The sequence below is a fragment of the Homo sapiens genome, chromosome 12, assembly GCF_000001405.40.
Source record: "Homo sapiens chromosome 12, GRCh38.p14 Primary Assembly".
Classification (NCBI taxonomy): domain Eukaryota; kingdom Metazoa; phylum Chordata; class Mammalia; order Primates; family Hominidae; genus Homo; species Homo sapiens.
The window spans coordinates 51,523,652-52,065,069 of NC_000012.12; the positions used below are offsets into that span (position 1 = coordinate 51,523,652).

Consider the following 541,418-nt stretch of genomic DNA (forward strand, 5'->3'; position numbering starts at 1 on the left):
TCACCCAGGCTGGAGTGCAGTGGCACGATCTCGGCTCACTGCAACCTCCGCCTCCCGGGTTCAAGCGATTCTCCTGCCTCAGCCTCCCGAGTAGCTGGGATTACAGGTCCTTGCCACCACGCCTGGCTAATTTTTATATTTTTAGGGTTTCACTGTGTTGGCCAGGCTGCTCTCAAACTCCTGACCTCAAGTGATCTGCCTGCCTTGGCCTCCCAAAGTGCTGGGATTACAGGCGTGAGCCACCGCACCTGGCCTCTACCACATTTATTTATCCCCCAGAGCCTCCTGCCCCACCAGCCAAGGAGATTTTGTCTAGCTTCAATTTCTGTATCTTGTATTAGGAAAATAAGTAAACTTTTTATCATTCAAGTGTACAATTATTATTATTACTATTTTATTTTATTTTTTGAGACAGAGCTTCACTCTGTCACCCAGGCTGGAGTGCAGTGCTGCGATCTCGACTCACTGCAACCTCTGCCTCTTGGGTTCAAGCGATCCTCCTGCCTCAGCCTCCTGAGTAGCTGGGATTACAGGTGTGTGCTCCTGCGCCCAGCTAATTTTTGTATTTTTAGTAGAGATGTGGTTTCGCCATGCGTTGGCCAGGCTAATCTTGAACTCCTGACCTCAGGTGATCCACCCTCTTTGGCTTCCCAAAGTGCTGGGATTACAGACGTGAGCCACTGTGCCCGGCCACAATTATTTTATCATATAACTATGCTTTTCCCACTCGATTCTGTTCTTTCACCGCCACCCCCTCCCAGAGAGGCTGCTGTGAGCATTCACAGGAAGAGATTCTCGCCACCCCCACCCCAGCTCCTGAGGGCCATGAGCTGCCTTGAAGTGGTGTGATTCCACTTGGGTAGGAGCCAAGATTCCCCTGTACTCAGCCAGAAGAGCACATCCAGAAAGAAAGGTGTCTGCCAGTGCCTTCCATAGGGAGCACACACGCAGCTTTCAACTGTAACCACAGTCACAGCACAAGAGAGCAGAGCTTCCAGGGGCCCTCGCATGGAACGCAGGAGCTCATCCTTCCTGTCTCCTTAGCCTGAGCTATCTGGGTCAGAAAGCACCCAAGTTCGCCAGAAAGCAGGTTCTCTTCCATTCAATTTGGCCAGAACCAGAGGGGAGATAAGGCCTGGCTTCTGTCTTCATGGCAGCCTTTCTGTGTGCAGCCTCTTATCTGACCCTTGAAACTGAGGGCAATTATTGTTATTTCCTTTCTAGAGATAAGAACATTCAGGGCCAAAAGACCAGTGAATGCTGTCCCTGCTGTACCTCGATGCCTCCTGTTTAGATGTGATCATTTTCTCACCATTTCCTTTCCAAGTGGACATTTACCTGCAATTTGTTAAATGGGCCAATTTTTTAAAAAATCATAAGAACGAAGTACAGAACTATTGTCCAATATGCTATCCACTAGCTACATGTGGCTGTTTAAAATAAAATTTTAAAGAATTTCATTTCTGAGTCCCACCAGCCACATTTCAGGTGCTCCATAGCCACATGTGGCTAATGGCTGGTGGATTGGATGGCACAGGTGACAACATTTCCGCCATTGCAGGCAGTTCTAATTGACAGCACTGTAAATACTTAGAAGGTACAGAAAATTATAAAGTTAAATACAACTATAAAGATATTCATTTTCGTATTGCTGCAGTAAGAAAATTACCACAACCTTAGTGACTGCAAAAAATGCACATTTATTTATTTATTTATTTTATTTTTTTTGAGATGGAGTCTTGCTCTGTCACCAGATTGGAGTGCAGTGGTGCGATCTCGGCTCGCTGCAACCTCTGCCTGCCGGGTTCACGCCATTCTCCTGCCTCAGCCTCCCCAGTAGCTGGGATTACAGGTACCCGGCACCACGCCCAGCTAATTTTTGTATTTTTAGTAGAGAAGGAGTTTCACCATGTTGGCCAGGCTGGTCTCGATCTCTTGACCTTATGATCCGCCCGCCTTGGCCTCCTAAAGTATTGGGATTACAGGCGTGAGCCACTGTGCCCGGCCTACATTTATTATCTCATTGTTTCCTTGGATCGGGAGCCTGGGCGTGGCTCAACAGGGTCCTCTACTCAGGGTCTCTCAGGGGCTGCAGTCAAGGTGTCGGCTGCGGCTTCTGTCTCGTCTGAAGCTGGAGGTCCTTTTCTAAGATCCTGGAAGTTGTTGGGAGAATTCAGATCCTTGTGGCTGTGGGCTGAGGCCCTCCACTCTCAGAGACCACTGGTTTCTATGGCCGTGTCATGTCATGGCTGATAGCTTCTGGAGGCCCAGAATCCAGTCACAGGTTTTCTAAATTTCGAAATATTTCTCGAAGTTCTTACTTCTCTTAAAGCGCACCTGTACTATGCTCAAACAGCAGGTAAGGCCGGGCACGGTGGCTCACGCCTGTAATCCTAGCACTTTGGGAGGCCAAGACGGGCGGATCACTTGAGGCCAGGAGTTCAGAACCAACCCGGCCAACATGGGGAAACCCTGTCTCCACTGAAAATCCAAAAATTAGCCGGGCATGGTGGTGGGCACCTGTAATCACAAGTACTCCAGAGGCTGAGGCAGGAGAATTGCTTGAACCTGGGAGGCAGCGGTTGCAGTGAGTCGAGATCGCACCACTGCACTCCAGCCTGGGCAACAGAGCGGGACCCTGTCTCAAAACAAACAAACAACAAAACAGCAGGTAAACCCCTTCTAGAGAGTACCTCTTATTCCTGGACCCTTTCTTCAAGAACTCACATGATTGGGTCAGGCCTACTAAGATGATCTCCCTTGTGATTAACTTAGAGTCAACAGACTGAGGGCAGTAATTACACCAGAGAAATCTCCTCACCTTTGCTGTATAACGTTCATAATCACAGAGTGGCGTCCCATCGCCCTTGCTGCAGCCTGTTGGCTGCATCTTACAGGTTCCACCCACACGCGAAGGGAGGGAGTGTACAAAGGTGTGGGCACCAAAGGATGGAACCACAGAGGCCTTCTGAGCTGTCCGCCTAACAATCAGGTTTAACAGTAGGAAAAGAAGACAATAGAAATCCGTGATTCTACCATTGAAGGAAACCACATTTTGATACATTTCTTTCTAGTCATTTTCTGAGCATATTTCTGTTTACATTATTACAACCATGCTGTATGTAACACTTGAATTGATTTTTTCAGCTTTATTAAGCTATAATCATCAAAAATCATATAAAGTGAACAACTCGATGTTTTGATGTATGTATACAGTGTGAAATGATCACCACACCAAGCTAATTAATATATCCACCACCTCATATAATTATCTTAATTTTTTTGTGGTAGGAATCTGGATTTTTTTGGCCACTATCATGTCATCAAAAAGTCATTATAAACATCATTATTAATAACTGGATAACATCAAGGGATACACAATGACTGATTGAACCAATTCCCTATTGTTGGACATCTGTGCTATTTCTAATTGATTGCCTGTTACCAAGATTGTGACAAACATCTTTGTAAGTAAAGGTTTTGCTGTCACATCATTTCTTTAGAATAGAATCTGTAATGGTAACTGTTTGTTTAAAGGATATGCCGATTTGTAAAGCTCTTGATACTACTCTTCAGCTAACCGCTTTCCCCAACAGAACCAACGGATTCTCCTCCTGCAGGGAATGGGCGTGCCGTTTTGCTGCAGCAGGAGATGGTCTGGACTGCATGGGTTTTGGTTGAGTAGAGATGATCAAGCATCCCTGAGCAGGCTCTCCAGCTCCCCACCAGACTGAGGCCCCTCATTGTCCCCCCAAACCCCCAAAACCAGGTAGGTGTAGCCCAGATTCTTTATCAGCCACCAGGACTTGAACAAAACCTTTACAGAGAAGTACAGCCTTTCCCCAGGCCAGAAAAAACAACAGATGCCGAGCTGGGCTAGGGCCTCCTCCAGGCACCTCAACATTGAGAAAAGAAAGAGTGGGTTCCTACTATCAGGGGTTTACCTGCTGTTTGAGAATAGTACAAGTGCACTTCAAGACAAATAGGAACTTCAATAAATATTATGAAATTTAGAAAACCTGGCCAGGCATGGCAGCTCATGCCTGTAGAATCCCAGCACTTTGAGAGATTGAAGTGGGAGGATCGCTTGAGCCCAGGAGTTCAAGACCAGCCTGGGCAACATAGCAAAACCCCATCTCTACCAAAAAAATTTAAAAATTAGCTGAGCATGGTGGCACACACCTGTAGTCCCAGCTACTCAGGAGGCTGAGGCAGGAGGATTGCTTGAGCCCAGGAATTTGAGGCTGCAGTGAGCTATGATTGTGCCACGGCACTCCAGCCTAGGTGACAGAACATGACCCTGTCTCCAAAACAAAACAAAACAAAACAAAAAACAAAGAAAACCTGCCCCTGGATTCTGGGGAATTGCTACATTTTTCAGGGAAAACTCGCCCACACATATCACTAGTTTATTTGAGGGCAACTTCCCTCTTCCCTCTTGAGGTTGGCATCATGGAGAAGAGAGATTTTCTGTCTCAGTACTGAGCATGCTGAGGACTTCCTTTCAGCTTCAGCTACACAGATGAGGGGCAAATTCAATGCCTGCCCAGCAACCACTGGTGAGCCTTCTAGGGGGCCCAAACTCCACTTCCATCTGACCATGATCTCAGCTCCTCATCCCAGTTCTGCCACTCACTAGCTGCATGACCCACCCTGGGTAAGACACTTCCGCACTTTTCGTATCAGTTTCCTTCTCTATAAGAAGCAGGAAATGAAGGTCACTTCATTTTATCCCTGTCATTTTATGATATATTTGAAATCACTTTGCTACAATGCAATGTATGTATTGAGTGTTTAACGTTTATTTTATGGTGCATAAATATCATCCCAGTGGCATTCACAGAGACTGGGCCTCTGTGTTTCATCCACAAGCATTTCTTGGGTATGAGCAGAGCTGTTGCTGAGCTGAGATACAGAAATGATGCAGAGGAACATAATCTGAGGTGCTGGCTCTGCTGAGGGAGTCTCAGGGACTCTGGGACCTCTTGATCTGCCCTTGGGTGTTTTCCTCTTGAATTCCTGTTTCTGTCCTTACTACTGCCCTTGCCTGCTTTTCAGACTTCAGACTGATCTGTCACTGGCTCATCGAGTACCTGAGCTGAGCATCAGTATATCCTGGGGAAAGTCAGGCTTCAGTGAAAGCAAAGCTCCAGAAGTGTTAGCAGGAAAGCTCAAGAACATAGGGGAGTGTGCTCACAAAAGACAGGGCATTCCTGAGGACACAAGGCAAAGGAGGGCATGAGCCTGGGATGGGATGGGCATATGAGAGTAAGAAAGCACGAGAACCAGGAGAGGTTCTGAGGGCATGGTGACATCTGCTGCTCTCCCCAGGACACACAGCCCGCAGAGCATCAGGAATGTGCCAGGAGCTACAGGCAGGGGTTTGGCATGGTGGTGAGCTAATATCTGCAGAATGCTGGGAATGGCATCCGGCACATAGTAGGTGCCATGTAAGTATTTGATACATAAATATGGATAGAGCATTAAGGTTTTTCCTGGCTGCCCTTTATCTTGGAAGGCAGCCTTGCTCCAAGCAAATCTCCAGTGCCTCAGACAAGCCACAGGAATCTCCCAGGATCTGCTTGCTGAAGGTTCAAAGGGCAGAGCTAATGACAGGGAAGAGGCTTTCTCTCCCGCACCTTCATCATCTTCACTCCACAGTCATCTCTTCTTCCTGCTTGCCCTCAGAGTGGGTTGTTATCTCCAAGGAATCCTTCATATGCCAAAGTCCAAGAACTGACCTGTAACTAGACTAGACTAAACTTCCTGAGACACGGACCATGTCTGCCATGTCCATTTTTGCATTCCCCATAAAGCACCATATCTAGCACACAGTACGTGCTCATTAACCCTGTGAAATGAATATATGACCCAACCCTGAGGTAAGTTAGCCTGCAAGTATAACTTAATTAGGCACAATAATATCTGGGGAGAAGTCAGACCAATACCAACCACATAGATTAATTACAGAACAGTCTCAGTTGGGGCCATGTTGAGAATCTGCTTACTGGTGTCTGCGCAGGAAAGGGTTAACGCAGCAGGTATGGGTTGCTCAAACCTTGCACATTCCAAAGAAAGGACTGGGCCCTTGACTGGCTCCTGGGAGGTGACCTTTGAGCCCTTGGAAGATCCTGCCTGGTTGACTTTTTTTCTATGCCCCAGGCCTTAGGCCACACTATCAGTCTGACCAGTTTGTGCTAATAAAGTGATTTATGGTGAATGTCTGGTTTTGTATGCCTAAGGCCCTGCCTGGGCTGTGCACCAACAGTTTGACCTCTCAGTAGCGTGGGGAACTAGAGACTGAGTGGCTAAAATAAGTCATGTGGGTACTGCCACCACATAAAACCCCTGGACAACAAGGCTCATCCCTGGTTGGTAATATTTTGCACGTGTTGTCATGCATAGTTTTTGGGGGAATTAACTGCATTCCCGTCAGGCCCACTGGGAGAGGACACCTAGAAGGTTGAGCCTGATTGCCTGATTTCTCCTGGACATCGCCACCTACTTTGTCCCTTTGCTGATGTTCATCTGTATCCTTTCCCTGTAATGAACCATAACTGTGAGTATATCAGCTTTTCGGAGTCCTGTGAGTCCTGCCAGTAAGTCATTGAATCTGAGGGGGGTCTCAGGGCACAGATAATGCAATGTCTGTTATCAAAGAAGTTTAGAAGTGGATAATTTGTAATGATCTTTGTCTTCAGTTACTCTGATGCCTCTCCACACAATTACTTCATTCATTCATGCAACACGTGTTTTTGAACACCAACCATGTGTGGATACTGCATTCCAGGCACTGGGACATAGCAGTCAGCCAGACAAAGATCCCTGCCCTCATGGAGCTCATGTTCTAATGGGGGAAGGTGAGAGACTAAGCGATACACATAATGAAAAAGGTGATAATGCTATGGTAGGAAGAAGTAGAATAGGTACAGGGGATCAGGAGCACTGGGACGGGGGTGGGGCTCCTTGAGAAGGTGAGATGTGGCTTGACAAAGGTGAAAGTGTGCCATGGGGGTTCCTGAAAGTTCTCTGGAGGACTCATTTGCCCCTTGAGTGCTTGGGCCATGGCTCTCATTCTTTAATGAGCACCAGAATTACTTAGGAAGTTTGTGAAAGAGGCTGATTTCCAGACCCCTTTTGTGTGTGTGCGGTGGGATGGGGGCTGGCGGGGAAGTTAAGATTATAAAACGCACTTGCCGTGAGCCTGATGCTGGAGGTCCAGGAACTGCACTTAGAGACCCACTCCATCAGGCAGGCCTGGGCAAGGAATGAGAAACAGCCCTTGCTCTCGGAGAGCTCCCACTTGAGTGGTAACAGAAGGGAGAGCTGGGTAAAACACAGTGCCTGTCAGAGCATCTCTCTGCCATTAATGCATCCATGGGGAACGTCAATGCCCGAACTGACAATTAGCTGAGGGTGGAGAACTCTGAAGGGATGCATTTTGAGGAGCTGGGGTAGAAGGGATTAGGGGACAGAGGTGAGGACTCCTGCAATAAAAATACAGGTTCCCCAGAGCAAGACCAGAGGTGCTGAGAGACCAGAAATGATCTCTTCTGAAAAGACAAGAGGGCTTGGAATCTTCCTGGGTTTCCCCAGTGGTAGTTCTGTCTGCAAGACAAAGTCTTTGGTCATGGGGAGACTGGATAAATAGAAGGGGCCTTGGAGAGAGTAGCAAAGGCGGTCGGAGCCGCACCCAGCTGTCCTCAGATCCCCTTTCCAGCTGTGTATGTTCACTGTCGATGGCTCCTATCAACACCTGTCTTCAGACGATAAAGCACGGGCTCCTGGGGCTAAGTCACCCAGATGCACCAAGAACTGGAAGGGGCTGCCAGTTGACGTCCCCCTGGGGCAGCCGTGGTCAGCCATTGATGGGTGCAGCAGTACAAAGCCCTGTTCCTTTGCCCTGAGGGAGGGCAAACTCTGTGCTGCAAGGCACGCCCCTGGAGCTCCCTCAGGCATCAGGCTGAGGCTGGGACTTCACCCCAAATCAGACACTTGCCTGGCATTTACTCTTTCCCTATTCTACTGTCCCCACTTCCTTATAATATTTTCTTGGGAATATTTCCTTAGTAAACCACTTGAGCATGAATTATTGTCTCATCTGACCATAGACAGAGAAATACTTTAAGCACCAAAGCAACCCATACCTCGGCTCCCAGTTCCTTAGGGAGAGTGGGGAATAAACTCCCATGGCAACCCAGAAAGGCAGTCCTCTCCCCTTCCCCAGGCTGGACTGCCCAAACCTGCCCGGCCTGACTGCTCTAGAAAGGGCACCTTAGTGTCCATGGAGAGGTGGCACCAGGGCAGGTGGCACCAGGTTTCAGTTACCGCCCCTTCTTAGTAAACCCAGAAAGCCGTCTAGACAGTTCTGGGCATGCAAAGCCCCACTCAAGACTGGGCTGAAGAATCGGACTCTCCTTCCCGTCTTTGCTATGCCTGCCCTCTGCTGGAGGAACTCATGAACGGCAGCTGGTTAGAAGGGAAGGAGTGAGCCAGAAGCACCAGGGCTCCAAACCCCACCCATCCTTTAGGGTCCAACTCAAATGTCGCTTCCTCCAGGTAACCTCCTCTGATTCCCGCAGCTGAAAGCAAGCTCTCTGCTGTAAGCCCCCACGCCCTTCCTCTACGCGTCCCTAATGGTGCCGTCTACCTTATGTCCTGGTTATGCATTACATGTTACCTCCTCAGCTCATCTGTGAGCTCCCAGGGGAAGAGGATTTTTTTTGTTGCTGGAATTTACTCCCAAAGGATTTTGCACCTCCCTAGAAATATCTCCCACAACTAAGCCCTAAATTCACATCATTAAAGAGAGCCTTTTGAATTCAAGTGTTGTATCTCTAAAAAGGCCCAATTAAAATGTAACTATGAAAAGACATAACCAAGTTGCCTGGACTGTGAGTCATTAAACATTTAGGACATTAGCAAATTAATAGAGCTCAGAGTGCGGAGAGCCGAGGTGTTATCAGAAATGTTTTGGGTGCCAAAGAAAGATGAGAAAAGGAAGAAGGGTAAAGAAAAAAAGAGGAAAAAGTTGAGCATGAGGAACTTCTGAAGAGAGTTGACTGGATAAAGCTGGGGAGGGGCTGGGGGGTTGGAGGGAGGCAGGAGGGTAATAAAGTCCCATTTACCCTGGGGTAGAGATTCCAGAAGAACAGGTGGGGGACACATATCAATAGTGCCATTTTATCTTGTGGACCCAAAAAGAAGTTACTGGGTCCAAATGCCAAAAAAAAAAAAAAAAAGCCCAGTAAAACAAAATTTATAAATGCTTAATTAGACATCAGTAAAACATAACATTGTCAATTTCATTAATTGTTAAATTTAGTATTTATAAATATTTATTCCATTTGAAAAGAATTTTGTGGGTTAGATTTTTTTCACTTCTTAAGAATTCCTGGGTAGAGATGGTGACTCCTGAGTAATCGTAGCCAATAATAAATTAAATATTACTCATCGCCAAATAATTTCCAAAGCAAAATTATAAAATTCCTTTCAAACTTACAGGGCAGGGTCAGGCACGGTGGATAATCCCAGCACACTTTTGGGAGGCCAGGGCGTAGTGGGTCACTTGAGCTCAGGAATTCAAGACCAGCCTGGGCAACATGGTGGGACCTTCTCTACTCAGCCTCCTGAGTAGCTGTAGTCCCATCTACTCAGGAGGCTGAGGTGGGAGGATCGCTTGAGCCCAGGAGGTAGAGGCTGCAGTGAGCCGTGTTGGTGCCACTGCACTCCAGCCTGGGTGACAGAGCAAGACCCTATCTCAAAAAAAAAAAAAAAAATTATAGGGCAAATTATATTTAACATAGGATATGAGTGTGTTTTAATATATTTGCTATAATAAAACTAGGAGTCTCTGGGGCTTACAAAGTTCTTAAAATGGCCTTTAATATCAAAGATCAATTTCCTCCATCTGCTTCACAACAGTTTCACCCTAGATGATATCAGAGTCCTCACCTTTCATAAGCAGACAAAGCACCCAGAGACAAACTGCTTTCTTTTCTTCAACACAATTTGAATTTACCTTCTTGTCCACCTGCATGGGCAAATTAGTTGGTGATTAAATGCTTAGAATAGCTAACTATAAAGTTTTTCTGCTCTCAAGGAACTTTCCAGAGGGAAACAATGTTATCATTTCTTCTGTATATTTTCTGTGCATTTTATGTATTTCCAATCAAAAACTAAATACATATTCTCCAACTTCTCCTTTTAAACAAACATTAATATTCTGTGTATGTTGCTCACATTGCTATATTCCTCTTTTTTTCTACTTAACAATTGAATCCCCCTTGTAGAGCCCATAATTATTAGGAAATTAACAGTAACTCTCCCTCCACAATGGTCGAAAGGGGGAGTAAAGTACAGCCTTTAAGAGGTAGGAGCAATTTGCATCCAGAAAACACTGAGCTACTGAATGTAGTCAAAGAGAGCCCCTAAGTCATTTTATGCAGAAATAATTTAGACACTGGCAGAGCATGTCAAAGTCAGGGATATGGACTGGGTGAGCTTGTAGAAACCTGATGGCCAAGAGTGACAATTCTTCAGTGCAAGAGAAATGGTGCTGGGGAAAACCAGAGCCTTGTCTTTCTCCTCCCCTTCCTCCTCTTCCTCTTCCTCCTCTCCCACTTTTCTTTCCTCGCTTATTCTTGCTGGAAAAAAAAAAAAAGGTTGCCAAGAAGGCTGCAGGAATAGCCAAACGCAAGCAAAGAGAGGCTGATTATTCCATAAAAGCTGCACACACACTGGTGGCGGGGCGGGGGCGGGGGGGGATGGTGCAGGCAGCAGAGAACAGAGCTGTCATGCAAGCAGCCAGGGAAGCCGGGGCTGTCCATCCTTAGGAGGGAAAAGGAAGGAAGTCCCAGGTTTAGTCAAGTCATGTTTTCTTGACTTGTATTTAGAAACTTGGAGAATTCTACAGTGAAGTGATATTTATTTCGTGGCTGCTGTGCACCAGGCAGTAGGACACAGCAGGGAGCCAAACAGATAACAGTCCTGGTTTCATGCCGCTGACTTTCTAGACAGGGAAAAGCCAGTAAGCGAACACATGGCACATGTATGTGACATAAGAGCAGGCTGTGATCAGTGCCACAAAGACACAGAAAGAGGGTAAGGGGACGGAGAATGATGGGGTTATATGTGAGGTGTGTGCCTTTAGCCAGGGTAGGCAGGGGAGGCCTTTCGGAAGGGGTGGTGTCTGGGCGGAGACACAAATAAAGATTCCATCTCTGGGTAAAGTGGGTCCCAGCACGGAAGCCCTGGGTCTTGGCAGTGTGCGGGGGCTTGGTGGAGATGAGGCCACGTGGGGCAGAGTCCCAGGGAGAGGCTCATCCACAGGTGAGACCAGCACTAAAACAAATGAAACGGAATAGAGTAGAAAAGAAACATCATAGTGCACCGGGAGTAATACAGTGGGGATTGTCTGGGGACATTTCTGTTGCAGATATATACATGTGTATGTAGTAGGTTATAACTGAAAGAGTCTTTTCCAGTCAGAAAAGTGTCAAAGCCCCTGAAACGAAGGTACAGAATCTGGACGCGGATTATCTTCATGCATATATATTAGTATATATACATATATACATATATATAGTAGTAAACTTTTTATTTTGGAATAATTTTAAATTTACAGAACAGTTGTAAAGATAATATAAGGGTTCCTCTATTTCCCCTCACCCTGTTTTCTCTAAAGCTAACATCTTTCAGTGCCCTGCTACATTTGTTAAAACTGAGAAAACAGCATTGGTACATGACTCAATTGAACTCTAGACTTAACTTTTTTTTTTTGAGGAGTCTCGCTCTGTCGCCCAGGCTGGAGTGCAGTGGCACGATCTCGGCTCACTGCAATCTCTGCCTCCCAGGTTCAAGTGATTCTCTTGTCCCAGCCTCCCACGTAGCTGGGACTACAGGCACGTGCCACCATGACCGGCTAAGTTTTGTATTTTTAGCAGAGATGGGGTTTCACCATGTTGGCCATGCCGATCTCGAATTCCTGATCTCAGGTGATCCACCCGCCTCAGCCTCCCAAGGTGCTGGCATTACAGGTGTGAGCCACCACGCCCGGCCTTAATTTGGATTTTGGTAGTTTTTATGGTTTTTAGTACCAGGATCCAATCCAGGGTCCGGCTTTGCATTTAGTCATCCTGTCTCCTTAGCCGCCACATCTGGTCTGCGATAATTTCTGTCTTTCCACGTTTTTCATGACCTTGGCAATTTTCAGAAGTATTGGTGAGATATTTTGAAGACTCTCTCAATTTCGGTTTTTCTGGTGTTTTGCTCACTATTAGAATGGGTCTATGGGTTTTTGGGAGGAATACAACAGAGGCGAAGGGCCCTTCTCATCACACCTTATTGGAGGGTATGATATTAACATCACTTATCACTGATGAAGTTAACCCGAACTCACTGGTTTAGGCAGCGTTTGTCAAGTGTCTCCACCATAAAGTTACTGTTTTTTTCCTTTCATTACTATATTCTTGGCATGTGAGTAAGTCCAGCCCACACTCAAGGGTGGGGGGCAAGAATTAACCTCCACTTCCTAAGATGAATTTATCTACTTATATTATTTGGAATTCTTCCATAAGGATGATCTGTTTCTTGTGCCCATCTATGCATTGAATCATTAATTTACACCTGTATGGACTTATGTATATTCCATACTTTGTGTTGTAATCCAGTACTACACTACTTATTTTGTTCCTCAACATTATCCCAGCGGTGACCACTGGGAGCTCTTTCAAGTTGCTTCCTGTGTCTCTGGAGATCCTTTCATTTTCTGAGCACTTCCTTGCTCTCCGACACTACAAGTCGCTATATATTTATTATATATATTTATTATATTTTAATATATATAATATAATAAATATTTAAATATATATATATTAAATATATATATTTAAAATATATAAATATTTATATAATATAATATATATTTAAATATATAATATATTTAAATATATATTATATTATATAAATATTTAAAATATATTTAATAAAATATAATAATTTAATATAATTTATTATAAAATATTTTAATTAAATAATATATATTTTAATATAACGACTGCCCTGCAGTCATCACTTTGTTGGGATTTTTCCTAGCAAAATTTTACATATTTATGCTATTACCTTGGGCATGAGCTGAAGGGGTGAAGTGAGGAGGTAGAGACTACTTGTCCCTCAACCTTCTAAAATTGCAGAGTTTTAGCTAGGTATGAGGTCACCCAGGTAAACTTACATTTGCTAGCCTATTTGCAGCTAGGTGTGTCTATTAACTTAACTCTCACCAGCAGTGCGTAGATGGATGTGGTGAGCCACTCCCAAGTTTTTGCTCTTAAAAAGACTGAGCATGAAGCTGGGCGCTGTGGCTCATGCCTGTAATCCCAGCACTTTGGGAGACTGAGGCAGGCGGATCACGACGTCAGGAGACCGAGACCAGCCTGGCCAATATGGTGAAACCCCGTCTCTACTAAAAATACAAAAATTAGCCAGGTGTGGTGGCATGTGCCTGTAGTCCCAGCTACTCGGGAGGCTGAGGCAGGAGAATCACTTGAACCCGGGAGGCGGAGGTTGCAGTGACCCGAGATGGCACCACTGCAACTCCAGCCTGGGCGACAGAGTGAGACTCCGTCTCAAAACAAACAAACAAAAGAAAAACGACTGAGCATGAGCGAGCTCCCCAGGTGCCGCTCCTCCTCCCTGCTGGCCGACAGATGGTGAAATCCACAGCAGTCCTTTTCTAACCAGCTGCAGCAGCACAGACCTGCACCCCTTGTTGGGCAGTGCTTCCCGGCAGCTGAACTGAGGGAGTCCCACAATCTGTTCTCTGTCCCTAGGAGTCTTGACAACGCCGCACAGGCAGGACAAACAGGCAGACAAGGCAATCAGAGAGTGGACATCACCATCAAGACAGCCCACACGTGGGTGGCCAGCTAAAAGCAGGTCTAGGGAAACTGTGCTTAGGGAGAGATAAGCGGCCTGGGCACCAGTAGGCTCTGAGCCCTCCAGCCACAGCCCACCTTGCCACTCTCTCCAGAGGTGGCTGGGCAGAGGTGGTGAGGCTCAGAGGCTTGGCTCAGGCAGCCAGATCGAGGTCTGAGACCCAGCTCCTCACTGTCAGTGGACGGTAAGTTGCCTTGGTTAGTTGCCAAAGGGGGACAGGATTCCGATTTCACTTTTCTTCCACCTCTTCGCTACTCCCTTTTAAATATGACCAACGCTAAATGATCAGAAACTGTGAAATGTTTGAGGAATAAAAAGAACTCAATGATATTCGGAATCCCTGGGTAAGGATCAAGGGAAACTAACGTTCATTGAGTTTCTACTATATGCCAACAGTGTGTCACACAGACTATATGATTTTATCTCTATATTTTATCTCTCACTGTTAAGTGGGAGAAGGTGGTCAGAGAGATTAGGTAACTTCCCCAAGTTGCACAGCAGACAATTGGCAGAACTGGGATTAGACTCAAGGCCGCCTGTCCCCAGCTCCTGCTCTTACCTTGTCATCGCTGGACCTCCCTGGGTGCGCGGGGGCCTGCTGTACGTTTAGTATTTGTTACTTGGCTCTGTTCTTTCTGGAAGAGTTATTTGTTGGAACTCAGCTTAGGAGGCCCATCATTCAGTCGCCTTGGCTCCCTTTTCTTCTGGGCAGTTGTGGTGGACACTGCTCTTCTCTGACACTGAACCTTCGTGGGTGTCATGCGTTCCATCCTGCAGCCCTGGGTTCGTCTGGGTCATCCCCTATCATCCCTGATGGAAGAGCTGTCAGCAGGGTCCCTGAACAGAAGCCACAGAGTCACTGCCTGGTGGTGTGGAACAAATTCAGGGGCTTCTATGAAAACAGGTGGAATGCTTGTGTTTTTTCTCTTGCCCAGTGATGGCTGCTAACATCATCTGAATGGCCTGGTGCTTGATGCATGAGCTTCTGAGTTAGACAGCCTGGGTTTGTCTCCAAGGCTTGCTACTATTAAGGCTATCTGTTGCTCTGTAACAAACTACCTGGAGACATGGCGGCAAGTGTTTTATTATAGCACATGAATTTGTGGGTTGGGAATTCAGACAGGGCCGGCATGTCCATCTGGCATCACCTGAGGTCACTTGATATTCAGCAGTGACACCAAGCAATTGAGCTGGTCTGAAGGGCCCAAGACGGTTTCACTCACATATCTGGTGTGTTGCTGGGTGAGCTGGAGGGCTGCACTCAGTGGGGCCGGTGTCTCCTTCCATGTGGCCTCAGGACCTCCCCACATGGTCTGTCAGCACGGGAGTCAGACTTCTTACACGGCCGTTGGTGCTCCAAGAGACCAGGCTGCCAGGCCTTCTAAAGGCTAAGTGGGGAACTCACGGAGCACCCTCTCTGCTGTTCTGTATTATAGGCCAGAGCAGTGAGAGGTCTGCCCAGATTCAAGAGGAGGGAAGACAGACCTCCCCTTCTGTGGCAGGAGTACCATATCAAATAGCTTCTGGCCATGTTTCTTCCATCAGTGCAGCTCACAAGTCTGTGTCCTTGGGTACATTTCTTTCTTTCTTTTTTTTTTGAGACAGAGTTTTTGCTCTTATTGCCCAGGCTGGAGGGCAGTGGCACCATCTCGGTTCACTGCAACCTCCACCTTCTCCTGCCTGGTTCAAGCAATTCTCCTGCCTCAGCCTCCTGAGTAGCTGGGATTACAGATGCCTGCCACCACGCCTAGCTAATTTTTTGTATTTTTAGTAGAGACGGGGTTTCACCGTGTTGACCAGGCTGGTCTCGAACCCCTGACCTCAGGTGATCCTCCCACCTCGGCCTCCCAAAGTGCTGGGATTACAGGCGTGAGCCACTGCGCCGGGCCGGATACATTTCTTAACTTCTCTAAGCCTCAGTTTCTTCATCTGTAACAATGGTGATAATAACACAAATGGCATAGAATTGTTGCTATGAGAATTACATTAGAGAGCTTGTGTAAAGCACTCAGGACGTTGCCATGCATATATTATGTGCTCCATCAATAGTAGCTGTTACAGTGCAAGGCTCCAGTCCATAGGCTGTGGAGTCAGACTGCCTGGGATTCAGTTCTGCCACTTGGCAACCGTGTGACCCTGAGAAAGTTACCGAATTTCTCTTTGCTTCCATTTTCTCTCTGTACCTGCCTCATAGGACTGTGTTGTTAGGATTAAGTGAGATAATATGTGTAAAGCAATGGCACATAGTAAACACCCGCATGGGCCGGGCGAGGTGGCTCATGCCTGTAATCCTAGCACTTTGCGGGGCTGAGGTGGGCGGATTGCTTCAGGTCGGGAGTTCGAGACCAGCCTGACCATCATGGAGAAACCCTGTCTCTACTAAAAATACAAAAAATTACCTGGGCGTGGTGGCACATGCCTGTAATTCCAGCTACTTGGGAGGCTGAGGCAGGAGAATTGCTTGAACCCGGGAGGCGGAGTTTGCGGTAAGCTGAGATTGCGCCATTGCACTCCAGCCTGGGTGACAGAGTGAAACTCCATCTCAAAAAAAGAAAAGAAAAGAAAGAAGAAAACAACCACATGCTGTTTGGGTGGTGGAGTGTGTTCCCAAATCAGGGGAAACAGATCTTTCTCACCTTGGACTTCAGCAAGATGTGTTTCTAGGCTAATACTCTAGAAACTTTTTTTTTGAGACTGGGTCTCACTCTGTCACCCAGGCTGGAGTGCAGTGGTGCGATCTCACCTCACTGCAACCTCTATCTCCTGGGTTCAAGCGATTCTCCTGTCTCAGCCTCCCGAGTAGCTGAGATTACAGGAGGCTGCCACTGCGCCCGGCCAGTTTTTGTATTTTTAGTAGAGACAGGGTTTCACCATGTTGGCCAGGCTGGTCTCGAACTCCTGACCTCAGATGATCTGCCTGCCTCGGCCTCCCAAAGTGCTGGGGTTACAGGTGTGAGCCACTGTACCCTGCCTACCCTGGGCACTGTTAAGGAAAGCTAGAGAAAAGTGGAGGTGCCACACGACACCGAATCTACCAGTGACCTTTCTGGTCATAACTTTCAGTCAGGTACCAGTGGAATAGGATGGATGCTGCCTTGCAGAGAAGCTGATGATTCCACCATAAACCAGTGCAAAGAAACATGCTCCACCTTACAACAGGGTAAGGCAAGTTCCTCCTGGAAAAGCTAAGAAGAAAATCTCAGAACAAAACCAGAATGAAGGAGCAAAACTGTCAGAGGCTGTCAGGAAGGATGGGTACAGGTAGTGCCACCCAGCCTGCACTTGGGGGTTTTGCAGAGTTCAGGGAGCAGCTGCTGACATGGAGGCTCTGGAAGATGCCCAGTGGATGGGCATTTGGGTAATCCCAACATCACAGACTCCCAAGGTTACCACAGAAGGAGATGGCATCATTGAGTCTCAGGGTTGGGAGGAATCTCAGAGGCCCTACCAGATGCAGAATAACTTCTCCATTCTAGAAAAGTGGTCAATGTCTGCTTGTCACTGCACACCCAAGTGGAAGGTGACTCATCTGGCATTCATTTATTTTGTGTACATCTCTGATAGTTATTCTCTCTTAATTAAGGAAAATCTTTCCTGGAATGTCCACCCGGTGGTCCTAGTTCTGGCAGCACACAAACAAATCCAATAACACACGCTAGTCTTCTAGACATCTTAAATCAGTTCCCCATCCCCGCCGAGCCTTCTCTTCACCAGGACAAACAACTCTAGCTCCTTCTGCTGTGTCTCAGTGACTCCCCTGAACTCCATTTACCAACCTCATGATTTTTCTTTTGACCTTCACTTTCTAGAAAAACAAAGCAAAATAAAATAACGCAGATACCCTAGAGCCAAAAACCAAAATACCATTTAATTCATGTGTGTTCCCTTTCTACTCTTTATCACTCTGCTGACACCTTCCTGTGTGGTTGCTATCACAGTGCTTTAGGATACTACCTTTTTCACGTAATGGGATGGATTTAAAAATGCCACAAATTCTTTGCTGATCTTCCCATCCAGAGATGGCACCTATTTCTCCCCCCTTTGAATCTGGGCTGGCCTTTTGGTGTGTTTTAGCCAATAGAACATGGCAGAATAGTAAGACTTCCAAGCCAGAATCGAGAGGACTAGTGGTTCCCACCTTGGTCCTCTTGGGATTCTGCCCCAAGACCATCATGCAAAGAATTCCAGGATGTGAGACCTGGTGGAGTGAGACGCCTGGCCATCCTGAACATTCCAGCCATTGTAGCCAAGGCCCCAGACACACAAGTGAGGCTGTTCTGTACCATCCAGCCCTGAATGCAGCTTTGAGTGGGGCCAGGAGAGACCAGAACTGCCCTTCCAACCCACGTCATGGTATGAAATAATATATTGTTGATGTTTTAAGCTACTGAATTTTGGGCAGTTTATTATGCAGCAATAGATAACTGATATGTTTATAGTAGAAGTCATTTTATCAAGTGCTTTTTGCTCTACACTTACCCAGAGGGTTTTGTTCTCTTGCGATAATAAAATATTTATCTACGGACCTTCTCTTAGCAAGGTGTCTCCAGCCTAGGGCCCCCTGCCATGGGGGGAGGGATTCCAGCTATCTCATTGTGCCAATCAGCTGGCATTGCTAGGAATGTGTGCCCAGCTTGGGAACAAGCTGCCTAAGCTGGGAAACTAGACCCTTGTTTTATTTTTTTAATTTTTATTTTTTGGAGACAGAGTCTCACTCTGTCACCCAGGCTGGAGTGCAGTGGCATGATCTTGGCTCATTGCAACCTCCACCTCCCGGGTTCAAGCAATTCTCCTGCCTCAGCCTCCCGAGTAGCTGGGAGTACAGGCGCACGCCACCACACCTGGCTAATTTTTTGTATTTTAGTGAAGACGGTTTCCCAGGCTGGTCTCGAACTCCTGAGCTCAGGCAATCCACCCACCTCGGCCTCCCAAAGTGCTAGGATTACAGGCATGAGCCTCGGTGCCTGGCCTAGACCCCTGTTTTAAATGACAGTTGTCACAGAAAAACACGATGTCTGAAACTGACAGTAAAGAAGAGTGTTCTTCAGTGGCAGGTATCTCACTAATATTGGGAGGGGAGGAGTCAGCAAGCTAAAGGAAACATGGCAGATGGGAGAGGCCAATGGCAGCATCTCTTGTGGAATCAAGAAAGGAATGGAATAGCTTCCATTTCCAACAAGTTGTGTTTTTTTGTTTTTTGTTTGTTTGTTTTTTATCTTTTTTGGGTCTTTGGATTCCCAGTTAGTGAGGTATTAGCAGAGTTACAGAAATCAATTCATTCCAGCAAACAATTTTGACCACCTATTAAGAACCATACCCCACACACAGGGGGACAGAGTTAAACAACACAGTGTCTGCCCTCAGGTAGGTTCATTTAGAGTTGTTCAAATCCAGATGCGTTGGCTGCAAGTAGCAATGAATGTAAAGATTTCAAGACATCTGCAGTAGCTGTGCTGTAACATGACAATATCTGTGGGTTTTATTGATGACAAATTCATAGGTACTGCTAATCCTATTGGAGTTTGTTGCCTACATTCATAATTGAAGAAAATGCTAATTTTCAGTTAGTAATCAGAAAAATAAAGATTTTTTTCCCATTAGAGTTCACAGGCCCCCTAAATCTTTCCACAGATGCTAGCTTCAGAACCCCTGTGTCCAGAGCAATAGCAGAGGTGAGAAAATAAAACAGTCGTTTCCATGTTATCACAGCGCAGGTGCTCACCTCTCACCACACAAGATGCTGAAACTGTTCAAAGTAGCTGGGGGAGCCCAAGCGCCTTCTGGGGTGACTCCAGGAACTGGACAGTCAGGCATTCTTGGAGCCATCTGGCTTTCGCACCCTTTGATGAATCCACACCAATCTCCTCTCCACTGACAGCCCCTCCTCTGGCTCCTTATTTCTGCTCCTGTAAAACTTTGACTTGCAGGGCTTTGTTTTGCCATGGTGCTTTATTTTCTGAATTTTTAGAAAACATTTGAAATAATTTTAAACTTACAATTGCAAAAATGGTATAGATAACAGAGTATACACTCATGTTCACCAAATTTTTAACATTTTTGTCATACATATTTGTTTTATCATTCCCTCTATCTGTTGTGGGAAGTCAGGGACCCCAAACGGAGGGACCGGCTGAAGCCATGGCAGAAGAACGTGGATTGTGAAGATTTTATGGACATTTATTAGTTCCCCAAATTAATACTTTTATAATTTCTTATGCCTGTCTTTACTGCAATCTCTAAACATAAATTGTAAAGATTTCATGGACACTTATCACTTCCCCAATCAATACCCTTGTGATTTCCTATGCCTGTCTTTACTTTAATCTCTTAATCCTGTCAGCTGAGGAGGATGTATAACGCCTCAGGACCCTGTAATAATTGCATTAACTGCACAAATTGTACAGCATGTGTGTTTAAACAATATGAAATCTGGGCACCTTGAAAAAAGAACAAGATAACAGCAACGTTTAGGAAACAAGAGAGATAACCTTAAACTCTGACCACCGGTGAGCTGGGCGGAACAGAGCCATATTTCTCTTCTTTCAAAAGCAAATGGGAGAAATATTGCTGAATTCTTTTTCTCAGCATGGAACATCCCTGAGAAAGAGAATACGCACCTGGGGGTGGGTCTCTGAACTGACCCCTCTGGGCGTGGTCGTCTCTTACGGTCGAGACTGCAGAGATGAAATAGACTCCAGTCTCCCATAGCACTCCCAGGCTTATTAGGAAGAGGAAATTCCAGCCTAATAAATTTTGGTCAGACCTGTTGATCTCAAAACCCTGTCTCCTGATAAGATGTTATCAATGACAATGGTGCCCGAAACTTCATTAGCAATTTTAATTTCGCCTCTGTCCTGTGGTCCTGTGATCTTGCCCTGCCTCCACTTGCCTTGTGATATTCTATTACCTTGTAAAGTAGTTGATGTCTGTGACCCACACCTATTCACACACTCCCTCCCCTTTTGAAACACCATAAAAACTTGCTGGTTTTTGCAGCTTGTGGGGCATCACAGAACCTACCGACATGTGATGTCTCCCCTGGATGCCCAGCTTTAAAATTTCTCTCTTTTGTACTCTGTCCCTTTATCTCTCAAGCCGGCCAATGCTTAGGGAAAATAGAAAAGAATCTATGTGAATATCGGGGCAGATTCCCCGATATCTATCCATGTATATGTATGTGTTATATACATACATACATATATCTATAATGTATGCTGTACCTATATTTTATATGTATACACACAGTTTCCTAAAACAGTTTGAGAGTAGGTTGCATACATCATGTCCCTTTACTCCTAAATACTTCAGTGTGCGCACTAAATAGGGATATTCTCTTACATTTTCACATTACAGTGATCAAGTTCAGGAAATTTAACATTGGCATATAACTTTCATCTAATCTATGCTGCATATTCCAATGTTTTCACTTGCCCTAGTGATGTCCCTCATGGCCATCCTTTCCCTCTACAGCAGGGGTCCCCAGCCTTTTTGGCACCAGGGACTGATTTTGTAGAAGACAATTTTTCCACCGACTGGGGGGGATGGTTTGGGGATGATTCAAGTTCATTACATTTATTGTGCCCTTTATTTCTATTATTATTACATTGTAATATATAATGAAATAATTATACAACTCACTCACCATAATGTAGAATTAGTGGGAGCCATGGGCTTGTTTTCCTGCAGCTAGATGGTCCCGTCTGGGGGTGATGGGATACAGTGACAGATCATCAGGCATTAGATCGTCATAAGAAGCATGCAACCTAAATCTCTCGCATGCAGAGTTCACAACAGGGTTTGTGCTCCTGTGAGAATCTAATGCCCCTGCTGATCTGACAGAAGGCAGAACTCAGGCAGTAATGCAAGCTCTGGGGAGCGGCTGTGAATACGGATGAACCTTCACTAGCCCACTGCTCACCTCCTGCTGCATGGCCTGATTCCTAACAGGCCACGGGATTGGGGACCCTGCTCTAACAGGACCCAGCCCAGGAAGGGGTGCTGCATTTGGCTCTCCCACATTTTCAGCCCCCTTCCTTCTGGAAGAGCACCTCAGTCTGTCTTTGTCTTTCAAGTCAATATTTCTGAAGTATACACACCAGTTATTTTACAGAGTGTCCTTCAGTTTGAGTTTCTCTGATGTGTCCTTGTGATTAGACATAGGCTATACATATTTGGCTAGAACAATATATAAGTTATATATGTTTCCTTGGGAAATCACATCTGAGAGTGTGTGATATTTATTTGTCCCTTATTGGTGATAATGCATTGCTTAGTTTCTGCACTATATATTTACTATTTTTCCTTTGTAACTAATAACTCACTTGTGAATGGATATTTTGAGACTATGTAAATGTTGTGTTGTTCCTCAAACCTCCCCCTGTATCTGCCTTGATTTCGATGCATTGATGGCTCTTTCCTAAATCCATTTTTACTATGGCAGTTGTAAAATCATTACTTTTTAAACGTCACTTCTTCCGTATTTATCTGTCAGTGTCTATCATTTATCTGTTTCTTATTACTATGAACTCATGGATTTTTATTTTATTCAATGGGTTATGACTCTCCTTAACTATTTTGATGTTTAAATTTTTTATGGCCCAGATTTTGCCAGTGGAAATCTCATAAAGCTGATTGCTGTGTCTTTTATTACATATGCTCATCATATTTTTGAAGCACTTCCTCACTCTCAGGCATACTAAGGCATTCCAGGCTCATCTTGTGCCTTCCCTGCTTCAGCTCTGGAATCAGCAATTTCTCCAAGGAGCCCTGATTCACAAACAAAGATATGCTCTCAGTCAATAAACACATAAAAACATGTCAATATCATTAATCATCAGGAAATTCATATTAAAATCACAATGATATACCACTACACACTCACCAGAATGGCTAAAATTCAAAGAATGACAATTAAAAAACATCGACAAAGATGCAGATGACTAAAATGCACACCAACTGCTGTTGAAGCCACTTTGAAAAAAATTAAGTTTTTTATAGCTACACTTAGAAAGCTTTTATACTTACCATGTGACCTAGAAATCGTAATCCTACATATCAACCTAAGAGCAATGAAAATGTGTGTCCACACAAAGACTTGTACATGAACATTCATAGCCACTTTATTCATAATTGTAAAAAATTAGGAACAACTCAAATGTTCATTAACAGGTGATTGGATCAATACATTGTGGCGTATCCAGGCACTGGACTACTGCTCTGTAACAGATAGAAGTGAACTCTGATGCACACCGCAACACGGATGTTAATCTCAGAAACATCCTGCTGAGCCAAAGAAGCCAGACACAGAAGAGTATATACTGTATGATTCCATTTACATAAAACGCCAAAGAACACACACCTAATCCATGGTGGTAGAAGCAGCTAAGGGGTTACCTGAAGCTGGTGGGAAGTGTGGGGCTTGCCTGGGGAGAAGTATTATAAGGGAACTTTATGAGGTGATGGAAATGTTCTATATTTTGATTTGGTGAGGAGTGGTGGTTACAAGGTTGCATGCATTCATCGAAACACATCAAATTGTATCCTTAGAATGGATTCACTTTACTATATGTAAATTATACTTCAAGAAATTTGACCAGGTGCAGTGGCCCATGCCTGTAATCCCCAGCACTTTGGGGGACCGAGGCAAGCAGATCATCTGAGGTCAGGAGTTTGAGACCAGCCTGGCCAACATGGTAAAACCCCATCTCTACTAAGAATACCAAAAAAATTAGCCGCGCATGGTGGTGCACGGGTGTAGTCCCAGCTACTCAGGAGGCTGAGGCAGGGAGACTCGCTTGAACCCAGGAGGCAGGGGTTGCAGTGAGCAGAGACTGCACCACTGCACTCCAACCCGGACGACAGAGTGAGACTCTGTCTCAAAGAAAAAAAAAATTACACTTCGAGAAATTTAATGAAAAAGCTATATAAAAAGGCATGCATAGAGAGTTATCACTTTCTTCCTTGTCCCTTCCACTGAGTATTGTGCTGGAGCCAGCTTGTCCTGGCTTACAAGAGCCCATTCTGTACACCTCTGTAGGTAGCTTGAATACAGTGGGAGTATTTACACCAAGGAAACGCCAGTGTTACAAAGCAGGACTTTTGCAGGTTGTTTTGCGTGGATCTGGTTTCCCGCCCACTACGGCCTCTGCTTTGTCTACTCCCCACTCCAGCAGGTAACCCATGTCACTGGTTTCTGGTTTAATTTGCCTGTGTCTTTTTGTAAAAAATAAGCAAATATGTGTTTGTTTTCTCATTTCCTCTTTTTTTAACACAAAATTGATGTACTATACATGCTCTTTTGCATTTAGCAATTCAATCTGTAGCGATCATCTCCATTCTTTCTACAGCTGCATAGTGCTCTGTGTGTGACTGTACTGTAGTTTATTCAACCAATCTCCTACTTTGGGGCATTTACACGGTTTCCAGTAATTTGCAGTTACACATAATGCTGCAATAAATAACCCTGTGCCTATGTAGTTTTGTATTGTTGGAGGGGTCTCTTGAATTTAAATTCCTAAAAGTGGGATTGCTGGGCCAACTAGCAGTTCTATTAGATATTGCCAACTTCCTCTGCATAGTGCTGTACTATTTTGTGTTTTTACCAGCAATGTAGGAGAGTGCCTGTATCCCCATGACCTTGCCAATCACGTATGTTGCTGAGCTTTCAAATTTGTGCTAATCTTATGGATGAGGAATGGTATCTCAGTGTAGTTTCAAATGCATTTCCCTTATTATGAGTGAACTGAACACATTTTCCTGCAAAAGATATGGTACAGACTCTTGCTCCTGCCGGACAAATCCTTGCATTTGTAGAGCCCATTCTTGTCTGACCAAGCCTTGTTCTCTCCCTGAGAGAATCTGACGGGCCCCACCTGTCTGTGAATTAGTTGTCAACACAGCTGTACTCAGCTCTGATCAGCTGCCTAGGCCTGTTCAGTGATAGGGGATTGGGGGTTGAGGGAATTCTCAAAAGTGGGTGTGGAAAGAGCAGAAACTGTAAGTATGAAAGATGCTGAGTGAAAATCAGCTCTAAAATGTGTGTTGGAGCCAAGATGGCCCTTTTGCTAAGGCTGCTGTCAGACAATTCCATCATTCAATACATATTTTTTGAGTAACTACTATTCGTAAAGTACTGATATAGGCACCATAGAAGAGACTTTTTTTGTATTAAAAATGTATTACAGAACATCTCAAACATATACAAAAGTAGAGAAAATATATAATGAAGTTTGATGGACTCATGACCCTGCTATCTATCCATGCACAACTATCAACTCACTTCCATTTTTTTCCATCTATATACCATATGCCTCCCTCCCCATGGCTTTAAATCATCTCACCTGTAAATATGTTACCCTGATTCTCCAACAGATAAGAACTCACAACTATAAGAACATAACCACAACATCATCATACCTTAAAACTTAACAGTCCGCCGGGTGCAGTGGCTCAGTCTGTAATCCTAGCACTTTGGGAGGCTGAGGCAGGCGGATCACCTGATGTTGGGAGTTCAAGACCAGCCTGACCAACATGGAGAAACCCCGTCTCTGCTAAAAATACAAAATTAGCCAGGCATGGTGGCGCATGCCTATAATCTCAGCTACTCGGAGGCTGAGGCAGGAGAATCGCTTGAACCCGGGAGGTGGAGGTTGCAGTGAGCTGAGATTGTACCACTGCACTCCAGCCTGGGCAACAAGAGTGAAACTCTGTCTCAAAAAACAGAAAAAAAAATTAACAATAATCGCTTAATAGCAAGTATTCACTCAGATTAGGTTTGCATGTTTGTTTATTTTTAGTTTGTTTGAATCATCACCCAAAGGTCAATATATTGCAATTGATTTCTATGTCCCTCAAGTTTCTTTTAACTTGTAGCTTCTTGCCTTCCTTTCTCTCTCTCCTTTCCCTTGTAATTTGTGTGTTGAGGAAACCATGTCATTTGTCCCATCAGGATTTTGCTGATGGCGTGCCCCTGTGTTGTTATTTAAAATAGTCCTCCATATCCTCTATTTCTTTTAAGTTCATATTTGATGGAGGAGGGCATGACTTTTCAGACAGGCACAAAATGTACGGTTGTCTCTCCTTTTGAGATGTCAGCCAGCATGTTTGATCTATTATTCGTTCTTGAGGGCAGGGGTCCCCAGGCCCTGGGCCATGGACTGGTACCTGTCTGTGGCCTGTTAGGAACTGGGCTGCACAGCAGGACGTGAGCAGCTGGTGAGTGAGTGAAGCGTCATCTGTATTTACAGCTGCTCCCCATTATGTGAGTTACTGCCTGAGCTCCGCCTGCTGTTAGATCAGCTGCGGCATTAGATTCTCATAGAAGTGCAAACCCTATTGTGAACTCCGCATGCGAGAGATCTAGGTTGCACACTCCTTATGAGAATCTAATGCCTGATGATCTTTCACTGTCTTTCATCACCCCCAGATGGGACCATCTAGTTGCAGGGGAACCAGCTCATGGCCCCCACTAATTCTACATTATGGTGAGTTATATAATTATTTCATTATATATTATAATGTAATAATAATAGAAATAAAATGCACAATAAATGTAATGCACTTGAATCATTCTGAAACCATACCCTGCCCTGTCTGTGGCAAAATTGCTTTCCATGAAATCAGTCCCTGGAACCAAAAAGGTTGGGACTGTTGCTTAGGGGATACAAAATGGTGATATTTTAATTCTATTATTCCTTCTTTATTTATTAGCTGAAATATTTCCACAAAGGGAAACTTCTCAATAGCTATTTGGTTATCCATATTTCTAGTTCCCATTGGAAAGGCTGGATAAATGCTTGAATCTTTCCCTGTTTTTACCAGTTTTCAACACAAGAATTGGTTCCCTACCATGGAAAATACAAATTGAATCCAACATGGATCCTGCCCTCAAGGAGCTTCCCATCTAGTAGGGGGATAAGACATGTAGACAGAAGTGATGAGAGAAGCCAAGAGGGGCAGAGGACTATGGGCACACGCAGAGGATTCAAGATTATTTGTAGTACCACTATTCAAAATAAGCCTGAAGTGGAAACAACCCAAATATCAGCAGCAGAAGAGATAAAGGAATTGTGGTATATTCATGGAATAAAATAACATACAGCAGTGAAAACAAGTAAGCTAAAGCTATACACGATAACTTCAAAAAATTTCACAAACATATTGAGTGAAAGAAGGCAAAAGTAAAATAATATATACTATATTATTCTATTGACATACAAAGCTTTAAAATGGGCAAAACTAATCTATGGTAGTTTTGGTCAGAACTACCTAGAGGTTCTAACCTCTAGGTCAGAAAAGTGGTTATCTTTGAGGATCAGAGTGGAGTTAGCGACATTGAGGGACCCACAGAGGATTTCTGAAATGCTACTAATGTTCTACTTCATAACCTGGGTGGTGCTCACCTTGTGATAATTCATTGAACTGTATATTTATAGTGTTTGCATGTTTTTGTATGTAGACTTCACTCTAAAAGTTAATTTTAAAAGAGTTGCATCCTGGGGCGGTGGCTCACGCCTGTAATCCCAGCACTTTAGGAGGCCGAGGTAGGTGGTTCGCCTGAGGTCAGGAGTTCAAGACCAGCTTGGGCAACATGGTGAAACCCTGTCTCTACTAAAAATACAAAAATTAACCAGGCATGGTGGTGGACGCCTGTAGTCCCAGCTACTCAGGAGGCTGAGGCACGAGAATCGCTTGAACCTGGGAGGCAGAGGTTTCAGTGAGCAGAGATTGTGCCACTGCACTCCAGCCTGGGTGACAGAGCAAGACTCCAACTCAAAAAAAAAAAGAGTTGGATCTTACATTCTTAGGGAAGTAAAGCTGCAGAGAGGTGTGATGGAATTAGGGTAGATTATATATGGAGGGATTCTTTTAGTTTCAAAGTAGCTGTCACATTTCTCAAGCAAAACATTGCAACATACAAGATATTTTATATACCATGCAAAGAAATGCATGGTATATAAAATGGTACCTGAAAGATGAAAATAAAACTAGTTCTTAGATTTAAGCAAATCTCAGATACCACTTACCATTAAATGCATCGTTATTCTATAAACCATTAAGAGGGGAAAAAAATGCTGTCAGTTAAGTATGAAGCAATGTCTTAACGATGGTCCTGGGCGATGCAGGAATTGATTATGTATCAGCTTCTTGCTGCCTTGAGATTTCTTTGATTTATTTCAAGGGATTTGGCAGATTTCCCTACCTTCAGTTGCCTTGGCTTATGATAGACCTTGCTTTTGCGTGTATTTCAGCAGCAAATGGAACACCAGTTCATCTAAGTATGGGTCTCTTCCTTTCTTAGGTCCTATATAACTTTTTGTTGGTCTTTACAAGACAATTTGGAATTTTGGCCATTCCTCCAAAGTGAAATGTCTGCTTTATCACTATCAATCCCCCCCTGCTGCTGTATTTCCCTGCCTTTCTGTGACTACAGTAACCCTTGGTTGCAATGAGCAATCATTTAAAAGACATTTTAAGCAGCAATCAAACTCATCGATGGTGATGCCAATATAATAGCTATGGCCAAGTTCACACAAGGGAAGGCAGTGACACAGCTGCTGCCTGGCCAACAGCGGCTGGAAGAGGCTTCTCGATTTCAGAGATGTTAAGATGTGAAAAAATATGCATCCTAGAATTGATGAATCAGTGTGTTGAAGGAAAAGGCAAAGTCAGAAAATTACTATTTACAGAGTTAGAGGAAGTCTTACATACTTGCATAATTTGGGCTGAAAATAAGCAGTGATGTATTTCAAGGACTTAGAAGAAAATCAGGGAATAGGCCAAATGAAAATAACATAGTTTGCCTAAAATAAATATACTATGCTTGATGGAGGTTGGTATTAATTAACTTGATAGAGAGAAGATGACTGCTCTCCCTTTCTGCTGGGGAGGCAAGGTGATATAACTTAGAGCAGTGGAATGCTGGTGAATATTAGCAAATGTGCATGGAGATGTAGTTTTTCCAGAGAGCTAGTTTATTATGTTTATTAAAAATTTTTTCCTGAGAACTGATTTAATAGATGTTAATTATAAATTTTACTGACGTAAAAGATGTGCAGCACACAATTCACAAATAATGTTAAATACAGACATGCCTCAAAGATAGTTCAGGTTCAGTTCCAGACCAACGCAATAAGGTGACTGTTGCAACAAAGTGAGTCCGTGAACTTTTTGGTTTCTCAGTGCATATAAAAATTATATTTACACTATATTGTAGTCTGTTAAATGTGCAGCATCATATGTCTAAAAAACAATGTACATACTTTAATTTAAAAATACTTTATTGCCAAAAATGTCATCTGAGCTTTCAGTGAGTCATCATCTTTTTGGTGATGGAGGGACTCACCTTGTTGAGGGCTGCTGACTGATGAGGGTGATGGTTGTTGAAGGTGTGTGTGGCTGTGGCAATTTCTTAAAATATGATGACAATGAAGTTTGCCATATCAACTAACTCTTCCTTTCATGAAATATTTCCCTGTAACATGCAATGCTGTTTGATAGCATTTTACCTACAGTAAAATTTTTAAAATTGGAGTCAATCCTCTCAAACACTGCCAATACTTTATCAACTTAAGTTTATGGGATATTCTAAACCCTTTATTGTCATTTCAACAATGTTCACAGCATCTTCACCAGGAGTAGATTCCATCTCAACAAACCACTTTCTTTGCTCATCCATCCTAAGTAGCAACTCCTCATTTGTTCAGTTTTTATCATGAAATTGCAGCAATTCAGTCACGTTTTCAGGCTTTACTTCTAATTCTAGTTTCCTTGCCATATTCACCACATCTGCAATTTCTTCCTCCATTAACATCTTGAACCTCTCAAAGTCATCCATGAGGGTTAGAATTTACTTCTTTCAAACTCCTGTTGATGTTGGTATTTTGACCTCCTTCCACGGATGACAGATGTTCTTAATGGCTTCTAGAATAGTGAATGCTTTCCAGAAGGTTTTCAATTTATGTTGCTCAAATCAATCAGAGGAATCAGTATCTATGGCAGCCATAGTCTTACAAAATGCATTTCCTAAATAATAAGACTTGAAGGTTGAAATTGCTCCTTGATTCATGGGCTCCAAAATGGATGTTGTGTTAGCTGGCATGAAAACAACATGAATCTCCTTGTACATCTCCATCAGAGCTCTTGGGTGACCACATGTATTGTGAATAAGCAGTAATATTTTGAAAATAATCTTTTTTTTTCTGAGCAGTAGGTCTCAACAGTGGGCTTAAAATATTTAGTAAACCATGCTGTCAACAGATGTGCTGTCATCCAGGCTTTGTTATCCCATGTATAGAGCATAGCCAGAGTAGATTTAGCATCATTCTTAAGGAGCCTGGGATTTTCAGAATGGCCAATGAGCACTGGCTTAAACTCAGAGTCACCAGCTACATTAGCCCCTGGCAAGAGAGTCAGCCTGTCTTTTGAAGCTTTGAAGCCAGGCATTGTCTTCTCCTCTCTAGCTGTGACAATCCTAGATGGCATCTTCTTCCAATAGAAAGCTGGTTCTTTACACTGAAGACCTGTTGTTTAGTGTGGCCATCTTCATCAATGATCTTGGCTGGATCTTCTGGATAACTTGCTACAGCCTCTTTATCAGGACTTGCTGCTTCTCCTTGTACTTCTATGTTCTGGAGATGGTTTCTTTCCTTAAACCTCATGAGTTTAAGGAAACTGTGCTAGCTTCCAACTTTTCTCCTGCAGGTTCCTCACCTCTCTCAGCTTTCATAGAATTGAAGAGAGTTATTGCCTTGCTCTGGATTGGGCTTTGGCTTAAGAAAATGTTGTGGCTGGTTTGATCTTCTATCCAAACCACTGATACTTTCTCCATATCAGCAATAAGTCTGTTTAGCTTTCTTAACATTCATTTGTTCACTGGAGTAGCACTTTTAATTTCCTTCAATGACTTTTTTGTTGCATTCACAACTTGGCTAACTGGTGAAAAAGGCTTAGATTTCAGCCTGACTCAGCTTTTGACATGCCTTCCTCACTTAGCTCAATTATCTCTAGCTTTTGATTTAAAGTGAGAGACGTTCAAGTGAAAGGAATGTTTTTTCTTTCACTTGAACACTTAGAGGACATTGTAGGACTATCAGCTGGACTAATTTCAGTATTGTTGTGTCTCAGGAAATAGGGAGGCCTGAGGAAAGGGAGAGAGATGGGGGAACAGCCGGTCACTGGAGCAGCCAGGGCATACAATATTTATGGATTAAGTTCGCCATCTTATCTACGTGCAGGTCCTGGTGCCCAAAACAATGACAATAGTGACATCAAAGATCACTGATCACAGATCACCATAACAGATATAATAATAATGAAAAAGTATGAGAATTGGGAGCATTGCTAAAATGTGACACCAAGACACACAGTGAGCACATGCTTTTGGGAAAATGGCATCAGTAGACTTGCTTGATGCAGGGCTGCCGCAAACCTTTGATTTGTGAAAAACATGATATCTGCAAAGCACAAGAATAGGAAGGATGTCTGTATGTAATGCTCTATTGTAAATGACCATATAGCCATTTGATTCTCACAGAATGCTTTTGTTGATATTTTTCCTGAAATCTGTATCCATAACTAACCTATAGTTGCAACTGACAAATGAGTACAGTTCTGATGTGAATGTTGGTTGATTTTTTTTTACATTAATAAATAAAATCAAAGTGGAAGAGAAAAGACATATTGGAACTTCACTCACTTGTCAACGACATGAGTGACTTTGCTGAATTGATTAACAGTTTTCTAATTCTAGAAGACTATTTCTTCAGCGTTTTTGTGTTATGCAAAATGGAACAGCTATAGACATGACAGACTTTTAAGTTTAATCTATAGACATTACACACTTTCAAGTTTAATCTGTAATGTTAATAATAAAGATTATCTTTAAAAATCTGTATTATTAACATTTTCCTACCACTTTCTTAACTCTAGCTAATCCACACTATGCCAAACCAAGCTGTAATTTGTAACATGTGCCAATTGCTACATTGTAAATACTCTTATCTTGGCCAATTTCAAGCTAGGATTGTGACCTTATTGGATGTGGAGTTGGGAAGAGATGTTCAGCAGCACAGTGATATATCATGTTTCTACCATGTAGATGGAAGAGGTGTAAGTCAACTTAGGAGCACAGACAATAGTCAAAGGTAGTAATAATAACTAAGAAATGATACACTTTGAATATTTATTACCTTGTTTTAAATACAACTTACTTAATTGTAAGTTTACATCATTTAATTTTTAGTAGTGGCTGTGTTTAACAAATGCTCACAGGCCGGGTGTGGTGGCTCACACCTGTAATCCCAGCATTTTGGGAGGCTGAGACAGGAGAATCACTTGAACCCGCGAGGTGGAGGTTGCAGTGAGCTGAGATCATACCACTGCACTCCAGCCTGAGTGATAGAGCAAGACTCTGTCTTGGGAAAAAAAAAAAAAAACCCTCACAAAATTCCTGAAATTTTAACTATCAGGTCTTGCAAGCCTTTATAAGTCAGCTCCAGCATACCTCTGCTTTGGAGTCAGACAACTTTAGGTTTAAATTTAACTTTACCAGTTCCTTGCTCTCCAACCATGGACAATATAAGTAGCCTCTTCAAGCCTCATTATTTCTGTAATAAGGCTAATAACACCTGCATCATAGAGTTGAGTGAAGATGAAACAAGATAAACTTTGTGACATGCCAAAATCAATGCAAAGTAGGAACCCAATATTAAATTCCTTCCCCACTCTCTGGTCTTTTTCTTGTCTCATCCATCCTGAATACTGCTTATTAAACAGAGATAATGACATGTCATTCCTCTGACTTACAGTGGTCTTAAGCACACACTGCAGTTTGCTATCAAAGTCCACATCTCACCAATCTCATTTTTTCATTTCTCCCCAGGAGGTTGTCTATGCCCCAATCACAGATCTGATGGTGTCTCCCACATAGTCCCCATAGTCCCTGGGGATCCCATCTCTACACCTTTGCTCATGGTGTTCCTTCCCATTGACTTCTTTGTAACATCTGTGCCACTTTCTTCCTTCCTCATCCAAACATACCTCCATGAGATTCCTCTTGTTAGTCCCATCTCATAATAGTATCTGACCTGTATTGAGCGCTGGGGATGTGCCAGGGGCTGTGCTAAGTGCTTTATCTGCATTATCCCAATTGGTTATTCCCATTTAAGGGTGACACAGAGGCACAGTGAGAGTACATAACTTGCCCAAGGTCATACACCTAAGTGGACAGTACAACTGGGATTCCAACACAGGTAAGTCTGACTCTAGAAGCTGGGCTCTTAGACATCATATCCGACTTGTTGCCTGAATAACTACCTTTTAAATAAATTACCTCTGTTTGGGCCGAGTGCGGTGGCTCATGCCTATAATCACAGCACTTTGGGAGGCTGAGGTGGGTGGATCACCTGAGGTCAGGAGTTTGAAACAAGCCTGACCAACATGGTGAAACCCCGTCTCTACTAAAAAATACAAAAGTGGCTGGGCGTGGTGGCACGTGCCTGTAATCCCAGCTGCTTGTGGGGCTGACGCAGAATTGCTTGAATCCAGGAGGCGGAGGTTGCAGTGAGCCGAGATCACGCCATTACACTCCAGCCTGGGCAACAAGAGCAAAACAGTGTCTCAGAAAAAAAGAAATTACCTCTGTTTAATGTTAATATATTTTGCTCCTGGCTTTTTTTCATGTCTATGTTTATATGTTTTATTGCATACCACCTTCTTGAGGGTGGAGGTATTCATTTATCAAATATTTGTAAAGTGCCTTCCCTATGTAACAGGTACTATACTAGGCATTGGGGAGAGGGCCAGTCCTTGGTTAAATAAGTTACAAAACACCCATAGAGTGGAATACTATGCAGCTATAACAAAGAATAAGGAGGCTGTTTATATATGAACATGGAAAGATTTCTAAGCTGTATTGTTAAATGAATATGAGTAAGGCCCAGAAGACATTGTATACTATGCCACCTTTTGTATAAAATATGAGAGACGGTTGAGTTGTGTGTGTGTGGCCAGCCATGGTGGTTCACGCCTTTAATCCCAGCACTTTGGGAGGCCAAGGCAGGCAGATCACGAAGTCGGGAGATGGAGACCATCCTGCCCAACATGGTGAAACCCCGTCTCTACTAAAAATACAAAAATTAGCTGGGCATGGTGGCGCATGCCTATAATCCCAGCTACTTGGGAGGTTGAGGCAGGAGAATCACTTGAACCTGGGAGGTGGAGGTTGCCATGAGCCAAGATCATGCCACTGCACTCTAGCCTGGTGACAGAGCAAGACTCTGTCTCAAAACAACAACAACAACAAAAAAAACAGAATTTTGTGTGTATGTATGTGTGTGTACTTGTTTAAAACAAAAAGACCCAGTCCTTATTATTATGTCCACATCCACGATGTTAGTGAATGACCGCGTGGAGCAAAGCCACTTCACACCCGTTCCTCCTGCTGCCCTGCGTGTTTATATGGGAAATAAAATTCTATTATGTTTAGCTACTGAGATTACAGTGTTTACCTGGTATTGCAGTTTGTATTATCCTCACTAATACCCCACTCTAGTATACAATTTTCATTTTTTCACAAACTAAAATTGTAAGTGACTCCTTCAGACGCTTAACAATTTATCTCACCTGATAATCATATTTTTGTATACTGACTGGAACACTTGCTGAAACAGATTCACAAATTGCTTTTTCTTTTCCTTTTTTTTCTTTTTTGAGACAGAGTCTTGCTGTCACCCAGGCTGGAGTGCAGTGGCGAAATCTTGGCTCTCTGCAACCTCCACCTCCCGGGTTCGAGCAATTCTCCTGCCTCAGCCTCCTGAGTGCACCACCATGCCCGGCTAATTTTTGTATTTTTGGTAGAGACAGGGTTTCACCATGTTGGCCAGGCTGGTCTTGAACTCCTGACCTCGTGATACCCCTGCCTCGGCCTCCAAAGTGCTGGGATTACAGGCATGAGCCACCATGCCCAGCCTTTATTTTTACCTAATGCTTGTGGTAGGCTCATCCACATCACAAAGCTGCATAGGCGTATGCAGGCATATGTGACATCTCACTCTCTAAGTGATCCAATATTTCCATTTTCTCACAAGAACTACATTTTCTTAGACTTTTAATGTCTGTCTGTAGTGTTAACAGCTGCCAGCTTTCCTCTTACTTTTCTTCTTTTTAAAATTTCACTTTGTTATGAGAGATATTATCATATACGCAGAAGAGTGCACAAAACAGAGAATACAGTTTTCAATAAAAAAGTGCAAAGTGAAGATTTGATAACCACCATCCAAGTCAAGAAACAGCACATTTCCAGCTCCAGGAAGCCCTCCCATCATCCCTTTCAAATTACCACAGAGGTAGACACTATCCTGACCTTGGGGATAAGCATTTCCTTGCTTTTCTTTATAGCTTTACCACCTATATGTGATCCCTAAATTATCTAGTGTATCTGTTTTTGAACTTTATAGGAAGGGAGTAATCAGATGTATTTTGTGCCTTATTTCTGTGTTCAACATTATGTTTGTGAGAGTCATCCACGATTCTTTGTGTAGATCTATTAATAGTGAATCCATTTTCATGGCTGTAGAGTAGTCCTTTCTGTGACCAGACTGCATTTCACTTATTTATTCTACTGTTGAAGTGCCTTTGACTATTGCAAACATTGCTTCTGTGATTCTTCTTTTGCATATATCCTAGTGCAGGTGAGCATGTGTTTCCTAAGGTATATGCCTAGGAGTGAACTTGTCAGCATGTGGCCTATGCCTATCTTCAGCTTTACTGGAGAATGCCATACTATTTTGCAAGTGGTTGTACCACTTCATGTGCCCACCAGTGGTATATGAAAGTTCTCCTTGCTCTGCATCTATGCCAACACTGGTGCTTTCAGATTAAAAAAAATTTTCAGTCAATCTGATAGGCATTTCATTTTGGTTTTAATTTGAATGTTTTTAAAGGTTTAAAAAGATTAAAGCCTCTTTTTAGGCTTATTGGCCATTTGGATTTTCTTTTTTATTTTATTTTATTTTATTATACTTTAAGTTTTAAGGTACAGGTGCACAATGTGCAGGTTAGCTACATATGTATACATGTGCCATGCTGGTGCGCTGCACCCATTAACTCGTCATTTAGCATTAGGTATATCTCCTAAAGCTATCCCTCCCCCCTCCCCCACCCCACAACAGTCCCCAGAGTGTGATGTTCCCCTTCCTGTGTCCATGTGTTCTCATTGTTCAATTCCCACCTATGAGTGAGAATATGCGGTGTTTGGTTTTTTGTTCTTGTGATAGTTTACTGAGAATGATGATTTCCAATTTCATCCATGTCCCTACAAAGGACATGAACTCATCATTTTTTATGGCTGCATAGTATTCCATGGTGTATATGTGCCACATTTTCTTAAACCAGTCTATCATTGTTGGACATTTGGGTTGGTTCCAAGTCTTTGCTATTGTGAATAGTGCCGCGATAAACATACGTGTGCATGTGTCTTTATAGCAGCATGATTTATAGTCCTTTGGGTATATACCCAGTAATGGGATGGCTGGGTCAAATGGTATTTCTAGCTCTAGATCCCTGAGGAATGGCCACACTGACTTCCACAAGGGTTGAACTAGTTTACAGTCCCACCAACAGTGTAAAAGTGTTCCTATTTCTCCACATCCTCTCTAGCACCTGTTGTTTCCTGACTTTTTAATGATCGCCATTCTAACTGGTGTGAGATGGTATCTCATTGTGGTTTTGATTTGCATTTCTCTGATGGCCAGTGATGGTGAGCATTTTTTCATGTGTTTTTTCGCTGCATAAATGTCTTCTTTTGAGAAGTGTCTGTTCATGTCCTTCGCCCACCTTTTGATGGGGTTGTTTGTTTTTTTCTTGTAAATTTGTTTGAGTTCATTGTAGATTCTGGATATTAGCCCTTTGTCAGATGAGTAGTTTGCGAAAATTTTCTCCTATTTTGTAGGTTGCCTGTTCACTCTGATGGTAGTTTCTTTTGCTGTGCAGAAGCTCTTTAGTTTAATTAGATCCCATTTGTCAATTTTGGCTTTTGTTGCCATTGCTTTTGGTGTTTTAGATATGAAGTCCTTGCCCATGCCTATGTCCCGAATGGTAATGCCTAGGTTTTGTTCCAGGGTTTTTATGGTTTTAGGTCTAACGTTTAAGTCTTTAATCTATCTTGAATTAATTTTTGTATAAGGTGTAAGGAAGGGATCCAGTTTCAGCTTTCTACATATGGCTAGCCAGTTTTCCCAGCACCACTTATTAAATAGGGAATCCTTTCCCCATTGCTTGTTTTTCTCAGGTTTGTCAAAGATCAGATAGTTGTAGATATGCGGCGTTATTTGTGAGGGCTCTGTTCTGTTCCATCGATCTATATCTCTGTTTTGGTACCAGTACCATGCTGTTTTGGTTACTGTAGCCTTGTTGTATAGTTTGAAGTCAGGTAGTGTGATGCCTCCAGCTTTGTTCTTTTGGCTTAGGATTGACTTGGCGATACGGGCTCTTTTTTGGTTCCATATGAACTTTAAAGTAGTTTTTTCCAATTCTGTGAAGAAAGTCATTGGTAGCTTGATGGGGATGGCATTGAATCTATAAATTACCTTGGGCAGTATGACCATTTTCATGATATTGATTCTTCCTACCCATGAACATGGAATGTTCTTCCATTTGTTTGTATCCTCTTTTATTTCATTGAGCAGTGGTTTGTAGTTCTGCTTGAAGAGGTCCTTCATGTCCCTTGTAAGTTGGATTCCTAGGTATTTTATTCTCTTTGAAGCAATTGTGAATGGGAATTCACTCATGATTTGGCTCTCTGTTTGTCTGTTATTGGTGTATAAGAATGCTTGTGATTTTTGTACATTGATTTTGTATCCTGAGACTTTGCTGAAGTTGCTTATCAGTTTAAGGAGATTTTGGGCTGAGACAATGGGGTTTTCTAGATATACAATCATGTCATCTGCAAACAGGGACAATTTGACTTCCTCTTTTCCTAATTGAATACCCTTTATTTCCTTCTCCTGCCTAATTGCCCTGGCCAGAACTTCCAACACTATGTTGAATAGGAGTGGTGAGAGAGGGCATCCCTGTCTTGTGCCAGTTTTCAAAGGGAATGCTTCCAGTTTTTGCCCATTCAGTATGATACTGGCTGTGGGTTTGTCATAGATAGCTCTTATTATTTTGAGATACATCCCATCAATACCTAATTTATTGAGAGTTTTTAGCATGAAGGGCTGTTGAATTTTGTCAAAGGCCTTTTCTGCATCTATTGAGATAATCATGTGGTTTTTGTCTTTGGTTCTGTTTATATGCTGGATTACATTTATTGATTTGCATATATTGAACCAGCCTTGCATCCCAGGGATGAAGCCCACTTGATCATGGTGGATAAGCTTTTTGATGTGCTGCTGGATTCATTTTGCCAGTATTTTATTGAGGATTTTTGCATCAATGTTCATCAAGGATATTGGTCTAAAATTCTCTTTTTTGGTTGTGTCTCTGCCCGGCTTTGGTATCAGGATGATGCTGGCCTCATAAAATGAGTTAGGGAAGATTCCCTCTTTTTCTATTGATTGGGATAGTTTCAGAAGGAATGGTACCAATTCCTCCTTATACCTCTGGTAGAATTCGGCTGCGAATCCATCTGGTCCTGGACTCTTTTTGGTTGGTAAGCTATTGATTATTGCCCCACCCAGAGCCTGTTATTGGTCTATTCAGAGTCAACTTCTTCCTGGTTTAGTCTTGGGAGAGTGTATGTGTCGAGGAATGTATCCATTTCTTCTAGATTTTCTAGTTTATTTGCGTAGAGGTGTTTGTAGTATTCTTTGATGGTAGTTTGCATTTCTGTGGGATCGGTGGTGATATCCCCTTTATCATTTTTTATTGCATCTATTTGATTCTTCTTTCTTTTCTTCTTTATTAGTCTTGCTAGCAGTCTATCAATTTTGTTGATCCTTTCAAAAAACCAGCTCCTGGATTCATTAATTTTTTGAAGGGTTTTTTGTGTCTCTATTTCCTTCAGTTCTGCTCTGATTTTAGTTATTTCTTTTTTTTTTTTTTTTAATTTTTTTTTTTATTATACTCTAAGTTTTAGGGTACATGTGCACATTGTGCAGGTTAGTTACATATGTATACATGTGCCATGCTGGTGCGCTGCACCCACTAACGTGTCATCTAGCATTAGGTATATCTCCCAATGCTATCCCTCCCCCCTCCCCCGACCCCACCACAGTCCCCAGAGTGTGATATTCCCCTTCCTGTGTCCATGTGATCTCATTGTTCAATTCCCACCTATGAGTGAGAATATGCGGTGTTTGGTTTTTTGTTCTTGCGATAGTTTACTGAGAATGATGGTTTCCAATTTCATCCACGTCCCTACAAAGGACATGAACTCATCATTTTTTATGGCTGCATAGTATTCCATGGTGTATAAGTGCCACATTTTCTTAATCCAGTCTATCATTGTTGGACATTTGGGTTGGTTCCAAGTCTTTGCTATTGTGAATAGTGCCGCAATAAACATACGTGTGCATGTGTCTTTATAGCAGCATGATTTATAGTCCTTTGGGTATATACCCAGTAATGGGATGGCTGGGTCAAATGGTATTTCTAGTTCTAGATCCCTGAGGAATCGCCACACTGACTTCCACAATGGTTGAACTAGTTTACAGTCCCACCAACAGTGTAAAAGTGTTCCTATTTCTCCACATCCTCTCCAGCACCTGTTGTTTCCTGACTTTTTAATGATTGCCATTCTAACTGGTGTGAGATGATATCTCATAGTGGTTTTGATTTGCATTTCTCTGATGGCCAGTGATGATGAGCATTTCTTCATGTGTTTTTTGGCTGCATAAATGTCTTCTTTTGAGAAGTGTCTGTTCATGTCCTTCGCCCACTTTTTGATGGGGTTGTTTGTTTTTTTCTTGTAAATTTGTTTGAGTTCATTGTAGATTCTGGATATTAGCCCTTTGTCAGATGAGTAGGTTGCGAAAATTTTCTCCCATGTTGTAGGTTGCCTGTTCACTCTGATGGTAGTTTCTTTTGCTGTGCAGAAGCTCTTGAGTTTAATTAGATCCCATTTGTCAATTTTGGCTTTTGTTGCCATTGCTTTTGGTGTTTTGGACATGAAGTCCTTGCCCATGCCTATGTCCTGAATGGTAATGCCTAGGTTTTCTTTTAGGGTTTTTATGGTTTTAGGTCTAACGTTTAAATCTTTAATCCATCTTGAATTGATTTTTGTATAAGGTGTAAGGAAGGGATCCAGTTTCAGCTTTCTACATATGGCTAGCCAGTTTTCCCAGCACCATTTATTAAATAGGGAATCCTTTCCCCATTGCTTGTTTTTCTCAGGTTTGTCAAAGATCAGATAGTTGTAGATATGCGGCATTATTTCTGAGGGCTCTGTTCTGTTCCATTGATCTATATCTCTGTTTTGGTACCAGTACCATGCTGTTTTGGTTACTGTAGCCTTGTAGTATAGTTTGAAGTCAGGTAGTGTGATGCCTCCAGCTTTGTTCTTTTGGCTTAGGATTGACTTGGCGATGCGGGCTCTTTTTTGGTTCCATATGAACTTTAAAGTAGTTTTTTCCAATTCTGTGAAGAAAGTCATTGGTAGCTTGATGGGGATGGCATTGAATCTGTAAATTACCTTGGGCAGTATGGCCATTTTCACGATATTGATTCTTCCTACCCATGAGCATGGAATGTTCTTCCATTTGTTTGTGTCCTCTTTTATTTCCTTGAGCAGTGGTTTGTAGTTCTCCTTGAAGAGGTCCTTCACATCCCTTGTAAGTTGGATTCCTAGGTATTTTATTCTCTTTGAAGCAATTGTGAATGGGAGTTCACTCATGATTTGGCTCTTTGTTTGTCTGTTGTTGGTGTATAAGAATGCTTGTGATTTTTGTACATTGATTTTGTATCCTGAGACTTTGCTGAAGTTGCTTATCAGCTTAAGGAGATTTTGGGCTGAGACGATGGGGTTTTCTAGATAAACAATCATGTCATCTGCAAACAGGGACAATTTGACTTCCTCTTTTCCTAATTGAATACCCTTTATTTCCTTCTCCTGCCTGATTGCCCTGGCCAGAACTTCCAACACTATGTTGAATAGGAGCGGTGAGAGAGGGCATCCCTGTCTTGTGCCAGTTTTCAAAGGGAATGCTTCCAGTTTTTGCCCATTCAGTATGATATTGGCTGTGGGTTTGTCATAGATAGCTCTTATTATTTTGAAATACGTCCCATCAATACCTAATTTATTGAGAGTTTTTAGCATGAAGGGTTGTTGAATTTTGTCAAAGGCTTTTTCTGCATCTATTGAGATAATCATGTGGTTTTTGTCTTTGGTTCTGTTTATATGCTGGATTACATTTATTGATTTGCGTATATTGAATCAGCCTTGCATCCCAGGGATGAAGCCCACTTGATCATGGTGGATAAGCTTTTTGATGTGCTGCTGGATTCGGTTTGCCAGTATTTTATTGAGGATTTTTGCATCAATGTTCATCAAGGATATTGGTCTAAAATTCTCTTTTTTGGTTGTGTCTCTGCCCGGCTTTGGTATCAGAATGATGCTGGCCTCATAAAATGAGTTAGGGAGGATTCCCTCTTTTTCTATTGATTGGAATAGTTTCAGAAGGAATGGTACCAGTTCCTCCTCGTACCTCTGGTAGAATTCGGCTGTGAATCCATCTGGTCCTGGACTCTTTTTGGTTGGTAAACTATTGATTATTGCCACAATTTCAGAGCCTGTTATTGGTCTATTCAGAGATTCAACTTCTTCCTGGTTTAGTCTTGGGAGAGTGTATGTGTCGAGGAATGTATCCATTTCTTCTAGATTTTCTAGTTTATTTGCGTAGAGGTGTTTGTAGTATTCTCTGATGGTAGTTTGTATTTCTGTGGGATCGGTGGTGATATCCCCTTTATCATTTTTTATTGTGTCTATTTGATTCTTCTCTCTTTTTTTCTTTATTAGTCTTGCTAGCGGTCTATCAATTTTGTTGATCCTTTCAAAAAACCAGCTCCTGGATTCGTTGATTTTTTGAAGGGTTTTTTGTGTCTCTATTTCCTTCAGTTCTGCTCTGATTTTAGTTATTTCTTGCCTTCTGCTAGCTTTTGAATGTGTTTGCTCTTGCTTTTCTAGTTCTTTTAATTGTGATGTTAGGGTGTCAATTTTGGATCTTTCCTGCTTTCTCTTGTAGGCATTTAGTGCTATAAATTTCCCTCTACACACTGCTTTGAATGCGTCCCAGAGATTCTGGTATGTGGTGTCTTTGTTCTCGTTGGTTTCAAAGAACATCTTTATTTCTGCCTTCATTTCGTTATGTACCCAGTAGTCATTCAGGAGCAGGTTGTTCAGTTTCCATGTAGTTGAGCGGCTTTGAGTGAGATTCTTAATCCTGAGTTCTAGTTTGATTGCACTGTGGTCTGAGAGATAGTTTGTTATAATTTCTATTCTTTTACATTTGCTGAGGAGAGCTTTACTTCCAACTATGTGGTCAATTTTGGAATAGGTGTGGTGTGGTGCTGAAAAAAATGTATATTCTGTTGATTTGGGGTGGAGAGTTCTGTAGATGTCTATTAGGTCTGCTTGGTGCAGAGGTGAGTTCAATTCCTGGGTATCCTTGTTGACTTTCTGTCTCGTTGATCTGTCTAATGTTGACAGTGGGGTGTTAAAGTCTCCCATTATTAATGTGTGGGAGTCTAAGTCTCTTTGTAGGTCACTCAGGACTTGCTTTATGAATCTGGGTGCTCCTGTATTGGGTGCATAAATATTTAGGATAGTTAGCTCCTCTTGTTGAATTGATCCCTTTATCATTATGTAATGGTCTTCTTTGTCTCTTTTGATCTTTGTTGGTTTAAAGTCTGTTTTATCAGAGACTAGGATTGCAACCCCTGCCTTTTTTTGTTTTCCATTGGCTTGGTAGATCTTCCTCCATCCTTTGATTTTGAGCCTATGTGTGTCTCTGCACGTGAGATGGGTTTCCTGAATACAGCACACTGATGGGTCTTGACTCTTTATCCAACTTGCCAGTCTGTGTCTTTTAATTGGAGCATTTAGTCCATTTACATTTAAAGTTAATATTGTTATGTGTGAATTTGATCCTGTCATTATGATGTTAGCTGGTGATTTTGCTCATTAGTTGATGCAGTTTCTTCCTAGTCTCGATGGTCTTTACATTTTGGCATGATTTTGCAGCGGCTGGTACCGGTTGTTCCTTTCCATGTTTAGCGCTTCCTTCAGGAGCTCTTTTAGGGCAGGCCTGGTGGTGACAAAATGTCTCAGCATTTGCTTGTCTGTAAAGTATTTTATTTCTCCTTCACTTATGAAGCTTAGTTTGGCTGGATATGAAATTCTGGGTTGAAAATTCTTTTCTTTAAGAATGTTGAATATTGGCCCCCACTCTCTTCTGGCTTGTAGGGTTTCTGCCGAGAGATCCGCTGTTAGTCTGATGGGCTTTCCTTTGAGGGTAACCCGACCTTTCTCTCTGGCTGCCCTTAACATTTTTTCCTTCATTTCAACTTTGGTGAATCTGACAATTATGTGTCTTGGAGTTGCTCTTCTCCAGGAGTATCTTTGTGGCGTTCTCTGTATTTCCTGAATCTGAATGTTGGCCTGCCTTGCTAGATTGGGGAAGTTCTCCTGGATAATATCCTGCAGAGTGTTTTCCAACTTGGTTCCATTCTCCACATCACTTTCAGGTACACCAATCAGACGTAGATTTGGTCTTTTCACATAGTCCCATATTTCTTGGAGGCTTTGCTCATTTCTTTTTATTCTTTTTTCTCTAAACTTCCCTTCTCGCTTCATTTCATTCATTTCATCTTCCATTGCTGATACCCTTTCTTCCAGTTGATCGCATCGGCTCCTGAGGCTTCTGCATTCTTCATGTAGTTCTCGAGCCTTGGTTTTCAGCTCCATCAGCTCCTTTAAGCACTTCTCTGTATTGGTTATTCTAGTTATACATTCTTCTAAATTTTTTTCAAAGTTTTCAACTTCTTTGCCTTTGGTTTGAATGTCCTCCCGTAGCTCAGAGTAATTTGATCGTCTGAAGCCTTCTTCTCTCAGCTCGTCAAAATCATTCTCCATCCAGCTTTGTTCTGTTGCTGGTGAGGAACTGCGTTCCTTTGGAGGAGGAGAGGCGCTCTGCGTTTTAGAGTTTCCAGTTTTTCTGTTCTGTTTTTTCCCCATCTTTGTGGTTTTATCTACTTTTGGTCTTTGATGATGGTGATGTACAGATGGGTTTTCGGTGTAGATGTCCTTTCTGGTTGTTAGTTTTCCTTCTAACAGACAGGACCCTCAGCTGCAGGTCTGTTGGAATACCCTGCCGTGTGAGGTGTCAGTGTGCCCCTGCTGGGGGGTGCCTCCCAGTTAGGCTGCTCGGGGGTCAGGGGTCAGGGACCCACTTGAGGAGGCAGTCTGCCCGTTCTCAGATCTCCAGCTGCGTGCTGGGAGAACCACTGCTCTCTTCAAAGCTGTCAGACAGGGACACTTAAGTCTGCAGAGGTTACTGCTGTCTTTTTGTTTGTCTGTGCCCTGCCCCCAGAGGTGGAGCCTACAGAGGCAGGCAGGCCTCCTTGAGCTGTGGTGGGCTCCACCCAGTTCGAGCTTCCCGGCTGCTTTGTTTACCTAAGCAAGCCTGGGCAATGGCGGGCGCCCCTCCCCCAGCCTCGTTGCCGCCTTGCAGTTTGATCTCAGACTGCTGTGCTAGCAATCAGCGAGACTCCGTGGGCGTAGGACTCTCTGAGCCAGGTGTGGGATATAGTCTCGTGGTGCGCCGTTTCTTAAGCCGGTCTGAAAAGCGCAATATTCTGGTGGGAGTGACCCGATTTTCCAGGTGCGTCCGTCACCCCTTTCTTTGACTCGGAAAGGGAACTCCCTGACCCCTTGCGCTTCCCAGGTGAGGCAAGCGCCCTGCTTCGGCTCGCGCACGGTGCGCACACACACTGGCCTGCGCCCACTGTCTGGCACTCCCTAGTGAGATGAACCCGGTACCTCAGATGGAAATGCAGAAATCACCCGTCTTCTGCGTCGCTCACGCTGGGAGCTGTAGACCGGAGCTGTTCCTATTCGGCCATCTTGGCTCCTCCTCCGATTTTAGTTATTTCTTGCCTTCTGCTAGCTTTTGAATGTGTTTGCTCTTGCTTTTCTAGTTCTTTTAATTGTGATGTTAGGGTGTCAATTTTGGATCTTTCCTGCTTTCTCTTGTGGGCATTTAGTACTATAAATTTCCCTCTACACACTGCTTTGAATGTGTCCCAGAGATTCTGGTATGTTGTGTCTTTGTTCTCATTGGTTTCAAAGACATCTTTATTTCTGCCTTCTTTTCATTATGTACCCAGTAGTCATTCAGGAGCAGGTTGTTCAGTTTCCATGTAGTTGAGTGGTTTTGAGTGAGTTTCTTAATCCTGAGTTCTAGTTTGATTGCACTGTGGTCTGAGAGACAGTTTGTTATAATTTCTGATCTTTTACATTTGCTGAGGAGAGCTTTACTTCCAACTATGTGGTCAATTTTGGAATAGGTGTGGTGTGGTGCTGAAAAAAATGTATATTCTGTTGATTTGGGGTGGAGAGTTCTGTAGATGTCTATTAGGTCCGCTTGGTGCAGAGCTGAGTTCAATTCCTGGGTATCCTTGTTAACTTTCTGTCTCATTGATCTGTCTAATGTTGACAGTGGGGTGTTAAAGTCTCCCGTTATTATTGTGTGGAAGTCTAAGTCTCTTTGTAGGTCACTGAGGACTTGCTTTATGAATCTGGGTGCTCCTGTATTGGGTGCATATATATTTAGGATAGTTAGCTCTTCTTGTTGAATTGATCCCTTTACCATTATGTAATGGCCTTCTTTGTCTCTTTTGATCTTTGTTGGTTTAAAGTCTGTTTTATCAGAGACTAGGATTGCAACCCCTGCCTTTTTTTGTTTTCCATTTGCTTGGTAGGTCTTCCTCCATCCTTTGATTTTGAGCCTATGTGTGTCTCTACACGTGAGATGGGTTTCCTGAATACAGCACACTGATGGGTCTTGACTCTTTGTCCAATTTGCCAGTCTGTGTCTTTTAATTGGAGCATTTAGTCCATTTACATTTAAAGTTAATATTGTTATGTGTGAATTTGATCCTGTCATTATGATGTTAGCTGGTTATTTTGCTCATTAGCTGATGCAGTTTCTTCCTAGCCTCAGCGGTCTTTACAATTTGGCATGATTTTGCAGTGGCTGGTACTGGTTGTTCCTTTCCATGTTTAGGGCTTCCTTCAGGAGCTCTTTTAGGGCAGGCCTGGTGGTGACAAAATGTCTCAGCATTTGCTTGTCTGTAAAGTATTTTATTTCTCCTTCACTTATGAAGCTTAGTTTGGCTGGATATGAAATTCTGGGTTAAAAATTCTTTTCTTTATGAATGTTGAATATTGGCCCCCACTCTCTTCTGGCTTGTAGAGTTTCTGCCGAGAGATCCGCTGTTAGTCTGATGGGCTTCCCTTTGTGGGTAACCCGACCTTTCTCTTTGGCTGCCCTTAACATTTTTTCCTTCATTTCAACTTTGGTGAATCTGACAATTATGTGTCTTGGAGTTGCTCTTCTCCAGGAGTATCTTTGTGGCGTTCTCTGTATTTCCTGAATCTGAATGTTGGCCTGCCTTGCTAGATTGGGGATGTTCTCCTGGATAATATCCTGCAGAGTGTTTTCCAACTTGGTTCCATTCTCCCCATCACTTTCAGGTACACCAATCAGACGTAGATTTGGTCTTTTCACATAGTCCCATATTTCTTGGAGGCTTTGTTCGTTTCTTTTTATTCTTTTTTCTCTAAACTTCCCTTCTCGCTTCATTTCATTCATTTCATCTTCCATCACTGATATCCTTTCTTCCAGTTGATTGCATCGGCTCCTGAGGCTTCTGCATTCTTCACGTAGTTCTCGAGCCTTGGCTTTCAGCTCCATCAGCTCCTTTAAGCACTTCTCTGTATTGGTTATTCTAGTTATACATTCATCTAAATTTTTTTCAAAGTTTTCAACTTCTTTGCTTTTGGTTTGAATTTCCTCCTGTAGCTCGGAGTAGTTTGATCGTCTGAAGCCTTCTTCTCTCAACTCGTCAAAGTCATTCTCCATCCAGCTTTGTTCCGTTGCTGGTGAGGAGCTGTGTTCCTTTGGAGGAGGAGAGGCACTCTGCTTTTTAGAGTTTCCAGTTTTTCTGCTCTGTTTTTTCCCCATCTTTGTGGTTTTATCTACTTTTGGTCTTTGATGATGGTGATGTACAGATGGGTTTTTGGTGTGGATGTCCTTTCTGTTTGTTAGTTTTCCTTCTAACAGACAGGACCCTCAGCTGCAGGTCTGTTGGAGTTTGCTAGAGGTCCACTCCGGACCCTGTTTGCCTGGGTACCAGCAGCAGCGGCTGCAGAACAGCGGATTTTCATGAACCGCGAATGCTGCTGTCTGATCGTTCCTCTCGAAGTTTTGTCTCAGAGGAGTACCCGGCCGTGTGAGGTGTCAGTGTGCCCCTACTGGGGGGTGCCTCCCAGTTAGGCTGCTCAGGGGTCAGGCGTCAGGGACCCACTTGAGGAGGCAGTCTGCCCGTTCTCAGATCTCAGCTGCGTGCTGGGAGAACCACTGCTCTCTTCAAAGCTGTCAGACAGGGACATTTAAGTCTGCAGAGGTTACTGCTGTCTTTTTGTTTGTCTGTCCCCTGCCCCCAGAGGTGGAGCCTACAGAGGCAGGCAGGCCTCCTTGAGCTGTGGTAGGCTCCACCCAGTTCGAGCTTCCCGGCTGCTTTCTTTACCTAAGCAAGCCTGGGCAATGGTGGGCGCCCCTCCCTCAGCCTTGCTGCCGCCTTGCAGTTTGATATCAGACTGCTGTGCTAGCAATCAGCGAGACTCCGTGGGCATGGGACCCTCTGAGCCAGGTGCAGGATATAATCTCCTGGTGCGCCGTTTTTTAAGCCTGTCGGAAAAGCGCAGTATTGGGGTGGGAGTGACCCGATTTTCCAGGTGCCGTCTGTCACCCCTTTCTTTGACTAGGAAAGGGAACTCCCTGACCCCTTGCGCTTCCGGAGTGAGGCAATGACTCGCCCTGCTTCAGCTCGCGCACAGTGCGCTGCACCCACTGACCTGCGCCCACTGTCTGGCACTCCCTAGTGAGATGAACCCGGTACCTCAGATGGAAATGCAGAGATCACCCCTCTTCTGTGTCGCTCACGCTGGGAGCTGTAGACCGGAGCTGTTCCTATTCGGCCATCTTGGCTCCACCCGCTGGATTTTCTTTATTGTGAAGTACCTATTTAAGTCTTCTGTCTATTTTCTTTCTTTCTTTTCTTTACTTTTCTTTCTTTCTTTCTTTCTTTTTTTTTTTTTTTTTTTTTGAGACAGAGTTTTGCTCTTATTGCCCAGGCTGGAGTGCAGTAGCACGATCTCGGCTCACCGCAACCTTCGCCTCCCAGGTTCAAGCAATTCTCCTGCCTCAGCATCCCATGTAACGGATTACAGGCCCTGCCACCATGCCCGGCTAATTTTTGTATTTTTAGTAGAGACGGGGTTTCACCATGTTGGCCAGGCTGGTCTCGAACTCCTGACCTCAAGTGATCCACCCGCCTTGGCCTCCCAAAGTGCTGAGATTACAGGTGTGAACCACCACACCCAGCCTTTCTGCCCATTTTCTAATGGTTGTTTTACTCTCGATTATAGAAGTTCTTAATCTTAGATCCATGCCAATTATGTATGTTTCAAATATTTTTCCTACCTTGTAACTTGTCTTTTCACTTTCTTTATTGTATCTTTTGAAAAATAGACACTCTTAATTTTAGCAGGTCTGAATTTGTCTTTTCCTTTATAGAGAGCGCTTTTCGTATCTTGTTTAAGAAATCCTTTTCCCTGAGGTCATGAAGTTATTTTCCAGTATTACATTCAAAGGCTTTATAGTTCTGGCTTTCACATTTAGATCTTTATTTCACCTGGAACTATGGCTCTAATTTCATTATTTTCCAAGTAATTACCCAATCATTCTAGCACCATTTATTGAAAAATCTGTTGTTTCCCAGTTGATCTGCAATGCCCCGTGTGGTCATACACCAGGAGTTCAAATATTGGGGGTCTGTTTCTGGGATTTCTATTCTGCTCCATTGATTTATTTGTTTAACCCTGTGCCAAAACCATACATTTTTCCCCATTTCAGTTTTCGTTATTCATTCAACACATTTATTTGAAATGCTTAATAGACAGCATGCTAGGTAGTGAAGATAGAGCCCTGCCCTCCTAGAATTTATGGTCTAGTGGGAGAGTCACACAATAAACAAGATAAATAAATAAAATACATAGTATGTTAGATAACAATACATGCCGAGGAGAAAAATAAAGCAGGGAAGGGGATTAGGAAGAGTTGGGGATGGAGTTGGAATTTTGAGTTTTGGTCAGGGAAGGTTTCACTGTAAAGGAGATAGTAATGTTAATATCTAAGGGAAATAAGAGGGCCCCCTGTGGCTGTCTGGAGGAAAAGAGCTCCAGGCAGAAGGATCCGCAGGTGCAAAGGCCCTGAGAAGGGACCATGCCTGGTGTGTTTGAGTAACAGGTTTGGCCAGTGAGCACGCATGGTGCAAGCAGATACAGGGAGATGAAGTTGGAGCGTTAATGGGGCCTATCACAGAAGCCCTGTCATTCACCATACGGATTTTGGCTTTTATTGCCATTAGAGGGTTTGAGTAGAGTAACTTGATCTACTCTATATTTAAAAGGATCCCTCTTGATATTGAGTTGAGAAAAGACCAAAGAGGGGCCAGGGTGGAAACAGGAATACCAGCCAAGAATCTGTTGAAACAATTCAGGTGAAAGATAATGGTGACTTGGAGCAGGGGTGTAGCCCTGGTGAAAGAGGTGAGATTCTGGATGTGCCAACAGATTCCATGTGAGGCTTGAGAGAAAGACAACAGTCAAGGAGGGCTCCAGGATTTCTTCTTGGGGACATTTTCCACAAAGGAACGAAGTCTTTATCATCTGATGAGCATTACTGCACACAGAATGCTGACAAACAGGGAACAGGAGCTTCACTCTGAGGCAGGTGCTGGGCTGAACTGGTCCACCGCTGCCTCCATCTGTGAAAGTCGAGACAGACTTCCTAGAGGAGGCTGAACCCAATCTCATTTTTTTGAAGGACAAATGAGAGTTTGCCAGATGAACGCTGGGCATTTCAAGCATGGGAACAGCGTGAGTAAAAGTCTGGGCAAGTGAAATAGTACAGAGCAGACGTTTCCAAACCTTCTCAGTTTACTGAGCCCTTAGTGTCTTGGTGAATTTTTCATAGCATTTCTAGTCCAAAAATAATGCCTAACTGTTCCATGATTGACTGATTAGGTCCAAACAACTTAATAACTATTTATGTCCTAATAACTAAATAGCTGCTTAAAAAAATCATACACATAAATTGAAAGAAAAGAATATTTTAATTTTATTCTTAAATAACCACAATGACGTACTAATAGAATGTGTGCACATGTTGGGTACTACTCAGTTTCCCAGATGTTGGGATCAGATTGGACACCACCACCGTGCTTTCCTGTTTCACATTGATTTTTCACGTGGTATTTGTGTTTTATTATAGCAACTCTTGAAAACCCAGTTTTGAAAGAGATAATGTCACTGAAAGGAATGCTTATGTTGAAATTGTGAACTACTTCAAGTTAAAGGTTACGCAGTATCTGACAGATGCTGAGTATTGGTGTATTTCCCTCAAAAAGTTAAAATATTTTTCAAGGCCTCTGTGAATTAAGTGTCCTGGGGTGACTTGGTGCACATTCTGGGAGCCACAGGCCTTGGGTATTTGGGGGAACTAAAAGCATTTTCTTTTCTTTTTGAGACGGAGTCTTGCTCTGTCACCCAGGCTGGAGTGCTGTGGCACGATCTCGGCTCACTGCAACCTCCACCTCCCAAGTTCAAGAGATTCTCATGCCTCAGCCTCAGCCTCTCAAGTAGCTGGGGTTACAGGCACGTGCCACCATGTCCGGCTAATCTTTTGTATTTTTAGTAGAGATGGGGTTTCACCATGCTGGCCAGGCTGGTCTCAAACTCCTGACCTCGTGATCCACCCGCCTTGGCCTCCCAATGTGCTGGAATTACAGGCGTGAGCCACTGCACCCACCCAATTTTTTGTATTTTTTAGTAGAGACGGGGTTTCCCCGTGTTGGCCAGGCTGGTCTTGAACTCCTGAGCTCAGACAATCCGCCTGCCTCGGCCTCCCAAAGTGCTAGGATTACAGGTGTGAGCCACTATGCCCAATCAAAGCATTTTTCATGCTAGGAGAGAACATGTTTGTACAGGGGAGAGTGAGAGGAAATGAAGCTAAACTATTAGGCAGGGGCACTTATGCAAGACATTGTCTGCCATGTTAAGTTTTATCCAGCCAATGGAACACCAGGAATGCATGGTCTTAGTCTCAGGAAAAGTACACTATAATTTAAAAGACAGATATGTGTGCATATATACACACATACACATATAGACCTGCAATACATTGTGATTATTCCCCTGAGAAAAAGATATGTACTAAACGCTTGATTTTTGACTCAGGAGGAGGTTAGAGAAAGCGTTATGAAGTATAGAATATATAGGTTGGTCCCTGAAGAATGAAGAACAAATGACCAGAAAAAAAGAGTCAACTGCAAAAGCAAATCAACAGATGTGATAGTGCATGGCATATTTGTGAACTGCACAGGACTGGTATGGCCAATGAATTAAAATTGTAGGAGGTAACAATGAAAAGATTGCCTAGGGCCAACTGTGAGTAGTTTTGAATGCAATACTGTGGAGTTTAGACTTTCTTCCAATAACTATATGAAGCTGTCAAGGATTTCTGAGAGGTGATTGATTTGATTAGTTTTGTGTTCTAGAAAGACAAATCTGGCAGCATGAAGATTGACTGGAATATAAAGAGATGAGTCATAGGGCGACTGGCTAGAAAGATGGTTGTATTGGTTAGCTAGTGCTACACTACTGCTGCATAACAAACCACTCCAAAAGTAAGTGTTTCTCCCAGCATTTCTCACTTATGGGTCTGTGGGTTGGCTGCAACTCAGCTGGGGTAGGCTGGAGTCCAGGCACAAGGCTGCAAGGTAGGTCCAAGTCTGTCCCATACTTTTCTACATTAGCTTTGGACCAGAAACTACTTGGGAGCATGCTCTTCTCATGGTAGATGTTAGTGCAAGAGATTAAGCCAAATGGTGCAAAGCCACATGTAAAGCCTCTGCTTGTATTGTGTCTACTTTCTGTTGAACTAAGCAAGTCACATAGCTAATCCAAAGTCACTGACATGATCACTTGAGGCCAGGAGTTTGAGACAAGCCTGGCCAACATAGCAAAACCCTATCACTACTAAAAATACAAAGAATCAGCTGGGTGTGGCAGTGCATGCCTGTAATCCCAGCTACTCAGAAGGCTGAGGTGGGAGGATTGCTTGAACCTGGGAGACAGAGGTTGTGGTGAGCTGAGATGGTGCCACTGCACTCCAGCCTGGGCGACAGAGCAAGACCCTGTCTCAAAAAACAAAACAAAGTCACTGACATGACACCAAAGAGAGGGAAGAATGAACAACACTCCATTAACAATACTCCTGTACTGGCCAAGTGCAGTGGCTCACGCCTGTAATCCTAGCACTTTGGGAAGCTGAGGCAGGTGGATCACCTGAGGTAATAAGTTCGAGACCAGCCTGGCCAACATGGTGAAACCCTGTCTCTACTAAAAATACAAAAATTAGTTGGGCGTGGTGTCATGTGTGTGTAATCCCAGCTACTTGGGACGCTGAGACAGGAGAATTGCTTGAAACCAGCAGGCGGAGGTTGCAGTGAGCCGAGATCATGCCACTGCACTCCAGCCTGGGTGACAGAGCAAGACACTGTCTCGAAAAACAAAAACAAAACTCCTGTATTATAGTAGAAACAAGAGATAATTGGGGCAATAGCAGTGGAAAGGTAGGCATAGAATCAAAGGTATTAAGCAGCACCAGCTCCTAGGACTTAGGGTTCATTAGAAGTGAGGTTTCTATCTTGGGAATATGGATTATAAACTAATACTTACAGGGTGCGCAGTAGGCCCTAGGCACCATTCTAAGTGCTTACCTGCACTGATTAATGCAACCTGTCATAACAACCCTATGAGACAGGAGCTACCATTATCTCTATTTTACAGATAAGGAATCCAGACCGGGCACAGTGGCTCACACCTGTAATCCCAGTACTTTGGGAGGCAGAGGTGGGAGGTTCGCTTGAGCCCAGGAGTTCAAGACTGGCCTGGGCAAACAGGGTGAAACCCCATCTCTGCAAAAAATAGAAAAATTAGCTGGGCATGGTGGTGCATGTCTGTAGCCCCAGCTACTCAGGAGGCTGAGTTGGGAAGATCACCTGAGCCCAGGGAGGTCGAGGCTGCGGTGAGCCATGATTGTGCCACTGCACTCCAGAGTTCCAGCTTGGGTGACAGGGCAAGACACTGTCTCAAAAAGAAAAAGAAAAGAAAAGAAGGAAAGAAGAAACCCAAAGCTCAATAGTTATATAACTGCCCAAGATTAAAAGGCTGCTACATGGTGAAGTGTGGATTTGAATCCAAGACAACTGGCTGCACAGTCCACATGGCTGGCCACAATGAACACTATCTCTCAACTGTGCCTATCGAAGAGTGTACTTACTACATAAGATGCACAGCAGTGCCATCTATGCCATTACAGATGCTGACTTTGAGACATGAAGTATGCTCTTGTAGATGCAGCTTGACCAAAAGTTAATTAGCAAATTATTTGCAAAGCTACAATAATCCAAAAGTAGGATAAACCAAGAAAAGTCCACAGGCTAACACATGAGGCCTATTGTCATAAGTTGCAGTGGAAAGGATGGCTAGAGGGAGCGACATCTTCCACATCACCAATATTTCTGCAGGGCTTGCTGGTGTGGGAGGAGATTAGGAGTAATCTCAGAGATAAAATCTTCAGACTGGAGTCAGCTGGCATCATAGAAAACTAAGGGATTAAAATCCGTCTCCATCAAAGGGAACAGTACATTTAGAGGAAGCAATAATGTCCGGAATGAGGGATGGAAGATTAAGTAAACTATGATTGGGTTAAAAGGTAGAAAGAAGTGAGGCAGAACATCCAAAGAAGGAAGGTAACTTCCACTGCTGGATTTCCATCAGGAAACCTTAAATAACCTCTAAAGGTAGTGATGAGAATGGGGATATAACCAGAGGGTCACAGACTCTCAGAGGTGGAAGGTGCACAGTCCTACTTTATACTTTAAACATTTGTATACCCCAGACATTGTTAACCTGGGCCTCAAGGATGAGTTTCACAGTCAAATGCAAAATTATGCATTACTTTGTGTGTGTGTGTGTGTGTGTGTGTGCCTGCGTGTGCACGTGCATACATGCATGAGTATATGTGCATGGATCTGAGCATTTTTCTGGGAAGAAAAAATATCCATGGTGTCCATTCAATTTTCAAAGAGGCCCTTGAACATAAAAATGTCCAGGACAAGTGATTGTATAATTTTTCCTTGAATAAACGTGGCTGGCTCCTTCTTTTGGTGGCCTGTCTTGTTGCTGATCAGTTCTGTTGTAACATCCTTCCTCATATTGGGCTGGTGTTTATCCTCCAGGAACTCCCACCCGCAGTCCTGGTTTGCCCTCTGGAGTAACACCGGGTAAGTCTAATCCCTCTTTCATCTTTCTAAATGGAAACTCCTTTCTCAGAGTATTGAATTTTTTTTTCCTGATATGAGCTTAGTTGTTAAAAGAAATCCTTGACATTTTTGATCCTTCTAAAGATTCTCATGGAGTCAGCAATATCCTCATATTTGAAAAGTTTGTAAGCTTGGCTACCTGGAGCTGAAAGGTAACCGATTCCATTACTACTTAACCCGATATAGTCCCAGAGGGTGTAATTTTCATGTTTGTTAAAATATTGGAGAAAGGATATAGAATTCCGTCCTCTCTCCCTGTTTGGCAAATAATGCTTAATGATAGCTCCAAAAGGTCTGATTTTCAGGAAATGCAGCTTTAACAAGGAGGACATAACATTCTGATTATAACCACAGAACTTCAGAAAATGCAAAATAAAAAGTAAGCTTATTACGTGGAAAGACTTTATGTCATAGGATTGAATTTTTTTAAATCTATGACCTCAAACTTTTCTTTTTAACTTATTTACACATTGGCTTTCTTATAAATTATACTACATAAAGCCTTTAGTAATTATATTTTAACCATATTTGTGGATTTATCTTTCTTTCCTTCTGTTTATAATCACGTTGATTTAGTTACCATACTGGAAATCAATGCTCCATCTCTTTTTTTTTTTTTTTTTTTTGAGATGGTGTTTTGCTCTTGTTACCCAGGCTGGAGTGCAGTGGCACGATCTCGGCTCACCGCAACCTCTGCCTCCCGGGTTCAAGCGATTCTCCTGCCTCAGACTCCTGAGTAGCTGGGATTACAGGCATGCACTACCACGCCCGGCTAATTTTGTATTTTTAGTAGAGACGGGGTTTCACCATGTTGGTCAGGCTGGTCTCGAACTCCCAACCTCAGGTGATCTGCTTGCCTCGGCCTCCCAAAGTGCTGGGATTACAGGTGTGAGCCACCACCCTGGCCTCCATCTCCTTATCTAGTATGAGGTCTGCTTCATTTGAAGCCAACTGCTAATTCAGCTACCTGGAGCAGCCTTAGCAGGTAATCACTAAATGTTTGTTGATGTAAGATGAGAAGAAACAAATGTTCACTCATTCAGTGAGTATGTATTGAAAACCTACTGTGTACAAAACATACAAACTGCAAGGAGTCGAAGTGTTACTGGTGGACAGTGTCCAGGTAAAATAATTGGACAAAATGCACAAACAAATCAAGATAAGAATGAAGCAAGGAAAGCACAGATTTACTGAAATGAAAGTACACTCCACAGACTGGGAGCAGGCTTAAGCAAGCGGCTCAAGAGTGCTGGTTACAGAATTTTCCAGGATTTAAATACCCTCCAGAGGTTTCCCATTGGTTACTTGGTTTACAACCTATGTAACTGAAGTAGTGGCCTGCAATCAGTCTGATTGGTTGCAGAAGGTGAACAATCAGAGGCTGAAGTGAAGTTACAAAGTTACACACGAAGTCTTGGCGTTAAGACCAGTCTGATTGCTGATTGGTTGCAGGAGGGGACCAATCGCAGGTACTTTCATTTTTCATCTGCAATGCAGAAAATCGGGGTGTGCAAATGGAGTAGCCTCTGATCCTTTTGTTACTTGGTGTGGAGAGGTGGTTTTTTCCCTTTTGATTCAGTTCTAGGAAGTCAGTGCAAATGCACCATGGGTTCCCTGCCTCCAGACCCTATTCTTGAACCTGCCTCAAAAGAACTTACAGTTTAGTACTCAAGTTAAGACAGATATTTAAATTGATGTAGAGGTAAAACAATGCAACAATGAATATGGCTGATACACCAACAATGTAGATAAAAGAATTATAAAATATATACCAATTAATTAAAGCAGAAAGAGAGAAGAGAGGAAACAAAGAACAGATGGGAATAAATAGGAAACAAAGTAGCTCAATGTTAGATTTAACCCCGATATTGATAATCACATCAACTATAACTTGTCTAACCCAATTGAAAAAAAAAAAGATTGTCAGATTGGAAAATAAAGTAATACCCAACCATATGTTGCCTAAAATAAACCACCTTTTTGTGGTGGGGTGGGGAGGGTTTTTTAATTGACAAATAAAAATCATATATATTTATGGTGTACAATATGATATTTGGAAATACGTATACATTGTGAAATGACTAAATCAAACTAATTAACAGATGCATTTTTTTTGTGGTGAGAACACTTAAAATCTATTCTCTTAGCAATTTTCAAGTACTGGTGTACCTTGTTTTATTGTGCTTTTTATTTTTTATTTTATTTTATTTTTGTTTTTGAGATGGAGTCTTGCTCTGTCACCCAGGCTGCAGTGCAGTGGCACAATCTCAGCTCACCGCAACCTCCACCTCCTGGGTTCAAGCGATTCTCCTGCCTCAGCCTCCTGAGTAGCTGGGATTATAGGCACCCACTACCACGCCTGGCTAATTTCTGTAGTTTTAATAGAAAGGGGGTTTTGCCATGTTGGCCAGGATGTCTCAAACTCCTGACCTCAAGTGATCCGCCCGCTTTGGCCTCCCAAAGTGCTGGGATTACAGGCATGAGCCACTATGCCTGGCCTATTGTACTTTCTAAAATTGCACTTCACAGATATTGTTTTCTTTTTTTCAAATTGAAGTTTTGTGGCAACCCTACATTGAGCAAGCCTATGGGTGCCTTTTTTCCAACAGCACGTGCTCACTTTATGTTTCTGTGTCACATTTTGGTAATTCTTGCTATATTTCAAACTTTTAAACTGTTATAACATCTGTTATATCTGTGGTTAGTGATCTTTGATGTGACAGTTGTAATTCTTTTGGGGTACCACGAACCATACCCATACAAGGTGGCAAGCTAAAATGTTGTGTGTGCTCTGACTGCTCCACCAACTAGTTGTTCTCTGTCTTTCTTCTTCTCCTTGGGCCTCTCTATTCCCTAAGATACAATATTAAAATTAGGCCAATTAACAATTCTATAGTGTGGCTGGGCACAGTGGTTCATGCCTGTAATCCCAGCACTTTGGGAGGCCAAAGTGGGTGGATCACCTGAGGTCAGGAGTTTAAGACCAGCCTGGCCAACATGGTAAAACCCCATCTCTACCAAAAAATACAAAAAATTAGCCAGGCAGGGTGGCGCATGCCTGTAGTCCTAGCTACTCGGGAGGCTGAGGGAAGAGAATCAGTTGAACCTGGGAGGCGGAGGTTGAGGTGATCCAAGATCGCGCCACTGCACTCCAGCTCAGGTGACAGAGTGAGACTCCATCTCAAAAAAAGAAAGAAAGAAAGAAAGAAAAAAATCCTATAGTGGCCTCTAAGTGTTCAAATAAAAGGAAGAGTTGCATGTCTCTCACTTTAAATCAAAAGCTAGAGATGATTGAGCTTAGTGAGGAAGACATGTTGAAAACTGAGACAGGCTGAAAGGTATGTCTCCCAGGCTAAAGGGCAGGGCACAATCATAGTTCATTGTAACCTCAAACTTCTGGGCTCAAGTGATCCTCCTGTCTCAGTCTCCCAGGTAGCTGAGATTACATGGCCCATGTCACGGTGCCCAGCTATGTTTTAAAGTTTTTTGTAGAGAGAGGGTCTTGCTATGTTGCCCAGGCTGGTCTTGAAATCCTGGCCTCAACTAATCTTCTTGCCTTGGCCTCCCAAGTCCTGGGATTACAGGCATGAGCCACTGCACCTGGTCAAGGAAAAATTCTTGAGGGAAATTTAAAGTGCTACTCCAGTGAACACATGAATAATAAGAAAGCAAAACAGCCTTATTGCTGATATGGAGAAAGTATCAGTTGTCTGGGTGGAAGACCAAACCAGCCACAACATTCCCTTAAACCAAAACCCAATGTAGAACAAGGCAATAACTCTTCAATTCAGTGAAGGCTGAAGGAGGTGAGGAAGCTTCAGGAGAAAAGTTTGAAGCCAGCAGAGGTTGGTTCATGAGGTTTATAGGAAGAAGCCAAGAAGCCATCTCCAGAACATGACAGTACAAGGTGAAGGAGCAAGCGCTGATGGAGAATCTGTAGTAAGTTATCCAGAAGAACTAGCTAAGATCATTAATTGATGAAAGTGGTCACACTAAACACAGATTTTCTGTGTAGAAAAAAAGCCTTCTATTGGAAGAAGATGCCATCTAGGACTTTCACAGCTAGAGAGGAGAAGTCAATGCCTGGCTTCAAAGTTTCAAAGGACAGGCTGACTCTTGTGTTAGGAGGTAATGCAGCTGGTGACTTTAAGTGGAAGCCAATGCTCATTGACCATTTTGAAAATCCTAGGCCCCTTAAGAATGATGCTAAATCTACTCTACCTGTGTTCTATACATGGAACAACAAAGCCTGGATAACAGCACATTTGTTGACAGCACCGTTTATTAAATATTTTAAGCCCACTGTTCAGACCTACTGCTCAAAAAAAAAAAAAAAGATTCCTTTCAATACATTACTGCTCGTTGAGAATATACCTGGTCACCCAAGAGCTCTGATGGAGATGTATAAGGAAATTAATGTTGTTTACATGCCTGCTAACACACCATCCATTCTGTAGCCCGTGGATCAAAGAGTAATTTCAATTTTCAAGTCATATTATTTAAGAAGTACATTTTGTAGGACTATGGCAGCCATAGGTAATGATTCCTCTGATGGATCTGGGAAAGGAAATGGAGAGCCTTCTGGAAATGATTCACCATTGAAAAAGTCATTAACAACATCTGTAATTCATGGGAGAAGGTCAAAATATCAACATCAACTGGAGTGGGAAAAAGTTTATTCCAGCCCTTTGGGAGTGTAAACTAGTTCAAACATTGTGGAAGACAATGTGGCAATTCCTCAAGGCTCTAGAACTAGAAATACCATTTGACCCAGCGATCCCATTACTGGGTGTATACCCAAAGGATTATAAATCATGCTACTATAAAGACACATGCACCCGTATGTTTATTGCGGCACTATTCACAATAGCAAAGACTTGGAACCAACCCAAATGTCTATCAGTGATAGACTGGATAAAGAAAATGTGGCACATATGCACCATGGAAAACTATGCAGCCATAAAAAAGGATGAGTTCATGTCCTTTGCAGGGATATGGATGAAGCTGGAAACCATCATTCTCAGCAAACTATCACAAGGACAGAAAACCAAACGTCGCATGTTCTCACTCATAGGTGGGAATTGAACAACGAGAACACATGGACACAGTGCAGGGAACATCATACACTGGGGCCTGTTGTGGGGTGGGAGGCTGGGGGAGGTATAGCATTAGGAGAAATACCTAATGTAAATGATGAGTTGATGGGTGCAGCAAACCAATATGGCACACGTATACCTATGTAACAAATCTGCACGTTGTGTGCATGTACCCTAGAACTTAAAGTATAATAATAAAAAAAGCATAAAAAAAGATCATGACTTGCTGCAGGCTCAGATGATGGTTAGCACTTTTTAGGAATGAAGTATTTTCAAACTAAGGTATGTACATTTTTAAGATATAATGCTATCGCACACTTAGTAACTACATTATAGTATAAACATAACTTTTTATGTACACTGGGAAACCAAAAATTTATGTAACTTACTTGCCTGTGATATTTGCAATATCTTGGAGGTATGCCTGTATACAAAACATTGTTATTAACTATTGTCACTATGATGTATAATAGATTTCTGGAACTATTCTTCCTGTCTAACTGACATCTTGTATCCTTTGACCAACATCTCCCCAATCCCCTTATCCCACAGCCTCTGATAACCACCATTTTACTCTTTACTTTTATGAGGTTGACTTTATTAGATTTCAGATATTAGTGAGATCATATGGTATTTGTCTTTTTGTGTCTGGCTTATTTCACTTAACATAATGTCCTTCAGGTTTATCTATGTTGTTGCAAATGATGGGATTTCCTTCATTTTTAAGGCTGAATAAAAAGACCAAATTTTCTTTATCCATTCACCCACTGATAGACACTTAGTGGACTTTATATCTTAGCTATTGTGAATAATGCTGCAGTGAACAAGCGAGTTCAGTATCACTTCAATGTACTAATTTTATTTCCGTTGGATATATACTCAGTAGTGGGATTGCTGGATCATATGGTAGTTTTATTTTTTATTTTTTTGAGGAGCCTTCATATTGTTTTCCATAATGGCTGTACTAATTTACATTCCTACTAACAGTGTACAAGAGTTCTCTTTTCTCTACATCCTTGCAAAAACTTATTTTTTGTCTTTTTTTTTTTTTTTTACAATTTACATTTTAACAGGTGTGAGGAGATATTTCACTGTGGTTTTGATTTGCATTTTCCTGATGATTAGTGATACTGAGTTTTTTTCATATACTTCTTGGCCATTTGCATGTCTTCTTTTGAGACATGTCTATTCAGGTTCTTTGCCTATGTTTTAACAGGGTTCTTTGTTTCTTTATTATTGAGTTGTTTGAGTTCCTTATATATTTTGGATATTAGCCGCTTGTTAGATGTATGGCTAACAAATATTTTCTCCCATTCTGTTGGTTGTCTCATTATTCTGTTTATTGTTAAGGAACCCATTTTAAATATAAAGACACAAAGAGGTTAAAATTAAAAGAATGGGGGAAAAAGAAATACCATGCTGATGCTATATTAGACAAAGTAGATTTCAGAGCAAAAAATATTAGAAGGATAAAGAAGGTCATGCCATAATGATAAAGAAGTGATTTGATCAAGAGGACACAACAATCCTAAACATCAATTTACCTAATAACAGAGCTTCCAAATAAAGGAAGCAAAAACTGATAGAACTGCAAGAAGTAGAATAATCTGCAATTATATTCAGAAATGTCCTTTCTCAATAAATGACAGAACAAGTATAAAGAAAATCAGTAGGGATATGGGATACTTGAACATCACTATTAATCACCTTGACCTAATTGACATTTATAGAGCATTCCATCCAATGACAACAGGGAACACATTCTTCATAAATGCATACAAAACAGCTGGGCACAGTGGCTCATGCCCATAATCCCAGCACTTTGGGAGGCTGAGGCGGTCGAATCACTTGAGGTCAGGAGTTTGAGACCAGTCTGGCCAACATGGTGAAACCCTGTCTCTACTGAAAACACAGCATTTAGATGGGCATGGTGGAGCACACCTGTAATTCCAACTACTCTGGAAGCTGAGGTGGGAGAATCGCTTGAACCTAGGAGGCAGAGGTTGCAGTGAGCCAAGATCGCACCATTGCACTTCAGCCTAGCTGACAGAGTGAGACCCTGTCTTGGAAAATAAAACAAAAGTCAAAAAACTAACCAACCAACCAAACAAACAAACAAAATACAGAACATTTACCAAGATAGATCATATTCTGGGTCATAAAACAAGTCTCAAAAACCTGAAGACGATCAATTCCTATAAATCTTTTTCTCTGACTACATGCACTAAAATTAGAAATTGACAACAGAAAGTAATTGGGAAAATCCCCGAATATTTGAAAATTAGGTCGTATGCTTCTAAATAACCCATGAGTCAAAGAGAAAGCAAAAGGGGAATTAAAAGGCATTTTTAACTGAATTAAAATGAAAATCCAACATATCGAAATTTGTGGGATGCAGCTAAAGTAGTACTTACAGAGAAATTTATAGCATTAGGTGTCTATTTTAGAAAAGAGGAAAGGTCTTAAATAAATGACCTCAGCTTTTACCTTAAAAAATTAGGGGAAATTTGGGAGGCTGAGTTGGGTGGATCACCTGAGGTCAAGAGTTTGAGACCAGCCTGGCCAACATGGCAAAACCCCGTCTCTACTAAAAATATAAAAATTAGCCGGGTGTGGTGGTGGGTACCTGTAATCACAGCTACTTGGGAGGCTGAGGCAGGAGAATTGCTTGAACCCAGGGGGCCGGAGGTTGCAGTGAGCCAAGATCATGCCACTTCACTCCAGCCTGGGCAAAAGAGTGAAACGCCGTCTAAAAAAAAAATTAGGGGGAAAAAAAGCAAGTGAAACTCAAAGTAAACAGAAGGAAGGAAATAATAAAGATTAGAGTAGAAATCAATGAAACAGAACACAGAAAATCAGTGGAGAAAAATCAATGAAACCAAAAAGTATTTTTTGAGATCAATAAAGTTGATTAAACTTTAGCCAGACTAACTGAGAGAGGGGGAAGAGAGAGAGAGAGAGAGAGAGAGAAAGAGAGAGAGAGAGAGAATACAAATGACCAATATCAGGAATGAGAGAGGCGACATTACTACAAATTGTATAGATAGTAAAAGAATAATACAGGAATTTTATGAACACCTTTATGCCCATATAAATAAAATAGACAAATTCCTTGATAGATAAAACTACCAATAAGAAATTTAAAACCTGAAAATCCCTATATTAAAGACAATAAATTTGTAGTCAAAAACTTTCCCTCAAGCCAGGCACAGTGGTTCATGCCTGTAATCACAACATTTTGGGAGGCTGAGGCAGGAGGACTGCTTGAGCCCAGGCATTTGAGAACAGCCTGAGCAACATAGCGACAACTTGTCTCTGTAAATAATAAAAAATTTAGCCAGGCACGGTGGCACATGCCTGTGGTCCCAGCTACTCGGGAAGCTGAGGTGGGAGGATCGCTTGACCCCGGGAGGTTGAGGCTGCTGTGAGCTGTGATGGCACCACTGCACTCCAGCCTGGGCAACACAGTGAGAACCCTGTTTCAAAAAAACAAAAACAGGCCAGGCGCGGTGGCTCACGCCTATAATCCCAGCACTTTGGGAAGCCAAGGGGAGGGGTGGACTACCTGAGGTCAGGAGTTCGAGACCAGCCTGGCTGGAACCCCTTCTCTACTAAAAATACAAAAAATTAGCCAGGCGTGGTGGCGGGCACCTGTAGTCCCAGCTACTTGGGAGGCTGAGACAGGAGAATCGCTTGAACTGGGAGGCGGAGATTGTAGTGAGCCAAGATTGCACCATTGCACTCCAGCCTGCCAACAAGAGCGAAAACTTCATCTCAAAAAACAACAACAATAAAAAAAACCAAAAGAAACAAACAAAAAAACAAAAACAAAAACAAATCGAAACCCAAAACCCAAAAACTTTCCCACAAAGAAAACTCCAGGCCCAGATGATTTCACTAGGCAATTCTACTAAACAGTTAAGGAACATGTAATATGAATTTTACACAAATTCTTCCAGAAAATTGAAGAGAAGGGAATACTTTCTTTTCTATGAGGCCAGCATTACTGTGATACCAGGACTAGACAAAGGCATTAGAGGAGAACTACAGACCAATGCACTTCATAACATAGATGTGCTAATTCTTAACAAAATGTTAGCAAACCAAAGCCAGCAATATATAAAAAAGATAGTATGTCATGATCAATACATTACCCTAGGAACGTGAGTTTAGTTTAACACTTGAAAATTAACCACTATATGTAAGACTAAAAAAAAAAAAATATGCAGAAAAAGCATTGACAAAATTAAACATCCATTATTGATAAAACCCCTCAGCCAAATAGGAATAGAAGATTCCTTCCTCAACATGACAAAGGGTATTTAGAAAAAAAAGTCTACAGCCATCATCATGTTTAAAGGCCAAAGATTCAAAGTTTTCCCCCAAGATGAGGAACTAAACAAAGATGTCTGCTCTTACCACTTCTATTCAACATTGTATTAGAGGTTCTAGCCAGTGCATAAAGGCAAGGAAAACAACGACGACGACATCTAGATTGGAAAGGAAGAAGTAAAACTGTGTATTTGCAGATTGTATGTTTATCAGTAGAAAATCTAAATGACTCTACAAAAAGCTCTACTAAAGGTATTAAATGAATTTAGCAAAGTTTCAAGACATATGATTAATATACAAAAATAATTATATTTCTATACCATACCAATGAATAATCAAATTGCCATATAAAAATAGCATTCAATAACATCAAAAATATGAAATATTTAGGAATAAATCCCAGAAAGGTGAGCAAGACCCATATCTTGAAAACTATAAAACATTGAAATTAAAAAGGACTAAAATAAAGTGTCCATGGAATGAAAAATTTGATTTTGTTATGATATAAGTTCTTCCCAAGTTGATCTACAGATTCAATGCAATCTTGATCAAAATCTCAGTGGATTTTTGTTGAAATTTGACAAGGTGATTCTAAAATTCATATGGAAATGCAAAGAACCTAGACTAGCAAGATCAATATTGAAAACGAAGGGCAAAGTCAAGGGCTGAAAGTACCTGATTTCAAGATTTATTATAAAGGCAGAGTAATCCAGACAGTGTGGTATTAGTGCCAAGACAGAAAAATATATCAATGAAACAGAAGGAGAGTTTAGAACTAGATTCTTACATACTTGAGTAAACGATTTTTTGCAAAGGTGCAAGGGTAGTCAGTGGAGACAGGATAGTGTTTTCAACAAATAGTATGGGGACAACTATATATCTATGCAACAAAACAACAAAAGAACTTCAAACTACATTTCATACCACATACAAAAATCAATTCAAAATGGATTATAAACCTAAATGTAAACTCTAGAACTATAAAATTTCCAGAAGGAAACATAGGATAAAATATTTGGGGCCTTGTGTTGGGCAAAAACTTATTAGACATGACATTAAAAGCATGATTCATAGAAGAAAAAATAATAAACTGAACTTCATAAAAATTAAGAAGGTCTAATTTTTTTTTTTTTAAGAGACAGGTTCTGGCTATGTTGGCCAGGCTTGAGTGCAGCAGCTATTCACAGGCCCAATTATAACACATTATAGCCTCCAACTTCTGGCCTCAGGAGATCCTCTTGCCCGAGCCTCCCGAGTAGCTGGGACTACAAGTGTGCACCAGGACAACTGGCTGAAGAACCTCTGCTTTTGGAAAAACACTGTTAAGAGAGTAAAAAGAATAAAAAGATAAGCCTAAACTGGGAAACAATATTTGCCAATCACATGTCTGACAGAAGATTTGTATCCACAATATATAAACAACTCTTTAATTTTTTTAAAAAAATTTTAGAATCAGAGTCTCCTGTGTTGTCCATGCTGGACTTGAAATCCTAGGTTTAAGCAATTATTCCTGCTCAGTGTCCAGAGTAGCTGGGACACCAGGCATGCGTCACTGAGCCCAGCCAGGATATATAAACAACTCGTAAAACTCAATTAACAAGAAAAAACCCCACCAATTTTTAAATAGGCTAAAGACTTGAAGAGACACTTCGCCAGGAGGATTTACAGATGACAAGTCCATGAAAAGATGTTCAACATCTTTAGTCACTAGTGAAATGGACGACAGACCCACAGCGAGATAAAACTACACATCTATTCAAATGGCTAAAATTAAAAAGACTGATCACTCCAAATGTTGGTGAGGATGTAGAACAACTGAAATTCATGTGCTGCTAGTAGGAATGGAAAGGCACAACCACTTTGGAAGGCAGTTTGGCCCTTTCTTAATATGTTAAATATACACCTAAGACAGGACTCAGTTATTCCATTCCTAGATATTTATACCCACGAGAAACGAAAGCATATATATCCATACAAAGACCTGCACACGAAAGCTCATAACAGCTTTGTTCGTAACGGACAAACATTGGAAATAACCTAAATGTCATCAACAGGTGACTGGATAAACACATTGTGGTGTATCCCCATAAAGAATACTACTAAGCAGTAAAAAAGAACTCTTGATAGGCAACGACTGAATAATCTCAAAACGATTATGCCGAGTGGAAGAAGCCATACAAAAAAGAGAGTTTGTACTGTATGATTCCATTTATTTAAAATTCCGGAAAATGCAAACCAATGTACAGTAATAGAAAGAAGATCAGTGGTTGCCTGGAGAGGGTGTGTGGGGGCGAGCGATGCAGGGAGTGATTACAAAGAAGCACACGGAGAAATTTTTGGAGGTGATGGGTGTGTTCATTACCTTGGTGGTGATGGTTTCATGAGTGCACACATAACTCAAAATTGTACAATCTAAACACACGCAAATATACCCCAGTAAAGCTAATTTTAAATGTATTGTAGAGGGCACATTATGTGATAAGCATACCATGTGCCTGGCTGTGTTAGCAATGTGTGAAGTGCATGCTCCCCGTTAGTACAAACAAGAAGTTTATAAGGTTGCTACTGTGACTGTTTCCTTTTACAGACGAGAACACTGAGGTTTGGAGAGGTTGTTACACCCTTTTTCCCTCTTGTGATTGGTGGTAGGAAAATATTAAGTAGAGGAGAGACACAGTAAAGTGCCAAGAGCTCTGGCACTCATTACCTAGATCCTCGCGAGGGTGGAGTGAGCGGTCGAAATGCTCATGCCTACTTTACAGATGGACAGACTGAGGATCGGAAAGACTGAGGTGGCCTGGGGGCTGTCAGGGAGGCAGCGCCTCCCCGCTCCTGGCAGCAGGTCCCTGTGGGCTGAAACACGAGCCTCCACCTGCCGCTGATTGACTTCTCGTTTTTTCAGTGGGCCCAAGATCCTGTAAATTGAGTTCCCTGCGCTTTTGGATGTCAGAAACTTCACTGAGCGCGGCACTGTTGGGGGGCAGGAGAAAGGTAAGACTTGGCACTGACGCGGGCCACAGAGCACGCGGGTCACCACGACAGCTTTCGGGTCTCGCCGCCCGGCGCTGGCGAGCAGCCAGCCAGCGTCTCGCGGCGGGTCCCGGTCCTCAGCCCGCGGCCCCTCCCGGCGGCTCGGCGGGGGCGTAGTGGAGGCGGGCCCGGGGACGCTCGCTGGCGCTCCCGCGCGGCGCCCCCTGCCGGCGCCCTGTTCCCTCTTGCCCCTGATCCGCTCCCGGCGGCGCGGAGACGCGAGTCTGAGAGCCTGCGGGCGGGCGGCGCGCTGCAGGCGAGCGGGCGAGCGGGCGCGCCCTGCAGGGGTAGGTGGGCCGCGGGGGCGCGGGCGGGCGGGCGCGAAGCGCAGGGAGGGGGCGGGGGCGGTGGCAGCGGCGCTTGCGGGCCGGGGCCGGCCCGGGCAGGGGGCGCGCGCGGAGGGGTAGGCGCGGGGGCGGGGCGGGCGGGGGGCCCGGCAGTAGGGGCGCGCGCGCGGTGGCGCGCGGCGGGCGCGAGTCATCAATTATGCAAGGACTCGGGCGGTGCGGGGGGCGGGCGCGGGGAGCGCTCCAAGATGGCGCCCACCGCAGTCCCGCCCGCCGCATCCTCGGCGCCTTTGCAGTCCGGCCGCGCCTCCCGGGCCCCGCGTTAGGGCCGCCGCTGCCTCCCTCGCCGCCGCCGCTGCCGTAAGTCGCCCCAGAGCCCCCGCCCTAGCGCTGCTTCCTGCCCTCCGGGTTTCCCTTCTCGCCTCGGGACCCTTGAGCGGGGCTCGCCCATCTCCAGTCAGGGGCTTTGCCGCAGAGTGCGCGGCGGGGCTCCAGGGGCCGTGGAGCTGGGGCTCTGCTCTCCTTGTTTTGGACAGGTGTTTGGAACTCTTGCTTCCTTCTACTGTGTGTACCGGGGGTCTCTTAAGAGAACTGAGGACCACCAGTCCCCACCCCGGACACCCTGCTTTCTCCGTCTCGGCTACAGTGAGGGACACGGCCCGTCCTTGGTGCCCCTTCCGCGGTGCAGCCCTCCATCCCTCCCTCAGTGCCGGGCAGAGTTGGGGCCCCTAGCCGGCTTGCACTGGGAAGGGCAGCGCTGTCGGGATCTTCCTACAGCAGCCCCTCAGCCCTCCCCCTCCCCCATGTCTTACTGCATCCTTCTCCCTCAGCCGGCTTCACACTGCTAAAAACTGCAGAAGCCAAGGGCTCCTGGGTTCTTCCCGCAGCCAGCACTCCCGACTCCCTCTGTCCTTTACTCGGATGCGTTCGTCCCCCTCCCAACAGGGTGCTCTGGAGTTGTGATGGGGGCTCCCGGGACCTTCCTCGGCAGGCGAGGATTCCTGCATTTGGAAGCACATCACTTTGAGAATATCCCCTTCCCCCATCCCACCCCCACCCCCACCCCCCACCCCCACGCCACCCGATGCAGAGCTTGTTCCTCTCCTCTCCCTCCCCCACCTTACCATCAGCAGCAGCACCCTTGGCTTCTTGTTAGCGTTGGGGTACAGGACTGTTTGCCCAGCTCCGTGGGCTTGGACCCTCCTCTCTAGTTCTCACTTGGTACCTTGGGGCACCGCAAAGCCTCTGCAGTTTCTCCTGAGAGCTCAGCTCCATCCCCTCCATTGCCAGCAACAACCACCGGTGGAGACTTGGCTAACTTTCCAGGGGTTAGCCAGGACTGTCAGACCCTTTCAGGGGCCCCAGCTTCGAGTTGGGATGGAATGGGAACCATTTTTCAGCCCGATAAATAGGATTCTTCAAACCATGCATTCCATCCGACTACTCCACCCTATGCCCTCTTCCTCACTTACACTGCAGTTTTTGAAGCATGAGGGAATACATTTTATGTCCGGAGATTCCAAGGTTCTGCATCAGCGTTCATAATAAATGGATGTCATCTGTTTGGGGGGAGGGTAGAAGAAACTTTGGATTGCATCTGGCTAAAGTCAGGGGGAGGGAGAAATAATTAGCATGGAGCAAGCTCTGCCACACAAGGAAAACTGCTTTTTATGCACAGTGGGCACCAGAGAGTCAGGGATGGAAGCAGGAAGTGTGGGTGGGGGCCATGGGGGTAAAGGGGGAGAGTGCTTTTTATAACTGTTTTCCCAAGTTTGAACCTGGAGAGCCTTTAGAGAGAGGTAGCAGTGTGTTAGGGCTGGGGGATGTTTTAGCTTTCCAATGGAGATTTCGGGTGTGGTAGGTTTTTCACTGTCTCAAAATCCCTCTGCACTTCTCTTTTCTCCACGTGCATTAGAAGATGTGGAGGGGGGGATGTTGTGCTTTTATTCTTTTCTCAAAAAAAATTTTTTTTTTGATTTGTGATGCAAATGGCTGGATAACATTACCACACGGTACCATCCTGGTAGGAATCTTGGGGGAATCAGACTTAAAATGCTGAAAGCTTTATAGCACATTACATGTAACCTGGTTCTTGAAATACTGCAGCATTTTTCTTTGGAGCTCATGACCCATAAGGCCTTCATTTCTCCCTGAAAGAGGATTTGGTTGCTGGTTGGTGAGGTGGTGGTTGTGGGTAGTGATCCTTTGGTGTTCAGCACGCATTCCCTGTCCTAGAAATTGAGGTCCTCCCTGGAGAGGGCTGCAAGCATGTTCCGTGTTCTCTGAACATCTGATTCAGGGTATATGTAAATGTGTTGTGTTTCTGAGTAGAGCTGGTGGTGGGTATTGCAAAGCAGTTCATAATGGTGCAGATCAGTTATTGGTTTCTTGGCTTCAGTTTGAGCAGCTTTGGTTTTCATTTGGGGTTTTGTCAACTTTTATCAAAATCTTTGGAGGATTTTGTTTTAAATTAATAAAGGATAATCAAGTGGAATACTGCATCCTTAAAAACAACCATACGGTTGCTGTTGCTTTCCTTGTAGGACCCTTAAGAATTTTTTCTCCTGGTCCAGCTTTGGGTTGCCTGTGTTTAGGCTTGTATTCAGGTTTCTTGCTGTGGTGCTGAAAGGACAGTTCCCCGACCAGTTCTGCGGCGAAGTGCACACACACTGGACATGATTGAGTTTTTTTTTGCTTTTTATTATCAGCAGGCTTTCTCGTGGATGTGTATGTACATGCGCAGCTGGGTTTGTACTTGAGGTTGAGGCCTAGTTATCATATTTTATTACTCCCACATAACTCTTCATTTTGGCTGTCCCTCATGGAGACAATGTTTTACAGGCTGCAACAGATCCATATGTAAGCCATAAGTGACATTTTGCTGACTGCATTATTTCAGCACACTTCAGTCATTTCAAATAGCAAGCAACTGTTAATATTCTTGGTCTCCACAGGAAGTAATCCGATAGCTGGCTAAATTAAACTGGATCAGGAGAGCGTCTTCTGTGGGTTGATTTGAATAGTGAACTGGGAAAGGCACTTGACACAGCAGAGGTCAGTATTACTAAAGTCGATTTATCCAAAAAACTATTTTAAAATCATAAAATAGGAAGGAGGCCATAAAATTCACATGGTACCACCTCCCACCCAATACAGGAATCTCCTTTATGGGAGATCTTTGCTTTGAATACATCCGTTGGTAGGGAACTTACTGCCACATAACGTAGCTCATTCCATTTGGATTCCACTGTGATCAAAGTATTTTAATCTCATTGAAAAGGTAATATACATAAAGTTGAAAGACATATAAATTGGAGCTATATCGGGGTAAATGCCATTCTTGTGCTTGTTTCCAAGAAAAGATTGAGAACCATTTTTCTGTAGAGAACATACAAGAAACTTGCACTTACTTGAAAAGAATGCAAAAATAGAGACATGTCCACCTAAAGCAAGAAAAACATTCTGTGAATGGAAAGAAAAATAATTATCTTTAATGTGCTGGTATTATGTAACAAATTGTTCTAGAAGGCACATGCTTGAATTAATGAATATTTAATTCCTATGGATTATGTCTAAGGACACTAAAGCTATACTATATAGAAAGCGTTAAAAATCCAAAGTATATCCAGAGTGAGATCAGTTACCATAATTATAAAAATACATACTTATTGCAGAAAAATTTTAATATATGTAAAAACAGGGAAAAAGTCATCCTTAGTTTTACCATCCTTACCATCTTTGCTTCTACCATAAGCAAAACAATTATCTGTGTTTTATTATGTTTTTCCAGTCTTTTTTTTTCCCATAGAGAGGGAAAGAAGCGCTTGTAAAGTTATCCAGAATGATAGTATTTTAAAACTGAGCCCTTTAAGCTCTTAATTTTATAGTTCACTTGCTAGTCATTTAGGGACTTAAACAGATTGTTGTATCTCAATTTACCTTTTTCTTAATCCTTTAGAAATGTTCCAAAAAAAACTGTAATGTGAAAGAATTCACTCATAGAATTGGACTTCACTCGTAAAGTCTGTTTGTTTATATTTAGCACATTAACTGAGGAATCAATAAACCTTTTCTTAATCAATGAATCAACAAATAGTCTCACTCTGCACCTACTATATATAAGGCACTGAACTGAACACTAGTACAATGCCTCTCTAAGCTGGCGAGCACCCGCTTAAAAAATAATACTGTGCTCAAAAACTGTGGCTATTAAGGTGTCGAAGGAAACAGAACTCTTACCCTGTAAGTTTATTAATTGCGGAAATGTATGGCAGTCTGTTAGGGCCAGCCCAGTGATTTAACCTAAAAAAGAATAGTTTGTGCAAGAATGGGAAGTAAATGCAGTCAAAAGACAAAGGAGAAGGTTTCTGGAAAAATTATCCCTTTGTGAAGTTATGGAGACACAGCCAGGACACATATTTAAGTACTATGTTAGAGATTAAGGTGAAATGAAAACCCAAGAAGGTTGCTATAGTTACACTATTGAGAAGAAAATGTCAGAAGCAGTATGGGCTTTGGAATCAGACAAAACTAGATTCAAATCCCGACTCTGCTATGTATTGGCTTTGTGACCTTGGGCAAGTTATTTAATCTATTGGAGCTTCAGTGTTCCTATCTATAAAAGTGGGAATAATAATACCTACGTTGCAGGGTATTTGTGGGGATTAAATGAAATCTCTGTTTCCTTATGGTTTCTGACACATAGTGCTTAATATATATTAGCCCCCTTGCCTCTAGGGATTTAGCAGCTTAATGTGTATTTATGTATGTATTTGACGTAGTATATATGTACTGTATTGAATTTCAGTAGTCTGAAAAGCAGACGGATGCTTTATCTTCAGTCTGGCATAGAGGATGGAACCCGTAGGTACCCTAACTTGGATGGACATTGCTAAGAAAAGTTTTACTGTACAATTGCTCTGCTGGCTTCCACCAACACAGTGCAAATGTGGTTACCAAAGTACCTCTTGCCTTGTCCATTCCCAAACTACACTAGAATAGGACTCTTTACCCAAAAGGAATGCTTTGGCACTCTCCAGCTGGGCTGTTTTTAGCTGTAGCCTGGGATCTGAAGGTGAAATGGACTCAAAGGCTGAGGCCTGCCTTTATGCTGACTTGAGCTGGATTTTTACATTGTGGTAAGTGATTATACATGTTTGGAGTTGGTTTTGTCTTCAGCACCATTTTAGGTTTCCCCACTGTATAGTCTTTGAACTGCTTTATTTGAATGGGTCTCATAGGTGACCTGCCACCTTTGGTAAATGTTACTCTGTGTTTGTCTATTTATAAAAACTTTCAAAATCCTTCTATCAGTCGATTGAGAAGGAGGTAAAGCAAATATCCTACCCACTTTATAGCTGAAGAAACTGAGTATCGAAGAGCTTAATGAAGGAAGTTGTCCAAGCTAAGGACTATCTAACTGGTGTAGTGGAGACTGGTACCTAGGTTGGTCGACTCATGTTTAGTGACTTCTTTCTGTTAAATGGTGTTATATTCTGATGTTCATATAACCAAGTAATGTGAACAATTTTGGTTTTATTTTAAGATATTATTAGCTTAGGTAGCTAAACATATCTTAGTGAGTGGGTATAATGAAAGATTCTGGGATAGACAGAGGGAGGGCAAAAGTGCCTTTGAAGGAAAGCATTTTGGAAGCAGGAAGGATGAGGGGAAATTAACAGAGGATGTATCAATAAGTAGAATATGGATGAAAACAGGAGGCACCAAAGTAACACACTTGTGTTCCTTCTGTGGCTATCCTAGCTACTTTTAAAAAGGTCATATCTTGGTGTCTGCTTATCTTTCATCCGTGTCTCTTGCATGTAAACACATATACTTGGCTATTCATGAAATCTCTCCCATTGCCAACCTAGGTTGTAACCAGGACTGTAGGGAATTATGACCATTGTTACCTGGACTTCTTTGCTTATGCAAGGCTGAAACTGGTGTGAGACTCAGAGAACAGAATATGCTGGGGATTGGTGATGGGTACGGGCAGCAAGTTGGGGCCAAAGAAGTTCTGGGAGGACTTTGGGCTAGAAGTAGTACAAAGGTTGGAGAGGCTAATAGTTAAGATTTTCCTTGGGTGTATGGAGATGTGTCATACTGAGGAGAATAGAATGAAATAAAAGCCAGAAGCCTGAGGGTCTAAGAGGTACTTTTAGTTTGGTGCTGAAGCTCTCTTGATCCTGGAAGGAGTTGATTGGGGTGGGTTGACTAAAATAGGCGATGGAGAGATTTGGATCACTTTATATTCACTATTGATGGTAGGCATCCTGTATTCACTGGGCATGTCCCAGGATCTGGAAGTGGAAAGCACTGAACTCCCTCAAAAGGCACATTCACAGGCTCCTTTCATATTCAGCTGATTAGTGTAGTTTTTTGTGCTATAAATTTTTGGGGGTTCCTGGGGAGTAAGAATGCTAGAGAAATAGTGGATGCTTACTTATCCAGGGATGGATCATCAAGCTTGTGAATTATACAGTTATTTATTTTTCTCCTTTTTCCTCCATTATGAGCACTTAACTGATCATTAGCATTTCTACCAGCGTGAACTTGGGAAGGGAGAAAAAGTCAAAATTAAAATGTTACTTTTACTTTTTAGATAATGATTGATAAAGGAAGAGATGGCAACTACTTTGTCAATGAAAAAACACCTCATATTTAATCTGTTCTTCTCTCCTTATTTTAATAGTATAGACAGTTGAAGGCTGAGCCTCTACAAGTTTAATGTCCACTGCAAGCTGGTGTAAATAGCATTTTTCTTTCATTTTAGTGAGCAACAACCCTGTAAACAAGTAGGGCTTAATTTATTATATATTTAGCTCCTTGTTTCAGGATTAATTCCTCAATTAAGGATAATGCAACAGGCTTTTGTGTTACATTCACTACTGTTTTTTTGTCTTAGCAGGAAGCTGAATGCTTTTAAGTGAAAAAAATTAATGCATTATTAAATTGCAGGAAAAAAATCAAGCAGGTTGCAAATGAGACTGATAGGGCATTCTCAGAGGTCAGAATACCCAGAAATCACATTTGCTACAGATTTCTCAATTGGATTTCCTGTGATTTGGTGAATACTCTAAAGAGGCATAATGCCTTGTTTGTAGGAAAGATGTCTTGAAGATAATTAGTCATTTTTTAAGATGAGTATTGTGATAGGGAGGGAAGAAAGTGTTTGGAGTGTGACGAATCATCATAGGGAGAAAGCAAAAGAAGGTGAATGACAGAGTGAAAATGGGCAAGGGGATTTGGATGTGAACGTGGGGAACTGCTCATATTTTAAGAGTAGGTATTCACTCCCCTCCAACAATTCCTTTGGGTACACCTCCGTATTACTGAACCAGATCCTCATCTGCTGGACAGGGCACAGAACCTTGGGAAGGTGGTTTTTGTTGTTGTTGTTTAGTTTTATTTTATTCTTAGCTCTGCTAGAACTTTGCTGCAAATTGCTTTCTTTATCTGATCTCTGCATTGAGAAAACTGGAGAATATTTTCTTGCTTTATGGAAAAAAATGTAATATTCTTAAACGTTTCTTTCATTTCCTCTTGATTTTTAGTCATTTAATACAAAAACATTTTCTCAGAAGGCTCTGTTGACAGTTTCTCTTCCATTGTCTTGAAATGTTTGTTTGAATATTTAACAGAGGCACAAAATTCAAAAATCAAAAAGTTCGAAGTTAAGTCTTCTTTTACTGTCTCCCAGTCATGCAGTATGCACTCCATAATAGCAATTACTGTTACTAATTTCTCTTGTAATGCTTCCTGCATACATACATGCACATATACATATTGTCTCCCCCTGCTCCTCACAGTTAGTTCCATTGTCTTTTAAGGAAGACTTAAAATAATTTGAGGATTTGGATTCTCATTCTAGATCATCTTAGATCAGTTAGTTACCCCTTTTCCTTAAGAAATACATAATGCCTCTGTTTTATTTTTCTTAGTAAAATTTATATTCTAATTTCTTGGCTTATTTAATGTGCAAGTTAGTTTGGGCTGAAGCAGCCTTTCCTACTAACCTACATTGCTTTTAGGGTTTTCCTTATAGAATTACCTGTTAAAAATAAAAGTGCAGGGGGAGACATAACCTTGAGAACTATTGGTTCATTGCTGTCTATGAGTGAATTCTAAATCGCCTGCTTGACCACATCAGTCAACAAATATTTAGCGAGTAGCAACTATGGGATATATAAAAGATAGACCTTATGTTCTAGGAGCTTATTTATTTTGTGAAATAAGTCATAAACACAAAATGTTAAATAAGAAAAGATTTTCATAATGGTTGATGATTAAAAAGTTGGAAAGGATTTATTGCTAAATAAATGGTATAGTTAATAAATTGATTTTTTAGGAAAGAGAGAGCATTTCAAGTTGGTATGATTAGAGACAGGTTGATGGAAGAAGCATGATTTGAGCTGGGCTTTACAGAATGGTTGGGTAGAACAGTGTGAGCCAAAGTGAGAAGGCAAGAATGTACAAAGTGTTTTGGGGGAGCAGTGAGAATCTCCTTGTGGCAGATAAGCCTGCAAAGATAGGATAGAGTTAGCCAAATATTAAGGACTTTTTGAAGTTTCATTCATAACATGGAGAATGTAGAATTTAGAGAGTATAGAATGACAGATGATCAAAGCTATACTGTAGTGTTTTAGGAATATTGGGCAGCAGTGTCTAATTGGATGGAATAGAGCAAGGAATGGACATCCACTTAGTTGGCTCTTTGATTTGTCCCAGCTGTGTAGTGATGAAGGGTTGGAGTAGTGTAGTGGTTATAAGGATGGGAAGGAAGGAAAGTAAATATAACTTTGTATATGTGTGTTACATGAATGTGTGTGTTTAACGTTTTTCTAATGTTAGAAATAGTTTATAGGAAGACTCAGTAGAACTCAGTGAATGACTTTACATGGGAGAAAAGGGAGAGGGAATAAAGATTATTTTACTGTTTTAAAGATTAGAGATAGAGAGTCTCCTATTTTGAAAATCTGGGGAAGTATGTTCTGTAATCCATGGTAGTCTGGTCCATAGCATTTTGGTTAACAAGCTGTCTTTATTTCTAATTTTCTAATTGTTTCTCTGCAGAGGGTTTTCTTGAGCTTTTAATGTTATTTCTTGTAGGAAAACTTGAATCTTCTGAACTTTATTATCTAAGCTCTCACTGATAAAGATTATTTAATCTTCGTTTGTGGGTCTCTACCCTTGTTTTGGAGTTTTACATTCTGTCCATTCATAGACACTTAACTTGTCATTTTCGTTGGCATTCTCAACTCACCTTCAGTTTGGAGGATAAAGGAACAAGAATTCTATACCTTTTTATAGACTTGGTAAATGACTCTTTTGTCCTTACCGAAACTCAGTATATTTGATTTTTTGATTGTTTGTTTATATCCCATGTGCTTCATGACAGCCATACTATTTGAAATTGCAGGCTGAGTTAAAGGTAGTAACTGAAAGGATTTTAGTAGGTGAAAGCAGAGGGAAAGAAAAGGCCTTATCAGCCAGTGATGTTGCTTTCTGTTTCAGGTACTGAATCTTAGGCCGTGTATGAAAAATGTCAGACTTGACTTGCATGATCTTCTTGGTATAGCTGGGGTACAAGACGGTGGCCAGAGGGCCCTAACGTACAACTTGAGTATACAGTGGTAACTTAGAGCAAAGGCAGAACTCAGGGAGCTTGGGTTCTGCTACTGCCCTTTCTCGTCAGAAATGATCATTGAATGAGAAAAAATAAAGGGTTACTAGATTATCAGAACATGGACATCAAAATAATAGAATACACCAAGAGAAAAAAAATTAGAAATTTAATGCAATTTTTAAATCTCATTTAATTTGTTAAAATTATATTTCTTCTCACCACGAAAGTTACTGAGTTCTTGCAAATTCCATTACATTTACCACAGTTTGCACTCAGACATTTGGCAGAAGTCCCCATGGTTTGCTGTGGAACCAGTAGAGCAGGCACAGTTCATGTACAAGATGTTAATAAATTTAGCACTCTATTTAGGGTATTACCCAAATTACCCTTACAGTAATTCTATTAGGAGATTCTCTGTGCAATCCCATTATAAGTGCATACCTTTCTCCTAGTTTGAATGCTCAAAGTAACAGTAATTAAGAACTGTTATACAATAGTCTCTTGGAAAGGCATTCTTAAGGTAGCCTGGGATGAGGAAAGTCCATAAACACCACTTAACTGAATGATGGCAATCTGTTTTATTCATCTGGATGTTCTCATGCAAGTAATATTTTAGTAGATCTATAGATTTTTCTTATTTCTTAACCATCTTTTTGTTTGTAGTATTTCTTCTTCCTTGTCTCTAGAAATGCAGGAGAGGGTTGTGTAAAACCCAAGAAGGGTTTTACTAAGTGCACAGACTGAATGATTAAGAAGTGTAGTAGGGAAACAAAGTACAGTGATCATATGAATGTTTCACTTACCTAACAAGGCCTTTTTTTTTTTTTTCCTGACTCATGCAGGAAACTTCACCCATAAGTGCCCAAGGGGTAAGACTTATTTTGGGATCTTAAGGTAGACTTCTGGCATTAGAAATTGCTCAAAAGCTTTATAGGTCAAAGAAAATAAATTCATCTTTGTGTTATGAGTGGATATCAAAGATTTGCTATTAATTAGATATGTTTTCCATTTTAATTTTAATTAGATTAAAATTAAAGTCTGACCCTTGGGGGCTGATGTGCTTTGTTCCTAGCCAGTTGCCTTGTCTTTCACCTCGCACTTCTCCACAGGCTGCCTTGCTGGTTCCAGTGGTGAGGCTCAGCAGTCAAATGGGGATGTCACTTACATGCCCCACTTGGGCTCTACCCTGGAGCCCTACCTTTGCCAAGGGTGGTGCTCAGAGAAAGGGTTTTTTTTTTTTTTTTTTTTTTTTTAAGAGCAATGCATTTAATACTCAATGCAATCTGTTGCAAAATCTCAAGAAAAAAACTCATTCCCAGAGAGGAAGGAGTGTGTATGTTTTTTTTCTAGCCAGGATTCTAGAACCATTAGCTCCTTATAGGCATTGCTTCTGTTTATATGGATGTTGAGTGGTCAGGCCTTTCCAGTTTTTTTGTTTTTTCCTTCCACAGTTTAATCCTAGAACCTAGAAAGAACTGTTATTTGTGGGAATTGAATGCTGACTTTGGTAGTATTAAGAAAAATCCAGTGTGGATCTGTAGAGTTCAGAGTATTGGTGCTCAACACAGGAATGATAAATGTTTGAGATTATGGATATGCGAATTACCCTGATCTGATCACTATATATGAATTGAAACATCACTATGTACCCCATAAATATGTATAGTTATTATGTGTCAATTAAAAATAAAGCAAAGGTAAAAATTTGAGTAAGTTTGTAACACAGAAGGCCAAACATTGTATAATTCCACTTATGTGAGTTACCTAGAATAGTCAAATTCACAGACAGAAAGTAGAATAGTGGCTATCAAGGGTTGTGAGAAACGGGTAGTGGAGAGCTACTGGTTAAGGAGTACAGAGTTTCAGCTTGAGAAAATGAGATTGTTCTGGAGATTTGTAGTGATAATGGTTGTACCACAATGCATGTACTTAATGTTACATACTTGTATACTTAAAAAACGGTTAAGATGGTAAATTTTATGTATATTTTACCACAATCAATCAATCAATCAATCAATATAAAACAAAAAATAGAGTATGGATGCTAGTCCAGATTTTGGACAAGAGGGTATGTGGTGTTTTTATGGCCAAAATATAGGGACCAGAAACCCTGCTTTCTAGTGTGGCTTTGGGCCAATACACAGTTCCCCTGGGATGAGCAGGGTACTCTTTCCTAGTGGGAGACCTATTCCTATTAGAGTATTACAGCCAAATAAACCACTACTTTCTTCACAAGAATAAGCTCAATAAAACTAATATTTGAAAAGATTTTGAAGTTCTAGCTCATGAATGGCAAATATTATTTTCCTTTTTTTCTTCTTAATCTACCCAAGATAGTATTTCATTTTTCCCTTTTAACATTTTAAACAGCTTTTGTTTTATTTTTTCTTATTTTTAAAATTTTACAAACAGTAAAATTGAAACAAATCTTGGTGTACAGCTCTGAATTTTTACACATGTATAGGTTCATGTAACCGTGCCACAATCAGGATACAGAACAGTTCCATTACCCCAAAATACTCCCTCCTGCTGTTCCTTTGCAGTCAAACTTTCCCTAATCCCCAGCCCCTGGAAACCTGATTGGTTCTCCATTCCTGTGGTGTTACCTTTTCCAGAATGTCATAAAAGTAGAATCATACTACACTATATAACCCTTTGAGACTGACTTCTTTTGCTGAGCATAATACTTTGGAGATTTAACCATGTTGTTGTATTTTTCAATTGTTCTTTTTTATTGCTGAGTAGTATTGTATGTAACTGTTCCAATGCATATACATTGTATATAACAGTTTGTCAACCTGTTCGTCTGTTGAAGAACATTTGGAATATGTCCAGTTTCTGGTGATTATGAATAGTACTTCTGCAAACATTCATGTACAGGTTTTTGTGTGACCCTACCTTCATATTTCTCAAAGCTGATCCCTAAGAGTAGGATTGCTGGGTAATATAGTAAGTGTATGTTTACCTTTATAAGCAACTAACAACTGTTTTTCAGAATGGTTGTACCATTTCGCATTCCCAACAGCAGTGTATGAGAGTTCAGCAGCATATGCGAGTTCAGGTGCTCTGTATCCTCATTGGCACTTGGAATTGTCAGGTTTAAATTTTTTTTTTTTTATCTTAGCCATTCTAATAGGTGTGTAGTGGTATCTCATTGTGATTTCAGTTTGCATTTCTGTAATGGCTAATGATGTCTAATATCTTTTCATGTGCTCTCTGTGTATCTTTGTGAAGTGTCTGTTGAAATGTTTTGCCCATTAAAAAAAATTGGATTGTTTGTATTCTTACTATGAGTTTTGAGATTTTTGTTTTTAAAAATGTTGTTTTTGAGATATCAAAACAGATATCTTTATCAGATAACTTACATGGGCATATTTTCTCCCACTCTTTAGCTTAGCTTTTCTTAATAGTGTTTTTATAGAGCTAAAGTTTTAAATTTTGATTTAGTCCAATTTGTCAATTTTTTTCATTTATGGGTCACGTTTTTGATGTCATATATAAGAACTCTTTGTCAAATTCAAGATGTTCTTGGTTTTCTGTTAAAAATTTTGTGTAGTTTTACATTTTACCTTTAGATCTGTGATCCATTCAAGTTAATCTGTGTATTAGATATGAGATTTAGGCCTAGGTTTATTTTTATTTTTTTGCTAATAGATGTGCAGTTAACTGTTTGAGCACCATTGTTGTTCAAAAGACTGTCTTTCTCCTGAATTGATTTTGGACTTTTGTCAAAAGTCAATTGCCTGTATTTATGTGGGTTTATTTCTGGGCTCTCTCTTCTGTTCCATCAGTCTGTATGTGTGTCTGCGCCTTCCTCAATACCACACGGTCTCTTTTTTCCCCAGGTTTTTTTGTTTGTTTGTTTGTTTGTTTTTTGTTTTTTTAACGGGTTTTTGTTTCGTTTTGTTTGGTTTTCTTTAGAGATGGAGTTTCGCTCTTGTTGCCCAGGCTGGAGTGCATGTCACGATCTCAGCTCACCGCAACCTCCGCCTCCCCTTCAAGCAATTCTCCTGCCTCAGCCTCAGAAGTAGCTGGGATTACAGGCATGCGCCACCACACCTGGCTAATTTTGTATTTTTCTTTTTTAGTAGAGATGGGGTTTCTCCATGTTGGTCAGGCTGGTCTCAAACTCCTGATCTCAGGTGATCCGCTGCCTTGGCCTCCCAAAGTGCTGGGATTACAGGCATGAGCCACTGTACCAGGCTCCAGTGTTTTTTTTTTTAGCTTTTATTTTAGGTTTGGGGGTACATGTGCAGGTTTGTTGTATAGATAGATTACATATCACTGGGGTTTAGCATACAGATTATTTTGTCACCCAGGTTATAAGCATAGTACCTGATGGGTGTTTTTTTGTTTCTCACCCTCCTCCTAACGTCCACCCTAAAGTAGGCCCAGGTGTCTGTTGTTCCCCTCTTCCTTTCCATATGTACTCAGAGTTTTAAATACGAGTTTTTCATGTTCCTAATTTAGCTATTCTATTGTCATAGCTTTCTTTTCTTTCCCCATAAGTTATTGGGGTACAGGTGGTATTTGGTTACATCAGTAAGTTCTTTAGTGGTGATATGTGAGATTTTGGTGTACCCATCACCTGAGCAGTACACACTGCACCATATTTGTAGTCTTTTATCCCCTGCCTTCTTCCCCAAAGTCCACTGTATCATTCTTAGGCCTTTTCATCCTCATAGCTTAGCTCCCACCTATCAGTGAGAACACATGATGTTTGGTTTTCCATTCCTGAGTTACTTCACTTAGAATAATAGTCTCCAATCTCATCTAGGTCATTGCAAATGCCGTTAATTCATTCCTTTTTATGGCTGAGTAGTATTCCATCATATATACACCACAGTTTCTTTATCCACTTGTTGATTAATGGGCATTTGGGTTAGTTCCACAATGTTGCAGTTGTGAATTGTGCTGCTATAAACATGTGTGTGCAAGTATCTTTTTCATATAATGACTTCTTTTCCTCTGGGTGGATACCCAGTAGTGGGATTGCTGGACCAAATGGTAGTTCTACTTTTAGTTTTTTAAGGAATCTCCACACTGTTTTCCATAGCAGCTGTACTAGTTTACGTTCCCACCAGCAATGTAGAAGTGTTCCCTGTTCACTGCATCCACACCAACATCTACTGTTTTTTGATTATTTGATTATGGCCATTCTTTCAGGAGTAAGGTGGTATTGCATTGTGGTTTTGGTTCCCATTTCCCTGATCATTAGTGATGTTGAGCATTTTTTCATATATTTGTTGGCCATTTGTATATCTTCTTTTGAGAATTGTCTGTTCATGTCCTTAGCCCACTTTTTGATGGGATTGTTTGTTTTTTTTCTTACTGATTTGTTTGAGTTCATTGTAGATTCTGGTTATTAGTCCTTTTTCAGATATATAGATTGTCAAGATTTTCTCCTCTGTGGGTTGTCTGTTTACTCTGCTGACTTCCTTGTGCCGTGCAAAAGCTTTTAGTTTAATTAAGCCCCAACTATTATCTTTGTTTTTATTGCATTTGCTTTTGGGTTCTTGGCCATGAAATCCTTGCCTAAGCCAATGTCTAGAAGGGTTTTTCATTGTTATCTTCTAGAATTTTTATAGTTTCAGGTTTTAGATTTAAGTCCTTAATCCATCTTGAGTTGATTTTTGTATAAGGTGAGAGATGAGGATCCAATTTCATTCTCCTACATGTGGCTAGCCAATTATCCCAGCACCATTTGTTGAAAAGGGTGTCTATTCCCCGCTTACGTTTTTGTTTCCTTTGTTGAAGATCAGTTGGCTGTAAGTATTTGAGTTTACTTCTGGGTTCTCTATTCTGTTCCGTTGGTCTATGTGCCTATTTTTATACCAGTACCACACTGTTTTGGTGACTATGGCCTTATAGTATAGTTTGAAATCAGGTAGTATGATGCCTCCAGATTTGTTCTTTTTGCTTAGTCTTGCTTTGGCTATGTGGGCTCTTTTTTGGTTCCATATGAATTTTAGAATTGTTTTTCTAATTCCGAGAAGAGTGATGGTGGCATTTTTGTGGGGATTGCATTGCATTTGTAGATTGGTTTTGGCTGTGTGGTCATTTTCACAATATTGATTGTACCCATCCATGAGCATGGGATGTGTTTCCATTTATTTGTGTCGTCTATGATTTCTTTCAGCAGTTTTGTAGTTTTCTTTGTAGAGGTCTTTTGACTCCTTGGTTAGGTATATTCCTAAGTATTTTATTTTATTTTATTTTATTTTATTTTGTGGCTATTGTAAGAGGGGTTGAGTTTTTATATATATTTATTTATTTATTTTTTTTTTTGAGACAGAGTCTTGCTCTGTCGGCCAGGCTGGAGTTCAGTGGCACGATCTCAGCTCACTGCAACCTCTGCCTCCCGGGCTCAAGCAATTCTCCTGCCTCAGCCTCCCAAGTAGCTGGGATTACAGGGGTATGCCACCACACCTGGCTATTTTTGTATTTGCAGTAGAGATGGGGTTTCACCATGTTGGCCAGGCTGGTCTTGAACTCCTGACCTCAGATAATCCACCCACCTTGGCCTCCCAAAGTTCTGGGATTACAGGCGTGAGCCACCTTGCCTGGCCGGGGTTTAGTTCTTGATTTGATTCTCTGCTTGGTTGCTGTTGGTGTATAGAAGAGTTACTGATTTGCATACATTAATCTTGTATCTGGAAACTTTGTTGAATTCTTTTATCAGTTCTTGGAGCTTTCTGGAGGAGTCTTTAGGGTTTTCAAGGTAAATGATCATATCGTCAGCAAATAGTGACAGTTTCACTTCCTCTTTACTGATTTGGATGTCCTTTATTTCTTTCTCTTCTCTGATTGCTCTGGCTAGGACTTCCAGTACTATGTTGAAGACAAGTGGTGAGAGTAGGCATCCTTGTCTTCTTGTTCCAGTTCTCAGAGGGAATGCGTTCAACTTTTCCCCATTCAGTATTGTGTTGGCTGTCAGTTTGTCATAGATGGCTTTTATTACATTGAGGTCTGTCCCTTGTATGCCGATTTTGCTGAGAGGGATCATAAAGCGATGCTGCATTTTGTCGAATGCTTTTTCTGCATCTGTTGAGATGATCATGTGATTTTTGTTTTTAATTCTGTTTATGTGCTGTATCACATTTATTGACTTCCATATGTTAAGCCATCCCTGCATCCTTGATATGAAACCCACTTGATCATGGTGGATTATCTTTTTGGTATGTTGTTGGATTTGGTTAGCTAATATTTTGTGAAGGATTTTAGCATCTGTATTCATCAAGGATATCTGTCTATAGTTTTCTTTTTTGGTTATGTCCTTTTCTGGTTTTGGTATTAGGGTGATGCTGGCTTCATAGAATGAATTAGGGAGGGTTCCTTCTTTCTCTGTCTTGAGGAATAGTGTCAAAAGGATTGGTACCAATTTTTCTTTTTCCTTTTTTTTTTTTTTTTTGAGATGGAGTCTTGCTCTGTCGCCCAGGCTGGAGTGCAGTGGCGTGATCTCGGCTCACTGCAAGCTCCGCCTCCCGGGTTCACACCATTCTCCTGCCTCAGCCTCCTGAGTAGCTGGGGCTACAGGCGCCCACCACCGTGCCCGGCTAATTTTTTTTGTATTTTTAGTAGAGACGGGGTTTCACCATGGTCTCCATCTCCTGACCTTGTGATCCACCCGCCTCGGCCTCCGAAAGTGCTGGGATTACAGGCGTGAGCCACCGCGCCTGGCCTGGTACCAATTTTTCTTTCAATGTCTGGTAGAATTCTGCTGTGAATCCTTCTGGTCCTGGACTTTTTTTTTATTGGTAATTTTTAAATTACTGTTTCAGTCTTGCTGCTTGTTATTGGTCTGTTCAGGGTATCCTAATTCTTCCTGATTTAAGCTAGGAGGGTTGTATTTTTCCAGCAATTGATCCATCTCTTTTAGGTTTTCTAGTTTATGTGCGTAAAAGTGTTCATAGTAGCCTTGAATGATCTTTTGTATTTCAGTGATATCAGTTGTAATACCTCCAGTTTTGTTTCTTATTGAGGTTATTTGGATTTTCTCTCCTCTCTTCTAGGCTAATCTTGCTAAAAGGTCTATCAATTTTATTTATCCTTTGAAAGAACCAGCTTTTTGTTTCATTTTTGTATTTTTTTTGTTTCAATTTCATTTAGTTCTGCTCTGATTTTGGTTATTTCCTTTCATCTGCTGTATTTGGGTTTGATTTGTTCTTGTTTCTCTAGTTCCTTGAGGTGTGACCTTAGATGTCAGTTTATGCTCTTACAGTCTTTTTGATGTAGGCGTTTAGGGCCGTGAACTTTCCTCTTAGCACCACCTTTGCTGTATCCCAGAGGTTTTGATAGTTTGTGTCATTACTGTCGTTCAGTTTGAAGAATTTTTAAATTTCCATCTTGATTTTGTTTTTGACTCAATGCTGATTCAGAAGCAGGTTACTTAACTTCTATGTATTTGCATGGTTTTGAAGGTTTCTTTTGGAGTTGATTTCTAGTTTTATTCCACTGTGGTCTGAGAGAGTGCTTGATACAATTTCAGTTTTCTTAAATTTATTGAGACTTGTTTTATGGCCCATCATATGGTCTCTCTTGGAGGAAGTTCTATACATTGTTGAATAGAATGTGTATTCTGTGGTTGTTGGATGAAATGTTCTGAATGTATCTGTTAAGTCCATTTATTCCAAGGTATTGTTTAAATCCGTTGTTAAATGGATTCATAGTTTAAATCCCTTGTTAAATGGATTTGTAGTTAAATCTGTTGTTTCTTTGTTGACTTTCTGTCTTGATGACCTGTGTAGTGCCGTTAGTATTGAAGTCCCCCACTATTATTGTGTTGCTGTCTCATTTATTAGGTCTATTAGTAATTGTTTTATAAATTTGGGAGCTCCAGTGTTAGATGCATATATGTTTAGGATTGTGATAGTTTCCTGTTGGACAAGGCCTTTTACCATTTTATAATGTCCCTCTTTGTCTCTTTTAACTGCTGTTGCTTTAAAGTTTGTTTTGTCTGATATAAGAATAGCTACCCCTAGGCTGGGGGCAGTGGCTCACGCCTGTAATCCCAGCACTTTGGGAGGCAGAGGCAGACAGATCACCTGAGGTCAGGAGTTCGAGATGAGCCTGGCCAACATGGCAAAACCCCGCCTCTACTAAAAATACAAAAATACTCATAGGTGGGAATTGAACAATGAGAACACATGGACACAGGAAGGGGAACATCATACACCGGGGCCTGTTGTGGGGTGTGGGGAGGGGGGAGGGGGGAGGGATAGCATTAGGAGATATACCTAATGTTAAATGAAGAGTTAGTGGGTGCAGCACACCAACATGGCACATGTATACATATGTAACAAACCTGCACGTTGTGCACATGTACCCTAAAACTTAAAGTATAATAAAAAAAATACAATAAAATAAAATAAATAAAAAATAAAAATACAAAAATAAGCCGGGCATGGTGGCGCATGCCTGTAATCCCAGCTACTCCGGAGGCTGAGGCAGGAGAACTGCTTGAACCCAGGAGGCGGAGGTTGCAGTGAGCCGAGATCACACCATGGCACTCCAGCCTGGGTGACAGAGCAAAACTCTGTCTCAAAAAAAAAAAAAAAAAAAAAAAGGAATAGCTCTCCCTGCTCACTCTTGGTGTCCGGTTGTATGAAATGCCTTTTTCCACCTGTTTACCTGAAGTTTATGTGAGTCCTTATGTGTTAGGTGAGTCTCCTGAAGGCAGCAGATGGTTGGTGAGTTCTGCAGTTTTGTATCCTTTAAGTGGAGCATTTAGGCCATTTATATTCAATGTTAGTATTGAGATGTGAGGTACCGTTGCATTCATCGTGCATTTGTTGCCTGTGTACTTTGGTTTTTTTGTTTTTTGTTTTTGCTTTTTAACTTGTATTTTTGTTTTATAGGTCCTGTGTGATTTATGCTTTAAAGTGGTTCTCTTTTAATGTGTTTCCAGGATTTGTTTCAAGATTTAGAGCTCGTTTTAGCAGTTCTTGTACTGGTGGCTTGGTAGTGGCAAATTCTCTCAGCATTTGTTTGTCTGAAAAAGACTGTATCTTTCCTTCATATATGATGCTTAGTTTCACTAGATACAAAATTCCTGGCTGATAATTGTTTTGTTTGAGGAGGCCTGAAGATAGGGTCCCAATCCCTTCTAGCTAGTAGGGTTTCTGATGAGAAATCTGCTGTTAATCTGATAGGTTTTCCTTTATAGGTTACCTGATGCTTCTGTCTCACAGCTGTTAAGATTCTTTCCTTTGTCTTCCACACTGTTGATTACTGTAGCTTCATAGCAAGACTTAAAATTGGATATTGTGACTTTTCCATCTTTGTTCTTTTTTCAAAGTTGTTTTGGCCATTTCAGTCCTTTTGCCTTTGCATATAAATTTCACAGTCAGCTTTTATATCTGCAAAAACTGCTGGCATTTTGATTGGAACTGCATTAAATCTATAAATCAGTTTGAGAATTTATATCTTAACTATATCAAATATTCCAGTTAATCAACATGATACATCTCTTCATTTATTTGGGTAATATTTTATTCCTTTCATCAGCATCTTATAGTTTTCAGCCTATAGATTCTACATGTTTTGTTAGGTTTATACCTAAGTATTTTTTTTTTTTTTTTGAGACAGAGTCTCTCTGTCGCCCAGGCTGGAGCAAGCTCCGCCTCCCAGGTTCACGCCATTCTCCTGCCTCAGCCTCTAGAGTAGCTGGGACTACAGGTGCCCGCCACCACGCCTGGCTAATTTCTTTGTATTTTTAGTAGAGATGGGGTTTCACCGGGTTAGCCAAGGATGGTCTCGATCTCCTGACCTTGTGATCGCCTTCCTCAGCCTCCCAAAGTGCTGGGATTACAGGCGTGAGCCACCGCGCCCAGCTATACCTAAGTATTTCTTAAGCTAATATAATTTGTTTGTTTGTTTGTTTGTTTTTAGATGGAGTTTCACTCTTGTTGCCCAGTCTGGAGTGCAGTGGTGTGATCTCGGCTCACTGCAACCTCTGCCTCCTGGGTTCAGGTGATTCTCCTGCCTCAGCCTCCCAAGTAGCTGGGATTACATGCATCCCTATGCCTGGCTAATTTTTGTATTTTTAGTAGAGACAGGGTTTCACCACATTGGTCAGGCTGGTCTCGAACTCCCTGACCTCAGGTGATCCACCCACCCTGGCCTCCCAAAGTGTTGGGATTACTGACGTGAGCCACTGCACCCGGCCTAATGTAAATTTTTCTATTTTAGATTTCAGTTTCTAATTTATTTCTTGTATATAGAGATATGATGATTTTTTTGTATGTGAACTTGTATCTTACAACCTTGTTAAAGTCACTTGTTCTAGAAGCTTTATTATAGGTTTCTTGGGATTTGCTATATAGATAATCATAGTCCATGAAAAGTGATAGTTTTATTTCTTCCTGTCTAATCTATATGCCTTTTCTTTGTTTCTTTTTTCCCCCATTTTTACAGACTTCCAGTAAGATATCAAATGTGGGTAGCGAGACTGGACATCCATGCATTCTTCCTGATTTTAGGGAAAAAACATTCAGTTTTTCACTATTAAGTATGATATTCCCTGCTTGTTTTTTTTGTTTTGTTTTGTTTTTGAGACAAGGTGTTACTCTGACAGCCAAGCTGGAGTGTAGTGGCGCGAACGCAGCTCACTGCAACCTCTACCTCCCAGGCTTGAGCAATCCTCCCACCTCAGCCTTCGAAGTAGCTGGGATCACAGGCACATGCCACCACACTTGGCTAATTTTTAAAATTTTTTTGTAGAGACAGGGTTTTGCCATGTTGCCCAGGCTGGTCTTGAATTCCTGAGCTCAAGTGATCCACTCACCTTGGCCTACCAAAGTACTGGATTACAGGCATGAGCCACCATGCCCTAGCTGCTAGTTTTAGTACATTCATTTTATCAGGTCGGGTAAGTTCCCTTCTATTCCTAGTTTACTGAGAATTTTATCAGGAATGAATGTTGAATTTTGTCAAATGCTTTTTCTATATGAATTGATATGATCATATGATTTTTTTCTTGTTTAGTCTGTTAATATAATGAATTACATTGGTTTTCAGATAATGAACCTACTTTGCATTTCTGGGGTAAATGCCACTTGGTGGTGATGTATTCTCCTATATTGTTGGATATGATTTGCTAATATTTTTTTTGAGATGGAGTTTCACTCTTGTTGACCAGGCTGGAGTGCAATGGTACGATCTCAGCTCACTGCAACCTCCGCCTTCTGGGTTCAAGTGATTCTCCTGCCTCAGCCTCCCGAGTAGCTGGGATTACAGGCACCCACCACCATGCTCAGCTAATTTTTTGTATTTTTAGTAGAGATGGGGTTTCACCATATTGGCCAGACTGGTCTTGAACTCCTGACATCCCGTGATCCAACCGCCCTGCCTCCCAAAGTGCTGAAATTATAGGTGTGAGCCACCATACCCAGCCAATTTGCTAATCTTTTTGTTGAGAAGTTTTGCATTATCTGTGTTCACTAGGATATTGGTCTGTAGTTTTGTTTTTTTCTTGTCCTGTCTTTGTTTAGTTTTGGTATCAGGATAATACTGACCTTATAAGATAAGTTGGGATATGTTCCCTTTAACATTAAAAAAATATTTTCGGAAAAAGATTTTGTAGAATTCTCCAGGGAAACCATCTGAGCCTAGGGTTTTCTTTGTGTGAAGGTTTTAAACTATAGGTTAGATTTCTCTAATAGATATAGAACAATTCAGGTTGTCATTTCTTTTGGGGTGAGTTTTAATACTTTGTGGCTTTCAAGGAATTGGTCCATTTAATTTTTGTTGTCAAATTTATGTGTATAGATTTGTCTGTAGTATTTCCTTATTCTTTTAACATCTATGGAGGTCTATGGTGATATACTTTCTTTTATTCCTGATATTGATAGTTTGTATATTCATTCTTTTTTTTCCCTTTGGCTAGAGGCTTATTAATGTTATTCATCTTTTCAAAGAACCAGCTTTTCCTATATTAATTTTCCTCTATTTTTCTGTTTTCAATGTAGTTGATTTCTGTTCTTTATTTTCTTTCTTCTGCTTTCTTTAATTTACTCTTCCTTTTCTGTTTTTCTAAGGTGGAAACTTGGATTGTTGATTTGAGACCTTTCTTCTTTTCTAATATAATCTCTTAATGCTACAAATTTCCCTCTAGGTACTGTTGTCCCTGCATTTTACAAATTTTGATATGTTGATTTTTGTTTCCCCTGAGACTTTCTCTTTGACCTGTGGATTATTTAGAAGTATGTTGTTTGGAGTGTTGGGAGATTTGTCAGTGTCTTTGTTTTATTGATTTCTAGTTTATTCCATTATGATTAGAGAGCATACTTTGTATTATTTCAATATTTTACAATTTGTTAGGGTTTGTTTTATGACCAAGATATGATCTAGCTTGGCGACTGTACATGTGTACTTGAAGATAATGTATATTCTGTTGTTAGGTGGAATGTTCTATGAATATTGATATCTATTCAAGTTGGTTGATGGTGGTGTTTAGTTTCTCTGTATCCCTGATTATTTTCTGTCTACTTGTTTTATTGATTACTAAGAAAGGAAAATTGACTATACTTGTGGATTTGTCCATTTTATCCTTAGTTTTGTCCATCGACTATACTTGTGGATTTGTCCATTTTATCCTTAGTTTTGTTAGTTTTTATTTTGTATATTTGAAGGTTCTTTTGTTAGTTACATACACATTTTGGATTGTTATGTCTTTTAGTGAATTGACTTTTTAAAATCATTATTTAGTGTCTCTATCCCTGGTAATTTTCCTTGCTTTGAAGTCTACTTTATCTGATATTAATATAATCATCCTACCTTTCTGTCGGTTCATATTTTCATGGCATTTATTTTCCACTTTTTACTTAAAAGACATTTTTCCCTTGAAATAATTTCAGATTTATAGAAGTGTTGCAAAAATAGTAAAGAGAGTTCTTGTATTTTCTTCACCCAGCTTCCCCTAATGTTAGCATCTTATATAACAGTGATACATTTGTTAAAACTAAGACATTTACATTGGTATAATACTTTATTAGGTAAGCTACAGACTTCATTTGGATTTCACCAAATTTTCTACTAATGTCCTTTTTTCTGATCCAGGATCCGGTCCAGGATACCATATTGCATTTAACATTCTATTTTTAACTTACATTTATCGTATTTAATGTGGGTTTCTGGTAGATAGCATACTGTATGTTCTTTTTTTTTTTTTTTAAATCCATTCTGACAACCTCTCTTCTTCTTATTCCTTTTTGAAAAAATTGTATTGTGGTAAGAACATTTTACATGAGATGTACCCTCTTAACAAATTTTAAGTGTACAATACAGTATTGTTAATTATATGTTCAATGTTGTACAGGAGATCTCCAGAATTTATTCATCTTACTTAACTGAAAGTTTATGCCCATTGATTAGTAACTGCCCATGACAATCTCTTTTAGTTGGTATGTTTAGACCACCTTCATTTAATGTAGTTATTAATATGTTTGGGTGGTCTGTCATTTTATTTGTTTTCTATTTCCTTTTCCTTCTTTTGGATTATTTTTAATATTCTATTTTTTTTTTACTGTTTTCATTATATAGTTATTTTAGTGTAGCACTAGGAATTACAATGTACATACTTAAGTGTTCAGTCTACTTAGAATTAATATATTACCACTTTAAGTGGAATATAGAAATGTTAGTACCACCAGGTGCAGTGGTGCACACCTATAATCCAAACACTTTGGGAGGCCAAGGTGGGCAGATCGCTTGAGCCCAGGAATTTGAGACTAGCCTGAGCAACATGGTAAAACCCTATCCCTACAAAAAATACAAAAATTAGTGGGCGTGGTGGCTCATGCCTGTGGTCCCAGCTTCTCTGGAGGCTGGGGTGAAGGATTACTTGAGCCTGGGAGTTTGAGGCTGCAGTGAGCTGTGATCACACCATTGTCTTCCAGCTACGGCAGCAGGGTAAAACCCTGTCTGAAACAAAAACAAAAGAAAAAAAAATGTTAGTACCGTGTAGATCTCTTTACTGTCTCCCTTTTATGTTGTAATTTTCATACATATTGCATCTACATGCATGAAAACCCAATCAATAATGTTATAATTTGTGCTTTTCAACCATCATTTATATTTTATTATTATTTTTAAAAATTATTTTTTGTGGAGACAAGGTCTTACTCTGTCACCCAGGCTGGAGTGCAGTGGTACAATCGTAGCTCACTGCAGCCTCAAACTTCTGGGCTTAAGTGATCCTCTCACCTCAGCCTCCTGGGTAGATAGGACTATAGGTGCATGTCATCCTTCATGCCTGGCTAATTTAAAGAAAAAATTTTTTTTTTGCAGAGATGAGGGTCTGACTGTGTTGCCCAGGCTGGTCTTAAACTCTTGGCCTCCAGCAGTCCTGTCATCTTGGCCTCCCAAAATGGTGAGACTACAGGCGTGAGCCACCACAGTTGGCCTCATCATTTATATTTTAAAGACCCTAAAAGGAGTAAAATGGGTATTACATTTACCTTGGTATTTACCACTTCTATTGCTCTTCCTTGTTTCCTGAAGTTCTAAATTTCCCTGTAATATTATTTTCCCTCCATCTAAAGAATTTCCTTTAGCATTTCTTTTAGAGCAGTCTGCTAGTGATGAATTATTTTGGTTTTCTTTATATGAGAATTTCTGTATTTCATCATCATCTTTTAAAAATATTTTCACTAGATATACAATTCTGGGTTGACATTTGTTTCTTTTCATTTTCCCCCAGCACTTAAAAGTGTTTCACTGGGCTAGGCCAGGTGCAGTGGCTCACACCTGGCTCACGGATCACTTGAGGTCAGGAGTTCGAGACCAGCCTGGCTAACATGGTGAAACCTGTCTCTACTAAAAATACAAAAAAAAATTAGCCAGACATGGTGGTGGGCACCTGTAGTCCCAGCTACTCAGGAGGTTGAGGCAGGAGAATCATTTGAACCCGGGAGGCGGAGGTACAGTGAGCAAAGAATGCACCACTGCACCCCAGCCTGGGCAACAGAGTGAAACTGTCTCCAAACAAACAAACAAAAAGTGTTTCACTGGGTTGGGCATGGTGGTTCCTGCTTGTCATCTCCGCACTTTGGGAGGCTGACATGGGAGGACTGCCTGAGCCCAGGAGTTTGAGACAGGCTGGGCAACATAGGGAGACCCCCATCTCTACAAATAATAAAAAATTAGCCAGGCATGGTGGTGCATACCTGTAGTCCCAGCTACTCAGGAGGCTGAGGTGGGAGGATCACTTGAGCCTGGGAAGTTGAGGCTGCAGTGAGCCATGATCATGCCACTGCACTCCAGCCTGAGTGACAGAGTGAGACCCTGTCTCAAAAAAAAAAAAAAAGTTTTACTGTCTTTTGTTATGATTTCTGTTGGGAAATTTCAGTCATTCAAATTATTGTTTCCCTATGTGTAATGTATCCTTTTTCTCTTACTGCTTTCAAGATTTTTTATTTTAGTTTTCATTGGTTTGATCATGATGTTTTTGCACAAGGATTTCTTTGAGTTTATCCTGTTTGGTGATCACTGAGTTTCTTAAATCTGTAAGTTTATGTCTTCTTAAATTTGGGAAGTTTTAGCCATTGTTTCTTCAAATACTTTTTGTGCACTATACTTTCTCCTTACCTGTTGGGCCTTTGATACAAATGTTAAGTCTTTTGGTGTTGTCCCATGGGTCATTGAGATTCTGTGCTTTTTTTCCTTCGTTTCTAATTTTTTTCTCTCTCTCTTGTTCAGCTTGGATAATTTGTGTATTTTCAAGTTCATCAACTATTCTGTCATCTCTATTATACTATTGAGCCCATCCAATGAATTTTAAAATTTCTGTTATTGTGTTTTCTAATTTAAAATTTTCCATTTGGTTCTTTTTTAAAAAAGTGTTCTATTTCTTCATTAAGACTTTTTATTTTTCCATTTATTTCAAGACTGTTTGCCTTTCCTTCTTTGAGCATACTTAGAATAGCTGCATTAAAGCCTTTGCCAATTCTAACATCTTGCATTGATATCTGTTGATTGTCTTTTTCCTTGTGAGATGTTGAGATTTTCAAGTTTTTTTGTATGTTAGTTTGAATTTGTATCCTGAACACTTTCAAATTGTTAGAAGACTTTGGGTCTTGTTTAAATCATATAGAGAATGTTTCTTGCTTATTTGTTTTAGCAGGCAATCCAGTTAGATTCAGGTTGCAAATTCCTTCCTGCCTTCTGTGGGCTGGGGTCCAAAATCAGTTCAGTTTTCAAAGTATTTGCCATTCTATTTCTGTTTATTCCAGGTATGTCCCAGCTAGTGGCCAGTTTCAGATCTGGGCAGCAGTATACTCCAGAGATTAGTTGTCAAAACCTTTGGTGTGCTGTTTAGGGCCAGATACATGCATGCACAGCTTGGAGATGAGCCCCGGAATTCATATACAGCCTTATTGAGCTCCTTTCTCTTGTTGTTTCCCAGACTTTCCAGATCTGAAGGGTTTCCCATCCTGCTACCCTGCCTAGAAGTCTTGGACTTTTAGTTTCTCTATTCTGCCTTTTACTTCCTATGACCACATCTCCCTTGAGAACCAAATGGCAAGATACGGAGAGTCAACGAAGCAAGGGAGGCTTTCCTGTGCTCTTGGGATCCCAGCTTCCCTGGTCAGGGAAGAACTTTTGCTATTGACTGCCACTGCTGCTTAACTACTGTGAGGTAGGGCAGGAGAGAGCAGGAAACACACACACAATTCAGATTTTCTCCCTTCCCTTTCGTGTCTAGGGGCTCCCTTTTCTGTTTCTTGGACCAGAAATGGAGGTCTTCTCCTGTAGCTTTTTCTGTCTGTGCTTGGGGCACAGTTCTGGATTTGGCTGCCTTTTTTGAGTCCAGGCCAAGAGATACCAGAGCAACACACACACACACACACACACACACACACACACACACACACACACACACAGAAAGAAAAAAAGGCAAAACTCTGCTGGTTTTGTGATACTTTGAATTGTGGGTTTCTTTTCCTAAACTATCTGCTATCAATTATTTTTCAGAGTCATTAAGTAATGGATGGAGCAGCTCTGTCCAAGGATTTTAGTTGAATACAGTGGGAGATACAGGGTAGAGTGGGCTTACTTCATCTTATCTGGAGTGAGAAACTTTGGTTATTTGAGAGAGGAACAAGGCTGGCAGGTGTGAGAAAGGTGGTGGCTTTGAGGCAGGTTCTCAACCTTGAGAGATCAAGTGACTAGATTGACAGGCCTCGAGGTCCTGGGAGGAGACACCCTGAGGAATGACTTCAGTATTTTTGATGCAGGATGCCCTCTCCTCCTCCTTTTTAATTTTTAAATTTAAGTAAAATGTTTTTTAAAATATATAATATCTGCACTTAGCACCAGATTGGAAAGCTGTAAAGGGAACAAAGTAAGAGAGGTAAGTCTTCCTCAGTTACCTACCTCCTAGCCACACAGTTCCTTTCCCTGGAGGCAACCACTTCCCAGTTTCTCATGTGTCTTTACAGAGACTTTGTACTTATTACCAAACTGGAATATGGATAAGTGTGCATATATTAACAAAAATGGCAGTGTACTGTACACACTATTATATACCTTACTTTTTCTCTTAATATGTCCTGGAGGCCTTTCCATATCAGTGTCCAGAGAAGGCCTCGTTCTTTTTAGCAGCTGTGCAGAATGCCATTAAATGGATATACTATCATTTATTTAATAAGTCCTTTATTGATGGGCATTTATTTCATTAATGAATATTCAGTAAATAAATATTTATTCCATTAATTTCAAACTCTCCTTATTATGGGAAAGTTGCATTCAATATCCTTGTATACATATTTTGCATATGTGAGGCTATATAGAATAAATACCTGGGATTAGAATTGCTGGGCTAATGATGTGTGTCCATTTAAAACTGTTAATAGCATATTGTTAACTTATTTCATATCACTACAAATAATCCATCAACTTTTAAGCCTTGATATGGTAAGGAATATTAGAATAGGTAATAGAAGCCTTCATATAATCTTAAATCTTTATTCAAACTCAGGTTAACATTTAACTCAGGTTTTACCAAGTCTTTTACCAAAATTATGTGGAAAAAAATAAAAAGGATTAACTGACATTTTCCTTCTTTCCTTACCCTTCTAATTCTAGTAAGAGATGTGTCAACAAGCTGTGAAAAGAATATCATAAAATGACTAAATAGTAAACAACCAAAAGGGAAGGATATAACAGTCAAGAGGATTTAGATGACCAATTGATTGGACAGTCAGTTCCCAATCCTCAAATGTTGGTTGGATTAAAGCTTTTCTTCTAAGAACATTTTGTCTATCATGTGTTCTCACCTACACAAGCATGTCTGTATTAGTAGAGAGGGCAGGTGGAAGTTGTTATTTACTGTACTGATGTACTGATGGTGGAATAGAAGCCCTGCAAAAGTGATAATCATTTTTTTCCTGGTCCCTAGATCAAGACATTCAGTGTGAAAAAATTTTGTGCAAGAAACAGTCTTAGAGAAGTATTTAATATTATGGAGACCAAAGAGTTGTCATTTAGGGTTGTTTTGATGGATTGTGGTGATAATTTTAAGTCAAAGCTTTCTTGGAAAATCTGAGATGCAGATTTTTCAATACAATGGAGCATTTTCTTAATAACAATCATTTTAATGTTATACTAGTGACCAAAAATCAGATCAGTGGATGCTTGCTTAAAGTTTTTCATGTTTACTTGGGTATGATTGTATTGGTTTTTACTTCAATTAATTTCAATAAATCATGAATAAAATTAGCTTTAAAATTAATCTGAAAAAGACTATTTTTAAGTGAATAATGTGTTCTTTATATGGGAGGACTCTACTTGGATAAATTGTTAAGTAATAAAACAGGTTTTGGTAGCTCTTCAAATAGTCATCTTTAATTTTTTCTTTATATAACTCTATATTTGAGAAATTGGGATGAGCACGTATTAGTTTGTAAAGAAATGCAATGCAGTAGAAACTGTAAAAGAAAGAAAAACAGCTAACTTGGAAGGCTGTGCACTTAATAGAATGAAGCAATCATTGCATAAAACATTCTTGGAATTTCTATTTTGAATTTTGCCTTCTGAACCTGTTCCACATCAGCTAGACTTAAAAAAAAAAAGAAAAAAACTATGTGTGGTGATTCACGCCTGTAATCCCAGCACTTTGGAGGGCCGAAGCAAGAGGATCGCTTGAGCTCAGGAGTTTGAGACCAGTCTGGGCAACATAGTGAGACACCATCTCTATTTAAAAAAAAAAAAAAATTAGGTGTGGTAGCACACGCCTGTGGTCCCAGCTACTCGGGAGGCTGAGGCGGGAGGATGGATTGAGCCCAGGAGGTTGAGGCTGTAGTGAGCCATGGTTACACCACTGCATTCCAGCCTGGGTGACAGAGTGAGACCCTGTCTCAAAAAAACGTGGGGCCTCATAGGATCAGAAACCACGGTGGAGCAGACTATGAAGGAGAAATATGATGGTTCTTATAATGGCTTCAGTGGGGCTGGCTTTCTGGAAGATGTTCAGGTATTTATCCTTGGTCTCTCCTCAGCTGCTTTATAGAGTAATGCAGTAGAGGAAAGACTGTCAAGAAATTTTTTATTACTTAGGTGCTATATCGTTTGCTTTTTAACTTCATAAAATTTTTTGGCCATCTCTGCTTAGTATATAAAGCAAGTTGAGCAAGTGTGGCTCTTGCCAACTATAAACTTAGGTCACTTGGGTCTGGAAATTCCCTCTTGAATGCTATTTCCTGAATTTGATTTAGAGATCAGAGTTTACGTGGTCAATGTACGTCTTTCCCACAGGATAGCCAATGAATTCTTAGAGTTTTAAACCATCACTCTAAAGCATGCTAATTTGCATTTAGAAATACAAAGTGCATCATATTGGTGACCCCTTTTAGATAGTGGGATGGGTATCAGATGTTACCCATTAGTTCTGATGTCTTAGGCAGAGCCTATGCAGTTATTTGGCCACAGACTAGGACATTGCTAGTATATTATCTATTCATGTATATGATGATGATTCTTGGAATAATTTCCTCTGGATGTGGAGAGACTAGGGCAGTACAGATTTCTTTAATTCTGTGTCAGAGCAGTAGTGAGTAAGAAGGAAGGGGCAGAGTGTCAGCCACAGCTACAGGCCTCTTACAGGCAGTCTAGGGTCCAGACCAGACACGATGAGCATCCCAACAGAGGCCTGAGTTCTGCGATGTAGGCAGAATGACCAGAGAGACCCAGTTTATCTCATCCGGAGATTTGGAAGGGAAGAAAGGAGTCCACATCAAAGAAAGAATGTGTACGCCTGTGTTTTCAGGATTCTGTCTGCCTCTGGTAAGGAAGCATCTGACCGTGAATGTGCCATGGAAGCTTTCTCTTCATTAATAGAAGTATCATTACAGGAGACTCAGTTCACAAGACAGTATCTCAAGTGCACTTTGTTCTCTGTAGAAAGAGGTACCCAATAACATGATCATATACTTCTGTCACATAGAAATGTTGCAAATAAATTTTTAATAAGTTAAACAGTTAATTTTTCTCGCTAACTTGACCTTAAACCAGCATTAGATTTTTTAAAATCAACTTTTTATTTTGGAATAATTTTAGGTTTACAGCAAAGTTGCAAGGGGAATACGGAGAATTCCTGTATATGCCTCACCTGGTTTCCCATAATGTTAATATATCACCATGGTGTATTTGTCAGAACTAAGAAACCAATGTTGGTACATTACTATTAACTAAATTCCACACTTTATTTGGATTTTACCACTTTTCACACTGATGTCCTTTTTCTGTTCCAGGATTCAGTCAAGAGTATTACATTGCATTGTCATTATGTCTCCTTAGTCTCTTCTGGTGTGTGACAGTTTCTCAGACTTCCCTTGTTTTTTAATAACCTTGGTAGGTTTGAGGATACTGATGAGGTATTTTGTAGAACACCCCTCAATTTAGGTTTGTATGATGTTTTTCTCATGATTAGACTGGGGTTATGGATTTTTGGGAAGACTACTACAGAGGTGAAGTGCCTTCCTCATATCATATTGGAAGAATATACTAACATGACTTATTACAGATAATGTTAATTTTGATCATTTGGTTGTGTTAGTGTTTGCTAGGTTTCTCACTATAAAGTTACTATTTTTTTTCTCTTTCTATACTGCATTCTTTGGCAATGGGTCACCAAGTCCAGCCCACGCTTGGGGGAGGAGGAGTGAGGATTAAGCTTTACCTCCTACAGAGGGTATTATCTACTTATATTATCTGGAATTCTTCTGCAAAGGAAGATTTTCCCCTTCTACCTATTTGTTTATTTATTGAGTTGTTAATTTGTATCTCTATGGACTTGTATTTATTTTATACCTTGGGTTATAATACAATACCATGCTATTTATTTTCTTCCTGAAATTGTTCTAGCTTTGGCTTCTGGGGCCTCTTCCAGGTTAACTTCTGTGTCACTTTGACATGTCCTCATCCTTTTGCTACTTGAGCACCTCCCTACTTTTTTAGAATTAGAAGATGTTCCAGGTTCATCTTGTATTTTCCTTGCCCCGGCTCTAGAATCAGCTTTTTCTAAAGAGCCCTAGTTCTTTTTATTGGAGAAACCAAGTTCTGAGCATTGGGTTGCATGCTGCTAGTAGGCCCTCTCAGTGAATAGAGTTAGGAAATAAAAGTATGTATGCTAACCCATGTATATATACATATTTCTAATTATTTCTGTATCTATCAGTCTGTATATATGCTAAGCTAAACGTGGATTTGCACTGGTATCTTTGACTCCAACTCAGTACTGCAGAGTTCATTCTAGCCTTTCCCCCTTGCAGATCTGCATTTCACTCTCTGGCAATGAGAAACCTGCCTCTCATCATCCACCGTGGTAGATGGGGAGTTTACTTATTTGTTCAAACCCTTACACATGTAAAGCAGGTTCAGATTTGTTAACTTATACTCCTATGAGCTACGATTTACCAATTAGAGTTCCATGTTTATGTACAGATTATTTTGTCATTAGCCTATAGTTGTCAGTCAAAACACTATTTTCTTTTTTTTTATTATTATACTTTAAGTTTTAGGGTACATGTGCACAACGTGCAGGTTAGTTACATATGTAAACATGTGCCATGTTGGTGTGCTGCACCCATTAACTCGTCATTTAACATTAGGTATATCTTCTAATGCTATCCCTTCCTCCTCCCCCCACCCCACAACAGGCCCCGGTGTGTGATGTTCCCCTTCCTGTGTCCATGTGTTCTCATTGTTCAATTCCCACCTATGAGTGAGAACATGCGGTGTTTGGTTTTTTGTCCTTGTGATAGTTTGCTGAGAATGATGGTTTCCAGCTTCATCCATGTCCCTACAAAGGACATGAACTCATCGTTTATGGCTGCATAGTATTCCATGGTGTATATGTGCCACATTTTCTTAATCCAGTCTATCATTGTTGGACATTTGGGTTGGTTCCAAGTCTTTGCTATTGTGAATAGTGCCACAATAAACATATGTGTGCATGTGTCTTTATAGCAGCATGATTTATAGTCCTTTGGGTATATACCCAGTAATGGGATTGCTGGGTCTAATGGTATTTCTAGTTCAAGATCCCTGAGGAATCGCCACACTGACTTCCACAAGGGTTGAACTAGTTTACAGTCCCACCAACAGTGTAAAAGTGTTCCTATTTCTCCACATCCTCTCTAGCACCTGTTGTTTCCTGACTTTTTAATGATCGCCATTCTAACTGGTGTGAGATGGTATCTCACTGTGGTTTTGATTTGCATTTTTCTGATGGCCAGTGATGATGAGCATTTTTTCATGTGTTTTTTGGCTGCATAAATGTCTTCTTTTGAGAAGTGTCTGTTCATATCCTTCGCCCACTTTTTGATGGGGTTGTTTGTTTTTTTCTTGTAAATTTGTTTGAGTTCATTGTAGATTCTGGATATTAGCCCTTTGTCAGATGAGTAGATTGCAAAAATTTTCTCCCATTCTGTAGGTTGCCTGTTCACTCTGATGGTAGTTTCTTTTGCTGTGCAGAAGCTCTTTAGTTTAATTAGATCCCATTTGTCAATTTTGGCTTTTGTTGCCGTTGCTTTTGGTGTTTTAGACATGAAGTCCTTGCCCATGCCTATGTCCTGAATGGTATTGCCTAGGTTTTGTTTTAGGGTTTTTATGGTTTTAGGTCTAACGTTTAAGTCTTTAATCCATCTTGAATTAATTTTTGTATAAGGTGTAAGGAAGGGATCCAGTTTCAGCTTTCTACATATGGCTAGCCAGTTTTTCCAGCACCGTTTATTAAATAGGGAATCCTTTCCCCATTTCTTGTTCAAAACACTATTTTCTAAGGTTATATAGGCCAGCTTTTTTTTTTCCTCTACCCCCTTCAGTGAGTTTATGTCATACATTTATAATATGTTAGGTTCATTTGTCACAGTCTACATCCTATCCTGGGATTCCCTGACATACTGGTTCTCTTGAAAAAACGTACATACCTTAAAGTTCACTCTTTGTAAGGTACAGTTCTACGGATTTTAACAAATGCATAGAGTAACGTATGTTCCACCCTAGTAACACATAGAATAATTCCGTTATCCTAAAAGTTTCCCTGTGCATCTCCCTGTAGTCAAACACCTTCCACTGCAAACCCTGATAACTAGTAATCTGTTTTTCATCCCTGTAGTTTTGCCTTTTCCAAAATGTCACGTGAGTGGAATCATATAATTTGTAGTCTTTCACCTAGCAAAATGTATTTAAGATTCACTCATATTGTTGCAAGAATCAATGGCTTGTTGCTTTTTGTTGTTGACTAATCGTCCATTCTATGGTATACCACAGTTTCTTTATTCAGTCACCTGTCAAAAGACGTTGTTGCTTCCAGTTTTGGATGCTTATACACAAAGCTGCTATAAATATTTGTGTACAGGTTTTTATGTGAACCTGGTTTTCAGTTAACTTGGATCAATAACTAGGTTGTGATTGCTGGGTCATATTTTAAGTTTATATTTAACTTTATAGGAAGTTGTCAAACTGTGCGGTATTAGAGTTTAATCACCCCTCCCCCTCTTTTGTTTTTTTGGACAGAGGGAATAATTAAACAATCGCTAAGATTCAGGCCAAAAATGTCAACTAATTATCTACTTGTCTGTGTAAAATTCAGCTTATCAAGTAACTGCTGTATACATAGCATTGAATTTGTTGAGTGGTAGAAGTTTTTAAAGGAGTTTGCTATCTAATACGGAAGGTGAGAGTTTGTAAGCAGTGATGTAAGCCACCATTTAGGATTAAGTTGGGTTGGGTTCTAGTTCTTTGTGTCTGGTGGCAATAGTAGTGGTAGTATCCAGTTGATTTGTGGCCATTGATGTAATTTATAAAGGTGACTCAGTGACTACACAGAGTGGTCAATGTCATTGAAAGGAAAGTTTATTACTTACATTTCCCAAGACAAGAGGGCATTCTGCACCACACAGGGCCGCAGAGGGAAGCACCAGTTTCAGTCAGGAGGCAGAAGGAGCGAGGGGAAAGCATGGTCCAGAGCTCTTACTATGTTTTCCTTGGGAAAGGCAAGGCAGGGCAGGAGAAACAGGTTAGAATTGGCCAATTTGAATAATTCCAGTGGGCTTTAGGGCTGTCCTTAGTTGTCTGGTACCTGGTCCTGGGTTGATTTAGGGCAGGTGAAATGTTGGCTTGATGTGTGAGAGTTAGATAAAGGAGGTGGTTCAGAGAATGGACTTTGGCTCTCGGGAGGTTTAAACAACTTTGGCCATTAGTTTGGCCTTGTGATCTATGGATGCCAGATAGACAAATACAGAATCAGCAAAAACACAGAATACCCAACACGACCTTCCTGCATAGAGCTCTCCGTACCTACCAGTTGAATTATTTAATTCAATGCATTATTGACTGCCAACTTTGAAATGGGTACAGAAATTTATAGATGAAGACTTTGTCCTCAAGGAGCTCGTGATATATCATGAAAAACCATTCATTCATTAATTAAGCAAACATTTATTGAATATCTACCATGCACCAGGAACTTGCTAGTCTTTGAAGATTACAGGGCTTTAATCAAACAGATGGAAAATTTATAACAAAATAGAGTATGTTTCTCTTCCTTATAAACATTAGTATTTAGGACAAAAATACATTCTCTCATTTTGCTGTGTTTTCTTTCTCTTACCTCTCCCACCTCCACTCTCCAATTGTTTTCTGGATTTTTAAAAAGATTTATTTATTTATATTAAATTATTAATTGATATTTAATTATATATTCTATTATATGTAAATTAGTATTTATTTATTTATTTAGATTTTTTTAGCTTGGATTATGGATTTGAGTTTTCACATTCATGAACATGTAAGCAAAAGCATGTGATTGACAGATTTTCTTTTAAGGATCTGGGGCAGATATTTAAAAAAACTCAAAAGTTTTCATTTAGTTGTCTTTTTACTATTGCCTCTAACAGGCAGTAATGGGGGAAGTAGCATAGTTATATGTATGTGTGGCTGAAGGAGTGGGAAGATGAGGTGCTGTGGGGGAATATTAGCTTGTGAGGAGAGTTAGAGACTAGGGACTAGGAGTAGGAGACTTATTCTAGTGTTGGTTTTGTTGTTAACATATACACTTTGGGTAGATGTCTTCCTCTTTCTAAAGCCTCAGTTTCCTTGTTTAGAGAACAGGGTTCATGATTACAACTTGTTCTATCTTATATTATTGTTAAACATGAAATGAGATAATAAATATCAGCCTTAAAGTGCAATACAATTGTAAAGTATGTTATAAGGCCTTAACCATAAAAGCCTCAGAAAATATTGAGGGAATGAATGAGTGTATCTCTTTGAGACGCAGTCTTGCTCTGTTGCCAGGGAGGAGTACAGTGGCACGATCTCGGCTCACTGCAATCTCTGCCTCCCAGGTTCAAGGGATTCTCCTGCCTCAGCCTCCCAAGTAGCTGGGATTACAGGCATGCACCACCACACCTAGCTAGTTTTTGTATTTTTCGTAGAGACAGGATTTCACCGTGTTGGCCAGGGTGGTCTCGATCTCCTGACCTCGTGATTCCCCCAGCCTCGGCTTCCCAAATTGCTGGGATTACAGGCATGAGCCATTGTGCCCAGCCCTCTTTTTTCTTCTGTTTCTGACATTTACTACAAGAAATAAGCACTGAGAGCCCTTGATCTTCTTTTCTGAATTGTCTAGTATTAATAATTTATAGCTATAATTTAGTAATCATGTGCTTTCTTGTATTTAGTTATATTTTTGAATGAGTTAGTCTCAGCACTTCAAGGACAGTAACTAGGGAGCATTCATATTTTCTGTCTCCTAGAGTGCAAAGTACATTATAGTTGCTTATCAACTATTTGTTGATTCATTGATACTTGTTGAATGTGTAGAACATCCAAATAAAACCTTTGGAGACTAATGCTAAAGCAGGATATATGCAAGTGAATGAGAAATTGGTATACAGACTGGGAGAGATCATCATGGAATGGAGTTGATAAAAAGGACTTGATAGAAGGTTCAAGGGAGATCCTGACACAGACCTTTAAGACATTGTAGGTTTAGTTTAGGGAACAGAAGGGCATGCCAGGTGGAGGATTAGAGGCAGGAATGAGAATGGCATTAGAAGATGAATGACTGGTGGAATGACAGTAAAGGTCAAATTGGTAAAGGTCAAATTGGTGAATTTTTAAGACTAGTTTACATTTAGCATAGACAAGTGACCTCCAAATTTTGTTTAGAAGTGACTCATTGTGATTATGTGGACTGGCCCTTCAAGGTTGAGACTTAATGCTTACAAAGTCCCTTGCTTCTGCAGAAGAAATCTCTGAGGCTACTGATGTCACTAATAATATAATCCATGTAGAGTGTCAGAGGTTTTTTAGCTGTTTTGTAGCCTGGTTAAGCAGATAGGGCAAGAATTAGCAATCTTTATGGAGATGTGCCAAAGTTTGGGTTACTCTCCTTCTGGAGGGTGAAGAGGATTCTTATTCTGTAGGGATTCGCACAATCTGGGAGTGGTGGGGGGAAAGGGGTGGTGGTGACTGCATGCTGGCCCCAGCTGTAGGTGACTTATAGAGACTGTTTCAAGTGGAAAGAAGAGTTGAGTATTGGTGTCAACAGGCTGGTGTTTGTGTGGGCCAGCAATTTGGTACTTCCACCCTGAAATAAAGATATCTTTCTTATTCAAGAATTATAGCAAGTTGGCAGATACCCACCTGTTTCATGTTCGCTTTCAATCTAGTTGTATATTAGTAAGTACTGGTTATATATTATTAAGTGCTAGTCTGGATAATATTTTTACGGATGAGCTGGGCAACATGATGTAGACATGATTACCTGGTCTTGAGAATTTCAGTCCAGGGCTCTTAAACCTAGATAAACATAGAAGTGTGTATAGACAAGTTTCTGAAAGTCTGTCTGGTGTGTTTATAATGGAAGATGCAGTAGCTATCTTCTGACTTTGAAGAACTGCCATGCAGAACAGGGATTTGACTACTGTTTGGCCTCAAAAACTAGCAGTAGAGTAATTGATGGGTGAAAGCTCGTAGAGGCAAATTCTAACAGTACTTGAGAAATAGATTTCTTTATTAGCAGATGAAATGGGCTGCTTAGGAGGTCACTGTTCTCTGTCTGTCATAGCTATTGATATGGCAGAGGCTATTTTTTCCTGGTAATTTGTGAAGGAAGTACCAGCATCAGTCAGTGGTAGAGCTATCAGAGTGTCTCAATCTTGGCCTTTGGCATTATTGACATTTTGAACTAGTAATTCTTCCTTGTGGGGCTGTTCTGTGCATTGTAAGATGTTTAGTAGCATCCCTGGCCTCTACCACTACTTGCCTGTGGTTCCCTCAGCCCCCAAGTTGTGACACTCAAAAATGTCTCCAGACATTGCCAGATGTTCCCTGAAGGACAAAGTCACACAGGTATAGAACCTCTGGGCTAGGTGAAATTCAGGTACCTTGCAACTCTGGTAATTTATACTTTTTTGTTTTGCAAGTGAATTCTGCATCAGTTTTGCAAAAAAAAAAAAAAAAAAAAAAAGTGAAAATGGTTTAGAGGACGTACATAATTGATGTGGTGGTGTTCTGTTTCCTTCCAATTCAGGGAGACTTTATGGGGATGGAAGTTTTTCAGAATCTTTGAGTGATATTGTGATAAGCTTGGAATTAGCAGGATATTCTCTGTGGCATACTCTTGGGAGAGGGCTAAGAGGTGGGAAGGAGAAGCTGAGATGAGGTTTGAGTGGTGACACCTGGGATGACTACTGTGAGGGAGAAGAGGAGAGAGGAGAGGTGTGAATTAGTTGTGGCAGCCAGATCAGGTTATGGCCATGCAGAGCACTGAGGTTCTCTTCCTGATGGCTGTCTTCATCCTTCTTCTCTCCCAAAGCCTGTGCAATTCTATGGTGGAGGAGGGAGTGCCGGGGAAATTATAAGGTTTAATCTTGTCTTGAATTTTATCTCCTCCATTTCCTAGTTTTGACCTGGCCAAGTTTCTTAACTTCACTGTGCCATGATTTTTTCATTTTGAAAAATTGTGGTAAAATATACATAATATAAAATTTACCATTTTTACCATTTTTTAAGTGTATGGCTTAGTGGCATTAAATACATTCACATTGTTATGTAACCATCAGCACCATCCATTTCCAGAAGGTTTTTATCTTCCCTAACTTAAACTCTAGCTATTAAACATGAACTCCCCATTCCCTGCTCCCAAGCCTCTGACAACCGCCATTCTACTTGCTATCTCTATGGATCGACCACTCTAGGGATCTCATATAAGAAGAATTACACAGTATTTGTCTTTCTTCAACTGGCGTATTTTACTTAGCATAATGTCTTCAAGGGTGATCGATGTTGTAGCATGTGTCATGATTTCCTTCCTTTTTGAGGCTGAATAATATTCCGTTGTGTGCATATACCACATTTTGTTTCCATTCATCTGTCAGTGGACACTTTAGGTTACTTCCATCTTTGGCTATTGTGAATGATGTTGCTGTGGCATTTTGTTTCATTTTCATTGTAAAATGATTTTAAAAATGATGCTTCTTCCACAGCATTCTGGCGTCTGTCCGGAAAGGCTCCTTGTAGAGTGCTGGGCACTGGCTCATGACAAGTGACACTTCCTCTCCTCACCTTTTTGATGCCAGTTCATTGCACTTTTGCTTCTTTTATATCTCCCTCCTAGTATAAGTAATCAAACCCAAGCAGAGACTAATGAATTTTTTTTCCTGCCAATTCAAGTCCATTCTAGGACTGACAATTTCCAATCAATGTTCTCTGAACTGTTTGTTTCAAGACTTGTCAATCTTTGGAAATTTGAGTTTGTTCTAATACTGCCTTATATGTTCAGATTCTCTTTAATGGCTCTGAGAGTCCTTCACTACATCTCATTGTCACACTTTTCTCTAAAATAATTTGTTACAAAGCCTTGCTAATGGCAGCTTGCTGTGCCCAGGGTCCTGAGGTCCCATCATCAAGCGTTTTGATTCATCTGCCATTCAAAAGACTATTGATATCCCGAGGGCAAGTTTTAGATACACTTGGTGAATTTCATTGCTTTGTTCCTTTGACTTCTTCCTTTAAACACCCAGGCTCCCTCCCTCTGTGGGAAGGCGTATTTTTGGCTGGCCCTTTTCTATCTGTGCCATCTGTCACAGGGGTCATTGCTCAGAGGCTGGCTTCCTCCCTGCTGGGAGCAGGTGGTCAAAACCAATGGCTATTGACAGGGTCAGGTTGGGGCAGCTTACCAATATGCCCCCCAAGCAGTATGCATAGTTGTTCTCCTTCAGAGGAACAAGAGAAAACCTTACTTGGGGGTCTTTTTCTGCATTAAAGAGGAAAAGATGCAGATGTGATTCTAAGTTGTTTATTTATTCTTGTGGTCCAGCCACTTGTCAACTGTCCTGTCTGTGCTCTTGTCTCTGCGTACTTCAACTGGCACTGTACTTTAAGACCACTACCTGAAGCAGCCTCCAGTGTAGCAAGAAAGCAACATCTGTGAAAATTATGGATGATAGAATTACTCAAGCTGGTTCATGTCTAAGATGCTAGAGGTGATGATCCTGACCCTTGATCAAACAAAATAAAATATCCCTGAAGTCTTTTGATGATCTCTGGTGGTAAAGACCCTTGTTTCAAAGTCTTATTTAAAGAGATCATACTTCCAAGCACTTAGGATTCTGGGCCTGACTCACAGGAGAGCCAGCCCAGTGCTGAGTCACTTAGCCAACTTCATTCATTGATCATGTGCTTGTGCACAGCTTGGTGGCAAGGTGGGAGAGAATTACTATTTTCAAATGTTCCTTCCTGAGGTAGCATAGTCCAGAAGTAAGCCGAGAGACAGGATGCTAGAGTTCTATTCTTGGCCCAGCTATGCACCTTCAGCAAGATACATCCCCCCACTCCCCTGTCTAATATAGGAGGATCCAGGGAAATAAGTAAAACAAGTAAAACAGATAAGAACAGAAGAGTTTTTAAAAATGCTTTTCCCAGAGAGATTGTGGCTCCCAAACCCATGTCTACCTGGCTGGCCAGGTTTTGTTGCCACCACTTGTTCAAGGAACTTACCATAGCCTCCACTGATAAGGAAGAATTTCTTCTCAAAAAAGAAATTCTGGAATTCCTAGTCTTTGTTCTTTTTCAAACCTTTAATGCTTCTTTCCTGCAGTACTCATTACATTATGCTTGGGTATATTAATCTTTTTAAAAGCACAAATGATTTTTCTGCTAAGTGGGGGAAATAATTCAGAACAGTTTATAGAATAAGTAGTCTTAGATATGTAGTCTCAGGTTACTGAAATCAGCTTGACTCAGTGTAAGGCATTGCTGGTTTCTTTGGGGCCTCCCTAGTTCTCCTTTGAGTTCTAGTGTTGGTGACACTCCCCTCCCTTGTGGCTGTACTCTTATGTCTAACCTCAGTCTTAGACATAATTATGCTTTCACCTCTTCTCATCCCTGGAGAGGTAAAATCTTTTCTACCTAGTCCTCAAGCATTGTCCACAACCTAGGGTCGTATCATAACAGTTCTTTTGGCTGACACCTGAACCACACTGTAGTGGTATCTCTAAATTTGCTCATAGAATTTATTTTTAATATGAAATATAAGAAGCATACAGCAAACTACAGAGAATAATATAATATTTACTTTGGATCTTTCTTTTATGAACAAGAGAATTCATGATGAGTACACTTGAAGCCTGAGGCATCATGTCAACCCCTCTTCCCAGCGCTTTTGAACAAGCCTTTTTTGTTCAAGGCACTTTGCAGCATGCTTAGCTTCCCTGTAGGAAGTCTGCCTTCCATGACCTATATTCATTATTCTGTTTCCTCCGTGCTTTTACAGCCCCCTTCCCACCCCTCACTGTGACCTTGGGCAAATTGCTTTACCTCTCTGAGCTTTATATTTCTGATCTATACAATAAGAATAATAACAACATCTGCCTGCTCTGGGTTATTTTGAGATTCAAATGTGGTAATATATGTGAAGTACTTTGTTAAGCTCTGTGTTACACATGGCATCGATCATCTGTATAGAGAAACTACAACACTGTTTTCCAAGCTGTGGAAGAGGGTGCTGAGGGGAGGAGGGTAGCCAAGAGATGTGGTGGATCAGAATCCCCACAGGCTTTTTCAAACTGCTATGTATCTACCAGCACTGGTATGTGTGTGCATACTCATATATACACATATACATTTACACATAACAATTAGAAATATTTTGAAGGTAGGGACCAAGAGAAATAATCTCTTATCTAGATTCCCTTCTAGCATCTTCATGGTTCTGTGTTTTCTCTCCCACATGGTTTTAAACTGGGATGGCCAATAAAAAATGTCAGTTTCTTAGTTTCTGTATGCTCAAAGTTCACATTTTAAGTAAGAATCTTCATCAACTGTTTGGCCGAGGAGGTTTGCTTTCACCAGTTATGCTTTGTGAAATTCCTCCCACCAATTCTTAATCTAGAATATGTCTTTCTCTCCTTGGTGCTCTGTCTTTCCTGCTGCATGTGGTCTGAAAAAGGTTCTCCTGCTGTGTAAGCATTATGGATGCCTCAGCACTTCCTCTGTTGCACATTAAACTTGAAGGCAGTTGGGGTGTACTCACTGTTGGATCGTTTCTGTACCACTGTGTGTCTGTTCTCTATAGACGTCCTGGTTGCTGGTCATTGTCTCTTAGTGTTCCATGTTGACGTAATCATATGCATTTTATTTGATTATGATACTCTGGCGCAGACTAGGGAAGAGATACTTTGGTGAAAATATCTCTGTATAATTGTATTTAAGAACTATTCAGTCTTATTTTTAAAAATATTTGAGATTCAAGAAGAAATCTTTTAAGGTCAAGTGTTGAAATCAAACACATCCTAGAACCCATTCATTATACTCCTAGGTATCTACCCAAGAGAAACTTATGTGGGCACATGGCAATCTGGACAAGAATGATGATGGTAACATTGTTGATGATAGCACATAGTTGTTGGAAACAAAGTTCACAACAGGAGAGTGGATAAATTATCTTAGAGTCAAACAATGAACTACTGCTATGGGAAAATGCATGAATTAGAGGAAAATGTATCAAAAGAAATAAATGTCAAACATAATGTGGAATAGAAAAATGCAAATTTCAGGATATGATCAATATGTTGCATTTATATAAAGTTTCGGAACATGTAAAACAATCTTTATTATATATGGATACACTGTTTATATGGCAATAATACATAACCCTGCAAGAGAGTGAGAGACACCTAATTCAGGATAGTAGTTGCTTTTGAGGAGGTTAGAGAGGAATTGTATGGAAAAGAATTATACAGGGGCGTCCATTGTGTCTGCAAAGTTCCATTGCTATCTGTGTTTTTGTAATGCCTGAAATATTTCATGAAACAAATCAACTGTAATAAAAAGGATTCAAAATGCATATGGAATATGATCTACAACTTTTGAATGTTATTGGCAAAGGAAAGAACATGGATGGATTTCATAGTGGTTCTCTTAAGTATTAGGCTCATAGACGGTTTTTAATTTTTATAGTTTTCTATATTTTTCAAGTTTTCTACAATGAAATACGTATTATTATTATTATTATTATTATTTTTTTTTTTTGAGACTGAGTCTTGCTGTCACCCAGGCTGGAGTGCAGTGGCGCAATCGTAGCTCACTGCAACCTCCTCCTCCTGGGTTCAAGCGATTCTCTGGCCTCAGTCTCCCAAGTAGCTGGGATTACAGGTGCCTGCCACCACACCCGGCTAATTTTTGTATTTTTTAGTAGAGACAGGGTTTCACCATGTTGGCCAGGCTGATCTTGAACTCCTGACCTCAGATAATCTGCCTGCTTTGGCCTCCCAAAGTTCTGGGATTACAGGCGTGAGCCACCACACCTAGCAACTGTTAGAATTTTTAAAGCCAAAGAATGTTATTTAATATTATGTAAAATCATGTGATGACAAATAGTGATTTTTCAAAGACTGACAGAATAGTCTACAAGTTAACCACTTCCTAGTCAGAAGAAATTCTCATGGGGCTAGAGACAGACTGGATCAAACTGCAGAGAAATAAACAATTTTGATTTGTTGTTATTTTCCGTTTATCTTATTCCTAGGACTTCATACATCTTACTGTTCGTAGAACAGATTTCTGTTTCTTCTCAGCTTAGGTATCACTTTTATAGAAAACTACCCCTTCCCTCTCTACAACACACTTGCCCCTAATGCTGGGTTATGTGAACCTCTAGTACCTTATCCTTAATGCTGTTGTGTCACTGTATTGTAATTGGCTGGTAATCCATCTATCTCTGCTGGAGTTTAAGCTCCACAAGGATGAGATGTAGGTATTTTGTTCATCATTGAATCAGTGCCAGGACCTAGCACAATGTCTGACACATAGAAGGCACTGGTAAATAATTCTTGAATGAATGAATGAATGAATGAACGAAAGGTCACAACTGAAGGGGACATTCTGGAAATGGAGCCATTTGATGGGAAACTTTAAACTAGGTTTTTTTCACTCATAGATACAAGAATGGTAATTAGGCTGAGTAATAAGATGTGAGTAATTCTCTCTGGAACTCTTAAGTGGAAAAGTGAAAAGCCAGAGCTTTAGATGCTGGTGCCTTACTAGAAATAATGAATGAGAAAATGGGGAAATAAAGAAAGTACACCCAAGATAGAGATAAATAATATTTAAAAAGTTTAAGGTGGTTCCTCCTTCATTTTATATGATTTTAAGTGTTGTTTTTAAATCTGGCCTTAAATGATATGATTTCTTAATATTAGGTATGTTTTATCAGTATTCATTTTTTAACATACGTATAGAAAAATGCAATGACTGTATAGCTTCATAAATTTTCAGTGCACAGCAACCCAGAAGCCCACCCAACTTCTCCTAATCACTGCCTTTCCCCAAAGATAACTACTACACCCAGAGTTTTTGTTTTTGTTTGTTTGTTTTGAGACGCAATCTCGCTCTGTCGCCCAGGCTGGAGTGCAATGGCGCCATCTGGGCTCATTGCAAGCTCTGCCTCCTAGGTTCACGCCATTCTCCTGCCTCAGCCTCCCAAGTAGGTAGGACTACAGGAACCCGCCACCACGCCTGGCTAATTTTTTTTCTATTTTTAGTAGAGACGGGGTTTCACCATGTTAGTTGGGGTGGTCTTGATCTCCTGACCTCGTGATCCGCCTGCCTCGGCCTCCCAAAGTGCTGGGATTACATGCGTGAACCACAGCGCCTGGCCGAGTATTTGTTTTTTAATAATACAATCTTTATAGAATGCCTCAACTCATTATGTCGCTGTTTGTATCTGGAGTAAGTCAGCCTGTTGGCCCATCACCATCTTCCACCTAGTAATCTGAATGAAGGCATGGTAACTTTAGCCCAAGAAGGTGCTCCATTTTATTGACAACAAATGTCATACTCCCAAATCATCATTTAACTTTTATTGCAGAGATCCTAAACTATGGGTGTGTAGAAAGGTGGAGAACAGAAATTTACTTATATAGTTTATTTGGCATGAGCTCTGGTTTCCTTGGATATTGAAGACCTCAAAACCGCTGGGTCTGTTATTTAAGAGATATTAAAATCAATTTGCTTCCCAGTTTCAACATTGTCTTTCTTAAGACAATAGCTGGATACCATTCTTTCATTTATGCCACAAACAACTATCCAGTGGCCTACTGTGTTCCTCTTTCAGGGCAAAGCATGATGCAATGCAAGGCATTGTGGAGTATGTGATGATTAATAAGCATACTTTTTGCCTTAAGGCACTTATAACCAAGTAAGCAAAATGAAATACATAAATATAAAACGATACAGGCATACCTCATTTTATTGGGCTTTGCTTTATTGTAATTTGCAGATACTGCATTTTTTTACAAATTGTAAGTTTGTGCCAAACCTGCATTGATTGAGCAAGTCTGTCGGGACCATTTTTTCCAGAAGCATATGCTCACTTTGTGTCTCTGTGTCACATTTTGGTAATTTTTGCAATATTTCAATTTTTTTCATTATTACATCTGTTATGGCGATCAGTGATCTTTGTTGTTACTATTGTAATTGTTCTGGGGTGCCATGAACCACACTCATATGACAGGGAACTTAATAAATGTTATGTGTGTTCTGACTGCTCCACTGACCAGCTGTTCCCCCATCTCTCTCCCTCTCCTCAGGCCTCTCTTTTCCCTGAGACACAACAATATTGAAATTAGGCCAACTAATAGCCTTACATGGCCTCTTAGTGTTCAAGTAAAAGGAAGAGTTGCACATCTGTCACCTTAAAGGCTAGAAATGATTAAACTTAGTGAGGAAGGCATATCAAAAGCCAACTTAGGCCAAAAGCTAGGCCACTTGTGCCAGTTAACCAAGTTGTTAATGCAAAGGAGCAGTTCTTGAAGGAAATTAAAAGTGCTACTCTAGTGAACACACAAATAATAAGAAAATGGAACAGCCTTAATGCTGATATGGAGAAAGTTCGAATGGTCTGGATAGAAGATCGTACTAGCCACAACATTTCCTTAAGCCAACGCCCAATCCAGAGCAAGGCCCTAATTCTCTCCAATTCTATGAAAGCTGAGGGAGGTGAGGAAGCTGCAGGAGAAAAATTGGAAGCTAGCACAGGTTGGTTCAAGAGATTTAAGCAAAGAAGTCATCTCCAGAACATGACAGTATAAGATGAAGGAGCAAGCGCTGATGGAGAAGCTACAGTAAGTTATCCAGAAGATCTAGCTAAGATCATTAATTGATGACGGTGACCATACTAAACAATGGATTTTGAATGTAGAGAAACAACCTTCTATTGGAAGAAGATGCCATCTAGGACTTTCATAGCTAGAGAGGAGAAGTCAATTCCTGGCTTCAGAGTTTCAAAGGACAGGCTGACTCTCCTGTTAGGAGCTAATGCAGCTGGTGACTTTAAGTGGAAGCCAGCGCTTATTTACCATTCTGAAAATGGTAATTAATGGCCTCTTAAGAATTATACTAGATCTACTCTACCTGTGCCCTATAAATGGAACAACAAGGCCTAGATAACAGGATGGTTTACTAGATATTTTAAGCCCACTGTTGAGACCTACTGCTCAGAAAAAAAAGATCCCTTTCAACATATTAATACTCATTGACAGTATACTTGGTCACCCAAGAGCTCTGATGGAGATATACAAGGAGATTAATGTTGTATTCATGCCAGCTAACACAACATCCATTTTGTAGTCCATGGAGCAAGGACTAATTTCAACTTTCAAGTCATTAGTTTAAAAATACATTTTGTAAAGCTATAGCTGCCATAAATAGTGATTTATCTGATGGATCTGGGAAAAGTAAACTGAACACCTTCTGGAAAAGATTCATCATTCTACAAGCCGTAAGAATATCTGTCATCTGTGAGAGGAGGTCAAAATGTCAACGTCAACAGGAGTTTGAAAGGAGTTATTCCTTTTTTTTTTTTTTTTTGAGACGGAGTCTCGCTCTGTCACCAGGCTGGAGTATAGTGGCGTGATCTTGGCTCACTGCAACCTCCGCCTCCCGGGTTCTAGCAATTCTGCTGCCTCAGCCTCCTGAGTAGCTGGGACTACAGGCGCGTGCCACCACACCCAACTAATTTTTGTATTTTTAGTAGAGACGGGGTTTCACCATGTCGGCCAGGATGGTCTCGATCTCTTGACTTCATGATCCACCCTCCTCAGCCTCCCAAAGTGCTGGGATTATAGGCATGAGCCACCACACCCGGCCGGAAGGAGTTATTCTAACCCTCATGAATGACTTTGAGGAGTTCAGGATGTTCATGGGGGAGGGGACTGCAGATGTGGTGAAAATAGCAAGAGAACTAGAATTAGAAGTGGAGCCTAGAGATGTGACTGAATGGCTGCAATCTCATGATAAAACTTGGACAGATGAGAGGTTGCTTTTTATGGATGAGCAAAGAAAAAATTTTTTTTTCTTTTTTGAGACAGGGTCTCGCTTTATCGCTCAGGCTTGAGTGCAGTGGTGCAATTATGGCTCACTGCAGCCTTGACCTCCGGGCTCAAGTGATCCTCCCACCCAGCCTACAGCATAGCTGGGACTACAGGCTTCAGCCACCACACCTGGCTAATTTTTGTATTTTTTTGTAGAGACAAGGTTCACCTTGTTGCCCAGGCTGGTCTTGAACTCCTGGGCTCAAGCAATCTTCCTGCCTTGGTCTCCCAAAGTGCTGGGATTACAGCGTGCTGGGCTGAAAGTCGTTTCCTGAGATGGAATCTCCTCCTGGTGAAGATGCTGTGAGGATTGTTGAAATGACAACAATATATTTAGAATATTCCCTAAACTTAGTTGATAAAGTAGCAGCAAGGTTTGAGAGGACTGACTCCAATTTTGTTTTTTCATTTTTGATTTTTTTAAGAGACAGGGTCTTGCTCTGTCACCCAGGCTGGAGTGCAGTGGTGTGATCATAGCTCACTGTAGCCTCGAACTCCCTGACTCAAGTGATCCTCTCACCTCAGCCTGCCAAGTAGGTGGGACTATGGCTGCGCGCCACAGCGTGACTCAAATTGTGAAAGATGCTCTGCTGTGGATAAAATGCTGTCAAATACCATTGTATGCTACAGAGAAATCTTTTATGAAAGGAAGAATTGATCAATACAGGAAACTTCATTGTTGTCTTATTTTAAGAAATTGCCACAGCCATCCCATTCTTCGGCAACCACCACCCTGATCAGTCAGTCAGTAGCGATCAACATTAAGGCTAGACCCTCCACTAGCAAAAAGATGACAACTAGCTAAAGGCTCAGGTGATCATTAGTTTTTTTTTTTTTAGCAATAAAGTATTTTTTGAATTAAGGTATATGCTTTTTTTTTTTTTTTTTTTTTTTTTTTTTTTTTTTTTTGAGATGGGGTCTCAGCTTGTTGCCCAGGCTAGCAGGCTAGAATGCAGTGGCCCAATCATGGCCCACTGCAGCCTGGACCTCCTGGGCTCAAGTGATTCTCCCACCTCAGCTGGGTAGCTGGGACTATGGGTGTGCACCACCACACTCTGCTAATTTTTTTTAAGTTTTTTTTTTTTTAAAACACAGGATCTCACTGTTGCCCAGGCTTGTCTTAAACTATTGGCCTCAGGTGAGCCTCCTGCCTTGACCTCACAAAGTGCTGGGATTACGGATATGAGCACATGTGCCTGGCCTGTTTTTTTTTTTTTTTTTTTTTTTTTTTTTTTTTTTTTTTTTAAGACAGTGCTTTCCTACACTTAATAGACTACAGCATAGCATAAACATAACTTTTTTATGCACTGAGAAACCAAAAAAATTTTGTTACTGACTTTATTGTGATACTTGCTTTATTGTGATGGTCTGCAACTGAACCCACAATAAGCCTGAGGTATGCCTGTACTTTAAAGTAGTCTTTTAGAAGTGATCTAAAATACCAGGAGGGAGGGAGAGATTTTTTTGATCGGGGGAATAAGAACAACTGTCCCAAGCAGCAATAGGTAAGATAGCATTCTAATCAATAGGAATGGCACAGCCAAAGTATAGGAGTGGAAAAGTACAGTAGGAGTGAGGAATGTTTTTGTGAAGCATTAGACACAGCAGAGAACGTCTATTAATAGGTTGAAAAGAGCCCTGAGTGCTCATTTAAGGATTTGGGACTTTATTCAACAAGCAGTGGAGAGTCTGATGTTTCTGAGGAGAAAGGAGCCATGGCTATCAAACCCAAATTTCCTATCAGTTCCTGATTCATCCACCAGCCAAGGTTACTGTACCATCCTTGAGGTTGAATGGGTTGGGCCAACTTTGAGGATTAGTGAAATCATTTGTTATTAATGAAGTGGTTAACAATAGTTAAGGTACCATAGCAATTATGAACAATCTTCTGCTTTAATTTTTCCTATAGGATCTTTTGCTAGTCAGGTCTTCTCTGAGTAGATGAGAGAGATAACTTTGAATGTCTCAGGGAAAAGTGTAAGAGTAAGTTTTGTTAATACAATACAAGTGAGATTGGAAATGCAGTTGGCTCTCCATATATGTAGTTTCTCCATCCATAGATTCAACCAGCTGCAGATCAAAAATATTTGAGAGAAAAAACAGTAAACATAACAGTAACAATTTAAAAATACAGTGTAACAACTACTTACATAGCATTTACATCATATTAGGTATTATAAGGAATCTAGAGATTATTTAAAGTATATAGGAGGCTGTGCATAGGTTATATGCAAATACTACACCATTTTACATAAGAGACTTGAGCATCTGGGGATTTTGCTATCTAAAGGGGTAGTGGGAGTGTGTGTATCTTGGAACCAATCCCCAATGGATACCAAGGAAGGACTGTATATTCTTATCTTACTACCACTGTGCTTGTCCCATTTTAACATTTTTTTCCTGAATGAGAAATACCATACTGTACAGAAAAAGCACACAGAATGGAGAGTCAACTCCTGAGTCTAAGTCCTAGCTCTGCTACTTATTATCTTTGTGACCCTGAGCAAGTTACTTAACCTTTGTGATCTTGTCATATGGTGGTCAGGAGATTCCAGTTGGAAAGTAGTTGTGAAAGCGTTATTAACAAAATTGGGATGTATGTTGCCTTGCTTGTATTTGGAGATAGTGTCTCCTGTAGGCATTGTTGACATTGTTTATAGATGCTTCTGAAAAGACCAATGCGTGTCCCACATCTTATCCACTGTGCGGAAAGGCAGTGTGTTATAGAAAATCACTGGGGCGGAGAGCAGAAACACTGAATTCCAGCCCACACCCTCGCCCTGGCAGTGTAACTCAAATGTAACTACGACCTCATAAGCTACCCTGCTTTTGTCTTAAGGTACTGTAAAAACAAACCACAACAGTCACAAAAACAACAGAAACCACACACACACACTCAAATCCAATTCCAAGAGACTTAAAGAACAATGCAGATCTTTACTGCAGAACTGTTGAAAAGAAGATGCATTGGACATTCTACTACTAGACTTCTTAAAAAGTACTTTTTGCCCGCATTGTATACTAGTTGTCCTATCTCCTTTTTTTCTTTCTCCTGCACCATGCTCTGCAGCGTCAGCCACATTCCTAGATTGCTCCTTCCTGGTCTTTTTATCATCGCCATCATTATCATTATTTGGAGAGTTTTCCACTTTCTCTTCCTACCTATTGTTCTTTTCAGCATGAGGAAAATAGCTAATTGAAACAAGAAAGGAATGATCTCTTCTTAGAAAATGGACAGGGGGCCACTTAATATTTTGTGCCTGTGTCACTGGCTGTTTGATACAAGGCAACCTCTTTAACCCCAAACACCTTTTCTATGAAGCTGGATCTAGCAATATTTGCTCCTTTAAACTCCAAGTAAGGATGAGTTGAGGTAAAGGATAAGGAAATGCTCTGTAAATGTGAAAGTGCTACACAAATATGAGGTTGCATTAATTTGTAGCCTCAGCAACTGTTTGCAATTTGTCACTCTGTCAGCTCAATCTCCTAAGATCCTAACAAGTCTGAAATCTTGTTCAGGAAAGTTCCACTCTGTTTTTAAACATGGCTGGCCACAATGGATTGTTGCTGCCATTCATAGCTAGGCTACTGTGTATTTTTATATTTATAGTTGTATACCACTTTGTAAGCTTTTGACAAACATTCTCTCATCTGATCCTCACAGTACCCTGTGAGATGATTTTATCACCCCCATGGTTGAAGCTGTACCTCAGGCCTTCCCATCGTTTTTGCCTCTTCTGCTTGCAGTCACCTTATTTGAGCACCACTACAGCTACTTGGGTAACCCATCTTCTCTTCCCCTGTAAAACTTCATGGAAGTGTGAGTGATGCTTCTGAATTTGGTCAGTAGGATATCCTCCAGTAACCATTTAGTGGGTCTGCTCTTCGGCCTGTTAGCGATTGATTCAGCAAATGAAGAGCAAAAAGCACACAAGCCTGACATGGCCTTTGTGATGCCTGTATCCAGACCTCTTAGCCACACTGAAGGCTGGGTGGCCTCACAGCTTTTGATTTGGAGTTTGATACTGCTTTAATGCCCTATTGTTTAACCCAGTTTCACAGTAATCTTTTTTGGTCATTGAAGCAACCTGAGTGTTCCCTGAGTAGCAAAACTTCATGCGAGCTGTCAGTTCTCTTGTTGTCATTAGAAGTCTTCATCTTGTTTTCAGAGCTTCTTTGGAGTAGGAAAGAACTTGATCTTAGTCATTGTCAAAGATGTCATGGTACGGGGAAACCATGTGGACTTTGGAGAGAGGCTGCTCCCAATGTGATCCTAGGAATTCCTGTATTTTCTTCGAGTTCGAGTCTCGCTTTCTTTCCTCACTTGTAAAATGAAGCTGTCAATGCCTGCCTAATTAGGTTGTTATGAAGATTAAATGTAATGTTTATAGAGTGCCTGTATATATTATTATAACGTTCATAGGTATTACACCTGCTTTGCAGACAGGCCCATAACCACTTTGATGTATCTTCTTTACTTCTGTGTATTTGGGCATGTCTATTTCAAGAGAACTTTATTAATAATTAACTCCAGATCTATATTGTTGAAAGAATTGCCATTGAATTCTGGAGTTGAAAGAGAGCCAATTGTTATTTTGTATAATAGTTTAGAGCCATCCTTATACTCTGCAGGAGAGGAATGAGGTGGACTTGAGGCTCATTCCTGCTTCAACCAGAGCAGAAATACTTTTGTCTATATTATATATTGACATTTCGTGTAAGATATGATTTGAAAAAGACTTCCACTGATTGAAAACAAAAAAACTTTAAAATTTTAATGCAACTTTCTTCCTGTCCAACACAGAAATCTATTTTCCAACATGACAGACAGATAATGACTTAGGAGAGTGTATCCTGATACCAGGTTTAAATTCTAAGCTTTCCAATGCCTGGAATGTAGTAGACACTCAAGACGTTCTCATTGAATGGATAAATTCTTGGTCATTGTTGTGTTAAGGGTCAACTGAATAGTGCTGGACCTTTGTTCTAGCCTGTGTGTGTGCATTTTCATTACTTTATTCAACACATAATTATTTGATGATAGATTTTGAGTCAGGATATTATTCCTTCTGATTTAAGCCTCTATGTTTTTTGAATCTTGGTAATCCTGTCAGAGAAACCAACTTTGCTTAGTCTGTCAGATTCCAGGAGAGCTCATTAGTTAAGTGTTATGATCTCATAGGGCTGGAAGGGATCTTAGAAGGGATGCAGGGAAGGGAAAGAGTGCTGATCACAAGAAGTAGTGTGGTGAAGTTGTTAAGAACACAGACCTTGGGGCCAAACAGCTTGGGTTTGAATCCCACTGTGGGACGTAGAGCAAAGTTACTTAACCTCTTTATGCCTCAGTTTTCTCATCAGTGGTATGGGATAAGAACAATAACTACCTCAGAGGGTTGTTGGAAGCATCAAAAGAATTATATATAAAGCTATTAGAACTGTGTCTAGCAGGTAGTTAGTGGTCCATATTAAAAACAATTATTGGAAGTATTATTAAGACCTACTTCAGACGGAGTCTCGTTCACTCAGTGCTCAATGGTGCCCAGGCTGGAGTGCAGTGGCGTGATCTCGGCTCGCTACAACCTCCACCTCCCAGCAGCCTGCCTTGGCCTCCCAAAGTGCCGAGATTGCAGCCTCTGCCCGGCCGCCACCCCGTCTGGGAAGTGAGGAGCGTCTCCGCCTGGCCGCCCATCGTCTGGGATGTGAGGGGCCCCTCTGCCTGGCTGCCCAGTCTGGAAAGTGAGGAGCGTCTCTGCCCGGCCGCCATCCCATCTAGGAAGTGAGGAGCACCTCTTCCCGGCCGCCATCACATCTGGGAAGTGAGGAGCATCTCTGCCCGGCCACCCCGTCTGAGAAGTGAGGAGACCCTCTGCCTGGCAACCGCCCCGTCTGAGAAGTGAGGAGACCCTCCGCCCGGCAGCCGCCCTGTCTGAGAAGTGAGGAGCCCCTCCGCCCAGCAGCCACCCCGTCTGGGAAGTGAGGAGCATCTCCGCCCGGCAGCCACCTCGTCTGGGAGGGAGGTGGGGGGGTCAGCCCCCCACCCGGCCAGCCGCCCCGTCCGGGAGGGAGGTGGGGGGATCAGCCCCCCGCCCGGCCAGCCGCCCCGTCTGGCAGGTGAGGGGCGCCTCTGCCCGGCCGCCCCTACTGGGAAGTGAGGAGCCCCTCTGCCCGGCCAGCCGCCCTGTCCGGGAGGGAGGTGGGGGGGTCAGCCCCCCGCCCGGCCAGCCGCCCCATCCGGGAAGTGAGGGGCGCCTCTGCCCAGCCGCCCCTACTGGGAAGTGAGGAGCCCCTCTGCCCGGCCAGCCGCCCCGTCCAGGAGGGAGGTGGGGGGGTTCAGCCCCCCGTCTGGCCAGCTGCCCCGTCCGGGAGGTGAGGGGCGCCTCTGCCCGGCCGCGCCTACTGGGAAGTGAGGAGCCCCTCTGCCCGGCCACCACCCTGTCTGGGAGGTGTACCCAACAGCTCATTGAGAACGGGCCATGATGACAATGGCGGTTTTGTAGAATAGAAAGGGGGGAAAGGTGGGGAAAAGATTGAGAAATCGGATGGTTGCCGTGTCTGTGTAGAAAGAGGTAGACATGGGAGACTTTTCATTTTGTTCTGTACTAAGAAAAATTCTGCCTTGGGATCCTGTTGATCGGTGACCTTACCCCCAACCCTGTGCTCTCTGAAACATGTGCTGTATCCACTCAGGGTTGAATGGATTAAGGGCGGTGCAAGATGTGCTTTGTTAAACAGATGCTTGAAGGCAGCATGCTCCTTAAGAGTCATCACCACTCCCTAATCTCAAGTACCCAGGGACACAAACACTGCGGAAGGCCTCAGGGTCCTCTGCCTAGGAAAACCAGAGACCTTTGTTCACTTGTTTATCTGCTGACCTTCCCTCCACTATTGTCCTGTGACCCTGCCAAATCCCCCTCTGCGAGAAACACCCAAGAATGATCAATTAAAAAAAAAAAAAAATAATAATAAAATAAAATTAAATAAAAATAAAATAAGATAAAAGTAAAAAAAAAAAAAAAAGACCTACTTCATATGTATCAGCTCATTTAACCCTCAAATGAGGAAATGGTGGCCCCCAGGAACACATTCAGGAACACATTAGTCTACAGGATGCCACTAATGGATTTTAACCAAGGAAGTTAATTTATCAGAATTATATCTTAAAAGTCACTCTTGGGACAGGTAGACTGAAAAGGAATGAAACTGGAGGCAGTGAGACCAGTTAGACGGTTGCTATGGTAACTATACAAGAAGTAGAGAGGCTTTTTCTGGAAAGAGTTAGATGGTAAATATTTCAGGCGTTGTGGGCCACACAGCCTTTTGCAACTACTCAGCTCTGCTGTTGTAACACAGAAGCAGCCACAGACAATACTTACATAAATATGGCTGCATTCTAGTAAAACTTGACTTACAGTGTTTCAGTATTGGATGACAAGATTTGAAGATGGATGGTGCCAATGACAGTACAACAATGTGAATGTATTCCATGCCATGGAACTGTATACTTAAAAATGGCTAAAATGGTAAATTGTATATTATGTATATTTTACCACAAAAAAACTTTGCGAGAAGAAATGAAACACTTTTCAGTTTTAGAACAATGGGCAGGAAAAATTGTTTGCATCATAACTTGAATCAAGGAAACTGGTGAAGAAAATGAGAATAGGTGTGGAGGCAACAGTTAGAGACTACAAAGGGTTTTCTGTTTGCGATATAAAGGGAAAGGCTCTTGTGCCTTGTGGAAGAAATAAAAGAAACATGGAAAGCAAGTTAAATTTGAAGAAAAAATAGGTGATGGGGGAATGGGGAGGTAAAGTAGAGGACAGCTTTGAGTTGTAGTGTCTGCAGGGCCAGGGAGATGGAAGCGGATACTAGTAGCTTGGTAGCTATATGGATGTATGTACAAGGTGGAAACCTGTCTTCATTTTGGACTGATGGAACTTGCTCAGAGAAGCTTTGGGATACATTTATAATAATTGTAATCATTGGATTGACTTCATTAAATAGGATCCATTCTTAAGAATCTTTCTTAGTGTTTTTAGATTAAAATATCTAAGTACTAACTTGGTGGCATGCACCAGTAGTCCCGGCCACTTGGGAGGCTGAGGCAGGAGGATTGCTTGAGCCCAGGAGTTTAAGTCCAGCCTGGGCAACACAGTGGGACCCCATCTCTGAATTAAAGGAAAAAAAAATATCCAAGTACTCAAAGTGTAAGTGCTTCACAAGTATCTCCTGATAGTTACTTATGGATAATCATACATTTATATCCACACTAGGCCTCTGTCAAAGTATTCTATGAACAGATCCTTCAAAGGGTTTCTGGGGGGAAGACATACATGTAAGTCAACCAAGAGTGACTATCTCAAAAGGATTAGGAAGAGACCAGTTCTTGAGAATCAGAGGCAAATAGCTCAGCTTTGGGTAAATTGGGTGGAGTGAGACGTAGGAAGGAAAGACTTCAGAAGTGGCCTCACTAGGTGGAAATCCAGGGAGACAGATGAATGCACGGGCAGTTCCCCATTAACATGGTTGCAGACATTCACCAGGCTGACGAGGTCCCTGAGACCTGGTAGGAGGGAGAGCAGATCTTGATGTTATCAAGAGAGGCTGAAGACTGCAGTTTTTAATGTTTAAAATGATTAAAACTAAGCTTTGACAAAATTGTTTTTATTTCAATTTCTAGAACTGTTATAGATTTTCCAAAGTGAAATCTGTAAGTAACAAAGTAGAAAATTGGCAGCGTAGCATCTCGTTGTCATTGGAGAAGGGAGGAGCCCAGGGAGTGGGGACAGTGTAAACCATCCATCTGGCTGCATTTTTCTCTTCTCCTATGATAAGAGCCACCCACCTTCCTCCCAGTGCAGAGCTGCTCCTCTGGCTAATTCCAAATGAGCTATATATCAACATGCAAAGAGCTGTCTCGCAGTCCTCAGAGTCTAGCTATAGTTCTGTACCAAGCTTCTTATCTTCTTTTGCTTCTTGCTATTAAATCTTTCCCTTGAGGAGCAAAGATGGTGGCGTGAGGTGTGCTGCTGCAAACTGGCCTCTGGGGAGGAGAAGGGTGGGGGCCACTGACTCATGGGAGGCCAAATACATCTACAGGATTGGGGGAGGTTCTTTATCACAGGAAGAATTTTTTTCATAACCTTTAGATGCTTTTACATTCATCTCAAAAACAAAATTCTGAACTCAGAACTTGGAAAAGATAGAGTCTCACTATGTTGCCCAAAGGCTGAAGAGCAGTGGTTATTCACAGGTGTGACCATGGCACACTGAGGTCTCAAACTCCTGGCCTCAAGAAACCCTCCTGCCTCAGCCTCCTCAGTAGCTGGGACTATAGGCATGCCACCACCCTTGGTGTGTAAATGTGTCTCTATGTAGTCTCCTAGAGTGGGTAGTCCTGTTTCTTTTATTAAGCCACTTTCTCTATTCTTGAAATGTGGATGTATTAGTCCGTTTTTACACTGCTGATAAAGACATACCTGAGACTGGGAAGAAAAAGAGGTTTAATTGGACTCACAGTTCCATATGGCTGGGGAGGCCTCAGAATCATGGCAGGAGGCGAAAGGCAATTCTTACATGGCAGCAGCAAGAGAAAATGAAAAGATGCAAAAGCGGAAACCCTTGATAAAACCACTAGATCTCGTGAGACTTATTCTCTACCACAAGAACAGTATGGGGGAAACCACCTCCATGATTCAAATTATCTCCCACCAGGTCCCTCCCACAACACGTGGGAATCATGGGAGTACAATTCAAGATGAGATTTGGGTGGAGACACAGCTAAACCTTATCATTCCACCCCTGGCCCCTCCAAATCTCATGTCCTCACATTTCAAAACCAATCATGCCTTCCCAACAGTCCCCCAAAGTCTTAACTCATTTCAGCATTAACCCAGAAGTCCACAGTCCAAAGTCTCATCTGAGATGAGGCCAGTCCCTTTTGCCTATGAGCCTGTAAAATCAAAAGCAAGCTAGTTACTTCCTAGATACAATTGGGGGTACAGGTATTGGGTAAATACAGCTGTTCCAAATGGGAGAAATTGGCCAAAACAAAGGGGTTATATAGGGCCCATGCAAGTCCGAAATCCAGCGGGGCAGTCAAATTTTAAAGCTCCCAAGTGATCTCCTTTGACTCAAGGCCTCATGTCCATGTCACACTGATGCAATAGGTGGGTTCCCATGGTTTTGGGCTGCTCCACCCTTGTGGTTTTGCAGGGTACAGCCTTCTTCCCAGCTGCTTTCACAGGCTGGCATCGTGTGTCTGTCTTTTCCAAGCGAACAATGCAATTGGTCGGTAGATCTACCATTCTGGGGTCTGGAGGACGGTGGCCCTCTTCTCACAGCTCCACTAGGCATTGCCCCAGTAGGGATTCTGTCTGAGGGCTCCAACCCCACATTTCCCCTCTACACTGCCCTAGCAGAGGTTCTCCATAAGCGTCCTGCCCCACAGCAAACTTCTGCCTGGGCATCCCGGCATTTCCTTACATCTTCTTAAATCTAGGCAGAGGTTCCCAAACCCCAGTTCTTGACTTCTGTGCCCTCGCAGGCTCAACACCACATGGAAGCTGCCAAGTCTTGGAGCTTGCACCCTCTGAAGCCTTGGCCCGAGCTCTACATTGGCCCCTCTCAGCCACAGATGGAGCAGCTGGGACGCAGGGCACCAAGTCCCTAGACTGCACACAGCATGGGGACCCTGGGCCCAGCTCACAAAATTATTTTCTCCTAGGCCTCTGGGCCTGTGATGGGAGGGGCTGCTATGAAGAACTCTGACATGCCCTGGAGACATTTTCCCCATTGTCTTGGAGATTAACATTCGCTCCTGATTCCTTATGCAAATTTCTGCAGCCAGCTTGTATTTCTCCTCAGAAAATGGGTTTTTCTTTTCTATCACATGGACAGGCTGCAAATTTTCCAAATTTTTACTCTCAGCTTCCCTTATAAAACTGAATGCCTTTAACAGCATCCAAGTCACCTCTTGAATGCTTTGCTGCTTAGAAATTTCTTCTGCCAGATACCCTAAATCATCTCTCTCAAGTTCAAAGTTCCACAGATCTCTAGGGCAAGGGTAAAATGCCACCAGTCTCTTTGCTAAAACGTAGCAAGAGTCACCTTTGCTGCAGTTCCCAACAAGTTCCTCATCTCTGTCTGAGACCACCTCAGCCTGGACCTTATTGTCCATATCACCATCAGGCCTCTGGTCAAAGCCATTCAACAAGTCTCTAGGAAGCTCCAAACTTTCCCACATTTTCCTGTCTTCTTCTGAGCCCTCCAAACTGCTCCCATCTCTGCCTGTTATCAAATTCCAAAGTTGCTTCCATGTTTTCAGGTATCTTTTCAGCAATGCCCCACTCTACTGGTGCCAATTTACTGTATTAGTCCGTTTTCATGCTGCTGATAAAGACATACCCAAGACTGGGAAGAAAAAGAGGTTTAATTTGACTTACAGTTCCACATGGCTGAGGAGGCCTCACGATCATGGCGGGAGGCAAAAGGCACTCTTTTTTTTTTTTTTTTTTTTTGAGACAGAATCTTGCACTGTCGCCCAAGCTGCAGTGCAGTGGTGTGATCTTGTTGGGAGCAGGCCCCCCAAAATCTGGCCATAAACTGGCCCCAAAACTGGCCATAAACAAAATCTCTGCAGCACTGTGACATGTTCATGATGGCAATAAAGCCCATGCTGGATGGTTGTGGGTTTACCGGAATGAGGGCAAGGAACACCTGGCCCACCCCACATTGGGCACCACTTGCCGAGACCAGCTCGGTCGGGGAGACCCTAACCCAGCGGTGCTAGAGGAATTAAAGACATACACACAGAAATATAGAAGTGTGAAGTGGGAAATCAGGGGTCTCATAGCCTTCAGAGCTGAGAGCCCCAAACAGAGATTTACCCATGTATTTATTAACAGCAAGCCAGTCATTAGCGTTGTTTCTATAGATATTAAATTAACTAAAAGTATCCCTTATGGGAAATGAAGGGATAGGCCGAATTAAAGGAATAGGTTGGGCTAGTTAACTGCAGCAGCAGCATGTCCTTAAGGCACAGATTGCTCATGCTATTGTTTGTGGTTTAAGAATGCCTTTAAGCGGTTTTCCACCCTGGGCGGGCCAGGTGTTCCTTGCTCTCATTCCCGTAAACCCACAACCTTCCAGCTTGGGCTTTATGGCCATCATAAACATCTCACAGTGCTGCAGAGATTTTGTTTATGGCCAGTTTTGGGGCCAGTTTATGGCCAGATTTTGGGGGGCCTGCTCCCAACAGATCTCGGCCTGCTGCAACCTCCACCTGCTGGGATCAAGTGATTCTCCTGCCTCAGCTTCCTGAGTAGCTGGGGTTACAGGCACCCGCTACCACGCCTGGCTAATTTTTCATATTTTTAGTAGAGATGGGGTTTCTCTATGTTGGCCAGGCTGGTCTTGAACTCCTAACCTCGTGATCCATCCACCTCGGCCTCCCAAAGTGCTGGGATTACAGGCATGAGCCACTGGGCCTGGCTGGCACTTCTTACATGGCAGCAGCAAGAGAAAATGAAAAGATGCAAAAGCAGAAACCCCTGATAAAACCATCAGATCTCAGGAGACTTATTCACTACTATGAGAACAGTATGGGGGAAACCGCCCCCATGATTCAAATTATCTTCCACCTGGTCATTCCCACAACGTGGGAATTATGAGAGTACAATTCAAGATGAGATTTGGGTGGGGACACAGCCAAACCATATCAGTGGATATCTCTTCTCTACATATTACCTCTATGATTTGGAAGAGGCCACTTTTCTTTTTGTTCCACCTCCCAGATTCAACACTGAGAGCTCCTAGGATTGCAGTTATCCTGCCAATTTCTCCAGGGAAGAAAGAAGCAGCTGACATGGGTCTTCTGCTACTACTTAATTAATTATAAAGAAACTATTTTTTAAGCTGAAGCTGATGTTTCACTTGAAACAGGTGCTTAGCTGGTGGTATTTGTGAATTCTTGACTTTTTGTTCCAAACAAGAAGACTAAATAAATAGCAAGTATGGATGAGAAAAAAAATCATTCCCTTGAGCTTCAGAAGCACATATCCTTGCCTATATGATGCCTCCATTTGGAGGTACCAAAGCACCTCAGACTCAGCATGTTCAAAAGTAGTCGTCATCTTAATCTGAACACTCTGCATCACATCTTATTCCTTGTCTCGGTGAATTTCACTACCTTTCATCCCTTTGCTCATGATTTGGGTGTCTTCCTTGATTTTTCTTATATCTTACCTTCCTCTTTTAGTCAGTCAACAAAACTGTCCAGTACATCATCCCTGCTGCTGCTGCCTGGCTTAGGCTGTCATCTCTCAGTGGAATTGCTACAATAGTCTTCTTCCTGGTCTTCCTCACTCTGATCTTATTCCTCCCTCGTCTCATTCTATACACTATAGCTAGAATAACCTTCCTAAAATGTAACTTTGATCAAATCATTTTCTACTTTGAAGCTTTCATTATCTCCTTATTGCCTTCAGAATAAAAGCAAAACTCCTTCCCATGAGAGCAGGGCTTTGCGTTCCTGATGTGGTACTTGATTACCTGTTAGCTGATTTTCTGAAATCCACTTACACTGAACTGCTTGCAGTACCCAAGTGGCTTGATCTCTCTTGTCTGTAGTCTCTTAAATATGCTATTTCTTCTTCCTGCAAAGCTCTACCCATTTTCTTCCCATAACCCACCCTACCAGCCCATCTGTGGGCTTTAGCTAAGATGTTACTTTCTCCAGGAAGCTTTCCTTGATCTCTCCAAACTTGGTTAGATGTCTTGCTTGTATATTCTGTAAAAGCCTGTTTTACTTTATTGGAAGATTTACCATACTGTACTTTGCCTGTTTACCTGTCTACTACCTCAGAAGACTATAAGGTCCTTTGAAGGCAGGAGTGAGCTATTATTCATCAGAGTATCATTTATGGCATATGTTGGGGGGCATAGTAAATTTTTTTCTCTCTTTTAAAAAAGATTGTAGTAAAATATCCATAACATTTACCATCATAACCATTTTTAAATATATAAACTGGGCCAAGCGAGGTGGCTCACGCCTGTAATCCCAGCACTTTGGGAGGCCGAGGTGAGTGGATCATCTGAGGTCAGGAGTTTGAGACCAGCCTGACCAACAAGGTGAAACCCAGTCTCTACTAAAAATACAAAAATTAGCTGGGTGTGGTGGCAGGCACCTGTAGTCCCAGCTACTTGGGAGGCTGAGACAGGAGAATTGCTTGAACCTGGGAGGCGGAGGTTGCAGTGAGCCGAGATCATTTATAAACTTTTTCATCATCCCAAACTGAAACTCTGTACCAACTAAATAGTAACTTCTCATTCCCACACAGCCCCTGATTACCCCTATTCTGCTTTCTGTCTTTATGCATTTGACTATTTTTGGTACCTCATATAAGTGGAATCATACAATATTTGTCCTTTTGTATCTTGTTTATTTCACCTAGCATTTTTTCAAGATTCCTCCATGTTGTAGCATGTGTCAGGATTTCTTGCCTTTTTAAGCTACATAAATATTTCATTATGTGTATATTTCACATTTTGTTTATTCATTCATCCATTTGTTTATCTCATAGACATTTGGGTTGTTTCCACCTTTTGGCAGTTGTGACTAATGCTGCTAAGAACATGTGTGTACAAATATCTTTTTGAGTTCCTGCTTTCAGTTCTTTTGGAATTGCTGGATCTTATGGTAATCCTATGCTTAATTTTTTTGAGGAACTGCAGTAATGTTTTCTATAGCAGCTGCACCATTTTCCTTTACCACCAGCAGAGCACTAGAGTCTGAATTTCTCAACATCCTCACCCATACTTGTTATTTTCTGTGTGTATGTGTTTTTAGGTAAGAAATTTTGTTTGTGTTTTAATATTAGACATCCTAATGGGTATGAAGTGGTATCTAATTGTGATTTTGATTCATATTACCTAATGATTAATGATGCTGAACATCTTTTCATGTGCTTATTGGTCATTTTTATATCTGTTTTTGGAGAAAAGTCTATTCAAGTCTTTTGTCTATTTTTAACTGGGTTTTGTTGTTGTTGAGTTTTAGGAGTTCTTTATATATTCTGGGTATTAATTCTATCACAGATACAATTTGCAAATATTTTCTCTCATTCTCTGAGTTGCCCTTTCACTCTCTTGATAGTATCCTTTGAGCAACAAAAGCTTTTCATTTTAATAAAGTTCCATTTATCTATTTTTTCTTTTATTGCCTATGCTTTTGGTGTCATGTCTAAGAAATCATTGACAGATCCAATGTTATGAAGCTTTTCCTCTATATTTTCTTCTAAGAGTTTTATAGTTTTAGCTCTGACATTTAGGTCTTTGATCCATTTTGAGTTAATTTTTGTGTATGGTATAAGGTAAGGATCCAACTTCGTTCTTTTGCAAGTGAATATCCAGTTTTGCCAGCAACATTTGTTAAAAAGATTGTTTTCCCCATTGAATGGTCTTGGTTCCCTTGTCAAAAATCATTTGACCATATATGTGAGGGTTTATTTCTGGGCTCTTTAATCTATTCCATTAGTCTATATGTCTGTCTTTATGCCAGTACCACATTGTTTTGATTACTATAGATTTGCAGTAAGTTTTGATATCAGGAAATGTGAGTCCTCCAACTTTGTTTTTTTTCAAGTATGAGACAAGATCTTTTTAATTTTCCCCTTAAATCTTTTGTAGATATGGGGTCTCACTATAGTTGACCAGGCTGGCCTTGAACACCTGGCCTCAAGCAGTCTTCCTGCTTTGGCCTCCCAAAATGCTGAGATTGCAAGTGTGAGCCACTGCACCCAGCCTGAGACAAGACCTTAGTGCTACTTGCTACCTTTTATTTGATCTTCCTTCCAACATATTTTTTTGTGTGTTCTAGCATAAAGTGTTTGCTTTATTTATGTATTTATTGAGACAGAGACTCACTCTGTCACCCAGGCTGGAGTGCAGTAGCATGATCTCAGCTCACTGCAACCTCCACCTCCCAGGTTCAAGCGATTCTGGTGCTTTAGCTACCCAAGTAGTTTGGATTACAGGCATGTACACCACGCCCAGCTAATTTTTGTATTTTTAGTACAGATGGGTTTTTGCTGTGTCGGCCAGGCTGGTTTCGAACTCCTGGCCTCAAATGATCTGCCTGGCTCAGCCCCCCATAGTGCTGGGATTACAGCACTTTGTAAGGCATGAGCTACTGCACCTGGCCCTGGAGTGTTTGCTTTAACAGCCCCTCCTAGATGACTTCTCTTCCTTTCATTCCTGTTATAACCGCATTTCAATACTGGTTTTCTTTTCCTCTTTCATGCCGTATCCCTTAATTTGGATTCTACTTTGTTTGTTTTCAGGCCACAGTTGGCATTTTAAGGTCTTTTTTTTTTTTCTTTTTTAGAGACAGGTTTAGACACAAGAGTTGTGTCACCCAGGCTGTAGTGCAGTGGCACCATCATGGTTCACTGTAGCTTCTAACTCCTGGGCTCAAGTGATCCTCCCATCTCAGCCTCCCCAGCAGCTGGGACCACCAGGGGGACCCAGATAAATTTTTTTACTTTTTGTAGAGATGGTATCTTCCTATGTTGCCCAGGCTGGTATCAAACTTCTGGCCTCAAGCGATCTTCCCATCTAAGCCTCCCAAAGCACTAGGATTACAGGCATGAGTCACTGTGGCTGGTTGCATTTTAAGGTCTTAATCCTCCTGGACAACCAAAAGAAGAGAGCTCTACCCATTTGTTTGTCCGTATCTTTGAGTCTAGTTCAATCTCTTTTAGAACTGCCAGAGCCAAAAGTTGCTTTTGTTGTTGCTTTATCATCTGGGCTGCCTGTGTCATCTTTAGCACTGCAGGAAGATGCACAATGATATAGTAGTGGTATGATGGACAAGGTCATTGACTTAGAGATTGGGTGTTTTAGTGAAAAGAACATTATATTGGAAGCCAAGAAATGTGGGTCATAGCTTTGCATCTGTCACTAATTGGCAGTTAGACAATTCAGCCTCTCTTATATAACTTATGGATGAAGCAAATTGAACTAGGTGGTCTCTAAGTTCCTTCTAAATCTAACAAGTTTGTTACTGTGCAAGATGACTTCCTCAGAAACAGAAGACATTTAAGCTTGTTTTAATGGATGAATAGAACTTAGGTAAGAAAGAAAGATGTCAGGAGGTTTAAAATAAGGAAATGAAAATATTTTTAGGAGTCAGTGAAAGTAACAGTGACCAGACATTTTATTAAGTGATGCTGGGTCAATTATATAACCACAGGAAAAAAATGAACCTTGTCCTCCACTTCACACCATATGTAAAAATCAGTTCATATGGTTTTCAAAACTAAATGAGAAAGGTAAAATAATAAAGATTGTAAAACAAAGGAGAATACCTACATGGCCTTGGAATAGGCACAGATTTCCTAGAATAAAAAAGTACTAACATGAAGGAAAAGACTGATAGATTGGATTTCAATTAAATTAAGAACTACAGTTTATCAAATGACACCATTAAGACAGGTGAAAGAGAGGAAATATTTGAAATATTATATCTGACAAATGACTTCAATGGAGAATACACAAAGAACTCCTACAAACTAGTAAGAAAAATGCAGTTTAACCCAATAGGAAAAAGTGAGCAAAGACTTAAATCAGCACTTCACAAAGGAGGATGTCTAAATGGCCAATCAACCTTTGAGAAAGTGCTCAGTATCATCAGACAAATACAAATTTAGACAAGAGTGAGCCAACAAACATGAGAAAATGCATCAGTATCATTAGGGAAGTGCAAATCAAAACCACAGTGAGGTACCACTTTACACCCATTAGGATGGCAGCAATTAAAAAAAAAAGGTAAGAAAAAGGAAAGTAACAAGTGTTGGCAAGGATATGGAGAAATTGTAACCTTCTTATATTGCTGTTGGGAATACAAAATGGTTCAGCCACAAAATGCAAAATAGTTCAGGAAAACAGTTTGGCAGTTCCTCAAAAAAGTTAAATGTAGAATTACCAATTCCACTCCTAGGTATAGACTCAAAGGAATTGAAAATAGGTACTAAAATAAGTACATGTGTGTGCACTGTTCATAGTAGTCGAAAGGTAGAAAGAATTCAATGTCCATCAACAGATGAATGTGTAAACAAATTGTGGTATATACATTTCTGGGATATATATTTTGGGGTTTTTTTGGTTTTATTGTTATTTTTAATTGGCACATAATATGTGGTACAGTGTGATATTTTGATACATGTATACAATGTGTGTAATGATCAAATTAGGGTAATTGGCATATCCATCTCAAATATTTATCATTTCTTTGTATTAGGAACATTCAAAATCCACTTTTCTAGCAATTTAATCCACTTTTCAAAATCCACTTTTCTAGCGTTTCCCTGATGATAAGTGATGAGCATTTTTACATATACGTTTTGGCCATTTATATGTCTTGTTTTGAGAGATGCCTATTCAGTTCATTTGCCTATGTTTTAATTGAATTATTTAGTCTTTTGCTGTTGTTTGAGTTCCTTATATATTCTGGATATTAATCCCTTGTCAGAGGAATAGTTCACAAATATTTTCTCCCATTCTACTGGTTGTCTCTTCACTCTGCTGATTGTTTCCTTTGCTGTGCAGAAGCTTTTTAGTTTGATATAATCCCATTTGTCTATTTTTGCCTGTGTTTCCTGTGCTTTTGAGGTCTTCTCCATAAAATCTTTGCCCAGACCAATGTCCTGAAGTGTTTCTCCTATGTTTTCTTCTAGTAGTTTCATACTTACATGTAAGTCCTTAATTCATTTTGAGTTGATTTTTGTATGTGGTGAGAGATAGGGTTCCAGTTTCATTCTTCTGCATATGGTTATCCAGTTTTCCCGGCACCATTTATTGAAGAAATTATCCCTCCCCAATGAATGTTCTTGGTGCCTTTGTCAAAATTCAGTTGGCTATTAATATGTGGATTTAATTCTGTGTTTTCTATTCTTTTCCATTGGTCTGTGTGTCTTTTTATGCTAATACCATGTTGTTCTGGATACTGTATCTTTGTAGTATATTTTGAAATCCAATAGTGTGATAACTCCAGCTTTGTTCCTTTTGCTCAGGATTACTTTGGCTTTTCAAGGTCTTTTGTGGTTCCATAGAAATTTTAGGATTGTTTTTTCTATTTCTGTGAATAATTTCATTGGTATTTTGATAAGGATTGTATTGAACCTGTAGATGGCTTTTGGTAGTATGGTTATTTTCACAATATTAATTCTTGCAGTTCATGAACATGGGATGTCTTTCCACTTTTTTTCGTGATCTTTGATTTTTCATCAGTGTTTTAGTTTTCCTGGGGAGATCTTTCACCTTCCTGGTTAAATTTATTCCTAGGTCTTACTATTTTTTTGGTGGCTATTATAATTGGGATTGCTTTCTTGATATCTTTTTCTGCTAGTTTGTTGTGGATGTATAGAAATGCTACTGATTTTTGTACGTTGATTCTGTACCCTGCATGAAATACCATAGAAAGGAATGAAGTACTGATACATGCTACATTATGGATGAGCCTTGAGAACACTATGCTAAGTGAAAGAAGTCAGACACAAAGGCTCACATATTGTGTGAGTCCATTTATATGAAACATCTAGAATAGATAAATCAGTAGAGAGAGAATGAAGACTGATAGTTACTAGGAGCTGATGGCAAAGGGTGGAGGCTGAAGGTTGGGAATGGAGAGAAACTGCTTATGTTTTAGAACTAGATAACTGGTAGTGTGAATGTACTAATTGCCACTGAATTGTTCACCTTAAAGTGGTTAATTTTATGTTATGTAAATTTCATCCCAATAAATTACTTTTTTAAAAAATACGAGATGCTGCTATACCCACCAGAGTGGGTAAAATTCAGAAGACTGTCATTCCAAGTGTTGATGAGGATTTGGAACAACTGGAACCCTCTTATATTGCTGGTAGGAATATTACTAAAGCTAAATATCTGCCATTCTCTGACCCAGCATTCCACTCCTAGCTATATGCCAAAAAGAAATAAAGGTATGGCTACCAAAAGACACCTACAAGAAGGCTCTTAGCAGCTTTTATTCATAATAGCTTAAAACTATAAACAACTTAGATGCCCATCAAGGTAGAATGGATAAATTGTACTACATTCATACATGGAATACTATGCAGAATGAACTACTGCTACACATATAAGAAGATGAATTTCACAGAAATAGTGTTGGGTGAAAGAAGCCAGAACCCAAAGAGTATGTTTATAGTCTACTTATATGAGGTTCAGGTAGAAGCAAAACTAATATATGGTGATAACTGTCAGAATAGCTTTTGCTAGGGGTGGTTATTGATGGCTCATGAGAGCTGTCTGGGATGCTGAAAGTAAATTTTCTACATCTTGATTTCAGTGGTGGTTACACAGGCACATACATATGTACAAAATAAGCTGTGCACTTAAGGTTTGCATACTTTATTGCTTTATTGTATTATACCTTCAAAAAATTTAAAACTCAGAATACAGTTACCAGCGCAGGTGTTCTTGCAGAGAAGCCATAGAAGAGAATGTTTATGATGCATACGGTTGTAGAATGCCTTGAGTGGCAGTGAAATGGCAGAAATTTGGAATCTGTCCTATAACTGGTAAGTTTGAGGGAGGGAAATGACTTAATGAAAGCAGATTTTTAGGGAAATGGATCCTTGGAAATATGCCTGGTGGACTGAGGGCTGGTCCACTAGTGGGGAGACTACTGCAGTAGGACCTGAATTAGGGCAATACTATTGAAAATGGAAGCTCTTAAGGAAGAGCAATTGGAAAGGCTGATGACTGGTTGGGTATGGATAGCAAAAGGGGACTTGGCAGAGATAACTGAGATTCCATGCTGGATGGCTGGTCCAGAAATAAGAAAGCCAGGAAGAAGAATCAGTTTTGGAGTAAGATGAATAGTTTTTAAATGCTTTAGTTTGAAAGTCATAGCAGGCCACTAGAGACAGCTGTGGGACTCAGGAGAACAATCAGGGCCAGTGAGAGAAATCTGAAAATTACCAATGTACAAATTATTTTGAATAAATGAGATCCCTAAAAGACTGTAACAGAGAAATTTCAGAAGGCCAGCCCTTAGAGAAGGAAGAGTTGATGAGGAAGAGGAGACTGCAGCTGTAGTTCAACCAGGATAACATAGTGTCACTTAAGCCAAACAAAGAGAGTGGGGGTGGAGATGTAAAGGGAGAAGATACAGGAAAAGGTACAATTGAAGATGGGATGAAGAGCAGGGGTAATCGAGAGGACACAGTCTTGGAGAAGACAGGAAGAAACAGGATCTGAAAGCAAAGACAGAGAACTTAGCCCTGGGCTGCTGTGAAGAACCCAGGTGCCTGCAATTAGATCACAAGAATTTGTCAGCATCTTCAGTGACTTACTCTTGCAGTGTTCTTTGTCCTCTGCGTAGGAACAGAGAGTGACCTAGGATTGAGAATGAGTGTGAATGTAGGAGCCAAGGAGTCTTCATGCATTTGGTCTCATTATGGGTTTCAGGCATAATCTTATTCACTGTGAAAGGGATACAAAAGAAGTTTAAGACCTCTGGGAATTTATTCTCTAAAAGGTACAATTCAGCAATGATTAAGTGCCAAAACAAGTTTATTTAGTGTGTTTCAAATCTTCTTCTGGCTCTATAACTTTGGGCAAGCTACATTAGTTTTCTCTGACTCTGTTTCTTTATCTGTTAAGTGGTGATAATAATATCTGCCTCATATGCTGCTCTGGAGATTGAACGAGTTAATACCAGCAAGGTGCTTGGAATAATGCTTGAAACATAGTATGTGATAAATGTTAGCTAAGGTCATGGTGGAGTGCTGTAGGAGTGTAGAAAGGGAAATAATTAGTCAAGGCTGAGTTGGTGGGAAGACTGTGGAGGAGTAGGGATTTATTGGGGGGCAATGCAAGGATGGGTAGGAGAAGAATGAAGGAAAAGGAATTTTAGGTTGGGGAAAGCATTGTAACTAGTCTTAGATCAGTAAAGCCATAACATCTATGTGATTTACTTACTAAACAAAACTATTCCTGTTAGGGAGTAGTGGGACATAGCAAAGGAGGATAAATAACTGATATTTATTATAATGAAAGAAGTTCTGAGATGGGGCACCAGAGCATTTTGGTTGTGATTTTTATCCTGGCCCTGTGACTCAGGGCAAGTTGTCTGATGTCTTAGGACCCCACCTTTCCTCATCTAAAATCAAATGGACTAAATTTGTAAAATCCTTACAGCTCTGAATTCCTTAGATAATTCCTACATGGAAATGATTTCTCTGACCCCACTGTCTGTAGGATGGTGGTGGTTTTTGCGCAGCGTGAAGCCAACTGGTCTATGTGGGGCAAACTTGTGGTTATGGCCTCTTTAGCCCCCTGCTGTGAGTGAGCAAGCTGACCGGCCCTCATACAGACACTACACACTGTCTTGCAACACTTAGCAATCACCACTGCTCCAGAGATCTGGAATCTCAGCAGGTGGATTTGTGGAAGGAGCTCTTGGGTATCTCATTCCCAACTTATTTAGAGTTAACTCTACTACTGTTCTCTTGAGGAGCCTCAAGGTTTAGTTGCCTTGAAGTGGACCTTGAGGGCTAAGCAAAAGGGGAAAGAACAATCTTTAGTCTTAAAAAAAAAATTCCTGGATTGTTCTTATGGTGTTCACAAAACTAAAGAGAAAAAAGCAGTACCATGAGCACCCAATGAACTGCCAGCAAAGCCCTAAGCCTTTCACAGTAAACTTACCTGCTCAGGTCATTTTGTGCTTGAAACTGAATACTGCTGCTTTTGAAACCAGGGATTGATTCCTCCATTTTACTGCATGTGTTTAAATAATCCAGGACTCTTATAAACATAAATGGAAAATGAGCTTTTCAAATACCATGCTTAGAAATCATTGGCTCTCATAAGACATTACTTCAGTTTTCTTTTTAGAAGGGAATTTTTGTTTGCAACTGTTCTCACGTCTCCGTCCTTCCTGGTTTGAGCCCCTCTCAGGAGTCGCACGCAGGCCCTTCTGCTGCTGCTCTGCCTGCAGTGCTGCAGTGCTGTTGCATCAGAGGAAGTTCTCTAGGATTCCACTCCCATTTGCTTTTTCTAGTTGCTAAGCAGGTGGCACTTAGAACAGTATCTGCCCTCTGAGCTTGATGGTTGAAGAAGATACTTTTGGACTTTTATGCTGGATGGATTTTACACAACTTGATGATTGAAAAATAACTTGAAATGGAAGAACTAAAGCAGATGGAAGCGATTTTATCTATATTTTGTGTCTCCAAAGTTTGAAGGGTTTATTTTGTTTTCAGAAACTGAAATTTGAGAAGAATGACAATTTATCCTCATCTTGCCCTTGAAAGGAAGAGTTTTTCTTTGGGGAGTGGAGCTTTAGGAAAGGAAGGTGACTTGAACTGTAAGGACTTCACAGCTAATATATGCCCCTGGGTAATGTTACATAGTCCTTATTTGTTTAGAATAGAAGTTCCTTGAGGGAGTAGAATATATCCTTTTTGTCATATGTGGTTCCTAATAGTGAGTTGCATCTGAGTGAATATAATAAATAACTAGCAATTCAGGAGACTCCTGATCTTTGATCTCCCTTGGCAGATCAGTCCATGCCACAGATTTCCTGAAAAGAAAAATAAGCATGTCATGGAAGAAACTATGTGTTTTTTTTGCAAAGGTTGTGAATTAAGGTTGAGAGTGAGATGGTTTAGTCTGGCCTCTTTTTAGAGCAGTGATTGATTAATGCTGTCTGTGTTGCTGTTTCTTCCAGAGCTGACCTGTCCTGGACGCAGCATAACTAACGAAGCTGCTGCAGGATGAGAAGATGGCAGCGCGGCTGCTTGCACCACCAGGCCCTGATAGTTTCAAGCCTTTCACCCCTGAGTCACTGGCAAACATTGAGAGGCGCATTGCTGAGAGCAAGCTCAAGAAACCACCAAAGGCCGATGGCAGTCATCGGGAGGACGATGAGGACAGCAAGCCCAAGCCAAACAGCGACCTGGAAGCAGGGAAGAGTTTGCCTTTCATCTACGGGGACATCCCCCAAGGCCTGGTTGCAGTTCCCCTGGAGGACTTTGACCCATACTATTTGACGCAGAAAGTGAGTTGGAGGAGGAGGAGCAGCTGCAGATACCTGTTTCCTAACAGGCTTAGGGAGATGGGGGAGAAAGAACTGTGTCTCTTTGCCAAAGTTTGGATAAGTAGTTAACCTTTTGTTTCAGTTCTGGCTTGTGGGGATTATTTTTCATTTTAATTGCTACTAAGGGTCATTTGTGGTCTTGGCACTCATCAACTCTATTAATAAGACTTCTGATTTTGGCTCCAGGCCAGATCAGAAAAAGGGGATGTAAATGAAATGGGACTATTTAAAAGAGTCTTTAAAAGATGGGATAGTAAAAGATAGTACAGCCTCCCTCTCTCAAACACACATTCAAAATTCTATCTTTAATATAAAGATGTTGTTACTATTGTGACATCAGTAGAGTAGTGTGGTGGAGATGGTGTATTTGCTCTCTTGTCTAGCTCCCTTTGTGACATTAGAGCATAGCTGCTGGGGACAGGAATAAAACTGAGTAAAGCAAACAGCCAATGAGGACAGACCCAGGTCATTGGCCCTGTTACACAGTTGTCTGGATTGATTCTTCCAGCACTGATTCTTGCAGTAGAGTCAATTCTGTTATTCATGCAAGTAGGGAGCTCAAGTGAAAGAACTACTAATCTTCATTTGGCCAAGAGTTTCAAACTTCCTGAACAAATATTTGACTAAATCTTCAGCTACTTTCTCATGATTATCTTCTGAAACAAGGCACCAAGTAGAGAAACAAAGCCTCCTGGGTGATCCACCAGCTAAATAATTGAATCTTGAGGACTGGCATCAGACACCGTTTTAGGGAACCCCTCATTTGACAGATTTTTTTTTTTTTTTTTTTTTTTTGAGATGGAGTCTTGCTCTGTCGCCCAGGCTGGAGTGCAGTGGCGTGATCTCAGCTCACTGCAACCTCCGCCTCCTGGTTTCAAGCAATTCTCCTGCCTCACTCTCCTGCGTAGCTGGGACTACAGGCTCAGAGCAGCTACGTAATAGAAAAAAGTGGAACCATTAGTCTGTTCTTTCACTGGGAAATCTAGAAAGTTTAATGAACAAAATGATATGATGTAAAGAACGGTAGATTGGAAGTAAGAAATCCTGATTCTACCATAATTTACCATGTTTATTATTTACTTTTTTTTTTTTTGAGACAGAGTCTCGCACTGTTGCCCAGACAGGAGTGCAGTGGTGCGGTCTCAGCTCACTGCGACCTCTGCTTCCTGGGTTCAAGCGATTCTGCTGCCTCAGCCTCCTGAGTAGCTGGGACTACAGGCGCCCACCACCACACTCAGCTAATTTTTGTATTTTTAGTAGAGATGGGATTTCACCATGTTGGCCAAGCTGGTCTCAAACTCCTGACCTCAAGTGATTCACCCGCCTCAGCCTTCCAAAATGCTGGGATTACAGGTGTGAGCCATCGCACCTGGCCTTATTATTTACATTTTTATTTTTTAGTAAATGTATTGTCCAAGCTACCACAGATAATTTATGGGGAAATAAATGAAGAAAAAAACCTTCTCAAAACTAGTTTGTAATTTTCGGCAAGACACTTCATCTCTCTGGACCTAAACTATTTTTTCCAACTCAAATGCAAATTAATTTCTCATTTTCTTTTTGTTTTATAGTTTTTATTTTTTATTTTTCCTTTAACTTGTATTTTAAGTTCAGGGGTACATGTGCAGGATGTGCAGGTTTGTTACATAGGTAAATGTGGGCCATGGTGATTTGCTGCACAGATCATCCCATCACCTAGGTATTAAGCCCGGCATCTATTAACTATTCTTCCTGATGCTCTCCCTCCCCCCATTCCCTACCTCTGACAGGCCCCGATGTGTGTTGATCCCTCCCATGTGTCCATGTGTTCTCATGATTCAGCTCCCACTTATAAGTAAGAATGTGTGGTGTTTGGTTTTCTGTTCCTGTGTTAGTTTGCTGAGGATAATGGCTTCCAGCACCATCCATGTCCCTGCAAAGGACATGATCTCATTTCTAATTTCTCATTTTCTTAAACCTGACAGGAGATATGAAAAAATATATAGAGCTAATAGTTGTTAGAGCCCAATTTTCCTTTGCATACTCTTTTTCCCTGGTTCCTGCTCTATAGACAGCCTCTTTCCATTCCCAATGCCTCAGATTTCAGTGGCCTGGCTTGAGAGTGGGGACTTACCAAAGAGAGTGGGTCTCTGGACCTGATGGGTGTCATTCATTGGATAGGCCAAATTGTTCTTGATGGTGCTCCATTAGAAGACTGATTCTTCATGGTAGAAATTCTGACTTCAGCCTTCGGCTTCATCACAAGGGTAAATTGTTCCTGGAAAGGATAACTTTAATAATTTTTTTTGGTAATCTTGAAAAAATATATACCACCATACAGAAAAGCTCATAAAGTATAAATACATAGCATAATGATTACAAACTAACAGCATGTCAAGAAAGAACATTGCTAGCACTTTAGATATGTTCATTGTACTTTTAAATGAAGGATATTTTACTTGATTAAAAATAATATTCTTGCTCAAGTTAACTTGCAAATCTTTACCAGCAGTGCTGATACTTCTATAGGGGTGGAAAAAGTCCACCTCCATTCTCCTAGGGTGCCAGCTGGGTCTTAGAATTAAATTGACATAACATAGATTAACAGGAGAAAAGCATAATACATGCTTTATGTAGCACAGGAACCCTCATGAAGAAATGAAGACCGTAGGCTGGGCGCAATGGTTCACGCCTGTAATCCCAGCACTTTGGGAGGCTGAGGTGGGTGGATCACAAGGTCAGGAGTTTGAGACCAGCCTGACCAACATGGTGAAACCCCATCTCTATTAAAAATACAAAAATTAGCTGGGTATGGTGGCACGGGCCTGTAATCCCAGCTACTCAGGAGGCTGAGTCAGGAGAATCACTTGAACCCGGGAGGTGGAGGTTGCAGTCAGCCAAGATTGTGCTACTGCACTCCAGCCTGGGTGACAGAGTGAGAGTCTGTCTCAAAAAAGAAAAAAAGAAAGAAATGAAGACCTAAAGAAGCAGAGTCAGTTATTTATATACTGGATTGGACAAAAAAGTAGTAAATTGTGAAGAAGCAACTAAATTATGTGGGCAGGCTTAAAAGATAAGACTTATTTAACAAGGTCAGTACAGTATTCTCTTGGTCTCACCTTCTCGCCCTTGAAGATAAGCATGTTGCCTTTCCTTCAGGTTCAGGGAGTGTCTTCCACACAGGAATTTCATCTTCCACTCTTAAGAAACAACAAGAAGATCAGAGTGATTTTTTTGCACCCGCTGTTATACAAATGTCTTTAACTTAGTCAATATGCCAGAATAGCGTATCTTAACCCCTTCACTTCTTGCTAACTAGGCCTTGTACTAAATTAGCAAGATCTCTTCTACAAGGAAGCACACTGGGAATTAACCCACAAATCAAAAAGTCATAAGGGTAGAAATGACTTTAAGAGGACATTCCTTTCTGTTTGTTCTTCAAGGGCTGCCTTAAATAATTCTTCGCAAAATAGAATCTCTTTTCTTTGCTAAATGATACCAGTGGAATCCTTTATCTTTTCCTCATAGGTCTCATTTTCTAACTGATGAATTGTCTTTGTGACTCTCACAAAAACTTGTTTCTTATTTCCTTCCCTCTTTCTCCTAGTGGGTAAGAGAGAACTCGTTTTCTATTAGTGAAGTTCTGGTTTTAGCTCGGATTTCACACTCCCAAGGGACACAGGGCCCTAAAAGTTGTGCACCACGTTTTCGAGATACTGTTATTTATTCCAGCTGGTACTGGTTTGGCTATCATAAGTATCTGAGGTCCTTGTTGGGTTTCACACTGACTTTTTCAGCTGGTCCCTGCAAACAATCTGAATCATCCTCTCTTTGAATTGCCTCAGACTTCTCAGGGCTACTTTACATTTTCTTTGTCTCTTGGTACTTCGTTCTAATACCTCCTTTCTTTGGCTTTCTTGTTTTTCAGCTGTTTGCTACAAATAATTGTTTAAGGAACATTTAAATTTTTAAATTCAGTTTTTAAAATAGGTAATATATTTAAGTGGTTAAAAATTCAAAGGTACTTGGTAAATAAGTTTCCTTTTTACACCTGTCTCTCATCTGTCTATTTCCTATCTCCCTGCACAGGCAACCACTGATAGTAGTATCTTCCAGAGTTTCTTTATGTGTATGCAAGCAAAAACAAATATGTGTTTTATGGAACTTGAACTCCATTAAAAGCCTTTGTTCTTGTTTTTTTCCTGTTGTTTTCTTAAACCTATTGAAGTCTTAATTTTGTTTTTTGTTTTTACTTACTATTATTTTTTTTTTTGGAGACAGAGTCTAACTCCAAGTTGGAGTGCAGTGATGCAATCATAGGTCACTGCAGCCTCAACCTCCTGGGCAACCTCCATCTCTGTCTCCCAAGTAGCTAGGATCATACGCATGCGCCACCACATCTGGCTAATTTTTGTATTTCTCCCACTTTTAAAAGTTTTTCTTGTTTAGTGAAAAATTAAGGACTTTTTCTCTGTTGCACAAAGTGCCTGTCTTCACTAAAAAAATGCTCTCCAATGCTTAATAATTTGTTGAATACAAAATGGCCATATATACTCCTAATGACTATCTTAAGTAGGCAGCCAGGAAATCTGTAGGTTAAGCTGAAACAAGGCCTTCAGAATTGACTCCTATCCCTTTTTAATTTCTTAGAACTGACAGTTGATATATGTGTCTTTTTTGTTTAATGGGTATACCGTGTTACAATCATATAAACAAAAATTTAAATTACAAGATTGATCAATGTGTTTTTAAATAGGGCACACTCCTATTGCATTAAAAAAATTATATATGGCCGGGCGTGGTGGTTCACGCCTGTAATCCCAGCACTTTGGGAGGCTGAGTCAGGCAGATCACTTGAGGTCGGGAGTTTGAGACCAGCCTGACCAACATGGAGAAACCCTGTCTCTACTAAAAATACAAAATTAGCCAGGTGTGGTGGTGCATGCCTATAGTCCCAGCTACTCAGGAGGCTGAGGCAGGAGAATCGCTTGAACCCGGGAGGTGGAGGTTGTGGTGAGCCGAGATCACGCCATCGCACTCCAGCCTGGGCAACAAGAGTGAAACTCCATCTCAAAAAAAAAAAAAAAAATTATATATAGCTTCCTAAAGTTCAGTTTACCTTCAACTTTTCAGGTGTACCTTTTTCTGCAAAGAGATATCTGCTTATTAGAATAATAGAAAATTATAATTTGATAGCCTTAGACATCATCTAGTTCATCCTCCTCATTTTATAAATTTTATGAGGTGAAGTACTTTGTCAAAAGCCCACACCACTGTTGGTGGTATAACCAGGACTAGAGCTCATGCCTCCTGACCCTCCATTTATTACAACATATTTCTAGTTCCCCACTTTTCTAATTTTTTATTAATTGATTCTCAGCCTCAATTGGCTCAGTTCTGCTGAAGCTGGGCAGGGAAATAGAAGAAAAATAAGCTCCATTTTCATTTATTCCTTAAAAATCCCTGTGGTTTTTAGGACAGGTCCTAAAAAGTGCAGTGGTAAGAGCAGTGCTTCTGGGGGAAAGGATTCATGTTAGCCCCCTGTATTGTATCTTCTCAAGTCAAGGAGCTCTGAGGTGTGCTATTCCAGGGACTTGGGCTTATTATCAATACCGCCAGTTATTCAACTGGACATGTGATCTTGAGGCAATTTGTTTAACCTTTCTACCACTTGTTACTTTTTAAAGGAAGAGTATTTCCTATCTGCCATAGTCCATCCCTAACCTATGGTAGGATAGTATACAATCATGTGTCACTTAACGATGGGGGTACGTTCTGAGAAATGAGTTATTAGGCCATTTCATCCTTGTTTGAATGTCACAGAGTGTACTTACACAAATCTAGACGATGTAGCCTACTGCACCCCTAGGCTATATGGTATAGCCTATTGCTCCCAGGCTACACACCTGTACAGCATGTTACCATATTGAATGCTGTAGACATTTGTAACACCATGGTATTTCTGTATCTAAACATAGCTAAACATAGAAAAGGTAATGCATTGTGCTATAGCTACAACTTTATGACAGATACAAGGTCACTGGGCAATAAGAATTTTTCAGCCTCATAATCATCTTATGGAACTACCATCCCAAATATTGTTGACCAAAACATTGTTATGTGGTGTCTGACTATAGTGGAAAGAGTGCCTAACTGGGAATATAAAACCTTGTTTTAGTTCCGGCTTTGCTTCATGTTTGTACTTGGCCAAATCACTTTAATTTCCTTACCTACAATATTTGCAAAATAGAGTTAGACCCATATCTGTATCTTTCTAATTGTATTTCACACTTTTGCCTGTCACATATTGTATTTTAGCTGTGGCGAACTACTTCCTGTTTCCTTAGTGTGGAAGATCCCTCCACCCACCCACCTTCTTCTGGTCTCCCTCTCTTCCTGTTGGAATGTACTCTGTCTTTTAGTTTTACCTTTTGATATTCTACCCACACAGGCCCAGCCCAGAGGCCTCTTTTTCCTTGTAGCCTAACTTAATTATCTTACACTTGGAGAACTGATTACTCCTTTTAAATTTTTAAAACACATTAGGATCTTCAGTCCTACATTGGATAAGAAGTTGGTTTCAGGTTTAACTCAGGTTAGATGTGGAGGGTACCTGTGTTCCCAATAATGTTTGCAATTTTCTCCTTATTTCACTAATATTAGTGCCATCAGCTTAAGTGATACATACACACGCAGCCCTATATGAGCTCCTGGCAGAAAATCCTTGCCAAAACTGTGCTGACACACTTTCAACAGGTGTGCAGCACAGAGACCATTACGGAAGGATTTATGTTCATTAGGTGTGATTTGAAGTATTGCTAATAAGTTGTATTTCCTGCTTTTGCACAATAAGCCTAAATGCTGCTTTCTGTTTTAAATAAAAACTACATATTTTAAAACTTTGGTTTATTTTGTTGTTAAAAATTTTTTCCCAACAATATAAGGAAACAAAATGATGTTTCAGTTATTTTATTTACCAAATCAAATTGAGATAAATGCTTTGAGACACTGGGAGGTGGGCCCTTCTCAAGGGGATGGGTCATTGATGGGCACGTATGGTCTTGTCCCCTCTCTAAGTATGGCTACCTAGAGGAGAAGGAATTTAATTAAGCATTCCTAAATCAGATTTCTCTTTTGTAGCCTTGGCAATAGACCAAAAGTTGGGAAATCTTATTTCTGATCCCATCCCTGTGTAATTCCAGGTGATCTTGGGCATGCTATTTAACCATTTAAGGTCTCAATTCCTCCAATCTAGAAAATTAAGATTATGCTAACAGCTAACATGTCACTTATTACAGGTTGCAGTATAGACCATTTCTGTAAGAAAAATCCAGGTCATCTAATTTGATTGGAATGTGGGGAAGTGACTGAGGAACAGTGGAAGATGAGGCTGGGGAGGGTGAGCTGGAGCAAATCCTGGAGGGCTTAGAATGTTAGACTCAGAGGTGTGGTGTTTGTTTGAGAAGCAGTAGAGAACTACTGAAGGTTCTGGAATGGGAGTAAGGATACGTGATGATAGCTGTGCTTAGAGAGGTGAATGGGACGACAATATGTAAGCTGGGCCAGAAGGAAAGAGAACTGAAACAGGCAGATCAGCTATGAAATAATGAAGGTCTGAGTTACAGTGGTGGGAGTGGAAATTAAGGGGATTGGATGAATTCAATATGATTTATGATAGATTATGGAGGGTTAAGGAAGGAATCGAGCATGCAATTATTCATTTGACAATTTGATAAATTGTTACTGAGTGTTTTCTATATGCCGGGGCTCTGTTCCGTGCCCTTGGGAACAAAACAGACAAGCCATATACATTGTTGGAACTTAGTTTTTTTGTTAGGGAAACACATAACAAACAAATACGGAAATAAAATTATTACTGATAATGATACGTGCATTAATGAAGATAACATGTTCCAGCTACTTTAGAGGCTTATGGTGCTCTAATTTGGTACAGAGACTAAACTTGGAGAATCCAGAAGAATCAAAGATTATATGGTCTCTCAAATATTCAGTATCTTAAATAGGACTTCAGCAAGTACTAAATTATAATCTTTAAAAGAGCCAATTTTGAGAGCATTTGCCCCTCTTGGATTTTTACACAGACAGAAATAAAATATACTTGAGCATCAGTGTGAGCTATTGGGGTGCTTACAAAGAAACCCAGCATTTTCTCCAGGTTTAACTCGGGTTAGATATGGAGGGTACCTGTGTTCCCAATAATGTTTGCAATTTTCTCCAGTCCTAAGTTCTCATGCAGGTACTAAGCTGTGATTCCATAGTTCTGAGCCACATAGGGTATAGACATAGACAGCTTTTACCTGAATTCTAGGATGTGTGTTATTAGCCAGTCACCTCAGCCATAAAATTCCACTGATTGGTAATTTTAGGAATTAGTTTCTGTTGGTTTCTCCAGGGTGTGATTTGTGCAATCTTATCATAACAAAAATTTACCTGTGGAATGGGACTATTTAATAATGGCCATTTAAATGTTAAAGAATGTTTCAAGATTATGATAATATCGATCATCTCTGACAATAATTAAACATATTTTAAGTGCTTTCTTAGTTAAGGAGAGAAAACTGTGTTATTATTTTACAGAGGGATGCTTCTCTTTTGAATTGTTTCCAAATTGACAAATGAGTTGTAAATGTTTCTTTACATATAACACTATTTGACACAACTTAAGATCAGGATTGTCCCATCATATGACAATTTCTGCTAACTCTGATTTTACCAGAAGAATTTTTGATACAAGCTCTGAAGATGCATTTCTATTCCAGACACTGTTGAGCCTGCAAAGTTTGGCCTATGGAACCAAGTTGGAATAAAAGATTCTGCTGATTTCAGAGAATAGGGTGCCCCATCTACTGTTCAAGACCAATCCCTCACCCCTGTCTTTGACCCTGTGCCTTTCTACCTCCTCTGGAATTTCACTCCTTTGGTTACCCTTTCTCTTTTCTGTATTTTCCGTCTTTCCTCTCATATAGGTTCCTTTCCCATAGTCTGTAAACACACTCAAAGCCTCTCCCATCCTAATGAATCCTCACTTGACCTCCTGTCCCCAGGTAGTCTAATTGCTTCCCATGCCACTGAAAATTGTAAAGAGGAGGGTTTACTCACCACATACACATATCTACCCACTCCTCCATCCTTGAAGCCTGACTGCATCCTCACCCCTTTCATGATATTATAAGATCTTCCCAATAACATCTCAAATGGCCAAGTCTAAGATTTTTTTTAAGTTCTTAACTCACTAAACCTCTCTGCAGTGTTTGACACCATTTATTATTCCCTGACTCTTATATCTCTTTACTTCCTTGGCCTAATTTTCTTTTTATCTCAAATGTTTCCTTCTCTTTCATGTTCTCAACCTTTCCCTAAAATGTTTATATTCCCCCAGATTCAGTTCTTGGCCCATGTTCCTCTCAGTTGGCACATTCTCCCTGGATGATCTCATCCAGCCTCAGTTCGAGGACTCCTGACTCTAGCCTAGCCTAGAATGTTCCTTAAATATTCAACACCTTGCCAGTCATCTGTTTCTGGATTTTCCCACAGGTTACTCAGTATATTCAGAATTGAACTCATTTTCTTCCCCTCAAACCTGCTTATCTTCTTTTATCTACTTTCCTAGTTGATGGCACCAGCAAAATTCTAGATATCATTTTTGACTCCCCAATTTTCTTCAGTCCCTGAGGATTGCCAGTACTAGGGATATCTCAGTATAATGATGCACGCTTTCACAAGTATGAAACAGTTGTGGCTCCAGAAACATTAACTTGCTTCCTCAAGTTCCCTCAACTAATATGTGGTAGAGTCAGGTTTCTGTTCCAGGGATCTGTGAATTTCACCTTCATGGTCTTTCTTCCATGCCCTGCTGTCTATATAGAGCATATTGCAGGATGATTTTTTTGGTTTTGTTTCCTATCATTTTTAGAGAATTTTCTATCATTTTGCATTGCCTCAATATGAAGTTAGTATAGTCAGCCCTCCATACCCATGGGTTCCACATTTAAGAATTTGGGGAAATTATTTGGGGAAAAAAGCACATCTGTACTGAACATGTACAGACATTTTTTTCTTGTAATTATTCCCAAACAATATAGTATAACTATTTATAAAGCATTTACATTGTATTAAGTATTATAAGTAATCTAGAGATGATTTAAAATTTACTGATGTGCATAGGTTATGTGCAAATACAATATCATCTTATGTCAGGGATTGAGCATCTGTGGATTTTGGTATCCCTGGGAGTCCTGGAGCCAATTCCCCGTGGATACTGAGGAACAACTGTATGTTGTTGTGTTTAGTTCATTTGTTTTATACCATACCTTCAGCATGGTATCTGAGACATAGAAAAGGAGAGAAGACTTTTCAAACTAAAATTAGTGAATTTTTATGGGTAGATGAGCTAAGGGGTAGAAAAGTGACCGTATAGCTTCAACTGGGCACCCAGAAGAAAGTTGGATATAGTTAAAGGTTAGGTGATTTTAGCTATAGTATTTCTTTATGAAAGAAGAGATTCATACATTCAACAAACATGTATGAACTGTCTACCTTGTGCCAGATAGGCATCACATTATGTACTGTGCTTGCTAAGCTGAGAAAATCATAGTAGATGGAAGATAAACCCCTCCCCTTCACGGATCTCAGGGTCCAGTGAGAGATACTGGTATGTAAACCTCAATAACAATATTCTGTGTTAACTGCTCTAATAGAAGTAAGTACAAGTGTTATAGGGACACACAGGAGGGAAGGACAATTCTATTGAAGAGAGTTGAATGGGGCTGTCTTCATAGAGGATGTGATCTTTGACCTGGACCTTTAAATATTAAAGTATGGTTAAAAAAAAATTCACCTGTCAGAGAAGAGATGAGAGAGTAGTTCAGGTGTGAGGAACAGTGCATATAAAGGCCGAGAGACATGACACAGGTTTAATTGTTTAAAATAGTGAGTGTAGCTGTAACTGAAGCATAGAGTGTGGTTTGGTAAGACAGGAGATAAAGCCTAGAGGCAGGTTGGAGCCAATGAGTGCATCCTAAGGGGTTTTGTTTTCTCTCACTTCCAGAGTTCCCAGGTTGGAAATAACCTTTGGGACCCATTTTGAGCTAGTGCAGCCTTGCTCTGGATTCTTGCTCTAACTTGTGCACAAGTGTCCTTCCTGCAGGCTTGTGCCAAGTATGTGGATCCAAATTAACAGAAATATTAGCCCCTTCTTGTCATCTTCTTTTTTTTTTGAGAGAGAGAGTCTTGTTCTGTCACCCAGGCTGGAGTGCAGTGGCACAGTCTCGGCTCACTGCAACCTCCGCCTCCCGGGTTCAAATGATTCTCCTGCCTCAGCCTCCCTAGTAGCTGGGATTACAGGTGCACGCCACCACGCCTGGCTAATTTTTTTGTATTTTTAGTAGAGACGGGGTTTTGCCATGTTGACCAGGCTGGTCTTGAGCTCCTGACCTCAGGTAATCCACCCGCCTCGGCCTCCCAAAATGATGGGAATACAGGCGTGAGCCACTGCACCTGGCCAGCCCCTTCTTGTCTTCTAATGGCCACTCCGTGTTTGGAGCCAAAGAGCTGAAGGAATGGCAGTACTGTGTGATAGCAGTGGCAGCATCATAACCACATTTAACGAGTGCCTGTTCTGTACCAGCCACTGTGTTAAGGACTCCTTGTGACCCTTCATTTAATCTTTATAACAACCTGATAAAATTGGAATAGTGATTGATGGCACCCACTTTATCAATAAGAAAACTGAGCCTTAGCAACCTTAACATAAGTTGCCTAAGATCATGACAGCTAATGAGTGACAGAGCTGGGTATTGAATCCAGGTCTTTCTGGCCTCAAAGCCTGTAAACCACTCTGCTTTGCTGCTTTCTAAGAGAGAGGAGAGTGAGAATAGATTCTAGAATATGAATTCAGTAAATAGAGGGGTTAATATGCTTTACATAATAAGCCTGCATTTTGCTCTTGCTTAGAGCAACTGTAGTCTGTGCACTTTAAGAGGTTAAAGTAGAAGGTGATCAAAGTCAAATTTATATCGAAGGACAACAAGGAAGAATGGCCATGGAGGAGGGTCAGACCTGCCCTGCCCTGGGAAGCAGCATTGTGCTGGCTCAGCATTGAAGCAGGTGCACAGTGCTGCTGCTCTGCCCGGTATGGCTTCCTGTGACCAGAACGTGAGCAGGAAGGGTGGCAGCTACTCCAAATGTAGGTTGGAGAGCATGGGGTTACAAGGTCAAAGCAAATGAAGAAGTGTATGCAGAAGCACCTGGAAAACTGTAAAGCCACAGGCAGATGTGGTGCTAGCATTATCTTCATCAAACTGAACTTGGAGAAAAGACCATAAACAGCACATGTAGGGGGTTCCGTTTTGCAACAGTTAAAGTTATTAAGTAGAGGAGATTCGTTCATTGATCTGAGGGTTGGACCAGATGACCTGGTGCAGTAAAAAGAGTTTAGAACTAGAAGCCGGGAGATCTAGTCCCTGGCAACTCCCCCGCCCCGCTCCTGCTCACTAGTGCTGTGACCTTAGTTTGGGCAGAGCATTCTGTGCTTGGTTTCTTGTTTGTGAAACGAATAGTTAGATTTGAGTAATAGTTTTGAAGCTTTTTAAAATTGTAGTATGCCTTGATAATTAAGAGTATAGGCTTTGTAGTTAGATTGCCTCAGTTCAATGCTAAATTTCACCACATAATAGCTGTGTTGTCTTGGGCAAGTTACTTAACCTCCTGCCTCAATTTTATCATCTGTAAAATAGTACCTACCTCATAGAGTAGTTGTGAGACAATTATTATATTAAGTATCTTAGTAGGGTGCCTGCCTGCCACATAGTAAATGCTTAATAAATATTGAATTTTATTATTTCTTCAAATAGACTCATAGGTAAAATTATCGGTTACTAAGAAGGAATTTTTAAAATACGGGATTTAGTGGTCTCTTTTGCTCCATTCTCAGTATCGTGTAATAGAGGCGTGGAAAATGATGGTTCTAAATAATCACACAGCTCAAATAGAAGTACACGCCTAGGGAAGAATTTTGCTGGTGTCTTTATGTCCTGCTTTGGTTTAGTATTTCTAAGGGGAGCTGGATAGTACCAGGACACGGGTACTCTGGAAATGCATTCCAGTTATGCCTTTGCTGGAGACTTTCCTGGGACACACTGGGGCTATATAATATAACCTATATTGTAATTTTACTTGAGGAATTCACTAGGCAGATTAGCATAAATCAGGATTCTTTTCAACATGGCATAGTCATTTTTACATAACAGGTCATTTGTTTCTGAACAGCTTCCTAGCCTGATATAGAATCTGTTTAGATTCTGCATTATATTTTCCGTTATTAAACCAGGGAAATTTTGAAAAGACACTTATTTGTTGCTTGCTATATTGGCTGTATGCATACTCAGAAATGAATGCCAAATTGCTGTTGATTAATGAACAACTGGCCAGTTGCCTAGTTCAGAAAGAGGTGCATAGGCCTGGGGGAATAAAGTACATATATTTTGTTTAGGCAGGCAAGAATTTAAGGCCAGAGAAGTTGGCTAAAAATGAGAGGACCAGTTAGTTCTAGAAATCAAAACAGTTAAGATCTAGGGACAGTCATAAGTCATTGCCAGTAATAGTTATAGTCAGATAGACTCAAAGGTTCCCAGCTGCCCTCTTGTTGATTAGCTAAACCTCTGAGCCCCTAGGTGTTCATTATAGCCAGAAGCTCATCAGATGCCTGCAGATTACCTTTGCCCTAGTTGAGATGTTGACCTCTCAGGATGGGGAGAATTGGTTGAGTGAAGAGCTGCTCTCCTGGGCCATGTGTTTCACAGCAAACCAGGGAATGGATAATAAATATTTCTCGAAGAAGCTTTCTCTTCTATGATATTCTCCACCCCTGCATTGAGTACTCTTCTATATAAAGTCTTTTCATATATATGCATCCTTTATTGTTTTGTTTTATTTTATTTTATTTTATTTTATTTTATTTTATTTTATTTTATTTTATTTTACCAAGACAGGGTCCTGCTCTGTTTCCCAGGCTGGAGAGCAGAGCTCACTGCAGTTTCAACCTCCTAGGCTCAAACGATCTTCCCACCTCAGCTTCCTAAGTAAGCTGGGTCTACAGGCACATGCCACCATTCCCAGCAAATTTTTTTTATTTTTTTTGTAGAGATGGAGTTTTGCCATGTTGCCCAGGCTGATCTCGAACTCCTGGGCTCAAGCGATCTTCCCTTCTTGGCCTCCAAGAGTGCTGGGATTACAGGATTACAGATGTGAGCCCATCCTGTTTTTTTTTAATTTACACTTTTTGTGTGGCTAAAAAAATTATTTCAGTCTTGGGATGGGGTGGAGACATGCTAATAAACTAGCTGTACTGCAGTCCTGTGATGACTGTGTGTGTTCATTGTTTTGCATTTGCAGTATGCTAGGATTTGTTTGGTATGCATATGGACGTGCTCTACCTGGCCTTGCACGGTGTTCCTTCCCCTAATAGTGGGCCCCAAAGAGAAGATATCTTACCCTGAGTTAACAATGGCAATGCTTCTACATTGTGTGCTCCAAGCCCCACATTGCTAATTAGAAATGAAAAGCCTGTGCTTTTCAGAAGGCTCATTTTATGCCACATGACACATTTATTAATACTCCATGCCATAACTCGTTAAGAACTGTTCTGCCGCTCTTAATGGACCTTGTGCTGAAACACATTCAGTGGCTGTTGTTGTAAACTGATATTTCCCCTTGGGCAGTAACCGCAATCCAATTTCAATTTCCCTTTTAACTCATTTACTTCACAAAGATCTAATTTGAGACAGATTAGGTAAAATATTATTGGACTTCATGGGCACCAAGTGATTGTTGTTTAAGAAGTATTGTAAAAACCCAAAGCTTGCTGTCCTTTCCACTATATCTAGGCTTTGAAGGATCTGGCGTTAGAGCGTAGTGTTGAACGAGAGAGGACAAATGTCCTTTTCTGGATTCCCACCAGAAGTTTAACGATGATTACAAACGTTTAATCAGCCATATGAAACATATATACATATATCTCTCTCAAAGTCAACCCATCACCAGTCATTCCTTTCCATTCTCCCATATTCACTGTTCTCCTGAGAACAGGGGATAAAAGTAGGGGAGATAGTGCAGGGAAAAGCATTGTGTGACGCAGTTCTGCCTTGGGGCTGCTCTATGCTCCCCCCTGCTGACATAAGTATGGTACTATCAAGCACTGTTGACCCTGGACTTGACAGACTTCAACATAAGGAAGCAGAATAACTAACTCAAGAGAGTTCTACAAGGATAAAATGTGAGAGAATAAATAATAATAGGCTTTCTCCTCAAATTTATGGTTTGCTGCTTTGTTGCACTTAATCCTGGATGCTCTGTGAATTTTCTAAATCGTAGAATTACAGATATCAGTGCTGGAAAGGACCTGAGTATGCCCATCAGGCAGCCCTCTCTCTTATTTTATAGACGAAGAAAATGAGATCTAGAGACATGCAGTGGCCCAGCCAGGCCATACAGTTAGGCAGAGGCAGGGAAGAAGGAGAACACAAATGTTTTAGCACATGACCTGAGAGATGATCTAGTGGTTCCCCAAATCTGGTGAGCACAGATTCCTGGATTCTGCACACTTATTTAATAGAACACCTGGAGAAGGGATTTATGACTGTGTTTTTTAAAAAGCTACTCAGCCTAGGCTGGGCATGGTGGCTCACGCCTGTAATCCCAGCACTTTGGGAGGCTGAGGCAGGTGGATCACGAGGTCAGGAGATCGAGACCATCCTGGCTAACACGGTGAAACCCCGTCTCTACTAAAAATACAAAAATTAGCTGGGCATGGTGGCGGGCGCCTGTAGTCCCAGCTACTCGGGAGGCTGAGGCAGGAGAATGGCATGAACCCAGGAGGTGGAGGTTGCAGTGAGCCGAGATCACACCGCTGCACTCCAGCCTAGGCAGCAGAGCGAGGCTCCGTCTCCAAAAAAAATAAAAAAATAAAAAAAAATAAAGCTACTCACCCCAGGTGCAGTGGCTCACAGCTATAATCATAATCCCAGCACTTTGGGAGGTCAAGGCAGGAGGATTGCATGAGGCCAGGAGTTCGAGACCAGCCTGGACAACATAGCAAGACCCTGTCTCTACAAAAAATAAAAATAAAAGATAAGACAAAATAGAAAGCTAGTCAGATGATTCTTATGCAGTCAGTCTGGACTTAGTCAGGAACTAATATTAGTGTATCCCCTGGGGCAGATCAGTTTTGCCATCTGTTTTTGTATGGCCCACAAGCTAAGAGTAGTTTACATTCTTAAATGGTTGGATGTGTGAAAATGATACGAAATTTAAATTTCTGTGTCCATAAAGTTTTACTGAAACACAGCCACTCTTCTTGGGTTGCATGTTGTCTATGGCTACTTTTACACCACAGTTACAGGGGTAAGTTGTTTTAACAGACACTGTATGGCCTACAAAGCCTGCAGTATTGACTGCCTGCGCCCTTTCAGAAAAAGCTTGCTGGTGCCGGGTATATTACTTATCTCTTTCTCGTGTAACTACTGCAAGCCCCAGTATTAAAAGGGAAATTCCTAAGCTTTGAGTACTTGTGTTTGTCCAAAGACTATCTTGCCTTTTTTTTTTTTTTTTTTTTTTGAGACGGAGTCTCGCTCTGTTGCCCAGGCTGGAGTGCAGTGGTGCAATCTTGGCTCACTGCAAGCTTTGCCTCCTGGGTTCAAGCGATTCTCCTGCCTCAGCCTCCAGAGTAGCTGGGACTACAGGCACATGCCACCATGTCGGGCTAATTTTTGTATTTTTAGTAGAGATGGGGTTTTACCATATTGGTCAGGCTGGTCTTGAACCGCTGACCTCGTGATCCACTCACCTCGACCTCCCAAAGTGCTGGACTTATAGGTGGACTATCTTGCTTTTCAAAAAAGATCCATTGTGAAAAACTGCATGCAAATTATCTGTAAATCTAATTATTTCAATAATAAAACATGTTTTATTGTAATACAATTTCCTACTAAAGTATGGGAGATTTACCTTCATTTCAGGAGTTTAGTGTGCTAGATGTTTATTTTTGTTAACAGAAAAACTGTTTTTATACTTGATGAAGATATAAGATGTAAATATTTAGAAAGGGGTGATGGTAAATGAGTTTTATTTTAAGTGCAACACTCAGTACCCAAATTAATTAGGAAATTTCTATTTCACACATCAAATGTCCTTAGTAAAGCCTTCTGCTTACAAAATCATAGTTTTTGAATTCACTAAAGATGCTTAGTTTCCCCCAGAATCATCAGTCTCCCACTTGACAGCTCATGACTGATCCTAATTCAGAATCCTACCTCCTAGTTTTTCTTCAACCAAGGTGTAACAGTTTCCATTTCCTAATGGCTTCCTTTTGTTTTTCTTCTTCTCCTTTTCCCTCACCTAAAACAACATAAGCATTTGTTCATGAACCAATCAACAGACATTTATGAAGCACCTGCTGTATGCCAAGCACTGCAGGCACTGATTCAGTGATAGGAAATACCCTCCATGCTACCTCTAGACCTATATTTCCATCACGACCAAACCAAGAGACAAGAAAAATGGAAAGTATAGAGTACATTACTTTAAAAAATCCTGCCAGGCGCGGTGACTCACGCCTTTAATCCCAGCCCTTTGGGAGGCTGAGGCAGGCGGATCATCCGAAGTCAGGAGTTCAAGACCAGCCTGGCCAACATGGTGAAACCCTGTCTCTACTAAAAATACAAAAAAATTAGCCGGGCGTGGTGGCAGGTGCCTGTAATCTCAAGTACTGGGGAGGCTGAAGCAGGAAAATTGCTTGAACCCGGGAGGCGGAGGTTGCAGTGAGCCGAGATTGCGCCATTGCACTCCAACCTGGGCAACAAAAGCAAAACTCTGTCTCAAAATAATAATAATAATAATAAATAAAAAATAAAAATCCTGTTGTCTGTCTCCTAAGGAGAGGTTTTGTAGGTGATATTGTAAAGGCCTGGCCCGGTGGTTTTTAGGTCTTGGGGCATGGGCCAGTGCTTCTTTCATTGTTGCTTAGCTGCCCTATCTACCCCGGGGACTCAAATTTCTCATTCACCAGAGAATTTGTCTCCCACACCAACTTCATTCTTTGCCACGTTGCCACTGAACTGCCTCCCAATCTGGCACAGTGGAAGCTGTTGAGAGGCTCGAAGCTCGGCATAACATGCTGCTCTTTGCTGCGTGACCTTTGATAGGTGGTGTTCCTCTCCTGAGCTTTTGTTAAGTGTATAGAGGATAATAATTCCTCCTTCACCCATACTTCATGGGAACCTCATGAGGTTGAATGAGGAGGTTATTTAAAAGGCTATTTTCATAGAGGGAGTTGCTGTAGAAACACAGAGAGGTACAAGTACTTCAGAGAAGGGGTTTGGGGGAAGCCCTGGGCTGTTTGTTTCTTTGAGAAGCCAAGATATGGAAGAGCTATAGCTCAGCCCTCGATATGTTTCAGATGAACCCTAGGTCTCCTACTTCTCTTTGCTTTTAGGATTAGGCTTTTTCTGCAGCATATCCCACCAGAACCAGTATGCTCCATTACAGGAAGAATTTCACTGCAGTACAATGTCAAACACTAGGGATGGTGTAGTGGGCGTTTGTAGAATGAATCTAGCTCAATACTTTTCCATTGGGAAGAGAATGACGTGACTCTGGTAGATTAGGAAAGGAAAGAATAGAAGATAAGAAAAGAACTTTAAAAAACATCACTAATACTGTGCATTGGGAGTACATAGGCTGATCATTATTTTGGAACTGTGGAGGGAAGCATAAGATTGGTTCCTGCCCTCAAAGAACCAAAAGCCTAATTGTAGGGGATGGAGGTTAAAAAAAAAAAGGTGGGGGCTTTTCATAAATGACCTGTATCAGGTTAAGAAGGACCTCTATTACTAGTTTGTTGAGTACTTTTATTATGAAAGGTGTTGAATTTTGTCAAATGCTTTTTTCTGCATCTATTAAGATGATCATGTGGTTTTTCTCCTTTATTAATATGTTGCATTACATTGGTTGATTTTCAAATGCTAAACTATCTTTGCATTCCTGGGATAAATCCCACTTGGTCATGGTGTGCAACCCTTTTTATATGCTACTGGATTTGGTTTGCTGGCATTTTTGTTGAGGCTGTCTGTGTCTATATTCATAAGGGATGTTAGTATAGAGTTTTCTTATGATGTCTTTGGTTTTGTATCAAGGTAATACTGGCCTTTAGAATGAGTTTAGAAATGTTCTCTTCTATTTTGTGGGAGAGTTTGTTTAATTCTTTAAACATTTGGTAGAATTCATCAGCAAAACCGTCTGGTCCTGGGCTCTTCTTTGTGGAGGTTCATTTTTTAATGCAAGGTACAGAAGAGTATTTATGGAACAATCCCATGTGAGAGAGAGACTTTTTAAGGACATAGATGTATGCTTTTATTTACATAGAAAATTTCTAGAAGGATATACAAAAAAACTGGCATCGAAGGTTATCATTAGGTAATGAGATGGAACTTGGTCTTATGTTCCTTTTTTCTTTTAAAAAAATTATGATCATGCATTGCTCCAAAATTTAAAAATAAAAAACTACTTAAAATGACTAGCATTTATTTGGCCATTTGCTCTTTCACTCACACAGTGAGATGTTAGGACTGTGTATCTGCCACTGGCCTGTCTCCTTAGGAACTTGCAGTCTAGTAGGCCCTTGCATCTCTCAGCTTCACAGTCTGCTCTCCCTCTTCCCTATTTTATTCTCCATCAACACTGAATTACTGGTCAATTCCCTAAAAAAAACCTGCAGCTACATGCTACTATGCTTTCATACATGTGATTTTTGTTCCCTTACCTTTCCATCCCTTCTCACTAAATCTGCCCAATTAATTTTTCTTAATTCTTGTTTGTCCTTTAAAGCCCCTTCCAAATATTAGTTACCTTCCTTTGTGAACTTCCCAGCTCACTCTCTTTTTTATTTCCCAGCCAAGGGGAAAAAAATCTCTCCCTCCTGCTGCCTCTCATACATTATGCATATTTTTGTTATTGAACTTTGTACTTACCCTGCATCATAATTACTAGCTCACATATGTGTCTTCCCTAAAAGTACAGTTTTATTCAGTGTTGTGTCCTGGTAATTAGCACAATGCTTGGCACAGAATAGATGCTCAAAAATATTTTAATTCAATTGAATTCAGAACACAGGGCATTCTGGGTAGAATGAGCCACATAAACAAAGGCCAACGTTATGAATTATGAGAACCTGTTCCGAGGACATGAGCTAGTTTGGCTAGATGGGAACATTCATACTGGGAAATATGATTTAATTATTTTGGCAAGGCTGATATTGGGGGCTCTTGAAAGCCATATAAAGCAGATTGAATATTGGTAAGTAAATATTGATTGAATGAAGAACATTTCTCACTTCCTTCCAGTCTTTGCTGAAATCTCTCTTCTCAATAGGCTTATCCTGACCACCTCTTTAAAACTGTTGCCTCTTTATTCACCCATCCCCTGACTCCAGCATTCTTGATCTTCCTCTCCCTGTTCTTCCTCCTTTTCCCATAGCACTTGTCATCTTCTGTGTAGCACAGCCTATATGATTTACTCATTCATTACAGTTTTTATTTATTGTCTGTCTTTCCCACTAGAATTTAAACTCTTCGGGCCAAGACTATCTTGTTCACTGACCATTCCCAAGCACCTAGAACACTGTCTGACACATAGTAGGTGTCCAGTCAATATTTGTTGAGTGAATGAATCCTAAATTAATGAACTTCAGTATCGTGTACAGAGCTGGCATAGAAGCTTAGGTATGATTCAAATGGCCTGTTTCTGAAAGAAACAAGTTTATTCTGTAAAACTGCCAAGATTGCATCAGCTATTTGTATTATAATCTGGGCAGGGCAGAGGGAGGGAGGTGGGGCAAACATTGTGTTAAGTTTGCTTGTTTAAAAACCAAGTTGGGAAGTAAAAAGTATTAAAGACTTTTGAGTTTATGTATTCCTTACCTAGAAATCATTGTTTCATGTGGTGACTCATACCCATGCTTTAATAATTTCTCTCTCTTTCTTTCTCCACAGACCTTTGTAGTATTAAACAGAGGGAAAACTCTCTTCAGATTTAGTGCCACGCCTGCCTTGTACATTTTAAGTCCTTTTAACCTGATAAGAAGAATAGCTATTAAAATTTTGATACATTCATATCCTTTTCGGCAAATGTGGAGTGAGTGCGGCAATTGCATGGTTGCTTGTTTACCTTTCCAATATTTGACAACTGGATTATATGTTAAGTTTTTTACTGATAGTGTAGTTAACTAGCCCATCAGTCAGAGGTTTAAGAGTGAACTCCTGCCACATCCCAAGCTAAGCTTCAGCAAATTATTATTTTTTTTCTTAGGATGATATTGTGGGAATCTGAAATTTTGTTTGGTATCATTGTATGGACAAATTAAAATAACCTTTGTTGAAGTCTTAACTTTATTTAGTACTCAGACTTCAGTGATTTCTTTCTGTGGCCAACTATTCAGCTTAATATATTAAAAGCCATTATTAGAGGTTTTTGAAAGTCCTTCTTGAGTTACAAATAGTTGGATGAATGCTTTAGAAATCAGCTTTGAATTTTTAAAAAATTTTTTGAGCAGTGAGCTTAGAAAGTGAGATAGTTCTCAGATGAAATAACCTCCTTGTTACAGAGGTTTAGATGCAGATTGTAGGATAAATAGGAATTTTTTCTGGTATTTTTACTCACCTTAAATAGAAAAATGCCAATTTATTCAAGTGGCCTGAGTTACACCTTATTAACATATGAGAGTGCATGTGGCAAATGAAAAATTATTTGATGGATTTAGTGATGTTGCATGGTGGCTTGAAACTTCCATGGCTGGTCGATATTTAACAGCATGTAGTCCCATGCTTCGAAGATTACTGTATCCTCCAAGTAGGATGAGGAAGCCAGCAGTGGCAACTTGGTGAATTGGTTTAGAAGCTTTTGCCACATTTTATTAACTCTTGAGAATTTAGCAACATGGTTGTGAAATCTGTAGTTTAGAAGCAACACACTTCTGAAACCTGAAAGTTTATAAGGAAATAAATAATTCACAGTGGACTTCTTCCTTTCTGTTGGATCAGAAGATGGAGTGTTTTTTCTCTTCTGGTTCCAAAAAGCATGAAGACAAATCCAGCTGTAATGAAGAAAAAAAAATCCAGCTGTAAGAAATATTTTCTCTTTTTAAAACTCCACTGGTAGAATAAAGATAGTGAATGCCATTAACAAGAGAGAGTGAATTAGTGGCAAGTGGGATATGGCTCCCAGGCTCTAATTGGCTCTAATTGTCTAATATGACAATTAGAGTTTGAGTAACTTGTGCTGACCTAAAATAGTTTAATTTTTCTCAGAGATAAGAACAGAAAGGCCTGAGAAAAATTCTGGATGGAAATGAAATGGCAGTATGGTTTGCTATCCATAAACATTCCTGGACACTTTCAGAATGGATTTTGCTCTATTACCTAGTCTTCAGAAGTGTGGTGGTGCAGATGTCCTTGAAATCTTTACCTAACACGCCGCAGCTGGTTTCCCACATTGGACATATTCAACACATATGGGCTGTATTGGCTGATGCCTTGCCCCCAAAGACAATTCAGCCCTTTAGAAGGACTAGGGAAGGCTGGGTATGATGGCTCAGGCCTGTAATCCTAGCACTTTAGAAGGCTGAGGATGTAGGATCACTTGAGCCCAGGGCTTCAAGACCAGCCTGGATGACATAGAGAGACCTTGTCTCTTAAAAAAGAACAACAACTATGGAAAAAAAGTGAACCATTGCATGTAGATTTTCAAATAACTAGCTATATAAGATAATTAACTTACCAATAAATGAATACCTAGTCATATAGATTTAATTGATTTTCTTATCTGACAACTTTGGTTGAGAAAGTGCAAAGGTATTATACTAAGTGCAAAAAACATTTAGAGGCTTAGTCTGTAGTTGAGCTGAAAAGTGGTTAGGGGAACATGTTTCATCCAAAGGGAGTAGAACAGTGACGGCCCTTTTGAAAGAAGGAGAATAGCTGTCCTTCCCCATCCATCCACAGTTCACAGTGGCATGCTGTGTTTATGGTGGTGACCACAGTTTTCATTGTCACCTTGCATTTTTCTCTTCTGTGCTTCATCTCCTTTCAGGTTATTGATTTAGATCTGATACCCAATGGAAATGTGTTTGTTTTTTGAGAAAACAAAAGGCAGGCCAGATTTTAATATTGCCCCTTGACTCTTCTCTACAGTATTTAGCATGATCATTATGTGCACTATTTTGACCAACTGTGTATTCATGACTTTTAGTAACCCTCCTGACTGGTCGAAGAATGTGGAGTAAGTAACTCATTTATGTGTGTGCTTGTTTGTTTTAAATATTTTTAGTCACTAAATCTTGCTTTGCCACAGTTTACCCATCAAGGAGAAAAAAAATTAGTTATTGCCTCTCTTTATTTCACAGAGAAGGCTGAAAGTACATGTGGAATTTAGGAAATAGCCCTCCCTAAAAGTCAACTCTAGAAATTACTGCCCTTCACTCCACCCTTTCCTGTGCCAGGCAGTGCCGTTGCCCTGCAGCCCCATCACCATCTTGTATCCTCAGTTCCTGGTGATACTGTTTTCTCCAATTTTAGGTTTCCCTGTTTTTTGACTTCTCTAAGGTTAAAAACAGCTCTGGGGGGCCTCCTTACCTTCTTCAAAATGATCATGTACTAGATAGCTGCAAAGTTAACTTCCTTGGAATACAGTTCAGGACCCAGTACAACATTCCAAAGGTCTTAGTTTGTGCATTTCAGTAAGTTTCATTCAAAGCATTTCTTTCTCCTCCTCACTTCCTTCCTGCTGCATTGGCTGTGCCCTTTCTGTTTTGTCTCTCTTAGTTGAAGCAACACTTCAGGCAAGTGCTAACTTAAAAGGTTCATTTAAAGTTTCTGTCCAGAAATTACCTCAAGCTATTCATTTCTTTGACAGGTACACGTTCACAGGGATTTATACATTTGAATCACTAGTGAAAATCATTGCAAGAGGTTTCTGCATAGATGGCTTTACCTTTTTACGGGACCCATGGAACTGGTTAGATTTCAGTGTCATCATGATGGCGTAAGTTCTCCCCTTACTTTATTGGTGTTCTGGGTGTGATTCTGTGTGTGGAGTTGTACTCCTGGGTCTGTTTGTAGGTGTGCATTTGTGGACACAGCTGTATGAGGAATTAATGGATAACCATGTAAGGCCCTGTGGGCTTATGTCTATGATTCTTGCTTGTGAGGGCCTCTTGTGGTTCAGGCGATGATAATGTGATTATGTGGGAGAAGGCAAGCAGAGGCTTTACAGCTGGGAGAGAAAGGAGGAGGTGATTTCCCATTGGCACTCTCTCGTATTTTATTCCTCCTTGTAACGATCACGGTTTGCACACCTATCATTACAAGGCCTCTGTGAAGACTTGAAATTTTTTAGTTGTAAACTTTCAGCTGAAAATTAGTTTCCTGGGTATGTCTTACCGTATGTAATTTAATAAGGCTGGCCAGGAGTTGCAGACTTCAGAGCACATTTTAGAGTCAAAACATGAGCCAAGGTACCCACACTGGCACTTCCTGAAGAGTTACTAACCAGAATTTCGAACTATTGCTCAAGATCAGTGTAACTCCACATTGGTATGTTACTGCTCTTGCTCATTTGTGTTGTTTTAGCAATAAAAATGTATCTTTGGGAAACTTAGCTGATGATAGAAGAGTTATAGCAGGCTTTAATATTTTTATTTCCAGGTTGGGAAAGCGTTTTGTGGTTTGAGAGTGTAGTGGGGGTGGTGTATAGGTTTTGCATGTATGCATGATGTGTAAGAAAGAGTGCATTTAAATATGTATTGATCTGAGCATCTGGTGGAAAGATGTATTTCAACTGTAAAATGTGAATAAATGATATGCATCGAATACTTGAAACTGAAACTGACTTTCTGTTATATAAAGGCAATGTCTTACTTTCTAGCATTATGAATACACATTAGTGTTCATTTAAAATTTTTAAGTGTCCTTGCTAGGCACAGAGCTTGTAATTAAAATGAGCACTTAACACAATATTTGCTCTGATCCCATGATTTGGATTTTCCTGAGCCCTGCTTTTGTATGTCACAGGCCAAAACTTCGTTTATAGACATGACTACAATCATATGATTACAACTCCTGATTAAGTCATATATACAGACATTTAGTCAATTTTGCCATTGTCAACTAGGGAGTTACTTTAATGTAGATTTGTTTTTGTGGGGCTCCTGCTGCAGAAATTTGTCTCCCTCTCTTAAGAAATTGTTCGCAAAACCTGGGAACATAAGTCTTTGATACCTCCTGGCCTTCCTTTTTACTAAAAAATGTGAATGGGCTGACAGTAAAGCCATTCTGATTGGGATCAGCACATTACTATGCTGATTAAAGGAGTAAATCCCAAAAACCTCCTTTCTAATATACTTTTGAATTCTTCTTGTCCAATTAAAAACAAATGTTCCTTAAATGTTTGTATTTTGAAGCTTTTCTTTTTCAAGGAAAAAAAATGAAACCATAGCTTGTATATAAGACCCTTTCTTCCCCCCATTCTCAAACCCTCGCCCAGTGGTACCATTACAAGTTAACTTTGGTTTGATTCTGCAGGTATATAACAGAGTTTGTAAACCTAGGCAATGTTTCAGCTCTACGCACTTTCAGGGTACTGAGGGCTTTGAAAACTATTTCGGTAATCCCAGGTAAGATGGTCCGGGGTTGGTGTTAGGTGTTGGGATAGGGCCCTGACGTGACGTATTGTACTTTTTGTTTTGTTGTGGTTTTGTTTTTTCCTTTGGTGTTTGTGTTTGTGTCTGTGTTTGTCACTTGTGTCTGTGTGTGACCTCCCTTACTACAGATATGTGACAGAGTTTGTGGACCTGGGCAATGTCTCAGCGCTGAGAACATTCAGGGTTCTCCGAGCTTTGAAAACTATCTCTGTAATTCCAGGTGAGAAAATTTGTACATAAGACTGACTTTGCCACATCTCCTCTTTCTCCTCCATTCGTTTTGTCCACCATTCTAAAGCAGCATCAGTACAGTTGATAATGGCCTTGCATTCTGCATGTTTTTCCTGGGAGACATTCTCTGGAATGGCCGTTGGGTCCTCAGGCAGTTTTCTCTGAGTGCTTGCCAGGCATGCAGCCCCCATTCCATCCATGCTATTGAAAAAGCACGTGCTTAAGAATCACTTGGATCTCACCATATTTGAAAAAATTGTCACAGAGCTAGCTGTCTCTTTGTATATAAATCATTTGCTTCCTGGCTCCATGGAATTACAGTAATTTTGACATTTGCCATCATTTCATTGCTTGTGATTTCTAGGCTTCCTATCGCATGGTTTGCTGATGGGACGTTATTCAAAGAATTATACATTTACTATTACTATATTAATGAAATTTTTTAATCACAGAAGAGATCTACCCAGTTAACTAATCCAGTATCAGAGACAAATTTAAGAGACTTGGAGTTAGTGAACTGCACTTAAATAATCACTGTCTATCATGTTCTACTGCTGTCTGTCTCACTAGAATAAGAACCAGTAGACATCTACTGTACATATTCAGGGTTCATTCTCAGACATAAATCCCAATGAAAGCTTATGCAGGCACTGTTAAAAAAAAATCAAAGGTAAGATAAGATACAACTAAAGGTATGGGCAACAAAAAGTATAGAAGTTTGAGGGGGAAAAACAGAATCAGTAGGTGAGTTGAGAGTTAGTTGATTGACAACCTCTTTAAAATTTGTGCCTTTTTCTTTTTGGTTCTGGTTGAGCTAGCCCAGTGGTTCTTAACCTTTTGAAGGTTTTGGATCCCTTTGAGAATCAGATGAAAGTTCACAGACCCCCCCCGAAGCCCATCCATGGACCCCAGGTTAAGATTCCTTAATTTAATTTAAATCATTGCTACTGGGTAATACTTATCTTTCTAAAGACCAGTCTTGAAATCTTAAAGGAAAGATATTTTAGTTAGTATTGTGAGCCTAAGATATACTGGCAGTAACTTGGCAGAGGTGAAGACTGTGTTGTTGCTCTTTGGACTTTAGTTGTGGTCATGGGTTTTCAAGGAAGACTCCGTAGAGACCAGGCTTTCCACAGCAGTTTCGTAGAAATAGGAATGTGGAGAAAGAACAGAGGCATCCTATTCTTATCCTATTCCTATTACGTGGCTCTTCCCCTTGTGGCTGACTCAGAAATATCTCTCTTTTTAAAATTTATTTTTATTTTCTAGAGACAGGGTCTCACTCTGTTGCCCAGGCTGGAGTGGTACGATGATGGCTCACTGCAGCCTTGACTTCCAGGGCCCAAGTGATCCTTCCTTCTCAGCCTTCCAAGTAGCTGAGACCACAGGTGCATGCCATCACACCCAGCTCATTTTTAAAAAAAAATTTTTTTGTAGAGACAGGGTCTCCCTATGTGTTGCCCAGGCTGGCTGCCAACTCCTGGGCTCAAGCAATCTTCCTGCATCAGCCTCCCAAAGTGCTGGGATTACAGGCGTGAACCACTGCATCTGGCCCAGAAATATTTCTTTTTCCCCTTTTTAACATTATCTCAATAGCAGATAGAGAGGGAAGCACAAAGATAGAATCCTGGAGAGGGCAGACTGGAATGTGGTTTACTGAGAACCTCAAAGAAGGTAAATTCATCTTCACCACTTACAAATTTGGGCCATGGAGTTGGCCAGTAAATCAGTGCCCTACCAAAGATGAATTCCTATATTTTTAGCGATGGTAGCTGACTCCCTATCAACCAAAGGCTGGGTGTCAGTTGGAGTATATACTTCTTGGCAAAAAACTACAACCTTAACTTACCAAGATTTAGTTCCTAGCCATTTTAAATCTGCTTAACAGAAAGCTCAGCTCATTCTCCAGACAGCCTCAGATAGCTCATTGATGGTGGCCTAATCTTTAGGCAAGCCCTGTCTTATTTTTTGAGGCATCTGGAATGCCACATCTTTACTTTCCTTTTTCCTATGGTGTCTCTCCTCCTCTGGCCCCTTTTAAATATGATCTTGTGTTTTCTGCTCACTTCCCTCAGCGTACTCTGCAAGGCATCTGTCTCTTTATGTTCCTGTGATCTCAAAACTTCTCTCCCAGAATTAAATTGGAAAGCTGTATTCTATTCACTAACTAGGGCAGCAGATGCTGTCTCTAGTCTAGCTCATAGCTTCTGTCTCTGTCTCTGCTATATGGTTAACTTTTGACCATGGCATTTCTGCAAGATAACTCTTGATTGGTGTCACGTTATTTATTCTTTGTATATATCCTTAATATGTCATGTTATTTATCCTTTATATATATATATATATCTGGAATATATGCAGTATCTAACACAGTGGTGCCTGGCCCATAGTAGTGCTCCATAAATGATTGTAGTAGCAGCACTTATGATTATAAAGAAACCTAAGCCAATAGAAAGGGTTTGTATCAAGATTTAGACATCAGCTTCACAGTTTGAAATAGAGTCCCAGATTCCTATTTCTAGAAGCACCCCCAATTGAGCTGGCTTTGGGAGGCTAACTGGGGTGGAAAATAACATTAAGGGATAGTAAAGCGAATAATAGATCACTGTCAGTAAATGGTATATTTGGTTCTTGAATTAAAAGTGTGGCTCTCAGTCTCAATCTTTTTGCTCCCGATTCTATGTTTTAGAGTTAGCAAGAGAAATCCAGTAATGAAGTTTCCCTCATGGGAAGTTTTCTCTCATCCCATGGGAAATTCTGAAATTGCTGATTATGCTTTCTCCCATAGAGGGCTGTTGTGCTATTCCTACCTGCCTGCTATGCAGTCTCCTTCCAAGGCGGGAGCACCAGTGTATGAGTCAGTGGATCTGGGCCATCTCTTGCTTGGAAGTATGTCATTTTGATTCTTGTGTGGTAGAGCTGGCCCATGATTCCCCCTTAGTAAAAACCATTGTTCTGTATACCAAGTTTTCTCGTGGATCACTTCAGTGGAATTGTTGTTCTCTTTGTCTTCTCCTCTTCCCAGTTTGGTTATAGACTACTGCCAAGGGTGCCAAAAATAGAATGTAAGTGAGAGCAACCACTGACCTGGAGCCTGCAAGGTCTCACAAAGCTCCCTGTGTATCAACTTCCTTTATGAGAGCTTTTCCTTTCCTAGAGCACTCACCCACCCCCAACCTGGGCTGATACTGTCCTTCCTCTTTGTGTCTTTGGTAGATATTCTGAGTATGTCAGGGCCGCCAGGACTCCTGAAGATTGGACAGTAAGGTGCATCAGTTAGCTCTGCCCTTTTCTGTAAGAAATGCTTTGCTTTACAGCTTTCTTGTAGCTCAGAAAAGACCAAACCCACCTTCTGACCCTTTTTACTTTACTTGACTTGGATACATACTATTTATGCTTTCCGTTTTGCTCCAGAGGCAGCAACTTGGAGAACAGTGTACACAAGGTCTGTGCTAAAAGGGTCGGTTATAGAGGAGACCCTTTCTAAATTTTCTTTAGTCTGGAATTTGTCAGGTTCACCTTGACATTGAAATATTCTGCCTAAAAGTTTATATGTCTTAAAACTTTGTTTTCACTTTGTATTTGTCTGAGTCCCGCATAAAGTGAACTTCTAAGTGACTCTGTCAGAAGTTTTGTCCTCTGCATGCTTTGATCATGTGCCACAGGGCTGACATGCCCAAAGAAAGGGTGGGAATCTCGAAAGAGTTTCTCAGGTTCTTCTTAGCAGCATTTAATAGTATAAGTACTAATAGAACTGGTTGAGAGAAACTCACTTGTCAGTTTCTTTTCATTTCTGTCATTTAAATGGCTCCCCCAAAGCACTGCTTATCTGCTGCTCATTAGCACTTATTTAATTTCATTCCACCTTCTTTAGAATTGTACTTTCTTGATTATTTTTCTCTTGGCAATTTTATTTCTCAGCTTTCATTTCTGTTACTTTCACTCCTAACCAGTGGGATCAGACAGGAAGCAGGGAAAATGATAGGCCTTTCTTTTTCCCATCCCAGTATTCACAAAGAAAGCATTTTCTTTAAACGTATACTTTGTGAATGTGGCAATTTCTGCTGCATAATGATGGGAGATATAAACGGTTTTAAGACTATATCCTGACTCATTGTCTCTTTTAAACTATTCTGGTTATTCTCTTGCCTTTGTATTTCTCCTTTTCCCACATTGCTTCTTAGGAAAGATAAAGTTTAACAGTGGTCCTAAGTGAAAAAACACTAAATGCTCACAGGATCCCACTGACCCATCTTTGAGAGCTAGTTTAGTTTTGGTCACACTTTGTGATGTGAATCAGGTCTCGAGTAAATAAATCTAGAGTCCCCCAATCTCTTTCAAATTACTGTTGCTCTAAAGAATCTTCAAGAGCTATCACTGTAGGCTGGGTGCAGTGGTACACACCTATAGTCCCAGCTAATCAGGAGGCTGAGGCAGAGGATCACTTGAGCCCAGGAGTTCGAGGCTGCGTTGAGCTGTGACCACACCTGTGAGTAGCCACTGCATTCCAACCTGGGCAGCATAGTGCGATCTTGTCTCTTAATGAATAAATAAATAAATATTATCATGAGGATTGCAGTTGCAGCAGGAAAAGTCAACACAGCACACTACTTTACCCCTATGCTTTGTCTGAACCCAAGCCTAACTCTGGGAACAGGGCAGTTGTTCTTTCCCTGGGTTGAGAACTGCTTGTTATTGCTACTGAGGCCTGTTTCAATATTAACTTTGTAGGGGAATTAGCTCACATTGCTTCAAACCACTTAGATTTCTCAACCTGAGCTACAAACTAGGGAATATGAATTAGCTTTATTTGTTTATTTTATTTATACATATATATTTTTTGAGACGGAGTTTCGCTGTTGTCACGCAGGCTGGAGTGCAACGGCCTGATCTCAGCTCACTGCAACCGCCACCTCCTGGGTTCAAGCGATTCTCCTGCCTCAGCCTCCTGAGTAGCTAGGATTACAAGCATGCGCCACAACGCCCAGCTAATTTTTGTATTTTTAGTAGAGATGGGGTTTCACCATGTTGGCCAGGCTGGTCTTGAACTCCTGACCTCAGGTGATCCACCCACCTTGGCCTCCCAAAGTGCTGAGATTACAAGTGTGAGCCACCGTGCCTGGCAAATTAACTTTATTTATAATCTGGCCATCCAGTGGTGGAAGACTTTGACCCCAATATGCTTGACTGATTTTTCTGGACATAGCACATAGGCAGGCATTGTTCATTTGTTCACAGGATTCCTGGGCATTGTGAAACGTGACAGGAGATTCAGAAGTACCTTTGGACATAGAGTAGAATTCTTCACCTGCTTCTTAAAATTCCTTAAATATCCAGCTTTCCCTCTTGTCACTGACCGTTCTCTACATTGAATCCAGCTGTCTTTTCTTGGCCTGTGGTAAATGTATTAACTGTTTCTACTCAGACACGTACCAAAGCGAGCTAATGTTAGCCTTTTCCAAGAGTTCTCACTGTCCAATTTGCCCCCACGTGGCTTCTGTTGCACACTCTGTTGTGTAGGAGTCTTTTGAAGAAGCATTCTGCTGTTTTGGATAATTGGTTTTCAGTCAGTATCTTGCTTGTTCTGGAATGTGATGTTGTGAGCCAATAGAATAAAAAGACAGTGTCTCTGTATAGCCAGAATGATGGCATTCTACATTCTGGCTTGTGTCAGGTCAGGAATTCTACTAACAACTTTTTGCCTTTATTGACAGGTGTTGATGGTACGAGGGAGCGCTTTCAGGCAGTCACAGCTGGCAAGACTGTAGAGCTTGAGCTTAGGAAATGAATTGATGGCATCATCTCCATAAATTGGCATTGATGTCTGCAAATATGGCCATTTGCAATTTATCCTAATGCAAGGAAGAAGAGTCTTGGCTGAGACCAATGTATAGTTCAGTGACTGTTTATTATTTAATATTGCTGTGTGATCATGTGCCTTCCTTTACCTGAAAACATGAAGCCGCATCACCTTTCTTCTTCTTTTTCCTTTGCCTTCTCATTTTCTCTTGGTGATCTGGATGGGAATCTTGGAGAGTAAACCTTTTAGATTGCTGTAGTTAGTGTTATTTAGTGATTATCCTTGCTTAATTAAGATTTATCTGACCCTCTGTGAAGTATAAGCAGCTGAATACCATTTCCAATTAAGTTTCTACTTTAAACATCTTAAAAGCTAACTCACCAATGAGATGATCTAAGCCCCAGACTTCAAAGCTGAGGCTTGAAAAAGTGTCTTTTTAGCTTCCTTGACTCATGTTTACACATTTCTTTAGCAATAACATCTGGTTTATGGAGAAGAGATGTTAAACCAGCTGATTGTGAGCATTTGGGTCCATCTCCAGGAAAGTGAATTCCATGCAGGCTTGACATATCAGATTAGTGGGGGTCATCTCTGGTTGCAAGTAGCAGGACACAGGAATAATTCAGGGAACCCAAGGGCTGGAATGCACTTGTGCTTCTGGGAAGCCAGTAGAAACCAGAATGCAGAGCCAGAAAGCCACAGGTACAAGGAAGTACTTTGTCTCCATCTCTCTTCTCTCCACGTGTCCATTTCTCTCTCTCAGCATACTAACTGCCTTTACTGCTCAGTCACATCTTAATATAATGACAGAATATGGCTACCACTTAGCTTCCAAATTTATTTATTACCATTCTCACCACATGAAAATATTACTCAACTGTCTCTTATCCTGTTCCAAATTCCTGTAGGAAAGGATCTGGATTTAGGTCAGATGTCCACCCAGACATCTGCAACTACTGAGAGAAGGTGACCTTGTACAGACATGGCTGCTGAGAGCTCATTCTTAAGGAACAGGGGATAGTTGGAGCTCATGGCCTAGAATTTCCACTTATGTGGACCTGGAACTGTCAAAGAGCTCCCAGCCCAGGAAAATCAGATTCTACTCATGCTAAAATTGTATGCTTTTCAAATTATTTACTTACAAACTCAGTGGTTTGGCTATTTTGTAGTATTATACTCTTGTTACTAATACAAAAGACAGCTTACAGCTCATTTCTCAATTCAGTAAAATAGCAATGGTAAAGTCCTTTAACAGTCATCTGGTGTTTGGAAAGGTGATTGTCTGAATCGTCTGGAGAGATGGCTGTATAGGCTTCATAAAAAAGTCCAGGAAAAAGAAACTGTACAACCATTTTTAGTGACCCATTCAAGTATTATTTTTTAAATCAGTCTATGACTTTGAAAACAGTAAACTTGCGTAATTTTAGAAGCCTAGGATTGAATTATTGATTCAATATAGGCCCACTCCAACCCAGTCAAAATATAATGAGGACTTCTCTGTTCCTTAGCAACTAAATGAAAATAAATTCCATTACACTGGAACAATTTTTATTTCTTGATGGCTGCCTTCTACTTTATTCCACCAGTACCTTCTTACCTAGCTGTGTGATTATGATACGATTTCCCAGGGCCTTAGGTTTAAAAGATAGCTTGAAATTTCAATTACTTAATCTCAATCAAAGAAACATCTCTGCCTTATTTTGAAAGACTTTTGGAGAAGATTCTTCAGCTTCTCCACTACTGCCCACTGCTGTGTAGTGGTGTGTTTATCCATGTTCTGTAGATGAGAAAATGAGACTATGAGAAGTAACCTTAAATTTGATTTGAAACACAATAGGTCAGGCCGGGTGCAGTGGCTCACACCTGTAATCCCAGCACTTTGGGAGGCCAAGGTGGGCGGACGACCTGAGGTCAGGGGTTCGAGACCAGCCTGGCCAATATAGTGAAACCCCATCTCTGCTAAAAAAAAAAAATACAAAATTTAGCCAGGGCATGGTGGCGGGCACCTGTAATCCCAGTTACTCTAGAGGCTGAGGCAGGAGAATCGCTTGAACCCAGAAGACGGAGGTTGCAGTGAGCCAAGATCGTGCCATTGCACTCCAGCCTGGACGACAGAGCGAGAATCCGACTCAAAAAAAAAAAAAAATGAAAAAGAAACACAATAGGTCATAAGTAGTGATTGAGCCAGGGCCAGAATACCAGCTTTCTGATTCCCTGTCTGATGCTCTTTCTGCACAGCCCTGTGAGGAGAAAAATAATCAGATTATAAATGCTTTGTTTCCTGGAGCCCAAGCAAGCGCTTCATAATCCCTTTGTGGCCACAGTCTCCATGGAAGGCTCACTCTAAGAAAGCACAGGACTCTGCATCCTTTATCTCTACAGTCTACCTCTTGGTTCTTTTTTCTTTAATTCCTCTTAGATCCCTTTTAAGATATTTGTGTAAGAGGAGAGAACTTTCTCATTCATTTACTCTCCCAATAAAAATGTATTAAGTGGCTGCCTTTGTGCCAGGTCTTGTGCTAGGCAGAGCATCCATTTCTATTATTGGACTCAGAAAATTCTATTGGGCTCGACTTTGAAAAGTCTAGGTGATTACTTGCAAAATACAGCAAAAGAAGAATCATGTCCATACCACCCATTAGATCACCATTATATGAGGTTAGCCCTGAGCAGTGCCATTTTCCCAATCATGTCCCTTTGAGGAGGGTACCATATGTAAAATAGTGATAACAAGTGTTGAGTGCCAGCTATGTGCCAGGAACTTTACTAGGTATTTTATATAAATTATCTATTTAAACCTAACAACAACCCAATGAGGTTGGTATTGTAAATCCATTTTTATAGATGAGTAGACTGAGGTTCAGACAATAATGGTCAACATTTGACTCATTTGCTATGTACTAAATGCTTTGTGAAGTTTTTTTTGTTTTTGTTTTTTTGTTGTTGTTGTTTTGTTTTTGAGACGGAGTCTCGCTCTGTTGACCAGGCTGGAGTGCAGTGGCGCAATCTTGGCTCACTGGAACCTCCACCCCCGCACCGGGTTCAAGTGGTTCTCCCACCTTAGCCTCCCACAGTAGCTGGGATTACAGGCGTATGCCACCACACCTGGCTAATTTTTGTATTTTTAGTAGAGATGGGGTTTCACCGTGTTGGCCAGGCTGGTCTTGAACTCCCGACCTCAGGTGATCCACCTTTCTTGGCCTCCCAAAGTGCTGGGATTACAGGGGTGACCTACTGCTCCCAGCTGCTTTGTCAGGTGTTTTATATGAACCACACTTAATCCTCACAGCAGCCCTATGCTACTCAACTATAATTTTCCCTACTTTAAAGATGAAAAAACAGATTCTAAGAGGTTAGAAGGCGTATTGCGTAAGTCAGACAAGTAAGTGGCATAACTTAGTTAAGATTAGTGATTATCTACCCAGGCACACCCTTCAAAGCCAGGATTAGGATTCCCTTGAATTTCAGTTCAGTGGTCTTGCCTTCAGAAGTGAGCAGGGATGAGATTCTTCCTGAGGCCTGTGTGTCAAGGCTTAGCGCCTGCCTCTTGCTCATCCTGGTGCATTGGCTACCAAGAGTGCTCAGTGCTTTGTTGGCCGTATCCTATGGATAGCCTGATATCTGGGCACGTAAAGACTCATTTGGACCCAAAAAGCATGAACCTACAACCATATTTTTCTGTCTCTTCTGTCACTGATCTCTCCATGTGCAATTAAGAAATACACCTTCAGTCTACATTTGAGCCAGTGTCTTACATTTAAACTTTAAATTAAAATGTTTTTAATGTTTTTGTTTTTAATTTAGGACAGAAAAAAGATCATTGTAGAAAGCAGGGAATGTATGTGATACAGAAGAAGTATATTTTTAAATGGAAAAAGACAAAGTATAAATACTGGATTAATAATAACCTTTTCAATACCTTGGCATTTCCAGAATCCTTGGGAAAATATTATTGTACCTTCTCATTTATTATTGGCTTTTAAACTTCCCAGTGGTTTTCTTTCTAACCTGGAGGCCTCCTCAATTCCTGATTTTTCCATTTGTTTCTTTGACAAATATTTACTAAATACCTACTGTGGGCTAGGCACTATAGATACAGCTGTGAACAAGGTAGATATAAAAAATCAATTATAACCATGACAAATGCTACAGAAGAAAGTATAAGATGCTACTGAAACACTAGTAACAATGGAGAGGAAGAAGAGTTGCAAAGTCAGAGAAGGCTTTCTGGAAGAATTGACGTTTAAACTGGGCCTTGAAGGATGAGTAGGATTTAGGCACAGAGGACAAGATAATATAGCAGGGAGCATTCCAGGCAGAGGGAACAGCAGGTATGAAGGCCCTATGGCAAGTAAGAGCTGGGCTCATATGGGGAACCAAAAAGTAGTCAGAGATGGGAAAGTGTTCCCAGGAAGAAAGGAGCCACATGTTGGCAGAAGAATCTTTCTTTTGCTTTTTAAGATGTATTCACTTAAAAATGGATACTTCTGGAATATTGATAATTTTGCTGACCTATTATTATTCTCATGGCATAAATATAAAGTGGCCATATTTCAAGAGTGGTGCTGTGGGGAGGAGTAGCAGCCAGTGGCTAAGAGGGAGGCTTGGGGAGGTGGGGAGGGCTTTGAGGTGCCTCTGATTCCGGGGATTCTGTCTCCTCAGGCCTGAAGACAATTGTGGGTGCCCTGATTCAGTCTGTGAAGAAACTGTCAGATGTGATGATCCTGACAGTGTTCTGCCTGAGTGTTTTTGCCTTGATCGGACTGCAGCTGTTCATGGGGAACCTTCGAAACAAGTGTGTTGTGTGGCCCATAAACTTCAACGAGAGCTATCTTGAAAATGGCACCAAAGGCTTTGATTGGGAAGAGTATATCAACAATAAAAGTAGGTGGCCTCTTCTCTGCAAGAGGAATAGGAAAAGTCTATTCCTAGTTCACATGGTCAGAAGCTACCACAGGGCTTAAAAAAGTAGTTGGAGGCCGGGCGCGGTGGCTCACTCCTATAATCCTAGCACTTTGGGAGGCTGAGGCAGGTGGATCACCTGAGATTGGGAGTTTGAGACCAGCCTGACCAACATGGAGAAACCCTCTCTCTACTAAAAATACAAAATTAGCCAGGCGTGGTGGCACATGCCTGTAATCCCAGCTACTCGGGAGGCTGAGGCAGGAGAATTGCTTGAACCCGGGAGGCGGAGGTTGCGGTGAGCCAAGATCACGCCATTGTACTCCAGCCTGGGTGGGCAACAAGAACAAAACTCCATCTCAAAAAAAAAAACAAAAAAAAAAAGAGGTAGTTGGAGCTGGAAAGGAATGGCAGTGCTACTAGAACTAGCCTTGTAAAATTATTCCTTTCCTCGACGTAGGATTGTGTTCAGAAGCTCTCAAACATCAGCCCTCTCTCTCCCTTTTTCGCATGTACCCCTAAACTTTTGCTTTGAAATTCAGGCTTAGAAGCTTGATAAAAATTATTTTTTTCCCTAGCTGAGTTACTTGGGATATTTACACATTTAGTCCAGAATGTATCTATGGAACTCAAATTTTCTTAATACTACTAAGACTATTGCAGTCGATCTAGTCTAGGGAATCAGGTGATCTTTAAGGCACTATTCAATCCTATTACAGTTGAGTAGTTTTAATCATTTTATTTGAGGAACCAAAGGAAAATTTGATGTAGTGATACTTCTTTAGACTCATGAAAAAAGTTAGAGATGTCACTATTAGTCATTCCTGAGAAAATAAAGTCAGTTTAGTAACCATAAGAAAGTGTTGCAAAGGAGATTTCGGGGACATATGCTGGAAAGGAAAACATGCCTTGTAATTTAAAATAGGACCTAGTATCTAGTGACCAATGAGCTCTAAAATATCTTTGATAAAGACACGTTGTAAGGATAGAAGAATAGAGTGGTATAAAGGGGTGTACAACTCAGAAAACTTACTTTTAGGTCCCTTTGATTCAAGTACCAGAATCTGGCATATAGATTTGAAGTATGAATGGAAGTTGGGTGTCTGTGAAAACTATATTGCATCAAGAACTTTGGGATAGCACTTTTAATTTGTAAATATATATAAGAAAATCATTAATAGGAAAGAATTCTTATCAGCTGTCACAGCTGTTGGAAAAGATTTATGAGCTAAAGTCAATAACTTTCTGCTGGGGCTAGTTAGGAACAGTGTAACCTTATTCTCTCATTCACTTAAATCTGCCTGTTCATTTCCTGCCTCTTCAAACTTTTCTAGCAAATTTCTACACAGTTCCTGGCATGCTGGAACCTTTACTCTGTGGGAACAGTTCTGATGCTGGGTAAGTAGCTCACCTAGTTTTATTCTCTTTCCTTAAAATAATGTACCTGTTATTAGTAGGGTCAAAATAGGCAATATGTTTACTTTTCTTTGTGCTCAAGTAGTAGACCTTACAATTGCATCTGACCTATCGGTTGGCATAGATTTTCTTTGTTTCACATTTGTCTATCTAAAGTTGACATTTCACTAGTAAGTGCCTGTGCTTGTAGTCTCAAGCCAAAATGAAAGAATCCAAGGATGAAATCAATAACACCAGATAGCTTACCTGCCTCTTGGGGACTCCTCTCATCCTATAGTACAATAGAGAGCAAAGATACCATCTTAGTGATGGTTATGGATCCAAGGATGACCCAAAATATGCTTGACCTGACAGCATAGAGGAGGAAAAAGAGTAGCAACGTAGTATTTGAGTCCTGATCCTGATACTTCCTGCTCTAAGACCTTTGGCAAGCCATTTAACTTACCTGAGCCTTGGTTTTTTTCATCCATAAAATGGATTTATTTAATAAGCCATGCTCTCTCTTGCTCACAGGGTTACTGTAAGGATCCACTTACATTACATGAAAATGCTTTGTAAACAGAGGGCTTTATAAATGTAGGGTGGTAGTGTCATTTTGCAGAGTATATTGGTCCTCTAAGAACTGGTGTTTTAACATGACCACAATGTCTAGAAATCCATTTAATTTCTGTATTAGACTACTAGAGATTACATTGAAAGAAATATGAGATGAATCTAAAAGCAGGAGAAATGGTGTAACTGAGGTAACTGAAATCCCCCCTTGACTTAGGTTGTCACAGTGAGTGTAAAGAAAACAAATGATTAAGAGGAACTTCTGGCCAGGCGCGGTGGCTCACGCTTGTAATCCCAGCACTTTGGGAGGCTGGGGCAGGCAGATCCCGAGGTCAGGAGTTCGAGACCAGCCAGGCCAACACAGTGAAACCCCGTCTCTACTAAAAATACAAAAATTAGCCAGACGTGGTGGCAGGTGCCTGTAATCCCAGCTACTCGGGAGGCTGAGGCAGGAGAATCGCTTGAACCCAGAAGGCAGAGGTTGCAGTGACCCGAGATCATGCCATGGCACTCTAGCCTGGGCAACAGAGCTAGACTCTGTATCAAAAAAAAAAAAAAAAAAAAAGAGGAACTTCTAGCCGTTTGTCATTTGGGATAATAGCTGAGTTAAATTTGATTGAATTGCACATTGATATGAATCTAGAACAGTACTTCTCACACTTTGGCATGCATAAGAATCACCTGGCATACCTCTTAAAAATGCAGATTCATAGATCCCATATCCAGAACTTTTAATTCCTAGTTTGGGTAAGGATGCAGGAATCTGCATTTTTAAAGACCATGCCAGGTGATTCTGACCCTAGGCTGTCCCCAGAAGTTGGTTAGCTGCTTATTTCCTTCTTCTTTTTCTTCTAATTTGTTGGCCTGGCTCTATCAATGGTTATTTATTATCTCCAAGGTCATGGAGTAAATAGAATTATGTTATTTATTATCTCCAAGGTCATGGCTGGGTGGAATTATGTTGAAAAGTCCTGAACTTCCCTTTCTTTCTTTAGGCAATGCCCAGAGGGATACCAGTGTATGAAAGCAGGAAGGAACCCCAACTATGGTTACACAAGTTTTGACACTTTTAGCTGGGCCTTCTTGGCATTATTTCGCCTTATGACCCAGGACTATTGGGAAAACTTGTATCAATTGGTGAGTAATACCTCTTTTCCTTTGGCCATAGAGTTTGCATGAGCTTATATGGGGTTGGGGACCTTCTGTGTGAGAGACATTTAGTGAAGACATTATACAAGATCTAACTGTTGTGTTTCCCACAGTCAGCTGGTTTTTGATATTAAGTGAATTCTCTCAGTTCTCATCCCTGTTTCTCGAATGCTCAGTCATGTATAGCTGTAGACTCTTACAGCCTTGACGGCCTCTTGTCTGGCCTGAGAATCTGCTATCTCTATCTACTTCCTATTGTTCATCCTCTGCAGCATATCTCCTTTTGGATATTTGGGGTTAGGGTTTGTTTTTTTTGTTTTGTTTTGTTTTGTTTTGTTTTTGAGGTAGGTACTACAGGCATGTACCACCACACCTGGCTATAATATTTCTACTTTTTGGAAAGTTGGGATTTCACTCTGTTGCCCAGGCTGGTCTTGCAACTTCTGGCCTCAAGTGATCCTCCCACTGTGGCCTCCCAAAGTGCTGGAATTACAGGCGTGAGCCACCATTAGGGCTTCTGTTTAAGAAAAATTAAACACCTCTTTGTGCAAGGCACTATATAGATGGAATTTCCATAAGGACCTTGGAGTATATCAACATTTTTGAGATTTGTAACACATTTGGATTTGTTCAAGCAGGTTGTACAGATAAAAATAAGGTCAGTAACATTCTGTTGGGCTACACTGGTGACTCTGGACAAGTCATTTAACTTTGCTGGTTGTAATGAAGTTAGTGTAAGTGATTGCTAAGTGTCTTACAGCTTAGAAATTTTATGACAGTCCATTGTTTTCTCTTTGTGTCATTTGGTGATACCAGTTACTTTGAAAATGAAAAACACGTCCCCTCAGGCATGAAGGACCCTCTTTAAGGGAAGTTTCTAGTTCAAATATCTGAGTTAATTCTTACCTTTCTGTTGCACAGCCTAGAGTTCCCTCAGGTTGAATGTTTCTCATGAAATATTTGTGATTGATGCTGTTTCTTTTTTTTTTTCTTTTTTGAGACAGAGTCTCGCTCTGTCGCCCAGGCTGGAGTGCAGAGGCGCAATCTCTGTTCACTGCAGCCTCCAAACAATTCTCCTGCCTCAGCCTCCCGAGTAGCTGGGATTACAGGCATGACGCACGCACCTGGCTAATTTTTGTATTTTTAATAGAGACGGGGTTTCACCATGTTGGTTGGCCAGGCTCGTCTTGAACTCTTGACCTCAGGTGATCCACCTGTCTTGGCCTCCCAAAGTGCTGGGATTACAGGCATGAGCCACCGTGCCTGGCCCATTTTGTGGTTAACAGAATAAAGATGAAAACTGTGTAATAGTGGGTTGCATGCACATAACCTAAAACCTAGTTTCCTTCTGCCTTTTTTTAACCTCCCCCACTATCCTTTATGTCATATTGTCATATCCTTTTAAAACTCATCCTATTGCAAAAGAATAAGGAAGGGTGTCACTCAAGATGGGGATTTCCTGGCCGGACACAGTGGCTCATGCCTGTAATCCCAGCGCTTTGGGAGGCCGAGGCAGGTGGATCACTTGAGGCCAGGAGTTCAAGACCAACCTGGCAAACCTGGTGAAACCACATCTCTACTAAAAATACAAAAATTAGCTGGGCATGGTGGCACATGCCTGTAATCCCAGCTACTCGGGAGGCTGAGGTGGGAGAATTGCTTTAACCTGGGAGGTGGAGGTTGCAGTGAGCTGAGATGATGGCACTGCACTCCAGCCTGGGTGACAGAGCAAGACTCCACCTACAAAAAAAAAAAAAAAAAAATGGGTCCGGGCGTGGTGGCTCACGCCTGTAATCCCAGCACTTTGGGAGGCCGAGGCGGGTGGATCATGAGGTCAGGAGCTCAAGACCAGCCTGGCCAACATAGTGAAACCCCGTCTCTACTAAAAATACAAAAAAATTAGCTGGGCATGGTGGTGGGCACCTGTAATCCCAGCTACTCGGGAGGCTGAGGCAGGAGAATCGCTTGAACCTGGGAGGCAGAGGTTGCAGTGAGCCAAGATCGTGCCATCACACTCCAGCCTAGGTGATAGTGTGACACTTCATCTCAAAAAAAAAATAAATAAAATAAAAAGATGGGATTTCCTTCAACTTGGACCTGATTTCAGAGACATAATTTGTCTGTTAATGCTGTTTGAGGATCTGTAGATAAATAAACTGCAGTCTTGTATTCTTTTCTTTATACTTGTCTTAGCCCAAAATCAAACTTTTTTTATGAAAGAAGTGTATGGGGAATATTTAGAAATGAGAGGGGATTTTTTTGTCACAATGGTTGGGAGATAACTACTGCCATTTAATATGAGTTGAGGATAAGTGAAACCATTCAACCATTGGGAGTACCAAGTGCCCACAATAGGAAGGAGTACTGCACAAGGAAACAGTCCTGTACAAAATGCAAATAGTGCCCTTACAGAGGAACTTGGCCCATTAGCTGTTTTCAGCCCGGTTCATTTGGTACAAGTGACTCAGAAAATGGCCTTTGTCTTTGCAGACTTTACGAGCAGCCGGGAAAACATACATGATCTTCTTCGTCTTGGTCATCTTTGTGGGTTCTTTCTATCTGGTGAACTTGATCTTGGCTGTGGTGGCCATGGCTTATGAAGAACAGAATCAGGCAACACTGGAGGAGGCAGAACAAAAAGAGGCTGAATTTAAAGCAATGTTGGAGCAACTTAAGAAGCAACAGGAAGAGGCACAGGTTGGTGATGAATTCTTTGCAATAGACCTTCCTGCCAGATCATGGTGACTAAGACCCCATCTGATTTTCACTGCAGTTGATCTTTTCTAGGCATATTTTCAAATAGAGGCCATTGGTCTGATGAAAATAACCCAAGTAACAACTGCAGATGGTTGCTCCAATTATTCCATTTGTCTTAACAGCCAAATTGTTTGTTCATATCATCTTTTGTTGAATTGCTCAACTGTTCAGTGTGCAACCGCCATGATGACTGGGAAGAAAAAAGTGACCAGGGCAGTTTATATAGTGTTTCACATAAGCATATTCTTTTTCTTGGGAGAAATGTTAAGATTCCTGTGGTCATAAAAAGTATTATTTCTAATTAAAAAGAAGATACAGGCAAAATATTAAAGTAAAACTTGAAAGACATTTGTGATCTCATCACCTTAACACTTAACTTTCTCATCCTTATCTAAATGTACATGTATTTATACATTTTTAGGACCCATAATATATAATGTTACTTAGCATTCATTTCCAGACTTGCTCAGAAGGGATCCTCTGGTACCAAGGCAGCAGTCAAGTTCTTGTCTGAAATGCTCAAGAGAATAACTCCCAAAGTTCTCACCACTGGGTTCTGCTCTGTTCACTTAGGGCTGTGTGCCAGAATACACAGAAACCCTCTAACAGTCTAGGTTTCCTGCCTCCTTTTTTCCTCCTTTCCCTTCAGTAGGGAAATGTTCTGTACTAACTGGTTGGCTTTGGGTGGCTCCAGTTAATTGCCCTGGTCTGGCTTCCCTGCTGTGGCTTCTTTCCTAGGCTGCTGCGATGGCCACTTCAGCAGGAACTGTCTCAGAAGATGCCATAGAGGAAGAAGGTGAAGAAGGAGGGGGCTCCCCTCGGAGCTCTTCTGAAATCTCTAAACTCAGCTCAAAGAGTGCAAAGGAAAGACGTAACAGGAGAAAGAAGAGGAAGCAAAAGGAACTCTCTGAAGGAGAGGAGAAAGGGGATCCCGAGAAGGTGTTTAAGTCAGAGTCAGAAGATGGCATGAGAAGGAAGGCCTTTCGGCTGCCAGACAACAGAATAGGGAGGAAATTTTCCATCATGAATCAGGTAAACTCTTCTTTTTTCTATACCTTTTTCAAAAATGTATTTTTTATTAAGGTAAAATGTGTATATGTATATTATACCATCTTTACCATTTTAAGTGTACCGTTCAGTGTTAAGCACAATTATATTCTTCTTTTTCCTCTTTCATCCCCTCTATCCCCTCTTCTTCCTGGCCTCTAGTAACCACCAGTCTACTCTCTACCTTCAAGAGATCCACTTTTTTAGCTCCCACGTATGAGTGAGAACATGCTACATTTGTCTTTCTGTGCTTGGCTTATTTCAGTGAACATAATAACCTCTGGTTCCATCTATGTTGCTGCAAATGATAGGATTTCATTCTTTTTATGGCTGAATAGTATTCCATAATGTAAATATACTGCATTTTCTTTATCCATTTATTTGTTGATGGGCACTTAGGTTGATTTCATATTTTGTCTATTGTAAATAGTACTACAATAAACATGGGAGTGCAAATATCTATTTAATATATTGACTGACTTTCTTTTAGTTATATACCCCATAATGAAATTGCTGGTGTATTATTCAGGGTTCTCTAAAGGTATAGAACTAATAGGATATATTTATATATCTATTAGTATATAAATATATAAAGGGGAGTTTATTAAGTATTAACTTACACAATCACAAGGTCCCACAGTAGGCTGTTTGCAAACTTCAGGAGCAAGGAGAGTGAGTCTGAGTCCCAAAACTGAAGAACTTGGAGTTGGATGTTCGAGGGCAGGAAGCATCCAGCATGGGGGAAAGATGTAGGCTGGGAGGCTAGGCCAGTCTCGCCTTTTTACGTTTTTCTGCCCGCTTTATTTTCACTGACAGCCGATTAAATGGTGCCCACCACATTAAGGGTGGGTCTGCCTTTCCCATCCCACTGACTTGACTGTTAATCTCCTTTGGCAACACACCTCACAAACACACCCAGGATCAATATTTTGCATCCTTCAGTCCAACCAAGTTGACATGCAGTATTAACTATCACATTGGATTATATGGTAATTCTATTTTTAGTTTTTTGAGGAGCCTCCATACTCTTCTCCAAACTCATTGTACTAACGTGCATTCCCACAACAGGTAAACTCTTTGCATTGGCTCAATAAGCCTAAAAACATCTGGTTTTTCTAATCCCACTTGATTTTTGTTTTCCCCTTTGGCCCTATGTTTTCCAGGCCCATCCCTGCATCCTCATTTCTACCTCACTATGCTCCATATTGTTCTCCTCTGGGAGGAAGTGTTACCAGCACATTTGGAACATTCTCCATTCTAATCCTGCCCTCCCTTCTCTGATGTAAAAGCCAACCCTAGACTATGTGATCACCTTTGGCAGACTTGCTTGGCAGTAAAGTATATGTCACACCAGCAATCTTCATGTTCTAAAACATCAGGGAGAGCTTTTCTCCTCTAAGCATCAGAATTTAGCTCAAACATCTCTGTTTAAGAATTGCATTTAATTATAGGGGATAATAATAATAGGAGTCATGAAACAGGACATCTTATTTGAGCATGGCAAGTTCTACTGATTAATTATTCTGGATATGTAGTATCACACTGATAAGTTAGCCTATGGTAGATTGAAAGCCTCCAGTTTTTCCCAACTTTGATAAATAAGGAAACTAAGCAAAAAAGAGAAGAGAAGACTTAGGGTAATTGTTGAGCATTCTGTTACTATAGATGTCATCACATAAATAGGTATTTTTGAATTTCAGAGAACACCACCAAAATCTAATTCTTAGGCCATTTAATTTCCCATTTTAAAGAAATGCTGGAAAGTTGGTAGGTATAGAATAGATTATAGTTACTGTTTATGGCAGTATATCCAGTGTCTTTTCTTTTTTCCCAGAGATGATTCATTTTCCCACTTGCATCTCTCACTTTCCGGTTCAGTCTTTTGCCAGTCTTATTCATTTCAGGGGATGAGCAAAATCCCTCATGTCCATCCCTTTCTTTCCATTCCTTAACCTTATCTTAGTTTTGGCTTTACAATTGTATTATTTTGTTCTACTGCGTTTGTCCACTGCAGTTTTGTTTTCTGTAGTCTTTCTCCTTCTCCTTTGTATTTTATATACTGTCAACAGATTACGTCCTAAAATGTAGTTCTCATCATTCATGTAGTAGGCATTTATGGAGTACCTACTACATATCAAGGATTGTACTAGGTCCTAGGGCTTAAAAGGTGATTAAAACATCATCCCTACCCTAGAGAGCTTACAGTACAGTGAGACAGCTGAATACACTAAAAAATTATGTAGTAGCATGTGTTATTCCATAATTGAGATATGCTGGGGGTGTTAGAAAAGCACAGATCTATCCCAACATGGAGATTCAGTAAAGATTTTCTGGGAAAGGTAAATTTCTGAACTGAAGCTTAAAGGATAGACAGGAATTAGGTAGTGTATGTGTGTGTTGGTGAGGGAACAATAAGAAAAAAGGGATGGTCTAGGTTTAGAAGGGAAGCATATTCCAGTTTAGACATCCAAAGTTTGAATTATTTGTTGGATAACCAAGTACAGATTTTTTTAGACAAGGATAGGCAAATGATAGCTCAGGGAAGAGGTCCTGAGCTGAGAGGTGGTGATTGAAACCATGAGACTTGTGGAGATTACTCAAAGAGAATGTGTCAGTTGGAAGAATAGTGAGCCAAAGGCATGACCATTGCTGTTCACTGGCATAGAGATGGAGTTCAGGAAAGAAAACGGATAAACAGTGTTAGAGAAGCTGAGAGGGCCAAGAGTTCAGTGAAGTCAGGAGAGTAGCGATGTTGGAGAAGGCAGGGCCATGATCAATGGATTGAAATTTAACAGAGATGCTTAGTGAGCTCAGAATTGAAAGTGTCCATCGGATTTGGCAATATAAAGTCATTGAGGACTTTAAAGACATGTTTTAGTCCAGAGTAAGGAAGGATGCCATGTTGAGTGGGGAGTGGAGACAATGAGTATAGACTTCTCATCCCAGCTTCTTTAAAGAGTGTGGGTGGAAATAAGCATGTTTATACTTTGTGGAAGAAAAAAAAACAGAAAAGGGAGACGTGTTAGAAAATGAAATAGAATAGATAGAAGTAGAGCACAATCTTGGAAGATACCGAAATAGATGTGGTTTTTAACAGAAAAGGGACCCTTGTTCCCTGAAACCTTAAGAAAACAGGGAAGGATGAGGTGGATAAATTTGTAGAAAAGGAGTAGGAAGTTGAGGAAGATAACCCCTGACAGTTTAGTGTTTTGATAATGTTGGGAATTAAAAATCAAGGAGTTTGAGATCAGCCTGGGCAACATAGTGAGACCTCTGTCTCTACAAAAAATGAATTAATTTTTTGATAATGTAGGGAATTAAACATCTTATTGAAGGGAATGAGAGGTTGTGTTTGGAGGTTTAAAGAAAATATTGACAGTTTAGAATAGTTTTTAAGAAGAATGGGAGAGGGAATTCCCCTAATCAGATTCATTCTATTTACTAATTAAGTCCCAACTCCTTACCCTGGAATTCATAGCATTCCCCATCCCCTTAGTACGGTTACAACCTATGTGTTCATTCTCCAGTCTCTGTGCCCCATCAAGCACCCTATACCTGAACCAGAATGAGCTACTAGATATTTCTCATATATGATGTTTGTTTTCTACCCTCTGTGGTTTGCTCAAGAAACACCCTCTCTAAAATGTCCTGTTGGCCAGCACAGTGGCTCACACCTGTAATCCCAGCACTTTGGGAGGCCAAGGTGAAAGAATCATTTGAGGCCAGGAGTTCAAGACCACCCTGGGCAACATAGAGAGACCCCTGTCTCTACCAAAAAATTGGCCAGGCGTGGTGGCCCATGCCTGTAGTCCCAGCTACTCCGGAGTCTGAGGCGGGAAGATGGCTTGAGCATGGGAGGTTGAAGCTGCAGTGAGCTGTGATCTTACCACTACACTCCTGCTTGGGCAACAGAACAAGACCCTGTCTCCAAAAAAACAAGAACAAAAACAAACCAAAAAATTAAAATTAAATAAAATGCCCTATTTTTCTGTCTTTGAATTTCTGCATCATAGTTATTCTCAATATCTTCCTTTCAAGAAACCTTCCCTGACTCTCCTGTTTTCTAGTTGGAAATCTTCATTTTATCTTTCTGTTATGTTTTATATGTACCTCTTTATTTGTTGCTTTTTACTCTACATATAGAAAGTACTCTACATATACTCTGTGTGCATATTTATTTATGCTCATATCCTCTTCTCTCTAAATAAAGTGTTAAAGTCAAGGTCTGCTTCTTAGCACATGGCTAGATATTGTTAGACAAATGAATGCAAGACTTTTAGAAATTTGATTTAACCCTTTCTGAGAGACTTCTTTATAGCCTGAAGCCATCTCTATCTCACCTTCACCTCTCCTTTCTTCTAGTTCAGCCTCTTTTGGGGAAAGTATGATAGTAGCTTTGTTGTAATTTTACCCTTGTCTTGAGAGACTCACTGAGCTATGAATACCTTAGCGCTGTTAACGCTTTGCTATTGAATGGTCTCTGATTATTCTATAGGCTTTAGTACAAAGGTACACTGATTGCTCCTTAACTCAAAAAATAAAACCAGGTTTTTGAGATGCCCTGCTGTGCATGAAAATATTCACTTAGTCTAATCTCTCCATTCAAAAAAAATAGTAAATTCCTAGAGGCCAAGGCTGACTGCCAAGAGTAGCTTAAGATGCTACAAGGGATAGTAGTATTCTTTGTCCCAGGACTTTCCTGCAGTTTCTCTGGAAGAGTGACTGAGGAAATCGAGGCCTAGAAAGAATCACTTATAACTATAACTAGTTATAGAAGGTTATATAACTAGTAAGTGTTCAAGCCAAGATTTGAACCCAGGTTCATCCAACTCCAGAGCCTGTGCTCCTAACCACCCCTTCTTTATTCCTGCACACGTACATGATCATCTCTTCTGTTAGTTTAACAATGAATGTGGCTTCAGTTTTCTCACAACATAGTTCAGTTATGTGTCAGTTTCTTTTATTTCCATAGCTTCTGAGTTCTTTTTTTTTTTTTTAGAAATTTTGAGATTTTTTTCATTTGAAGGTAATCGTAATGCTATTAAATTCACAAATGCTAATTTAAATATTCAATCCTATTTATCTAAAACACACATTGCAAACACACAAATTATCTATTCTCTCCACGTCAGTACCCATTCATATAGTGGTTTGGAAATGGGGAGAATAGATTCCCCTTAAACTGCAAGTCAGCAGGTGTTTCTTTACAGTTAACTTTAGCAAAATTCATACAAAATAGTAATTAACAATGATCTTTACTTGTTAACTCACAAGGAAACACCTTCAAAACTGCATTTTGTTAAAGTTTCTGTACTAAAATGTAGAAAAACTGAACTACATAAATATTGAAAAGTTAAAAATTCCTTAATTTTTAATTCCTGGTACCACTACCACAATTTACAGGGCAATATACCTGATGTAATGAAAAGAAAAAGAAAAAGACAAGGCTACAACAGATAAAAAACCTCAGGAATGTACATCTAATTGACACTACATTGCATTAATCAATAGCTGCACTTCCTGCAAACTGTGGCTATGGTAGTCCTGAACAAGAAGGGTTTCCTGTTTAAGCTGCAGTAACTTTTCTGACTATGGATCATCCTTCCTTCTGTGGCAGATTTTTACAGTTCCTCTAATGCATTTGGGACGACTGTCTCAAAGTAACCTGCAGCTTTCCTGACAGCTCCTCGCGCTCTCTCCTGCTGAGAACTGTAGCCCTTTTCTGCTGTTTTTAGAACCTTCTGCTACTATATCCACCACTTCCACCACTAGATGCATAACCACCACCATAGGGACTGCCCGAGCTTCTTCCACCAAAACTTCCCCCTTTCATGGGTCCATAATTTGATTGCTGTTGTCCACTATAATTTCTAAAATCATTATAGTTCCCACCACCACCATAGTTACCACCGCCAAAATTTCCTCCTTCATTGTAACCATCATATCCTCCACCACCGCTACCATATCCACCACACCACCTTGGTTTCCATATCCTGGTCCACCACCACCATAGCCCCCTCTACTACTATAACCAGGACCACCAGCATAGTTGCCACCGTCACTTCCAAATCCATTATATCCACCATCACCTCCTCCATAACTACCTCTGCTGCCACCACCTCCACCACCATAGCCTCCTCTTCCACCAAAGTTTCCACCACGGCCAAAATTACCTCCACCACCTCCAAAGCTTCCTCCGCAACCCATAAAATTGCCAGATCCACCTCCACGACCTGTCCGTGATCCAGCGGACTGCATCTCTTGTTTAGAAAGGGCCTTTTTCACTTCACAATTATGCCCATTAATAGTGTGGTATTTCTGAACAACAATTTTATCAACTGTATCATGATCATCAAAAGTTACAAAAGCAGATCCTCTCTTTTTTCCACTCTGCCTCTCTTGCATAACTTCTATGGTTTCAATCTTGCCATACTTTTCAAAGTAGTCTCTCAAATTATATTCCTTTGTATCTTCTGTAATACCACCAACAAAAATTTTCTTCACTGTTAGATGGGCACCAGGCTTCACAGAATCCTCTCTAGAAACAGCTCTCTTTGGTTCCACTACATGCCCATCAACCTTGTGTGGTCAAGCACACATTGCTGCATCCACCTCTTCAACACAAGAATAAGTCACAAAACCAAAGCCCCTGGACCATTTTGTTTGGGGGTCTCTCATTACCACACAATCTGTGAGTGTGCCCCATTTCTCAAAATGTCCTCTTAAACTATCATCTGTAGTTTCAAAGTTCAGACTACCAATAAACAGTTTTCTCAACTGCTCTGGTTCCTTTGGGTCATGGCCCTCTTCCTGCCGGTGGCAATGTCGACGGCTGGAGTCGGACTGGGGGCGACCAGGCGGTGGTTTTACCTCCATTTTGAGCCTGAGTTCTTCTTGAGACATCTCCTGCTCACTCATCTCCGACCTATTTCTCTATATTTTTAAGGCTCAGGGCAGTTTATAAATATTAAGTTGAGCCTATTTTTTCAAAGTATTTTAATTGCTCTATTGCAGCAGTTTTCAAACTTTCTGGTCTTAGGACCCCTTTATCTTCTTAAAAAATTTTGAGGACCTAAAAACCTTTCTAAAATGTGCTTTTAATTTCTCATATTAGAAATTATAATTAAGAAAATTAAAAAATATTTACTAATTTTAAAAATATAGTAATGATAAACCCATTACATGATTAACACAAATTATATATTTTTAAGAAAAATGAACTGTTTTCCAAAACCAAAAAAAAGGGTTTTTTTTTTTGTATTACATTTCTGCAAATCTCTTTAATCTGTAATGTAATAGAAAACAGTTGAAATATCATACTGGCTTATGCATGCATTCAGTTTGTTGCAGTATGATTTTCTTTGGTTAAGGTATTTGAAGAAAATCAAGTTTCATACAGATATGTAGTGGAAAAGGGAGGAATATTTTAATAACCTTTTCAGATAACTGTGAATGTTCCTCCTTGATGCTGTTCCAAAACTTAACAGTGACAATTATTTAAACAGTTAGTTGTGACGTGGAAACTATAACAGTAACTTTGTACTCTGTTATAGTAAAATCCCTTGCTCCATTTTGTGCCATAGATCTTTAACCTGTGAATGATTTCTAGCATCATGCATTGATCATTTGAGAAATTTCCTGAGTTTATGCAAATCTTCCAAATACACACAAGATTTTAAAACTATATTTATTATTACCACCAATCTCATCATAAAACTATTTAAATATTATGAAACTGTCAGGCTCACAGTGTCACTGTGTGCTTATGAGAAGATGAGTGATAAAAGCACATATCATCTCAGTATTATTAGGAAAGAATTTTGACCTCATGAGCCTTCCTTAAAAGGTCTCAGGGACCTCCGGGGGTCTCCAGACCACACTTTAAGAACCAGTGTTATACTAGAAAGAAAAAGTGAAATATGGCATGGAAATAGAACATGTAAAATCACTCCTTCATCACATTCCAAACATCCCAGTCATGTAAGCCTCATCTTGACAGACAATTTACGTGTATCCCCTGAGATCCCTAGAGATAATTTTTCTGTGGAATGCAAAAGTTACACTCTCAAATCCAGAACATCCCAGAGCCATTCTCCCGAGCAAACATCTAAACCTAAGTTGGAATTCATAGTTTAACTGTGACTGCCTGAAAAGGACTAAAAGCTCCTGGTTGGTTGACAGGAAGATTTTGAAAAGAGGGAGTAAGGCCTACTCATCTCATAAACTACACAGGATCCCAGGATTTAATAGAGCCATGGATCCTGAGTCATCACTGAAAACCTCTAGTCTAGGAAAATTGAGATTGAGGAAGGGTTGGGGTTTCAGCCCTCAGGATGTAGCTCCTTAGGGAATGCCCTAAATCAGGATTGGATCCTGGGTACAAGGAGAAATGGAGCAAGTCACCTTTACCCCTTTCACATTTGTCCATTGCAGACTACTCTTTTGCAAAGAGTGAAACAAGGAATTAGAAAATAATAGAACAGTTTTTCCTCATATTATGTATTATCTTAGGATCCTGATTTTTAAGTGTTCATAGGTTCACTGAATTGGTCATAACCTTCATCACTGTCTTATCATCCTTATCACTATCCTTAAGGTTAAGAATAGTCTGATGTATTAGATCTCATGTAGTATATGATATTTCCTCCTGGCCTCCAAGTTTCAAGAGGGCAGGGACCATGTCATATGTCTCGTTCACCACTGTATCCACACCACTTAGCACACAATAGGTATTTGGTTAAATAAAATTAAATTTTGGCCAGGCACAGTGGCTCACGCCTGTAATCCTGGCACTTTGGGAGGCTGAGGTGGGCAGATCACTTGAGGCTGAGGCAGGAGAATAGCTTGAACCTGGGAGGCGGAAGTTTCAGCAAGCCAAGATTGCACCACTGCACTTCAGCCTGGGTGACAGAGCAAGTCTCTGTCTCAAAAAAAAAAAAAAAAAAAAAAAAATTATATAAAATTAAATTTTATTGTAAAATGCATAAAACCTCTTTCCTAATGTGAAGGCCTAATGTACCAGGTAGTATCAGCACCCAGCATTGACCTAAGGCAAAATTATGAATTCAGTGTAGTTTAGCTTGCTGTGAGAAGTGAAGCAGTGACCCCGTGCAGGTGTGGAACAACCCTAAAATGGGTGGCTAAGCTGCAGTACCTAATCTAAGTGCATGTTAATTAAGTTAAACATTGTAGTTACTATGTGCAAAGCACTCTGGGAGATATAAGGATGAATCAGTCAATGTGCCCTTAAGGAGTTTGTAGTTGGTTAAAAATGAGAGGTAGAACATGTATATAAAGAACTGTTGTAAAAAGTAGAGCGTAGGCTGGATACAGTGACTCACGCCTATAATCTCAGCACTTTGGGAGGCCAAGGCGGGAGGATTGCTTTAGCCCAGGAATTTGAGACCAGCCTGGGCAACATGGCGAAACCCTGTATCTACAAAAAATATAAAAATTAGCCAGGCGTGGTATGGCACATACTGTGTGGTGTGGCACACACCTGTAGTTCCAGCTACTTGGGAGGCTGAGGTGAGAGGATCACTTGAGCCCAGGAGGTTGAGGCTGCAGTGAGTGATTGCACTATTGCACTCCAGCCCAGGCAACAGAGTGAGACCCTGTCTTGAAGAAAACAATAAAAAATAAAGTAGAGCATAAATATTCTGAAAGGGGGTTTGGTGCTATGGAAAGATTAAGGAAGTTAGTAGAGGAAGAAGCAGAAGGGCTGGATCATGGAGAACTGAGAGGATTTCCCCAGCTGAAAATGGAGCGTGCACTGGAAACAGAGGAAATAAAGACCTGCGGTAGGGTGGCTGCATGGTAGGGTGTATGAGAAAACAGTGAAAGATGAAGTAGAATAAGTAAATTAGAGTCAAAGCTGGGAGGGTCTTGAATGCCATTTTTATGACGGTGTGATAGTGTTAAAGGTGATTGTGGCATTTAGCAAAGGGGCCATGAGTACCTGAGTCCTGTGTTTTCCTGGCCATATTTCTCCGCAGTGACGCCCTCAAGAGAGATATATGTGCCCAAGGCACCGGTTATTAACACCTGGGCTTGTACGCTGAACCTCAGTGTTCTATGTTACGCTTGCCTTCAAACTTGTTTTTCATGTACAGATCAACCAGTCCAAAGCCCACATTCCCAACTACCTCCTTTATCTAACTCACTCACTAAGCCAATATTTCCCTTCCCTAAATCACCCCATAGCCAGATACCAGACAAGTAGTTACCACCTCTGTAGGCCAGAGCCTTCCAAAATTATTCAAACTCCCCAATCCTAAACTTGCTCAGACTTACCTATCCTGCCTCATCCCTTCCTTCCTGAGGAAACCACAGGCTCAGGCTAAACTTTCCCCCTCACTCCTTCTGCTTCCTGACCAACACTTATATTTCCCCGTATGGCCCTCCATGGCATGGCAAGCCCACTCCTCTTGGGAACGGAAGTAACGAACTCTTCTTTCAAAGGCAGTTGCCTCTGTGTCTGTCACCTTACCGTGATCTGATTAAAACAAAATCCCAAGTACATCTTAAGACACCATCTTCTGGCCAGCCACATTGTTTAGAGCAGTGTTTCTCAAGTTACCTGTGGTAAAGGACTCATTTCTATTTTTCCCAATTCTTCATGAACTGATACTATTGTAAAATACAGTAACAATCAATTTCTAGAAAAATCATCACATTCTTAGATGTTATGACTGTGTCTAATTGTTACAAAAGTTTCTAAATGCCCCTCTCAGTTTCCTTACTTGTCTCATTGCAGACCAATAACAAGTCATGTACTAGCTGCCTGTGAATCACACCGAGCAGAGCTGGTTCAGGGGAATTAATCAGTGATTCAAAGGGGGTGCCCAAACATACATGTAAGAAGAATAGTAAGCTTACCAATCCAGCAACATGGAAGAAGGACGTGCAAGGGCTTCCTCTGTTATGTGCTCCTTTACCACACAGCGTATGTGTCCTTTTAACACACAGTGACAACATCTACTCATAAATGAGGCTCAGTCAACATTCTGGAATCTAACCAATGTAGCTCCTTCTCTCTGGTACAAGGATGAGGCAGAAGAACAAAATAAGTCAGGGTCATCCTGTTTTCTAGAGACCTATATATAGCATATGGCATGTATCTAACAATGACATTTATATATAATTATCTATGATTAGTGCTTTTCTTGATGTGGTCCCCAGTGATCAAATTCATTTATTGTCTTAGAAGTTCGTGGGTTGCTTAAAGCCAAAGCAGGAAAAGCCTACATAACACGTGAAAGATACAGGTGAGAGCATGGAATAATATGCAACTAGAATTATCCAAAGAAAATATACCAATCTGGGGACAGGGGCTTTGTACATTACAAGAAGAGACAGGATCTAAAGTATAGAACCAGAAACGGAATTGTAGCCAACAAAAAGATAAGGGCAGAAATGTTAAAGAGGAGCCCCATAGCCCTTCCAGTGTTAACATCAAAAGTATTAACAGGCTGAGCGCAGTGCCTCACTCCTGTAATCCCAGGACTTTGGGAGACCAAGGCAGGAGGATCACTTGAACCCAGGAGTTCAAGATCAGCCTGGGCAACATACAGACCCCATCTCTATTAAAAAAAATTTTTTTTTAATTAGCCAGGCATGGTGGCACATGCCTGTAGTCCTAGCTACTTGGAAGGCTGAGGCAGGAGGATGCCTTGAGCCCAGGGGTTTGAGGCATATTTCTGTTTTACATATTTCTGTTATGAGTGAAACAGAATTATAACTGGGGATGTTGAGATGTTTTAATTTCAGGAGATTGTTGCCCTTGCAATACATACTAATACATTTATTAACAGTGAAAAATGGGATCATGCTTTTTCAAATGAAAATAAATCTAATTTAGCCAATTGCTCTGACATTGAGGACTGACTGCTCATTAGATCATGTGATTGAACATTTTCAGAAATGAGCTAAATCTGTGACTTTAAGGTAGATTTTGATGAAAATATATTTAAATCATGTGATAAGATAAAATCATATTAAAAATAAATGTTGGCAATGATGGAAAGACATTAATAATATTTTGATCATTTCAACCATCTATTGGGTTAAACGAGCTTCCTTTAAGTACAAGAGTAACTCATGTGAGAATAACCCACATAATTATTAGTAAATAATACAGCTTTTTGATGTCCTCAGAAATCAAGAAAGGGAATGTGTGTAGGTAACAAATCTTTTGGCAAATTGAGTTTTCAGTTCTTTGCTTTCAATAAAATTGGAAAAAGACTTAATTGCCAGCCGATAGATTATTACAATAAATTTTGCTGATAGTTTGCTATATATTTTTGGTATATAACTTGGAAGGAGTCCAAAGAATTGAGTGACATTACTATAACAAAGTTCTTCCATTCCAAGATAATATTTATGTGAATAAGGTTTTAGCACATAAAATTGATTATTAGAAAGGTGGGGAGGATTGATGTTGAGCCATGTCTCATTCTAATAATAAGTAATACTACCAACAAATATTTAAACACCAATTGAAAAGAAAATCTCATCCATCTTATTAAGAAATGCATTTTAATACAATTTTCTTTCTTAAGTCTATTACCTATAAAATGTGTAATATATTTCTATAGCTTGATCAATTGTATTCATAAGAATATTAATAAAAACTCAATCCAGGAGAATTATTTAAATGTCTTAAAGACTCATGCTCATAGAAAATTTTTAATAGTAAGTACAGTTTATTTATAATTTTTTGTATAATTTGTTGGAATCATAGCCAACAAAAAGATAAGGGCAGAAATGTTAAAGAGGAGCCCCATGGCCCTTCCAGTGTTAACATCAAAAGTGTTAACAGGCTGGGCGTGGTGCCTCCCTCCTGTAATCCCAGCACTTTGGGAGGCCAAGGCAGGAGGATCACTTGAACCCAGGAGTTCGAGATCAGCCTGGGCAACATAGAGAAGTAAATTCAGGGGTGAGCAGTAAAATACATTAAAACATAAAAGTGTACATTCAAATAAAATTCCCTAGGGAATATGGAAAGGAAGCATGAAATTGAAGGAGAAGAATAAATAAGAAAAAATTTATGCTAAAGAATTCTTGGCCGGGCGCGGTGGCTCACGCCTGTAATCCCAGCACTTTGGGAGGCCGAGGCGGGCGGATCACGAGGTCAGGAGATCGAGACCATCCTGGCTAACACGGTGAAACCCCGTCTCTACTAAAAATACAAAAAATTAGCCGGGCGTGGTAGCGGGCGCCTGTAGTCCCAGCTACTCGGGAGGCTGAGGCAGGAGAATGGCGTGAACCTGGCAGGCGGAGCTTGCAGTGAGCCGAGATCGCGCCACTGCACTCCAGCCTGGGCGACAGAGCGAGACTCCGTCTCAAAAAAAAAAAAAAAAAAAAGAATTCTTTAAGTAAATTTCTTTACCACAAACTTTACGGTAAACAAGAGTTTTATTTAAAAACATCAATGCCGGATATTATATAACTTACAGCTGTTTGAGAATTATATACTTTACAACTATGTAAACTTTTGATGAAAAAAATATGTTTAAAATGGGGTGGATGGAATACTATGCAGCCATAAAAAGGATGAGTTCACGTCCTTTGTAGGGACATGGATGAGGCTGGAAACCATCATTCTGAGCAAACTATCACAAGGACAGAAAACCAAATACTGCATATTCTCACTGATAGGTGGAAATTGAACAATGAGAACACTTGGACACAGGTTGGGGAACAACACATACTGGGGCCTGACATAGGGTTGGGGGAGGGGGGAGGGAGAGCATTAGGAGAAATAACTAATGTAAATGATGAGTTAATGGGTGCAGCACACCAACATGGCACATGTATACATATGTAACAAACCTGCACATTATGCACATGTACCCTAGAACTTAAAGTATAATAATAATAAAAGAAAAGGAAAAGTAAATAAATACATAAATAAAATGGGGTGGGAGGGGGCATATATAATTTTCAACTGAACTAAAAGGCTTGAAGGCCACTGTTGGAGTAGTAGTTGACCAGGACATGTACTTGGAGAGAATGGCAAATGATACAGGCACGTTTTAAATTCTGTCTTTTTGGCCAGGAGCGGTGGCTTATGCCTGTAATCCCAGCACTTTGGGAGGCCGAGGCGGGTGGATCACCTGAGGTCAGGAGTTTGAGACCAGCCTGGCCAACATGGCGAAACCCTGTCTGTACTAAAAATACAAAAATTAGCCAGGGCGTGGTGGTGGATGCCTGTAATCCCAGCTACTCAGGAGGCTGAGGCAGGAGAAGCTCTTGAACCCAGGAGCTGGAGGTTGCAGTGAGCCAAGATAGCGCCACCACACTCCAGCCTGGGCCACAAGAGCGAAACTCCATCTCAAAAAAAAAAAAATTATATATATATATATATATATATATAATATTTATTTATTGTTATATATATAATATTTATTTATTGTTATATATATGATAATAAATAAATTCTTTTTGCCCAGTGTGGCGTAGTCTAACTGAAGTTAAAGACACCTCCTCTGAGCCCATGGTAAAAAGAAATACACAGCCATGTGCTTTACCCTGGATAAGTTGTGTATAATGTGAGATAAAAGCATCTTAGGGATGCGTGCAAGAACAGTGGGTAGACGTTTTGAATCCGTAACTGGTCAAGCACAGGTGAGTAACAATGGGTGATGAACTGTAGCAGTCAACATGCAGAAGTGCTTTCTGGAAACACTTGTGTTCTGATCACAGGAGTGCGAGGGTGGGGCCGGCTGGGAACCTAACCACTTTGCTCAGTATAAAGGTCCACACTCCCGTCTCATTTCCCCGTCCCTCTCTCTTTCCCTGTCTGCCCCTGCAGTCACTGCTCAGCATCCCAGGCTCGCCCTTCCTCTCCCGCCACAACAGCAAGAGCAGCATCTTCAGTTTCAGGGGACCTGGGCGGTTCCGAGACCCGGGCTCCGAGAATGAGTTCGCGGATGACGAGCACAGCACGGTGGAGGAGAGCGAGGGCCGCCGGGACTCCCTCTTCATCCCCATCCGGGCCCGCGAGCGCCGGAGCAGCTACAGCGGCTACAGCGGCTACAGCCAGGGCAGCCGCTCCTCGCGCATCTTCCCCAGCCTGCGGCGCAGCGTGAAGCGCAACAGCACGGTGGACTGCAACGGCGTGGTGTCCCTCATCGGCGGCCCCGGCTCCCACATCGGCGGGCGTCTCCTGCCAGAGGTGAAAATTGATAAGGCAGCTACCGATGACAGTGTAAGGAAGAACACAAATAGATCGAGGCTAGGCATGGCAGTCTCCCCCGCTCCTTCCCCTCCTCTTTCCCTGCTCTGCCCATCCCACTTGGTCTGTCTGGACCCCACTCCTGTTAACACCCCAGCCATTTCTGTGTTCTTCCTGGCCTATTTCTATTTCTCTCTTCAGTTTTCCCCCTATTACTCACCCTGTCTTCTCCTTTCCTTTATTCTTTGCTCCATTTTCCCCATCTTCCCTCCTTGTTTCTGACATTCCTTCTCCCCTATCAACTCCTTCCTTTATTTTACCGTTTTCTTTCTCTCCATCTTTATCTTTGCTAGTCTGTGTGCTTGTGTTTCCCTCCTCCCACCTGCTTTGACTGAATGCCTCTGGCCCCGGAGCCTGCCCGGATGGAATGAGAATGCCATGGAGCCACCACCAATGACCAAGTCTGAACCGGTTTGGAACTACCATTGCTTCTCTTCCCCCACGTCTTCTACCCTCCTAGGGAAACAGCTTGGAATTTAGAGATCTTATCCTTTAAATTTCAAAAAAGTAATTGAGTTTTGAATAATGTTCTAAGTCTCCTCTGCAAGAATGAGATGTGCTTTTTCTAAAGAGGAATGCTCATGTGATGTCAGGGTGGGAGGTGTGTGCCAGCAGAGCCAGGCAAGGAGAAGTTAAAGAGGCCAATAGGAAACTGGACCCAGACTTTTAAAAGGGATTGAAATTGAAATAAATCAAAGGAGGAAAAAGTGGGAGGTTGGGGCAAGAACACATTTTATATGGGGGAGGAAGGAAAGGGGAAGCAAAAGATGAATTTTAAATGTAATCAAATGTCAGGCTCTGGAGGAGTTGCATATAATAGCTTCACAAAATCAGTTATCTAGAGGTTTGGATAATGGTGCCCCTCTTTGGGAAGAGCCATCTCCTAACATTTCTTTAAATTCTAAGCTGTTTGTATCTTTTTTATTTTAAAATTCTTATAACCTTAGTGATCCTAATCCTTCATACCTCTAATTTCTAACTTTCCTCAGTCCCTCTTCAGCTGGTATAAACTCCTTGAGATAGCATGTTAGTCTATTTCTTTCTAACACTTCAGTTTCTTCTAACACAGCATGAAGATAGCCAATCCTTTAATTAGCATGATGCATGTATGGAGGAAAACTGGACAATCATGGATAAAGTTTATTGAATGTATAGATAAAATATCAAAAGGCAATTTGTATGTGTTTGGGATTGTCTAGTCTCGCCCTTCCCTTTTATTTAAAAGCAAAATACAGCCGGGCACAGTGGCTCGCACCTGTAATCCCAGCACTTTGGGAGGCCAAGGAAAGAGGATCACATGAAACCAGGAGTTGGAGACCAGCTTGGCAACACAGTGAGACCCTGTTTGTACAAAAAATAAAAATAAGAAACATTAGCCAGGCATGGTGGCATGTGCCTCTATAGTCCCAGCTACTTGGGATGCTGAGGCAGGGGGATCACATGAGCCCAAGAGTTTAAGGCTACAATGAGCTATGATCACTACATTTCAGCCTGAGTGACAGAGTGAGACTCTATCAAAAATAAAATAAAGCAAAAATACTCTCCCCCTTATGTTTGTATAGCTTTTTATAAGCTACAAATTACTCTTACATGCATTATTTAATTTGTCCTAAATAAAAATTCTGGGCTGGGAGTGGTGGCTCACGCCTGTAATCCCAGCACCTTGGGAGGCCAAGGCAGGTGGATTGCTTGAGGCCAGGAGTTCGAGACAAGCCTGGCCAACATGGTTTGAAACCCATCTCTACTACAAATACAAAAGATTAGCCGGATGTGGGAGGCTGAGGCAGGAGAATCGCTTGAACCTGGGACAGGGAGGTTGCAGTGAGCCAAGATTGCGCCACTGCACTCCAGCCTGGGCAACAGAGCGAGACTCCATCTTAAAAAAAAAAAAATCTGTAAGGGTGACTAAGTGAAGATTAATATTTCTGTTTTTGAGATGGGGAGAAGGTTCAGAGAATTTGTGTTCCTTTGGGTCTTACAGCTCATCACTGATAGAGCCAGAATCTCAGACCCCTCAGAGACCCTAATCTTCCGTGTGCCAGTTAATTTTAATTTGTTCTCTGCCTAGACACTTGGCCGTTGCTCTTCTCAAGACCTACTTATTTAAGATCAGCAACAGTAAGAACAATAATAATCCTCTGGTTTCTCTTTAGATTGTATAAATCTTTCACTTTTTACAACAATAATAAACAGTGGGCCGGGCACGGTGGCTCATGCCTATAATCCCAGCACTTTAGGAGGCTGAGGTGGGCAGATCACCTGAGGTCTGGAGTTTGAGACCAGGCTGGCCAACATGGCAAAACCTCCATCTCTACTAAAAATACAAAAATTAGCCAGGCATGGTGGTATGCGCCTATAATCTCGGCTACTTGGGAAGCCAAGGCACGAGAATCACTTGAACCTGGGAGGCGGAGGCTGTAATGAGCCAAGATTGCGCCATTGCACTCCAGCCTAGGCAAGAAGAGCAACACTCTTGTCTCAAAAAAGAAAAAACAAAACAAAACAAAACAAAAACAGTGGCTCCAGATAGTTGGCCAAAATAAATGTTATAGATACTTATCTTTACATTTAATTTTTATTTGACTTTCACTAATTCTGCGAATAGGGATAAATTTTGGGCTCCACAGTTAGATAATTATGTTCTCCGAAAAAACAAGAGATAATATCAATGGCAAATGAAGGATGGATCAACATGGGCAGTAGAGTTGGGGCAATTCAAATGTTTAGAACCAAATTGAATTTTGATATACTGGCAGTTTTTAAAAATATTTAAGCCAAATAATGCAGCTTGCCTTTTCTCTGAATAAAAAGGTATTAGAGAAGGTATTCAGAAAGAAGGAGCTTAAACTTCAGCTGAAGAGAGATGATCAGGTTTAGGGGTTTTGTTTTTGTTTTTTTAGCACCTTCTGTTACACTGTGTGGGAGAAAAAAATTGAGAGTCAGTTAAGCAGATGGCTGTGGAATGTAAGGCTTTCTGTACTGCTTTACACTGTGGTCTATAAAGGTCTGCATTTGGGTTTTGGGGGATCTACATACCCAGCACCCTATAAACACTTAGGAGGTTCTCTGTAGTGACCTCAAGTGAGGATGGTGACAGACTTGAGAATTCCCAAAGTCAGGAGGTCACAGTGGCAGGAAGATGAGGTAGGCAAGACCATATCATTCCCAAGGGCCTCATAACTAGGAAAAACTATTTTTATTTATGTATTTATTTATGTTATTAGAAGCCATAAAGAAACTGTTATGGCTAGTTGTTAACGGTGTGGGAAAATGTCTAAGTTACATTAATAGGCCCAAAGGAAGAAAACAGCAAAACAAGATGCATATAGTTTGTGTGGTATGATACCAAATTATATAAAGACAAACTACATAGAGAAAGAAGATGACCAGCCAATAGTTAACAATAGTTGCCTTTGAGAGAAGAAATTATGGACTTTTTTCTTCCTTATACTTTTCTGTTCTTTCTGGTTTTCTGTAGTGAGCATAATGATTATAGCCATCATATATTGAGTTCTTATTATACTATGCTGAGCATTTTATATACATTATCTCATTTTATTCTTATAATCACTCTATTCAGTAGGTGGTTTTATCCTATTAGCAGATGAGACTCAGAGCGCTGTAGTGACTTGGGAATTGGACCTTAAACCATGGTCTTTCTGATACCAAAAGGAACTTCCTGACAGCTTAAATATTAGCTCCTTTAGAAAGTGGGAAAAACAGTCACTTATCTTAGAAGGACACAGTATATTAAGACTTTTATATTATTCAGGATTATAAATTTAATTATGAATATTAAGAGATTCTAATTGCTTAATATCTCTTAAATTAACTAGAAGCCCAAGACAGATGAAAATTAATACCTCTTGGGGCTAGGATTTAGTGATTGTTACTAGCAAACATTTTGGATGCATCCACAGCCAAGGATTAACCTGAGCAATTAGAATGCATCCAGTTGTGTATACTCACGCTTCACAGAGTGGCATAGGAGCCACTGATAGTGCACGCACTGGTCTCACACAATATTCCTGCTTAGGCTATGCCAAATCTATATTTTTTCCTTCAGGCTTAAATTAAGAAATAGGCTGTAAGAAAAAAAGACATTCAGACATCACTTCATTAGTCTCATCAAAAATTATTTTATATCTTCATTAGTTATTCAGTTGTGATTGAGTGTTGAGATTTTTTGATCATTTTGGAATTTCACCTTTGCTTTTTGCTGAAGCAGAAGATAAAGGGACTTTTTCCTGCGTCTCCATCTCTGAGCTGGGAAAGTAGGTGAGAATCATTTCTCTTCACTCATTGCCACTAGCAATCCAGAAATCACATGCAATTGAGAAATCATGTTGAGGCAGCTTGCAAATGTATAAGCATTATCTCATTTAATGCTTACAGCCTGGACCTTATGAAACAGATACTGCTATTGGCTGCATCTGACTGAAGAGGAAGCCAAGGCTTAGAGGAATAAAGTAACTTGTCCAAGATGGCACAGTAAGCAGTAGAGTTAGGACTGAATCCAAGCAATCTAACTCCTAAGCTTTTACCATTAACCATTACAATATACTAACTCTGAAGCCCAAGTTCTGTATTTGTGCATATGATCCTGGGAAATTCTCTAAGCCATTTTCTTCTCTGTAAAAAGAGATAAAAGGACCTCTGTTATAGGGCTATTGTGAAGATAAACTATAACATATATATGTTATTCATATATAATATGCTTCATATATAAAGTGTGAAGCATATTATGTGGCCCATTCTTGCTGTTCAGAAAGCCAATTTTCATTCCTTTTCTTACACATTTTTGGCCCTGATAGCTCTGAGAAGTAAACAGTACCGAATTGCTTGACTTGGAGAAGGTGGGGCTCCTTCTAAAAATCCTTTGTTTGAGAAAGAGAAATTATTGTACAATTATTTTAAAGCAAAACACTATGCAAATTTGAGAAAGGCTTGGGAAGGGGATTATGGCTAGGCTCTAAGGATACTTATAAAATGCCATAAGTTTTAATTCCAAGAAAGGTGACTGGCTAATAAACGTCCAGTTATGTATTTCCATGTGAAAACAATTTAGAGTCAATAAGAAGTCAAACTTCCTTGGGCAGATCTCTAGAAATGTGGGCAGAATCTGCCATCTGCAGCTATTGTAGGATATCTCTTTGAAAAGGACTGCTGTAATTTAGGAGGTTGGAAGTCAGTGGCTAAATGCCCAAATAAACAGCATTTGGGTTAAGAGAAATGGAACAAACTTGTACGGGGTTTAACTTCCAAAGAACTTACTTAAGGTTTTCAGTTGCTTCCTCAGTTACTGAGGGTTTTTCCTCCAAGGCTTCTTACAGGTTGAATTAAAAAAAAAATACAAGGCTCCTAACTTTAAAATGTTAATTCTCCTCCCCACTCACCAACAACACAACACAAAACAAAAAAACTATACACCTCCATTTGCAAAAAAAAACCAAAAAACACTGAAAAGATAGAGAAGGGGAGGGAAAGGGTATGTGATCTTTCCTCTGGCCCTTGGATCTCAACATAGTTGGAAGAAGCCCTCTTCCCACTGCCAGGTGATGAGAATTGTGCAGCTGAGCCTGTAACAAAGGTACATCTCACGGAAGCCCAAGCAGAATTCTAGGTGGAAGCTGACTATGAGAAGCTGACAGTGAAGCTGCTTTACCTGGGAGAGAGGCTCCTCCAGATTTTCTTCCCTTCAGTTGTCTGATTTAACATAAATAGTAGCTCATGCCTGTAATCCCAGCACTTTGGGAGGCTGAGGCGGGCAGATCGTTTGAGGTCAGGAGTTTGAGACCAACCTGACCAACATGGTAAAACCCTGTCTCTACTAAAATACAAAAATTAACCAGGCATGGTTAATCTCAGCTACTCGAGAGGCTGAGGCAGGAGAATCACTTGAACCTAGGAGGCAGAGGTTGTAGTGAGTGAAGATTGCACCACTGTACTCCAGTGTGGGTGACAGGGCGAGACTCTTTCTCAAAAAAAAGAAGAAAAAGAATAGCCAAGAACCTAGCCTTGAAATCCCAGCTTTCAAAACCTCACTTAGGGAAGAGGGCCTGCTCACCCGTGTTGGTGTACCCTAAGTTTAACAGATTAGATTTTCCTGGTAGTACAGATATATTGTTCTCTAGACACCATCTTAGCCCCCTCTCAGCACTTTTAGTGATGTCCTTCATAGACAATTTTAGTTTGTGTCATGTTAGTTAACACTGGTGAATATATGTTTGCCCTCTCTCTCTTCATGAATCAGCCTATTTTGATGAATACTATGAGACATCTACAAATGGACAATGACTAGACCATGTAAAAAAATAGAACGTTGACCCATGACCTGCCCAAGAAACCATCCCCCTTATCTACAATAAACAGTCCAAGAAGCCAGCCTGTTATAAGTCAAACTTGCAGGAAGCCAGGTTGCTGTCTCTGATGACAATCCAGGAAGCTAAGTAATAATTTCTGTAACAATAGTCCCCTAATGAGAGCCAGGCATGGTGGCCCTTACCTGTAATCCCAACGCTTTGGGAGGCTGAGGCAGGAAAATTGCTTGAACCCAGGAGTTTGAGACTAGCCTGGGCAACATAGTGAGACCTCATCTCTTCAAAAAAATTAAAAAATTAGCTGGGTGTGGTGTCACGCACCTTTAGTCCCAGCTACTTGGGAGGCTAAGATGGGAGGATCACTTGAGCCTGGGAGGTCAAGGCTGCAGTGAGCAGTGATCACTGTACTCCAGCCTGGGCAACAGAGGAAGACCCTGTTTCCCAAAAAAAAAAAAAAAAAAAAAATTCCCAAATGGCCAGGACTTGATTCATAACTGACAGCTTTCCTTAATTTTTGTTCCCATTTTCAACTTAGATTCAACCAGAGACAGCCAAACATGCACCCCCCAACCCATCACACGAGATGTCCCACTTTTTATTACCTTGACTACAGCTTCCCCATGCCAACAGCCTCCATTCAAGCCACATTTCAAGCCTTCCCTTTTCTCACCTGTAAATCTTTGCCACTCCTCTGCCTGCCTTTGAGTTTCTGCCAAAACACAAATGGCAGTTATGGTGGCGGACTTCCTCAGTATAGCAAGGTCTAAATAGCGTTTGCTTTTCTCATTTGGTTGATCTTTATTTCCACAATACAGATAATATTTTATACATATTTTATACTCCATATTTTTGCATTCCATATTTCTTCTCAAAGGAATTCTGCATAATCAAATTCTGGTAGGACATTGGGTAAGCCGCACCCAAGAGTTAACCAAAGTTGTGGGTAAAAAGGAGGTGGAGAAGGAGTTATCTGAGCAATTGAGGATCATTCCCTAAACCCATCATTACCATAAGACTCTCCTAAAAAGTACTCTCCTACCCGTTTCTAATCAGTTCCTTCCACTTCAGGCAACCACTTCTGACTCGTATCACTATAGATAGATTTGTTTTCTTTTGTATGTGTAGACTCATACAATATGTATTTGTATTTGACTGCTTTCAATCAACAAGATATTTTTGAGACATATTCATGTTTTATATACCAGTAGTTCATTCCTTGTTATTGCTGAGTGGTATTTCATTGTATAAACATATCCCAATTTGTTTATTCATTCTCCTGTCGATAGATGTTCCGGTTGCTTCCAGTTTGCAACTAGTGTGAATAAGCTTGCTATGAGCATTCTTATAAAACTCTTTTAGAACATAAACGTTTTCATTTATATTGGGTAGATACATCAAAGTGAAATTCCTGGGTCATATGGTAAATGTATGTCTAATTTATAAGAAGTTGCCAAACAGTTCCTCAGAATAGTTACACCATTTTTTTATCCCACCAACAATGTATTAGGGTTACACTTGCTCCACATCCTAGCCAAACTTGCTGTTGTTAGTCTTTGATTTTAGCATTTTAATGCATATAAAATGTTGTTTTATTGTGCCATTAATTTGCATTTCCTGATGACTAATTATCTTTTCCTATGTTTTTTGGTTTCTCATACATCTTCTTTAATGAATTGTTTATTCATATCTTTTGCCCCTTTTTTGACTTTTTATTATTGATTTGTTTTTTATGTTCCAGATACAAGTCAAATATAAAAATGTTTAATGTTAATGAAGTTCAGTATATCAATTTTTTTCTTTTATGATATGGCTTTTTGCATCCTGTTCAAGGATGCCTACCCCCAAGAACATGAAGATATTTTACTTCTATAAGTTTTATGGTTCTGAGTTTTACATTCAGGTCTCCAATTTATCTCAAATTAATTTTTGTGTGTGAAATGAGATACAAGTCAACCTGGATAGATATCCAGTCTGTTAGCACCATTTGTTCAAGAGACTTTCCTTTCTCCATTGAAGTGACTTGGCACCTTGGACAAAAATCAATTGATGTATATGTGTGGGTCTATTTCTGGACTCTGTTCTGTTCCCTTGATCTGTTTGTCTATGCTTATGCCAATATACATTTGTCTTGAGTATTGTAACTTTAATTCTTGAAATGTGGTAGTATAAGCCCTAAGAACAAAAAATAATATTTTTAAGATTATTAAATAGCATCTCTAGAGATTATTTTCCTATTCTAGAGCCTTTGCATGTCCTTAGAAAATTTTATTTAATTTCAGATTTTTGTGGGTACATAGTAAGTATATATATTTATGAGGTACATGAGATACTTTGATACAGGCATGCAATGCTTAATGATCACATCATGAAAAATGGGATATCCATCCCCTCAAGCATTTCTTCTTTGTATTACAAACAATCCAGTTATATTCTTTTAGTTATTTTCAAATGTAGAATTAAATTATTTTCACTACAGTCACCCTGTTGTACTATCAAATACTAGCTCTTATTCTTACTTTCTAACAATTTTTTTTGTACCCATTAACTACCTCCATCTCCCCGCTACCCTTCCCCACTACCCTTCCCAGCCTTTGGTAACCATCCTTCTACTTTCTATCCTCAGGAGTTCAATTGCATTGATTTTTCGATCCCACAGATAAGTGAGAACATGTGATGTTTGTCTTCCTGTGCCTGGCTTATTTCACTTAATATAATGACTTTCAGTTCTATCCATGTTGTTGTAAATGACAGGATCTCAGTCTTTTTTTATGTCTGAATAGTACTCTGTTGTGTCTAAGTACCACATTTTCTTTCTCCATTCATCTATTGATGGACACTTAGGTTGCTTCCAAATCTTGGCTGTTATGAACAGTGCTGCAACAAACTTGGGAGTGCACATAGTGCAGATAGTGCAGTTATCTCTTTGATATACTGATTTCTTTTTTCTTTTTCTTCTTCTTTTTTTTTTTGAGACAATCTCACTCTGTCGCCCAGGCTGGAGTGCAATGGCACAATCTCGGCTCACTGCACTGTTAACCTCTGCCACCTGGGTCCTATGTTCAAGCGATTCTCCTGCCTTGGCCTCCCAAGGAGCTGGAATTACAGGCATGTGCCACCACGCCCGGCTAATTTTTGTATTTTTAGTAGAGACGGGGTTTTACCATATTGGCCAGGCTGGTTTCAAACCCCTGACCTCATGTGATCCACCTGCCTCAGCCTCCCAAAGTGCTGGGATTACAGGCATGAGCCACCACGCCCGACTGGATATATTGATTTCTTTTCTTTTGGGCATATACCCAGTAGTGGGATTCCGGATCGTAAGGTAGCTCTATTTTTAGTTTTTTGAGGAACTTCCAAACTGTTCTCCATAGTGGTTGTACTAATTTACATTCCCACCAAGAGTGTACAAGAATTCCCTTTTCTCCACATCCTCTCCAGCATTTATTATTGCCTATCTTTTGGTTAAAAGCCATTTTAACTGGCATGAGATTATATCTCATTGTAGTTTTGATTTGCATTTCTCTGATGATCGTAATGTTAGGCACCTTTTCATATACTTGTTTGCCATTTATATGTCTTCTTTGGAGAAATGTCTATTCAAATCTTTTGCCAGTTTTTAAATTGGATTATTCTGTTTTTTCCTATAGAGTTCTTGGAGCTCCTTATATATTCTGGTTACTAATCTCTTGTCAGATGGATAGTTTTCAGATATTTTCTCCTATTCTTTGGGTTGTCTGTTCACTTTGTTGATTGTTTCCTTGCTGTGCAGAAGCTTTTTAACTTGATGTGATCCCATCTGTCCATTTTTGCTTTGGTTGGCTGTGCTTGTAGGGTATTATTCAAGAAATTTTTACCCAGACCAGTGTCCTGGAGAGTTTCCTCAATGTTGTCTTATAGTAGTTTCATGGTTTGAGGTCTTAGACTTACCTCTTTAATCCATTTTGATTTCATTTTTGTACATGGTGAAAGACAGGGGACTAGTTTCATTCTTCTGCATATGGATATCCAGTTTTCCCAGAACCATTTATTGATGAGACTGTCTTTTCCCCAGTGTTTATTCTTGGCGCTTTTGCTGACAATGAGTTCACTGTAGGTGTGTGGATTTATTTCTGGGTTCTCTATTCTGTTCCATTGGTCTGTGTGTCTGTTTTTATGCCAGTACCATGCTGTTCTGGTTACTATAGCTCCGTTGTATAATTTAAAATCAAGTAATGTGATTCCTCCAGTTTTGTTCTTGTTGCTCAGGATTGCTTTGGCTGTTCTGGGTCTTTTGTGATTTTATATAAATTTTAGGATTTTTTTTCTGTTTCTGTGAAGAACACCATTGGTATTTTGATAGGGATTACATTGAATCTGTAGCTTGCTTTGACTAATATGAACATTTTAACAATATTGAACAATCCACGAACATGGAATATCTTTCCAGTTTTTTGCATCCTCTTCAATTTCTTTCGTCAGTGTTTTATAGTTTTCTTGTAGAGATGTTTTATTTCTTTTATTAATTACTAGGTATTTAATTTTATTTGTGGCTCTTATAAATGGGATTACTTTTTTTATTTCTTTTTCAGATTGTCCACCTTTGGCATATAGAAATGCTTCTGGTTTTTGTATGTTGATTTTATGTCCTGCAACTTTACTGAATTTATCAGTTCTAAGAGTTTTCTGGTGGAGTCTTTGGATTTTTCTCAGTATAAAATCATATCACCTGTAAACAAGGATAATTTGACTTCTTCCTTTCCGATTTGTGTGCCCTTTATTTCTTTTTCTTGTCCAATTGCTCTAAGTAGGACCTCCAGTACTATGTTGAGTAACAGTGGTGAAAGTGAGTATCCTTGTTGTGTTCCAGATCTTAGAGAAAAGCTTTCAGTTTTTCCCTATCCAGTATAATATTAGCTGAGAGTCTGTCATATATGGCTTTTATTATATTGAAGTATGGTCCTTCAATACCTAGTTTTTTGAGGGTTTTTAACCACGAAGGGTGTTGAATTTTATAAAATGCTTTTTCAACGTCAATTGAAATGATCATATGGTTTTTGTTGTTTATTCTGTTGATATGATGTATCACACTGATTGATTTGCATATGTTGAACCTTTCATGCATCCCAGAGATAAATCCAACTTGGTAATGATGAATGATCTTTTTAATGTGTTGTTGAACTTGGTTTGCTAGTATTTTGTTGGGGTTTTTTTGGAAATGTATTTTTGCATCAATATTCATCAGAGATATTAGCCTGTTGTTTTCTTTTTTTGATATTTCCATGTCTGGTTTTAGTATCAGAGTAATACTGGCCTCATAGAATGAGTTTGGAAGTTTCTCTCCTCCTTTATTTTTCAGAATAATTTAAATAGGATTGACATTGGTTCTTCTTTAAATGTTGGTTAAAACTCAGCAGTGAAGCCATCAGGTCCTGAGTTTTTCTTTACTAAATGGCTTTTTATTACAGCTTTGATCTTGTTACTTGTTAATTGGTCTGTTCAGGTTTTGGATTTCTTCATGGTTCAGTTTTGGTAGGTTGAATGTGTCTAGGAATTTATTCACTTTCTCTAGATTTTCCAATTTATTGGCATGTAGTTGCTCATAGTAACCACTAATGCTACTTTGAATTTCTGTGGTATCAGTTGTAATGTTTCCCTTTTCATTTCTGATTTTATTTATTTGGGTCTTCTCCCTTTTTTTCTTCATTAGTCTGGCTAAAGGTTTGTCAATTTTGTTTATCTTTCCAAAAGATAAACAACCTCTTGTTTCATTGATCTTTTGTATTTTCTTCATTCCACATTCATTTATTTCTGCTCTGATCTTTATTATTTCTTTTCTTCTACTAATTTGGGGTTTTGTTTGCCCTTTTCTAGTCAAGATGCACCATTAGGTTATTAATTTGAAGTTTTTCTTCTTTTTTGATGTCAGTGCTGCTGAGACCAGCTCGGTTGGGGAGACCCTAACCCAGTGGCGCTAGAGGAATTAAAGACACACACACACAGAAATATAGAGGTGTGAAGTGGGAAATCAGGGGTCTCACAGCCTTCAGAGCTGAGAGCCCCAAACAGAGATTTACCCACATATTTATTAGTAGCAAACCAGTCATTAGCATTACTTCTATAGATATTGAATTAACTAAAAGTATCCCTTATGGGAAAAGAAGGGAAGGGCCAAATTAAAGGAATAGGTTGGGCTAGTTAACTGCAGCAGGAACATGCCCTTAAGACACAGATCGCTCATGCTATTGTTTGTGGCTTAAGAATGCCTTTAAGCGGTTTTCCACCCTGGGCGGGCCAGGTGTTCCTTGCCGTCATTCCTGTAAACCCACAACCTTCCAGCTTGGGTGTGAGGGCCATCATGAACATGTTACAGTGCTGCAGAGATTTTGTTTATGGCCAGTTTTGGGGCCAGTTTATGGCCAGATTTTGGGGGGCTTGCTCCCAACGTGTCTCCCTTCTTTGATTTGCAAAGAGATAAAAGCAAGGGCGGCTTTGTCACAGTGAGCTACTTCTTGCAGGAGTCAGAATCTGCATCTGCAGACTATACAAAGAAAAACAACGTAGATTAAAAGCACAGTCATCATTGAAATCACAGAGCTTCCAAGTGTTTTTATCCATTTTAATGGATTACTAGCTGCTAATTTGTCTGCAGCGCCTTTAAGCACTCCAGTTCCTGGCATTAAGGTCAGGTGTGCCTGGGATGCTTTAAATATTTGTTCTTTAATTTTGCAATATCCAAAGGCAAGTTTGTAGAGTGTCTTTGTAGATGGTTTTTATTTTTTCCTAAATTTTGATCTTATTAAGAGCTATTAATAGTTTCCACAAATCCTTATGTTTAGCTCCCACAACGAGCCCTATCATTTGAGGTTGAGGTGCCACTATACCACCATGGTTCCAGATAATAGGAACTTTTGCCGTACTTTTTGGTATTTCTACCATGTGATCAGTTTGTTCAGATCATCTGAACATAGTCTGGCCATGGCACGCAGACTGAGAGGTGCAATTCAAGCTTAACATTCCCTTAGGGGACCAATTAATAATGATTCCATAGGAATCGTTGTGCAGCACCTCTGCCTGTTTTGCAAAGCAATCTTCCTAAACAAGTACGTTCATTTTTTCTAACTGGGTCCAATCCTGTTTACAAATAGGTTTTTGAGGGTGGTATGCCTCAATTATAGGAGCAGATTTATTATGGTAAATACCGAGATCAGAAAGCATGTGTAACTGTGTCATAGAGTGATTGCATCCAGGCATTATTACCGGCCCTTATTGAAGGAATACTCACGACAGTGGTGATAACCACTATCATAGCTACCATTAAATTATTCATTGTGACTGGTTGTCCCGCTTTCCTCAGGTTTTCTTCCTCCATCTCTGACAGCTTCTTGATCTGTCCCCAGGTGGGTGGCTGTGGTTGACGGGTGTTGCTCGTAACTGTTGGGGTCCTCCTCAGCATCGGTCTCGACATGGCTGCAACCGGGGGGTCCTCGGGATCCTCCTGGAGTCTCTTCCTCGGCATCTGGCTCCTGATAAGGTTTCAGGTGTCTTGATGGTATCCAAATCGGCTGTTGATTTTGGCCTGGAGAAATACAAGCATAACCTCTACCCCAAGTTATTATTTTACCTATTTCGCACCTTTTTGTTATTGGCTCTGTCCACCAAATCAGTTGTTCTGTTTCTGTCTTTGCAGCTGGTTTCTGTAGATGCTGTTCAGCTGCTGATAGCATCTGGCCTTTGGGCAGGCTCAAAAAATTTAAAGTTAATAATGCTAGGTTCAGTTGCATTTGTGGGGGTTCAGTATTCTCTGTCTCTCCCTTTCTGCTTTTGCAACTGCTGTTTTAGGGAGAGAGATTCATTCTTTCCACTATGGCTTGTCCTTGAGAATTGTATGGGATACCAGTAATGTGTTTAATATTCCACATAGAGAAAAATGTAGCTAGAGCTTGGCTAGTATAGCCTGGGGCATTCTCTGTTTTAATAGAAGCCCATCACCACAAAACACTGCAAAAGGTGACATTTAACACGGGCAGAAGACTCTTCTGATTGGCATGCAGCCCAGACAAAGTGAGAAAAGGTGTCCACACATACATGTACATAAGCTAGTCTCCCAAACGAGGGAACATGTGTGGCATCCATTTGCCAAATAGAGTTAGGTTACAGTCCTCGAGGGTTAACTCCTCCTGTAAAAGATGAGGAATGTACCATTTGGCAAGTTGGGCATCACTGGATAATAGCTTTAGCTTCATTCCAGGTAATGCTATATCTGCATTTGAGACCAGAGGCATTGACATGGGTTGAATTGTCAAAGTGTCCAGCATTAGATATTGCAATAGCAACTAGGCCATCAGCCATTTAATTCCCTTCAGTCAAAGGTCCTGGAAGAGGTGTATGAGCTCTAATGTCAGTGATGTAAAAAGGGTGCATTCTACTCCTAACTGCTATTTGCAGTTGGGTAAATAAAGTCATCGGTTGTTCATCTGTATGAAATCGTAACTGAGAATTTTCAATTAACCGTGTGGAGTGAACCACATATGAAGAATCAGAAATCACATTAATAGGCATTTCAAAAGCAGTCAATACCTCAATTACAGCTACAAGCTCCGCTTTTAGAGCTGAAGTATAGGGCGTCTGAAAAACTTTACCTTTTGATTCAAAATAAGAAGCTTTACCATTACGAGACCCATCTGTAAAAACATTCTCAACACCTTCAATTGGTTTAAATTTAGTTATTTTAGGGAGAATCCAATTAGTTAATTTCAAAAAACTGAAACAGCTTCGTTTTAGGAAAATGATTATCGAGAATACTCACAAAGTCAGCTAAACGGGTTTGCCAAGTAAGACTATTTATAAAAGCTTGCTGTATTTGTGCCTTCGTGAGAGGGACAATAATTTTTCCAGGATCATATCCATGTAATTTAACAATCCGAGTTTTCCCAATCCCTATCATTGTAGCAATTTGATCTAAATAAGGAGTTAGAGTCCGTGAATTAGTATGTGGAAGAAAAAGCCACTCTACTAAGTCCTGTTCTTGGACAATAACACCAGTAGGTGAATGCTGAGTTGAAAAAATTAGCAAATCTAGGGTCTTCTCTGGATCTGTTCTATTTATTTGAGCTTTATGGACTTGCTTCTCAATTAGTTGTAACTCTGCCTCTGCCTCCTTTGTTAATTGCCAAGGGCTAGTGAGACTAGGATTTCCTCTAAGGATAGAAAACAGATTACTCATGGCATAGGTAGGAATGCCTAGAGCAGGTCGTATCCAATTAATATCCCCTAGTAATTTTTGAAAGTCATTTAATGTTTTTAGTTGATCCCTACGTATGGTTACTTTTTGTGGCACAATGGTAGTGTCATTTACTCAGGTCCCCAAGTAGGAGTAGGGAGTAGTAGTCTGAATTTTGTTAGGAGCTATAATTAAACCAGCACGAGAAATTGAATTTTGTAAGTGATCATATAACACTTAGCAGGCTGCAGGTTGTTTACTGCAGGAATTGTAAATGCAAACCATTCACAGTGTTGCTCAGCTAAAGGGATAGTAAAGAAACAGTCTTTTAAATCTATGACTGTTAAAGGAATTGATGGCTTTTAAGTCAGTTAACATTCTCCATTTACCTGATTTTTTCTTAATTACGAAAACTGGAGAATTCCAAGGGGAAAATGTTGGCGCTATGTGCCCATTTTCTGATTGTTCAGCAAGCAATTTCTCTAAAGCCTCCAATTTTTCTTTACTTAGCGGCCATTGTTCTATCCAAATTGGCTTGTCTGTTAACCATTTTAAAGGTATAGGTTCTGGAGGCTTAACAATGGCCGCCATCAAAAATGATTTCCTAATCTTTGGTGGGAACTTTGTTTTTCCACTTTAAGCGGTTCTTTCAAACCATGCAAATTTTTTTCTAGTCCCATACCAGGGACATACCCCATTTCATGAATCATATGTTGACTTTGAGGGCTATATAATTGTTCTGGAATTAGAACTTGTGCTCCCCATTGTTGTAATAAATCTCTTCCCCATAAATTTATAGGTACAGAAGTTATAATTGGTTGAATAGTCCCAGGTCATCCATCGGGCCCCTCACAATGCAAAATATAACTACTTTGATATACTTCAGTGGCTTTACCAACTCCAACTATGTTCAGTTGAGCGGATTGAATTGGCCACGTGGACAGCCAGTGCTATAGAGAAATGATTGAAATGTCCGTTCCTGTATCTCCCAAACCTTTACATTTCCTTCCCTGAATAATTATTTCACAGGTAGGACGTTTATCAGTAATTTGATTTACCCAATAAGCTGCTTTGCCTTGTTTATTTGTGCTTCCAAATCCTCCTGTTCGTTTAATTTCACTTTTTCCCATTCCCACATATGGCACAATCAGGAGCTGTGCTATGCGCTCTCCTGGCTCTGCTTTCCAGGGAACAGAAGTAGATATAACAATTTGAATTTCCCCATTGTAATCTAAATCAATGACTCCTGTATGTATTTGTACGCCTTTTAAACTTAAACTAGGCCTTCCTAGAAGTAATCCTATTGTCCCTGCTGGCAAGGGTCCACAGACTCCTGTTGGGACCTTTTGCGGGGGTTCCCCAGGCAGAAGGCTCACAGCTTTTGTGCAGCATAAATCTACTGCAGCTCTACCGGCTGTGGTGGGGGACAGACATTGTACAGGGGTGAGGGAATGGCCTGAGCTGGAAATGCCCTGGTTTAGAATGGGGCCCGGGACAGGCCCCTCATGGTGTTTCCCAAAATCAGGTTCCCATCTTTATCAAACTTAGAGTGACACTGACTAGTCCAGTGTTTTCCTTTTTTTATATGTTGGACCTATTTCAGACTCAACAGTTTTCCTTTTTCCTCTATCTGGCGGCCTGACTTGCTGATTTTTTCTACATTCTTTTTTAGTATGAATAGCTTTTTTAAATTCTTTGAGTAATTTAAAAGGAAAAGGCTCAAATGTAGCTGTAATATTTCCCTGTTGATCTGGGGGGTTTGTTCTAACAGGGAACCGCCAAACCTCTAAATCACCCTCTCGTATAGCTTGCTGAATTCCTGCCTGAATAGAACTAAGAGCCGTCACTCGAGGTGCCGCTCGAAGAGTCACTGGGGCAACTACTTTTTGCCCAATGTCCTCCGGAAAAGAAAGATCCGGGGGGTCATTTTCTTCAAAATAATAAGGAGGGGGTGCAGAAGGGTAGGGATGAACCTCTCCTTCCTTTGCCACTTTAGCTTTAGCTGGCAAATAAACCTGCTCTGTAACCTCTTCTGTTACTTCACTATTCTCTTGTTCCTCCTCATTATCAGTGTGAAAAAGTTCTAAGGTGAAACGAACCAGACCCCATCCCTGTCCCATTGTTACCCTGAGGCATCCGAGCTCCCCTTCTTACTCACCATGGGGACTGCTTTAAGAGTACTCGGGTGTCCTCCAGCTAGTTTTCTGTTCCAAGCATCGCTTCAGCAACCCTTTGACCTGGATTTGAGCCCCCACGAATGGACGCCACTTGCGCGAGACCAGCTCGGTCAGGGAGACCCTAACCCAGTGGCGCTAGAGGAATTAAAGACACACACACACAGAAATATAGAAGTGTGAAGTGGGAAATCAGGGGTCTCACAGCCTTCGGAGCTGGGAGCCCCAAACAGAGATTTACCCGCGTATTTATTAACAGCAAACCAGTCATTAGCATTGTTTCTATAGATATTAAATTAACTAAAAGTATCCCTTTTGGGAAACTAAGGGAAGGGCCGAATTAAAGGAGTAGGTTGGGCTGGTTAACTGCAGCAGGAGCATGTTCTTAAGGCACAGATCGCTCATGCTATTGTTTGTGGCTTAAGAATGCCTTTAAGTGGTTTTCCACCCTGGGCGGGCCAGGTGTTCCTTGCCCTCATTCCCGTAAACCCACAACCTTCCAGCTTGGGCGTTAGGGCCATTATGAACATGTTACAGTGCTGCAGAGATTTTGTTTATGGCCAGTTTTGGGGCCAGTTTATGGCCAGATTTTGGGGGGCTTGCTCCCAACAAGGTGCTGATAGCTTTAAACTTCCCTCTTACTAGTGCTTGCACTGTATCCCATAGGTTTTGTTATGTTGTGTTTCTGCTATTTGTTTCAAGAAACTTTTCAGTTTCCTTCTTAATTTCTTCATTGACTTTGACCCACTGGTCATTCAGGAGCGTATTTAATCTCCATGTGTTTGTATCATTTCCAAAATTCCTCTTATTGATTTCTGGTTTTATTCAAAGATGCTTGATATTGTGGTAAAAAATGCTGGATATTTCAAATTTTTTGAGTATTTTAAGACTTATTTGTGACCTAACATATGGTCTGTCCTTGAGAATAATCCATGTGCTAAGGGCAATAATGTGTATTCTGTAGCCTTTGGATGAAATGTTCTGTAAATATCTCTTAGGTCCATTTGTTCTATTAGGTCATCCTTAGTGTAGGTTAAGTCCAGTGTTTCTTTGTTGATTTTCTGTCTGGGAGATCTGTCCAGTGCTGAAAGTGGGGTGTTGAAGTCTCTAACTGTTATTGTATTGAGGTCTCTTTCTCTTTGAGACAAGGTCTTGCTCTGTTATCCAGGTTGGAGTGGAGTGGTGCGATCTCAGCCCGCTGCAGCCTCAACCTTACAGGCTCAAGTGATCCTCCTGCCTCAGCCCTCTGATTAGCTGGGACTACAGGCATGCACCACCATGCCTGGCTAATTTTTGTATTTTTTTGTAGAGACAGAGTTTTGCCATGTTTCCCAGGCTGGTCTCAAACTCCTGGGCTCCAGAAACCCACCCACCTGGACCTCCCAAAGTGCTGGGATTATGGGCATGAGCTATTGTGCCTAGCCTGAGGTCTATCTCTTTAGCTATAATAATATTTGCTTTACATATTTGGGTGTTCCAGTGTTGGGTACATGTATATTTATAATTGCTATATCCTTTTGCTAGACTGACCCCTTTATCATTATGTACTAGCGATCTCTGTCTCTTCTTATAATTTTTGTCTTAAAATCTATTTTTTCTAATGTAAGTATAGCTACTACTTCTGCTCTTTTTTGGTTTCCATTGGCATGGAATATCTTTTTCCATCCATTTATTCTCAGTCTGTGTATCTTTATAGGTGAAGTGTGTTTCTTGTAGGCAGCAGATCATTGGGTCTTATTTTTTCATGCATTTAGCCACTCTATGTCTTTTTATTGGAGAGTTTAGTTTATTTACATTCAGTGTTATTACTGATAAGTTGGGACTTACTCCTGCCATTTTGTCATTTGTTTTCTGGTTGTTTTGCGGTCTTCTTTTACTTCTTCCCTTCCTTCCTTGTCTTCCCCTTAGTGAAGGTTATTTTCTCTGGTGGTATGACTTAATTTCTTGCTTTTTATTTTTTGTGTATCCGTTGTGTGTTTTTCAATTCGAGGCTACCATGAGGCTTGCAAATATTATTAATGTCTCATAATCCATTATTTTATTTTATTTTTATTTATTTATTTTTTGAGACAGAGTTTCACTCTTGTTGCCCAGGCTGGAACACAATGGTGTGATCTCGGCTCACTGCAACCTCCACCTCCTAAGTGATTCTCCAGCCTCAGCCCCCCAAGTAGCTGGGATTACAAGCATGTGCCACCACGCCCGGCTAATTTTGTATTTTTAGTAGAGACGGGCTTTCTCCATGTTGGTCAGACTGGTCTCAAACTTCTGACCTCAGGTGATCCGCCCACCTCGACCTCCTAGAGTGCTGGGATTACAGGCGTGAGCCACTGCACCTGGCATAACCCATTATTTTAAACTGATGACAACTTAACACTGATTGCATAAACAAACATGCAAAAAGAAAACTAATAAAAACTGTACACTTTAACTTCATCCCTCTGCTTTTTAACTTTTTGTTGTTTCTCTTTATGTCTTATTGTACTATGTCTTGAAAAGTTGTTGTAGTTATTATTTATATTGGCTTATCATAACACTGTAATTATGGTATGTGGGAGTTTACATGCCACAATTACAGTGTTACAATATTCTGTGTTTTTCTGTATGCCTACTATTACCAGTGAGTTTTGTATCTTCAGATGATTTCTTCTTGCCGTTAACATCCTCTCTTCTTTCAGATGGAAGAACTCCTTTTAGCAGTTCCTGTAGGACAGGTCTGGTGTTGATGAAATCTCTCAGCTTTTGCTTGTCTGGGAAGGTCTTTATTTCTCCTTCATGCTTGAAGGATATTTTTGCCGGATATAGTGTTCTAGGGTAAAAGTTTCTTTCCCTCAGCACTTTAAATATATCATTACCACTTTCTCCTAGCCTGTAAGGTTTTTCACTGAAAGGCCAGCTGCTAGATTTATTGGAGCTCCATTGTATGTTTTTTTTTTTCTTTTCTCTTGCTGCTTTTAGGATCCTTTCTTTATCCTTGACCTTTGGGAGTTTTGTTATTAGATGCCTTGAGGTAGTCTTCTTTTGGTTAAATCTGCTTGGTGTTCTATAATCTTCTTGTACTTGAATGTTGATATCTTTCTCTAGGTTTGGCAAGTTTTCTGTTATTATTCCTTTGAATAAACTTTCTATCCGTATCTCTTTCTCTACGTCCTTTTTAAGGCCAATAACTCTAAGATTTTCCCTTTTGAGGCTATTTGCTAGATCTTGCAGGTGTGCTTCGTTTTGTTGTTGTTGTTGTTCTTTTTTCTTTTGTCTCCTCTGAGTATTTTCAAATAGCCTGTCTTCAAGCTCATTAATTCTTTCTTCTGTCTGATCAATTCTCTTATTAAGAGACTCTAATGCATTGTTTAGTATTCAGTTGCATTTTCCAACTGTAGAGTTTCTGCTTGATTGTTTATAATTATTTCAGTCTCTTTGTTAAATTTATCTGATAGAATGCTGAATTCCTTCTCTGTGTTATCTTGAATTTCCTTGAGTTTCATCAATATAGTTCTTTTGAATTCCCTGTCTGAAAGGTCACATATCTCTGTTTCTCCAGGATTGGTCCCTGGTACCTTATTTAGTTCTTTTGGTGAGGCCATGTTTTCCTGCATGATCTTGATGCTTGTAGATGTTTGTTGGTGTTTGGGCATTGACAAGCTAGGTATTTTTTATAGTCTTCGCAATCTGGGCTTGTTTGTGCCTGTCCTTCTTCAGAAGGCTTTCTAGGTATTCGAAGGAATTTGAGCCCCGAGTCCAATAATGCTGTGGTTTTTGCAGATTCATAGAAATACCACCTTGGTGGTCTTGGATAATAAAGATCTGGAAGAATTCTCTGGATTACGAGACAAAGATTTGTTCTTTTTCCTCACTTTCTCCCAAACAAATGGAGTCTCTTTTTCTGTGCTGAGCCACCTTGAACTGGAGTGTGTTGATGTAAGCACCCCTCTGGCCATTACTGCTGAGACTGCTGGGTCAGACTTGAAGCCAGCACAGCACAGGGTCTCGCCCAAGGCCCGCTGTAACCACTACATGGCTGCCACCTGTGTTCACTCAGGGCCCTAGGGCTCTATAGTCAGCAGGTGGTGAAGCCAGCCAGGTTTGTATCCTCCCCTTCAGGGCAGCAAGTTCCCCCAGGTCCCAGGTGGGTACAGACATGTTGTCCGGAAGCCAGGGATTGGAGCAAAAAGCCTTAGAGATTTCTTAGCACTTTGGGAGTCCAAGGTGGGTGGATCACCTGAGGCCAGGAGTTTGATACCAGCCTGGCCAACATGGTGAAACCCATCAAGAGGACAGGGACCATGTTGTATGTGTTGTTCGCCACTGTATCCACACCACTTAGCAAACAATAAGTATTTGTTTAAATAAAATTAAATTTTAGCTGGGCATGGTGGCTCACATCTGTAATCCCAGCGTTTTGGAAGGCTGAGGTGGGAGGATCACTTGAGGCCAGGAGTTCCAGACCAGCCTGGATAACATGGCGAAACCTTGTCTTTACTAAAAAATACAAAAATTAGCCGGGTGTGCTTGTGTATGCCTGTAATCCCAGCTATTCAGGAGGCTGAGGTGGGAAAATTGCTTGAACCTCAGAGGCAGAGGTTGCGGTAAGCCGAGATCATGCCACTGCATTCCAGCCCGAGCGACAGAGCAGACTCTCAAAAAGCAAAAACAAAAAACCTTAGAGATTTGCCTGATGTTCTATTCTGCAGCTATGCTGGCACTCAAACCACAATACAAAGTCCTTCCTGCTCTTCTCTCCTTTTTCCACAGGCAGGAAGCCTCTTCCTGTGGCCACCACCACAAGTCATTCTTACATACACAGATGTTAGTGTAGTAATGCAGCAAGGAATTCCCAGGGAAATCGGTTTTTTTTTTCCTGTATTTCTTCTGTAGCTTTGCCAAACAAACAAAACAAACAAGACCCCAAGGTCACTGATCCAAATCTGAATCAGTGAAACGGTCTGATGAAACACTTTTTTTTTTTTTTTTTGAGATGAGGTCTCTATGTTGCCCAGGATGGTCTCTAACTCCTGGGCTCATGTAATCCTGCCGCCTCCACCACCTGAGTAGCTGGGACTACAGGCTAATGAAACACTTTGATAAGATAAATCGTAATCTGCTAGGAACTTTCTTCTGTTCAGTCCTTAAAATCTGAAGATGTTTAGAACAGATGGGCTTTTTGATGTAGCTCTCCAGAGGTAATTATTTTCTTTTTAAAACAGCTAGGATCATTCTCTTACTGATCAGACATATGCTTCTCCAGCCTCATACAATCTCCCCTGTCCTCTGAGGGCTGCTGATTGTCTCTGTCCTCTTACCTTCACCATCTTAGAAGGTAGAGCCAAGTCTACATGGGTGATATGGTACAGTGAACAACATGGTTACTAAAGAGCTGGATTAGTTTTAAGCCACCCCATTAAGCCTGAACTGATGTGGAATAGTCACAAGAACGTAAGTCAGGGACATGAAGAAACCCTTTGCTGTAATCTACCATACCAGTTATTGTCCAGGGTGGAGCATGTAATCATATTTTTTATAACAATCTGATTATACTTTCTGCCATTTTTTATTGGGAATTTGAACATTGCAGGTTAACTCATAAAACTGTGAAAGGGCAAGATAAACATAGGATACAATATATTTAATTAAGATAGCAAAACCTTTCTGTACTTTCTTACAATGGCTTGTAGGAGATCTGGAGCAGATCTTCAACTTGCTAATATTCAGTTAGGCCCAGATTTGGTATTTGGAAGAGGCAGTTTATTAGAATAATGGTGCTCCTACTCAAGGAAGAAACAGCATCTATAATACTTAGTGTGATCAGGGACTTGACTTTAATGAAATTTCAAATAGAAGTAAATTTGACTTACTTCGTCATGTGGACCAATTCTAGCCAAATATTGTGGATTTGAGATTAGGACCAGAAAACTCAGGGTCTACTTCGGATGACAGTACCCCAGGAGGATCTGGTCTTTCTACTCTATGCTTGGAATGAACCAGGTGAGATGTTTGGGTCCCAGCCAGATTCTTGGGGTCATTGTAGATTCACACAGACTTAAATGACTTCATCTTATCACCCACAGAAATAAGGATGAACCATAGCCAATTCATTTCATTCTACTTCTTGAAGTGAATAGGACTGTAGGATCAAAGTTAAAGACTGTAATGAAGATCACACACTGGACTGTGTATCAAGTAAGGCCCAGATTTACCTTTATAGACTTAACTCACTCTATTTGCTTTTCTTTTTTTTTTTTTAAAGGCTACAACTGAGGTGGAAATTAAGAAGAAAGGCCCTGGATCTCTTTTAGTTTCCATGGACCAATTAGCCTCCTACGGGCGGAAGGACAGAATCAACAGTATAATGAGTGTTGTTACAAATACACTAGTAGAAGGTATGTGCCCTATAATGTCAGTCCAACCGCTGAGATATAAATATGTAATGTGCATGGTAAATATAATCCCTGTCCCTTGGTCTGAGTTTTGCAAAGACTGTCTCTGAGCTTTAGGAATGGAACGTATTCCTATATAGAAACTAGAATCACAAATTCTCTTCCTAAATTTACATGCAGAGAATCAAATATATGGGCTTCAGATATGCTGCCAGCATTGTACACAGGTACGTAAGAGATAGGAAAGGACCTGCATGAGTGACCTAGAGGAGCTCAAGACCCCTGTCATTGTCATCATGAGGAGTCAGTGGGGTGCTGTAAGGCATAAAGGAATGTAGACTGAAGAACTGCAAAGATACAAAATCATAGAATTTCCCTCATGGTCTCTACCCCAAAACATACCTTCCTTTTTCCTTTTTAACTACTTACAGCCCTTTTGGTTTTCCCTTAAGGAAGAATGTACTGTGCGTTTTGATTGCACCTAGTTCTGTCTCTCTTCAAACACCCCCACATATCCATAAATAAATTTGATGTGTGACTAGGTAAGTTGAAACCCTTCTTACTTTGAGTGCTCCATGCCACAGGGAAAGAGCAACCGCTGTTGAATCATAGCACGTCTGCAGTAATGTTGCTGTCAGTGCCTGAGTTCTCTGTGTTAGGTGGGTTCTCTGTGACACAACCTGGCGTGCTGAGGAATACCTGAAGATTTTCCATTAGGCCACAGTCCCCCTAGCAAGAATCAGCTCCTCTCCAGTTATGGTCTGTAGTCCAGGATCTGCATGCTTTCTTTAGAGGTAAATTCAGTGACAGATTTCCTCTCCCAAGATTCTGATGGATTCTGCACCTATCTTCTTCATTGGATTTATGTTGATTTAGCTGAGTTGTCTCATTGTAGATCTAGACTATTCTTGAGGCCTCAAATTGCTATTCTTCAGAATGCAGATGCCTGGAATAACCAAAGTCCCTGAGACAGGAAAACTCAAAATGGTCCCAGTATCCTTGAGACAAGTTATTTTTTTAGTCATTTAAACCCAGTGCCACTTCTACTCTGTGTGTATGTGTGTGTGTGTGTGTGTGTGTGTGTGTGTGTGTGTGTGTGTTGGGGAGGGGGTTGCAGTGGAGGGAGAGTCCCTAGAAAAGAATTCTCTAAGGGTGCTTACTTCCCCACATATGTGCAAAGAATGAGACTATAACTAGACTGACCTTGAGAATATCTCAAGTAAAAAAATGAATTAACTGCTTTCATCTGCCTTAACAACCTCTGTTTATTCCTGTTTTCTTTAATTACCATCGGGGTTATTGTCTGATAGAACATCTTCAAGCTTTGTAGCTTATACTTTGAGATTGTGGGCAAATAACTGCAGGTCCTAAGAATTCCAAGCTAAGAAATCCTAGCCTAAGAACTTTGGCTAATTTTATTATTCACATAGAGACCAAGACAGGATTTCTCTGGGTATCTGTGGCAGTTGAGAAAGAAAAACTAACAACCTCCAACAGGTGCATTTTATTATTGGTAGAGACATCAGAACAGCAGAACTATCAATACAGTGCAACAGTTATTTATTTATTACTGCATTGGCTTAGCACAGGTCCCAGCAAAAGTAGATGCTCAAACAATCTTTGTCAAGCAGGCATTGGCTGTGCTTAGAATGGTAGGAGTGCTGGTGCTGCAGGGCTCCTTTCGGAGGCCTTAGAGCTTTCATCCCTTTACTGAGTTGGATACAAACCATTGGGACGTTTTAAAATTCTCTTTTCTGCCTCTTCTCCCTGTTCTTTCTCTTTCTGTCCTGCTGTGCTTATTCTCCACCCTTTACCCACCATCACACACATTAAAAAAAAAAATAGATGTAAGGGTAGCTCAGGAGACAGAGACAGATGTAGTTGTGTTCCTGAATAGGAAAATATTATTCCAGTTTTTTGTCCTCTTTCCTAAGCCCTGATTTTCACATAGTTATACCTGTCCTGCCATTTCCTGCTCAGGCATTCCGCCTAACCTCTCCCCTTGTATTTGACCCTTTTGTTGAAGCTGATGGGACAGAACTGCTATAAGCAAAGAGCAATGAATGGCTGACCGGAATCACGTAAGAGGGAATGAAACATCCATGTCTGTTTAACCATTGGTCCCTCTGTATTTAATGCTTGCTACAGCATTAAAAGCCAGCATTGAACGAATTGTAGTTCTTGCTCTCAGACTTTCAGTTAGGAAACTTTGACATTATTTTAATCCAAAGATTAAAATAATTATTATTTAAAACCCAAGAGGCAGGCTACGACTTACCTAATAGTTTAGAAACCACAGTGGAGAATTCTAGAATCCTGTCAATAATTAGAAAACCCTGCCTGCTCTGCCCCACCCCATTCCTATTGCAAACATGCTTACCAGGATCCAGCACATTTAGTAGAGTTCACCACTAGCAGAGCTATAAGCTTTGGGGATATTTCAGAGGACTGGGCGTGGGGTGTAGGTAGAGTAGTATAGTCTCACTCTTCAAAGCAGTAAAGCTGTGGGAGAAGGGGAGATCGTGGTGAAGTAAGAAAGAGGAAGTAGTGATGTACTTGACATTATTGATTTTTAATATCAAGGAAGTACTTGACATTATTGATTCTCAGGTAAAACAATTCCAAAAACTCCCCTAGAGGTAACTGGCCATAGCTATTGCTGCCACTATTTATGTATTCTTTTATTTAACTGACCAGCATCAAGTGTCAGTATAGTTACTTGGCTGATATCAGCCTTTCCTGTGTGGCAGTAACCTTAGTGAGGGTGGGGGCTCTTCATCAGTGTATCCTTGGTGCCTAGCACATTGCAGATGCTTAAAAGTTGTTGAACTGAGTTGAGGGAAGCTCCTGCCTTCAGAAACCTCATGGTCTACCAAAGCCACTATCTTGGTGAAATTGTGAGGTCCTTTCTGAAAACAATTCCCAGTACCCCTGAGGTTAAGACCCAAAGTAACCTCTCTGAAAATGTCCAAAAGCAAAGTAAGAGAAACCCCACAAACCTTTGGACATCTCACCCCTAGATGTTAACCCATTCCCCCAAGCCAAATACTGGGCCATTCCAGGCATGTGGAACCAGTAACAGTTTGCAAAGTCATAAGTCACTTGATAAGCCTTCTTATTCCCCAAATGATCTTTTCTAGCTCCTGAAGCTCCACATTGTCTTACTTTTTGTAGGCGTGAAAGTTTATCCTGAGGATCTTCCCTTCTCAGTAAATGTGGCTAAGAGATGTCTGGTATCCCTAGAGGAATTTTCTTGGTGCCCTGTAGGGCAGGAAAACCCCTTTTTGCTGTGTGGCAAGACTCAAGACCTAGTTCATTTTAAAACATTACAATTGTGTCAACTGTCATAAATGTGAGCAGTCGCAGCTTCAACCTCCACGTGCCAATGAGCAACAGTCGTTTGGAGAAGGGAGGAGATAAAAAAGGGAACGGAACTAAATTTCCAAATATGTACTGTAAGAATTTATGGAAATAAGAGAACCTTGTCATTTTCTTTTTTGGGGGAGAAAACTATATTTACCTTAGGAAGGGAGGGAGTTCTCTGAGGAAGAAGCCACAGCAGATTTTCCTCACAGACTTCCTTTCCCACGCAGCCTCCCACGTGGCGCTTACAGGGGTCCTTAAATCTGAAAAACCAAGGCAACCATTTTCTTAGCAACCAGGGAACCAATCAGAAACTCAGCCAAAACCACCTTGTCTAAAATAAAGCATCGCCATCCAGCTGGTTGGAAAAGGGAACGTAGGCTAATTTAAGGCAGCCATCTTGGTTTTGGTGAAATGTTAGGGAATTTTTTTTTTCCTTAAATGATTTGATAGTGTCAGCAGAATTGAACAGAGAGAGAGTAGCTGTTACAGCCAACCCTGTAGAATCAATACCTCACATTCTGACAGGTTTTCAAAGTTCACCTCTTAAAAAGCATCCTCTTAGCTCAGGGTCCTTGGAATTTTGTAATCCTGGCAGTTGTATTTCATGCTTAATTTGAGGAGAGCTTTGTTATGTAGGGCTTCATACCTAGATTGTTGTAACTGCCAGTTGAGTGTCTGTCTTTGATATCTGATAATTCTTTTGAATCTTTGCTTTGGAAATGACCTTTGAGATCGTCTAGTCCAGTGATTTTTCAGTCTGTGTGTATCAGAGTCCTGGGATTCTAGGGGAGTGCCTCAGGAGAGGAAGAAATCTATCCAAGTGGGCTCCTGCTTCATCTAGGGAAATTCCTGGTGTATTTCATGTATTGGGGGTCATGTGAGATCTTGTTTGACAATAACACTTTCTGTTTCTAAAAGAGACGGAGAAGATAAGACAAAGGAGAGAAAGAAAAAGGAAAGAAGATGATGACCCAGGGAGGGAAGGAGGAAGAAGCTGTAGAAAGAAAGAGAAAAGCAAAGGATGAGAGCAGGAAAGGGCAAAGGGGCAAGAAAGAAGGAGACAGGAGGAGACAGAACAAGGAAGGAAAGGTGAAAAGGGGAGAGGAGTGTGACTTGTATTTCTAACTCAACCATGAGCTGTAAACTTGTTAAGGGTGGAGACAGTAACTTGTACTTCTTTGAGAACATAGCAGATGTGTTTTACATGGTGGCTTGGTCGATGATGCTGGTCCTGCTAATGAAGATAATAATAATAGCAAACACTTCCATGGCACTTTCTATCTGCCAGGGTATTCTGGGGCACTTTGTATATATTTTAGCTCTTTAATTCTCACAGCAAATCAAAGTAACTTGTTCACGGTCCCACAGTTAGCAAGTGTCTGAGCTAGTATTTGAACTCAAATATGTCTGGCTTGAGTCCATACTTTTGATGGCTTCTCTGACAATAATTGAATAATATAGTGTATAATAGAATACCTACCATTTATTGAGGATTTACCCTGTGCCAGATACTATAGTGACTGCTTTACACCAGCATCTAATTTAGTCAAACTCATTCAGTCCTGTAACCTGTAAAGTAAATGCCTTGTTTTACAGCTGAGGCAGCTGAGCAGAGAAATCAGCTACCTTGCCTGGGATCACACAACTTGTAAGCATTCAAGCCAGTTGAGGCCAGGGAGTCAGACCTGAGAGGCCAAGCTCTTGACCTCTGTGCTCGACTCCCATAACTGATGGGTTGAGTTTCATTTATAACTAGATCATTATTAACAGGGAGGCAACTTGTGTGGATCATGCTTCCTCTCTACCTTAGAGAGAAGGAAAACACTTAGGAATGTCAGCGCTCAAAACAACCTTGATTCCATATTAATAACAGTGATAATGACTGAGAGTGAGTAGTGTGTCCCCCTGGTTTTCTTGCTGTGATTGAGGGGCCATCTTTGTTCTTACTTACTGTAGAACTGGAAGAGTCTCAGAGAAAGTGCCCGCCATGCTGGTATAAATTTGCCAACACTTTCCTCATCTGGGAGTGCCACCCCTACTGGATAAAACTGAAAGAGATTGTGAACTTGATAGTTATGGACCCTTTTGTGGATTTAGCCATCACCATCTGCATCGTCCTGAATACACTGTTTATGGCAATGGAGCACCATCCTATGACACCACAATTTGAACATGTCTTGGCTGTAGGAAATCTGGTAAGATGGAACACTGTCTCCCGATATTAGGATTGGAATGTGTTTTGCCTGTAGGATATCTTTTTCTGGTACTGAAAGCTGGAGTTTCTTTGAAAAGAAAGTAATAGTTAATTGGAAGACAAATGCTTCCACATATGCCAGGACACCAGCTGCTTTTCTGCTCACTGTTGTGATCCCTTTCCTCTTTCTGCAGAACTTTGAAGACGTCATTTAGGAGCTATTGGCAGAAAACCAATGTTGGCGACAGAATGGGAGGCCTGGTACAGTGGGTTGGTTTCAGCAGCCTGAGCCAAGTACTTCTGGTTTTTTTCCTCATTCTGTTTCTCACATTGATTCCTGCATTGCTCCAGCAAATCAGTTCCCCTTTCACCTTAAGTAACATCTACCACAAAATAGGGGAGCTCTTATAGTACACTACATGTAACTATGGATTTGCCTGCTCTGTCAGGCCTTAATTACCTAAATGGGGACTATTTATGGGAAAGTTTTCACTCAAGGCTGGTTTCCCCCTCCAATCCAACTTCTAGGCCATTAAAGTATGTAGTTTTAAAAAAAATAGATTACAAAGTGTGTATTCTGAAATTAAGTAGCTGTGATTTGAGGATTATGTGCTTTGTTTACTACAAAAATCAGGAGTTAATTGAATTTTGATAGATAGTAAAGAATTAGTGAGAAAGAATCCCCTAGGTCACCTGGGCCCCCTAATTCCTTAGGTGTTAACCACAGGCATGTCCAAATCTGGCTATTACCGTTTATTAATGATTTGAGCATGATTTCTGCCCAGTTTCTCTTATGTGTGCTCTCTCACTCTCTCTCTCCCTCTCTCACACACACACACACACCACACACCACACAGTTTTGACCTTAAGTCCTATTACTATACTATTAGAGCACTACAATATCATTTTCATTTCTCATTCTCAAAACACATGGCAAAGAGATCCTTTGTAGCCCATTGTGTTCCCTGGTATACATCCAAGATGATTCTGTGATCTTTCCAGTCTCCATGTCTGTGGTTGGTGACATGCTCCAGGCTCTCTGCAATGATGTAAACCCTTGTGTGCAGTCCAGTGGAATGCCCGGAGTCTTGAAATGGGACACTCCCACAGACTGTCCAAGAAGTCTGCTGACTGGCTCTGAAAGGTGCCTGTCAGTGGGCACATGCTGTGACTGGCTGACACAGTACCTTGGCCATCAAGCAGAATTTTAACCCTGTCAACAATATCATTTAGATATAAGCTTGATTTTAGTAGCCAAGAGTTAAGTAACAAGAAATATGTCTTGATAATTTTTATTGTTGATGTTGGTGGTTCTGTTTTCCCTGTAGAGTTTTGTTTTTCTCAAAATCTTTACTTTTCCTTACTTTTTACAGAACCAGTCTTTGATTTTCAAGGGATTTTGAGAGGCTTTTTCACCTATCCCCACTAGAACTCCAGTCAGACCAGGCTAGCAAATAATGTTATTTTTCCTTTCATGAAAATTTAGAGATTTAGGATGACATCTAAATTAGAATTGTAAGTATGCAGAAGACTTTGCTCAGAACCATCAGTAAAAAAAGAGGAAATAAGAGAAGGTCAACAGCTAATATTCAGGAACTCCATGAGACAAGCCAACCCAGAACCAAGTTCTAGAATAAGAAAGCTCTTAGGTGGCAAGGGTTTTCAAACGGCAAGTAAATGTACAATTAGCAGTGGGGAGGGAGCTTAGTATATAGTCCAGCATACTTTGTACTAGATGTGAGGGTAAAAGGAAAGAAATCAAGAATGGTGCCTCGATGTGGGGGTTTAATAACTGAGGGAAAAGTGGAATGACTGCAAAGGAACTGGCTTGACGTATAAAATCAAGAGTTCTGTTTTGGACATATTAAGTGTCTATTCACTGAGTGGAGATGCCAAATAAGGAAGTTGGGTACGTGCTGGACCTCATGAGTGTTTTCTGGACAATACCAGAAACTCAAAGATATACTTTGTTGCCAATCAACACGAGCGCTGAGATTGGCAGAAAGAACACAGAATTGGAAGTCAGAAGATTTGGGTTTTCATTCCTATTAGATATCGTATAACCTTAAATAAGTCATTGATTTCTGTCCAGAAATGTTTCACATCTGTAAAGTTAAGATAATACCATGCCATCACTGGTTGGGAAGATAAAATGAGAACCTATATGGAAGTCTTTGGGATAGCTAAAAGTATCTTATAAATCTTAGGAACTGTGTTAGTATAATTCAATAGGAGAATTTTCAAAGATTTGGAGAATTGGGTAGAGGCTTTGACTGAACCTGAGAATAAGAGGATGGAAAAAAAATGAGACTGACTTGTGAAATAAAGTATGACCTTGTCCTGTGGTTGGAATGTGAGGCTTTTCCTATAGCCCTAATTGTGAGTTAAGTTGTCTTTGTCTGTAGACATACAGAAAGATGTTTTTAAAGAAAGATGAGAACAGTCTTCTGCAAATTGAAGATCCCTGCCTCTTCTACCCTCCCCAAAAGAGAAAATAATAGTAGGAAGAACCTTAGAGATAATTCAATCCAATCCACATGTTTTATAGAGGAAATTGAAGCCCAGGGAAGCTGTGTGACTTATACAGCCTCTATGTTATGTAGTAGATAAATGTAATGATTCTTTTCCTGCCTTTTTTGCAACTAACTGAATACAATAGTAAGTTTATGAGGTGACTTTTTAAACATTCTGAATCTTACAGGAAAGTTTCAAGTACAGTACAAAAAACTTCTTTTTTTTTTTTTTTTACAATAAAAGCCTTATCACATAGCCTTATCACCCCCAAATGCTTATAGTGTGTATTTTTTATACACAAGTACATTCTCCTACATAACCATAGTATAACTGTCAAAACCAGGAAATTAACATTGATACATTACAATGTTGTGAAGTAAAGTATGACCTTGTCCTGTGGTTGGAATGTGAGGCTTTTCCTATAGCCCTGATTGTGAGTTAAGTTAAGGGTCTAATTCTCAGGCCCTATTCAAGTTTTGCCAGTGATCCCAGTGGTATCCTCTGTAACAAAAGGATGCAGTTTTAGGATTACCCCATTACATGTAGCTATCATATCTCTCTAATTTTCTTCAGCCTGGAGGAGTTCCTCAGTCTTTCCTTGACTTTCATGTCTTGACATTTTGAAGACTACAGGTCATTTGTTATGTAGAATTCCCTCAATGTGGGCTTGTCTGATGCTTCCTTATGATTAGATGCAGGTTCTGCATTTTGGTAGGAATATCAGATAAGTGAGACTATCTTCTTCACGTTGTATCTACCAGTTGGCATGTAGCTTCCATTTGTCCCACTACTGGTGACGTTCATTTAATCACTTGATTAAGGAGGTGTCTGCCAGGCTTTTCATCTGTGAAGTTACGCTTTTTCCATTTACAGTAAGTCCCCACTTAACATCCTCTATAGGTTCTAGATTTTTGGAAACTGTGACTTTAAGCTAAATGATATACTGTATAACAAAACCAGTTTTACCATAGGCCAGTTGATATAAACAAGAGTTAAGTTCCTATGGCATATAGTACATCATGTGGCTTAAAGTTGCTGTTTTCAAGAACCTATTGAGGACATTAAGTGAGGACTTACTGTATACTTAATAGGTATTTGTGAGGAAGACCATTTGAAACGATTTAAATTTCCTGTTCATTCAGATTTTGATTTCTTCCTTTATTTATATCAGTATGGATTAATGGTTTTCTATTTTATCTGAGTTACAATCCATTTGATGTTTAGACTTCCTCTGATGTGGCCAGTGGAAATTCCTTCAAGCTGGCTTCTGATCCCTTTCACATGTCTTCTTCACTTCCTGGCTTTCTGGTACCACAAGGTATTCCAGGATACTTTCGTGTTTTTCCAGCCCCAGGGCTGGAATCAGCCATTTCTCAAGAAGCCCTGAGTCTTTTAGTGGAAAAATGGCATTTAGAAGTAGAGATCTAGGCTGAGTATCAGCTGAGGCAGGAGGATCGCTTAAAGTTTGAGACCAGCCTTAGCAACACAATGAGACCCCATCTCTAAAACAAAATAGAAAACTAAAAAAAAAGGAAGAGGTGGAGATCTGAGATCTAGGTATGCATATTGCTATGGGAGCAGCATGCAGCCCCTCTTAGGACATGATGAGCTATTTATATTGAGCTAGCCGTGGATATTGCAAACCATGAGTTGATCCTGTCACTTCCAATTCTAATCCAACACTTCAAGATTCTTTCTAGTTTTCTCCCTTTCTGTATTTGTAACTCCTGCAACAATAAGAAACCTCGTTGCCACTATCTTTGGTATACTTATTTGATCAAAAAGCCACTGTTACCTTTTATAGCATGGGTACCCTCCTCACCCTGTATAGGCTCTGGGTGCCCCCCACCCCTTCAGCACCCGAGCCGTGTCCTCCATGTGGACACCTGCTCACACTCCTCAGCTTGGAACCCACACCAGTCCAACTCACACATGGTTTGCCCCACCCTGCTTAGACCCCGATGCCTCACAGTAGGCCTTCGCCTGCATGGACATCCTTCTCACCCCACACCAGACTCTCCCCTGACATAGAAGCTCTGTTTATCCTGCACAGACTCTTAACACCCCTCACCAGGCCACCCCTCGTCACCCTGCTCATGCTGCCATCTGTCTGTGTGAACACTCCTGGAAGTTCTCACCTGGCCCATTGACTTTATCCCAAACTAGGCGACATCCTCCTCACCCTGATGAGCTCTCACACCCTCACTGTCCACCTCCCTGTTTGGACACTTTCCTCACCCCACTCGGGATCTGACACCCCACATCAGGCCTTCCCCTACATGAGTCCCTCATCAGCTCACCTGGCTCTGGCACCCCTTGTGAGTCTTCCCCTGCAGGGAGTCCCTCCTCAGCCCACTCCGGGATCTTCTCCTGGAGATGCTATCTTTACCTTACTTAAGCTCTGACTCTCTCTGCTAAGTCCCCCACCCCCTCAAGTGTGGACGTCCTCCCACCACACTTGGGCCTCAACACCTATGTGGGGTAGCCACGCCTCATACCACTTCCAACTGCCCATCCTAGACTGTTGCCCAAAGCGGATGCCTCTCCTTGGCCCACAGGCTCAGACAGCCCATGCCAGCCTGCTGCCCTGCATGGACCTCCTCGCTCCCCTCCATGTCTGACTCTCCTTGCTGGGCCGTGCCCTTCCTGGGGTTCCAGCACTGGGCAGCAGCCTCCCTCTACCGGCATGCCCACCTACAGCCTTCAGGACTGAGTGGTTCAGGAGGAAGGGGATGGAAAGAAGAGCTAGGGTTTAATCTGACATATAAGTTTAAGTTCTCAGATTCTAAGCAAAAGCAAAAAAGCAGAAAGTTATTTTCCTCCTTCACCAAACATAAATGAATGTTATCATTTCTTAATTATAGGTTACCTAGATTTTCAGCTAAAAAGAATTCTTTTCAGATTTTTTCTTTCATCTGTGCTTCTATAGCCCCATATGGATACTTCTTTTTAAATACTTGTCACATGATTTTTAGTTATTGTTCTGTCCCCTCCTGGTTGGGTAACCAACCACCTTAATTTGCAGAGGCCTGAGGAAGCCCTTGCAGTTTTAAAACTGGGACAGTCCTTGTCAACAGGTACGAGTTGATCACCCTAACTGGAGATGCAGGATGCAGGACTTTCGGTGTGAAAAGTGGCAAACCAGGATGAGTTACTTACATTCTGGCGACTGAGTTCGTAAGGAACCATTATTTTTCATGGTCACATTTTTTTTTTCATGTCTCCATTGCAGTACACATAGAACTTTTAATCAAATTGAACTTGATTAACTTTGGGCGAGGATCTACTGCAGAACAGGAGCTGACAAGCCCTTTTCTGAGCACAAAGAGAGGAGCATGCCAGACGCTCGTCACTTTCAAATAAGGCTGAATTTTTTCTGCAAATGCAATGAGGGCTGAAGGAGGTGTGTGACTTCTCCCCAGACCCCATAGTGACGCCAAAGTGAAATATACCCCAATCTTAGGACTATATAGGCCTTACTTGTTGACCTGGCATTACAAGTTATCAGGCATATGACCACAGGCTAGTCCAAACTAGACTAGGCATGGCTCATGCCTGTCATCCCAGCTCTTTGGGAGGCCGAGGTGAGAGGATTACTTGAGCCTAGAATTTCAAAGCTGCAGTGAGCTATGATCATGCCACTACATTCCAGCCTGGGTGACAGAGCAAGACCCTATCTCAAAAAACAAAACACAACAAAACCCAAACTAGAAAGATATGATGACTGTGAATTCAGAGTATTTTATAGAGAATAGAGAACCATTGTTTTATAGAATATTCTGAGGAGATCAGGACTCCTTTATACTCTTAAATAAAAGTGCTATGTCTATTGATATTTATCATGTTTGAAATTAAAACTGAGAAAATTTCTAAACATTCATTTTGTAATTAAAGAATTACAATAATATAGCTAGGTGAGTCCCAGCTACTTGGGAGGCTGAGGCAGGAGCATGGCTTGAGGCCAGGAATTTGATGCCGAAGTGCTCCAGGAACACGGCTGTGAATAGCCATTGCTTTCTAGCCTGGCTAGAACATAGCGAGACCCCATCTCTACAAAAATAAAAAAATTAACCAGACATGCAGCTCATCCCTATAATCCCAGCTACTCAGGATGCTGAGATGGGAGGATCACTTGAGCTCAAGAATTCAAGACTATCCTGGACAACATAGCAACACCCTATCTGTAAAATAAATATCACAATAATACACCTATCACACATGAACATAAATAACATATTGGTGTGGGGAAACTATATTTTTTAAGAAAAACTGGAAGAATGGCATTGTTCGACATTTTGCAAGTCTCTTTAATGTCTGGTTTGTTTGTTTGTTTGTTTGTTTTGTTTTTTGAGGCAGAGTCTCACTCTGTCGCCCAGGCTGGAGTGCAGTGGCACAATCTCGGCTCACTGCAACCTCCGTCTCCCAGGTTCAAGCGATTCTTCTGCCTCAGCCTCCAGAATAGCTGGGATTATAGGTGCCCGCCACCATGCCTGGCTAATTTTTGTATTTTTAGTAGAGATGGAGTTTCACCATGTTGGCCAGGCTGGTCTTGAACTCCTGACCTCAAGTGATCCACCCACCTGGGCATTCCAAAGTGCTGGGATTATAGGCGTGAGCCACCGTGCCTGGCCTCATGTCTGGTTTAATAGAAGGTAGTTAGATTCTCTTTTTCTGTTTCTACATTCAGTCTGTTGTGATATGTTATTTTAGCTAAAGTATAGGAAGAAAAGCTTGCCTCACACAGATATGTACAGTAGTCCTCTCTTATCCAAGGGGGATACATTCCAAGGCCCCCAGTGGATGCCTGAAACCTCAGATAGTACCAAGCCATACACACACACATACACACACATATACACATACATGTATGTATGTATATGTGTGTGTGTGTGTGTATATATATATATACGTGTGTGTATATGTACAGCCACGTACCACATAACAACATTTTGGTCAATGACAGACTGCATGTCTGACAGTGATACCATAAGATTATAATGGAACATATATAAAAACTTGTTATATGCCATTTGATATTGGCCTTGCAGGTCAAGTAAGAGAAATGATTGATGTTAAGTAAAGGTGCTGGGACATTTGGTTTTCCATATTAAAAAATATATATATATAAATGAAAATATATATATAAGGCCTAGGTTTGTGTAAGTACACTCTTTAATGTTTACACAATGACTAAATTGCCAACAACACATTATCCCTATCATTAAGCAATGCATGACCATACTGGGTTTTGTGAATCTGATAACCAAGATGGCTGCTAAGTGGCTAAAGGGCAAGTAGTTTATACAGCATGGATACACTGGACAAAGGGATGATTCACATCCTGGGAGGATAGAGCAGGACAGCTCAAGAGTTCATCATGCTACTCAGAACAGTATGCAATTTAAAACTTATGAATTGTTTTTCTAGAATTTTTTATTTAATATTTTTGGACTGTAGTTGATGGTAGCTAACTGCAACTGCAGAAAGCAAAACCACAGATGGGGGGTACTTCTGAAGTTGGAAAAGAGCGGACCATGTGCTTCCTGAGAGGGCCTTAGGGACTCTAAGGATCCTCAACTACCCTTTGAGAACTGCTGCATAAGAACATAAATTCTAAAGTGAATATTTGATGACATTCAGGAGAACAACACTGTCTAAGTAATGTTACCACAACAGAGTACCATAGACTGGGTAATTTATAACAGACAGAAATTTATTTGGCTGACATTTCTAGAGACTGAAAAGTACAAGGGCATGGTGCCAGTACCTGGTGAAGACCTTTGTGCTACATCATCCCATGGTAGAAGGCCAAAGGGCAGAAGAAGCTAACAGTGAGAGAGCAAGAGAGGGCCAAACTTGCTTTTATCACAAAGCCCACTATTGAGATAACCAGCCCACTCCTGCAATAACATCAGTCCACTCATGATGGCAGAGTCCTCACATGACCTAATCACCTCTTATCAGACCTTGCTGCCCAACAGTGTTGCATTGGGGATTAAGTTTTAATACATGAACTTTGGGGGACACATTCAAACCATAGCAGACACTTATATATAATTGCTGATACACTGCATGTAATTCTTCCCTTTCTCCTCTTTGAGAAGCATATCACAGTGCAAACAAGAGCATCATAGGATAACCTTAAATCTGCTCTTCTCAATTTTTAAAAAAGCAATTCCTTCACACAGCTAATAGTTATAGGTGTATTTTGACACACACCCAACTGATGGCAACATACCATGTGTTGAAGCAACATGGTGGCTGACCTCTGTCACAGACAATTTCTAATGCCTGGGGCCATTCATCCTGGTGATAGGCAACACCACATAACTATGTCATTGTTGATTTCCCTTAGGAACCAGAGTTCCCACAGTATAGATATTCCATGGTCAATCAGCCAGTGCTTCTTCATGAGCACTTCCTGTGTGTTTACCAGGAACCAGTGGGATAACAAATCAAGTCTCTACTTAGTGTGTGTTAGGCAGGCTAGCATTTCTATGTGGAGAAACCTCCGATGGGTTTACACTAAGGGTGAAATGTATGTCAGGATTTGATGAGCTGTCTGTACTTTCCCTGAACTCACTCAGAGGGATGTTCCATCTATAGATGCTTAACTTGTATTATGAACTTTGATTTTACTTAACTGGATCTCTTTGTGGAATTTTTTTTTCAATTTTAGAATATTGCATCTTCAATCTAGAAACATGAGGAACTACAGAAAAGCATATGAACACCGAAAACCTATAGGCCACTTATCCATTTTGATGTATTTTAGTCATCATTCTGTTTTTTTATTGCTGTTTATTAATTCAGTATATTTCCAAACAGCATCTATAATCTAAGTATTTTTTACTATTTTTAATTTTGTTCTCAGACTATATCTTCAGTTTTCCTTAAACTGTTTCATGTGGAAACTTGGTAAACAGGTAGTTACAAGTACTAATATATTATGACAGTTTTAAATCTATTGTAAAAATAAGTCCTCTCCTCTAAAAACATAATATTCAATAAGAGTCTGTTGTTATATGGTTAGCCTAGAATGAAGGTATTGGTTTTGTCAAAACCGGCATTCATGGGATTTGACTTTCATCCTGCATATCACCTCCTAATGCCTGCAGGATATGGAAGTCATCGGGAAGTGCAGGCACTCTGTCAGCAGAAAAATGGGAGATGGGTAACATAGGGAAGATGTCATTTTTACACACAATAAGCTACAAATCTAAAACATTTATTATGTCATTGATTATCCTATTGAAAAAAATTAAAAGGAAGCACCGAAGTCTCCAACAATAGGAAAATTCTTTGAGGATGTATTTACCCAATAGAATTTTATTCACTATTTATTTATTTATTTATTTATTATTATTTATTTATTATTATTTATTTATTTGATAGGGCTTGCTGTGTCGCCTGTGCTGGAGTGCAGTGGCATGATCCACTGCCCTCCAGGTTGGCTCACTGCAACCTCTGCCTCCCGGGCTCAAGTGATTCTCTCACCTCAGCCTCCTGGTCCCTGGTACCATAGGCGCCCACCACCACGCCCAACTAATTTTTGTATTTTTTGTAGAGATGGGTTTTCACCATGTTGTCCAGGCTGGTCTCAAACTCCTGGACTCAAGTGATCTGCCTGCCTCGACCACCAGAAGTTTTGGGATTACAGGAGTGAGCCATCATCCCCAGCCGCCAGTAGAATTTTATACAGGCAGTAAGAGTGAGAGTTGGGAGAACCGTGTAGCAACATGGATAGACTTAATGATAAGTGAAAAATCAGACCCAAGATATTATGTATTCTATGATTTTCCAACTCTGTCAAAATACCTGTGTATTTGAAAAAAAAAACAGAAAGAAAATACATGAAAATGATAGTTGTATGCAAGGTGGTGAGATTATAGATATTATTTCCTATATTTTGCACATTTTGGCAATATTGTATGCTTTTACACCTTGTGGCAAATGTCTGGGTTTGGTAAGATATAATGTCAAATTAGCATTAATACTTTATTTTTCTAATCATAACGCGAGTGATTTTTTTAAGCAAACATCACAAGTATTATATACATTCAAAATGACTGCTGACCCTTTGAAAGGAGTTGCCTGGTGTAGTATTGCCATTGCTTAGCATATTTTCTCAACTGCACTCTTGAAGAGTTTAAATTGAGTGGTTCTGGCAACAAAGATGGGAACTTTGGGGCTGGGGACTTCATTCAAGAGGAGAATAAGATTTTCCTGCATCAGGTGGGGTGCTCATGAGACATCCAGGTATTGATATCTTCAGATGCAGAATTTAACTAAGGTTAACTCTTGAGGTTTCTTGGACATGTTGTTTTCAAAAATAATGATAAAGGCATTCTCTTTCTACTATTTATTTTTCTTACCCCCTGCATCCCCCTATTTAGGTTTTCACTGGAATTTTCACAGCGGAAATGTTCCTGAAGCTCATAGCCATGGATCCCTACTATTATTTCCAAGAAGGTTGGAACATTTTTGACGGATTTATTGTCTCCCTCAGTTTAATGGAACTGAGTCTAGCAGACGTGGAGGGGCTTTCAGTGCTGCGATCTTTCCGATTGGTATTCCATATTTCTCCAATTTCTTTTAACATTTCCTATCTTGCAGCTACTAGAAAGAGTTCTGCATAAATTAATTTGATGATTTAAAAAATATATTAGCTGTATTTTACTCCCAATTCCAGTTATTTGGCTTAGCTACTAAAATACTAAAAACTTTCCTAAAATACCTGATATGGAAGTTAGTTGTTAAAAATCAATAAGCAAACAGAAATCAATTTTAAGAAGCTCTTTAGAAAATGCTGCTTAATCTAAGAGATGTCTAAGATGATAAGTGAAAAATAAGACCCAAGACAATAGATGAAGAAAATGAACTCCCCCAAGGCCCAGTGTGAGGTCTAATTTGGGTTTGCTAGTGAATCTATTTTTTTAAATCTGAACATCTCCTTGAAATGGCAAGAATTTCTCCTTGTTCAAAGATGACTTTCTTCATTTCTTCTGTCATGGTAGCCCTTCCAAAAAATGAGAATAAAATAAGGTTTTTAAATACAGATGGTTCCCAACTTATGATGGCTCAACTTATAATTTTTCCGCTTTACATTCTGCAAAAAAGCAGTGCACGTTCAGTAGAAACCATACTTTGAGTACCCATACAACCGTCCTGTTTTTCACTTTCAGTATAGTATTCAATAAATTACATGAGATATTCAATACTTTATTATAAAATGGGCTTTGTGTTAGATGATTTTGGCCAACTGTAGGCGAATGTAAGTGTTCAGAACATGTTTAAGGTAGGCTAGGCTAAGATGTGATGTTCAGTAGGTTACGTATATTAAATGCATTTTTACTTACAGCAGTTTCAACTTAAAATGGGTTTATTGGGACATAACCCCATCATAAGTCAAGGAGCATCTGTATTATATTGAAATTAGTTGTTGAACATTGGCTTTATTTTCTCTATCATTAGCTAAAAAGGAGTTTGTATTAATGTATTTGAAGAAGTTAGTGTTTAAGTTACTCTTAATGACTTAAAATGACTCTGAAAGAATAGTTAATGGTATCTTCAAAACAGCTGTCCGTAAACATAAGCGTAAGTGATATCTTGATTAACTCCTCGAGAAACTGAGTTATCCTGGGGGTATCCCACTCAGACAAAGGTCACTACTGCTTCCCTGGCATTAGAATTGGCTTGGGTTTTTCACTCCCTATTGGGAAGATAAGCACTTGGCAACTGAAAAGGTTTAAAGTTTCTTCATTGAGATATTCAGCAGTTCTAAGAAAGAACTGGAAAAAGTGAAACTATTTGTAAAACAGAGATTTCACTCAGTCAAAGTCACAAATAACTGCCAAATTTTTGAAACCTCTGTTTACTACTCTTTGGTTAGGATCCAGTCCACAGTGGACTTTTTTGAGAATAGTTATTACCTAGGTGACAAAAGAAAGGATTGAGAGTAGCCTTAGAACTTATATTCTTAATAAATTAAAAAGCCACTCTGTTGAAAACAATATGAGTGGCCCAGATGTCTGCATATAGGGTAACACCTGGTAAATATTGAACTCTCTGATAAGATAACTTTTCAATTAAAAAAAAGTTAAAATTGTGCTGTTGCCTTCTACCAAAATTCCTATTACATTCTATGTTAGTTATTTGTTAGCATATGACATCTAATGATGATCTCATAATTATAATTTTATTGGCCACACTGCCATAGCCTTTATGCGTTATAATTCTCAGGCTGGGCCAGGCACAGTGGCTTACACCTGTAATCCCAGCACTTCAGGAGGCCAAGGCGGGCGCATCACTTGAGGTCAGGAATTTGAGACCAGCTTGGCCAACATAGTGAAACCCCATCTCTACTAAAAATACAAAAATTAGCCGGGCATGGTGGTGCACGCCTGTAATCCCAGCTACCTGGGAGGCTGAGGCAGGAGAATCACTTGAACCCAGGAGGCGGAGGTTGTAGTGAGCCGAGATCACGTTGCTGCACACCAGCCTGGGCGGCAGAGTGAGACTCTGTCTCAAAAATAAATAAATAAATAAATAAAAAATAATTAACACTCTGTTAGCCAAGATCTTGTGATTATTTATTACAGAATATAGATATTTCATGATTGACAGGTACTAAAAGTTCTGTCCTCTGAATAACAGTATAGGCTCTTTTCTTTTTTTTTTTTTTCTTAGACATAGTCTCATTCTGCTGTCCAGGTTGAAGTGCAGTGGTGTGATCTCGGCTCACCTCAACCTCCACCTCCCAGATTCAAGTGATTGTCATGCCTCAGCCTCCCAAGTAGCTGGGATTACAGGCCTGCACCACCACACTTGGCTAATTTTTGTATTTTTTATTAGAGACGGCATTTCACCATGTTGGCCAGGCTGGTCTCGAACTCCTGGCCTCAAGTCATCTGCCTACCTCAGCCTCCCAAATGCTAGGATTACAGGCATGAGCCACTGCACCTGGCCAGTATAGGCTCTTTTCATAAGATGACTGATGTATGTGGAACTGCCCCTGTTTGAGAGTTGTGCTTTTCCTCCAAGTTATTCCAAGCATATCACAACGGTTTTTTTTTTAATCAGCCATTGATTATTTATTGGCAAGCAAAATAGGTATTTAGAATTTTTTAATGTTTGCTTTTTTAAGGAGATGGATTTTTTTTTAAACTGTCCTTCCCATACTAGTCTTTTGGTTTCCTACAAATCACATTTTATTTCACTTGTCCTGTGAGAAGTCAAGGGAAAATTAGTAGGAAAGGGATATGTTCATATGTGGGTTTTCAAAAAGCAGACTGACTCAGATCTAAAGTAAGGGACTAAGGCAGTATTCCTGGCTTCTAGTTACAATTTTTTCAGCTACTCTGAAATTAATCAGTTTTCCCTTATTTATGTCTCAGTTTCTCCCCATTTAGTCTGAGACACTGTTAGACAGTCCTGGGAATTTTCCAAGGGTGCTCAATATATTTAATCTGATCTTCCTAATTTTATGTTTTTATTTTAGCCATGTGGTGAGAAAATTGATTGAGTATCATTTATTTTTTTGTTTGGGTTTTTTTTTTCCTTAGCTCCGAGTCTTCAAATTGGCCAAATCCTGGCCCACCCTGAACATGCTAATCAAGATTATTGGAAATTCAGTGGGTGCCCTGGGCAACCTGACACTGGTGCTGGCCATTATTGTCTTCATCTTTGCCGTGGTGGGGATGCAACTCTTTGGAAAAAGCTACAAAGAGTGTGTCTGCAAGATCAACCAGGACTGTGAACTCCCTCGCTGGCATATGCATGACTTTTTCCATTCCTTCCTCATTGTCTTTCGAGTGTTGTGCGGGGAGTGGATTGAGACCATGTGGGACTGCATGGAAGTGGCAGGCCAGGCCATGTGCCTCATTGTCTTTATGATGGTCATGGTGATTGGCAACTTGGTGGTTAGTACTAATTTGTAGATATTTTTGTTCTACACCCTGAATATTCTACCCCTGGCCCAGAAGCCCAAGTCCTTCTACTGCTTAGTCCTTCTACTACCCGTCATGTTTGTTGATTTTTATTCTTTCTTGGCCCAGAAACCCTAAGGTACAAATGAAGGAGAGGAGAGAGATACTTACAGAGTGCCTACTTAGTCATGACCCCCACAACTTGTCAACCCTTTTCCTAGAGTTAGGAAAGCAAACTCAGCAAAATTAAGTGACTTTCCCAAATAAATATAGGGCTTGTATTTGAACCTAGACTTTAAAGTCTGTGCCCGTTCGCCTACAGAAGCCTTCCTTTTTCTTAACGACAATTTCTCATCTGTGGTGCTATTGACATCTTGGGCTGGATAATTCTTTGTTGTGGGCTGTCGTGTGCATTGTAGGGTTTAGCAGCGTCCCTCCTGGCCTCTACCCACTAGATGCCAGTAGCATCCTGAGAGCTGTGACAACCAAAAATGTCTGCAGACATTGCCAGATGTCCCTGGGGGGCAAAATTGCCCTCCATTGAGAGCCACTGCTCTAAACCATCTTAGAGTTTTATTTAATTTATATAAATGACAAATCACTTTATTGCTTTACTTTGATCTGTCCACCTGCTCTCTTCTACCTCTGTCTTTAGAAGAGTCACCAACAGATCTTAACACCTTGCTTCTTAAAGTGTGATCTGAGGACTAGCAGCAACAAGATCACTGGAGAGTGTGTTAGAAATGCAGAATTCTAGGCCCCAAATCAGAACTACTGAATCAGAATCTGCATTTTTAACAAGATCCTTGTGTGACTCAAAAGTACACTAAAGTTTGAGAAAGGACTATCTTACAGATCAGGCCCCTAATCCCACCTGCAAGTGTAGGGCAAAGAGGACTGGAAGAAGACAAGCTTATCTGTCCCTTAACATGCTCATCCACATTAGTTCTCTTCCTTTTTCTGCCACAGAGAAGCATGACAGTAAAAGGCTCCTACTCACCAGCCTCTGAACCAGCTACAACTATTCTGTTCTTCCATTTGACCTACAAAAAAAATAGCTACTGTAATGTTTAATTCTTCCTATTCTCCATTCCCAGCCACCTTTCCCTCAGTCCTAATCCCTCTAGTCTTCTCACTACTTCAGTGACTATAACAATGGCTTCCCGGTATGTAGCATGATCAACATTTTCAAGCCCTGACTTTGCCACCCTTTCTTCACTCTCCTGTTCTTATTTGTCTCAAAGACATCTCCCCATGGCTGTCTCCAGATACCTGAGCACTTGATAAATATCAGCTGTTACCACTACCCCCTGATGACACTTTTCAGGTTCCCCTTTGCTCAGTAGTCCTTCTGCCCATCTAGTTTCTAGGAACCTATAACTTTGGAGTATTTTCTGTCTCTTTTCTCTCCACTCCCAGCAAATATCTGATGTGTCTTAAATGCATCTTTCTTCATAGTATTTCTGTGGATATCTTTCTTCATAGTATCTAAGATCTGCCCCTTCCTTTGCATTTCTATAATTCATTCAGTACTTTATAAAAATGTGGTCTCAAGACCACCTGCATCATAATTACACAAGTTTCACTCACAAAAAAAGGCCAAGTCCCAGGCTGTATACCAAATCTACTGAATCCAAATATCTTTAGAGTAGGCTAAGGAAATATTTTTAACAAACATCCACACCCCTCACTCCCTGAGATTCTAATGCATGCTAAGATTTGGGATTTCTGTAGCCTAATCCAGACCCTTATCAATTCATGCATGTAACAGCCTCCTAACTTCTGCCCTTCCCCTCTGTATGTAGTTAGTCTGAATGACTCTTTCAAATCTCTGTCATCATCTGTGACTCCTTTACTCAAGAACCAGTAGTGGATCTAATTAAATAAAATTCAGATCCCTCAGCCTGGCCTTCAAAGCCCTCTCCAACTCACCCGCATTTTACCAACCATATTCCTTTTTAACTCTACAAATGGTGCAGATAATCCGAACACTTATAGTTCATTTATTGTTTCCACCCTCCCACTCTGCACATGACTGTTATCTCCTCCTAAAATGTATGCCTTACTCTTCTTCCCAAGTATGACAAAGTAAGGACCAAGTGTAAATCAAGAAGTGAGCACCTCTCCCACTCCTAAAAAGTAAGTCTTAATAAAAATAAATTAATTAACCTTAATGTTCAATGTAGTAAAATAGGAGATTAAAACAAAAATAAATAAAGCTTGTATCTGATGGCTTGACATTTGGCTATGCAAAAAAATATAAAAGTCACCATCACTGTCTTGCTAAAGCGATTTTATTTTTATAAATGTTAGGAAAACAAAATTTGTTCTTAAAATATGATGACATGAAGTGTATTTCAGTTCTACCTTCTTGGTTTTTTGTATGAAAGGATGGCACTTCAAGCCTCATTTTTTTTTCTGACGTGGGTCCTCTCAAACTCTGCTCATGAATATGTGGCATCTGTACACTTTGTGACCCTCCCCAGTAATGTATATTCACCTTTTTATTTTGGGGAAATGTCCTTCCAAAATGGATACAGCCTTTGTTTTTTCTGATTATAAGAGAAGTAATATATTTTCGGGTACATATATATGTATGTAAAACTATAAAAGACCCAAGAAAAGAGGTGCTAAACTCCTTGTATTACAACCAAAACCAAACACATTCCCACCTGGTAACATGAGCATTAAAATACTACGTGGGCCAAACACAACACAACAGAGCCTCTTTGAGTCTGTCACGTGAAGTCCATTGGCTTCCAGTTTGCAACCCTGAGTTCGATGGATAACTTTTCTGCATTTGTTCCTTTTTTCCAATGCTACTGGCATAGGTGCTGAACCTGTTTCTGGCCTTGCTCCTGAGCTCCTTCAGTGCAGACAACCTGGCTGCCACAGATGACGATGGGGAAATGAACAACCTCCAGATCTCAGTGATCCGTATCAAGAAGGGTGTGGCCTGGACCAAACTAAAGGTGCACGCCTTCATGCAGGCCCACTTTAAGCAGCGTGAGGCTGATGAGGTGAAGCCTCTGGATGAGTTGTATGAAAAGAAGGCCAACTGTATCGCCAATCACACCGGTGCAGACATCCACCGGAATGGTGACTTCCAGAAGAATGGCAATGGCACAACCAGCGGCATTGGCAGCAGCGTGGAGAAGTACATCATTGATGAGGACCACATGTCCTTCATCAACAACCCCAACTTGACTGTACGGGTACCCATTGCTGTGGGCGAGTCTGACTTTGAGAACCTCAACACAGAGGATGTTAGCAGCGAGTCGGATCCTGAAGGCAGCAAAGATGTAAGGTCCCAGCCTAGAAACAGCCTTGATCCTGTGTGAGAGCAAACAGGGTGCTGTCAGCCTTGGGGATTGGTTCAGCTATGGGCTTGGTAGAGAGATTCTGGAATAACCAATTTACTTGGAGAACTAATTCCACCATCCCAGTATCATTCTAGGCCTTTCCTAAATGAGGTGGAATCCTAAGATGATCCTGGACCCACCTGTGTCACTTCTGGATCATCTGGGTCAGAGGCTGGGATAAGCCCTCGAGTACTTCCCTGCCATTCATCTGAGTTATAGCCCTGAAACCAACCTATAGCCGCATTTAGCTTTGGGTGGGTCATTGCCGTCCGTGAGTAGGTTTTGATGTTATATCCCATCTGGACAGAAGTTTTGGGGGCCCGTGGATATGGTTTGCTTATCGCGAGTTGTAGTAAGAATTCTAGAGAGGAGTCAGAGCTGGCCCCTCATCCCCACCAGAGGCAGAGTTCTCAGTGTGGAGTGGGCATGTTGCCTCAGAGCTGCCTGATCTCCCTTTTCCTTGCGTGTCTAGAAACTAGATGACACCAGCTCCTCTGAAGGAAGCACCATTGATATCAAACCAGAAGTAGAAGAGGTCCCTGTGGAACAGCCTGAGGAATACTTGGATCCAGATGCCTGCTTCACAGAAGGTGAAAGGGGATGAGGAGCGGATGGGCTGGGGACACTCGTGTTGCTCACAGACACAGTTGTGCCAGGGCTAGTGGTGGGTGAGGGGCAGCTCAGTGGCTATCTTCAAGAACTTTGCTCCCCACCCCACCATTTTGAAGGAAACTTAGATTGTTTCCCCTATTTGTATCTGACAAGTATATAACAAGTTTCTATTCTCACACTTTTCATCATCCATTTTCTCTTGGCATCAGCCCAAAAATTTCCATTAGAATGTCCTGTTCTGTCATGGCTGTGCCTGCCTCCTGACTACCCTTTTCTCCTCCCTCTCACTGCTTCTTTGTAGGACATCTTCTTGACTCCTGAGGGCCTTGCCCCATTAGCCTTTGCAGCATAGCCCCAGCCCTGCCACCCTCTCCATTTCTGAATCAGACATTCTGATTCAGCCACTGTCCTCCTGGCTGTGTGGTGGGGCAGCACCTGGCAGGGCCTGGGAGATGGAGGAGAGGGCAGGTCTGGGCGGGGCACGTTTCCACGGTCTGACCCGCCTCTCCCGCTGGTGCCAGGTTGTGTCCAGCGGTTCAAGTGCTGCCAGGTCAACATCGAGGAAGGGCTAGGCAAGTCTTGGTGGATCCTGCGGAAAACCTGCTTCCTCATCGTGGAGCACAACTGGTTTGAGACCTTCATCATCTTCATGATTCTGCTGAGCAGTGGCGCCCTGGTGAGGTCCAGGGGAGAGTGTGAGGAGGGATTGGCTGGGGAAGGGTGTAGAGAAGCCAGTGGGAAAAGGCTGAGGCCAAAGCCCAGTGGCTCTGAAAACAGATTGGCTGTGGTCCCAAGAAGAATGATCTGTTAAAGTGCTTTAGGCTGCTGCTTTGAGCCTGTGGGATTAGAATCCATACTTGTTCACATTGTGATCCTCTTAGCACTGTCCCTCTCATGTGTCCCCACTGCCTGGTTTACCCCATCCTTAGCAGCCCCTAAAATGAACTTCCCTCTCTTACCTAATACCCCAGATCTCTTGTTCTTTGCTTTTCAGTTACCCAGGATGGGAGGGAGGTGTTATTCCTCCACTTACTGTCCCTTCACAGCCTACTGGATTTAGAGAACCCATGGCATTAGCAAATGTTTAGAGTCAGATCTCTGGTACAAAGGTTATTTATATTCACATTGTCCTAAGTGCTTATTAATCAGTGAAACATACAAGGCCCTGAACACACAGGCTCCTCCACTGCTGAGACTAATTATCTTGGCATTTGCTTTTATTTTTAGCTGGGTTATAACTGAGGAGACCTGGACAGGGTGTGGTGTGAGGGAGTTGCTTGCTGGTTGAATAGTTTTGAGGACTGCCGGGACTAGAGACAGTACACACTTTCCTTAAGGGAAAGGTGAAGAATGCATAATGTTGAAGTATATTTAAAGAAGGTGGGCACATTCATGTAGGTGTGGAATCAAAGCTTAATCTGGAAGCAAAAAAAAAAACATAGCAAGGGAGAAACCCCAAATTCAGTGTTAAAGATTTTGACAGTGACTTGGGAAGTTTCACTGACTTGTGAGGCAGGAGAATAAGAAAAGCTGAGAGAGGCAGCAGTGTGTATTAAAGACAAGCCCAAGGGTGAAGAAGACAGCTTTCATGAAAAGAGGACCATGGGAAGTAAGGGGAAGGTTTACACAGGAAGGTGTCAGGATTAAAGTAGGAGGCAAAAAAGATGGCTTGGTAGCCACTGATCTGAGTGAAGGGGAGCCAGACCACCCCGCCTGCCCCTGGGCCACTTGTTGCATCAACGAGCATTCACACAACACTTCCTGAGGTGCCGCAGAGGCACCCAAAATGACAGCATGGTCTCTGCCCTTAAGAAAAGAGAGGATCAGACTAAGCCGAGTGATTGGAGAAAGGCGTTTTATTATTGCTGTCATTGTTATTCTTCAAATCTAGTGAACAAAAATCTAAACAGTATGACCCATCATTTGGCTCTTCTCTTTCCCATCTCTACAAAAAAGAATAAAGCAGTAGTGAACTAAAGGTTTTGAACTTTCTTTACTGCTCACCTTTGACAGTTTTTATTTGTCTTAATGATTAAGCAAAGGATATTTGGTTCAGTACCTGCAGACCCTGTGCAACAGTAGGCATGAGATTTAAGAATAACAAAGTGGCCCGGTCCAGTGGCTCACGCCTTAATCCCAGCACTGTGGGAGGCCAAGACGTGCGGATCACCTGAGGTTGGGAGTTCGAGACCAGCCTGACCGATATGGAGAAACCACGTCTCTAGTAAAAATACAAAATTAGCCGGGCATGGTGGTGCATGCCTGTAATCCCAGCTACTCAGGAGGCTGAGGCAGGAGAATTGCTTGAACCTGGGAGGCGGAGGTTGCAGTGTGCCGAGATTGCACCATTGCACTCCAGCCTGGGCAACAAGAGCGAAACTCCATCTCAAAAAAAAAAAAAAATAACAAAATGAAGCCACAGCTAAAATGTCCAAGAAGAAACTAGAACGTGGTTACAATGGGACTAAAGAGGGTGGGGATTAGGGCCCTCAGTGACATGAGATCAGTCTTGGGCATCTCACATACCTTGGATTATAGAAGGGATTTCCAACAGATGGGGTTAAGGGGAAACCTGACATGGAAGCTGTTGCCTTTTTGATTGAGCAAAGGGGATTTATTTGCACCGAGACCCTGAGTAGGACTGTGGAACCCATGACCCCTGTCCCCCCCACTGCCTGTTGATGAAAGTGGAGCCGGGCACGGTAGCTCACACCTGTAATCCCAGCACTTTGGGAGGCTGAGGCGGGCGAATCACGAAGTCAGGAGATTGAGACCATCCTGGCTAACACGGTGAAACCCCATCTCTACTAAAAATACAAAAAAAATTAACCGGGCATGGTGTCTCACACCTGTAATCCCAGCACTTTGGGAGGCTGAGGCGGGCGAATCACGAGGTCAGGAGATTGAGACCATCCCAGCTAACACAGTGAAACCCCATCTCTACTGAAAATACAAAAAAATTAGCCGGGTGTGGTGGCATGTGCCTGTAGTCCCAGCTACTCGGAAGGCTGAGGCAGGAGAATGGCATGAACCCGGGAGGTGGAGGTTGCAGTGAGCTGAGATCGCACCACTGCACTCCATCCTGGGCAACTGAGCGAGACTCCGTCTCCAAAAAAAAAAAAAGAGAGAAAGTGGAGCACCTGATATCCATGTGCCTCCATTTTGGAAGGTGACGCTGCAGACAACCCAATTCTATTCTTCTGGAGCTGTTCAGAGCAAGCACTTCCCATTGTATCACAGAGGACTTCCTCCCCACCTCCACAGGTTGTCCTATGCTTTAGCAATTCCCTCCTCTTGGCACCATACCTGTATAGTCCACCACTCTGCAGATGGGAATGCTCACACCACCATATAAGGGATTATCCCATTCATGAATGCCAAAGAAATAAAATAGTGATAAGATTTTCTTCACCTGAGTATCTCCCACCTGTATGACCCTCCACCCATACTGTGGTGTCAAGGAACTAAAAGGAGGAAAGATTTTGTCATTTCTTTTATATATAGTATTGGTGAGGATGTGGAGAAATTGGAACACTCATATGCTTCTGGTAGGAATGTGAAATGATGCAACCACTTTGGAAAACAGTTTGGCAGTTCCTCAAAAAATTAAACAGTTACCATATGACTCAGCAATTCCATTCCTGGGCATATGCCCTAGAGAATGAAAGCATGTCTACCTAAAAACCCATACACAGATGTTCACAGCAGCATTGTTCACAATAGAAACAATACACATGTCCATCAACTGATGAAGGATAAACAGAATGTGGTATATCCATATATTGGACTATTACTCAGCCGTAAGAAGGAAAATCTAGAGAGAGAAAGTAGGTGAGTGGCTGCCTAGGGCTAGGGGGTTGGGGGTTTAGGGGGTGATAGCTAAAGGGTGTGGGGGTTCTTTTGGAGGTAATGAAAATGTTCTAAAATTGATTGTGGTGATGGATGCACAACTCTGAATATACTAAAAGCCATTTTAAATGGCTGAATTTTATGATGTGTGGATTGTATCTCAATAAACCTATTAAAACATAAAAAGCCTGTGTAGTCGGGGAGTAAAGCGAAGGAGACAGGGAGCTGATGACAGGCCAGCCCATGTGGGACGGCTCCCTGAGGATAGCAGTGCTCCCTGTGGCCTGCTTGCCTTTAGGCACTGTCATAGGCAGCTGCTGCCTCTCTTTTAGGCCTTCGAGGACATCTACATTGAGCAGAGAAAGACCATCCGCACCATCCTGGAATATGCTGACAAAGTCTTCACCTATATCTTCATCCTGGAGATGTTGCTCAAGTGGACAGCCTATGGCTTCGTCAAGTTCTTCACCAATGCCTGGTGTTGGCTGGACTTCCTCATTGTGGCTGTAGGTGTCTTGCTTTCTGTTTCCCACCCCTTCCAGCAGGAACACAGAAACAGGGGTCTCTCTTTTTCTAATGGCAGTAGCTGCCCTGGGCCCAGGTTATAGATCAAGATGTAGATGTAGGTGTGGGTAAAGTTCCTTTCATAGCACTGAGATCTTCATATTAGGAAGGGGAACTCTGAAGTCCCTGCATTTGCTCCAGGGGGACTAACCAACCAACTCTTTAGTCTGGTGGGTTTGGCTTAACTTAGATTCAGAGATTAGGAGAAGTGGAATCACTGGTCTCAAAGGCCCTTGTTATTAGGCTGGGGACAGGAAAGTTCTTGCCCCAGGCCAGCAGGATGTCTTCTTTTTGTGGCTGGGAGAAGGGGTGAGAGAATGAGATGGGGGCTGTTGGGACGAAGGTGGTAGTGGGATCTGTGGTCTCTCCTGCTGACCATTCCCATGAACACTTCCATCCAACTCAAGTCTTGATACCGGACTCATCCAAACAAGTCAGTTTATTAGGTGAGGGGAGTTCATACTGAAATAAAATACCCCCTTCTTCCCACACGTTGCCATTCTACAGTGATCATGAAACTTGAGAAATCCTTTTTTCCTCCAGGTTCCAAGACTATCTCCGAGGTTTGCTGGCCATGACCTCCTGTGTTTTTTCCAGGTTGGAAGTGACATCCTCTCTTTCTCACCCCACCATCACTTGTCCCTTGTCAGCTTTACTAAGGATGATGACTGGTCTCTTATTCTATGTAATAACTAAAGCTTCTTTCTTTCAGCCAAGTCAGCATTTTAAAGAAAGGATGAATGGGATTTGTAGGACCAGGGCCTGTGGAAAATTTACTTCCTTCTGAGGGCTGTTAAGTGCCAAGAAAGTAGAACGGTGGAGACTAGACTGGTCATGTAGAATGCAGGTTTCATTGGCTGCATGGTGAACTACCTGTAGAGTACCTCTGGGATCCAGGATAGAGCAGCATAGAAATCTCTCTGATGGCAAGTGCCCAATACTGAGCCATGATTTCTGCTCTATAAATGGATTTCTTTTCCAATACATTGTCTGCAATTTCCATGGTTAATGACCCCCTTCCCAGAACTGTCACTGTGCCCTCAGTTGCATCCCCATTTCAAAAAGCCAGCCTTTGGGAAATGCCTAAATGAGGTGAGGACCCCAGCCCTAGAGGGTACCAACGTGAGACCCTCGCAGCGAGAGATGTTAGCATCCCTCCAGCAACTGTTGATACCATCCTGTGGTGGAAGGACCTGTACCCCCCACAGACAGAAAGCTGGAGCTCTAAGACTTAAAGAATGGGATTGAGATAAGACCCAGAGAGCCAAAGTGAGACTGGGCCAGTTCTCTTTCTGGAGAAAGGGCAAGTGCCATAGAGTCTTCATTTCACAATAGCTCCTCAGGACTACCTGGCGTCAGGTGGGACACCTGAACTCAAACTGGTACTCCCAGCTGCCTGGGGAGGCTGTGATTTGAAACAGAGCTTCCCCACCATGACCTACCCTCACCAGAACACGTTCTTCTCTTTTCCCTAGGGTGAGCTACCCAGAATTTGAGGATATTGATCAGGTATCCCACATGCCCCTGCTAAACAAATAAGCTGCTAAAGCACTAACAGTCCTACACATTAGCATTTATTTATTTTTTGAGATGAGGTCTTACTCTGTCACCCAGCCTCAAGTGCAGTGGCGCCATCTCTGCTCACTGCAGCCTCTGCCTCCTGGGCTCACACGATCCTTGCACCTCAGCCTCCCGAGTAGCTGGGGCTGCAGGCACACACCACCATGCCTGGCTAATTTTTGTATCTTGGGTAGAGATGGAGTTTCACCATGTTGCCCAGGCTGGTCTGGAACTCCTTGGCCTCCCAAAGTGTTGGGTTTATAGACATGAGCCACTGTGCCAAGCCAGCATTTATTTCACAAACTTTTTTTATGGCTATACGCAAGGTGGAAGGGGGTAAAGAGCATAGGACAGGCATGCAGCCAACTGACACTAATTCATAAGCTCCTCTAGCTTTTGGGGGTTGCTTGATCATTACATTACTGTGGTGCCCAACTGGCTCCTGTGAAGACCTCTGTGCCAGTTATTAGTAAATAATATAGTTGAATGCCATTATCTGTGTAGAATTGCTCCAGAAGCAATAAGGAGAAACAGAGGTTATCCTTGTTGCAAGCATGTTCCCAGCCCCTGGGGAGCTTACACTAGCTTCCATAGCAACTATGTCCTGACTCCAGGCTTGTGCTAGGTGGGGGGACATTCCCAGGCCATCACAGTGGCTCCAATCGCTGCCGCTTTTGAATTGTGGATGAACAATTAGTCTTGGACTGTCACCTGAACAGTTGGAACTGCTGGACTTTTTGGTGTCCATTTGAGTAAAGTGTCTGATTTCTTTGGCATTTTAGAACATCCAGAAGGTTAGGTCCTAACTTAGCACCATCCACTGGTGACTTGATGTCTGAGTCTGTTACTCATCGCATTTGTTTCCCTAATTGATTTTCATTCTTCCTTGTTGCCTCTTAAAGCTGTGAGTACTTTTCAGAGTCATGGGATTATCCAGATGACTTCCAAGGTTAATTCCTTTTATTTATAATCCATATGAGTTCCCAAACAAGGAAAACATTCTGTTTTGCTCAGGTCCTTGGCTGCATTGGAGATTGTGTCCTGTAAAAGAATTTTGGCATCTTTTCCCCAGGACATTTATCCCACTGTATGTGGAGATCAGCAAGCCTGTCAGTTCTGGAGGTGGGGACTTGCAGAGACTACTTGCCTTGGCCTGAATTCAGACTGCTGAAAACATTCCCCGTTTGAAAATATTCACATCATTTTGGAAAAATCACCTAATGTCTTTCCCCCTTTTTTTCCAGCCTGCAACCATAGATGCCCTGAATTTATTTTTTTTTTCATTTTTAAAATTTTTTTAGGTAGGTCTCACCCTGCTGCCCAGGCTGGAGTGCAGTGGCACAATCATGGCTCACTGCAGCCTCCAAGTCCTGGGCTCAAGCAGCCTTCTCACCTCAGCCTCCTGAGTAGCTGGGACTACAGACACGTGCCAAGGCGCCCAGCTTGATGCCCTGAATTTGATGTCTCCTCAATTCCTTTTTTTTGTTGTTTGTTTGTTTGTTTTAGGTTTGATTCTTTCCTTAAAGAATACTTTAAGCAATGTTAGGATTATCTCCAGGAGGGGCTTAACAGAGACTCAGAGGATTATAAGAGAGCCCTCAACTACTAAAGAATAACCCAGATAAGACCCTTATTGATCCTGTCCTGGGCCAGATTAATCAGCTGAGTAACAGCTTATCTCCCAGCAACGTTTAGAGCCAGCCACTGAATTGGCCTTTAGACCTCCTCCTTCATTCTCCACACTGTGGGCCTATTTGTTATCAGATAAGTCACCCACCCTGAAGAGCTGGGATCTTCTTACCTTATATGGTGCCTATAGCCACTCAAAGCTTAGTTTCTTGCAATCTTTACCTGACAAAGTTTCGTAAGATGAAGCTGACCCAGGGGACTGTTGAGTCCAGGTACTTGGTTGAGAAAGAATAGCTTCCCTTCAGATATACTTATTAAGGCCTCATGAAGAATCTGGCAACTTTCAATTCTTTTGGAGTTAAGAGTTGGCTGCACTTGGCAATAATAGGGAAGTAGATACCTCCATATAAATTCTTATTGATAATGATGGATAGATGGAGAGAAAGGGATTAGTTGGTGCTACTATGTTCTAGATAGGGCTTTTGTGGACCATAGTTTAGGCAGACATTGAACTCTGGACCATCTGCCTTTTCATGAAAATTAGGGTAGCCTAATAGGGCAACATTTACTTCCGGATTTGCTTTGGACATTGCCCAGGGCTTCAGAGAAGATAACTACACTGGTGGATTATGAGCACATGCATAGATCAAGGTCCATATCCCTTTTTATTTTATTTATTTATTTATTTATTTGAGATGGAGTTTCTCTCTTTTTGTCCACGTTGGAGTGCAATGGCACCATCTCCGCTCACTGCAACCTCTGCCTCCTGGGTTCAAGCAATTCTCCTGCCTCAGCCTTCCAAGCAGCTGGGATTACAGGCATGCACCACCACGCCCAGCTAATTTATTTTTGTATTTTTAGTAGAGACGGGGTTTCACCATGTTGGCCAGGCTGGTCTCGAACTTCTGACCTCAGGTGATCCACCCACCTCGGCCACAACACCTGGCCATACCTGTTTTTAAATCGAAACCTTTAAACCTGCTCATCCTGACCCTTGCTAGGTCATACACCTTCCGCTTCTACCCCCTGCCAGTCATGCTGCTTAATTATAAATGTCTTCATTTTTTTAAAAATTGTGTGTGTGCAATTCACAGACACAGGATCAAAGAATTAAAGCCCTAGGATAGAGATAAAAAGCAGCAAATGAAACTAATTTGTAGATTGTTTCTTTTTTTTTCCTCTCTAAATTTTCTTTAAAATATCATCAATTTAAGTAAGCTAAGCTGATATGCAACCACCACTTCCCAGTAGGAAGAATTTAAGAGCTGTTGATGGAAATATCTTAACCTATCCTAGAATTTGTGTTGTAAGAAACCCAGAACCCAGCCAGGCATGGTGGCTCAAGCCTGTAATCCCAGCACTTTGGGAGGCCAAGGCAGGCGAATCACCTGAGGTCAGGAGTTTGAGACCAGCCTGGACAACACAGTGAAACCCCATCTCTACTAAAAATACAAAATTAGCCGGGCATGGTGGCACATGCCTGTAATCCAAGCTACTCACCCAGGAGGCTAAGGCAGGGAGAATTGCTTGAACCCAGGAGGTGGAAGTTGCAGTGAGCCAAGATTGTGCCATTGCACTCCAGCCTGAGCGACAGAGTGAGACTTTGTCTCAAAAAAAAAAAAAAAAAATAGAAACCCAGACCCCAAACATTCTGGAGTTTGACTAACTAAAGGTATTTTTAGGTCTGCTCTCCCCTGAAAAATTCTGTAACTCTCAGCTCAGGCCCAGGAAGGCATAAATGTAGTTAGCATGGTGTTGAGAAAGCATCGTGGTAACTGCTCTGAGAGCTCTGGTAGAACAAGGTAAGTTTGCCTCTGGCAGAGCAGGAAAGTGTTTGACCATACGTCTAAGCCTGGAGGTCTGCAGGCTTCTTCCCCCTGGTACGGCAACATATTCAACTCTGGATTGTCCAGATAGTCCTGTTGGAATGTTGTTGTGTAACCTGCCCACTGGGGACGTGACCTGTCTGTGGAAGAAAAAGCATTGGCCTGGGAGTCAGGCAGTGGAGGTCTTTAATCTTGGCTGCAGAACTGCCAGTGTAACCCTGGGCAAATTCTTGTGTACGGGTCTCAATTTCCTCATCTATCAAATTTTGTTTTCCAATAATTCTTCCAACTGTTATTCTAATGATAAAAGTTATAGAAGATTGACATGGAAATGACAGACCTGAGGATAATTCATTTTGGACTGTTCTGGAAGGAAAGAATGAGAATTATAAGGAAAAGTGTGGATTCAGTTGTCCAGACTCACCCAAGTTCTTGTGGCCATGGAGGGGTCCTGGTTGTAGTTAAAAGTCAGAAGGTTATTTTAGTTAAAAGTGAGAGATAGAAGGATGTATTTAAAAGATAGAGATAGAACTCACTTAAGCGAGTTCTCATGGAGCCACAGTTCTTGGGAACTGCAAGTCAGCCATGGTACTTATTGAACGTTTTCATTGTTGTTAATGTCGTGACGCATCAGATTCTCAAACAAATGGTTTTTTGTCAACCAGGAGTAAAAGAGCTTGTCCCTCTTGGAAAGCCAATGGTGAATGAGCTGAGGAGGGGGCAGCTTGTGTGGAGTATGTGTATTTATCTGTATTCTTTTCCATAGGTACCATTAAATTTGTCTGGCTTAATTTAATGGGGACTTCTGGGACCTGCAGAGACTGTAAAGGGCGAGGGTAAGGCTCTTGTCGTCTGTTCAGGCTCCTCTCCTTCCAGTGGAACTTCCTCACTCTCTCCCTCTCCTGTCAGCCTCTCCCCTTTTCCAACTTGTGTGTATGTTCTACCGCCTTCTCGATTTTCTCTTCCCTGTTGTTTTTTCTTCTGCCTCTCAACCACCTTTCCTTCCAGGTCATTTGAGTCAAGTTGAAATAGGCAGCTGGTGTTACCCACTTCCTCTACCTGGGGGGCCCAATCTGTGTCTGCAGTGCTAGGGGCTTTATTCTAACACTCTGGAACCTCTGTTTTCTTTCTTTTTTTTTTTTTTTTTTTTTTTTTTTTTTTTTTTTTTTGGTTACCTTTTTTGTTTTTGTTTTTCTCTTCTGTTTCTGTGTAGGTCTCTTTAGTCAGCCTTATAGCTAATGCCCTGGGCTACTCGGAACTAGGTGCCATAAAGTCCCTTAGGACCCTAAGAGCTTTGAGACCCTTAAGAGCCTTATCACGATTTGAAGGGATGAGGGTAAGATACTAAGAGCAGCTGATCCTTCTGCATGCCAGTGGAAACTGTTTAAGCATGCTAGAACTGATCACATGGTGGAAAGATCATTCAAACACGAATTCTGTGATGCAGCTGCTGATTTGATCCTCCACTCTCTCCCCCACACCTGCCCCGTGCAAAGGGGAATTGCGTTAAGCTGCCTCATCACATTAATATTGGCCCCACCCCCAACAACATGCCATCGCAGAACATGTTAACATTGGCTATTCTCATTTGGCCTGGCTTACCTGTAGCACTCGGGGCGGCTTTCTGGGCTGTTGATTTAATAGGGAGAATCACCAGGTGCAAAGAAGGGGAATTGTAACCCACAGACCCACTGAAAAGCACAAGCTTCAGGCAGGGAGAGTGCTGTGTAGGGGCATCAGCCAGGTGGGGACTGTGGCCTTGGGGTCACTGAGAAAGCAGCTGAGAATGGGCTTGAAGATATGACGGCAGGCCTGGAATTGGGGATGGAGCAGAATTTGGCATGGCCCTGGGAGAAGAAATGCTTTTCTTTCTATTCAGATTCCTCTTATTGCACCTTGTTGTTCTCAGCCCAGTCCCAAATGGACTGGCAGCCTCTGTCTGATAGCAAAGCTTTTTTCCTCACCCCCAACCCCTCTGCCCATGCTGTATGGTCCCCTAACACTGTCAAAATGACAACCAGGTATGATGCTAGATGACTGAATATCAGCTAGTTCTCCTGAAATTTCTTGATACCTCCTATTCCTGCTTTGGTGATACTCCACCCAAAACAATACAAGGTGTTGTCACCCTACCAACTTAGAAACAAGGTGCCTTCTTGGTGCCATTTTCTTGTCTCTTTTGGTTTAAACAATTGTGCGTGTGCGTGCGTGCACGCGCACGCACGCGCACACACACACACTAAAAAGTCAATTTCTTAAAATCAAAGGGGCAACTGGCTTTGGTGGTAATAGTTGTCCTGTGGTGATCAGAGAGAGGTCTGTTATACTTAACGAGACCAAGAAAACTCGCTTCAATTCAGATGTTGAATACATGCAGGAGAGCAAACCAGAGGATATATTTTTAAATGTGCAAACGTCAGAATGTAAGAATAAAAATTAAACTGTTACGATAGTCTACGTGAAGCAAGACCGATTGGAAAAACTAGATACCAGGACAGTGCTGCTACGTTCATTCCTCATCTGTGATCCCTGGCTGTTACTCCGTGAAGCCACCCACAGTTGTATAGGAAGATGAAAACTTAATTGGGACTTGGGAATTTTATTATGTTAATTTATCCAGACAAATGCTTTTTGCAACAAATTCATGTTTCTTCTGTAGCACAGTCACAGTTTGGTGTACTAAATGTAAGCTTTCTGCAACTCTCCTGAAACCATCTGCAGGAAGGGCAGTTCCACAGTAGTGTAAATTTATTTTAATTTTTCAAAAAACTTGGGATTTTAAGACTTTGTCCCACAGATAAGAGAGGTTTTAGAATGTGCGCAATAAGGTCATTGCTATGCTCAGGCTAAATTTAGGAAGAGAGTTTATTACACAAGATTCAGTGGTTTAGACAGCCACGGTGAGATTGAAAATGTGGTTAAAATGTTCTTCTCTGCTCCCTGCACCTTTGCATGTTTTCCAGAGGGAGCTAATAAAATGTTTTAATAAACTATACTGGTTTTGTTATAAAGTTGATAATCCACTTTGGTGACTGAAAAACTGAGGACAAGATGCAACCAAAAAAGTCCACTGAAGACAGTACTTGTCCTGAGCTCCTCCGCATCCCCTTACGGTGATCCCTGATCTTCCAAAAAGAGATTGGTAATACCTGAAGAAATCCCCCCATCCCCCTACAAAAGAAATGCCCATCTGACCCATCTGACGCTTGTTACTAACTATTTCCATCTAGATGCTCATTACTGTCACTCCTGTCCAGGCAGACAGAAGCAGTCCTCATGGCCGCTGAGGCCAGTTTGCTCATGAGGCAGTTATTTGAATAACCTGGATGCAGGAGCCGTTTTGGGAGCCACACCTCTTCCCTTTAGCTGCCCCTTCTTTCTGTACCTTTCCTGGACCCTCAGTTTCCAGTCCCCTAAAAACTTTCATTTGTCAACTTGAAAGTAGTTTAGGAGCTTGGAGGTCCCGAATGAATAATCAAAACAGTAGATAATTTTATTTGAAAAGCATTACGATGTTTTATTTGAAAAGCGTCTACATCAAGATTTTTTTCGGTAAGATAATATGGTCAAGAACAAGTTTGAACCCAAAGCTGGAATTTAAAACAATAAATGCATTAAGGGAAGCTTTGGAATAAGAGTGCCACCTCATTTGATTGACTCCAGCCAACTAACAGACAGTATTGACCATGGCTGGTTGGACAGGTGAAAAGGGATCAGGGATCCATTCCTGCCCTGTGGGTTTCCTAGCCCTTCTGTGGGAGAGTAACTGCAAGAAGAAAAGATTGGATTTGGCTAAGCGTATAGTAAGTCCCCCAGTAATAAACAGAATTAGGTACACATGTTTTATTTAAATGTTGTTTTTCTATGGGGCATTTTTTTTTTATTCTTTGGTTTTGGTTCTTCTATATGCCAACACTTGAGAGATTACCTTTAGAATATTTTAAATAAGAAATCTTCATAAACTGAACACCATCCATGCAGATGGGCTCAACTGTCACTGTGCTGCTCCAATTACAGACTCAGAGCTTCGCTTGAGAGGGAGCATATGACCCAAGCCTGTCCTGGGGCACTGACTTCAGTCTCCTCTTCTTCCTCAAACCAAAGACCAGGAAAACTGAAGCACTTGTGCTATAGGCAAAGGAATACTTAATGTAGTTCTTTGCTTTTCTCTCCTCCATAGTAATCTTCATTTAAAGATTTCGCTGTGCTGTTAAATTTTTGAGGGTATATAATATTAGTGCCATGAAACATGCATGCATTTTTGTTGATTGTCAGTACATAGTTGTCCATTAAAGCCATGTTCCCTCTGCCAGATATTAAAAGCCAGCTGACAGATTTTATAGTATTTATTGAGCAACAATAATGTCCGAGACATTATAGAGAAGACAAAAATACTGTAAGAATTAATATCCATTGGAATTTTCTCATCAATTAAATGGGATTTGTATCAATTGCCAAGTATAAACTTCCATTGATAAAAGTAACTTTTTATAGATTACTAAAACCTAGCTTTGAGTGATATTTCCATGTCTAGTTCTTAACAATAATAGATTTCATGATAATTAAAGGCAATGTAGAGTAACTAGAGAACTTGAGAAGAGAGGATCAAATTCATTAAGTGACTACCAGTGGAAATTTGAATTATCATTTATAATATATCTTTAGTGTGAGAGTTCAAAATAAGAAATATGATCTCTTGCCCAGTGGTTGCTGAGAATAACAGCACAATGATCATTACATATGGAGCACAGTTAAATAGTTTCTGCTTAACATATTGCAGCTTATCAGCTAATGTTCAAAGCAAGGAAGAATTATTAGTACGTTTAATCAACTCTGGGCTGGGCATGGTGTCTTATGCCTGTAATCCCAGAACTTTTGGAGGCCGGGATGGGTGGATCACTTTGAGGTCAGGAGTTTGAGACCAACCTGGCCAACATGGCAGAACTCCACCTCTACTAAAAATACAAAAATTAGCTGGGCACGGTAGCACGCACCTGTAGTCCCAGTTACTCGGGAGGCTGAGGCAGGAGAATCGCTTGAACCTGAGAAGGGCCTCCCCTTCTCAGTGAGCCAAGATTGCACCACTGCACTCCAGCCTGGTCGACAGAGTGAGACCCTTTCTCAAAAAAAGTAAATAAAAAGTTTTCCTCTGGTTATGATTAAAGTACATTTGCATCTTATAAAACTTTGGATTTTATAGGATTTTATATCATATCAGAGAAAAAGGCTCTGAATATTTTTGTATATTGATTCATTTGATCAAATGGATCAATATGTAAAATTTTCTATATACTTTATGAGAATAAAAGTTCAAAGAGATCACGTTAATGTTTCTTCCCTATGGTAAATATTAACCCATATTTAACTGTAACCCATAGTATGTGGGACAGGTTAGACTGGGTTTGAGTAGAAGCATAGTCAGAAGAGTTCCTGGAGGAAGTAGGTTCTGAATTGAGATTAAAAAGCAGCATGCCTTGGTTTCAAGTCTTTGGGGCCTACTTCCTGTGCCACATTTGTAATGGTCTAACAGAAAGTCACGATCTCCCACCTAAGGTCTGCTGTGAAATGCTGTCACATAGACTTGAGCTTTTGAATCTTTACCTAATCTACTCCCGTATTGTTTGAGAAATTATTTTTCCATTTGTGGATCATCCTCCTTTTGCCTGTTCTTTTGCACATTTCATTGCTTTTTGGTGCTCCCGCCAAAGGGTGAGCAACTGTAGAATGAGGAGGTAAATTCAAATCTGGGTACATGACAAATTTGGTAACATAAATAAATATGAATATCATTCTCCAAAAAAAGTGAAGATTTTCCAGATTTCAGATATCCTGGCTTTCCTTGCTCAACTTAATAAACAAAGTAATAAACACTTTAATGACAGAGCTGTCAGATCTAGAAGAGATTTCTTGGTCTAAGAATTAAGAAATAACTGCCTCTCAGTCTAAAGGCCCTAATATATGAATTGGAGAAACACAAAATGAATATTTTAATCTAAAAGGAAGAGTGACTCCTTAGCAGAAGAATATCATTGCATTTTTTACACAAGATAGAACAGGTAGCTCTGATCAGCCACATGTCCTGATGAGTGACAATGCAGTCTAAGGCAAAACCAGAAGATAAGGAAACCCTAAACTCTAAATTGTGTGCTGCTCTGACTGATACTGTAAAGCAAAATCAAAGTTGAAAACAACCCAGAAACTTTGATTCCTAAGGGGTTTTTTTCTTTTGCTTTTTTTTTATTCCTGAGCTTACTGTAGTCAGTGACTTTTTAACAATATGCCAATTTTTTTAGTTTCAAGAGCAGTAATGATCTAACCCAAAACTCTCTTAAAAACCTTAAGTCATCCCTATTTCTAATACACTGTGATGAGTGGAGTCAAGCCCTGGAATGAGCAGAGAGACGACAGCATTAGCCAAGCAGGGAGCGACTCTGATTTAAAAGCCTACAAAGTCAGAATAAAAAGGCTGGAGAAGTATAATGAACCTTGAGTGAAAGCACATCTGTTCAGATTTTATTTTATACTGTTTGGTAGAGGGAATATAGCTTTTTTTTTCTTGAGCCTGCAAAATATGCATGCTCAGCTATTGCCTGAAATAAAATAACTGGCCTTGCGTAGTCATAAAAGAGACATTATGTACTGTTAACTGGCTCTCTATTAACCACAACGGGTAGTTCTCTGTGATTTTGAACAATTATACCTTGTTTTTCAGAGGGGGAATGTCTGTTGAAAGGCAACTAGCAAGCTGAAAGTTACTCATATTTTCCCATTGGGCATATTTTATGAATTGAGGAAGAGGGAGACTGGACTAAGAAATAATTTTTCAGTCCCAGGCTGATGCATAGGAAAGAAGACCTAGGTCAGCTTGGCTGGGGAATTTGTGTTAGTCAAAATAAAGGTGTAACTTTTTAAAATTCCTTCAATATAGTCCTAGACTTAGAAATTTTTGGTCCTACTTGTCAGTCTGTCCAGTTACTCTAATTCCAAAGGGAATGTAATGTTTCCATACAGAACAAGCCACACAATGTCATTCCCCTCCTGGAAATCAAAAAATGTGCTTGCTCTCATTTCCACCCAACACTGAGCAACCTCCCCTTCCAATGCAGGTGGTGGTGAATGCCTTGGTGGGCGCCATCCCCTCCATCATGAATGTGCTGCTGGTGTGTCTCATCTTCTGGCTGATTTTCAGCATCATGGGAGTTAACTTGTTTGCGGGAAAGTACCACTACTGCTTTAATGAGACTTCTGAAATCCGATTTGAAATTGAAGATGTCAACAATAAAACTGAATGTGAAAAGCTTATGGAGGGGAACAATACAGAGATCAGATGGAAGAACGTGAAGATCAACTTTGACAATGTTGGGGCAGGATACCTGGCCCTTCTTCAAGTAGTAAGTAGTGTTTTTGTTTTTGTTTTTTCAGTTCTGTGAAATTCAGGCAGCTAGCACAAATCCCATTTGGCTTCTTCTCAACCCTACTTCTAGAATCAGGATTATTCTCAATAAGTCCAAGAAAACAGTATTGTTCCCCAAACCAGTTTCAGAGAGATACCTTTCCTGAGTATTCTCTGACTTCTACAAGATCTCACTCAAAGGAAATCTCTCATTGTGCTCAGGAACAGAGCTGTGCCCAGCAACAAATAAAGATTCCTGCAGTGTAATAAAGTGGCAGAGAGATCATCTTCCCTTCCCGGTCAGAGAGTGCAGTTAAGGGCAAAAAAAATCAAGATAAGCACATAGACAAAAAAGTAATGGCAATTGTGATGGAGCAAAATAATAGTACATACTCACCACACTCCAGTTAACTTAGGAAAAAACCATGGCAGTGCCTTGGTGCCACACTCACCTCAGCTCCACCCCAGAGAAAGGTATCAGATTAATGTATCACAGTAAGGAAGGATTTAACTATCTAGATAATTTTCTTTTGCCTAATTTCATTCTTTCGTGCTTAGTTTTCACTGCCTCTCTCACCAGTGTTTCAGAATGTGTGACAAGACAACATAATGCAGTGAAAGCTCGTAGGCTTTGAAATTAGACTGTTATAGATTTGAACATACTCTGATACTTACTGGATATGTAACTTTGGACAAATTATTCAGCCTCTCTGATTCTCTGTTTCTTCATCTATTAAATATAGATAATGACACTTTGCATGGTTGTTAAGAGGATTTGTGATTTTTAAAAATTTCTTAGCACAATTCCCAGCATATAACCATGCTTAATTAATGAAAATTGCTATTAAGTATTTTTGTTACTATATTTCCATGCCTATATCATACAGTTCTTGGGAGACTAACTGCAATAACAGATGAAGCTCTCAACCTAACCTTACATATAGTAAGCACTCACTGTCAACTCATAGTAGAAGGCAAAGTTCATGGAATGAACTGTAGTTTTTCCTACCCCAAAGCTTTTTTGCTGTTGTATCCCAGTTCAAAAAATTGGACCCACAAATTGAATCCGCATTGGAGCATCTCCAGAAAACCAGTGCACATCCACAAGCCAGTCAAACATGGTAGTCACAGAGTCCCTGCCATATGCAAGATGCTGTGCTTGACAGTACAGTACTAGGGCCCTCAGATGAATAAAGACCTTCCTGTGCCCTGAAAAAACCTTAGAATCTGGTTGAGTACATAAAACACGGTGAATAGTACATGGATTATCCATATTTGTTTCCAAAATCAGTCTAGATATAGTAGACTGAAGGAGTAGAATTGGGAAGGGACTGTCAAGGATAAAGCTGGTATTGCTACTACATAGGCTATACATGTGTATATTAGTAAAGGGTAAGTCTGATCTTGTTTTTCTGTTAAATCCAACTATGAGTTTTTCCAACCCCCATCGCTTAACACCTTTTTTTTTTTTTTTTTTTTTGCTTACCACCTTTTTAAAAAATGATTCCTCAGTGGAATGGAATGCTAAGTTCCAAGCATTTTCAGTAGATTCCTGCCATTCACTCATAAAAGTTTTCCCTAACTTTAGGCAGGCTTCTCAGGCCCATGTTTTTGAGTCCTTTCGTAAAGCCTTAATCCCATTACCATTTTCAACATGTTTATTTGCCAAACTTTGTTGTTATTTTCAGGAACAAAGCCCTCCTGGGACCTGTAGTAACAAACAGAAAATTCTGTGTCCAAGGGAGGCTGCACCCAAACCCCTGTTCTGTGTTCTCACTGAACCTAAGCCTGGCCTTTGGGACCCCTGCCTAGACTCCCATCCACTCCCTTTATAGGCACCGTCTAATGACTGACTCTGTTTGCCAGGCAACCTTCAAAGGCTGGATGGACATCATGTATGCAGCTGTAGATTCCCGGAAGGTAAGGATGTACATGGCGAAAATACCACCTTCTCAGATGGCTGGAAAGCAAGCAGCATGGTATACCGAGCCCACCAAGAAAGAGGAAGGGATGAAGGAATGGAGGAGTTGACGTTTCTCTTTGGAACATTTATTGCTTGTGTTATTGATTATAGATCATTTTCCTCGTCTCAGTAAGTCATCACTCTCTTACATTGGCCCCCGATGATTAGACTGTTGATTTTTTACGTGGCCCCAGTGAAGCTGTCTATGCTTCAATCCTGCTTCATAGCAAAAGTATGGCTCCTAGCAGACAGCCCTCCCTCCCTGTGGCCTCATGATTTGCATGTTCTCCACATGAGTCAGAGGACGACTAGTGTCCTCTCAAGGCAGGCCATGCCAGTGTAGAGAAGGAGGCAGGCAGAAAGAATCTAGGGCTCTCCCACCCCAAGATGTTTAGCAGCTCAAATGGTCACAGTTACGGCTGATGGCCTTGGCGTGTCAAACTCCAAACTAGGAGCTGATTCTCTTCCTTTTATCCTGTCCTTTGACAGCCTGATGAGCAGCCTAAGTATGAGGACAATATCTACATGTACATCTATTTTGTCATCTTCATCATCTTCGGCTCCTTCTTCACCCTGAACCTGTTCATTGGTGTCATCATTGATAACTTCAATCAACAAAAGAAAAAGATAGGTCTCCTCCCCTCATTGCCAGTGGTTGGAAGTCAGCCCAGATAAGAGGCACCTTTGTCCCTATCTCTAGAAAGAAAATGTCCCTCTTTCTTTCTCTAAAATCTATATTGTTAGCTCACTGTGACCCTGGCCCCCATACGTTAGCCCCAACCCACTCTTTCTGTTCGGGGCTGGATTTTGCAGCATGTAGTTTACCACACTTACTAGCAGTCTTTTATTCTTGAGGCCTATTACTGGTCTTGGTCTCCCACCAGAAGCAGGTAGGTCAGAGAGTGCAGTCGAGCAACAGAGATGAAAAGGAAAGAAACAGATGAATAGCTATCGCAAGAAGTAGAAACTGTCTAGACTTGTGATTATCTAGTCAATCTCTGAGCACAAGCAAATTGGGATTTGAGAGACCCACCTTTGGAAAGTTTACTTCCTTACTTGTTCTAGATGGTTAACAAGTTTTACAAAGCAAATTGAAAAAATTGCTCGTTGCTCATTTTGTAAGTCAAGTCTATCCCAGCATACTCCAAGACACCCTCCAAATTGCTTTCTTGCACCAGAATTTCCAAATTTTGGGTATCATCTAAAATAAATTGGCTATCAGCCAGGACACAAAGATCTTTTTATTCTAAAATGTGTTTTCTAGAATGTATCAGGAAAGCTGGCCCCCAGAAAATGAGACTCTGAGATATGACTGCCTTCAGAGTCACTGCTCTCAAGTTTACCCTTTCTGAGGGTCTATAATTGGATAGTCCATTTCCTTTCTACCTTGGGACTGGAAGATCTTAGAAATCCTGAGCTAAAAACAAAGGCAGGTATCTCTTTAGAGCTGAATGATTATCGCGGGTCTACCCCACTCTGGGACAGCTATTAGCTACAAAGGAAAGGGATAGGTCTCCCCTCAGTTCTCAGTATTGAACCTTAGGTCCAAACCCATAGCATGTTGAGAGCCAGTTGTAATTGTCTGTTTTCTTCTTCCCTCCTTTACTTCGGAGGTCAGGACATCTTCATGACCGAAGAACAGAAGAAGTACTACAATGCCATGAAAAAGCTGGGCTCAAAGAAGCCACAGAAACCTATTCCCCGCCCCTTGGTAAGTGCATTGTGCAGGCTGAGGCCTTGGTGAGAACCCATATAGGAAAAGTACTAGTAGAGTTACTGCAAAGGAAGGAAAAAGGTAAGTGATTGGCTGCTTTGTGCCTAATCCTCTCCTCACCACCCATCCAAAAGATCTGAATAGGACAGCAGAAGAACAGGGATTAAGGCATGGGGGCTTTTACATCAATCCTCGACCTATCCTCTGAGCCTTCCTTGGGCAGCCACCAAGAATCAGCATGTGAACCACATTGGCTTTGGCCCTAGTAGAGAGATGTTTTTAGAGACAACCAAAAGTCAACAAGAGAAAATGAAATAAAGTTGCTCTCTTTCCTGCCAGTTCAAGATAGGATTTGGTCATAATTTTTTCAGCTTCTCTCTGCTCAATAAGGATGTCTTTGCAGGATGTATCTAGAAGTTAAAATCATGCTTCTGGTTATTTGTGGGAGCAGAAGAGGGTAAAACTATGGGAGTCTGGTGCCCTGATTGCCTCTCTTGAGCTGAGCCTTTTATAAAACAGATTAGGGGGCTGAGATTCTGCTCCATTGTTCCATTGGTGATGGTTGTCTTGTTTCAGAGAAGGAGAAGGAGATACCCTGCTCCTGATTCCATATATCCGGTTGGATGGGACATCACCCCCAAAAGCCAGGCCCAAAGTTCCTTCTTCTGTAACTTCCATTTAGCAACTTTAAAAAACAGACACAACACCACCAAAAAAACCCAGCAGAACCTTTAATACAAAAGCTTCCCTGATAATCTAATTTGTAGAAATAAAAGTAGAGTGACTATGTTTGAATCAAGAGTTATAGTTCCAGAACGTTTTCTCCCCTCACCCCCACACGCCGCACGTGGTACATCTACCGCATCAACTTTTGAAGGAAAAGAAATTCTAGGGCTTTGCAGGGCAGATTGAAAACCACCAAGTTAAAGTAATCCTGGAAATAAGCACCAGCCCAAGTATCTCAGTACTTCAAACAAACAAACAAACAAAAAAGCAAGGAATCTCAAGAAAGAGAACATTTGGGGTTTTTTATTTCCTTGATGTTAAGCCTTCATTTTGTGATAGAAATGGGACTAAAGGGAATAGAAAAGGGTTAACATTTCTAAAGTTCTGTTTAGTACTTTCCATATGGGAACCTGAGTGTATTTTCTTCCACATTAAAATATAACTTCCAGCCTAGGCAACATAATGAGACCCCATCTCTACAAAAAAATTTTGTAAAAAGTAGCTGGGCGTGGTTATGTGTACCTGTGGTCCTCACTACGTAGGAGGCTGAGGTAAGAGAATTGCTTGAGCTTGGAGGCCAAGACTGCAGTGAGCCATGACCGTGCCACTGTACTCCAGCTTGGGCAATAGGGAGGGACCCTGTCTCAAAAAATACAAAATAAAATAAAATATTTTAAAAAGTAGGAAACATTAATAAAGAGTGATTAACATTCATTTAGCAAATATTTATCAGTCTTTACTATGTACCGTGCACTAAGCATTATGTGATGAACAAAAGGTAGACTGCTGTCATGGAGCTTATAATAGTTGGGGAGATAGATAATAAATAAGTAAGCAAACAGCTACAATAAAATGTGGAAGATTGTAGGAAAAAAATTAACTAGAGGGCTATAAGTGGTGGATCTACTTTAATATAGTAGTCAGAGAAAGCCTCACTAAGGAGGGTCTACTTGAGTGGATGAGAAGGAACTGGCTGGGCACGGTAGCTCATACTGTAATCCCAACTTGGGATCTAGAGGCAGGCAGATCGCTTGAGCCTAGGAGTTCTAGACCAGCCTGGGCAACACAGTGAAACCCCATCTGTACAAAAAAAAAAAAAAAAATTAGCCGAGCCTGGTAGCATGCCTGTAGTCCCAGCTACTGAGAAGGCTGAGGTGAGAGGATGGCGTGAGTCCAGGAGTCAGGGCTGCAGAGGATATGGTAAGCTATATCATGCCACTGCACTCCAGCCTGGGGAAGACAGCGAGACCCTATCTCAAAAAAAAAAAAAAAAAAAAAAAAAGATGGAACCAAAGAGCTGGGGAAAGAGATTCCTGGCAGAATACACAAGACCCCAGAAGCAGAAAACAGTGTGGCCAGGGGGTGGCGAGCCAGAGGAGGGACATTGATGAGCAGAGTCAGACTGTGCCAGGTGTCTCCCCGTAAGCCAGGTTAACAAATAGGGATTGTGTTGCAAGCCCAGTGGGAAGCTCTTGAAAGGTTTTAAGTAGGGGAATGATGTGATCCATTTGTTTTTTGTTTTATGTTTTGAGACAGAGTCTCTCTCTGTTAACCAGGCTGGAGTGCAGTGGCGTGATCTCGGCCCACTGCAACCTCTGCCTCCCAGGTTCAAGCAATTCTCGTGCCTCAGCCTCCCGAGTAGCTGGGACCACAGGCGCCTGCCACCATGCCCGGCTAATTTTTGTATTTTTAGTAGAGACAAGGTTTCACCATGTTGACCAGGCTGGTCTTGAACTCCTGACCTCAAGTGATCAATTTTGGGAGGCCTCGGCCTCCCAAAGTGCTGGGATTACAGGCGTGAGCCACCGCACCTGGCCATGATCCATTTGTTTTAAATCATTACACTTGCTATTATATGAGGACTGCATTGGATGAGGGCAAGAGAAGAAGTGGGAGACCAGTTAAGTGGCCATACAAGTCCAGATGAGAGATGATGGTGGCTCAGGTTAGCATAGAGCCAATAAAAATGGAATGAAGTGGATGAACCCAAGTTATAATTTTGGAGGAAGAATCAACAGGCCCTTCAGTGGATCAGATGAGGGAGAAGAAAGAGACAAAGATGATGCCCAGATTCCTGGCTTGAGAGCCTGGATGAATAATTGAGATGAGAGGAACAAGCTGGGTGAGGGGCAGGGAACAGACTTGGCTCTGCTTTGGACTTAACTGTGAGAGGCTTGGACATGGTAAGTTTGAGATGCTTATGAGTCATCAAGAAGAAGTGGCAAGAAAGCAACTCAGGATCAGAGGAAAGGTATGGGCTGGAGAAGAAAAGCTTAAGCATAAGTACATAGGTATCACGTAAGCAGCAGGAATAGATGAGCTCTCATAGAGCAAAAATTTAGAGAAAGAAGGGATTGAGAGAAGAAATGGCTGGCAGATGAGACCAAAAAAGGAGCAGCTGGGTAAGTAGGACGACAGCCAGAGTGTGTGGTGTCACAGACGCAAAAGAGAAGTGGGTCAGCTGGGTATAGTGGTGCACACCTGTAGGCCCAGCTTATTGGGAGGCTCAGGCAGGAGGATCACCTGAGGCCAGGAGTTTGAATTGCTATGTGCTATGATCGCGCCTATGCATAGCCACTGCACTCCAGCCTGGGCAACACAGTAAGACCCGTCTCTAAAAACAGAAAGAAAGGCCAGGCATGATGGCTCACACCTGTAATCCTAGCATTTTGGGAGGCCAAGGAAGACAGATCACTTGAGGCCAGGAGTTCGAGACCAGCCTGGCCAATATAGCAAAACCCCGTCTATGCTAAAAATACAAAAAATTAGCCGGACGTGGTGGTGTGTGCCTGTAATCCCAGCTACTCGGGAGACTGAGGCATGAGAATTGTTTGAACCTAGGAGGCAGAGGCTGCAGTGAGTCAAGATCGCACCACTGCACTCCAGCCTGGGCAACAGAATGAGACTGTGTCTCAAGAAAAACAAACAGAAAACAGAGAGAAGCTGGTAACTTTGGAAAGCTCTTGGTGAGGTAATATTGATGTTGGTCTCCATCCATGCTCCTGATAGAGCAGCAGAGCTGACCAGTATTACAGAAAAGGAGGGAGAGGGTACCTCGATTAGCAGGGTGACAGCTTCCATAGGTTGGCTTGGAAAGGTTTTCATGAATCTTTTATCTTTTCCTTCCCTTCCTCCCCAGAACAAAATCCAAGGAATCGTCTTTGATTTTGTCACTCAGCAAGCCTTTGACATTGTTATCATGATGCTCATCTGCCTTAACATGGTGACAATGATGGTGGAGACAGACACTCAAAGCAAGCAGATGGAGAACATCCTCTACTGGATTAACCTGGTGTTTGTTATCTTCTTCACCTGTGAGTGTGTGCTCAAAATGTTTGCGTTGAGGCACTACTACTTCACCATTGGCTGGAACATCTTCGACTTCGTGGTAGTCATCCTCTCCATTGTGGGTGAGTGGGGTTGGGGAAGTAGGCGAGGGGAAAGGGGACCTGACTGATTGTGAGGATGAGATTTCCCAGGAGAGGAATGAATGACACAGGTCTGAAGTGCAGGCAAGATACCCTCATAGCTTAAGTCCATGTGTGCCCCTGAGTCATCTCGGGGGCCTGCCTAGCAGGTTCCATGGTCAGTGAGTTTCTACTGAGTGTTCTCGGTAGTCTTGGATTATAAATTCTGTGGCTCAGGGAAAAAAGAAAAAAAAAGAAGATTGGTTCTTGCTTTTAAGGAGTTTAAAGTCTAACAGGGAAGGTAAAAGAAAGTTGTCATTAAAAAATGTAGCACAATAGAAGTATAAAATGAAAGAAGGAATGATTGCTAAGTTGGCCATTAATGAAATAGTCTAGGTAAGTTCTGGTGGTGATGGCCATGGTAGTGCTGCTGTTACTGGCAGGGCTTGTTTACTGAGATTTTACTGTGGGCCAACTACAGTTTGAGAGTTTCTTCACCTGTGTTATCTCATTTGATTCTTATTACATCCCAGGAAGCAAGCTTCTTTATTATCTGGACTGTATACATGTCCACAGCCACTCGCTAGGAGGTGGTGGAGGCATAACTCGAGTTGATCCCAAAGTCCAAGTTTTTTAACAGTGACTGTGTGCATTTTGCTTCAACCTAAAAGTGTGGGGGGATGATGTCCTGGCAGGCAGGCAGAAGGAAATGCCACCCTGTTGATTGCCCTCCCAAAATGTTTCCTTGCCTTCCTGAAAGGCATCTTTTGTGATAAAACTCAGCCTTGTTTCCAGGTAAGTTTGACTCATTTACACTAGAGAGAGTGCTCGAGACCCATGGGACCAGCCCCAGAGCTCCAGCGGCCATGCTGGGCCTAGTGTAGTGGTTATAAGGTACCAGAAGGCAGGGGTCTCCCCTTGGCCTGTGCCACCCTCTAGTTCTGTCCTCCAGAGCAGCATGTCCAAAAGTGTGTTGATATGTGGAACACTAATCCTAGACATTTCTCCTCAAGAAAAGAATCTCATGAGGGAATTACTTTAGGTAACACTGCCTTTAATTTTCCTTTGAGGATTCACAGTGCACATTACTGAATTCTCTTGGAAATCCTACGGTAAAGAATTCTGGGCCGGGTGCAGTGGCGCGTGCCTGTAATCCCAGCACTTTGGGAGGCAAGGCGGGCAGACAACTTGAGCCCAGGAGTTCAAGACCAGCCTGGGCAACATGATAAAACTCTATCTCTGAAAAAAAAAAAAAAAAATGAGCCAGGCATGGTGATACGTGCCTGTAGTCCCAGTTACTTGGGAGGCTGAGGTGGGAGGATTGTTTAAGCCCGGGAGGTCAAGGCTGCAGTGAGCTGAGATCACGCCATTACACTTCCTAGATGACAGAGAGAGACCTAGTCTCAAAAATAAAGAATTCTGTTTAAATGTAACATAGCATCCCACCTTTATTAGACCAGTTTCCTTTTTTTCAGTAATAATAATGATAGCTCACATTTAAATGGAACACATTATGTGCCAGGTACCATAATAAGTGCTTTAAATATGTTAATTCATATAATCCTCTCAACAAACCTCTAAGAATCCTGAGGAACTGAGGCACAGAGAGGTTCCCAAGACATGTGGCTGGTAAGTGAGCAAGTGGGGATTCAAGCCCAGCCCCTGGCCTCAAGTCCATTCTCCTAATTTCTCACAAAACACACTTTGGACAATGCTACCCTTGTCCACTGCTCTTGAAACTTTCCTGGCCACTTATCGTTGAGTGACACAGAAAATCCACAGACCAAATCATACCCCCTATTTTCAAATGGTACTCTAAAAAGAGGAAGATGTTTTTGATGATGGGGATTTTTATTAACATTAATTTGTTCAGAAACAAAAGTATAGAAATCATCTTTTTAAAGTAAGAAATGTATTAGAGTTTTGTAGAGGGACAAAACTAATAGGATAGATGTATATATGAAAGGGAGTGTATTAAGGAGAACTGACTCACGATCACAAGGTGAAGTCCCACGATAGGCCATCTGCAAGCTGAAGGGAGCCAGTAGTGGCTCAGTCTGAGTCTCAAATCCTCAAAAGTAGGGAAGCTGACAGTGCAGCCTTTGGTCTGGCCAAAGGCCAGAGAGCCCCTGGCAAACCACTGGTGAAAGTCCAAGAGTCTAAAAGCTGAAGAACTCAGAGTCTTATGTTCGAGGGCAGGAAGCATCCAGCGCGGGAGGAGATGAAGGCCAGAAGACTCAGCAAGTCAGCTTCTTCCATCTTCTTCTGCCTGCTTTTTCTAGCTGAGCTGGCAGCCGATTAGATGGTGCCCACCCACATTGAGGGTGGGCCTTCCTCTCCCAGTCCACTGACTCAAATTAAAAGTAATGGCAAAAACTGCAATTACTTTTGCACCAGCCTAATCTCTGGTAACACCCAGAAACGATACTTTGCATCCTTCAGTCCAATCAAATTGACACTTAATATTAACCATTACAAGTCCACCCCTTGCCAACTTGAACCCATACACATCTCCTGAAATCATACTTAATCTCCAAATAAATACAATAATAAGGTCCTAATTACGCCTAACATAATACAGCTATCCTTCATACAACCAGAAGCGCACTAATCCTTAACCTGAATGCTATTACATAAAGTTAACAACACTTAAATGCTGATACGAAGTCAACAAATCTTACGTCACATGATAAAGGAAAAAGAAAAGAACTAAAATGAAGATATTTTCCTAGTACAAGTGTATACATGCACAAACATGTTCTTAACAAAATGAGGAAATACTCATGACAATAGTCTTCATTTCTGCAACTGGTCACGTGGTCGTAGCTGGTATTGATGACTACCTTCTACTACTCATTCTATATTCACTTTGCCTTCAGCAAGCACCACGGCTGGTTGTGGTTATTTACCTGGTGGAGTGACCCAAATCTTCATTCCTAAAGGGTTTGGGGCATTTGTAGTCCTACCTGGATTGGGCTGTTGTAGTTTCCCATTGACCTTAATCACAGGGCATGCTAATACTAAGAGACGCCCTAAGGGATCTCCTGTATTCCATGCATACTCTTCCATACCTCCATTGTGGAGCAGTAGACTGATTTCATCTTGATAGTCTGGGTCAGTCACCCCAGCCAACACTATAACTCCCTTCTTAGACTGTTGACTTAGAGGTAGCCCAAAGTGGCTAGGTGGCCATCTTAACTTCAGGTTTAATGGAATCATTGTTGTGTCTCCTAGTGACAGCATTCCTCCCTCTGGAACTAAGACCTTTAGGCCAGCAGAACATAATGTCGCAGGAACAGGAGGCAAAAATTTTGCTAGCCGGTCACTAGGGGTGATGGGGAGTGGTGCCACTTCCATTTCCACCCCTTGATTCCTGGACCCATGAATCCTGGCTATGGGAGAAACAGTACCATATATTGGACACTGATTCAAAGCATACATGGCCTTCTGGAGAACTTTGCCCCAGCCCTGCAAAGTATTGTTACCTAGTTGGCATTGTAATCATGACTTCAAAAGGCCATTCCACCATGCTATCAATCCAGCTGCTTCAAGATGATGAGGAACATGGTAACACCAGTGAATTCCATGAGCATGAACCCACTGCCGCACTTCTTAGCTGTAAAGTGAGTGCCTTGGTCAGAAGCAATGCTGTGTGGAATACCATGATGGTGGGTAATGCATTCCGTGAGTCCACAGATGGTAGTCTTGGCAGAAGCATTGCATGCAGGATAAGCAAACCCATATCCAGAGTAAGTGTCTGTTCTGGTGAGGACAAACCGCTGCCCTTTCCATGATGGAAGAGGTCCGATATAAGCAGCCTACCACCAAGTAGCTGGCTGATCACCCCGAGGAATGGTGTCATATTGAGGGCTCAGTGTTGGTCTCTGCTACTGGCAAATTGGACACTCAGCAGTGGCCACAACCAGGTCAGCCTTGATGAGTGGGAGTCCATGTTGGTGAGCCCATGCGTAACCTCCATCCCTGCCACTATAGTCACTTTGTTCATGGGCCCATTGGGCAATGACAGGGGTGCCTGGGGAAAGAGGCTGAGTGGTGTCCACAGAATGAGTCATCCTATCCACCTGATTATTAAAAGCCTCCTCTGCTGAGGTCACCCTTTGGTAAGCATTCATGTGGGACACAAATATCTTCACAGTTTTTGACCACTCAGAGAGGTCCATCCACATACCTCTTCCCCAAATTTGTCACCAATCATGCTTCTTTGAAGTCCCTGACCATCCAGCCAAACCATTTGCTACAGCCCATGAATCAGTATATAATCACACATCTGGCCATTTCTCCTTCCATGCAAAGTGCACAGCCAGGTGCACTGCTCGAAGTTCTGCCCACTGGGAAGATTTCCCTTCAGTGCTCTCCTTCAGGGATGTCCTAGAAAGGGGCTATAGTGCTGCAGCTGTCCACTTTTGGGTGGTGCCTGCATTTCGTGCAGAACCGTCTGTAAACTAGGCCCTAGTCTTCTCTTCTTCTGTCAGTTGATCATAGCGAACTCCCCATGAGGCCATCTCTGCAGGCTCTGGGAGAGAAGGTAGGGTGGCAGCAGTGGGGACCATGGGCATTTGAGCTACTTCCTCTTGTAACTTACTTGTGCCTTTAGGACCTGCTCGAGCCCAATCAGGTGCATACCATTTCCATTTGACGATGGAATGCTGCTGTGCGCACCCAACTTCATGGCTAGATGGGTCAGAGAGCACCTAGTTCATGAGAGGCGGTTCAGGCCACATGGTAACTGGGTGACCCATGGTCAAACGTTCAGTTTCCACCAAAGCCCAGTAACAGGCCAAGAGCCGTCCCTCAAAAGGCGAGTAGTTATCTGCAGAAGATGGCAGGGCCTTGCTCCAAAATCCTACGGACCTCCTCTGTGATTCACCTATGGGGGCCTACCAAAGGCTCTAAACAGCATCCCTATCTGCCACTGATACCTCAAGCACCACTGGATCTGCTGGGTCATATAGCCCAAGTGGCAGAGCAGCTTGCACAACAGCCTGGACCTATTGCAGAGCCTTCTCCTGTTCTAAACCCCACTCAAAACTGGCAGCCTTTCAGGTGACTCAATAAATGGGCCGGAGTAACATACTCAAATGAGGAATGTGTTGCCCCCAAAATCCAAATAGGCCCACTAGGCGTTGTGACTCTTTCTTGGTTGTAGGAGAGGCCAAATGCAACAACTTATCCTTCACCTTAGAAGGAATATCTTGACAGGCCCCTCAGCACTGGGCCCCTAGAAATTTCACTGAGGTAGAAGGTCCCTGAATTTTAGTCTGATTTATTTCCCATCCCCTGGCACCCAAATGTCTCACCAGTAAGTCCAGTGTGTTTGCTACTTCTCGCTCACTGGGTCCAGTCGGCATAATGTCATCAATGTAATGGACCATCATGATATCTTGTGGAAGGGAAAAGCGATCAAGATCTCTGCGAGCAAGATTATGACACAAAGCCAGGGAGTTTATATACCCCTGAGGTAGGACAGTAAAGATATATTGCTGGCCTTGCCAGCTGAAGGCAAATTGCTTCTGGTGGACCTTATGGACAGGAATGGAGAAAAAGGCATTTGCCAAATCCGTAGCTGCATATCAGATACCAGGAGATGTGTTAATTTGCTCAAGCAATGAAACCGCATCTGGTACAGCAGCTGCAGTTGGAGTCGTCACCACTTGGTTCAGCTTATGATAATCCACTGTCGTTCTCCAAGATCTATCTGACTTCTGCACAGGCCAAATAGGAAAGTTGAATGGGGATGTGGTGGGAATCACCACCCCTGCATCTTTCAAGTCCTTGATGGTGGCACTAATCTCCACAGTCCCTCCAGGGATGCAGTATTGTTTTTGATTTACTGTTTTTCTAGGTAGAAGCAGCTCTAATGGCTTCCATTTGGCCTTTCCCACCATAATAGGCCTCACACTACCAGTCAGCCAATATGGGGATTCTGCCAGTTGCTAAGTATGTCTGTGTCAATTATACATTCTGGCACTGGGAAAATGACCACAGGATGAATCCGGGACCCACTGTAAGTCAGACCTGAGCTGAAACTTCATTAATTATCTGACCTCCATAAGCCCTTACTCTAACTGGAGGACCACAGTGATGTTTTGGGTCCCCTGGAATCATTGTCAGCTCAGAGCCAGTGTCCAGTGTCCAGTAGTCCCCGAAAGGGGACCAGTTACCCTGGTAAAAGACCGGAGGTCTCCTTGGGGAAGCATGGGAGAAAGATTAGCAGTATAAATTGTCAGTAGTGTAGTGGGGTCCTTCCTCAAAGGGACCAGGCCTCCCCTTTATTCAAGGGGAATATTATTCTGGGTCTGTACGCTGGTTCAAGTCTGGAAATTGGTTGAGGGGGCATGATTCTCTATTTTTATAATTCAAATTAGCCTTTTGTCCACTTGACCTGGAAGTTTTCTGCTTACACAAATCAAGAAAGAATGTAGTAGGCTTCCTATCAATTTCACTTCTAGGAACACCATGATTAATTAGCCAATGCCAGAGCTCTACACTAATCAGACTATTCTGAATGCTGCTTTGCCTCTGCTATCCATTATGGTAGCTACGCCCACCTTGCCTTTGACAGTTGAGTGCCCCCACTCAGCCCCTGCCACCTTGGGATCCAATTATTCCCATTGCATTTAAATTATCCAGTTAAGTGACTGCAGTTCCCACTGTAAGATCTGGCATACAGGGAAGAGCAATCACAGAGCTCTTCAAGGATGCAGGTGCTCCCCTCACAAATCTGTTTTGCAAGCTATTAAGGGTATGTCTTCTGGACCCTACCAGTTGGGATGAGTAGGTCTAAGGTGACTAATCCACTCTAGCATTCCAATCTCCCTAAGCCTTTGGATCCCTTCCTCTACATTAAACCAAGGGAGATCAGGCATTTCCAGCTTACTCACAGTGGGCCATCTTTTGATCCACGTTTCAGCTAACCAAGCAAATAAACTATTAGAACCTTTTTAACTCCCCGAGCTGCGATATTAAACACAGAATCCCTGCTTAGTGGGCCCATATCAATAAATTCAACCTGATCCAACTTTATGTTCCTTCCACCGTTGTCCTGCAACCTTAATATCCATTCCCATACCTGTTCTCCAGATTTCTGCTTATACAAATTAGAGAACTCCAGCAGGCCAGGCGCCATAGCTCATGCTTGTAATCCCAGCACTTTGGGAGGCTGAGGGGGGCGGATCACTTGACGTCAGGAGTTCAAGACCAGCCTGGCCAATATGGTGAAACCCCGTCTCTACTAAAAATACAAAAATTAGCCGGGCATGGTGGCATGCACCTGTAACCCCAGCTACTCCGGAGGCTGAGGCACGAGAATCACTTGAACCCAGGAGGTGGAGGTTGCAGTGAGTGGAGATTGCACCACTGCACTCTAGCCTGGGTGACAGAGCAAGACTCTGTCTCAAAAAAAAAGAAACTCAAGCAGTTCTTTTGGAGTGTAGCTCATCTCGTGAGTCACACTCTGAACCTCACTTCTAGAGAGCTGCCATGACTTGAGTCTAGTTACAGGTCTAGAAACAAACAGGGGTGTTGGGGGTGGGTTCAGAAGAGAATCAGCATTGTCTTGCTTCAGGGGAGACCACTGTTGCCTCAAGCATTGCAGGGTTAATCTCAGACAAATGTGGAAAGGCTGGTGGCAGCCTGGGTGGGGGAAGGGATATTGCCACCACTGGGGGTGAGGAGGCTGTTTTCTCTGGCAAAAAAGGCTGTCAGAGTTTACAAGCTCAGTGTCCCCAGCTTCATCAGGGTCCTCCCACACATCCCTATTCCAAGTCGCAGGGTCCCATTCTTTTCCAATCAGTGCCCTCACTTTAACAATAGATACCTAGGGAGGCTACGCATGCACCTTTCCTTGCAGGCCAGCCACTTGCGTGGTAAGAACTTGTGTCTGATTTTCCGCAAATTCAGCCCTTTGTCTACAGGAGATAAGACTCAGGGAAATCTTAGAAGACTTGAGGCTCAGTATGTGCTCTGGAGCTGGGAGTTAGAATCCCTGAGCTCATCCTTTTCTTTCATTACTTTCTCCAGTGAACTTAGGAGAACCAACCAACTTCATTATATTCCTTGGTTCTCCACATATGGTCAAATGTATTACGTACAGAGTCACTAAACTCCTTGCCTCTCAAGAACGACGAATCAGGAATATCAAATGCCATCTATTTTGCATAACTCTCTAAACAGTTCACACCAGGGACTATCAGTGTTCTCCATACTATCAGAAGTAGAGTCCTTAGCATTTTTGGGTCTAATCAGATTAAGCAGCCAACTCCAGAAACCCCAAAACCAACTAAAGAAATCTATTCTTAAAATTCTGTTCCTCTAGACCCACTCCTGGTACCAAAATCTGTCAGGGTTTTCTAGAGGGACAGAACTAATAGGATAGATGTGATCTCACATGATCACAAGGTGAAGTCCCACAGCAGGCCATCTGCAAGCTGAGGAGCAAGGAAGCCAGTAGTGGCTCAGTCTGAGTCCCAAATCCTCAAAAGTAGGGAAGCTGACAGTGCAGCCTTTGGTCTGTGGCCAAAGGCCCGAGAGCCCCTGTAAAACCACTGCTGTAAGTCCAAGGGTCCAAAAGCCAAAGAACTTGGAGTCTGATGTTCCAGGGCAGGAAGCATCCAGCGCGGGAGGAGATGAAGGCCGGAAGACTCAGCAAGTCAGCTTCTTCCACCTTCTTCTGCTTGCTTTTTCTAGCCGAGTTGGCAGCCGATTAGATGGTGCCCACCCACATTGAGGATGGGTCTTCCTCTGCCAGTCCACAGACTCAAATGTTAATCTCCTCTGGCAACACCCAGAAACAATGCTTTGCATCCTTCATTCCAATCAGGTTGACAATATTAACCATCACAAGGAATTGGGGTAAAACTAGCTCTGAAACCACCTACAGTACCCCTTAAATGGTGTTTCTACTGCCTACATTACTGTCTGCCCCATTTCTCCCTTTTTCTATGGGGACAAACACACATTCATCCTTCAAAACCTACCTCAGCCATCATCTTCTCTCTGAAGCCCTACTTGCCCACCATATATGGGCTGCAAGTATCACATATACTTGAATATATATTATATAACCTGACTTCTTTGGTCACTGGTTATGATTTAATTGAGAAGCTGAGAAATCATCATGGGTGGGTCCTGGCTAAGGTAGAGATTTTCTTGAAGGCTCAAATATCCCATGGAATTCTAGCTCCTGAAGAGGCTCCAAGAGGTTACTTGACCCGCTCGCTGAACTTACCGCATCTTGTCTTTTCCTGAAAAGCTAAGATTCTTCAAAGGGGATTCTATAGCCTTCTGCAGTTAACTGCCCCAGTGTTTATGCATTCTTATGAGTGAGAAATGTTTCCTTAAATTAAATCCCTCATGTCAGCTGAAGCTCCCATTGTCTTGTTAGTGCCTGGACGGCAAGAGAAGGTACTGAACGAAGAGAACATGTCAGTGCCTTCCCTTCGGTTGTCATTTCCCAGACTTTTCAACTCCCTTCCTTCTGTGGCCCCTCATTTGGGTCCCCTCATTGCTCTGTAGCTTTAAAGAACAAGTGGCCTGGTTGAGGTGAATCCCTGGACGAATATAACTAGAAAAAGGCGCTCCGATTTGTACACTTTCACCTTCTGCCTTTATATCCTAATGCCTTGGCATCTTTACCTGCTGATACTGGTTTCTTTTCTTTTTCTCTTTTCTTTTTTTTTTTTTTTTAAAGACAGAGTCTCTGCCTGTCGCCCAGGCTGGGGTGTGATCTCAGCTCACTGCAACCTCTGCCTCCCAGGCTCACGCAATTCTCCTGCCTCAGCCTCCTGAGTAGCTCGGGTTACAGGCATGCGCCACCGCGCCCAGCTAATTTTTGTACCTTTTTTTTTTTTGAGATGGAGTCTCACTCTGTCGCCCAGGCTGGAGTGCAGTGGCGTGATCTCAGCTCACTGCAACCTCTGCCTCCTGGGTTCAAGTGATTCTCATGCCTCAGCCTCCTGAATAGCTGGAATTACACTTGGCTAATTTTTTTGTATTTTTAGTAGAGACTGGGTTTTGCCATGTTGGCCAGGCTGGTCTTGAACTCCTAGCCTCAAGTGATCTGCCCACTTCAGCCTCCCAAAGTGCTGGATTACAGGCATGAGCCATTGCGCCCAGCCTGATACTGGTTTCTGATTCACGACTTGCAGCACAAAATCTATCAGCTCAGAGTTGAAAGTCACTCCTGAGAGTCCCTTTAGTTTTCTAGGCTAGTTTGGTAGACTAGGGAGGTAGGGCTATGGGAAACCAAAGATGTTTTTTCAGAGCAAAGAAGAAGATACTTTGAAAATTGCTAGCATTAGAGAATAAGTAAGACATCAAAGTTAAAGGATAATGAGGTTATGAGGTGTAGCCAGGACCTCTCATTTATTGTTTGTGGATATGGAAATTTGATTCCATTGTGGAGAGTATCAGTATCATCTTGGAAAATCATATGTGCACAAATCTGGAAAAAAAACCTAATCATTCTTGAGTAGAAAAACAAGTAAATGAGGACCTATTCATAAAAGGGACTACCACTCAATTGTTAGAATGAGTAATCTAAAATTATTTCAACATGAGGGATCAGTCTCACAATTGTAATGTTAAATCTCAAAAACAAGGTAGAGACCTAAATAGATGGACCTCATAAGACAAATACAGCCTGGATGTGGCAGTTCACACCCGTAATCCCAGCACTTTGGGAGGTTGAGGAGGGAGGATCGGATTGCTTGAACCCAGGCATTCAAGACCAGCCCGGGCAACATAGCAAGACCCCCATCTCTACAAAATATTTAAAATAAATAAATAAGACAGAAACAGTATAATTTCCTAACCATAGTAGGAAATTATATATATATATATGATTCTTACATAGTAAATCTATAAAGGCACACACTAGAATGATACATACCATCTTCAGCATTGTGGATGCTTCATCTGGGAATGATGAAAGAGGAAGAAAAATTGGTAAAATGCTAGCCTCTATTAAATCTGTGTTCCATTCCAGTTACTCAGGAGGTCTGAGGCAGGAGGATCACTTGAGCCCAGGAGTTCAAGACCAGCCTGGGCAACATAGCAAGACCCCATCTCAAAACAAAAAACAACAACATCAAAAGACAAATGTGTGTGTTAGTTATGTGTGTTAGGCACATAGGTGTCTATTTTATTGTTTACTTTTCTATATGTTTAAAATGTTACTTTTTTTTTTTGAGACAAGAATCTTGGTCTTTCACCAAGGCTGGAGTGCAGTGGCACGATCTCGGCTTACTACAACCTCCACCTACCAGGTTCAAGCGATTCTTGTGCCTCTGCCTCCCAAGTAACTGGAATTACAGATGTGCACCACCATGCCCAGCTAATTTTTTATTTTCAGTAGAGACAGGGTTTCACCATGTTGGCCAGGCTGGTCTCCAACTCCTGGCCTCAAGTAATCCACCTGCCTTGGCCTCCCAAAGTCCTGGGATTACAGGCGTGAGCCCCCATGCCCAGCCAAAATGTCACTTTTTGAGAGTTCAGACTGAATAGTAAGGCACTTATTCTGCAAAGCCCTTTGAACCTAAGGGTTCCACAATGCCAGGTAAAAAAAATAAAGAGAAAGGGTGTCTCCCATCTCAATAACATAACTTCTTCTATTCCTCTTCTTAGGAATGTTCCTGGCAGATATAATTGAGAAATACTTTGTTTCCCCAACCCTATTCCGAGTCATCCGATTGGCCCGTATTGGGCGCATCTTGCGTCTGATCAAAGGCGCCAAAGGGATTCGTACCCTGCTCTTTGCCTTAATGATGTCCTTGCCTGCCCTGTTCAACATCGGCCTTCTGCTCTTCCTGGTCATGTTCATCTTCTCCATTTTTGGGATGTCCAATTTTGCATATGTGAAGCACGAGGCTGGTATCGATGACATGTTCAACTTTGAGACATTTGGCAACAGCATGATCTGCCTGTTTCAAATCACAACCTCAGCTGGTTGGGATGGCCTGCTGCTGCCCATCCTAAACCGCCCCCCTGACTGCAGCCTAGATAAGGAACACCCAGGGAGTGGCTTTAAGGGAGATTGTGGGAACCCCTCAGTGGGCATCTTCTTCTTTGTAAGCTACATCATCATCTCTTTCCTAATTGTCGTGAACATGTACATTGCCATCATCCTGGAGAACTTCAGTGTAGCCACAGAGGAAAGTGCAGACCCTCTGAGTGAGGATGACTTTGAGACCTTCTATGAGATCTGGGAGAAGTTCGACCCCGATGCCACCCAGTTCATTGAGTACTGTAAGCTGGCAGACTTTGCAGATGCCTTGGAGCATCCTCTCCGAGTGCCCAAGCCCAATACCATTGAGCTCATCGCTATGGATCTGCCAATGGTGAGCGGGGATCGCATCCACTGCTTGGACATCCTTTTTGCCTTCACCAAGCGGGTCCTGGGAGATAGCGGGGAGTTGGACATCCTGCGGCAGCAGATGGAAGAGCGGTTCGTGGCATCCAATCCTTCCAAAGTGTCTTACGAGCCAATCACAACCACACTGCGTCGCAAGCAGGAGGAGGTATCTGCAGTGGTCCTGCAGCGTGCCTACCGGGGACATTTGGCAAGGCGGGGCTTCATCTGCAAAAAGACAACTTCTAATAAGCTGGAGAATGGAGGCACACACCGGGAGAAAAAAGAGAGCACCCCATCTACAGCCTCCCTCCCGTCCTATGACAGTGTAACTAAACCTGAAAAGGAGAAACAGCAGCGGGCAGAGGAAGGAAGAAGGGAAAGAGCCAAAAGACAAAAAGAGGTCAGAGAATCCAAGTGTTAGAGGAGAACAAAAATTCAGTATTATACAGATCTAAAACTCGCAAGTGAAAGATTGTTTACAAACTTCCTGAATATTATCAATGCAGAACAGCTGTGGAGACTCTAACCTGAAGATCTATACCAAACGTCGTCTGCTTACCACGTAACACAGCTGCATCTTGAGCAGTGACCTGCCAAGGGCAAAGGACCCCGCTCCCTAGACTTACAGATTTTCTAATGCTTGGGCAGGTGGTTACTGCATGTTCCACATCAGTCAATGCAACTTAGGACAAAACTAACCAGATACAGAAACAGAAGAGAGGCTGCCGGGACCAGCATATTTCCGTTGCAGCCAAATGGATTTTATTTTTTCATTTTATTGATTCTCAGAAGCAGAAAGCATCACTTTAAAAGTTCGTTTGTTCATGCAAACTATATTTGCATTCTTACATTAGTTAAGCTAAGCAGCAAAAAGAAAACACACACACACACTCACATTTAGCCCATGTCATTTAATTGTCAGTTTCTTTGACATAAAGCGCATCTTCTCCACATGGGCTTCACGTGGTTTGGAGATGGGTGGGGGAAAACAATCAGGTTTCTTCAGGCTGAGGAGGACTTGCTCAGGCCGATTCCAAACATTGTGCTCGTTCAATGCGTAGAAATGATTTGCATGATGGCATGCCGTGATCAGAAGTCATGCATGAGATCCATACACCACAGGACACTACTAATCTAGTCCCTTGCACTGGGTCAGCCTTTGGACAGGACCCAGCCCTGCACCGTTCACTGTATTTGGAGAAAATGGTAAGAGTTCCATACCGGCTACAATTCTTTGAGTTCTTAAAAGTCCTTCATACACCTTCTGGGTAGGGAAACAACCAACTAATTGACTAACACCACCAACAACAAAAAACAAACCCAATCCAACAAGCAGATGGATCCGTTGCGTGTATATGTTTAACAGACATCTCTAACATACAGCCATTGTTGCACATTTTGCAAGATGAACTATTTAATGCTGCTCTGTGTCCAGTACATGGGGGAGACTTTGATCCCAAATGGCTTGTACTATTTATGTCACTGTAAAACCAAATCCTAGGGCTAAAAAAAAAATTCATTTGTATCTTGCAATATTTATGACGATCGTTTAGCCTTCATACTGGAGAATTGACACTTATTTGGGGTAGAGATAAAAGTGCTTTTCAAAGTAGCACCAGTTATCTCTAGGGGTAATTTGGGGAACTTAAAATGACCTTTCATTGGGAGTTATGGGGTGCTCATTTCATTTCGTATCATGTCCTCTGCATTGTGGCTTTCTCCAGGCATGGGTCGATACCGCGAGGGGTTCAGATATTCTGAACTGACCTCTCTCTTCTGCAGAGGGGTCATCGCATACTCACACACTGCATGGCTCCCCCTGCCTCCATCACATTTCTCCACTGAGCAGGGCTTCCCTTGCCCACAGAGGTGGGTGAGGGTAGCAGCATTGGGGTTACGGCTGTGGTTTCTTTCACTTATTATTAGAATAATAGTCACTGGTGAGACCTGAGGTAGAGATGGAGCCGCCTCTGAACCAAGCCCACTTGGTTTCTTTACTGCACTGGTTTTCATGAGAAAGCAATTTAATATTAATTCTTTAGGATGTTCCAGCTTCCCTCAGTGCATTCCCTTGCAGCCAGTTTTGCTATCTGCTTAGCGACCTGCCCATTGTCATTGAAGTGTGGCTTCTGGGGGAGCGTCATATCTTCCATTCCATCTCCTGCTTTAGGAAAGACAGTTTTTAGTCCAGGGGTTTCTCACCTAATGACTGGATTTCAAAGCCAAGATGCTGCAGTTGAATGTGTCAGGAAGTCTCTATACAAAGAGTGAAAAGAGACTTTAGCATGTGAACCAAATCCAAATAAATTCTTCCTGAACCATACACTAGAGGGGGAAGAAGAACCAACCCATAATCAGACACACCGATCTGCCTTGCAGTAGAAGCACTTTGAAGGTAATTTCACAGTCCACCAGACTAGTTTTGCATAGAACAAACCACAGTAAGTCGGCAAGCAGAGCTTTCTATCTTGTTGGACCACTAGAAACTGTCCAGCTCTCTTAAGCCTGCTTCTGCAGCAGCATCCGTAGAATTTTTGTACTACACCCAATACCAGACTGGGAAGGCCTATCTTTCAGTGACCCTGCTAACTGCTAGGATGAATGTATAGTAACATGTACAGGCTACATTGTAAACAGCACAAAACAGAAGCTGACATGTGTGGTTATTCTTTTTAAGAGAATTATAAATACTGTAATATATAATTTTATTTTATTGGCATGCCTTTTTGTAAATACAAATTATTAACTTATTAAATAGGAAATGGCTTCTGGCTTATGCCATTGTCATGTTTATTTTTATTTTTTATACTTTTCTTTCTTCTTAGAACTTAGATGCTGTCAGCCAATGTACATCCCCAAACCAGACAGACAGACAAAAAATTTTTTATTGCTAATGGTCTTTTCCAAAACAACAAAAAATATATATTTTTGTTCCAATGTGCAATAAATTCTAACCACGTCTATGCAAGATTTGGCTAAACTTAATAATTGTTCTTAGGTCTTGAGATGGGCAACAGAGCTGTAAGATCCCGCCAAGTACACCATGTGCTCATGCTAGTGATGTCATTAAGCTACTAGGGCATAGTGATGAGATTTTTCTGAGATCTAACCGTTTCCCTCCGCTAGCTCCTGACCCCAGCCCAGCAGGCTGTCTCCTCAGTAACACATGGGCCTTGGTATCTGGCACCCATCAGCCAGCCTCATAGGAAAGAAGCCACCTCCGCTGTATTTGAAGTTTCACTTTTTAAAAAAAAAATGTTTCCCACCTTTTTATCCTTCACCCACTGTCCTTCCACCTGCTCACTCACTCACTCTCTCACCCATCCTGCTCCACACTTCTTTGGTAGTAAATGACACCATCACCAGCAGTTTACACCCGCAGTTAACAGGCATCGAACTGAAAGAATCAGTGATGACGTTTTTGTGCATCTTCGCTGAGTGGGTAAGTGGCAATGCTTTGCCAAATATTAACGAAGCCAATCAAAGAGCAGCGCAGCCACAGTATCACTGCACATATATATATAGATATATAAATATAATATAAATATTTATTTTTTGTAGCCAGGTCCTTGGTGCAGTATTTATACTCCACAATCCACCTTTTAAAAAAAGGACAAAAAGCAAAAAGATGTGTGATGCTGTTAATAATTTAAAATGCAGAGCCAAAGCCACTGAGCAGCAGCTGACATGGTTGCTGGTTTGTGTGTGAAAAACATTTTCCCCCTCTTCTTTCCTTAACCTCCTTGTTGCTTAGGATGAGGAGACTCTGTAATTTAAAGCAGAGGACGAGAGGAGGAAGAAACTTCCATGTTAACATGGCCTACTCTCACTCCTTTCTAAACGAGCCACTTTTGGCGTCAGAAGTTGACTGGAGAGAGATAAACAAACTCCCAGTCAAAGCCCCTAAAGCGACAGTGCCCAGAGTTCTTTTATTTTTTGCTGCAACCAACGTAAACCTGTAAAAGACCAACAGTGAAGATTAGTGTATTAGTGAATGCATGGAGGCCAATGCTGCCCTAATGAGACGTGATAAAAAGTCCATCACTCCTCTAAGCCAAAAGGAAACAAAATAAAAATGACCCTTTTTACTGTACAAGGGAAGCCTGTCTTGGTGTGTTTGTTGCTTGACTATCCCAATTCTTGAGTCCTGGGAGGGGTCTGGGAATTGGGACCTTAGCACATTTGGGGAAAGGAGGGGAATAGAGGGAAGAGAAATCAAAGGGGCTCTCGCAAAGTTCTGGCTAAGAAGGAGAGATTGGAAGAAAAGCAAGGTCCTGACCCCCCCCAGATCCCCACTCACCCATTGCATGTGGCATTCCCCACTACTGGCCGGTGCTTAGAGGCCCATAAAACCTCTCTTCACCTAATCCACCTGGCAGAGCCCTCAGAGATGACGTCAGCCAACCCAGCTGGACTGGCCTTACTTCTGCCTTTTTCACCTGTATGTTAAAAAACAAAAACAAAAAAACCCTATCCCTGTGCCCCAAAGCTAGGGCATGTGCGATGCCCAACAGCCTCCACTCTGCAAGCTCATACTGGGCCCTGCCCTCCATCGCCCCAGACAGGCCCACAGACGAGGGCTGGTCTCCTTCACATTTGTGTGGGGGTGGGGGCACGCTTCCTCTTCCTTCTCTCCCTGTCCCCCTTTGGGGACATCCCTCTCTAGGCCTAGGCCATGTCTCCTGGTTCAGGAACACTCTCTCAGGAGGATCTCGAAGTGCCCACTCTAGTCCGCTCCAGTAGCTCCACTCTGGAGCGAGATGGCTGGTAGGTCAGTCCCCATCCTCCTCCCCTCGGCCCCCAGCCTCCAGGCCTGCTGTGGAGGTGAGATCGCCATGGGTCATGACTTTGTGACTTGAGTCCTGGGCATCTTCTGTAATGATGCCTCTTTCTTTTCTCAGATGTTGCCCACAGTTTAGCAAAAAGCTTCGTTCATTTTCAGGTACTCCCCACCCCCTAAAGAATTGGCTGCAACTTGCCAGCCAGGGGGACATCAGGAGAGAAGAGGAAGTCTGGGTTGGGAGGGGCCCAAGTTTTGCAACAGAGTTTCCATTGTTCAGCTCTGTGCTTTCTTGGATTCCCTTTCCAAGATTACCAAGATTTCCTCCATTAAAACTCCTGAGGCACCCCCTGCCCCTGCCCCCCACTGCTGTTTGCTGTACATAGAGGCTAAGTGGGGTGGGGTGGGTGGGTGTGCACATGTGGTGTGTGTGTGTGTGTGTGAAGAATGTATATAGGTAAAGGGGAGTGTGGTCCAGTGGTTCCAGAAAAGGGACAGAACTGTGTTCTGTCCCTAGCTTGACCGCTGGCTCGCTGTGTGGCCTTGGGCAAGTCACTTAACCTCTCTGTGCCTCAGTTTCCCCATCTGTAAAATGGGGATAATAATACTGACCTACCTCACAGGGGTGTTGTGAGGCTTTAACTAAATGTTTTGTAAAGCGTTTTGAGATACAGAGGCAAAGGCGCTAGGGAAGGGCAAAGTATTATTGGACTTAAGGAAGCTGAAATGGTACCATAAATGCTGCTATTCTGAGAGCCATTTTAAACTGCACTGCTCCAACCACCCCCGCTTCTCATCACCAGGACAGCAGGTCGAGAAAATGTCTTTCCTTTCACTTGCTTCTGGGGTTTGTGATTATTCAAGACAATTTTTTCCCCTTGCTGTATCTCCTTCCCTCACCTCCTCGACTTGTTCCCTGTTCTGTTTATGCGGAAATGGCAGAAATGCTTGAGAAATGAGAATGTGTAAGTGGATTGGAAGTTTATAGTATGAAATTTCAATTTTACTTTGTACTGTACATCTTTTTACTTTAGAATTTGCAATAAAGGGTTACGTCAATCTTGTTTTCAACTCTCCTCTTGGACTGGCCTGTCATTCTGTCATTGCCCTCACACTGAAGCCCAAGGTGGACAGGCACCACCACCTCGCAGGACCCCACTCTGTCCCGTGGCGGGGACAGAAGTCTGCGTAAGGGCTCACCGCGGCTCAGCCCCTTAGCTGGGCAGGCAGTGCCCTAGCCACTCCCAGGTGTGTGGGAAAGGTTTGGGACTCCACTCAGCATGTCAGGAGGCCTTGCCTGGCGGGGGGCAGCACCTTGGAGGCGGCGCCCTGCACGTGGGCACACCCCTCTCTAGTGGTGCTGCCTCTGCACACTCCAGCAGAGCCCCAGAGTAGCCCCGAGGGGGAGCTGCACATCTTGTTCTGGTCCCCATCACGTTTTTCAAGCCCCTTATTGCGCACACACCTTTCCTTCTGGAGCTCAAACTTTCAGGTCAGACGGCCGTAGGTTCGAGAACGTGACTATGCCACTAACTAGCTGTGGCCGAGTTTCCGCATGTGTGATGGAGACAATACCTTCCTCCTTGAGTTTTGAAGAGTACATCAAATAATGTATGTAACTAGTTAGCATGAGGCCTGGCACACAGTGCGCAATAAGTGGTAACTCTTCGTGGAAGAATAATTGCAAGATAAGAAGGAATCTGCCTGGCGCAGTGGCTCACGCCTGTAATCCCAGCACTCTGGGAGGCCCAGGCAGGCGGATCACTTGAGCCCAGGAGTTGGAGACCAACTTGGCCAACAAGGCGAAACCCCGTCTCTACTAAAAACACAAAAATTAGCGGGGCGTGGCTGCGCACACCTGTAGTCCCAGCTACTCGGGAGGCTGAGGCAGGAGAATCGCTTGAATCCTTGAACCCCGGAGGCAGAGGTTGCAGTGAGCAGAGATCGCACCACTGCCCTCCAGCCTGGGCAACAGAGCGAGGCTCCTTCTTAAAAAAAAAAAAAAAAGCTAAGCTGACAAGAATTGGGCGGTGCACCTGCCACCCTGGGAGCCTGGTACCTGAGCCCCTCTTCCACCGGCAGTCCCACGGGCTTTGCTGCTCCTTTCCAACGGATTAACAAACTCTCTGCTCTTTCGGTATTTCTTAACGTTTATAAACCGTCCAAAGCACCACTGCCCCAAGACTGTGCTCCCATTTTACAGCTGAGGGCAAGGGCACTGTGAGGTGAGGGAGAATCTGGCCCATCTGCAGCCCAGGCCCCCGGGGGCGCGCGCCGCTCTTTAGGAAGGAGCAGCTTTGTTTCCCACCAGCCCTGCACTGTGGCGAGCGGGCCGGGGCTGCCGGGCGACGCCCGGTCGCCGTCGCCGCCAGTGATCCATAGCGTGAGCAGGACGACCAGCGCCCCGGTGCCCAGCGCCCCCACGAAGCCGGTGAGGAGGCCGAGCGCCAGCGGCCCCGCCCAACCCATGGGGCTCCGCTCGTACAGGGGCTGCGGCAGGCGCTCCACGATCAGCTGCAGGGCGTCCCAGTCCGGCGCGGGGACCGCGGCGCGCCGGGGGCGCGGGGCCGGGGCAAAGGGCACGCGGGCGGCGGCGCCGGGCCGCGGCAGGAAGCGCTGCCCGAACTTGCGCAGCTGCAGCGTCGCCTGCTGGTGGAGGTTCTTGCCCAGCTCCCTGGCCACGTCCGGGCGGCCGCTGCGCCGCAGGGCCCGAGCCAGGCGGTCCCAGGACAGGGACGCGGCCTGGGGGGCCAGCCAGGCCGCCAGCGCCTCCCGGCAGCCGTCGGACACCTCTCCAGGCCCGGCTACCCTGCCCGCCGGGTCCTCGGCCGCCTCTCGCCGCCGCCGCCGGCTCGGAGACCCCGACGTGGTGTTGAGCGGCTCAGGCCGCGCCAGCCGGTCTTCAGAAAGCCGGGACAACTCGGCCTCCACGTCGGGCTCGGGCGCCTCCAGGAGCGACCGGAAATGGCCGCACTCCTCCGGGGTCAGCAGCTCGGCCAGACGGACGGCTGCGTGAGGGCCCATAGCGTCCACGGCCCCCGCCGGAGCCAGCGCCCAAACCCAGAGCGTGAGGACCAAGGCGCTCGCCAGAGTCCGCGCCGCCATCCCTGGCGGGAACCAGGGACCGAGGACTGTGCGGGGACGGGGACGTGGACGGGCTCCGCGCCGGTGATGGGGGAGGGGTTCCGAACGCCCGCGGATTGTGGGAGGGAGGAGGCTCCGAACAGTCGGGAAGCCTAGTGGAGGAGGGGACTGGGGACAAGGGGGCTGCCAACACCCAGCGACGGAGACGGGGACTCCGACATGGCACTTGTTGGAGGGTCTCACGAAACTCAGGAACTGGGGTAAGAGGGCTTGCAACACCCAGGAAGGGGGTTCTCAGCCCCCCAGGAGGCTAGGATTCTGGGCTTTTACATTGTAGCTCCTGCCCTAGGCCTCCTAATAGCCACTAATACCTCAAACTGAACAAGTTACCAACATCTCTTCTAATTCATGTACTCCCCAACCGTTCCCCTTTACGAAAAGCCCTAGACCCCTTGCTCTCCATTAACTTCGATATTCAATCAATTCCTACATTCTCTTTTTTTATTTTCTTTTGTGCAGATAGGGGTCTTGCTGTGTTGCGCAGGCTGGTCTCCAGCTCCAGCCTCCGCCTCTGCCACCACCTCCCAAAGTGCTGTGATGACAGGAATGAGCCACCATGCCTGGCCTCAATTCCTAAATTCTCCTCTTGTCTACCAAATACTAAAGTTTAGTATTTATTAAATGAATCCATCATCCCATTCTCCCACTCCAGTGCAAGTCCAGACCCTCCTCCTCTCTTGCTGGTCCTCCAGCCCCCATCCTTGCCCCCCAACACTGGGGCCCTGCCTACCTGCACTTATTCCATTTCCCCCAAGGAAGCTTGGCTCTGGCTCTCCTTCTGATCGCGGCCTGCACTCCTCCTGCTGTCAGGCGCCTTTGGGAAGCCCTCCCTGACTCCGAGTCACACCCCTTAGTGGTGTCCCCATTAGGGACTCCTCCTATCTGCCCCACAGCACACTGCAGCTCGGCCTTTTTACTGTCTCCGCCAACTAGACTGCAAGGTCCATACATTGTCCCCATGGCAACTAGAGCATAATAAGTGTTCAGTAAAGATTTGTTGAGTCAATGTGTGAATTTTTTGTTTTTTTAAGAGACAGGGTCTCCTGCTGCTGCCCAGGCTGGTCTCGGAACTCCTGGGCTCAAGGGATCCTCCTGCCTCAGCCTCCCAAAGCGCAAGGATTACAGGCATGAGCCACAAGGCAGGGCCATTGTGTGAATTCTTAACTTGCAAATCAGTCCTGTCCTCGGCCCCCTAAACTCCCACAAAGGCTTCATCATAGAGCCCCAGCTCCTAGCAGGGCATGGAAGGCCCTCCATAGTGAGGTCCCCGCTGACTCCTCCAGCCTCACTCCTCCAATTCCTGCCCTCACTATCTTGTAACACAACAAGACTCGTGGCACAGCACGTAAGATGCAGTTTCCAGCCTCCATACTTTGCCCAGCTATCCCCCTCCCCTCCTGGGTAGGAAGTTTTCCTGACACCCCACCAAGACCACCACAAGTCAGGATCTTTTCTGGGCATTGTTTGTTTGTTTTGTTTTGTTTTGTATCAGAATCTCCCTCTGTCACCCAAGTTGGAGTGCAGCGGCATGATCTCGGCTCACTGCAACCTCTGTCTCCCAGGTCCAAGTGATTCTCGTGCCTCAACCTCCCAAGTAGCTTGGACTACAGGTGTGCACCACCATGCCCAGCTAATTTTTGTATTTTTAGTAGAGACTAGGTTTCACCATGTTGACCAGGCTGGTCTCAAACTCCTGACCTCAAGTGATCCGTCCACCTTGGCCTCCCAAAGTGCTGGGATTACAGACGTGAGCCACCGCGCCCCCAGCCATTTCTTGGCATTCTTAAGATAACCTGTGCATCCTCCACCAGGGCACTCATCTGGAAATTAGAGGATTTATTCAAGAAACATCTATTCAATGTCTTGTATGTACCAGATAATTGCACTAGGTGTATGAATATAAAGACTACTTTGATGTGGTCCCCCATCCCCAGCAGCTTTATCCAGTTGTATTTTTAAATGATCAATTTCTGAGCTTTTCCCACCTAGACATGGGCTCCAGGAATAGCAGCTGTGCTTGACCCCTTCTGTATCCTCAGTGCCAGGCCCAATGTCTGCACACAGTAAGGTGCAAAATAGAGGAGTGGGGGCAGGTGGGTCTGGACCTCCAAGGGCTGAGAGGCTTGTGGTAATGGACTCTGGGGCAGTGCCTTAGAGCCCCCACCTCCAGGCACACTCACATTTGTGTCCTCTTTGCTTTGCAGGGTCTCCCTGATGCTCACGCTGCCTCCTGTATGTGTGCAGTGAGCCATAGCAGGGAGCCTGGGTGCACTACTCCCCTGTGCTCTTGCGCATGCTCAGCAATCTTGCCTAGAGTATTCAAGGACCTAGGAGCTGTGGGTCCAAATCTCTCACTGACATCTCTACAGAGCTTGTTCAGCAAGTGTTCCTAGGTTGTTCAGTCTCCCAGTTTACGATGAGCTGTCACAGATAGAGTTAGGGGACTGATGGATGGGGGGATGGTAGACAAAGGACACCACGTCACCTGAGACATTGGAACTTGGCCGTCTCCACACCCCGCCCTCTATCCACTTTATCTCCACTGAGAATGGAATACAAGTATAACCCTAGCTCTATTCAATGAAGGCTGCTGCAGGTTCTGGATGGCTCCTCCCTCTCTTCAGCAACCCCCTTCCTCCATGCATTCATTTCTTCACTCATTCAACAAACATGTGAGCCCTTCCTTGCCCCCCTATTTTGTGGCTCTGGGGATACAATGAGCCTGCCCCAGTGCTGAATGTCAGAGCTCAGAACGGCAGGAAGGCCCCTTACCCATGGCTTCTTCCCCATAGCCTCAGTGCCCATTCCTGTAGGTACTCACTGTATCACAGTGAGTCACAGGAGTCCTTGCTCCTTGTTACTAGGGGATTAGGAACACCCCGCCCAGGGCACCAGCATACACAGGTGTCCAGACATCTCCCAGAGGACTCCCACATCCCACTGCCCCCGAGAAATCTTCTGCAAACCACATGTCATCGCTTTAATACTGTGTAATACTTTCTTTTAAAATACAGTCTCTTCTGAGGTAGACAGACCACAACTGCAGAGCATCGTCAGACAGGAGATAAATACGTCCATGTACAACACGCAGCAAAATGAGGTAGAAATGGTTACAGCGGGAGGAGAGGATCCCAGCCCCAGTCTGGGTAGAGGAAGGGGAGAGGCCAGCTCGGAAGTCACCCTCCCCACTCCCTGCCCCTGGATTCTTTGGTATGCCTCCCCCCAGCATTACCAGAGCTGGACTGGCCCTTCCCCTACCTGCCCCAGAGCCCATGAGGTAGGTGCCACTAGGCTGGGGGCAGTCTCCTTGTGCAAAGCTCCCCAAGCCTGGGGAACAGGAGGAGCCTAGTAGAGAAAGCGGTGGGGACTCCACCTCCCAGAGCTCCCTGCCTCTTGAAGGGAAGGCTGGGATCCCACCCCAACTTCCCTGACACCCTCCACCCACCCCCACCCCCCAATACATACACACCTGAGAGAGAACCCCTCACTCCATGCTCCCTCCGAGGGTCTTTTGCAGCCTGCGGCTGTGACCCGGCAGCCCACTGCTTCTGAGGCACCAAAGCCCTGTGGGTGGCTGGCTCCAAAGAGGGGGCCAGAAAGCAACGGGGGTGGGGGGGAACAGAGCAGCCTTCTGGTCAGCACTCCTAGGCCAGCACAGGCCCTGGGTGCCAGGGCCCCTGAAAGATCCCCCCCAGACACCCTCCCAGCCAGGGGGGAGGCAGTAGACTCTAGGAAATGCACGGGCAGGCAAGGAACTGCACAGGAGGCTGAGATGGGAGAGAGAAAAAGTGGTGGTGGGGGGGCGTGTCCCCTGCTTTGGACTAAGATCAGAGTTGTGAAATGGGCTGGGGGTGGTGGGAGCAAACTGCTAAAGCCTCATCAAGGGAAAATTGGTGGGAAGGAGAGAAATATGGTTCTTGGAAGGGTTCCAAGCCTAGTGGAAAGTTCAGGCAGGACTGAGACTAAGCCCCCAAGGTCAGAGAAAACACCCCTGCCCATCTCCCTCACCCTCTCCCAGCCCTGGAGCTCCAGACCTAGGACTCCGGGGGAATGGGGAAGGCACATTTCCTCACAGAGCCCCCACAAGTGAGGGATGCTCACTCCTCCTCAGAGCCTCCAGCAGAGATGGCTGAGGTCCAGTAGCTGATTTTGTGGCCAGACTGTCTACCCAGATGGAATCCTCCTAGCATAAGTCACTGGGGACCTCTGCCAAGGCAGGGCCAGGGGACATGACCTTTCTGGAGACTTTCTGCTTAGGTCACCTTCCCATTTGGGCCCTCCCACCCTACCTTCTGGGTCTCAGGAAGGAATTGGGCAAGGGCATCCTAACTCTGGATAGCCCTTCACAGAAAACACTCAGCGGAGGGGTTGGGTGGGGCAGGGGGTGGGGAGCAGCAGGAGAGGAATAAGGCCTCCCTTCTCTCAAACCCCACAGCCCACTCCCCACATTCATGCCTAGGCCTCGGCCCTGGGGAGGAAGCCCTTAGGAATACATTCTGCTTCTGACCAGGAATAGCTGGGGTTTCACTGAGGCCTCTGGGTCTTCCTCTCCCCTTCCCCGTAAGTCTCATTTTTTGAGTGTCTGGGAGAATTTGGTCCCCTGGATGGAGTGGGGGGGAGGGGGCAGGTGTGAGGGGCACACAGGAGAGCAGCCAAAGTCTAACATTCTTTCTGAGGTCAGTTTCTTCCTGAGTTGTCAAAAGAAAAAGAAAAACAGCAAATTCTACACATTTTACAAAAATAAGAAGACTAAAATATGAAACAAGCTACATTTCTGGGATCTCCCCTCAAAAACAAACAAAAAATTCCCCTTCTTTGGGGACTTTTTTTCCTTGATCCCCCTAGACCCTAGGTTTCAGATGGGTAGAGGGGTAACCCTCCTCCTCAGCCCCTGGGCCTCCAGAGCTCCTGCAAAGGGCCACTGCAGTCCAAATAAGAACAGAAGGCAGGGAAAGGCATTAAAGCTCAGGGACCAAAAGGCCAGGGACGCTGGAGAGCCAGGGATGGAGACAGAAGCACAGAGGGTGAGGGATGGAGAGCTGGGGAGGGAGGGGCAGGAGAGAAACAGGGCCAGCATGGGGTGGGCAGGGGTGTCAGCGACAAAGCAAAAGGGAGAGAAAACCAAGAGAATGCAGAGAATGGGATGGAGAGAGTGAGGGAGAAGGAGGGTGCCATTCAGATAGCGAGGAGACAAAAGCGTTGTGGCAAGAGAGCAGGAGTTCTTAAGGCCCCGGGTGCCAGCCCATGCCGGATCTGCCCGGTCTGCCGGGCGGAGATGGCGAGCTTCCAGTCCACAATAAATAGGAAAAACCTGAGTACACGGCGCATATGGCATCTGCCTGGCAGAAGCATTTTCCTTCCCACGAAAAAAAAAATATCCACCGGCAGACCCCTCCTGTCCCCGATCCCACATTCACCACTCCAGCCCCTGCCAGCCGGGTTTAGTCAGTGACATCCCTCCCACGCGGAGGCGGCGGGGACGGAGGGACTGCGGCTCCCGCGGCCTCCCCCGCGCGCCGTCAGTGTCCGGAGCCGTACATTTTGTCCCACTCCACGAACGAGTCCAGTTCCTTGGCAGAGGCCCTAGGGCCCACCTTGGCCAGCGCCGCCTCCAGGTCCTTGTAGGAGAGGGGGCGCTGCAGCCCCGGGAGGCCCGCCCCGGCCGCCGCCTGCTGGCACAGCTGCCCCAGCTCGCCCCCAGAGAAGCCCTGCGTGCCCTGCACCAGCGCCGCCAGTTCCCGCTCACTGAGCGCGCAGCCCTGCTGGGCCAGCGCCCGCTGCAGGATCTGCCCGCGGGCCGGGCTGTCGGGCAGCGCCACGTAGAAGCGGAGAGAGAAGCGCCGGCGGGTCGCCTCGTCCAGAGCCGCGGGCCGCGAGGTGGTGCCCACAACCAGCACGCCGTCAGCCCCCGCGCCGCAGCCCCCGTCCAGGCAGGCCAGGAGCGGCACCTGCAGCGCGCCCCCTGCCGCCGCGCCGTCGTCCCGGGCGGGGAGCAGCGCCTCTAGCTCGCTGATGAGGAGTACGGAGGGTGGGCGGCAGCGCGCGGCCGCGAAGGCGGCCTGGAGGAGGCGCGCGCCCTCGGCGGCGCCGGGCGCAGCCAGGGTCGCGCCGCGCAGGCGCAACAGCGTGGCGCCCAGCTGCGTGGCGAGGCAGCGGCCCAGCAGCGCTTTGCCCGCGCCCCGCGGCCCAAAGAGCAGGACGGTCCGCGGCGGGCGCAGGCTGCCCGGGTAGGCGGGCGGCCTGAGCAGGGGCCACACCAGCTCCTCCTCCAGCGCCGCCTTGAGCGCGCCCTGGCCCGCCACATCCGCCCACTGCACCGGGGGCCCGCAGTCCACCATCTTGCTCGTCACCAGCTCCAGGGCCCCAGGGTCCACGCCTTTGGGAGTCTCCCCCGACGGCACGGCGAACCCCCCACGAGGAGCCGGGGCCCGCTCCGGGAACTTTTCAAAGGGCTCCAGTTGCGGGCCGTAGACGGGGGAGCCCAGGACCTTGAGGGGGACGCCGCCACCGTACTTGCCCGACGCCTCCTCCGCGGCTCCTGGCGGCTTGGCCCGGAACCCGTTGCCCCGACATTCGCCGTTGTCCGCGGCGGGGTAGGAGGCTCCGTCAGCCACGGGGGCCTTGGCGGGCTCGTACGCGTACTTGCGGTAGCGGCCCTCGGGCCCCTCGTCGGCGGCCTTGCGCTTCAGCGACAGCCCGGATTCGGCACCCGGCGCGGCCGTGGGGAAGCCATAGGCGGTGGGCGGTGCCGGCGCGGGCAGGGGCGTGGGCGCGGGCAGGCCCGGGGTCAGGTAGGGGGCCGGGGGTGGGCCTGGGGGCGGCGGGAGCGCGCCATAGCCGGGCTGCGCTGCGTAGCCCCCTGCGGGATAGTTGTACAGCGGCGCTGAGGGCCCGTACCCCGGAGGCGGTGGGGGCTGCAGGAGCGCGGCCGGGGGCGGCGGGGGCAGCGCGGCGCCCGTCTGCGCGCAGTAACCCGGCGCCAGGTACCCCCCGCCGTAGCCGGCCGCGTACTCGGGCGCCGCCGATGGGCCCCCGCACGCATTGCCGGCGTAGAGGGGTTCAGGGAGGTTCCCGGCTAAAACTGGGGAGCCCCCCAGGGCCCCGGAACCGCCGCCACCGCCCGATTTGGTTCCTGGGAGGCCTTCGTGGAGTGAGGCCAAGGGGTAGGGTGGCTCCGGCCCTGGCCAGGGCTCGGGATCCCCTTTGGCGCCGTTGAGGAAGGAGGCGTCGCTGTACCCGCCCAGGGCCGGACGCTCGTAGGGAGAATCCAAGACCCCAGAGTACTTCTCTGCATAGCGCTTTAGGAGGTTGGAGGCAGTGAGGGCTGAGATGTCGTCGTGTGCCCAAGCGTAGTGGCAGCGTTGGCGACCCCCAGGGGGCAACTCCAACTTGTGGGCCGGCGACGGGGTGGTGGAGGAGACGTCCAGGTGCTGCTCTGGCCACTGGTTGAGGGGCTGGGCGTGTTCTGGTGTCCAGTGCATCTTCAACAGAGCTGCGGGCAAGAGACAGGAGGTCTGGTGAGGTCTAGCCACCGAGGACCCAGTGGGCCACTGCTAGCCATAGGCCAGTCCGCCTAGACTGCGGCTTGGACAGGCTGGGCTTCCGGCATCCACCACCTACCGCCCCACTCTCTTGGGGCCCTCCCTCCAGGCACCAAATACACTTCTTATGTCCCAGGATTAAAGTTGTCTGAAAATATTTTCCTCAGCGCCCAAAGGGGTCTGGAAATGATGTGGTTGGCCCTAACTTCACCTTGTAGGCAATGGTTATTATTTTTGTCCTGGCCACTCCAGCCATGTCCTTTGCAGGACACGTGATCCTTACTTTCTATGAAGGATCGGACAATGGGCGGGACATCCCAGCCCTCGGAATAGTCAAACTCAAGTGAAGCTCGCTCAGTAAGAGATGTTTGTCACCTACCGTGTGCTGGCCACTACAGAGGCACCAGGGTTATGTAAAGAGTTGTATGAGGCCTGCCCAGAGTCCCTGGCCTAGTGACCCAGAAGTTTGTTATTCCTAAATGCTCTGTTCACCTCAGCCCTTCCTGAGATTCTGAGATTCCAAGGCCCCGTGTGGGCCTGAGGTCAGAGATGCTGGCGTGTATGGGACTGCCTTATCCATGGGAAACCTCAGTGGCTGACCCAGAGCATTCATTTCCTTCCCACTTGGTTTTGGCTTCTGCCTGATGAAGTCAGAGCACCTGGATTCCAGACCCAGCTGCATGTAATGGCTGTATGCCTGGGGCAGGTGCTGCCACCTGCTTTATTCCCAATAGGTCTCACCACAATACAAAAATATGTAGAATAAATAGGTCATATGCTGGAGAAGACCGCGGAAAGTTAATATACAACAATGCACATCATAGGATGTGGACCACAGATTTGTCTCTGAGCTTCCCAGTAGCCAAATAGGGAGAGGTCATCAGACTCACTGCAAAGTAAAAAAACACCATTACTCAAAGCAAAAATGTTCCTGTCTTAGAGATCATAGAACTTTTTTTCGTGGTCCTCAGGAAGCAGACCTGTGAGATGTAATAAACAACGTCCTTCTTGCCATCCATGCTGTAAACACAGCGGAGATGTTCCTTGGCTGTTCCTGACACCCCCTTAGCACCTCCCAGCGTGAGCCAAACACTCTGGTAAGGGGATCTGGGGCTTGGGGAATGGTTCTACCCAGGCACAGGGCTCCTGTGGGCCAGCCTGATAAAATATCTCAAAGACTAAGAGGCCCATGGCACACCCAGCAACAGTCGATGCCGATGATGATTTCTCAAAGCTAAACTTTTGATAAGACAAGTTAACAGGTTCACGTATTCTCATAGGTTCAGTATTCTTTCTTCAACGGATTTTTATGGAGCACATTCCAAGTGTTTTGCTAGGCATGGGGAAAGATTGAAAGGTGAATAGGATGGGTCAGTCGGGTGGAGAAGACAGGTAGACAATGGCCTCTGTGAAGTGAGAAAACAGGTATGTGCCAAGGGCACTGGGGCTCAGGGCAACTTCCCAAGGAGGTGGTGCCTTTGCTGGACCATGAAAAGTGAGGGATCAAGTCGACCAGACAGGCTAAAGTGAGCAGGGCATCCCAGATCACAAGAACAACACCTTCAAAGGTGCAGGGCACAGTGCCTTCAGAAAGCCAGGGCTGCGCTAGCTCACGTACCGTATTCCCTTCCTCAAGGGACTTTACTGCCACCTTCTGGAAAGCTCATAAATCTGGTGTCTGCTGCACTGGAATTGTGAATTGTGCCCTGTTGGAAAGGCTTGTGGACAACCTACATAACCATCCATACACTTTGAGTCCATAGAGAACACCAAGAAATGTTGGGTCACCAGAGCTTTGAAAGTGGGTGTATATAGTCGAAGAGGAAGCTGAAGATAACCCGGTGGCTTCTCAGTTCTCCACAGCTGGCCTTCCTAGCAGCAGCTTGTTGACAGCACCCCACCCCTGTTGATGCTCTCTACTTCAGGTGACTGTGACCTGACATCAGTGGGAGAAGACATTTGAAAATAAAGCTATTTACTCTCATCCCCACTGCCCTAGGGAAGGCATGAGCCATAAAAGTGTAGCTTAAAAAGGAAGGTATGTTGAGTTCTTGAGGTTGTCCTGCCCCCATTTGAGAGGTGATGCTGGCCACTGGGCAGGAGGGAGAGCAGAGTAACAGCTGAGTGCGAGGTCCTTGGGGGCAGATATGCAGCCCTCCAGCTCTTGCCGAGCAGGATCTCCAAAGATCAGAGGCATTACCTGGTGTGAAAGAGGGTAATTTCCTGGAACATCAGAAATCACAAATGGTTCTGGCTGCAGAGTCTTAGGAGGTAACATCAAAGTTATTGGCCAGGCTCAGTGGCTCATGCCTGTAATCCCAACACTTTAGGAGGCCGAGGCTGGTGGATCACCTGAGGTCAGAAATTCAAGACCAGCTTGGCCAACATGGTGAAACACCGTCTGTACTAAAAATACAAAAATTAGCCGGGCGTAGTGGCGGGTGCCTGTCATCCCAGCTACTCAGGATGCTGAGGCAGGAGAACCACTTGAACCCGGGTGGCGGAGGTTACAGTGATCCGAGGTGGCACCACTGCACTCCAGCCTGGGCGACAAGAGTGAGACTCCATCTCAAAACAAACAAACAAACAAAAGTTACACAAATGCAAGTATTGTGTTACTATCCAGACCACAAATCTGTTTTTTTTTTTCTATTTACTATTCTGTGCTTTGTTTCCTTACTTAATATGGAAAGAGAGATTTGACCTTGATGATAGCATTTACCCTGAACATATTAAACTGGACAAGCTGGGGAAAAAGAGTGACATCCTACCCACTAAGGGCACAGACACAGTAAATGAAGAAGACTCAGATCTGGACTTGTCCACACACATCTTCCCCACCGCCAGCCCCTATGCTCCTAAAGCTGTCAGTGATGTCCCTCATTGCCCAGACTTTTGGGCCAGGCTCCCTCTCACCAGCCCCTGGCCTGGCCTTCAGCAATCCTTACTGAAACCTCCACCCGCCAACGAAGATCCTCTGGCCCTGGCTGTCACTGAGAACTGCTCCACCTTGGCAACTGTGGACTCCAGTAAGCCACCTCCAGTCCTCCACCCCATCCTGCCAGCTTCATACCCACGAAGTCTCCTCTACTCCACAGCTCAGACCCTCTCGCCCTTCCAGAGAGGGGAACTTGTCCATGACACTCTTTTTTTTTTTTTTTGAGACGGAGTCTCGCTCTGTCGCCCAGGCTGGAGTGCAGTGGCGCGATCTCGGCTCACTGCAAGCTCCGCCTCCCGGGTTCACGCCATTCTCCTGCCTCAGCCTCCCGAGTAGCTGGGACTACAGGCGCCCGCTACCACGCCCGGCTAATTTTTTGTATTTTTAGTAGAGACGGGGTTTCACCGTGTTAGCCAGGATGGTCTCGATCTCCTGACCTCGTGATCCGCCCGCCTCGGCCTCCCAAAGTGCTGGGATTACAGGCGTGAGCCACCGCGCCCGGCCGACACTCTTATCTAGACCACCTGATCTCTACTCTCAGTCTTCATTTGGCCCTTCATTACCTGGCCCTTCCACTCCAGGTAAATTTCCTCCCATTTTAGCCAGGGCAAAAAATGAAGTCATTGGGCAAAGCTCCCTTACCTCTGGCCCTCTTTTTACCTTTATCTACATCTGTATCCATCTTGCACCCAGAAGGCCTCAGGGTCCATCCGCCCCAGTTCTCGGCCCCATCAATTATCCCTCCTAGGTGCTGGGCCCGCCCCCCCCACACAGTTAGCTTGATTAATTCTCATCTTCAAAATGACCTCTCTTGACCCTGGGTTCCCCACTAGCTACCAGCTCATCCCTTTTTCCCTTCTTCCTTCTTTAAGGCATCATTGTCTACATGCAGTGACATGACATCCACTAGAGATCCTTTCAATAATCTAACCAGGGGCCAGGCACAGTGGCTCACGCCTGTAATCCCAGCACTTTGTGAGGCTGAGGCGGGTGGATCACCTGAGATCAGGAGTTCAAGGCCAGCCTAGCCAACGTGGTGAAACCCCTCTGTACTAAAAATACAAAAAAAAAAAAAAAATTAGCCGGGCGTGGTGGCAGGCACCTGTAATCCCAGCTACTTGGGAGGCTGAGGCAGGAGAATATCTTGAACCTGGGAGGTGGAGGTTGCAGTGAGCCAAGATCGCGCCATTGCACTCCAGCCTGGGCGATAAGAGCGAAACTCCCATCTCAAAAAAAAAAAAAAAAAAAAAAATCTAACCAGGAAGCAGGGCACCAGGTCAGCAACTTCTGCTAAACTTAGTTCCATAGCGCTACATTTTCCTTTAACCCCTTCCAAGAGAAAGAACTCAGCTGCCAAAGGACCAGCCCCAACCTAAGGGCGGGAAGAGGGTAGAAGTTTGAGAAGAGTGGGTGAGATTGCCTTACCTGCACACAGGCCCAGAACGATGTCTCACGTGAGTCTGAATACACACCAACATGTATGTGCACACCACCAGGGATGTGTACAGATGTGCGCAGCTGCAGGCACATGTGCATATGTTCATGCCTGTGCCTGGCACGCACATGTTTAAAGTGTGATCTCACTTAGATGCTTCCTGACAGACCCAGGCCTGCCAGGCCTTGCCTTCCTCCCCTAGCCCGCTATAGGTGGAAAATGCTGTCTCCCTGCCCCCACCCCCAGGCCAGTTACAGCCCTCTTGCTCTGACACAGAGACCCTGGGCCTGCTGCCAGTTTGCCTCCCACAGGAGCCTCAGGAAGGATCTCCCCAGGACGGGGACCCCATGTCTCCTGTCCAGGTTCACAAGTCACACTCCAATGATCAGTGATGCTGGAGGTGAGGAAAGGCCCTGAGGACATGGGGGAAAGTATAGGCTTTGAATCCCAGAGACCTAATTTGAATCCAGGCCCAAACACACACTGTGTGACCCTGGGCAGGTTGCCTGACCTCAGTGAACCTCAATTTCCCCATTTCTATTTGTTTTTTTTTTTTTTAAGTAGAGACAGGGTTTTGCCATATTGGCCAGACTGGTCTCAAACTCCTGGCCTCAAGTGATCTGTCTGCCTCAGCCTACCAAAGTGCTGGGATTACAGGCCTGAGCCACTGCACCCAGCCAATTTCTCCATTTGTTAAAGGGCATAACGTATGTCATGTTGAGTGGCAGTGAGGATTTAAAGATAATGTATATAATGGACACAGTCCAGTGTGGGGCACAAATTACAAATTCAGAACCCAAGCAGTGCCCCAACCTTGCTGAGTGACACTAAACAAGTAACTTCTCTTTGGGGCTGGGGAAACTTGGTGAATGTTCTGTGAAAAGAGGTTCCTTCCAGTTCTAATATGACGGGCCAGTAGCTGACGCCATTTCCCCAAAACCCAAGCACTGTGTACAGAACCAGCGCCTGTTCTACGTTTTACATCTCTAATGCAGCCGTCATACCAGCTCTGAGATCAATACTGTTATTGTCATCCCCATCGCCTCCCCAGATGAGGAGACTGAGGTACAGAGATTAACACATCTTCAGGGTCACATGGCTGTTACAGAGTGGAGACAGGACTCAAAGCCCAGGCCCTGAACCACTTGCCTATAAGGGCTCTCTGGCCCAGCCCTTTGTTCTTACAGCCAGAGAATAGCCTGAGTCATTCCACGCTGCACACCTACACTCACCAACACTCACTTCCTGGGCCTGTGGAAACAGTGGCTCTGCCCCCGAGTGCTGTGTATTTACCCTTCAGAGCAGGCAGGAGAATTTGTGTCCCCTCCCGGTAAAACGCCCAAGTAGAGCCTGTCTTTCCCTGTGAAGGGCCATCAGATAACCAGACACACCCCTGGGCTGGGCACACAGTTCCTTATTTGGGTTTTGTGGTTTTCCCAGGTGGTAGCTGGGACTCTGTGGAGAAAACACTCTCTCTCTCAAACTGCCTGGTTTGGGGAGCAAGGTATTGTTCCTGCGGCAGCTCTTTCTCTGCAGACCTTGAAGGTGAAGTGCTGCTGTGCACATAGGAAGCTGGAACCCCGCTTGACTCTACCCACAGGACGAAGTCCTTCAAACTCACAGGCAATCAATCAATAGTTACGGAAAGAATTACGGGATGGAAGAGTAAAGTCATTCCTAAAACCCCTCCCCTCATTTTTAGGAAGTCTTACAAGGTTCATGAGAGATGATTCAGCCTTCACAGCTGGCCAGAACACTCAGGCACCTATCTCCCCCGTGGTCCTGCTGCCCTCGGGTCCTGTGGGTGCCTCTCCCATCCCTGAGGACCACAGGCTCTCCATGCACAGGGCCTGATGCAGGCAGTAGGTATCCCCCCAGGCCACCCTGGCTTCCTGGGGCAGCAAATGCCCTGAGCTGTCACTCTGTGATCATGGCCAAGACATGAGTTAACCTTACTAAACTCCACTTTCTTCATCTGTCCATTGAGACCGCTGGTTTAGATCAGTGGACCTCTAACCTTCCTTTCTCATTAGAAACACAAATAAATTTTTTACAGGGTGAGGTAGGAAGAAACCCCAACAACACAGCATCAACACCCTCCTCCAACCCCCGAAGGAGACCCCCAAGATTCCTTCCGGATCTTCCAGAAATTCTCTGATTCTGGATTCCGTCACCCATAGGGGAGGGAAGGGATTGGACCAAACTGGGCTGGGGGCAGGGTAGGCAAGGAGGGGCAGCTGTGAGTCGGCTCCAGGCCGGTGTGGAGAAGGGGCCATGCCTCTGGGCAAGCCTCCTCTGAGCTCCATTATCTCAGCCTGGAACAAAGAGGCTGGAAGGGAGAATCCCATTGTCGGCCTCCCTTATGGAAATCTCATTTATCTATTCACCAAGGCTCCCACAGGCCTTTTGTCCCAGGCTTTTTGTCTGCTGCTTACAACGGGTGCCCCAGGGGGTCTCTGGCTGCCTGGCAGAGCTTGAACAGGACTGTGCCCCCTCCTCTAGGCCCTCTCCCTCATGCCAACCCCCCAGTTATTGCAACAGGAGAGGAGAGGGAGGGGTAACAAGGGGACTCTGGAAGACTGGTCACCTGCCACAGCCCTGGCACCTACCATACAGGAACCTCTTTCCCCAGTTCTGGGCCAGAGAATAGCCTTCAAAACCTGCCTGGGGGCTGCCCTAGAGCTGGCAAGGGGCCTAGCATGAGTAGGGCTCAACACATGTTTAGGGATGAGCTAGAGGATGCCATGGGGTGGCTGCATGATTCTTCCTTCCATGATACCTTGAGTGTGCCAGCCACTGTGTGCCAGCTATGACTCCCGGCTTGAGAGGCAAACCAGACCACATTGGGACCCATGCCTGCAGACTTGATCAGCTAACAGGGAAGAGAAAACAAAGTGTTTCCTCAGAAAGGAGGGAGGGAGGGAAGGGAAGAGAGGAAAAAAGAAGGAAGGAAGGAAGGGAGAAAAGGAAGGAAGAGAGGGAGGGAGAGAGGGAGGAGAAGAAAGGAAAAAAAGGAATGAAAGAGAATGGGAAGGAGGAAGGAAGGAAGAAAGGGTCAAAAGACAAAATTTCAGGAGGAGTAAGTTCAAGAGATCTATTGTTAAATATGGTGACTAGAGTTAATAAAAGTGCATTGTATACTTGAAGATTACTGAGAGTAGGCCTGGTGTGGTGGCTCATGCCTGTAATCCTGGCACTTTGGAAGGGTGAGGGAGGCGGATCACCTGAGGTCGGGAGTTCGAGACCAGCCTGGCCAACATGGTGAAACTCCATCTCTACTAAAAATACAAAAATTAGCCGGGTGTAGTGGCGGGTGCCTGTAATCCCAGCTACTTGAGAGGTTGAGGCAGGAGAATCGCTTGAACCTGGAAGGCGGAGGTTGCAGTGAGCTGAGATCGCGCCACTGCACTCCAGCCTGGGCAACAGAGCCAGTCTCCATCTCAAAAAAAAAAAGAAGAAGAAGAAAATTACTGAGAGTAGATTTTAGGTGTTCTTACCACAAATAAGTATGTGAGGGAATGCATATGTTAATTAGCTCAATTTAGCCATTCCACAATGGGTACATATTTCGAAACACCATTTTGTATACCATAAATATACCCATTTTTATTTAAAAAAAGAAATTTTAAAATCAAAATATTGAGTTGTTTTTTTTTTTTTTTTGAGATGGAGTCTCACACTGTCGCATGGGCTGGAGTGCAGTGGTGCGATCTCGGCTCACTGCAACCTCCCCCTCCTGAGTTCAAGTGATTCTCTTGCCTCAGCCTCCTGAGTAGCTGGGATTACAGGCGCCCACCACTACACCCAGCTAATTTTCTGTATTTTTAGTAGAGATGGGGTTTCACCATGTTGGCCAGGCTGGTCTCAAACTCCTGACCTCATGATTCGCCCGCCTTGGCCTCCTAAAGTGCTGGATTACAGGCATGAGCCACCACACCCGGCCTACGCTCTTTTTTTCTTGAGACAGAGTCTCACTCTATTGCCCAGGCTGGAGTGCAGTGGCGAGATCACCACAGCCTCAACTTCCCAGGTTCAAGCGATCCCCCCACCTCAGCCTCCTTAGCAGTTGGGACCACAGGTGCCAGGTACATGCCACCGAGCTTGGCTAATGTTTGTGTTTGTTTGTTTGTTTGTTTTTGTACAGACAGAGTTTCACCAGGTTGTTCAGGTTGGCCTCAAACTCCGGGGCTCAGGCAGCCCACCCCCTCAGCCTCCCAAAGTGCTGGGATTACAGGCGTGAGCACAAAACCCAGCCTGTATTACCCTTAAAACAGAGACAACTGTTGATTTTTTGTGCAAATGAAGAATTACAGGAATAAATACAGTTGATAGATTAAAAAAATAAGGTCATATAGCTAAAAAAGAAAAAAAGAGGAAAAGAAAGAATGCTGGAGGTTCAGAGACAGCGGAGGTACTTTCGCTAGGGAGTCAGGAATTCATTTTGCAGCAGTCATGGGGAGCACTGGGGCATGGAGGGGACAGCAGGTCCCAGCTCGGAGGCTCCAGGAGAAAACAAGGAAAGTGCAGAGCTGAGCAGGGAGTGCTGGCACCCACTCCCCACAGCACCCCAGTTAAGCAGGTATTATTTGCAGATAAAACAGTGCCAGACAGATGTGGCTGGCCCCAGGTCACGCAATCCTCTGGAGGCCAAGTGGGGACCTGAAAGCAGATCTCCTCCCACTTCCACAGGCTGTGGAAAGGCAAGGATACAAGGCAGGGAGCACACCCCTGAGCGGGGCATGAGAGCCAAATGCTTTCCTTCCCTGTCCCTAAGCTCACTCCTTGGCGGGAGAGGGGATAGAACAAAGGATGAACCGAGGATGGGTGAGCTGTCTGAAGTCTCCCTCTTGTGCACTGATCCCACCCTCTTTCAAGAAAGACACTGTTCCCTCGGTTCCCCCTTCTCCTACCTGATCCATTTCCCTCTCTGCTGGGTCACTCTCATCAGCTCGCAAATATGCTGTTGTAGTTCCCGTTTTAGGAAAAAAAGCCCAAAATATATATACATTTTTGAGACAAGGTCTTGCTCTGTTGCCCAGGCTACAGTGCAGTAGTGTCCCCATAGCTCACTGCAGCCTCCACCTCCCAGGCTCAAGCATTCCTCCACCCCAGTCTCTTGAGCAGCTGGGACTACAGGCACATGCCACCACACCTAGCTAATTTTTAATTTAATTTAATTTATTTATTTTGAGACAGAGTTTTGCTCTGATGCCCAGGCGGAATGCAGTGTCACGATCTTGCCTCGCTGCAACCTCTGCCTCCTGGATTTAAGCAATTCTCCTGCCTCAGCCTCCTAAGTAGCTGGGATTACAAGTGCCCACCACCACGCCCAGCTAATTTTGGCATTTTTAGTAGAGACAGGGTTTCTCTATGTTGGCCAGGCTGGTCTTGAACTCCTGACCTTAGGTGGTCCACCTGCCTTAGCCTCCCAAAGTGCTGTGATTACAGGCGTGTGCCACTGTGCCCGGCCCCAAAATAATTTCTGAATCCCCCTTCAGCTACATTCTATCTCTCTCTCTTTGCTTGTTTTTACCTTTTCTATGCTACTGTTTCTTATTCCTGTCCTTCCATTCCTCTTGAACCCCTTCCAAGCAGGCATTTACCCCCAACACTCCACTACCTTTGCCTCATAACCACACAGCTGAATCTGATGCTCTGCCCTCCTCTTGCAAAACCAGGGACCTGCGCTCTCCTGGCCCCTGCTGCCGTCCCCTCCACAGCCTCTTTGCTGCCCTCCCATCACCCACTCCCTTCTAAACCCTGCAGACCTCGGGCTCAGTCCTGCAGCCTTCTTTTCCCTCTCCATGGTAATTCCGTGCATGATCCCATCCCATCTCCTAGCTTTGACCATCACCTGTGTATTGATGTTTCCCAAACATAGTTCTCCAGCTGAGATTTCTCCCCTGCACTCCGCACTTTATTCAACCTTCTTGCTGACATCCCCACTGGAATATTTAATTGGCATAATTAACATGCCCAAAAGTGAAACTCCGGGCTCCCACATCCGCAACCTAGCCCTCCCTCAGCCTTCCCCACTGCAGGAAATGGCAGCTGCATCCTTTCTAGTTGCTCAAGCCAGAAACCTTGCGGTCATCCTTAACTTCTCTTTCACTCTTCAGAACAGCAAATTAGATTCTTCAATCACTTCTCACCACCTCAGGGATGCTATCACCTGGACGACAGCTGCAGCCTCTCTCTCTTTTTTTTGTTTTGTTTTTTGAGACAGGGTCTCACTTTGCTGACCAGACTGGAGTGCAGCGGCGTGATCACGGCTCACTGCAGCCTGGACCTCCCAGGCTCAAGCAGTCCTCCTACCTCAGCCTCCCAAGTAGTTGGGACCATAGGTGTGGTGGGCCACCACACCCAGCTAATTTTTAAAATTTTTTTGTAGAGATGGGGGTCTCACTGTGTTGTCCAGGCTGGTCTTGAGCTCCTGGGCTCAAGCTAGCCTCCTTCCTTGGCCTCCAAAGGGCTGGGATTCCAGGCATGGGCCACTGTGCCTGGCCTCACTTCCATCTCACCTCCCCCTTTCTACATCGTCCTCTCTTTTCTTAACACAGTTGCCAGTGTAACTCTTGAAAGCATGTTCCATAAGTCATTCTTCCACCAAAAGCTTCCAGTGGCTCCCATCTCACTCAGAATAAAAGCCAAAGTCCTCTCATTGGCATACAGGGTCCTCATGGTCGGCTTCCATTACCTCTCGGCCTCACCTGCTGCCACTGCCCCTCCTCCCTCCCTTCCACACCCTGGCCTCCTCACAGCTCCTCCCGCCACGCTGCTTTCCACCTCAGTGCCCCTGCCTCTGCCCTGCCTGGAACACACCTTCCCTGGGCTTGCACCCTGCCTAGCATCAAGTCTCTGCTTAGCCGTTGCCTCGGCAGACACTGTCCCCTTCAACCTGATGTTCCCTGTAACACTCATCCATCAGATTATGGAACAACAGGTTGAAGGGGACAGTCCTATTTGTTGCTTTATTGTCTGTGTACCCACTAGAAAGTTCATGAGAGCAGGGACTTTGTTTTGTTCACTGTTATATCCCAAGCACCTAGGACAGTGCCCGGCACAGATTAAGTTCTCAATAGACTACAGGATGGATGGACAGACGGACGGATGGATGGATGAATGGACAGACAAATGGACGGATGGATGGATGAATGGACAGACAAATGGACGGATGGATGGATGGATGGATGGATGAATGGACAGATGGACAGATGGACAGATGGATGAATAGACAGACAGACGGATGGGTGGATGGATGGTTGGATGGATGGATGGATGGATGGATGGATGGATGATCCTAGAGGCTTGAAATGGCCTCTGTGTCCAAATAAAGAAAGCAATCAGGGTGACTAAATTTGAGTGTACATGTGATGGTGAGGGTGGCAAGGGGTGAAGCCAGGGGCTCACCTCAGGAATGGATAGGGGAGGGGAGTCCAGAAGGGGCATTTGTGTCTGTGAACACCAGAGGAAAGTGTCCAGCCCCCAAAGGCACCTATCTCAGCCCCCCAGAGACTCCACAGGGCCTCTTTCTCTTTAAATCTCTCTCCTTCTGTTACCCCCCACCCCATTGGGCTTCTGTGGGAGAGGACAAAAGGGGTGCTGGAATTCCCATCAAAGGTCTCTGGACACATGGTAAAGAGATCAGGGCCCTCAGGATCCTGCTTCCTGGAGGTGCGGAGGCCGCCCCGCCAGTCTGGCTCCTCTCTGGGGTGGGAGATGTGGTGAGGGGTGTGCTCTGGCCCTGGTCTTCTCATATGTCAAATGCCAAACAGCAGGAGGTCGGCCTGGGAGAAGCTGGCCAAGCGGCCCCCATCTGGGCTCTGTGTACGCGTGCACACGCTGACGGGAGGGGACAGCACAGATATCCCTGCCTGTGTCCGCGGTCAGGGCCACAGCCAAGCTGTGACCATCTGTTGTTGCTCTGAGAGGCCAGGCCAGGGGCCCAGCACCCTTGAGGAATGAACCTTCCCTTTCACCCAGCCTTCTAGTGTTTGCAAAGAACTTCATAGTTATCCATCGTTTTCGTCCTCACAATGTCCCTGCCAGATGGGCATTATTCTCCCCATTTTATAGAAGAGGAAATGGAGACTCAAGTGTGGAAAGAGATTCTCCCAAGGTCATACAAGCTGTAAGAGGGGAAGTGGGACTCAGCCCATGTGTCAACACCTGCCTACCCCAGCCTAGAGGCAGTAAGGCTCTCCAAGGTGCCTCAAAGCACAGGGTCCTCATTTCAAGCTCAAAATAAGCAGATCTCCAGGGTCAGGCTCTCAGGCACAGCCTCCCACCCATCCCCTGGCTCAACTCCTGCCCAACCCTCCCCCACCACCCCCTCTTCCAGGAAGCCTTCTTGGACTGACCCCCAAGGAAGTTCCTTAGATGCCTCAAAGTCTAGAGCTCCCTGCAGCCACTTCTTTCCCACTGTGACTGCCATGCTCTCCTTGCATGTTTATCTCCTCTGTGATCCAGGACCTCTTGAGGGAAGCCCAGTCACCCAAAGGAACAGATGATTCTCTAACTTCAGATGGCCCACACCGCATTCCCCTTCGAGGCAGCCCAGCAACCTGGGGAAGGAACATAGTGTGGCGGGAAGAGTCCTGCCCAAGGCCACCAGCCCAAAAGGGGCAGAATTGGCACTTGCACTCAAGGACTTTGCTTCAGCCCTGAACACAGCCTCTAATCCTGTACTGTCCAATGACAGGCACTAGCCCCATGTAACTATTTAAATTTGCAGACATTAAAATTTAATAAAATAAAAATTTTACTTCCTCAGTGGTACTAGCCACATTCCATATGTTCAACAACCGTATGTGGAAGTGGCCACTGTAGTAGACATCACAGACACAGAACCTTTCCATCACCATAGAAAGTTCTATCGGACGGAGCTGCTCTATCTTGAACTTCTATGGAGTCTCGCTTCTTAAGGTCTTTAGGTAGACTTCCTGCGGATCTAGACTTCTTTTTTTTTTTTTTTTTATAGACAGAGTTTCATTCTTATCACCCAGGCTGAAGTGCAGTGGCGTGATCTCCGTTTACTGCAACCTCCACCTCCTGGGTTCAAGTGATTGATTCTCCTGCCTCAGCCTCCTGAGTAGCTGGGATTACAGGCGTGCACCACCATACCTGGCTAATTGTTGTATTTTTAGTATAGACAGGGTTTCACCATGTTGGCCATGCTGGTCTCGAACTCCTGACCTCAGGTGATCCACCCACCTCAGCCTCCCAAAGCGCTGGGATTACAGGAGTGAGCCACCGTGCCCTGCAGGCTTCTTTTCCTAGGATTCCCAGGCAGTTTTACAGCTACCCTGGACTGGAGCTTTCCCTAGAACCAGGGGAGGGAGGATGGGCTAGCTGAGTCAACTCCCTCCGCCCCAGCCCCGCCTGTCTGCCCTGCCTCAGGAGAGGAGGGACAGGCGGAGGAGGAGGAGAGGAAGGTAGGACAGGGCACTCTGTCATCTGGCCTTTGGGCTGCGCTGCCCTCCCCCATCAGCTGCTCAACACCCCTCCCCCACCCCGCCCACCATCCTCATCCTCATCCAATCCCAAGGACAGATGGGGGCCAGCAGAGAGGGAGAAACGTGACCACAGTGAAAGCACTCTCAAGTGGTAACACAGTCCGGGGGTCACAGCTGTGTCCCCCGAGGCCTGGCCAGTCTCTCATGTCCAGCCTTGATGTCTGGTCAGGCCTGGGCTAAAGTGAGTCTCTGTTGGTGGGGGGCGGATACTTCAGAATCCTAAGGGGAGATGGAGGAATCTGTTGGTGCCGGATTATCCCAGCAGACACACCCCAGTTAGAAATGCAGTCACTCTTGTGGTCACTCATCCATCCATCCATTCAACACACATTGAATAAGCCCCCACCATGTCACAGTGTAATAGGAGGATGTAGAGGTGGGCAGTGGACTTCCTAACCAGCTTGACCAGGTAGGGACATGGCTGGTGGGCTTAATCCTCGTCCCAGGCTAGATGAAGGTCCTTTGTCTCTGCCCAGTGGTCTGAGCAGGGTGGACACCCCCAGCCCCCTCCTCCCCTCACACAGGCGCACATGCCGGTGGGTGGGTGCGCAGACACACACACTCCCAGCTGCTGCCAGAAACCCCCCTCCTGTGGTCTCTCTGGCCAATCACAGCACTGAGGAGTAAGTCCCACTGTCCGGTGGCCCCCAGGGAGTGTATTAGCACATTTGAACCGCTCAACCTGCAACTGACAAAGCCTGGGGCCTTGGGAGGGGACACAGCAGGAGGGGTGGGGGCCTGTGGGGAGCTCTCCTCCCGTCTGCCTCTCAGGGGGAAGCTCAAGACTAGATTAAGCATTCTGGGGCACAGAGGAATTTGGGGGCCCCAGCTCCAGCCGTGAATAAGCGATCCATAAAATCCCAATTTACACACTCACTGATCAAACAGCCCATCTACTACCCCAGGAGGTTGGGGGTGGCTCCTGGGCCTCTCCTGCTCTCAAAGAAGGTCCGGGGGAGCTGGGAACTGGACATAGGACGCAGGCTCCCAATGTTTTCCCTACAGCCTCAGTCCCATTCCCAATCCCCATGAGGGGTATCCATGCCAAGGGCGTGGGGCCTGCCGGTACCCCCTGTGACCTGGCTGCCTTGGGATGGGCTGGGGGGCTGCCTCAGTCAGGCAGCCATCTTTGTCCACCCTCTGTGAATAACAGCTCCTTTTTTCTCTTGTGTTGCCCTGGGGCCGCCAGGCCCGACTGCAACCTCATCAGAGCTGCTAATCACTTTTCCAGCTCTCCTCTCCTCCCCACCCCCTTCTTCCCAACAGCCCCTCCACGTTTTCTCTGGACCCTCCACCAAAAGCTGCCCTGGGATGCTCAGGCCACCTTCCTTCCACTGTCTTGTCTCACCCCAAAGCTAGGCAATATCCAGGAACACAAGGGGCTCCAGGCTGGTGCTCTGTCCCCAGCCCATCTTCTGGGAGAAAGCAGGTAGAGAGAAATAGCCTTGTTATTACCCTAGTCCCTGCCACCAAAGAAAACACAACGTGTCTCCCTCTTGCCTAGGTGTTGTTTGCTCCCCTTGGTTAGGCTGCCTGCAATTTCACCAAGAGAACACCATTCTGGTTAAGAAGGATTCTCTTTTAAACCAAATGGAACTTCTGGGAGGCTCCAGGCTGTCAGCCAGTCACACCTCCAGGAGGATTAGCAAGGCTGATTCTCCTTCTCCTTCCCACCTGCTCGAGGTGAGCTGCATGGGCCACTAGAAGTGTTCATGGAGGCCGGGGAAAGCGAGTCTTTGGGGCTGGGAATTGCCCACCACACCACACCCCACTTCTCACTACATGTGAGCTATGTTGGAGCAGGTCAGAGATGGATGTCAGCTCCTGGGCCCTGGGGGAAGAAAGGAGTAAGGGCTGCCCTGTCTGTGTGCTTCCCAGAGGCCACTGCACACTGGGCTGGGAGCTGGATCTCCATTGTCTCATTCAGTCCCCTCAGCAGGCTGCTGGGAGGATTGTGGTGTGAGCCTGTTCTACGGTGAGACATACTCCTTCCCTTCTCCCCTTTCTCCACTTCACTGGCTGCTCCAGGTACCCCACCCCAATAGAGCCTGTACCCATTAGTAACCTGGGTAAGGCAGGTGTCTGAAGGGCAACCTGAAAGACTGACCCACGGCTTGCAGGGGTCTCTGAGCCCACTCTAGCCAGCCCTTCCCCCTCCCATGACTCAGGTATTGCAGGGAGTGAGCACTGGCCTCAGAGTCAGCCTCTGAGATGTGGGACAATGTCTTGATCTGTTTCCTCCATTGTGAAATGGGGGGTGGAGAGGCAGCATCCCCCTCACAGGCTGGCCTGAGGGCAGTGAAGGAGAGGTGGAACTTTCCTGACTAGCTAGAGGGGCCACCCATGCAGGACCCAGGGCAGGCTCCAACTCGCTCCTAGAGACTGGCTAGGTGCAGTGGCCTGGGAAAGAGGTGGGGGGGCTGCTCTCCAGGCCCAGAAGGACCCAACTCATTTGACAGAGGACTCCAAAGAGAAAACATAATCCTGGAGCTGCCTGCGGGGCCCCAGAAGAGCTCTGCCTTGCAGGAATGAGTTCCCTGTCCTGCCCTGACCAGCTGACCGTCACTGAAAATACAGTCCCAAACCACAGCTTCCCAGGATGTCCTCGCCTGACCCCTGGCTGCTCTGACCTGTGTCCTGGGACATCTGTCACCAGCCTCTCCTCTGCTAATAGAGGGAGGAGCACCAGGGCCCTCCCATGACCCCCCCAGCCCACCCTCTGCCACTTAGAAACTGCCAGGCAAGTCTCATACTCCTGCTTCAAGTCCCTCCTGACAGCCCACTGTGCCCAGACGTAACTTGGTCTTGAGCCACATTCTTCACTGTCCCCGGGAATCTTAAGAGGAGAGGTAGGAATCTAGGTGAGAATCTTAGGACCCTCTGGGAGGGTCCACAGAGACCTCAGACTCAACATGCCCAAGGAAAACATCTCCACCTCCTCTCTCCCGATTCCATCTCTTCAGCTAGGCTGGAAACCTAGGAGTCCCTGTGTCTGTCTCTCCAGCCTCCACTCATCTAGCTGGCCATGAAGTCAGGTTAACACTCTCTCTAAAACAACCCACAGCTCTCATGTTCCCCACCACAGCTGGCCCCACCTCTGAATTCTGCCTCTGTTCTCTGCCTTCCTAATCCTTCTTCTGTGTGGCTGCTAGGGTGGTCTTTCTGTCTAAAACAGACTCAGCCTCCTACCAAGCACAGAGACGATGTTAACCCTTCAGCCTGGCACCAGAGGTGGATGAGTCTGTCCTTCCTTCCAGCTTCGGGCCCTTTCCAGCTCCTCCAGTCACATCAGCCCATTCTCTCTGAGGCTGTTCCTGTCTCCCTCTTTGGTGCCCCGAAGCATGTTCCAGGCACTTCTGCCCTTCCACTCCAATGCCCAATTTAGAGGTGACATCACTTGTTAACTGGGTTCCCATTCCCTCCGCTGCTCAGCCAGCCCCTGTCTGTGAGCCCTGGTACAAGTGGCTCTCTAGCCCTTTCTGCAGCTCTCTCTCTACCCTGACCTGCTCCTTCCCAAAGTCCCCTCCCTCAGAAAACATTCCCTGACACACAGTGGTAGAAAGAGCAGGGCCACTGGGAACGAGGATGACCTGGACTTTTTAATGATAGTCATGACTTTTTGTCAGCAATTACTTTTTAAAAAGATGACTTGCTTTTTCATTGAGGAACAGGGATTTGCAGTTGACTCTGCGCTTTGCCCTGTCTGAAGTCAGTTCCCCTCCCTGAGGCTCTGTTTCTAGCACACAACGCAGCCTCACACCTGTGCACTCAGTGATGGGCACTGCGGGGAGGGCGCAGGTGCTCAGTGGAGGCCGCCATGGACTGTCCTCTGTCCACTTGGGGTGGCCCTGTGATCTGGGGCTGGTGAGGTCCTTCCAGTGCCTGTCTCCTCTTGGGTCTGCATCTGGGGCTCCTCTTTGCCTGGGACTTGGCCCTGCATGGGCGAGAGATGGAGGATGAGGCCAGAGCTCTTCACCACTTTCAGCCTTAGGCCCCTTTCGCAGTCTGGAAAACCTATGACCTGTTCTCAAAAATACTTCCTCAATGCATAAAAGAAAAATACATGGGGCTACAAAGGGAATTAATAACATTGGCCAGGCACGGTGGTTCACGCCTGTAATCCCAACACTTTGGGAGGCTGAGGCAGGCTGATCACCTGAGGTCGGGAGTTCAAGACCACCCTGACCAACATGGCGAAACCCTGTCTCTACTAAAAATACAAAATTAGCTGGGTGTGGTGGCACATGCCTGTAATCCCAGCTACTTGGGAGGCTGAGGCAAGAGAATTGCTTGAACCCAGGAGGCAGAGGTTGTGGTGAGCCGAGATCACACCATTGTACTCCAGCCTGGGCAACAGAGCAAAACTCCATCTCAAACAAAAACAAAAACATTGGAATACAGTTATCTGCAGGAACTCCTCAGGGTCATGGACCACAAGGCTCAGCCCAAGAGCCTAGAGTCTCTTGGAGGGCCCCACACTTCCCCTCCCCGTAGCCAGTTTTAGGATCCAAGGTTGACTTGAGTCTGTTTGGGTGGCATGTGGCCTCCAAAAGGCTTAAGCTTTAAAGTCTGGGTGATCCTGTGTGCCCTAGCCCCAAATATGGCCCCTTCCCGTGCATGGGGGTGGGAGAGAGACATGCCCCCACAGGGCCAGGCCTTACCAAAGGCGAGGAAACAGGCCCAGGCAGCCCACCCAGGAGTCCCCAGCAGCTGCCTCAGCCCCTCCTGCCCTCTTCCCAGCCCTGGGGGGGCTGAGCCGAGTAACTCCAGCTATGCAGCCCGGCCGGTCCACCTGGGTGTGAGTGGGCAGGGCTGTCCTCAAGGGGGTGGCCCCCTACACCTGCAGGGCCACAGGAACACAGAGGGAAAAAGATACTGGGGGGAGGGTGCTAGGAAAAGACTGAGCAACCACAGCAGCTCCTGTCTGCCTGCTCCCATATGGGATTCTCAACACAAGCCAAGTCCGGCCCTGAGTGCTTCACACACATCAGTTCATTTAATCTGAGTGAGGACGTTATTCCCATGTTGCAGGTGAGGAAACTGAGGCTCGATTAACTTGTCTAAGTCACCAAGCTGGGACAGATGCCACCCCCAGCAGTCTTGCTCCAGATACTTCTCTGCCTGCCACAGCAGGTGGTGGTGTTCCCATCGAACAGCTGAGAAAACTGAGGGAGCAGTTCATTCCCACCCTCTTCCTCAACCTCCCCTGCTCCCCCAGCCCTCCTTTCTTGAACCCCCTCCCACACTTAGCCACCAACCCCGGAGCTTAGCATATCTCAAACTTGTTCTCATGGGACCAGATAAATCCCTGCCCAGGTCTGAGAGGCGCTGGCCTCAAGGCTAGGACACAGGACTCTGGTTAGGGTCTCAGCCAGACTCTGCAGAGAGTGATCAGAAAGGACTGCAAGGCTGAGACTGTGCCAGAGGAGTGGGGAGGAGAAAGGCTCCTGAAGACCAGATCTCTGCACGACCGTGGCGGCCCCTGCAGCTCTGCACAGCCCCTCCTCCCCTTTTCCTCAAAAGAAGCAAATCCTCCATGAAAGATTTTTGGCTTCACAGAAGGACTTGGCCCCATCTGAGAACACGTGAGCCATCTCTAGAAGTGCTGAGTCCCCATCAGTGGAGGCACTCGGCACCAGAGAATGCCTTTCCCGGGAGGGGCACTGCTGGGCAGGTGGAAGGGCTCTCCCCTCCTCTCCCCTCCTCTCTTCTTCTCTGATATCTAATGATCACTACAAACTCAACAAGTCCCAGAATGGACTCCTGACCTCCTCCTACCTCAGCCTCCCAGCTGCCTTCCTCATTTTACGCAGCTCCTTTTTTCTCAACAAGGGGCTCAGTCCCCAAAACTCAGGCCTGAGGAGGGCCACAGTGTGGAAGACGATGGTAAAAGAATGGCCAGCCCATGCCGGACACAGTGTGCCTGGAAAGGAAGCCCCTTCCTAGAGGAGTGAGGACCCAGCCACTGATGAAATGCTGTCCCTCCAGAGAGCAAGGAGGAAGGTGCAGTTTCTCCTGGTGTCCAGAGAGTTCCCAGGGAGCCCCTTTGCTCCAGCAGAAGGCAACAGACAGGCTGGGTGGGGAGGGAGCCGCATGATATGAGGGCTGGGGAAGAGGGATCCTTTTTCAGGTATAACCTAAATCCTACCAGTTTTCTTTCCCCACTGGCCTGGAAAGAACAAACACCTCCAGATTCTTAAGCATCCAAGGGTCAAATAGGGCACTCGGCTGCAGGTGGACCCTCCCCAAGCAGTGGCCCTTGTCTCACTTTGCTTCTAATGCCCACCGACACAGCCTCCCCCAGGAAAAGGCAATCTGCTCAGGACTCCTCTGAGGCAAGCCCCTGCTGTCAGATGCTGATCCTCCCCCTTACAGCCTCTGAAACCTGTCCTGTACCCTCGCCATAGCCCAGAGGCTGCCATTCCCCAGCTCACATGCCCTATGTGGCTTCCTTCTGCTTAGAGAATGCAGGGACAGTGGTCCTAAAAGCATAGCCTGTCCTTTTGCCTCTTCGCTGGTCCCCAACATCTTGTGAGCTCCTTGAAGGTGGCACCACATCAGAAAATAATGGTTGCTGGATGAATAGCTACCTGGATAAAATATTCAAGGCCTCACAGCCATGATACATGCTAGGCACTTGTGGCAAAGCAACACCAAAGCTGGGGCCACCCTTGGGCTCTCCCTGGCCATGTGGGAGGCTGCAGGTGGCTAAGGAAGCCAAAGCATAAAAGCCCCAGCTCAGAGCCTGGTCCATAGGTGTCCACTGCATGTGTGGGGAGGCTCAGGAAGGCCAATCCTGGCTGGACACCCGCGGGAGCAGCTGAGGTTCACCCAGAGCCTTGCACAGTACTGGACACAGTGCGTAGGTGCTCAACACAGGTTTGTTAATAGTAAATGAAGTCTCACGGCTCACGTCTGTAATCCCAACACTTTGGGAGGCTGAGATGGGCAGATCACTTGAGGTTAGGAGTTTGAGACCAGCTTGGCCAACATGGCAAAACCCCGTCTCTACTAAAAATACAAAAAAAAAAAAAAAATTAGCTGGGCGTGGTGGCATGCACCTGTAGTCCCAGCTACTCAGGAGGCTGAGGCATGAGAATTGCTTGAACCCAGGAGGTGGTGGTTGCAGTGAGCAAAGATCATGCCACTGCACTGCAGCCTGGGTGACAGAAGAGACAATCTCAAAAAAAAAAAAAAAGAGTCAATGCAGCTTGTTTGTCACATCTTCACATCCATCCCTGATTAATCACAACACTGGGCTGGGGACCATGTGGCCTGAGTCTGCCCTGGCAGTGAGAGGGGACAGAGGGAGGTATGCTGCTACCTTCCAGATTCCTGCAGGCATCCATGCTGCCTCTCCTCCCATCTACCTGCCCACCCCCTGTCTGCCCTGACTCCATGTCGGAGGGGGCTTCAAATATGGCCTGGCAGGCTGGTTGCAATGGCTCACACCTGTAATCTCAGTACTTTGGGAGGGCAAGATGGGAGGATCACTTGAAGCCAGGAGTTCAAGATCAGCCTGGGCAACATAGTGAGACCACCGCCTCTACAATTTTTTTTTTTTAAGATGACTTGGGCAAGCACTGCTGTGGGCCAGAACTTTCACACACACATGCCCTTTCCCCATCCTCACTCCTATGCTAGAAGGTCGTTCTCTGGAGTCCCTGGGCCCCGAGTCACTAAGCGGGTCCCCAAGGTAGGCTTCAGAATCAAAGGGGCAGACTATTTGAAACCAGGGCCACATCACCATCATATGAGGTTCTTATCCCCATTTTAGAAATGATGAAATTGAAACCCAAACAGATGAAGTCACTTGTCCGGAGTTACATCTGATTAGCAGCAAGGGGTTGCTGAAGCACAAAGCTTGGTCTCTAGGGTAGGGGTCATAACTGGTCATCAAAAATGGGGTTGGGGCTACAGAGGCAGGCCATGGCCACTGCCCAGCTCTCCCACTCACTAAGAACCCCCACTCTGCCTCCAACCCTGAAGATGAATATTCCAAAGGCTGACACTGTCCATACCTCGGTACTAAAGGAAAAGACAGAAGGCACTCAGGGGGTTCGCACTGCAGTCCCCTTTCCTTGGCTAAGCAAACTGGGGAAATGCTGGCCTCAACAGTAACCACAGCCCTGAGCACCTGCACCTAGAGTCATTCAAGACTAGGACTCAGGTCTCCCAGCTCTGACTCCTTTCATCCTCACAATATCCTGCTTAGGAGGTGGACACCATTCTTCACTCTATTTTCTCACCTCACAGATGAGATACAGAGTGTTTAACAAGTGTGTGGAAGCGTTAACTATGATTCATCAAGATGCTTATGAAACTGCTCGGAGAAGAGCAATTGCCACTTGTTCCTGGAGACAAGTGGACCCTAAAAAAAAAGCTGGACAGCCTCTCTCCAAGCCACATAGTCAGAGATGAGATGACCAGCCCAGACCCTGACCCAGCCAGTGTGAACTCTTCCCACTTAAAGGCTGGCCTAGTGCCTCAATCTCATACCCCTGGTCGCTTGGTTCTGGCGGTCCTACTGCAAGTAATATGGCCATGGAGTGAGCACTGAGTGGGGAGGTCAGGAAACCCAGGCTGCAGGCATGACTCTGTCCTCAGCACATCAGAGAGGGATGGACTGGGGTGAGGGTTTCTTGACATAAGGTCCCCATGGGCTTCAGGGGATCCAAGAATCCTCTAAAGCAGAATGCAAAGTCTGGTGTCAATTAACGGAAGTGCATTTTTCTGGGGATGGCTTTCATCAGTGTCTCCAAGGGCTCTGTAAATCAAAAAAAGTTATGGATACCCAGAATGGGTAATCTTGGAGGCTCCTTCCATGCCCTAGTATTCCTGGGTTATATATGGGTTTAAACGTGAAGTACACTCCCCATCCTTCAAGGCCAATTCAGTGGCTGCTCTGGGAAGCTCTAACAGATTTCTTGCTTCTTTGACTGCAGGGAAAGGCTGGGAGCCCAACACCACAGAGCCTGGCAGGGTCCCTCTGCCCTGATCTCCCTCACCAGACAGCCAGCTCCCAAAAGGGGGCAGGACCAGCCCAAGGCTAAGGTAGCAGATGCCAGCACCCCATACTTGACCTCTTGTGGCTCACCGCCCCCCCCCCACAGTCTCTGTCCCCTGAAGGGGGTCTCAGGGCTGCAGAGCACAGGGGCACTGGGGCCTGGAGTCCACATCTCCCTGCTGCAGCCCTGGAGCTTTGCAGAGCCATGCTCCTTCCAGGAACCTGGTTTTCATTAAATCGGGTAAAGGAGTCGATAACCGCCAAGTCCAGGAGAGGCAAAGTTCTGCTAGAAGGCACAGGGAAGGTGAGGGAGACCAGCCTGTCTCTTGCCCTCCCTGGCTGACCGACGGCAGGGGGAGGGGAAGGCAGGGCTCCTAAGGGTCCAGCAATGGCAGCAGTCGGAGCTTGGGGGGAGAGTCGGGGGAGTCCTGGCCCAGATAATAAGCAATTGTTAATGTGATCCATATGGATCCTGACTGGCCTCTCTGTTTAACAGAATGATAATGGCAGGGAAAGAATGCTGGTCTGTGGGGAAGGGAAGGGGCAAAGTCCTCCCCGGACTTGGGGGGGTGGGGTAGGGTCATGGGGAGGAGAAGGAGGCAAATAAGGGAAAGGGAGAGGAGGAGCCCCACCCAGGGGTCTCCACCACCCAAGAGCACAGAGCTGTTTACCTGAAGGTGGCCAGATTCCATGCTATGCAGACTGCCTGGCTAAAGGCCCTTACAAAACCCCTTTTATTCAGCCAACCAATATTTATGGAGCACCCACAAGGTGTCAAGCCCTGTGGCAAGCCCACTGGGGGCAGGGCCAGGGAGTACATGCTCCATTTCAGTCAAAGCCCTGAGTGGACCCCGCCACAAAGGCGGAAGGGAGCACAGGTGCAGGCCACGGAGGGAGGAGCAAGTGACAGAAGCTCGGGGCTGGGGAGGTGATGCGGAGGAGGTGCGCATCCGAGTTGGGCCCTGAAGAATAAGGAGGTTGTGGAAAGACAGGGACAATGAGGAAGGCATTTGGCTGGAGGAACAGCGGGAGCAAAGGCAGAGAGGCGTGAAATTGCGTGGAGAGAGCCCTAGATCTCAGCAATAAAGCTGCGGCCCAGGCAGGGCAGGGAGGGGAGTCCTGATCCATAAAAAGCTGTGGCCATGGGTGAGCAGAAGAAAGGCAGGAAAGGGCTCTGCGACGCCACACTCAGTCTGGGTGGCTCTCCCCAGCCTTCGCCCAGGCTGGTACTGGAATTGACAGTTACGGGATCCTCAGCCCAGCCCTCAGCCATACCACGGCCAGAGAATCGGGCAGGGCCTCCGAAGCCAAACTCATTTCTGTGTCTCTCAGCCCCTTCTGTTTCTTCTTCTGGGGCGGGGGTGGGGGCAACAGGAATCCCCCCGAGGAATGCGGGTCCTCTAGGCCTCCCCAGGAGCAACTCCTCTGCCCCACACAGCCTAATTCCCTTTGGCCCAAAAGGGCTTCGCCCAGAAGATATTACAGCGAGGACACGAGGGTCGCTCCCGTCTGCCTTGGATGCCAATGGAATCAAGTGGAAAGAAATGAAATGGTGTTAAACATGGGAAAGGGGATTTACGAGGCCTGTCACCCGTCCAGCCCAGCCACCCCAGCAAGCCCCGCCCCTTTCCTCGCCCACCCCAGGAAGTCCCGCCCCGCCCCCTGCCCGCAGCTCGCGCGGCCGCCCGGTACCCGCGTCCCACAGCTGGGTGGCGGCGGCACCACAGCACCGGGCAGCCCGGCGCGCCCGTCCTTGGGGGCTCAGGCACAGCGGGGAATGGCGTCGGTTCCGGACTGAGAGGCTCGGGGAGGCTTTAGGAGGATGCTATGGGATTTCGGGGTAGGCTCCGGGAGGGTCTGGGACTCCCTCTGCAGGGTCAGAGGGTTTCGCACCGTGGCATCTGCGGGCCCAGCCCACTCCAGAGACTGGGCGGCTCCACAGGGGAGGCCCCACGGCCCAGGAACCGGGAAGCCCACCTGCGCCGTAAGCCCAGAGTTGGGCTGGAACCGGGTCCCCACTCCTCGCTGCCGGGCGGAAAGCAGGAGACCGCTCCGCCGCCACAGCCCGTGCGGACAACACAAACATTCTTCAGTCCTCTATTCTCCTCCAAATTAGGTATCCATGGAGACAGGGCCGGCAGCCTGACAGCCCTACGGCCTAATCCTGATTTAGTGACCGTCCCTTTAACAGCCCACCCACCCGTCCACCCACCCCTGCGCTCCGGGCCGCCGCTGGGCGCAGGGTCCAGGCCGCGCGCTCTCTGCCCCGCGCAGACCCCTTCCCAGGCCTCCTCCTCTGGCGGGGGCAGGGGGACCAGCGGGGCTGGGGAAGGGCACCAGCATTTGCTGATCACCTACAGGGTGCTCAGCAATCTGCGAAGGACCCTCTGCAGCGGCGGGGGGGTTGCTAGCATGCGAATCTCTGTGTAGAACAGGAGAGGGCTCTTGCGGTGGGGAAGTTTGAGGGGCCCTCTCTGGAGAGCTGGGCGCTCCGGGGGTCCCCCTTGTTGCCTGTAGCCCCAGGGTGAAGGTGAGTACAGCCTCCTACAACCCCCTGACTCTGAGACGCGGGCTCTGTTCTCCCGGGCCAGAGGAGAAGACATGAAGAGGGTGGGTGTTAGGGGCGCGGGGACCCTAAGTAGCCTCGGCCTCCTGTCACTGCCCCGTCACCATGCTGGGGAATCTCCGGGCCAGTAACCCAGCCCCCACCCCTCCCACACACACACACAGGGGCCGCTGGACAAAGACCTGACGGAGTGGGAGGGGCCTGCGGGCCGGCCCTCGGGCTCCGGACGCTGGATCCTTCTGGGACCCGAACCCGCAAACCTTGGCTCCCCACCCCCAGGCCAGCAGACGCCCCCGAGCCGGCTGCTCGCTTTCGCTGCAGCCCCCGCACCAGAGGGGGCTGCGAGACGGGTGCCCGTCGGCGGCCGGGCGGCTATCCCCTGCTCTGCCCGCCCCCTCCCCCCGAGAAGTGACCCTCGGCTCCCACGTACCCGCTAGGGTCTCTCGCCGGCCCTGCCCTCCGACCCCCGCCGAGCTGAACCCCGCGACTAGCAGCCCCCGCCCTCTCGGCCCTCTCCGGCCCCGGGCCGGCGGACAAAGCTCCGGACACCCTGACCGAACGGTCACCTCCCCCCGCCCCATCCCGGCCCGCCCGCGGCCCCGTACCTCGGCATCACGGCCGGGTCCTAGGTGAGTGTGCGCGGCCTGGGGGCGCGTCCGGCCCGGGGACCGGGGCGGCGGCGCGGGCCGGGGGCGACAGGCCTGGGCTGGGGGGCAGTGGCGCTCACCATCCTGGAGCCGCTGCTGCTGCGGCTGCTGCGGCCGCCGCGGGCGGGAGCGGGACTGGGCAGTGGGGGTGGCCGGACAAGGGGCGGCCCCGGCTCCCCCCGCAGGAAAGACCCCCACCCCCACCCCCGCCTCCCCTCGCCCGCCCCCAGGGCCCTCCCTCGCAGGCCCTCCCTCCCCTCCCCTTTCCCTGCTCCTCCCTCTCCTAGTGCCCCTCTCTTCCCCCAGCTCCCGCCCCTTCTCTGGCCCCTCCACCCCCGGCTTCTTCCCCGCCCTCCCCCACCTCGCCCCCGCCCCGCCCCCACCTCCCCTGGGCTCGCCCAGCCCCTCCTTGCCACCCTCCCGGCTGGCCCCGCCCCCTCCCGCCCCTGGCTCTAAAATAAATTAGCCACAGAGGGGAAAAAAGAGCAAGTGACCCTCGGTGTGGAGAGTGTCCTTCGCCACTCTCAGACCCGTCCGCCCCGCCTCTCCCGGCCGTCGGAGCGGGAAGCTGGGGTTGGGGTGGGGGTCGGGCCGGCGGGTAGGGGTGGGGGACGGCATGGGGACGGGGCCGAGGCCGGGACTGAGCAGCCCAGCCCGTCGAGCGTGTCCGCTGGATGTGGGCGGCTTCCTGGGTCGAAGGGCAAAGGGGAAGGCAGCCGGCCTGGGCCCGCCCCGTCCGCGGGCCGCCCCAGACCCCCTTTCCCAGGACTGCCTTGGCCCCCTGGCCCCAGTCTGGAGGACTCTTGCTCACTTCCTCCGCCCCCAGGTGAGCTGAGAACCCACTGCGCGCGGGACTCTGCTGCGCCTGCCCTCCCGGGCTGCAGAGGGCAGGACGCACCGCCAGGCAAGGCCGCGGCTCTGCGCTGATGCCACTCCGGGAGCGGGTGGCTGCGGGGGAGGAGGGCGAGCACTGGACGGGGGCAGCGGAGTGTAGGGTGTGAGATCTAAACAGAGGGCTCCACTGGAGGGCTTGCCCAGAAGGCGGCAGTCACACTGGGCCAAGCAGGATGACTGGCAGGAAGAAAAGATGAGGGATGAATCCCAGACCTCTAGTCCACTGAGAGTGTCCAAAGACATCCGTTCAATAGATACATACTGAGTGTTAACTTTGTGCCAAACATTGGACTGTGCACCAGGGATACCCAAGAGAGTCCAAGAGGCACAGCCCTGTCTTCCTGGAGCTCCCAGTCGAAGGGTAGACAGAATTCTGCCCGACACACACACACTCAAGGCTTCATCAGGGATAAAGGCCAGGAACCGGCTTTGCCCCAGGAGAAGGTAGGAGGAGGGCTGTGCTGATGATGGAGGGTCCAGAGAACCTTCCTGCTGTTGAGCCTCCAGATGTCCCAAGGCAATCCTGTTTCCACCCAAGGGCAGTGCTTAAGGGTCCTCTCTCCTGAGAGCTTGTTTCCCTTTTGAGTGGCTGCCTAGCCTGAGTGTCAGTAGGGCAAGATTGGCCCTCACCCACTAGCCTGTAGAACTCCAAACACTACCCCCTCCCTTCTTCTAATGCAGATTCCCCTGCAGGCTCTGGGGTCTGACAGGTCTGGGGCACTCCTTTAGGTGCCACTCAGGGAAACAGAAGGGGAGGGCCTCAGTAGCTCCCACTTCTTTTCCAGCCCACATTTGGAAGCAACCGGCACCCACGCAGGTTCTGGAACTTGCCAAGGTCAGTGTCTTTTCCACCTCCAGAATTATCTCTTCCTTGCCACTCCCCACCCCCAGGGCTCTGCCCTGGCACAGGAGGAGGGACGTGTCAAGGCTCAGAGTGCTAGAGTAGCCCCTGGCTTCAGAATCAGGCAGGATGAAGGGAGCCACAACCACCATGCTAGGAGACTGGAACCCTTGCTGGAGGAACAATCCCAGGATACCAGCTGGAAGGAACTCCTTGGCTATTTCCTTATTGTTGGAGCACTGGAGGCCCAGAGAGGAGAAGTGACACACTTGGGGTCACACAGCAAAGCTGGATCTAGAATCCACTGCACTTTTTCCACCCCTACCTGTCAGGTTCCCTGACAGCCAGAGACAGGAACTAAGGGAAAGACTAATATCCTTATGAGCTGGGTGCCTCAGCCAGCAGGATTAGTGCCAGGAAGCCAAGTCTGGCATTGCCAATGGGGATCCTGCTCCACCATGCTCCAGGGAAGGGGGGATGACAGGAGTGGGGTTGGACTGAGGCGCTCAGTGTGAAGGAAGGAATTGATCATGCGCTCCCCTGGAGCGGGGATCCGGTTCTCCTTCATCCTCTAGGAGTCCGGGAGTAAAGGAAGGACAAGCTTAAAGCTAAGGAAGGCCTTGCTAGTGAGATAGTGGAAGACACCAGCCTGCTGGATAAGGCCTTCGCTGGACTCCAGGGGCAAGACCAGCAGCTTGGCAGTACTGAGTTGTTTCCAATGGGCGGACTGCTGTGGGTGATATTAAGAGGTTTAGTTAGCAGGTGGGGGTGAGGTTGATCATTTCACCCCTCCACCTCCCACCCTGCACCAGTGCTCAGGGCGATGAAGTGTGGCTCCCCCTCCCAGAGCTCATTAAAGTCCTGTTAATACATCATCCAGCCTCCTGGGCTGACAAATACTCTGTTCATCACATCTCTACCTCCTGCCCTCTTGGGCAGGGCCCGAGAGACTGATCTCTGAGGACTCTGGGGTGACCTCACTCCTGGCTGTCCCCAGTCAAGGGATCTGTGCCCTGAGAGCCCCTGCTGAGGTGGCTGTGATCATCCCCAGGCAGGTCAAGTGCCTGGCAATGGATTGGATAATAATAGTGGTAATGATGGTGGTAATGTGTGGCTTCTGCAGAGGGCCCTCCATTCTTTCCCAGATCTTTTGCTAGTATCACACCCAAGGTGGAGAATCCCACCCCCATCCTGCCCCCAGGGGAGACAGGTGCTATGCTTGGTTGTGTGGCTGAGTGCAGGCACCTGCTGCGGGCGCATGCATGTGGGTGTGCAGCAGAAGTGTGGGAGTGTGTGACCTTCCTGGTCCAGAGACCTGCAACAAGGGCTTTCTAAAAACATTAAGAAGAAAAATAACTCCGTGGGTCTAGGGAGAATCAGCTCAAAGGATTTTGGAGGGAGGGGGGAGAGTTAGAGGGAGGAAGTAAAAGCTAGAGAGAGAGGGCGGGAGGAGCAAGTAGGGTGAGGAGGAAGGAAAGAAAAGGGCCCCGGGTTGGGGGAAGGATGGGGTGGGGGGAGGAAGGGAGAAAGAAATGGAAGAGAGGAAGAGGAAAGGGCGGGGAGGCCTCTTTGTGGTCCTCTGGACTGGCCACTCAGGAGTCATTATGAGCAGGAAAGGAAGGAAATGTGTCCTGGCTTGGGGATTGGGGTGCGTGCCCAGAGGGCACCACACCCAGCTGGGCTTCCCCCCAACCACACTTGCCCGGGACTCAGGCTGCTGTCCCCACAAATGGAAACTCTAGCCCTTCTCATTCTTGCTCTTTGCCCATCAAGGCCCAGTTCCCAGTGCCTCCCCAACCCTGATCAAACCACCCCAAAAACTCTTACTCTTCATGAACGTATACCAGCTTTGCCTTCCCACTGTGCTACAAGCTGTGTCTAGTCTGGATCCTATCCCCACCCCACATCCAGCCTAGGAGCCCTCGAAAGCCTGTAGGCAAACTAGAAAACATGTTCCTCCCTCTATGCAGCTCAGACTTGGGAGGAGGAGCTGGGTGGCTATCAGTCTCCGCTAACTCCTTGGGGCCCAACACTTGGGGACGCTGATACCTCGCTTCCAAAATCGTTACCCCACACATGGCCCTGCTGTTTGTTCTTTGAGCAGAAGCACATCCTGCACCATCCTGCAGCATAGCTCTTCAGCCAGCACCCCAAATTGATCCCACCATGTACCTTACAGTCACACAGAAACTCCCACTAAACATGCATACCTTTTTAATACCTCAGAATCTTTCTGCCTGGAATCTCATTTCCCTACTCTGCCTGATGAGCTCCTATTCATCCTTCAGAACCCAACTCAGGTATGCCCTTCTCTGTAAAGTCTTCCCTATCTGTCCCGCATCCTAGCAGAGCACTTCCAATCTTTTTTTTCCCCTAGGTTCCAGGGGTTGAGCCCACTCCATCCTGTCCAAAGGCAGAAGCCTCCTCCAAGTCCTGCACGATCCGCCCTCTAACATGCAAGCCCATCTGGAACCTCTGGAATCCTACTGGGCTTCTTCGCTCCCTAAAGTTTACAGACCCAGGGCAAAATAGGGAACTGCAAATCCAAGTGGCCCAGAGGTCTCTCCACCCCCACTCTGCCCTCTCTGGGCCTGAGCCTGACAGGAGATTCCCAGCACATCTGGTTGTACTTAAATCATCCAGCACTACTGGAGTAGGTTCCCTGCTTCTCTCCCTTCAGCCCCAGCCTCCTCCCCTTCCTACACCAGCCTTCCAGGTCTCTCCTCCAGGATGCCTTCCCTAACTCATCCAGCCTCGGTATCTGCACCCCACCCTTGAACCTCCACCTCTTTGGGTCTGGAGTCTGCCAGGGTGTGGAAGGGAGGGTGTGTGCTCCGCAAGACTCAGTGTGTAGAATCTCATCCTTCCCGAGCATTGGTCCTAGATAGAAACCTTCCCTTCAGGTAAGGAAGGGAGCCAGCCAAGAGCCTCCCCTCTGCTCCCTTGGCCTCAGGGGTGGCTGTCTCCAGTTATGGGTGTGTACAGTGGGGAGGAACAAGTTCAGATCCAGGCAGAGCCATTCCTTTGGCAACTCTTGCTGTCAGCCATCTTCCAAAGAGCTTTGCAAAATGTTAAAGAACAAAAGAGAAATAAATACAGAGAATATAGCAAGTATAAAAATGCACAGTCTAGGCCAGGCACGGTGGCTCACACCTGTAATCCTAGCACTTTGGGAGGCTGAGGCAGATGGATCACTTGAGGTCAGGAATTTGAAACCAGCCTGGCCAAGATGGTGAAACCCCATCTCTACTAAAAATACAAAAATTAGCCAGGTGTGGTGGCGGGCACCTGTAGTCCCAGCTATTTGGGAGGCTGAGGCAGAAGAATTACTTGAACCCCGGAAGTGGAGGTTGTAGTGAGCCAAGATCACACCACTGCACCCCAGCCTGGCTGACAAAGCAAGATTCTGTCTCAAAAAAAAAAAAAAAAAAAAAAAAGAATGCACGGACTCTAAAGAACAAGTTTGTAACCTACCATGACCTGCTCCACCAGGGCTCCAGGTTTGAATGTTCATTCATTCTTTTATTCAATAGCATGTACTGATGCCTGAGTCTACTAAGTTCTAGGAACAGTGACTCAAGTAAGATCCCAGGGTCAGTGGGGGACAGGAACAGGTGGATGAACAAATGCTGCATGCTGTAATGGACATGAGTCAGGGAGACAGAGGGGTGCCAAGGTTGAAGGTCAGAGACCCTGGACTGAATCCCACCTCTGTCACTTTCTGCACTGTCTCTGGGGAGCCACTTAATCTTGGGGAGCCTGTCTCCCCACCTGGAAAAGGACGATGATGTGACCTCACAGGGTCGTAGTGGGACTCAAATAAGATAATGTGTGTGAAAACGCCTTGCAAAGTGCTAAGTGAGTTGTTGCTATTATGATTAGGCTCAGGGGCTGCCTATCTGACACTCATTTTTCTAATGCCTCAACAGCTGTCTCTCTTACCCTCCCAGGGCAGGTACCACGTTGGAGAAACTTCTGAGGGTGAAGGACACCCACCCTAGAGTAGTGGGCAGTTAAGCTGCCCGCATAGACACACACACACACACTTTAGTTACACAAGCAGAACACCTTTTTATAAAAATTCGAAAGGCATCATGTGCCTACAGCCTCAGTTACTCAGGAGGCCGAGGCAAGAGGATTGCATGAGTCCTGGGCAACAGAGTGAAACCCATTTCTACTATTTAAAAAACACTAATAAGAAAAAATAGATAAGCAGAAAACAAAAAAATTAAAAATCCAACGCCTTTAATCCCACCACCCAGAGATAACCACCAGTAATATGTTGGAGTCAGTTAGCCGGTCACAGTGGTGGGGGGCCTGTGGTCCCAGCTACTCGGGAGACTAAGGTGGGAGGATTGCTTGAGCCAGGGAGATTGAGGCTGCAGTGAGCCGTGATTGCGCCAATGCACTCCACCCTGGGCAACAAAGCAAGACCCCATTTCAAAACAAAACAAACAAAAAACCATTTTGGAGTCAGCTAGATATTATTCTATTTATCTCTCTCTACACACACACACACACACACACACACACACACACACACACACACACACATATGTATATATAGAGAGATCTCCACAGTGTTTTATAATATACTTTTCTTAATAGACAATTTTTTTTTTTGAGAGGGAGTCTTGCTCTGTTGCCCAGGCTGGAGTGCAGTGGTGTGATCGCGGCTCACTGCAACCTCCACCTCCCAGGTTCAAGCAATTCTCCTGCCTCAGCCTCCTAAGTAGCTGGGATTACAGGCATGTGCCACCACAGCTGGCTGATTTTGGCATTTTTAGTAGAGACGGGTTTCACCATGTTGACCAGTCTGGTCTCAAACTCCTGACCTCAAGTGATCCACCTGCCTTGGCCTCCCAAAGTGCTGGGATTACAGGCGTGAGCCACCGCACCCAGACAATGGACAAATATTTTGAACATCTTTTGCTGTCTATAATACGTTTATACCACACAATTGTTAATGACAGCTTAATATTCCATCAAGTGGACATGTCTAAATTAATTTAAAAAGTTTCCTGGCCAGGTGCGGTGGCTCTTGCCTGTAATCCCAGCACTTTGGGAGGCCAAGGCGGGCGGATCATGAGGTCAGGAGTTTGAGACCAGCCTGGCCAACATGATGAAACCCCATCTCTACTCAAAATACAAAAGTTAGGTGGGCATGGTGGCGCACTCCTGTAGTCCCAGCTACTAGGCAGGCTGAGGCAGGAGAATAGCTTGAACCTGGGAGGCAGAGGTAGCAGTGAGCCAAGATCTCACCTCTGCATTCAAGCCTGGGCAACAGAGTAAGACTCTTCTGGAAAAAAAAAAAAAAGTTTCCTTTGTTGTTGATTTTTTTCCAGAAATAAAAGCTTCATGAACAAACCTGTAACTTCCACCTTTGTGCACGCGTCTAATTATTGCCTTAGGATAAAGTTCTGGTAACCAGAGGCTAGGAATGCATATTTTTATCTCTGAGGAGCCAGGAGCCCAGGCCTCTGGGCAGTGCTCTCACCTCTCCTCCAGGCAGCCCTCCCAGACCTCCAGGGTTGAGTACATCTCCCATGGTCCTTTCCTCTCCAAGTAACTTCATCTCTTAGAGACCTGCCCTGAGACCCCTGAAAAATGCTGGGAAAGTCTGGCTGGTGACGGCCAGGAGGGGCCGGGGTGGAGAGCACAAAGCAGGCTTGTCTGGGGCACGGGAAGAGGCCCCGCCCTCCGTGCTGCTGGTCCAACATTCCTCCTGGACAATGGCTGCCTTGGGAATCCCGGGAATGAAGGAGGCGGGCGGCTTCCCGAACCTGCGCCCTCCACCCCCATCAAGTTGCGCCCTTTCCCCAGATGGAAAGCAGGGGCACTTTGCATTGCGGCAGGGTGGGGAGGCCAGCTAGCCTCCATGCCTACAGCCCCCGCCCCTCCTTTTACCAACACTAATCCACAACGCCCCGCAGCCGAGTCCTGCTCAGCCACCCCATCCCCATGGACCTTGGGCGAGTCCTGCTCCTTCAACTGTAAAATCAGGAGCTTGGATTCAGTGGTTGCAAAACTCCCCACAGATCTCAAAGGCCGAAATGTAGTGACTAAGGCATGCACAGGCTTTGGAGCCAGGTTGCCCGAGTTCAAATCCTGGGCTGCCCTTTACCCTGGGAACTTAAGCCCCTGGGTTGCCGGCTTCCCTCTCGCAAAGTGTGTTTGTTGATACAGCTCCACTCCCTCCCGATGGGAAGGCAAACTCCTCAAAGTCTATAAATCCCGATCCATGTGTAACTCTGCTCAAAACACTAACCAGATCTCCAACCCCAGGCCCCCTCATACCCTGTGCGGATTTTGGCCCCTGGACATTTGCCCAACAACTGGCCACACTTCTGGGAGCTGCGACGGGCACCTGATATCCCTGACGAAGCATCCTTCCCCAGCATGTTTCCATCTTCCCTTGCATCAGTCATAAGGCCGTAAAGCTGTAAATGGTAAAGGCTTACTGGGGCACACAAAAATTTTAAATATAGGAAAACTCTTATTTATTTATTTATTTAGAGACAGAGTCTCACCCTGTCGCCCAGGCTGGAGTGCAGTGGTGTGATCTTGGCTCTCTACAACCTCCACCTCCCGGGTTCAAGTGATTCTCCTGCCTCAGCCTCCTGAGTAGCTGGGATTACAGGCATGCGCCACCACGCTCAACTAATTTTTGTAGGTTTTGTTTGTTTGTTCGTTTGAGTAGAGATGAATTTTCGCCACATTGGCCAGGCTGCTCTCGAACTGCTGACCTCAAGTGATCTGCCCGCCTTGGCCTCCCAAAGTGCTGGGATGATGGGCATGAACCACTGCACCAGCCAGAAAACTCTTATGTTAGGTCATATGTCCTTATTTTTGTTTGGGAAATGCAGGCATTTCCAATGCCACCAGCAATTGCTAGGCATCATGGGTGGTATACACCCCAGGCTCTTATTAACCTATTGGAGGGTTAGAACAAACACACTTCAACAGGGACCCATTCACAAAGTTACCTCTGGAAATATTCCTGAGCTTTTTGCCACAAATCCCTGCCCACTCTCCCTCATAGACTTGTTCCCTGCTTCCCCTTACTCACCTCCTCCTCAGCCCTATTCCTATGCTCCCCTGAATTCAGATCCTCTGCTGCAAGTGCCAGAAAACTCCCCTCATAATGGCTTCTACTATAAGGAAAATACATGATCGTATTTCATCCAATTTAGACACCAATGATGTTAAGAAGCACTGCTGCTTCATGTACTTGATTGATTGATTGATTGATTGATTGATTGATTGATTTTTCAGAGACAGGGTCTTGCTGTGTTGCTCAGGCTGGTCTTGAACTCCTGGGCTGAAGCCATCCTTCCACCTCGGCCTCCCAAAGTGCTGGGATTACAGGCATGAACCACCATACTTCATGTACTTTAGAAAGAAAAAACACTGGCCGGGCGCGGTGGCTCACGCCTGTAATCCCAGCACTTTGGGAGGCTGAGGCGGGTGGATCACAAGATCAGGAGTTCAAGACCAGACTGGCCAACATGGTGAAACCCTGTGTCTACTAAAAATACAACAATTAGCTGGGCGTGGTGGCAGGTGCCTGTAATCCCAGCTATTCAGGAGGCTGAGGCAGGAGAATTGCTTGAAGCCGGGAGGCAGAGGTTGCAGTGAGCCGAGATCCTGCCACTGCACTCCAGCCTGGGTAACAGAGCAAGACTCCATCTGAAAAAAAAAAAAAAAAAAAAAAAGAAAGAAAGAAAAAACACTAAAACTGCGGATTAAAGTGATGATGACTTCTTATCACTTAGAATTTTTATTTTACACTTACTGAAAAGGTTCTCTTAGACTTACTACCTTTGTACTTACGTAACAAGGAAAACATGGGTGAAATAAACTGGTTAAGGTTTTCCTAAAACTTCACCCCATTCAGAGTCTGATTCTTGGATCACTTTTCAATTCCCAGCTGTCAATATCTGTTTTTCCACACAGAATCAGCATCTGGGCCATCTTACAAGTACTGGTGATACAGAACATTTCTTAAAAGTGCTCTACCAGGCTGGGCGTGGTGGCTCACACCTGTAATCCCAGCACTTTGGGAGGCCAAGGTGGGCAGATTACTTGAGGTCAGGAGTTCAAGACCAACCTGGCCAACATGGTGAAACCCCGTCTCTATTAAAAATACAAAAAAATTAGCCTGGCATGGTGGCACACACCTGTAATCCCAGTTACTTGGGAGGCTGAGGCACAAGAGTTGCTTGAACCCAGGAAGCGGAGGTTGCAGTGAGCTGAGATTGCACCACTGCACTCCAGCCTGAGTGACAGAGTGAGACCCCGTCTCAAAAAAAAAAAAAAAAAGTGGGCCGGGCGCAGTGGCTCAAGCCTATAATCCCAGCACTTTGGGATGCCGAGGTGGGCAGATCATCTGAGGTCAGGAGTTCGAGACCAGCCTGGCCAACATGGTGAAACCCCGTCTCTACTAAAAGTACAAAAATTAGCCAGGCGTGGTGGTGGGCGCCTGTAGTCCCAGCTACTCAGGAGGCTGAGGCAGGAGAATCCCTGGAACCCAGGAGGTAGAGATTCTAGCGAGCCGAGATCGTGCCGCTGCACTGTAGCCTGGGCGACAGAGCGAGACTGTCCCCCCCCACCAAAAAAAGTGCTCTACCAAATTATCTATTGCTGCATAAAAGATTACCCCAAATCGGCTGGGCATGGTGGCTCATGCCTGTAATCCCAGCACTTTGGGAGGCCAAGGCGGGCAGATCACCTGAGGTTGGGAGTTCGAGACCACCCTGACCAACATGGAGAAACCCCGTCTCTACTAAAAATACAAAATTAGCCGGGTGTGGTGGCACATGCCTGTTATCCCAGCTGCTCAGGAGGCTGAGGCAGGAGAATTGCTTGAACCCAGGAGGCGGAGTTTGCGGTGAGCCGAGATCACGCCATTTCACTCCAGATTACCCCAAATCTTAGCAGCTTTAAGCAATCAACATTTTATATTATACTTTCTGTGGGTCAGGACTCTGGGTATGGCTTAACTGGGTGGTTCTGGCTCCTGGTCTCTTATGAGGCTGCACTCAAGCTGTCCTCTGGGGGCTGCAGGCATGTGGGACTGGAGAGCCCACTTTCAAGTTCACTCACATGGCTGTGCACAGACCTTGGTTCCTAGCTGGCTACTGGCTAGAGACCACCTCAGGGCCTCAACACATGGGCCTCCCTATAGGCCTCCTAACTGTCTTTATGACATGGCCCTGGCTTCCCACCCCCACAGCAAATGATCCAAGAGAAAGCACAAGTAAGCATTCAAGACAGAAGAGACAGTTTTTTTGTTTTTGTTTTTGTTTTTGAGATGGAGTCTTGCTCTGTCGCCCAACCTAGAGTACAATAGCTCAATCTCAGCTCACTGCAACCTCCGCCTCCCAGGTTCAAGCGATTCTCCCACCTCAGCCAACCGAGTAGCTGGGATTACAGGCACCCGCCATCATGCCCGTCTAATCCATCTAAATTTTGTATTTTTGGAGAGATGGGGTTTCACCCTGTTGGCCAGGCTGGTCTTGAACTCCTGACCTCAGGTGATCTGCCTGCCTCAGCCTCCCAAAGTGCTGGGATTACAGGCATGCCCCACCATGCCTGACTAATTTTGTATTTTTAGTAGAGATGGGGTTTCATCACGTTGGCTGGGCTGGTCTTGAATTCCTGACCTCAGGTGATCCACTCGCCTCAGCCTCCCAAAGTGCTGAGATTACAGGTGTGAGCCACCGTGCCCGGCAGCCATAGTCTTTTTATAACCTAATAGCAGAAGCGACATCACAGAATTTATTTAATTATTTTTTTCAGACAGGGTCTTACTCTGTTGCCCAGGCTGAAGTGCAGTGGCACAATCTCGGCTTACTGCAGGCTCGACCTCCTGGGCTCTGTGATTCTCCTTCCTCAGCTTCCTGAGTAGCTGGGACTACAGGTGTGTGCCACCATGCCTGGCTAATTTTTTTAGTTTTCTGTAGAGACGAGGTCTCCCTATGTTGCCCAGGCTGGTCTCAAATTCCATTTAAGAATGGACACATGGCATGATTTGGCCTATGAGACATAAGGGGATGTTTTGTGGGAAGCTTCTAAAAAGATTTCACAGAGGCTGAAAGAGAAACAGTTTTTCTTGGCCTCTGAATGTCATTGTCTGCCTGTGGTGTCTGAAACTGCAGCATCTACCTTGTGACTTTGAGGGAAGTCAGGATACAAGGACAAAAATCCAGAGGATAAGGATGGCAGAAAAAAGAGAAAGAAATGTGGTGGAATATTTTGAGTGGAAACCTATTCAGCAATAACAATGAGCCAGGCATGAGCTCGTGCCTGTAATCTAATGCTTTGAGAGGCTGAGGCAGGTGGATTGCTTGAGCCTAAGAGTTTGAGACTAGCCTGGGCAACATAGCGAGACCCTGTATCTAAAAAAAAAAAAAAAAAAAAAAAACCAGGGCCGGGTGCGGTGGCTCACGCCTGTAATCCCAGCGCTTTGGGAAGCCGAGGCAGGCAGATCACAAGGTCAGGAGATCGAGACCATCCTGGCTAACATGGTGAAACACCATCTCTACCAAAAATACAAAAAAATTAGCCGGGCTTGGTGGCAGGCGCCTGTAGTCCCAGCTACTCGAGAGGCTGAGGCAGGAGAATGGCGTGAACCCAGGAGGCGGAGCTTGCAGTGAGCCGAGATCGCTCCACTGCACTCCAGACTGGGTGACAGAGCGAGACTCCATCTCAAAAAAAAAAAACAAAAAACTACTGATACAATAAAATGCGTGAATCTCAATACCATTGTCTGAAGCCAAAGGGCCAGACACAGAAGAGTACATACAATATAATTCCATTCATAGGAAGACCTGGAATATGCAAAACTGATCTAGAGGTAAACATCAGATTACCTGTAGCAGGAGGTGGCCGGGGATGGGGGGACTGACTGCCTATGGACAGGAGGGGACTTGCTGCATGATGTCAATATTCCACATCTTGATTGGAATGGTGGTGACCAGGTAAACACTTGTCAAAATTCATCAAACTGTAGTTTTAAAATCTGTGCATCCTGGCCAGGTACAGTGGCTCATGCCCCATAATCCCAGCACTTTGGGATGCCGAGGCAGGCAGATCTCTTGAGTCCAGGAGTTCGAGACCAACCTGGACAACATGGTGACACCCCATCTCTACAAAAACCACAAAAATTAGCTAGACATGATGGTGCATGCCTGTAGTCCCAGCTACTCAGGAGGCTGAGGTGGCAGGATCACCTCAGCCCGAGGAGGTCAATTCTGCAGTAAGCTGTGATTGTGCTACTGCACTCCAGCCTAGGTGACAGAGGGAGACACTGTCTTAATAAACAAATAAACAATAAAATAAAATCTGTGCATCCTACTGCATATAAATTGTATTTCAATAAAGTTGACGAAAGAAGGAAAGAAAAAGAAAACCAAACAAACAAGAAACAAAGAAGTACAGAAGTAACCTAGGTCCTTGATAACACTGTTGAGCCACTGACTTCACCAACAGCCTTGGGACTTCTTGTTTTGTGACATTATAAATGCTGTATAAGCCATTTTTAAGTTGGGTCTCTCATAGCTGGAAGCCCAAAACACCTTTATGTCAAGGGGGAGGAGAGGCATCCAGAACCAGCCTGGGGAAGTGGGTTTTGAAGAGCAGCTGAGAAGGCAAGAGACTCTGAAGCGCGCTTGATCCGGTGGGGTCTGCTTGCTGCTCCACCATCAGGCCCAGTATAGCTGGGGATTTCTTCCCACAGTTCCCCAACCTTCCCCAGCCCATCTGTGAAATGGAGACCCTGGTAATCAAAGGACCTAGTCTTAGGCTTCTGGAGAGGGCTGATGCAGAGACAATGCCTGAAAGCTCTTAGCACAGAGCCTGGCGCAGACGGAGGTTCAATGTGGTGTACCTCCCCTGGCCCTGGCAAGGATGACCTGAGCCTGAACCAAGCAGGGGCAGGCAGAGAGGAGGGAACAGAACTTAGAAACCTTTGGGACTGTAAATGATCGATAACGCCAAGCACTCGGGCATGGGTGACAATGTGGATGGGATCATTTCTCAGGCTTTTGGCAAAGATTACATGCAGGATCTGTTTTCATCACCAGGTAGGTGCCGGTAAAAGGAGAGAAGAGATACAGTAGGAGAAACAGGTTTGGGGGGTGAAAAAGTGTAAGTTTGAGGTATCTGTGAGCAGTACGGCGTGGTGGACAAGAGCAAGCGTTCTGCCACCCACTAGCTATGTGATCTGGGTCAAACTACCACCTTTCTCGGAGCCTCAGTATCCTCATCTGTAAAATGGGAATTCTAAAAATACTTAGCTCATTGGGTTGCTATAAAGATTACATGAGGTCGGGCACAGTGGCTCATGCCTAAAATCCCAGCACTTTGGGAGGCTGAGGCTGGTGGATCACAAGTTCAGGAATTTGGGAGCAGCCTGACAAACATGGTGAAACCCTGTCTCTACTAAAAGTACAAAAATTAGCTGGGCGTGGTTGTGCACATTTTTAATCCCAGCTACTCAGGAGGCTAAGGAAGGAGAATCACTTGAACCCGGGAGGCAGAGGTTGCAGTGAGCTGAGATCAGCCACTGCACTCCAGCCTGGGCGACAGAGCGAGACTCCGTCTCAAAACAAAACAAAACAAAACAAAACAAAACTTTAGATGAAACATAACAAAAAGAAAAAAACAAGATTAGATGAAACAATATATTGGCAGTGCTTAGCATAGTGCCTGGCACATAGCAGGTACTCCTTAAACGGTGATAATAAGGTCATCATCCCTTCATCCCTTCACAGCCTGCGTCTTCGGGTTAGGCCTAGGAGGGCAGCCTCCTGCTGAGCCTCTGCACTAGAATACCAAACTCAGCGTGAGGCTCTTTGGGCTTTCAGCTTACTCTCTCTTGCCTCAAACAGGATGATCCCCTGTGGAAGATTTCTTCTCCTTTCCTTTTTCCTTGACCCCTTCCCTCCCTCCCTTCCAGTCTCTACTCTGCCCTGCCTCTAACAGGAAGCCTTCCTTGACTAATGTCTCTCCATTCTCTGCCAACCTCCCCACTGCCTCCGTGTAGGTTCTGGCCTTCCAGCCCAGAGCTCTATCCACCCTACTCCATTGCCCATGCCCCCAGTACAAACCGTGGGCTTTCTCCGTGCCAGCTCAAGGGAGGTCTGACCCCATGGGGACGCCTGACTGCAAAGGGAAGGATGCCGCCTTCCACCGCAGCACCACCACAGCTCCGTGGACCCGCTGGGAAAGGGGTGGGGCTGGCGAGGAGGAGGCCACCTGCCAGAGTGGCAGCAGACAGGCCAGCTAAATCCTTGACCTATGATTTAAGAGGTCGGGCATAGTTCAATAGAGCCCTCCAGGCTGAGTCCCAGCTCATTCACACAGGTCAGAGGGATGAGGGGCAAGGCGGAGAGGAGGGCCGTCTCCTCCGAGGGCCCTTGGCTTCCTCCCTAGCCTTCTGGGGCATAATCCAGCCTGAAAACCACAAAAACCCTGAAAACCACCAGCTCCATTCCCATCAGCGTAGATGCCCCCTCTGAGAGGCCGGGGGAGGAGGGCGGGGCCGGGAGGGGGTGGGCAGCAGGGCAGGAAAGTGGAGATTTAGGCAGGCACAGCGCCTGGCACACAGCAAGGGCGGGAAAGGCTCCTCCCTCTGCTAACCGCGGCGCCCTTTGTTAGGTCCCGAGACGCAGCGGAGCTGCCTGGCTTCCAGGTCGGCCCTGGTCTCTGCTCCCCTCCGTTGCCTTTGGAATTTGCCCTCAGACCTGGACCCTACCAGGGAACAGCGGGATTGTCTGATGGAATTCCACGTGCAAACCGAGAGAGGTTTTGCCATAAATTCTAGTCCGGCCCCGGGAGGAGGGCCACGCCTGGGCCCCACTCCCCATCACCCTCCCGCCTCCCAGACCCCCGGCACAGGGCCTCCCCAGGCCGTGCCCCGGGCTGCCCCTGGGAGCGCTATGCAAATGAGATGCAAAGTAGGCCGAGGCAGCCGCAAAGATTGGCTGCCGCAGAGGCTCAGTCCGCCCAATCCCCGGCCGCCCGCCATCCTGGGCGCCCCCGGCCCGGGGCCCGGTCCCGCCCGTAAATCAGCTCCGTCAGCGTTAATGGCTCCTGACTAATTGCCTGGACTTGGGCTCCGGGCTCGGGTCGCCAGCATTAAAATTCAATCAGGCCTAGCGCTATGCTATTAAATATTCATTGGGAGAGCTTCCCGAAATCGGGCTGGGGGATGGGGACGGACTGGGTTGGAGGGACTACCCGAATCCTCAGCTCCAGAGGAGGTGCCGCTCCTCCCCAGCGTGCTGTCAGCTTCTGCAGCGGCTGCCGGGCTTCCATTCGGCTGGGTCTGATTTCTCTCTGGAGGTCCCTGCGCCCTCTCTAGAGACTTTTGGGAGACTGAGCTGCCCTGCAGAAGGAATGTTAAGTTATGCCAAGGGGGCTGTGTCTGCTCAACGCCTGGTCACCTCGCCGCACGACCCTTTACCCAGTGCCCACCATGAGCTCCTATTCATGCTGGAACCTTAGGTCCCACCGGGAGTGGAAGAGCTCCAGGGCACAGAAGGCTTAATCTTTAGAAGAGCCCCTACTTCCCTGGCCCTACTGCCGGGTTTTTATGGAGCTACACTGGCCATCCTCAGCGTGGCTAGAGAGAGCATCAGTCTGGGCAGCTCCGGGTGTGTGCTGGAAGGGAGTAGTGGGCTTTGTACAGTCCTCCCCTCCTCTTCCCTGCCCTCAGGAATGCAGCCTGTCCGAGCTCCTGGGCCCCTGGCCTGATGCTGAGCAGGCTGCCTGGAAGTTCTCAAAGAGGGTACCAAGGGGGAGGGGGCTGGGCCTGAGGGGGCCCTTGGGAGTGTCAGGGACTTAAGCAGAAACTGCATCCTCCACCCACACACACACACAATAGTCAGAGGGTTATGAAGAGGGCTTAGCAGATGTGATGACAGCCATGGCTCAAGGACTGGGTGAGCCACTCAAATAAAGACCAAGAGTTTTTCTAGGCCCTCTATGATGTATTGACACATCTCTTCACGCGGCAGCTCTAGTCCTCAGACAAGGAGGTATTTGGGTCGGGAGGAAGAGAAAGTCTTGGGAAGTGTGCTAGGAGAGACTCATTTCCCTCCTCTGGATTTTCAAGGACTCCTCAGGAGCAAACCACCTGTTCACAGGGCTTGTCCCCTGCCCTTTGGACTGCTCCTTGCTCCTAGTGCCTGAGGATGGTGCAAGGAATTAACCCTGTGGGGCATGGGGGGAGGCTCCGACTGCCAGAGCCACAGAGCACCCGCAGACGCTGCAGGGGAGGGGTGGAGGCTGAGGGTACCGGTCTCTGCAAGGCCAGAAGCCATCAGGACTCCAAGAGGGTTGTAAATTCAGGGAATACTGTTTTGATGGACACTGGAAGGAACTTCTTGGTCGGCAATCTCTGAGAGCATCAACCCTTGGCCGTGCAGGAAGCCTGGAATTCCTGCCTGAGGACCCCTACTCCCCCAGGGTGTAGATGATGATCTTACAGCAAGTGGGGTCCAAGGAGCACCCTCTCTCCAGAAACCAGGCAGGCCCCAGGGCAGAATGCGTCTGGCAGCGATTAGGAGGAGAGCTGGGGCTGGGAGGCCTCAGACTTCAGCAGGTCAGGAGCGACCCCAGCCAAGTGTCCGATTCCAAAGCCAAACGTCACAGGCAATCCGGGATTCCAAACTCACCCCACGTGTGGTTCCCATTAGGGCTGGCTGGGGTCTTCCTGAAGGCCAGGCCAGATTCCTGAGCCCCTCCCCCAGGACAACCCCTCCCTCTGCAGGCAGTTTGGAATGTCTTACTAGCCCCATGGGGTGGCCTGCCAGCACCCACCCTTGGGAATTTCCAGGGGTATCCAACTCTAAATAGGCCTCTCCACCCACTAGATGATGATGTTTTGCAATCCCTCAGAGGGGACAAAGGGATAGGAGACTTTAAACCTTTAACTTCCCAGGGTGGGCCAATCCCTGAAGATCCCTACAGTGTGCCTGGGGAGTCTTCCCCATCTCCCGGTCAGCCACTTTTGTTCAGGCCTCAGCCCCTCTGGCCTGGACAACTGCAACTGCCCCCATTCACCTTCTGCTACCAGTCCATTCCTCCACACTGCCCCTGAGCGAGTGTCCTAAAACTCAGGCCTGTTATTCGGATTGTTTCCCTCCTTGCACAACTTCCAATAGCTTTCCAGCAACTCTGAAGCCATTGAAGACTGGTGGCCAGTGGGCCAAATCTAGTCCCATTATGTTTGTGTCCTGTGTAGTTAGGGCACTCACATAATTAAACTTTTTTAAAAATAGTTGTCAAGATTTAAAAGCCAGGAGGCAACACCAAAATCTACATTTATTAAAAAAAATTTTTTTTTGGCTGGGCATAGTGACTCACGCCTGTAATCAGAGCACTTTGGAAGGCGAGGTGGGCAGATCACTTGAGCCCAGGAATTAGAGACCAGCCTGAGCAACACGGCGAAACCGCGTCTTTACAAAAAAAAAAAAAAAAAAAGGAAACAACAACAAAAAAACATAGCCAGGTGTGGTGGTGTGTGCTTGTAGTCCCAGCTACTCAGGAGACTAAGGTGGGAGGATTGCTTGAGCCCAGCAGGCAGAGGCTGCAGTAAGCTGAGTGGCGTGGTGCCATTGTACTCCAACCTGGGTGACAGAGTGCAACCCTGTTTAAAAAAAAAAAAAAAAAATTTAAGGCGGAGTCTTGCTTTGTCCCTCAGGCTGGAGTGCAGTGGTGCAATCATAGCTCACTGCAGCCTTAATTCCTGGGCCCAAGTGATCCTCCCGCTTCAGCCTCCTGAGTAGCTGAGATTACAGGCTCCAGTCACTATTTTTAAATAGTGCACATCGCTCTATTTTTAAATTTTCTTGAAAACACTGGCAATATGTTTGCATTCTTGGATGGCAACAAGTGGCTGGGGCTGAGTAACAACTGTGGCCTTTACAAGGTATCCCTGGGGCTTACCTATGCACCATTGAGGGAATTCTGGAAACCTCACCAATCCCTATTGTCTCCCAGGTCTGAGGCCCAGATGAGTGAATGGCCTTTTTATCACTTAGGCTGGCCCTTGCCTTCTTATTTTACTTCTTGTCAGCTTCATGTGTTTGGCCATTTTTGTTCCTGTCTACCCCTTCCTGCAGATACTTCAATTTGTTATAACAAACTCAAGTCAAAATTCCTTGACCTGGTATTTGTGTCCCTTCAGACTCCCTTCACACATGGTTCCCCTCCATATCCCAGTCAACTCCTCCCCTCCAACACTCTTCCTGCAGGTACATCACACTTGCCATGCTTCCCCAGGCTGCAGCTGGACTTTCACACTCCCATCTTTGCACACACTGCTCCTTCTTCCTGGAGCACCACTTCTCTTCCTTCTCTGGTGAACTTTTAAACTTTTTTAGAGATGGAGTCTCAGTCTGTCACCCAGGCTGGAGTGCAGTGGCACAATCATAGCTCACTGCAGCTTCCAACTCCTGGGCTCAAGCAATCTTTCTGCCTCAGCCTCCAGAGTAGGTAGGACTACAGACACGTACCACCACAGCTGGCTAATATTTTAATTTTTTTTTTTCAGAGATGGTATCTCACTGTGTTGCCTGGGCTGGTCCAGAACTTCAGGCCTCAAATAATCCTCCCTGGGGCCGAGCCTCCGGCCCTGGTGAACTTTTATTTTATTCCTCCCTCCAACCCCAGCCCAGAAGCCACTGACTCTGGGGCATCCTCCTGACCCCTGCAGAAGTCAGTTACCCTCAGGTTGTCCAATGGTCCCTGTGATTCCAGAATTCTCACAATGTATCCCCTCCCTATAGTGACAGCCCCTCCAGGGTTTTGAGGAGGCCTGCTCTCGGCACCCCAAGGCTCACTGTGCTGAGGAGTCAGGCCATCGGACTGGTGGCAGTGACGGTTAGGGGAAGGAGGCGTAGTTCAGTCCTGCAGGAGCTGGCCTCTGAGACAAACACAGGTTTGTCGGAGTCAGCAAGGCTACAAGAGAGGGAGGCAGCGGGCACCTTCTGTGCCACAAGGTGAGGTTTTCTGGGTCCTGGGCAGCACGGCTGTCTGTGTCACCAGCGGACCGGGGTGAGTGGCTTCCTGTACCAGGGCAGTCAGGTGCTCTCTGCTACCCTGTGAGTATTCTAGTGAGCAGAAATCCAGAAGAAAAAAAGAGGAGCAAAACATCAGAACTCAGGGTGCTAGGCAAAAGTGTTCTTATGAGAAAAATGCGACAGATTATTTGAGACTCTGATAGCCTGGGGGTGATCCATAAACATTCCCGAACTCCTCCAATGCCCCCCAGCACTGTCATCAGACATCTTCACCCTCTGAAGCCCATGCTGCTGGAGACCCCAGGAAATGGCCTTGATACCAACCTCCCATCCCCAGCCCACACTCCCTCTTCCTGGCCTAACCATTCTCCCACCCGCAGGTGTTGCTTCCCAGACTGTGGAATCAAATCCTCTGGATGCACCCAAGAAGCAGGTACTGGGTCCCCATTTAACAGATGAGGACACGGCTCTGAGCGCTGCCCGAGGTTCCCCAGCCGACGATAACTCCAGCCCGCCGGGCCCGAAGAGCAGAGTCCTGCCTCCTCCCCACCGGCTTCAGCCTCGGGCCTCGGCTCTGCTCCTCCCTCCTACACACACCCCGGACGCGTCTGTCCAGGTCCGAAATCCAGATCCACACGTCCGTATCCCGAGGCGGGCGTGAACTATCCACCCGTGTGCACGCCAGCCGAGCGAGTGGCCGAGGGACACCCCCGTGCTTCCCAAGGCCTGGCTCCACGAGGAGCAGAACCCCAGCGGTGGGATTCTGTCGCGCAATGCTGTGTGGCTCCGACTAGGGCCCGCCCTCCAGCAAAGAGATGCTGGTGGGTGCTCTCGGTTCACCCCCGCACTCGCCCCAGGGGGGCTCGCGGGCCACCTGGAGCTCCCGCCCCTCGGTGGCCAGGGCTGCGCGTGAAAGGGGGACGTTCGGACGCGGGGGCGCGGAGCCAGCGCGCGAGCCTCGGAGCCTCCCCCAGGCTGTGGGGGAAGAGGAGGGAGGAGGGAGCAGATGGCAGCAATTACCGCTCGGACCCTCCCCCGCCGTAGCCTGGGGCCGGAAGATCGGCTCGGCAGCTCGCTCCTGCGGGAGGGGCGGCGGCCTCCCCGGCCGGGAACCGGCGGGGAGGGGGTCCGGGAGGGGCGGCTCTGGCCGCCGGGGCGCGGGCATCCCAGCTTCTAGGGGAGAGTGATGTGAGGGCCCGGTGGAGACACCTCCTTCTCCCGGGACGAGGGCTGAGAGATTCCCTTTGGAAAGGCCGAGTCTCCGGCCGCCCCCACCCCCAGAGTTGTTTCAGGCCAGGGCCGGCCGCAACCAGCTCCGGGCCTTTAGGTCCTCAAAGTTCCGAAGATTTTCAGGTCGAGCCAGTGGCCCAGGCTAGGGAGAGGGGAGCTGTACGGTTGTGCAGGTTGTGACCTATACAAGGTGGGAGGCGTGGTTGTGGGTGAGTGGGATTCCAAGCTCGGCCTTGGCAGGTGCTGACTCGTTCTGAAGGAGGGCAGGGGGCACCGTTTCTCACAAAGGTCTCGGATGAGCCAGCCTGGCCTGCCCTTGATTTAGGGCTGCTGAGGGTAGACACAGTGGGAGAGCAAATGGCTAGGGTTGGCCCCTGTGGGTCAGGGCCAGGGCTAAAGAGGACAGGGGGACTCTCCTGGCCCAGAGTAGAAACAACTGGATCATCTGGGCTCCCTGGGCCTTTCTTTCTTCTTGAATTCCTCTCCCACCCTCACCCTGAATCTTGTTCCTCTGTCTCTAACATAGTTCCTAAAACAGCCCCTGCCCCTGCCCCCACTCAACTGCCCAAGCTCCTGTTACTTCCCTGCACAATCGAAAAGACTCCTGTCCGCTCTCCCAGGGTCCCCAACAATCAGTTCACACTGCAGGCAAAGAGACCTTTAAAAATACAAATCAGGAAAACACCAGGGCATGTGATTCCTCGCTTAACAGCCACCCACAGCTTCCCTGCAAAGGAAGCCCAAACCTTTTCCCCCAGCCCCTACCTACACAGACAGACCTCTCTTCCTATCCTTCTCCCCACTGCCCAGACACTGCTTACACTGGCTGCCTTTCTGTTCATTGAACTTGATAAGCTTTCCCCCACCTCTGGCCTTGGCTTTGCTGGTGCTTTTCCTGGATCGCTCTGCCCAGATCCTTCCCAGGAACGTCACCTTCCCATCATCCCTGACCACAATAATAAAGCAGCCCCATCTGCCTGATCCAGTCTGTCACTTAACCTTATATATTTCTTCCACTGAACTCACCACATTCTGTAATTATCTTTCTTATTCACTTGGTTTGTGGTCTGTTTCACTTACCAGAATGTCAGCTTCATGAACGCGGGGACCTTGTCTTTCTTGTTCTCTAGCACAATGCCTGGTGCAAACCAAGAAGCACTCAGTACATGCTCCATACATTCCAGGAAAGGAGTCCCTGGGACCAAACTGGATGCTAGTTCATCTGGTCACCTCCGAGAGGGCTTCTCTCTGGGTGGGGCCAGCTACAAACACCTGTACTCACCTGGTACCCACCTAGATGCTTTGCACACATGGGCAGACCCATGGCTTACTATAACAATAATCTTGGCTGACAGCTAATCAGCTGACTGTGCCAGACATCATTCTAAGTCCTTTACATAGTTTAGTTTAATTTAACTCATTCCATCCTCCTGTGAAGTAGACACTAATAGCCTCAGTTTACAAGTAGATATACCACACACACAGATCCACACCACAACACACAGGCAGCATAAGCATTGAATTCATTATTACTATCCAACAGATAGATGAGTGGGGTAAAGAAATCAGGGTGAGCCTGGGACATTTAATAACTACTGTGGGAAGATGGGAAGAACACCAGGGAAAGCTCAGCATGGGGGTCAGGCACAGGGCCAGCTGGGCAAGTGGTAGAAGAGGAAGTTGAGCCTCAGCCCACGCCCATATTCTGAGTCCCCACAGCACTTGGAGTGGTGCGGAGGGTGGTTCCTGGTTCAGTTCTGCTACCCACCAGAGGGGTGATCTTGCCCACCAGAGGGCAACCGTTTACCCTCTTGAGACCACATTAGCAAAATGGTGGGGGAGGCGTACATAATACCTGTCTCCCAGGGACCCCACCAGGATCAAACTCCAAAATGCTCATGAAAGCCGTGTAGGGCTTGCTGATGAAAGGGTGCAGGTTGCCAGCCGGGAAAACTGGGGCTGGAGCTATGCTTTGGCTCTTCTGGAACCATAGCTCACTGCTGTATGACCCTCCAGAGTGGGGGGCTGGTGGAGGGGCTGGGTCTCACCAACCATTGCCCCCTCTGTACCTGGCCTGGTGCTCATCTAGAACTCCATAGGTATTTGTGGAGTGAATGCCTGCGTGAGGGAAGGACCAGGGCATAGGTAAGAGGAGGAGAATGAATACATGAGTGAGAGGCAGAGTGAATGAAGCAGGGACTGGAGACGCCCTCTGCCTCTGAGCCTCAGTTTCTTCATCTGTGAAAGCCAGTGGTGGGGCTTGGCCCACTTCTGTCTCTGGGCTCCAGTGTGAATCAGACAAGATGGGGCCACTCCATGGAAGCCCCTCCTTGCTATCTATGCAGGGCCCCCAGGGTGGACGGGGGGAGCTGAAGTGACCAGTGTTCCCCTCCCCCCATCCCTGTCCCCCGGAATTTATAGATTCCTCATTGTCCTGCACAAAGGCCTTCTTGAGGAGGGGGCGGGGTGATGGAGGAGACGGGAGAATTAGAAAGGCGGAAGCTGAGCAACAGCCAGCCACACCCAAGGCCCCATAAATCTGCCCAGGCCCCTGTAAGATGGACTCGCTTTGCCGCACTTGAAGCGGCTTGCAGGGCTCCTGCTGCTGGGATCAGCTCACCTTCCTCACAGCTCTGGATCCTCAGCAAGATGGGGGGTGGAGCTGCGGGGGGCATGAAGACAAGACCTGGTGGTCAGGGAGGGGTGACTCACCTTGCGTTATACCTCTGACCTCAGAAAGTCCTTAATCTTGTTCCTGTGCTGCCCCCTGTAATTCTAGTCCACAGCTGTTGGTTCTGAGCTGAAAAATGAGCTTTTTGTGGGTACTCTGAGTCTTTTTGTGGGAGTGGGCCTGAAGGCTCAGACTCTAAGAAAATGGCCTCCTCCCCCACGCTGGCCTCTGGGTAGTGGGTGGGAGGCTGAGGGTGGAATTGACAGATGGTGCGGTGTTTAACAGATGACGGGAAACAAAATTACTCAGCTGCCGTGTCTCTCCATCTTCCCCATGGAAGGAGATGGCCTTCGGACTGGAAACAGACAATGACCTCAATCAGGAGGCTGTCAGAGGACAGGGAAAGAGAGAAGCGACGGGGTATTAGGGGTATTAGGGCACCATGAACAGGTGTACAAAAGACCTGACTCAGAATCCCATCCCTGCCACACACCAGCTGGGTGATCTTCAGCAGATCTCACAGAGTCTCTGTTTTCTCATCTGTAAGATGGGTCAATGAAAAACCCTGCCTTATCTTCCTCACTGGCTTTTATGAAGATTATATGGATTCTGTGTTTGAAAGATGGGCTTTAAAGACTTGCGAAGGTGTAAAGATGTAAGAGGTTATCTACTGGAAACTCTAAGTGCCGGCCCACTAGTTGTTGACGGAATCATTTTAAAAACTTTTTTTTTCCTTACAACAAAACAGAATAGAGTAGAAAACATAACAGTGCTTTACAGTTTCAGGAAACGCTGCTTGTAGTTACATGTGCATTCATGTGTCCTGGGTCCAGAAGTAAATGTATTTACTGTGGATGACGGTCAAAAAAGTGAAATACTCAGAGTAGAGAATATTCTTCAGTGATATCTCCAGAAGGGAATGGTGGATGAATGGAAACTGACAACATGAAATATATCAGGCTAAACATAAATGTAAAAATTTTTGTAAACAAAAATGTACACTGGCTCTGAGCAGCTCAGTGTAACTGCGGTTGGTGGTGATGGGTGGAAGGGCTTACGTAGGACTTAACTGACTGCCCTTTTGGTGGGCAATGAAGCTCTCTCTGCTGTGTAAGACACCTTGAGCCTGATTCCTGAGAATGCTGTCCCTGAACGCCCACTAGGCAATGACCGTGGCTCCCTCACCGTGGCCCTGAGCTGTGCCAGAGGGAATGGGTTATTTAGCGAGAACCTTGAACTCATGTGCCCAGGCCTCCCCTCCAGTCCACTAGGAGTGCAGAAGGATTTGCAACAGGTATGCTGTAGTGGTGGTCAGGACACCCCTGCCTGAACTTCACCCATGACCCTTGTCCTCACCCCCACCCAAGGGGTCATAGTCCAGTGAGGGTGAGCTGGTCAGAGTGGACCCTAAATCAATCCCAGACCTTCCTGGCTGGCTCTGAGTTACAAGCTGTGGGCTTTGTGATGCAGATCATGATTCGGGAGTAGGGGGCATGACCTATGGCAGGTCACACAGGACCCCTAGAAAGGGCCAGAGCTGGGGTCAGAGGCCACCTCCTCCATTCTCTGCCCTGCTCTGCTGGGTCCCATCCTGCATCTACCTAGTCCTTCAGCTGGGCTGGGCCATTTCCCCACTGACTGCCGGCTCCAGCTGTAACTGCCACCAAGCCTGGAGGCTGGGAGGAGAGGGGCTTCTGCTGGAAAAAGATCCCAGAAGAAAAGAAAGGGATGAGATGACACAGTATTTTGTTCCCAAACCAGACTCAAAAGTTTCCTGAGTTCCTTCTCTGTAGATTTGCCCCTGCACCGCCCCCCCGCCCCCCGCCCCACCACCTTCTCTTCTGATTGAATTCCGCAAGTCAAGACTCTGGGCAAAAATCCAGCCCAAAGGATTAGATGGCTGGAGATTACGCACGGCAGTCAGAGAGCAAGTTAGGGAGCAAGCAGTGTATGTTATCAGGGCTTAAGAGAGAGCATCAGAGGGAGAGAGAGATGGAAAGAGCCAGATGGCGAGATGAGAAAGATCAAGCTGAAGAAAAGGGGATGACAGGCAGACAGAAAGAGGAGTACCAGCAGAAGACACTGAAGAGAGTGATTGAGAAATAGGAGCGGCAGGCAAAGGAACATCCTTGTGAACTCCTGTCAGACCCCAGCGGCTGAGAGGTCCAAAGGAGGTTAATCCATAAAGGGCCTTTGCTTTTAATCCTTAAGACCACCAGCCTGAGACTGCAGAAGGCCCTGGCTGAAGTGTACCTGTGTCATCCAGGAGCTATCCATTATTTTACACATTAACCAACAACTCCATGCCCCACTACCACAATCATTTCTATCAACAAAGGCATACACAGAGAGGGTCAAGACCAGGCCTGGGGAACTTGGCAGGGGCTGGGAAGGGATCCCTATTGAGTCCTCTTGAGGAGGGAGGCCTGGACAGGGCACTTCAAGACAGGGCATCAATGCAGGTAGAAGGTAGAAGAATCCTCACACTTGGCCATGTGCTGTGGCTCACACCTGTAATCACAGCACTTTGGGAGGCTGAGATGGGCGGATCACCCGAGGTCAGGAGTTCAAGACCAGCCTAGCCAACATGGTAAAACCGCGTCTCTACTAAAAATACAAAAATTAGCCAGGTTTGGTGGCACATGCCTATAGTCCCAGCTGCTCGGGAGGCTGAGACAGAAAAGAATCGCTTGAACCTTGGAGGCAGAGGTTGCCGTGAGCCAAGATGGCGTCACTGCACTCCAGCCTGGGCTACAAGAATGAAACTCTGTCTCAAAAAAAAGAAAAAAAAAATACAAAAGTAAGCCGGGTGTGGTGGCTCACATCTGTAATCCCGGGTACTCAGGTGGCTGAGGCAGGAAAATTGCTTGAACCTGGGAGGCAGAGGTTGCAGTGAGCCGAGATCGCGCCACTGCACTGCAGCCTGGGCAACGGAGCAAGACTCCTGAAAAAAAAAAATCCTCACACTTGGGGTACCCATCCAGGTTGGCTAAAGCTGATATACAGAAATAACTACAGAAATAACTCCCTTTCCTTTGAGCCAGAAACGGAACCCCACAACCCTCCTGTGCATCTGCCCTGCCAAGACCCAGACACTGCACCTGACCCTAGAACCCTCAGCTATAGCCTCAAGCCCTGTGGGGTGGGGATGCTCTTCCAATTCCTGCCCAGACCTGCCACCTGCTGGCTGACAGTGGCCTCGCAGTAACAAGACCCTTGCTGAGGCTGGGGTGATTGGTGCTAGAAGTAGCTTCTCTGGGCTTGGGGAAAAGAGGATTTGAAAAGCAAAATGTGAAATCCCCATTCACCTACCTACGTGTTCTTATGGTCTCTCTGCACAGGTTAAAAAGACTCTGTCCCTAGGCCAGGCACGGTGGCTCACCCTTGTAATACCAGCACTTTGGGAGCCCGAGGCAGGCGGATCACGAGGTCAGGAGTTCAAGACCAGCCTGGCCAGCATGGTGAAACCCCGTCTCTACTAAAAATACAAAAATTAGCTGGGCATATTTGCACGCCTGTAGTCCCAGCTACTCAGGAGACTGAGGCAGGAGAATCACTTGAACCCGGGAGGTGGAGGTTGCAGTGAACCAAGATCGGGCCACTGTATTCTAGCCTGGGCAACAGAGTGAGACTCCCTCTCAAAACAAACAAACAAACAAAAATAAGACTTCTTGTCCCTGACCATCACTCCTGCATGATGCTGGGGGTGATCTTCAGGCCAGAGGAGAATCTGGAGGGGAACTCACATTTACTGAATGGCCGACAAGGTACTAGATGCGGGAGACACAGAGATAACCAAAGTCCTGGGATTATAGGTGTGAGCCACGGCACCTGGCCAAGAATGAGATTAATGATAACTAGTGTGAAAAACACAAGCACTGAACTGTGTGCCTGACTCAGAGTAGTTTTCAATTAATAGTGATTGAATGAATGAATTAGAGCTACCACCAAGGGATGACGAACTCTGTGTGCAGAGGAAAAGAAGGAAACAGACAGGGAAATATTTCTGATTCTTTTATATATTTTTTTCTATCATTACCAAGTAGTAATTATCTAGGTGGAAGATTCAAACATTATACAAGTTTGAAAAACAAACCCGCTGGGCGCAGTGGCTCACGCCTGTAATCCCAACACTTTGGTAGGCCGAGGCGGGCGGATCACGAGGTCAGGAGATCGAGACCATCCTGGCTAACATGGTGAAACCCCATCTCTACTAAAAATACAAAAAATTAGACGGGCGTGGTGGCAGGCACCTGTAGTCCCAGCTACTCGGGAGGCTGAGGCAGGAGAATTGCGTGAACCCGGGAGGCGGAGCTTGCAGTGAGTGGAGATCGCGCCACTGCACTCCAGCCTGGGCAACAGAGCGAGACTCCATCTCAAAACAAACAAACAAACAAACAAAAAACCTTTTTCTTCACCCTTCTCTTATTCCTCCTCTTTAAGTTAACCATGTTTTAAAGAGCATCATTTTGTCTAGAGGTTCCCCATCTGGGCTGTACATTAGAATCACATGAAGAGATTTTTAAAATCCTGTTGCCCAGGTTGTGCCCCAGACCAATAGTCTCAGAATCTCCAGAGTGGGTTCCAGGCATCACTATTTCTAAAAAGTCCTTAAGTGATTACATTGTGCCGCCAATGTTAAGAATGACCATTCTGGCCGGACACGGTGGCTCATGCCTGTAATCCCAGCACTTTAGAAGGCCAAGGCGGGTGGATCACTTGAGCCCAGGAGTTACCAGCCTGGGCAACACAGCAAGACCCCGTCTCTACAAAAAATACAAAAATTAGCTGGGCGTGCTGGCGCATGCCCGTAGTCCCAGCTACTCAGGAAGCTGAAGTGAGAGGATTGCTTGATCCCGGGGAGGTCAAGGCTGCAGTGAGCCATGATTGTACCACTGCACTCCAGCCTGAAAGACAGAGCAAGACTCTGTCTCAAAAAAAAAAAAAACCATTCCAGCTCTTTCTATGCATTTACAAAAAACACGTAAATAGCCAGACTCTCTCTCTCTCTCTCACACACACACACGCATATGTATATTGTAGAGACGGGGTCTCACTATGTTGCCCAGGCTGGTCTTGAACTCCTGGCCTCAAGTGTGTGTGTATATGTGTGTGTATATATATGTATACAGTATACTGTGTGCCTGTGTGTTTGTATGTGTGTGTGTCATTGCATTTGGCTTTTTTTCCAACCATGAACAAGGTGGCTCAGAGAGATTTTCAGGGCAAACCATGTAGATATTTATCTTCTTCTTGAAGATAAATGGAGGCATTGAATGGAGGCATAATCTACAGGTGCCTCTAACCTTTCCTCTACTGATGAACATTTAAATTGTTTCTAATTTTTTTTACTGTTACAAACAATGCTTCAAGGTATATTCAGTATGTCTTTTTAAATTTTATTTTATTATTTATTTGTATTTATTTATTTTGCAGAGACAGGGTCTCCGTGTGTTGCCCAGGCTGGTCTTGAACTCCTGGCCTCAAGCAATCCTCCTGCCTTAGCCTCCCAAAGTGCTAGCATTACAGGCATGAACCACTATGCCAGGCCTACTCAGTCTATCTTTGCTCACATATGCAAGCACTGTTTTGAAAAAGATTTCTAAAAGCAGAATTTCTGGGTCAATGTGTATGTACATTTGTTATTTTGATAGATACTGTCAAAATGCTTTCCAAAAATACTTCACTAATTTACATTCTCCCCACAGTGTAAGCACTTCATATTATTAATGTTTAATTTTTACCAAACTGATGGGCCAAAAGCAATATTTCATTGTTATTTTAATTTGCCTTTTCCTGCCTATTTGTGAGGTTAAGCATCTTTTCATATGTTTATTGGACATTTGTATTTCTTTTCTTTTTTTTTTTTTTTTTTTCGAGACAGAGTTTCGCTCTTGTTGCCCAGGCTGGAGTGCAATGGCACGATCTCAGCTCACTGCAACCTCACCTCCGCCTCCCGGGTTCAAGTGATTCTCCTGCCTCAGCCTCCCGAGTAGCTGGGATTACAGGCATGCACCAGCACACCTGACTAATTTTGTATTTTTATTGGGGATAGGGTTTCTCCATGTTGGTCAGGCTGGTCTCAAACTCCCAGCCTCAGGTGATCTGCCCACCTCCACCTCCCAAAGTGCTGGGATTACAGGTGTGAGCCACCGCGCCTGGCCTGGCCATTTGTATTTCTTTTATGAATTAATTGACCATGCTATTTGCCCATTTCCTATTGGGCTTTTTATTTTATTTATTTATTTATTTATTTATTTATTTATTTATTTATTTAATTTTGAGATGGGGTCTTGCTCTGTTGCCCAGGCTGGAGTGCAGTGGTGTAATCTCAGCTCACTGCAACCTCCATCTTCCAGGCTCAAGCCAACATTTCAGCCTACTGAGTAGCTGGGACTACAGGCACAGGCTACCATGCCTGGCTAATTTTTTTTTTTTTTTTTGGTATTTTTAATAGAGACAGGGTTTTGCCATGTTGCCCAGGTTGGTCTCTAACTCCTGGCCTCAAGTGATCTGCCTGCCTCAGCCTCCGAGAGTGTTGGGATTACAGCCGTGAGCCACCACATCTGTCTCCTATTGGGCTTTTTTGCAATTAATTAGGAATAGAGGAAATTCTATTTCCAATAATATGACTGGCTGGATTCTGGACTGATTTTTCAGCATAAGTCATGTAAAAATGCTGGTTGAAATACGCAAATTATTTTAAAAGTGTAGATGTGCTGGCCAGATAGCAAGAAAGTATTAGGTTAAAGTCTAAGGGAAGGCAGGAACTCAGAGAAACAGACAAAGGAATCCTTCTTTAGTGTGAGGATATTTGTCGAATTAGGCAAACTTGAACTTCAAATTTCACAGTCTCTATTTTTGATAGAACCAAGGTGAGGAATCTAATAGGAGATTCTCTAAAAAGCTATGACTCCAAAGGATTCATCGTTCATGTAAGATTGAACCTGAAATAAATCTATCCCGCTGTCACATCCAGAGGACTTTAATGAAAGCTGCCTCAGTGCTGAGCTGATAGCAAGGCTGTATCTCTGAGTTGTAACCACCAGCTGATCTTTGCGCTTATTTGCAGCCCTGGATGACCCAAAACTATCCAAGTTAGGTATTTAGTTTAAAGTGGTTCAGGACTGGTTAGTACCTCTACATGCCTGGCAGGAAAAAACAAAACAAAACAAAACAAAACAAAAAAACTTCATATTCTCTGAAGGAAGATACCTTAGTCCTCAGCCTCAAGAAATTTCTAACATCATTTTCTAGGGAAAATAATAAATAGCTCACAGGGGGAAAAAAAATCTCTAGGCTGGGCGTGGTGGCTCATACCTGTAATCCCAGCAGTTTGGGAGGCCAAGGCAAGAGGATCACTGGAGCCCAGGAGCTCAAGACCAGCCTGGGCAACATAGTGAGACCTCCTTTTTATAAAACAGAAAAAAAAAATTAGCTGGGCATAGTGGCAGGTGCCTGTAGTCTCAGCTACTTGGGAGGCTGAGGTGAAAGGATCACCTGATAGAGTGAGATACCACCTGATAGAGTGAGACCCTGTCTCAAAAAAAAAAAAAAAAAAAAAAGGTAAATCATAAGAAATCCATACCTAAGCATTGAAGTAAAACTTAAGAACACCAAAGACAAGAAGAAGACCTTGAAGACTTAAGAAAAGAAGGCCGGGCGCAGTGGCTCACGCCTGTAATCCCAGCACTTTGGGAGGCCGAGGCGGGCAGATCACCTGAGGCCAGGAGTTCGAGACCAGCCTGGCCAACATGGTGAAACTCCGTCTCTACTAAAAATCCAAAAAATTAGCCAGGCGTGGTGGTGGGCGCCTGTAATCCCAGCTACTCGGGAGGCTGAGGCAGGAGAATCGCTTGAATCCGGGAGGTGGAGGTTGCAGTGAGCCGAGATTGTGCCATTATACTCCAGCCTGGGAAACAAGAGTGAAACTCTGTCTCAAAAAAAAATAATTAAATTTAAAAAAAAAGAAAAGACAATCTTTAAAGGAGACACACTGAACTCTCAACAAGATAATGAAAGCCAGAACCCAGTGAAATACTTTCCACACATCATGGCACCGAACAACTGAAAAATACACAGTCTTTTAAAGCACACATGACGTATTTGGCAAAATCTGATCATATACTAGATTATAAAGCAAGTCTCGATTGATTTTAAAGATTTGACCACAGTGCTAGAAATAAGTAACAAAAATAATTTCCATATGTTTGAAAGTTATTAAAGACATTTCTAAATAATTCATTGATCAAAGAGGAAATAAAAATGGAACAACTAAAGTAGTATTCAATGGGAAATTTAAGGTCTATAAGGCTTATATTCAAAGACTTGAAGAAAGGATGAAAATTAATTAGCTACACACATATCTCAAAAAATTAGAAAATAAGAGCAATTCCACTTGTAGGTATACACTCAAGAATACTTTTTTTCTTTCTTTCTTTCTTTTTTTTTTTTTTTTTAAGACAAAGTCTCAATCCAGCGCCCAGGCTGTAGTGCAGTCATGCAATCTTGGCTTACTATAGCCTCAACCTCCCAGGCTTGGGTGATCCTCCCACCTCAGCCTCCCAAGTAGCTGGCACTACAGGTATGTGCCACTGAGCCCAGCTAATTTTTTCATTTTTAGTAGAGACAGGGCTTGGCCATGTTGCCCAGTCTGGTCTCAAACTACTGGGCTCAAGCAATCTGCCAGCTTTAGCCTCCCAAAGTTCTGAGATGACAGGTGTGAGCCACTGTGCCTGGACTCAAGGAATACTTTTTTTTTTCGAGACGGAGTTTTGCTCCTGTCACCCAGGCTGGAGTGCAGTGGCTCCATCTCGGCTCACTGCAACCTCCGCCTCTGGAGTTCAAGCGATACTCCTGCCTCAGCCTCCTGAGTAGCTGGGATTACAGGCATGTGCCACCACGCCCAGCTAATTTGGTATTTTTAGTAGAGACGGGGTTTCATCATCTTGGCCAGGCTTATCTTGAACTTCTGACCTCAGGTGATCCGCCTGCCTCAGCCTCCCAAAGTGCTGGAATTACAGGTGTGAACCACCACACCTGGCCATCAAGGAATATTTTTCCATAAACAACCATGCCTGTGTGTTCATAGTGGCAGAATTTATAATAGCAGAAACTTGGACACATCCCAAATATCCGTTAATAAGACAGTGCATAGGCTGGGTGTGGTGGCTCATGCCTGTAATCCCAGCACTTTGGGAGGCCAAGATGGGTGGATCACCTGAGATCGGGAGTTCGAGACCAGCCTGACCAACATGGTGAAACACCGTCTCTATTAAAATACAAAATTAGCTGGGCATGGTGGCGCATGCCTGTATTCCCAGCTACTCGGGAGGCTGAGGCAGGAGAATTGCTTGAACCTGGGAGGCAGAGGTTGTGGTGAGCCGAGATCGCGCCATTGCACTCCAGCCTGGACAACAAGAGCAGAACTCCGTCTCAAAAAAAAAAAAAAAAAAAAGACAGTGCATAATAACTGTGGTACATCAACGCAATAGAGTATTATACAGCAATCAAAATGAGTAGACCATAGTAACACAACAATGTGAATGAATCTTAGCAATATGATATTAAGTGATAAAAGTGGACAGCAAATGACTACATAAAGCATTATATGCTTCTAAATAAAATAGCTAAAATTGTATATGTATATATACATAATATAAATACTCTGAAGAATACATGAAGAGGTAGTAAAACAATATATAAAGGAGAGCAAAAGAATAATGGACAAGAGACTAGGATTATAGCTGCCTTGGATGAGGAGAGGCCGGGGCTATGTCAGGGAAATCATGTTAAACTGTAAAGTGTTATCAAGATTGAGGCCAGGCGCAGTGGCTCACGCCTGTATTCCCAGCACTTTGGTGGGATTGACTCACAGTTCCGCAGGGTTGGGGAGGCCTCAGGAAACTTACAATCATGGCAGAAGGGGAAGCAATCATAACCTTTTTCACAGGGCAGCAGGAAGGAGAAGTGCCATTCAAAAGGGGAAAAGCCCCTTATAAAACCATCAGATCGCTGGGCGTGGTAGCTCATGCCTGTAATCCTGGCACTTTGGGAGGCCAAGGCAGGCAGATCACCTGAGGTCAGGAGTTCAGGACCAGCCTGGCCAATGTGGTGAAATCCTGTCTATACTAATAATACAAAAAAAATTAGCCAGGCGTGGTGGCGCACGCTTGTAATCCCAGCTACTTGGAAGGCAGGAGAATCGCTTGAACCCAGGAGGCGGAGTTTGCAGTGAGCTGAGATCGCGCCATTGCACTCCAGCCTGGGCGACAGGAGCAAAACTCCGTCTCAAACAACAACAACAACAAAAACCCCATCAGATCTTGTGAGAACTCACTATCACAAAATAGCATGGGAGTAATCGCCCCTATGATTCAATTACCTCCCACTGGATCCCTCCCATGACAGGTGGGAATTACGGGAACTATAATTCAAGATGAGATTTAGTTGGGGGACACAGTCTAACCATATCAGTCCTCATATGGTGGAAGCGGTGAGGCAGCTCTCTGGGGTCTTTTTTTATAAAGGCACTAACTACCCCCTAAAAAGTCTCACCTTCTAATACCATCACCTTGGGGGCTTAGGATTTCAACATATGAATTCTGGGGGAAACAAACACTCAGATCATAGCGTATCCCATGTTCAGGGAGGAGAGAAGATCTAACATTATGAGGCAGTCAATTTTCCCCAAATTACTCTATAAATTCAAATAAATGCCTATCAAAACTGTAGCAAAAATTTTAAAAGAACCCAACAATCTTATATGCAATTTTACATGAGAGAATAAAAATCAACTTCAAAAAAGAAAATCAGATATGGAGAACTTACTCTATCAGGTAGTCAGAGAGACTACAAGGCTAGAGTAATAAAATCAGTGTAGCATTGGCACAGGAATGCCCTCATAAGATGCTATAAGATAACTGAAACATAGCATAAAACATAAAAGAGAACTCAACGTTTACATGTGATAAAAACGACACCACAAATCAAGGGAGAGAGAATTGTTTAATAGATGGAGTTATCTTGCTAAATGGAGAAAAAAATAAGGTTGGATCCTTTATTAGTCTGTTCAGGTTGCTTTAACAAAATACACAGGCTGGATGGGTTACACAACAGAAATGTATTTTCTCACAGTTCTGGAAGCTAGAAATCCAAAATCAAGGTGTCAGCAGGATTGGTCTCCAGAGAGGCCTCTCTCCTTGGCTTGTAGATGGTACCTTCTGACTGTGTCCTCACGTGTCCTTTTCTTGTGCAGGCACAGAGAGAGAGAGTTCTGGTGTCTCTTCCTCTTCTTATAAGGACAACAGTTCTATTGGATTAGGGCCCTATCCTGCCCTAATAACTTCATTTAACCTTAATTACCTCCTTAAAGGCCCTGTCTCCAAACACAGTCATTTTTGGTGTCAGGGCTTCAATATATGAATTGGGGTTGGTTGAGGGAGACACAATTTAGTCTATAACAGATTATTTCTTCAATATTATAAAAGTGAATTCCAGATGAATTAAAGACTAAATATTAAAAATAAAACTGCAAGATTAATAAAAGAAATGAAGATCTTTGTGATCTTGGAGTAGAAAATTCTTAGTAAACAAGACCCTGAACACAAAGTATAAGGAGAAATTCTGGTGAATTTAACCATATCAAAATTCAGGAGCTATTTCAATGAAGGTCACCATAGATAAAGCTAACAGAAGGGTTTATATAGTACAGTTGCCTCATCTATAACCCATCTGACAATGGCTTTATTATCTAGAATATTAAAAGAATTCCTGAAAAATCAATAAGAAAAGGATAGGAAAATTCAATAGAATACTGAGCAAAGGCCATGAACAGTCAATTCACAGGAGGGAAAACAAGATTGGCCAGCAGGGCATGTGGAGAGATGCTCACCTTGTTGATAATCAGAAAAATTCAATGTAAAATAGCAATATCGCTTTATAGTTCTATCAGATTGACAAACATTAGAAGGCTGAATAATGACATGTGTTGTCTAAGACGTAGGGAGACTCTTATGCACTGCTGGTAGGCACACATGGTGAAACAGAGTGCAACCTGAGTATCCACTCAGTAAGTGTGTATGTGCCCTGTGATCTAGTGATCTCAGAGACCCCGATGGGTCCACAACTAGATACGTATGAGGGTGTTCACTTTGGCATTATTTATAGTGACAGGAAGTTGGAGGCAACCTAAGCATCTATTGCAGGAAGAAGGGATAGGCTAAATGAGGTGGATGCACACTATGGAATTCTATAAGCAGGAAGAAAGAGGGAAGAAAGAGGGAAGAAAGAAAGAAAAAAAGTGGTGCACTCTACATCTTTCATCAAGACAGTGTTAATTATAGTGAACCCCAAGTTTCTCTTCAAAGAATCAGTATGTCAGTATGTTCAGCTCTCTTATTCTTTGATTATCCATTTTAAAGTTTAGCTTCCTGGTTCTCTTCCGTTCCCTTGCTCCTGGTTTTAGTAAACAACTTTCCCTCTAGTCCTAATCAGTAGTTCACATCTGTTCTCTGGTCAGCTGCTCCATCCTGACTCATCCCGTTTATCTGCTTTGACCTGAGTCATCCCAGTCACCTGCTTTGACCTGAGTCACCCTGGTCACCTGCTCTGATCTAAGTCACCTTTAGTTCCCTGTTCCTAACTGTCCTTCCCGCCAAACTACCCACCCCGCCACTCTAACTCATATCCCTGCTCTCTTTAAAATAGCCAATCGGAATTAGCTTAGGCTGTGCGGTCCAACCCTAGCCAATAGGGGAACGCCACAGCAGTAGGGCCGTGTGTCAGGAATAAGAACTCCTTCTCCTCTCCTGTCCAGGTGTGCTCTTGCCATTGTTCCATTCACGACTCGCACCCTTCTATAGAAGTAAAAATTGCCATGCTGAGAAAATTAAATTTATGTTCGAGTGCTATTTCCTTGCAGCATTGAAAATTTATTTACAACAACAGCATGAACTTTTTTCCTAGAATCCCTATCCATCAGACTTCTGTTTGCATTTCATTGGCCAAAACTGCATTACATGATAACACCTAACTGAAAGGTAACTAGAGAGAAGGGGAGTTATGAACAGGGATTGTGTTAGATAATCAGAGATGTCTGGTTTATCATCTGATAGATTTTTTTCTAACTGCTGTATAGAATTCCATAGGGTGCATCTATCCCATTTTGCTGTGATGGCTAGAGGTTTAGCAGCCATCTTGTGCCAAGGAGGAAAAGTCAAGAGAATCCCAGAGAAGGCCCTGACAAGTTTCTTAACCAACATCAACAGTTTCCTATTCCTGAACTTTTTATCATGTATTAAAAACAAGCACCTCTTTGTTTAAGCTACATGTGTCAGAGTTCAATTGCAGACAACAGAAATAAATCTGGACCTGGTGCAGTGGCTCACGCCTATAATCCCGGCACTTTAGGGGGCCGAGGTGGGCTGATCAACTGAGGTCAGGAGTTCAAGACCTGCCTGACCAACATGGAGAAACCCCGTCTCTACTAAAAATACAAAATTAGCCGGGGTGGTGGCACATACTTGTAATCCCAGCTACTGGGGAGGCTGAGGCAGGAGAATCACTTGAACCCGTGAAGCGGAGGTTGTGGTGAGCCGAGATCGCGCCATTGCACTCCAGCCTGGGCAACAAGAGTGAAACTCTGTCTCAAAAAAAAAAAAAAAAGAAAGAAAGAAAGAAAGAAAGAAAGAAATCTGATCAGTTTAAACAGAAAGGGATGGAGAAGCAGGCTTAGGTCCAGGAACAACCCCCAGCTTTGAGAGTCACATGACCTCTGCCTGTGATTGAGAAAACAACAGTCACTACTACAGGAAGCTGATGAATCAGGAAGCTGCTCACCAGAGCCTTGCTGCTGCTGCCATGACCTGTGACAGCAAAACGGATGTCCCATGCTACGTAGCTCTGTTCCAAATTTATATCTTGCACAAGAGCAGGACGCAAACCACAGAGTCATAGCTCAAGGGAATCTGGGAAGGGTTGTTTTAGCTTTCCAACTTCTGCAGCGCAGAAGAAACACTGAAAGCAGTTTTAGATTAATGTTGAGGAGCCCGTCTATTATGGACAACATACCATTCAGCTTTTTGGTTACTAAAAACCAAATGCACATCCAACTGATACACTGCACCTAAAGCAATAAGGATGGAGCTTAAGTGAAAAAGAAAAAACTAACAGAATAAGTTCTATAGCACAATTCATAACATGTTAGTTAAAAACACATACAAGCAGAGCATGGAGGCTCATGCCTGCAATCCCAGCACTGTGGGATGCCAAGACAGGAGGATCACTTGATGCCAGGAGTTTGAGACCAGCCTGGGCAACAAAGTGAGATCCCCATCTCTACATAAAAAAGTTAGACAGGCGCGGTGGCACACACCTGTGTGCCTCCGAGAAGCTCGTAGCTTCTCGGGAGGCTGAGGTGGGAGAATCACTTAAGCCCAGGAGTTTGAGGCTGCAGTAAGCTATGATCATGCCACTCCACTCCAGCCCAGGTGACAGAGTAAGACCCTGTTTCTAAAAAGAAAAAAATAAAATAAAAACACACAAATCAGTACTATCTTTTTCAATGAAATGTACATTTTCAAGGATATACAAGTGCCAGTTGGTAAAGGGTGGAGGAGAATGGGATGTGGGGATTAAGGGTGAAAGAGAGAAACTAAAGAAAGTAAAACAAAACAAGAGAGAGGTCTTGTACAGTCTGATGATGGGAGTGATACCAATGGGGGAATATCATTGGCTCCATTTTCTACATCTGTGGACCAAGACCAATCCATCAAGCTTAATATGTAATATAAATATTAAAGAATATTTTGATAACAATTTATCATTATATTAACAGATCATTTAATTTAAATATTTCATATTTAATTTATCACACTGAAACTAATCTATTAAATTTCATACATCATAATTTCTGGCCAATCCCTCCCTCACTACTGCCTGCCGCACTTTGTGCCCCGACTGCCCACCTGCACTAGACACATAATGTCGGTACTCACAATTTCGTTTGTTTGTTTGTTTTGTTTTTTGAGAAGGAGTTTCGCTCTTGTTGCCTAGGCTGGAGAGCAATGGTGCGATCCCGGCTTACTGCAACCTCTGCCTCCCGGGTTCAAGTGATTCTCCTGCCTCAGCCTCCTGAGTAGCTGGGATTACAGGCGCCCACCACCAAGCCCAGCTAATTTTTGTATTTTTAGTAGAGACAGGGTTTTGCCATGTTAGCCAGGCTGTTCTTGAACTCCTGACCTCAGATAATCCACCCGTCTTGGAATCTCAAAGTGCTGGGATTACAGGCGTGAGCCACCCCGCCTGGCCACAATTTTTTTTTAAAAGGAGGTCTCCCTCTGTTGCCCAGGCTAGAGTTCAGTGGCGCGACATCGGTTCATTGCAGCCTCGACCTCCCGGGCTCAAGCGATCCTCCCACCTCAGCCTCCTGAGTCGCTGGGATAACAGACGTGAGCCACCGGGCCCAGCTCTATACTCATAATTTGACAATTATGTTTTTATTTCCCCAGAACCTCAAAAAATAAGTTCAGGTGACCCCCCTGGAGACCCCACCCCAGGGTCATTCTGAGAGTACCAACCCTATTTAATGAGATACCTGCATTCACTCACCCCCTCTCCCGCAACCACCCCTTCAGCAAGTCGCGCTCCACCCAATTAGGAGGGGCTTTAGGCTGGGCCTAAAAAGTTGGGCCAAGACCCCACGAGGCAGCATCTCCGCCGGCGTCCCCAAGGCTGAGAGTGGGCGCGTCCGTCAGGAGGAGTCGTCTTTGTGAGCCCGCCCCGGCGGGGAGGAGCTGCCCGGCTCAGGCCCCGCCCACCCGGAGGATCTTGGGGCTGGTCTGAGTCCGCTCCTGAGACGTGACCACCCGCCCCGCATGGGGCCCCAGTCCCAGCTGCTTGATCCGGCTCAGCCCCGAGGTGTTTGCAGCAGCTCTTTATGAAAGTCCAGCCATCTGTTACCTGCGTTGCTTCCTGGGGAGGGATAGTCCACCTGGAGGCATTCGGAGACCCAGTGATTGTGCTCCGCGGAGCCTGGGCTGTGCCCCGCGTTGACTGCCTCATAGATACCCTACGAACCCCAAGTAAGAAAAAACGACGACCCTCTCTCCGTGAGTCTCACTGGGGTGCTGACCTAGAGTGAACCCTGCTTGCTTAGGGCTCCTGACCCAGCGCTTGTCCTTTCTCAGGGTGGATGGGGCGAGACCCCTGCTGGGATAAATGTTTTCCCTGGGGCAAGGGCTGTGCACTTCGCAGCTGCTGGGTCCCCTCCCTAGGATCCAGGGAGACACTCACTACTCCTCTCCATTCTGTGTTTTAGATGCCAGCTGCATGAGAAAAGGGACTCACCTTCTGGTTCCCTGCCTGGAAGAGGAAGAGCTGGCATTGCACAGGAGACGGCTGGACATGTCTGAGGCACTGCCCTGCCCGGGCAAGGAGACCCCCACCCCAGGCTGCAGGCTGGGGGCCCTGTATTGGGCCTGTGTCCACAATGATCCCACCCAGCTCCAAGCCATACTGGATGGTGGGGTCTCCCCAGAGGAGGCCACCCAGGTGGACAGCAATGGGAGGGTGAGATGTCCTGGCTTCCCAGAACAGCTGGGGGCATCTTTGCATCCCCACCACACCGTCCTGGCCTGGCTCCCTGAGAGGGGTTCAGGGGCAATACCTCCTGCAGTCCTAAGGAGGAAGGGAATGGTTAAGGGCGGGTCTTCACGGGGTTTGGGGCAGGCTCTGGGACAGATATGGGTTTAGAGGGTGCAAGGGGCCCTGGAGTGGCCCAGGGGGAAAGCAGGGGATCTGAGCTGCCCCTCCCTCAGACAGGCCTCATGGTCGCATGCTACCACGGCTTCCAGAGTGTTGTGGCCCTGCTCAGCCACTGTCCTTTCCTTGATGTGAACCAGCAGGACAAAGGAGGGGACACGGCCCTCATGTTGGCTGCCCAAGCAGGTGTGAGGCTGCTGCACCCCACTTCCGACAGCCCCCTTTTGATGCAGACAGGGCCTCAGCCCCACCCTTGTTGCACGGTGTTCTACACCAGACTCTGTCATGCTGGGTGGAGGGCGGTTTGGGAGCTTCATCACCCCCTTTCCTGGGGACCAAGCTTACCCTTGCTGCCCTGCAGGCCACGTGCCTCTAGTGAGTCTCCTGCTCAACTACTATGTGGGCCTGGACCTGGAACGCCGGGACCAGCGGGGGCTCACGGCGTTAATGAAGGCTGCCATGCGGAACCGCTGTGAGTGCGTGGCCACCCTCCTCATGGCAGGTGTGCGGGGCCTGGACCGGGGTGTGTGGCCTCCAGTCCCTCCTCCAAGCCTTCCCACCAGACACTAAGTCAGCTGTGATTATTTGCAGAAAGGAGAGAGGTGGAGATGGGGGATCAATCTAGTTCACCTTCCTGGAGGGGGGGGCACATGATTTGGGCTTCGTACAATCAACCAAGTCCTGCTATTGATAGCTCAGACATTGTGTGTGGAGGTCCCAGGAAGGAAAGTGTGGGAGGGGAACCTAGCCCAGCTGGAAAATCTAACACGAAAAAAGGCTGGCATCTGGAACCAGCCCCTGTTCCTAGCTGAGTGGCTTCCCTCTTTGGGCCTCACCAGTATTGTGAGGGTGTTAGCTTTCCCTGGGACTACCTCCAACTCTGACAAGCCAGGCTTCCAGGGGATCCAGGGAAGTGTCGTTGAGGCCTGTGGCTCTGTGGGGTCGTTCAGGGGGAGGTGCGGTGAAGTCCACATTGTCCATGGAGTTGTTTGGGGGCCCTTCTTCCCCGCAGTGGGGCTGCCCTCTGCTGGTCACTCTGGGGGACCCCTGCCTCCATTTTTCCCTTCCCCACACACCCCACTGGGTTTGGAGTGAAAAAGGAGTGAATGAAAAAGGAGGGCGCTCTACACCCTTTCTTTTGTCTTAGAGTGACTGCTCCTCCCACAACCCCAAGATGGGAGAGGGAGATGGTGAGAAGAGAAGAACCAGGAGAGGGAACCAGCCGATCATCCCCACCCACCTGCCCCAGAGGGTGCAGCTCAGGCCTCTGCCTGTCCTGGGCAGCCTGCACCGCTGCTCTGCTCAGCTCCTTGGATTGAGGAGATCCCTATTCTGCCCTAGGTGGAGCCCCACAATAGGTCTCTCTGAAGTCTTTTCCCCTCTCTGGACCTAAGTGTCTTAATCTCTCTTAAACAGGAGGTTGCAACACTGGCCTCCCTGATTCCACCTTCAACAGGATGGGACTCTATGGCTTCGAATGTAACCCACATCAGTCTTGCTCCTAAAGAATCTGCCCTTCCACAAATCACCAACCCCTATCCCGCCCCATGTCACCCCCTGTGCTCCTTCCCAGGTGCTGACCTGACAGCAGTGGACCCTGTTCGGGGCAAGACGGCCCTGGAATGGGCAGTGCTGACCGACAGCTTCGACACCGTGTGGAGGATTCGGCAGCTGCTGAGGCGGCCCCAAGTGGAGCAGCTTAGCCAGCACTACAAGCCCGAGTGGCCGGCCTTGTCCGGGCTCGTGGCCCAGGCCCAGGCCCAGGCCCAGGTTGCCCCTTCACTCCTAGAACGGCTGCAGGCTACCTTGAGCCTCCCCTTTGCCCCGTCTCCTCAGGAGGGGGGTGTTCTGGACCACCTTGTGACTGCCACAACCAGCCTGGCCAGTCCCTTCGTCACCACTGCCTGCCACACTCTGTGCCCTGACCATCCACCTTCGCTGGGCACCCGAAGCAAGTCCGTGCCAGAGCTGTTAGGTACTGCCCCGCCCCCTCCCCTGGTTCCCCAGTCCCCGCCAGGGAGTCCCCAGAGGTCCCCGTGGGTCTTCGTCCCCTACCAGAGCCCTCAGGGCATATTGAGCAAGTGCCTTCAGTGGCTACAACCCAGGGATAGCACCAGCCCCAGGCCCCAAGTCCCCAAGATCCTCCTCTCCAAGGCATCCTCATCCTCCCACCAGTGCCAGCCGAAGCCCAGTCCTTCAGGACACCAAAGTCTGGCCCTTCCTCTCTGGCGATACCAGGAGCTCAGGATAGAGAAGAGGAAACAGGAGGAGGAGGCCAGAATGGCACAGAAGTAGGGGAAGATGGGATAGGACAGGCTGGGAACAGGTAATCAGGCCCCTCCCAGGGCTTCTTTCCCCTCTGGAGTGCCTCCGGCCTCCCCATCCACCTCTGCCTAAGTAAATCTGCTCTCAACCTATATATATACAAGGTCATTCATTCTAGCATTGTTTGCAAGAGTGAAAGAGTGGAAACACCCGAAGTGTCCATCAGTAAGGGACAGGCTAGATTGATTACGGATGTAATTGCTGTCCATCCATACAGAGCATACTCTACAGTGTATTCTAAAATAAGACTAAGGAAGCTGTTTATATTCTGATATGAAACTACCATCAAGATGTATAAAGTAAAAATAACTAAGGAGTGGAACAGTGTATATGGCATATTATTATTTGTCGAAGTAAAATTTTCACGAAGATAAACATGACTAAGACAAATATATAGCGAGTACTAAGATTTATTTAACTACTTAATGAGTGAACCAGCAGGATAGATCAAAAAAAAAAAAAAGAAAAGAAAAGCCATTATTGACAATCAGTGAAAAAATGAATGCTAGAATAAGATTGCAAAGTTAGACACAAAAAAGTTAATTGACACCTGGCAATAAAGCCATAACCATTTTTATTTTTTTCTACTAGACCAAAATAATTTGCCACTTATCAATCTTTAACAGGTTAATCTGTCTTTTTAGAGAGCCTGGGTCCTTATCAATAGTAAATATTAATAGCATGTCAAACAAAGTTAACTTCCCCTAGATGACCCATAGGTGGGGTTATTAGCCAATGATCTAAAATATATTTGAAAGGGCACTAACTTTATTTTTTGGCCTTATTTACAAGTTTTGGATATTTTTCTCAAACTTTTGTTGTGTAAATATATTTGCTTGTATGTTTATAATAATGATAGCAACTACTTAGAAGGTGCTTACTATTTATAGTAACACATTTAACCCTTCCAGTAATCCTGAGGATTTTATCTTTGAGGATATGAGGCACAGAGAAGCTAAGGAATTGCCTAGGTCCCACAGCTAGACACTGGCAGGGCTCAAGATTGAGATCTAGCCATCCAGTGTGGCCTCCAGGCTTTAACGCTAACCCCCAATGCGGTACTGGAGCATCCCTGGGAAGAACACAGTAGTGTTCTCCAGAAAAGGACTGAACAGATTTATTCAGATTTCCTTAATTTTTTTTTCTTTTTCTTTTTCTTTTTTTTTTTTTTTTTTGAGACAGAGTCTCCCTCTGTTGCCCAGGCTGGAGTGCAGTGGTTTGATCTCGGCTCACTGCAACCTCCACCTTCTGGATTCAAGTGATTCTCCTGCCTCAGCCTCCCGTGTAGCTGGGATTACAGGCGTGCGCCACCATGCCCAGCTAATTTGTGTGTTTTCAGTAGAGACAGGGTTTCACTGTGTTGATCAGGCTGGCCTCAAACTCCTGACCTCAAGTGATCTGCCTGCCTTGACCTCCCAAAATGCTAGGATTACAGGGGTGAGCCACTGCACCCAGCCCTAATGTCCCTTTTCTATCCCAGGATTCTATCCAGGATCCCCTGTTACATTTCATCATCACATCCCCCAGAATCCTCTTGACTGTGACAGTTTCTCCGATTTCCCTTGTTCCTCATGATCTTGACAGTTTTGAGTCATATTGGTCATGTATTTTGTGCATGTCTCTCAATTGAGGTTTGTCTGATTTTTTTTGTTGTTGTTGGTGGTGTGTGTGTGTGTATTTTTGATAGAGACGCAGTTTTACCATGTTGCCCAGGCTAGTCTTGATCTCCTGAGCTCAAGTGATCCGCCTGCCTTGGCCTCTCAAAGTGCTGGGATTACAGGTGTGAGCCACCATGCCTGGCCTGTCTGATGTTTTTCTTATAATTAATGTAAGACTGGGTCTTTGGGTTTTCAGAAGGGAAAATTCCACAGAGGTAAAGTTTTTCTCACATCATGTCAAGGGAGGCATATAGTATGAACATGACTTATCACTTGATATAGACCTCAATCACCTGGCTCAGGTAGTTTGTCAGTTTTCTCCACTGTAAAGTTTCTCTTTCTTCCCCCTCTCTGCACTGTCATCTTTGGAAGGAAGTCTTATACAAGGTCCACACTAACAGAGTGGGGAGTTATACACCATCTCCTTGAGGGTAGAGTATCTAGATAAATTATTTGGAATTCCGCACAGGGCGTTTTGACTTTCTAATTATGTCTACCAAATTTTGAAACATTAAAAAATAAATCCACTCTTTGAATAGGGAAAATACACCCCCCCAAACACACACACACACTGAGAAGAAAATGACTAATAGGGTCAGATAATATATGATTTCTCCCAGAAGAGCTCTGAAGGCCACTATGGTGGACTGGAAGGGACTCAAGGGTAACTTGATCCTGAATAAGGCACTTAAATTTCTCTTGCCTCGGCTTTCACATCTGTTAAATGGAGAAAATGGGGGCTATTGGAAGGATCCACTAGCTAGTATGGGTGAAAGAGTTCCATAAACTGTAAAGTACTATCAAGAGGTGACGTATTAAGGAAGAGCCCCGGGGAAGTGAGTTGGATTAAACAGCTTCAGGGCCTCCAGGATGGAGCTAGATTTCTTTCCTCCCCACCCACTGCTGAAATCATGGCATAGGAAGCCAGCCTTGGCATTGGACATCATAGACAGAGAAAGAAGCTACATCGATAGTCGTGGATCAGCATCGTGGCAAAATGCCTCCCTGGGAGTTGGCCTGTGACCTTGGACAAGTTACTTACACTTTCTGAGCCTCACAGGTGTCACTTGCAGAATAGAGGTAAGAGTAACATGTTCACCATAGGGCTGTTATAAGAATTGAATGAGATGACGCAGCACTTGGCATCATACCTGGCTCTATCTATCTGTATCTATATCTATATATTTTGAGATATGGTCTTGTTCTGCTGCTCATGCTGGAGTGCAAGGTTGTGATCATAGCTCACTGCAGGCTTGAACTCCTGAACTCAAAGGATCCTCCCGCCTCAGCCTCCCAAGTAGCTGGGACTATAAGTGTGTGCCACCACACCTGGAAAACTTTTTAATTTTTTTGTGGAGATAAAGTCTCACTATGTTGCCAAGGCTGGTCTCAAACTCCTGGGCTCAAGCGATCCTCCTACCTCAGCCTCCCAAAGTGCTGGGATTATAGTTGTGAGCCACCACGCCTGGCCCATTTTCTTTTCTTTCTTTCTTTCTTTTCTTTTTTTTTTTGAGATGGAGTCTCATCTCTGTCACCCAGGCTAGAGTGCAGTGGCTTGATCTCAGCTCACTGCAACCTCCGCCTCCCAGGTAGCTGGGATTACAGGCATGCGCCATCACACCTGGCTAATTTTTGTATTTGTAGTAGAGATGGGGTTTCACCATGTTGGCCAGGCTGGTCTTGAACTCCTGACCTTAGGTGATCCACCCGCCTCAGCCTCCCAAAGTGCTGGGATTACAGGCATGAGCCACCGTGCCCGGCCTCTGTTTTCTTATTTAATCTGCACAGCCTTCCTATTTTGCAGTTGAGGAAATTGAGGCTATAAAGTTTAGGCAACTTGCCCAATGTCACCAATTGGTAAGTGGCAAAGCAGTGCTTGGAGCTCAAGTCTGTGAGATTCCAAAGCCTGCGCTCATTCCACTGTAGCACATGGCATCTGCTTGCAGCCAGGGAGGATTAAACTTTGAGCCTCTGATTCTTTGAGCCTCTCCCTCCACCTCCAACCTGCTCAGGGACGACTACTGTACCTTCAAGGCCAGGGAACTAGCCCTCTGTGGTTCCCTAGGCCCCTCTGTCCTGGCCGTGGTGGATCTGGTGGAACCCACATTAATGCCTGGGTTCCAGGTTGGAGCATGTTTTCCAGCAGAGGGAGCCTCTCTGCCTTGGAGAAGACCCACCCTTCCAATCCCTGGCCATCTCCAGGACAGCTAGAGTCCCCGGACTTCACTCTAGCAACTCCCCCTCCCATGCCAAGCCATTTCTCTCTAATCCTCTAATAGGTCCTGACAATAGCCTTCCCTCCCCCTCCCAGAACCCTTTCAGGCTGATCAGAGAGAGAGAAGCCTTGAGGCCTGGAGTTGCTGTGGCCTGTGCCTCCCAAAGTCAACCTCTCCTCTAATATCCCTGCCTCCCCCTCCCTCATCACAGCTCCTGAGGCTTCCGAACTCAGTCCCTGTCAGCAGAGGCCAAGAAATCCATAGTGAGGCCCCTGGCTGTGCAGAATGCAGGCACGGCAAAGCCTTTGGAGTCAGACAGACCTGGGTTTCAGTCCTGGCTCTGCCTCTCCCAACCTGAGTCACCTCATGTGTAACATCAAATGATGAGACCACAATTGCTGCCACCCAGGGCTGTCTGTAGCCCAAGCAGTGAGGGGTCTGAGAGGCATTGGGCACCGCCTGGCACATGGTCAGGGCATGGTGGGTCAACAGCAGCCTGGGATTGTACCTGAGCAGCAGTGAGTAAGGGAACAGCCCAGGGTGCAGCTACATGGAGGAGGCTGGCGGATGTGCCCTTGAGGCCCCATGGCCTCCCCTGTGATTCTAGGAAACTATTCTGGTGGCCCAGGAAATGAAAACACACATCTCTGCATCCCCCACCCTAGGCCCACTCCCAGCCCACCTCATCACCACAGTGCTGGCGGCTGGAGGAGCTGCTCCCGGAGTGTACACATGTACACCCTCCACCTGGAAGGCAGAGGGCTCCTATACCTGGGACTGCAGAGTTGGCTGTCCCGACACACACTGGGATGTCAGCCAGGCTTGTGTGGACTCCTGGGGAAGCCTACTCACTCCCGTGTGGGCAGGGACCATGTCTGTGTCCCTAGCCTCTGGCTCAGCATGGAACCCATCCCAGGCTCAAAACATGTGCATAGGGAAGAACCTTGTTCAGGCTCCTCTAAGGTCCTGGATGCTCAGGGGGTCCTTTATCATCTCCCTCCTTCTCTCAGGGGCCGCTCTTATCCATGGACTGGCAGTGGGCATTCCAGGGCATGCCCCAGGAAACCCCTTGCCAGGAAAAGGCAAGGGAGTACATATATGTAGGGAGGACAGAGGACAGATGGGGACTCACTGGTCTGTGTCCTCTTTTCTCCATACTGGGGAACCTGGACAGGATGCCCCCTCTCCAGCAGTCACACTTTCCAAGTGGTTGGGACCACACATGCGTCTTCTACCACATCAACCACCAGGCCAGCCACACCCTTACCCTGGCCCGTCTGGACCTTCCACCTATCAGATCTCAGCTGGTCACACCGAGAGAGACCTAATTGGCCACAGCTCACACAGAAGTTTACATCTGCTCTCCTCTCTCCTTTCCCACAGGGAGACCTTTTCATCCCTAAGGAAAATACCCAGATCTGAAGGAGAGGGCTTGAGGACAAGGTTTAGGCCCTCCTCAACACCCCAGCTCCTGCCAACTTCTACTCCAGATGGTTAGAGAGACACATGCAGACAAGCCATCAGCAACGGGCTTAGAGGCACAGACATCTACACAGGCCCATTGGCCCACAAACACCCAGTTGCACGTAACGAGGCTTCACATGCAGGCACACATATACACACTTGTTCACACAGGTGCACAAACACTCACTGACCAGGAAAAAATAAAAACAGGGCCCCCTTTTCCCTAGATTCCTGACCCATGCCCTGCTCTGCCCCCTCTGCCCCACAACACCGCATCCATTGCCCCAGCCATCCAGCTCCAAAAATTGCCTGTGTGACTGGTTGGAGTTTCATGGTCCATCTATCTGAGCAGGAATTGGGGTGCTAGGGGGGCCCAGGCCCTGCCTTTAAGTCCTCCCTTCAGAGCTTGGTGTCCTCCTTAACTGTGAAAGGCCATGATCCCTCCAAGGGAGAGGAGAGCAGTGAGCAGGTCTAAACCTCACTCCTTATTTGTTCCTGTTTACTCCAGACCCGCCTTGGATACCCCGACCCCTATTTCCTACATCCATGCCAGTGCCCTGCTTTTGGGGGACAAGGGGCAGAAGCCTGTGGATTTGGGGGTCCTGGAAATAAGCATTCACCTGAGGGCCCTCAGTCCCAGGCCTTCTGGTCCTGAGAAGGGCAGAGCCTGGGCACGGATGCTGGAGGGGTGGGAACGGGGCAGAATTTATGGCATTTCCCCTCCAGCTGGAAACAAAGGCAGATTCCTGTGTCCAGCATGAGCAATCCGGTCCCACCCACCAGAGTGGCTGGAGCTGAAGGAAATCCCGCTGGCTCTGACCTCTCCCAGACGTGCAGCCCCACTTCCAAACATTCTCTCTCAGCCGGGGCCATTACCTACTCTCAGATACTGGGGATCTTTTCTGGTCCACACTGGGGATGGTCACCTTAATGCCTCAAACTCTCTCCCCATGCAGTAAGGGTTCTCTCAACACCACCCAAGAGCCTGCCAGGCTCCCACCCCCTTGCCAGTCAACTCTGCCCTTCCTCATCCAAGCAAACTCAGACCTTGCTGTTCATTGGAATGGGGAAGTCTTGATGTCTCCAGGACCTCCTATGCCATCTGGAATGCTCAGCACAGCCGTCAGAGCATCTCCACCTTCAGGAGTTCCAGCTGAACACCCCCCATAACAAGATGGTTCATCTTAGATGATTGACATGTCTTCCCTCATTGCAGCTCAGGGAAGAGCAGGGTGCCGCTATCCTCAATCAGTACAGTCAAGAGATACTTTCTAATACCATAAATAGGAACTAGAGGTTGGGCTATATTACTTAAATTTATACAATAATAATATAATGATCAATAATTAGAGGGAGAGGAGGCCAAGGTGGGAGGATCACTTAAGCCCAGGAGTTCAAGACCAGCTGGGCAACATAGCAAGACCTCATCTCCACAGATAATTAAAAAATTAGCTGGGCATGGTGGTGCATGCCTGTAGTCCCAGCTACTTGGGAGGCTGAGGCGGGAGGATCACTTGAGCCAGGGAGTTTGAGGCTGCAGTGAGCCATGACCTCGCCACTGCACTCCATCCTGGGTGACAGAGTACAGAGTGAGACCCTGTCTCAAAAAAAAAAAAAAAAAATTAGAGAGAGACAACCTAAATGGCCTAAATCCTGAACCTTTTAAATCTAGAGATAGCAGTGTACACATATTACTGAGGGTTTGTTGAAGTAAATGTCAGAAAAACTAGTATTTGGAACTTTGAGACAAGGGTTGGCCCTAGCAATGCGGTCTGGGGATGGGTACGGTTGCTTCTCATTATAAACTCTTCTGCAAAGTTGTATTTATTTTACCCTGAACTTATTTGGGATTCTTTTAATTTTTTTTCAAAACAGCTGCCTCCTCCTTTGCAGCCTCTTCAGGGGCTATATTCATCTGTATCATAACCTCTCATGCAGCCAGTAGTAGAAAAGGCAATATGTATTATTCGTCTTTGAGCAGACAAGGAAATAGAGGCTCCTCCACTGTGTATGGCCAAGCCTCAGGTCTCCTGACTCCTGGTTCAGTGCCCTTCCTCCTATCCCACACCTCTGCCCCTCCTTCCACACAAACCAGTGTCCCTGTGGGTTTTACAGCCGGCTGGTTAAGGGCTTTTGCACATAGTTTGCTTAGTTTGAGAATGTGGTAGAGAAGGAATTATCAACCCTTTCCTACAGGAATGAAAACTGAGGCTCACACACAGGTTTTCCAACTCCAAGTCTGAGCTCTTTCCACTAACTCTCCTCTTCCTCAGTGCTGAGGCCAATTTGGAGGGTGACAGTTACAGCCTATGGGAAGCCTGCAGGGAGGGGCAATGCACAGCTCACTGCACTGCCAGGCAGGCAGCGCTAAAACAGCTTCTCCACAGAGACCAGGCTTCAGGCCCACCCACCTCCATGCCATCATGTGGACACCGTCCAACCTTAAGACTCTGCTGCCCTGACGTGGCATCCCTTCCTCAAGAGGTTCCATCCTGAGAAGAGTCATCCTGAGGGCGGGGGGTGGGCGGGGAGTGGACGAGACCATCTGGAGGAGATCTGGAAGAGCTGGAGAGGAAGAGGAAGATGACTTGGCGGCTCAAAGTCTGGGAATCTACCAGCCTCTTCCTGAGTCTCGGGGCAGAACTCTGGCTACCCCGCATCCTCCCCAAACCTAGGCACCAGCCAAACTGTCTTTTTTACCTGAGTTCTAGTGACCAGTTCTGGGACCGGGTAGTATTCCCGAATCTTAGAGCCAAAAGAGAGCATATAAGGCAGGCAAGGACCTTCAGGATTGTCTGGTCGAAACCTCTCAGTGTACAGAGGAGGAAACTGAGGCCCAGATAAATGATTCGGGCCTGGAACCCAGGCCCCACGTCCCACAGTTTATGCTCTTTCAGGACACCATCATGCTTTCTGCCCTGAGCTAAAGAAGACCTAGAGAAGTCATTTCTTCTCCCTTTTCCTCCAGGCAAAACCCAGACTCCATTTGCCCACAAAACTGGTCACTCTCCTATGTGTTGAAGAGATGGATAAATGGAATTTGCAGACATCTGTCCCACTTCTCCCCTAATGGAGACCCACAGTTCTTCCTCCTTGGGTACCCTGTTCTACTGTTTTCATGTTTCTTGTGTTTAAAAAATCCCTAGGTTGGCTAGGAGCAGTGGCTCACGCCTGTAATCCCAGCACTTTGGGAGGCCGAGGTGGGAGGATCACTTGAGGTCAGGAGTTCGAGACCAACTCCTGACCATGGCCAACATGGTGAAACCCCGTCTCTACTAAAAACACACAAAAAATTAGCCGGGCCGTGGTGGCTCATGCCTGTAATCCCAGCTACTTAGGAGGCTGAGGCAGGAAAATTGCTTGAACTTGGGAGGCGGAGGTTGCATTGAGCTGTGATAGTGCCACTGCACTCCAGCCTCCAGCCTGGGCAACAGAGCAAGACTCTGTCTCAAAAAACAAAAAACAAACAAAACAAACAAAGAAACAAAAAATCCCTAGGTTGTCTCATATAATTCTCCCACCCTGCAATTTCAATGGAGCAAAGCCCATCTCATGCCCTGCTAGTTTTCCTCCCTTGCTGTTTCTCCTTACCCTCCCTGGTGCAGAACCAGCTGTATAATTTGTGAGGCCCATTGCTGAATGAAAATGCTGAGCCCTTTGTTCAAACATCATTAAGAATATTAAGAGGCGGCTCAGCACGCAGGCGCAGGGCCAGGCGCCTCCCGCGGCCAGGGGCGGGCAGCCGCAGAGCAGCACGCTGGGCCTTGGCTCCGGTAGCAGCAAGTTCGAACCCCGCTCCTGCTCCGCTTCGGTTCTCGCTCCTCGGCCCTTGGGCCTCCAAACACCATTTCCTGGCAGTTCGTTGCGCATTGCGCTCTCCCCGCCACCAGGATGCCAGTGACCAAGAAGGATCTGGCGGAGGACGCGCCGTGGAAGAAGATCCAGCAGAAGACGTTCACAAGCTGGTGCCACGAGCACCTCAAGTGCGTGAACAAACGGCATTGGCGCTGACCTGAGCGACGGGCTGCCGCCCATTGCGCTGCTCGAGGTGCTCAGCCAGAAGCACATGTACCTCAAGTACCATCAGCGGCCCACCTTTCGCCAGATGCAGCTCAAGAACGTGTCCGTGGCGCTCGAGTTCCTGGACCGTGACAGCATCAAGCTCGTGTCCATCGATAGCAAAGCCACTGTGGATGGGAACCTGAAGCTCATCTTGGGTCTGGTGTGGACGCTGATCCTCCGCTACTCCATCTCCACGCCCGTGTGTGAGGATGAAGGGGATGATGATGCCAAGAAGCAGATGCGGAAGCAGAGGCTGCTGGGGTGGATTCAGAACAAGGTCCCCTACTTGCCCATCACCAACTTTAGCCAGAACTGGCAAGACAGCAAAGCCCTGAGAGCCCTGGTAGACAGCTGTGCTCCAGGTCTGTGCCCAGACTGGGAATCCTGGCACCCACAGAAACCTGTGGATAACGCAGGAGAAGCCATGCAGCAGGCAGATGATGGCTGGGTGTCCCACAGGTCACCACTCCTGAAGAAACCATTCACCCGGATGTGGACGAACACTCAGTTATGACTTACCTATCCCAGTTCCCCAAAGCCAAGCTCAAGCCAGGGGCGCCTCTCAAACCCAAACTCAACCCGAAGAAAGCCAGGGCCTATGGCAGAGAATTGGAGCCAAAGAAGCCGACGACCTGAAAATGCCAGTGGGCACAAACATAGAAAGTGCCAACAAAAGCTGCCCTGTCCAGCCAGAAGACCAGGAAAGAGCAGCCCAGTGAGGCAGAAAACTTTTAAACAATCACTGCTCTGCTCCAGCTCCACACCACAGAAAAAACTGTGCAGTCCCGCACTTACACCCGCAAAGGTGAAAGGGGAGCCTAGACTTTGACCACAGTCTAGCAATAAGGAAGCCACTCCCCGGGAAGGTGTCAGTAGAGGCCGTGGAGGAGCAGTAATGAGGCACTCCTACTCCCTCCAGCGGAACTCCCACCCCCACATGCCAGTAATGAGCATCAGTGGAGGTTGAATGGAGAACCTAGACTTCCTCCCCCACTGTTAGTAACGAGATGTGTACCCTCTCCTCCCCTGCCAGAATGGTATCATAAAACGCCAGCTACAACAGAACATTTACAGAAGACTCAGAGTTTCATTACATGATACCTCAAATATCCAGTTTCAAAAAAAAAAAAATCACTTGTCATACCAAGAACCAGAAAGATCTCAAACTGAATGAAAAACACAGTTGATGCCAACGCGGAGATGATAGAGATGTTAGAATCGTATGACAAAAATTTTAAAGTGGCCGTTAAAAAAAGGCTTCAGTAGCCGGGCATGGTGGCTCATGCTTGTGATCCCAGCACTTTGGGAGGTTGAGGCGAGTGGATCGCCTGAGGTCAGGAGTTTGAGGCCAGCCTGGCCGACATGATGAAACCCCATCTCTAGTAAAAAATGCAAAAAATTAGCCGGGCGTAGCTGGGTGCCTGTAATCCTGGCTGCTTGGGAGGCTGAGGCAGAAGAATTGCTTGAACCCAGGAGGCGGAGGTTGCAGTGGGCCAAGGTCAGGCCATTGCACTCCAGCCTGGGCAGGAAGAGTGAGACTCCATCTCAAAAAAAAAAAAAAAAAAAAAAAGGCTTCAGTAAGTAATTAAGAACAATCATGAAACAAATGAAAAAAATCAAAAATCTCAACAAAGAAATAGAATGTCCCAGCAAAATAATAATAAAAATTTAGGAGATACAAAGAACCAAATGGACATTTTAGAACTGGAAATTGCAGTAACTGAAATAAAAACTCATTGGATGAGCGCAATAACAGGGTGGAAGGACAGAGAAAATAATCCTTGAACTGGACAAAAACTGGTTGTTTTGTTTTGAGATGCAGTTTTGCTCTTGTCGCCCAGGCTGGAGTGCAATGGCGTGATCTCGGCTCACCGCGGCCTCTGCCTCTTGGATTGGGGTGATTCTCCTGCCTCAGCCTCCCTAGTAGCTGGGCTTGCCGGTGCCCGCCACCACGCCCGGCTATTTTTTGTGTTTTTGGTAGAGATGGGGTTTCACCCTGTTGGCCTGGCTGGTCTCAGGCTCCTGACCTTAGGTGATCTGCCCACCTCAGCCTCCCAAAGTGCTGGGATTACAGGCATGAGCCACCGCGCCCGGCTTCTATAAGTTTTTTTCTATGTTTAAAACTTTTAATTTCATTTTTGTACTTAATTTTTTTTTTTTATTAAACACACACATTAGCCTAGGCTTACACAGGGTCAGGATCATCATTATCACTGTCTTCCACCTCCACATCCTGTCCCACTGGTAGGTCTTCAGGGGCAGTAATGTGTGGAACTGCTGTCTCCTGTAATAACAATGCCTTCTGGAATACTTCCTGAAGGACTTGCTTGAGGCTGCTTTAAAGTTAACTTTTTTAAAAAATAGAAGATGCACACTCTAAAATATAATAATAAAAAGTATAGGATATTAAATACATAAACCAGTAGCATTGTCATTTATCATCAAGTATTGTTTATTGAACATAGCTGTACATGCTGTATACGTTTCTATGGCTAGCAGCGCAGTGGGTTTGTTTATACCAGCATCAGCACAAACACATGAGTAATGCGATGCGTTACTACGACGTCAGTAGGCAACAGGAATTTTTTGGCTCCATTTATAATCTTATGCGACCATCATTGTATGTGTGGAATATTTTTGACTGAAACTTCATTATGCAGCAAATTACTATATTAGCAAATAAAATTGAGCTATATATAATGAAGAAGTACACATTATAACCAAGTGGGTTTATTCCAGGGATGTAAGGCCTGGTTCACTATTAGAAAATCAGTCAACATAGGCTGGGCACGGTGGCTCACGCCTCTAATCCCAGCACTTTGGGAGGCCGAGGCGGGTGGATCACCTGAGGTCGGGAGTTCAAGACCAGACTGACCAACATGGAGAAACCCCTTCTCTACTAAAAATACAAAATTAGCCAGGTGTGGTGACAGGCACCTGTAATCCTAGCTACTAGGGAGGCTGAGGCAGGAGAATCGCTTGAACCCAGGAGGCAGATATTGCAGTGAGCCGAGATCACGCCATTGTACTCCAGCCTGGGCAACAAGAGCAAAACTCTGTTTCAAAAAAAAAAAAAAAGAAAAAGAAAGAAGAGAAAATCAGTCAACATAATCTACCGTATTAACAGACTAACAAAGAGAAATTACACAATTCGTATCAGTGGATGCAGAAAAGGCATTTGACAAAATTCAATAGCCATCCATGATAAGAATACACACACACACACAAAAGAGGAATGGGGGAACTTTCTCAATCTGATATAGAGTGGCTACTACAAGAAACTTACGGCTAACATTATGATTAATAGATTGAGTGTGTTCTCCTAAGAGAAACAAGGCAAGGATGGCTGTTCTGTTTTGACCACTCTTATTCAACATAATGCTAGAAGTTTTAGCTAGTGCAGTCAGGTAAGAAAAGGAAATAAAAGATATGCATATTGGAAGGTAAGAAATAATACTGTCTCTATTTGCAGATGCAGATGACTGTCGATGTAGAAAATCCCAAAGAATCCATGAGGGGTAGAAAACCCAAATACCTCACCCCCTTGAATAAGTGAGTTCAGCAAGGTCACAGTATACAAGATCAATATGTAAAAATCGATTATATTTCTATATAATTTAATGAACAAATGGACACAAAAATTAAAAATAGCATATCCTGTTTATAATTGCTTTTAAAAAGTATAAGTGTAACAAAACACATAAAGGAGTTAAATGCTGAAAACTACAAGAACACTGATAAATAAAAGAGACCTAAATAAATGGAAAAAAAATATATCATTAAGAATTTTAAGATGGCAATGACAGCGCATTAAACCAAGCATGGGGCCCTGTGCATCTGCACAGGTCACACTCCCATGAAGCCAGCCCCGCACTAGTATCAAGAGTGATGTTTGAGTCTGGGTGGGGTGGCTTATGCCTGTAATCTCAGCACTTTGGGAGGCTGAGTGGGTGGATCAGCTGAGGTCAGGAGTTCGAGACCAGCCTGTACAACATGGTGAAACCCCGTCTCTACTAAAAATACAAACATTAGCCAGGCGTGGAGGCACGCATCTGTAATCCCAGCTACTTGGGAGACTGAGACAGGAGAATCACTTGAACCTGGGAGGCAGACCTGAGATCACGCAACTGCACTCCAGCCTGGGCGACACTGTGAGACTCCATCTCAAAAAAAAAAGAATGATGCTTGAACTTAATACTCATAGCTGGTCCTGAAAGGTGAAGGTGTCCATTGCCCTGCCTTCCTGACAGACTCCATGTCACCCACCTTCCACAGATGAGAATCTGCTTGAGGTTTCACCCCACACAGAATCTCCAGGCCTCTGCTTCCTGCAGTGTTGGGAAATCCTTCTGAGTATCTAAATCTAAATCTTTGTCCTTTGGGCCTGTTTCCTCTTGTTCTGTCCTCACTGAATATGGGGAACAGCTGGTCCCTCTGAGTAATTAATTCTTGTAGACTTGGACACAGTCTGTAATTCCTTTTCCCTTTTCTCATTGGGATGACTCTCCAGGGCTTTCTCCAACTCTGGATCTCCAACTCTGACACCTCCCCCAGGTTCTCTGTGTGCTTTGGAAGGCATGGGGTTCACAAGAGCCCCAAAGAGCACCAGTCAGGGGCCAGAGGGCTCAGTGCTCTGGGGAGATGGGGAAGATTCCAGCACTGATGAACAGACTCCAGCCCCCCCTGGGTCCTCTCTTCCAGCTCCCAAAATGTACTCTATTTTTATCTGTTTCACGAACGCTGGTCCAGATAGTCTTCCATCCCCCACTGACTGTTAGAAGTGACTCTCAGCTTTTGTCCATCTCGAAGTTTCTGTGCTCAGTGTGCCTCTCAGACTAAAGGCTTCCTTTGGGAAGCCCCGACTCTCGCTTCTCAGGACAGAGATCCAGGGGTTGGGGGAGGAAAAGGTTGACCAGAAGCCATAGCGGAGCAGGGAGAGAGAGTGTGAAAGACAGACCCGCGGCCAGGCTCCCAGTTCTCCAGCTCGTAGAGGGCCCAAGTGGCCGCTATAATCTGAAAGAGCAGATATCGTAATCCCATAGTACTTCCTATTGGCTGCAGGACACAGTTCTGTCCTGACACTGAAATTTGGGTGTGTCAGGGTTCTGGGAATTCACAACGCTCACAACTTGTGAAGCAGCTGTGGGGTGGGGGATGGGGAGGGTTTCAGCAGAGGAAGTGAGGTCAGTCAATAATTGATGCCTGTCTGAGCTTTTAGCCATTATCTCCCCCAGCCTCTATTCCTGTCAAAAGGTGGGGCGGGGCAGGAGGAGGGGTCCCTGGCTCATCTTGTAGAATCCCCATATTAGAGTAAGACACCTTAGAGGTCTACTCCTGCTTCTAATACCCACGTCTTTCCAAGTGTCTCTGAGGCCACCCCCTCCCCAGCCTTTTCATTTATTCATTTAATTAACGAACGCCTTCATTGAGGGCCTCCTCTGAGTCAGGCTCAGCCAGCCAGCATCTTTGCTATGAGCTGAGATAAGCATCATTTCCGTCTATTCTCACAACCACCCTATGAGGCTGGCACGGTTTACTATGCCTATTTAGCAGATGGGGGACTGAAGCATGGAGAGGTGTCACTAGCCTACGGTAACACAACCAGCCTGCATTCCTAGTAGGTAGTTTGACTTCAGAGTCTCTGTGGATAACCAGGAGGCTAGGACTAAGACCAGAGTCCTGCAGGTACTTAGATGGTTGGAGCAAAGCAGGGCAGTGAGGTCAGTGCTCCCAGCCTGTGCAGGAGCATCAGGAAGAGTCTGTGTCCCCCTCCCCTGCCGGTATGAAGCCATTCTGCTTCCCTCCCCAGCTGCCTTGTGTCAGCAGAGTTCCAGGGAGGCTCCATTCCCCACCTCTATCTAAAGCTCCATTTGCTGGGGTGGGGGCCCTGCCTGGAAGGGGAAGGTCCAAGGCTGCTCCCAGCGTGTCCCTCCATCCTGACTGTCCCTGGCGGGGCGGGGGTGTCTTTGTCACCCAGCTGCACAACGGCCAGGAAGGGCTCAAACCATCCTCAGGGCTAACCCAAGGCCGTCCTCTGGGCCTGTATACCCCTGTGCTGAGTGCGGATCGGGAGAGGCTGCTGAAGACAGGAGGGGACAAATGGGGGACGAAGGGGCCCGAGGGAGGGGACTGAAGGATTTGGGCCAAGTCGGGAGTTCCCGAGGGCGGAGTCAAAACGCATCTGGATTTTGCTAGCCCCAAACTCTGCCCTCATTGCTGCAAGCCTCCTAGACCGAGGACCCCCGGGCTGAGGGTGGGGTAAGGATAGGTAGTGTCCCTCCCCGTCCCACCCCCGCCTGTCCCTTCCTCGGTGGCCCCTTCCCGGCGCCCCGATTCCAGGCGGCCCCTCCGCTGCTGCCAGCCGATCCCCCTCTACCCCCACCCACTACTCCGGCCGCCAGACGTTGCCTACAGTCTCGGCTCTGTCTCCCACGGCTGTGGGTCCGGACCCCACGGGACCCCTATGGGACCCCCACAGGACCCCCACGGCCTGAGTCCAAGGCCCGCCCCCTCGGGGAGGCGGATGTGGGAGGCCCGGCCCGGGTGCGGGCCAGCGACCCGGGAGCTGCGGGCGGCTGGGAGGGGAGGCCGCCCTGAGGGGCTGGGAGCGGCGCGGGGGTGGGTCCCGGTCCTGCAGCCCCAGCGAGGGGCGAGCGGCGGCCAGTCGGCGAGCTGGGCAATAAGGAAACGGTTTATTAGGAGGGAGTGGTGGAGCTGGGCCAGGCAGGAAGACGCTGGAATAAGAAACATTTTTGCTCCAGCCCCCATCCCAGTCCCGGGAGGCTGCCGCGCCAGCTGCGCCGAGCGAGCCCCTCCCCGGCTCCAGCCCGGTCCGGGGCCGCGCCCGGACCCCAGCCCGCCGTCCAGCGCTGGCGGTGCAACTGCGGCCGCGCGGTGGAGGGGAGGTGGCCCCGGTCCGCCGAAGGCTAGCGCCCCGCCACCCGCAGAGCGGGCCCAGAGGTGAGTCGAGGTCCGCGGACGGGACCGGGTGGCGGGCGGCCTGACCCCCGCTTCAGTGGGCCCTTCCTTCGGGCGGACCCCAGAGTCACCGCAGAGTGGTCGCGGGAGGCTCAGTCCCAGCTCATTAGAAAGGCAAGCTGCTCCTGGCTGACCACGCACAGCTCCCATGACCCTACCTGAGACTTGGAGGGGAATGGACGAGACTGGACTGGAAATCAGAAACTTGGTTCTAGTCGGGTGACCTGGGGTCAGTGACTTCACTTCTCTGTTCTCCTACCCTCTTCATAAAATGGGCAGTGGGATTCCTGTCTTGCTCTACTCACATAGAAGGGATCACACGTCCTCCAGGCCGCTGGGTGGACCTGGAGTGAATGCCTACTTCCACAGCTGTTGAGCCTCCCAGCAGAGCTCACCTTTCCCAGATCAGTCCTTCCAGCTGTTGCTTGAGGAATCTGACACTATCACTCCAACCTAGGAGTCTCACCCTAGGCGCGCATGGTCAGTCACCTCCTTGCCACGACCTTCCTTCAGGATCCAGGCCAAAGGGGATCCCAGTCTCCCCCCAGGCTGGGACCCCAGATTTTTCCATGGAGGCCAGTGCTGTGAAACCCATGGCTGGGCTGGCTGCCCCAGCTCCTCTTTCCTTCTCCAAGGACAGGGGCATAATGGACAGTTGCTCTCACTCTCTCTATGTATGGCCAGCTTCTGGCTGAGTCAGGGTCTGTCCTAATACCTGTCCTCTCACCTGTCCCCCCATTTCATTGGTTTGTTAGAAATAGCTACCATTGATTGAGTACTAACTATGTAGACACTTAGATATATATATTTTTTCTCATGTAATCCTGGCCGCAACCTAGTGGAAGAGGGGTTACTATCCCCTTCCTACAGAAAAGGAAACAGACATGAATATGGGACTTGTCCAAAACTCCTTGGATGGTGGGGTGAATGGCATGGTTGGGGTCTTGATAACATTTCAGTGCTTACTGTGTACTACTTATACTCTGCTAAATAATTGTACTACATTTTACCTATGAGATAACACTATTATTATTCCCACTTTACATATGATGGGAAGCCTAAGCCTCAGAAAGTTTAAGTAACGTCTCAAATTTCATACCTCTAAGTGGCAAAGGCAGGATTTGAACCCAGGTCTCCATGCTCCAGAGCCCACACCCTAACCTCTGTGCTACACTGTGCTGCCTCCATGGTCTGCCTGAGACCTGAAAATCCAGGCATCACCTGGATGTTCCACTGCATCACCCCGCTGTGAAGGGCTAATAAATCACATGGATGAATCGTAAGGGCAACCCAATATGAACAGCTGGGTCTGCTCCTCTGCTGTTGGGGTAAGGCCTACTGAAGTGCAGAGTGAGTCCAGAAGGTTGTGCTTGATATGGCGCTTCTCCAGCCCTGTGAAGATCACTGCTGTGCTGAGCCACTGCCGTTGATGGGAGTAGGTTTTATCAATCCTTCAGGTGTGCTAGGGAGAAAAACATTGATAAGCACCTTTCGGGCATACCACTACTCTGGCTCTCCCCACCTGAGGCTCAGACTTTGACTAAGCCTATGGCAAACAGATGATTTCTGGGCAGCAACACCACCTTTGTTGCCTGGGTCAACATAGTGAGACCCTATCTCTACTAAAAATAAAACTGGGCATGGTGCTGCACCCCTGTAGTCCCTTGGGACTTGGGAGGCTGAGGTGGGAGGATCACTTGAGCCCAGGAGTTCAAGGCTACAGTGAGCTATGATTGCACCACTGCACTCCAGCCTGGGCGACTGAGCAAGACCCTGTCTCAAAAAAAATTAAAAACAAACAAAAACGCTGTCTTCATTTAAACAAATCTGAGTAGGGCACCCGTTAATAACAACAGTAGTGGGCAATTTGTACACGTCCACCGAGACCCATGTCTTTTTCTTCCTTTGAGGGACTCATCTAACCCCAAACAACTGGAGGAATAACAATGACCAAGGAATGATTTATTATCAGCAATTTAAGTTTATTAAGACACGCTCAGTGACTATGGACAAGAAACTGAACATCTCTGAGCCTCACTTTCCCCCGTTGGACTGTTGTGATGATTAAATCAGATAAACCATTCAAGTTCAGTACTTAGCACATAATTAGTACTCAGAGAAGGTTAACTGTTATTATTAAGTATTTCATAGTGTTTAGCTAACGTTTGAAATTAGTTTAACGTCTGTAATTTCTGGCCAACAATAGTGATGCTTCTGTCAGCAGGAGATCTTTCACAAAGTTTTGCTTAGAAGTGAAAGGATCCTGCCAGGCCCCAGGAGTCTGTCTGTGCTACAGTCAGATTTCAGGGTAAATCGTACAGAGTCAGCTCTGAGTTTGGACTGGTCGGGACTCAGCATCCTCCTGTACTTGATCTCACACTGGGTCCAGTTAAAAATTGGACAGTCCCAATTTTACTCCATCACATTCCCAGGATTAGACCATAGATGGGTTCTGCAGATGCAGACAGCCTCGCTCCACAGTGTCACCACGTCCCAGCTTTGGTGTTTACCCTTGGCTGTCCCTTCTGTAGTAGATGGGGAGTATCCTGGGTGGGAGTGAGTGTCCCCTCCCTCTGCATCCCACTCCCACTCACCCAGCAGGGCCCTGTACAGCAAAATGAAAGCAGAGGAACCAGACTTAGCGTTGTGCCCACACAAACTGATCAGAACTCCCTGGGGAACTTTTAAAAAATGCATGTTTCTTGCTGATTCCAGGACTGAATCAGAGTCTGGAGTGAGGGTGAAACCAGTGAATATGCTTTTCTCAGTGAGCACTTCAGGTGATTCTGATGCGTGATAAAGTAGAAGGAGGGTGGACTGGGGCACGGCCAGAGAAGTAGAGGTACGGACAGAGGATCCTAGAGGAATGCCGGATTTTAGCCTTATTGTTAGCCACTTTTTCCTTTCCACCTCAAACCCTCTCCTTTGCAGCTTTCTGGGCTAGCAAAGGCTGCCAAGGATGGCTTCCTGCTAGTACCCCAGTGGGCAGATTCAGCTCCTCTAGGGTGCTCTCTCCATCCCATCCCACCGTCAGTCCTGCCGCACAGTGCTAGCCAGAGTCCTCACTGGCTGCGGGAGGGGCAAGAGGCAGGAGGTCAGGCAGAGGCTGGGGACACAGCTGCAGCAGCCCAGGGCTCTGTTTCCTCCCCCAGCCTGGGCCTCTGGGGCAGAGGAAGCCCAGGCAGGAAGGCCAGGCCTGCCACCAGCCAGAGAGGCCTATGAAGCCCCCCTACCCCACCCCTAGCCATACTGCCCTCAGAGCCTCAGCATCTTGGGTCTTCATTTGGCACCATTCTTAGACTATGGGCTTTCTGAAGCCTCTGTGGCCATGTGCCCAGCCCTGTCAGGCTCACCATGTCATGCCAAAGGACAGTCTCCCTGCCTTGTGCCCTGCCTGAGGATCCAGTCCCCAGACACACACCTGCACATGCTCCACCATTCAGAAAGTCCTGTTGCTGTCTGACCAGGGTCCTTCTTGCTGCAGCTTTAGCCAATATCTTCTGGTTCTAAACCTGTGAGAAATGAAGACTGGGTGGCTTCAGAAGCACTAGTTGGTGTGGGACCTGGATTGGGGACTATCATAGACCAGAATTACTCCCCCTAACACTCTCCAACAAACTTCTGGAAAAGTTCAACCCTAGTCAGCCATGGAAGGTCAAACATTCAGTGTCTAAGTGTGTTTCACTTCCCCTGCCACATCACTGGCCCTCCACCCACCCTTTCCTAGATGGCAAGGGGAAAGAAGGGGGCCAGGGAACAGCTCCGAGAGGGCAGCTTATACTCTGGTGAGCTTGCAGAGAGGTTTCTCTACACCTGGCATGACCCTGCCCCGTCCGAGCTTTGCATGGTTGTTATAGCCCTGAGGGCTCAGACATGGGCTGCCACCACTGGATAGGGACAGAGCGAAGAGAGCACTTGATTAGGAGTCTGGAAACCTGGGATGTACGCCTGCTGGTGCCAGTGAGTCCTGTCTGACCCGGGACAAGTCTTCTTCCCTGTATGAGCCTTACTCCTCTCTTCTGTAAAACAAGGAGCTGGATTTTGTGATTCACAGGATGTCCACCTAGAATTCTGTCATGTGGGTGTCCCAGGCACAAGGAACTAAGGGTAGCAAGGAACTAAGGGCATATTTAAAAAGCCCCTCCAGACCTTGTGGCTGCTGCAGCCCACCCTGAAAATATGCCCTCAGTTCCCTGCTGTGCGTGACTCCTGCCTGTTCTATCCAGACCCCAATCTAAACAATCTTGATTCCTGTTCCTGGCTTGGCAGGACCCTGAATGGCAGGAAGCGAAGACAGGAGCCTGTTTATGTTTGAGGCAGCCAGGGCTGGGGGGGCATTGAGAAAGGGTAGGCAGGGGTGGAAGCTGTGAGGGAGTGGGAAAGAGACACAGAACAGAAGGGGAGCTGCTGGAGAGATGCTCCTTCTACCCCAATTGGGTGCTCCCTGCGGCTCTCCCAACCTGCCTGCAGTCTGAGCTCAGCAGCAGGAGTGCAGAGCTAGGGTTTCCCCAAGCTCTCAGTCACTTAAACATTGCTCTCCACCCTTCACCTCTAACAGGATGGTTTCCATGGGGAAGTGAACCAGGACTTCCCCTGCAGGCCCCGCCCCAAAGCCAGGCGGCAGGGAGTAGGGAGGCGGCCTCCCTGCCTCCCCTCCAAAAAAAACTCTGTGATTTCCTCTGGGCAGGAGGGAGCCACGGCCAGCGGCTGTCACACTTCATGGCTCTTACTCCACCTCTCTTGCTCCTCTCTGCAGGGACCATGACCTTGGGCTCCCCCAGGAAAGGCCTTCTGATGCTGCTGATGGCCTTGGTGACCCAGGGTGAGTACTGGGGGAGCAGTTAGGAAACAGGAACCTGGATACAGAAAGGGCTATCTGGGCCCAGATCAGCTCTGCCTGGGGCTGAACTTGAGAAGCTGGGGAGAATGTAGGAGCTTGACTGGAGAGTGGAGGACAGTGAGGCTCCATTAGACTCAGTCCCCAGCTACCCCAGCCCTCCTTTGCTCTCCTCTTGATCCAGACCTGCAGGCTGGAGCTCTGTCAGACTAGGGTGGAAGCCTATATGTGGGGTGGAGGGAGAGCAGGTGTTGGCAGGCCAAGCCTGGGAGAGCACTCAGGGCTGGGGCTGGGGGCCCAGCCCAGCCTAGAACTGGGAGGGGAGGACCTAGGAGCCAGGAGGGGACAAAAGCCTGCTTTTCAGAGTGTCAGCTGCTCTGAGGGGAGGGTTCTGAGGGAAGGATGACTGAGGATGAAAGTAAGAGACCAAAGCTTCAAGGTGTTTGTCTGAGGGGTCAGACGAGAGGGACAGTAGGACAGAAATGGGTGTCGGGCTCAGCCTGGGGGAGCTGGGACCACAGTGGCTGAGCTTCCGGTGTGTCTTCCAGGAGACCCTGTGAAGCCGTCTCGGGGCCCGCTGGTGACCTGCACGTGTGAGAGCCCACATTGCAAGGGGCCTACCTGCCGGGGGGCCTGGTGCACAGTAGTGCTGGTGCGGGAGGAGGGGAGGCACCCCCAGGAACATCGGGGCTGCGGGAACTTGCACAGGGAGCTCTGCAGGGGGCGCCCCACCGAGTTCGTCAACCACTACTGCTGCGACAGCCACCTCTGCAACCACAACGTGTCCCTGGTGCTGGAGGGTACGTCCAGCTGCCCTAGCACTCCCTCCCCATCTTCTTGGCCCCTGCCCTCCCTTCCCTCCTTTCCTCTCATGCTCTGGCCAATAAAGGGGCTGGGGGCGGGGGAGCGGGTGGGCAGGACTCTGGGATCTAACTGGCAGAGTGGTCTGGCCCGAGGTGGGGGGAGCTGACCTAGTGGAAGCTGAGCCTCAGTGTCCCCCTCCCTCAGCCACCCAACCTCCTTCGGAGCAGCCGGGAACAGATGGCCAGCTGGCCCTGATCCTGGGCCCCGTGCTGGCCTTGCTGGCCCTGGTGGCCCTGGGTGTCCTGGGCCTGTGGCATGTCCGACGGAGGCAGGAGAAGCAGCGTGGCCTGCACAGCGAGCTGGGAGAGTCCAGTCTCATCCTGAAAGCATCTGAGCAGGGCGACAGCATGTTGGGGGTATGGGCCTGGGGACCTGGGACACAGGGTGTAGGAGGGGCAGATAGGAACTGCAGAATCAGAGGGGTCACCCAGAGATTAGAGCCGGTGGGGAGCTGGGCGAGTGAGGAGCTTGCAGTGACCCAGCAGGTCCCAGGTCGAGGATAGAGAAGGGGGCTGTGGCTGGTTGTGGCAGCCTCTCAGTGGCCTCTCCGTACCCCCAGGACCTCCTGGACAGTGACTGCACCACAGGGAGTGGCTCAGGGCTCCCCTTCCTGGTGCAGAGGACAGTGGCACGGCAGGTTGCCTTGGTGGAGTGTGTGGGTGAGCAGTGGGTGAGCCCGGTGGATGAGGACCAAGGGCTCTCATGAGCCTGGAGGGGTGAGGGAGTTTTTGGCTACTGGAATCACAGGCGGTGCCAGGCCTGGGTCAGAATTGGAATTCTGCTGGGCAGGGAGTGGGCTGGAGACGGGCCAGGGCTAGGTTCTTCTTTCTGCAGGACCGGGGTGGAACGAGAGGCAGCTGGGGGTGGCCTGCCACTGGGTTTGGGTCTGGATTAAGTTAAACCTAAGGGTCTGGGGTTCTGTGGGTGGGGTGGGCGAGGGAGGCAGCGCAGCATCAAGATGGGGGGCTCTTCCAGGGCTCTGTGTGCCCAGTGTGTAACCCTCACCTTCCCCTCTGGCCATCAGGAAAAGGCCGCTATGGCGAAGTGTGGCGGGGCTTGTGGCACGGTGAGAGTGTGGCCGTCAAGATCTTCTCCTCGAGGGATGAACAGTCCTGGTTCCGGGAGACTGAGATCTATAACACAGTGTTGCTCAGACACGACAACATCCTAGGCAAGGGGAGAGGCCAGCTGTGCCAGGCCTGGGGCTTTGCCCCCCTGCACTCAGGGCTCAAGTTTGCAGACCTCCAGACATTAACAGAACCCTGAAGGACTCTCAGCCCACCTGCAGCATCAACCTCTTTTTTTAATTTAATTTAATTTAATTTAATTTAATTTAATTTAATTTAATTTTTGAGACAGGGCCTCGCTCTGTCACCCAGGCTGGGATGCAGTGGTGCAATCTCACTGGAGCCTCAATCTCTTGAGCTCAAGTGATCCTCCCACTTCAGCCTCTTGAGTAGCTGGGACCACAGGCATGTGCCACCATGCCCAGCTAACTTTTTTATTTTTTGTAGAGACGAGGTCTCCCTATGTTTCCCAGACTGGTCTCAAATTCCTAGGCTCAAGCAGTGCTCTTGCCTTGGCCTCCCAAAGTGTTGGGATTACAGGTGCAAGCCACTAAGCCAGGCCCAGACCCAACCTCTGACTCCAGCTCTGTCTCTGACCTAAGCCACATCAACCCCCACCCCCAGACCTAGCTTAGCAGTGACCCAGTCCATTCCCTCTCCCCCAACCCCACCCTGACCCTGACGACTCCAGCCTCCCTTAGCCCCAGCCCCTTGGCTGAGTCACCCAACCTTTCTGCACACAGGCTTCATCGCCTCAGACATGACCTCCCGCAACTCGAGCACGCAGCTGTGGCTCATCACGCACTACCACGAGCACGGCTCCCTCTACGACTTTCTGCAGAGACAGACGCTGGAGCCCCATCTGGCTCTGAGGCTAGCTGTGTCCGCGGCATGCGGCCTGGCGCACCTGCACGTGGAGATCTTCGGTACACAGGGCAAACCAGCCATTGCCCACCGCGACTTCAAGAGCCGCAATGTGCTGGTCAAGAGCAACCTGCAGTGTTGCATCGCCGACCTGGGTGAGCCGGGCGGGGCAGGGGCGCGCCCTTCACAGGTGGGCGGAGCTTGTGCGCTCTCCTCTCCTTTGCCTGTGGGCGGTGACCATGATTAGCACTTGAAAATTTAGAGGTGCATGTTGTTTCAGTTCTCCTCCGCAAGACCCCACGAGTTGTCTGAACACCCTTTTCAAACCCAGATTCCTTCCACCATACCATCCTGGCTCCAGGAGTTGGGAGAAAGGAGGCAGGAGCCAGGAACCTGGGTTCTCATCCTGGTTTCGCCAGCCTCCAGGTCTGCTCTGTGAAGTGGGCTCATAATGCCTGCCTTGCCCACTCACATCTCGCTGGGTTCTTGGGAACCTAGAGAGCACTACACAAGCAAAGAGTACCTGGGGCCATGGTTCTCTCTGTGGCCACTGCCTTCCAGCCCATCTCCGTGCACGTCTCCATCTGCCTTCCCCTCTCTGTCCCACTGTTTCTCTCAGTCCCCACCTTGCCTGCCCCCTGGATCCCAGGTTTGGGAGAGGGGCAGGAGTGACAGGCCTCACCCCCACAGGCCTGGCTGTGATGCACTCACAGGGCAGCGATTACCTGGACATCGGCAACAACCCGAGAGTGGGCACCAAGCGGTACATGGCACCCGAGGTGCTGGACGAGCAGATCCGCACGGACTGCTTTGAGTCCTACAAGTGGACTGACATCTGGGCCTTTGGCCTGGTGCTGTGGGAGATTGCCCGCCGGACCATCGTGAATGGTGAGGGCCCACCCTACACAGGGTAGGGAAAGGGGAATCAGCCTGTGGAGCCAGGGGCTTCCAGCCATGGCCAGTGCCCATGGCCTGGGAGGTTTGCAGTCAGACCTCCTGGCACCCCTTCCATGCTGCCCACCAGCTGGTTCAGCTGAGTGACCTTTTAAGGTATAAACCTTAAAAACAGATAACAGGGTCTGTGAGTCTGGCTGTGAAATCTTGGGTACATGATAATAACAGAAATATTAATAGCAGCTAATATTGATTGAGCTTAAATATGTGCCAGATGCCATGCTATGCACTTTACATGTATTATTTAATTCTTTGGTATGGACAAGGCAGTGGTATTGCTTAGTGGCTAAGAGCATAGGCTTGGAATCAGACTTCCTGGGTTCTATTCCTGATCTTGCCATGACCGTGCGTAGGTTATTTGACCTCTCTGTGCCTCAGCTTCCTCATTTGTAAAATGGGTGCGATGGCTCATGCCTGTAATCCCAGCACTTTGGGAGGCCGAGGCAGGCAGATCACCTGAGGTCAGGAATTCAAGACCAGCCTGGCCAACATGGCGAAACCCTGTCTGTACTAAAAATACAAAAATTAGCTGGCTGTGGTGGCACACACCTGTAATCCCAGCTACTCGGGAGGCTGAGGCAGGAGAATCACTTGAATCTAGGAGGCAGAGGTTGCGGTGAGCCAAGATCATGCCACTGCACTCCAGTCTGGGCGACAGAGTGAGACCCTGTCTCAAAAAAAGAAAATTTATTAAAATAAATAAATAAAATGAGAATAAAAATAGCTTCCAGTTGTTGAGATAATCTAAGTATTTAGAACAGTATCTAGAGCTAAATATTAGTGGCTGTTATTGTTGTAGATAGAATGAGTGCCTGACATCATATTGTCCCCATTTTACAGTTGAGGAGACGGGGGCACAGAATGACAGTGGGCTTGAGGCAGCATCAGGGTCCGAAACCGGGCAGTCTGCCCCGGGGCCAGTGCTCATCATCACTGTGTGCACTTAAACCTCTCTGGCCCTTGATTTCCTCATGCACGCAATGCATGTGAGTGCCTGCACTGCCTGCTTATTGCTGCCTGGTTGTTACTGTGGGTTGCCACAGGGGACTCTGATTTAGAGGGACTGCGACAGGTAGAGAGACCTGCCCTGGGCAGGCAGCCCTGAGGTCGATGTTCTCTCAGCCCTGGAGTGGACGGAGGATAGGTGGGTCGTCTAGACTGGTGGGAGCATTGTCAACCTTTGAGGAGGCTGTCCATGGTGAGGGACTTCCAGGAGTCGTGACAGGTTGGGGACAATCCTCAGGATATGGCTGGAGCCCTGCTTCTTGGGGACAAGGATGTCCTCATTTCCTGAGCATCTACCAGGAGCCAGCCCCATGCCAGACTTCATTTGTCCTCGGTGGTCATCAACTGAAAACAGAGGCTGTGGTGTCACCGGTCCCTTGGGGAGACTCACGAGGTGCTTAGATTCCTCAAGACTCCGGGCATGAATTGCCAGAGTGGGCTCTAAGGAGACCGGGATCGGGGGAAAGAGGAACCTGGAAGAAGCCAAGGCTCCTTGGACCAGGCTGCAGGGCAGAAAGGAAAGGCTGGGAGGAGGCTGCCTGGGGTGGAGGGGGAAGCTCCATCAGCCCCACACGGACTCGCGGCGCATTATAAACACTGTAATCTGGTGTCAGCCCCGGCACTGATTAAAGGCCCATTAGACACATTCAGGCCTCTGTGCAGCACTGATTAGGGCGTGAGCGGCACAGGGGCCGGCCTGGAAGCTGGCCATGGGGAGAACAGCTGGCGAAGGCTCTATCGAGGTTGCGGCCTGTGTGGCCATGGCCCCCAGCCTCAGGCTGGGAAACAGGATGGGGCACGGGGCTGTCTGCGGCTCCACCGGCATTGTTTTCAGAAAGCTCCTACTAAAAACTGTGAACTTGGGATACCAAGAGGAGGGGGTCAGTGCTGGCTGCAGGAGTCAGCAGAGGCCTGTGCCATCCCTGACACTGGGTGATGTTATGTGGACCTGGGTAAAAAGATAAGTGCAGCTCAGAGGTCAAGAGCACATGCTTTGGTGTTAGACTGTGGGCTTAAATCCTAGCCCTGTCACTTACTATCTGTTGATCTTAGACAAGTTTCTTAAACTCTCTGGCCTTCATTTCTTGGCTTATAAAGTGGAGCTCATAGTATTACCTACCTCATAGGGCTGCTGTGAGGATTTCATGCAGAGCTCTTAGGACAGCACCTGGCATACAGTGCTCAGTAAACATTTGGTGTTATTATTATCAGGCATGTGTGATAGTTGGGGCCTGGGAGCAGTCCCGGGCACTGGGTGGAAGGCAGCTGAGGGAAGACTGGAACAAGGCTGGCCTAGGAATCCGAGATGGGTTTGAGTCTTGCCTCTGCCATTACTAGCTGTGGAACCTTGGGCCCCCCTTCTCTGAGCATCAGTTTCTTCATCTGTAAAATGGAGGTAATACTAGTACCCACCCCACAGGGCTGTTGTGAGGACAAACAGGATAAAGCATGTAAAGTGTTTACAGCAGAATATCTGGCACATGCCATGTGCAAAACAAATGGCAGTCATTAACATTAGTTAGAAACACATTTATTGCATTATACTGTCCCTCTCAGGGGTAGCGTGTCCAGGCCACTGGTTTCTGGCCCTTGGATAGAGGGTAGAAAAGGCTCTCCTCTGGGTGGTATTGGGCCTCCTTAGAGTCCCAAGTGATTGTCCTGTCCATTCTCCATTTCCAGGCATCGTGGAGGACTATAGACCACCCTTCTATGATGTGGTGCCCAATGACCCCAGCTTTGAGGACATGAAGAAGGTGGTGTGTGTGGATCAGCAGACCCCCACCATCCCTAACCGGCTGGCTGCAGACCCGGTGAGGCCTCTGCTGGGACTAGGATGGCGTGGGGTGGTGGCTCATGGCTGGGATTTCTGGGCCCAGGAACTTGTGTCTGAGGCCTCTGCTTCATCTCATAGATACTGAGTGTCCTGGTTAGGGCACCTCTCTAGGTACTCCCTCTTTCAACCCTGGCCCATGCTCCCTGCCCCCAGGGCCATCTGGTCATTCTGGGATTTTAAGAACCTTCACCTTCCCTGTGAAAAGTCAGAGGCTATCTGTGGCTCTGTGTGTGTGTGTGTGTGTGTGTGTGTGTGTGTGTGTGTGTTTGAGAGTCAGGGTTTTGTTTGCTCTTGTCACCCAGGCTGGGGTGCAGTGGCACAGTCATAGCTCACTGTAACCTCAAACTCCTCGGCTCAACTGATCCTACTGCCTCAGCCTCCCCAGTAGCTAGGTGTAGTGCACACCACCACACCTGGCTAATTTTTAAAATTTTTTGTAGAGACAAGGTCTTTTATGTTGCTCAGGCTTATCTCAAACTCTTGGGCTCAAGTGATCCTCCTGCCTCAGCCTCCCAAAGTGTTGGGATTATAGGTGTGAGCCTCCACACCTGACCACTGTGGTATTTTTGTTGCTATTTGTCTTTGTTTGTTGCTGTTTTGTTGTTGTTTGTCCTTGTTTTTTCTCAAAACACTTCACTTGTACAAAGACACACACACGTATATCAACACATACAAGCGTGAATATCCTTCTGAACATACACTCACAGAAATATACACATGCGCATATATGCCAGACTGTTGGCCCCGTGAGGACAAAGAACGTGTCTTTTGCTCACCCTTATGTCCCTATTACCTATCATAGTATCTGGCTCACAATAGGTGCTAATAAATATTTACTGAAAGAATGAATATATTCTATACATGTATACATCTATGTGTACATAGACATACATTTCTGTACAACATATCCGCAAAAAGCCACATGTATGCATTCCTGTACACACACACATACACTCACTTTCAGGAGCCAGAAGTGGGGCCAGCTCATTTCAGGCCCTGGGATGGGTTGATGAGCTTCCTGGGATGGGTTGATGAGCTTTTTGGGATGGGTTGCTCCCTGGACACTTGCATTTTTAGGGCAGTTCCCACTTCCACAGTCCCCTGGGCCCAGCCATGGCTGATGGAGGGGCTGGAAGACACTGCCCTCTGCACTGGGGTCTTAGGCTGTGGATGGGGATGTGGGAGCCCCCAGGCTTGAAGAATCGGCCCCTTCCTATGGATCTTGGCAAAGGTGGGGATGGGGGTAAGGTGTTTCACAGACACTGCTTGCCCAAGGGGGCTTGAGTGCTCCTGAAGATCTGAGTTCTCTCTTTCTGTCCGCCCTGTCTTTCTCCATCCCTTTCTCACTCTACTCTCTTCCTCTTCCATTTTTTATTTTTTTGTCATCCTCTGTTCTCTCTCTCACCACTTGTCTTTCCTCTCGCTCTCCTTTCCAATGCTCTCATCTCCCTCCTCTCATCCTTTCTCTCCTGCTTATGTCTCCCCATTACCGGCCATCCTCCTCATCTTCTTCCCATCTTCTCTGACCCACCTCCCTCTGCATCTCTCTCCCGACCCCCTCCTCTTCTCTGCATCTCTCTCTCTGCCTCCTCTCCTCTGCACCTCTCTCCCAACCCCCAGGTCCTCTCAGGCCTAGCTCAGATGATGCGGGAGTGCTGGTACCCAAACCCCTCTGCCCGACTCACCGCGCTGCGGATCAAGAAGACACTACAAAAAATTAGCAACAGTCCAGAGAAGCCTAAAGTGATTCAATAGCCCAGGAGCACCTGATTCCTTTCTGCCTGCAGGGGGCTGGGGGGGTGGGGGGCAGTGGATGGTGCCCTATCTGGGTAGAGGTAGTGTGAGTGTGGTGTGTGCTGGGGATGGGCAGCTGCGCCTGCCTGCTCGGCCCCCAGCCCACCCAGCCAAAAATACAGCTGGGCTGAAACCTGATCCCCTGCTGTCTGGCCTGCTCAAAGCGGCAGGCTCCCTGACGCCTGGCTCTCTCCCCACCCCTATGGCCAGCATGGTGCACCCCCTACCACTCCCGGGACAGGATGCAAAAGAGGCTCCAGAGTCAGAGTGCCAAGCCAGGGAATCCCAGTCCCAGACTCAGAGCCCGGGCCTGCACTTTGCCCCCTGCCCTTGATCAACCCCACTGCCCCACCAGAGCTGCCAGGGTGGCACAGGGCCCTGTCCAGCCCCTGGCACACACTTCCCTGCCAGGCCTCAGCCTCTAGCATAAGCTCCAGAGAGCCAGGGCCCATCAGTTTCTCTCTGTGGATTTGTATCTCAGCTCCATGATGCCTTGGGCTTTCTGTCTCCTCAACAAGAGTGCAGCTTGCTGAATGTCAGCTGCCTGAGAGAGCTGGGGCCTGACTTACTAGGGCATTAAATCCTAAGAGGTCCTACTGAGGTGTGGCAGGATCACAGGCCAGTGGAAAAAGGGCAGGTCAGATGGGCAAGGCCCAGGACTTTCAGATTAACTGAGAGGATATCGAGGCCAAGCATGGCAGGGGGAAGGTCAGTGGGTGTCAAGAGACCCAGGTCTGACCCCGGATGTTTGCTCCATGTGACAAAAGCAGGCCTGTCTCAGGACCTTTTCTTTTCTTTTTTCCTTCTTTTTTTTTTTGACACGGAGTTTCGCTCTTGTTGTCCAGGCTAGAGTGCAATGGCATGATCCCAGCTCACCGCAACGTCTACCTCCCAGGTTCAAATCATTCTCTTGCCTCAGACTCCCGAGTAGCTGGGATTACAGGCACATGCCACCATGCCTGGCTAATTTTGTATATTTAGTAGAAACAGGGTTTCACCATGCTGGCCATGCTGGTCTCGAACTCCTGACCTCAGGTGTTCCACCTACCTCAGCCTCCCAAAGTGCTGGGGTTACAGGTGTGAGCCATCGCGCCTGGCCAGGACCTTTGTTTCTTATCTACATATTGGAAGATTTGGTCCTGATGTCCTTTGAGGCTTCTTTAGCTCTAGTTCTCTGACACTTCAGCCTATATCACAGCTAACTTCTTCAGTCTCATCTATTCCTTATGCTCCAGCCCCTGGCAATTTGCCTCAAGATGGGGGTTTGAAAATAACTTTACCTGACTCAAGGAGTGTCTGGAGCACCTCCTAGTCTAAGTCTGCAAGCTCCAGTTCTTGCCTAAAACCATGCCAGTGGCCACCCTTGGGCTCAGACAGCTCTGGGCCTTTTGACCACAAGCCAGCCCCTCGCCCTCTCTGTGGCATAGTCTTCTCTGCCCCAGGACTGCAGGGCGGCTTCCTCCAAGGCTTCCAAGGCTCAAAAGAAATTTGGCTCCATCCAAGAAGGCTCCAGCTCCCCTACTGGCCCCTGGCTCAGGCCCACACCCCTGGCCAGGCCCAGAGAGTGTGTCTCAGGAGAATTCAATGGCTCTAGAGAGACACACAGAAAGTTTGGCATTTGGAAATTTCAAGGATGTATGTATGCTCACGTATGGAGCAGGTTGTCCTGGTCCCTGGGTGCAGGGAAGTGGGCTGCAGGGAAGTGGATTGGAGGGGAGCTTGAGGAATATAAGGAGCGGGGGTGGAGACTCAGGCTATGGACAAGGACAGCCCCAAGGTTGGGAAGACCTGGCCTTAGTCGTCCTCAGCCTAGGGGCAGGGCAGTGAAGAAAGCTCTCCCCGCTCCTGCTGTAATGACCCAGAGTAGCCTCCCCAGGCCGGCATCTTATGTGTGTCTTCCACCATCCTCATGGTGGCACTTTTCTAGGCCTGTCTCCCAGCATTGTGCAAGGCTCGGAAGAGAACCAGGAAGTGAAACTGGGTGAAAACAGAAAGCTCAATGGATGGGCTAGGTTCCCAGATCATTAGGGCAGAGTTTGCACGTCCTCTGGTCACTGGAATCCACCCAGCCCACGAATCATCTCCCTCTTGAAGGATTTTATTTCTACTGGGTTTTGGAACAAACTCCTGCTGAGACCCCACAGCCAGAAACTGAAAGCAGCAGCTCCCCAAAGCCTGGAAAATCCCTAAGAGAAGGCCTGGGGCAGGAAGTGGAGTGACAGGGGACAGGTAGAGAGAAGGGGGCCCAATGGCCAGGGAGTGAAGGAGGTGGCGTTGCTGAGAGCAGTCTGCACATGCTTCTGTCTGAGTGCAGGAAGGTGTTCCAGGGTCGAAATTACACTTCTCGTACCTGGAGACGCTGTTTGTGGGAGCACTGGGCTCATGCCTGGCACACAATAGGTCTGCAATAAACCATGGTTAAATCCTGAGCTCCGGAGTCTTCCCAGGCCGATGCCTCTGCAGTGGCCCGTCGCAGAGGTCCAGATAAAACCAGAGGGATCCGGGGAGAAGAGGGTCCCAGGATACACGCCCAGCTTTGCCCTTAGACAGGTCACAGTTTCCTCACGCCCCTGCTCAGACCCCCGCGGGGGCCCAAATCTCAGTTCCTACCCCAGATTGGGAGCAGCCTAGTCGCCGCACCTGCCACGTCGCCCTCTGCTGGCCGAGGGCTGCCCAGCGGCCGCCTCCCATCCCCACACAGGGACCGCGGGGCCTTTCCCGGCAGGGTGGGGCAGCCTTCCCCGCACCCGGGGGCCAACGTCTGTGTGCTCACTGACTTGCTGTTCTGCAGGGACTGTCCCCCTAATACCACACCTAGCGAAGAGCGTTCTGCTTCCGAACCGGCAGCTTGGACCCTCCCTCCTCAATTCCTTGTTCTCACTTCCCTTCTCAAATGGGGTCCCCATCTTGCCAGGAGTCAGTCCCCATTCCCAGCATGGGAAGATCCCCTTCCCTGGGGACCTACCTTGTCCTGGGATCAGAAGGCACTTCACACACACATCCCATTCTCACACCCGGAAATTCGGGGCGGGGACATGCTGTGGGGGAGGCAGATACTAAAAGAAGCTGAGAGGGTCCTGGCCCATGGGACTGCCCAGCCTAGAAAATCTGTGCCTTCGTGTTAGACGCCCTCTTAGGGAAACATAGGAAGGGTACACCTTACACCACAGATGACCTTGTGGTCCCTTGCACCCCCAAGGCGGCCTCATGCCTGGAACCTCCTACCCTGGGTTCATGGATCCCCCAACAACACAGCGCCTTCCCAGAGGATTCGGGCACCCGGCCTCAGACCAGCTTTGACGAAATAGGAGCGTTGCTAGCATCCAGCAAAGGCAGCCTTTCCCCTTCCCCTGTGCCTGCCAGACTCTGTCCTTACGTCCTCCCCATGATGTCCAGGCTATGGTGGGAGAGTGGGGAGAAGGGCAGTGGGGAAATTGCAGAGAAAGGGGTACGTGAACGCTGAGCAGGATCTGCGGCAAGATTGGCTCACTGCTCTCCAGTTCTTGCGAAGAGCCCTTGGGAAGTCACCCCGTCCGAGCCCCTGCCTACAAGTAGACCTCAGGGAACCTGCCTGCCTTTGGAGGAAAAAAACCTACTGCTCACTTTACTTCTCTGCAGCTTTGCCCTGACTTCCTCAGGGACCCCAGGCCCCAATTTCCCTATCTAGACAAAGAGGGAGAGGACCATCTGTGTGGTAAAGGCCCTCCCTGAGGGGTGATAGGTGCTATAGCATGCCACAGTGGGGCTGAGGGTAGCTCCTGGAATATGAGCCTTGATGTGGAGGGCCACCCCTTCCCCTGCCAAGGCCTCACCAACAGTTTTTCTCTCCACCCTCCAAGGCACCATCCTCCCTCAGTCCTGCCTTGCACCAGCCTCCAAGGAAGGTGCTGTTTCCTCCATATCCTCACCAACATTAAGATCAACAGCCCAAGAGATGGCAAAGTCCTCACGCCTAGAAGTCCCTGTCCTGGGGGAGGAGTGGGGGGTGCATGTCCTGCGTCCAGTCTCCCAGGGCTGGGACTGATGCTAGCTGTGTAATCATCACTCTGGGTGGGCGACTCTTGGAATGAGCTGCTTCCACCAGGGCCACATTCAGTTTGCTCGAAATAGAGACAGAGGGCTTCTTGACTTTGCATATGATTTGCATAATGTCATAGACACACAGTCTATTTTCAGGCAGTTTTCAGGTTAAAGTGTTGTCACTGCTGCCCTACAGGGTGTCATGTCTGGATGAGTCTCTTCTCTGTTCTTTCTCACCCACCCACTCTTACTGACCTACATCCCCAGCTGCAGGAGCGAATGGTGAGGCAGGGGGAGAATGGGGTTGTCCAGGGAGACACATGGGCAGGGAAATCAAGGGAATTTCCTTATTACCAGCATCACCAGAAACAGAATCTGGTTGCTCAGGGTCAACTGATAGGAAGAGGGTAAGGAATGGGAAGTCAGGTAACCCATCTGCTGTTCTGCACAAACCCTTCCCACCTCTCCTACCAGGAGAACAGCCAGTTCCTGTTTCTCTATTCAGTCTTCTGACAGTTTGAAGAAAGATGTCTAGATAGATAAACCTGTTTCTTTCAGCCACCCATAAAGCCTTGCTTGGCCCAGACATCCCTCATGGGCATTTATTTTCAGCGCTAAGATTAGATCTTCACCTCTTGGGAAATCTGACCTGCAGTCTGTTCCTCTCCTGGGAGCCTTATCTGAGAGATAAGGATCATAGTCTCATGATCAATATTTTTGGAGCACCTGGCACACAGTAGGAGGTCAGTCAGTGCTGGAGTCCCCTCCTCTTCTTCATCTAGAGGTCTGTACCAAGTACCTCATTGTCCCAGGCCTGGATGCTCGACACACACACCAGCCTCTGAGGGCTCAGATGCAGAAACAGACTTACAAGGGCCAGTTGAGGTGACTGTCACTAAGTTATCTGGGACCTTGGCCAGTTGCTCGGCCTCCTCATCTGGAAAGGAGGGGGATTGGTGATTGGTGGAGACTAGGGGCAAAGACAATTCCTATATTATAGCTTGAGCTGTTTGGCAACCTTCCTTGATCACAGAGGGTCAGGGCTGGAGCCCCACCCAGGGCTCCCTCCTGTAGACACTCTGGCTTTGGGGCATGTCTGGTGTGCTGTCTTCCTGTGTACATCAAAGGATCCACCAGATGCCAAGGCAAAGAGCCTGAGAACCTTACTGGGTCCTGGGAAAGGGGAGACCACTTGGTCTGGCTGCCCAGCCGCCACGCACTACCCAGAATTCCCTGTCCCATGTCCAGCCCCCAGGACCTGCCTCATCCCCTCAGGCAGGCGTTTCCTGTTGATAAGAAGCTCCGTCACAAACACTGATAAAGACATGAAAAAAGGAAATCGACAGGCTTGGGTATAATGGGCATTTTGTCTGCCTTTTCTACCCCTCTTCCTTCTCCCAGAACCGCCCACTCCACACCCCCACCTCATACCACTTCCCAGAACTGAGGAGAAAGGATTCCCCTACCTCCACCATGGGCCCTATTTGATAGTCTCCAGGAATTTGGCCTGAAGGCTTACACAGGTCTCAGAAGAGGGACCCAGCTTGGCCTGGGTCAGGATGGGAGCCCTGAGGCAGTAAGCACTGGGTGCTGGGAGGCCCCAGGCCAGGGAAATGGGCAGCAGCACCTAGAGGAAGGACAGTCCAGTGCAGGTCTAATCGAGGACCGTCCTCTTCCCTCCTCCTCTCCTCCCAGAGGCTTGGATCCAAGTGGTGGTTAGGTGGCTAGATAGTCTATAATTAGTGCATTTTCCTTAATTTTAGTCTCAAGCTTGTTACTGGAAAATCTCATTAATTTTGAGTCTACTAATTTGGAATCTATGATCCTTCAGGCCAAGAGGCTGAACTGATGTTTAGAAAAATAAACAAAGCAAACAAGTTTTCGAGGCAGGCCCTACCACCCTTCTTGTGTTGGATTTGTAAGTTCAACTTGACAAAGGTAGTTGTCCTAAAGCGCTGGGCCTGCAGTTGAGATAACCTGCCACCAGGTGGGTGATGAGGCCTGCCACTGGTGTTTTAAGTAGTCATTGCTCATGGACAGATGTTTTAAAGATTTTATATTCAATGATTCTTTCTTCCTCTTCTCCAGAGATGCAACTCCTTAATAAAACAGTAAGACAAACACAGAAAAGTGGAATAGATGGTTCTAAGTGGCCAGCATTTAACAGAAAAACAACAGCCAGCATATACAACTTGGAGATTTTCTTGATTTAACTGTTTTCCAGTCCTGGTTGCCACCCAGCTAGGGCCTTATCCTGGTTTCAGGCCCTCACATCTCTCATTGCATTTTTGACACTTGGTGGAAGGAGCAGAGGAGTAAAGAGCAAAGGGTTTTATCCAAGTCAAAATTCCAGCTGTTCTACCCTGGTCCAGTGGCTCACTCCTGTAATCCTAGAACTTTGGGAGGCTGAGGCGGGCAGATCACTTGAGGCCAGGAGTTTGAGACCAGCCTGGCCAACATGGTGAAACCTCATGTCTACTAAAGATACAAAAAATTAGCCAGGCGCGGTGGTGGGCACTTGTCATCCCAGCTACTCTGGAGGTTGGGGTGGGAAAATTGCTTGAACCTGGGAGGCGGAGGTTGCAGTGAGCTGAGATCACACCACTGTACTCCAGCCTGGGAGACAGAGTGAGATTCTGTCTCAAAAAATAAAACAAAACAAAACAAAAACAAAATTCCAGCTGTTTTGTTGGATTTTACTTACTTACTTATTTATTTATTTTGAGGCAGGATCTTGCTATATCACCTAGGCCGGTCACAGGCTCCTAGGCTCAAACAATCCTCCTGAGACAGCCTCCTGGGTAGCTGAGACTACAGGTGCATGTCACCATCCTGGCTAATTTTTTTTACTTTTAATTTTTTTTAGAGATAGAAGTCTTACTCAGATGTTGCTCAGACTGGCCTCAAACTCCCAGCCTCAAGTCATCCTCCCACCTGGGCCTCCCGAGTAGCTAGGATTACAGGTGCAAGCTACCACGCCTAGCCTACCTGTTGTTTTAGTAATTCGACAAATTTATTCTAAATTTATATGGAAGAGTATAAGTTCATGAATAACTAAGTCAATTTTCTTTATTTTGGGTTATTTTCTGACTATGTTATGCATTCACATGATTCAAAAGCCAATGCATCTACATTGGAGTAGTGTGGGAATGAAAAAAAAAAATTAAAATAAAGAAATAAAGGCCGGGTGTGGTGGCTCATGCCTATAATCCCAGCCCTTTGGGAGGCCGAGGTGTTTGAGTCCAACCTGGGCAGCAAAGAAAGAATTAGTCCCTACAGAAAATTAAAACAGTGTAGTATTCCACTCTTTGAATGTACCAGTCCCCTATTTTTGGAAGTTTTGTTTTTTTCCAGTTTGGGGCCATTATAAGCAAGGCTGCAGTGAATAAATTTGTGTATACATTATTTTCCTTTATTCCAGTATTTCTGTAAGATACATTCTAAAAAGTGGAATTCCTGGGTCAAAGGAAATGTGAATTTGGCCAAGTCAGTTGTGAAGAAGTGCAAAGGGGGAGACTTGCCCCAGAAGACAATAAGACAAGTCACAGAAAAATAGAATAGTACCAGACAAGTAGACAAATAGACAAGTAGAACATGTTAAAGAACCCAGGAACAGGCCAGGCACGGTCTCTCACGCCTGTAATCCCAGCACTTTGGGAGGCCAAGGCAGGTGGATCACCTGAGGTCAGGAGTTCGAGACCAGCCTGGCCAACATGGTGAAACCTCGTCTCTATTAAAAATACAAAAATTAGCCAGACGTGGGGGCGGGTGCCTATAATCCCAGCTACTCGGGAGGCTGAGGCAGGAGAATCGCTTGAACCTGGAGGGTGGAGGTTGCAGTGAGCAGAGATCATGCTACATCATTCCAGCCTGGGTGGAAGAGCAAAACTCTGTCTGAAAAACAAAACAAAACAAAACGAAACAGAACCCAGGAACACCCAGGCGCAGTGGCTCATGTCTGTAATCCCAGTACTTTGGGAGGCTGAGGCAGGAGGATTGCTTGAGCCCAGGAGTTCAAGACCAGCCTGGGTAACATCGCAAGACCCTGTCTCTATAAAAAATAAAAAATTACCCAGGCATGGTGGCACATGCCTGTGGTCCCAGCTTCTCAGGAGGCTGAGACGGGAGGATTGCTTGAGCCCGCTGGTCGGGTGGGAGTCTAGGGCTCCAGTGAGCCATGATCACACCACTTCACTCCAGCCTGGGTGACAGTGAGATCCTATCTTAAAAACAAAAAAACAAAAAACAAAGAACTCAGAAACAAATCCATATGCATCTGAAAACTGTTATGTGATAAAGGTTGCATCAGAAATTAGTGAAGGCTGGGCGTTGTGGCTCACGCCTGTAATCCCAGCACTTTGGGAGGCTAAGGCAGGCAGATCACCTGAGGTCAGGAGTTTGAGATCAGCCTGGTCAACATGGTGAAACCCTGTCTCTACTGCAAATACAAAAATTAGCCAGGCGTGGTGGCGCACACCTGTAATCCTAGCTACTCAGGAGGCTGAGGCACAAGAATTGCTTGAACCTGGGAGGCAGAGGTTGCGGTGAGCTGAGATCACACCACTGTACTCCAGCCTGGGCTATGGAGTGAGACCCTGTCTCAAAAAAAAAAAGAAAAAAAGTGAAGATGATGGCTAAAAAATACAGGGTTTTGTGAGGGGGTGATGAAAATGTTCTAAAATGGACTGTGATCATGGTTTTACAGTTCTGTGAATATACTGAAAGTCATTGAATTATGTGCTTTAAATGGATGAATTGTATGGTATGTAAATTATATCTTAATAAAGCTGTTAAAATATGGGGAAGAAAGGCCAGATTTTTTAGATAGTGTTGGAAATACTGGAACACTGTTCAGATAGAAAATGCAGTTGGGACTCTCCCTTACATCGTCTACAAAGATGGACTCCACATGGATTAAGGACCAAAGTGTAAAAGGCCACACTATAAGGCTAGTAAAAGAAAGTGTAAGAGAACATCCTTGTGACCCAAGGTTGGGGAAAGACTTAAAGAAGACCCTTGGCCGGGCGCCGGTGGCTCACGCCTGTAATCCTAGCACTTTTGGAGGCCGAGGCGGGTGGATCACGAGGTCAGGAGATGGAGACCATCCTGGCTAACATGGTGAAACCTCATCTCTACTAAAAATACAAACAATTAGCCAAGCGTGGTGGCGGGTGCCTGTAGTCCCAGCTACTCGGGAGGCTGAGGCAGGAGAATCGCATGAACCGGGAGGCAGAGGTCGCAGTGAGCCGAGATCACGCCACTGCACTCCAGCTGGGCAACACAGCAGGACTCTGTCTCAAAAAAAAAGAAGACCCTTGAAGTGCAAACTGTAAAAAAAAATATGAACATGACTATATCAGTTCACTCTTCAATTATACACTATATATATTTAACATTGAAAAATTAATAAAACTCATAGATAGATGGTAGACTGGAAGGAGATATTTACAGTCCTTAAAACTGTTGAGGCGTTAATATCTACAATATATAAAAAACTCTTGCAAATCAGTAAGACCCAAGAGAAAAACAGGCGAGAGACATGCAGAGTTAATTTACAAAAGAGGAAGCCCAAATGGCTAACGAGTATAGAATGGAATGCTCAAACTCACTAGTAATCAGAGAAATGTACATGTAAGTGACATACCAACTAACATCCATCAAAATGGCAAAATGAGAAAAGTGGATAATGCTAAGAGTTGTCAAGGGTGTGGGGGAATAAGAACTCTTGTGCAGTTCTTGTAGAAGTATAAACTGGCATAGACTTTTTAGCATTACTTAGTAAAAATGGGTATTCCTATGCCATTTGGCCTCATGATACCATTCCTGGGTATACAGTTGACCCTTGAACAACACAAGTTTGTGCTACATGCATTCACTTACATGCAGATTTCCATCCTCCTTTGCCACTACTGAGACAGCAAGACTAACCCCTTCTCTTCCTCCTCCTTCTCAGCTTACTCAACATGAAGACAAGGATGAAGACTTTATGATAATCCACTTCCACTTAATGGATAGTAAATATATTTCCTCTTCTGGCCAGGCACGGTGGCTCACGACTGTAATCCCAGCACTTTGGGAGGTCGAGGCTGGTGGATTGCCTGAGGTCAGGAGTTCGAGACCAGTCTGGCCAACATGGTGAAAACCCGTCTCTACTAAAAATACAAAAAAAATTAACCAGGCGTGGTGGTGTGCACCTGTAATCCTGGCTACTCGGGAAGCTGAGGCAGGGGAATTTTTTGAACCAGGGAGGCGGAGCTTGCAGTGAGCCGAGATCGCACCACTGAACTCCAGCCTGGGTGACAGAGCGAGATTCCATCTCAAATATATATATATATATATATATATATATATACGTATATATATATATATATATACGTATATATATATATATATACACGTATATATATATATATACGTATATATACACACACACACACACACACACACACACACATATATATTCTCTTCCTTATGATTTTCTTAACATTTTCTTTTCTCTAGCTTACTTTATTTTAAGAATATAGTACATAATGCATATAACATATGTATGTGTTAATTGACTGTTCATTATCAGTAAGGCTTCCAGTCAACAATAGACTATTATTAAATTGTGGGGGAGTCAAAAGTCATACACAGATTTTTGATTGCATGGGAGATCAGCACCCCAAACCTCACCTTGTTCAAGGGTCAACCATGTATCTCCTAGAAATTCTCATACAAGTCCACAAGTGGAGACATGATGAAGTTCAACACACTGTTGCTTGTGGTAGCAGGGAACTGGAACCAACCTTGGTGTCCATCCCTAGGGCAACAGATAAGAAAATGTTCGGAATACGATGTCATCCATTGGAAGCAATTAACCACACATATATGCAGCAACATAGATAGACCTTAAAAATATGGGATTGGCAAATAAAGAGAATGAGGGTTATAACACAATGCCTTTTATATAAGTTTAGGATGCATACATATTCAAAACAACATTATATGCTTAGCAAGGATATGCATACGTTTTAGGACATGGAGCAAGCTCACTAGAGTGCCTGGGGGTGAGGAGAGCAAGATAGATGGAGATGGAAAGGGGGATTGGAGAAGGAGCTGGAAAATAAGATCTAAGAGAGGCCTCGTTACCTTGCACAGAATAAGGATGATAACATGTTACCCCGTGATTAACCTGAAGACCATAGAGGGAAAAGAAAAAAATTAACAACTGCAGAGCCTCAGATCCTGGGCATGAAACATAACAGAACCTCCAGGGACTCAGTTTCCTCCTATTCAGAATGGGGATAATATGTAAGGTGGTTGTGAGGACTGGGATCATGTTGGGCAAGAGGCCTGGCCAGAATTGTTGTTCAATAATAAAAATAATGCTAATGATAGTATGCTATCCTTGCCGATAGTGTTTGCAGGTTCAGTTCTGCAGAGTTGCAGACCAGCTTGGTGTCAACACCTCTTGCTTTGCTCCCCAGCTCCTGGCTCTCTTATCTCTCTGGCCTCCTCATCTGGGCTGCAGCTAAATAGGAGAGATTTGCAAGGCAAGGTGAAAAGGTGAAAACCTGTGATTATATATATGTATACTTCTATGTTTATATTTATTTATTTCAATTAGAAAAAGCCTCTTCATCCTGTATTCACTGGCTGCTCCCTTTGGATCAATACTTTAGTTAGGTCTTTAGAGAAATGAAATTTATATTCATGCCCCGCTGTTCCCTTAGTAACAATCTCCGGCAATCAGATCTGCTCTCTGGTGGAAATGGCCTTTGGAAAGCGCTTGTGCAGTGTGCAGTTGCACAATCTTACCTTTGCCAGAAACTGTTTTCTGATGTAGCCAGTATCTTTTCCAGAAAAAAAAAATTAACTACATTTAAGCAGACTTAACAAGGTCTTAAAATAGATATAAAGTGGTTTCACCCCACAAGGGGAATTCTTAAAATACTAAAGTACTGTTTTTAAGCATAGTCAAGTACTTCAGAAACACTCATTTACATTGCAAACAATTTCTATGCTAATTACAAATGATTCTTTCCCAACCACTAGGTAATATTTTGTGTTACTGTATGTACCTGAAACGAATAAAATTACTTCTCTTTCTTCTTCTTTTATTTTTTTTGATCAATATTCATTATTCAAACTGGTCTTTCCACCATTCTTCCAGATTTGCACTTTTATTGTGTTTCAGGTGTGAATTTGAGAATCTAATCCCCATAGTGTTGAGGTAAGACCACAAAAACAGATTTATCACAATCACTCCTCTAATAAGAGACTTATTGGAGGATCTAAGAGTCACAACCCTCTTTGTGGCTCTCAGATCCTCCAATAAGTCTCTTTCAAACATTTTATACTTCTCCAACAACTGAATCTCCCCACGCTGACTTTGATTCTTCATAAATAAAATGGAAGCCCTAGGCTGGGCGCGGTAGCTCACACCTGTAATCCCAGCACTTTGGGAGGCCGAGGCAGGTGGGTCATCTGAGGCCAGGAGTTCGAGACCAGCCTGGACAACACTGTGAAACCCTGTCTCTACTAAAAATACAAAAATTAGCCAGGCGTGGTGGTGGGTGCCTGTAATCCTAGCTACTCGGGAGGCTGAGGCATGAGAATCACTTGAACCCGGGAGGTGGAGGCTGCAGTGAGCCAAGATTGCACCATTGCACTCCAGCCTGCGTGACAGAGCAAGACTCCATCAGAAAAGAAAAGAAAAAAGAAAAGAAAAGAGAAGCCCTAAGATGCCCTCAATGGCAGACAACAAACCTATGAACTCACCTGCGTCTCTATTGCTTCCTCCTTCTACCTTTCCAGCCCCCCATTCAGGTTCTTCACTCTTTTTCTTTTCTTTTCTTTTCTTTTCTTTTTTTTTTTTTTTTTTTGAGATGGAGTTTTGCTCTTGTTGCCCAGGCTGGAGTGCAATGGCGCGATCTCAGCTCACTGCAACCTCCACCTCCTGGGTTCAAGCGATTCTCCTGCCTCAGCCTCCCAAGTAGCTGGGATTACAGGCATGTGCCACCACACCCAGCTAATTTTGTATTTTTAGTAGAGCTGGGGTTTCTCCATGTTGGTCAGGCTGGTCTCAAACTCCCGACCTCAGGTGATCCGCCTGCCTTGGCCTCCCAAAGTGCTGGGATTACAGGTGTGAGCCACCACGCCCGGCCTCAGGTTCTTCACTCTTAATAACCTTTCACTCTTCTGAATGAATTCTCAACTTACTCTTCTCCATCAGGTCCTTCCCACAAGGCATCAACTGGCTGCCAAGAGAAACCCTCAAGCCCACACCCCTCCAGCCACTCTGGACTCCCTCCTCCTCCCCTTCTTGCTCACATTTATTGGAAAAGCCAGCTTCTCACCTCCCACTCACTCCTCAGCCCACGCCCCCTGATTTTGCCATGGAAACTGATCATTTGGAGGTCACCACTGGTCTTGTTGCTAAATCCAGCGGACCCTCCCAGTCATTCCTTATTCCAGTGACCACTCTGCCTCTTGGCTTTCCTACCCTACTCAGCTCATCTCCCTCCTACCTCTCTGCAGGGTTCCTCAGATTTCTTTGTAGGTTTCTCTTTGCTTCTCCTTTAAATGCTGATGTTCCTAGCGCCCAGTTCCTCTGCTCCCTCTCCAGACATCTCCTGGGTGAGCACATCATGCCTTGCCTTTAGTGCTCATTGGTTACTTTGAGATCCGTGTCTCCAGCTCATGCCTCCCTCCTGAGCTCCAGACCTCAAGGCCCAGCTCCTTCTGGATGGCTCCTTGGATGGCTCCCAGGACTCTCAAACTCATCATGTCTGAAACAGAACTCCCCAAACCTGCTCTGTCCTCAATATTCCAAGACTGGTATAACTAGCCAATAAACACATGAGATTTGTTAGGACTTCCTTCTCTCTTATCACCAAAGGCCCTAGCCCCAATCAATCAATGAACACAAAGTCTTGTCCATCCTATCTTCTGTTATATCTTAACTCTGTCCACCTTTCTTCGTCCCTACGCTGGTCCTAGCTACCATCATTCTCACCTAGGGTGGTGGGACCTCCTCCTGGTTTCCTGCATCCTGACCCCTCCAGTCCGTCTTTCACACTGTAGCTGGAGAAGTTCCTCTAAAATACACATTGTTGGCCAGGCGTGGTGGCTCATGCCTGTAATCCCAGCATTTTGGGAGCCTGAGGCAGGTGGATTGCCTGAGCTCAGGAATTTGAGACCAGCCTGAGCAACATGGTGAAACCCTGTCTCTACTAAAATACAAAAAATTAGATGGACGTGGTGGCACACGCCTGCAGTCCCAGCTACTCAGGAGGCTGAGGCACGAGAATTGCTTGAACCAGGGAGGCAGAGGTTGCAGTGAGCCAAGATCATGCCACTGCACTCCAGCCTGGACAACAGAGTGAGACTTTGTCTCCAAAATAAATAAAATAAAATAAAGTAAAATGCAAATTGTTATTCCATAATGCTATCTGCTGAGTGTCACTGCCTTCAGGTTAAAGTGCAAACTCCTTATTAATAGGCCCTTATTGCTTGATCTGACCTGGCCTACAGCTCTGGCCACATCTCCCTCCATAGTCCTCCTCTCTCTTCATGTCCCTTTCAGCTCCTTAGACCCACAGTTCCTTTTTGCCACCAGGCCTCTACACATACTATCCCCTCTTGGACACTCTTAGCCTGGCCAACTTGCATTTACCAGCACATGTGTGGGTGGTGTGATGGAGTGGACTTTGGAGAGAGGCAGGCATAGGTTTGAATTCCAGCTCTGTTCTTTTCAAGCTGTAAAAACTTAAGGATGTCAACCAACCTCTCTGAGCCTCAGAGTCCTCATCTGCAGAGAGAGGCATCATAATATTCACCATGTCTCCATATGTTGATTTCTCTTTTCAATCACTTGACCCATCTCCACCCACCCACTCTCACCCGCTTTTTCTGAGAACTGACCCTTCTTCCCTATGCACACAGAGACGATGGTGGTTCCTGGCCACCATGTTAGTCCAACACGATGCAGCCCACTCCCCACAGATTACTGGGCCAGAGGTCGGGACCATCAGCTGCTACATCACCAGTTAGGAATTGGAACCCAGAGAGAGTCACACTGGACTCTTTTCCCATACAGCTATACTGACTGTAGACCCAATGGCTATATATCAGTAGCCATATGTTCCTGTGTGGCTGGGAAGCAGAAAAAGCTGGTCTGCATAAGAGTAGATGGAAGCCAATGCACAAAGGAAGCACAGGCCCAGAGAGGAAGAGACAGTGGAAACAGAGAAAGGGTCTTGCACATTTAATGTCCTGGTTTCAGTGACTGACTGAGGCCAGCTGCACTGAGCTTGTGAGAAACCCGCACCCTTAAACCAAAAAAAAAAAAAAAAAAAAAAAATCTCCTTAAGGCCAGGCGTGGTGGCTCACTCCTGTAATCCCAGCATTTTGGTAGTTCAGAGGCTGGCCAATCGCTTGAGCCCAGCAGTTCAAGACCAGCCTGGGCAACATGGGAAACCCCATCTCTACAAAAATTACAAACAAGTAGCTGGGTGTGGTGGCTCATATCTGTAATCCCAGCACTTTGGGAGGCTGAGGCAGGTGGATCATGAGGTCAGGAGTTCAAGACCAGCCTGACCAACATGGTGAAACCTCATCTCTACTAAAAATACAAAAATTAGCCAGGTGTGGTGACGGGCACCTGCAATCCCAGCTACTCAGGAGGCTGAGGCAGGAGAGTCTCTTGAACCCGGGAGGCAGAGGTTGCAGTGAGCCCAGATGGCACCACTGCACTCCAGCCTGGGTGACAGAGTGAGACTCCATCTCAAAAAATAATAACAATAATAAAATAAAAATAAAAATAATTAGTCAGGAGGGTGTGGTGGTGCATGCCTATTGTCCCAGATACTCTGGAACCGAGGTGGGAGCCCAGGAGGCAGAGGTTGCAGCGAGCCAAGATTGCACCACTGCGCTCTGCATCCAGCATGGGCAACAGAGTGAGACCCTGTATCAAAAAAAAAAAAAAAAAAACTCCTTAAATAGCTAGCATGGATTTTCATTACATGAAACCAACAAAGTCCTAAGTAATTTACCTATTTTGTGAAACAATTATTGTGAAAACTAGAAACGAGATATGCACACATATAGTAGATATTCAATAAAAAATTATTCTTAATATATACTCAATAGATGAATGAGGCAAGGACTGAGGGAGGGATGTTGGAACTCTCTGCACCCATTTCTTTATAATCGTTTCAGAAATAGGGCCGAGTTCTTAACCCTATATCATCCCAAGAGTTTTTTTTGTTTTGTTTTGCTTGAAAAGGCAAAGTATTATATTTTGGTAACTTCGAAAAGAGAAAAAAATTACACATAATCTCACCCCATCAAATTGAAGCAGATATTTTCATTGCATACATACTTTGCATACTTATAATCATGGTGCATATTCTATTTTGTGTCTAGTATTTTTTACTTAACATTTTAATATTTCTACACAGACTTTGCAATCCTTTTAATGATTGTATAATATTTAATAGTGTATTATCTAATTTATTAAACCATCCCCTATATAGATGTGCTTTCTGATTTTTCTATCATTAATCATGCTGCAATGTACATCTCTGTGGATAGGTCTTTTTTTTTTGAGACAGAGATCCCAGGCATTTGGGGGTAATGGCAAAGATCCAAACACTTAGGTTCCAGGTCTCGGTTCCACATTTCACTGGCTAAATGACTCAGGTGGTTACTTGGGTGCCTGAGGCCTCAGTTTCCCCATCTGTTAAATGAAGCTAATTGTCTCTGCTCTGGAGATGCGCATTTGTCTTGAAGGTAAAGAGGAGCAGTAAATCAATTCTAAAGCCCTACTCTAAGCCATGATTCTGTTTAGCCCTACAAGGACAAGGAAACAATAGTGCTTAGTACCAGCTCCATTTTTGAAAAGGTGCTAGAGGAATGGTGGCAGAGAGTATTGAATCATAGGGTCTTACCCACTCAGCCGGTGCTAAGTGATTAGGGGCCCACTCAACAGCAGATGAGGCCAGGGCAGGAGTGGACCTCCAGATAAACTCCCCTTCTGGCCCCCCACCATCTGGCTCTATTCTGGAGGGCTAGAATGGTGGCTATCCCACTATTGCACTGGCTGCAATAGCAGTGGCAGGATTCTTTGGCTTTAATCCACAACCCCTTTCTCCCCCAAACCCAGGCGGCCTCTGTAGGTTCCCATGACAACAGCATGCCTGGGAAGGACCAGCTTGAGGAAAAAACAGATTTTACTGTAAGAAAAAACTGGCCAGAAGCCACAGGCCGGGCAGGCTGGGACAGGGGCTCTGCAGTGGGGCTGGGTCCTGGGACATGGACCAGAGAGAGGAGTGAGCACCAGCTCTGTGCTAGAAGCTGACACATTTTGAGCACTTACAATAGCCAGATACTATTAAATGTGCTGTGTATGTATTGACTTATTTGATCCTCATGACAATGAGGTAGGTACCATTGTTATCCATGTTTTACAGGTGAGGTGACAGAGGTATGGTGAGGTTCAAACCTGGCAGTCTGACGTCAGTGCCTGCATTATGGACCCCTTGGAAGTCATAATTCTCATCTCTACAGCCTTTATCAATTGATAAAAGACAGTTTCATTCTATCCTCACAACATTTTTCCAAGATTAAAGATTATTATTCCCATGTTACAGATGAGGATCCCAAAGGTCAGAGAGGTTAAGCAATGTGTCCCAAATCACGCAGCTAGCAAGTAATAGAGCTGGAATTTGAACTCAGATGTGTCTGAACCCAAAGCCCATGGTTGCTACTAAGATGCCAGGAAATAGATCTGAGCCTTCCTATCCTCCCATAAGCCTGGGAGAAGGGTCATGTAGCGTAGGCTAGCTTTAGAGATATGAGTGGGATACATTTCTGTGTCCTCAGTGCCGTGCCAACCCTCTCCCAACACAGACACTCACACATGCACACACACATGCACGCATGCATGGGCGTGAACACAGGCCCTGGCAGGCAGACGCTGCCCTCCTCTCAGCCAGGAATGGGCCCGCCTACTCACAACAGGCTTCTCAGGCTGGTGAGCCTGCCCACACCTGATTGCCTTACCTGGGAGAGGCTGCTGGAAGGCATGGAAGGCATATCTCCCCACCCCAACTCATTCTGTGTAACCAGGCTGGGGCTTCCCAAGGAAGGGAGAGAATTCCTGAGGTCTGTGAGACCCCTGGGATGTTTTGGGTTTTTTATTTCTAAACCAAGTGGGAGCCTAAACTTCAGAGCCGGGAGCCTAGGCTGCTTAGAGTAGAGTAGGGAAAGTTCTGTCATCCCTAAAGGACTCTTCCTATTGTTGTTCCAGTGTTTGTTTTTTTCTTTTCTTTTCTGTCTTTTTTTTTTTTTTTTTTCTGAGAGAATCCCGCTCTGTCACCCAGGCTGGAACGCAGTGGCGTGATCACAGCTCACTGCAGCCTCAAATTCCTTGGCTCAAGTGATCCTCCTTCCTCAGCCTCCCGAGTAGCTGGGACTACAGGAACACAGCACCATGCCCGGTTAATTTTTAAACGTTTTTTTGGTGGAGTCAGGGTCTCACTATGTTGCTCAGGCTCCAGTGACTTAGTATATTTCATTACCTTTCCCCTGACTTGATTATTTTCTAGATGGTGGTGGCCTTTGATTTTTTTTTTTTTTTGAGATGGAGTCTTGTTCTGTCACCCAGGCTGGAGTGCAGTGGCGCGATCTTGGCTCATTGCAACCTCTGCCTCCTGAGGTTCAAGTGATTCTCCTGCCTCAGCCTCCCAAGTAGCTGGGATTACAAGTGCCCAACACCATGCCCGGCTAATTTTTCTATTTTTAGTACCGACGGGGTTTCACCATGTTGGCCAGGCTGGTCTCGAACTCCTGACCTCAAGTGATCTGCCCGCCTCGGCCTCCCAAAATGTTGGGATTACAGGTGTGAGCCACTGCGCCCAGCCACCTTTGATTTTTAAAAGTCCCCCACTTCCTGTGGTAAGTGCAGTGGCCTTCTATGTCTTTCTATCTCATCTCTGATAGACTAGTCCATATTTTCCACTGGGAGCTTACCTCTAAAATTACATTTGCATAAAATCGGTCATTCCACAGATATTGATCATATGGCTTCCCCTCAAAGGCAGGGTGTACATGGGAAACTAAAGACACATTCAGACCCACCCCTACTGAATTAAAGGGAGGCAACAGAAGCCTCAAGTCCTGCCGGGTTCTCTTGGAGATGGTGGGCTAGATAAGGGGCAGAGACCTGTTGACCTGTCTTGCTGCAGAAAGCTCTACACATTTGGTTCCTGGAAGCAGAGCAAAGGTTCTATCCCCAACATCATCAGTCTGATCAGATTGGGGACCATCTAGTTCCCAGTGAAGCGTCCACCTAAAGTCCTTGGGCAGGACAAGGAAACTATCTTTTTTTTTTTTTTTTTTTTGAGACCGAGTTTCACTCTTGTTGCCCAGGCTGGAGTGCAATGGTGTGATCTCGGCTCACTGCAACTTCTGCCTCCCAGGTTCAAGCGATTCTCTTGCCTCAATCTCCCGAGTAGCTGGGATTACAGGCATGCGCCACTATGCCTGGCTAATTTTGTATTTATAGTAGAGACAGGGTTTCTCCATGTTGGTCAGGCTGGTCTCAAACTCCCAACCTCAGGTGATCTGCCCGCCTCAGCTTCCCAAAGTGCTGGGATTATAGGTGTGAGCCACCGCGCCCAGTGGAAACTATCTTAAGAGGCTTGGACACCCCAGCTTTCTCTAGCCTCTGCAGACCCTGCCATGCCTGCACATAAACCCCATTTCTTCTCCATGCCATACTGCAAAGAATTGGAGTAGCGCATTGAGCACACTACAGTTTCTCCCTGCTGTAGATGTTACCCTCGAAGCCCTTCTTTGGAAGACCCACACACCCATCCACAGGACAGCATGGACTCCAAAGTGAAGGTGGGTAAGAGAGAGAGAGCCTGCAGACTGAGAGAGAAGGAGAGCAAGAAAGTGAGGAGATAGGGCTGCTGGGAGAGAGAGCAGGGAGGTCAGAGTTGGGGACCATGCCCAAAACATGTCAATACCATGTCTGGTTTTTTTCCTCTGGGGAGAGAAGGCATCCCTGCTGCCTGCAGTACTGAGCACCTGTGCTCCCCACAAGCCCCCTCCAGCCTGGCCCGGGCACGCAGTGGGCATTTAGTAAGTGCACACTAGAGCTGGTGGTTATGTTGATAAGATGACGGCACAGCACTCAGTCTGCAAAGTCCAGACTTCTGTCTCTCTCACCCCCTGGGAATTTCATAAATAAATCCCTGGACCTGTTCCAAGAAGAATTTCAAGGCTTCTCTGCATGTGTATGTGTTTCCAGAAACACAACAATTTTACATGATGCCTGGTGTGCAAACTCCCAAGCAACCCATGGAGAGGAATGAGGACTTGGGCATGGCAAAGAGGAGGTGGACAGAACGGGTCAGGCTGGGCTGGCGCGGGCCAGGAAACCAGCAGTCGATGGCGGCAGTTTGAGCCCAGGCTCTGCAGCTGGCGGCTGCTAACCTGGCTCCCCAGACGCCCGGTCTGCCCCAGGCTCAGATTGCCCAGCCTCCCCTCCCCCACCCTTGGGCTTTGGCAGGATTCTCCATCAGGTTTTTGCAAAGTGCTGGGGTCTTAAAATAGCATAAAGGCCCACGCGCGCGCGCGCACACACACACACACACACACATGCATGCACACACACAAACATACACATTTAGACTATAGTGTCAATTCCCGTACCATAGAATGAGGATCAAAAAAGGAGGGAGAGTAGAGGGTGGAGCAAGGACTTCACGGCATCTTCTAGAGCTGAGCACAGTGAGAGGCCAGGCAGGAAACAGGGGTGGCACTCGGTGTGAAGAAGGGGAATGGGGAGGAGAAAACAAGATAGAGCCTGTTTTTGGGTGTGTGTGACAACGTGACAGGGCTAATAGTCATGTCTGGAGTGTGTGTTTATGTGTAGCTGGGATCATGAAAGCAAAGGCTGTGTTGGTGTGACCAGTTTGGCAAGAGGAAGCTGGATTTCCCTCCTGGACTGTGAACTCCTATGGGGCAAGAACTAAGAACTTTATCCTCATCATTCCCAGGGCCTAGCCCAGTGCCTGACACAGACACTAAATACATGTTCCAAGAATAAATAGATGATGGACGGATACATGGATTTGCTAGAACACTAAGTAGTAACCATAATGATAGTATAATTTCAAAGAGCAAAATTGGAAATGGCACCCCAAAGTTAGAAGATGTGGCCAATCCACAAGTACGTGCTGGATGCTGAGAAGGAAAGGGAAGTGACCGCCGCTGTGATAGGGTTTGGGATCTGTCTGGGGAAGACGAGACGAATACAGAGAGGTAGGGAGAAGGCTTCCCAGAGGAGTCAGGCCCTGAGCTGGTCGAATTACTTGAGCTGGTGTTCTAGCCAGGGCTCACAGGCTATAAGGACAAACACACTCAAACCAGTGGAACTGAAAAGAGGATTTCCTAGGAAGATAGATGGGAATCTCAGAGAACCCAGCAGTGGAAAATACAGTCAGATCCCATGGGATCTGAGAAGACGCTGGGCTGATTATATGTTGGGGATTCTGTTAGAGTGGGCGAGGCCAGAGGGTGTGTGTGCATGGACACATTCCCAGCACACCTGGGGTGAACACCAGGGGTCTCTGGTCTCTCCTTTCCCTGGGCCTCTGCTCCACTCTCCTCTCCTGGCTCACCCTGGCCCAGGGTAGCTTCCAGCTAGTCTCCATTGCTCGCTACCACCTAAGTAACTCGGTTTTTGTAACTTCTTAGTTCAAATGCTCATGAGAAAGGACTTGCATGGCTCAGCCAGTTTATTTCTTGCTTTCCCTTGGTTCAATGCCCAGCCCTGGTGCGATCATCTGTGGCCAGAGGGCAGACCATGCAAACTCCCCTAGGAGAAGTGGGTGTAGCAGGTGACAGCGGCAGACTCTGGAGATCCAGACAGGAGGAAAACTACATGAGGCACTTGGTTGTGTGGTGTGTGTGTGTGTGAGAAGGGGGTGGATGGGGGAAGCCAGGACAAAAGAGGAGCTGTCAGGACGGGGGTGAGCCAGGTGACCTTGGGCAAATTACTTAATCCCTCTATGCCTCAGTTCCTTGTCTCTACTATGGAGTGAATAATACTACTCTCATGCGGTTGCTGTGAAGATCGAGTAAATAATCTGTGCCAAGTTCTTAGGAGTCAATGTTCTCTACAGCCTTTAGCAATTGATAAACGACAGTTTCATTCTATCCTCACAACATTTTTCCGAAATTAAAGATTATCATTCCCATGTTACAGATGAGGAACCCAAAGGTCAGAGAGGTTAAGCATGTACATGCAGTCTCTGCATGTATTGTGATGTGCAGGAGAGTTAGGATGGATAGTAAGTTCTCATCACGTAGAGGCCTCACTACCAGTTTTGGCTCTGTCCTGGGCAAGTCACACATCTTCTCTGAGCCTGGGATTCCTCACCTGTGAAACAAGGGAGTCCAACTGAATCATTTCTTAAATCCCCTCTTAGTTTAGAAAGCCAAGCTTTTGGCTTGGCCATAGGGAGCCTGTGGATTCTGAAGAAGGCAGATGACAGACAAAATGAAGGAGGCTTTCTTAGAATACAGTTATGTTGCAGGGTGCCTTGCGGACTGGAAGGAGGGTGACCAGGAGGCAGGGAGGTTACACCACCAGTAGTCCCAGAGATGTGTTGTGTAAGGTTCTGGACTGTAGCATCGCAGGAGGGGACCAGCCAGATAGGCAAAAGCTGTGAGGTCCACAACAAAAGGAAAATGACCAGGAGAGCAATCCCATTTGGCCACTGGCCTTCCCAGATAGATAGAAACTGATATATTAATCATCAAGGCTGAGGGCACAGGGCCTATTTCCAAGGAGGCACTGGGGAATGGATGGGGTAGGGGGAGGATGAGGTCAATGTGTAGATTAAAAGAACCAAAGAAGGCTTGCTTCTAAAAATCATGTAATTGCCTCTGGAGTAGAAAGTGAGCAAGAAAAGCCTGGGAGGGTTTTCTCCAAGTACACCACAGCTCCGCACCACCCCACGGACTGCTAAACACAGACTACAGGCTGCTGACCACAGCAAGACCCTAACGCTGACTCTGGCCTTTGGGCTTCTTGGGCCCAGAGCAATCCCTCTAATTAGCCCCCATCCTTAGTCACCAGGCATATCCCATCCAAGTTCTCTTCATTGCCTAACCTCCCCTCCCTCTGCTTCCCTCACCATCCTGGCTCATTTGTCCCTTCACCAGGGCCCCACCCCTACACCTTCAACCTCCAAACGGCCCCTCTTCTGCTCCCAGCCTGGACTGCTGAGCATTTCCTGAGGAAATGGTATTATAAAAGAGGCTTGTTATGACCTCAAATTTATGTTCTGTAATCCTGCCTGGGCCCCAGTGCCACTCTGACAATCCCTTTCTGCTTTTCTATGTCCCTGGACACCACTCCCATTCTCCACAGTGGCTTTTTACAAATCCTTACCACCTTCCTCAAGCACATCTACCATCATATGCCACCATGCCCCCTGAGCATACTGTACCGAAACAGAGGGCCTGACTGAGAACATCAGGATGACCCTTCATGCCTATAAACTTTCTCTTGGTTTACCTCGTTTCTCCAGCTCTAGCAAGGTAATTTCCTCCATGCCAAGGCTAATCACTGTACCTCTGGATCTTTATCCTGTGCTTCTCATCTACCCTGGGTTCTGGTTCCATTACTTACTACTTCTTCCTGTATCTATGAACTCTTCTTGGCTCTTTTATTGCAGTCTAAGCTGCAGTCTTTCTCCTCTTATTAAAGCAACAAAAGGGAGTAAACACTCCCTTCACCTTGTGTATCCTTCTGCAATCCCCTTTTCTTTTTCTCTTGTCCAGTCTGGAAATCTTTATTTTTAAATTGGATTATTTAGTCCATTTACATTTATTGTAATCACAGATATATTTGGATTTATTTTCACCATCTTATTTTCTTCTTTCTATTTATCCCACTTTACCAGAGATTCAGTATCACTTGTCTTGGGACCAGAGTGTTTTGGATTTCAGAGTTTTTAGGATTTTGAAATATTTGCATGGTACTCACGTGTTGAGCATTCCTAATCCAAAAATAAAAAATCTGAAATGCTGCAATGAGCATTTCCTTTGAGCATTATGTCAGTGCTCAGAAGGTTTCAGATTTTGGAGCATTTTGGATTGTGGATTTTTGGATTAGGAATGCTCAACCTATATTGTCCTTTTTATTTCCTTTCTCAATTCCTTTTGGATTATTTTGTATAATTCTATTTCTTCATCCTCTTAACCTCTAAGTTATACACTCTGTTCCTCTCCTATTAGTGAATACTTAACTGTTAGTAAAGTATGCACGAATTCATACGTAACATATATTTTTTATTTAGCCCTTGATCTTTAAAGCCATTTCTGTGAGTATACAATTTTAAGTTGACTGTTATTTTTCTCTTGGGCTTATTTTGGATTTTTGTCTATGCAGATTATATTTCTTAAAATTTGGTCTGTGAGAATTCCCTGTAGCCTGAGTTCAATTTGGGTTCCTCTACAGATGATTTGCTCTTCCTTCTTCCACGTACTACCAGGAAGTACTATGGGCCTCAGACCACTTGAATCTAAATAGCGTGTAGTTTTTCAGACTGCCTAGATAGGGTGAATTTTGAATAAAATCACATCATGGAGGCCAGCTTGCCGTTATGAATTCTCAGGGGATATTTTCTCCCATTCTCACTCAGAGCCAAGGTTTTTTTGTTTTTTGTTTTTTGTTTTTTTTTTCTTTTGAGACAGAATCTTACTCTGTCACCCAGGCTGGAGTGCAATGGTGCGATCTCAAGAGCCAAGGTTTAAGTCAGGCAGTTTTCCTTGTAGTCTCCTGGAGGAGTGAATTATTTCTTTTTAATTTTTCTTTTCTTTTTTTTTCGAGGCAGAGTTTTGCTCTTGTTGCCCAGGCTGGAGTGCAATGGCGTGATTTCGGCTCACTGCAACTTCCACCTCCCAGGTTCAAGTGATTCTCCTGCCTCAGCCTCCCCAGCAGCTGAGATTACAGGTGCACGCCACCACACCTGGCCAATTTTTGTGTTTTTTTTTTTTTAGTAGAGACAGGGTTTCGTCATGTTGGCCAGGCTGGTGTCGAACTCCTGACCTCAGGTGATCCACCTGCCTTGGCCTCCCAAAGTGCTGAGATTACAGGTGTGAGCCACCGCGCCCAGCCTGAGGAGTGAATTATTTCTGGTCCCTCCTTAGACGATGTGTATTACCCTTTGTGGGTCACAGCCTTGTGCACAGGATCTGTTATTAGACTTCCCACTTTGGATGAGCTTGAGCTCTGTCTCCTGTCCCCTATATCCTGCTTGCCTGTGAAAACCAAAGTCCGAGCTCACCCGTATGCAAAGGCTCTGAACAGAAAAGCCAGCTTTGGTGATTAGCTTTCCTCTTTGATTCTTAGTCTTTTACTTGAGTATTCACTTTCTTGCTAGTTTACTGAGCATTTTACGTTGTTTTCAGCCGAAGATTTGCTCAAGGAACCTGGTTTACCATTCCAAAGGAAATCCAAATTTCCCCCTCCCATCATAGCCAAGTTATTTTAAATAATAGATGATACTCAGTGTTTCTAAGCCTTCACCCCCACTTGTAGCCTCCTGAAGTTAGGCCTTCACCCCATCCTCCACTGAGCCTGCTCAGGTAAACGTCACCAATCAGAAGTTACCAAAGCCCTAAGAGACTCTTGTTCCTCATCTTACTTGACCTCTTGTCAACATTACAAACTATGGGCCTCTTGAAAGCCTCTCTTGCCGTGGTTTCTATTATTCTATTTTTCCCAGGTTCTCTTCCTACTTCTATCACTGTTCCTTCTGTCTTCTTTTTTGCTGGTATTGCTGTATTTCCAGAATTCTCTTGCTCCCTTGAGCTGTTTGAACAACAATGATATGCTGCTAACTTCCAAATCTACATCTCTGTGGCTCCAGGTACCTTCAAACTCAGTATGCCTGACAAGGAACTCAGTTTTTACATTTTTAAAATTTTTTTATTTTTTGGAGACGGAGTCTCTGTCGCCTAGGCTGGAGTGCAGTGGCACAATCTTGGCTCACTGCAACCTCTGCCTCCTGGGTTCAAGTGATTCTCCTGCCTCAGCCTACCAAGTAGCTGGGATTATAGGTGCCCACCACCATGCCCAGCTAATTTTTGTATTTTTAGGGGTTTTGCCATGTTGGCCAGCTGGTCTTGAACTCCTGACCTCAGGTGATCCACCTGCGTTGGCCTCGCAAAGTGCTGGGATTACAGGCGTGAGCCACTGCGCCCAGCCAAGGAACTAATTTTCTTTTTCCCAAACCTGCCCATTCTAGTCTGCTGAATGAAACTACCAGGCAGCTAGTCACCTAAGATTATCCTAGAGTCATATGGGGCCATCCCCTTTCCTCATTTCCCGTATCCAATCAATCTTGTCATTTCTACGTCTTTGAACTCTTGAATCTGTTTCTCTTTTCCACCTTCACATTGCTGCTGCCTGGGGTCAGGTCCACCTCCTATCTTGCCTGGGCTTTGCCTTCTCTTTGGTTTCCTTACAACCAGTCTTGTCTTCCTCCAACCAGCCTCTGTACAAAGTTCAAATTCACTTGGTTCAGCAAAGTGATCTTCCTAACACAATATGATCAGTTTACAAATATGATCAGTTTAGCCTTTCCTAAAATACAAACATGATCAATTTACACTTAGAACCCTTCCAAGTGTACTGAAGAGGGTCTCTTATTAGACTCCCACTCCAGTGTGCTCCATTTCCAAGTAGACTTCCACGTCTGCCTAGCTCACCAACATTACGTTTCCACTGTCCATCATCTTCAGCCTGCATCTTCTGGGTGTACCGCTAGGCTGCTCACGGTTCTCCTAAATGCCAGGCAGAACAGTCTCCTGCCATCTCCTGCCCTCCTGACACAGGCCTATCTGGGGGGACTCTCTGATCTTCCAAGAATCAGCGTAGCCTGTCTCTTCGTGAAAACTTTCTCAACTCCTCAGCCTGTCCCCTCACAGCTGAATCATTCATGTCCCCTGAGTGGCCCTCATTGGCTCTTTACAGGCTTGTGTCCTCGCAGAGATAACCCGTTGTTGCTCTTTTTCTCATGCTTTTCTGTATTAGATTTTAAGTTCCATGAAGGCGAGGACTATGACTTATCCATGTCTATATGTTGTGCCTGGTGTACTGTAGGTGCTTAGTGCTTGTGGAATGGATGAGTGAAGATGAACTATTGCCTTCTTGGGATGAATGACCCTGCTGCTCACCAAGGCAAATGATCCCCTAGGTAGTGGTGTCTCTGTGCGTTGCGACCAATGTGGCAATTGTCACACTGAGTTGTCACTCTAGTCAGTGGGACTAAGGAGTAAGACTTTTTCCTGGAGAAGTGGCTCCTGCTAGCTCTGGGGACTCTCCTGACAAAGAGACAGGGCAGAGGGGAAAAGAAGTTCATAGACTGTGATGTGGGTCCAGCCCTAAGATTAAGACGGTTTACAAGGCCAGGCACGGTGGCTCACGCCTGTAATCCCAACACTTTGGGAGGCCGAGGCAGGCAGATTACGAGATCAGGAGTTCGAGACCAGCCTGACCAATGTGGTGAAACCCTGTCTCTACTAAAAATACAAAAATTAGCCAGGCATGGTGGCGCATGCCTGTAGTCCCAGCTACTTGGGAGGCTGAGGCAGAAGAATCGCTTGAACCCAGGAGGCGGAGGTTGCAGTGAGCCGAGATCATGCCACTGTACTCCAGCCTGGGAGACAGAGCGAGACACCGTCTCAAAAAAGAAAAAAAAAGAAAAAGAAAAAGAAAAAAAAGAAGGCTTACGAAAATGGACACTTACCGGGGCCTTCAGGGATGGTGAGGAGAACTAGCAGGAAGCATCCTTGGGCCAGGCTGTGGGAAGGAGCGAAGGGCACAGGTAGGGATTAGGCAGTCTCTATGTAGCGCGGGACCTAAAAGGAAGGTAGACACATCACCTAGGAAAGCTCTAGTTTGGAGATGCCCCAAACTCTCACAAATGGGGTGTGAGGCATATGATTAACCCCTCCCCTGCTCCACCTCATTTTCCACCTTCAGCTGGGTCCTGAAGACCAGTACCTAGAAAAGCAGGAGATGCTATGGTGTTGAAGAAAGCACAGGACCAGTAGGCTGTGGCTTTAATGATGGATTGTATGTGAGCCTTGGCAAATCGCTTACCTTCTCTAAGTCTCAGTCACTTCATCGGGGCACACTCTGACATGCCTCAACCACTTCCTAGGATTGTAGTGAAGGTCAACTCATAATGATGATAATAGCTATTCTTTTTAGATCACTTCCTATGTGTCAGAGATTATGCTAAATGCTTTACCATATTTTATCAATACTAACAATATCTGTATGACATAGAACTATTATTAGCTCCATTTTACAAGATGAGTAAATTGAGGTTTAGGGAGGTAAAGTATCTTGCCCAAAGTTCAATGCTGTCAAGTGAGCTGATGGAGCTGACGGAGGTGGCATTTGGTCTGTGGAGCCAGCATTCTGGTTCCCTGATCTGTATATTTAGCTGTGTGGCTGACTTTACTGTCTAGGAGTGAAGCAACCACAGGTCCCCTCTGGGACCCCTGGCCTCGAAGCCACAGTGGCAGCACTTAGCAAGAAATAAGGAAAGATACCTCCCTCCCCCCTGGCTTCAGATATGTGCTCCTGAGGGGTTGGCTTTCCCTTCTTAACTGCAGGGGTTGGTGACTGTACTGGGTTGAATAGTGTCCACCCAAAATTCGTGTCTACCAGGAACCTGCGAATGTAATCTTACTTGGAACGAGGATCTTAGCAGCAGATGTAACCAATTAAGATCATTTGCACTCATACTGGATTAGGGTGGGCCCTAATCCAATGACTGGTATCCTTATAAGAAGAGAGGAATGTGGACAGAGATGTAGATGCAGAGGGAAGATAACCATGTGAAGACATGGGGTTATGCTTCCGCAAACCAAACAACACCAAGGATCCTGGGAACCACCAGAAGCTAGAAGAGGCAAGGAAGGATTCTTCCCTAGAGCCTTCAGAGAGCACATGGCCCTGCCAACACCATGGTTTCAGATTTCTAGCCTCCAGAACAGTGAGAGAATACATTTGTATTTTAAGCTACCCAGTTTGGTAGTAGGAAACTAACACAGTAACCTAGCACTGTGTGCACCACAGCTTGGTGGATAGAGCATGGATTGGAAACCACTTAGACGGACTGGGTGGGGTGTGCCTATTTGGGGGAGATGAGGGAGAGGAGAATAAGTTATTTACTCATCCAGCTACACTGACCAACTTGTAGACAATGCCTCCCCATGACTTTATGTGATTGTGTGTACACTGTGTCTGGCGAGTGTGTCTTCAGCTTTATTTTTTCCGGATATGACGATGGGAGTTCTTCAGGTTGGTGAAACTTAGAAGGTGAGAATTCCATTTAAGCAACTGTTCTCCCTATCTCTTGGCCATCCTTTCCACCCCTAGATCTCAGATGGTGAAGCTGTGCTTAGAGAGGTTCAAACCTTGCCCAAGTTTTCACAGCTAGTTAGTAGGAAGCAGAATTCAGATCCAGAATTCTCTGGCTGCAAAAATTCTGCCCTTTCCTTTATATCAAGTTCTTTCTCAAGCTAAAGAAACTGACCTCTTTTCAGAAAGATACGGAGTGATTTGTTTACTTTCTTAAGCATTTCTTCTAGATTTGAAAGTAACATTTATTTGAAAAATATTTAGAAATTATTGAAATGTTAAAAGTAAAAAAATTATGGCAATAACTACTGTTACTATTGGGTAAATATCCTTCCAGTCTTTTTTTCCTATAAACACATATTATCAGTACAATTTGAATAATACTGTAAACAGTGTTGCATTTTGCTTTTTTAATTTAACATTATCTTGTAAGCATTTTCTCATGTCAATAGTTTTTGTAAACAGGATTTTAAATTACTAAATAATGTTCCATCATATGGATGGGCCATAATTTAACATTTTCTATTATTGTCTACTTAGTTTCTACCTTTTTTACAATGATAAATATACAGTTAACATTTTTCATAAACATCTGTCCTCTTATTATTTCTTGAGGACAGGGGACAATACTGGGTAAATGGATATGAAGATTTTAAGGCATTTGATGCATAATGCCAATTGTTTACCAAAAGGGTTCTACCTACCAGCCCAATCAGAGTGCCTCACACGGCACCCTCACCCATACTGTCATCAATAAAGAGCTTTGCTATGTTCTGAAAAGGCGCGTGCCGCGATTCCATCACACAGGCTGCCGCGTCCAGAGGATGGCAGGGGGCGAGGCGAGGCAGGGAAACCAGTTAGGAGACCGCGGCGATGATCCCAGGGGACGCGCTGGGGGCTTGAGGCTAGGCGCAGGGATGGAGGAACTGGAACACGCACGGGATTCGTAGAATATTCGACGGGGGCGGGGGATCGACTCTGATAAGATAATTCTGCACTGCGTGGGGTGCAGGAGAGGGAGGAGACTGCACGTTCGGCTCCGGCCTCCTCCGCGCCGGGCTCGGCACCGATCCGCGAAGTTGGCCGAGGCGTGAGCCCCGCCCACCCCTTTAACAGGGACACTCCCCTTTAAGGCGGGCGCCCGCGCGCGCCCCGGCCCCGCCCTTCGGGGGCGCGCGCGGCGGCCGCGGCGCCGGCTCCGCCGGGAGCGCACGTGCAGGCGCCGGGCGGAGGAGAGGGAGGCGGGAGCCGGGCCGCGGGAGGAGGGGAGGCGCCGGGGGCGCGCGCGCGCGCGCTGGGCGCTGCTGGGCTGCGGCGGCGGCGGCGGCGGCGGTGGTTACTATGGCGGAGTCGGCCGGAGCCTCCTCCTTCTTCCCCCTTGTTGTCCTCCTGCTCGCCGGCAGCGGCGGGTCCGGGCCCCGGGGGGTCCAGGGTGAGTCCTGGGACGGGGGGCGGGGGCCGGGATGGAGAGGGCCCGGCAAGGGCGAGGCCTCGAGCCGCGGCCGCTGGACTACAGCGCGCCCCCTCCCCACGAGCACAATATGGCCGGGTGGGGGGCGCAGAGGAGTCGGGGTGACCCCCAGTCAGCTTCCCCGATCTCCGAGGCGCAGCCGCCCGGCGGCGACGGAGCTCACGCCGGGCCCCTGGGGACCCGAGCCCTGTTCCAGGCGGAACTGGATTCGGGCAGTTCTCAGGGGTCGCGCTCCCAGCGCCCTCGTGTTCCAGAGAGGGGAGTCTGAGCCTCCAGCTCCAAGATTTGGAGGTCCGTGGTTTCTGCCCTTCACCGTGTCCAGGGGCGGGGGGCTTTCTTCCCTCCCTCCAGGTGCTCCTGGGGGGCGTCTTTCTCCCGCCAAGACTGTGGGGTTCGGGCGGTGGGGTCTTAGCCTCTCCGAGGGAACCTGATGTTGAGAGTCCGCGCACCTCAGACTGTAGGGGAAGGGGTCTCTAACCTTTCCTTCAGGTCCTGCACTTGGCGTGTTTCTTCCCCTCCCTCCACTGCCTCCCTAATGTTCTGGGAAAGGGAGTCACATTTCCCCTTCACTCAATCCCTTGAGTTCAGTGGGGCAATCCCCCCTCCGCCCTCCGGCACTCATGCCCCGTGGAGGCTATTTGGAGGAAGTGGGACGAACAGGCCCCTAAACCTTTTTGGAGCCTGGCTTTGGAATCCCTAACCCTATGGAACCGAGTTCCCCAAGGGTTGATGTGAATCTAGGTGTATTTGCTTTCCTCCTCGCCTCCCCCACCCTACCCCGGGGGGCCCATTCAGTTAATCACTTTGTGGATGCCTTTCAGGTGAAATCCTGGAACCTGTCTCCAAACCCCCAAGATTATTTAAAGATCCCACCACTGGACTGTATTCCCGGCCCTTGGTCAGTACTTATTTACCTTCCTACACGATGCCTCTTCCCAGCCCGCCCACCCTCACACACCCCTTACCTCCCAATCCCCACAGTCTGCGGCTCGCCTTATACCACCCCCCCACTCTCCTCTCTGTAGAAGCGGGTACCTTTTTGCGGGACACTTCGCTGGCTGTGTTGTTTTTGAGGCTTTGGGGGCTGAGAAGAGCAGATGAAACCCTAAAATATTTCATTTAAGAGAGTCTTGGCGAATGTGTTTTGGCCTTGGGGTAGCAGATGAAGGTTATATTTGGCAGTTATATTGAAGCGATTATTGACCCACAGATGGATCTGGGAGAGATGATCAGGATTGTATTCGCTCCTGACGTACAAAGCCTGATGCTTTGACTTCTCAGCAGCCCCTAACCTTCCAGCAATGGGAGATAAAGTGTGTTCTGTGGCTCTCTTCTCTTACACTAAAAATAATGATTCTCAGGTGGGTTCAGTCGTCTTTAATAAACCAGACAGTCAAGAAAAGACACCATGCCACTTTGGAATCTCAAAAACAAGTTCATTATCTCCGGCTTTGATATTTGTTCCCAGTGGTGGAGCCTGTGCAGCGGGGTCTTTGTTCACGGGCTAATGCTTCTCCTAAGCACCTCGTGTGTGTTCTTCGGCCTCACTGCTCTGTGGCTTAGGTATCTGTGCTGTGGGGTTTGAGAAACATGGTGAAGGTGTATGAACAGAGCTTGACATTTGTGGTGAGATAATGATTTGCATGAATAAGGATGTTCGTCGGGCCTTATTAAGGGCCATGTTTTTGGAATGTGTAACATAATGTTCTCTACTGGGTAGTAAAAAAAAAAAAAAAGGGAGATTGAACCTCTAGGTTTGTCATTTTATGTGTGTATGTATAAATCTTTAAATCCTCATATAGGAATTTTTATCCTGCCCCTAATATATCCAGGATTTTTAACAGTCATTTCCCTGCTGATTTGATGTAGTGTTTGTGGGGTTTTTCTGGTTGTGAGCCTAGTTAAGAATGTTTGATAATCCAAGTGGTTCTGAATGGGGCAGAGTTCATTTTTTTGTAACCTTCCTAAAATGGATGTTTGTGGGGGTTAAGGTGGGTGAGTAAAATAGGGAGTTCGTTTCTTTTTTTGGTAAATTGGAAATTAGGTTGTGTGTCCAGCAAACATTCTCCAGGGCCTTTAAACTTCTTGGCCAGACACTACAGTTTTTTCCAGGACACGTCTAGTTGCCAATAGTGTATGCTATGGAGACCACTGCTGCAAAGGGCTTAAAGTAAAACGTCAGTTCTGGGAAAATAGAGGCTGTGGGATAACAAGAAGTTGATTTTTTTCCCCTCCCCTGCATTTCCTATATAGTGCTCCCCTACGTGGGCTGGAGGAGTGACAGAGCCAGACAGCTCTGATGCCTGATACTTGGACTTGATGTGAGGGGCAGTAAGGGATAGGTGTTTCTATTAATTAATGAATTAACTAGGACTTAGTAAAAGGCCAGTGATAAGGAGAATGAGTTTCAGTTAGAAATAGCATCCGTTTGATAGGTGTACATGTTTTAAGGCCTGGCTTTGGAATTTTCACATTTAAAAATGTAAAATTGAGTTAGTAGCAGGAGAACATGACATTCATTTCTCAAGACAAAAGCAACAAGAGAGATATTTGACATTCTCATAGGAACATTTTGAAATTTTGTGAGCGGACTAAAAATCTAATTTCAAGCCAAGCCTTGTAATTTTGTTGAGTGGACATGGATTTTAAGTACAGTGGAAGTGCAGTCTTGTAGAGACCTCTGATTAGTTTTGTTTAAACAGCTCCTGGAACAGATGTGATAAAACATATTAAAATGGCTACTCTGGTTAAAGGTTAAAGCCAGATGGAGGGAGGAGGCTGGTTTTCAGCCCTAGAACTTAGCTGCCTTACAAGTTGTCCTTGAACAAGTAACTTAACCTTTCTGTGACTGCCTCAGTTTTCCCTCTGTAAAAATAAGGAAATATTTTGTGTCACTCTTATTGGGACATTTGTGAGACTGACTTACTGATAGCCAGTTGGCGGGGAGGTATTTTTAGACACAGTTTCTGACTTCAGTGAATAAGCAATGCTGGGTTACTTTTTTATCTTAAGGAGCAGAAAAACATACTCTGTGATTGATAGACGTACAGCATGTCACAGTGTGGTTTTCTTTTTGTGCTTTTTTGTAGACCCCTTTCAGATTTCCTCAAGTTAATTTCTGTCTCTGGCAGGCTCTTACATCGTCGACTAGGCAGCATACCTGTGCTAATCAAAGACAGTCTGGAGGGAGTGACCTGCTTTAGGCTTTATTGGTTTGGCAACGTTTTAATTCTTACGCAACTCTGGGTATGTTTATGGCACTATGTAAATGTTACATAAGAACATGGAGGCTGAGAAGTGGCCAGAATGGTGACTGTGAACACAGGAAGGTTAGACTGAGGACTTTATCCAAAAGGACCTTGGGAATCTGCAATCAGTACAGGAAGAACCTGCACTTATTTTCCTCTAAGAACCTTTTTAGATGATTATGTCTTTCAGGTGGACTGCTGTGTTATAAATAGGTTTATTCTCCACCGGTGAGCTAATTGTAACCTTGCTACCAAAATATGAATCAGTAAACGATGAGACGTGCTGCTTCTTCCAGCATGTCCTGTTGAAGCTGCTTGTTGCATTTTGGAACATGAGTTGAATTGGGTTGCAGTCTGTTCTCATAATAGCTGAGGAGCACAGGGTGTTGAGGTGGAATGGAATTATCAGTTCGTGGTGCTTTAGGTCATCTTAATTTTTGAAGGTTAAATTAGAATACTGAAGTGGCTCTTTATAATTTTGAAATCTCTATTGTTTACTGTTCAATTTTTGCTCAGAGTAGCAGTGAACATTAATTCTGGGATCTCGCCTGTTTGTCTTCAGTTCTTGTGTTAGCTGTTGTTGTAGGAGTTGGTGTAAGAGGGTCTTAATCTCATTTTCCTCTCTGTATTCATAAAAAGGGAATCCTAGAGTCCTTTCTCACCAGTGCTTCTGATGCTGGACATAACTGCAGGCAGCCACAGCCCATCAGTTCCACTTGGACTGGGAATGCGGGAACCTTTTAAGTCCAACTTACATTTCTCTCACTCTGCAGGCACTGCCTCATGGCCAGGTTCAGATACCTGCTCTGAGTTTCTGTTCTCAGTTTTTCACTCTCATGCAGGTTTAACTTGAGCTTTGGCTTCAGAGGCACCATTTCTGTCCATGTCTGCTCTCTCTCCTCTGTTATGGAGAAATGGTGTGCTAAGCAAAAATATGATTTCAGAGAGTATCTTTCTTTCCTTTACTCTGTAGAGTTGCCATACTTTGGTTTAGCTGTGAAGTTTCCATCCCAGGCAATCTTTATCTGCTCTCTAGGGTTCAGAGACAGTGCCACTTTAGGCAACTCTGGGCTTTTTGGTTTTCTTTAGTGTCCACCCAGTCTTAAGCCTGCATTTGTCTCCCTAAATATTTTGAATTTAGCATAATGAAAGTAACTGCCTTTCCCTTTAAACCATAACATCACACCTAATATTTACACAGTTAACATATAGGAGATTTCTTTATTCATTGGATTGGGTATGTGCCTGGAACAGTTTTTGGCATGGGGAAATAACAGAGAACAAGATGAACAAAAGTCCCTAAATCTCTATTATGGAACTTATAATTGCAATGGCTTAGACTGAAAATAAATAAGTAAACACAATTATCAGTCCATGAGTGCTGTGAAGAAAATAAAACAGGATGCTGTGCCATAGTGTGCCTGGAGCTGCCACTTCACCTCTCTATCAGCTTCATTGTTTTATCTGTAAAATGGGGCTAATACAGTCTTGTTATTTGTGGTAGTTCCATAAAGTTGAATTGTAGAACTGAATTACCAAATCTTCAACCATTGCTCCTAGGGGAAATACAGGGCTAGGTTCCTGCGAGCCTCTGGTCACTTTTTCAACCTGTCAATACATAACCTTATTTTATGTGTTTCTTTTTTTTTCTTTTTTTGAGACAGGGTCTTGCTCTGTTGCCCAGGTTAGAGTCCAGTGACATGATCTCACTCACTGCAGTTTCTGCCTCCCAGGCTCAAGCAATCCTCCCACCTCAGCCTCCTGAGTAGCTGAGACCTCAGGTGTACACCACCACACCTGGCTAATTTTTGTATTTATTTACTTTTTGGTAGAGACAGGGTTTCGACATGTTGCCCAGGCTGGTCTTGAACTCCTGGGCTCAAGCAATCCACTCACCTGGGCTTCACCTGCTGAGATTACGGGTATGAGCCACTGAACCTGGCCTGTTTCATGTGTTTCTGTTTATTTTTATTTTTAATTTTTATTTTTTTGAGACAGTGTCCTGCTCTGTCACCCAGGCTGTATAGTACGAGAGTGTATCATAGGCCAGGCACAGTGGCTCACGCCTGTAATGCCAGCACTTTGGGAGGCCGAGGCAGGTGGATCATGAGGTCAGGAGTTCGAGACCAGCCTGACAAACATGCTGAAACCCCGTCTCTATTAAAAATACAAAAATTAGCCAGGTGTGGTGGTGTGCCTGTAATCCCAGCTACTCAGGAGGCTGAGGCAGGAGAATCACTTGAACCTGGGAGGCAGAGGTTGCAGTGAGCGGAGACTGCGCCACTGCACTCCAGCCTAGGCAACGGAGTGAGACTCCGTCAAAAAAAAAAAAAAAAAAAGCCAAAAACATCATAGCTCACTGCAGCCTGAAACTCCTGGGCTCAAGGAATCCTCCTTTGTCAGCCTCCCAAGTGGCTAGGATCACACGCACATGCCACCATACCCGGCTAATGTTTAAATTTTTTGTAGAGATGGGGTCTCACTTGTTGCCCAGGCTGGTCTCAAATTCCTGGGCTCAAATTATCCTCCTGCCTTGGCCTCCCAAAGGGCTGGGATTACAGGCCTGAGCTACCATGCCTGGCTTTGTTTCTGTTTAAAGACACCTTATTTAATATATATTGTTGGTTCATTAACATTGAACTTTACTGACAGCAGCACTATTAACTCATGCCTGAACTAAGCTTCTCTAACATGTATTTTCTCTGTGAGGCATATCACTATCTTCTTGCACTTAGGAACTCTAGACAGCACTTCAGCACTACTTGTGGGGGACCATTTTATACAGCAAAATCATCAATGAAAAGCATGACACTAAATATACTGCAGAAAGGATAACTTGTTTACAGTATGCCAGCTGAAACAAGAAGGCAGGGTGTTGCCTTGTTTGACCTCAGTTGGGAATGCATGTGGTGGGTGTTTCAGATGTTTCACTATTCTGTGCATGGCTGTCAGTGAGCAGGAAGGTACCATGAATGTTGATATTGGGGTTACAAATAAATTTGCATTAACCATATTTTGTTAGAACTGTATACAAAAGTGGTAGAAATAAAATTGTAGAATTTCACTAAACCAGAATTTTAATACATGTAGTTAGAAGTCCCATTTCCAGACTGCAAACTAAACATATGCATGTTGAGTACCTACCATGGTGATCTAGGGCAGTGGTCCCCAATCTTTTTGACATCAGGGACTGGTTTCGTGGAAGATAATTTTCCCACAGGGGAAGTAGGGGAGATATGATTTTGGGATGAAACTGTTCCACCTCAGATCATCAAGCACATCAGGCCGAGGTGGGTGGATCACCTGAGGTTGGGAGTTCAAGACCAGCCTGGCCAACATGGTGAAACCCCATCTCTACTGAAAATAAAAAATTAGCCGGGCATGGTAGTGGCAGCGCATGCCTGTAATCTCAGCTACTCAGGAGGCTGAGGCAGGAGAATAGCTTGAATCCGGGAGGCGGAGGTTGCAGTCAGCCGAGATCACGCCACTGCACTCCAGCCTGGGGAACAGAGTGAGACTCCTCAAAAAAAAAAAAAAAGAAAAGAAAGATCATCAGGCACATCAAGCATGTTAGATTCTCATAAGGTGCATGCAAGCTAGATGCCTCGCATGCGCGGTTCACCGTAGGTTTCCCACTCCTATGAGAATCTAATGCCGCCGCTGATGTGACAGGAGGCAGAGCTCAGGTACCCGCCTGCCACTTACCTCCTGCTGTGTGGCCTGGTTCCTAACAGGCCGTGGACCAGTACCGGTCTGTGGCCCCAGGGGTTGGGGACCCCTGATCCAAAGGGTCCCTTGACACATATTTATTGAGCACCTGTCATATACTAGGCATTGTTGCAGGTGTTAGGGATACAGTAGTAAACGAAAGGAGACAAAATTGCCTTCTCTCAGAAAGCTTACCTTCTGCCAGGTGAGGTGGACAATAAACAAAAGTATAAAATGTAAAGCAGTTGTGCCTACTACAGTCCACCTTCTGCTCCTCACTTCCCCAAGATTCCCCATGTTTGGTGTACACACACCTGCTTCAGGTATTCAGTCAAATGCTAGTCTTTGTAGATAGAATTAAGGTCTCAATCAGTTGACCTTTAGCCATCTAAAGGAGGTTATCATGGTGGGTCTGTCTTGATTGAACTAGCCCTTTCAAAGCAGAGAGATTTCTCAGCTGATTGCACAAGAGGAAATCAGATGTTCCAGCTGGCTTGGAAGCAAGCAGACGTCCATGTTGTGAACTGCCGATCCCAACAGCCACATGGCAAGGAACTGCAGGCAAACTCTAGGAGCTGAGAGTGGTTCCCAGCTGACAGCTAGGAGGAACATGGGGACCTCAGTCCTTCATCTGCAAGGCAGTGGATCTTGTCAACAACCAGTAAGCTTGGAGGAGGACCCAATCCTAGATGAGAAGGCAGCCCTAACTGGCACTGTCGGTGCTGTGCCTGGACTTCTGACCTGTAGGAACTGTGAAATAGTAACTAGGTGGTGGTTTAAAAAATGTATGCATTGGGTGGGGGTGAGTCAAATGGTGATGGTGAAAATAGGTAAAGCAAGAGAGGGGAATAATGAGAAATACCCCAAGATAGGCATGAGGGTACTTGAGACCTGGTGCCCAGCCATCCCATCACTCACATATAAAAATAAATCCTTTGACCACATGTGGCTTTCATCTGACTATAACTTTTTTCTAGATATTTGTGAGTGGAGGGGAGAGGGGATTGTGGATGCTTTGGAAATAAGTTTTTTAGGTGCTTGGGATGTTTGAGTTGAGGAATCTGGGAATTGAAGTATTTTCTGGGTTTTTTTTTTTTTTGTGGTAGAGGACTCACCTTGCCCCACATCCTTGTATATTGCTTTGGTATATGTTTGCATATTACCTTTTATACCTGTAGAAGATAAGATTGAATTGTAATCAGTCAGTGTTCATTTCTGATATCCAGGATGTGCCTAGCACCAAGCTGAATGCTGAGAGGGATCCTGAGGAAAGAGTCTGTCCTTGCCCTTTGGAAGTTTACACACAGAGACCGGCCACAGTGGCTCATGCCTGTAATCCCAACACTTTGGAGAATGAGGTACAGGGGATCGCTTCAGTCCAGGAGTTTGAGACTAGCCTGGGCAATATAGTGAGACCTCGTCTCTACAAAACATTTTTAAAAATTACAAGGGCTTGGTGGCGTGTGCCTGTGGTCCCAGCTACTTGGGAGGCTGAGGTGGGAGGATAGCTTGAGACCAGGAGATTGAGGCTACAGCAAACCATGATTGCACCACTGCACTCCACCCTGGGTGACAGAGTGAGATCCTGTCTCAAAAAAAAAAGTTTACACACAAATGGACTTTTTTTCTGCTTGTTGGAACTACCACAAACTATGAGGAGTTCAGGTGACAATTGTAATAAAAGCATCTGATTTGCTGAATGTTTACTATATACTAAAGTATTATGCTAAGCACCTGTGTTGTATCATTTACTCTATGTAGTTATTCTTTGAGGGGCTAGGGGCTCTTATTCCCATTTTACAGATGAGAAAACTAGGGCATAGAGAAGTTAAGCAGTGGGTCCAAAGTCTATCCAAGTCCAAAACATGTGCTCTAAATATTGTACTGTGCTATAAACTGTGAGTACTGTAAAAGTGACCTTCTAACCAGGCTCTCTGCCTTCAATCTCCCATTTGTTTTCCATCCTACGGCTAGATCTAACTTTGGAAATGCACCCTGTTTGTCTGACCTAGAGGTTGTGTGGCTTCTAGGATCAACTCTAGACCCCTTAGCTTAGCATTGCAATCAGTTTCATCTGGTCTTAGTCTCCCTGACTCTTCTTGCCTTTGGCTGGAACCTTGGCATTGTTCGAACTGTCAATTTACTCTGAACCCAGTGTAGCTAATATTTTTTCACAGCCCTTTGCTTTCCCTTTTCCTTTTCTCTGGAATGCTTCTCCCCACTTCTCTTCCTAGCCAAACCCAGCGTCCTCCAGTGTGGACCTTCGTCCTCTTGTGTTCTCCCGGTCAGTGATTCCATCCTCTCTGCTTTTCCCCTCAGCCTGTATTGGTAGTTGGAGTTGCACTGTTTATAGTTGTCTTCTCCCACTCTCCATGCCCAAAGAATTGGTGCGGGGAGCTGGCTTATTTGTTATATGGCTTCGGCCTGCACAGAGCCTTGCATGTTTCAAGTACTTAATAAGTTTGTTTAATTGAATTAATTCATTTCTTTTCCATCCTCTCAGTAAAATCCTAGGTAAATAATTCCAATTCTGTTTTGCTCTAATGTTATTATAATCTTGTATATATAGTATTTTAAACCTACTCAAAAAATGCCGCAAACATTTGTGAGTTACTTGGAACATCATAATCTCTCTTTCTACCTCACCTCTTTCATCTCTGTTTATCCTACCACCTACCCATTTTATTCCAGCCAAATGAACTTGATCTCTCAACCTCATTAGTTTTATTCTCAGTTTGGCTGATTTCTTTTTTCCTTTTCCATTGTCCCAGTTGCCTGAAACAATCATTCCTATCCCTCTTCTCACTCAAAACTGTGACATACACGGTCTCCTCTCCATTCGTCCATACTATAATAAATAGGTCAGGAAGAAAATACCAGGGATAAATATCCTTCCCTGCTCTATTGAGCCAGAAGTATGTTTATTCAGACTCAACAAAGAAAACAGTGGTTTTACATGTTCATCATAAACTGATATCAAAGGAGAAATGCAATTTCCTGATTGTCTAAATATGACAGCTGAGTCTGCACACATAGGTCCCAGGAACATTGGACACACTCCCTCATAATGAGGCCCACTCATTTCAGTCTTACCTTGACATTCTCTTGGGCAGCAGGTGGGCCCTTGCTAGATGTTCAGGTATTTACAGTCAGCCATAAATTAAGTTGCAATGACAGGTCTCCTTAGCATAAACATCAAACGTCTCTTCTGAGTGAGAACAAAGCTTTCATTCTCTAACTGAGACTTAAGGTTGAACTTGTTTAAACAGCTCTCTAGGGCTGGGTTTGTCTCCAAGTAGAATGTCAGAAAGGCAGTTTGTAGAATGGATATAGTGTGGAGCTGGCTTTCCAAACACCTTTCTCTTATGCAAACCCCATTCCAAGACCTTTTCCCAGATTGGAATTAAATACCAAGCTTATCAAGTGTCTTATTGTTAAATCTGTGTTTCTCCCCACCCCCCACCATACAAATAGCTTCCTTTATTAAGTCAGTTATATTTTTTTTCATAAGTACTTTTTACCAGTACATTTGTTGTTGTTGTTGTTGTTTTTCTGTATACCACCATTGGCACCTGTAAAATTTGACTTTATTATGGCTTGTGGGTACTTGAAAGCTTTTTGTTTTAATGTATTTTTAAAATCTAATTTTGATGATTGTAAAAGGTGAAAATGTAACTTGGGTCTTTTTTTCTTTTAACCAAATAGCATGTGATTGCTTTACTGCTGCAAGATTTTTCTATTTAGGCTAGTTAGAACTTTGCTAGTACAGTATCAGTTCCTAGTTATTGCCTTCCTGCCCCCCAAGAAAGCCACACATTGCCTCTATTTTGTGAACAGTTTAGTGCCAGACATTTTTTAACCTGATTCAGATTTTCATAAACATTTTGGCAGTTGTCTAGATCAGTAGCTATTAACAATTGTCTTTCTTTTTAAGACAGTGGAACTCTTAAAAATGAAAATGTAGAAATGTATATAAAGTGAGTAAAAGCTGAGCAACTCTGGCAGAGGCCCCTCTGCCCCTGAAATTATTAGGCTGAGATCTGTTGAGTGAGGTTTATTGAGCACAGTGCTATTTGCCAGGTGCTGTACTAGATACCAGTGAGAAACTGTTGAAAAGGACACTGGTTTCCTCTTTGTGAGTTCAGAGATTCCCGGACACGGTGGAGAGTCTAGAGATTCAGGAAGAAGATAGTTTGAAAAACACTGTAGTTTTTTTTTGTTTTTGTTATTGAGATCATATTGTATATGTTGTTTGGCAAATAGGGATTTATGGTAGTAATTTTAAATTGTAGCAAAATACGTATAACATAAAATGTACTATTTTAATTGTACAATTTAGTAGTGTTTAAGTACCTTCATAATGTGCAAACCATCACCACTATTTTTTAATTTTAATTTTATTTATTTATTTTTTATGTATTTATTTTTTTTTTGAGACAAAGTCTTGCTCCGTCACCCAGGCTGGAGTGCCATAGCATGATCTCGGCTCATTGCAACCTCTGCCTCCCAGGTTCAAGCGATTCTCCTGTCTCAACCTTCTGAGTAGCTGGGATTACAGGCATGCGCCACCGCGCCCAGTTAATGTTTTGTATTTTTAGTAGAGACGGGGTTTCACCGTGTTGGCCAGGCTGGTTTCGACTGTAAGTGATCCACCCACCTCGGCCTCCCAAAGTGCTGGGATTATAGGCATGAGCCACCACGCCTGGCCGACATTTCATATACATAGAATCTTAATGTGTGGCTTCTTTCATGTAATATAATGTTTTTGAGTTTCATCTATATTATAGCACGTATCAATAGTTTCTTTTCAGGGCTGAATAATATTCCATCATAAATATACCACATTTTGTTCATTCATCATTTGATGGACATTTGGGTGGTTTCCACCTTTTGGCTATTGTGAATAGTACTGTTGAGAATATTCATGTACAAGTCTGTGTTTAAACATTTGTTTCAGTTATTTTGTGTATATGCCTTGGAGTAGAACTGCTGGGTTATAGGGTAATTCTAGATTTAACTTATTAAGGAACCATCAAGCTTTTTTCCACAGCAGTTGTACCCTTTTATGTCCCAGCAATGCACCAAGGGTTCCAGTTTCTCTAAATCTTCACCAACACTTATTAAATTTCTTTTTCATATTGTTATGGCCTTCCTAGTGGATATAAAGTAGTATCTCATTATGGTTTTGATTTGCATTTGAATTTGCAATACATTAGAGATGATGTTGAACATCTTTTCATGTGTTTGCAGGCCATTTGTATATCTTCGGAGAAATGTCTGTTCAGGTCTTTTTCCAGTTTTGTTGGTTTTTTAAAAATTATGTTTTTTAGAGAAGGGTTCTTGCTCTGTCACCCAGGCTGGAGTGCAGTGGTGTATTCTTAGCTCATCGCAGCCTTGAACTCCTGGGCTTAAGAGATCTTCTTGCCTCAGACTCCTGAATAGTTGGGACCGCAGGCATGCACCACCTTGCGTGGCTCCTGTTCAGTTTTTAATTGGGTTGTTGTTGAGTTTGAAAAGTTTTTTATATATTCTGGATTCTAGACCATTTTCAGATGTATGATTTGCGTATATTTTCTCCTGTTCATTGTCTTTTCATTCTTTTGATATTGCCCTTTGATACACAAAGGTTTTTAATTTTGATGAAGTCCAGTTTATCCATTTTACTTTTGTTGCTTGTGCTTTGGTGTCATATCTGACAGACCATTGCCAAATCCAAGTTCATGAAGTTTTACCCCTCTTCTGAGAGTTTTAGAAGTTTAAGTTTTAGTTGATATATTTAGGTCTTTGATCTATTTTGAGTTAATTTTTGCACATGGTGTTAGGTAAGGGTCTGACTTCATTCTTTCGCATGTGGTTATCCATTTGTTCATCACCATATTTTGAAGAGACTTTTCCTCCCCCCTGTATGTTCTAAGCACTCTTGTTGAAAATCAGTTAATCATAGATGTATGGGTTTATTTCTGGATTCTCAATTCGGTTCTGTTGGTTTGTATGTCTATACTTAGCACCATTCTGTTTGATAACTGTAGCTTTGTTGTAAGCTTAAATCAAGAAGTATGAGTCCTCCAACTTTATTTTTTTTTTCTCCCAAGATTGTTTGGACTATTCAGGGTCACTTGCAATTCCATATGAATTTTGGGATCGGCTTTTTCATTTCTGGAAAAAAACAAAAAAAAGGCCACTGAGATTCTGATAGGGATTGTATTGACTCTCATCTGATGTATATAATTTACATATATGATCATATGTTTACTCTATGTGTAATTTATGTTGGTGGACAAGTTCGGTTCTCAGTTTTTCAGTATCAATTTGCAAAAAGAATTCCTTTTGAAAAATAGTATGCCTAAGAAACCCTGGAGGAATATACATCAAACATGTAGTAGTAATTATCTCTGGGGCAGGAATTAGAGGGGCTCTCAACCTCTACATTATATATTTCTGTGGTGATTGAAGTTCTTTTTAAACGAGGAAACATGGATTAATTTGGTAAGCAGGGGAAAAAAAGCTAGTAAAGATAAAGTATATTTAAAAAAACCCTGATATATGATACTCATAATAGCACAACTAACATTTATAGTTTTGGACCCCCCCACCAAGTAGAATTCCTCAAAATGAAATATTAGAATTGAAATGCTTAGTAGCAAGTAAGAACTTTGATGTATTTGATTCAATGTCAGCAGCTGGGTGGGAGGACAACCAGTAGGTTGGAGATATTAGAGTACAGACCTGTGGGGAGGATGCGGCTGCATCAAAGCACAATGGGAGGTAGAAGCTTTACTAGATAAAGACAGTACCATGTGAGATCGTTCAGCGAGGTCCTTTCCTTATATGGATGGTATAGTTGGGCTAGGATAGGTATGATGCAGACCATCTGACTGGGATAATGAGCTTGGAGAAGCCACAGAATTAGGCCGGACGTCAGTGATTAGAGACTGATTATCCAAACACGAACAAGAGAGGAATGTAGCAGTTTTGGTTAAGAACCCATCCTTAGGATACGCAGTCTTAGAACTACTTAAGGAAATACACTGAATTTGATCTTGCATGTTGGATGAAATCGATTACAGACTAAATTTCAAGTAGTCTGGAAGAGGGAATACTTAGTCTTTTCTAGACTAAAGATGTGTGTGTGCCAGAATCTGTGTAGCTAATGGTGTTGGGTTGAGGAGGGGAGTGTGGAGATAGAGGGAATACCTACACAGGACCTGGAAAAGTAGAAGAGGAAAATACTACTAAAAAAAAAAGAAAGAAAGAAAAAAGAATTAACATCACAAAAAGAGACAACTGGAAGTTCTGTGCCTTGTGAGGGATGGTAGGGATGGTATTCATCACTTGTTAGTATTCTAGCCAGAAATTTGAGCCTGAATCACATCAAACCTCTAACTCTAGCTAATAGCTTATAGAAAATACAGAGGAGAGAGGAACATGTTAAATGACACCTTGGAGAGTCAACCCAAAAAATCCAGAATGTGGGAAGCTGCAGGACAAATGGCCTAGATTCTTCAACAGATAACTTGCAAGGAAAAATAACAGTGCAAGCGGGAACCTATAGATTGAAAAAGGTTTTAGGAGATCTCTTAGCTGAGTGCAATGGAAGAACCTCATTTAGATCTGGATTTTCATTTTATTTTATTTTTGAGGCAGAGTCTAGCTCTGTCACCCAGGCTGGAGTGCAGTGATGGAGTCACAGCTCACTTCAGCTTCAGTCTCCTGGGCTCAAGCAATCCTTCCACCTCAGCCTCCTGAAGAGCTGGGACGACAGGCATGTGCCACCACACCTAGCTGATATGTTTACTTTTTGTAGAGACAGGGTCTCACTGTGTTGCCCAGGCTGATCTCAAACTCCTGAGCTCAAGAGATCCTCCCACCTCAGCCTCCCAAAGTGCTGGGATTACAGGTGTGAGCCACCGTGCCCTTCTTGGATCTGGGTTTGAGCCAGTTGTTAATTTTTTCAAGGTAATAAAGGATTTTTGAACACTGACTGGATATTTGATTATATTAAGGCTATTATTGTCAGTTATTTTAGGTATGATAATGATATTGTGGGAAACTGCAATTTAAAATATAACTTGCGGAAGATTGCAATATCAATGACAAAAAATTAAAGGCACTTAAAAACATTAAAGGTAGGCCGGGCGCAGTGGCTCATGCCTGTAATCCCAGCACTTTGGGAGGCCGAGACGGGTGGATCACAAGGTCAGGAGATCGAGACCATCCTGGCTAACATGGTGAAACCCCGTCTCTACTACAAATACAAAAAATTAGCCGGACGTGGTGGCAGGCGCCTGTAGTCCCAGCTACTCGGAAGGCTGAGGCAGGAGAATGGCATGAACCCAGGAGGCAGAGTTTGCAGTGAGCAGAGATTGTGCCACTGCACTCCAGCCTGGGCGACAGCGCGAGACTCCGTCTCAAAAAAAAACCAAACAAACAAACAAATAAAAACATTAAAGGTGGTGCGGTGGCTCACACCTGTAATCCCAGCACTTTGGGAGGCCGAGGCTGGTGGGTCACCTGAGGTCAGGAGTTCGAGACCAGCCTGGCCAACGTGGTGAAACCCCGTCTCTACTAAAAATACAAAAATTAGTTGGGTGTGGTGGCGGGCGCCTGTAATCCCAGCTGCTCAGGAGGCTGAGGCAGGAGAATCGCTTGAACCCAGGAGGCAATGGTTGCAGTGAGCCGAAATCGTGCCATTGTACTCCAGCCTGGGTGACAAGAGCAAGACTCCGTCTTAAAAACAAAAACAAACAAACAAAAATATTAAAGGTTGGGGGAAACCTGCTAGAGAATCGGTGGCTGGTACTAGTGGGAATGTCTGGCATTTAATTGTACACTTAGCTGTATAGGCACTTGGCTAAGAGCTTTATATACTGATTATCTTATTCTTCAGAGCCACCCTATGAAGTTGATTCTCTTAGTTTTCTGCATTTTCTAATTGGGCAGCCCGAGTCCTGTGAGCCCAAGAAACTTGCCTAGTGTTGCTAAGCTAACAAGTGATGGAACCAGGATTTAAGCTTAGGCTGTCTGACCTCAGAGCCCAGGCTGTTAATCACTATGTAATTATATCTCCCTAAAGGTGCTCTCAGTGATAGAGGAGGTAGCAGAGAAACTAAAAGAATTATTTCTGGCTGGGCGCGGTGGCTCATGCCTGTAAGCCCAGCACTTTGGGAGGCTGAGGCGGGTGGATCACCTGAGGTCAGGAGTTCGAGACCAGCCTGGCCAACATGGCGAAACCCGGTCTCTACTGAAAATACAAAAAACTAGCCAGACGTGGTAGCAGGTGCCTGTAATCCCAGCAACTTGGGAGGCTGAGGCAGAATTGCTTGAACCTAGGAGGCAAAGGTTGCAGTGAGCTGAGATTGCACCATGGCATTCCAGCCTGGGCAACAAGAGCAAAACTGCATCTCAAAAAAAAAGAATTATTTCTTCACTCGTATTGAGAAGCGTGCTATGGAAACATACAAGTCCAAATTATTTCGAAGTGAACAAGTTGTAGATGTTAGATACCTCTTGAGGTAAAGGTTTAAAACCAATCTTATATTAATAGTTGGCTTGTAATAAATGTTATTTTATTCTAAATTTAAGTAGTGATAAATATATGGGACGTTTTAGACCTAAAGAAGTGGGTCTTTGTGGCAAATTGTATTTCCTAAATGACTGCAACTATATTTCCCATCCCACATGTTTTTCTTACAATGTGACTTTGACACTCTTTCCAATAGGCAGGGTCTACCCATGTCCCTTCCTTGAATTTGGGTGGAGGCTTGACAGCTTTGATCTATGGTATATGGTGGATGTGATGCTTTCTGGTATCTAAGGCTAGGCTGCTAGAAGGATACAGTTTCTGCCAGGTTCGTTTCCTTTTGGGTTCTTGCTCTGGAGAAGGGCAGCTGTCATGCTATGAGGAGCCTAAGCTAACCTAAGCTAACCCACACAAAGGGACTACAGGTTGAACATCCCTAATCCAAAATGCTGCAAAATCCAAAATTTTTTTAGCACCAACGTGCTCAAAGGAAATGCTCATTGGAGCATCTTGATTTCAGATTTTCAGATTAGGGTTGCCCAGTCAGATATATATGAAAATATTCTAAAATCCCCCAAAATCAGAAATCTGCAATGCTTTCTGGTCCGAACATTTTGGATAAAGAATGCTTATCCTGTAGTTGGAGAGGACCGCATCAAGAAGAACGAAGGTCCCCAGCCAACAGCCAGCATCATGCGCCAAATGTAAGCGTGAGTAAGCCTTCAGATGATTCCAGCCCCAGCCTTGGAGTCTTCCACCTGAAGCCCCAGATGTTGTGGAGTAGAGATAAGCTGTCCCTGCTGCCCTGCCCAAGTTCCTGGCTCATAGAATCCATGCATAGATTAAATGGTTGTTCTATGCCACAAGTTTTTGGAGTAATTTGTTATATGGCCATAGTAACTGGGACAATGTTATTTTTCTTCCCATCTCAAAGGACTTTAATGTTGTCGTCGTAAATGGCCATTTTTGAGCAGATGTTTAGTGTGGACCTACTAGAATTCAGCCCTGGAGATGCAAAGGTGAATGGAACACAGTCTATTTCTTTAAATGGCACCACAGCCAGAAGACTGTTAAATTGACCTGTTACTCCTATATGTGTAAAGAGATTTCCAGAAAGACCCTGGTTGCTATGCTGATGAGACCTATAATAAAAGTGGGCTACTGAATCTAAGAAAACATTATACTACCCACTCGAGAGAAGGTGGCAGTATGGTTTCTCTAAAGCCCAGGCAGGCTAATTGGAATTTTTTATAGAGGTAAGTATGCATGTGAATAAAGAGAAAGACTTGATCTGGACTTTGAAAGACCCTAATAAAGTCTGTACAGGTAGTTATTTTAAAGTCACAAAGGGATTAAAGGAATTTACACTGTGTATAAAGAACTATCTTAGCCAGCGTGGTGGGGTATACTTGTAGTCCTAACTACTGAGGAGGCTGAGGCAGAAGGGATCGTGTGTGGCCATGAATTTGAGGCTGCAGTGAGCTATGACTGCACCTGTAAATAGCCACTGCACTCCAGCCTGGGCAACATAGCAAGACCCTGTCTCTAAGAAAATTTTTTAAAAAGTCTTAAAAAATAAAGTAGGGATAAAGCACCACTTCCATAATATTGGTAGAGTCACCAATATGAAGTAAGGAATTCATGGTGAAACCTTGAGGTTTCCAGTGGCATTGTTATCCCAGGCTGTAACACACTAAATCCCTGGAGATGAACTGCAGGAAGACATGGTGTGGCTCTTTGGTCAGAAAACCAATAGCGCATTTGATACGGGGAGGGTAAGAATGTGTTGAGAGTGATGTGAATGATATTTGCAGGGTGCTGAATCTGATCACATGAAGGTGTTCCTAGTGTGGCCGTGGCCCTGCTGGCTCTGTGTGCCAAGTGTTGTCAGAAAGAGCGTGGTAGAATGCTGTGTGGTGTTGTGGGGAAAAGATCGAACTTAGACCCTGGAGACCTGAGTTGGAGATGTGCTCCATCGTTTTACTGGTTTACCGCTTGTGAGCCCCTTAACTTCTCCGAGGCTTTACTATCCATAAAGTGAGACAGCTATACCTGCCTCAGCTCGTGAGTTCCTGTGGGGATCACAGGAGAGGATGAAAGTGAAAACTCTTGATACAATAACACAGCGTAGCTCTGCACGGTGTTTTCTTATGGGAAACAAACTGAAAACATCCTACCTGAATATAAAACTGATGTCTCTGATCCTGCAATCACAGTTGTGTAGAGTTATGGTCTTTGTTCTATCCGTACTGGAGAGGGTTGGGATAAGGGCCAGGGAAGAATAATTAAAATAATCATGGTTGTATTAGGCTATTCTTATCACTTGGGGCTGTTTGGTGAATTTCTCATCTGGAAAGAGTGCTGAGAAGCAGTTTATGATCAAGTCATAAAATCACGAAGAGTAAGGGCAGAACTAGAAGGTTGCCCGGTGAAATTTGAAAATCTCTAGCGTACCTAAACAGGACAGTGCTCCACAATCAGTACTAAATTTATGAAATTTATTATTCCCAAGTAGTAATTAAGTTAAAATTCATAATTACTATAGCTTCAAAAAAGTTTTAGGTGCGCTCCTGGACCTTCATCTGTTAGGACAAACTTAGACGTTGTGTGCTGTGCCTCTTCCCTTTCACAGGGGGCGCCATCATGCTGCACACTCCCACACCCCTCCTGGTGAGGGTCTGAGGCGGGATGTTAGGCTAAATGGCCATGAATCTGACTGTGTGTGGCGGTTTTTGAGAATTCTTAGCTGGGCCATGGTGTCACTGAGTGGCCTGTCTTTTCTGAGTTCCAGCTGTGTTAGGCGCCTCTATAACACGGAGCTAGACAGTCTGCCCAGGTTGGAACTTGTCAGCCTTACTCAAAACACAGCCTGTCTCATGAATCAAATTTGCATTTACATCCTACCACAAACCACCTTCCAATCATACTTTGGAACCGTGTTCAAACCCTGCCAAGGTGGTTTTGTCTTTAGTTTAAATTTGACTAACTTGTTAATGACAAAAGTCTATGCAAGTAGGGCTTTTGTTCTGACCACTTCCTAACTTGTTTATGTGTAGAGTGATTTTGTTACTCCTGTGATTTGGTTTTCCGAGTTGTGTTATTTCTACTACGTAATTCTTCCGCCTTGGAATAAGGAGAGTTTTAGGTATGTTTATATACACGGTGTGTAAAATTTTTAACCTGATGAGTCACTATGAAACAGATTCTAAGGGGCTGTTATCATTAGTCCAGATTTATTTTTTCAGAGAGAATTGAATTTAGTGTGCGTGATTTAATGAACTAAGATTTACAGTAAATTTAGATGTTTTTATAATTTATCACTTTTGTTTCAGTGGAAAATGAATGTTAACAGAAGGCTAGCCAAAATGTCTGTCTTTAAAAGATGTTTAGGAAAAGGCATATAAAACAGAGCAGAATTGTCCAGTGTTGGGTCAGTGATCAAACAGTGTGAACTTAAAAACAAAACTAGATTCAAACATAGCTGGAAAGGATTTTAGAGGTCATATAGTTCAATCCCTTCTTTCTGGTTAATCATGAGAAAAATGAGGTTCAAAGAGGTTAAATGACTTGCCCAAAGCCATGCAACTAGTTCCTGATAGAGCTGAAACTTGAACAGCAGTTTCTTACTGAAACTTGCCACTTCCTAATTAGTGGTTAAGGAGACACATTTTTACTTGGGTGGTGGCTTTTTGTTTTGTTTTTAGGTTTTACATTGAGGGGGGGATTAATATTTATTGAATATCTACTAGTTGTTAAGTACTTTAAAAAATATATTAGCTGGGCGTGGTGGCACATGCTTGTAGTTCCAGCTACTCAGGAAGCTGAGGCTGGAGGATCCCTTGAGCCCAGGAATTCGAGTCCAGCTTGGGCAACATAACAAAACCCTGTCTCTAAAAAATAGATATATATTTCTTCATGTAATTCTTACATAGCCCTGTGAAATACAGTCACGTGCCGTATAACAGCATTTTGGTCAGTGAGGGACCACACTGTTACATGATGGTAGTCCCATAAGATTATAATGCTGTATTTTTACTTCACCTTTTCTATGTTAGATACAGATGATTCTTGTGTTACAGTTGCCTACAGTATTCAGTACAGTTACATACTGTACAGGTTTCTAGCCTAGGAGCAAGAGGCTACACCACTTAGACTATGCCATCTAAGTTTGTGTAAGTACACGCTGTGAGGTTCACACAGCAACAAAATTGCCTAACGCTGCACATTAACAGCCCCACTTTACAGATTAGGAAACGGGTGCGAGAAGGTTAATACCTTGCTCAAGGTCATGTGGTTAATATTAAAGCTGGCATTTGAGCCTTTCTGACCTGTCCTGCTATGATCCCCACTGTGGCTACTAGTGATGGTAATTCTGACCTTTTCAGGGGTATGGGCAGCGGTGGTAGTTATCTTTAAAATATATCTTTTTCAGACTTCTCACTCTGTAAAATATGTAATTAGACATAGATATGTGTAGAGTGGCCTTTCTCAGAGGACCCGCAGCTCTTAGCAGTTGCTTGGCTAATCTTCATACCATCTCTGTAAGATAAACGGTGTTTTCTGGTTGGGTAGTTGAGGCCCAGATAGGCTCAGGGACTCACCCAGCGCCTTATCACAAACCCACACGGCCCAGCCCCCAGTTCCGTTCTTCGTCCTGTCTAGCATAGATTTCACCACTTTTGTTCTTTCCTGTCTTACACCAAGATTGTTTAAGTACTTCCCAAAAATAATGAGCCACGTGTGGGTGTGTTCGTTCTCCAGAATGAATCACTGTGAAAGAGGTTGTGAACTAACGAAATAAGCATAAGTATCTGGAAGCAGAGGCTCCTGACTATTCAGTCCCTCTAATTGGTGGGCTCTGGAGTGAGCGCTTTTCTGAAAGGCAACTGTGGGTTTGGGCTTGTGTCTCACTGTGCTCAGAATAGTCCTCTCTTGAAGTTGTTACTTTTCCCTTCTTGCTTCCCAAAATAGAACCAATGTTGTTCTCTTTGCTGGACATCACAACACAAATATTGAGAGGTATGCTTTCCATAGAGAACCCCTTTTAAAGTGCCTGAATGTCCCCACTGCCACAAAGGGGAATGGGAGTTAGCTTTCTTAAGATTCCAGTGTGAGTAAAAGAGCTTTGGATCAAGTATTCTGTGAGTTTCAGAAGTAAATGTAAAAGCAGAAAGAATAAGAGAGGGAGCAAACAAAGGTATTTGGAAGGGAAAATGAAGCGATTCCTTAGTCTTTTTTGTGTCTAAATGGGTTAGAATAAAAATTCAGGAGAAATTTACTTTTAAAAATCCCTTTTATGATTTGGATCCTAGTCTAATAGGCACCTACTTTAAATGTTCTGCCTTTAAGAAATAACACTACCCAAACTCTGAAGCAAGAGGCTGCATGTTTTGGAATTTCTCCCAGAAGAAAGGGATCTGATGAAACGTGAAAAAATACAACAGGCCATAAGTGAAGATCTGCACTGTCTACACTGTCTATCCACCTGCCAGGGCTGCCTCCTTGGTTTCCTCGGGTGGGACTAGCAAGGAATCGGCTCATTTATAGAAAGCCTAAGGAAGGAGGGGTTGGGCACTGAGATATTTAGAATCTGTCTTTGGATTTGAAAAGCCAAGAGATGCCTTTCAGAATATTGGAGGAAGAGACGAAGATAGACTGTGTACAGCCTAAATTGGTGAGTTATGACAGGGTGGCTTTTCATGGGACTGCCCATAAGTGTCTCATCTCCAGGGTCCATAGTGTGAATGCATTCCCACTTGTTATCCAGATAGTATTTACTTAGTGTGTGATCTGGGACTCAGTTGGGCCCCCACCACCTCCACCCGCCAATGTGTGAGTGCTTCCTTCAGCACTTCCGAGCCCCAGCCTCAGTGTTCTAGTGGGCAAAGCAACACTCCTGCCCATGCCAAGAGGTCAGAGCTAGGTTAGTCTCATGGGAGACAGTGTTGGGGAGAACCAACTGCTGCTGTCTGTGCTATTCTTGTTAGTTGAATAAATAAAGGATTTCAGATTCCAGGGCTGCTGAAGAGGCTTTCAGAGGCGCCAAATTCATTTGCAGTAATTTCCTGTCAAATGGGACACACTTATGTATGATAGTTACCCAGCAAAACTCATTAATCCCAGAGGTGATTGTGTACACTGCCTGTTTGAAAAAAATTCGTGTGTGTGTGTGTGCGCGCGCACACTCATGCGTGAATGCATGTGCATGCTATCCAGGGGCCTTTCAGGATGGGTTAAATGTATTGTGCACTTTTAATGCATTATCTCACTTAATTCTCACAATAACTTCATGAGGGAGGCTCTCAAGTTCTCTTTGGAGGATATCATTTTTGCCCCTCGTGAATGAGAGGGGCACCTGACTTGGACTTCTAAAGGCAGGAGGACAATAATGGAGTGGTCAGGGAAAGCTTTTCAAAAGAAGTGACATTTGAGTTGAATTTTGAAGGATATGTAAGAAGTAGGCAGGAAAAAAGCATTGCAGCAAAAGAATGTGTGAGAGCATGCATGCTGCAGGAAGCCGTGGGTGTGCTTGGTTCCTGCTGGGGGAGATAGGGCTGGTGATAGCTCCAGGAACCCTAGGTGGCTCTGCATGAAGTGGGGGGCAGCCCCACATTCTCCAAAAGGAAGATGCTTTCCTCTTGTCAGGCATCTCAATTTGAAGAAAAGGTAGTTCCTCTGTCTCTCACAGGCATAAAGTAGAGCACTTAGAGGATAATAGTGGAGCTTCAAAAGCCTTGTTTGTGAGCTAAATAAACAGGTGAAGTTGTGCTCAGTTAAGGATATCTTTTTGGCCCCATCTCTATAAAAACTGTTTTGGAACATCAAGTATGCTAAGGGATTATATTCTAAGTTTGGAAAAGGACCTGCAAAAGATCTCACCATTGATGTCAATGTCTGCTCCCCAATTTCCTGCAGCTCTGCTGTGTGCGTGCACCAGCTGCCTCCAGGCCAACTACACGTGTGAGACAGATGGGGCCTGCATGGTTTCCATTTTCAATCTGGATGGGATGGAGCACCATGTGCGCACCTGCATCCCCAAAGTGGAGCTGGTCCCTGCCGGGAAGCCCTTCTACTGCCTGAGCTCGGAGGACCTGCGCAACACCCACTGCTGCTACACTGACTACTGCAACAGGATCGACTTGAGGGTGCCCAGTGGTGAGTGCATGCCCTTGTTGGGCTAGTGGCTCAGCTTGGAGATAGGGTACCCCGTCATTTCATTTTTTTCTACTCTTGCCCACTCACTTGGTTTGACGATAAAGATGCCTTTTGGATGTTCCCGAAGGTGACAAAGGCTGGGGTTTCTCAGCAGTTGCTTTTGTAGATTAGAGGGTGAGGAAGCAGATTTTCAAGTTAGTCCCAGAGGTGCCCGCAGTGTTTAGAGTAGTGGCTTAGCAGCCATAGGCAGCGGTGAGGAGTGGAAGAACCAGGCAGGGATTCCCACGGGAGGATGTGGGACTGATCCAGAAAGAGATGGCCCCAGAGCCGAGCAAAGGTGACTCCTCAAGGGAGGATGATGGTTAGATGTGAGGAGGGACCAGAATAGGAAAAGGCCAGTGACCAAAGCCGAGAAACACCACATACCATCCTTTTGCAAGCCTACCATTCAGGAGGCATTACTGTGGAGCCCACAGGAAAAGGAGAGAAACTAAAGCAGAGCTTAGAGGAGCTGTGGGAAGTTAAAGGGCAGAAACAGGCATCTGTGTAGGGGCCTGAGGCGGGGATAGTACCACGAAATGCGTGAGGTGACAAAGTGGGTTGTGGGTTTGACTGTGGAAAGAGGTGCCTTAACTAAAGAAGTTGGGCATTTGAGAGCATCTAGGCAGCAAGACTAGCCCAGAAGATTAGAGAGATCAAGGGAGCCTGAACACATCGACAGGGAAAGGGGTCTTTTTCACTCTTCACTTTGAGGGGGGTGTTTTTACTCTTTCCCTTGTTTTTACTTCTCATTCTTTCCCTCTCCTCTCTCACTTGACTCAGGTCACCTCAAGGAGCCTGAGCACCCGTCCATGTGGGGCCCGGTGGAGCTGGTAGGCATCATCGCCGGCCCGGTGTTCCTCCTGTTCCTCATCATCATCATTGTTTTCCTTGTCATTAACTATCATCAGCGTGTCTATCACAACCGCCAGAGACTGGACATGGAAGATCCCTCATGTGAGATGTGTCTCTCCAAAGACAAGACGCTCCAGGATCTTGTCTACGATCTCTCCACCTCAGGGTCTGGCTCAGGTACCAAGTTCTTCAGGGCATCATGTCTGTGGTTGGCTTTCATCAGTTTCCCAGCAGGATAGAGTGCTTGTAGAGAAGGCTGGAGGCCCTGCATTTGTTTCTACCAGCATTGAGTCATTTGGTTTCCTAGTTCCCCTTCTTTTGGAGTCTGACGTGTAATAAGATAAGATAATGGGTTCACAGAAAATCTCTCATTCCGTGGGATTCCCAAGGTCTAGTACACAATTATCCACTACAGAAGTCCTGCCTCTCTAAGCTTTGCAACTGTACGTACATCTATTAAAATTCAGCTGGTCCCACCTGAGCAGTGGAGTGCTCAATTTCAGGGCCCCTTTTGAGAAACAGGAGTGTGCCAGATTCCTGTGAGGTGGTGACAGCTAATCATTGATCTCTGAGCAACCACAAGGGGAGTTTAAGGACATCCAGTAAAGCTTAGAGTTGGGATTTGGTGAATCATTGACTTGTACCAGTTGCCCAAGGGTTTTTGGTGGGGGTGAAAATAAAGGCAGTGTGGGCCTCCAGCATAGCATCAGCACTATTTCCTGTACTGCCTTTTGTTGACCAAGTCTTTCTCAGATGAGGGAAATGAACCAAACACTGGACCTTGGCATAAGACGAGAATTTAAGATAAAGGAGCTCGGGGTTGTTTAGGTCTCAGGGTATAGCTCAGCTAGCTATTAAATGTGAACATGAATGCAAAAGAATTTTTTTACTTACTTATTTATGTATTTATTTATTTAGAAACAGAGTCTTGCTCTGTTTCCCAGGCAGGAGTGCAGTGGCGCAATTTCCGCTCTCTGAAACCTCCACCTGCCTGGTTCAAGTGATTCTCCTGCCTCAGCCTCCTGAGTAGCTGGGATTACAGGAATGCGCCACCACAGCGACTAATTTTTGTATTTTTAGTAGAGACAAGGTTTCGCCACATCAGTCAGGCTGGTCTTGTGTTCTTGACCTCAAGTGATCCGCCTGCCTCGTAAAGAATTTTTTTAATGAAGATAAACCATTATTTTTGTGACAATGGTATTGCATTCCTTTTTTTTTTTTTTTTTTTTTGTTTTAAGATATGGTCTCGCTCTGTTGTTGCCCAGGCTGCAGTGCCATTGTGCAATCACAGCTGACTGCAGCCTTAACCTCCTGGGCTCAAGAGATCCTCCACCTTAGTCTCCTGAGTAGCTGAGATGTCAGGCATGTGCCACCAAGCCTGGCAATTTTTTTTTTTTTTTTTTTTTTTGTGGAAGGTTTCACTTTGTTGCCCAGGCTGGTCTCAAATTCTTGGCTTCAAGTCCATTCTTAAAAAAGAAAAAAAACATCCACAAAGATCACTGTTGCCATTCTAGCTAAAACGCAGAGGATCTTATTTGTGAGAACTTTGCGTGTTTTTATGTATGTTTCCTTGACGTGGGACAAGACTGTTGTTCTGTGGGGAAATTATGCCATCAGTCATGCCCAGACATTCTGCTTGACACGGGAGTACTTTGAGCTGTGACATCTCCTGAATTTCAGTGGCTTTGCTTTTATTAAGCTCTGCAGTAGAGAGCACCAAAATGATGGATATATTTAAAAGCTGCATATTTTTAGAAACAGCAAAAATCTAGGGCTTGTTCCTTGTTGAAAGAGGTAGGGCAGTGGTTAGAACCTCCTGGCTGACTGTGGGAATTGATTTGCTGCTAGAGGAGGGTAGATTGGGTTTTCCAAAGTCTTTTTAAGACCCAGACCAGCTGAAACAAGGGAAGGGCCATGGTAGTTGTTTAGTCGTCTGTGGTAAAATGGTTAATAACTATTTCCCTCTGAGTGGTTTAGTATATTCTTCATTCAGAATATGCAGAGCTTCCAAGGTGTTAGGTTTCTAATAATGTGGTTTTTAAAGTAGTAAGTCCATGCTGCTCATATGACTTTCAATTCATTTAAATAAGTATATACTGAATACCTTCTGGGTGATATGGTTTTAAACAGATTAGAAAGAGCCTGACCCGGCCAGGCGCGGTGGCTCACGCCTGTAATCCCAGCACTTTGGGAGGCTGAGGTGGGTGGATCATGAGGTCAGAGGAGATCCAGACCATCCTGGCTAACATGGTGAAACCCTGTCTCTACTAAAAATACAAAAAATTAGCCGGGCGTGGTGGCGGCGCCTGTAGTCCCAGGTACTCAAGAGGCTGAGGCAGGAGAATGGTGTGAACCTGGGAGGCGGAGCTTGCAGTGAGCCGAGATCACGCCACTGCACTCCAGCCTGGGCAACAGAGCGAGACTCCGTCTCAAAAAAAAAAAAAAAAAAAAGGCTGACCCAGGATTGGATCAGAGAGACAGGAATTGTTGGGAAGAGTCTCACAGAGGAGGGCACATTTAAAGGAGTCTTGAGGCCGGGCAGATCACATGAGGTCAAAAGTTTGAGACCAGCCTGACTAACATGGTGAAACCTCGTCTCTACTAAATACAAAAAATTAGCCGGGTGTAGTGGCACACGCCTATAATTCCAGCTACTTGGGAAGCTGAGGCAGGAGAATTGCTTGAACCCGGGAGGCAGAGGTTGCAGTGAGCCCAGATCATGCCATTGCACTCCAGCCTGGGCAGCAAGAGCAAAGCTCCGTCTCAAAAAAAAAAAAAAAAAAAAGGCCAGGCACGGTGGCTCACACCTGTAATCCCAGCACTTTGGGAGGCCGAGGCGGGTAGATCACCTCAGGTCAGGAGTTCGAGACCAGCCTGACCAACATGATGAAACCCCCATCTCTACTAAAAATACAAAAATTATCTGGGTGTGGTGGCGGGCACCTGTAATCCCAGCTACTCAGAAGGCTGAGGCAGGAGAATCACATGAACCTAGGAGGTGGAGGTTGCAGTGAGCCGAAATCATACCATTGCATTCCAGCCTGGGTGACAGAGCGAGACACCATCTCAAAAAAAAAAAAAAAAAGGAGTCTTGAAGAATGAGTTGGAATTTTTAAGAGAGGCGAGAGGGCAAAGAACATTCCAGGCCAATGAAAATACCTTGAGTAAAAAGACAAAGGCATGAAGGTCCACTGTATGTTTAAAGAACTTTTATGATGAGGAGACCAGCATGATGTGCTTGTGCTGGGGAAGCAGGGGGACGTCAGGCTGCCCCAGGTGTACAGGATCTTGAGGGCTGACCTTTATCTTCTAGGTAAGGGGCTTCTACTGAAAGTTTCCATGTGGGAAATGAATGTTCATTTTTTCCTTTGGAAGGAATTCTGGCAGTGGTGTGGAGGATGAATTCATTCACTACCAGCCTTCTGTTGGGAAGGGTGGGGTGAGGCGGGGTGTGTGTGGGTGCACAGGGCAAGAGCAGGCTGAGATGGGAGGCAAAAGACCTGTTGGAAGTCTTTTAGAGAAGGTCCAAAAGTAGGACAGGCGGACGGAGATGGAGAGGCGGGGGCTAATTTGAGAAACATTTTGGTGGTTCTATACTGTTGTCATTAAAAGCATAGATTATAGAGTCAGACAGTCCTAGATTTTAAGCCCTGCTTTGCCACTTACTGCTTGTATGAATTTGAATATTACATAACCTCCTCTTTGAGCCTTAGTTTTCTTGTTTATAAAATGGGGATGATAACAGCGCCTTACCTTCCAGGTGGTTTGGGGAAGTGAGATAATTTATGTAAAGCCCTTAGCATGGAGCCTAATACATAGTAAGCATGCAGTAAATGGTAGTTCCCATCTACCAGACCTAGGGATTAATAATGTATTAATTATTTGATTGGGGGTGGGAGTAAGACAGTTAAGAGTCACTTGTGATGGTAAGGGTGATTGGATATATAGAGATACATTGAATGAGTCAAATGAAGCAATGTTGAGTTTTATAAAGACAGTAAAGTTAATCTTAGACTAAACATAGATGGTCCTCCATTCTACATCTGGAGTTCGCTTGTGAGCAGAGCATTGCTCTCTTTGGAGATGGGAACCCATGGGCCGCACAGCACTGCCCTCTAGTGGCTAATAAGCAGAACAGCCAGAAGGTGGCCCCCAGCACATGAGCCCACACTTTCATGTTCTCTGCCCTCTTTCCTTCCTCCACCAAAATAAAGCAGATGTGGGTGGATCGGCCCACAGGTGGCTGGCTGAAGAGTTGGTAAATCTGGTCAAACATTTACATTCAAATCTATCATCCGTGCTTACTGAGAGGAGAAATTGCCTAGATAAGGAGTAGCTAATCATACACGTTTCCTGTTTGTGTTCACTCTTTCCCCATCTCTCCGCCTGGCTCAGCCCTCTGGTAGATTACCTAGAAATGTGTATGGGCAGCAGCAGCTCTCCATGGTTAATGGACAGCGTAGGATGAAGACACCATGTTAAGGGTGTTTCCGTTGTGCCAATTAGTGTGGGAGTTGGAAAATTTGTCAAATTTGCAATGTCAGGTTTCTTCCTATTCTTTGGTTCACAGGGTTACCCCTCTTTGTCCAGCGCACAGTGGCCCGAACCATCGTTTTACAAGAGATTATTGGCAAGGGTCGGTTTGGGGAAGTATGGCGGGGCCGCTGGAGGGGTGGTGATGTGGCTGTGAAAATATTCTCTTCTCGTGAAGAACGGTCTTGGTTCAGGGAAGCAGAGATATACCAGACGGTCATGCTGCGCCATGAAAACATCCTTGGATTTATTGCTGCTGACAATAAAGGTAAGGGCTGGGCTTGGATACAGCATTCCCAGATAGAGGATGCTAGAGAAAGTGCATAGCTATGGGGTGCACAGCTCTGTTTGCCTTCATCATTGTAACCCGTAGAAAGAAAACTTGAGTAAGGTCAAGGTTTCCATGCTTTCCTTAAAGTGTGGAGCCTTTTATTCCATGAAAAGGTTATACAAAAATCCAGGTTATCAAGCAAATAAACAAGCAGTTCTTACTCAGATAAACAAGATACACCCCCTCACCCTACCTGCTCAATTTCTCTTTCTCCACTCCCCCAAACCCACCTCCATTGTAGTTCCTGCAGGGGGTCCCGTAAGCTTATTTTGAAAATCACTAGGATGGGCTGGGCGCGGTGGCTCACGCATGTAATGCCAGCACTTTGGGAGGCCGAGGCAGGCAGATCACTTGAGGTCAGGAGTTTGTGACCAGCCTGGCCAACATGGCAAAACCCCATCTCTACTAAAAATACAAAAATGAGCTGGCCACGGTGACACCTACCTGTAATCCCAGCTATTCAGGAGGCTGAGGCAGGAGAATTGCTTGAACCCAGGAGGCGGAGGTTGCAGTGAGCTGGAGGTTGCAGTGAGCTGAGGTCGCGCCACTGCACTCCAGCCTGGGCGACAGAGCGAGACTCCGTCTCAAAAAAAAAAAAAGAAAAAAAAAATCCCTAGGATGAGGAATTGCGGCCTCAACCCTGGCAAGGAGGATAACGACAGAAAAGCCTGTAGTCCACGAAGTGTCGCCTTCGGACTCTGCTCTTGGTCAGTCCTGTCCCTGAGGATTCTTTCCTTCTTCCTCTCCCTTTTATTGCTTTAGTTTTTGAATCTCTTATGTGCCAGGCACCTCCCTATGTTTGAGGACCTCATTGACTAGCAAAGGATGACGAGTAAGGGTGATTAGAGGAGGTAAACACGAGTTGTTCTGTTGAGCACAAATTGGGGCTGACTCGCACCTGAGCCCAGTTGAGACAAAGGTGGCAAGAACTGGTCAGGAAGAAAAATCTTCCTTGCAGGGAAGAGCACTGCAGACATGTGCAAAGGTGAGGTTTGGGGCCCAGCAAGTAACTTGGATGGCTGTGGGTGGAGAGGGAGGCAGAGGCCAGATTATGAGGGGCCTTTTTGAGAGGATTGTATTCCATTCTGAAGATAGTGGGTAGTAATTAAAATTTCATTCATTAATTCTATAACATTTATTGACTGCTGTGGGCCAGACCTCTGCTGGCTGCTTGGACCATCACACATAAGAGCAAGACACAGTCCCTCCCCTCACAGAGCTCCCAGGAAGAAGGGGACAGACACGTGGACAGGTAGTGGCACCCGGAGCACAGAGAGGATGCTGTGAGTGGCTGGTTCACATTGTGGAAGGGTCTCTCTAGCAGTTGTGACATGACTTGCTCCTGTGGCATGGTGCAATTTAGAAGTTAGTGTCTACAAAGCCTACAGAAGATGCTATTTGTTTTTCATTCCTGAAACAACAGCAGACTGCTCATTCCTCACATTGCCATGGGAAGTTGTAATGGTCTCTGCTGCCCCCAAGCTGAGGAGCCTTAGACTCCAATACAAGGGAGGAAGGGGAAGAGCAAGATTTTTATTCCCACTGAGTAAGCTATTCCTTTTTAAAACTATCACCTTTTGATAAAATTTAAATCTTATATGTTTTAAAAGGATCAAATCATGTCTTCTCTTTGAACTTGTTAGCAGGGTCCTCAGGACTTTGGGGCTGGTTAGAGTGCGAGAAGCAGTGTGTTGGGTGGGCCCCTTGTTTGTGATAAGAGAAGCCAAGATGTGTGTGTTTCCAGGATCCATCCCTTTATTGATTCTGGCAGCTTGTGTGAGTAGGGATCTGGCTTTCAAAACCCACCTTAAGGCCAGGGAAGGGAAACAATCAGACTCCCTCGTTCTTGCCTTTTTAACATGGGGTATATATAGTATGGTGCCCTGGAATCAGCGCCAGCCTGGAATTTTGGAGATTTCAACTCAATTTCCAGTCTTCCAATTGACAACGGCATGGCTTAATTCGATTCCTGGCTTTGGTGTTTCTTTTTCTCCCTCCTCCTGCTCTCCTCCTTCCTGCTGTCCCTAGTGTAAAAGAGAAAATAAAGTGTATGCACTCTACCTTCCATTGCTCCTCTGAAGGATGAGATGCCTTTCTGGGAATACTTGGAAGTGGTCTATTCATGCACTGAAAAGCATTTTTTGGCCTGGAATCCAATAATCCATAAAGGAGATCTTTCCTACTCACAGAGATATCATAGCCTGGTAAGAACAACAGACTGAAAAGAAACATTACAGATGAGACAGGTGCTGTGTTTGGGCTGTGTTCAGAGGGTCGCTGGGACACAGGAGGCCCTCCAAGGCTTTCCTGTTTGGTGGTGGTAGATCCAGCTCATTGTGGTTCTCCCGTGCAGATGAGCAAGTCTTGGTCAGGATCAAAGCAGTGCTGCACACAAAGCTGGTGATAGCTGTTACCTTCCCCAGGCATATGCCTCCTCTTTCCTGAGTACCTCACATTTCAAATTTGACATAATGTTCAGAATCCTACAGTTCACCTAAAGGAAATCAGGAGCAGTCCTAAGAAAGAAATGGTGTTCCCCTGTCCTTACTGAGGTCCCAAACTGGTAGACCACTATAAATGAAAGGATGCTAGATGGGGCTTCAGGGGGCATGGAGGTGGGAAATGTGAATTCAGGAGTCTAACCTGATTTTGTGTTGTATACACTCATCCTTACCAACCTTCACTGTTTTGCTGATAGTTACACTTTTTCTGGGACTCATCTGTGGTTCTCTGCAGATAATGGCACCTGGACACAGCTGTGGCTTGTTTCTGACTATCATGAGCACGGGTCCCTGTTTGATTATCTGAACCGGTACACAGTGACAATTGAGGGGATGATTAAGCTGGCCTTGTCTGCTGCTAGTGGGCTGGCACACCTGCACATGGAGATCGTGGGCACCCAAGGTGAGTGGACTAGCGCAGGAGCGGCGAAGTGGTGTAGGCATGAAAGGTCCGCAGTGTCCTGATTTAGTTCCTAGAATTCCTTTTTACTGAGGAAGTTGGGGCTGGACCTCAGGAACTCTAGTTTAATTTAAAGGAAAGGAGGTTTGAGCTTCACTTAAGTGAGGTATCTACAGGGTGTTCCCTTCACCTCTGTCTTGATAGAACTCCCTCAGGAACCCTATAATATCAATATTCAGCTACTTGTCAATCAGTGGCTTGACATAGTCATTTGTTACGAAGGAGTAATCATCTTAGAATCCCACAATAGACATGAGAAAAAATGGAACTAAAAAGATAAACCAGTGTACTGGGAACATCAGTTTAGTGATTTCCATGTTCATTGATGGGGACAGCTGGCTTAAAGGCCACTTGGTGGATTAGATTCTGGGCCTTACTAATCTGGGAAGGTTTTCCTGGAGGAAGAAGACCTGAAGCTCTGCTACTTGTTGATTATCATGTCGGCTCTTTGGGAGATCCTGGATCTTGTCACAATGGCAGGTGTGATCCCTGATGCCTGGTTGACCAGGGCCACAATGGAAAATCACCCGTGAAAGTTGGATCCTATTCCTATAGCCTGTGCGGTGCCAGTTCTCATCATCGGGCCTGTTTCCTTCTGAGAACTAGGCATTGCAGCAACTTCCCTTCAGTCCCTCAGCACTTCTGTACCTGAGCATATTTGCTCAGGGAAGGCGAGTAGTAGTAGTAAATATTAATACAAATATTAGCTAAATACACATGTCCTTCTATGGTCGTAACTTAGCTACATGAATGCATTTAATCCTCACAACAGTCCCATGAAATAAGTAGTCATTCTGATTTTATGGATGAGAAGACTGAGGTACAGAGGGCTAAAGTCACTTTTCCAGGGTCACTGGATTAGCAGGAGGCAAAGCCAGGACTCAAACCTATACAGTCTGGCTGCATAGTCTATGCTTTTAACATTTATATCATCTCTTTGTAAAGATCCCTGTTTTTTTCTCTGCCAGGGAAGCCTGGAATTGCTCATCGAGACTTAAAGTCAAAGAACATTCTGGTGAAGAAAAATGGCATGTGTGCCATAGCAGACCTGGGCCTGGCTGTCCGTCATGATGCAGTCACTGACACCATTGACATTGCCCCGAATCAGAGGGTGGGGACCAAACGGTAGGAGGGCCTGGGACTCTGCCCTTGCTAAGCAGCTTCTACTGAGTATCCCATCTGTGCCGTTTCCCATATGCGCAGGAGAAGGAGGTGTTGAAAAAGGAGGCGAGGACCTTGCTCTCAGCCCACTGAAAGTTGAATTGAACATGCACTCCCCACAATGGAAAGTTGCATCACTGCATCTAACAGATACAAGTGCTGAGAGCACAGCTCCATAAACTGTATGCACATTGGTGTTGGTGGTATTAAGGTCGGAGGGTAGAGAAGGACAATCTAGAGCAGGATTTAGAAGGATAGCAGGCAACAGGTGTGGCTCGGGAAAGAGGGAAAACACTGTCATCTCCTGTGCAGAGAGCTGTGAAGGAGGCAGGGAGCATGTGCTTAGGGACTGGAGACCAGATTTGCCAAACTATAGCAAAGGTAACCCAGGATAGAGATTTGGGGCACCCTTCAAGATTATGGGCCTGCTTCCCACTTCATGCAGAAGTGAGGTAAGAAGTAAGGAGCTGTGATTGCAAATTGACTTCATGAGTTGGAAATGGGACTGCCTTTTAATAGAGTGGAAGAGGTGGAAATCTGCTGAATCTAAATGAATTTAATTAAGATTATCCCCTGATTTATTGTGGGGGCTGGGGTGGCTGGAATCATAGTAATTACTCATAATTACTACTCAGAGTCATTAAGGGTGCCGCTGACCACCTCTAGAATTAATTTTGACATATCTATAGTCAGGTAAGATAACAAAAGCAGTTCGGAATGAAACTTAAGCTCAACCCATCACTGTGACTACATTCAATAAAGTGAAGGACCCTGGTGTCAACCAAATATTAGGTACTGTTACTGCCCCTGTGACCCACATTACAAGTACTTCTGCCAAGAAGTCAAAACATGCTTCAAATAAACAAATCTTTACTCTCTCTTTGTTTTTTTGATATGGAGTTTCGCTCTTGTTGCCCAAGCTGGAGTGCAATGGCACAGTCATGGCTCACTGCAGCCTCCGCCTCCCGGGTTCAAGTGATTCTCCTGCCTCAGCCTCCCGAGTAGCTGGGATTACAGGCGCCTGCCACCATGCCTGGCTAATTTTTTGTATTTGTAATAGAGATGGGGTTTCGCGATGTTGGCCAGGCTGGTCTCCAACTCCTGCCCTCAGGTGATCCGCCCACCTTGGCCTCCCAAAGTGCTGGGATTACAGGCGTGAGCCACCGCACCTGGCCAAATAAACAAATCTTGATGGTTAAAAATAGAGATACACATCAGAGTAGCCTGGTATTGCCAAATCTGTGCTGAAGTATTTAGAATCAAATTTAAAACATGGGAGTTTGCAATGAAGAGATGTGTACACTTCTTCTGCCCCAAGGGACTTTATCAGGGTGATACTCTTCCACATTCAGAGGGCTCCTGAATCAATACTTTGATTTAAAGAGAGCAGTCATCATTTTCTGTGCGTGACCATGTTTGTTTTGCTATTGCAGATACATGGCCCCTGAAGTACTTGATGAAACCATTAATATGAAACACTTTGACTCCTTTAAATGTGCTGATATTTATGCCCTCGGGCTTGTATATTGGGAGATTGCTCGAAGATGCAATTCTGGAGGTACCTTTCTTTTTTGCCTTTGCTCCTACCTCCCATTCCAGGATGCTGGATCACCCAAAGCTGTTTTACTGCCCCCTTTCTTTTTACAACCTGTTGGATGCCTGTTGCCAGAGCCTGAATCATCGTTTAAGGTTGCCATCAAAGGTGTGGAGGTAGCTGTGCTTAGGGTGCGTTTATTCTTCAGGGATCAGTTTGTTGAATAGCGTTGTGTGTTATGGTAACCATTCTGAAGGCTCGTTTGGCTTTATAAACAAACAAACATTGTTTTATTAGTCCGTGGCGGGGAGTGCCCCGGTGCGCATAGCACGGGATTCATGCAGTGGTCTCCTTCACATCAGAAGCAGTATATTCTAACGCGGTGGCTCCCAAGCCACATTCATGGGAAACCCTGCTGTTTCATTGTTAAAATAATAGTGCTAATTTCTAAATTTATAAAAGTGCATAGATTTTTCTTAAAAGTGAGTTTTTTCTCCCATAGTTAAAAATCGTTGGCATTTGCAGCTGCTTATTCATGACAGAATCCAGTAAGAAATAGTATCAGATTTAGCAGAAACACTTTTTATTGTCAACTTAGTATATCAGTATTTTATGATAATTTCCATATATTCTGCCACATGATCAAGTTCCAGGACCTCTAGAGCCCTACTCTCAGCCATTTATCTGTGATATAAGAGATTCCAGGGCAGTGAAAGTGATTGAAAAAAAGAACTGGTGGTGCTCACTTCGCCAGCACATATACTAAAATTGGAACAATACAGAGAAGGTTAGCATGGCCCCTGCACAAGGATGACATGCAAATTCCTGAAGCGTTCCATATTTTTTAAAGACCTAGTATTTGATAGCACCACAGGGTGACTATAGTCAATAATATAATTGTACATTTTAAAATAACTGAAAGAATATAATTAGATTGTTTGTAACACAGTGTAAATGCTTGAAGGGATGGATATCCCATTTTCCCTGATGTGATTATTATGCATTGCATGCCTGTATCAAAACATCTCATGTACCCCATAAGTATATACATCTACTGTGTTCCCACAAAAATTAAAAATTAAAAAAATCTAATCTACAAAAAATATGACAAGTCTTCCAGCAGAACTGTTTTGTATATTAATACCCTTTTCCAGCTTCCATTTATGACATGTTTGGTAAAATCCAAATTATGGAAATAGTGCCCAGGTAGTATTCATGGAATTGTACCTCTTAAATTTTGATCAGTATATGCAGTAAAACAGACTAAGAGGCCAGGCGCAGTGGCTCACGCTTGTAATCCCCAGCACTTTGGGAGGCCAAGGCAGGCGGATCACGAGGTCAAGAGATCGAGACCATCCTGGCCAACATGGTGAAACCCTGTCTCTACTAAAAATACAAAAATTAGCAGGGCATGGTGGTGCACGCCTGTAGTCCCAGCTACTTGGGAGGCTGAGGCAGGAGAACGCTTGAACCCTGGAGGCGGAGTTTGCAGTGAGCCAAGATCGAGCCACTGCATTGCAGCCTTGCGACAGAGCGAGACTCCATCTCAAAGAAAAAACAAACAAACTAAGAAAAATCTGGTCACACAGGTCTTAAACTGTGAATAAGTTTATTTCTTCTTATGACATCCAGAAATTGAGGCTAAATATATAATAATGCTAACATTTATTCACCACTTGCTATGTATAAGCTCATTTAATCTTTACTACTACAAGTAAATAATAAGTAGGTGCTATTATCATCGCCATTTTACAAATGAAGAAAATGAGTCACAGAGAAGTTAGGAAATTTGTCTAAGGTCACATAACTATTTTAGTAAACAAGGGTTCAGACTCGGACAGGCTGAGGCCAGGGCTTAAGCCTGTAACTACCCCTTAGATAATTACCAAGTCCAATTCTCTATTTAAAAATATTTCCCAGGCTGGGCACTGTGTCACACCTGTAATCCCAGCACTTTGAGAGGCCAGGGTGGGCTGATTACCTGAGGCCAGGAGTTTGAGACCAGCTTGGGCTACATGGTGAAACTCTATCTTTACAAAAATAAAAAAATTAGCCAGACATAAAGGCCAGGCATGGTGGCTCACGCCTGTAATCCCAGCACTTTGGGAGGCCAAGGTGGGCGGATCACCTGGGAGTTCGAGACCAGCCTGGCCAATGTGAAGCCCTATCTCTATTAAAAATACAAAAATTAGCCGGGTGTAGTGGCGGGCGCCTGTAATCTCAGCTACTCAGGAGGTTGAGGTAGGAGAGACTCCATCTCTACTTAAAAGAAAAAAAATTGTCTCATTAGCTCAAGACAGCAGGGTTTTTTTGTTTTGTTTTGTTTTTCTTTTTCTGGAAAAGGGCTTGAGAAAAATTAATTGGCTTTTTATTTTTATTTTTTTGAGAGAGGGTTTCTCTTTGTCACCCAGGCTGTATTGCCATGGCACAATCTTAGCTCACTGCAACCTCCGCCTCCTGGGTTCAAGCCAGTCTCCTGCCTCAGCCTCCCGAGTAGCTGGGATTACAGGTGCCCACCACCACTGCGGGCTGATTTTTCTGTTTTTAGTAGTGATGGGGCTTCATTGTGTTGGCCAGGCTGGTCTCGAACTCCTGACCTCAGGTGGTCCACCTGCCTTAGCCTCCCAAAGTGCTAGGATTATAAGCGTGAGCCACTGTGCCTGGCCTAAATTGGCTTTTTAAAACTATCTTTTTATTATGGAAAATCTTTCTAAGTTTGTAGTTCTTAAAGATGAGGACTTAAAAAAATGCAGTGCTATTACCACACTTTAAAAAATGAACATTAGGCCGGGCGCGGTGGCTCATGCCTGTAATCTCAGCACTTTTGGAGGCCGAGGTGGGCTGATCACAAGGTCAGGAGTTTGCAACCAGTCTGGCCAACATAGTGAAACCCCGTCTGTACTAAAAATACAAAAAAATTGCCAGGTATGGTAGCGTACGCCTGTAGTCCCAGCTACTTGGGAGGCTGAGGAAGGAGAATCACGTGAACCAAGGAAGTGGAAGTTGCAGCAAGCCGAGATCGTGCCACTGCACTCCAGCCTGGGCAACAGTGGAGACTCCGTCTCAAAAAAGGAAAAAAAAATGAACATTAGGGGTCAGGTGCGGTGGCTCGCACCTGTAATCCCAGCACTTTGGGAGGCTGAGGCGGGCAGATCACCCGAGGTCAGGAGTTCAAGACCAGCTTGGCCAACATGGTGAAACCCCGAATCTACTAAAAATACAAAAATTAGCCGGGCATGGTGGCAGGCACCTGTAATCCCAGCTACTCGGAGGCTGAGGCAGAAGAATCGCTTGTACCCGGCAGGTGGAAGTTGCATTAAGCTGAGATTGCGCCATTGCACTCCAGCCTGGGTGGCAAGAGTGAAACTCACACACACACACACAAATTTAGTGCTTTTTTTTTTTTTTTTTTTTTTGAGACAGAGTCTCACTGTCACCCAGGCTGGAGTGCAGTGGCGTGATCACAGCTCACTGTAGCCTCCACCTCTCCAGGCTCAGGGGAACCTTTCACTCCAGCCTCCTGAGTAGCTTGGGACTACAGGTGCACCACCATGCCCTACTAATTTTTGTATTTTTTGTGGAGACAAGGGTTTTGCCATGTTGCCCAGGCTGGTCTTGAACTCCTGTGTTCAAGCAATCCTTCCACCTCGGCCTCCCAAAGTGCTAGAATTAGAGGTGTGAGCCATTGTGCCTGGCAAACATTAATGTCACTTAACATCTAGTCAGTGTTGAGATTTCCCCAGTCTCCTAAATTTTTAAAGCAGTTTGTTCAAATCGGGGTTCCAATAAGTTTTATCCCCTGCAGTTGATGAATACACCTCCTACATTTCTTGTCTACATGTTCCCCCTCATTTTTTCTTCCCACTCTGTTTTTTCGGAGAATCCAGGTCATTTGTCCTGTAGAATTTCCCAGGCTAGATTTTGCAGATTGCTTAGGTAGAGTTCACATATTCTACTCTTCCTGGTATTTCCTATGAATTGGTAGTTAGATCTGGCAGCTAGAATCATTTCTGGGGGTTCGGGGACACGTATCCTTCACAGGGGTTCCTCTGTCCTTCTGTGACAAGTTGCGTAGCATTGGTTCTCTATTTTTGTGTCGTTAACGTGCCGTGGTGATATTGTCCAAAACTAAGCGAATGATTACTTCCCCTACATATGTATTTGGTTCCCATGATATATAGTTGGAATAGGAGAGGCAGAAAAAATACTTGATTCTTTCCACTTATTTACCATTTTTCAAAATAATGAGGTGGTTCTGTAGCCTCCCACAGAGGTAGGTGACTGAAATTTCCTTTTTTAGACTTTAAAAATATTTGTTTCCATTGAAGTTATTTGTCTTATTGTTACTTAAAAGTTCCCATCTTTGCTCAGTTGGGAGCTTATCAAGTTGGTGCCTTTTGATGTGACCCCCAGTAGTCTTTGATAGATTCCTTGCTTTGGCTATGAAAAAAAATGTTCCTGGCTACTCTTTTGTATTTCTTTTTGTTTAGTTGTTTTGTTTGAGACAGAGTCTTGCACTCTTGTCCAGGCTGGAGTGCAGTGGCATGATCTCTGCTCACTGCAACCTCTGCCTCCAGGGTTCAAGCTATTCTCCTGCCTCAGCCTCCCTAGTAGCTGGGACTACAGGTGTTTGCCACCATGCCTGGTTAATTTTTGTATTTTTAGTAGAGATGGGGTTTTACCGTGTTGGCGGGGCTGGTTTCAAACTACTGATCTCAGGTGATCCGCTTGCCTTGGCCTCCCAAAGTGCTGGGATTACAGGCATGAGCCACCATGCCCGGCCCCTTTTGTGTATTTCTTGTTCCATACTTAGAATTAACTAACTTTCTAAGGAACCTTAGGGGGTAGTGGTATTTACAGAGCACAGTGTAGGTTTTGTCACCGGCTTCTGAGTAATCTTTTCCTGCTGTTGATAACTCAGGTAGATACTTTCTTTTCTCCCAGGAGTCCATGAAGAATATCAGCTGCCATATTACGACTTAGTGCCCTCTGACCCTTCCATTGAGGAAATGCGAAAGGTTGTATGTGATCAGAAGCTGCGTCCCAACATCCCCAACTGGTGGCAGAGTTATGAGGTAAGAAGCTGGCCTCCTGCGGCTTTCCCATCAGCCTGATTTCTCCACCTTAGAAAAGGGTTTCTTGACAATGGGGTCAGGCCCCAGAGGAGCCCCCTGAGAGTGTCAGTTATTATTTACTATTACGTGCTATTTTACATATCCCAAGCCCTTTAGGGCTACAGTCTCTTGTCCTGGACCCTGTAGGGTGCCATTTGGAGTTCACAGCCTAGAAGAAGAAAAGGCTTTGGGCCTGGTGTGGTGGCATAGGCCTGTAATCGTAGCGCTTTGAGAGGCTGAGGCAGGAAGATAGCTTGAGCTCAGAAGTTCGAGACAAACCTGGGCAATGTGGGGAGACCCCATCTCTACAAGAAATAAAAAATTAGGCTTGGTGGCACACCACCTGTAGTCCCAGGTACTTGGGAGGCTGAGGTGGGAGGATTGCTTGAGCCTAGGAGGTCAAGGCTGCAGTGAGCCATGATTGGGCCACTGCGTTTCAGCCTGGGCAACAGAGCAAGACCCTGTCTCATAAAAGAAAAAGGACAAGGCTTTGTCTCCAAGACACAGATGAGGGAGGTGGTCAACAAGTGACAACTGAACCCAGAGCTGTTAGACACCAAACTAGGAAAGCAGCTCTGGAGCCCGAGCTGAGCTGAGCTCCATGGAAGAGTGAGGAGGAGGTGTCCATAAGAGAAGCCCTGAGACCAGACAGAGGAGGAGGACATGCCTGTGAGGAAAGTGGTCTTTCCAGAAACTCAGAAGGGAGGAGGTGATGTGTATGACAGGGCTGGGATTGGGATGGAGAATGTGAATTTGGGAGAGACGGCAGATGAAATCAGGGGTGTGGGGGAAACAACATTTGGTGGAAAGAGTTGACATGAGGACATGTTTGTGACATACGTACTAATAAACATGGAATTCTAGGGTCTTAAGAGTGTTCAGGGGAACAGGCTTCGCCTAGCTAAGTGCTCATGGGCCTCCTTTTCACTTGCGGTTCTGCATTTCCTTTTACTTATTTTTTTCCCAACTCTATCGAGGTGTGATTGACAAATGAAATTGTAACAAAGGTGTACAAAGTGCTGAATTGATACATGTATGTATTGTGACATGATTACCACACAAGTTAGTGAACACATCTGTCACCTCACCTTGTTGCTTGTGTGTGTAGTGAGAGCAGTTGAGACCTACTGTTAGCACATTTCAGGTGTACAGTATTGTTGACTCTAGTCACCTTGCCGTCCATTAGAGCCCCAGAACTTACCTAGTCAAGTAGAGAGGTTGGCTCTGCCTTTAACGAGTCTAACCACTAGAGGGCATTTCTGCATTTCAGAACAGAATTGCATATTAGCTGATGCTTTCGTGTTGCATCATAGAGCAGCACTTCTCACCGCACTCCTTGGAACCCTCAGGGCAGGGTTTGCTTCAGAGGGCAGGTGAGACCAAAAGAGCTGGCCGTTAGCTGCAGCGTTTGCCTTTCACTTGTGTAAGCTGTCCCTTAAAAAGGAAGAGCCGCCTGGCGCGGTGGCTCATGCCTGTAATCCCAGCACTTTGGGAGGCCGAGGTGGGCAGATCACAAGGTCGAGAGAGCGAGACCATCCTGGCCAACCAATATGGTAAAACCCCATCTCTACTAAAAATACAAAAATCAGCTGGGCGTAGTGGTGTGTGCCTGTAGTCCCAGCTACTGGGGAGGCTGAGACAGGAGAATCACTTGAACCCGGGAGGCGGAGGTTGCGGTGAGCCAAGATTGCGCCACTGCACTCCAGCCTGGGTGACAGAGTGAGACTCCTTCTAAAAAAAAAAAAAAAAAAAAAAAAAAAAAAAAAAAAAAAGGAAGAGCCAGGGAACAAAGGGAGCCTTGCAGAGCATTTCCCTAAGGTCGGCCGCCGGGTGGATGTGGATCTGCCAGACTGCACTGAGCGGGAGGTGGCAGGGAAATGAGTGAGAGCCTAGGGACCAGAAAGGCTTCTCCAGGGCATGACCGAGCTGATGGCTCCTGGGTCTCTGCACAGGCACTGCGGGTGATGGGGAAGATGATGCGAGAGTGTTGGTATGCCAACGGCGCAGCCCGCCTGACGGCCCTGCGCATCAAGAAGACCCTCTCCCAGCTCAGCGTGCAGGAAGACGTGAAGATCTAACTGCTCCCTCTCTCCACACGGAGCTCCTGGCAGCGAGAACTACGCACAGCTGCCGCGTTGAGCGTACGATGGAGGCCTACCTCTCGTTTCTGCCCAGCCCTCTGTGGCCAGGAGCCCTGGCCCGCAAGAGGGACAGAGCCCGGGAGAGACTCGCTCACTCCCATGTTGGGTTTGAGACAGACACCTTTTCTATTTACCTCCTAATGGCATGGAGACTCTGAGAGCGAATTGTGTGGAGAACTCAGTGCCACACCTCGAACTGGTTGTAGTGGGAAGTCCCGCGAAACCCGGTGCATCTGGCACGTGGCCAGGAGCCATGACAGGGGCGCTTGGGAGGGGCCGGAGGAACCGAGGTGTTGCCAGTGCTAAGCTGCCCTGAGGGTTTCCTTCGGGGACCAGCCCACAGCACACCAAGGTGGCCCGGAAGAACCAGAAGTGCAGCCCCTCTCACAGGCAGCTCTGAGCCGCGCTTTCCCCTCCTCCCTGGGATGGACGCTGCCGGGAGACTGCCAGTGGAGACGGAATCTGCCGCTTTGTCTGTCCAGCCGTGTGTGCATGTGCCGAGGTGCGTCCCCCGTTGTGCCTGGTTCGTGCCATGCCCTTACACGTGCGTGTGAGTGTGTGTGTGTGTCTGTAGGTGCGCACTTACCTGCTTGAGCTTTCTGTGCATGTGCAGGTCGGGGGTGTGGTCGTCATGCTGTCCGTGCTTGCTGGTGCCTCTTTTCAGTAGTGAGCAGCATCTAGTTTCCCTGGTGCCCTTCCCTGGAGGTCTCTCCCTCCCCCAGAGCCCCTCATGCCACAGTGGTACTCTGTGTCTGGCAGGCTACTCTGCCCACCCCAGCATCAGCACAGCTCTCCTCCTCCATCTCAGACTGTGGAACCAAAGCTGGCCCAGTTGTCCATGACAAAAGAGGCTTTTGGGCCAAAATGTGAGGGTGGTGGGTGGGATGGGCAGGGAAGGAATCCTGGTGGAAGTCTTGGGTGTTAGTGTCAGCCATGGGAAATGAGCCAGCCCAAGGGCATCATCCTCAGCAGCATCGAGGAAGGGCCGAGGAATGTGAAGCCAGATCTCGGGACTCAGATTGGAATGTTACATCTGTCTTTCATCTCCCAGATCCTGGAAACAGCAGTGTATATTTTTGGTGGTGGTGGGTTTGGGGTGGGGAAGGGAAGGGCGGGCAAGGAGTGGGGAGGGAGTCTGGGGTGGGAGGGAGGCATCTGCATGGGTCTTCTTTTACTGGACTGTCTGATCAGGGTGGAGGGAAGGTGAGAGGTTTGCATCCACTTCAGGAGCCCTACTGAAGGGAACAGCCTGAGCCGAACATGTTATTTAACCTGAGTATAGTATTTAACGAAGCCTAGAAGCACGGCTGTGGGTGGTGATTTGGTCAGCATATCTTAGGTATATAATAACTTTGAAGCCATAACTTTTAACTGGAGTGGTTTGATTTCTTTTTTTAATTTTATTGGGAGGGTTTGGATTTTAACTTTTTTTAATGTTGTTAAATATTAAGTTTTTGTAAAAGGAAAACCATCTCTGTGATTACCTCTCAATCTATTTGTTTTTAAAGAAATCCCTAAAAAAAAAAATTATCCAATTGAACGCACATAGCTCAATCACACTGGAAATGTTTGTCCTTGCACCTGAGCCTGTTCCCACTCAGCAGTGAGAGTTCCTCTTTGCCCTGAGGCTCAGTCTCTCTCGTATTTTGTCCCCACCCCCAATTCCTTGAGTGGTTTTTGCTCTAGGGCCCTTTCTTGCACTGTCCAGCTGGTTGTACCCTCTCCAGGCATTTATTCAACAAATGTGGGTGAAGTGCCTGCTGGGTGCCAGGTGCTGGGAATACATCTGTGGACAAGACATGCTTGGGTCCTACTCCTGGAGCACTGTAAAAAGAGCTGATTCAAGTAAGTAGATGCCTGTTTTGAGACCAGAAGGTTTCATAATTGGTTCTACGACCCTTTTGAGCCTAGAATTATTGTTCTTATATAAGATCACTGAAGAAAGAGGAACCCCCACAACCCCCTCCACAAAGAGACCAGGGGCGGGTGATGAGACCTGGGGTTTAGAACCCCAGGTGAGACCTCAAATCACTGCATTCATTCTGAGCCCCCTTCCTGTCCCCAGGGGAGGTGTATTGTGTATGTAGCCTTAGAGCATCTCTGCCTCCAACCCAGCAGTTCTCTGCCAAAGCTTGTGGAGGAGGGAGAGCCCTGTCCCTGCCCTCAGGCTCCCCAGTGCTCCTGGCCCTTCTATTTATTTGACTGATTATTGCTTCTTTCCTTGCATTAAAGGAGATCTTCCCCTAACCTTTGGGCCAATTTACTGGCCACTAATTTCGTTTAAATACCATTGTGTCATTGGGGGGACCGTCTTTACCCCTGCTGACCTCCCACCTATCCGCCCTGCAGCAGAACCTTGGCGGTTTATAGGTAATGATGGAACTTAGACTCCTCTTCCCAGAGTCACAAGTAGCCTCTGGGATCTGCCAACACACGTCCACTCCCAAGCCACTAGCCCACTCCCCAGTTGGCCCTTCTGCCCTTACCCCACACACAGTCCAACTCTTCCACCTCTGGGGAAGATGGAGCAGGTCTTTGGGAAGCTCCCACACCCACCTCTGCCACTCTTAACACTAAGTGAGAGTTGGGGAGAAACTGAAGCCGTGTTTTTGGCCCCCCGAGGCTAACCCTGATCCATAGTGCTACCTGCACCTCTGGATTCTGGATTCACAGACCAAGTCCAAGCCCGTTCTTACGTCGCCATAAAGGCCCCCGAACGGCATTCTCGGTACTTCTGTTTGTTTTTGTACATTTTATTAGAAAGGACTGTAAAATAGCCACTTAGACACTTTACCTCTTCAGTATGCAAATGTAAATAAATTGTAATATAGGAAATCTTTTGTTTTAATATAAGAATGAGCCTGTCCAATTTCTGCTGTACATTATTAAAAGTTTTATTCACAGAGCTGCTCTGGTGCCATCTGTCCCACATACGTAGTACGGCCACCCAGCTTTTGTCAGGGGAGTTGGGAATGGGGTGGATGTTCTAAGGTCAGGGTCTCGTGCTCACACCAGCTGTAGCAGACCCCAGCAAGAGGAATGCTGTTCCCAACATCCTGGGTCTTCCTGAGACTGTTGCTTTGTGTTCCTAGAGGGCGGGTCTGGCATGCAAGGGACAGAAGACACAAAGCATCCTTTTCTTGGGCTTTGTCTGAATTTGTCTTCTCACGTTTTTTCCTGTTTACAAAAGAGGGTCATGTTCCTAGTTAGTCACACTCTCTCATGTCTTAGAGGCATGAGCGCTCCTCCTAAGCTGAAGTGAAATTGTGAATTCTGGGATGCTTAGGTGACTTTGAGGAGGAAGTCTTCAGTGGTTACTCCTCTGGTATTCTCAGCGTGTGGTGGGTGTGAATGTCCTCCCTCTCTGGGCTGAGGGAATCTAAAATAACAAGTCCTAGAATCATAGTCTCCAGTTTAGATGAGACCCACAAGATCCCCTAGTTCACTGTCAGGCACTCGACTTCCCTGCGATGTCCCTGTCAGGTGCTTGTGTGGCCTCCTGCTAATGCTGGACCACAGCTCCATCTGTAGGCTCCGTGGCTCAGTGGAAAACCCTTCCTTCTGTAGAGCTGGGCAACTTCCATGAGACTTCCACAGGGTTTTCTAAGCAGTTATTCTGTCTTCCCTTATAAGATCCCTTAAAATATTTACAGGCAGCCGTCATGAATCTTCTGGCAAAGCTCCGAGTTTCTTCAGTTAATATTAGTGAATACTTATTGAAAACTCACTTCGTGCTAAGCAATGTGCCAAAATTTGCTTTACGTATATTAACTGTTTTAATCCTCAGAGCAACCATATGAGATGGGCATCATTATCTTCTCTTTATGGATTAGGAAACAGAGGATTGGAGAAGTCAAATAAGTTGCCCAAGATCACGTAGCTCACTGGTGGAAAAGACCTTGGGTCCGGGATGTTGACTGCAGAGCACAGCCCTTCCCCCACTGCACTATCCTGCTCTGGTTCCATGTTCCTCACCCAGGCTGGCCGCTCTCTTCTGAACCCAGCTAGAGTCTGGGGCCACAAAGGATGTGTACATAACGTTCCACCCAGGTATCAGCAGACATCACAGACTAGAACAAGAACCCCACAGACTGTGTGCTTGATGCCACAGATCACATCCCAGGACTGCATCTCATCTCTTGATTGAGTAAAATCCAGCTACCCTCTCCTGCTTGTATAAGGGAAGTTGGTGTTTTGAACTCAAGTACAGGACCTTATAGTTTTACTCTATTAAACTTCACTGTAGACCATGCCCACTGCGCCAGCCTGTCGCTACTTTTAAATCCTGATTATTACCCAGAGTTTTCCATTGTTCTGAGTTTCCCTGTCTGAGACTCTGCTGGGCTGAGAAAATGAAGTAACTTACTCCTAAAAGTTCGCTTTAAGTTTGGCATCTATCCCAATAATCTAATCAGCTGCTAATTAAATTGTCCTTGTGTCCTGGCCATAATTTTTTATTTTTTATTTTTTGTTTATTTATTTATTGAGACAGAGTCTCTGTTGCCCTGGCTGGAGTGCAGTGGCGCGATCTTGGCTCACTGCAACCTCCAGGGTTCAAGCGATTCTCCTGCCTCAGCCTCCCAAGTAGCCGAGATTACAGGCGCCCGCCACCACACCCAGCTAATTTTTGTATTTTTAGTAGAGACGGGGTTTCACCATGTTGGCCAGGCAGGTCTCGAACTCCTGACCTCAGGTGATCTGCCCACCTCGGCCTCCCAAAGTGTTGGGATTACAGGTGTGAGCCACTGCTCCCAGACTATTTATTATTTTAAATAGAGACAGGATCTCCCTTTGATGCCCAGGCTGGTTTTGAACTATTGGCTTCAGGGAATACCTCCTCCTCGGCCTCCCAAGGTGCTGGGGTTACAGTCATGAACCACTTCACCTGGCCCATAATTTTTAGATGGACAGAGATAGCAGAAGAAGCCCAAGTACTTTGCTAAAGTATCATTGTGGCTCTCTTTGATCTATCTACCTGTTCATTGGAAAGAAAGACAGAGTGGTTGGTAGTGAATCTCGGCCTGGTTCACATGAAGGCCCCTTACAGGCCATCCTGTGAATAGTCAGTCATCTTGCCAGGCATGGACCTAAAATTCACTAGGCTATGATTGCAGGCTCAACTCTACCATTTTGAAAATCAGAATGGCAACCATTCTAGTGCCTCTTCCTGTGCCTTTGAAGGTTGCCAACAATGTTTCATCTTAGTAAGGCCTCTGACACAGGAGGCTTGACTTCATTTGAATGTTGTATCGCTTGGGTTATTGTTTCACATAGCTTAAATTTCTGTCCCCCAGCCCATATGTCTTCTGACCTTTACAGGCCTTAGAACATGCTTGCTAAACACAACCAAACCAGAATGACGAGTGGTGGAGTTCAAGAGACTCAGGAACATAAGAGGAATGCACAGCACAGGTGAGGGAAGTAGGAGAAGCCCTGGGTCAGGCCAGGAACGGTGTTACTAGTCAGGGTTCTCCACAGAAACAGAATCGATAGGATGGATGGACAGACAGACTAGAAAGAGAGATGACTCATGGTTGTGTGGGCTGCAAGGCAGGGTAGCAGGCTCAGAGACCCAGGGAAGAATTGATGTCGCAGTCCTGGGGGCAGAATCCTTTCTCAGGACACCTCAGGCTTTTCTCTTAAGGCCTTCAATTGGTTGGATGAAATCCACCCACATTATGGAGGGGTAATATGCTTTACTCAAAGTCTACTGATTTAAATGTTAACCACGTCTAAAATACCTTCACAGCAACATCTGGAATAGCATATGACGAAACAACTGGACAACTATGGCCTGAAAGTTATTGGGGATTCCTTGGTCAGAGGATGGGGTTTAAGGAATATGGAAGATATCCCTGGGTCCTTCTGAGAATTCTCCTTGGAAGCCAAAATGGGGGGTTAATGGGGGTTTAGGGCAGTTTAAGGAACAATTGGATAGCCTGGGCTCTTTAAATAAGTATTTTTCGAGCAACCTTAATGAATGGAGTGGTAGGTAGAATAGAAAGCTATGGCGAAATCCCATCTCTACTAAAAATACAAAAATTAGGTGTGGTGGCGCACACCTGTAATCCCAGTTACTCAGGAGGCTGAGGCATGAGAATCACTTGAACCCGGGAGGTAGAGGTTGCAGGTTGCAGGTTGCAGTGAGCCAAGATTTCATCACTGCACTCCAGCCTGGGCAACACAGGAAGAATCTGTCTTAAAAAAAAAAGAAAAAGAAAAGAAAGCTAAACAATCCATGGTCCCTGCCCTTCAAGGAGTTTATAATCTAGACAGATAGGATTTGTACAGGCAACAATAGGGCAGATTTGGGCAAATCCCATTACAGAGCAGTATGCAAAGTACCATGGGACCACAGATGAGGTGTCCGGGGAAGAAGTGACATATCCCTGCCCTACAGCGGCTCCCTACCTGGTGGAATGGGTGAGTAAAAAGATAGGATGGAAGGAGATCAGTACTCCCATAGGGATAGAATACTGTGGGAACATAAGAGAGACAGGAGGTTGGGGGCAAGAGAGGGACATCAATTTCGGCCTGCTGACTGAGGAGAGGAGGGGGTTTTAGTCAAAAAGAATTGCCATTCAAGAACCACAGATATTCAGTATGGCGGGGGTGTGATGAGGGAGCCTGCTAGAGCTGTTCCCGTGCTGAGTTCTGAAAGGTCAGGAATTCATCCTGGGGCCAGAAATGGCCAATAGGTAACACCGGTGCCATCACTTACCCTGTGACAGCTACCTCAGACTGTACTAATCTATCAGTAATTTGTCCTCTTGAGTTGGTCTCCACATTTTTCTCAACAGCGTGCTTACTGTCCTGTAAGTTAAAACACATTTGTCATTGTGGATGTAGGGAATAGGCCGTTGGAGGGTGTCTTGGTCTGCTCTGGCTGCTGCTGCTAAGTACCTTAGATTGATGGCTGGACACGGTGGCTCATGCCTGTAATCCCAGCACTTTGGGAGGCCGAGGTGGGCGGATCACTTGAGGTCAGGAGTTTGAGACTAGTCTGGCCAACATGGCGAAACCCCATTGCTGCTAAAAGTACAAAAATTAGCCAGGCATGGTGGTGCACACCTGTAATCCCAGTTACTCAGGAGGCTGAGGCAGGAGAATTGCTTGAACCCAGGAGGTGGAGGTTGCAGTGAGCCAAGATCATGCCAGTGCACTCCAGCCTGGGTGACAGAGTGAGACACAATCTCAAAAAAAAAAAAAAAAAAAAAAAAAAAAGTTAAAAAGTTCCTTGGATTGGGTGATATGGATTGAGTAATTTATAAACAATATAAATGTAATGCTCACAGTTCTCGAGGCTGGGAAGTCCCAGATCGAGGGATCAACAGGTTCAGTGTCTGGTGAGGGCCTGTTCTCCTAGATGGCGCTTTCTGTGTCTTCACATGGTGCAAGGGGGAAACAGGCTCCCTCAAGCCTCTTTTATAAGGGCATTAATTCCATCCATGAGGGCAGAGCCCTCGTGACCTAATCACTCCCTAAAGATCCCATGTCTCAATACTATCACATTGGGTATTAGGTTCCAACATAGGAATTTTGGAGGGACACCATCATTCAGACCATGGTAGAGCGTTTTAAGCAAGGGAGTGATGTGATCCTGCTTGTGTTTTGGGAAAATCACAGTGCTGACTTTAGAAAGGAATTGTACTGGTGGCAGAGTAAGAAAAGCTGGGAAGGGGCGGGGCGCGGTGGCTCATGCCTGTAATCCCAGCACTTTGGGAGGCCGAGACGGGTGGATCACGAGGTCAGGAGATCGAGACCATCCTGGCTAACACAGTGAAACCTCACCTCTACTAAAAATACAAAAAATTTTGCCAGACGTGATGGCACACGCCTATAATCCCAGCTACTTGGGAGGCTGAGGCAGGAGAATCGCTTGAACCTGGGAGGCGGAGCTTGCAGTGAACCAAGATCACGCCACTGCACTCCAGCCTGGGCGACAGAGTGAGACTCCGTCTCAAAAAAAAAAAAAAAAAAAAAAGAAAGACATGCTGGGAAGGGCCGGGTGTGGTGGCTCATGCCTATAATCCCAGCACTGTCAGAGGCAGAGGCGGGCGGATCACCCAAGGTCAAGAGTTCGAGACCAGCCTGACCAACATGGTGAACCCTCGTCTCAACTAAAAATACAAAATTAGCCGGGCGTGGTGGCACGTGCCTGTAATCCTGGCTACGTGGGAGGCCGAGGCAGGAGAATCGCTTGAACCCAGGAGGCGGAGGTTGCAGTGAGCCAAGATTGCGCCATTACACTCCAGCCTGGGCAACAAGAGCGAAACTCCGTCTCAAAAAAAAAAAAAAAAAGGGAAGAAGCTGGGAAGAACAGCAGGAGAAACAGTGGGTAGAATACTCAGGTTTGGGGCATAATCAGATGTGAATGGTGAGGGAAAGAGGAAAGCTGACTTCAGTTTGGAGTAAAAGAGAGAATCTTAGCCTGGCAGTTCCGCATATGTGTTTGGGGGTTAGGGGGTTGGTGCACGACACTGTCCCCTAGGAGGGAACCAGGGATGAAAGAGCAAGTGTGTTTGCCAAGCGGAAAGAGATGTGGGCAGTCTAGGGCCCTAAGAACTGCCATTTTCTCTCTTCACTATATGCACCTGTTCTGAAATGAGGCCGGGTAAGATAACACATACCCTGTGTCTTAGGAGTTGTGTGCAGATGCTGTAGGAAACCTGGAGACTTAACCTTCCTTTCTTCTGCCACTCTAACCCGTTCATGCCAGAGATGCCCTGCCATTTTCATCCAAGAGGCCAGATGGTCCCTGGCCTTTGAACAGGACTAGACCCAGAGACCACCAACATTCAATGCAAATAAACTGCAACATCTACCTTGATCCTACTCCAAGACCCCCTGGGATCAGATCTTTGGACTGTGCCAGATCAACCATACTGCTAGATTCTCTCTCTAGGTCCCCGAACATGCACAGACACTGTCCCATGGAAATGGTCGCGCAGTAGGAGCCACGAAGAAAAACAGCCACTCCCCGCCCAGTCAGCTGCCCACCAGCTGTCCACCGCCCACAAGAGGTGATGTCATGCAACTGGGGGCCCAGCCCCTCATTCCTGACAGACCAGAGAGCCAGGGCCCCAGGCCCTCTTCCCCCCCACCTCCCCAGCTTAGGAGCAGTGACAGTACCCAGTGAGGAACTCCCAGTAAACTATTCATCTCTGCCAGTTCCGGGCCCCACTGATGGACAAGGCCCATGTTAGAGCTCTGAGACTTAGGTCAGACTCCAGAGGGGCCAGCACTAGCCCCTAGTGCTCTGACTTCATCATGGTACCCTAGAGCTTAAGCTGCTCAGTGGAAGACTCAGCTCTCCCAATTTCCTCCATGGGGGGCTGCTGACTGTTACATAGCCAGGCGAGGGGTTGCCCTGAAGAGAAGGGGTGTTACCTAGGCCTTGTCCTTTAGCTGGGCCCCCACTGTCTAATCCCCCACCCCAGGCCAGCCACGAGTGTCAGGAGCCAGGGCAGGCAGAGCAGAGGGAGGGAAACCTGAGAGCTCATTCTGAGAGAGGCTGGCTTGGGAAGAAGGTACAGATTGAGTACAGATGTCTGAGGAGCCAGAGCGGTGGAGGTTTTGTGGGGAGGCTTCCTGGAGGGAGGAGGAGGGGGACGTATCCTGGTATGAAGCTGCAGGTGGTGTGCAGAATGCTTCCCCCACCGCCCAAGCTTTAAAGGGCTGCAGAGGATAGGATGAGAACAGATGCTAGCCAAGAGACTCAAGCTTAGGAGAAAGCTGTGGAGAGTTGAAGGCAAAGCTTTAGAGGCCTCATATATACTGCCTGGCATGCGAAGGTTAGTGCACCAACAAAGCCCGCCAGCTGCCTGCCTTCTCCCTGCTGAATTTCACCTGCAGCAGAAGCAGCTTTGATGCAAAAAACTTCCTAACTGACAGCTGTGAGATTCCAGAATTCAGTGACCAAAGTGGAGCTTGGCATCCCAGTTGTGCCCTCTTGGGAGGAAGAGGAGCCGTGGGGGATCCTGAAACAGGGCTGGGATTCCAGGTGGAGTCTTCCAGCCTTTCCGCCTGGCTTGAAGATTTTCCCCCGAGACTCATGGCCACCAGAGGGCATAACCACTCCACAGTATGGCATCCTGGGCTCCAGGGGCCCCTCCTTGGAGAAACTGGGGAAATTGGGAGGAGGAAGCAGGCAGGGATCTCTGAGCTCTCAGGGAGCTACCAGCAGCTGAATTAAACAGTCTCTGGAGTCAAGAGACTTGGGTTCTAGTGGGTTCTAGTCCCTGTTATGATTCTGTCTTTCTCTCTCTGGCTTCAGTTGCTTCTGTTAAATGAGGGCTTGGACCATACGGTATCCTTTCCAGACCATAAGGCCATTTCTGGCTCTGAAATCCCAGGATTTAAGGAATCACACAAAGAACTTGATAAAAATTGCATTTCCTGGGCCCACCCTTACTCTGGGGTTCTCTAGGGCTTTCTGCCTAGCAAGAGGAGGAAACAAGGTGCGAATTTCAGTCCTCTGGTGGTGTTCACTCACTTGGAGGCCTGGAGGTGGACTGCCCTACATAAACTGGGGAAGTCTGCCTCCACGTCAGCTGAAGGATGACTGGCTCCACAGGCTGTTAGACACAGGGGCTGTGCCACACCTGTGGCATCCACTTCTCCAGGTTTCAGGCAAGGAGACATGTCCATTAGGTAACCCTCTGTGATAGCTGGGGTGGCTCCTTCACAGAGGAGGTTGTGCAAGATGCCCTTTTGCTGGGTCCCTTTGGGGATAAGCAATGGAATGAATGGAATATACATCATTGCCTCTCCGCTTTGCGTCTCCCCCTCCCACCCCCCACAGATGCTGTCTGTCAGGAGCAGGCAACAGACGGTCCTGGGGTCCATCTGTGCTAATGCTTCACAATAGAGTCCCATGTTTCCCCACTGACACCCCCTCGGCCCCTCAGCTGATGGCCACTTGGTGGTGCCAAGGCGGGAGGTGGGAGGAGGGAGAAGAAGGCACTAAGAGAGCTACCTCTTAGCTCCTGGCAGTCCTCAATCCACCCCGGCCCCCCACCCAACAAGCATCCTGCCATCTGGACTTGTGCAATCACTGAGGGGCGGAAAAGCACCCTCTTCCACCCACACCTCTTGTAGGGGATGGGGGCCTAGAGGACTGGGGGTGGGGAGGAGAACACAGAGTCAAGGAGACTAGAGAAGAAGACTGAGCCAGGCGCAAGAACTGAGACAGGCAGGAGGCAGAAAGTCTTTCCTGGCCTCGCAGGTGGACGTGGCCATTGCCCCTCTGTGCTCCTTATGCCACGTGTCTAACACAGCACATGTGCAAGGTACCACTCCCTACCAGGCCAAGAGCCTCTGTAACCCCAGTGCCCAGCCAGTACCTGGCACACAGCAGGGCTTAAATGTTGGACAACATCACAGAGTGGTTAGATTGCAGGCTCTGGAACCAGGCTGCCTGGCTTTGAATCTCAGCTCTGCCGCTGAGTGACTTAGGGCAAATTACTTATCTTCTCTGGGCCTCAGTTTCCTCATCTGTAAGGGAGGATAATGGTGCTTATTTCGTAGGGTTGTTATGAAGACCAAGTGAGTTAATGCATGTATGTAAAAGGACACACAGAACAAACAGTGTGCATAGCACATGCTAAGTGCTCAATAAATGTTAACTGTGAAGGCATAACAGATTTGGGAAGACTGGGGGAGGAGGGAGGGGACAGACAAGGGCACCGCATTGCCGCCTCTGCTTCTTGGCCGATGGGTGTTGGGACATGGAGTCCCCAGCCTGTGCTGCTGACGCCCTGTGGTGGCTAGCCGCTCTTTAGACACCAGACGCTGCCTTCCACTTCCTCCTCTCACTTCTTATTCGGGCACCACTGACGACAGAGACTTCGGCTGGGCCATTCCCGCCTCTCCTACCGCCTGGCAGCCATGGTAACAGCCTGGGGGATGGTCCCTAAGATGGGGTCAGAGAACGGCTGAGCATGGCCATCCCCCCAGCCCTGAACTCCCACTCAGCCTGGGCTCATCCCAACCTCCTGAGTCAAGTCCACAGTAAGCGTCTGTCTCCTGGGAAGGGGGATCTGACCCCGGCATCAGGAGCTGAGGAAAGGTGTTGCCAGCAGGGATCACTCAAGCCCCTTGGAGGGGACAGGCCAGAACTAAGCCTACTGCTTTCAGGGTTTCCACCTCTTCCCTTCTTCCTAGACGTGCGAACAGGGGGCAGCCTCTTTCAGCTCTTCTGGGGCAGCTGCGTCAAGGGAAAATCCTGGGCCCTCTCCCTCCCTGGGGGCTTCTGCGCAGTGAGTTCAGGGAGTCTCCTCCCTCCTCCATCGGGCCTCCACCCCTACTCCTGCGCAGCCCCGCTGCCGCTCTCCCTGCCCTGGAGTCTCCTGCAGCCCCTTGGATCTCCGTGACTCTCCCTACCTCCCCGACTCCCCAGGCTTCTTACAGTGACCTCTTACCGTGCCCCACTCCATGAATCGCCAGAGCTATTCGTCCCTAAATTTCAAACCTTGCGCAATGTCCCTTCACAGACCCCTCCAGGTATCACGCAGCCCCGAGCCCCGAGCCCCGCCCCGGGGGCCTCATCCCGCCCCTTCGCGTCCGCGGCTCGTTTTCCCCCACTGAGCGCCCAGCTCCCGCAGTTTCCCCGGCCGTCGAGCGCCGTGGGCGGGGCTCCAGGGCGGCGGCGCCTCGCGGGGAGGGTCCTCCGTGCTGGGGGCGAGGCCACCCGAGGCAGCTCCCCGCCCGCCCCCAACCCCGCCCCGCTCTCGGAGCCTATAAAGGGAGGCGACCCGCGGCCCGCCCGGCTGGCATCCCCCAGCCGCCGCCAGCCCCGCCGAGGGGAGCCAGCGCCGTCTCTGAGGGGCGTCCGGCGCCGGAGCCATGACCCTCCGCCGACTCAGGAAGCTGCAGCAGAAGGAGGAGGCGGCGGCCACCCCGGACCCCGCCGCCCGGACTCCCGACTCGGAAGTCGCGCCCGCCGCTCCGGTCCCGACCCCGGGACCCCCTGCCGCAGCCGCCACCCCTGGGCCCCCAGCGGACGAGCTGTACGCGGCGCTGGAGGACTATCACCCTGCCGAGCTGTACCGCGCGCTCGCCGTGTCCGGGGGCACCCTGCCCCGCCGAAAGGTGCGTCCCCCGCCCGCCTTCAGGATCTGCTCAGCCCCTCTCCGACTCCCTACAGGGCCTGCTGACTCCGCAGTGCCCTCTCCTCGGCGTCCGCGGAGTCCCCCACCTTCTTCCCCGGCCCGCTGGGTGCCTCGACTCCCCGCGTTCCCCGCTGCTGCGAAGGCCGTGGCCCTCGCCTGCACACCGCGCCCAGGCTCGGTGGCTCTTAACTCCGCGCCCCATGCACGCCCCCTCTCTCCCTCCTTGACTCCTCCCAGCACCCCCCTTCTCCTACCCGCTCCATCTGGCTTTCTGCCCCCCATGCCCCGCCTCCCCGTGGCCAGGTGTCCTGGGTCCCCAGGAGCCCCTCGCCCGAGGGACAGAGACAGCCCCAGGCAAGTTGAAGGTCCGAGAGCCCCCGGTGGGAGAAGCGGGCCGGTGGCTGCGCCGCGTGCGTTCTCACTCTGAGGAAGTGCGTGGGGAGCCGCTGACTCCGGATAGCACACCCTTCCGAGGGGACTCCCCGATTCCTGGGCTGGGGGCCTGCCGCCTGGCCCCACGTCTGACGTACGGGGCGCGAGGGCCACTGCTCCCTGGACTTCTGTCGGAACCGGACGCAGTGGGAGGGGTCGCAGGGCGCCCGCGGGGCAGGAAGGATGCGGGCCGCGCCCACCTCTGAGTCCCCTCTGCCAGCCTCTTCCTCTGGCCCCAGGAGACCTGAGGCTCAGAACCTACACAACACCAGGTTAAGAAGAGGGGCCTGGTGGCCTTTCCTCACCCAGCCGCCCTCCTTCGCCCCGGCCCCCAGCTAGCCCCCACACAATGAACAGCTTGTTGAGAATTTGCATTTTATGAAAATCATGTTGAAAGACAAAGGGGTCTCTCTGTGCTGCCCAGTCCTTCCTCCCTGGCCGTTTGGGAACTGTCCCCACCCCTGAGGCCAATCTGGTTCTGAACCTTCTCTTCCTTGCCTTGGGCAGCTTTGGGGGAGGGTTAGCAAAGGCACAGAACAGAAAGGCCCTGGGCTGTGCAGGCTCCAAAGAAAAGGGCTGCTCTGGGACTGGACCTCCTCCCAGGACCAAAAAGTTAGGGAGGGTGAGAGACTACTTTAGTTTATCAAGGACCCTGAAGAGACAGGAACCTTCATCTCTCATCCTTCCTCCACACCCCCCACCACCACCCCTAAAGAACTCCCAGTCTCGGTCCTTTAGTGAGACTTGCTGACAAGTTTGACATCTAAGATGTTTTGTCCCAGAAAGCACAAAATATATGGCAATGGAGAGAGAGACCCAGGTATAGCTGGGCACAGCTGGTCACCTGCAGCTGGGATCCACAACTGGTCCTTGAAACGGCCTGTACCTTAGGAGACCTGGCACCTCTGACCCCACATTCTGGCTGGGATTGCCAGCCCTTCGGGACAGGGTCCCTGACCCCAGCCCTCCCAAGCCACTGTCTGTAGCTGAGAAATTAGATGGAGAGACCCAACTGGCAGAAGGTCCTCGGAGCACCTTGATAGGTGAGCCCAGGGGACACCTATCCTCTGAATCCCACTGGGGAAGAGCCCCTGCCTCAGCTTTGGGAGTCTGGATGGCCTGAGCCTCTACAGACATGGGCCCTAGGGGTGGAGACCATTTTAGAATAATGATCTCCCCACCTGCTGCCAGTGTGGAAACCAGCAAGGGCTTAGAGGTTCATGGATCTGGAACCCAGGAGGATGGTTGTGTCCCTGCAGTCCCAGGTATGAAGGTAAGGCCTGTAGAGAAAGTTGAGGAGTGGTGCCAGTAGTGGCACTTGGCAAATAGTTCCACCAGCACCAAAACAGGTGTGGATGTGGAGCTGGGAAGGGGCAGACAGGAAGTGGGTCGCTGTGTCCAGGGTAACCTCTCAGTGTCTGCTCAAGGACAGTCCCGCCTTACCTGCTCCTTCTGACCATCTTACTGCCCAGGGCTCAGGATTCCGCTGGAAGAATCTCAGCCAGAGTCCTGAACAGCAGCGGTGAGTCACCAACACCCAGCCCCTGCCATGGTCCAAAGGGGTGAGGTGCTGGGTTGGGGGGTGCCAGGACAGCATCTCAGCCTAGCGAGGGTAGTCATTCTCCTAGCCTTTAAACATGGCTCCCCCGCTGGGAGTGAGGGCAGGTGGGGGTGAGGGCTGTGTGAAGGGGGTGGCAGAGAAAGGAGGTAGGGACTTTTGAGTCATTAGGTGCTCTTCAACACACCCCCAGTCCCTGCCAGTTACCCCTCCCTGGGGAGATCTGGATGAACGGATGTGGGAGTTGGGAGGGGGTGTAGGCAAAGTCTATGGGGAACGTCCTAACCCAGGCCTCCTGGGCTCCCCTGAGCCCTCCTAGCCTTGGCAAACCCCACGGGCCCAGACCTTAGCCAGGCTGTGTCCAGCTGCTTGGGGCTGGCTGCCCCTGCCTCCAGAATGTCAGTCCTCTTCTGGTCCCAGCCTGTGGCAGCCCTCTTAGGAGGGATCTGAGCGTGGGCAGAAGTAGGTGCTGACTCCAGGCCCTGGGACCCCACAGTTTCCCTTCTCTACTCATGTCCCATCCCTGATTTGGGCTTGACTTTCTCTAAAATGGATCAGCAAACTGACCTGCTAGCCAGATTGGCCTGTTTGGCCCTTGAGCTAATAATTTTTAAAGAGTTGTAAAAATAAAAACAAATAACAATATATGACAGAGATCATAAGGGGCCTGCAAAGAAAGCCTAAAGTATTTACCATTTGGCCCTTTGCAGAAAAAGTTTGCTGACCCTTCCAAAAAACCCTAGAACATTGGGGTAGACGCGGAACTCCCAGCCACCCTGCTCCCTGCCCCAATAGTACAGAGAGGGGAAAGGCCTGCTGTTCAGAGTGAGAGGGGCTCGAGCTGGAGTGGGGAGGTGCTGCTCAGCATTTGGGGGAATCTCTGGGTCAGGCTGGAAGCGGAGAAGCCTGGTCTCCAGGGCCTTTCCGAGGCTGAGCTACTTGAAGGGGCCTTTGGAGGCTGCTTTAACTGTGCCTCTGGCTGGGCGGGAAGGAAGGGGGTGGGAGTGGGCAGAGGAAACTCTGGGCTCCCCCAGCAGGCGAGGATCTGGAGCAGCTCCAGACCATTGTGTCCAGCGGGCAGGCCTTCAGTGCGGGAAGGGGCGGCCTCGAGGCTCCCCTCCCCCAGCCCCCACATCTGGTGGGCTGGCCCCAGCATAGCTGGGAGGAGCAGCTGTGGTCTTGCTGAGCCTCGTGACTGGCCTCTGGGGGTGGGGCCAGTCCTCTCTCCAAAGCTGTGGAACAGAGGAGGCTCCAGGCTGTGGCTGAATTTCGGGCCTTAGCTAGTCAGTAAGTGGTACTGTAGGGCTCACTGGAAAGCTGGGATGGGGCTAAAAAACTCAGCCGGCTCATCCTTCAGGGGACCGGCCCTTCTCTGTGCTTCCCTCCCACCACTAGAGGCTGGATTGGTTCTCTGTGGCTCCATGAGGCTGATTTCAATTGGGTATGGGAAAGACATTCCAATAATCTGTGATGAGACTGAGCTGTCACTGGAGACAGAGTCCTGCTGGAATGTTCTAGACCAGTTGCCAATATCCAGGGAGGCCCAAGCTATGGGACTTCTACACCTTTTAATCCTAATTGTCTTGACCCCTGTGTCTCTTGCAGGAAAGTGCTGACGTTGGAGAAGGAGGATAACCAGACCTTCGGCTTTGAGATCCAGGTGGGAGAAGCTGCACACAGGGGTCAGGGGGGTTGGATGACCAGCCTGAGGGATGAACGGACTTGTCCCAACCCTGGGCTGAGGGTCCCCTTGTCCATTACAGACTTATGGCCTTCACCACCGGGAGGAGCAGCGTGTGGAAATGGTGACCTTTGTCTGCCGAGTTCATGAGTCTAGCCCTGCCCAGCTGGCTGGGCTCACACCAGGTGGGGCCTGAGCCCAGGACACCCAGGTCTGGGAAGGGGATATGACCTTACTCCCAAGCAAAGGGGGTGAGCAATCTCTCCTGAAATCAATTCCTCTTCCTTTTCCTTCTTTGAGAAGGCCAGAAAGAAGAATGGATAGAATCTGGGCTTTGGATCTAGGCAAATTTGCCATGTACTGTGTGATCTTGCACAGCCCCATCTACAAAATGAGGGTAATAATGCATCCAAACATCACAGTGCGGCAAGGGGATTCCCTGGGCACACTGCCAGGGCCTAATTAATGGTGGATGATGCTGCTGCTGCTCTGATTCCTCCCAGCAACCCTGGCAGTCAGCATGGGCAGGAGCCAGGGAAGAAGCAACATTCCATTAAGTCTGTTTGATATTGGGGATCAGGCCAATCCTGCCCCAAAATGGGCCCAGTGCTGAGGAACCGATGTTACTCCCTTTTAAAAAATTAGAAACTTTTTTTTTTTTTAAGAGACAGGGCCTCAGTCTGTCACCCAGGCTAGAGTGCAGTGGCGTAATCATAACTCACTATAACCTTGAACTCCTGGGCTCAAGCGATCCTCCTCTTGCCTCTGCCTCCCAAAGCAATATGTTACTTCCTCTAACAAGGAAATTATGCTTCAGCAGGAGATCCCTGGATTGAGCAGATCTAGAGTCCCCAGGTTCCAGGAAGGGCAGCCTGAAACTGTATGAATCAATCCCCCCTCCACCATCTTTGCCCCTAAGCCCCTACCTCCTTCCCACTTACCAGCAGCCCGTGCTAGCTATCTTAGTCCATTTTCTGTTACCATAACAGAATACCTGATACTGGGTAATTATAAAGAAAAGAGGTTTATTTAGCTCATGGTTCTGGAGGCTGGGAAGTTCAAGACTGGGTGGCCGCATCAGGTGAGGGCCTCATGCTGCGTTCTGACATGATGGATGGCATCTCATGGCAGGAACGCCTGCAAGAGTGGTGAGTAGGCACACGCAAAAGAGACAAAACATGGGTGATCTTGCTTTATAGCAACCCACTCGCCAGGTAACTAAACCAGTCCTACCAGAGCAAGAACTCACTCCCCAAAAACAGCATGGATCCCTTCACTGGGCAGATCCTTCATGGCCCAAATGCCACTTTTTTTGAGATGGAGTTTCGCTCTTGTTGCCCAGGCTGGAGTGCAATGGCATGATCTCAGCTCACTGCAGCCTCTGCCTCCCAGATTCAAGCAATTCTCCTGCCTCAGCCTCCCGAGTAGCTGGGATTACAGGCACTGGCCACCAAGCCCAGCTCATTTTTGTATTTTTAGTAGAGATGGGGTTTTGCCTTGTTGGCCAGGCTGGTCTCGAACTCCTGACCTCAGGTGATCCACCCGCCTCGGCCTCCCAAAGTGCTGGGATTACAGGTGTGAGCCACGGCGCTCGGCCCCAAATGCCTCTTAAAGGTCCTACCATCTCTCAGCACTGTTACGTTGGGGATGAAGCCTCAACATGAGTTTTGGGGACAAACAATATTTAAATGGTAGCAGTAGCCAAGTGGTATACTACAACTTCTCAAAGTAGTTTCAAATCCACTCTCCCTCCCCATCATCCCTGAAGCATCCACAGCAGGGATCCATACCCCTTTTTACAGATAGGAATGGGGCCCTGACATGGGGCACACTGTGCTTGAGGTCAGGAAGCTCTCCAGTGGTGCAGGGTAGCAGAACTATCCCTCTGGGGGCCAGTCATTCCCTGTGCTTCTCTCCCACCACCAGAGGCTGGACTGATTATCTGTGGATCCATGAGGCCATGCCATGCCTGGGGCCAGGGTCGGTTCCCAGCTGGGTGCTGCTCACCTGCTCTTCCCTGAATTGACTGGGTCTTATGGCCAGCGTGGACTGGACAGAAATAACCAAATCTGAGGGTAGCCCAGGGTCCTGGGTGGGCTTAGCTTTGGGACAGAACTTCTTTTTTTTTTTTTTTTTTTTGAGACGGAGTCTCGCTCTGTCGCCCAGGCTGGAGTGCAGTGGCGCGATCTCGGCTCACTGCAAGCTCCGCCTCCCGGGTTCACGCCATTCTCCTGCCTCAGCCTCCCGAGTAGCTGGGACTACAGGCGCCTGCTACCACGCCCGGCTAATTTTTTGTATTTTTAGTAGAGACGGGGTTTCACCGTGTTAGCCAGGATGGTCTCGATCTCCTGACCTCGTGATCCGCCCGCCTCGGCCTCCCAAAGTGCTGGGATTACAGGCGTGAGCCACCGCGCCCGGCCGGACAGAACTTCTTGAGGGCAGAGTGAGGGTGTTGGGTGTGTGAGGTCCCCACCCTTTGGCTGGGGTGCTGGGCGTGGACAACCTGGTAGTCACTACAGGCCCACAAGAATGGCTGTGGTTCTGTGTGTTTGGATCGAGTATGAGAGATGTCAGAGGAGATCTACAGAGAACCATGAGGAGTTGGAGGAGGGAGTTCAGGAGTATTCCCTGGAGTTACTACCCACCCTTCTCCCCTTTCTGGCTAAGGTAGGAGGCTGGTATTCTAGCATGCCCCATGGAGCAAATCTAACCCCCTTGTCTGCCTGGCAGGGGACACCATCGCCAGCGTCAATGGCCTGAATGTGGAAGGCATCCGGCATCGAGAGATTGTGGACATCATTAAGGCGTCAGGCAATGTTCTCAGGTATGTCTGGGAGCCGAGGTGCCTGAATTCCTGAGCTCAGCCTCTTGGTATTTCCTCAGCCTGTGGCTCACTCAGGCTTTGATTCTCCAACCTCAGACTGGAAACTCTATATGGGACATCAATTCGGAAGGCAGAACTGGAGGCTCGTCTGCAGTACCTGAAGGTAGGGGAACCTAGATAACGTCCAGCCTCCACCCTCCTCTTCCCAAGCCTCTGCCCTGTGGGGGGTCACTTACAGCTGAATCTCCTGTAACTGAAGATTTCTTTTGTCTACTCCCTGATCCCTCGTCTGTACCCACGTCCTGCTAGTTTCCTGCTAGCTTGTGACAGTGGGGTGGGGACTGTCTCTTGCAGCAAACCCTGTATGAGAAGTGGGGAGAGTACAGGTCCCTAATGGTGCAGGAGCAGCGGCTGGTGCATGGTGAGTAGATCCCGGGGTGTGAGGGGCCACTTGTTCTGCTACAGACACCCCATCTGCGCTTCCCCCTCAGAACTGGCGGGTTCTAGTAAAGAACGGTTTACTAGTAAACCTCCACAGTAAAGCAAGGTTTGTTGAGCTACTACTACTTTGGGTACTGCCGCAGCCACATTTCTGGTTATTCTCACACTAGCCCTCTGCAGGTAAGTAACAGATAGTGTCATCTTCACTTTACAGAGGGGAACACCAGGGCTCAAAGAGTTTGTGTCAATTATTTCCGAGGCCCGTTTGTGCTAAGCGGCCCCCATAAGGATCTGAGTGATAATTCCTGATTTGCGGGTGAGGGAAGTAGGGTCTCAGGTTTGTGCCTGGCCAGGGCCACAGAGATGGTCAGCAGGACGGAGCGGGGACGCCCCGCCCATGCCCTCCGACCCTTTGCAGAGGCCACCACGGTCCAGGCCTGACCCGCCCCCTACCTCTCCCGTCTCTGCGCAGGCCTGGTGGTGAAGGACCCCAGCATCTACGACACGCTGGAGTCGGTGCGCTCCTGCCTCTACGGCGCGGGCCTGCTCCCGGGCTCGCTGCCCTTCGGGCCTCTGCTCGCCGTGCCCGGGCGTCCCCGCGGAGGCGCCCGACGGGCCAGGGGCGACGCCGACGACGCCGTCTACCACACGTGCTTCTTCGGGGACTCCGAGCCGCCGGCGCTGCCGCCCCCGCCGCCCCCGGCCCGCGCCTTCGGCCCGGGCCCCGCCGAGACCCCTGCCGTGGGGCCGGGCCCTGGGCCGCGGGCCGCGCTGAGCCGCAGCGCCAGTGTGCGGTGCGCGGGCCCTGGCGGGGGCGGAGGCGGGGGCGCGCCGGGCGCGCTCTGGACTGAGGCTCGCGAGCAGGCCCTATGCGGCCCCGGCCTGCGCAAAACCAAGTACCGCAGCTTCCGCCGGCGGCTGCTCAAGTTCATCCCCGGACTCAACCGCTCCCTGGAGGAGGAGGAGAGCCAGCTGTAGGGGCGGGGGCGGGCAGGGAGGTATTTATTTATTTATTCGCAACAGCCAGCGCTAAAAGAGGGGGAGGCCGAGCCAAGAGGACCCCAGGAGCCCAGAGCAGCGGGAGAGGGTCCTTCCTAGCCTCGGCCCGCCGGGTCGGTTCCTGGCTGGTGTCTGCTGAGGGAGTGGGGGGCCCAGCCCCTTCTCTTCTCCCCCGCCAAACCACAGTGGGAGCTGGGGCAGGGGGAGAGCCAGGCAATCGGGGGCCAAAGATGGGGGTGCTCGCCTACAGTCTGCATCTGTAGTGCCTTGTGGGGTATCCAGGAACACCCTCCCAGCAGGGGATGGGAACCCTGTCCCATGAAGCCCTCTCCTCAGCTTTACTTGCTCCCCCGCCCTTAGCCTTGGGGAGAAATGGCCCGTGGTGGGCTGACCCCCCACCCTCCACACACACAGTTCCATGACCCAGCGGGCCCCCAGGGGCATCAGGTGCTGGTCCTCCTCCCTCCTGGCCTCGACCCCTAAGGGCTTCGCCCCTCCCAGGGGCCTGTAACTAAGTCGGGTCCTGCCAGGCAGGGGGCCTGTGTTCTGTGCCCCTTGGGAGACAGGAACTGGCGAGTTCAGGTGGGGTGGGGACAGCACAGACTGTTCCACCGTTGTGCATATTGTTGCTTCTGAACCACAAACTGTATAAATGGATGGTTTTTTGCATCTGTGTCAGTGTGGTGACTGCCTGAGGGGGAGGATTGGGCTGGGGCAAGCTCTGACTCCACCATCCCAACCCCCGCCCAACGCACACACATCTTGTTTTCTTGCAGCCTGAAGCCAGGGAAATAGGCTGGGAGATTTAAACTTACATGTATGGGCCTGAGCTGGAGGCCCCACGCTTCTTCACAACTTGAGCCTCCCTCCCCAGATACCCAAGCAGGTGGTGACCAAGGCTTGCCTCAAGTCCTTAGCCATCCCTGTAGAAATACGTGTGCTTGGCATGCCTTTCTTCCCAGCTTCTGAGGTCTCCCTTGAGGGGCACAAGCCAGATCTGTAGGGACCTGAGGCATTACCACCTGGCCTGTGAGGGGCCCAATCACGGCTCACTCTGTTGTTCTAGCAGTCTTCAGCGGTTTCCCACCCCAGGATGAGATTTTTCTTTTTTGAGATGGAGTCTCCCTCTGTTGCCCAGGCTGGAGTGCAGTGGCCCGATCTCAGTTCATTGTAACCTCTGTCTCCTGGATTCAAGTGATTCTCCCGCCTCAGCCTCCCGAGTAGCTGAGGTTACAGGCAGGCGCCACCACACCCAGCTAATTGTTGTATTTTTAGTAGAGACGGGGTTTCACCATGTTGGCCAGGCTGGTCTCGAACTCCTGACCTCAGGTGATCTGCCTGCCTTGGCCTCCCAAAATGCTGAGATTACATGCGTGAGCCACCGCGCCCGGCCTCCCAGGATGAGAGTCTGACCCCTGCCGGCCTCTGCTTCTTACTCCCCGCTCTGGCTGCGCTGCTGGCTGTACCTGGCACACTTCAGACCCCTTCTATCAGGGTCTGTGCTCTTACCCCTCCCACAGGTGGCTCCTTCAGTCCTCAGCCCTGCCTCCCGAAGACCTTCCCACCCAGTGGTAAATACAGTCATGCCCTCCCCTGTGACAGCCCTGTTTTATTCCCATCAGACTGTGCATCGCCATCCGAGACTGTCTTGACTTTTATGGGTTTATCTTTGCCTGCCCGCCCCACCCGGGAGGATGCACGCTTCTTGCACAGGGCTCAGGAGCCTTGTCTGTCTTCACTGCTTTTTTCTTGCCTGATGCTAGCACATGGTAGACCCTCAATACAGTGTGTGCCAACATGGTGTGTGCTCAAGCATCTCCAAGTGGTAGTCACGACCTCTTTGAAGTGACCTGTCGGGTCATACAGCAAGCTAGTGTCAGAGCTGGGCCTGGGACTTGAGGCCCCTGCTCCAGTGCTCCTCCCGGGGAGTAACCAGCATGCAAAGGGTGGCTTTGAGAGAGGTCTGAGCAGACCCTCCCTACCTGTCCTGCACCATGGTTCTTGCTTTTTGAGTGGGTCCCATTTCTGTTTCTGCTTTTGCTCCTTGAGCATCCCTTCTGCACACAGCAGTCAGCGTGATCTTTTCAAAAAGGAAACTGGATCACAACCCTCCTCTGCTTAAACCCATTATGCCTTTCCCTGGAATAAAAGAATAAGGTCCAAACTCTTTACCATGGCCTATCCATAACACGTCCCTCCGGGGAGACAAATAACAACACAGCTTCCCTTTCTCCAGGCTGACAGCAGCCACATAGGCCCAACAGTTTGGTAACTGGGAGCCTTTTGTGCAGTACCCAACCTCTGCAACTATATCCTGATGCCCTCCATGAATCCCTCTAGAATCTGGTCCCTGCCTCTCCCTCTGATCTCAAATTGTTTCTCCTTCTATGTCACTTGTTACATCTAAGCACACTATCCCTTCTGCTCCTATTCCTCAAATATGTCAAGCTCTCTCCTGCCTCTGGCCTTCACCCATGCTGTCTTCTCTGCCCGGAACACTCTTCTTTGCAAGAATGATTTCTCTATCCTCACACCTCAGCTGAAACATCACCTCCTCAGAGAGGTTTGCCTTATCAAATAGGAACAAGTTCGCTGACCCCATTATTTATTATTTATTTATTTTTTTGAGACAGAGTCTTGCTCTGTTGCCCAGGCTGGAGTGCAGTGGCACAATCTCGGCTCACTACAAGCTCCGCCTCCCAGGTTCATGCCATTCTCCTGCCTCAGTCTCCCGAGTAGCTGGGACTACAGGCGCCCGCCACTAGGCCCAGCTAATTTTTTTGTATTTTTAGTAGAGACGGGGTTTCACTGTGTTAGCCAGGATGGTCTCGATCTCCTGACCTCATGATCTGCCCGCCTCAGCCTCCCAAAGTGCTGGGATTACAGGTGTGAGCCACCGCGCCCTGCCGACCCTATTATTCTTTATCTTGAGTCTTCTGGGTTTGTTAGTTTGTTTGTTTGATTTTTGAGACAGAGTTTCACTCTTGTCACCCAGGCTGGAGTGCAACCTCTGCCTCCTGGGTTCAAGCAATTCCCCTGCCTCAGCCTCCTGAGTAGCTGGGATTACAGGCGCCCACCACGCCCAGCTAAGTTTTGTATTTTTAGTAGAAACAGGGTTTTGCCATGTTGGCCAGTCTGGTCTCGAACTCCTGACCTCAGGTGATCCACCCGCCTTGGCCTCCCAAAGTGCTAGGATTACAGGCATGAGCCACCGTGCCTGTCTATTCTTTTTTACTTCATAGCACTTTCTCCCAATTGGGAATCACACTGACTTCTTTTGTTTCTGTCTTGCCTTTGTGAGGGCAGGAACCCAGCCTTGTTTGAAGTTGCACCTCCAGGGTCTAACAGAGCCTGGCACACAGGAGGGGCTCTATTAACTCATGCTGATGAGTGAATGCCTCCTTGGGGCCAACCCTGCCTAGGGGTAACCATCACCTCCCCACCTCTGAGCCCCAGGGGCTGGGTGAGACAGCCCCTCTTCTGCTCCATCTGTAGCTGGCATCTGTAGGCCCTTCTCTGAAAATCCCTTTGGGGCTGGGTGGCGGCCCCAGCCAGGGCACCTGCACCTGGCCACCCTGTCCTCCCTAGTCCCAGGAAGGGAGGACATTTGATTAAGAAAATGGAGATTCCCCAAGCTCCCTGTTTTAACAGCTGCTCTGTGACGATGACAAATATTGGCTCCCAGGGGCTCAGGTCTAGGGGAGGGGCCCCCTCACACCTTTGTTCCCAGATACAAGGCTGCCAGGAAACCAACTGCCTGGGCATAGCCTGGCACCTTACAGGGGGTGGAAGGCTGCAGGGGCCTCCCTAGATTTCTCCTCCGAGTAGAGAGTCCAAGTCCCTTGGCCACCAGTCTGTCCCCACCCCCTGCCATGTAGCTATTCCCAGGAGTGATGTCGGTGCCCCCTCACCCAGGCTGATGGGGACTCCTGGCCAGCCGTGAGTTCATAGGGGAGGGTGAGGGGTGCCCAGGGCGGGGCTAGATCCCACCTCTCAGCTGATGGGATGACGGCACCAGCACAGCAGCCTCCTGCCGTGTAGGTGGGTGACAGGGAGTGACTAATGTGCGAGCTGCGATGCTAAAAATTAACCCAGGGATCGTGTTTGGCAGAGGGGGTGGGGGTGGATGGGAAAAGGAGCAGGGACTCAGAATATTGTGTGGTCGGTATTTCCCCTGCCCTGCCACCCCTCCTTTGCCTCCCACCAGCCTTCTGCTCCTCTCAAAGCCTCAGGGAACTCTGTGGGAGCCCCTCCCCCATGCTAGGGCAGAAGGGGCTCCCAACAATTCCAGGGAAGGACAGAGGCCTCCACTCCAGGCTTCATGCATGGTCAGGGGAGGGACATGGCCCTGCTGATAGGGTTCTGGTCTGAGGTCCCCACAGAGCCCTGCAGAAGCAGCCAGTGCGCCTAGCAAGGGCAGGTTCCCATCATCAGGCTCGGGGGTGGGCAGTGGGGGTGGCAGCTGCACCACAAGAAAAGAATAGGTGGCCAGGCGTGGTGGTTCATGCCTGTAATCCCAGCACTTTGGAAGGCCGAGGCAGGTGGATCACCTGAGGTCAAGAGTTCAAGAACAACCTGGCCAACATGGCGAAACCCCGTTTCTTCTAAAAATACAAAAATTAGCCAGGCGTGGTGATGGATGCCTGTAATCCCAGCTATTTGGGAGGCTGAGGCAGGAGAATTGCGTGAACCTGGGAGGTGGAGATTGCAGTGAGCCGAGATAGCACCACTGCACTCCAGCCTGGGCAACAGAGCGAGACTCCGTCTCAAAAAATAAAAAAAAGAAAAGGATAGGTGACTTCTGTGTCCCTATGTGCTGGGCTAACACTTCCACATCCATTACCTTACTGAGACCTCACAGTACATCTGAAAGCTCTCTATTTGACAGATAAAGAGACTGAGAATTAGGTTAAGGCAGCATAGCTGGCGCCTGGCAAGGCCAGGATGCTCTCATGCCTGTTTGTCTCTATAGCTTAGGGTGGTGAGAAGGAAGTCTTCCTGGAGGAAGGGGTGTGAGGACAGGGTGGAAGAGATGGTGAGTAATGAGCTGAACTTCTCAGGCTAGGGGCCTCGCCTGTGGAAAAAGTGGTATTGGCATGGTGGGTATATGAGGTATATGAGAGGTAGGACCCGAAAGAGCAGGTCCAAGGTTTGCCAGGGAGCAGTAGGAGGAGGGGCCAGCCCAGAGAGTTCCCGGTTCCATGCATGCAGGTGCTGTGCTGGAGGGAGGGAGAGCATTCCCATCTAAGGGGAGCATAGGGGGGCTCTGGAGACTTGGTGGGGTCCACAAAACAGGGGAGGTGGGCTTGGAGAAGAGCTCTGCTAACACATGTGGGAAAACTTATTAGAAGGAGTGAACCTCTGGACCCTCCCATTTCCCCTGGAAACCAAACCAGAGACCTTGCGCTGAATGGCAGCAGGAGAAGAGGAAGGACAGCAGGAGGCCCCTTCTGCTGCCCAGCCCAAGCTCATGAGGCTGGGAAGTGAGGGAGGCTGTGGGATTCCCCAGCTCAGGAGAGACGTCAGGCTGGCTGGCTGGGAGGCTGCCTGGTCCTGCACCGACAGGTGGATGAAATGACCGTAAGTGGGGAGTGATGGGCTCAGAGAAGTGAGACAGAAAGGAAGCTGAGGGCTCTGGAGGGGCCACGGAAACCCAAGAGAGTTCCTCAAGAGAGTAAAACAGCCAGAGTGCAGCAGTGTGCTGACCCCTGGTGGGGAGCCGGGACCATACCAGGTGGAGAGGGGCACAGAGCAGGGCTCTCCCATCAGCCAACCATTGGGAGCAGCCTCCCTCCCTCCTTAGAGCCCACCTCTTCAGCCCTTCCTCAGCCTGCTGCACGCTTGTACAAAGTGGAGCCTCCCCTGAACCCCACAATCATTTATCTGAAGTGCTCAGACACCCTCCCACTGCTTCTGGTCCCAGGGCCTCTCCTCACTCCACCACCCAGATTGTGGGCTCCCAAGGGAGTGAACCCCATCTCATGCCAGCACTGATCGAAGGCAGGTACGTCTGAATGAATGAATGAACAGTTGAGTTCAGAACATCTAACTAAATGACTAAATGACTCCAACCAACAGACCTTCTCTGCACAGAACCCTGTGTGGTATGAAAGCTCATGGACTGGGGTTGATAGTGGAGAGGAAACATACTTTTCAACAGCAAGATGCAAGAGTGTTTTTATTATTTATTTATAATTTATTTTTATTTTTAGAGATGTGTCTTGCATGCAATCAATATGGGGACCTCCCAGGAGCAGGAGGCCACCAGGTTGCCTAAGACATATGAATTTTTGCTTTCAGGGACACCTCCTAAGCTTCAGTGATCCATCTTGGAGTTGGCCTTTGTGGGGAGAACATATAAATTTATGCAAAAAGTAAAAATGCAAATACTGCCTCTGGGTCTCTTTCCCAGCTGCTCCCCTACAGAGTCACTTAGCCTTTAGTGACTCACAGTTGATCTGGTCCACTCAGCAACCCACAGAGTGACAGCCCACCCAGGTCCCAGCATACATAGCATCTTCTTCTGGAGCCCCCCAAATCTCACTCTAATTGAGGGCTTGGCTGGAGCCACTCTCTCTGAGGAGTGTGGTCTCTGGGCAAATAAGGCAAGACCAGTGGCTGGCAGCTACAGCAGTCAGTAGGGTGGGGGACATTTAACAGCAGATAGGGCCATACTCCTACTCTTGCCATTCTTTTTACCCTTCCCCTCCCCCTTGCAATTCTTTTCTGTTTTTTTTTTTTTTTTTGGTTTTTGAAACAGGGTCAGCTGGGTGCGGTGGCTCACGCCTGTAATCCCAGCACTTTGGGAGGTTGGTAGATCACTTGAGGTCAGGAGTTCAAGACCAGACTGGACAACACAGTGAAACCCAGTCTCTACTAAAAATATAAAAATTAGCTGGGCGTGGTGGCACATGCCTGTAAACCCAGCTACTGGGGATGCTGAGACAGGAGAATCGCTTGAAGCTGGGAGGTGGAGGTTGCAGCGAGCAGAGATTGGGACACTGCACTCCAGCCTGGGCAACAGAGCGAGACTCTGTCTCAAAAAAAGAAAAAGAAAAAGAAAAAGAAAGAAAGAAAGAAAAAAAAAGAAACAGGAAACAGGGTCTTGCTCTGTCGTCCAACCTGGATGCAGTGGTATAATCACAGCTCACCGCAGCCTCAATCTCCTGGGTTTAAGCGATCCTCAACGTTTGGAGTAGCTGGGACTGCAGGCGTAGGCCACCACCCCAGGCTAATTTTTGTATTTTTTGTAGAGAGAGGTTTCGCCATGTTGGCCAGGCTGGTCTCAAACTCCTGGGCTCAAGCAATTCTCCTAACTCGGCCTTCCAAAGTGCTGGGATTACAGGTGTGAGCCACCACTCCTGGCCCCCTTGAGATTCTGATCCAGGAGTTCTAGGGTGGGCTGGGGCGTTGGTATTTTTAAAGCACCCTAGGTGCTTAGTGAGTCTTTATTGAAAGGATGTTGACTGAAGATAATTCTGGAGATCTCTGAGCTCCCTCCCACACAGATCCTTGGGACTCTAAATACTGGCCGAACTCGGCCCCCTGAGGCTGTGTCTTCTTGGGGAGCTAAGGACCTGTGCCTCCCACTGGCCCGGAACCACTTTCTGCTTCCTGGTGTAAGCTTTGGTATGGATGGTGGCCGTCTCCCTACAGACTGGGAGCTGTTAGAGGGCAGGGATCCTAGCTGACACATCTATGTCCTCGCCTTGGTTGGAGGTAGGTATGGGTGGCGGCGAGGGAGGAGATGGGGGTGGGGCTCAACACACTGTCCAGCCCCTGTCGTCTGGCTGGGTATCGCCAGTGCTCAGGGGCGAGCGGAATGGAGAGGAGGCGGGGCTGGGGCGCACAGCCGGCAGGGGATCCCTGCCGGAGTCTGCTTTTCACGGGTTCCCGTCTAGACCAGAGTTGGGGCTCAGCTTGGAGAGATGGGACAGGTGGAGGTGCTGGGGGTTGGAGCCCCACGCGCTGCTCAAGAGGCTGCAGGCTGGCCTTCAAGGCCTGGGCTAGACTGCGGCGGTTGGGGGCTGGCGGTGCGGCTCGGGTGGAGTCCGCCGGGCACCGCCCTCCCTCTCCACCCTCGCCCACCCCGGGGCCGCGAGGCTGTGGGTTGAGCTGCAGAGGCGAGCTCCCTCCTGGGCGTGCCGCCGCCGCGAGTGGGGTGGGAGCGCAGAGGGGGCCTCGGGGTTATGCTTTGCTGGGATCTGGGAAGGAAGCAGGTGGCAGCGCCGGAGTGAGTAACCGCCTCCCGAGGCAGCTAGTCCCGCCGCCTCAGGAAGTCCTGGCGCCGTAGCGCACCGCCGCCCGCCACACCGGGACCTTCCCCTCGCACTAGCCCGCCCCCACCCCGCCTCCATCTCGCGCTCCCAGCCGCAGACACGGGCGCCTCTGCACTCTCAACCCCTCACCCACGCAGACCCTGGCCCGCCGGTGACCTCCCCTGCGGCTCCTCCTTCTGCCCCGGCCCAGCCCCTCCCCTGCTGCTCCTCCTCCTGCCCCGGCCCAGCCCGTCCACCGTCCTCTCATCCCCATGGCCTCGAACCCCAGCCTGCCGAGCCGCTCCTCACAGGGTGCTGTGGCTCCCCGCTGCAAAGGGGCGGGTCCTGGTAGGGGGCGTGGCCTGGCCGACTTGCGGGGCGGCGGCGCCCTCTGCCGGCAGACTCGGGAACGGCCACACTCGTCACCTCGCCCCCGGCCCGGCTCCTGGACCCCCCTGGACCTCTCTGCCAGCTCTCCTCTCTCCTGGAAATGCGCCTGCAGGACTCGGAACGTGCAGAGGTCGGTCCTGGCCCCAGCCGTGCCACGGGCTATCTGAGGGAGAGTCGCGGCCTCTCTGAGGCTTGGCTTCCTTTCCTGTGAAATGGCTGTGGTGAGGAGCAAACGCTCAGCAGTGAAGAAGGACCCTTTGTAACCGCGAAGGAGCCTGTGAGTGTGAGGTATGGTTGTTATCAACGCTAAGGGCAGTCTTTTGCCTTCTGCGGGGGTGACGACCATCCTTCTCCCTGCCCCAGCCCCACAGTGGAAGGAAAACATAAGTCACCTCCAGAGATTATCACATGCAGTGGATTGCTTTCAGCCTTTTTTCTGAATATAAAATATACATATACGTATTTTAATACAATTGTGGCCCTTCTCTACGTGCTGTTCTGTGCTGCCTTTTTTTCTCTCTCTCCAAGTGCTTAACTTATGTTTTAAAGCCCAGATTCGGCCAGAGGGGTGGCTCACCAACACTTTGGGAGGCCAAGGCCGGAGGATCTCTTGAGCAGAAGTTCAAGACCAACCTGAGCAACATAGCAAGACCTCGTCTCTACAAAAAATTTTTAAAAATGATCTGAGTGTCTGTAGTCCCAGCTACTGGAGAGGCTGAGATGGGAGGCTCGCTTGAATCCTGGAGTTCCAGGCTGCAGTGAGCCGTGATTGTGCCACTGGCCACTGCACTCCAGCCTGGGTGACAGAGTGAGATCCTGTCACAAGAAAGAAAGAAGAAGAAGAAAAGAAAGAAAGAAAAAGAAAACAAAAAACCAAAAAGAAAAGAAACAACCAAAAAACTAGAGTCAGACAAACCTGGATTTAGGTTCTTGCTCTGTGACTTTATATTTCCACCCTTGAGCAAACCACACAACCTCTACCTTCCTCAGCCTCAGTTTCCTCCTTTGCAAAATGGTGGTAATGCCAGGAATACCCACTTCACAGGCAGCGGTGAGGCCCCGCACACAGCCCAGTGCATGCTGGTTAGGGCTCTCCTTTTGCTTCCTGAGACTGCACGAGCTCTGCCTTCTTCATGCACCACGTGGTAAGGAAGGAGCTGGAGGCCTCCGCCTCTCGGACCTTGCTCACTGCTGCTTTTTTTTTTTTTTTTTTGACAGAGTCTCTCTGTCGCCCAGGCTGGAGTGCAATGGCACAACCCCGGCTCACTGCACCCTCCGTCCCCCGGGTTCAAGTGATTCTCCTGCCTCAGTCTCCCGAGTAGCTGGGATTCCAGGCGGCCGCCACCACGCCCGGCTAATTTGTCATATTTTTAGTAGAGATGGGGTTTCGCCATGTTGGCCAGGCTGGTCTCGAACTCCTGACCTCAGGTGATCCACCTGCCTCGGCCTCCCAAACTGCTGGGATTACAGGGGTGAGCCACCGCCCCAGGCCTCTTTCGGCACTGCCCTCAACCACATGGGCCTCACTGTTCTTCCGGCGTACCCAGACTTTCCCCATCTCAGCGCCTTCCCACCGGTCCTGTGTTTCCATGGCCTTTCCCCGGGTAGGGGCCTTTCTTTTCCTAGCTTCGCTCAGTTCCCTGCTACATTGTCGCCTCCTCGCAGAAGCCGTCTCTGGCCGTTCCGTATCGCTAGCGCCCTCTATCATTCGCTAGCAGCTCACCCGGCTCTGTTTTTCTTCATTGCACTTCTCGTTATGTGCCGTTCTCTTATAAATGTTTTTGTCTTTATCCCTCCCATAGAAGACACCTCCATGAAAGGCCAGGGCTTTCCGAGGTTCTTTTCCTCTGTGGTTCCTAGAAGAGGGCCTGGCACATAGCCGGCCTTGGCTAGCTTTTTGCGTAAATGTGAAGGGATCCACCTTCCTCCCTTATAAGAGGTAGCAGTACCTCCTGTTACCAGCAGAGGGCACCACCGTACAGCACTTGGGGGCCGCAGGGGATCCTGCTGGGATGGGAGGTATTTAAAAAGCCCACAGGCCTCTCCTCCCATAATGTGGGCGCTCCCACAGCTGGGACCGGAAGCAGGAGGGCCCCCTGCGCTAATCTGCCCTGGCAGCAGCGAGCTGGCACGCCCTGGGTGCATCATCCGGTGTGCTCTGGTGCCCAAGGTCGGAATACCCTCACTGGTGGCTTGGACACACCCCTGAGCAGCTGATGCTTCTGGACAGATCACACCCTGTCCCGGGCTCTCAAAATGAGGGCAATGACATGAGCTGCACTGCTCGCTCACGCGTTTGCTGTGAGGTTGGGACAGGAGTGCATGGGAAATGTTTTATGAATGTAAACATGGGACAAATATAATTTATGCACGCCTTTATTGGTAGTGCAGCAGATTGACAACAAACGAGGGGAGAAGATAAGGTATTTAAAGGAAATTGCAAGGCTAAATGAAGGTGGGAATTAAGACAGTGAAGGAGAACGAAGAAGTTAAAAATAACAACTACCTTTCACCAAGAGCTTATTAGGAGCCAAGGCAGAGGAAAGTGATCTCCAAACATTGTCTAATTATAGCCAACACTTACATGGTGCTGACCTCATGCCAGGAACTCTTTAAGTGCTTTATGCATAAAAACTCACTGGATCCTCACAACAACTCAGGGAGGTAGGTCATATCGCTGTCCCGTTCTACACAAGGAAACTGAGGCCCGGACAGCTTAAGTGACTGGCCCAAGGCCACATAGATAGACAGGGCTGGGCAATCTGCCTCCTGGAATGTGCTCTTAAAGCCCCACAGTCACAGCCACACCAAAAGGGAGATATTGTTATTATCATTCCATTTCCCAAACAAGCAACTGAGGCTTAGCAGATGTACAAAGCCCGCCTAAAGCCACACTGGGAATATGTGTATTTGAGCCCAGCTTAACCACCCACCAAACTAGGCCTGCAGGAGCTAGGAGGGGCTTCAGGAATGTGCACAGGTTCTCTCGGAGGGCAGCAGCAGACATACCCACTCTTCCTCTGAGCGGGGAGGGGAAGGTGAGAGCACAGAGGCTGGGCAGGGCTGATGGGGTTGAGGAAGAGGCTGCTTGGTGGCCTCAACTCCATGGACCGCAGATGGCCAGGCATCTTCTGGCCAGGAAGTGAGAGGTGTGTTGATAGGCACAGTGGCTGTCCACAGGGATTCCAGCCAGAGCTGTGGGCCCCCCACAAATCTCCATAGGGAGACTAGGGACTGAGGGGTGGGCCTTACAGTGGGAGGTGGGAGCAGCCCCATCCCTACCACAAGTGCCCCTTAGCCCAGCCCTGACTTCCAGCCCGTTACATAAGCTGCTGCATACCCAGGCCTGGAAATAGCTGAGGCTGTACCGGCTGGGCTGGGAGACGTGATGAATGGTCCCCAGGAGCATCAGCTGACCGCCCTGTGCTCCTGAAGTGACCTGAGGGCCTGCCAGCAGCTCGGGTTACCCAGCTCTCCCTGGGAGGCAGCCCTGCCTGGTCTGCTGAGGATGGCTCTGATGTGATTCTGTGTCTGGACATTTATGGTTCGAGTGCCCGCAGGATGGTCCCTCTCCCAAGCCTGAGCAGCTAAGGCAGCTCCCAGCCACGCTGTGCCCACTGGCAGCCTCTGGATGCTGGGAGCCAGGGCCTTGCCCAGAGCAAGCACTTGGATCTCTGCAGACAGTCAGCACTGGGAGGGCTGAGAGCTCTGCTGCTCTGAGTCCTGTGCTAAGGGCCCGCAAGGAAAGAGGAAGAGGAGCCTGAGAAACTCGGGGTGCACGTGGGGGCTGCAGGTGTCATTCCAGGGCTGCACTCCACCCACATCCCCATGCCTCCTGTTTCACGGCCCACTCTGTTACTGAACTGGTGGCCCTGGGCACAGGGGGGCACCCACACACTCTGATGCCCACTGCAGAGGGCAGAGCCACACACCCCTCCAGGGACTAGGCACATACACCCTTACTTCTGAGAGTAACGTGGCTAGGCTCAGGAGTGTAGGAGGGCGTTCTCCCAGCATATGGTGATCATATGTTAAGAATTATTATTATGTTGGTCAGGTGCGGTGGCTCACACCTGTAATTCTAGCACTTTTAGAGGCTGAGGTGGGAGGATTGCTTGAGTCCAGGAGTTTGAGACCAGCCTGGGCAACATGATGAAATCCTGTCTCTACAAAAAATACAAAAATTAGCCGGGCGTGGTGGCATGTGCCTTTAGTCCCAGCTACTCGGGAGTTTGAGATGGGAGGATCGCTTGAGCCCAGGAGGTTGAGGCTGCAGTGAGCCAAGATTGTGCCACTACACTCCAGTCTGGGTGACAAAGTGAGACCCTGTCTCCAAAAAAAAAAAAAAAAAAAAAAAAAAAGAAGAGAGAAGTATGAATGATTATGGCCATGCCAATTCTGTGCCTTTAAGATACCTGCTTAAGGGGCCGGGAGCAGTGGCTCACGCCTGTAATCCCAGCACTTTGGGAGGCTGATGCAGGCAGATCATGAGGTCAAGTGATCGAGACCATCCTGGCCAACATAGTGAAACCCCGTCTTTACTAAAAATACAAAAATTAGCTGGGCGTGGTGGCTCATGCCTGTAGTCCCAGCAACTTGGGAGGCTGAGGCAGGAGACTTGCTTGAACCCAGGAGGCGGAGGTTGCAGTGAGCTGAGATTGAGCCACTGCACTCCAGCCTCGTGACAGAGCAAGACTCCGTCTCAAACAAAACAAAAAAACAAAAAAGATACCTGCTTAAAAGACAAAAAGACCAGGCCAGGCGCGGTAGCTCATGCCTGTAATCCCAGCACTTTGGGAGGCCGAGGTGGGTGGATTACGAGGTCAGGAGTTCAAGACCAGCCTGGCCAAGATGGTGAAACCCCGTCTCTACTAAAAATACAAAAATTAGCTGGGCGTGGTGGTGGGCGCTTGTAATCCCAGCTACTTGGGAGGCTGAAGCAGAGAATTACTTGAACCCGGGAAGCGGAGGTTGCAGTGAGCCAAGATGGTGCCACTGCACTCCAGCCTGGGTGACAAAGCGAGACTCCATTTTAAAAAACAAAAACAAAAACAAAAACAAAAAGACCAAAATTCAACTTCTCCCTAAAAATATTAATGCTTTAAGTGAAATTATCTCTCTAGTATTCCCCAAATCCTTTAGTGGAATAGGCATAATAGGCACTCCCAGGGAGCTAGGACCTGTTTACTCTGATTCCAGGACCTTCTGACAGGTGGGAAGCCCCCAGCTGGAGAAGTGTGGGACATTTTCTAAAAGAGCAGTGGAAAGTGAGTGAGTTGCCCCATCTGCCTGACCACAGATTGCCTGTCCAATGACAGGAGGGACGCATACATGCACACACACTCCACCTCTCTCCTTGGTGCTCAGATGTGGGGGCAGAATTCCCCTCCAAACGCCTGCAGCAGCATTCCCTGAAGACCCTGCCTGTGCCCAGACCCTGCCCATGACTTTGCACCCTCCTTGTGTGCCTGTGGGTCCTGCAGTTCTGAGCCCATGGCCAAGGCACAGGGGAAACAGGCCCCTAATGTACTCCAGAGACGGCCGGTGTGGTGGCCCACACCTGTAATCCAACATTTTGGGAGGCTGAGGTGGGTGGATTGCTTGAGCTCAGGAGTTTGAGACCAGCCTGGGCAACAGAGTGAAACCCCGTCTCTACAAAACATACAAAAATTAGCCAGGCATGGTGGCATACACCTGTAGTCCCAGCTACTTGGGAGGCAAAAGTGGGAGGATCACTTGAGCCAGGGAGGCTGAGGCTGCAATGAGCTATGGTTGCATCACTGCATTCAAGCCTGGGCAACAGAATGAGACCCTGTCTCAAAAAACAAAAACCACACACACACAAGACAGAACACCAGAGAGCTAAGGAATACCTACCCCTCTGCCATATAAACCTGTGTGGGGAAGGGCTTGGCTTCCTTCAGTTCCCTCCCGCCTGCCTCATGTCTCTCCAGGCACTCTCCCTTGAGGGTTGTCACCGGTAACCAGAGCTGGCTCCCCTGGTGAGAGCAGGAGCAGCGTTACTTAGCAACAGGCACAGCACACAAAATCCAGCTAATCTGGGCTGCCCCAGTGGCCAGCCCTCCTACAGCCCTCAGGGCGGTGGCTGCTGGCCAGCAGCACACCCCTAGAAGTGGACACTTATAAACTTCTGCATCTTTCTACCCCAGCAAACCCTAAGTTCCAGCTTGGGCAAGAAGGACTCTTGCACACAAAGGCACAAAGACATGGGCAGGGTGTGGGCACAGGCAAGGTCTTCAGGGAATGCTGCTGCAGGGGCATTTTCTCCGCCCTCCCTGTCCCTCTCCCCTTCCTTAGGCCCTGTCTCCCTTCACAGTATCTACAGAACTCTCTGAGGCGGGGGTCCCAGCTCTGCAGCAAGCCATGAAATGAAGGGCAAATCCCTTCACCTCTGGGTAGCTCAACTTCTCTGGGAAGCAATAACATAGCAGCTCAGTGTAAGGACTTTGAGGCCACACTGGTCTGGATGCAAATCCATGCTCTGCTACTTCTCAGCTGTGTGACACTGGACATGTTTACTTAACCTTTTATTTATTTTTTATTTTGTATTATTTTTTGAGACGGAGTCTTGCTCTGCTGCCCAGGTTGGAGTGTAGTGGTGCAATCTTCGCTAACTGCAACCTCCACCTCTCAGGTTCAAGTGGTTCTCCTGCCTCAGCCTCCTGAGTAGCTGGGATTACAGGCATAGGCCACCATGCTGGGCTAATTTTTGTATTTTTAGTAGAGACGGGGTTTCATTATGTTGGCCAGTCTGGTCTCGAACTCCTGACCTCATGTGATCCGCCTGCCTTGGCCTCCCAAAGTGCTGGGATTACAGGCGCGAGCCACCACACCTGGCCTACTTAACCTTTTAGAGCCTCAGTTTCCTCAATACTAAAATAGTGCCCACCTTAGATGGCTGCTGAAAGAAGAGACAAAGGAAAAAAGTCATCGGCACAGAGTCTGGCACAAGGGCCTGTGGATTGGGCTGAGTGCTCCTCTCGCGCATCCCCAGCTCTGTCCCCCTTAGTCACTGGCCTCCAGCCACTTGCCTTACTCTGCTGCTCTAACAAGCTGGCACTCTTTCATTACTGTTTCCTCTCCCTGCAACTTATCCCTTTCCCCTAACTCTCCACCGACAAACTCCCCTCAGTTTATTTATTTTGAGATAGGGTCTCACTCTGTCGCCCAGGCTGGAGTGCAGTGGTGCTGTCACAGCTCGCTACAGCCTCAGACTCCTGGGCTCAAGTGATTCTCTCACCTCCGCCCTGAAGTAGCTGGGACCATAGTCCCGTAACACCAAGCAGGCTATTTTTTAATTATTATTATTACTTTTAGTAGAAACAAAGTCTCCCTTACGTTGCCCAGGCTGGTCTCAAACTCCTGAGCTCAAATGATCCTCCCATCTCGGCCTCCCAAAGTGCTGAGATTACAGGCATGAGCCTCCAGTGGTGCCCAGCCTTCCCTCAGTTTAAAAGCTACTTCCCGCCAGGCACAGTGGCTCACGCCTGTAATCTCAACACTTTGGGAGGCCGAGGCGGGCAGATCACATGAGGTCAGGAGTGTGAGACCAGCCTGGCCCACATGGTGAAACCCCATCTCTACTAAAAATACAAAAATTAGCCAGGTTTGGTGGCATGCGCCTGTAATCCCAGCTACTCATGAGGCTGAGGTAGGAGAATGGCTTGAACCTGGGAGGCAGAGGTTGCAGTGAGCCGAGATCATGCTACTGCACTCCAGCCTGGGTGACAGAGTGAGACTCCGTCTCAAAACAAACAAACAAACAAATAAAAAAGCTACTTCCTTGGAGAAGCTTTCTCTTATCCATCCCTTGCGAAAATTACAGCTGCCTGTTAAATATCTCACTGACATCCTCCATTTCATTTTCTCTTTATGGTTGTGATGGTTAATTTTTTTTTTTTTTTTTTTGAGACGGAGTCTCGCTCTGTTGCCCAGGCTGGAGCGCAGTGACGCAATCTCAGCTCACTGCAACCTTCGGCTCACTGCAATTTCCGTCTCCTGGGTTCAAGCAATTCTCCTACCTCAGCCTCCGGAGTAGCTGGGATTACAGGTGCCCGCCACCACGCCCAGCTAATTTTGTATTTTTAGTAGAGACGGGGTTTCACCATGTTGGTCAGGCAGGTCTGGAACTCCCGGCCTCAAGTGATCCGCCCGCCTCGGCCTCCCAAAGTGCTGGGATTACAGGCTTGAGCCACCGTGATGGTTAATTTTAAGTGTCAACTTGACTGGGCTAAGGGATGCTCAAATAGCTGGTAAAATGTTATTTCTAGGTGTATTTGTGAGGCTGTTTCTGGAAGAGATTAGTATTTGAATCAGTAGACTGAGTAAAGAAGACCGCCCTCACCGCTATGGGCAGGCATAATTTAATCTGTTAAGGACCTGAATAGAATAAAAAGGCAGAGGAAGGGCAAATTTGCTCTTCTTTGAGGTGGGACACCATATTTTCCCTGCTTCAGACATCCATGCTCTGATTCTTGCACCTTCAGACGCGGACTGGAACTACTCCAGCTTGCGGAGGGCAGATCCTGGGTACTTCTCAGCGTCCATAATCATGGGAGCTAATGCCTCATAATAAATCTTTTTCTATATCTCTGTATATCCATCCTATTGGTTCTGTTTCTCTGGAGAACGCTGGCTAACACCATGGCACTTACTGCTTATGTGCAAGATTGTTGAACATTCATCTCTCCTACTTGGCTGTCAGCCCGGGGACAGGAGCTGTGTCTGTTTTGTTCTGTGCTGTGCTGTGTTTCCAGTGAGAGGGCTGGCCTAGGTGTTTCTCCGAAGTATGTTCCAGCTTTCGGTACCTCTTTATTTCTTATTTCTTCCTTCCCCTGCTCTCCAAGTTGACCTAAATAGTTTTTGCACCTTTTCTTAGGTTCACTGAATCTCCAAGCAGCGAGGTGTATCTGGAAAGACAGCTCAAGAATTAAGGGTGCTCACCCTTAATTACACTCCATTTTCCTCAGGACAGGCTGGAACAGATTTGGGATGGCGAGCCCCCAAACCAGCACTCTACAGATTTCGGGACCCCTCTTAACTCATTTCCCCCATCCTCCCAATGACGTCTATTCGCCTGCAGCAGACCCGAAGGAAGCTTCGGCTCAATGGTTCATTTGCATGCGCCCGTGCTATTGGTCGGAGGGGCGGCACCGTAGCCAATGGTGTGCAGGGGTGTTGACCGAGCCGCAGCTCTGCGCCGCCGGGTGAGGTAATGGAATCCTGGCTGGACCTGCTGCGGCTCCCTCCGGACTGGCTAGTGACGTAGCGGCTTCCCCGGCCCCACCCCGCCCAGCCCGGCCGCCCCCGGGAGCGCAGCTGGGGCTCGGCCCTGTTCCTTCCGGCCCGGCGTTCCGGTCGCGGGCCCCTCAGGGAGGACCCGCCGGGCCAGATCCCATCTCTGGCGACGCGGAGAAAAATCTGGAAGCCGTCGTCGGAGGATGACCAAATCCTCGCTCCTCTGGGAGTGCGATTACGGGCCTCTCACTTCGTAAATCACGCAGGCCTGAAACGCTCACATTTGTTTACCACGAGCATGTTTGATTTTGTAATTTAACAAATAAAATTGCAGAGGATTTTTAAGAGCCCTGGCCTGGATTTAGGGGAAATCTCGCATTAATTCCAGCTCTGCCATTTCCGGTCTGGAGACCTTGGCCACTTTCTCTTGGGGCCCTGACGCCTTCCATGGCAACTAAGTAGAGCAAACGTGGAAGTGCTTCGAAAACACCAAGTGGGGTCTCCTCATCCTTATGCAATCTGGAGAGTGTAACCCCATCTGGGCGGTGTCTCTGGACAGCCCCTGAGCCCTGAGACAGCCCCAGGAAGACCCGTCTTTGTGTCTCTATTTTTTCGGCCCTTAAATTGCTCTTAAGCCTGGGGAGAGGTCGGGGGACCCCGGCCAGGTAGTTCTTGATCCTCAAGAAGAGGAAGGAAACCATGAAGGGAATCCCTTCCACAGCCCCTCTCCTTATTCAGGGCCAGGGCCTGAGCAGGGGAGCCCCTTCTCTGCCCAAATGCCCTAGGGAACCCCCTTGACATCCTTTTACCCCCGCCCCCGAGGGCCAGGATGGAGGTGGAGTGGAAGGGTGTCTCCTAGGTGGGGTGGAGTTTCAGATGCTGTGAGATGGAAGGGCACCTGGGGAGGGCCACTGAGAGTCTGGCTTATGGTCCTGGGTCCTGTGGCTTACCTTGGCCCACTACTTCCCACCCTCAGGATCTCAGCCCTGCCCTGCCGCATACCTAAGGTTTGGGGGCAGCCTCTCTCCTCCATGGAGTGCCTTTTCTCTATACCCTGCCTGGTCCTGTCTCTTCTTTCACACTGGGCCCTACATTCTCTTCCTCCAGGGAGGCCTCTTGAGACTAGTCCTCTAGATTCTACCCCAATGCCAGCTCAAGGCTTCTTGGAGGCCACTTCTTGGATGTCCTGGCAATGTTTCCATACCTATTCTTGTGTCCTGCCTCCCCATCAGACTAGGAGCCAGCTTTCTGTGTAGGAGCTTGTCCTCTAGGAACCTCCCACAATGTGGGGCGTCACTGGCCATGGTGGCCTGTCTCCCCTCTGCTCCGACTCCCTGGGCCATGCACGTTGTTCACCTTTTCTCTCCTCACCTTTCCTATCTGCAATAGGGGCTGTGAAGCAGTGCCTGTAGAAAGGAGAGGAATTAGATATGAAGGAACAAGAGGCTGGGTAGAAAGAGCACTGGCCTGGGAGTCAGAAGACCAGGGCTATGGAGACAGAAGACCAGGGCTATGGTTCTGGCTGGGCAACTCACTAGCTGAGTGACCTGGATCAGGGAGACAACAACAGGGCAGACGTTTACTGGACATTTGTAATGACTAAGAAGCGACATTGCTCCTATCTGTGCAGCCCCCACGGCCCCCAGTATTCCCAATAAACATACTGGCTGGGCAAAGCTAGGGTAAGCACCTTGGATGTACAGCTTCAAGACAAGGTCCCAAGTCCTCCAAGTCCTCCTGTATGGAAATGGCAGATCTGCCATGATGTGCCAGACTCCGCTTCATGCTTTATGTCTGCTCTCAAAGAGGCACTCTCATGGCAACCCTGTGAGATAGGTTTCTTATCATCTTTGTGTTTGAGGTGAGGAAACTGAAGCCCAGAGAGGGCAAGTAACTTCCCTGGAGTCATGCAGCTGGTAAGAGGTAGAGCCTCTTGTGGGTTAGGGAAATGAGACTCCTAGGGCAGAGCAGGGAGGAGAACTAACTCTGAGTGCCTGCTGTGTACAAGGTACCTCCACATCTGTTCAGTCCTCCGACAACCAGTGTCCATCCCAGACCTCTAGAGACTGCTTCTTCCACCATCTCACGCCGCCTCCACATGCCACCCAAAGCGTGCGTGTTCTGGCATTCCACATTTTAGAATATGTTTTATTTGATTATAAATAGGAGAATATATAATAAAGACAAGTTATGCTAAAAGTATTTATGGAAAGGAGAGACCTCTGTGGGCTGGAAGCCTTCATGGAAAAACTGGTAACTGAGCCCTTTTTTTCCCTTCCTGTCTAAATAAATGTATTTCTCCCACACAGGCAAATATTTTAAAATGTATTTCAAAAGTTAGACTTCTGGAAAAAGAAAGGAAAAGAGGGGGTGGGGTAGCTGCTCCTCTAAGAAGCCCATGTGAAAGAAGCTGCTGGGGTAGGAAACAGGAGGGCACAGGGTGAGTGAGGAAAAGTCAGTCCCTTTCCCCCACCCCAACGCCTTGTCATTTTTGAAGCCTCAGTTTCTTTATCTGCAAATTGACCTAATACTTGAACCTGGGAGAGAAATGTACAGGTTCTTGGGATGTGATTTTGAGAGACAAACTCTGCAGAGGTTCTTGGAATCATTATGAAGAATGAGAGAAAGGGAATTCTGAGTTGCGCCAAGAGTTTAGGATTTGTCCAGCAAAGGATTTCTGGGGGTGGGCAGTGGGGTGGAGAGAGGAATGCAGCCCCTGGAATGAGGGCTGAGTGGAGGTGTGGGGCCTCTTTTGGAGAATTTTGAGCACAGAAGAGATTCTTTGCTGCGTGGGGCCTGGGCTGGGTGCTGGAGATTGTATAGCATGCTCATAATTTAAGGTGGCTCCAAAAAGGATCAGGGGCTAGTGGCTGGCACAGCAGAGCACATGACTGGATCCTCCCTAATGGGTGTTCCCCAATGACCTTGCCTGTACGGGGGTATAGGAGCAGAGATGGTAACCCCCAACCCCACCCAGCCAGCCCCAATCCCATTGCTCCAACTTTGGCCGGGCCTTCCTGACCAGCCTCTCCTGAGTGGGCAGCTGCTGGGGGAGAAGGATTTGCTCAGGACAGGATGGTTCTTCCATTTCCAAAGAGGGCTCCAGTCACATGGGAGAGAGAAACCTTCCAAGTGCCTGCACCCCCAGGAAAATTCTTACCATGGAAGCCTGGGCCTGAAGACTCTGGTCAGAGGAGGGTGGGCTTCCCAGGGCTTCCTGGTCACGGTGGTGGGCCTCTGAGTGCATGAAGCACTCCTTTGGATTGGGGAGAGCAGGGAGAACTAACTCAGTATCTACTGTGTACAAGGCACCTCCACAGCTGTTATCATCCTGACAGCCAGATATGGTGGATAATCTGATCATATCATGTTTTAGAGACGAGGAAGCTGAGGCTCAGGAGGTCAAGTGACTGTCCTAAGTCACACAGTGGTATGGGAGCAGCCAGATCAGTGAATCCATCACCTGGGCTTTGCCGGGGCCTGCACCCCCGCCTCGGGAAGTGCCCTCTTCAGGAGAAAGTCCTATTTCTCTGTAAGCTGCCTTCTCGTGTGGAAGCTGGGTGCCCTGCTACCTGGGTTCCTTGCCCTTGGGGTGGCATGAATGCCAAGCGATGCAGGCAGGGCGCCCGCAGACTCAAAGGCCAGGCCCTGTCCTCGCCAGCAGCCGAATCGCTGTGACTTTGGACCGCCACCGAGTCTCTCTGGGCCTCGCTCTTTCCACCTCTTCCTGGGGAAGCCCCGGCTAAGTTTCTTTATAACCTAGCCCCAGGTGCCCAGCCTCGGAAGGTGTGAGCGAGACCTCGGCACCCTCACCTGAGAACCAGCTCCCCGGCTCTGGCCGCGGGTTATGTAACCGGGTGTGCGGCGTGGGGGGAGCCGCGGGGCGGGGCGCTCGCGGCTATTCCGGGCGCCGCTATTTTTAGCCCCATTGATGAGGCTGCGTCGGCCGCCGCCGCCGGGATTCCGGAGACGTCAATGGGCACGCGTCACGGTCCCCGCCCCGCCCGCCGGGGGAGGCGCGCCGGGGCTGGGACAGCGCGCGGGCGGCCGCGGGCGCGGGGGCGGGGGGCGCCGCGCGGCCGGAACTGCGGGCGGGGGGCTTCCCGGGGGCGGGGGGCGCTGAGCGGCTGCGGCGCGGCTGCAGGAGCGCGAGGAGGAGGTGGCGGCGGCGGCGGAACTGGCGGGGGTCCCCTCGCGGCGCCCGGGACCCCCGGCCTCCAGGCATGGGCGCCCCTGCGGTGCAGAGCAGCTCAGGGCCGGCTGGTGCGCGACCCCGGAAAGCGGGGGTGGAGAGGCGAGCGGAGCCCGCGGGGCCAGGTGAGGGGCTGCCGGGGTGGCGGGAGGTGGGCCCCGGAGAGGCCGGGCAATCTCGGGTCTTCGGTGGATGCCTTTGGGCGGGCTCGGGGCCACGCCGGAGTCCCGCTTGGAAACTGGGGAGTCGGGGGGGGGACTGGATTCCCAGCGGAACCGCTGGCTCCGAGTCAGCCCCCAAGGGCGACGGCCAAGGCTTTCTCTCCCCAGTCCGCCAAGGGTGGGGTTTGGCCCACGAGGGGCGCTGGAGGTGGCCAGGCCAGAGAAATTCCTTCCATTTCTCCGCCGGCTGCGGGAACCGGTTCCAGGAGCGCGGGAGCTCGTCTGCCAGGAGACCCAGCCGGGAGGGACCGATGCTGCGTGATGCAACCCCTTCGAGGGACTGAGTCAAGAAACCAAGGCTGGGGGTCTCGTGGAGTCAGGCGGAGCTGGGGATTAGGACTCGGGGCTTGTGTCTCCCAGGCGTGTTTTTTTGTTGTTGTTTTGTTTTTTTGCCGCAACATCTTCCTTATACTGGGTGGGGTGGGGGCGGGGGTGGTCTGTATTTCCAGACCTCCTCCATGGTGGTCTGGCTGTGTGGAGGGCAGGGCACAGTTCCTTGACTTGGCTCATTCCCCCCCAACGCCCCCCCTTTCTTTTTTTTTTGAGATGGAGTCTCGCTCTGTTGCCCAGGCTGGAGTGCAGTAGCGTGATCTCGGCTCACTGCAATCTCCGTCTCCCGGGTTCAAGCGAATCTCCTGCCTCAGCCTCCAGAGTAGCTGGGACTACAGGCACCCACCACCACGCCCGGCTAATTTTTGTATTTTTAGTAGAGACAGGGTTTCACCATATTGGCCAGGCTGGTCTGGAACTCCTGACCTTGTGATCCGCCTGCCTCGGCCTCCTAAAGTGCTGGGATTACAGGCGTGAGCCACCGCGCCTGGCAGGCTCATTCCCTTTTTATGCCTTCGTTTTTGATAGATGACCTGGGGATGGGAGAAATGCTGCAGAGGTGGTTTATTTACAGTGAATTGTTAATTTGGTTGTGGGGCTAGTATTAGGGGCACATTGGGAAAACACAGGCTGGGCAGAGGTTGGTAGGTTCACAACAGTTATGCCCACTGGGTGCTGATGGATTTGGGGGCTGTCGTCGGCCTGGCTTGGGGCCCTAGTGGTGGGGCTACAAGGCTTGCTCCTAGATCTACTCCAAGTGAACATTTAAGATCAGTGACTTGGATGGAGACTTAAAAAGGAAGTCAGCTGACTCCGTGTAGTCATCCAGAGCTGTGAGGAATGACAAGTGCACAGTATAAAATCAAGATTCTAATTGAAGGTAACTGGGCAGAAGGATGGGCCGAGATTAACGGTGTGAATGTGACTGACGATTCCTGTGCTGAGGCCTCTGCTGGACTTAAGAAAGTCAGCTGAGGAGTTCAGGCCCTGTGCCTGGCTCAAAGGCCCAGGGACCCAGGCCCTTAGCTTCTGCCCTGCTCTCTGGATGGAGGCTGTGGGACTGCTCTGTGCAGTGTGAAGCCTCCATCCGCTACACAGGTCCAAGTGGGTGGCAGGGGGAGCGAGAATGCCTGATTCTGGACTCCTTGGTTAGGCTCCCTGGGTTCTAATCCCAGTTTTGCCAATTCCTAGCTGTGTGACCTTGGGCAAGTTGCTTAACATTTCTTTCTGGGCCTTAGTTTCCTCATTGGTAAAATGTGCATAATAATAATCCCTTCCTCATAACATTGTGAGGCTGAAATGAGAAAATGCATGTAAAGTGCTTAATGTATCTGGCACATGTTGTTTAACAAATATTAGCTGCTGTTGTTATTGCTAATAATAGTAATATGCCCACTTCTGGGTAGGGATATTGGCCAATGCAGAGCTTGTACTCAGGAGGCCACCAGGACCTGTCACGCAGAGGGCCTGTCAGCGGTGTCCTGTTGCAAGGGGCAGTTTATTAAGAAAAGACTAAAATACTTGCTAGGAAGGACTAGAATGAGGCTTCCTGTGGGCCAGTGCAGGGGACAGAGCTGGGATCCAGGGCTGGGGACTTTTAGAGTCAGGGATGTGATTCAACATAAGGAAGAACCTCTGCTCTGGCTCTTGGATCTGCCGCCAAATGGAAGGGACAGCTCCTGAGCTGGAATGCTCTCCCCACCTAGCTGACCTTCCTCCCAGCACAGCTCCAATGCAGGCATGTGCATCCACCACCCTTCCACGCACACTTACTGAGCACCTGCCAGTGCTGAGCAGGGTTTAGAGACTGCAGACTCTGCAGTGATTGAGATGGACAGCGTCCTTAGATTCTGGTTGGGTAGACAGGTGATAAACCAGTGAACAGATGTGAACATTAGACCTATGATGAATAAAATCAGGCTAGTGTGGTGGGGTGGGGATGCAAGCTGTTCAGGGAAGTGACATGGGAATGGAAACCTGGTTGATGAGAAAGAGCCAGTTCTGGGCAGAGGGAATGGCAGATGCAGAGGCCCTGAGTGGGGAGAGAAGGCCCACGTGATGGGACCATAGTGAGTGGCTGGGAAATGAGGTTGGTGGGGAGCAGGAGCTGGGGACTGAAGTCTGGCCTGATGGTCCACCCCATTTTGGGGGCCACTTTCTCCTCCTCCAAGCCCACTCAGCCTTTGGTTTGCTCTCTGCACAGTGCAGACTGTACTTGACCTTGGTTCATCCCTTATCAGCTCCTGGGGCTCTGGGATCTTGGTGTGCTCATTCTTGCCTCTCCTGTTGTTCGGGGCACACTGCCTGGCTCCCGGGGGTCCTCAGTAAATGCTTGTGATGTGACTATTGAGGGGGGCATTTTGATCTGGAACAAGTGGGGAAACAGATACCTGTTTGAAGATGCTATGAATCATTTGTGGGCACCACCTGGTGCCAAACTCTGGCCCCCGTTCTGAGAACCAGATGGGGAAGACCTGGGCACTCAGGTTGGGCCTGACTATGGTAGGTGGTATTTGGCCCTCCCTACCCTTCCTCCTCAGCAGTGGGGTGGTAGGGAGAAAAGACAAAGCTGGGGGAAACTACAGACCAGTTTCGGGGGGATGGGAGGATGACACTGTCATCCTGGAAAGCAGGTGTAGTCCATGGGCCGGGGCAGGTTGGAAACCTTGTCTTGCTTTCTGTTTGGGGTTAAAGGTGCTCCAGATGTTCCAGTCTGCCCTCCCTTCCCTCCTTGTCTCCTGTGGCCTTTTCCTGCTTCCCATCATACCCACAGGATCGGGAGGGAGGGGTGCTGACAATGTTGTAAGGGGAGAGCCTGGGTACTGTGGGCCAGAGGATCTTCCCTTGGCCTGTAGACCTTGGGCAAAGGTCAGGTGGGTGAGGAAGCCCATTGCCCACCCTCTGGGGTCCTCCTCCTCTTTGCCCCTCCTAGCTCCCATCATCTCCTTCTCTTTTCCCAGACCTCATCTCAGTCTGAAGGGCAGTCCAATAGCCAGTGAAGGCCTGGTCCTGCCCTCACTCTGGTGCGTAGTCGAGAGGAGAGAGCACTGGAGGGGATGGAAGAAGAGAAGGGGAGATGTGGGTCAAGGTGCCGTGGCTGAATGGGGTTGGGGGAGAGCTGAAGAGGCTGGGGTGTGGGGTGAGGCACACAGTTGGCTTCCACCCTGGAAGGAGAGGCCAGGTGCCCAGGGTACCTTGGACTAGGAACCAGGGGTTGGGGCTAGCTTTTATGTGTGTGTCCTCATTGAACTTCTCCTAATATTGATATGTAGTAGATATGTGTATCCAGCACTGTCCTTAAGTCTTTTACACATTAACTTTTTTTTAAGCCTGCTGATAAGCCTGTGATTGTTAATTTTACAGATGTCATCATTTTTACAGATGAGGAGCATGAGGTACAAAGAGATTATGTAATTTGCCCAAGGTGATAAGCAGTGGAGCTAGGATTCGAACCCAGACGGTCTGGGATCCCACATCCACTCTACTCTAAGTTGAGTGGAGCCCCTGTCTCTTGGGGGCCTCCGAGGCTTTAGGGGCCAAACTGGAGCCCCTTAAGGAGAGTGGGGTATTCCGCTCTGTCCTCACAATAGCTCCCTTTCTGTGCCCGCAGCATGCCCTTTTGTGCATGTCAAAGGCCGAGAGCCAGGAAGGGTATGAGGTGGAGTTGCTAGATGCTGATGTGTCTATATGGCTCTGAAATGCCCCAGATGCTATCAGCAGCTCCTGGCCACACCCTACACCCCTGGAAGCAGATTGCCTGGGGCCTCGGCCCCCAGGCTCCAATGCCTAACCCGGGGAGGTCCTTGGGCGCTGGCTTGTCCCCCTCTTGTGGCCTAGGTCCTGCCACTGCTCCCATTCCTGCGTGTCCTGGGCATGCTGTCTCCAGGGAATGTGCCTGCTGGCTGGTTTCTCTTCACTCACATCGACTCTCCCTCTGTAGGCCTCCACCATGGACAGAGGCCAGGCCCTGCCCCTCCCAGGCAGCCTGGCTCCTTCTGCTGGGCCCTGAAGGCAGACGGGATAATGTGGTTGGCCAAGGCCTGTTGGTCCATCCAGAGTGGTAAGTGCTCTGCTATTGTCCTTTGTACACCCCTCCAGCAGGTGGGGTTGGGGGGCAGAGGTGGGGGTGGAGCTGCCCAAAGCGGATGTGGTTAGGGGGATGGAGGGGAAGCCCTGGGGAGGTGGCAGCCGAGGTGCTGTTCAGTGTGCGGGATCTGATTTCTTTAGAGGTTGGGGTAGTGTGAGTGTGGGGACTGGGGAAGCCTTATTTTCTTGGCAGGATAGGCTGGAGGGCTCTCTGGGCCTAGGTGACACGGGCTGGTGGGAGTAGGGGATGACAGCTGCTCCCAAGGCAGCATGTGCCTGATTCCAGGAAGCAGATAGGGTAGAATAGGGTGTCTGGGGGCTGGGCTGGGAGCATCATGGGGCAGACGTGGCAGCGGGGAACTGGCCTGTCTCCCAGGTGTAGACACTTCTCCAGGTGAGTGCATGAAGGGAAGGCTGGGACCTCCCCTTCCTCGTGGAAAGCATGGTGCCTGCCCCTCCTCACTGTGGCAGGCCAGAGGGCCTATGGAGTCTGTGGTGTCGGGGGTGGCCTCTGTGAATGGGAAGGCAGGGACAGCCCTTCCACTACTGGTGTTCTAGCACATCTCCTTCACTTACAGAAGAGGAGACTTAGGTACAGAGGGGAGAAATGACTTTTCCAGGGGTCCTGCAGTGAGGATGTGTAGAGCCAAGCCCAGAACCATGCCTCCTGGGTGGCTGGCAAGCACAGGCACCTGGTCTGACTGTGGAAGACATACCTTCCTTGACTGAGGGTGCTTCCGGAGAAGGCCCACACTGATCTGGGGCTGAGAGGTGGAGGACGGGAATGGGATTTTCAGCAGGCCTTTCCTGGGGACATGAGATGGGGCCAAGGGCACTGTAGTCCTGGTTCTGTGCCTAAAGGAGCTGGAGCTCTGCCTTGCACCCCAGACAGGGGTCATGAGATTCCCTTCCTCCTTCCCTGGAAGAGGGCCATCTTTGGGCAGCAGCCCTCCCAGGCCTTGAGAAATCCCGGATGAAGCACGCACTGGCTCAGTATCTCCCTCAGCTTCCCAAACACTGTTGCCTCATGGGGGGTCAGCGTTCAGGGTGCAGAGAGCCCCAGAGAGGTGGCTGGGGTGGGGAGGATGGGGTGTCTGGTCCCAGCCTGGAGGGAAGGGGGAAGCCCTGGGAAGCAGGGCCTCCTGTTCTGGGGGCAGGGCTGGGTGTGTGCCTGGCCTCCTGATGGCAGCAGGTGCTGTACCACCAACCTCGGGCTGAAGACAGGGAGAGGAATTACTGTAAGGGGGAGAGGCAGGTGTTCTCTGGTCAGCTGGAGATCTGGACTTGGGAAGCACGTGAGTGAGGATGACAGCAGTGGCCAGGTGTCCCTCCCTCAACTCGGCCCCTACATCCGCCCCCAGTCCAGACCCAGCTTCCTGAGCACTCAGCCCTCCCTCTGGGTACACAGCAGCCCTGGTGGGCAGAATTCCTTGTGTTTACCTCGTTGTCTGGGTGATGGTGGTGATTGGGTGGAACTCCCATGCCAGATATACTGCCAAGGCCACCCTGAGGGGCTGCCAACCGGGGCCCCATGAGTGCTAGAGCTGCTGGTCTTGTGACGTGGGCACCTGTCTGCCAGGCCTGGGCACGGGCCCAGGGTCACGCTCATGCTGGGGCTCCCGTCAGCTGACTATTTTGGGCTCTTGCTGACCTGGGCCAAAGTCAGGTCCAGTCAAGAGGGCCCAAAGTGGCTCCCCCCATCCCCAGAGGCCGGCTCTGGTTTCTGCTATATAAACAGAGGAGGACACGCCGGCTTGGAGGCAGCACCACATCCAGAGCTCGCTCAGCTGCTGCCCAGCCTCGGCTGTGAGGATAGGCTGGCTGGGCAGCACGTCTCTCCCCACAGGGCTCCCTGAGACCACCAGGAAGAGCCCCCAACCAATCTTGGGATTCTCCCTTCGTGCGGTTGTCTGGGACCTTTTTCCAGGGTCAAAGCAGATCGTGAGGAGGAAGCTGGTGAGTCTTGGGACAGGGACATTGAGGAATGGGAGCTGGGCTGTTTGGATTTTTTCCCATTGTGACTGTCATGCCAAACCCTTTGGCCTTGGGCTGCGGGGAGGAAGCAAGGGTGGCCGACAACTGGAGGCATGAGTGTGCAGCTTGACCACAGCTGGATGACGGTAGTTGGACTTGTGAACGCTGTGACTGAGAACTAGGAGAGGTGTACAGAGACAGCTAATGCAGTCTAGCTCCTTTCTCAGAGCTTCCCCACAGGGTGTCCGTCCTCCTCTCCTCTCCACCCCGCCTGGATGAGGCACTGGTCACTGCGGCGAGTTTGGTGTCCATTGGGGTATCTCAGGATTGGCTTCTGAGTGGGGCCCCTGAGCCCCCACTAGTTGGGACTGAGTGGCTGGGCCAGGGGCTTGGCGTTCTGCTGAGCCCTCAGTCCCTGGCCTGCCCCGCTTGCCGGGCCCTTGCCCGGCCTCCCAGCTGCTTTGGGTGCCTGAGAAGCAGAGCTGGAGAGAGGTCTGGCAAGTCCGCCAACCAGCTTGCCACAAACACGCTCCGGGACCTGGGCCAGGGACTCTGGCCCGGCATGGAACAGGCAGCAGCTCCTTACGTGGGAGGCTCCTGTGCTCTCCTTCCCAGTTCTCAAAAAAAAATTTTCCCCTTTCTGAACGTGAGTCTCTAAACGAATCCAGAGCCTGTGACTAAAAATACTTTAACAATAGGAAAGTGCATCAGTCTTTCCGGCTGGGACTCGTTATCAGAGAGTTTTTATTTTGGAATTTGAAATTTTGCCCACGTAGGCTGGGTGGAGACCTTGGGCAGAGGCAAGGGAATTTGGTGGGTGCTGATGTTCTGCAAGGTGGTGGGAGACCCTCCAAGGCGAGAGGAGAAGAGAGCTGGCCAGGAGCTGAAGAGACTGAGAGGGAAACTGAGGGAGGTTCAAGGCGTGGGGCAACCTTTCCCAAAGGAACTCCGTGATCTTGTCTGTGTTTTCCAGCCCCGTCTGGTGGTTCTTCCTGAAGTCTGATCTTATTCTTTTATGCTGTATGTTAATTTCTTCTGGCCTGAGAGGGAGGGAGGGAGGGGTAGAGAAATCACTGGACTGAAGATAGCCTCTGTGGCCATAGCCTGACCTCCTTAATTAACTAGCTCTCTCCAGAGTATTAATTGACCACTCGCTGCATACACAGTCTAGAATTCTCCCAGTGCTGGGTAGAGCCACATCTCTGGGCACACTCTCTTTTCCTCTCACTCAGCCCAGGAGTGGGAGAAGTAGAGATGGGGTTACTGTTTGTCTGTAGTTCCTGGAGCAGGAGGGCTGCCGGCTCCCCCGTCCAGCTGAGGACCCTGCTATCTCCTGCCCCTGCCACCCTCCCTGCCAGCCCCAGGATTCTGCTGCAGGCTGCTGTGGTTGTCCCGTTGCAGACATGAGTTCCACAGGGCCGAGTGTGGGACTTGAGTATGCATGGATTTTGGTATATGTCGGGGTCCTGGAACCCATCCCCCTGTAGCACTTCCCTGTGCCCTGGAGGTACTGCCTGCCTCCCGACTTCCACCCTCACTTGCCATTACAGGTTTCCCATGACAGTGGGGGAGCCCAGGCCCCAGGCAGTGCTACATTTGGATGTGGAGCCTCTCCTTTCCATTGTGAACTGAATTCTACCAGCACTGGGCCTGGTGATGTCTGCATTAGGCAGATGAGGAAGCAGTCTTGGAGAGGACAAGGGACTGGCCTCAGGTCACACATCAGGCTTGCTAGCTCCTGGACAAAGATGCCTCTGATAGCTCTTCCATATTTCGCCCCTGCTGAGAGCTGAGGGGAGGAGTGCGGCCACTAGCTGACCTGCCTGGGTCCCTGGGAGGCTGGTTTTGGGGAGGTAGTGATACATGTGCTCATGGTAGGGCTTGGGCAAGGGCCAGGAGAGCAGAGCCTGGGCCTGACCTTTCACCCCTGGTTCCCAGAGCTGCCCACGGGAAGCCCCCAGGGCAGTAGGCAGTGCTTCCCTGCCCACAGTGCAAATCCCCCTGCCTACTGCCAAAGCAGGAAGAGGAAGTGGCCGGGTCAGGGCTGGCAATAGGCCCTGGGGCCGAGGAGGGGAAGCTCCCAGGGCCACTTCTGAGCTGGAGAAGGCAAAGCTCACTCCTTCTGCCCACCCCAGGGGAAGGGTGTGGAGGCCCATGGGTGGGGACAGTCTCAGTGAAAGTAGGGCAAGTTCCTGACCTCTACTCAGTAGGGGTGGGGCCCAGCCCAAGGTGGAGGGGCAGCGTGGGAAAAGGGCTGTGTAATTCCACTTCCTTCATCCCCTGTTTACCCATCTCCACCCCTACCCTCTGGGCTGGGGAATGGTGGTGGACATTGGCTGCTCACTTGGGGCCTGCCCTGGGCTACTTACTACTGAGGATGCACAAAGGATCTTCCCACCACGGACTAGGAGACAGTGCCCTTGTCCTCATGTTGTTCACATACTGGTCGGTGAGGGATGGGTCTGAGTACATGATAAATCCCTGGGCCCCATAAGATTTGACTAGGAGGGGTAAGGGCCTGGTGAACTGCTCAGAAAATAAACTGTGTTGTCAGCAGGAGGACCCCTTTCTACTATGAGATATTGCATTCCCTGCTAATCATACTTGTGCTCTATCTGTTGATAGAACAAATACATAATGAGAAACAGCCACTGTGCTTTCAGAAGAACACACTTGAAAGAATTTGTTCTCAATAAATTACATCTGCATCTGGATCCATATGAAGAAATACGTTCCTCTCATTCAGGCGTGGCTATTTTAAAATAAAATTTGGGCCGGGCACGGTGACTCACGCCTGTAATCCCAGCACTTTGGGAGTCCGAGGCAGGCGGATCACGAGGTCAGGAGATCGAGACCATCCTGGCTAACACAGTGAAACCCCATCTCTACTAAAAATACAAAAAATTAGCCGGGCGTGGTGGCGGGCGCTTGTAGTCCCAGCTACTCAGGAGGCTACTAGGAGGAAGGGAAACAGTATGCACAGTGGGTGAAACAGTATGTGCAAAGTGGGTGGTGGGAAGGTTTAGCTCAAGGTCCTTATATGGGGTCGGTGGGGAACTGCGGTGATGAGGGCAGATGGATAGGCTGGGCCGTGGTGTGGGGGCCTGACTAGGTGGGGCTGTCTCGTCTCCATCGTGACATCTCTCCCCGCCCTTCCATGTTGTCATGGCCTTGCCTTACCTCCAGGTCCCTGTCTCTAGTTTTGGATACCTCTCTCATTATTACCTGTTCCCTCCTACCCCATCTCCCCGACAATTAGCTGTTCACTCTGACCTTGTTCTTGAAGGTTAGACTTGGAGGGGTGTGTGCTGGGAGTCTGTGGCCAGTCTGGGACCAGCATTTGTTTTAGGCCTCCCAAAGTCCACGTCAATTGTGCCTTTCTCCAAAGTTCCACTAGCTGGACCCCACTCTCTCAGAGGCCCAGGCCATTCTCCCTTGAGGGCCCACAAGGCCTGGGATCCCCAAGCCCCTTTCACCTCTCTCGCCTTTATCTTAGGCTAGGTGCTCCACACGGGAACCTGCATTGGTGGCCCCAGCTGTGTTTCCACAGAGGGACTTTGCCTTTTTCTCCTTATTTACTTATTTTCAGAATGTGGTGTGTTGAGCACCCCCACCATCTCCCACCCCTGCAAGCATGACCAGGTGGCAGCTGTAGTTCCTTATCCTCCTCCAGGCTTTGGGGCAGCAGGACTGCAGCCTCCATAACCTGCAGCAGCTTGGGGAGGTGGGGCCTGGGCTGCAGGCCCAGATCTGGAGGCTAGATGCTGAGATTCAGACCAGGGACCTGGACAGCTCCTCACCACACTCAGTTTTCCTTGGGCTTATGGGTGGGCCTACCCCACAGGATGGTCTGTGCCACTTTTTACAAATGCCAAGTTGTGAGGAGGAGAGGAGGGTGCCTGAGCTTGAGGCTGGTTCAACTCTCAAAGAGCTAGCAAGGCTGGGCCGAGGGCGGTGGCTCACGCCTGTAATCCCAGCACTTTGGGAGGCCAAGGCGGGTGGATCACGAGGTCAGGAGATCGAGACTATCCTGGTTAACACGGTGAAACCCCGTCTCTACTAAAAATACAAAAAATTAGCTGGGTGTGGTGGCAGGCACCTGTCGTCCCAGCTACTCAGGAGGCTGAGGCAGGAGAATGGCATGAACCTGGGAGGCGGAGCTTGCAGTGAGCCGAGATCGCACCACTTCACTCTAGCCTGGGCGACAGCACCATCTCAAAAACAAAACAAAACAAAAACAAAAAACAAAAAAAGAGCTAGCAAGGCTGAGATTGAGCACAGACTGGTCAAGCCACAGATAACGCACTTGTTCTTGCTGGTTGGCAGGAAGAACAATGGCTTGGCTGATCATCTTTTGCTACCTATTAAAATTGGTTTTATTTTGGCCGGGTACAGTGGCTCATGCCTGTAATCCCAGCACTTTGGGAGGCCAAGGCGGGCAGATCACAAGGTCAGGAGATCAAGACCATCCTGGCTAACACAGTGAAACCCCGTCTCTGCTAAAAATACAAAAAAATTAGCTGGCGTGGTGGCAGGCACCTGTAGTCCCAGTGACTCGGGAGGCTGAGGCAGGAGAATGGCGTGAACCCGGGAGGCGGAGCTTGCAGTGAGCCGAGATAGTGCCACTGCACTCCAGCCTGGGTGACAGAGCGAGACTCCGTCTTAAAAAAAAAAGTTAGTTTTATTTTCTAGGGAAGGCCCTGCTGGGGTGGAGGGAGACATCCTGGGGCAAAGTGGGTGCTAGGTGAGGAAGTCAGCCTGTGACACAGCTGGGATCAGTTCCACCCAGCAAGACTTGCTGTGTGCTCCTGAGCAAAGTGTAGCTCCTCTTGGAACCCTTGACTCCTAATCTGCAAAATGGGAGGACTTGAATTCTATATGTGGTTTTAAACCTTTTTTTTTTTTAAGCTGTGGAGTCATTTTCCACAAAAGGATTCCACAAAATCTAAGCAAAATCTTACGGAAAAGCCTAAGAGAAAGAAAAGCAAAACTTTGCCTGAAATGAGGTAGGGATCCTGGATGGGTCCAATTGGCATCATCCTGCCCACACTTCACATTCAACCAGTGGCCTTGAAGGAAGATGGTTTGGAGCAACCCAGAGCTCTCTGCAGATGCATTCACGTTGAGACTGTATGCTGGGATGGAGGGTTCTGGCAGGTTCTGACCAGATGACTGAATGCCATCAGCATTACAGTCACCCCTTGGTTTATGAAGGGGGTTGGCTCCAGGACCCCAACTTGTACTGCGAATACTCAAGTCCCACTGTTGGCCCTGTGGAACCTGTAGATACTAAAAGTCGGCCCTCTGTATATGTGGGTTTTTGGATCCATGTTGGATTGAAAAAAAATCCCCAAATCCCCATATGAGTGGACCTACACAGTTCAAACGTGTTGTTCAAGGGTCAACTGTGTATGAAGACTGCTCCATCTGTGGTGGACAGTGAGGCTTTAGAAAGAGGAGACAGGCAGGCTAATGGATGGTCTTCATGGGTGTGGGAAAGGAGGAGTGGTCACTGGGCGCAGGCAGTTGGTCTGTGGGACCAGTGAGGCATGGGCTGTGGCTGGCAGTAGGAAAGCGGGAGAGGCTGAGTGCAGTGGCTCATGCCTATAATCCCAGCACTTTGGGAAGCCAAGGCAAGAGGCTTGAGCCTGGGAGGTCCAGGCTGCAGTAAGCCATAATCATGCCACTGCATTCTAGGCTGGGCAACAGAACAAGACCTTGTCTCAAAGACAACAAAACAAAACAAAAACGGGGAGAGGAAAGGACCCAAGAGATGTTCCAAAAAAGAATTTCAGGAAACAGTGAAAAGTTGCAAATGGGGCATCAGGAGCCAGGAGCAGAGATTAGGTGGCAGGCAGGGGGTGCAGAAATGACAAGTTCTGTCTGGAACAGATGAAATTTGAGGTGCTTGTGGGACCTTTGAGTGGGCAGAAGCGGGGGCTGGAGACAAGGGTGTGGGAAAACTGTGATGGGGGTTGAGGGTGGAAATCGGGCCGGCAGAGCCTCCGGGGCAGAGAAAGTCCTATGGGGTGACCAGATGAGTTGAGAACTGGGTGGGTGGGTGCAGGCTCAATGGAAGCAGAAACTCATGGATATTGACTTACATGGGAGAAGGGGAATGGATGGGGGTCGCAGTGGGGTGGCAGGGCTCTCTTTTCCTTGTTTTTGTTTTTTTGCCCTTCCCTCTTCTCTTACTTTTCCGTGAGGGCTCCCCAGGCTCAGGAGAGATCAGGGTGGAAGGGTGACGGCCAAACCAGGGAAGGCTCCAGGTGGCTGAAGCCTGGTCTGTGCCCAGCAGGGCCCTGGCGGGCTGTTCCTCACTCCACCGGGCAGGTGATAACTGGTCAGAGCTGCCTCCCCACAGGTGCTGGAGGTAGGCTGGGAGGGCCGGTGCTCCCTGATGTGGACAGGGGGAGGGGTATTGATAAGAGGCGTGGAGAGATCCCTAGAGATGCAGTCTGTGGCCCTGGGTTCCAACCCAGTGTGCCACCACCTGGCTGTGTGACCTTCAGCAAGTGCCATTATTTCTCTGAGCCTGTTTGTTTATAAAATGAGGAAGAGTTGGCACAAGTTTGAAAAGATTTCTCAGGCTCCACCCGGTTCTGAAATTCGGTAATTTCCCAACTAGGGTGCACTCCCCCTGTAAGGGGCTGGGGAGGGGACGGTGCGAAACCAAGTTCAGCTTGTGGAGCGGAGCCAGAGCTGTTGGCCGAGCTTGGGCCTGGCCAACGCCTGCCCTCGGGAAGGTCCTGTGTAGGGAGACTGCCTGGAGGGACTAAGCGAGGGCTCTAACTGACGTCTCAGGGGCAGCCTCTCAGCCTGAGACCCTGCTGGGGAAGCCGCGTCCTGTGCACTAGCTGCGCCTAGGGCTGAGGTGAGGGCGCAGGCTCCCCAGGGTGTGTCCGAATTGCCCGCCTCAGCCCGCGGCCTGTCCTGACCGCCCAGCAGCGGCAGCAGCGACACCCTAGGGCTCCAGGAAGGGCTTGGGAAGGTGTAAAGGCGGGGCTAGGCTCGGAGGGAGCCGGAGGGACCGGGCGCGGTTGGCTCCCGGGAGCAACTGGAGAGTGAGGAGATCCTCATCCGGGGAAGCCCCGCGGCCGCGTCTCTACAGCGCCCCTTCTCGGGCTCTGGCCCTCCCGCTGGTTATTCTGGACCTGGGGGCCCCCAGCTGGGACCCGAGTCCGGTGCGGGGAGCCTAGTGGGCCTGGGAGCTGCTATTTTTAGCGGGCGCGGCGGGCGCGAGGAGCCTATTTATAGATCAAACAATCCGCGCTCCCTGCGTCAATGGAACCCCGCGTGCGTCACGCGCGCAGACATTCCAGGCCCCCCCTCCTCGCCCCGCCCCCTCGGGCTCCCCGGGCCGCACCTCCCCCTGGCCGCCTCCCGCCGGAACCGCACCGCCCCCCGCGCCCTTGTATGGCCAAAGCTCGACGGGCGGCCTGCGTCAGTGGCGCCCCCGCCCCTCCCCGTGCGTCACGGAGCGCTTAAGAGGAGGGTCGGGCTCGGCCGGGGAGTCCCAGTGGCGGAGGCTACGAAACTTGGGGGAGTGCACAGAAGAACTTCGGGAGCGCACGCGGGACCAGGGACCAGGCTGAGACTCGGGGCGCCAGTCCGGGCAGGGGCAGCGGGAGCCGGCCGGGTAGGTTCCCTTCGGGGAACGTGCATCTGTTTTTAGGAGCGGTGCATGAAGGAGATGGGTGTACGCGCGGGCAGAGAGGATGTTGTAGGGCCGGCATGCAAGAGGGTAGGTGTAGTGTGCAGCTGTAGCACAACGGGATGAGAACCCAGGTCAGACTGGAAACTACTGGGTGCGGGGTAGGAGGTAGGGGAGGTTGACTACCTGCAAAGTGGAAGCTGTAGGGGGTTGGGGTTGGCGCCGGGAGTAGGGACTTGTCCAGCAGGCGGCTGGCCTTAGTTCAGTCTCCTAGGGTGCCCAACTGGGCGCACGGTGCTCTGAACTTGGGTGGGTGTGGATGGGGGTCACAGCACCGTGGGGGAACAGGTACACAGAGCTTTGGCGCTGCTGGGATCCGTACGATTCTAACTGGGATTGGATTTCCAAAAGGCCCTCCTTCCTCCCAGCCTGTCAGCTCCCTCCCAGTGTCCCGGTTGTTTTCTTAACACTTTAGAGGCTGTGGCTGAGTTGGCAGGGGTTCCCCACCCTGAACTTTCTGTCTGAGGTGCGTTAGGAAGCCTCCGGATCATTGAAGGAAGTGACTGGCTTGGTGGCTGACCTGTGGAGGGCTGCTTGCTGTGTATTGAATAAAGGAGGCTTCTTGGGGTCGGGGCAGGGTCTCTGTAAGCACAGGGAGAATTGATTTCGCTGGGGCTTGGATCACGTGTGTGTGTGTGTGTGTGTGTGTGTGTGTGTGTGTGAGAGAGAGAGAGAGAGAGAGAGAAAGAGAGACAGAGGTGGAAACCCTTGTCCTTGGGGATCCTGGATAGAAGTTGCCAGTGTTGGAGTCTTGGGGCGGTGCTGCCTAGAGGATACCTCCCAACCATTCCAGCTCCAGATGCTGATCATCCCTATGCCCCCTCCCCCAGTAGTCTCTGTTGGATCTTACAGGTAGGGTGCAGCCTGAGGCTTGTTCAGCAGAACAGGTGCAAGCCACATTGTTGCCAAGACCTGCCTGAAGCCGGATTCTCCCCACTGCCTCCTTCAACCCCGCCTCTTCCTCCTCCTGTGGGACTGCTCCCCCCTCCTGTGAGGCTAGATGTAGGTCCATATCTTGTGTTGTTAAGAACCTGCATGAAGGGGGAGGGACTGATGGGGGTTGATCCGGATGTGGGACGTCCAGGTGGAGAAACAGGATTTGAATAAGGCAGGAACAAGCGCCCAGTTCTGCCCAACTGCTGTCTTTCCTCCTTCACCCCCAGCCCATCCCTGGCCAGGCTGTCCTAGTGCAGGCAGATGTGGCCACCCTCACCTCTCGCAGGGTGCTGCATGCCTGTGGACTGGTGCCACTGGGTGTGTGGGGCCTGAGCTACAAGGGTCTCTGTTGTCTTGGTTGTCAGGCTAGGGGTGGAGGTGCCCTGTTCAGGGCCTGTGGAGTTAGAAGGAAGGCTAGGACCAGAGAGGACTTCCTGGGCTCTTGGCCAGGAGGTGGTGACAGCCTTTGCCCCCATCACTGCACCCCTTGATTATGGTACTCTGTTCCTGCTTGATTTCTTCTCCAGCTTCCCTCATTGACTGGTGAGGCCAGAGTTACGCAGACCCCAGGTGTGTAGGTTGGGAGGGAGACTGTCCTGGAGCCTCCTCTGCATTATTTTTTGACCATTCTGTGAATGTAAGGATCTGCCTGAATGATGCTATCTCTGTTCAGGCTCTCTTCAGGCTCCTCGGGACTGGGGCTGTGTAACCCCCTTTGCCTGAGCCTCTGGATTCTTCAGGGCACAGACCCTGCTTTAGTGGAGGGACCCAGGCAGGGGCAGAATGTCTTCCACCCACCCACCAGCAGGCTTCTCCTTAAGTCTTCTGCTGGACTCTCAGAGTTCTCTTATTAAGATAACTGGGGGCAGCAGAACATTCTTTTTAGGTACTGTTGTCCATTCTCCTGAGAGTCCAGGGGGCTGTGGTCTCCTTCCTCCCCCCTTGCCCTGTCCCCAGCAAATGGCCTTTAAAGGTCTGGAGCCAGGTTACCGATGAGGAGGCCTAGGTTCCCTTCCTCTTTGCTTCTGGGAGCATCTCGAGCAGTGCAGAGTGGCTTCCCAGCCCCAGATGGCAGGATTGGGGTGGGTTTGGGATCTGCTGCCTTTGCTCAGTGTGCAGGGTTGGGGTGGAAATGGGGGACAGGCTAGGGCCTCTGCATTAGGCTGCCTTCTTAGGCAGGTGGGCTTTCACTTCCAGCTCCTCTTCCATTTTCACGATGTCCTTCTTCCTAGGCACTGCGAGGGGAGGAGAAAAGGGGCTTTGCAGAGGCCTGGGAGTATTCCCAGGAAGTGCCTGGTTGGCGAAACAACCAGGGAGCTGCTCCTGGGAGCTGGGCTGAGGCTTTGCTGGGCTGCCTCTCCCACTCACCCTTCTCCCGGCCCCCACCATGCCTTCCCCATGGGGGAGGGGCAGGGGGCTGGAGGAACACAGCTTCCCCCTGTTCTAGCAGAGAAATGCTGGCTGTATGCCTCCCCTAGGGTTCCCAGGCTGACTAGGGTGTGGCTGGCCTTCTGATGGAGCCCACTCATGCTGGGCCGCTGCCCAGGGGCTTTGTGGCACCTAGGTCGAGATGGTACTCAGGCCAGGGGTCAGGATTCCTGGGTGCTCTGGTCCCGGTGCCTCTGTCTCATCTTTAGGCTGGGATTCCTGCCACCTTGCTGCTCTGGGGCCCAAATACTTTGAGACAAGGCTATAGGCTTGTCCCACTGACTCTCCTTTCCCTCCCTGGGGTCTCCTCTCTCTCCAGAGATGCCCTGTATCCAAGCCCAATATGGGACACCAGCACCGAGTCCGGGACCCCGTGACCACCTGGCAAGCGACCCCCTGACCCCTGAGTTCATCAAGCCCACCATGGACCTGGCCAGCCCCGAGGCAGCCCCCGCTGCCCCCACTGCCCTGCCCAGCTTCAGCACCTTCATGGACGGCTACACAGGAGAGTTTGACACCTTCCTCTACCAGCTGCCAGGAACAGTCCAGCCATGCTCCTCAGCCTCCTCCTCGGCCTCCTCCACATCCTCGTCCTCAGCCACCTCCCCTGCCTCTGCCTCCTTCAAGTTCGAGGACTTCCAGGTGTACGGCTGCTACCCCGGCCCCCTGAGCGGCCCAGTGGATGAGGCCCTGTCCTCCAGTGGCTCTGACTACTATGGCAGCCCCTGCTCGGCCCCGTCGCCCTCCACGCCCAGCTTCCAGCCGCCCCAGCTCTCTCCCTGGGATGGCTCCTTCGGCCACTTCTCGCCCAGCCAGACTTACGAAGGCCTGCGGGCATGGACAGAGCAGCTGCCCAAAGCCTCTGGGCCCCCACAGCCTCCAGCCTTCTTTTCCTTCAGTCCTCCCACCGGCCCCAGCCCCAGCCTGGCCCAGAGCCCCCTGAAGTTGTTCCCCTCACAGGCCACCCACCAGCTGGGGGAGGGAGAGAGCTATTCCATGCCTACGGCCTTCCCAGGTTTGGCACCCACTTCTCCACACCTTGAGGGCTCGGGGATACTGGATACACCCGTGACCTCAACCAAGGCCCGGAGCGGGGCCCCAGGTGGAAGTGAAGGCCGCTGTGCTGTGTGTGGGGACAACGCTTCATGCCAGCATTATGGTGTCCGCACATGTGAGGGCTGCAAGGGCTTCTTCAAGGTACCGCGCAGCCCCAGGTGGGGCCTTTTGTTGGAAATGGAGAGAGGCTGGCCTCATCCCATTGGGACCTGTGGTCTCCCCCTGGGTTCTCCTCCTAGCTAAGTCCTGTCCTGCAGGGTGGGATCAGCCCTGCCAGGTGGGCCGCCTTCCTGGAGACCCGTAGATGCCAGGGCTGGAAGCTTTCATTTGCCGGGACACTCGGGCCCATGGGATTGCACAGAGCTGGAGGGAGGGGTGAGATAGGGGCAGATAGGAGCTGCAGGGGTGCCTGGCGAGCCTCTGGTTTTCCTCTGCTCCTCTGCCTGTCCTCTCCCAACTCAAGGTTCTAGTGGGAAGGGGTGCCCCCAGGCTCTCATGTTCCTGGCGTGAGATGAAAGGATCCCTGCGGAGGGTTTGGTTCTTGAGGGCTGGGGGTGGACTTGGGAACAGGCTGTGTGTTTGTCCCAGCGATGGTGCCTGCTTAGCTTCCCGTCCCCACCCCCCAGCCCCTTGGCCCTCTCCTGTCTGCCCTAGGGAGAAGGCAGGTGGACAAGGGCCCATGAAAAAATACAGGTGTCTAGACTGCCAGGGAGACCCTGGCCCCCAGTAGTGTGTCCTGGGGACTTCCTCAGAGCGAGAAACCTCCCCCAATGTCTTCAAGACTTTTCTCTCCCCCCGCCCAACCCCGTCTCTCCCTCCCTTGCCACCCAAATGTTAGAAAAATAGCTGTGAACAGAGAGCGCTTTTGTCTGCAATGGCAGCAGGATCTGGACGGTCCCCTCCCCTAAGTTCCCCCCTCCCCACCCCACACTCTGACAGCTTGTTCCGTGTTGCCCCCCCACCCAGCGCACAGTGCAGAAAAACGCCAAGTACATCTGCCTGGCTAACAAGGACTGCCCTGTGGACAAGAGGCGGCGAAACCGCTGCCAGTTCTGCCGCTTCCAGAAGTGCCTGGCGGTGGGCATGGTGAAGGAAGGTGTGTGGCTGGGGTGCGGCCCAGCGGGGCAAGGGTAGGCTTGAGTGGAGTGGGACCAGCAGGGCCCCCAGGCTTCTGCCCTGGAGGACCCAGAGGAGGGCACGTCTTATTTCCACCCCACCTCTGAACCCCAGGCCTTGGAGGGAGGCAGCCTACACCTGCCTGGATTGTGAGGGTGGTGGCAGGGGGAGGTTCCTATAGGGTACCTTGGATCTCAGGGACTCTGGGTCCTAGGGACTCGGTGGGGCGCGTCTCAGCAGTGGTGTGCACGGCTTGGGCTGAGAGGCCCTTCCTCAGATCCCTTCCTTCCTCACCCCTACCCATTCCTTTGCAGTTGTCCGAACAGACAGCCTGAAGGGGCGGCGGGGCCGGCTACCTTCAAAACCCAAGCAGCCCCCAGATGCCTCCCCTGCCAATCTCCTCACTTCCCTGGTCCGTGCACACCTGGACTCAGGGCCCAGCACTGCCAAACTGGACTACTCCAAGGTGAGGTCCCACCCCGTGTCTGCCTTGGGGAGGTCTATGAGCACATGCAGTGCCTTTGTGCGTGTTAGGAGAGCTACCCCCTCTGGAAGGACTGAATGAGAAAGGAGGTTTAAAAAAGAAAGAAAGAAAAGCGACTCCCTCCAGTTCGACAGATCAAAGAGAGGATCCCCCTCTCGGCTGACCAGATGGGAAAATGCACCCCCTCAGGCAGGTGGCCAATTAGAAAAATATGTCCTTTTGGCAGCTGCAGCCCTGGGTTAATATGTGAGACTTGGCAAGTGAGAGCCTGGGCAGGATCTCAGATCCACTCCCACTCCCGGGATCTGGCATCCAAGTGTCTGACACAGCCATACGTGGCAGTGGGTGTAGGAGCCTGCCTGGGGTGCTGACCCCACTGGACCGTCTTCCTAGTTCCAGGAGCTGGTGCTGCCCCACTTTGGGAAGGAAGATGCTGGGGATGTACAGCAGTTCTACGACCTGCTCTCCGGTTCTCTGGAGGTCATCCGCAAGTGGGCGGAGAAGATCCCTGGCTTTGCTGAGCTGTCACCGGCTGACCAGGACCTGTTGCTGGAGTCGGCCTTCCTGGAGCTCTTCATCCTCCGCCTGGCGTACAGGTGAGAGCCACTGACTGTCTGCCCAGCCCCTTTCCCTGATACACCTGCCTGTGAACCACCCTGATCGCTCTTCGTGCCCATCTGCCTGCCAGGTCTAAGCCAGGCGAGGGCAAGCTCATCTTCTGCTCAGGCCTGGTGCTACACCGGCTGCAGTGTGCCCGTGGCTTCGGGGACTGGATTGACAGTATCCTGGCCTTCTCAAGGTCCCTGCACAGCTTGCTTGTCGATGTCCCTGCCTTCGCCTGCCTCTCTGCCCTTGTCCTCATCACCGGTGAGTGACCAGCACCACACCAGGTCCAAGGGAATGGGCGTCAGGGGGTTGACTGGTTCTCAGGAGGGCACTGTCCCAGGGAGTTTGGTGGGCCGGGATCTAGCACTTTCTGGGCCCCTGCACTGCCCCGGGCTCATGCCAGCAGTAAAGTAGGGACCATAGGAATTGCAGATGGGCTCAGCTGCATCCAGCTCTAAAGCGCAAGACAGCCTTTGGTCCCAGACTGTCAGGATCCAGACTGCAGGTGTCATGTATGTGGCCTAGGGTATTGGCTTGTTTTTAAAACCTTCCTGTCAATTATGCTGCATATAGAAAAGTACACAAATGGTAAATTTTCATAAACCGCACTTACCCAACCAGCGCCTTGGTCAAGAAAGAGCACATAACTGCCCCCCAGAACCCATTATTGTGCCCCCTTCCAGTCATTTGCCCTCCCCAAGGGTAACCACTACTTTTTATTTAAATATTTTAAAAATAAGATGGGAATCTCACTATGTTGCCCGAGCTGGTCTCGAACTCCTGGGCTCAAATGATCCTCCTGTCTCAGCCTCCTAAAGTGCTGGGATTACAGGTGTGAGCCACCACGCCTAGCCCTTCACTGTGACTTCTGACAGTGCAGATCAGATTGGTTGTGCCTGTTTTGGACTTTATGTAAATGTAGTTCTGCAGGATGGAATCTGGTGTTGAATGCAGAGGTTTTCAGATTTCTCTGTTTTTTAAAGGAAAGAATCCACCCTCGTTCATTTTTTCACTTAAATTGCACAGGGGACCCAACGATATAGAACACAATCAGAGGTACTCTGGGCTGAGGGAGTGCTGAGTTCTGAGGCTGGGTTTCTCAGAACAGTCTAGATTTTAAAAACCCAATGATCTAGCCAGAAAACGTAGGTTAGGATTTTATTTCCCGTTTGTGACCCTGGGCAAGTCATTAGCCTCCTGGGCCTCGGGTTCTCACTTGGAGTATGAGGATAATGAGGGTTACTGCTTCTCAGACTTGTGACGATGCTTACTAATGGCCAACATGTGAATGCGCTTTTGTGAAGTGCCAGCAGAGCATGAGGGGTGGTCAGGGGCAGCAGTTTTAGGGGCCTGGGGGAGGCTGGGGCTTTGGGGGCCTGGTTCTCAGATGTACAGCTAATCCTGTACCCTTCCCGCAGACCGGCATGGGCTGCAGGAGCCGCGGCGGGTGGAGGAGCTGCAGAACCGCATCGCCAGCTGCCTGAAGGAGCACGTGGCAGCTGTGGCGGGCGAGCCCCAGCCAGCCAGCTGCCTGTCACGTCTGTTGGGCAAACTGCCCGAGCTGCGGACCCTGTGCACCCAGGGCCTGCAGCGCATCTTCTACCTCAAGCTGGAGGACTTGGTGCCCCCTCCACCCATCATTGACAAGATCTTCATGGACACGCTGCCCTTCTGACCCCTGCCTGGGAACACGTGTGCACATGCGCACTCTCATATGCCACCCCATGTGCCTTTAGTCCACGGACCCCCAGAGCACCCCCAAGCCTGGGCTTGAGCTGCAGAATGACTCCACCTTCTCACCTGCTCCAGGAGGTTTGCAGGGAGCTCAAGCCCTTGGGGAGGGGGATGCCTTCATGGGGGTGACCCCACGATTTGTCTTATCCCCCCCAGCCTGGCCCCGGCCTTTATGTTTTTTGTAAGATAAACCGTTTTTAACACATAGCGCCGTGCTGTAAATAAGCCCAGTGCTGCTGTAAATACAGGAAGAAAGAGCTTGAGGTGGGAGCGGGGCTGGGAGGAAGGGATGGGCCCCGCCTTCCTGGGCAGCCTTTCCAGCCTCCTGCTGGCTCTCTCTTCCTACCCTCCTTCCACATGTACATAAACTGTCACTCTAGGAAGAAGACAAATGACAGATTCTGACATTTATATTTGTGTATTTTCCTGGATTTATAGTATGTGACTTTTCTGATTAATATATTTAATATATTGAATAAAAAATAGACATGTAGTTGGAACTGAGATTCAGTCTGTCTCTGATGCCCCCTCCCCACTCCCCCACCAGACACACCCCATCATTACATAAGAGATGGGCTGCTCAAGATGAAACTTGGATGTTACCAGCCTGAGCTGTCAGGCCTCAGTGTACTCATTTGTAAAAGGCGGATAATAATGACACCTGCTTCACGAGGTTGTTATGCAAAGCACTTAGACTAATTTCTAACACGTGGGAAGCCTGCATTAGCTGTGCCTGGCTAGCTGTGCCTGGCTCATTGCTGGGGTCTGCAGTGGCTGACTAGCCCAGGGGTCACTGCAGGGCCCTAGCAATAGACTTAGCCGCAGATCTCAGGGTTGTCATGTTTCCTAAACTGGACATATATTCTCTGATTCTTGATTTCCACATCCATAAAACAAGAATAGACCCAGCCTCACAGAGCTTTTACGGTCAGAGGAGTGTGTGTGTAATGCTTAGCATGGGCTGGGTTTAAGTAAGCCCAAATTGGTAGTAGCTGTTACATTCAGGGTTTTAACATCCCCATTCTCAACATTCCTCCCCACTCTCCTGCCACCCCAGCAAGAAGATCCAGGGATCTGGCGGCCCTCACCTTCTCGGCAAGAAGATTGTACTGAAGTCCCTACCTGTGCCCGTGTCCCCACGTAGGCCCTCCAACCCCCTAGGCTCGTCAGTTGTTTAGTCAGCTGGCTTAAAATGCAGATTCCTGGGATCTACCCCCAGAGACTCAGATCTGGGGAGGTGAGGGGGCCCCAAACCTTCAGTTCTAGCAAGTACCCAGGTGCTTGTGATGCAGGTGGCCTGGGGCCACCCTTCTGAGAAACATGTGGATGGACCTAACCTGAGGCCCATGGGAGTTGGTCATCATGCAGGGTCTGGCACCTTCCTGTGCTCGGTGCTCACCCAGCCTCACTGTTTGCTTCTCTAGGACCCAGCAGGAGGCCTGAAGGCAGTGCCCTCACACGTGTTCCTCACAGCCCTTGGCCCAGGACCCCCCAAGTCTCCACCTCCATGGCTCCTGGGAAGTGGCTGGCTGAGGGGCAGCTCCTACTGGATGGGGCCCGACAGAATAGGGCTCTCAGCTGTGGATGGGGGGAAGCAGGGGCCTTCCCTGGTGCTCCAGCCACAGCTTGCAGGGAGCCCCCATCCACATACCCTCACTCAGGTTCTGGGAGCACAGTCCAGCCTCAGGCCTGCTGAAGGTCCGAGTGAGGCTGGGGTAGGGAGACCACGGTCCCGACCCTGGGACATGCTCCCAGCAGTGCTGTGGACTTCCAAACATGTATCCCTGGCATCGCCCACCCAGCCCCAGACCCCTGAGCGAGGCTTTGTCAGCTGCACCCGCGCCTGACGACATGGGGCCATCAGTAGGTGGGCTTCTGTTTGCCTCCAACTCCATGCTGCTCTCTGAGAAGTCCCTCCTCCTCACCGAGCCTCAGTTTCCCATCTGTTCAGTGGGGAGGTGAGGCTGGTTAGGAGCAGAGCTTGCTGGGAAATCTCCCGCCAGCTGGCTGGACCGAGTCCTTTTCCTTTGTGTCACTCACCTCCAGCTCCCTGCCTTTAGCACAGACAGACGTGAGGACAGGACAGGCACTGGGGAAGGCAAGAGGGCTGCTCAGATGCTCAGGGAGGGGCCAGGGCTGGGAGTGGAGTGGGGCCGAGGGAGCATCTCTATATCTATGGATGAGGCTGGCGGGTATTAGGGTTCACGCTGGCAGATTCTTTTCATCAGACGCTTGTGATTTCCAGCCCTAGCTGCCATCCCATGAAGACAGCCTGGCTATTCCCACCTCACAGGGGCACCATGGGAGAGTGGTGAAAGCAAGGACCCTGGAGCCCGAGGCCTGGGTTTACATCTGGGCTCCAGCTCTTACTAGCTGTGTGATTTGGGGCAAGTTTGTTAATCTTTCTGTGCCTCAGTGTCTTCACCTAGAAATAAGAAAACGAATCTATTTTATGAAGTTACTATAAAGATTATAGGAGTGAATACATACAAAGTGTTTTTCACAGTGCCTGGCACACAGCAAACACCCAATAAATATTAGCTTTTGTTTTTACAAAAGAGGAGAATTCATTTCAGAGAAAGGATATGACTTTCCCAAGGTCACCTGGCTTGTGAGTAGCTGAGCTGGGTGCATCTGGCTACTTAACCACTAGGTCTCCCTGCCCAGGGCCTCAAAAATAAGAAGCTCCATTGATGGTGGTTCCTTTTCAGGACCCTGGCAATTAGGGTACGGGGTGGGGGGCTAGTTCCTCCAGCCCCACCCTGCCCCACCCTGCCCCGCCCAAGGGCTGGAGCCCGGAGGCAGGCCCTTTCTTTCCACTCAGCAACTGGAAGAACTGGCCTCCAACTCTTGCTATGGGATGGGAGGGCAAACAAGGGGGCATTGAGCCTGATGGGGCCTCACAATGGCTGCTCTGTCCAGGCTGGCCGGGGGCTGGGCCCATTTCCGACGGGGACAATAGTCAAAAGGCAGTGACGCCGGCAGGGCCTGGAATCCCAGGCGGGATTTTCCAAGGCCTCAAAGTCTGCTGTTTGTCCTCACGCGGAGACCCAGGAAGCCTGCCTCTCTGTCTCCCCCACCCCACCCACGCTGGGCCCAGTGCCCAGAGGCCCCTGGCCCCCTCCCCAGCCCTGAGGTGCCACTGTGACTGGGGAGGGGTGGCTTTGAGGTCTAGGGACTGAGGGAGAGCTCTGTACTCCGGGGGTCTCTGCCTGTAGCCCTTCCCTGAGGCCAGTGTGGAGGAAGCTGCCCCACACCTGGGCTCCAGCCACCTGGTCTTGGTTATGGAGGGGTGTGGCAAGGGTCAGCCTCCAGGATGTGAGAAGCACCTGAAGGTCATGGGAGACCGTGCTATAATGGGGTGTCCTGTCCACATGGCCTGCTCTGAGCACCCAGCATGCTCAGCTGTGTGGCAGCAGCTCCGCTGCTGCAGAGGGCAGCCTGAGAGAGACTTGTCAGAGGCAGGTGGCCACTGTGTGGTCCCTGGACAGTCAGCAGTGACATCCTTTTGCAGCCATGAGGCAGTTGTGCCAGGCACGTCAGAGTTGTGCCCTGGTGAGGCAGTGCTGGGTGGCCTTGTGTGAGCTGGGCCTGGGATCCTAAGAGAGTTTTAGCTTGGACATCTGGACGAGCCCCAGCCCCTCTCTCACAAGTCCCTGAGTGCAGCAGAGCCCCAGGGCCATTGGGCCTCCTCAGAGGATGAGGTTGAAGGGGTGAGCCCTGGGTGTCTATCTGGCACCCAGCCCTTCAGGGGCCTGGCCTTGCAGCCTCATAGCTCAGGGAGCAGCTGCTCTGTCTTCCCCGGGGCAGCCAGTGCTCAGCTCTGGGCTGCAGTCTCTGCCCCAAACCTCTGCCTCCATCCCTGCTCCAGCTTCAGGCTCTCAGGCCTCTTCCTGGGCCCCAGGATGGGAGACTGTCTGGTTTGGCCTAGGCTGGCCAGTGGGACTTTGAAACCTCCAGCCTCTGATGGTGGGTACAGGAAGGAGTCAGTGCAAAGCAGAGGAAAAGCCCTTTTCACTCTCCAATATCTCCTTTCCCACACAAGCCAGAGACCTTCTGAAGGCAGGAGGCACATTTCCAGGTCCCCAGCTGGACTTGGAGCCGGCGGGAAGCCTATGGGCCCCTGGAGGCCCTGGCCTTGGCTTCCACCTCCTGCCGGCCACTCCTGGGCCCCTGCTGTGTTCATCCTCCCCAGCACCCTGGCTCCCCGTCGTCTCCTCCTGGGCCCTGACCCTGCCAGACCAAGGGTGCCACTTGAGGTCTCCTCAAGGTCTGACCCAGGCGCTGGCACTGTCCAGCCCCAACTCAGGACCATAAATCAGGCCTGGCGTGGCCGCAGGGGCTGGGGGTGGCAGCTGGGACAGGGAGGGGAGTGCGGGGGGGCCTGTCCTGGTACATGCTGCGTTAGCAGGGAGCAGTGCCCAGCTGCAAGCCAGGCGGGCAGGGTGCTGACTGTTGCTGCACTCCTAGCCTGGAGAACATCAGAGGAAAGAGGCCTCCAATCAGGGAGCCCAGCCTTGGCATAGCCAAGCAGGAAACCTGGACTCCACCCCAGGGCCCCAGGTAGCTGGGATACCACAAGGACAGATAGAGATGGCCCCTGCCCCGCAAGAAAGCAGGGACAGAAAAACAGCTCCCCAGTGGCAGATATAGAGACTGCCTTATCTGGGGCAGATAAACAGCCCCCTAACCGTTTGCAAGCACAGTCGCCCAGAATCCTCTTCCTTAAAGAACGACAGATGCTCAGAACGGCCTGCCAAAGGAATAGATCTTGCAGCAAGGAGAGACAGTCCCGCACCCCCGAGGGACGGAGGCACAGAAATAAAGCCCGGCTTCTACCCCAACTTGGCCAAACACAGACCTTTCTGGAAAAAAAAGAAAAAAAGAAAAAAAGAGAAAAAAGCCACAAAACACTTCCCCAACATGGACAGATCCCTGGGTCCTCAGGAGAACAGACAGCACACAAGCTGCTCCCGGCTTGGTCCTAGTCTCCGGGCTGCCTGGTGAGGTTGGCAGGTTGGGGCTGGGAGGTGCCCCTTTCTCACGCTCTCTGCCACTCTTTCATCCGCCCAGACATTTTCCCCGTCAGGGAGGGTGGGGGCTGGAAGTGACATCCCAGAAAGGGTGGGAGGTGGAAGAGCCCCTGCCCACGGTCCAGGGGGCAGATGTCAGAGAGGGACAGCTGGTCCTCCTCACCCCCTCAGCCTGCCCAGGCTGGAGGGTCAGCAGGCAGGGTGCTGGCTTTCCAGCCAGCCTGGCCACCATCAGGAGCCCTGGCCTGACGTCAGTCCCACTCATTGTTGTTGCTGGGGCTTGAGTCACTCCCTGTGACGCCACTGGGGTCAGCGCTGGAGCAGCTGGGGTGGCTTGCAGGGGCAGCTTTGGGGCTCAGCTCTCCCCTGGGCACACACCAGGATGAGTTGGGGCCATTTGAGGCCACATTCACCAGGCGAAGCCAGCTGCCTACTCCCAAGGTCTTGGGTTGGCCTTCAAGGTCTCCCCACAGGCCTCTGCTGCAGGCATGGCTCGGAGAGTCTGAGCCAGTCGCCTGTCTGCTTGGCAGCTGTGGCTCTGGGCTCGGGCTGAAAATCTGCTCTCTCTTATCCTTGCCTCTCTCACCCCCAGAACCCTCAGTTTCTACTCTCTGCCCCCGCCCCCTGTTTTTTTTCTTCCCTCTTCTCCAGGGAGCTTTCCTAGAATAATTCCCACTTCCTCCTGGAATCAACCCCCTTCCCTGCCATCTCCCTAGGTTGCTGCTTGGTGCTCTCTCAAGCTGTCCTCGTTTTCTCCTGGTGCCTGGTCACTTCCCAACTTGCTGAGAGCAGGGCTTGGGACTCCTCTTCACTCTGAATGTGTTGCTTTCTGTTTTTTATTTGTTTGTTTTTTGTTTTTTGAGACAGAGTCTTTCTCTGTTGCCCAGGCTGGACTGCAGTGGTATGATCTTGGCTCACTGCAACCTCCACCTCCCAGTTTCAAGCCATTCTCCTGCCTCAGCCTCCTGAGTCGCTGGGATTACAGGCACGTGCCAGCAGGCCCAGCTACTTTTTGTATTTTTAGTAGAGATGG

At 46.0% G+C, this 541,418-nt stretch overlaps 8 protein-coding genes, 5 long non-coding RNA genes and 3 pseudogenes across 75 annotated transcripts, besides 51 other annotated features; 10 read left to right on the plus strand and 6 right to left on the minus strand.

The window, feature by feature from the left end:
• Positions 8,551-8,610: an enhancer, noted in NCBI's record as "active region_6384". NCBI's record gives its function as "activates an Ori minimal core promoter by ATAC-STARR-seq in GM12878 lymphoblastoid cells {active_cell/tissue: GM12878}" and the evidence as "EXISTENCE:reporter gene assay evidence [ECO:0000049][PMID:35858748]".
• Positions 21,487-21,988: an enhancer, noted in NCBI's record as "NANOG hESC enhancer chr12:51938922-51939423 (GRCh37/hg19 assembly coordinates)". NCBI's record gives its function as "activates a minimal SCP1, AML or CMV promoter by ChIP-STARR-seq in naive H9 embryonic stem cells {active_cell/tissue: H9 hESC(naive)}" and the evidence as "EXISTENCE:reporter gene assay evidence [ECO:0000049][PMID:30033119]".
• Positions 24,240-24,309: a silencer, noted in NCBI's record as "silent region_4471". NCBI's record gives its function as "represses an Ori minimal core promoter by ATAC-STARR-seq in GM12878 lymphoblastoid cells {active_cell/tissue: GM12878}" and the evidence as "EXISTENCE:reporter gene assay evidence [ECO:0000049][PMID:35858748]".
• Positions 67,085-67,334: a silencer, noted in NCBI's record as "silent region_4472". NCBI's record gives its function as "represses an Ori minimal core promoter by ATAC-STARR-seq in GM12878 lymphoblastoid cells {active_cell/tissue: GM12878}" and the evidence as "EXISTENCE:reporter gene assay evidence [ECO:0000049][PMID:35858748]".
• SCN8A (sodium voltage-gated channel alpha subunit 8) lies at positions 67,582-289,213 on the plus strand. Of its 4 annotated transcripts, none has more exons than NM_014191.4 (27): positions 67,582-67,708; positions 139,113-139,442; positions 160,523-160,641; positions 162,717-162,806; positions 163,440-163,568; positions 165,107-165,198; positions 175,919-176,140; positions 177,493-177,556; positions 179,122-179,263; positions 181,766-181,972; positions 182,771-183,064; positions 197,895-198,257; positions 222,252-222,384; positions 227,704-227,942; positions 238,852-239,025; positions 242,020-242,376; positions 245,214-245,684; positions 246,217-246,334; positions 246,878-247,032; positions 250,538-250,711; positions 256,998-257,120; positions 262,891-263,175; positions 265,044-265,097; positions 265,630-265,767; positions 266,747-266,851; positions 270,720-270,990; positions 282,631-289,213. In NM_014191.4, the coding sequence occupies exons 2-27, from the start codon at positions 139,167-139,169 to the stop codon at positions 283,776-283,778; spliced, it is 5,943 nt and encodes a 1,980-aa protein (NP_055006.1). In that variant the 5' UTR covers positions 67,582-67,708; positions 139,113-139,166; the 3' UTR covers positions 283,779-289,213. The 4 variants fall into 4 exon arrangements, with proteins under 4 accessions (NP_055006.1, NP_001317189.1, NP_001171455.1 ...); NM_001330260.2 differs by lacking the exon at positions 165,107-165,198 and adding an exon at positions 165,354-165,445; NM_001177984.3 differs by lacking the exon at positions 256,998-257,120.
• Positions 121,771-122,657: an enhancer, noted in NCBI's record as "NANOG-H3K27ac-H3K4me1 hESC enhancer chr12:52039206-52040092 (GRCh37/hg19 assembly coordinates)". NCBI's record gives its function as "activates a minimal SCP1, AML or CMV promoter by ChIP-STARR-seq in primed H9 embryonic stem cells {active_cell/tissue: H9 hESC(primed)}" and the evidence as "EXISTENCE:reporter gene assay evidence [ECO:0000049][PMID:30033119]".
• Positions 139,086-139,668: an enhancer, noted in NCBI's record as "SCN8A eExon fragment used in the reporter construct". NCBI's record gives its function as "activates a pGL4.23 vector minimal promoter by reporter assays in HepG2 cells and mouse liver" and the evidence as "EXISTENCE:reporter gene assay evidence [ECO:0000049][PMID:25340400]".
• HNRNPA3P10 (heterogeneous nuclear ribonucleoprotein A3 pseudogene 10) lies at positions 188,836-190,005 on the minus strand (annotated as a pseudogene).
• Positions 290,270-291,274, minus strand: TMDD1 (transmembrane and death domain 1). Its single transcript, NM_001386737.1, has one exon. The coding sequence runs from the start codon at positions 291,240-291,242 to the stop codon at positions 290,289-290,291; it is 954 nt and encodes a 317-aa protein (NP_001373666.1). The 5' UTR covers positions 291,243-291,274; the 3' UTR covers positions 290,270-290,288.
• Positions 290,786-290,865: a silencer, noted in NCBI's record as "silent region_4473". NCBI's record gives its function as "represses an Ori minimal core promoter by ATAC-STARR-seq in GM12878 lymphoblastoid cells {active_cell/tissue: GM12878}" and the evidence as "EXISTENCE:reporter gene assay evidence [ECO:0000049][PMID:35858748]".
• Positions 290,974-291,473: an enhancer, noted in NCBI's record as "H3K27ac hESC enhancer chr12:52208409-52208908 (GRCh37/hg19 assembly coordinates)". NCBI's record gives its function as "activates a minimal SCP1, AML or CMV promoter by ChIP-STARR-seq in naive H9 embryonic stem cells {active_cell/tissue: H9 hESC(naive)}" and the evidence as "EXISTENCE:reporter gene assay evidence [ECO:0000049][PMID:30033119]".
• Positions 294,248-325,067, minus strand: FIGNL2 (fidgetin like 2). Of its 5 annotated transcripts, none has more exons than NM_001384996.1 (3): positions 324,889-325,067; positions 316,471-316,644; positions 294,248-298,773 (listed from the first exon to the last, which is right to left on the minus strand). In NM_001384996.1, the coding sequence occupies exon 3, from the start codon at positions 298,760-298,762 to the stop codon at positions 296,801-296,803; it is 1,962 nt and encodes a 653-aa protein (NP_001371925.1). In that variant the 5' UTR covers positions 298,763-298,773; positions 316,471-316,644; positions 324,889-325,067; the 3' UTR covers positions 294,248-296,800. The 5 variants fall into 5 exon arrangements, with proteins under 5 accessions (NP_001371925.1, XP_016874788.1, NP_001371924.1 ...); XM_017019299.2 differs by lacking the exon at positions 324,889-325,067 and adding an exon at positions 323,695-323,929; NM_001384995.1 differs by lacking the exon at positions 316,471-316,644.
• Positions 297,221-297,320: a silencer, noted in NCBI's record as "silent region_4474". NCBI's record gives its function as "represses an Ori minimal core promoter by ATAC-STARR-seq in GM12878 lymphoblastoid cells {active_cell/tissue: GM12878}" and the evidence as "EXISTENCE:reporter gene assay evidence [ECO:0000049][PMID:35858748]".
• Positions 302,925-303,425: an enhancer, noted in NCBI's record as "H3K4me1 hESC enhancer chr12:52220360-52220860 (GRCh37/hg19 assembly coordinates)". NCBI's record gives its function as "activates a minimal SCP1, AML or CMV promoter by ChIP-STARR-seq in naive H9 embryonic stem cells {active_cell/tissue: H9 hESC(naive)}" and the evidence as "EXISTENCE:reporter gene assay evidence [ECO:0000049][PMID:30033119]".
• Positions 304,099-304,650: an enhancer, noted in NCBI's record as "H3K27ac-H3K4me1 hESC enhancer chr12:52221534-52222085 (GRCh37/hg19 assembly coordinates)". NCBI's record gives its function as "activates a minimal SCP1, AML or CMV promoter by ChIP-STARR-seq in naive and primed H9 embryonic stem cells {active_cell/tissue: H9 hESC(naive and primed)}" and the evidence as "EXISTENCE:reporter gene assay evidence [ECO:0000049][PMID:30033119]".
• Positions 305,753-306,302: an enhancer, noted in NCBI's record as "NANOG-H3K27ac-H3K4me1 hESC enhancer chr12:52223188-52223737 (GRCh37/hg19 assembly coordinates)". NCBI's record gives its function as "activates a minimal SCP1, AML or CMV promoter by ChIP-STARR-seq in primed H9 embryonic stem cells {active_cell/tissue: H9 hESC(primed)}" and the evidence as "EXISTENCE:reporter gene assay evidence [ECO:0000049][PMID:30033119]".
• Positions 312,429-313,380: an enhancer, noted in NCBI's record as "H3K27ac-H3K4me1 hESC enhancer chr12:52229864-52230815 (GRCh37/hg19 assembly coordinates)". NCBI's record gives its function as "activates a minimal SCP1, AML or CMV promoter by ChIP-STARR-seq in naive H9 embryonic stem cells {active_cell/tissue: H9 hESC(naive)}" and the evidence as "EXISTENCE:reporter gene assay evidence [ECO:0000049][PMID:30033119]".
• Positions 321,263-321,973: an enhancer, noted in NCBI's record as "H3K4me1 hESC enhancer chr12:52238698-52239408 (GRCh37/hg19 assembly coordinates)". NCBI's record gives its function as "activates a minimal SCP1, AML or CMV promoter by ChIP-STARR-seq in naive and primed H9 embryonic stem cells {active_cell/tissue: H9 hESC(naive and primed)}" and the evidence as "EXISTENCE:reporter gene assay evidence [ECO:0000049][PMID:30033119]".
• Positions 321,974-322,682: an enhancer, noted in NCBI's record as "H3K4me1 hESC enhancer chr12:52239409-52240117 (GRCh37/hg19 assembly coordinates)". NCBI's record gives its function as "activates a minimal SCP1, AML or CMV promoter by ChIP-STARR-seq in naive H9 embryonic stem cells {active_cell/tissue: H9 hESC(naive)}" and the evidence as "EXISTENCE:reporter gene assay evidence [ECO:0000049][PMID:30033119]".
• Positions 323,393-324,101: an enhancer, noted in NCBI's record as "H3K27ac hESC enhancer chr12:52240828-52241536 (GRCh37/hg19 assembly coordinates)". NCBI's record gives its function as "activates a minimal SCP1, AML or CMV promoter by ChIP-STARR-seq in primed H9 embryonic stem cells {active_cell/tissue: H9 hESC(primed)}" and the evidence as "EXISTENCE:reporter gene assay evidence [ECO:0000049][PMID:30033119]".
• Positions 324,300-325,291: an enhancer, noted in NCBI's record as "H3K27ac-H3K4me1 hESC enhancer chr12:52241735-52242726 (GRCh37/hg19 assembly coordinates)". NCBI's record gives its function as "activates a minimal SCP1, AML or CMV promoter by ChIP-STARR-seq in naive H9 embryonic stem cells {active_cell/tissue: H9 hESC(naive)}" and the evidence as "EXISTENCE:reporter gene assay evidence [ECO:0000049][PMID:30033119]".
• FIGNL2-DT (FIGNL2 divergent transcript) lies at positions 324,572-329,078 on the plus strand. Its single transcript, NR_135803.1, has 3 exons — positions 324,572-324,912; positions 326,610-326,659; positions 329,043-329,078. It is a non-coding gene; the product is annotated as an FIGNL2 divergent transcript (long non-coding RNA).
• Positions 339,353-339,873: an enhancer, noted in NCBI's record as "H3K27ac-H3K4me1 hESC enhancer chr12:52256788-52257308 (GRCh37/hg19 assembly coordinates)". NCBI's record gives its function as "activates a minimal SCP1, AML or CMV promoter by ChIP-STARR-seq in naive H9 embryonic stem cells {active_cell/tissue: H9 hESC(naive)}" and the evidence as "EXISTENCE:reporter gene assay evidence [ECO:0000049][PMID:30033119]".
• Positions 345,392-346,025: an enhancer, noted in NCBI's record as "H3K27ac-H3K4me1 hESC enhancer chr12:52262827-52263460 (GRCh37/hg19 assembly coordinates)". NCBI's record gives its function as "activates a minimal SCP1, AML or CMV promoter by ChIP-STARR-seq in naive H9 embryonic stem cells {active_cell/tissue: H9 hESC(naive)}" and the evidence as "EXISTENCE:reporter gene assay evidence [ECO:0000049][PMID:30033119]".
• Positions 346,026-346,657: an enhancer, noted in NCBI's record as "H3K4me1 hESC enhancer chr12:52263461-52264092 (GRCh37/hg19 assembly coordinates)". NCBI's record gives its function as "activates a minimal SCP1, AML or CMV promoter by ChIP-STARR-seq in naive H9 embryonic stem cells {active_cell/tissue: H9 hESC(naive)}" and the evidence as "EXISTENCE:reporter gene assay evidence [ECO:0000049][PMID:30033119]".
• ANKRD33 (ankyrin repeat domain 33) lies at positions 364,452-368,076 on the plus strand. Of its 8 annotated transcripts, none has more exons than NM_001304459.2 (6): positions 364,452-364,680; positions 364,917-365,167; positions 365,420-365,545; positions 365,721-365,861; positions 366,776-366,838; positions 366,933-368,076. In NM_001304459.2, the coding sequence occupies exons 3-6, from the start codon at positions 365,425-365,427 to the stop codon at positions 367,652-367,654; spliced, it is 1,047 nt and encodes a 348-aa protein (NP_001291388.1). In that variant the 5' UTR covers positions 364,452-364,680; positions 364,917-365,167; positions 365,420-365,424; the 3' UTR covers positions 367,655-368,076. The 8 variants fall into 8 exon arrangements, with proteins under 8 accessions (NP_001291388.1, NP_001123487.1, XP_047284739.1 ...); NM_001130015.2 differs by lacking the exon at positions 366,776-366,838 and having other exon boundaries at positions 366,933-367,334; positions 367,535-368,076; XM_047428783.1 differs by having other exon boundaries at positions 365,416-365,545; positions 365,721-365,831; positions 366,507-368,076.
• A 661-nt stretch (positions 368,077-368,737) lies between these two features.
• On the plus strand, positions 368,738-377,763 carry LOC102724178 (filamin-B-like; annotated as a pseudogene).
• On the plus strand, positions 383,293-399,710 carry ACVRL1 (activin A receptor like type 1). 12 transcript variants are annotated; one of them, XM_047429901.1, is made up of 11 exons: positions 383,293-383,352; positions 383,846-384,044; positions 388,819-388,884; positions 389,448-389,699; positions 389,908-390,119; positions 390,323-390,422; positions 390,788-390,934; positions 391,574-391,849; positions 392,385-392,582; positions 395,334-395,464; positions 397,108-399,710. In XM_047429901.1, the coding sequence occupies exons 3-11, from the start codon at positions 388,824-388,826 to the stop codon at positions 397,240-397,242; spliced, it is 1,512 nt and encodes a 503-aa protein (XP_047285857.1). In that variant the 5' UTR covers positions 383,293-383,352; positions 383,846-384,044; positions 388,819-388,823; the 3' UTR covers positions 397,243-399,710. The 12 variants fall into 12 exon arrangements, with proteins under 12 accessions (XP_047285857.1, NP_001393416.1, NP_000011.2 ...); NM_001406487.1 differs by having other exon boundaries at positions 383,293-383,342; NM_000020.3 differs by lacking the exon at positions 383,293-383,352 and having other exon boundaries at positions 383,853-384,044.
• Positions 384,014-384,522: an enhancer, noted in NCBI's record as "H3K27ac-H3K4me1 hESC enhancer chr12:52301449-52301957 (GRCh37/hg19 assembly coordinates)". NCBI's record gives its function as "activates a minimal SCP1, AML or CMV promoter by ChIP-STARR-seq in primed H9 embryonic stem cells {active_cell/tissue: H9 hESC(primed)}" and the evidence as "EXISTENCE:reporter gene assay evidence [ECO:0000049][PMID:30033119]".
• Positions 389,672-390,505: an enhancer, noted in NCBI's record as "H3K27ac-H3K4me1 hESC enhancer chr12:52307107-52307940 (GRCh37/hg19 assembly coordinates)". NCBI's record gives its function as "activates a minimal SCP1, AML or CMV promoter by ChIP-STARR-seq in naive H9 embryonic stem cells {active_cell/tissue: H9 hESC(naive)}" and the evidence as "EXISTENCE:reporter gene assay evidence [ECO:0000049][PMID:30033119]".
• Positions 391,151-392,037: an enhancer, noted in NCBI's record as "H3K4me1 hESC enhancer chr12:52308586-52309472 (GRCh37/hg19 assembly coordinates)". NCBI's record gives its function as "activates a minimal SCP1, AML or CMV promoter by ChIP-STARR-seq in primed H9 embryonic stem cells {active_cell/tissue: H9 hESC(primed)}" and the evidence as "EXISTENCE:reporter gene assay evidence [ECO:0000049][PMID:30033119]".
• Positions 394,296-394,868: an enhancer, noted in NCBI's record as "H3K27ac-H3K4me1 hESC enhancer chr12:52311731-52312303 (GRCh37/hg19 assembly coordinates)". NCBI's record gives its function as "activates a minimal SCP1, AML or CMV promoter by ChIP-STARR-seq in primed H9 embryonic stem cells {active_cell/tissue: H9 hESC(primed)}" and the evidence as "EXISTENCE:reporter gene assay evidence [ECO:0000049][PMID:30033119]".
• Positions 399,365-399,414: an enhancer, noted in NCBI's record as "active region_6385". NCBI's record gives its function as "activates an Ori minimal core promoter by ATAC-STARR-seq in GM12878 lymphoblastoid cells {active_cell/tissue: GM12878}" and the evidence as "EXISTENCE:reporter gene assay evidence [ECO:0000049][PMID:35858748]".
• Positions 400,200-401,031: an enhancer, noted in NCBI's record as "H3K4me1 hESC enhancer chr12:52317635-52318466 (GRCh37/hg19 assembly coordinates)". NCBI's record gives its function as "activates a minimal SCP1, AML or CMV promoter by ChIP-STARR-seq in primed H9 embryonic stem cells {active_cell/tissue: H9 hESC(primed)}" and the evidence as "EXISTENCE:reporter gene assay evidence [ECO:0000049][PMID:30033119]".
• Positions 417,161-417,735: an enhancer, noted in NCBI's record as "H3K4me1 hESC enhancer chr12:52334596-52335170 (GRCh37/hg19 assembly coordinates)". NCBI's record gives its function as "activates a minimal SCP1, AML or CMV promoter by ChIP-STARR-seq in naive H9 embryonic stem cells {active_cell/tissue: H9 hESC(naive)}" and the evidence as "EXISTENCE:reporter gene assay evidence [ECO:0000049][PMID:30033119]".
• Positions 417,736-418,310: an enhancer, noted in NCBI's record as "H3K4me1 hESC enhancer chr12:52335171-52335745 (GRCh37/hg19 assembly coordinates)". NCBI's record gives its function as "activates a minimal SCP1, AML or CMV promoter by ChIP-STARR-seq in naive H9 embryonic stem cells {active_cell/tissue: H9 hESC(naive)}" and the evidence as "EXISTENCE:reporter gene assay evidence [ECO:0000049][PMID:30033119]".
• Positions 427,826-428,445: an enhancer, noted in NCBI's record as "H3K27ac hESC enhancer chr12:52345261-52345880 (GRCh37/hg19 assembly coordinates)". NCBI's record gives its function as "activates a minimal SCP1, AML or CMV promoter by ChIP-STARR-seq in naive H9 embryonic stem cells {active_cell/tissue: H9 hESC(naive)}" and the evidence as "EXISTENCE:reporter gene assay evidence [ECO:0000049][PMID:30033119]".
• Positions 427,903-427,962: a silencer, noted in NCBI's record as "silent region_4475". NCBI's record gives its function as "represses an Ori minimal core promoter by ATAC-STARR-seq in GM12878 lymphoblastoid cells {active_cell/tissue: GM12878}" and the evidence as "EXISTENCE:reporter gene assay evidence [ECO:0000049][PMID:35858748]".
• Positions 427,993-428,042: a silencer, noted in NCBI's record as "silent region_4476". NCBI's record gives its function as "represses an Ori minimal core promoter by ATAC-STARR-seq in GM12878 lymphoblastoid cells {active_cell/tissue: GM12878}" and the evidence as "EXISTENCE:reporter gene assay evidence [ECO:0000049][PMID:35858748]".
• On the plus strand, positions 428,048-473,427 carry ACVR1B (activin A receptor type 1B). Of its 23 annotated transcripts, none has more exons than NM_001412778.1 (11): positions 428,048-428,183; positions 429,044-429,120; positions 436,405-436,536; positions 451,614-451,853; positions 452,676-452,924; positions 457,318-457,548; positions 460,348-460,515; positions 461,541-461,697; positions 463,167-463,291; positions 468,212-468,342; positions 470,334-473,427. In NM_001412778.1, the coding sequence occupies exons 4-11, from the start codon at positions 451,679-451,681 to the stop codon at positions 470,457-470,459; spliced, it is 1,362 nt and encodes a 453-aa protein (NP_001399707.1). In that variant the 5' UTR covers positions 428,048-428,183; positions 429,044-429,120; positions 436,405-436,536; positions 451,614-451,678; the 3' UTR covers positions 470,460-473,427. The 23 variants fall into 23 exon arrangements, 19 of the variants coding, with proteins under 19 accessions (NP_001399707.1, XP_047285814.1, NP_001399710.1 ...); XM_047429858.1 differs by lacking the exon at positions 436,405-436,536 and adding an exon at positions 459,035-459,157; NM_001412781.1 differs by lacking the exon at positions 429,044-429,120 and adding an exon at positions 435,609-435,839.
• Positions 457,020-457,069: an enhancer, noted in NCBI's record as "active region_6386". NCBI's record gives its function as "activates an Ori minimal core promoter by ATAC-STARR-seq in GM12878 lymphoblastoid cells {active_cell/tissue: GM12878}" and the evidence as "EXISTENCE:reporter gene assay evidence [ECO:0000049][PMID:35858748]".
• Positions 457,080-457,129: an enhancer, noted in NCBI's record as "active region_6387". NCBI's record gives its function as "activates an Ori minimal core promoter by ATAC-STARR-seq in GM12878 lymphoblastoid cells {active_cell/tissue: GM12878}" and the evidence as "EXISTENCE:reporter gene assay evidence [ECO:0000049][PMID:35858748]".
• RNU6-574P (RNA, U6 small nuclear 574, pseudogene) lies at positions 464,006-464,112 on the plus strand (annotated as a pseudogene).
• Positions 469,545-469,654: a silencer, noted in NCBI's record as "silent region_4477". NCBI's record gives its function as "represses an Ori minimal core promoter by ATAC-STARR-seq in GM12878 lymphoblastoid cells {active_cell/tissue: GM12878}" and the evidence as "EXISTENCE:reporter gene assay evidence [ECO:0000049][PMID:35858748]".
• Positions 481,979-482,665: an enhancer, noted in NCBI's record as "H3K4me1 hESC enhancer chr12:52399414-52400100 (GRCh37/hg19 assembly coordinates)". NCBI's record gives its function as "activates a minimal SCP1, AML or CMV promoter by ChIP-STARR-seq in primed H9 embryonic stem cells {active_cell/tissue: H9 hESC(primed)}" and the evidence as "EXISTENCE:reporter gene assay evidence [ECO:0000049][PMID:30033119]".
• Positions 482,351-482,410: an enhancer, noted in NCBI's record as "active region_6388". NCBI's record gives its function as "activates an Ori minimal core promoter by ATAC-STARR-seq in GM12878 lymphoblastoid cells {active_cell/tissue: GM12878}" and the evidence as "EXISTENCE:reporter gene assay evidence [ECO:0000049][PMID:35858748]".
• TAMALIN-AS1 (TAMALIN antisense RNA 1) lies at positions 482,599-484,004 on the minus strand. Its single transcript, NR_146770.1, has one exon. It is a non-coding gene; the product is annotated as a TAMALIN antisense RNA 1 (long non-coding RNA).
• Positions 483,116-483,265: a silencer, noted in NCBI's record as "silent region_4478". NCBI's record gives its function as "represses an Ori minimal core promoter by ATAC-STARR-seq in GM12878 lymphoblastoid cells {active_cell/tissue: GM12878}" and the evidence as "EXISTENCE:reporter gene assay evidence [ECO:0000049][PMID:35858748]".
• TAMALIN (trafficking regulator and scaffold protein tamalin) lies at positions 483,295-492,238 on the plus strand. Of its 4 annotated transcripts, none has more exons than NM_181711.4 (8): positions 483,295-483,614; positions 485,539-485,588; positions 487,230-487,284; positions 487,388-487,490; positions 490,036-490,129; positions 490,226-490,292; positions 490,484-490,550; positions 491,043-492,238. In NM_181711.4, exons 1-8 carry the CDS (start codon positions 483,369-483,371, stop codon positions 491,546-491,548), a joined length of 1,188 nt encoding a protein of 395 aa, NP_859062.1. In that variant the 5' UTR covers positions 483,295-483,368; the 3' UTR covers positions 491,549-492,238. The 4 variants fall into 4 exon arrangements, with proteins under 4 accessions (NP_859062.1, XP_047284395.1, XP_005268748.1 ...); XM_005268691.4 differs by lacking the exon at positions 483,295-483,614 and adding an exon at positions 484,171-485,109; XM_047428439.1 differs by lacking the exon at positions 485,539-485,588.
• Positions 484,038-484,723: an enhancer, noted in NCBI's record as "H3K4me1 hESC enhancer chr12:52401473-52402158 (GRCh37/hg19 assembly coordinates)". NCBI's record gives its function as "activates a minimal SCP1, AML or CMV promoter by ChIP-STARR-seq in naive H9 embryonic stem cells {active_cell/tissue: H9 hESC(naive)}" and the evidence as "EXISTENCE:reporter gene assay evidence [ECO:0000049][PMID:30033119]".
• Positions 485,334-485,987: an enhancer, noted in NCBI's record as "H3K4me1 hESC enhancer chr12:52402769-52403422 (GRCh37/hg19 assembly coordinates)". NCBI's record gives its function as "activates a minimal SCP1, AML or CMV promoter by ChIP-STARR-seq in primed H9 embryonic stem cells {active_cell/tissue: H9 hESC(primed)}" and the evidence as "EXISTENCE:reporter gene assay evidence [ECO:0000049][PMID:30033119]".
• Positions 485,988-486,641: an enhancer, noted in NCBI's record as "H3K4me1 hESC enhancer chr12:52403423-52404076 (GRCh37/hg19 assembly coordinates)". NCBI's record gives its function as "activates a minimal SCP1, AML or CMV promoter by ChIP-STARR-seq in primed H9 embryonic stem cells {active_cell/tissue: H9 hESC(primed)}" and the evidence as "EXISTENCE:reporter gene assay evidence [ECO:0000049][PMID:30033119]".
• Positions 486,642-487,295: an enhancer, noted in NCBI's record as "H3K4me1 hESC enhancer chr12:52404077-52404730 (GRCh37/hg19 assembly coordinates)". NCBI's record gives its function as "activates a minimal SCP1, AML or CMV promoter by ChIP-STARR-seq in naive H9 embryonic stem cells {active_cell/tissue: H9 hESC(naive)}" and the evidence as "EXISTENCE:reporter gene assay evidence [ECO:0000049][PMID:30033119]".
• Positions 487,296-487,948: an enhancer, noted in NCBI's record as "H3K4me1 hESC enhancer chr12:52404731-52405383 (GRCh37/hg19 assembly coordinates)". NCBI's record gives its function as "activates a minimal SCP1, AML or CMV promoter by ChIP-STARR-seq in primed H9 embryonic stem cells {active_cell/tissue: H9 hESC(primed)}" and the evidence as "EXISTENCE:reporter gene assay evidence [ECO:0000049][PMID:30033119]".
• LOC124902934 (uncharacterized) lies at positions 492,892-509,822 on the plus strand. 2 transcript variants are annotated; one of them, XR_007063311.1, is made up of 2 exons: positions 492,892-493,140; positions 509,117-509,822. It is a non-coding gene; the product is annotated as an uncharacterized LOC124902934 (long non-coding RNA). The 2 variants fall into 2 exon arrangements; XR_007063310.1 differs by lacking the exon at positions 492,892-493,140 and adding an exon at positions 508,941-509,024.
• NR4A1 (nuclear receptor subfamily 4 group A member 1) lies at positions 499,181-535,852 on the plus strand. 12 transcript variants are annotated; one of them, NM_001202233.2, is made up of 8 exons: positions 499,181-499,288; positions 518,159-518,278; positions 530,676-531,553; positions 532,379-532,508; positions 532,843-532,994; positions 533,406-533,608; positions 533,701-533,879; positions 535,037-535,852. In NM_001202233.2, exons 2-8 carry the CDS (start codon positions 518,242-518,244, stop codon positions 535,291-535,293), a joined length of 1,836 nt encoding a protein of 611 aa, NP_001189162.1. In that variant the 5' UTR covers positions 499,181-499,288; positions 518,159-518,241; the 3' UTR covers positions 535,294-535,852. The 12 variants fall into 12 exon arrangements, with proteins under 12 accessions (NP_001189162.1, XP_005268879.1, NP_001189163.1 ...); XM_005268822.4 differs by lacking the exon at positions 499,181-499,288 and adding an exon at positions 513,494-513,792; NM_001202234.2 differs by lacking the exon at positions 499,181-499,288 and adding an exon at positions 514,064-515,098.
• Positions 499,870-500,329: a silencer, noted in NCBI's record as "silent region_4479". NCBI's record gives its function as "represses an Ori minimal core promoter by ATAC-STARR-seq in GM12878 lymphoblastoid cells {active_cell/tissue: GM12878}" and the evidence as "EXISTENCE:reporter gene assay evidence [ECO:0000049][PMID:35858748]".
• Positions 501,036-501,973: an enhancer, noted in NCBI's record as "H3K4me1 hESC enhancer chr12:52418471-52419408 (GRCh37/hg19 assembly coordinates)". NCBI's record gives its function as "activates a minimal SCP1, AML or CMV promoter by ChIP-STARR-seq in primed H9 embryonic stem cells {active_cell/tissue: H9 hESC(primed)}" and the evidence as "EXISTENCE:reporter gene assay evidence [ECO:0000049][PMID:30033119]".
• Positions 501,134-501,428: an enhancer, noted in NCBI's record as "tiled region #2055; K562 Activating DNase unmatched - State 13:Ctcf, and HepG2 Activating DNase matched - State 1:Tss". NCBI's record gives its function as "activates a minimal TATA promoter and a strong SV40 promoter by Sharpr-MPRA in K562 cells, with weaker activity in HepG2 cells {active_cell/tissue: K562 | HepG2}" and the evidence as "EXISTENCE:reporter gene assay evidence [ECO:0000049][PMID:27701403]".
• Positions 501,974-502,911: an enhancer, noted in NCBI's record as "H3K4me1 hESC enhancer chr12:52419409-52420346 (GRCh37/hg19 assembly coordinates)". NCBI's record gives its function as "activates a minimal SCP1, AML or CMV promoter by ChIP-STARR-seq in primed H9 embryonic stem cells {active_cell/tissue: H9 hESC(primed)}" and the evidence as "EXISTENCE:reporter gene assay evidence [ECO:0000049][PMID:30033119]".
• Positions 509,346-509,675: a silencer, noted in NCBI's record as "silent region_4480". NCBI's record gives its function as "represses an Ori minimal core promoter by ATAC-STARR-seq in GM12878 lymphoblastoid cells {active_cell/tissue: GM12878}" and the evidence as "EXISTENCE:reporter gene assay evidence [ECO:0000049][PMID:35858748]".
• Positions 513,343-513,552: a silencer, noted in NCBI's record as "silent region_4481". NCBI's record gives its function as "represses an Ori minimal core promoter by ATAC-STARR-seq in GM12878 lymphoblastoid cells {active_cell/tissue: GM12878}" and the evidence as "EXISTENCE:reporter gene assay evidence [ECO:0000049][PMID:35858748]".
• On the minus strand, positions 524,954-527,503 carry LOC107984510 (uncharacterized). The gene is made up of 2 exons (XR_001749148.3): positions 526,383-527,503; positions 524,954-525,558 (listed from the first exon to the last, which is right to left on the minus strand). It is a non-coding gene; the product is annotated as an uncharacterized LOC107984510 (long non-coding RNA).
• Positions 527,426-527,835: a silencer, noted in NCBI's record as "silent region_4482". NCBI's record gives its function as "represses an Ori minimal core promoter by ATAC-STARR-seq in GM12878 lymphoblastoid cells {active_cell/tissue: GM12878}" and the evidence as "EXISTENCE:reporter gene assay evidence [ECO:0000049][PMID:35858748]".
• Positions 527,927-528,484: an enhancer, noted in NCBI's record as "H3K4me1 hESC enhancer chr12:52445362-52445919 (GRCh37/hg19 assembly coordinates)". NCBI's record gives its function as "activates a minimal SCP1, AML or CMV promoter by ChIP-STARR-seq in primed H9 embryonic stem cells {active_cell/tissue: H9 hESC(primed)}" and the evidence as "EXISTENCE:reporter gene assay evidence [ECO:0000049][PMID:30033119]".
• Positions 529,336-529,455: an enhancer, noted in NCBI's record as "active region_6389". NCBI's record gives its function as "activates an Ori minimal core promoter by ATAC-STARR-seq in GM12878 lymphoblastoid cells {active_cell/tissue: GM12878}" and the evidence as "EXISTENCE:reporter gene assay evidence [ECO:0000049][PMID:35858748]".
• NR4A1AS (NR4A1 antisense RNA) lies at positions 535,099-535,849 on the minus strand. Its single transcript, NR_170321.1, has 2 exons — positions 535,450-535,849; positions 535,099-535,382 (listed from the first exon to the last, which is right to left on the minus strand). It is a non-coding gene; the product is annotated as an NR4A1 antisense RNA (long non-coding RNA).
• Positions 535,853-541,418: the final 5,566 nt, after the last annotated feature.

Bases quoted from the DNA above. Each gene is read 5' to 3' on its own strand.
- SCN8A (NM_014191.4), top strand. From the start codon at position 139,167: ATGGCAGCGCGGCTGCTTGCACCACCAGGCCCTGATAGTTTCAAGCCT. The intron at 239,026-242,019 runs GTATTCCATATT...TTTTTTCCTTAG, and splicing joins TGCTGCGATCTTTCCGATTG to CTCCGAGTCTTCAAATTGGC. The intron at 266,852-270,719 runs GTAAGTGCATTG...CTTCCTCCCCAG, and splicing joins AACCTATTCCCCGCCCCTTG to AACAAAATCCAAGGAATCGT.
- TMDD1 (NM_001386737.1), bottom strand. From the start codon at position 291,242: ATGGCGGCGCGGACTCTGGCGAGCGCCTTGGTCCTCACGCTCTGGGTT.
- FIGNL2 (XM_017019298.2), bottom strand. From the start codon at position 316,801: ATGTTATTAATTCCCTTTGTAGCCCCATGTATTTTTCTTTTATGCATT. The intron at 298,774-316,470 runs GTGTGAGGCTGC...TCTTGCCCGCAG, and splicing joins GCCCATCACTGAGTGCACAG to CTCTGTTGAAGATGCACTGG.
- ANKRD33 (XM_047428784.1), top strand. From the start codon at position 364,536: ATGAAAGTCCAGCCATCTGTTACCTGCGTTGCTTCCTGGGGAGGGATA. The intron at 364,708-364,916 runs GTGAGTCTCACT...TCTGTGTTTTAG, and splicing joins AAAACGACGACCCTCTCTCC to ATGCCAGCTGCATGAGAAAA. The intron at 365,168-365,415 runs GTGAGATGTCCT...CCCCTCCCTCAG, and splicing joins AGGTGGACAGCAATGGGAGG to ACAGGCCTCATGGTCGCATG.
- ACVRL1 (XM_047429901.1), top strand. From the start codon at position 388,824: ATGACCTTGGGCTCCCCCAGGAAAGGCCTTCTGATGCTGCTGATGGCC. The intron at 390,935-391,573 runs GCAAGGGGAGAG...TTCTGCACACAG, and splicing joins CAGACACGACAACATCCTAG to GCTTCATCGCCTCAGACATG. The intron at 392,583-395,333 runs GTGAGGGCCCAC...CTCCATTTCCAG, and splicing joins CCGCCGGACCATCGTGAATG to GCATCGTGGAGGACTATAGA.
- ACVR1B (NM_020328.4), top strand. From the start codon at position 428,093: ATGGCGGAGTCGGCCGGAGCCTCCTCCTTCTTCCCCCTTGTTGTCCTC. The intron at 463,292-468,211 runs GTACCTTTCTTT...CTTTTCTCCCAG, and splicing joins TCGAAGATGCAATTCTGGAG to GAGTCCATGAAGAATATCAG. The intron at 468,343-470,333 runs GTAAGAAGCTGG...GTCTCTGCACAG, and splicing joins ACTGGTGGCAGAGTTATGAG to GCACTGCGGGTGATGGGGAA.
- TAMALIN (NM_181711.4), top strand. From the start codon at position 483,369: ATGACCCTCCGCCGACTCAGGAAGCTGCAGCAGAAGGAGGAGGCGGCG. The intron at 490,130-490,225 runs GTATGTCTGGGA...CTCCAACCTCAG, and splicing joins GCGTCAGGCAATGTTCTCAG to ACTGGAAACTCTATATGGGA. The intron at 490,293-490,483 runs GTAGGGGAACCT...TGTCTCTTGCAG, and splicing joins CTCGTCTGCAGTACCTGAAG to CAAACCCTGTATGAGAAGTG.
- NR4A1 (XM_047428755.1), top strand. From the start codon at position 516,682: ATGGGGAAGACCTGGGCACTCAGGTTGGGCCTGACTATGGTAGGTGGT. The intron at 518,279-530,675 runs GTAAGTGCTCTG...CTCTCTCTCCAG, and splicing joins CTGTTGGTCCATCCAGAGTG to AGATGCCCTGTATCCAAGCC. The intron at 532,995-533,405 runs GTGAGGTCCCAC...CCGTCTTCCTAG, and splicing joins CCAAACTGGACTACTCCAAG to TTCCAGGAGCTGGTGCTGCC.